Source organism: Prionailurus viverrinus, chromosome F1 (assembly GCF_022837055.1).
Source record: "Prionailurus viverrinus isolate Anna chromosome F1, UM_Priviv_1.0, whole genome shotgun sequence".
NCBI lineage: Eukaryota > Metazoa > Chordata > Mammalia > Carnivora > Felidae > Prionailurus > Prionailurus viverrinus.
In genome coordinates this window covers 6,706,904-7,283,619 of record NC_062577.1, presented here as the reverse complement: position 1 = coordinate 7,283,619, position 576,716 = coordinate 6,706,904, and the positions used below count along the sequence as shown (strand labels likewise).

Here is a 576,716-nt window from a genome sequence, read left to right as displayed (position 1 = left end):
AGTGTGAAGAGAGGACTGATAAGAATAATACAGTATTATAAGCCATACTTGATCTCCAGGGAGGCCCAACCTGGGTGAGTTGCTTTCTTGGTTACCATTCTATGAATAGGAAATTTGTTTCTCAGGATCCACGTAAGAGTGAAAACATATGGTATCTGTCTTTTTCTGTATGACTTATTTCACTTAGCATAACACTCTCCACTTCCATCCACGTTGCTACAAAAGGCCATATTTCATTCTTTCTCATTGCCACGTAGTACTCCATTGTGTATATAAACCACAATTGCTTTATCCATTCGTCAGTTGATGGACATTTAGGCTTTTTCCATAATTTGGCTATTGTTGAGAGTGCTGCTATAAACATTGGGGCACAAGTGCCCCTATGCATCGCACTCCCGTATCCTTTGGGTAAATTCCTAGCAGTGCTATTGCTGGGTCATAGGGTAGATCTATTTTTAATTTTTTGAGGAACCTCCACACTGTTTTCCAGCGTGGCTGCACCAGTTTGCATTCAGATCCTGAGAAACTTAACAGAAGACCATGGGGGAGGGGAAGGGGAAAAAAAAGTTAGAGAGGGAGGGAGGCAAACCATAAGAGACTCTTAAAACCTGAGAATAAACTAAGGGTTGATGGGGGCTGGGAGGAAGGGAAGAGGGGGCGATGGGCATTGAGGAGGGCACCTGTTGGGATGAGCACTGGGTGTTGTATGGAAACCAATTTGACAATAAATTTCATATTAAAAAAAATTTGTCTAAAAGCTGTTCAGAGTTTACCATGGAAAGGTGCTGTTAGGAGTCAACCTTTGTGATAACCCTGAAGCACCAATGATTGTAATATTGATGTGGGTTGGGGTCATCTCTTTTCCCCCAAGAAGAGAACAGGGTTTATTCCCTATCGTAGGTGTTGCTACCAAGAACCTAACAAACCCAAGGGGCATGAAGCATTTGGGCAATACACAATTAGCTTGCATCAGACACACAGAGTCTGAACCCACTTTAGTCCCAGACTGCACCCCAAGCCATCAGCTTCAATGCTAAGGATGGAAGGGTAGCCAAAGAAACCAGGCAAATCTATGAAGCTATCAGTGCTTCATTTCTGATTTTGACTCTTCTTTGGAGTGCCCCATCTATCATTTTATATTTCCTCAGGAGGATTTGGGGGTGTTGAATTTTAAAAATCAGAGTTAACTGTTACTACGAAGATTGAACAAAGAAGATAGGAAAATAGAAAACAAGCAGTCTTTAGATTTAACCTTAGAAATTAAGTGGGAGTTTTAACATGGCGTAACAGTAACTTAGCATGGCCCATGACCCTCCTGAAACCAAAGGTCTGTCTTTTCCCTTATTCTTCCTGGCTGTGTTGATGACCTCACCAGTCCCAGTTAGTTACCCTGAGCCTACAGTCAGACTTCTTTGGTTCAAATCCCAGCGCTGCCATTTTATAGCTCTGTTGATTTAGACAACATGTAGGGCCTTTCTGAACCTTGGTTCCCCCATTTTTGAACGAGAGTAAGAACATTACTTCACAGAGTAGCACCGGCCGTGACAGGTTGTAAGAATAAAATAAATGTTAGAGAATGTTACGATTGACCAACCAATTACTGAGTCCTGTTGATTTTACCTTTGAAACATCTCATGCATTTAGCCTCCATGGACATCTTAAAGTAGGTGCATGGAGATGAAAGGCTCTATTTGTGTCAGGCACGCTGCTTGTTGTGAGAGGAGAAATCAGAGGGAACTATACTCATCAGCGGGCAAGGGGCAGACATGGACAGCTCAGACTTTTTGAAGAGGGTCCTTGTGAGGCAGCAGTGGGGTGGAAGGTATGAAAGGACAGCAATAGGAGTGCCTGAGTGGCTCAGTCGGTTAAGCGTCTGACTTCAGCTCAGGTCACGATCTCACGGTCTGTGAGTTCAAGCCCCACCTTGGGCTCTGTGCATACAGCTCAGCCTGGAGCCTGCTTCAAATTCTGTGTCTCCCTCCTCTCTCTGCCCCCTCTCCTGCTCACACTCTGTCTCTCTCTCTCTCAGAAATAAATAAACATTAAAAGAATTTAAAGAATGGACAGCAACAGAGAGAAGAGAAGCTGAGACTGGCAGGTGTGTGGAATTTGTTGCAAGAGATGCCTAAAAGAAAATGTTTAAGATTTTTTCGTTGTGATGCTCATATAAACATCTGTATTGTGACTTCAAGAAAACCCGGAGTGAAGATCTACATTATTTTTAAAGTCATTTGGAGTGATATTTGGGTTTCTTTTAAACATGGCACCGTCCAAGATGGTCTTTAATTGATCTACTTTTACTTGGGGCACCTGCAGTGCCCAGAATGGAACACAGCACCATGGGGGTGTTCTCCATAGTGACAGGACATAGCACAGGACAGTGGAGGACCATCGTCTTTCCTGAGCCAGAGACCAGATTTCTTCCGGCACAGTGTAAGACCACACAGACGCCTGTGACAGTCACATCACAGTACTGACATACTGTCAACTAAAATCCTGCAAGCTTTTGCACATATGCTGCTACTTTTCGTTCTCCGTAATTCATTGATCACGTGGAAGCTTCAAGAAATCTACTCCAGTCTCAGTGGCCTCCTGTCAGTTTCTTGAACTACCCTATTCTTCGCTCCTCCTCAATTTTAATACCTTAGCTTAAAGGTCCCTTCCTTGGAGAAGCCTTCCTGGTCAACCTCTCCGGTGCCTCTCTCCATCGCTCTATTTTCTTACATGGTGTGTGATGCTAGCTCGAGTATTTACTTGTTACTTCTTTATTGCCTCTCTTTTCCAGTGGCATAAAATGTGAGCTTACATGGAATGTAAGTTCCAAGAGGGCAGCAGGAATCTTATTATTTCCTTTGTAACTGTATTGCAACACCTTGCTGAGAATTGTGTCCTGGTCCAATACTTGCTTAATTAATTAATTCATGTAAAAACAGCAAGCCATAAAGATTAAAAGATTTTAAAAGATTACTTTACACAAGTAAATACTTGAGAGTGTTTTCTTTATTTGTCCTATTTTGCCTAGGGATAGAACTCTCAAGTAAAAGACTCTTAGAGTCACAAAATGTTGGTGCTATAGTTCAAGAGATCTCATAGATGAGAACCCTGAGGCTTAGGGGTCCTGTCCGGAGCCACACAGCTTGCTGGGGTCTGTAGTGTATTGAACGGTAGCTCCCCCCAAAATATGTCTATGTTCTAACCATAAGAATCTGTGAATGTAACCTGATTTGGGGGGAAAAAAATCTTTGAAGGTGTAATGGAGTTAAGGATCTCAAGATGAGATCATCCAGGACTATCTGGGTAGGCCCTGAATTCAATGACAAATGTCCTTATAAGAGACAGAAGAGAAAAGACAGAGATAGAGAAAACCACCTGAAGACAGAGACAGAGATTGGAGTTACGTAGCCTAAAGCCAAGGAACACCAAGAGCCACCAGAAATGGAAGAGTCAAGGAAACGTTCTTTTCTAGAACCTTCAGAATGAGCATGCCTTGCAGACAGATTGGTTTCTAACTTTGGTCCTCCAGAACTGTGAGAAAACACATTTCTGTTGTTTAAAACCCTCAAATTTGTGGTGATGGTGATGTATTAATGCAGCCACAGGAAATTAATACAGGGGCACAGCAAGGAACTACAACCCATATATCTTAATCAGTGGAGTTTCCATGAGCTCCTGGTTCCCAGAGTGACTGAATAATTATAATATAATCAAGTTCCAAGAGACAAACCAAACCATTAGCCCTTGAGTCTGAAGGCATCTAACTCAAAAGAAGGTACACATCTGAATCCCAAGCAAAACCTTTAAGAGCTGAAACCCAAGGAAATAAAATCTGAATTCTGAAATCTGAATTCTTAAGTCACCAAAAGAGGGGATACATTGTGCTCTAAAACAGTCCTGACATTCAGGTAGTGATAAGTGAGTCTTGTCGCTCATGAGACCAACTTCTTCCCCCAACTCCATCCCAAGAAATGGAGAAACTGAGTTCACTTTGCTCAGGGCCACCTTGAATACACAGCCCATCTGTACAATTGTGCTGAGCAAAGAAAGTTCCTTCTTTCAAGATTCTTCTCCACATTTAAGGTGGGAGAATGTGTTTAAGCACGAGGTAGCTCTTTTCTCCACCAGCTCATTAAAAATGATCACCACCACATCAAGAGTCTTTACCAAGCAGTCAGTGTTTACAGTGGGACTGAAATTTAATTTCCCTTGCATAGTAATAGCATTTCACAAAACTCCACATGAAATTCTCTGAGCAGTGCTTCTCAAATTTTATGTGCAAATTTTATGTGCTTCTCAAATTCTAAATCGCTGGTGATCTTGTTAAAAATTCAGATTCTGGGGGCACCTGGCTAGCTCAGTCAGTGGAACCTGTGATTCTTGATCTTAGGGTTATGAGTTTGAGCTCCATTTGGGGTATGGAGATTATTTAAAAATAAAATCTTAAAAAAAAATCCAGATTCCGATTTAGTAGGTCTTGGTAGGGCCTGAGATTCTTCATTTTTTAAAAGTTTACTTTATTTTGAGAGAGAGAGAGAGACAGAGACAGAGAGAGAGAATGGTGGAGGAGGGACAGAGAGAGGGAGCGAGAGAATCCCAAGCAGGCTCCTCACTGTCAGTGCAGAGAGGGATGTGGGCCTCGAACCCATGAACCATGAGATCATGACCTGAGCCAAACTCAAGAGTTTGATGTTTAACTGACTGAGCCACCCAGGCGCCCCTGAGATTCTGCATTTCTAACAAAGCTCCAGGTGATGTGGATGCTGCCAGGTTTTGAACAGTCCAAAGCAGCAAGAGAATAGAGCCGATTCTCACATCATCCTTTGACCTCGATGGCGATCTTTGGAACTCCTATAGATCTATTTGCATTATGTTTTCATAGAGCTTGTCCCAAAATAACTTTCTTTTTCCCTAGACCACTTGTCCATATTCACAGTAGTGTTAGAGCAGTGGAAAGGGGGTTGGGTAGGGAGAAGCTTGTATAGATAGATGATAGATTAGATAGATAGATAGATAGATAGATAGATAGATAGATAGGATATGAAGAAATGCTAAACAGGGGCGCCTGGGTGGCACAGTCGGTTAAGCGTCCGACTTCAGCCAGGTCACGATCTCGCGGTCCGTGAGTTCGAGCCCCGCGTCGGGCTCTGGGCTGATGGCTCGGAGCCTGGAGCCTGCTTCCGATTCTGTGTCTCCCTCTCTCTCTGCCCCTCGCCCGTTCATGCTCTGTCTCTCTCTGTCCCAAAAATAAATAAACGTTGAAAAAAAAAAAAAAGAAATGCTAAACAAACAAACAAAAGAAATAAACATTTGGTGTTGATTAAAAAACCAAAAATTAAGAAACATTTAATTTTCTGAAATCCAGTTTCTTCCATGGGCAATTCTTGAGAAGTCAGCAAAACGGTTTCATCTTGAATATACTAACCCCTGTCAGCTTATAAAATGGATTTATATTAGATAGCCTCCTCAAATAAAATTTATACATAATCAAACGATCAAAAGAATTTGGTGAGCATATAAGTGTTTGAATTCCCTCAGACCGTGAACTCCTTGGAGGTCGCGACCGTGTCTTTTCATCTTTATGTCTTTAACAGTAAGCACACACTAGGTGCTCAAATATTTGTTTGGAAAAAGAAATATGAATGCCTTTGGCATTCAAAACAATGAGCTATCTCATCATGTTATGTAATGTACGAGTGATAAGACAAGCTTAACCTTGCAAAGGTTCAAAGATGTGTCCTCACCATCCAGAAGAAGAGGTGAAAAGGGAAAGAGTCGCGTAGGCAGATTATCAGATGCAAATTGGTATGAGCAGATGGGCTGCACACAGGGTGGGGAGGGTGTGCTTCCAGCCACCTGGTTATCTACCCTATCCAGATCATTGGCTCAACACTTGGGCAGGAGGGCAGTTCTAGGGATCACTTTAGGCCAGAGTGGGAAGAGCACGCAGAGGAAGGAATAACTTCGATGCAGTTTTGGTGGAAGAGGCAAAGGCGCAGGAAGATCTGTCTAGCAGGAGGACTGGATGGGAGGAGCAAGGGGGCTTTAGAGGACACAAAGGCAGAAAAACCCCTATTTCCACATCCTGTACGTGGGGCACTCCAAAGTCTTCTTCTGCAGCCCAGATTCTCTCCTGAACTCCAACTGTGTAGCTTCCTAGACATCTCAACAAGTCTCCTGAAGACAATGGCCTCCTCAAAGTTGACAGGAATAGCACTCAATCCGTCCTCCCTTGCTCTGACTCAGATCTGCATCTTCTACTGAATTCCCTACATTTTTAATTTAGAATCTGTGGAATCATCCTCAACCTGTTCTCTCTTACCCTGCAGAGCAACTCCGACACTAGCTCTACAGAATTAGATTAGATTTCATAGGTTAAGGGCACATCCCCCCATTAGACTGCTCTCACTTCAGATGCCAACCACAATAGGCTAAAAATGGAAGGGTTTTCCATAGCCCCTTCAGGTTTGATAATTCACTGGAATGACTCACAGAACTCAGGAAAGTGTTATACTTCTGATTATAGTTTATAATAAAGGATTCACATCAAGACTAGCCCCCAAAAGAAACCATAGTAAAAGGTCTGGGAAGGTCCCAAATGTGAAACCCTCCTTCCTTCCCCAAGGTTGGGAGGTCCAGCTGATATCACTTAGCTCAAAGCCCCAACCCCCAATCATATGGTGGGTCTTTCTGGCATGGTTAGCCCCCATCCTGAAACTATCTAGAAGCCCACCATGAGTAACTTCATTAGCATAACTCAAGTGTGGTCCAAGGGGTCCACCATGAATAACAAAGACACTCCTATCACTTGGGAGATTCCAAGGGTTTTGAGATTATCTCCCAGGAAGCAGGAACAAAAGCTAAATTCTTTTATTGTACAACACATCCCCAGAGCCAATCCATTACTAAGCCCTCTCAACTTCCCTTCCTAAATATATTTTCAATATAACTCCTCCACTCTATTCCTGCTGCCTCATGTATGTCCTTATTGACTCTCAAGTGAACCCTAGCGATAGCCTTCTAACTGGTTGGTCACCTTACTCCTAGGTGCCCTCTCCCACCAAGCCGTCCTTCACTCCACTCTCAGATTTGCAATTACAAAATCCCAACTTGATCACATTCTTTCCTCTGCACAAAAACTCTCAATGATTCCCAACTGCCTATGGCAGCACTGTCCAAAAGAAATATACATGAGCTAAACATGTAATTTAAAAATTTTTTAATGTTTATTTATTTCTCAGAGACAGAGACAGAGACAAAGCACGAGCAGGGGAGGGGCAGAGATACAGGAAGACACAGAATCCAAAGCAGGTTCCAGGCTCTGAGCTGTCAGCACAGAGCCCGACACGGGGCTCGAACCCACAAATCCTGAGATCATGACCTGAGCTAAAGCTGGATGCTTAACTGACTGAGCCACCCAGGCGCCCCTAAACATGTAATTTTAAAGGTTCTAGTAGCCTCATGCTTAAAAGGTAAAAAGAAATAGTTGAAATTAATTTCAATAATGTATTTTATTTAACCCAACATATCTAAAATATTATCAACATGCAATCTACCTCTACTTAGTTTAGACTACTTCCATTTTTTAAAGTTTATTTATTTTAAGAGAAAGCCTGTGTGCCCTCAAGCGGGGGAGGGGCGGAGAGAGAGGGAGAGAGGGAGAATTCCAAGCAGGCTCCTCGCTGTCAGCACAGAGCTGGCTGTGAAGCTCGATCCCAGGAACCACGATATCATGACCCCAGCCGAATCAAGAGTCAGATGCTTACCCCATTGAGCCACCCAGGTGCCCTAGAATACTTCCATTTTTAAATTAAAAAGATTCTGCCCCTTAGCTGCACTTGCCACATTTCCTACACTCAAGAGACATGTATGGTTAGTGGCTATCCTGCTGGACAGCACAGGTCTACTGTACAAGGTCAACTTCTTGCCCATGATGTAAAAGTCCTTTAATCCTTTCTTGTACCACCCCATCCCTCCGGCCCCTCCCAACACAGACACCTTTTCTTGTGGCCACTCCCGACCCTGTTCTTTCTCCCAACAGACCATGCTCTTTCTCACTTCCACATCTTTGCCTATACTGACCTGTCTGCCTTAAAACCTATCTCTCCCCGTGCTAGGAATGGTCAATATACGGTTGAGTATGTTGCCTGCTCTGTGAAGACATCTCAGACCCTCCAGGCTGGGTCAGTCATGCTCATTGCTAAACTTCTGTGGTTAATTCCTCAGTTAGTGCCAACCATATTTTCTGCATCAAACATTGCAATACATGATTTGACACATCAACTGACAACCAGGCAGACTATTTAAACATCAACAATAAATGGTTTTTGCAATTATAGTACTTATGTTATATCAAAAGTGTGTTTGTACATACCTGGGTGGTGAGTTCCACAAGGACACACACTGAGCTCTTCACCTCTGTATCTCCCGTTCCAGTCCAGAGCCTGGTGACTGTTAGCTCCTTCTCCGTTTATTAGATTAAACGGGACCAATCTGTCTCTCTGGATACAGCAAACACTCCTGGGAGAAGAAGATAGACCAGTTGTATATACTGTACTTCTTCCCCTTAACCTTCACTTCATGCTTTATCAAAACACTCTCAGTGTGTTTATTCCTGTTCACAATATGCCTAATTGATAACAATGAAAATTGTTACCGATTGTATAGGGGTTTGCATTTTGACAGAGTTCAAAGACTCAAACTAAGAATATGGAACATAAGGGCAGAGGGAGAGCCATCTTCAGTGAGAGGGAAAACGTTGTCTGAGCAGGGAAGTTTCTGGAGTCTCTGAAAGCATAACCTCTTATAGGTACTGTGGGGACAAGACTAAGTCATTTCAAAAATACACTGTGCTATACCACTTTTGAAGTTTGGTGGTTTCTTACAAAACTAAATATAATCTCACCATACAATCCAGCAACTGCACTCCTTGGTGTTTACCCACGGGAGCTGAAAAGTGATGTTCACACAAAAATCTGCACGTGCATGTTTGTAGCAGCTTTATTCATACTTGCCAAAACTTGGAAGCAACCAAAGATGTACTTCAGCAGGGGAATGGGTAAATCAGCCGTGGCATACCCATACAATGGAATATTATTCAGTGCTAAAAAGAAATGAGCTATCAAGCCTTGACAAGACATTGAGGGAACTTAAATGCATCTTACTAAGTGAAAGAAGCCAATCTAAAAAGGCTGCATGTTGTATATGCCGATTATATAACATTCTGGAAAAGGCAAAACTTTGGAGACAGGGAAAAGATCAGTGTTGCCAGGGATTAGGAAGTAGGGAGGGGATGAATAGGCAGACCACAGAGGGCTTTTAAGGCAATGAAATTATTCTGTATGGTTCTACAATGATGCCATAATGTCCTGAGGCATTTGTCAAAAACCATAGAACGTACAACACCAAGAGTGAAACCTGATATAAACTATGGACTTTGGCTGATAAGGACAATTACAACGATGGTAACAAATGTACCACTCTAATGCGGGATGTTGATAGTGGGGGGACATTATGTACGTACGGGCAAGGGGTATTTGGAAACTCTGCGTATTCTTCTCAGTTTTGCTGTGAACCTCAAACTGCTATAAAAAATAAAGCCTATTAGAAAACACCCTAGAATGAGGAAAATTCTGTCCATGCACTGCTGTGGGTGCTTGAGGAAAAGGCAGGTTCAGAAGTCCCCTGAATCCCAAGTTGGGTGGGGTAGGTACTCACTGCAAGGACCACCCCGACCACATACATTTACTCGTTCCTCTCCTCTGCTAGGGCGTGAGCCTCCTGAGGACAGGGACTGTTTGATTCAACGTTTCGTCCCCATTTGCCTGGCACAAGGCCTGGCATCTGTTTGGTGCTTAATGCACATGTGCTCAATCAGTGAATCAGAGAGTGTAGGCAGCTAATTAGCTACGAAATTTTATGCAGTATGTCTTTACATGGAAAGATGTGAATGATATATAAATTAGGAAAAGCAAATTGCAGAACTATATAAATCCCATTTTTATAACAACAAAACACTGTCATTGTGCATGTGCAAAAATGCATATTTGTATCTTTCTTATCTACATATAGAAAAAAAAACTAAAAGTAAAAAGTATCTCTGGGCATTGCTGTTGGAGAAGCAGAGAAAGGGAAACTCCTGTGGTCAGTTTTTGAAAGGTCGTACATGAAACATGTATAAGATGGAAAATTTACCAAGTGAACACATACATAAAAGTGAACATTTTTTTCCTTTCTTCACACCAGCTCACATCCCACTGATAACTGTTTCCTGTAATTTATTGCCAAAAAGTATTTAAAATTTGTTTAACATTTATTTTTCGAGAGACAGAGCAAGACAGAGCACGAGTGGGGGAGGGGCAGAGAGAGAGAGAGAGAGAGAGAGAGAGAGAGAGAGAGGGAGAGGACAGGGAATCTGAAGCAGGCTCCAGGCTCTGAGCCGTCAGCACAGAGCCCGACGTGGGGCTTGAACTCATGAACGGTGAGATCATGAGCTGAGAGAATTCAAATACTTAACTGACTGAGCTACCCAAGCACCCCTATTGCCAAAAAATATTTTAATGCCTATATTCACATCACATATACATTTATTCTTGTAAAAATGTTACTCGCTGTCCTGCTACTTGTTCTTTTGACTCTTGAGGATATAGAACTACCAGGGTCATCCTTAGTCCATTCTATAGGTTTACTGTAATTCAGTTAGTTTGACCCCTACTTTTGAACACTGAATGTTTCCAATCTTTTGCTGCTTCCAAACAATGTAGCATTACATAGGTAAACAGGTACGTACATCTTGCTCAACATTTGCAACTATATATGGGGTAAATTTAAGGCAGAGGGATTAATGGTAAAAGGAGATGGGCATTTTTAGTTCTGACACATATTGTCAAAGTACCCTCCAGAAAGAATGCACCAATGTACATTTTCACCAACAGTTTATGAAAAGGCTCCCTTTCTCCTCAGTCTTGCAGAAACAGGCACCACTAAAAATTGATGTTTGCCAATCAGATCCGTGAAACAACAATCTCATATCTTTATTCACTGTAGTTTATTTGCATTTATTTAATTATGAGTGAGGTTGTGCATCTTGTCGTTTGCTTTCTGGAGTATTGCCCCTTTCCCGTGCAGCTTTAGCAATGTTTATATGGTCAAATATATTTTGTTTCTTGATGGCTTCTGGAGTTCATTCTTACTGAAAATGATCTTGCTTATCACAGATCATAAATCCTTCTAACTTCTTTCGTTTTTTATGTTTACATCATTGATCCAGCCAGAATTAATTTTGGAGAGGAGAGGAATGTTTACTTTAACTTTGTAGACATCTGTATTGTTTGAGTTGTCTAAAATGAGCATACGTTTGCTTTGGCAATTTGAAAATTCCAGCAAAGGAAAAAAAAAAAGGAAGAAGAAGAAGATAAAGGGTAAAAACCCACAGGACAAAGCCTGGAGGTGGAAACATCAGGTAAGAGCTATTTTAATACAGTGACCACCTATTATTTGTCAGGTTCGGTGCTAGGTACTGAAGACATAATAAGCACCTGGACTGTGGCATTGACGATGGTAATGGGAAGGAAGGGAAGAATTGATGGAAGTGTTTAGCTCATAGAATGATCACCATGGCAACGGGAGCCTGAATCATCACTATGGAGACAAAGTGCTTGAAATTATGACTAGAGGGATAGCGAGACTCTGTTGGTGAGGATTTTGAAAAAGGTAAACAGGTTGTTACAGATGTTTCAAAATGACACTGTTTCTCTCGGTGGAGGTTATTGGCTCTTTTTTCCCCAGTGTTTTCATTTCAGGGAGGCCAGAGACAAAATAGTTCAAAGACAATATGGATTCAGACAAGCATGAGCTTGACTCGGTCATTGCTAGTCATGAATACACCAGCCAGGGAACAGCCTTTTAGTCAAAGAACTTACTATCTAATATAACATGTATTACATATAAAGTGTCCTGATGGTTTGGAGATCTGCTTGCCAGGATACCTTTTTTGTGTGTGTGGGGAGAGAGTGCTACTCACACACTTTCTTCCCTGCAGCAATCATAAAGATGCCTATCCGACACGTACGGCCCCAAGAGAAACTTACGCATGGTTGGGAGTGGGGCTTTGTTTTAATGGGAAATCTGAGTTGGGCTTGAGGTATACTCCTGTGCCATTTGATTATACCAATATGTGGTAGGCTTCACCGGCTCATCAGTACAGGTGGTTAGCAACGTCCAGATAATAACGCCTCCTAGCCCCTCTCTCCCATCCATTCACACAGAACCTCCAGCCCCACGTTCGGGGATGAGAGGGACTTGGGCAGTCCCCAGGGCAGGGGGATTCATACAAGTGCTAGTCAGCCTTTGACGCCACTGTGTTTCTGCCACACTGGCTCTGGACGCTGCTCCTTGCCCCGCCTGTGACCCCTGCTCATGTCACCGCGGACTGTGTCCCGCGATGCCCAGCCACCCTGTCAGCCTAAACAAGGTAGGTCACTGCTCCTGTTTTACCAGTTCACCCTATACTCGTCCCTGATCCCCACAGCTTAGCCCCAACCAGATTTTCACTTTGGGTGGGTATTTTCTTAAAGTTCAAGGACAACCAAAGGGCAGCGTATAGCTGGTTATCAGAGGAGACTACTTTTATCAGAGGAGCCAGGCCCAGGCTCAGTCTCCACCGCGTGACCGAGGCCAATTTACCTCCAACCTCGAATGTCCTCAACACATCTATATTCCTTTGCATAAAGTGATCCTGTAAAATTGGTCTCTGATTTGAGCCGTAGCAAACACCTTGGAACTTGCCTCTTTTAATTCAGTCACAGCAGCATTCACTCCCTCCAGGAATGTTTGAGGTTCCCGGCCCACAGACCTCTGCTCTAACAGGTGCCATAGGCGCTCTGCACCGTAAACCACTCGGGGGGGTTTAGGAGGAAAACCGTGAGGAACGGTTGCACACTGAAATCACCTGGTTGGGGGAGGGGCGCTTCGAAACATACCGATACCTCGGTTTCATTTTGCAGACATTCTAATTTAATCAGTCTGGAGTGTGGCTTGGGCATGGAGTTACTGGAAATTTCCTCAGGTGATTCTAACACCAAAGCTGAGAAACTACTTTCATCAAAGTTCTACTGGGGAAAATTAAACACAAATAATTCTGTTAGAGAAAGCAAACTCCAGTCATCTTGGGCCTTACCAGATTTCAGAAATGGAGGGTGGATACCTTTCATGTCTCCCCTAGGTCCCTTGGAGCTCCCCAGAGTAAGCAACTAGAATCAATTCTATTGCCCTGGGCTGTTTTGTTCCTAGGGGTCCCCTCATGACATGGAAACCACCTGACTGGATTGGATATGAGAGTAATTTGTGTGGATATATTAAGTGCTTGGTAACTGGTTATTAACATTATCATCTGATCAGAAGCTGGCGGTGATGGGCCTTAGGTAGACGGTGCCCTCCTTCCAACTGGCACATAAAGAAAAGGCTGAGGCCCCTGTTATTGGCATCCTACAAAACCCCATCGTCCCAGTCTCCCAGCAATTCTGTAGGTACTGTGGGGTATGAGGCTGCTTAGCAGTGCCTCATAGCTAGTAATGAAGTGACCTCCCGTTACTGTCCATTTGGTATTAGACAGACGTCCCTCAAAGTCACTTGTCCTAGAAGCAGCCAAATTTCATGAATCTGGTTTACACGGGCCGTAACCTTCTCCACACACAAATTTAAACAGACGGTCCCAACAGATCATAATGATGGAGGAGTAGCATGTTTTATTTGCTTGTTTTCGTTTTGTTTTGAAGTCCCAAGCCTCGAGAACCCTACCGGGGAACCTAAGAGTAAAGCCAACAGATACAATGTCACAGAGTTTGCTTCAAATAACACATAGAACAGGCAATAGCTCTACTTCCATGTGGGAGAAACCTGGATGGAACTTGCCTCGTGTTCCTGGACTGGAGTCAACCGTTCAGACATTATTTTCTAGGTTTGGACTCTTCAGGACACGTGGTAACTGGGGGAGGCAATAAACCCAGGCACCAGACATTTTTTTTTTTTTTTGCTAAAAATAAAAATAAAAATAGAAAGAAAGAAAAGAATATTCTGCCTAGATCTCCTAACCTGGTTGATACGCACAGGCTGAGGCCAGGGCAGCACGTAGAGGAGTCTATTGTAACACGGATACAGGATGTGCATGAGCTCTGTCCCCACAGTGTGCAGGAATCATGGGATTGCAGGGAGCTAATGGCAGATGGTTGAAAGGATGACGTCGGCTGTAGTGGTTGGAGGGCATCGGGAATTTTCACTGTTCTTCAGCTTGTCTCAGATGAAATCCTTGGGAAGAGGTGGTCTGAAACACCTGTGAGAAATCACCCTGCCGACCCAGTCAAAGGAGGGATGTGGAGACTCGGAGCACAGCAAAGCAAGGCTTTAATCAATGTTCTTGCAGGAGCGGGTGTCTGATGGACAGGCACACTGGGGCAGTCACAGCAGACAATTTATCTCCCAGCACGCAGGTCCCTCCCCTGGTTCCTCATTGGCCGAGCACTACAGAGGTTACAGCCTTACCTGGGTGTCGCCTATGCCCATGCAAGGCAAAAAGTAGTCTGTTTGGAACAAATGTACATTCCCTGAGGTGACGCAGGGACTTTCAGTTCCTCCTCCCTCTGCTCGTTGCAAAGCCTGTGAAACAAAGGGGGGGGGGGGAGGAAGAAGAACCAGGAAGCCTGTGAAAATAAGCCTCTGAAACAAAGAGGTTGGCGGGGGGGGGGGGGGGGGGGGGGCGGGAAGAAGAACCAGGAAGTGAAATGTCTAAGGTTTGGGACTCCATTGTAAGGCGGGGGTGGGGTGGGGGCGTGGGTTCATACATACTTCCAATAGGTTGTAAACCTATTGTTAATTAGACAGCACAGCTTTTATTTGCTATTTCTGAAAATGAATCATCTCCCTTACTTCGCACAACCCATAATAGAGTGAGCACTAGAACACGGTAGCTAGCGTATCTGCTCGGGAGTGGGACTGGCTGGGCTCAACTCCAACTATGCCAGGGATTAGCTGTGTAACTAACTGCAGGCAAGTTTCTCACCCCTCCAAGACAATTTATCTCCCCGTCAGATAAGAGTGATAAGAATGGTACCCACCTCAGAGAGTTGTGGGGGGGATGAAACAGAGTACTATGGTATTAACAAGGTACTGTACCTGTGGCGACCTGATTGGGTGGAGGCCTGGGGCACGCGTGGTGAAAGAATTCACCCAAGGAAGAGCACAGGAGATAGAAGTTTATCGGATACACCGCGAAGGAGCAGCGGGCAGGATAGCAAAGGAGAGACTGTCTGCCGGGAAGCAGCGGTGGGTGGGGGCTGTAGTTAAAGGGCAGAGTGAGGAGTTATGGGAAAGTTCGCAAGTGTCCTTTTTTGGTAACTGCCTGGTTGTAAGTGGCCTATTGGTCAGTTAGGGCCTACGGAGGTCTGCAGGTGGGTGGCTTAATTCATTCAGCTCAGGTGGTGGCTGTGGGCCCTGCCTTGTTCAAGTTTCCATTGCTCAAGTCTGTTGCCTAAAAGTGGCCCCTACGTGATGTAAATGTAAGGTAGTGTGATAATAACCGTACCTTCCTCATAGGGTTGTTGTGGAGATTAAACAAAGCATTACGAAAATATTCCGCTCGGCGCTTTGGCACACATTAAGTGCTCAGGGGAGTTAACGTTTATTATTATGCTTATCACGGCAAAGGAGATAAGTCCGTGGGCTGGGATCAGTCAGACCTGGGTTCCAGTCTTACCTCTACCACTCATTTTATAACCTAGGACAACTTACTTTTCCTGGGCCTCAGTTTCCTCCCCTGTGGCATGCAGATAGCAGCCGTTGGTACCTCCAGTGGGTTATGGTCTGGACTAAAGGAGGGAACGTCAGTAGCTTTGCCCGGCTCCTAGCAGGAGCCAGCTATCTTTACTGATTAGGGTCTGATGAGAAAGGCAGCTCACAGGGGACTTCCTGCTCTCTTTCTCCTTCCAAGCCCAAGCTCTCAGGGTTGGGTGAGCTTTGCAGGCCTTCACCGTCCCCACCGCTCTAAGGCCCCTTTGGTCCTCAGCTCCCAGACTGCTCCCAAATATGGCAATTCGATTTCTTCCTGTAGGTAACAACCTTGTCGGGAGTTTGGCAATGCTTTTGAGTCCATCGCTGGCAGAAGCTTGATGGTGGCCTAATGTGCGGTCACTGTCGACCAGTTAAACCTGAACAGTCCAGTGGGCAGCGTCCTTCAAAATTCTTGGAGGGTCTGAGAACACCCACCTTTGGACGTCCAAGGTGTGGGGGTCGGAAGGCTTCAAATCCGTTGGAGGAAAGCGGCCACCTACCAAGGGGCCACCCGAGCCCCGCCAGTGGCCAATCGTAGCTTCCAGAGGGGCGGGGAGAGGGGTGCGGTGCTCCGGACTCGGATGCCTAAGACCCGAAATCCTCGCTGGCAGCCCCGGCGTCCCGGAGGAGGGATTAGCGCACATCACCCCCTTGTGGCCGGCCAGCAGCCACCGGCCAGTCGGTGCGCGCCCGCGCGGTCCCTCCCGCAGGTAGGAAAGACGGGCGGAGCTGCTGCGGGACACCTCGGCCGCGGCGGGGACCAGCTCTGAATCTTTGCCTTGCTTCTCGGAGACAGGTGCTCTGGTGCCGTACCCAGCACTGCCCGGCTCCGCAGAAAGATTCCTCTGCCCAAAGCCACCTACCGGTTCCATCCACGCCTGCGGGAGGCGGGACTTGAAATCCGAGGGGCGTGTGCGCGGCGCTAGGACCCGGAGTTCGCTGAGTCGCCCCCGGGACTTGGGCGACCGCACTGAATGTCCTTCCCGCGGGACCAGGCCCACCGACCTCGCCGCCAGAGCAGGTGGGTTCTTGGGACTTGTTAGAGCCCAGCACGCACGTGCGTCGCTGCTCGCGACACTCAACCTAGGCCAAGGGGACGGGACCGAGGCCAGCGTGTGGGCTGGCCCCGGGCCGAAAGGCCGTTCTGCGCTCGAGGCTACCGAAACCTGCGCGATGTCACTTCCAGTCCAACAGCCGGCTGGTCACCACTGGACCACCACCTCCTCGGGGAGGGGCAGGACCCGCCCGGGCCGGGAGGGGGTTCCTTTTTCTCCACGCAGAAATTATTGGGGGCTGCCCTAGAGCAGCCTTGGCAGGGTACCCTTGGGTGGGGCTGAACGTAGACATCCCAGGTCGGCGATAGCTCCAATTGCCCGAAGGGAGACCGGGCAACCCAAATTGGGTTTGCAAACCCAAGAACCCAAACTGCCTCTTTAGAAAGAAGTGGTGGAAAAGCTGGGACCCAATATTAAAGAACCTACAACTCGGGCTTTCCTTTATCACGTGACCCTCCGGAGTTTTCTTTGGAATAAAGCTTCCGTGAATTAGGCAAGAGGTGGGGGTCGTTCTTTGAGGTTATCAGAAAAATTGTAACAGTGTTATCTTCCGTCCACCCATATGCAAAGCAGCCATCTACCTTCAGCAGCCCATCCTGACCCCACAAATAAGTACCTATCAACACAGAGCTCCTTTGAAAACTTAGGAAATGGACAAGTATACAGAAAAACTCATCAATTAACAAAAAATAATATAAGAAAACATAGGAAACCCAAATAATCAGGGAATGGAATTGGAAATTAAAAAAAGAAATCTAGGGGCGCCTGGATGGCTCAGTCTGTTGAGCTTTGGACTTCAGCTCAGGTCATGATCTCATAGCTTGTGGGTTCGAGCCCCATATCCGGCTGTGTGCTGACAGCTCAGAGCCTGGAGCCTGCTTCAGAGTCTGTGTCTCCCTCCCTCTCGGCCCCTCCCCAACTCACACTCTCTCTCTCTCTCTCTCTCTCTCTCAAAAATAAATAAATATTAAAAAAAAAAATCTATTCTCTTCTTCACCAGAGCAGGCTCAGATGATTTCACAGAGAAATTTTCTCAAATTTTCAAAGAACAGAAAAGCCCCTCTTCTTCAAAAAAAACAAACAATTTTTTTTAATGTTTTATTTGTTTTTCAGAGAGAGAGAGAGAGAGAGTGTGAGCAGGGGAGGGGCAGAGAGAGAGCGAGACACAGAATCTGAAGCAAGCTCCAGGCTCTGAGCGGTCAGCAGAGCTGGACGCGGGGTTGGAACTCACAAACAGCAAGATCGTGACCCAAGCCCAAGTCAGACGCTTAAATGACTGAGCCACCCAGGCACCCCGCCCCTCTTCTTTTTTAAACATTGTTTCAGAGGATTGAAAAGTAGGAAAGCTTCCCAACTCATTTAATGATGCAATGTTTAGGGGTGCCTGGGTGGCTCAGTCGGTTAAGCGTCCGACTTCAGCTCAGGTCACGATCTCACGGTCCTTGAGTTCGAGCCCCGCGTCGGGCTCTGGGCTGATGGCTCAGAGCCTGGAGCCTGCTTCTGATTCTGTGTCTCCCTCTCTCTCTGCCCCTCCCCTGTTCATGCTCTGTCTCTCTCTGTCTCAAAAATAAATAAACATTAAAAAAATTTTTTTTAAATAAAAAAATAATGATGCAATGTTTATACCTAAACAAGGACAGTATGCAAAAGTTTTAGTATTTAGTATTTAGTGTTTAGTATTACCCATAGATATAAAAATCCTAAACAAAACATTATCAAATCAAATACGGCAGTGTATTTTGAAAATGTATCACAATCAAGGACTCATCCCAGAAATACAAGAGTGGTTTAACATCAGAAACAAAATCTATCAGTATAACTCACCACACCAAAAAAGTAAAGCAGCAAAACAGCACAATCCTTTGAAGAGATGCAGAGGCCCATTCATGCACTCAATGATAATTCATGGGAAAACTTTCAGCAAACTAGGAATAAAAGGCGTCTTTTCCAAGTATACAGCAAATATCATACCTAATGGTGAAATGTGAAGATGAAGGCCAAAGGCAAAGATGCCCACTAATAGCACCACAGCTCCACGCCCTAATGGAGGGTCTGGCCTTGGGCGCTCAATATGGTTGCCACTAGCCACAGGTGGTTTTTCAAATATTAACTAAAAAATTCGAGGGGCGCCTGGGTGGCTCAGTCGGTTAAGTGTCCGACTTCAGCTCAGGTCACGATCTCTCGGTCCGGTTAAGCGTCCGATTTCAGCTCAGGTCACGATCTCGCGGTCCGTGAGTTCAGGCCCCGCATCGGGCTCTGGGCTGACGGCTCAGAGCCTGGAGCCTGCTTCCGATTCTGTGTCTCCCTCTCTCTCTGCCCCTCCCCCGTTCATGCTCTGTCTCTCTCTGCCTCAAAAATAAATAAACGTTAAAAAAAAAAAAAAAAAATTCGGTTCCCGAGTCTCACTATCCACATTTCAACTGCTAAAATAGCCATATATGTGGCTACCATATTGAACGAACCAGCTATAGAACATTTCCATCATTGTATACTGCTACTGTAGCCAATATTTTCTTTAAAAAGCAAGAAAATGAACTAAGAGGCCTAAGAATTAGAAGAAAAACAATGTGGGGTGCCTGGGTGGCTCAGTCGGTGAAGTGTCCGACTTCGGCTTGGGTCATGATCCTGCAGTTTGTGAGTTCGAGCCCCGTGTCGGGCTCTGTGCTGACAGCTCGGAGCCTGCAGCCTGCTTCAGATTCTGTGTCTCCCTCTCTCTCTCCCATCCCCTGCTCATGCTCTGTCTCTCTGTCCTTCAACAACAAATAAACATTAAAAAAATAAAAAAAAAAAAGAAGGAAAACAACGTTCCCCTACCTTCAGACAATATGGTTGCCTACATAGAGCATCTAACATAAACTATTGGATAAACTTACATAAACTATTAGAATTACTAAGTTTAGCAACGTTGCTCTATACAAGATCAGCATAATAACAGCTATCACATGCTTTTTTTTTAATTTTTTTTTCAAAGTTTTTTTATTTATTTTTGGGACGGAGAGAGACAGAGCATGAGCGGGGGAGGGGCAGAGAGAGAGGGAGACACAGAATCGGAAACAGGCTCCAGGCTCTGAGCCATCAGCCCAGAGCCCGACGCAGGGCTCGAACTCACGGACCGCGAGATCGTGACCTGGCTGAAGTCGGACGCTTAACCGACTGCGCCACCCAGGCGCCCCAGCTATCACATGCTTTTATTACGTGTCTGCTACTGTGTCAAGGGCTTTCACGTACTTTTACATAGTACAGTTTAATTCTTACAACAACCCTGAGGTAAGTACGAATACTGTGCCCACCTTTAGGTGTGGAAACTGAGGCAGAGTGATTAGGCAATTCCTAGGCTCCTAGAGCTAGAATAGGAACAGCCAGGATTCAAATCTCAGGCGGCCTGGCTCTAAAGCTTGCACTTTGAACCCTATGCAATGTTGCCTTCCTTGCGTTCCGTTACATGAACAAAACAAATTAGGTAATATAATAGGGGAACAGATGGAAAAGATGTCTTTACAAAAGCAACAAAAAATTTTAAAGAAATTAGGCATAAAGCTAACAAAAGGTATACGAGACCGAGCTCCTTACTTTGGAGGAAATGCTGGTTTCCTCCCAGCAGGCTTAATGCTTCTGACGAGGATAGTGAACTTGGGACTTGAGCAGCTGGATCGGACTGCAGCTGTAGCATCAAAGGACCTCCTGAATTTCAAACAATAAGCACTGGCCAGATCTAAAAATTTACTTATCAAGTTCTTTCCTGAGGCCAGGCTTTTCGGGACAACTGCAGACAGCGGTGTGTTTTTCTGGATCAGCACTTGTGGCTTTCCCTCTTTCCAGATGGTGAGGTGTGCAGTCTAGTCTCCACGCAGCACAGTCTGGATGTCATGTGCAACTCCAGGGCCAGTACGTCCGTTTGGAATCTCCACCTGCCCCAAGTGCCAAAGATCCCTCCAATGCTTGACCTCCGTCACTACACAAAAATATTTTTTAGCACCCTGAAGAAGGTCTTACTCACATTCTGAGTAGTGGCCAAAGGTTTCGGCCAGGTTTTCCAAATTTCAGTTTGGCTAGCTGCTTACAGAGGTTTGAAGGGGTTGTTTTCCAACATATGCACGTTAAGAATTTGTGCTCGAGACAGTTTACAGGATGGCCCCACAAATACCTCTGATATCCTTCATCCCTAATGGGAGCTCTCAGAGCTATCTGCTGTCTCATTACAGTCTGTAGTGTTTTTACTATCATCACAGAACCAAAGGGGTCTTACTGTCAGGCTCTCAGAGTGAGAAACAGCCAAAGAATGAAGAGCTGCTTGTGAGATTCCCTTATCCCAGGGAGATCTTAGGGGCTATGCCCAAGGTTGACCGCCCCTCTGTGTCCTCAGAAACTAGTCTATGGTCCAGCTCTGGCCCCTGTTCTGCCCTTTTAGCTGAATAGTAAGCTCTACTGGGTCTCTATTCCCTTCTGATTGTCCTACCTCTAGCCATCACACCTACAGTCCTCTGCTCTACCTACTGAGCCACAGAAGGGCTCTCTCATTGTCCCAATTCTAAATCTTCTTTTAGTGTTTTACAATACTTGTATTTTTACTCATACTTCCCTAACTGGAGAAATTGTTATAGGGTACTTTTAAAAATAGATTTTCAAAACTAGACTAGGTAATGTTTGAAGAATTATTTACATTTCAAAGGGTTTTTAAAGTTTATTTATTTATTTTGAGAGAGAGAGAGAGAGAATGAGTGGGAGGGGCAGAGAGAGAGAGAGGGAGAGAGAGAATCCCAAGCAGGCTCTGTATCATCAGTGCAGAGGTGGGACTTGATCTCACGAACCTTGAGATCATGACCTGAGCCACAAAATCAAGACTTGGACGCTTAACCAACTGAGTCACCCAGGTGACTTTTATAATGTATAAGTATTGTACAGTTGACTGGTTCTTAATTTCTATCTATTAAAAAATTTTTTTAAATGTTTATTCATTTTTGAAAGACAGAGAGCACAAGCAGGGGTGGGGCAGAGAAAGGGGGGACATAGAGTCTGAAGCCGACTCCAGGCTCCAAGCTGTCAGCGCAGAGCCCAAAGCGGGGCTTGAACCCACACGAACCATGAGATCATGACCTGAGCCGAAGTCAGACGCTTAACCGACTGAGCCACCCAGGTGCCCCAGACTGGTTCTTAATCATTGTCCATCTATATTATAGATCATACTTCTTTATTCTGTCCCCTAAATTCTGAGACTATTCTGAGACTAACTCCAGCAAAAATGCTTTGATCAAGTTAAGCTACAACCATGATAGTATCAAAACACATGTAAAAACAGCATTTACTTTTCAGTATTCTTGGGGTTGCTTAGGTATCTTTCATCTACTAGAATCCCTAGATTCTAAATTCTTCCATTTCTCAGAGTCCTCAAACTTTAATCTCCGAGAGCTTCTGAGAATGGACATGGGAACTATTGTTAACTTCCTGTAGTACTGTTTTGAACTGAACGTTTGTTACCCCGTCCCCGTCCCCAGATTCATATGTTGAAGCCCTAACTCCCAGTGTGGTTGTGTTTGGGGATGGGGCCTCTAAGGAAGTAATTAAGGTTAAGTGAGGATATAAGGGTAGGACCCTAATCCAATAGGATTAGTGTCCTTAGAAGCAGAGACACCAGAGATGTGCTCTCTCCCTCCCTACCTCCCTGCACACACACACACACACACACACACACACACACACACACTCATGAAAGGCCACGTGAAGATACAGAAAGATGATGGTCATCTACAAGCCAGGAACAGAACCCTCACAAGAAACCAAATTTGCTGGCTTCCAGAACTGTGAGAAAATAAATTTCTATTGTTTAAACCACCTAGTCTATGATATTTTGTTGTAGCAGCCTGAGGAAACTAAGTACCCATAGAGCTTCAGAGGGTTTGAAGCTGGGACCCAAGGATAGAATTGTGTTCCAACGAAACTGTTTAAAATGTAACCCTCTATGTAGTTCATGCATTCAGAAAGATTACTCTGAGAAGGGCTGCAAAGCCTTCACCAGACTGCTAATGAAGTCCATGGCATAAAAAAAGATTAAGAACCTCTTCACCTCCTTCTGGCAGACATAAAATAAATACATGTGGTGTCAGGGTGACCTGCCTCTTTAATTGTTTTCAGCCATAAATTTAACTCGGGCCTAATATAATCTTGTCTATAACCTTTTTTTTTTTTTTTTTTTTTTTTTTTTACTTAAGTAGGCTTCATGCCCAGTATGGAGCCCAATGCAGGGCTTGAACTTACAACCCTGAGATCAAGACCTGAACTGAAATCGAGAGCTGGACACTTAACCGACTGAGTCACCCAGGTGCCCCACTAGTCTATAACCTTTAACTATATTAAACTCTGTACATCAATATAGATATGGATTAGGAAGAATACTATATAGAATTTTCTAAAGTATTTTGTTCTGACAGACACATATATTGAGTGTGAGCCCCTATGTGCCATTGTGTGTAACTGTATATAAATGCATAGCCCACATAGTAAGTATTACAAATTATAGTGAATGTTATAATGGTAAATTCAACAGGGCAACTAAAATATTATCAATACTATTTTAAAGCTGAACTGTAAGAGTCCTTCCAGTAAAGCAGAGCTGCTGATGCCTGAAATGGAAGCGCTCACACATTTGCTGGCAGTGCTCTGGGAAGAAGGTTAATAAGCCAATTTTAATGAATGGACTAAGAAAGTCAGTCAACAAATATTTCTTCTGCGGTAGGCACCAGCCAGTGTAAACAAGGAGTCAGTGGTTTATAAATAGGTCTAAAAATTCTAAATATGGTACCTGGGAGGAAGAATGACAGTAATAACATAATCTCCAGAGCTGAGACATCTCACAACTCCACCAACATCCAATCCTATTGACAAAAATCCAGTGCTTTTGGAAGAATTCAGCAAGCAGGGGCCAGACTTTCATAGATACCTAAAAAAAATTGGTATGAAAATAAATTTTTTTCAGGGCTTTCCTTTGTATTTTATTTGTACACAATTATATTTATATACTCATATATTTATGATTTATATAATTACATGTTGAAAGAAGCCGCATAAAAAGAGGCAATCTATAAATAATACTATCAACCTTTAACTGTTCATCTGAATGAAGTGGAAAGAAGATATAGATAACGTAAATAATGGAAATTCTTATTTTGTATTGTCTGTTCCCGACATCCTACTGAGTTGGCTTTACTAGTTACTCTAAAACCAGCCTGCTGTTGGGGAAGAGAAAATTGCTATGGGATAGTCCAAAAACTAGATTTTTAAAAAACAGATGAAACTAACATTTGTAGAATTCTTTACACTTTATGCACTACTTTCACTTACATTCTCTGAAGCCATTTATTTATTTTTAAATTTATTTTTGAGAGAGAGAGACAGACAGAGCATGAGCAGAGGAGGGGCAGAGAGAGAGGGGGAGAATCAGAATCTAAAGCAGGCTCCAGGCACTGAGCTGTCAGCACAGAGCCCGACGCGGGGCTCGAACTCACAGACCATGAGATCATGACTTGAGCCGAAGTTGGACGCTTAACTGACCAAGCCACCCAGGCGCCCCTCTCTGAAGCTATTTAATAGTTGTCTGCATGTAGTATGCATTGTGTAACTATTGCTATCACTAAAAGATTTAGAATTAGGTTCTTTAAATCACCAAATTACAAGTGGTTTGCATATTTATTTCTATTAAGCACATTGGTCAGATTTCTGTGTATGTTATATAGTCTAACACTACAGTTTCAATGGACATTTAACGGAATAATTATACTGAAATTGGTGTATAAAGTGTATAGGTGTATAAAGGTGTATAATAGGTGTATAAAGTGATGAGAGAGAAAGGAGTATTTCATTGAACTAGATGCATCCACTTAGGGTGTTAACAAGGATAGATGGATGTAAAGAGATGAATGTCATATTTTTCTTAGGGGATAAGTAGCGATAGAGGTGAGAAACAGGGACTGTTCCTGGAAGATATACCTAAACATTTCCTTGTGCCCACGTCTAGTGCTGCTGAATTGGCCCTTTGACAGGTACTTACCTATGTTTGGACCTGTTTGCAAGAAACGTAGGTAGCCACCCACAGGTGTCAAACCCAGTAGAGGGAGAGATATGTGTAAAGGGACTGAGTGATATGGTTTGTTATAGAAAGTCAAGTAACTGGAATGCAAGTGCGTTCTAAGGGGTAGTGGGGACAGGCCCGGATGTACGCGGGTTGGACAGATAGGCAGAGTCCAGCTCGTAAGAAAATGCGAATGCCAGTTTAGAGAGCCTGAAATTTGTTCAGTACTCAGTGGTATGCACTCAAACTGCAATAGGTGGCTGAGGTCAGCCTCTGTGACCTTCTCGGGGAAAAATCAAGATTAGGAAGAGCCGAAAATCAGGCTAAGCAGAGGCATGCAAGCAATATTTTTAAACAATCAGATACGATAGAAACATACATTAAGGTGACTTAAGGGTCTTCCTCACGTCTGTGTGGAAATCAGTAAACCTTCCTTTTTATAATTACAACAAATTATACCTTGTGACACATAAGTATTGGAACTGCTTGCAAGCACATATACCTGTTGCCCCTTTTGAATATATAATAATTTTCTGTATATAATTTGCATACATAATATATAACAAGCTTCCAAGCAGGTCTTCAGAGCAATTGGGAAGAATGTTTCCTGGGCTCCAGTCCTCAGTAACACCATGAATAAAGCATTTGCTAACCTAATTTGAGGTTGGCTTTCTACTCAGTCTACAGGGGGTAGCCAAGAAAAAGTGGAAGTGGACGGCTACTTTTTAAAAGTCAAAATTTCTCTGGAGTTTTCCAACACAGATAGTAAGACTTTACCTGCCACGTTCATCTTCGTAAATCCAGCCCACAATAGAGTTCCAGATACATAATAGTATTTGCTGAACAAACGAATAAGCTTGAAGGGGCCTCTGTCGGGTAATCACACGAGATTTAAAAGCAGTTAGGATTATTTTCAATCTTTGTGAGGCAATTTGACGATATACACCAAGACTCTTATAAATATCCCTACCGTTTAAACCAATAAGTCTATTCGTGGGGCTCTATTCTAAAGTCATAATCCTAAATGAAGACAAGCTTTATGCATTGTGTATTACAGTAAGGCTTTTAATAGAGAAAAAAATGGAAACAATCAGTCTAACAGTTAGGAAACAAGTTATTGTGTACATTCTTCTTGTGGGGGGTGTTTAACAAGCTGTCATTAAAATTATGATTATAAAGACACTATAATGCCAGAGGATAATATTTATATAATTATGTTAAGTTTAAAAACCCCCCACCAAGATGCACAGTTGAAGATAGACCAAGATTATAAATTATGGGAAGTGTGGCAGGTGGGGGAGAAATGTCTATCGGTTAAGTTTGTCTGGAGGTGGTAAACACCTTTTCTTTCTTTTTTCTCTATCCTTCTGTGTTAACTTTCCTTATTTCTCACAATTACTTCATTTATTCAGCAAATATTTATTGAGAGCCAGGCACTGCTCTAGGAACTGGGGAAAACAGCACCGAATAAAACACAAATCCTTTCCACATGGAATTTACATTTTAGCTGGACGAGGCAGAGAATTAACAAGAACAATCTATTAAGTGGCATATTAAATGATGAGTGCTTGGCGAAAAATAAGGCGAAGAAAGAGAACAAAACTGATACTGCATTTACTTTTTGATCTGCGGAGGAAGAAACTCATCCAGGTGGAAGGACAAAGAGCGGCATTCAGAAATTGCCCACCGGTGCCTGGGTGGCTCAGTGGGTTAAGCATCCGACTTAGGCTCAGGTCATCATCTCTGTGCTGACAGCTCCGGAGCCTAGAGCCTGTTTCAGGTTCTGTGTCTCCCTCTCTGTCTGCCCCACCCCTGCTTGCTCTCTTTCTCTGTCTCTCAGAAATGAATCAACGTTTAAAAAGAATTGAAAATATTGCCCAGCCGGTAACAAACTGAAGGCACTGTGATACAACACCCCGGCAGGTGCCGCGGCTGGCTCCTGTGGCCAAGTGTCGAAGTCGGGTGCGGAAAGGCCGGACCAAATGGATCACGTGACTCGAGGGGGCGGGAGGAGGAGGACTGAGAAAACAGCGAATTTGCCTCCGCACTTTCTCTTCCGAAAGGCGGGCGGAGCCGAAAACCAAACAAACTTCTGCTGTGCGATGAGGGGCGGGACAGACGGGGGCGGACTGAGCTTCCTGCGCCGAGGCTCTCACCGAATTGGTTTTTCGGTTGTTGGTCACTGTGGCAGAGCGGTCTGCGGTCGGGCTGAGACGTGGGGAGCAATGGCGACCTTTGTGAGCGAGCTGGAGGCGGCCAAGAAGAACTTGAGCGAGGCCCTAGGGGACAACGTGAAACAGTAAGAGCTGTCCTGGCGCAGCGTCCGGGTCTCCGCGCCGCTCCTCCTCAGGCTTCGGGCTGCCGACCCACCCTGGAGACGCCTCCCGCCGCTCCGAGGCCTGTGTCGCCTCGCGTCGCGGGTGGCGGGGCCTCTGGGTTTCTCGGCCGGCTCCGGGTGCGGAACCCGGACTCGCTCAGCTGGACGGGCCGGCCTCCCTGGCTCCCTCGGGACTCGGGCGGGCGCATTCGCCCGGGGCTCTCTGCTCTGGGTGGGGCGGGAGAGGCGCGTTCCACGCCCAAGGGCCTACCGAACGGTTGCAGGCCCCTCTCAGTTCGGTTCGCGTGAGGCCTGCCCCGGGCCGAGTGACCCGGAGCCCGACGCGCCCCGGCTGGAGTGGGCCCCGCGCGCGGCGGCCGGACCCTGGAGGGCTTCCTGGAGGCGGAAGTTTATTGAGGTCGGGTGATGCGTAGACACTGCGTTTAAGAAAGAGCATTGAGAGTAGTTTCGGAAGGTGGAGAGACCCTACGTTTAAGATAAGTCACCGAACATCGCTGCAGTTATAGTGATGATCGCGGTAGTGGACATTAATTGAACACCTTTTAAGCACTCCCAACGTACCATTTCATCTAAGCCTCACAACAGAGATGTGAGGTGGATACAATTATTATTCCCATTTGATAGATGAGACGACTGAGATCTAGAGAGGTTGCGTAACTTTTCAAAAGTCACTAGACCCCTAGTGTCTGATTCCTGGCTCTGATACCCTACAAGGGGTTCCAAAGGAACAAGCACCCAGCCAGACCTAGGTTATAGCAGGGGACCGATTTTACAATCAGAGGACCGAGTATACAATCAGAGGTCAGATGCCGAATGGCGGGATGTAAAATCAATAATTCAGCCAAGGCTGAAGCCAGATAATATATTTCTGACACACAAGAACGAGTTGGAAAATTTCAGAACATTAATCATTATTATAATTTTATGTTGCAAAGATATAAGTAGTACATTTTAAATGTTTAAAATTCTAATGCCTCTGTGGTTGCTGCTAGATGACTTCTGTGCTATTCCACACATTTGCTTACTCGGTAGATGCTCACTTAAATATCATGTTGCTGGCGGGGCAAGGTATTTGGGGGACCCTTTCTTCTCATCTTTTCATTTATATTCTTTAGTATGACTAGATTGAAGTTACTTGGATGTCATACGTGATTTTTGTGGAGTTTTTCCTTCTTGTGAAATTTTGGGGTAGTGGAGTTGACATTCTGCTTTTTATCCTAGCAAGATATGCCGAATTCCCATGTAAGACTTCTTGAAACACTCATGGCCTAAACAGAATAACTAAAAACAAAATATAATTCTTAAAGTTTATTTTATGAACGTCAATAAATCAAACTTCTACAAATGCTAGAATTAAAATTATTGTTTTGGCATAATTATTTAATTTTTTGTGAACATTTATTGACTCCCAGAGATAAAATGTTCTACCTAAAACTATGTTTAAAAATTTTTTTTTTTTAATTTTAATTTATTTTTGTGAGAGAGAGAGAGCGAGCGAGTGAACAGGAGAGGGGCAGAGAGAGAGAGGTAGACACAGAATCTGAAGCAGGCAGGCTCCAGGCTCTGAGCTGTCAGCACAGAGCCCAATGCGAGGCTCCAACTCTCGAACCATGAGATCATGACCTGAGCTGAAGTCGGACGCTTGACTGACTGAGCCACCCAGGCGCCCCTACCTAAAATTATGTTTTAATAGTCATGTTTGCTGTCAGTCTATTTCTTTGCTTATTTAATTAATTGAAAATTAATAGGCAAAATTAACAGTTTTCACCATTAATTACCACAGTTTGTTACTTTTGTAATACTGACGGCTAAAATTTACATTTTTAAGCACAGTTGACTTTTACTCTGTTATGTCTAGGATGCTCACGAATATCTGAAAGTGAGTGTTTCCGTACTATAATAAATCTGAAAGACCTGGCTTGTGTGTATAATTTACTGATTAGATGTGATGGTGACTTCTATGATCCCACACTTACCACACGGGTTTGCCAGAAATTTGAAGTTAGTATTCCCTATTTGGCCTTTAAAGGCCAATGCTGGCTCTCAGATGTCGGTCAAATACAGATGGTAAAGCTAAATTTGACGTATCTGTAGTGTAAATCTCCACTAACAATGTAATCAAAATATGCTTTTGTGCCATGAGTAGTTAGTGGTACAGTGTTGTTTTGCATTTGTTTTTCCATTCTTTCATTGTCTTTTTCTCCTGCTCCTTAAAAAGTGCCTCCTGGTTTAATACTCTGTAATGTTGCCATCCAGTAATTTCTCATATTTCTTCATGAGTAGTATGCTTTGGTTTATATATAACCTGACCATTTAAACATGGTCCTTGGTGGTAGGTAAAACAGAGAAAGTGTATAAGGACCCCAGATAAGAGTTGTGTTCAATTTATCTAGGGTCCAAATGTCTCTTATGTTAGGTTGCATGCCCACACCAGCTTCTAGAAAAGACATGGCCTTTGCCAGCTAATATCCTTTGTATAGTACCCAAGAGAGTGTCCGGTTTAAATAGGTGTTGAATTTTTTGGTGACTCGATCATATGTTCTTTAGTTTACTGCAGGTGTCCCCATTGCTTCCTAGTCTGACCCACTTAAACTTGTCACCCATCATCCTCACCTTCATAGAGGTTAACTAACTTTGTTTTCAGTTCTGTTGAGGAAAGCAGTCATTTGTCCATGGTTATATGGCAAGTTAACATAGGCACCAGGATTGGGGAGCAGGTCTTCTGAATCTTGGAAGGGGTACGGCTGGAAAGTTTGCCATTAGAGGAGATAGGTAGCATCGTGTTGGTAGAACTTCCTGGTAGAGTCTTGTCTTACTTCTGGAATAAGTTCACCCTCAAAATATGGATATATTTGCACCTTTCTTATAAAATAGTGGCCCAGGGCTTTTAAATAATGAAGCTGTCTCGTGTCCCTGCCCTCTTTTGTTGGATAGAATGGGATGGGAAAATACTTTTTTTTTTTTCCTGTGGAGCTTTATTTCATTTCATAATAGTTCCTGCATCCTTAAAAAAAAAAAAAAACCAAAACATTTAAGTGTCCATTGTTGGGAAGTTATTATTGACTAACGAGTGTGTGAATATCAGGTGAAAAGTCATGCCAAGCTCTAAAACTAAACATATTTTGCTATTGAGTGAAATGGGTCTTGGGCAACGTTGACCCCGTTAAAGCTATAGGTTTTCTCCTGGGGAAAAAAAAAAATGCGTGTGAACCCAAAGCTTTGCTTGCAGTGATGTGCACACATAGCCAGTTACATACAGAGTTACATACTAAGGTGAATTGAAGCTAACCTGTGTACAGGAGAGGACCTGCGAGGGTATAAGGCAGTGAGAGCATCAGACCGTCTTCTTTAGAAATCTTTTTTCTTTTTCTTCCTCTGTTAGGAACTCAAATTAGCATTAGAAAGTAGCTAAGTGTGAACTGAAAGTGATTGTAAGACGTGTCCTGAGTAATTTTTAATTGTTTCATGAACAAAGAGCAGCTCCTTTCAGCACTGAATCAAGGGCTATGGATGTGAAAAGTCGTATTTTACTCCTATCTCTAATACTGTTGTTAAGGTATAAAGGGATCAAATCATTGTGTTTTTTCCTGCCGGGTAACTAGTGATTTTTATGATTAGTGGTTGGTTTTCACTTTACAAACCACTAAGTTTCTCATATCCACGGTATTTTCATTGTGGTGAGGTGTTTTAGAAACTCATTACTTCAGCCAGTTCGATTAAAACTTGAGATCATCTGAAAGGAAAGAGGTTACCAGGATCAGTATTAGTGACCACTTCCCAACCCATAAAACACATATACTTTTTAAAATATAAATATTTTTTTTTATTGGGGTATGATTGACATATAACATTATATTGGTTTCAGGTATACAACAGTTATTCAACACATGTATATATTGCAAAATGATCACCACAGTAAGTCTAGTTAACATCTGTCACGATATATAAAAATTCTTATGAGAACTTTTTTATTTATGAGAACTTTTAAGATCTACTCTTAGCAACTTTCAAATATACAATACAGTATTATTAACTGTAGTTAATAATTGGAAAATTAGTGTATTTGAAATTAATATTTAAAAGTTAATACTTTTAATAATAATGCTTTTTTTAAAAATTTTTTTTTTTTTAACGTTTATTTATCTTTGAGACAGAGAGAGACAGAGCATGAACAGGGGAGGGTCAGAGAGAGAGAGGGAGACACAGAATCTGAAGCAGGCTCCAGGCTCCGAGCTGTCAGCACAGAGCCCGACGCGGGGCTCAAACTCACGGACCGTGAGATCATGACCTGAGCCGAAGTCGGACGCTTAACCGACTGAGCCACCCAGGCGCCCCAATAATAATACTTTTAAAATATAAATATTAAATGTAAGATTCTGGAGGATAGGTCTTTTAGAAAGGCAGCAGTGAGGAAGGAAGGGTACAGCTGTGGTTTTGGCTAAAGGACTTGTGAATCCAATTATGTGACAACCTGTCAGTCCCTTTTGGGGAAAAACTTTTCTTCCTTTTTCTTCTGATGATACTCTTTTTTTTTTCTTTTTTCTTATTAAGTAGGCTCCACACCCAACATGGGCCTTGAACTCACGGCTCTGTGAGATCAAGAGTCACAGGCTCTACGAACTGAGCCAGGCAGGCGCCCCCTTCTGTCAGTATTCTGATTCCTAGGTATATTAGTTTTCAAGGGCCGTGGTAACAAAATACGACAGATGGGGTGGATTAAACAATAGAAATTTGTTTTCTCATAGTTCTGGATGCTGGAAGTCTGACATCAAGGAAGTCTGACAACACCCTTCAGCAGGGTTGTTTTTTTCTGAGGCCTCTGCCTTTGGCTTATAGATAGCTACTGTCTGGTCTGTGTGTGTGTCACAGTCCTAATGTCTTCTTACTAAGGACACCCATCACATTGGTTTAGGGCCCACCCTAAAGAGGTCATTTTAATTTAATCACCTCTTTAACGTCCTGGGTGCTGGGGGTCAAGGGCTACAGCGTATAAATTTGGGGGGAGATGCACAACTCTGCCCATATGGTGGGGAATGCAAAATTTCCTTCCCTGGGTTTTGGAGCAGGTAAGGTAAACTTGGGAAAGAAGCAAAATCCTTGGTTCTTAATACTGCTTCTGTCTCTGCAGATACTGGGCTAACTTAAAGTTGTGGTTCAAGCAGAAGATCAGCAAAGAAGAGTTTGACCTTGAAGCTCATAGACTTCTCACGCAGGATAATGGTAAAATAATTATCTGGGGAGGTATTTTACTATTTTGAAGTTTTCCCAGATTTGCAATAAATTGCAAATAAATAACTGCAATAATAAATTGCAGTAAATTTTGCAGTAAGTCTTTTCACTTAAAAAAATAAAATGGGGTTTTTAATGGTGTGTAAGATTATTTTAATAATATGGATATTTCAAATAAAGTGTAAAGAATGGCAGGGTAGGGGATATCCAGAGTCAAATAATGGTTTCCTTATGTTGTAAATATTTTGTATTTGACTTGTGACAATCTTCCCTTTTTCAGTCCATTCTCACAACGATTTCCTCCTGGCTATTCTTACGCGTTGTCAGATTTTGGTGTCTACCCCAGGTAAGGGAGCGGAAGTACTTCCAGGGATGTCAGTCAACAGAGCCATCAGAGCCCTGGGCTTTAGCTTCCGTTAACAGACACATCTGTTGTATGCAAACGACATGTTCTTTGAAGTGCTCACAAGAAAAGATTTATTATGTAGGTGCAGATTGTTTTGTAGAACCTGGGTAAAGCAGGTGATTTCCCTGTGCTTACGTTGACTTTTGGTCTTTTGGTCTTTACCGTCCACTCAGCTGGATTTTAGATTACTTAAATGACAGACAAGTGAGGAAGTGGGTGGGCAGTCAGGGTGAAGAAACTTGAGGGCAGCTGGTATTAGACGAGGGTTTCCATAGATGCAGGGAAGGTGAGTTAGGGTTAGGTGGACGGGAAACCACAACATGTGGTGAGAACCTGGACTTTCAGTTGTATTCTCAAGTAAGATACCAACACCTGGAAGGTTAGAGCTTCAGCATGTTGGGGAGGTAGGTAGAAGCTAAATCTGTCACTTCAACCTAATTCGGTATAGGTAGAAACAATGACCCCTTTATCCCAAATTGTTTGGAGTTTAAGTGGTGCAAGGTACTTCTTTCATCCATCTTATTTTAAGCAAGTAGTCAAAAATAAATGATTAAATACATTAAACAATTTGCCTCACAATAAAACTTATCCTGAACTGTTGTTAAAAACTTAGATTTGGGGGCGCCTGGGTGGCGCAGTCGGTTAGGCGTCCGACTTCAGCCAGGTCACGATCTCGCGGTCCGTGAGTTCGAGCCCCGCGTCGGGCTCTGGGCTGATGGCTCAGAGCCTGGAGCCTGTTTCCGATTCTGTGTCTCCCTCTCTCTCTGCCCCTCCCCCGTTCATGCTCTGTCTCTCTCTGTCCCAAAAATAAAAAAATTAAAAAAACAAAAAAAACAAAAAAAAACTTAGATTTGTAGGTACCGCCTACTATAGATTAAGTTGAATTTTTTGTTGTTGTTTTTAAAGGGCCTGTGGTGATTGTGTTGATCATTGATTAAAAACCTTTCTTTGTTTTCTTTCTTTCCTTTTCTTTCTTTCTTTCTTTCTTTCTTTCTTTCTTTCTTTTGTTCTTTTCTTTCTTTCTTTCTTTCTTTCTTTCTTTCTTTCTTTCTTTCTTTCTTCTTTTAAATTCAAGTTAGTTAGCATACAGTGTAGTCTTAGCTTCAGGAGTAGAACCCAGTGATTAATCTCTTAACATATGACACCCAGTGCTCATCCCAAAAAGTGCCCTCCTTAATGCCCATCCCCCCACCTAACCCATCCCCCCACCCACCTCCCCTCCAGCAAACCTCAGTTTGTTCTCTGTATTTAAAATATATTTTCTCTGTATTTATGGTTTGCCTCCCTCTCTGTTTTGCTTTTTCTTTCATTTTGTTTTCTCTGAAGTTGGTTTGATAATCTATAAAGAGGCTAATACCTACCCTGAAGAGTTGCTGTGAGGATTAAAAAGAATGCAAAGTGTCTGTTACACTGCGGTCACTCGATCAATAATATTATTAAAAATCATCTTTCCCACCTAGCTTAGGAAAACAGAAAACCCACCCGCAAGTACGAAGAGCTACATTTCTATATTTTACTTTTAATACAAATCATCTCTTTGTTGCCAGCAACTATTAATTTCATTTTGAGGAAATACATTTTGGGGGTTTGATAGAGAAATAACCCAGCCAGTGGATGGAAGTGTTGGATCCACCCCTAAATCTGCCCGCCGCTGGAAAGCTGTCCTGGTTGTCAGTCAGGCCTGACTCACCAAGCTTTGCTTCCTTGCCTGGAGTGTGTTGGCCACACATCGGTGGCATCACCTAGCATCCGGGCCATCCAGCAGCGGTGGGTTTCTTTGGGAATCTTCTAAGATTGGCTGACCTCATCAGTGAGACCTGGATGTACCAGAGACATTTAAAGCGGTGGAGAGAAGAGCTTGACTTCCCTAACAGGTTGTTTTGTTTTTTGTTGTTGTTGTTTTTTTGTAATTCCAGTGTAGTTAACATACAGAGTTTAGTTTCAGGGGTACAATATAGCGATTCAGCAATTCTCTACATGACTCAGTGCTCATCATGGTAAGTGTCCAAACAGCCCTTTTTTAACTGATGAACTTGGAGTATTTTTTTTTTTTTCAAAGCTTTAAAAACTCATTCTTCAAAAAAACATCAAAACGGAAATAATGTTTTTGCTAAGATGATGGTTTTTTTTTTCATATAAAAATGTTGGGGTGTAGTTTTTTCAAGTGTACTGTAATGGGCTTGAATTGCTTTGATTGTTTTTCTTTAATACTATATATAAATGTGCTCATGGTTAGAAATAATACAGAAGGTCTTATAATGAAAAGCTTCTTCCCAGTTCTAGACTTTTCTCAGACAGCTACTTTGTTTTTTGTTCTTCTGGTAGGACTTTGATAGCTCCTCATTGGAGCTTAAATCTCTTTCTGGGTTTACTGATTTTAGACATCTGGCTTATGCTTTATGAGATTTCCTCAGTTCTTTCAGCCTTTCTGCCCAATGCATTCTTTAATTCAGCAATTTTTATAATACCTTCTCTTTGTTTTATGGACACACGTCTTTTCAGACTTCTCTGAATATACCAGTTAGAAAGTATTTTTGAAGTCCGTGTTGCTTGAATTATTGAAAAAAAATTGTTTTTTAATGTTTATTTATTTTTGAGAGAGACAGAGACAGAACGCGAGTAGGTGAGGGGCAGAGAGAGGGGAGACACAGAATCCGAAGCAGGCTCCAGGCTCCGAGCTGTCAGCACGGAGTGCGATGCAGGGCTCGAACTCACAAGCTGTGAGAACTCACAAGCTGAGCCAAAGTCGGACGCTCAACCGACTGAGCCACCTAGGTGCCCCTGAATTATTTAATCTAGGACTTCTATTTTCTGTTTGTTTATCTGGGTCTTTCTTATTCTGTTATAGATTGTCATCAAATGTCGGGTGATTCACATTTAAGAATGAAGTATACAGTTGTGTGGGGGTTTTGCTGTAGAGTGAGCTGACAGGAGGCCAGCTAAACTGGGGATCCTCATGCCAGCATGCAGAGAGCTGTGCTCTAGGGTGTCAACATCCATATCAACCACCTTAGTAAATCCCAGAAATTTGGTCCAGTTTAACTAGAGGAGAGTTCTCCACTCTCTTGTCCTCCATACCCCCCAACAGCATCCCCCTGCCATTGTAAATACTGTGCTATGTATGGGAGAGAGCAGGGCTGGCTCCGGGGCCTGTGAACTGCCTGTGAACTCAGAAGGGCCCCACGCTTGGCTTAGTGCGCAACTGTGGTTGCCTTGAAATTCTAAGTGTTTGAATAAGAGACCCTGCATTTTTGTTTTGTACTGAGCCCACTGCTAGTGGTGAGGGGGAAGGGGTTTGTGTAGACGACTTTCGAATGTAGACCTCCCATTGATCTTGTTTTTGGCTTCACTGACCCCTCCCTGGTTTCCACTGTACTCACCTTCTCCAAATCCAGATTCTTTGTGGATTTCTGCTCTGCAGGTTAACTTGTTTCCACCTCATTTCCAAACCTTGCCTAGCCTGGGTTCTGGCTTCTGTGTGTCTCCACGTGAGTGAACACCTTTTTAGCCCATTGTTGAAATTGGTTGACATCTCATTTTAACGTTTGTTTATTTTTGAGACAGAGAGAGACAGAGCGTGAGCAGGGGAGGGGCAGAGAGAGAGGGAGACACAGAATCTGAAACAGGCTCCAGGCTCTGAGCTGTCAGCAAGCACAGAGCCCGACGCGGGGCTCGAACTCACGAACCGTGAGATCATGACCTGAGCCGAAGTCGGACGCTTAACCGACCGAGCCACCCAGGCGCCCCGGTTGACATCTCATCTTGTTTCAATTTCCTTTCTATCTCAGTTGCGGATGTGTGCTGTTTACTTTCTGCTATTACCTTTTTTTAGTAGGGTCTAGAAAGAGAGGTGAGATACATTCATGTGCTCAGTTCACCATCTTGAACTAGAAAATTTTGTCCTACTTTGGTAATACTACTTATAATGCTACTAATAAAGCAAACAAAACACCCAATAAACATTAATTTAAAATATGAAAAACAAATTTGCCTTCCTAAAGGAATAATTTTGGTTACAGCTAGAAAAAAATGTGATTTGAGAGAATTCATAATTTTGCTTGGAGAAATAGAGAAGATCTGAATTTAAGCATTGATTATTTTCATTACTTGAGCATGCCATACTTTTTTTAGCCTATAATGAAACCAAACACAACAGTTGACAACTGTCTCTGTTTTCTCTTATGGTTATTTTTCTGTCTTACAGAGGGTGCTGGATCTTTACCCTGGACGGGGGGTTCTGCAGCTAAACCTGGAAAACCAAAGGGAAAGAAAAAGCTTTCTTCTGTTCGTCAGAAATTTGACGTAGGTTGTTCTCCAGTAGATCTTGGTAACAACTGATTTAAGTGCTGGTGTGATGGAACGGGCTTTAGTTTTTAAATGAATCTTAAAATACTGGTAGTAGAGTTGAAAAAAAGGAGGGCGTGATTTGGGGAAGAAAGGTGTTATTATATTTGAGGTTGACAAGAGTTTCAAAGAGTGTGAGTCCCAGGTGTCTGAATTTTTATAATTCTAGTTTGTTACTGCATAAATATTAATATGTTTTCATTAGTACCTAACGATTTTTTCATGACTCAAAAAGTATGCCTGTATTATTTCTCCTCTTAAATCTTTTTCGGGAATGTTTCTTACATTGAAGACTTCTGTTCCACGGCTCCAGGAGGCCTGTAGGTCTTTGGCAGGATCCTGGCGATGCCCAGCTAGGCCCTGAGCCTTTCGGAATCAGCAGAGAAGTCATGAAGGCATTTGGCTATAAAATTTGCAAACATTTTAGGATACATTGTTTTTTTCCTTTTGTATTTGGGGAACAATTTCCCAAAAGTCTTCCTTTTATAGGTTTGACTGGGTGTTGATAGCTTTATTGATTAACATCAACAAACATTCATTTGTACCTTTGCTCTGTGTTTTCTATCGATACTATTCAATATGGAGGGCATCGGTACCTCTAGAGAGGCATACCTTAGTTTAGAAAGGGATATTTGATAAAAAATACAGTTTTATACTTGGACAATGGAGAAAACAACCAATGTTTCTTTTATAATACAAACTTCAAACAGGGACAAGCCATTTTCGCTATTAAATCTTATATGTTGAGCTTAAGCAGGAGCTACCACTGATGATGGAGAATACAGATGGGCTGTCAGAGTCTACCAGAGGAGGCAGAGGTTTTAGGAGTGGAAACAGTTTGAGAAAAACTATTTTAAATAATTAGAATGACTATGTCTTAGCAAGATTCTGTGTTGAGAATTGTAAGTAGAGGATGATAGCAAGATAGTTTATACTATCTGGCATTCTCTTGGAATATCTGTTATTGGGTCTGTTATGTTGGTTAGCTACGCTTTTTTTTAGAGCTTAAACAAAGTATTACTATATATTTCTACTTTCAGAACCTGCTTACTTACAAGTATACTGAGAATGCTCTGAGTTGTTTGAAAATAGTTTTATATCTTCTCCTTTCCCCTAATTGTTATTTTTAGCACAGAGCCGTATATTCTGTGATCACCAAGGTATCAGTTGAATAGAATAAACTGCTGGGCATACTACCATTATTCCCCTTAATTCATGTCTTCATTATTGCTATGTAAGGGGTGTGAATCTGTGATTATTTGTGTATGAGTGACTTCTTTTTTTTTAAATCCAGTAGTAGTGTTTTGGTGGCATTAATTTGTGGGAGCCCAAGTCCAATATATCGTGTCTTCTTACTTGCCACTGTGATGAATCATTTTGAAAAGTTTTCTTGCCCATAGCATAGATTCCAGCCTCAAAATCCCCTCTCGGGAGCCCAGCAGTTTGTGGCAAAGGATCCCCAAGATGATGATGAGTTGAAACTTTGTTCCCACACAATGATGCTTCCCACCCGGGGTCAGCTTGAAGGGAGAATGATAGTGACGGCTTACGAGCACGGGTTGGACAACGTCACGGAGGAGGCCGTCTCAGCTGTTGTCTACGCGGTGGAGGTTGGTTTGCTGGTGGCAGAAACAGTTTTACAGGTTGAATGTAACGAGCTTGTGTGTGTCGTTGAAAGCTGGTACTGCAAGAAAAGAATCAAAATATTACCGATGTCAGAATTGTCGTCATTGAAATTGTTTTCTTTTTTTTCCCTCTTTTTCTTTTTCTCTCTCTCTTTTTTTTTTTTTTCTTTCCAAGTAGGCTTCATGCCCATGTGGAGCCCAATGCGGGGCTTGAACTCATGATCCTGAGATCAAGACCTGAGCTGAGATCAAGAGTCGGACCCTTAACCGACTGAATCACCCAGGCACCCCGGAATTGTTTTCTTTTGAGGGGAAAAACACCTCATAGTCCATGCAGTTGCCTTCAGTTAGCTTTTCAGAGAGGCTCCTTACGGCATAACACTTTGGCGTGTTTTGGTGTTTAATTTGTTAACACCGGCACAGTTTTTAAGGAAAAAAATTGAGATTGAGAATCCTAACGATGAAAATCACTGTTTTTTGTTGTGTCCCAGCATTTCAGGAGCATTAGACTTGGTGTCTAAACAGTAGGATCCTTCTCTCAGCCCACTCATTTATCCATTCACTTTATTCACTTCGTTATTTGCCAAAATACGCATTGGGTTCTATAGTGCACGGACATGTCAGGTAATACTGGGTAATTCTTCCAGTACTTGGGGCCTCCCGTTTCCTCACATGTACCTCAAAGATTATAATCGCTATCTCATGAAGTTACACACATTTAATAAATTCAGTGTGTGGAAATTACAAATTGTATCAGGAAGGCCTGGATATGAGATTATCTTACTGGTATAGTTGAAACAGGTGATCCTGCCTCACCTGTTATTAATGGCAGGCTGGGATCAGCTCTTTTTATTTTCACAGACACTTTCTATCCCTTATGTACTCGGCTCTCATAAAGAAGCATCAAATACCTAATTTTCGGTTTATTTCCTATATATCTGTTGTGTATGTGACTTTTGAGAGAGCCATGGTTCTTTTATGGCAGGATTCTAGTAGATTGGGCATTGTAGCCAATAAATCTGACATCTTGGAACTGTTTGTCCTATTTTAAACCCTAGGTTTCAGGGTCGTTTGCCTCCTTTTAGAAATTTTATGTATTTATTTTTGTACTTTTATTTAAAACCGTCTGAAAATCTCTTTTGAGAGAGGAGTCAATTTAGAAACCATAAATAACTTTAATAAATTTCATGTAGAGCAAGCACCTATTAAATAGAACCAAATAAAAACAACGCATCTCTCTCTTTCCCGTACCTTCCTGCTCTGATGTGGTTCTGTGGCCTTTTGGTGAACTTTGGTTCCACCACATGCTAGCCTGTCTCATGTCTCCATCCGCTAAATGCTAGGAAACATTTTTTGGTCAATGGAAGTTTTATGATTTGCTCTTAAACAGGAGTTCATGTTCTTTTTCTTTCCTTTGTTTTTACAGAATCACCTTAAAGATATATTGACGTCAGTTGTGTCGAGAAGGAAAGCTTATCGGTTACGTGATGGTCATTTTAAATATGCCTTTGGTAGTAACGTAACCCCACAACCATACCTGAAGAATAGCGTAGTAGCTTACAACAGCTTAATAGAAAGGTATATGAAGTTTCTTGTGGTTTTGCATCCATCCTTTCTAGCTGGTACACTACTATTATGTGTTAGACCACTGTTAAATAATTGTGTTTCTGTCGGTCTAAGGTACCTTTGAGAGCAGTGCAGTTCTATTTTAAGTTGCATCCTTGCACGATAACTAGTGAATTAGTTTGGTATCGCTTGTCACAAGTGAGGGCGCAGAGTTTGGCTGCCGCATGTGGTTATGCAAGCGCCCCGGGCCCACTTTCTCAGGTGGATTGGAGCGGTTCCCCGAGGTGAGGAGTTCTGAGGGCTCGTAAGGGGCAGCACCTGCTTGGTCGTGGAGGCGGGCTTTCAGTCAGAAGCACGGCCTATGATTGTTGGGTCAGGGTTGGGTATCTTGATGGCGGGAGGAGGGGTGGGAGGTGTTCCTCCAGGTTCTGTAGCTCTACCTTGAGAGAGTGGCCTGTGTTGGGTGTCATCAGGTTGTTCTTGGCATGCTGGTGTGCAGCCTGCTCCCTGCCCCCGTCTCTGGGCTTCCTCCGTCCACGTTCCACGGAGGGTCTCCCAGGACTTCTAATGTCCTCAGTCTTCGCTTTACGAGATGACCTGGATTACCTTTCTTTTCATCCGTGTGTTGTCTGTTTTCAGCCCTCTACTTCCTTTCTGCCTTCCCTGCAAATAATGTAGTCCAAATTTTAAGCCCTTTGGGAAAGAAAAAGCAGTGATGTAATGTTCTTTGTGGTAACTGAAGTGACTGGGTTTCTCGGAGCGCTCGTTAGCTGGTTGGTGAGGGAGATGACAGGGAGGTACAAGTTCAGAAAGAAAAGTGTGACCCGGAACCTGGTGGGAGTGATGATAGTGAAGAACTAACAAGAAAGGAAGGGAGGAGGTGTGGTAGGGAAGAGTGTAGGGTGGGAAAACCAAGAAGAGAGTTGGGCACGGCCAAGAGTGTTGACACCACATGGAAAGGGGTCGTACCAGTGCCTACTTCATGGCTGAAAACCTTGAGGTGGCTCACAAGGCCCATTTTGAAGAGCATCCTCTTTTTTTTTTTTTTTTTAAGTTTATTTATTTATTTTGAGAGAGGGCGAGGGAGAGCGTGAGGAGGGAAGCGGGCAGAGAGAGGGAGCAAGAGGGAGAGAGACAGAATCCCAAGCAGGCTCCACACTGACAGCGCAGAGCCTTGGCACGGGGGCTCGAACTCCCAAACCATGAGATCGTGACCTGAGCCGAAACCAAGAGTCGGATGCTTAACCGATTGAGCCACCCAGGCGTCCCGAAGAGCGCCATCTTAAATTAGGTTCACTATTTATATTTAGATCGTCAAATGTGAAGATTTCTATTCTCAGTCTCATTCAGGCATGTCTGTGTGGGAGTATTTGTTCTCATTTGTAAGTCCTCCTTTTCTAGAAGAAAAACCCAACCGACAAAGTGGGTGAATGCTGAGAGCAGCGTCTGTGACCCTGCCAGGCCTCCCGAGCTTGCCCCCTCGCCGCTGGCCTGGCCCTGGAGGGCGACTGGCTCCCTGTCACTGCTTGTTTGCCCAACAGGGCCGCCTTTGTCCGGTGCTCACCCCCACGCTTCTACCCGCCTGTGCGTTCGTCTGAGCTGCCTCCTCACTGTTGTTTTACCTTCTGGGTGTTCTTCGAAACTGTACAGGTCATCTCCTACTGTATCGGGACACACCAATTATGCCCGACTTCCCCGCTGATACTGTATCTGGGTCCTGTTTTGGGAAACTGGCAAGATTTGGATTTTCTTCATCCTCCGTTTTTGCCTGTTGCTTATTCTGCGCTGTGTCTTCTTGCGTGTAATTTTTCAATCCTGTTGTCTCCAGTTACATGTATCTTCCTCTCCCAAGTCAGTTTTTCAATTTCATTCTCCTTTAGTTAAGGTCTTTTTTCTCCCCCGCTCCCGACTAGAAGCATTTGAAGGGCAGGAAACAATTTTGGCCCAGCATCCTGAGCTTAATAAATATTTCAACATTGTGGGGAGAGGAGTGTAAATTTAGTTGCTCTACATTTTGTTTCCAGCCTGCCAGATGGGCTGCCTTTAAAAATTAAAATTACAGGCCACTCACGTAATATACTAGCTAAAAAGTAATTTCTAATTGGGTTTTTAATTATTTTTAAGATATTTTTGCGAGATGTATTAAAAGCCCATTGCTATTTTCGTTATCCGCTTGTCTCGTTCATAGTTATTGGGAACGTTTTGAAAATACTTTGTTTTCAGTCCTCCAGCCTTTTCTGCTCCTTGTGCGGGTCATAACCCGGCCTCTCACCCGCCCCCTGATGACGCCGAGCAGCAGGCCGCCCTCCTGCTGGCATGCTCTGGGGACACTCTGCCTGCCGCTTTGCCTCCAGTCAACATGTATGACCTTTTTGAAGCTTTGCAGGTAAAACTCTTGGCTCCTTAAGGTGTACCTAGATTTATGGATAGGTTCAGAGTTTCTTTAAGTTTGCAAAGATACAAAGATATTCAGTAGCTTTTCCTCTTCTTGGCTTTTTGGTTTTCAGTTTTTATTGTTTGTTATTTATCTTTTTTAAGTCACTTTACTTATTTTGAGAGAGAGAGAGAGAGAGAGAGAGAGTACATGAGAGCAAGTGTGGGAGTTGGGGGGAGAGAGAGGTGCCCAAGCCCCAACGTGGGGCTCAGACCCGCAGAACTGTGAGATCGTGACCCGAGCCGAAATCGAGAGCCGGACGCTTAACCCACTGAGCCACCCAGGTGCCCCTGTTGTTTGTTATTCAAGCCATTAGTACTACCGTCATTTTTCAAATCCGGGGCCCACACCTCCCTCCTAACTTACCTCTCCCAGCCCCCACTTGCCCAGTGAAAAAGAAAACGGGAAAAAAGAAATCCTCTTGTTCCCGCTCCTATTTCAGAAGCTCGTCATTTCTTTGTTTTCTTGTTCCCAGTTGGAGCTTCATTAGGCTCTGGCTTGTAGCTTAGAGGTTGGCGTGTGAGTGTTTCGTTGATGTAAACCTTACTTTTTAATTGTGCGTGTCGGGAAGAGGGATATACCGAAGCGTAACGGGAGGCACGCTACTGTTTTAATCGCAGGTACACAGGGAAGTCATTCCCACACACACCGTATACGCTCTCAACATTGAAAGGATCATCACGAAACTCTGGCATCCAAATCACGAAGAGCTGCAGCAAGACAAAGTCCACCGCCAGCGCCTCGCAGCCAAGGAGGGGCTTTCGCTCTGCTGAACGAGGGTGACTTGAGGGTAGGGGGGCCTCAGCAAATTCATTGGTTATTGAGAATTGAATGTTTTGGGGGGTCCACATTTCAAGACTGAAGTGTGTGGTGTAAATATAGCCTTTCCTGTGGAAACGTGGCACTGAGTACCTTTTGCGTTGCTACTGTGAAGCTGTTCATACAAATCTGACTTTGATAATGACCCATATGTCTGTATGTCTGTATGTGTTCCCAGTTATGGGAGTGAGCACTGAGAAAAAGTCTGTGCCGGGAATGATGTTTTTAGGCATCTGAGAGGCATCTGAGGCTTAGTATCCTTGGGTCTGCATGTGAGGTAGATGACATCCTAGAACAAAGAAGCCGTTATAATTTAGTCCCCGTGATCAGCAGGACATCTGTGTGTTCAGTGACAGCATATACTCTGTATCTGGCAAGCCTAAAATTTCTGCCTTTCTCCTGAAGAACTGTGCTCTCGCATTTTGGTTGAAATAACCTACACAGTGTTAAAAATCATATACCTCCTTTAGTGACCGGTTTAATTTTTTTAACAGATTTGGGTAGCTCCCTAAAAATTCATTACAACTCCGTAGAAAATAGGACTTAGAAATGCTGTGCTGTTAGACAAGATAAAGTCCTTTCTTTGCATTAAAAGCCAAAATAAAAACTCTGGAATGTAATTGACCTTATGAAGTTTCTTCTCAGAACTTAAGTTTCTTTTACAGTTAATACGCCCAAAGACTTTTATTGGTAGTTTCACCTGTTGATTATTCCTATAGAATATATTTTAAGAAGCCCACGTAAACATACGGGATTTATACTTAGAAACTCCCTAATTCCTATGAAGTATCTGTTCCTCTCCTTTCAGATGATAAAGTGAACACAATTTACATCTGGCAGTGTTACTAATAATAAAGTTTGTTTTTTTAGAGGTGATGCTTTTTACTAAAGAGAAGGTGTTGGTGACTATATTAGAATGTACAGATGGGTTGTGTAGGCCTAAGTAATATACGTACAGATATGTATACATGGTTCAATATTTGGATCTATTTGGTTGTGTACTTTAAATGTGACAAATAAACCTTTTGGGAGAAAACTTCCCTTTCCTGTGTTTACTAAAGTAAACGTATAAGGAATACTGCTTTCCATTGAAGTATGAAAAGCCCTGCTTTAGGAGACCTTAGCAGACTTTTAGAGGGATGTACTAGATGAGAAAGATCAAAAAACAGGTTCCAACTTAGGTGTGTCATTGCTTGCTTTTCTTTTTTTTTTTTTTAAGGTTTGAGAGAGAGCAGGAGCAGGGGAGGGGCAGAGAGAGAATCCTAAGCAGGCTCTGTACTGGCAGCACAGAGCCCGACACGGGGCTTGAACCCACAAACCTTGAGATCATGTCATTTCTTTCCTTTTGGAATGTGTAGACAAAAAGAAAAAAAAAAAATAAACAGCTTAGTTTCAGTTCTCGGCACAAGTCTGAAAAGTCCTTTTTTAGATAATTTTCAGGTTTAGAAGAATTTGGACTGATACCTAGCTGAATGTAGTGGTTTTGTTTTGAGCCATCCATATGCCGGGAACTTAATGCGGAGCCTGTGTTAAACTTCATGGAGTCCTTACGTGGAGAGGCAGCTGGGAGCCGCAGCCACGTCCTGCCGCCCATCGCAATGGCAGCGTCCGTGGGCGGCCCTGGCTCTCACCTCTACGGTCACCTCCTCTGGTGGGACCACAGGACGCCAGAGGACTCCCTTTGCCTCGTGTTTCCAGCCTACGTGAAAATCTGCTTTCTGTGCCAGTTTTCCTTAAGAATCACTTTGTGAAGTGGAAAGATGGGGTTGAAGGTAGAGGGATACTTAGGATTTGAAAGATTTGAACACCTGTGTCCCGCCAAAGGCTAGCTTCCACTCCAGCAGTGTTGCCAACCGTGGGATCCCGAGTGAAATTGTGACTGCTTATTCCCAAGCATTTAGAAAAATAACTGTCAATGAGGAAAACGCTGTTAGAAACCAGGTAATTTCAGGGGCACCTGGGTGGCTCAGCTGGTTAAGCGACCGACTTCAGCTCAGGTCATGATCTTGCAGTTTGTGAGTCTGAGCCCCGCGTCGGGCTCTGGGCCGACAGCTCGGAGCCTGGAGCCTGCTTCGGATTCTGTGTCTCCCTCTCTCTCTGCCCCTCTCCTGCTCACGCTCTGTGTCTGTCTCTCAATAATAAATAAATGTTGAAAAAAAATTTTTTTTAAAAAGAAACCAGATAATTTCAGACTTAGAATAAAGCTTATTTTTCCTGCAGGAGTTTCAGTAATTATCTTTCATATATAGGTGTTATCACTGCAAAACCAGGTTTGATAATGCCCACCTTACTTTCTACCCAGAGTGCTGGCTTAGCACACATTCTTATAACCTTGAACACCCTCTGCTGTGATCAACCAAGCACACGTTCCTCGGCACTCACCCCCCAACACCCCACCATTGCCTGAGGTTCCCAATTGGACCTCACAAACTTCTAAAGGATTACTCTTTGACCATTAGGTAAATGCCTGTGTTCCCTCACATTTTTTGGCTCCTGCCAAAATGCCTCCAGGATGTAGAGTAAGGGTAAGGAAGCTTGGTTTTAGGGGTCAGACTTAAATGCTGTGGCCAACAGATTGGGTCAGCACTTGATTCTGATGGCTTAAAAAAGGAAAAAAGTCTGGAGACTTCTTAGAGAGTAGACCACTACTTCTTTGAATCTATGGGCATGGTAGATTGTCACAAGTAATTTAACTAAAAGCACACCAGGAAAGGGCAGGTAGGTTCTTCATGCTTTCATTTTTAAAGAAATTTGTGAAAACTAAGTTTTCTGATCTGCTCCTCAACTTGCTAGCATGTCTTCACCCATTTAAGATCAATATCCCTTTATGGGTTTCCTTCACGGGATTTGGTAGTGTACCATCCCCGAGAACATCTGAAACATGACTGAATGAGGAAAAAAGCTATTTATGCCAGGCCTCCCCCCAACTCCCCACCCCTGGACTTTTGAGTTTAAAACCACATGTTATCATTTTTCTTCCCTGTCTTCAGACACCAACATTTATATTGCCATCCCATGAACAGACACTGTTTTGATTCAAGGATATTCCACACATACACCCCAGACCGGAGAATATAGCATAAAAGATAGTTTGAAATGTGACCTTTCACAATGCTAGAGGTAAATAATAAATAAAAGCACCATAGCCTATTGTCTTTATTATCAAAGTTTATTGTTGGGGTCAATTTTCTATCTACCGGGGAGTACAACTATGTCTCAATATGTGCTATAGTAATTCTAGGGTAATAGCTTTTCTGCAAAATAGTTGTACTGGGACTCTGTTAAGCATAGATCATAATTAAGTCAGTGGAAGAATGAGCCCAGAAAAACCCTGACAGTAGAGCCATTACTCTAGGAAAGTTCCAGTGCTATGCAACCTGTAAGGCATCATCTATCAGCTGATGATGAGACTCAAGAAGATGTTGGTGGAATGAAATAGGAGTTGAACCCATTTTCTACTCTTCTCTGCAAGAAAACTATGGCTCCAATGCAAGAACCCAAAATTAGATCTTATAAAATCATTTAGGCTCCCAAGGCAAGTAAAAGAGGACATAAAGAGGAAAGGGCCAGGGACCAGGGTAGTGGAGGATAAATTAAGTGGAAGTGGAGGGGAGGGAATGGAAACTTCTGGAATGGAAAATAGCTGTATTTAGATGCCATTTGAGACAACAAATAATACAGTACAGGTGAAAGCAAATGGGGAACAATTCCAATATTCAAAGTTAGTCAGATATACCAGAAACCAAGTGAAGTTTCCTACCTTGGAGGAAAACTGGTTTTAAACAAATGACAAAGGTGAGTCACTAATAGGAAAATGAGTACCTGAGTAGAAATAGGTGTTTCAGGATGCCAAGAACAGTAGAGTATATAAATGAGCAGAGTCTACCAGAAGGAAAAGTGGTTATGGTAGCCTGTTATTCAGATCAGACATTGGAATGACATTTCTGGCAATGGCTTTGTCCAGAAGGTCCTGGCATATTTTTTTGTAGCATAGATAGCTCGGAATGTTTTCGCGACACTCAACTTAGGTGGGAATGCAAATTACTAGAATGTAAAAATTCAAAGACCTCCCATCTATTCCCGCAGGGCAGAAGGAGATTAGAAGTCTTGAAACAGCTGTGGCTAAAGGCCCACGTCCTCTCATACCCTTGTGATCAAAGTATTAAAGAAACCAACAAGTATCCGATGAGTCAATGAGCCTTGTACCATGTAGATAGCAGATAATTTATAGTGACTTCTTCTGCAGGCAGCCTGAGAAACAGAAGAGCTTGTACACTAACTGCTGCCCCATCATTAAATATAATGACACAGAGGGCCACCAAAGACCCTAAAAAATTCTAGCTGCCAACCAGATTGGGAAGAGAAATACAACAGCATAGTTTCCTAACCTGCATCTTCCACTCTAACCTAGTTCGTCTGTGGAAAAGCCATCTGCTGGCACCAGGCCAGTATGCCTGAATTTTATCATTAGTATCTCATTTTTCCAAAAGAGGAAATGTGTAAGTAGCAGGTGTACGTATGGGACTCGTTTCTACAAAGCCTTCTTTGCAGTCTTGACCTGTGTGGGGACAGGTTCTACTCTTGGAAGCATTTTTAAAGGCAAAAGAAAACGTTTACTTGAGGTTTTCTCCACAGAGAGGACATCAGTGGAATTGGGCCCACAGGAGTCTCCTGTTGGTGTTGAACAAACGGTCTCTTCTCCAGGAACAAATACCTTTGTTCATTCATATTTACAGGTTTCTTTTGATGGACACATGGATTAATCTCTAAAACAAAAAATGGGGCAGAAGCAGTTTCTTCCCTAATCATGTCTCTGCTGAAATCAAGGGTCCTAGACTTTTCTGACACGTGGATGTGGGGCGGGGGTGGGCTATGTCACAGGACAGGGTGCACAGTCCAGACATGGGGTTGTTCCAGCCCCCCCGGCCTTCTGCTGCTCCCTGTGCGTCCACACTTTGAGGAATCTTCTTGAGGATTTTCCTCTCACCTGTTTCAAACAGTTCCAATTGCTGGAAAACAGAGAGAACCTAAGTGTGAATCAACCCTTGGATTTTAGAAATCGTATACATTTTAACAAACATGATTATTCCATTAGTCAGATTTCCAAATAGATGAGGAGAACCAGTTTTATGCCCATCTGTCCACTATTAAATCTCCTGTTTGCTGAGAATCCCTAGCTGCTTCTATCGCTTCCTCGGTTCACAAAAGGGCAGCTGAACAGAGAACCGGTGGTCATGATGGTCAGAAGGTCATGGTTGATATGGGACGTAAACGCCTATCTTCACAGCTGCAGCCTCGCCCTGTCTTTTCCCTTTCCTCTTCTGGTAGCAAAGAGCTTAGAAAATTAAAAAAAAAAAAAAAAAAAAAAAAAAGCGCAAAAACGTTGTTTAACAAGGAGAGGGAACAAAAACACAAAGTAAAATAAGACAAGGATTAACAACTCACTAGAATACTCAAAGTTTGACCATGGTTAGCAGAAAACGGCTGAATTCACGGAGGGGGAGGGTAGGGGACATGAGAGGGACAGAAAAAGCAATTTTGGCGATTTGAATTTAACACTGAGAACCCCTCCTCGACTCCACCGTTCTACGGGGGGTCCCAGAATCACAGCAGGGTTCGGCAGCATGAGTACGGTTTGACTTGAGGGCAGGGGAGGAGACCTACGTCCCTCTTGCACTTGCACGGCGAGGAGTGAGGGGACAGATTTCGGTTAGCATTTCCTTTGGAGGAAAAAGCAACTGGGATGGGACCCCTTAGTTACGCTGTAAAAGGAAGAAGACCCGTCAAGACGGTTTGGGGGCCTCTGTCAAGGAAGGAATGACCTTCTTCATACTAACCGTGTCTAGGGAAACAAATTAATTGACAATTAGGGAAATGAGAGCAAGAGGGTAAAATGAATGGCTTGCTCCTTCTGCAGGTTTCCCGCTGTGCCTGGCTGGCTGTTCTCTCCCAAGGTGTGGGTGCTGGGGGGGTGGTACGTGTTAAGTTCACATCCACTGGAGCTGTTAGTCCCCGCCCCCCACTTCCCTCTTGAAGCTGCCCTTCTATAGTCAACTCTGAAAATTCCAGACCTTTTGCTCTCAGTCCTCAGACCTTATTCATGGTAGTCTTAGCTATGTGCCCTGTTTTCTTTTCTTTCTTTCTTTTTCTTTTCTTTCTTTTTTTTTTTTCTCGTGCCGAGATTCAATTTAGAAATATATCCTTCCGGACATCAGTGGACAAGCAATTACTGCAATTGCTCCCACCACCCATGTGAAGGTCATTATGAGAATCAGATAATGTTTTAAAACTCTTTTGAACTCCTAGGGAGAAGCAGACCTACGCTATCGTTTTTCTGTGCCAAGTGGGCTCCCGAGCAGACCACGCGAAGTCTGGGCGCGGAGGCCCCAGCGCCCGGTGCTCTCCCCGTACCGCCGGCCGGCCCCGGAGGCCAGCGGAAGGGAGCACAGCCGCTCCAAGCGTGTCGGATACACACCCCGGCCCTGACGTTCCCCGGGATTTATAAGGGGAAGGAAAAAGCTGGCTCTTCAGATCAAATTCTTTGCGGACTGAGCAACGTCAGACAGACCACGCTCCTTCAGGCCCAAATAATTTGAACATGACAGCCCTCAGATTCAGTGTTCTGGCAGCTCACTCCTTGTGGGGAGGGCCAGGCCTCAGAGCAGAACACCCACAAAGTAAGCCAGGCAACGGCACTTGGACCTAAAGGAGAGCTGACGGCCTCTGATCCGTGGTACGGCAGCCCAGGCTTGAGAGTTCTCGAAGGCACAGAAAATCACGGCAAGGGGGAAGGTGTCCGTGGAACACGAACAGGCCTGTCCGTGAAGGTGCGGGGCGTGTGCGTGTGCCTGCGGGTTACCTGGGCTCTCCCCTCAGCGGTCAGTTGCCCTCTGGCGCGCTCTCGGTATCGCATTCTCTGGGTCCCTCCCCTCCTCCCGGCAGCTCGCTCTCGATCTCCCACAGGACGTCGTCTTCGTCTTCCAGATTGCTGGAGATGTGGCACTTCTTGAAGCCCTGGACGATGGATTCGCTGGAGATGCTGTTCCACGCGACCATGACCCACTCCAGGAAGAGGCCCAGGGGCGGCTTCTTGGCGTTCCCGGTGGGGCTCAGCGCCAGGTTCCCGGCCAGGAGCCAGTTAGAGTACTGGGCCCGGACGCTGTCATTGAGCGGCTTGTAGACCACCACGTCCAGCACCTGCAGCTGCGAGGTCAGGCCTCCGGGGATGATGACCATGTCGGTGTTCATGCTCTCCATGGAGCTCTTCACAGAATCCGTGGCGTGGCCGCGGAAGCCGTTCAGGATCAGCATCCCTCGCTGCTTGGGCGCCGCGCCGGTCCTCCGACGCCACACCACTTCCAACCAGTCCTGCATCAAGTCCTCCGTCATCCACCCGTACCGGTGGCAGCGGATCTCCATCCCGCTGGGGAACTTCCCGGGGGGGATGTACGTGCCCCTCAAGATGATGTACGGGGGCAGCTTCCTCCCATCTGCCAAGACACCCAGCATCGCCGTGATTTTCAGCTTCTCCCTGCCCGGCGTCTTGACCAAGACGGGCTTCTCGCCCTGGTTGTCCACGGTCACCCGCGAGGGCACCTCTAGACAGATGGGCGTCTCGTCGGCGTTCCCCATCTGCGCCACCTGGTAGTCGTGCGCCCTGCGCAGGGCCAGCACGCTCCGCTGGTAGGTGACGAGCTTCTCCGTCAGGTCTTCGGGCAGCTGCTGGGGCACCGGCACCTTATGCCGCAGGGACAAGTCATACCTCCGCATCATTCTTCGACACCAACCCAAGCTGGCTTTGAACCCCTTCTCCGGAATGTTCATTTCCTGGGCGATCTCGAGGGCTTTCAGCTGCATGGCCTCCCTGGTGATAGGGTCCCCTTTGGCCTGCATGTACCTGACGTACTCGGCCACGCGCTGGTCCACCAGGGCAAAGCGCCCGTTCTTGGGGCCGCGGAACGCCCGCCGCATGGCGTGGGCGTTCTGCAGCTGCGGCTTCACTTTGCGCCAGTCCCGAACGTTCTTTTCCAGCACTCCAAACTGCTTGGCAGCCTGGCAGTTGTTGGTGCTCTCAGCATATTCCACCACCATGAGCTTGAACCCCGCGTCGTAACTGCGCCGCATGCCCCTGCTGAACTGAAACTTCCCGGCAATATCGTCCGCCGAGAGGTCGTACCCCGGGAAGCCCATGGCCATGTAGAAGGGGTACCCCTCACTCCACTCGGGCAGCTCCGTGAGGTCCCGAGGCAGGCGGAGGCCAAAGCCGTCCAGGTGCTGTGGCTGAGGAAAGTGGGGGGTGGCGTTCATCGGACCCGCCCAGTCCGGGGGCTTGACGTCAGTCTCTTCATTTTCTAGGAGACAAACAGGGAGGGGCGAACACAACGACAGTAAGAAAAATGCCTTCTGGCCTATTCCGATTTCCTGGGTGAAAACGCTAAGAATACCTTAATCTGAGGTTCACCCAAAGGAGGCCCTTGAGTAACAGATGACGTTCCCCTAAGTCCTATGGATCGCCACACCTACTTCCCACAATACCTGTGTATCGCTACTCCTTCTTTGCAGGTGGAGCTACAGAAGTGAAGTAATACATCAAGGGAGCTGAGCTACGAAGTGCCAGAGCTGGGACTTGAACACGGGTACCAAACTTGGATCACACGATCATTTTGTGGGCCACGCTTTGGTCAAAACGGTTTTTGTGGGCACGAGAAGCCAAATGTAACCCATACAGCAGGTACAGAATTTAGATGCACTGCTAAAGGGATGGCCTGACTCACGTCCCTTACGCCAAGAAAATCTATAGCAAAAGCATACTTCGTCCCCTCACACCAATGTCAGAACTTCTATATTTACAAAGTGGTCGCAGAAACTGAACAGGACTTGGGAAGATAGCGTGTCTCACCCAAACTAAGATGCCATCAGTTGCAAGATACACCATGGGAAAAGAAAAAAAAAAAAATGCCATCAGTTTCAAGAGGGGTTCTCAATTTCAGAGATGTTAATGTGGTGGGCGGGGGGAAACATGTCTTAGAATCAATGAAATATGGCATTTCACACTCTTCCCTATAGAGAGAAGGTGAATAAAATCACTGGCTGCTTACAAGCTGTATTTGGCCAACCGTTCTCCTAACTATGTTGTTGATAAAGGGCCATGTGCCTCTCAGACGTACCTACTCACACATGTACTACAGCTGCTCTTGCTTTTTCTATCCAAGAAGAGATGGACAAGAAACCAGGGTAAATCGCCCCGGCCATGTGCTTTGTCGCATTACTTTCCTTAGTCCTCAAACGTATATGGTGCGCTACTGAGGTGGCCTCCTTCACCCAGCATGTGCACAGGACCAAACGCCATACAAACTTCAATTTACTTCATGCGCGTACAAGGTTGCACATTGAGACTTATTACCCACTGCTGACGGAGGAAGAAATGGAGGCTCAGAGAGGTGAATGAAGTGGCCTAAAGTCACACAGCGCTAGAAAGATTTTGAACATCCAAAGCCCATCATCTTTCTGCCTCATAACCTTGCCTCAACTCTTAAACACCCCACACGAGGTACATGGAAACTTAAAGTCCAGGTTCACAATGCTCCCACTGGGTGGATGCTGGGGTGATTTCATTGTAGTACCTGCCAAGGTTCCTCCTTGGAGCTGCCATTCATCAGAATTCTGAGACTCCTCGTCACCTTCCAACCGAGTGATCATGTCTGGCTTAGGGAATGGGAATTCTGTTTATAGGAAATAAAACAGGTAATAGCTGTGTGTTCCTGCCTTGGAGCCCTGCCAAAATCAGTACTTTATGCTACTTAAGGAATCCCTCCCCCACCCCGACACACACACACTCTCTCCACGTGGAGGTGTACAAAAGCCAGGGGGAAAGGGCTGAGGGGTAGCGAAAGAAAAAACATGATAGGAAAGAAGTCGGTCCAAGGGAATTTAGGGATCTCTGCTAATGAGGGCTGGTGCTAGCAACAACAAAAACAACTTCATGTAGCAGGATGCAGTCCCTGACCTATTGAACCTTCTGGTACCTAGACGAGAAACTAGGAAATCCCTCCAGCTGGTTACATTCTAATGATACGGATCATCAATGCCGGGAGGGGAACGAGGATTCTTTGGGGCTGAGTTCCCAAGCGTCTGAGGCTGACGGGGTAACAATGAAGTCTGCCTTCCCTCCTGAGGAACATATGAAACACAGGCCCAGATCTGTGGTGACATTTCTTAGGTTAGGTCTTTTTTTTTTTTTTTTTTTTTTTACGCGAATGCCTAGGTCGAGTGAGGATGGTTCTGAGAGCTGGCGCAAGTTGCTGAGTAGATGGACACAATATTTATATCCTGCCGAAGTCAAAAACAGGAAATCAAATGGGCACAGGCATTGAGGGGACAGAGTCCAAGTTCAGGAGAAAGGGATGTTGGATACACCAGAGAAGAGACATGGAAACAATTCTCTGGGCTCAGAGCTTCCAGGAGACAAAGAAAAAACAAAGCTTTACCCAGGGACAGGACAGTTTCATAATTCATCCTCATGACTTCCCGGTAGAGGGCCTTTTGTTGCTCCGTCAAAACTTCCCACTCCTCATCGGAAAAATATATGGCCACCTCATCGAATAGGGCCGGCACCTGGAACAGGGAACAACTAATAGGCATAAGCAGACACAGACTCACACACCTTCATCTCACAGGGGAGGGGCTCTGACCGGGGGACACGGTCCATCCACACTCACTAGGCGAGTGGAGGCACAACAAGGACACAGCACAGGTCCCGCACGCCCTGCTTAGGGTCGCTTACCGCCTCGGTTCACGGAGGAGGAGAGCAGCACCCTGAGAAGAAAACTCCCCAGCAGTGATCACCAGATCGGGACACACGCTGCAGGGCCAGCCGATCTGGGCTCAGCCCCGGCTCCAGATTCAGGAGCAACTGCCCCCAAGTAAAAACCCTGAGGCAGTTCCCCCACCAAAATACACACACCCAGCCACCCCCTGCCCTCCCCCAAGTCACAGATCCCTGGCCCGGCATAAGGGTGGGGGGGGGGGCAGCTCCTGGGCACCGTTCTCCATTTCCTGGGGTTCCAGCTCTAGCATTTGACTCAGAACCCAAAGCCCAGGGAGGAGCCAGTGAGAGAGGGGGCCTCATCCTGCCTTTTCCAATCTGCAAGAGCAAGAGTAGGAGGAGAGGAGAGCTAATTAGAGCTTAAATTTATGTAACGAAACAGCAGAGCAAACTAGTTTGCTCTGATGCCTAGACCTTCGGCCAAGGACAAAGGCGGCTCTCCTTCCCTCTCCCCACTGACCCCGCTCCCCCACCCCTGTGGGAGGGGCCGGGCCACCCAAACCAACCTCCTCTTGTTTACTCGACTCTGCTCTTCTTTTTGCCATGTCGTTTCTTTCAGTCATGAAAAATCCCACTCCAAAGTTCGTCATATTCGGCGGTAAGAAATCACTGGGCCGGGGTTTCAGGATTACTGCTTTCAAAGCTATTCCCCGGGGCCGAATCCAGAGCCTGGGTGATCATGAGACTGTTTTTTCACCAGCTTAGGAAATTAGCATCTGCCCAGTGTGTAGCTTCTTCAGGTGTCCGGCCATCAGTCACTTGGACACACTGGACTTTCTCCTTATTCCCCAAGTCCATGTCCTCCCTTCCCACTCACAGCACTCTACAAGTAGGGAGTACTTCCCAGGAAAGGCTGTGTCTGCTTCATCTGTTTTCCCCGACAACCTCATTTCACCAAGGAGGAAACGGGCTCGGAGAGGCCTTGTTGCTACTGTAAGTCACACAGCCAACAAATGGCAGGGTTGAGATGTGGACCTAGCACCGTCTGAGTTCAAGGCTCTAGCTCCTACAAAGAGCAAAGTGGCCTCCCTGGCGACCAGCCCTTCACTCTCCCCTACCTCCGCGCTCAGTGGTTCTCAGCGCTTGCTGTTTCCTGAGCAAACCATTCTTTTTCCTTTCGTGTCCCCCCCACATGGCTCTCCCACTGCCTCAGAGGTCCTCCCCATTCTTGGCTTGGCTGACACCCACCCACCCACCTTCCAAGACTTAGCCCAGATGTGCCGTTCCCTGGGAAGCTCACCCTGACGTTGGTTGTGCGCCCACTACACATCCCTGTGGCACCCTGGGCTCCACACTACGGTGGCACTTATCACAACGCAGTATTCTCTTGGTTTACTTGTCTGCTTCTTACAGTAGAATTCAAGCTCATTGAGGGCAAAACCTATGTTTATTCCATCTCCCTAAACTTAGGACACTTCTTGTAGATAGTAATCACTTAACAAAGTATTTTTTAAGTTTATTTATTTATTTAGAGAGAGCCAGAAACAGTGTGAGCAGGGGAGGGGCAGGGAGAGAGGGAGAGAGAATCCCAAGCAGGCTCCTCGCCATCAGCACAGAGTCCGATGCAGGGCTCGAACTCACAAACCACAAGACCACGACCTGAGCCGAAACCAAGAGTTTGACCGGCTGAGTGAGCCACCCAGGTGCCCCCCAAATGTATATGTGAATAAAAGATTTAAGCAAACGATATCCAAATTTCCTTTCTCTTGTTCCACTTAGAATAGTTTCAAATACTCATTAAATTCAGTCTCTTACGAAACCAAGCTTCCTCTTTGGAGTAAGTGTGAAATACTAGGAGGTAAGAAGGGATGAATCTCCAGGCTTTCCTCAGACCTTCATCAATCTGGAAAGCCTGTCAGCCAGGAATTTTCCACCCCACCCCTTCTCACTTCCCAGCCTTTTGAACAACTCTCCTTTTGGCCTTTTCTCTCCCTAGGAAATTCCAGATCCAGGCCATACCTATTTATAGTCCCTTTCCCTTTGCTGATAAAACGGGACACGGGACTGGTTACGCCTGTCATTTCAGAGGGGCTACCGACACTCACAGAAGTAAAACGTCCTAGGCCTGGTAAAAATCTCAGGAGCCCCAAAGTTGTACGGTGGCTGGAGGGTGACTGGTGCCAGATTCACGTCCTCATATTTCTGGCTGAGCCACAGAGGATCTTCAAACAAGCCCACATTATACTCCGAGACGCACAGTCCAGTGGCTTAGAAATTCTCCTCACAGCAACCCTCTGTGAGAAGTGAGCGAGCCTTCAGCCAGGCCCCGTGGCGCAGGCCTCCTCTCTCCCCACAGAGGCTTTTTATCCGGCTGAGCACAGCAGAAGGTAAACAGGGCCTGCCCCGGGCAACACTCCGAAGTCGGGAGGCCCTTTCTTGGCCTCACAGGTAGGGACCCTCCATCCCTGTCCTCCTCCCTTCCCTCAGAAGACCCAGGATGCATCAGATAGGTGTTCTTCCTTCGGCTTGCAGGTACTGCCCTGCTCTGCCGGCAAGTGGGCATTCCAGAGCCCATCTCCAAGGGGAACTGTCAGGAAGTACCTACACCCCGCACAGCCGCACGCTGGCGAAGCTGTGTAACGAAGGTCTCAGAGCAGACGGCCGTTACCAGTGCACGAGAGAGCATCTGCGCGGGGCACTCCCTCTTGCGTGTTGAAATAATTATCTTATTGAATCCTTGAAGTAAGAATAAAGAAATGGGAATCACTACCCCACTTCTATGGGTGAGGAAGCAGCTGCTAAATGACTTGCCCACAGTCACAGAGTCAGAAAGTCTGACTCCAGGGGCGCCTGGGTGGCTCAGTTGGCTAAGCGTCCAACTTGGGCTCAGGTCACGATCTCGCGGTTCGTGAGTTCAAGCCCCCGCATCAGGCTCTGCGCTGACAGCTCAGAGCCTGGAGCCTGCTTCGGATCCTGTATCTCCCTCTGTCTCTGTCCCTCCCCCACTCGTACTCTGTCTCCCGAAAAAGAATAAACGTGAAATAAATAATAAATAAATAAACAGTCTGACTCCAAAGCCCAGACTTTTTCAGCAGGCCACTTAGCACGCAGACTGTAGTGAGCCTTGGCCCTCTCGAGAGAGACGGGCAAGGGACCTGTCCCGCAGAGCTCGTGGGGAGAGAACCACACCCCTCAGCACTGCTCACCACGCCCTCTGGCTGGCCGGCCCCGGGGCCTGCCCTACTTCTCTCACCTTCTCTGCTTCCAGCTCCGGGAGCTGTTCCAACTCTGCACAGGAGCGTTCCTCTCGGGTGCTTCTGTTCCTGCTTTCCCCGTGTCTGGGGTGCAAGCTCTCTCTCCTCCCTTGGCCAGTGCCACTTATGAACGAGACTCAGTTCAGGGTACATTCCTCTTTTTCTCTACTTGAAACTCTATTTCTATTCCAATTCTCCTGTGGAATATTATCCTGATATACAGCATAGTTCTTATGTTGGAAAGGCTTTTGTTGATCACCCTAACACAATTCTCTACAACCAAAATACATATTTAAGGAACAGATTCATTTCTTTTCTTTCCCTAGTTCAATGCCCTAGAACAGGGTTTTTCAACATCAGCACTACGGACATTTTGGGCCAGATAATTCTTTGTCATGAGGGCTGTCCTGTGCATTGGAGATGTTTAGCAGTGTCCGTGGCCTCTCCCCACGAGATGCCTAGTAGGATCTCCCACTCCCCAACCCCCACCCTTAATTGCAAGAGCCAAAAACGTCTCCAGATATTGCCAAATGTCCCCAGGAGGGAAATGGGCCTGGGAGCCAACCTGCCCACTGCTTAAGACCGGGTCCATGCTTGCCCCCTGAACAAAGCCTCTTGAGTTCTCCAGCTGAATGAGACCCTGCTCTTGAGCTGACTTCACCCCCTGCACTCTGAATATTGTACTATGAATTATGTTCACTTCCCCACCTTCCTCGCGAGACCGGCAACTCCAGGAGACTAGGGATCTCGTCTTAACACCACCACTGTGCTCAATAACCGCGGACAGGGGGCAGACTGCCTGGAGGCCACAAAAACCAGCCCCCCCCCTTCCAGCGACCTCCTTCCTTCCCAGCTAAGAGTGGCCTTCGCCTTGCTCCCTTCTCACTGTTCCGACAACACTTAAACGTCCACCTTTACTGCACCCATTTTCCAAGGTTCTCCATGCTATCTAGAGGTTCTGGGTTGGCCAATTTAGCCTTAAAGCCCAGGGTTTCTACTGCCTTGAGGTCTTGCTGCAGGCTAAATGGGACTGACTCCTGTCCTCGAAGGTCTCCCCAGCTGCGAGGATCGGAACTAGAGAGGCGGTGGGGGTGAGCAGAGAACACAAAAAGAAAATGGCAGTGCAGCCTACAGAGCCCGACTGAAAACCCAGAGCCTGGTGGTGCATTGTGTTTCATCGAGGTATGACACACATACAATAAAATGCACTGCTTTTAAGGGTCCAGCTTGAGAGACATTTATTTTTTTAAGAACACGTGTCAGCGTACATGTGTAACTTTGGGGCAAAGTAGATAACCTCTCTGCTCCCCAGTTCTCTTGTGCGGGAGGGGAGCTGGACCGGACATTTGGGAGAGCCATGTTTCTATGAACACCAATCTCCTACTGGAAACAAAGGAATAGAATGGATACTGATAATGTTCATACACAGGACTCGCCGGAGAAAAGGAATGCAACTTGTTGCATATTTAAAGTTTTTACCATTCATGCCTAAATGTCATGATGTCCGGGATGTACTGTGAATAATTATACACGATTATAAGGATAAATATCTCTTGCACTTACATCACTCCCCCCCCCCCCACCCCTGGGGTGTCCAGAAGTGCCCCGGGCACAGGCGCGCTGAAGCCTGTTCACTTTTCTGGGGAGGCTTCTACAGCTCTCTGGTGCACGAGCAAAACCTGGCAGGCCCCAGGCAGACGGGCGGGGATTAGGATGGGCCACGCTGCATTTATATTTTTATGAATTTACTCTAATTCTATCACACGCTTCTGTTTGGATATGTTCCATATTCTGTGCTGCCTACCACCCCAATCCCTCGATTCGGGCAGGTTGATAATGCCGCTCTCCTGGGTGTGCTATCACAAGACGTCCTCACACAAAGCCGACTGAAGCTCTCCTCCTGTCAGCTCAATGCCCCAGGTCTTATTTAAAAAGGTTCCCTTCAGCCAGCAGTGGGTGTAAAAGACTCTCTCCTTCCCAAACTTCAGTGACGTTCCTCTGGGCCCTCTTCCCTACCAGGCCTCCATGGGGGCTCCCCTCCTGTCCTCGGCCTGCCTGGCCCAGTTTTAGCAAGAAACCTGCTTTACTTTACCTTAGAAAGATTCCCCCACCTTTGACAGCTGATCACCCTAGTCTGCCTTTAGCAAGAATCCCCCTATTCTTGATGTCCCATCTTAGTAACTTTTCACCCACTCTGGATCCCTGGCTGGAAATCCCTGCTTGTCTCACTGTATTCAGTGTTGAGCCCCAGCTCTCTCCCACTGCAAGAGTCCCGACACCCATCTCAACAGTCCCGACCAATCTTCCTTACCGTCTTCACAAGCGTCAGAGTAATTTTTTCTTTAAGAGGTCAGCAAACATTTAGCTGGCGTCTGCAACGTGCCTGGCACTAAGTAAAACGTAGGCGATTCAGGGGCACAGGAGAGAGGCAAGCCTCTCAGATTTCCAGTCCAAACGACGATAAGCCACATGGCTGAAGAGACTGTTCCCATAACCAGCTCCATTCTTCGCAGTGCCTTTTAAAGCCACAGGACTGTTTTCTCAGGAATGCAAACATACCGGGCTGGGCTGGGCTATTTTTACTTCCTATGCTTGACTGAGGAGGAGACTTAAAACAAGCCTGGCTCCCAGACCTCTCCTCACAGCTGTGTGGACCCATCTTCCTACTTACCCAACCACCTTCTGAGCAGATCCGGACTTTCTGCATATCTGTGGGGCCATCCTCCAGTTCCCGACTCTGAATCTCTTCTTCCTCTTCTTCTTCTTTCAGGGTCAAGTTGAGAGTGTAGGCTGTGGAATCCATCTCTGCAAGCAAGATTCAGTTGAGAAAAATCAGGCACTAGTGTGAACTCTCCGAAGCCTGGGATGGGGGTGCCTGTGCAAACCTCTTATCCCCAAGCACTGTTCAGGCTGGAATAAGGGAAGGAAGAGTCAGGCCTGGGGAGGAAGGGCTTTAGGAAAAGCACCAGGAAGCTGGAAGGTGGCATATTAATTATGTTAAGAGGGGCTGCAGGCAGATAGCATACCTGACTGCCTTCATATATTAAAAAGGCTACCTGTGGAAGAGACCAGACTGGTTCTGTAGAGACCCAGGGGCAGAACGGGCTGGTGGGTAAACATTCCTGGGAGAGGTTTTAAGAGTGCTTTGAAAGGCAGAACTTTCTCACAGCCAGGGCCACCTGAACATGAAATAAGCGGCAGGAGAGGGGTGTTAGCTTCTTTACCAACGAAGATGTCCGAACACAGCCCGGACACTTGCTCAACTGGGTTCTCCCTACAGGCCAGTTAAGCACCTGGAAGTTGGCTGGCCCAGAATACCCATCACCTGGATTTTCCAAAGCTAAAGATTTTGTCCATGAGCCGGTTCAGAAAGTAGTCATTCTGCCTTAGGAGATTTTCCAAACCCGAGATTCAGTGACACACAGTGAGGTGTACGCCTGGATACCCGAGAAGGTGCAGAAATCTGTTAGGGCCCACCCCCACCGGGAAATGCCTCCGTGGCGAAAAGAATATTCTCTTGGGTCCAGCTGTAGGCCAATACAAAGGGCCGCGCTCCTGCCCTCTAGGGGCGCGGGCAACTCCTAGGTGTGGAGTGAGTGTGCATCTTGTGGGCCGCATCCTCCCGGGCTTCGAAAGAAAAGATCATTCCAGAGTTCAGTGTGCTTCTTCGGTATTGCCAAAGGGGACGGGCGAACACGGCAAGGCTAGGTCAGGGGCGGGCGGAAAAGGCTTCAGATCGCCGGAGCAGGGGCCCAAACTTGCCGCCGCCTCCCCCGCCCTCTCCCGGGCAGGAGGTGGGGGCGGAGGTGGCACCGCCCCGCAGCAAAGGTGCCCGCGGCGAGGTGCCCGCGGCCAGGGCCGCGGCCGCCGCCGCCACCGCCCACCCGCCCACGGCCCCGCGCCCCGCCCGCAGCCGCCGCGCCCCCGGGCGCGCTCGGATATCTCCAGCCATCTTGTCCCATTTCCCTTTCTCCGCGGCCCCGCGCCGGGAGCGCTCCCGCCGCCCCCGGCTCCCGCCGCCCCCGGCCCGCCTCCCCGCCGGGCCCCCTCCCCGTCCCCGGCGCACCTGCCGGGCGGCCGGAGCCGGCGCCGCCTGCCACCAGGCGGGCCCGCAACAAAGGCGACGGCGGCCGCCGCAGCTGCAGCCTCGCGCCCCCGCCCCTGCCGCCGCCGCGCAGCCCCGGAGCCGCGGGAAGGGCCGCGCCGCCCCGGGCCTCCGGCCCGCCGCCCGCGCGCACTCACCGAGCGGCCGGGACGCGGGCCGGGGCCGCGGGAGGAGACGCCGAGGGCTCCGGCCCCGCTGTCACAGCGCCATCCCTGCCGCCTCTCCGGCTTCCCGTGCGCGCGGCCCCTCGGGAGGGAGCGGGGAGGACACGTGGTGGGAGGAGGAGGGTCCGGCCGCGAGCTGAGGGTGTTGGGAGGAGAGGGGAGGAGCGCGGCTGATGTCAGCGGGCCTCGGCGGCGCCGGGAGACGGCGCCCGCGCCAGCTCCGGACCCTCCTCCCGGCGCGGTTTCCGGCAGGTCCGCGCGGCGCTCTCCTCCCGGCGGAGTTCTCGACCCTCCTCGCGGCTCCCTCTGGCCGGCCAGCGGCGCCGTGCCCTCCGCCCTCCGCGCTTCCCCCGCGGCCGTCGGCTTCCCGTGCGCTGTGGGCGCCCTCGGCGGGCCGGAGGCAGGAAGGGCAGAAAGGATTTCTGCTTTAGCTGAGTGTGTGACCTGGGAGCATTTATCCCTGTGCTGATTTGCATTCTCCGGTGGTTTGCGTTTGCTGGGGTGAGCACTCAAGGCAGGCTCGCCACGCTTCAAGGGACGCGTTAGGAAGAGTAGACCAAGGGGGCTGAAGAGGGGTCCTGGATCTTTGCCGAACCGTGCTCGGATTCTGGCAAGCATAGGTCCAGAACTTCGGTCGTAGTATGTACGAAGAAGGAACTTCCTGATAGGAGTACTTGTTACCTGCTAAAGCCCAAGCTTGTAATCTCGTGGAGGACACAACTCTCTCTCTGTAGCAGGATCGTCAAAAGGCTCCACAAAAAAGAGCAGACAAGCCCTGAAGCCCTTCTGATTCCAGAAAAAAAGATTCTGGGTTTGGGTTTTTGTTGGGAAGTCGTTAAGGAAAAAATAAAATCATTCTGACACTTGTTAAAATAGGAAGGAGGACTTTATTTAGAAATATGGAAGTAGGTGTCCATGCTATCTCACACGAAGGGAGAGATGCCTGCTCAACTCTAAAAGCTGGCGAGGGATAGCCCACAGGCAAAGTGAGGGAGTCAGTGGGCAGAAATTCGTTTAGAGGAGACAGTAGGGAGAGAGGAATCTTGCTGCCGGCCGGCCAGCCTGCTCAGGTTTCCACGATGGGGGCAGGTTCTCTCTAAACCGAGTCTGCAGGATTCTTGAGGAAGCTGGGCTGCGCAGGCCGAGGAGTGGAGGAGGATGCGAAGACCGAGGCCTCCCGGAGAAGAGGGCTCAGAGGAGACCGACTAACATTTGATCAAGTCAAGAGTTTTTGTCAAACTTCTCTGACTGTCCCTGAGATCTGAGTAGCTCCTGCGGTAGAGGCGTCTCTCTCCAAGTGTTTGTGGCCATTCCTGGTTGCTTATGAATAAGTAAACATTTGTGAATGTTACTTCTCTCTGTCATGGAGAGGCTAATGGGGAGCTGTGGTGCTCCCAATTGGTAAAATGTACTATGACAAGCACATCTTTGAAGTGTAATTGTGGTGGACGACCCCAGACCAGAGCAAGTTTAACTGAAAGAGAACGTTATTCAAATACGGGGAGCGAGGAAGATGTTAGCGTTTCTTGTTTGCGTTCACGAACAGTTCTTTTTGTGTGTAAAATTAGCATTGTCAGAACAGGCGTGACTTCTTGGCTCAAGCTGATTGACCTTCCCATCTTAACTTTTCTGAGGAATGGCGACTTCAAATGGAAAAGTGAGGAGAGTGTCGAGAAGAAACCAAAGGGTTTTAGACTCTGAGAGTCCTAATGTTCTGCGGCTGTGATTAGTTTTTTGGTTTTTTTTTTTTTCTGGGAAGAGGACAATCACCTGAATTCTTGACTTTGGACCCACAGCCCTAAGATCTCAATTATTGCCATGGGACCCACCTTGGTACAAGTCCGTAATTGCTAACAGGACTTCCTCGCAGGAACAAAGTGCTGGGGTAGGCACAATGCTCTGCCAGACATTCATGTTGAAATGGCTTATAAGTCATGCTGCTCGTCTCTGCCCGGGTTTCCTCAGCTTCAGAAAGAGGGAATTGCGGGCACCTGGGTGGCTCAGTCCATTAAGTGACAGACTTTGGCTCGAGTCATGATCTCATGATTTGTGATTTTGAGCCCTGCATCGGGCTCTGTACTGACAGTGCAGAGCCTGCCTGGGATTCTCTCTCTCTCTCTCTCTCTCTCTCTCTCTCTCTCTCTCTCTTCCCCTCTCTCTGCCTCTCCTTCAGTGGCAGGCCCTCTCTCTTTCTCTCAAAATAAATAAATACAAAAAAAGAAAGGAAGAGGAAGAGGGAATTGTGCCAGCCAGATGTTGTCAGAGCTTCCCCTCAGCTCTAATTCAGCAATTCCATTTCCCAAAAAGACTTCATTTGAGTCTGCATGGGGAGTGACGAAGCTCATTTTTGAGACAGTGCATGGCTTTGATAATTGGTAGGATGGGTTTCTGTCAGTAGGTACTTAATAAATATGAGCTGAACACCTATGAAATTAACATAATAGTTCTTTTTTTTTTTAATTTTTTTTTCAACGTTTATTTATTTTTGGGACAGAGAGAGACAGAGCATGAACGGGGGAGGGGCAGAGAGAGAGGGAGACACAGAATTGGAAACAGGCTCCAGGCTCCGAGCCATCAGCCCAGAGCCCGACGCGGGGCTCGAACTGACGGACCGCGAGATCGTGACCTGGCTGAAGTCGGACACTTAACCGACTGCGCCACCCAGGCGCCCCAACATAATAGTTCTTTAATGAGGCTATTGGTCTGGCTTCATACTTCTTCCTATTGAATTATTGCAGTCCACAAGCCATAGGGATTCTAAAGAGCCCAAGTCCCAGAAAATACCCGTTACCCCTAGACTTCACATAAGCCTAGCTACCAGCCCCTCCTTCCTCCATTTCTCGGGGACTGTGGTAAATTGAATTAATGCATCCTTGTGGTAGTTCACCCTGCTGTTAAATAGCATACCTGCTGAGACCTCACGTGTGCAGAATGGACTTCAATGCCCCATCACTTGGCCTGGCCATATGACGTGCTTTGGCCAGTAGGATATGGCTATGTGTAGTCCTGAGCATAGATCCTAAAAAGGTCTCACATGTTTCCACTTGCACCTCTGGGAGCTTTTGTCCTTTGCCGTGAGAAAACCATGCCTAGGCAGTCAACACCCCTCCAGCCTGGGCTCCAGAATGAGACCTGTTCTACACAGCCATCCTGTGAAAATGCAAAGGGATCATTGTTTTGTTTTAAGCTATTGAGTCCTGAGGTGGCTTATTAGCCTTTTGTGGCTAATAGACACAGTATCAGTGGACAACCTTGGACTTAGGGCTCCCAATATTGGCCTTCACAGGTATGCTCTGAGGCAGGGGAAAGAATTGCCATCTCATGGTGGAAACTCCTAGATATGCTAGATGGGGAGGAGAGAAACAAATTGGTCAGAGGGGAAAGGGTGTGTCACTGCTGACTGTATCTCTTTTCTAGGATTCTGGAACCTCAGAAGATCAAGATATGAATCAACATTGGATATTTCCCGGTAAAGCCTTAAAATATTCCTGAGAGATCTTGATAAACTGGTAAGGGAAATCTTGATTTGGGCAGTTTCTGGAAGGGCTTAGAAGGCTCCTGGAGAGGGGTGCCTGGGAGGGTCAGTCGGTTGGACGTCCGGCTTCGGCTCAGGTCATGATCTCACGGTCCGTGGGTTCGAGCCCTGCGTCGGGCTTTGTGCTGACAGCTCAGAGCCTGGATCCTGCTTCTGATTCTGTGTCTCCCTCTCTCTCTGGCCCTCTCCTGCTCAAGCTCTGTCTCTGTCTCTCTCAAAAATAAATAAACATTAAAAAATTTTTTAAAAAAAGAAGGTTCCTGGAGAAGAAGAATGTGGTTCAAGTACCTCAGAGGGTTAAGGAACACTTAAAGGTTTCTCTAGAAGAAGAAGAGAAGTGTAACGAGCTGCTATAACAGACTCCCAAAGGAGTCTCAACAATAGAAATTTATTTTTCACTTATGTAGTAGTTCTCTGTGGGTATTCCCAGTTTACAGGTGACTTTCTTCTATGCTGTGATTTAGGGACCCAGGCTCCTTTCATCTTGTGGCTCAGCCACACCCGTGGGACCTTGTGGTTTTCTTCACTCACCAGAGTGAAGGGAAAGTAGAACATGGAGAAGGCACATCGTTTTCTTGGCCTTAAAGTAATACATATGTCTTTTGCTTATATTCCATTGGTTAGGATCATGGTGACAGTTATTTTTTTTATTATTTTTTTAATATGAAATTTATTGTCAAATTGGTTTCCTACAACGCCCGGTGCTCATCCCAACAGGTGCCTTCCTCAATGCCCATTACCCACTTTCCCCTCCCTCCCACCCCCCATCAACCCTCAGTATATTCTCAGTTTTTAAGAGTCTCTTATGGTTTGCCTCCCTCCCTCTCTAAGTTTTTTTTTCCTCACCTTCCCCTCCCCCATGGTCTTCTGTTAAGTTTCTCAGGATCCACATAAGAATGAAAACATATGATATCTGTCTTTCTCTGTATGACTTATTTCACTTAGCATAACACTCTCCAGTTCCATCCACGTTGCTACAAAAGACCATATTTCATTCTTTCTCATTGCCAAGGAGTATTCCATTGTACATATAAACCACAATTTCTTTATCCATTCATCAGTTGATGGACATTTAGGCTCTTTCCATAATTTGGCTATTGTTGAAAGTGCTGCTATAAACATTGGGGTACCAGTGCCCCTATGCATCAGCACTCCTGTATCCCTTGGGTAAATTCCTAGCAGTCTACTGCTGGCTCATAGGGTAGGTCTATTTTTAATTTTTTGAGGAACCTCCACACTGTTTTCCAGAGCGTCTGCACCAGTTTGCATTCCCACCAACAGTGCGAGAGGGTTCCCGTTTCTCCACATCCTCTCCAGCATCTACAGTCTCCTGATTTGTTCATTGTAGCCACTCTGACTGGGATGAGGTGATATCTCAGCGTGGTTTTGATTTGTATTTCCCTGATGAGGAGTGACGTTGAGCATTTTTTCATGTGCCTGTTGGCCATCTGGATGTCTTCTTTAGAGAAGTGTCTATTCATGTCTTCTGCCCATTTCTTCACTGGATTATTTGTTTTTTGGGTGTGGAGTTTGGTGAGTTCTTTATAGATTTTGGATTCTAACCCTTTGCCTGATATGTCATTTGCAAAGATTTTTTTCCCATTCCATTGGTTGCCTTTTAGTTTTGTTGATTGTTTCCTTTGCAGTGCAGAAGCTTTTTATCTTCATGAGGTCCCAATAGTTCATTTTTGCTTTTAATACCCTTGCCTTTGGGGATGTGTCAAGTAAGAAATTGCTGGGGCTGAGGTCAGAGAGTTTTTTTCCTGCTTTCTCCTCTAGGGTTTTGATGGTTTCCTGTCTCACATTCAGGTCCTTCATCCATTTTGAGTTTATTTTTGTGAATGGTGTAAGAAAGTGATCTAGTTTCATTCTTCTGCATGTTACTGTCCAGTTCTCCCAGCACCATTTGTTAAAGAGACTGTCTTTTTCCCATTGGATATTCTTTCCTGCTTTGTCAGAGATTAGTTGGCCATACTTTTGTGGGTCCATTCTGGAGTCTCTATTCTATTCCATTGGTCTATGTGTCTGCTTTTGTGCCAATACCATGCTGTCTTGATGATTACAGCTTTGTAGTAGAGGCTAAAGTCTGGGATTGTGATGCCTCCCGCTTTGGTCTTCTTCTTCAACATTACTTTGGCTATTCGGGGTCTTTTGTGGTTCCACACAAATTTTAGGATTGCTTGTTCTAGCTTCGAGAAGAATGCTTGTGCAATTTTGATTGGGATTGCATTGAATGTGTAGATTGGTTTGGGTGGTATTGACATTTTAACAGTATTCTTCCAATCCATGAGCACGGAATGTTTTTCCATTTCTTTGTATCTTATTCAATTTCCTTCATAAGCTTTCTATAATTTTCAGCATACAGATCTTTTACGTCTTTGGTTAGGTTTATTCCTAGGTATTTTATGTTTCTTGGTGCAATTGTGAATGGGATCAGTTTCTTTATTTGTCTTTCTGTTGCTTCATTATTAGTATATAAGAATGCAACTGATTTCTGTACATTAATTTTGTACCTGAGACTTTGCTGAATTCATGTATCAGTTTTAGCAGACTTTTGGTGGAGTCTATTGGGTTTTTTATGTATAATATCATGTCATCTGCAAAAAGTGAAAGCTTGACTTCATCTTTGCCAATTTTGATGCCTTTGATTTCCTTTTGTTGTCTGATTGCTGATGCTAGAACTTCCAATATTATGTTAAACAACAGCGGTGAGAGTGGACATCCCTGTCATGTTCCTGATCTCAGGGGGAAAGCTCTCAGTTTTTCCCCATTGAGGATGATATTAGCTGTGGGCTTTTCATAAATGGCTTTAATGATGTTTAAGTATGTTCATTCTATCCCGACTTTCTCAAGGGTTTTTATTAAGAAAGGATACTGTGGTAATGCAAGCTGGTGCAGCCACTCTGGAAAACAGTATGGAGGTTCCTCAAAAAACTAAAACTAGAAATAGAACTACCCTATGACCCAGCAATCACACTACTAGGTATTTATCCAAGGGATACAGGTGTGCTGTTTCAAAGGGACACATGCACCCTCATGTTTATAGCAGCACTATCAACAATAGCCAAAGTATGGAAAGAGCCCAAGTGTCCATCAGTGGATGAATGGATAAAGAAGATGTTGTATATATATACAATGGAGTATTACTTGGCAATCAAAAAGAATGAAATCTTGCCATTTGCAACTACATGGATGGAACTGGAGGGTATTATGTTAAGTGAAATCACAAAAATCATATGACTTCACTCATATGAGGACTTGAAGAGACAAAACAGATGGACATAAGGTAAGGGAAACAAAAATAATATAAAAACAGGGAGGGGGACAAAACAGAAGAGACTCATAAATATGGAGAACAAACTGAGGGTTTCTGGAGGGGCTTTGGGGGGGTGGGCTAAATGGGTAAGGGCCACTAAGGAACCTACTCCTGAAATCATTGTTGCACTATATGCTAACTAATTTGGATGTAAATTTTAAAAAATTAAAAATAAAAAAGAAAGAGAAAGAAAGAAAGGAAGGAAGGAAGGAAGAATGCTGAATTTTGTCAAATGCTTTTTCTGCATCAATTGACAGGATCATATGGTTCTTATCTTTTCTTTTATTAATGTGTTGTATCACACACATTGATTTGCAAATGTTGAACCAGCCCTGCAGCCCAGGAATGAATCCCACTTGATCATAGTGAATAATTCTTTTTATATGCTGTTGAATTCGATTTGCTAGCGTCTTGTTGAGAATTTTTGCATCCATATTTATCAGGGATATTGGCCTGTAGTTCTCTTTTTTTGCTGGGTCTCTGTCTGGTTTGGGAATCAAAGTAAAGGTGGCTTCATAGAATGAGTCTGGAAGTTTTCCTCCCTTTTCTATTTCTTGGAACAGCTTGAGAAGGATAGGTATTTTCTCTGCTTTAAATGTCTGGTAGAATTCCCCAGGGAAGCCATCTGGTCCTGGACTCTTATTTGTTGGGAGATTTTTGATAACTGATTCAATTTCTTTGCTGGTTATGGGTCTGTTCAAGTTTTCTATTTCTTCCTGTTTGAGTTTTGGAAGTGTGTGGGTGGTTAGGAATTTGTCCATTTCTTCCAGGTTGTCCATTTTGTTGGCATATAATTTTTCATAGTATTCCCTGATAATTGCTTGTATTTCTGAGGGATTGGTTGTAATAATTCCATTTTCATCCATGATTTTATCTATTTGGGTCATCTCCCTTTTCTTTTTGAGAAGCCTGGCTAAAGGCTTATCAATTTTATTTTTTCAAAAAACCAACTCTTGGTTTCATTGATCTGCTCTACAGTTTTTTTTAGATTCTATATTGTTTATTTCCACTCTGATCTTTATTATTTCTCTTCTTCTGCTGGGTTTAGGGTGTCTTTGCTGTTCTGCTTCTATTTCCTTTAGGTGTGCTGTTAGATTTTGTATTTGGAATTTTTCTTGATTCTTCAGATAGGCCTGGATTGCAATGTATTTTCCTCTCAGGACTGCCTTCACTGCATCCCAGAGCACTTGGATTGTTGTATTTTCATTTTCATTTGTTTCCATATATTTTAAAATTTCTTCTCTAATTGCCTGGTTGACCCATTCATTCTTTAGTAGGGTGTTCTTTAGCCTCTGTGCTTTTGGAGGTTTTCCAGACTTTTTCCTGTGGTTGATTTCAAGTTTCATAGCATTGTGGTCTGTAAGTGTGCATGGCTGATCTCAATTCTTTTATACTTATGAAGGGATGTTTTGTGACTCAGTATGTGATCTATCTTGGAGAATGTTCCATGTGCACTTGAGAAGAAACTATATTCTGTTGCTTTGGGATGCAGAGTTCTAAATATATCTGTCAAGTCCATCTGATCCAATGTATCATTCAGGGCCCTTGTTTCTTTATTGATTCTGTGTCTAGATGATCTATCCATTGTTATAAGTGGGGTATTAAACTCCCCTGCAATTATCACATTCTTATCAATAAGGTTGCTTATGTTTGTGATTGTTTTATATATATTTGGGGGCTCCTGTATTTGGTGCACATTTATACTTGATAGCTCTTCCTGATGGATAGACTCTATAATTATTTTATAATGCCCTTCTTCATCTCTTGTTATAGCCTTTAATTTAAAGTCTATTTTGTCTGATATAAGTATGGCTACTTCAGCTTTCTTTTGATTTCTAGTAGCATGGTAGATGGTGCTCCATCCCCTCACCTTCAATTTGAAGGTGTCCTCACGTCTAAAATGAGTCTCTTGTGGACAGCAAATAGATGGGTCTTGGGTTTTTTTTTTTTCCATTCTGATACCCTATGTCTTTTGGTTGGAGCATTTAATCCACTTACATTCAGTGTTATTATCGAAAGATACGCGTTTAGAGTCATTGTGATGTCTGTAGGTTTCATGCTTGTAGTGATGTCTCTGGTACTTTGTGGTCCTTGCAACATTTCACTCACAGGGTCCCCCTTAGGATCTCTTGTAGGGCTGATTTAGTGGTGATGAATTCCTTCAGTTTTTGTTTGTTTGGGAACACCTTTATCTCTCCTTCTATTCTGAATGACAGACTTGCTGGGTAAAGGATTCTTGACTGCATATTTTTTCTGTTCATCACATTGAAGATTTCCTGCCACTCCTTTCTGACCTGCCAAGTGTCAGTAGATAGGTCTGCTACTATCCTTATGTGTCTACCTTTGTAAGTTAGGGCCTGTTTATCCCTAGCTGATTTCAGAATTCTCTCTTTATCCTCGTATTTTGCCAGTTTCACTATGATATGTCATGCAGAAGATCGATTCAAGTTACGTCTGAAGGGAGTTCTCTGTGCCTCTTGGATTTCAATGTCTGTTTCCTTCCCTAGATCGGGGAAGTTCTCAGCTATGATTTGTTCAAGTACACCTCCAGCCCCTTTCTCTCTCTCTTCACAGATATTGTTCCATTTGATTGCATCACTTAGTTCTCTAATTTTCCCTTCATACTCCTGAATTTTTAAAATCTTTTTCTCAGCTTCCTTTTTTCCATAATTTTATCATCGAATTCACTTCTTCTCTCCTCTGCCTCTTCAATTGGTGCTATGGCCACCTCCATCTTATTTTGTACCTCATTTATAGCATTTTTTAATTGCTCATGACTATTTTTTAGTCCCTTGATCTCTGTAGCAATAGATTCTCTGCTGTGCTCTATGCTTTTTGCAAGCCCAGTGATTAATTTATGACTATTATTCTAAATTCTTGTGCCATTATATTGTTTAAATCAGTTTTGAGCAATTCATTAGCTGTCACTACTTCCTGGAGTTTCTTTTGAGGAGAATTCTTCCATTTCATCATTTTGGGTAGTCCCTGCGGTAGCTCCAAACTGCAGGGCACATCCCCTATGCTGTCTGGAGAGACTTGTGTTGGTGGGTGAGGTCACAGTCAGATCTGATATCTGGCCCCAGCCCACCGCTGGGGCCACAGTCAAACTGGTGTGCACCTTGTCTTCCCCTCTCCCAGGGGCAGGACTCACTGTGGAATGGTGTGGCCCCTGTCTGTACTTGCACACTGCCAGGCTTGTGGTGCTGCTTCGATGGGATCTGGCCAAGGGCGTATTAGATGGGGTGGATCCACAAGGCGCACAGGGGCGAGAGGCGGCAGGCTTAGCTCACTTTGCCATTGGTGGTCCCCTTTGGGAGGGGCCCTACAGCACCTGGAGGAAGGCAGGCCCGTCGGAGGGATGGATCCACAGAAGCACAGCGTTGGGCGTTTGCGCAGTGCAAGCAAGTTTGGTGATGGGAACTGGTTCCCTTTGGAATTTCGGCCGGAGGATGGGAGAGAGAAATGGCGCTAGCCAGCACCTTTGTTCCCTCACCGAGCTGAGCTCTGTCTTCCGGGGCTCAACAATTCTCCCTCCCTGCGTCCTCTCACCCTCCCAGCTCTCTGAGAGCAGAGCTGTTGACTTTTAACCCTCCAGATGTCAAGTCCCACTGGCTGTCAGAACTCATGCAGTCCGACCCCTCTGCTTTTGCAAGCCAGACTTTGGGGGCTCTGCCTTGCCAGGCGGGCTGCCCCTCCACTGCCCTGGCTCCCTCTTGCCAGTGCGTGTAGCATGCACCGCCTCTCCACCCTTCCTACCCTCTTCCATGGGCCTCTTGTCTATGCTTGGCTCTGGAGAGTCCATCCTGCTAGTCTTCTGATGGTTTTCTGGGTTATTTAGGCAGATGTGGGTGGAATCTAAGGATCAGCAGGATGAAGTGAGCCCAGCGACCTCCTACACCGCCATCTTCCTTCATTCAGACTACACTGAGCCTGGTGGGCATGATCTGGCGGGTTGAGCTTAAATTCTGCTGCCTTCTTGCTGCGTCTGGAGGTGGTGGATAAGCCATTCCTAGATTTTGGATCCTAGCTCCAAATCTTTGGCATTATGCATTTTCAGACTTTATATGAGCTTCTCCCTACCCGCCCCCACCTCCGGCCTCCTCCCCTGACTGGTTCCAGAAACGAGCCGGAGTGGGACTGGGTCTGGGGTTGGAAAGGGTCTGACTTAGAAAACAGTACTGAATCAAAAATAAGGCTGGGCACACCTTCAAAACCAGACTGGGTCCAGGGGCAGACTGGGTCCATCTTCCATGGTGACATTTATATGAAAAGGGGCAGGGAGATGTAGAGCACGTCTGAGCAGTCACTTTCCAATAACAGCTCCACACACTGAAAGGGGGAGCCTGGATTTTTGTCTCTACCACAGGGATGCTTTTTCTTTCACTCCACTCGCTTCCTGTTGGCAACGTTTCTGAAAAGAAGTCCAACGTAATTCTTAGCCTTGTTTCCATATAGGAAAGGTATTTTTTATCACCCTGGCTTCTTTCAAGATTTTCTGTTTGTTTTTGATCTTATGTTGTTTGAATATTATATTCTTAGGTGTATATTTTTTGGTATTTTCCTGTGTGGTATTTTCTTAGCTTCCTAGATCTGTGATTGGTATCAGTCATTAACTTTGGGAAATTCTCAGCTATAATTACTTCAATATTTCTTCTTTTCTTTTCTCTGTCTCTTCTGGTATTTCCATTATGGGTATGTTACACCATTTGTAATTTTCTCATAGTTCTGGGTTTGTTTTCCTGTTTTTTGTTGGTATTTGTGTTTTAGTTTGGGAAGTTTCTATTGACATATCTTCAAGCTCATTGATTCTTTCCTTGGCTGTGTCTAGTCTACTGATGAGCCCAGCAAAAGCATTCTTCATTTCTGTGGCAGTGTTTTTGATTTCTAGAATTTCTTTTTGATTCTTTCTTAGCATCTCCATCTCTCTACTGACATTACCCATCTGTTCTTGCATATTATACACCTTTTACACTAAGGCCCTCAACATAATAATTGTAGTTATTTCAACTTCCCAGTTTGATAATTCCAAAATCTCTGCCATATCTTAGTCTGGCTCTAATGTTTATTTTGTCTCTTCAAACTGATTTTTTTTTTTTTGGCCTTTTAGCATACCTTAAAATTTTTCTTAGAAGCCATACATAAGCTCTTGGGTAAAAGGATTGTTTGGGGGGCTAGGAGTTAGGCTGTGTTTACTCTTTGCTATAGGTGAGGCTAAAATTTCTTCCAGTGTCTTTGTTTTTGTGTCCCTTGTTGTCTTTGGATATTCTTAGAGACTCTTATAGTTCTTTTAGCTTATAGTTCTTTTAGCTCTAAGCCCCTGAGATTATACTGGAGCCCCATTTATATGTTGGTAAACTATTGGGGGAGGAGCAACATACTATAATCTATGATTAGGTCTTAGTGTTTTAGCAAACCTGTGTCTCTGATTCTCACGTTCCTCCCTCTTCCCCTTTAAATGAGACTGGAACAGGGGGCTGAAATTGGGTATTTCCCCTCCCCCAATTTTCTCTGAGAAGCTCAACTTGCTTAAAATCTGGTAAAACAGTTTCCCTTGAAGGCAAGCCTTTGTTAAGGAGAACAGAGCACTCTGGGCTTATTTTTAATTTTTTGTTGTTTTAAGAGAGAGAGAGAGAGAGAGAGAGAGAGAGAGTGCATGAGTCAGGGAGAGGGGCAGAGTGAAAGAATCTTAAGCAGGCTTCATGCTCAGAGTGGAGCCTGAGACGGGGCTGGAACCCACAACCCTGGGATCATGACCTGAGCCGAAGTCAAGAGTCAGTTCTTCAACTGACTGAGCTGCTCAGGTGCCCCTGGGCTTATTTGTAAATGGCGACTTTCCCCCTTCCCCTGTATGAAATACAAGGGGATTTTTCTTCCGCATTCACCCTGAGAACCTGGTGGAGCTTCTGGACATAAAACTCAGGAAAGTTGGGTGGGGGGAATGTTTACATCTCAAGCCAGACGAGGCACAGTCTCCAGTAGTCAATTGTCCTTTATGTGTTCCTACCAGGCACCAACTGTGGCTTTTGCTCCTGGTAAACTATGATTCTTTGTATTTGCCTGGCTCTCTAGTTTTTTTTGGGGGGGAGGTGACAATTTTTCTTGTAACCTCAATTCCTTGATTGAGGGACTTGTTCATTTTTCAGTTTGTCTTTTTATTTTCTTTTTGTGAGGATAGGAGTGGTTACTTCCAAGCTCTTTACATGTCAGACCAGACAGAGACTTCAAAGAGAGTTGGGGATAAGGATCCAGCAACTCTCTTACTTTACCTTCCTCCTCAGGGCTGGCCCAGGTCAAGAGCTCATTTTCATTTACACTGGGTGGGAGTTGAGAGGACAGCTCAATAGAGCCCATTCATAGTGGTTCTTCCTAATCTCTCAGCTTATTGTCATGCCTACAACCCACTCTCTTCTATAATATTCATTGATTGGTCCTAGTCTCAGCCTGAGATGATGACTCAAAACCAAATCTAACGTAACAATCTTGTCAATATTTAAAAACTTCTGTCTCATTTCTTTTCAAAACATTTCAGTGTTTATTTACTTTTTGAGAGAGATTGACAGAGTGTGAGCAGGGGAGGGGCAGAGATGGAGGGAGACACGGAATCCAAAGCAGGCTCCAGGCTCTGAGCTGTCGGCACAGAGCTCGACTCAGGGCTTTAACTCACAGACCACAAGATCATGCCCTGAGCCGAAGTGGGAAACTTAACTGACTCAGCCATCTGGGTGCCCCTGTTCTGTCGCTTTAAGTCTTCGCTAAATATTCCTGTTTTCTTCAAGACTTCCTTATAGGGCATGGTTTCAGGTTTCTTGTCCATTGAGGTTACTTATGATATATTTTAGTTCACAGTTTTTCTCAGATCTTTGTAATACCGTATTTCTTTTTTTAAGTGTTTATTTATTTATTGAGAGAAATAGTGAGAGAGAGAGAGAGTGGGGGGGAGGGGCAGAGAGAGACACAGAGAGAGAATCTCAAGCAGGTTCTCCACTGTCAACACAGAGCCCAATGTGGGGCTCAAACCCACAAACCAGGGGATCATGACCTGAGCTGAAATCAAGAGTCAGACTCTTAACCAAATGAGCCACCCAGGAGCACCCCCCTTTAAGTTTATTTATTTATTTTGAAAGAGAGAGAGAAAGTGGGCGAGGAGTAAAGAGAGAGAGAGAGAGAGAGAGAGAATCTGAAAGAGGCTCACCACATGGTCAGCACAGACCCCAATGCAGGGCTCGAACCCACAAACTATTGGATCAATAACATCATAATTCTTTTTGTAATTTTTAAAAAAAATTTGTAATGTTTTTATTTTTGAGAGAGAGAGAGGGAGGGAGAGAGAGAGAGAATGCAAGCAGGGGAGGGGCAGAGAGAGGGAGACACAGAATCTGAAGCAGGCTCCAGACTCCGAGCTGTCGGCACAGAGCCCAATGCAGGGCTTGAACCCACAGATGGCGAGATCGTGACCTGAACTGAAGTCAGATGCTCAACAGACCAAGCCACCCAGGCACCCCAGTAATACCATAGTTCTTGAAGTAATTTTCCCACATCTATTTTTGGATGTATTTTTCCTGTCTTCTTTTTACAGAGAAACCTCTTTATTGGAAAGGAAAAAACAAACTAGTTCTTCAACAGAAAAAAGTTTTCTCTTAGCAGAGAAGAGTACATCAAATTTCTCATGTGTCTTACAAGGAACACTGAATAATAGATAGAGAACATCATTCTTTGAGAAAATGTAGTCTCAAAATTCAAATGCTGTCGTAGTCAGCTTTTGCTGCACAACGACAGGATGTGAGCAGAGAATTGACCTGTGCTCGCACAGTGGGACTTGCCTTGGATGCTCTGGTGGATGGACATGAAGGGTTTCCCCTGGGGAGCTGCTTCTTGAGCCGGGTCTCCAGACAACAGCATGTGCAGCAGACCTTAGCCCAACCTGTAGCTTGGAACTAAGCCCAACATACCCGCTGCCTGAAGCAGAGTTGCCACTGTAGCCTAGGCTACATCATCTGATCCATAGTTGACCTAAAGACAAATGAACACAAAAACAAATACTTGTATTATAAGCCACCGGATTTTTAGGGCTGGGATGAAGCTGAAGAATCAGTTACCCAGAGGAAGCACTTCATGACAGATCCCTGGAGCATAAGTGGTAAGCCCCACCCTGCAAGCACATGTCAATCCTCTGCTCATACTATGTTCGTTAACATCCTGTTAGTCAAGATAAGTCCAATGGCCATGTCCAACATCTACAACTGGAGAAATACACTCTGTCCACCATGGCATCATGGTAAAAGTGTTGTCTCAGTCTGCTCAGGCTGCCTTAACAAAATACCATAGTTTGGGTGGCTTAAACAGCAGACATTTATTTCTCACATCTCATTTTTCTGGGAGCTGGGAAATCCAAGATAAAGGTGCTGGAAAAAGAAATTTCATTTAGAGGCCTTTTCTCTTGGCTTGTAGGTGACTGCATCTCGCCACGTGCTCACGTGGACTTTCGTTAGTGCTGCACGTGGAAAGAGAGAGCTCTCTCTCATCCTCTTATTATAAAGCCACTAATCCTATAGGATTAGGGACCCACCTTTATGACTTCGTTTAACTTTACCTCCCAAAGAACCTGTTTCAAATACAGTCATATTGCTGGTTAGAACTCCAACATATGAATTTTGAAGGGCCACAATTCAGCCCATGGTAAATGTCAACATATACTGCTATGACAAGGGAGCAAATAATTAGAACCAATAATTCAGCCTACAAAATTATTCACAACCCTCCTTCTTGCAGAATACACTCACACCCATTCCAAATGCCCCACCCCCACCCCCGCTGAAGTTTTATGTGATTACAACATCATGTCTGCTTGGTCAGGAGGCCTATGAACTAAGAAGCCAAGTTATCTCCTCTCCACCCCAGCATCCTTTAAATAGAGTTATGGCACAGGGATGGGATGACCAAAATCAACATTTAGATTTGAAAAGGGAGAAGAATGGGAGACTGAGCAGCCATATTCATAGCAATTCTGAAAGACAACTGGGCAAGTGTCAGGTTCTCCTGCCCTAGGGGGCCCTGAGCCTCTTCCTAGGAGTGGCTCCAAAGTTCATTGTTCTTCACCACTGTGGCTCTACACTCTAGGAAGTCTTTCATTTTCCATTATTTTCCTTAGCCTCTTCTGAAGAGGCCATACGGGAATAATATGCCTTTCTTGGGGGGCAGAGTAGCTTTCTCAATCAGCTCCTTGCCTTTAAAAGACAGAAGCCCAGAAGATCCTTTTTTATCTTGAACAGAGTCAGATTGTTTGTTTTGTTTTGTTTTTTTTTTAGTCGTCCAGGTTTGATATGTGTGGGACACTTTTTGTCAATACAGCTCTCTTAATAACATTGCGAGTTTTACAAGCATTTGATTACAATTTATATCATGTTTCCAGAAAGCCATGTTTACTAGTCTTTTTGGTAAGACAAGGTCACAAGGTTGCTTGCCTTGTGACCTAAATTTTCTGATGGATCTAAGAATTGCTATTGTCAGTTTATCCAGTTTTTTTCTTGGGAAAATGGGAATGACCCTTTCCAAGCTCTTTACATGTCAGGACAGAAACTACTTTTTTTGTTTTTGAAAAAAAAACACCCCACTTTGCTCATGGAAAAGAATAAAAATCACTTGAAATCCTCCTCACACACATGTAACTATTGAATGTGGTTGTTTCTTATGGAAGGTTGTGGGAATCGCATCAAAATGTAACTCAGTGTGAAGATGATTCAGTAAGGTGATAAATGAATCATGTTTACTATTTATCCATTAAGTGTCCAAATCTTTTTTTAAGATTTTATTTTATTTTATTATTTTTTTTTTTTTAATTTTTTTTCAACGTTTTTTATTTATTTTTGGGACAGAGAGAGAGACAGAGCATGAACGGGGGAGGGGCAGAGAGAGAGGGAGACACAGAATCGGAAACAGGCTCCAGGCTCTGAGCCATCAGCCCAGAGCCAGACGCGGGGCTCGAACTCACGGACCGCGAGATCATGACCTGGCTGAAGTCGGACGCTTAACCGACTGCGCCACCCAGGCGCCCCTTTAAGATTTTATTTTTAAGCAATCTGTACACCCAACACGGGGCTTGAACTTACAACCGTGAGATCAACAGTCGCATGGTCCACTGTCTGAGCCAGCCAGGCACCCCTAGGTGTCCAAATCTTGTTCTAAGGAGTGAATTTAGAGATTTTGGAGGAGTATATGGAAGCTTATTTGTTGGTCTTTTCTCTGAATATCATTTTCCCCAGCCTAGCTTTTGCTAAGGACTAGAAAAGACACAATTTTCTAATGAGAGATGGAAATGCTAGTGTCTTATATTGACGACTGGAAGATTCCATATGCTTTGGAATTCACATCAGCAGGAGGAGAGTTGATATCCAATTATAAAATTACCAAAAAACCCCAAAAAACCAAAAACAAACAAACCCCACCCTGAATAGAAGAACACCTGTACACAAAGGCAGACTTTTCTGGATCAGTTTTAGATCAGTTTCAGCACATGCTTGGTGGAACCCTTAAAGTTCTAAACCTCAAGCATGGTGGAATAATTTTGGCCATGAAAAACTTTAAAGCAGATGTTAACAGTTGCCTTACAAAGATTATAGAAAAATAATGGTCCCATGAATCATCTATTGAGTCATTTTTATCAGAATAAAAGCATGTTTCAAGATTTCTCTTGGGGCGCCTGGGTGGCGCACTCGGTTAAAGCGTCCGACTTCAGCCAGGTCACGATCTCGCGGTCCGTGAGTTCGAGCCCCGCGTCAGGCTCTGGGCTGATGGCTCAGAGCCTGGAGCCTGTTTTCGATTCTGTGTCTCCCTCTCTCTCTGCCCCTCCCCCGTTCATGCTCTGTCTCTCTCTGTCCCAAAAATAAATAAATGAAAAAAAAAATTAAAAAAAAAAGATTTCTCTTAAAAAAAAAAAACTCTATGTCATGTCTCCCTCCATGTACCTTTTCTTTGCTCTCTTCCCACAAAACTCTTTGAGTTGTTGATTCCCATTGTCTCTTTCCTATGTCCTTTCCTATGTCTCTTTCCATCGTCCTCTTGAACACTTTCCAATCATGTTTTCTCCCCACAACAGAACTTGTCAAGGACATCAATAATGTCTATGTCGCTAAATTAAATGGCCAATTCTCAAACTGAATCTTATATACCTATGGTAGCATGTTACATTACTGCCACCACTCCCCACCCCCACCTCCCAACAAATCATGGCTCTCAGGATTCACCCATGTGGTCCTTTCCATATCAACTCTGGATTTGGACATGGCGTTTATTTTGACCAACGGAGCGTCAGTAAATCTGAAGCAAGCAGAGGCTTGATAAGCACTTGTACATTGCTACTTGCTCTCTTGAGTCCTGTTGCCAAGGAAACAATTATGTGCTGTCCTGCTAGTGGGATGATGTGAAGGAGGATCAAAGTGCACAACCTAAACTGACCACCGGATCTGTGGATGAGGCCCTTAGAAACTAAGTGCCAGCTCCCAGCCAAACTGTTGTCTAACTGCTCATGTGACTCCAAGCAAGGCCATCAGATGTGCTGCCCAGGAGTGGTGTCAGCATCATGGTAGTGTAGACATTTCTTCTTTTTACTCGCCCTTTTAAATTTTTTTTTTTTCAACGTTTATTTATTTTTGGGACAGAGAGAGACAGAGCATGAACGGGGGAGGGGCAGAGAGAGAGGGAGACACAGAATCGGAAACAGGCTCCAGGCTCCAAGCCATCAGCCCAGAGCCTGATGCAGGGCTCAAACTCACGGACCGTGAGATCGTGACCTGGCTGAAGTCGGATGCTTAACCGACTGCGCCACCCAGGCGCCCCTACTCGCCCTTTTAAACACGGAAACATACAACTATCCATGAACAGAAGTACTTGTGTCGGTGTTGTGGGATTTAGCACCTTATGCCAAGGGATCTGGGAAGAATTATGTACACCTGTGTAGCCCGTAATAGTTGAATAGACCTTGGTATGGGCCATAAAACCAGGGAAGCCAGCCAGCCTGCTCAGATCCCTCAAAGCGTGGTTGGGAAGAATCCTGGAGAGTACTGACCTGAGTAGATACCCATGCATGGGAAAGAATTTGCAGAAGTTCAGCCTTCCCAAGGGAAGATTCCAACACACCATTCTAGAGAAAAAATAAGAGTTTGGTCACAGTGGAGGTGGTAGTAAGAAAAACTTTCCCAGTGTGTCCCCTTGCCCCACTTCCCCAGAAAAAGCTGCACCCAGGCTGATGTATCCAGCAGCTGCTAAATCTCTCTTAGGGGAAAAAGATAGCACTGAGTGAGGGCCCACTACCCTAGCTGTGCAAGAAGTGATTGGAGAAACCTGTTGTTTTTCCCAACAGCACCCAGTGTATCTGATGTGAGACATCCATGATTGGGGGAAGAGAGAAGATTGGGGCAGGTAAGAGACTGCATTCCTGCCTGACTGCTGTCTTCAGGAAATCCATTCACAAACCTCTGGGAATACCATATCCAGGAATCTCTCTATCAGATGCACAGGCACCCACAATGCCCCAAGTGCTAACCCACACCTCTTCCCATTGTGTGGCCAGCTCCTTGTACTCACTTCCACATGTGGCATCACGGGAGAGCTCCCTGTAGGCAGTGAGCAGTCAGAAAACCAGCCACTGTCTGTGAGCAAAGAAACCTCAAGCTCGAGCTGTAGTGCCATCTTCTGGAAAATGAAGAGGTTTCTAGTAGTCAGCCTGGTGACTTGTAAGAACCAGAGAAGACCTAAAATGTTAAGAGTCCTGCCACAAGAGGGAGCAAGAAGAGTTGAGCAGATGTACCAATACAAAGAGATTAAACCCCAGATAATAACAACAGCATACTCCATCTGAAAGCAACTGGCAGAGATTTAAGGACGCATTTGCTACTTTAATGCAAAAAGAGTAATGCAGAACTACAAGAAACATGAAAAATCAGAGAAACATATAATCACAAAAAGAAAATAATAATTCTCTGGCACAAAAACAGACACATAGACCAATGGAATAGAATAGAAACCCCAGAACTAGACCCACAAACGTATGGCCAACTCATCTTTGACAAAGCAGGAAAGAACATCCAATGGAAAAAAGACAGCCTCTTTAACAAATGGTGCTGGGAGAACTGGACAGCAACATGCAGAAGGTTGAAACTAGACCACTTTCTCACACCATTCACAAAAATAAACTCAAAATGGATAAGGGACCTAAATGTGAGACAGGAAACCATCAAAACCTTAGAGGAGAAAGCAGGAAAAGACTTCTCTGACCTCAGCCGTAGCAATCTCTTACTCGACACATCCCCAAAGGCAAGGGAATTAAAAGCAAAAGTGAATTACTGGGACCTTATGAAGATAAAAAGCTTCTGCACAGCAAAGGAAACAACCAACAAAACTAAAAGGCAACCAACGGAATGGGAAAAGATATTCGCAAATGACATATCGGACAAAGGGCTAGTATCCAAAATCTATAAAGAGCTCACCAAACTCCACACCCGAAAAACAAATAACCCAGTGAAGAAATGGGCAGAAAACATGAATAGACACTTCTCTAAAGAAGACATCCGGATGGCCAACAGGCACATGAAAAGATGTTCAGCGTCGCTCCTTATCAGGGAAATACAAATCAAAACCACACTCAGGTATCACCTCACGCCAGTCAGAGTGGCCAAAATGAACAAATCAGGAGACTATAGATGCTGGCGAGGATGTGGAGAAACGGGAACCCTTTTGCACTGTTGGTGGGAATGCAAACTGGTACAGCCGCTCTGGAAAGCAGTGTGGAGGTTCCTCAGAAAATTAAAAATAGACCTACCCTATGACCCAGCAATAGCACTGCTAGGAATTTACCCAAGGGATACAGGAGCACTGATGCATAGGGCCACTTGTACGCCAATGTTCATAGCAGCACTCTCAACAATAGCCAAATTACGGAAAGAGCCTAAATGTCCATCAACTGATGAATGGATAAAGAAATTGTGGTTTATATACACAATGGAATATTACGTGGCAATGAGAAAAAATGAAATATGGCCTTTTGTAGCAACGTGGATGGAACTGGAGAGTGTGATGCTAAGTGAAATAAGCCATACAGAGAAAGACAGATACCATATGGTTTCACTCTTATGTGGATCCTGAGAAACTTAATGGGAACCCATGGGGGAGGGGAAGGAAAAAAAAAAAAGAGGTTAGAATGGGAGAGAGCCAAAGCATAAGAGACTGTTAAAAACTGAGAACAAACTGAGGGTTGATGGGGGGTGGGAGGGAGGAGAGGGTGGGTGATGGGTATTGAGGAGGGCACCTTTTGGGATGAGCACTGGGTGTTGTATGGAAACCAATTTGTCAATAAATTTCATAAAACAAAAAAAAATACTTATAAAAAAAAGAAAATAATAATTCTCTAATAACTGAGCTCAAAGGCACAGAATTTTGTGACCTAGCTGATAAAAAATTCAAAATAGCGTTTTTGAACAAACTCAACAGGCCATCAGAAAATGCAGACAATTTACCACCTTCTCAAAAAAGTGATCAAAATTAAATTTATTCCAAAGAGAAAAAAAAATAATAATAAAGAGCCAAACAGAGATTCTGGAGCTGAAGAACTCAATGAACGAGATGAGAAATGCAATAGAGATCATCTGCAGTGAGTGGAACAGGTGGACGGCAGCATAAATGAGTTAGAAGGTAGGAATTTTGAAATAACCCAGTTAGAAGTGAACTACAACAGAAAAGAATGAGAAAGAGTGAGGAAAGCCTAGTGTGATCTATGAGATCCATAAAGAAAAAAAAATAGGAAAATTGGGATTTCAGGAGAAGAAGAAATCAGAAAAATGATTTAAAGAAATAATAACTGAGAACTTCTCAAACCTGGAGAGAATTGAACATCTAAATATGTGAAGCTAATAGATCACTTTATTATCTTAGTGCAAAACCCCCTTCTCCAAGACATAGCACAATAAAACTGTCAAAAATCAAGGATAAAGAAAGAATTCTAAAGGCAGCTAGAGAAAAAAGATTGTAACCTACAAAGGAACTCTCCTTAGGCTATCAACAGATTCTCAGCAGAAATCCTACAGGCCAGGAGAGAGTAGAATGACATAATCAAAATGTTGAAAGAAAAACGTTGCTAGCCAAGAATTCTCTACCTGGCAGTTATCCTTCAGGAGCTATAAGGAGAAATAAAGAATATCTTAGACAAACAAAAGCTGAGTGAGTTCACCACACTAGACTTGCCTTGCACGAAAGGCCAAAAGGAGTTCTTCAAGCTAAAATCAAAAGAAGCTAATCAGCAACACAAAAGCATAAAAAAGTATATGACACACTGGTAAAGGTAAATATATAGTCAGACCTAGGAAAGTTTACATATACAATAGGATAATGTGTTAGCCACTTAACTCTAGTACAAAGGCCAAAGGATAAGAGTATGAAAAATAATTGTAGCTACTATAATGTGTTAAAGAATATACAATACTAATAGAAGGTAATAAAGACATTAGTAATATGAACAGGTGGGAGTAAAATGATGATCAAAGTTAAGTTGCTATCAGCTTTAAATGGACTGTCTTATCTATGAGATATCTTATGTAAGCTCCATGGTAACCACAAAACAAAACTAAGAGCAGATGCACGAAAGATAAAGAAAAGGGAAATAGAGCATACCACCATGGAAAATCACCAATTTGCAAAGGTAGGCAGGAATAAAGGGAAAAAGAAGCAATGGAAATACAAAACAACTACAAAACAACGAACTGGCATTAGTAATCCCTCACAGATCAATAATAACTAAATGTAAATGGCATGAATTCATCAATCAAAAGGCATAAAGTGGCTAGATGGATTTAAAAAAATAAGACTCAGATGTATGCTGCCTACAAGAAGCTCAATTCAGTTTTAAAGACACACGTAGGCTCAAAGTGAAAAAATGGAAAAAGGTATTTCAGGCTAGTGGAAACCAAAAGAAAGTGCGGATAGTTATACTCATATGAGACAAGATAGGCTTTAAGGCAAAAATCATAACTAGAGACAAAGAAGGCCATTATATAGTGATAAACAGATCAATGTATCAAGAAGATATAACAATTGTACATATATATGTACCCAACATTGGAGAACCTAAATATATTAAACAAATACTAACAGAGCTAAAGGGAGAAATGGACAATACGATAATAGTAAGCAACTTCAATAGCCCTCTTTCAGCAATGGATAGATTATCCAGACATAAAATCAACAAGGTAATGGTGGACTTGAACCTTGCCTTAGACCAAACGGACTTAAACATTTATAGAACATTCCATTCAATAGAAGCAGAATACCTCTTCTTCTCAAGTGTACATGAAACATCCTTCAGGAGAGACCATATGATATGAGACACAATAAACCTTCTCAAATTTAAGATGACTGGAATCATATCAAGTAAATTTTCCAACTACAAAGATATGAAACTAGAAATCAACCACAAAGGAAAACTGGAAAATCTACAAATATGTAGAAATTAACACATGCCTAAATAAAGAAGGAGTCAAAGAAGAAATAAAAAATGAAATAAAAAATATCTTGAAAAAAATGAAAATGGAAACACAACATAACAAAAATTTATGGGATGCTGCAAAAGCAGGTTTGAGAGGGAAGTTTATAGCAATAAATGTGTTTATTAAGAAAATGATAAGATCTCAAATAAGCAACCTAATTTTACACCTCGAGGAACTAGAAAAAAAAAAAGAACAAATTAAGCACAAAGTTGGGAGAAGGAAGGAAGGAAATAACAAAGATCAAAGTGGAAAATAATAAAATAGAGACCAGAAAAATAATAGAAAAAATCAACAAAGCTAAGAGCTGTTTTTTAAATTAATTAATTAATTAATTAAAAGAACACTTCCTTTTAGAACAAACAATCCTAAAATTTGTATGGAACCACAAAAGACCCCGAATAGCCAAAATAATGTTGAAGAAGAAAACCAAAGCAGGAGGCATCACAATCCCAGATTTTAGCCTCTACTACAAAGCTGTAATCATCAACACAGTTTTGGCACAAAAACAGACACATAGACCAGTGGAATAGAATACAGACCCCAGCATTGGACCCAGAAATATATGGCCAACTAATCTTTGACAAAGCAGGAAAAGAGTATCCAGTGGAAAAAAGACAGTCTCTTTAGCAAATGGTGCTGGGAGAACTGGACAGCAACATGCAGGAGAAGGAAACTGGACCGCTTTCTTACACCATACACAAAAATAAACTCATAATGGATGAAGGACCTGAATGTGAGACAAGAAACCATCAAAACTCTAGAGGAGAAAACAGAAAAAAACCTCTTTGACCTCAGCTGCAGCAATTTCTTACTTGACATATCTCCAAAGGCAAGGGAATTAAAAGCAAAAATGAACTCTTGGGACCTCATCAAGATAAAAACTTCTGCACTGCAAAGGAAACAATCAACAAAACTAAAAGGCAACTGACAGAATGGGAAAAGGTATTTGCAAATGACATATCAGATAAAGGGTTAGTACCAGAAACCTAAAAAGAACACACTAAACTGCACACCCCCAAAATAAATAATCCAGTGAAGAAGTGGGCAGAAGACATGAATAGACACTTTTCCAAAGAAGACATCCAGATGATCAACAGACACATAAAACGATGCTCAATGTCACTCCTCATCAGGGAAATACAAATCAAAGCCACATTGAGATACCACCTCACACCAGTTAGAGTCGCTAAAATGAACAAATCAGGAAACTACAGATGCTGGTGAGGATGTGGAGAAATGTGAACCCTCTTGCACTGTTGGTGGGAATGCAAACTGGTGCAGCCACTCTGGAAAACAGTGTGGAGGTCCTTAAAAAATTAAAAATAGATCTACCCTATGACCCAGCAATAGCACTGCTAAGAATTTACCCAAGGCATAGAGGAGTGCTGATTCATAGGGGCACATGTACCCCTATGTGTATAAAAATGCAATAATAGCTAAATTATGGAAAAAGCCTAAATGCCCATCAATCAATGAATGGATAAAGATGATGTGGTTTATATATACAATGGAATACTACTTGGCAATGAGAAAGAATAAAATCATGCCATTTGCAGCAACATGGTTAGAACTGGAGGGTATTATGCTAAGTGAAATAAGTCAGTCAGAGAAAGACAGATATCATATGCTTTCACTCATATGTGGATCTTGAGAAACTTAACAGAAGACCATGGGGGAAGGGAAGGGGGAAAAATAGTTGCAAACAGAGAGGGAGGGAGGCAAACCATAAGAAATTCTTAAATACGGAGAACAAACTGAGGGTGGATGGGGGAGGGGTGGGGGAGGGGGCAAATGGGTGATGGGCATGGAGGAGGGCACTTGTTGGGATGAGCGCTGGGTGTTGTATGTAAGCCAATTTGACAATAAATTATATTAAAAGACGATTAAAAAAAAGATGTGCATTTGGTTTTTATATTCTCTGTTTACAATCTGATTTAAAATCTGATTGTTTTGCAGCATGATTCCATACAAATTTAAACACATAGGGACAAATTACTCTTTGTTTTATGTCTTCAGCTGCTGTGGACATTATAATAACATATTTGACTAAAGTGGGAGGCCCTCCAGAGTTTGAGCTTTGAGTAATTCTGTGTGATCTCCAAACAGGTAACTGATATCTGACAGAAAGATAGAAATATCTAAATTCACTTGAAAGACAGTCTGTCATTTGTAGTTCCTGGATTTTTTCAAATTCTACTATCACCTAGAAATGATGACTTGAATATTTTGAAACATGTCTGATTAGAAAATGCCGTAAAGAAACGTGGAAACTTCACGATAACACATCTGCTCTCATTCCCCCCCCCCTTTTATTCTAAATATTTGAGAGACAGACATTTGATTTCATTCTGTTACTGCTGAAATATAAGCATAAAAACAAAATAAAAACAAGCATTCTTGGAATAAGAGAGTCCATCACAATAATTCATTAGGCATTTTTTTCCCTTTTTTTTTTTTGTTTTTTTTTGTTTAAGTGCTCTTTGGAATATGTTCAACAATGATGCCTCCACTTTGGTTTTTCAGGATTACTTTGGCTATTCCGGGTCTTTTGTGATTCCATACAAATTTTAGGATTGTTTGTTCTACCTCTATGAAAGATGCTGGTGGTATTTTGATATGGATTGCTTAAATATGGAGATTGCTTTGGGTAGTTAAGACATTTGAACAATGTTGGTACTTCCAATCCATGAGCTGGGAATGTTTTCCCATTTCTTTGTGTCCTCTTCCATTTCCTTCATAAGTTTTCAGAGTACAGATCTTACACGTCTTTGGTTAGGTTGATTCCCAGGTATCTTATGAGTTTGGGTGCAATTGTAATGGCATCAGTGCCTTGATTTCTTTTTCTGGGGGGGTGGGGGATGGGCTAGATGGGTGATGGGTGTTGAGGAGGGAACTTGTTATGATGAGAACTGGGTGTTGTATGTAAGTGATGAATCACTGAATTCTAACCCTGAAACCAATATTGCACTGTATGTTAGCTAACAAGAATTTAAACAAAAATTTGGGGAAAAAATAGAAAAAAGTGAGCAGATTATTATTATTATTATTATTATTATTATTAATTTTTGCTATTTTTACACCTCCGTTTTGACTCTGCTATCCTGACTCAGACATTTTATCTTGGAGAACTTCGATCACACACACACAAAACACATAGGGACACATTTATGCTTAAGAAACATTGGTTCTGTGCCTAAGAAACATTGAAATCAGAAATATATTAACATACAATTTTTGTGGATAAAGTGTTTTCCAGGGAAAAACAGTAAAACATTTTAATTACTTGATTAATAAAAAATATATAGCTCAACATACCAGTTCTAGTTTATCTGCGTTTATTTTATAATTATTTTTTCAGGACAAATTCATTTTGATGTAAATGCCTGGATGTTTTATCCACACCATAATGCCCTAAGTATAGATTCTGTTATTTTAAGTTTTAAAAAAGGAAATCCTATACTAAGATGTTAGAGCCAGGAGATCAATAATATGTGATCACATGGTGGACAATGTATAGTCAGTGATAGACTGGCCATGTCCTGGTTTCCTTTATATGAAAAAGAAACACATATGTATCTGTTTGTGCACTAGTATTTTGACATCTACTACAGGTGCCCAAATTTAACCCTAACCAAAGCAAGAACTTTACCATTAGAACACTGTGTGACTTTAGAAAGGATATATGTCCTTCTGAAGGACAGATCTCTGGATGCCTAGCAGCAGAGGCAGGTATAAAAGCGTATTGTATGATTCTGAGACATAGGGTTTCTTCCTGGTTGATATCCATGCCCTCTCTCTACAGGGAACAGTGGGTGGTACTGTGGTGGGGTGGTTGCTTAAAACCTACTTTCAACAAGTAAAGAGTCTTTGCTGCATTACTATGCCTCATAAGGCAGGGAGCACATTGGTGCACTGGAGTTAGTGATGTCCTGCCTACCTGGTGGTGGAGACAGACCTGATCTTTCTTCATTGGCTTCAAACATTTGCCTGTTTTATGCAGGTTTTGATGCCTGTATAAAGTAAACCAGCACACTTTATACCTATATACAGGTGTGGTTGAGCACTTCCCGCCTCTTCCAGTGATAATGGAGTCTGACATCACACCCTCTTGAGAACTGGCTTTTGTAGTTATGTATCCAATCTCTCATTGTACAATGGGGTGACTGATCTTACCAAGAGAATAGGACTGGACCAGATCACAGGAGGTGGGAAGAGTCCAGAGGGTAAGGCTGGGCTCTGCCATTTTAGGCCATGGCTCAACCCCCTCCCATCATGTTTGCTTTAGAAATGAGAGACTCTAATATTCTGGGAGGAATCGTGCCTGCTTGCTCTCCATTTGGGGTCATTTTACTGTCCAAATCCCTACATGTGCACTGGCACACACATACTGAAAGTGTGTTCAAGAAAGAGTGGACACCGGGGAAATGACAAGAGAGAAACAATAAAGAGGTTAGAGTGGGCTCTGTCATGGGGCAGCAGCATCCATTTTCATAGCTGCATGCTCAAATGCCCAAAGATAGGCAAGGAATTCTTCAAGTTCATAGGTTTCTGCTGGATGCAGGACTATCCTTGGCCCAGCCTCCAGAGGAAAGGACTAGAGTAGTGCATTCAAACTCTGTGGGCACCTGGAATTATGATTAACTAACTCCCCTTAGTTTAGATAATAGCTACAGAAGAAAAGGCTTCCATGTTCTCCTGCATAGTGTTGTGTTACCTGTGGTTTTCTTCAGAGTTCCATATAATCATAAAGTGTCAATTGGCCTTGGCTCTCCATCAGTGACTCACTGCGTTTATACTTTCTGGAAGCCTTTTAGAGCCTAGGGAGGCTTGGGGATTTAGGTTGGTGAAGACTTGGGATAGGGAAAGACATGTCAGGACACTATACACTGAGTATAGAGTCCACGTAAAATAACAGTTCTTGCTAGACCCCCAGGGTCTTCATTTGGAAATGGGGGGGGGGGGGTCATTGTCCTGGCTGACATGAGGATGCCTCATGAGTAAAAAGTATACACTGGGACTAGGACGAGAAAGGTAATGGCAGAATCCTGGGATCCCTTGCACAGCTCTGGAGGCTGTAGGTCCTGAGATTTACCCTGCAACCTTATAGGACCACTGCCTTCATGGCGGCCACATAATGGTGATGATTTTGTTTGAATATCTTCATGCCTGTGGCTCCAGTGCTATTGCTGGACGCCAGGAAACAGGCAGCCTCCTGTGTCCGTGGTTCCCACTGAGTTTTGCTGGAGGAAGTGAACCAGGGAAAGTTCATGCAGAGATAATTCTGGATTTCTCCTGCCTCAGACGTAATTTGGATCTCCTATTACCAACAATTATCTCCATAGAATAAGCAGTTCAAAATCTAGATGGAGTGCTCCATGATCCTTCTGTTTATTCATTCAGTAACTGCTCCAAGCACTCACCTTGTGCTGGGGGATCTGGTGGGCCTAAGTGCAAGGCTTACAATGACAAAGGGGTCCCTGCCTGCCAGGTCTTCACAGTCTGGAGGGGAGATGAACGAAGGTATGAAAGACAAGACATGTGAAAAAAAGGGCAAGAACTGTAATAGTGAAAATAAAATGAGTCACTGGAGGGTATGAGACTGGGGAGTCACTGGAGGGTGTGAGAGGCCTCACTGAGGTGACATGTGCTGGGGCTGGAATGGCAAGAAGGAACCACCCTGCACATGTCTTCAGTGTTTCAGGGAGAAGATATGGCTGGTGCCGATAACAGGAGACAGAATTGAGTTTGTCCAGAAAACATAAGAAAGGTGGAAAGTGTGGCTGTGGGATTGTGGGAGGGGAGAAGCAGGGGGGAAGCAGAGGATAGGCCAGATGCTGGGACCTGGTAGACCATGAGTTATTCATTCCTATCTAATAGCATTATCCCAATACCTTAAATATTAAAACTACAAATATTTACTAACTCGCAATTTTTGTGGGAGAGGAATCCAGGCACAGCCTAGCTGCATGATACTACCTCCAAGTCTCTATGAAGCCAGGGCTGTGGTCTCATCTGAGACTCAACAGGGTGATACTTTACTCCAAGGTCACCCACACAGGCAATGTCAGAATTCAGTTTGAACTGAGAGCCTATTTCAATCTTTTGACCTGGGAACTTGTTTCTCTCCTATATAGGTTTCTCACAGGGTAGTACTTAACTTAAGTGCTTGTTTCCCCATTTCCAGGGGTAGAGGAAAGACAGAGGGAAGAAATGAGGATGGAGAGTGGAGGGAGAGAGAGAGAGGTAGAGAGACATAGAAAGAGGTGGAACACAAGACAAAGCAAGTAAGAAGGAACGACAGAATTTGTGTCATGAAATCTTGAAACTGACCTCCTATCACTCTGTGTTCCGTTGGTTAGAAGGCAGTCACTAACAGCTTAGTGGTTTCACAAGGAGGGAAGTTTCCTGGATGGACGTGGGTCACAGTCTGTGTCCTCTGGGGATGTCAGGAGAGTGTGTTCAGCAGGTTCACCCCAAAACTGAGAACAGTGACTACATTCAGGAAATGGCTGTAAGTGATGAACATCTAGCCTCACTCATCATTAGAAAAATGAAAATAGGACAATGGATTTGGTGTAATTTCTCATCCACCAAACCAGCAAAATATATGTCACCAAATTCATGAAACTAGAGTCCTTGTTGACCATTAGAGATAAGGGCACTCCTTTTTCAGTAGTGAGAGGGGCCTCAACTCTTTCACTGGAGGGTGACTGTTGCCATTGTTAGTGTCAGGCGTTGTGCGGGGCAAAGATAGGAGTTAGAGTCCAAAAGAATTTTTGCAGTTTAAGGCTTTATTGGGAACTAAGGTTCCGGGCGAGGTTCCGCCACTCAAGGAGGGAGTCAGGGAAGTCGCGCCCGGGTATGGTGGGGTAGGGATTTTAAGCTGTAGCAGTTCCGGGTTTAGGCTCGGGTGGGCCTTTCTCTCGTGCCATGTCGTGCTGTTGCTCGGTAATTGGTTGACCTTCAGTTCGTTCTGGAGAGCCGCTCCGGGCTCTCCGTTGGGTTGTGCTGGCGCTCGGTGATTGGTCGCCCTTCAGTTTCTTCTGGCGCGCTGGCGATGTTTCTTCCGGCGCGCTGGCCCGAGGGCTGTCCCCTTCCAGGGACATCCTAACATTCCAACCTCTTATTGGTGATAATGGGCGACGGATCTGATCTGGCTGCTTCCCGTGGGTGTAAGGGTGACGCCATAGTATGTGGGGTCTGAGGTGGAATGCGGGAATAGGGCCGGACCACCATCTGATGAAATGCGACCTGGGAAACTTCATGCATTTGTTTTTGTACGAAATGGAGAAAACAAGGTAAGAGCATAAGTATTATACAGATAGCAACTAGTGGGGTGACTATGGGGAGGAGCCAAGTTAAGAGGGGTGATTGCCACCGGGAGGTTAGGGGGTCTGAGGATCCTGGACGGGTGGATAGAGTTTTTTGGATTTCCTTTAGGTGTTTTATATTGGTTTCAACTAAGCCTGATTCATTGAGGTAGTAGTTATGCCCAGAATTCGTGATCCCCAAAGACCACCAGGGAGCCGAGTCCGATGCAAAAGCAAAAGAGCCTTTATTCGAGCTAGCTCGAGCTCAATCCCCTACCTGCACCGACACAGAGGTGAATACCGGAGAGAGAGAGCGAGTTTCAAAAAGCACAAAGGTTTTATAGGGGTCTAGGGGCAGTTGGTGAGGTAATGGCTGTGGCCTCAGCCGATTGGCTGGGGAAGGGTCGGAGTCCTGTTATGCAGGTCGCTGGGCGTGTTTTGATCGGGAAGTTACTCCAGGGGAGGAGGCGTGGTCTGAGGTTTCTGCGATTTTCCCGGAAAGGGGGCATGTCAGGGACATAGTCACTCAAGGTGGAGGACACAGAACAAGATGGAGTCAGCCGGCGTAGGTCCGCCTTTTCAGTAGCAACATTCTTCCCTCAGAAACAGGCATGTTCCCCTTTTTTCTGCTATTGGGAGATCTAGGGCTTGTCAGTTTTATAGAGTGACCCGTGCTATGGAGTTGATCTGCCTTTGTAAGGTGGATAGGGAGGTTGCTGAGGCTTCTATTGTGATTTGGAGCCTGTTTGACAGGTCCCTGGAGGAGGTAATGGAGTGTGCGAGGGAGCTGGTCCCAACCCCGGCGGCCAAGAGGGACATGGCTAGGGATAGTCCGACCATTAGTGGGAGGAAAACGGCTCATTTTTGGAGATGGAATTCGAGGAGTTGATGGAGTTCTTCCTGTCCGTGTAGGGTGAATTGGGGGATAATGGTGACTGGGAGACAGATAAAAGCATTTTTGGGCATTTGTTTATAAGCTGTGCCATTACACCAATAGAATCCCCCTGGGGGAGGGTTGTGGCTAGGCATAGGCAGGGGGGAGGGGCAAGTTGGGGAGGCATGAGAGGAGTAGCATATTGGGTGAGACATGTTGCTTTGAGGGGTCTCAGTGAGGATGGGAATCTGTAGGGAGATTTGACTTCTGGGGTGGTTGATGGAGTTAGTGGTGTTGGGAAAGGGGGTGGGTAATGGGACGGCTATTACTGGATCCTGCTGAAGGGATGCACAAAGAAAGCAGTGTGACAGGTTGGTTAAGCCTGAGTGGTTAAGCAGGATCGCTCCTTGTCTGATCCATGTAAGCCATGAGAAGGGATGTTGTGCAGGGGGTGTCTGTAGTTGTGTGTTGAGCTGGTCTTCTCGGTCCATGATTACTTGGGTAAGATCTTTAAGGTTGGAGAGGGAAGGAGACATAGAGGGCTCATAAGTTCGATAGATGGTTAAAGAGGAGATGGGGTTAGAGAAGTGGCCGTTCTGATACAGTTTGCCCTTTATTCTGGTTTGCCAGCGGGGATCCCATGGATCAGGGACAGTAAGGGTAAAGTTGCCATTTTTTAAGCAGAGGCGGCCCATCCTTGGCCCTGTGAAGCAGTATAGGTTGAGCCAGTGTATGTTACAATAGTGATAGGGGCATCCTCCATATTGGTTGGGGGAGGTCTGGGAGCATATTTTGTCGGTCTGGTCATATAAAAAGCAAATGGCGGGAGTAATCCGCGTAGAGGCTTGAAGTGTGTTGAAGGAGGGAAATTTAAAGGTGACTTGATTTTGGCACCCAACAATGGGGCAAGGGGTAGAGGATATGATAGAGGTGTGTCCATTAAACGTTTCAGATAGGTAAAACACCCACCTATAGGAGGGTTGTGAGAGCATAAGGGGGATGATGTTAACAAGGAGTAACGGGGAAGTATCATCATGATATATAAGTATGGTTAGTAAAAAGGTAAAGAAGGAGATTTCGACGGGGGAGAAATCGGAGAGAGTTCCCTGAAGCCAACAGTCAGAGACCCAGGAGAGAAATAAGGGGAGGGTGATGGGGTCAGATGAGTGGGAGAGTTGTAGCTTGTGTAATATCGTGAGTGTGAAGGTGGAAAACCGAGGGGAAGGGTCCGTCATGAAGGGGCCTGTCAGGTTAGTTTGAGGGTGAGGGGGCCGGTTGGTTGGGAGGTCCATGACTCTTCTGGTATAGGGGGTAAAGGGGGGGCCCGTTTGAGGTCAGAGGTGTGAACCCACGGGGTGTGGCCCAATAATTTAGCAGCCGTGGGGGTTGTGAGTATGACCGTGTAGAGACCCTCCCACTGGGGGCAAGGGTTGGTTTTTGTCTTACTCGAAGGAGCACTGAGTCTCCTGGGTTTACAGATAGTGAGGGAGAGGAGAGATCAATGGGAGCTGGTAGAGTGAGGTCAGCGTACTTTCGAATCAGGTGTCGGAACAGGCTGAGGTAAGGGAGATAGGTAGCCAAAGGAGGAGGATCTTTTGGTAGGGGTTGGGATAACAGGAAGGGTCTCCCGTATAGGAGTTCAAATGGGCTGAGGCCTGTGGGTCCTCGGGGAGTGGCTCGGAGTCGGGTGAGTGCTATAGGTAGGAGTTGAGGCCAAGAAAGCCGAGTCTCTATGGAGAGTTTAGTGAGATGGTCTTTTATGAGGCCATTGGCCCTTTCAACCTTACCCGAGGACTGGGGGTGGTATGGTATATGGAGTTTCCAAGTAATACCCAAAGCTTTGGAGACCTGTTGGGTGACTGCTGAGATGAAAGCAGGCCTGTTGTCAGACTGTATCCTTCTTGGTAGACCAAAGCGGGGAATGATGTCCTTGAGTAGGATCTCAGCCACTGTGGAGGCCCCTTCAGATGAGGTGGGGGAGACTTCTGTCTTTCCACCCTATAAATGTGTCAATTATAGTAAGGAGATACTGTAATTTTTTGTGTTTTGGCATGTGAGTGAAGTCTATTTGCCAGTCTTCGCCTGGGAGATGGCCCCACATCTGATGAGTGGGGCCTGGGTGCCTCATCCTACCTTGGGAACTGACTGCGGTGCATGTGGTGCATTGTTGGCGATCAGTTGTCGTAGGTGGGGGTGGTACATAATGGGCTCAAGGAAGCAGAAGGTGGCCTCCGGCCCAATGTGTAGGATTTTGTAGATTTTTGTTAGTAGGGAAGGGCCTAGGCTATTTGGGAGGGCCAGTCAGGGGCCCAGCATGATCCAGCCTGTGTTGGTGTGGGCATCGGGATGGGCCATGTATTGTTTTTGTTCATCTGGGGTACAATCGGGAGTTGTATCTTCGGTGAGGATGCCCATAGGAACTGGGTCGAGAGAGAGAGCTGTTTGTCTGGCAGTGTTGTTAGCCTTGTGATTTCCTATAGCTGTCTCTGTGGTTAGGGGTTGATGGCCCTTGCAGTGGACAATGGCCACTTCTTGTGGGAGCTTGAGGGCCTCAAGGAGTTTCGCTATGAGTGGCCCGTTGATGATGGGGGTACCCTTAGTTGTGAGGAATCCTCTTTCTTCCCCTAAGTGGGAGTGTGTATGTGCAATAGGGAAGGCGTATTTTGAGTCTGTGTATATTGTGACCCTTTTGTTTCGGGACAATTGGAGAGCCCTCATGAGGGCTGTGAGTTCAGCCTTCTGGGATGTGGTTCCTGTGGGTAGTGTCTGGGTCTCTAGAGTTTGGTTTAATGTAACTACAGCGTACGCTGCTTGTCGGTGGCCCTGCAGTCAACTAGTGAGCTGCCGTCTACAAATAGAGTGAGATCAGGGGAAGTGAGGGGAAGGTCCTTTAAGTTAGATGGAGGTTTGGAGAGAATATAAGTTCAGTGCAGGAGTGGAAGGGTGGCTGTGAAGTGTCTTTGGGGTTGATATGCGGAAGTAGCGTGGCAGGATTGAGTCTGGGGGAGAGTTGGAGAGATATTTCAGGATTTTCAATAAAGAGCAGATGGAACAATTGTATGCGTGATGGGGAGAGGTGTGCCAGGGCCTTAAGTGTAAGGAGATCAGATGGTGTGATGAAAGTACCATTAGGGGGCAGTGTAGGGTGAGTTTGAGTGCGTCTTGGGTTAGAGTGGCTGCTGCTGCAAGTGCTCTAAGGAAGGGTTGCCACCCCCTGATTGTAGGGTCCAGTTGTTTAGAAAGGTAGGCGACAGCTCGTAACTTAGGGCCACACGGTTGGGTTAGGAGCCCTGTTGCAATTCCAGCCCTCTCATCTGTGTATAAGAGGAAAGGCTTTGAAACATTAGGGAGGGAAAGGACTGGTTGAGTGGAGACTGGGCTGGAGAGTGGGCCTTGGGGGGTTTCGTTGGCTGCTTTGTATAGGGGAGCTGCGTGTATAGCAAAGTTAGGGATCCAGTGTCAGAAGAAGCCTACTAGACCCAGGAAGGAGAGGATTTCGTCTGCATTGGTAGGTGGGGACAGGGTCTGGAGGGCTTGGAGGCGATCTTGGGTTAGGGCCTTGGTAGGAGGTGTGAGTGAGACTCCCAGGAATGTGACTGTATTAGTACAGATTTGGGCTTTGCGTGGGGAGACTCAATACCCCAGCTTAGCCAGGAAATTTAGGATTTGGACTCTATCTTGTTGGTGTGGTCGAAGGAGGTTCCACATAATAGAAGGTCATCTACATACTGTAGTAGAGTACAGTGACTGGACAGTGGGGCTTTCAGGAGATCTCTGGCCAAGACCTGCCCAAAGAGATGGGGACTATCATGAAATCCTTGGGGAAGTACCGTCCATGTGAGTTGGCAGGCCAGAGAAGGGACTGGATCTTGCCATGTGAAGGCAAAGAGGAATTGGGACTCAGGATGTAAGGGAATGGTGAAAAAGGCATCTTTGAGATCAAGCACTGTAAAATGGGTCGTGGATGGGGGGATTTGGGAGAGGAGGGTATATGGGTTGGGCACTACTGGATAGATGGGAATTACAGCTTCATTGATTATTTGGAGGTCTTGAACTAGTCTATATGAGCCATTTGGCTTCTTTACAGGCAAGATTGGGGTGTTGCAGGGGGAATGACATGGGATTAGGAGGCCCTCCTTGAGTAGGCGATCGATGATGGGCTTCAGGCCTAGTCGGTGGGTGTGGGAGAGTGAGTATTGGGGTCTAGATGGGAATTGTGATGGATTTTTGAGTCTAATGAGGACAGGTTGGTGATGGGTGGCGATTGTTGGGGTGGATGTATCCCATACGATTGGGTCTGTTGGGAGGTCTGGGTGTGGGTTAAGGCTGTGGTCTGTGTCGTCCGTGATAACAGCCAGTAAGAGATGAGTGGGGGAGGGAGAGGAGCAAATAGCTGGTAAATGTATAGAGGCTCCTAATTTACTGAGGATGTCTCGGCTCAACAGGGGGACGGGGCAGGAGGGGATGACTAGGAAGGAGTGGGAGAAGTGGAGGCCATCCAGGCAGCAGGTGAGTACCGGTGTGCATGGGGGAATGGAGGGGGTGCCATTTATGCCCATGACCGAAACGGAGGATGGTGTGGTGGGGCTGGAATAGCTCGGCAGGATGGAATAGGTAGCCCCGTGTCCAACAGAAAGGAGATGGACTTACCCGCCACCTGGAGTTTTACCCTGGGCTCAGCGTGGGTCACCGGAGTTACTGAGTCTGGGGCTCGTCAGTTGTCATCCTCCATCTCCAGCAGTTGGAAGGCAGAGTCCAAGCCGGGTGAAGCCTCTCCACGTGGAGGCGTTGCGAGTCTGTCGTCCCTTGGGTTAGGACAAACGGATTTCCAGTGGCCCATTTGCTGCCACAATGGGCGTGGACTGGTAGGCTTTTTGGGATGGGGACACCGACGAGACCAATGGCCTTCTTGGCCACATTTAAAACAAAGCCCCGGAGGGGGCTGTGGTCCAGAGGGCCTTACTGCGGCTGGCCTCAGGGCAGCTACCAAGGCTTGGGTTTGTAATTGTACCTTTTGTTGGAGACGGGCCTGTCGCTGTTGTTCTTGAGCTTCCTCTCGGCCATTAAAAACTATAAAAGCCATCTTTACCAGGTCGGCCATAGGGGTTTGAGGGCCGTCTTCGGCCCTTTTTAGTTTTTTTCTGAATATCGGGGGCTGACTGGGAAATAAAATAGGTGGCCAATACCGTGGCCCTGGCGGGGGTGGTAGGGTCTAATCTGGTATATTGGGTAAGTGCCTCTGTGAGCCGGCTAAGGAAGTCTGCGGGGTTTTCATGGGGGTCTTGTATTATTTCTTAAAGTTTGTTAACATTGACTGATTTGTTTGAGGTTGCCCTCATGCCTGCTAGTAGGCATCGGATCATCTGGTTCCGGCACCAGTGACCATTGCCTGCATGTTGGTAGTTCCAATCGGGATCGGCCGCCGGGACAGCATCGGCTCCTACGGGCATAGTGGGGTCGGTCACGTGGGTTTGCTCTGCGTGCTCTCTGGCTGCGGCCTGGATGCGCTCCCTCTCCTCAGGGGTGAGGGTAGAGGTGAGGATCACATGAATGTCATGCCATGTGAGACTGTAGGCTTGGGCGAGGTATTGGAATTCCTTAATGTATTGGGTGGGGTCTGCTGAGAATGACCCTAGTCGCTTTCCCATGGCGGACGAGTCTTGGAGGGAGAAGGGGACGAGAACACGAACCAGGCCTTCAGGCCCTGCCACCTCACGGAGAGGTAAGATGGCCTCTGGGGTCTGTTCGCTGGGAGGGTCCTGAGCGCGAGTTCGGGATGATATGGGAGGGAGGGTGGGACGGCTGGAAGTTTGAGGTATGGAGGGGGGCGAGGGCCGGTGGGTGGCGTGGCCAGATCCTCTAACGGGTCGGAGATCGGGGAAGTTGCTGAGGTGGGGTCGTCGGGGGGTTGTGGGCAGGCAAGGAGCACACATGCAGAGGGGCAGGAGGAACATAGGTGGGGGCGAGACCTGAGGTCCCAAAAGGCCATAACATAGGGTATTTCTCCCCATTTTCCCAGCCGATGGCAGAAATTGTCCAGATCGGTTAAGATTTGGTATTGTAAAGACCCCTCAGGTGGCCATTGAGAATCATTATCTAATTTGTACTGAGGCCAGACTACAGTGCAAAGGCGGACCAATCGGTTACGATGAAGTTCGCCTTGTAGGCCTAGGAGCCGGAAGCTTTTTAACAGACATTGGAGGGGGGTAAGAGATCGAGGCAGTTTATTTTTTTTTTTTTTTTATTTTTTTTTTTCAACGTTTATTTATTTATTTTTTTTTTTATTTATTTTTTTTCTAGAAAAAGACCTCTGCCTCTTTCTTTCTTTTTTTTTTTTTTAATTTTTTTTTTTCAACGTTTATTTATTTTTGGGACAGAGAGAGACAGAGCATGAACGGGGGAGGGGCAGAGAGAGAGGGAGTCACAGAATCGGAAACAGGCTCCAGGCTCTGAGCCATCAGCCCAGAGCCCGACGCGGGGCTCGAACTCACGGACCGCGAGATCGTGACCTGGCTGAAGTCGGTCGCTTAACCGACTGAGCCACCCAGGCGCCCCAACGTTTATTTATTTTTGGGACAGAGAGAGACAGAGCATGAGCGGGGGAGGGGCAGAGAGAGAGGGAGACACAGAATCGGAAACAGGCTCCAGGCTCTGAGCCATCAGCCCAGAGCCCGACGCGGGGCTCGAACTCACGGACCGAGAGATCGTGACCTGGCTGAAGTCGGACGCTTAACCGACTGCAGTTTAGACTCATTACTCCCCATTGCCGTGGCAAGGCGAGGAGTCCCTCGCGTTGCGATAAGGGGCCTTTCGGCGTGCGGGCCTTACACCGTGCGGAGGAGAGGAGACTGACTTGCGAGACGTCTCTCGTCTCTCGTCTCTCGTGGGTGTCAGCCGTAGTTGGAAGGGGGGAAGGAGGGGTCTGTCCTACTTACCGGCTCCTGTAGGCTCTTGAGAGTAGGGTGGTTGGCATCTGGCTTGGTGAGGAGGGGGGAGTTCAGCCGAGAGAGGCGAGCTACCACTTCCCTCCCGGCTTTCGGCACCAAATGTCAGTGTCAGGCGTTGTGCGGGGTAAAGATAGGAGTTAGAGTCCAAAAGAATTTTTGCAGTTTAAGGCTTTATTGGGAACTAAGGTTCCGGGCGAGGTTCCGCCACTCAAGGAGGGAGTCAGGGAAGTCGCGCCCGGGTATGGTGGGGTAGGGATTTTAAGCTGTAGCAGTTCCGGGTTTAGGCTCGGGTGGGCCTTTCTCTCGTGCCATGTCGTGCTGTTGGTAATTGGTTGACCTTCAGTTCGTTCTGGAGAGCCGCTCCGGGCTCTCCGTTGGGTTGTGCTGGCGTTCGGTGATTGGTCGCCCTTCAGTTTCTTCCGGCGCGCTGGCGAGAGGGCTGTCCCCTTCCAGGGACATCCTAACAAATACAATTTGAATTCTGGAATTGCCACACATCCCACTTTGATTTTCTCTTTTAAGAGTGCTTTGGCTCTTTGTGGTCTCTTACGGTTCCAGAGAAATTTTATGACTGTCTGTTCTAGTTCTGTGAAAACCGATAGGGATTGCATTAAATAAGTATATTGCCCTGGGTACTGTAGACCTTTCAAACATATTTGTTCTTCTGATGCATGAGCTCAAATGTCTTTGTATCTCTTTGTGCCATCTTGGAGCACCTGGGTGGCTCAGTTGGTTAAACGTCCAAATTTGGCTCAGGTCATGATCTCACAGTTCATGGGTTCGAGCCCCGCTTTGGGGTCTGGACTGATAGCTCAGAGCCAGGAGCTTGCTGGGGATACTGTGTCTCTCTCTCTGCCCCTCCCCCGGTCATGCTCTATCTTTCTCTGTCTCAAAAGTAAATAAAACATTAAAAAATGTCTCTTTGTGCCATCTTGAATTTCTTTCATCAGTGTTTTATAGTTTTTACGGTACGATCTTTCTTCCGTTTGGTTATTTATTCTTGGTGTGTTATTATTTTGAGCACAACTGTAAATGGGATTGTTTTCCTAATTTCTCTTTCTTTGGCTTCATTACTAGTTTATGAAAATGCAACAAATTTCTGTACTTTGATATTGGATCCTGAGACTTCACTGAATTCACTTATCAGTGCTAGCCATTTTTATTGTGGAGTCTTTAGGGTTTAGTATATATATTATCCTGTCAATAGAGATTTACTTCTTCCGCACTGATTTGTATTTCTTTTATTTCTTTTTGTTGTCTGATTGCTTTGGCTATGTCTTTCATTAGTATGTTCAGTGAATGTGGTGAGAGTGGACATCCTTGTTTTGTTCCTGACTTATGGGAAAAGCCCCATAAGTATTTTCTTATTGAGGAGGACGCTAGCTATGTTTTTCATAGATGGCCTTTATTATGTTGAGTTATGCTCCCTCTAAACCTACTTTGCTGAATTTTTTTTTTTATTTACATGGATTGATGGTGTATATTGCCAAATGCTTTTTCTGCATCTATTGAAATGATCTTATGGTTCTTAAACTTTCTCTTACTGATGCAACGTATCACAATGATTGGCTTGCCCATATTGAACCACACTTGTGACCCAGGAATGAATCCCAGTTGATCCTGATGAATGATATTTTCAATGCATTGTGAATGATGTTTGCTATTCTTGTATTGAGAGTTTTTGCATGTATGCTCATTAGGGATACTGGCCTGCACTTCTCTTTTTAGTGGTGTCTTTACCTGGTTTTGGCATCAGGGTGACGCTGGCCCCATAGAATGAATTCAGACTTTTCCTTCCTTTTCTATTTTTGGGACTAGTTTAAGAATAGGTATTAAATCTTCTTTAAGGGTTTGGCAGAATCTGCCTGTGAAGCCATCTGGTCCTGCCTGGATATTGCTTATTGGAACTTTATCATTACTGACTTTATTTCCTTACTGGGTATCAGTCTGCTCAAAATTTCTATTTCCTCCTGTTTCAATTTTGGTCTTTTGTATGTTTCTAGGAATTTAATCATTTCTTCTAGGTTGGTAATTTGCTGGCATGTATTTTTTCATAATATTTCCTTATGAGATTGTATTTCTGTAGTGTTGGTTGTTATTTCTCCTTTCTCATTTGTGATTTTATGTATTTTAGTGTTTTCTTTTTTTCCTGTGGTAAGTCTGGCAAGAGGTTTATCAACTCTATTGATTATTTTCAAAGAGCCAGCTTTTCCTTTAATTGATCCCTTCTATTGTTTTCTTTCTTTCTTTCTTTCTTTCTTTCTTTCTTTCTTTCTTTCTTTCTTTCTCTTTCTTAGGTTTTTGTAAGAAACCTGGCTTCTTTGGATGCAAGAGTAGGTTGCTTACTTGATAGTTCACTTGCACCTTGAAGTAGACCTATATTGCTATGACTTCTATCTTAGAATTGGTTTTGCTCCATCCAGCAGTTTTGGACAATTATGCTTTCATTCTAATTTTTGTCCATGCACTTTTAAAACATTTAAATTCAAGCTAGTTAACATATAGTAAAATAATGATTTCAGGAATAGAATTTAGTGATTCATTACTTACATATAACTCTCAGGGCTTATCCCAACTAGTGTCCCCCCCTTAATGCCCATCACCCATTTAGCACATCCCGCACCCAAACCCCACTAACAACCCTCAGTTTGCTTTCAGTATTTAAGACTCTCTTATGGTGTGTCTCCCTCTCTGTTTTAATCTTATTTTTGCTTCCCTTCCCCTAATTTCATCTGTTATGTTTCTTAATTGCCATGAGTGAAATGATGCGATATTTGTCTTTCTATGAATGATTTATTTCACTTAGCATAATACAGTCTAGTTCCATCCATGTTGTTGCAAATGGCAAGATTTCATTCTTTTTCATCGCCGAGTAACATTCCATGTTACATATATACCACAGCTTCTCTATCCATTCATCAGTCGATGGACATTCGGGTCTTTCCAGATGTTAGCTATTGTCGATGATGTTGCCATAAACGTTGGGGTGCATGTGCCCCTTCAAATCACCACTCCTATATCATTTGGATTAATTGCTTGTAGTGCAATTGCTGAGTCATAAGGTAGTTTCATTTATAATTTTTTGCGGAACCTCCATACCGTTTTCCAGAGTGGCTGCACCAGTATGCACTCCTACCAGCAGTGCCAAAGGGTTCCTCTTTCTCTGCATGCTCGCCAACATCTGTGGTTGCCCAAGTTGGTAATTTTAGCCATTCTGACATGGTGGTATGCCATTGAGGTTTTGGTTTGTATTTCCCTGATGATGAGTGACGTAAAGCATCTTTTCCTGTGTCTGTTACCATGTGAATGTCTTTGGAAAACTGGGTATGTGTGTCTTTTGCCCATTTCTTCACTGGATTATTTGTTTTGGGGTGTTGAGTTTGACAAGTTCTTTATGGTTTTAGATCTTTCCATGCAGTTTTAAACTTTCTCCTCTTCCTCCTGCCACTCCCCTTTCTCCTCCTCCTCCTCCTTCTTCTTCTCCTCCTCCTTCTCCTTTCTCTCCTTCCTCCTCCCCCCCTCATGCCCCCCCTCCTCCTCCTCTTTCCCCTCCTCCTCCTCCTCCTCCTCCTCCTCCTTCTTCTTCTTCTCCTGGCTGACACATTCATTACATAGTAGCATGGTATTTAACCTCCATGTATCTATGGTCTCTGCAGATGTTTTCTTGTGGTTGACTTTCAGTTTCATGGTGCTGTTGTCAGAAAAGTTGCATGGAATGACTTTAGTGTTTTTGTATTTGTGGAGATCCATTTTGTGACCTAACATGGTACGTGTTCTGAGAATGTCTCATGGGCACTTGTACAGAATGTGTTTTTTGCTGTTTTAGGTTGGAATGATTTCAATATATCTGTTAAGTCCATCTGGGCCAGTAGGTCGTCCAAAAGCCATGTTTCCTTGTTTATTTTCTGTTTAGATGGTCTGTCCATTGCTGTAAGTGGGATGTTAAACTCCCCTGCTAGTATTGTATCATTATCAATTAGTTCCTTCATTCGTTGTTAAGTGTTTAATGTATTTGGGTGGTCCCAAGTTGGGTCAATATATATTTACAAGTGTTGTATCATCTTGTTGCATAGTCCCCTTTATTATGATATAGTGTCCTTTTTGTCTGTTGTTACAGACTTGGTTTTAAAATCCATTTTGACTGATATAAGATAACTACTCCAGCCTTCTTTGGACAACCATTTTCATGACAAATGCTATTCCATCCTCTCACTTTCAATCTTCAGGTGTCTTTAGGTCTAAAATGGGTCTCTTGTAGGCGGCATGTGGGTGGGTCTTGTCTTGTAATCCATTCTGCCTCCCTATGGTTTTAATGGGATCATTTATCCCACTTACATTCAAAGTAATTATTGGTGGATACCATTTTATTACTTTGTGATTTTTTTGGAATATTTTCTCTGATCCTTTTCTTCACATTCTCTCTTTCATGTTTTGCTGATTTTCTTTAGTGATATGTTTAGATTCCTTTATCTTAATTCCTTGTGTATTTATTAGTGGTTTTCGATATTTGGTAACCTTTAGGTTTGTATATGACCTCTACTGTATATAGCTGTCTACATTAAGTGGATCATAATTTGACTGAACCCCTTGTTTTCTCCTTTCCTTCACACATTTGAGGTGTACGGTATTACATTTTATATCCTTTTCTATGAGTTCTTTGACTGGTTTATGTACAGAAAAATTCATTTAACTGCATCGTGTTTTCTATCTCTATACTGACACTTTTCATCTGTCCATTCCACTGAAAGAGTTCCCTTTAATATTTCTTGAAGATCTGGTTTTGTCATCATGAACTATTTAGTTTTTGGTAGTCTGAGAAACTCTCTTCATATTCTGAATGATACCCATGCTAGATAGAGTATTCTTGACTACAGAACCTGACCCTAATGCTGACGCACTAACATTCAGGCTTGGAAAGAGCCAGAGCCATGGCTAAAGTTAGCTTTAGCACCAGGAGATGGTTTTGGCCTGTACAGCAATGGTGTGTGGCACTCCCCAATGGTCTGAGAGGAGGGTAAGTGTTAGGGTGAGGTTCAGGTTTATGGATAATGTTCAGTGCTAGGGTGATGGTGTGGGTTATTGTTAGATGTTAGTACACAATCCTACATTTGAGCTCTCTCAACTGAGCCTTCCAAGTAGGCCTTTACCATTTTCCATGCACTAACCCTAAGCCAAACCATGGCTCTGACCCTAATAGGGCTTGAATGGTAGTCCTGAGGAAACAATTTGGGGCACATGACTGATGCAAGATGACGCAGCCAGGGACAAAAAAGCTACTGGTGCCATATGCAGTGACCAAGATGCAGCCACAGAGTGGGATTCTGGGTAAAATCCTAAGCCTGGACCACACAATCAACCTAGCCCTTGCACCTGGAACCAAAGCCTGTCACAAATCCTGACTTTTGCCCTCAACTCAGCCCTCTGTGAGGGGTTCTACACTGCAGGCAGATGGACCATTACCATCTTCCAGGCGGTACGCCTAGCCCTAAATATGACTCTGTTCCCGCCAAGGCCCGGATCCCAGGTCTGACCAAACAAGGAATTTGGGAAACGTGACTAACTCAAGATAACTCAGAGAGGAATGGAAAAGGAGGTTCTGCTGTTTGCAATGACTGGGATGGAGCTTGAATGTAGGATTGTGGGCCAACACCTTACACTAACCCACACCATCACACTATGCAACCTCTAGTCACAATGACTAGACCAGAACCCTCAGGTGAAGACCCAGGCTATGACTGTAAGACAATCACATGGAGTGGATCCCAGGAAGGACTCAGAGTTAAAATGGAGGAAAGGGGTAAAAATGGCTGGAGGTAGGGTCAGAGTTCAGCATCAGGGATAAAGATGTGACATGACTAGCACAGTCTTCGCCAGCTCGTTGATTGACTCAGGAAGGACAAATACCTGTGGGCTTTGGTAAACAGTGCTGTCCATAAGTTCCACCTGAAAGCCCTGTCAGCAAGAAGCCTGCCCAGATTCTTCTTTCAGAAACATAGGGAAAGACTTGTCTCTGGGTATGTGTCCTGCCCTTGCCATCAGTCTATAGGGGCAGCAATGATACAGCTGCAGCAGGGATGTGCTCCTGGCTGTTGGGCAAGTGTTTGGAAGTAGGTCTTGGTGCAGGATTCCAGCCAAATGTACTTTATGTGCTGATCAGATCCTGGAACAACCTCCCCACATGAAAACCTTCCTTTAGTCAACATGAAGGATCTCCATTAGTGAGAGGTGAGAGTCCAACTGGATACCCATGCACGTGCATACCCTAGCCAGCTAAGCAACACCATGTGCTCCGGGAAAGAACAGCCAGGTTTCCTCTAGGATACTAAACCCATATACCTTCAATTTCCTCAGGAACTGACTGGGAAACTGGCACCATTCATACAGCCATGGCTCCTGGACATGAATGGAGAGCTAGCTAGAAAAGCAGCAATGTGATGTGCATGAGTACAAGCAGTATTAAAGTGTTGCAACTCCAAAGGGAATGGCATCCATAAGCAAAAAAGATATCTTTCTTAACCAACTCTCAATCCAGAAAGGAAGCCAGCTCCATTCCTAAAACTTCTGGCTTAGCCTACACGCAAGCATTCTCCACTGGGCACCTGCAGATGATCTAGGCCTGGTGATGTCCACAAATTCTGAAACCCAAACTTCAGGGCCCCTTTGGCCAAACCCATCGCACACTCACCAGGATTGTACCTGACTCCAGCATAATAGGAAAGAATATGACTTTGAGACAAGGGCTCTAAAACAATTCCAGGGAGAACCTTGTTTCCAAAGAAGAGAAGTTATTTACTCGTGCTATAATAGACTACTAAAAAACAAGTGCTCAGTGACATGAGCATCCATTGCCCTCTGGAATGTCAGACACTTGGAACCATGCCTTGGCTCAGGAACTGTCTGGAAACTCACTTCCCATCCTTGTAACACCTTTGGGTATGGGGCAGTCACATAGACTCAGCGTGTAAATTGTGACCACGTTAGAAAATCAAAAAATGGAGGGGGAAGGACTACAAGAGGAGTCAAAGTTGTGCCTTCAAATGGGCATGGGGGAAAGCGAGGGAAGATGACCCCACATTCCCTTCCCCATGTCCCACACAGGAGGTGGTATCCACTCCCAAACTCAGGCTTATCCAACCTACAAGCATTCTCCCTGGGTACTTCACACATCCTGAATTTTGGGAGAACCCCATCATTCTGAAACCAAATTGAGAAGGGCCCGATATAATACTTCTATCACCATCACAAGCACACCACCAAACCCTAAAGTAGAACAAGAATATATTACTCTGAGACACTGTCCAGTAATAGTGTCCATGCAAACTGTTCTTCAACAATAGGGCTCAGGGGTGGCAAGAGAGGCACACACTGCCAGAGATCTTCAACACACAGGAGACTTGGAGAAAGTTGAGAATGAAGGTACCCAGCACAGTCTCCTATCAACCAAGTTGTGTCTGGAATAAGAATGGACTGTGGGCTTAGGCCAAGGGGGCCCTCGGAAGGGCTACAACTGGGATCACTGTCAGCAAGAAGCCTGCCTTCATTCTTTCAGAGCCAGTGATTTCTGGCTTGGTCTATCCCTGCCACGTTTCCCATCAGTTGAGTGAGGCAGCATGTGTTTGAGTTGTAGCTATTAGGTTCTGAGGGCTCTTTTTCAGGAATCTGCAACAAATACGAGGTTCCCTAATTCCAGGAAAGGGCTATTTCAGTGCTCACCACCTCCTGGTTCACAGTGCCCATGTACACACTTCTTCTCAGAATGAAGGTAACTCCATCATCCAGGTCAGTGAGGCAGTCTGGCCCTCCTTCACCTTCCATAGCACAGCAGGCCAAGCACCAAGCACCCAGGGACTGAAGGTCTTCTTTCTGTTGGTAGCAGAGCCTGACAGCTCTCACTGAGCACAGGAGCAGAGTAGGAGATTGTGGCCTAGCCAGGGATGCCAGCTGAGTGAGTGATGGCTCCATGGCTCCTGAGGGAGAAAAGAATAAATTGTCAGAAATACAGCAAGGGGAAGGAAATGGGCATCAGGTGGGCCAAAGCTCGACATTTCCAGTGGAATGGATATCCACTTGACAGAAGATGTCTTGCTTCATTTGCCCTCAGCTCAGAAGGAGGCCAGTTCCCTGCCCAAATCTCTGGCCTAGCATACGCACCAAACATCCTCTGCTGGGCCCCTTCAAATATCCTGGACATGGAATGGTCACATAGTTCTGAAGCCCATGAATTAATAAAGAAGGAGTCCTGTGGCAAAATCTCTTCCCCAGTCACAAGGGCTGGATCAGACTCACAGGTGGACAGCAGAGGATAGGACTCTTGAGACACTGATTCTGAACGAATTGTGGGGAAAACTTTGTTTCTATAAGAGAGCAAGGATGTGTCAAGGTGGATGAGGAGGGCCTCAACCCTGCAGAACTTGGAAGGGGACATCAGTGGAGAAGGCAGGGCCCAACACAGCTCCTGGAAACCTGACTATAAGAGGGTGAAGAGACACCAGAGGGCTTAGGCAAATGTGCCATCTAGTGTCTCCATCTGGGAGCCCTGTCAGCACCAGGCCTACCCTCTTCCTTCAGAAGGACCTAGAGGGCCCTGGGACTTGGTTGGCTTTTGCTGCTTATGCATCATTGAATGGAATGAGCAGTGAGAGTGCTGTAGCTGGGAGGTGCTGCCAGCTGTGGATCCAAAGTATGGAGAGGGGGAGCATTGGTGCCCTCTTTTTGTAAAGGGCTTTTTACATGCTGAACGACTTTTGGAGACTACTGCTCGTGGGTGAACTGTATGATTTTCAAAAGGCAGTCACCTCATTCAGGCCGAGCAAAGAAGTGAGCTGGCTACACTTCCCCCACCGCCTCCTACAAACAGCCAAACACCAAGCTCAGAGATAGGAGGACTATTCTTGGGGTATCTGATGCTCATGGCTATAATGAGCTACGGACACAGTGAGAACCTGACTCCCATCCCTAGGTGCCTGCTGAGGGCGTGCCAGATCCATGGCTCCTAAGGGAGAATGAAGAGGCATTCAGGAACGCAAGAAGTGAGAGGGGATGGCTGCAGCCAGGACCAAAGGGCACTCAATATTTCCATCCAGTGGGAATGTGATCAGTGTGGAATGGAAGTGTTTATCTTCATTCCCCTAGGGCCAGCAAGGGGGACAGCTCCCCACTAATATGTCTGCCCCCCCCCCACTTCTCACGCCCAGCTCTCAGCTGGACCCCTTCTGATACCCTAGGTCTCTGTATGTCCATGTTGACCTGAAACCAAAAGGCCAAGGCCACTTTAGATCCACCTGTCCCACAGTCACAAGGGCTGGTCCCCATTGGACATCTGCAAGTCAGAGATAGTACTCTGAAAGACTTTATTTGTATGGACCCCAAGACAAACCTTGAGGGATGATAAAGCAATGTCATGAAACTGGAAACAACGAGGGCCAGAGTTCTTCATGTTTAGAAGAACCTGACTAGCACAATGTGTTCGCAAGCTGACTTGCTCAGGAAACACAAGCTCCTTATGTGGGGTTTGGCTCCAGGAGCGCTGCAAAGGATGCCCATTGGAGCTCTCTGAGCAAGAGGCCCACATTCTGCCTTAAGAAATAGGGGAAAATAGGGAAAATTTGGCTTCTAGTGCGTTTCTACCCAGCATATCCATTGAGAGGGTCAGCAGTGGCTCTGAGATATGAAGAATGTGCTTCCATGTGATTACCAAAAGGTGGGAATGAAGCCTTGGTGCACTATTTTTTTCAAAGGGCCTTTTGTATGCTGATCAGGTCATGGAGCATGCTGCATTTGCACAGACTGTTTGTCCTTTTAATGGAGGTAGCCCCATCCATTAGGCATAAGTATCCAGGTGACTACCCATTCCCACTATACTATAACTTACCCCAAACTAAGGGCTTAGGGACAGGGGGAATAGCTGCCCTCCAACACATCACACTCTGAGAGCCTTGCATTCAGTCAGGAATAGCTTGGAAACTCACCACTAACCAGGGATCTCAATTGCTGTAGGAGATACACAGCGTCTCTGTTTGTGAACGGACCCCAAGTTAGGAAAGCAGCAGTTAGAGAGGAATGACTCCAGGGTGGGTCAAAGCTGTACATTCAAATGGGCATGGAAGAAATCGAGGAAAGAATCCCGATTTTCCCTTCCCCTTCACCCACATAGGAGGTGGGATCCACCCCCAACTTCAGGCTCAGCCTACCCATGAGCATTCTCCCTGGGCACCTTCACACACCCTGGGTTAGGGGAGTACCACATCATTATGAAACCAAATTGAGAAGGGCCCAATGCAATACCTGTATTACCCTCAGAAGCTAGCCCCCAAGCCCCCATGCTGAAAGAAGAAATTACTCTGAGACACCGTCCCAGAATTATGTCCATGCAAACCCTCTTTCATCAAAGAGCTCAGGAGTGACAATGGAGACACATACTTCCAGAGTTCTTCACCACACATGAGATTTGGAGATAGTTAAGAATGAAGTACTCAGCGCAGTATCCTATCAAACAGGTTGTATCCACAGAAATAAAGGCCTGCAGTCTTAGGCAAGACCTCCCTCTGCAGGACTACAACTGGGAGCCCGGTCAGCAAGAAGCCTGACTTATTTCTTTAGGAACCAGTGATTTCTGGCTTGGTCTATCCCTGCCAATTTTCTAATCAGTTGAGGGAGGCAAAAGTTTTGGAGCTGTAGCTACTGGGTTCTGAGGGCTTTTGCTCAGAAATATGCAACGAGGACTTAGTTCCCTAATTCCTGGCAAGGGCTCGTCCAATGCTGACCCCTTCCTCATTCATACCGCCCATATGCAAACTGTCTGCTTCTCAGAATGAAGGCAACTCAGTCATCCAGGGCAGTGAGGCAAGCTGGCTCCCCTTCACCCTCCATAGCACAGCAGGCCAAGCATCAAACACCCATGCTCTCAAGGCCTTCTTTCCTTTGGTAAAGTCTGATAGCTCTCACTGAGAACAGGAACAGAGTGAAAGATTGCGGCCTACCCAGTGGCGGGGTGGGGGGCGGGGGGGGGGGGTACCAGGTGACTGAGTGATAGCTCCATGGCACCTAAAGGAGAAAAAATACATTGTCAAAAACACAGTAAGCAGAAGGAAATGGATGACAGGTGGGCCAAAGCCCAAAATTTCAAGTGGGAATGGGCATCCACTTGGAAAGATGTTTTGCTTCATTTGCCCTCTGCCCAGAAGGGGGCCAGCTCCCTGCCCATATCTCTGGCCAAGCCTGCAAACCAAACCTCCTCTGCTGTGTCCCTTCAAAGACCCCTTTAAAAGACACATACTTTTAAAACCCAGTGATTTAATGAAGAAGGGGCCCTGTGGCAAAAAATCTCCCACCATCACAAGGACTGGACTAGACTCTCAGGTAGAGGGAGGGTAGAAGATCGGACTTTGGAGACACTGATTCTGAACACATTGTGGGAAGAAATTGTTTTTTACAAGAGAGCAATGATACATCAAGATGGATGAGGAGGGCCACAGCTCCTCATTTCTTGGAAGGCGAATTGTATGGAGAAAGCAGCGCCCAGCATCAGCTCCTGGCAACCTGGCTACAAGAAACACCAGACAGCTTATTATGCAACAGCACCATCTAGTGTCTCCATCTGGGATCTCTGTCAGCACCATGCCTGCTTTCTCTGTTCAGAAGGACCTAGAGAGCTCTGGGACGTGGTGGGCTTTTGTTGCTTGTTACACCATTGAATGAAATGAGCAGTGATAATGCTGCACGTGGGAGATGCCCCAGCTGTGGCTCCAAAGTGTGGAGAGGGGCATTGGTGCCCTCTTCCTGGAGTCGGCTCTTACTATGCTGCCCAGTTTCTGGAGCCTACTGTTCCTGTGTGAACTCTCCGCTTTTCAGAAGGAGGGCATATCGATCAGGCAGAGCGGATAGGCGAACTGACTCCACCCCTTCCACCTGTGCTACAAACAGTCAAACATGAAGCTCAGGGTATGGAGACCTATTCTCCTTTGGGATGGCTCTCTGATGCTTATGCCTATAACAGCACGGAACAGAGTGGGAACCTGATGCCCATCCCTGGGTTTCTGACGACTGAGGCCAACTATATGGCTCCCAAGAGTGAATGAATAGGCATTCGGAAACACAGGAAGGAAGAGGGAATAACAAGGGCTCTTCAAATGCTGACCCCCTCCTTGTTCATAGTGCCCATGTGCAAATGGTCTGCTTCTCAGAATGAAGGCAAGTCAATCATCCAGGTCAGTGAAGAAAGCTGGCTTCCCTTCACCCTCCATAGCAGGCCAAGCACCAAGCCCACAGGTACTAAAGCTCTTCTTTCCTTTGACAGAGCAGAGCCTGATAGCTCTGACTGAGCACAGGAACAAGGGTGAGTTTGCGGCTTACCCAGGGGTGCCAATTGAGTGATTGATGGTTCTAGGACTCCTGAGGGATAAAACAAGTAATTGTCAGAACACAGAAAGGAAAAGGATATGGGCACCAGGATGGCCAAACTCGACATTTCCAATGGGAACAGGGATCCACTTGGAAAGATGTCTCCATTTGCCCTTGACCCAGAAGGAGGCCAGTTCACTGCCCAAATCTCTGGCTACACACCAGACTACACACCAAACATCCTCTGTTGAGCATCTTCAAATGTCCTGGGCCTCTGAATGGTCTCATACTTCTGAAACCCAGCAAATTAATGAAGAAATAGCCCTGTGGCAAAAATTTTTCCCCAGTCACAAGGACTGGAACAGAGTCCCAGATGGAAGGCCCAGGACAGGACTCTTGAGACACTGATTCTGAACGGATTGCGGGAAGAACCTTGTTTCTACCAGAAAGCAGAGATATGTCAAGGTGGATAAGGAAGGCTAGAGCCCTGCAGATCTTAGAAGATGATTTCTATGGAGAAGGGAGTACCCAGCACCAGGTTTTGGTAACTGGGCTGGTATGGGAAGAATAAGAAACAACAGATGACTTAAGCAAAAGCGCCCTCTAGAGTCTCCACCTGGGAGTCCTGTCAGCACCAGGCCTGCCTTCTTCCTTCAGAAGGACCTAGAGGGCCCTGGGACTTGGTCTGTTTTTCTTGCTTTTTCCACCATTGAAGGGAGTGAGCAGTGACAGTGCTCTAGCTGGGAGGTGTCCCCAGCTGTGGCTCCAAGGTGTGGAGAGGGGCATTGGTTCTCTCTTCCTGTTAATGCCTCTTTTCTGCTGACTAGCTTCTGGAGCTTACTGCACCTGTGTGAACTGTCTGCTTTTCAGAAGGAAGGAACCTCAATCAGGCAGAGTAAGGAGGTGAGCTGGCTCCCTTCCCCACCCCTTGCTACAAACAGCCAAACACCAAGTTCAGGGATAGGAGGGATATCTGATGGGATGGCTGTTACTGAGCACAGGACCAAATGGGAACCCGACTCCCATCCCTGGATGCCTGCTGAGTGCTAACTCCATGCTACCTAAGGATGAATGAAGATCCAGTGAGAAACAAAGAAAGGGAGAGGAAATGGCTAGAACCAGGACCAAAGGGCGTTCAATATTTTCCTCTAATAGGAATGTGATCAATGTGGAATGGAAGGGTTTATCTTGATTTCCCTGAGCCAAGCAAGGAAGCCAGCTCCCCCTAATACGTCTCGCCAACCTCGCCACAAAGAGCTCTCGTCTGGACCGGTTCTGATGCCCTAGGGTTCTGGATGTCCTCGTATTCCTAAAAAGAAAAGGCCAAAGCCACTTTGGTTCCCCCTGTCCCACAGTCACAATGGCTGTCCTCTTTGAATATCTGCAAGTGGCAGATAGTACTCTGAAAGACTAATTTCATTGGACCCCAAGATGAACCTTGACAGATGATAAAGCGATGTCATGAAACTGGATACATCGAGCACCACCGTTCTTCATAAAGGATGGGAATTGGATCATGTTTAGAAGAACCTGACTAGCTCAATGTGTTCACAAGCTGGCTTGGTGAGGAATCACAAGATCCTTTTGGTGCCTTTGGCTACAGGAGTACTCAATAGGATGCCTGTTGGAGCCCAGTGAACAAGAGGCCCACATTCTCCCTCAAGAAATAGTGGGGCTTGTTGGCTTCTGGTGTGCTTCTGCCTATCGTATCTGTTGAGCGGGGAAGCAGAATCTCTGAGATATGAAGAATGTGCTTCCATGTGACCATCAAGAGATGGGAACGGGGCCTTGGTGCACTATGTATTCAAAAAGCATTTTGTGTGCCAGTCAGGTCTTAGAGTGTGCAGCACATGCACAGACAATTCTTTTGACTGGGGGTAGCTCCATCCATGAGGGGTGAGGGTCCATGTGGCTATCCATTCCCATGGTATGGTAGCCTACCCAGCACAAAGGGCTCAGGAAGAGGGAGCATAGCTGTCCTCTGGGATATCAGAAGCTGAGAGCCCTTTGTTTTCTCAGGAAGTCTTCGAAACTCACCTCCACACGGGGATCTTGTGTGATGTAGGGGACAGACACAGGTTCTACTTCTGTGAACTGAGACCAAGTTAAGAAGAAGAAATGGGAGAGGAATGACAACAAGGTGAGTCAAAGCTGTGCATTCACATGAACATGGGGGAAACTGAGGAAGGAGACCATGACCTTCCCTTCCCTTGTCCCACACAGGAGGTGGGATACACCTCCAACTTCTGGTTTAGCCTACCCACAAGCATTCTCCCTAAGCACCTGCACACACTCGGGGTTTAGGGAGGACCACATCATTCAGAAACCAAATTCAGAAGGGTCCTATGCAACACCTCGATCACCATCACAAGGACACCACCCAAACCCCAAGCTGAAACAAGAGGATATTACTCTGAGACACAGTCTTGACATAGTTTCCATGCAAACCCTCTTTCATCAAAAGGACCAAAGGGTGACAATGGAGACATCACACATGAGATTTGGAGAAACCTAAGAATGAAGTACCTAGGGCAGTTTCTTATCAACCAGGTTGTATCCAGAATAAGAAAGGCCCGTGGGCTTAGGCCAAGAGAGCCCTCTGAAGGACTGACTACCCCTGGGAGCCCTGTCAGGAAGAAGTCTGCATTCTACCTTGAGGAGCCAGTGATTTCTGGCTTGGTCTGTCCTTGCCACTTTTCCCATAAGTTGAGGGAGGCAGCAGTGCTTGAGCCGGACCTATTGGGTTCTGATGGGTCTTGTTCAGGAATCTGCAACAAGGACTTGGTTTCCTAATTCCTGCCAAGGGCTCTTCCAATTCTGGCCCCCTCCTGGCTCATACTGCCCATGTGCAAACTGCTTCTCAGAATGAAGGCACCTCAATCATCCAGGTCAGAGAGGCAAGCTGGCTCCCCTTCACCCTCCATAATACAGCAGGCCAAGAACCAAGCACCCTTCCCTTTTGTAGAGCAGAGACTGATAGCTCTCAGTGAGCACAGGAGCAGAGTGGGAGTTTGTGTCCTCCCCAGGGGTGCCAGCTGAGTGAGTGATGGCTCCATGTTTCCTAAGGGTGAATGAGGAGACAGTCAGAAACACAGAAATGGAGAAGGAAAAGCTGTAGCCAGGATTAAAGTGCATTCAACATTTCCATCTAATGGGAATGTGACCGATGTGGAAAGAGATGTTTAACTTCATTTCTTCCAGGCCCAGCAAAGAGGCCAAATCCCTTCTTATATGCCTGGCCCATCCTCCACACGAACAGCTCTTGGCTGGAACACTTCCAGTGCCCTAGTGCCCTTCCAGAACCCTTCCAATGTCCCTGTGGTCCTGAAACCAAAATGCCAGGACCCTTTTGGCTTCACCTGTCCCACAGTCACAAGGGCCGGTCCACATGGGGCATTTTCAATCCAGATGTAGTATCCTGGAGGACTGAGTTGCTATGGGCCACATGACCAACCGTGATGGATAATAAAGCAATGTCATGTATCTTGATTCACTGAGGGCCAAAGTCCAACATGAAGGATGAGATTGGATCATGTTTAGAAGAACCTGACTAACACAATGTATTCACAGGCTGGCTTGCTCGCGAATCACAAGAACCTTTTGTGGGCTTTGGCTGTAGGAGTGCTCCAAAGGATGCCCTTTGAGGCCCTGTTGAGCAAAAGACCCACATTGTCCCTTAAGAAATAGAGTGGAACTTTGTCTTCTGGTGTGATTCTGCCCGTAGTATCAGTAGACAGGGGGCATGCTTTCATCGTATGATCAAGAGGTGAGAACGAGGTCCAGGTGCACTGTTTATTCAAAAGGCTTCTTGGAGAGTCTAGTCCAGTCCTTGTGATGGTGGGATATATATCTTATATTTTTGTGATTATTTTTGAAAGAGAGAGAGCGGGAGAGAGAGAGAAGGTGCCTGCAAGTTGGGGGAGTTGTGAAAGGGCAAAGACAGGGGGAGAGAGAATCCCAAGCAGGCTCCCCATTGTCAGTGCAGGGTCTGATGCGGGACTCAATCCCACCAACTGATCACGACTTGATTTCATATCAACAGTCGGATGCCCAACTGACTGAGCCACCCAGGCACCCCAGGAGCACTTTTTACTTAATGCTTAAGAAGCTCATGCAAGCGACATGAAGAACGGTATCGTTTTAGGCACTTCAGCCCATGGCCATTGTCGACTGCTAATATATAGTGTTTCAACAAAGTTCCTCTGAGACAAATGTGAAAGCTAGTCAAGAATGTTTGAAGTACAGTGTAGTCTTAGGCGCTTGAACAGAAGGCCCTTCCCTACGGCTGATCTAATGCAGTTTGAGAACATTTCCTTTTCTTCAATGAAGGCTCCCCCAAACCCACTCTCCCCTAAACCCACTCTTTGCACTTCCTACCTTCTTTGTGGTGGCTTCTTCTCTCCCTGTAGTTGCAGACTTGGTTCTGTCAGTTGTCAGGTTGCTTTAGGGGGCGTGTCGAATGATTTGCTAGTTGTCTATCCACGGTCAAGGGACGAGACTACCTTGCTCCCGTACTAATTCTCCCACCACACACTAGTCGAGAATATTTCAACAAAGTACCTATGAGATGCGTGCGAAAGGCTACGTGAAAAGACACTCGAACAGTGTCATTTCACGTAGTGAACCACAAGGTGTGGCTGGCATCTGATGTGGGCGTTTGGGGAGTACACGTGCGGTGTGTATGGTCTACGTTTGGAGTGCTTGTGGCCGAGTGCACGTTCCCGTTCTGTGTGTGCGATGTGCAGGTTGTAATGTGGTTTGTGTCTGTGTGTGGCGTTTGTGTGGTGTGCACGGTTTGTGGAAGACATCTGTGTGATGTGTATGTGGTGCGTACGTGGTGAATGGCCAATGAGTTTGTGTGGTATTTGTGTGTCAGGTGCGGGATGTGTTTGTACAATCTGTCGCTGTGAGTTCGGTGTAGGTGGGGTGCAGCGGTGTGGTGTATGTGTCGCGTTTGTGTCTACATGTGTCGCATGTGTGGTATATGTGTCGTTTATGTGCAGAGGAGGTGGCATCTGTCTTGGGTATGTTTGGCGTGTGTGGTGTGTGCGTGGAGTGCGTTTGTGTGGTATGTGAGTGGTGGTTTGTTTGGTAATTGTGTCCTGTACATGTGCGGAGTTTGGTGACACTGCTGGAGGGGGTATAACTGTTGCACGTCTTGTTGGGTATGTTTGTGGCATAGGCATGGCGGGTGTGTGGTGCATACGTGGTGTGTGTAATGTATGTATGGTGTGCATCATGTGTGTGTGATGCAAGCACACACGTAGCATCAACGTAACTCACGTGGTGTGCGAGGTGCGCGGTACGTGCAGGGCGTACGTACGTGTGTGTTCTGTGCCTTCGGGGCAATGTACGTGTGGCTGTGTGTGGTGTATTTTTCATAAATGTTTTTGTTTGCGTGCCGTGTGTTTGTGTATTGTGGTGCGTGTGATGCATGTGTGGTGCTTGTGTGTAACTTGTGCGTTGCATGTGTTGCATGTATTGTGTGCATGTGTTATGTCCGTGTTGTATATGTGGTGTATATGTGGTGTTTGATGTCTGACTATGGTGTATGTTTGCTGTGTGTTGGTGTAGCTGCGGTGAGTGAGCGTGTGGTGTGCTTTTGCCTATGTACGCGTATAGTGAGTGTGTGGGGTTGTGAAAGTGTACTGTGAGCACGGTGGATGTGTGCAGTAGGTGGGTTTACTGTTCGGTGTGTAAGTGTGTGTGGCATGTGTGGTGTGTATTTGGGCATATACGTGGGGTGTGTGTGTGTGATGTATTCCTTTGGTTTTAGTTGTGGTGTTTGTGGACGTGTTGTATGCTAGGAGTCTGTTGAGTATCTGTTTTGTGTGAGTGGGTGGCATATTTGGGGCACACTGTGTGTGCACATGTGCGCTGTATGGGTAGTGTTACCTGGTGTGTGGGTTCAGGTTGTGTGAGTGACACATGTGGTGTGTGCGTCTTAATAGTTCAAAGTGTGTGTAGTCCACACATGTGACACATGTGTCAAAATAGTTCTAAGCGTGTTTGTGTGTGCGTGTGTGTGAACATTGTATGCGTAGTTTGTGTCTTTGGTGTGTGTGCTGCATGGGTGCTGTGAGTGTGAGAGATGAATGTGTCTGCTGTGCGTGGGTGTGTGTTATGTGTGTGTGGTGTATATTCGGTATGTGTGTTTGCTTGGTATTTTTGCGATGGGTGTGTGTTTCTGTGGTGTGTGGGTGGGGGGTGTGTGTGACGTGTGTGTATTTTGTGTGTCGTTGGCACTTGTGTTTGTGTGGGGGTGGCGTGTGTGCTGAGTGCATTATTTCCATGTGCTGTATGGCTTGTGATGTGTGTGTGTGTGCGTGTATGTAATATAGTCATGGTGCATGTGTAATGTGTGTGATGTGAGTGTGGATTGAGTGTGGTATGTGTGGTATTTGTGAGATATATGTGTGGTTTCCCTGTCACGTATGTGGAGTGTCTCAGTGGCAAATGTACGTCATATACTAGGTATATGCGTGTTGTGTGTGTGGCACACGCACGCTTGTGTGTATGGTGTGTGTGTGATGTGTGTGGTCTTTGTGGTGCACACGAGGTGTGTGCATATTATCTGTGTGTGTGCAGTATGTGTTCGGTGAACAACTCGTCCATAATTCATGCGTGGTATACACATGGGTACAGTGTATGTTCCTCGTGTGTCTTCTCTGTGTTGTGTGTGTTATCAGTGTGGGGTGTGTGGTTGTGGTGGACGTACATTTTGTGTGTCGTGTGAAGTGCGTGTGGATAACATATGCCTGGTGTGTGTGTGGTGTCCGTGTGGCATTTGTGTGGTTATGGGTGGTTTGTAGCTGCAAATATGTGGGGGGGGGCGCTGGTGGGATATGTGTGCTGTGTGTGGTGAGTGGTTTGTATGTCATGTGTGTGGTTTATGTGTGGTGAGCGTATGCAGTATATGTGGTGTGTGTGGTACCTGTATGGTGAGGATTGGTGCATGTGACATACGTGTGTGTTGAAATTGTGGTGCACGTGGCATGCGTGGTGTAAGGGTTGCATGTCTTTTGGGTGTGTGGTGTGTGTCTCTGAAATATGTGTCATGTGTGTGTAATGTATGTGTGGTGTGTGTGGTGAAAGGGTTTTGTGTGTGTGTGTGTGTGTGTGTGTGGTGTATGCTTGGCTTGTGTGTGCATGGTATATTTGGCTTGTGTGTGTCCTATGTGCAGTGTGAGTGTTGAATGTGGTCCAGGTGGGCACGTTATTGATGTGTGGTGTGGGTGCAGTGTGCGTGGAGTATGTGTGTGTTGTATGGGCAGTGCTATCTGCTTCAGGTTGTGTGACTGACACACGTGGTGTGTGCTCCTTAATAGTTCTAGGTGTTGTGTGTAGTTCGTATGTGCAATACATGTGTTGTCTATGAATAGTGTAGTCGTGTTGGGTTTGAGGCATGTATCATCTGTGTGTTTTGCATATGTGTGGTGTGTGAGTGGTTTTTGCGTGGCGTACGTACGTGAGTGGAATCTGTGTCGTGTGTCTTTGGTGTGTGTGTGGGGACTGTGTTTTGTGGCCGTCTTTGTGTTTGTATAGTATATATGTTGTCTGCGTGTGGTGTATGTGTAGTGTTGTATGTGGTAAACCTGTGGCCCATGTGTGACGGTAGTGTATACCTCTTGTGTGTGTGTTATCTATGTGGAGCACATCTGGCCTATATGTGTTCCGTGTAGTGCGTGTGTGCATACTGAGCGCGGCATGTGCATGATCATCGTGGTTGTCTCCATGGTGTGTATTTGATTTGTGTTTTGTGGGGTTCTTTCTGGTCTTTCTGGTTTGTGTCGGGTGTGTGTGTGGTGAGTACATACGGTCTGTGGTTTGTGTGTGGTACATGTTGTGTTTGTGACGTGTGTGTAAGTGCTGTGTGTGTCGTGTGTTTGGTGAGTGTGGGTTGTGTTGTGCGTATTGCTATTTTATGTGTGAGGGTTGTGTAGTGCATTGTCATGTATGTGCTTGGTGTGTGTGTGTATGCTAAGTGTGGTCTGTGAAGGGTATATGGGTGGCGTGTGGGGTATACGGGGGGTGTGTGGGGCATATGGGGGCATGGCAGTGCTCTATGCGTTGCGTGTTGATTTGCATGTGGCAGATGTGTGTGGTACATTTTTCTCATGGAAGCATGGTATGTGTAGTTGCATGCGGTGCATGTATCGTGTGTGTGCTTTCTGTGTGGTGTGGGAGTGCGTTTGGAGGATATGTTTGGGGAGTGTGCTGTGCGTTTGGTGGGTGTGTAAGTATTTGTGGTGTGTGTCTGATGAGAATGTGGTGTGTGTGTCTTTGACTGGAATGAGGGCTTACGTGTGGTATACATGGGATGTAGATGTGCATACGTGCATACGTGGGATGTATGGGGTGTCTGTGGTATGTATACGGGGTGTGTGTGTGTGTGTGTGTGGAATAGTGTTGGTGTGCTTGTGGTGTATGTGTGGAGTGTCTGTGTCCATTGTGTACGTGTGGCAAGTGTAGCGTATGTCTGTGGATCTATATAAATATGTGGTTATTGTGGTGTGTGTGTGTGTGTGTGTGTGTGTGTGTGTGAATGTTGTAACTACCTGGTTATCGTGTGGTGAACGTGTGGTGTATTTGTGGTATCTCCATATGGTGTAAGTGCATTGCGCTTGAGCTGTGTTTGTGTGTGTGTTTGCGTGTGGCATATGTGCTGTACATGTGGTGAAGGTCTGATGTGTGCTGTGTGTGCGGTGTATGTGTGGTGTGTTGTAGTACGGACGCAATATGTGTATTTGGTCTATTTGTGGTACGTGTTGTGTGAAAGCAGACCGTGTGGGGGGTGTGTGGTATGTGCATGGTGTAAGAGTGCTTTTTGTGTTGTGTGTATGCGGAACGTGTGTGTGAAATACAGGTGTGGTGTATGTGTGATGTGTGCGGTGTGTGGAGGTATATGTGTGGCACGTGGTATGGATTTGGTAAAATTATTGTATGTGTTTTATTTGTGGAATGAGTGTTCTCTATGTGTGGTTATTGTGTGACTTACGTGTTGTGTGTGTGCGTGTCCTCTCTTGTTTGGTATACGTGTGGTGTGTCGGTGTATTGTTATGGGTGTGGTGTGTGTGGGATCTGTTTAAAATGGTTGTGATTTAAGTGTTTTGTATGTTTTGTACGCATGATATTCCTGGCAGATGTACAGCGTGTGGGTGGTTATGGTATTTGAGTGGTGCGTGTGGAGTGTGTGTGGTGTGGCAGTGCTATAGAGGAGGCTGATGTGTGTTCGTGTGTGCCGTATGTATGGCATATGAGTTGAGATGATGGTATATCTCTGGTGTGTTTGTGCTCCGTGTGCAGTATGTGCTTATGTGATATTTGTGTGGCACACATGCTGTGTGTGGTGTGTGTGTCGTGTGTGTGTGGTGCACTGGTGTGTGTGTGTGTGTGTCTTATGCATTGTGTGCAGATATGTGTGGTGTTGATGTTTGTTTTGCAGATTTGCTGGTGTGCATTTGGTGTGTGTATTTGTCGTTTGTGAGTTATACGACTTGCGAATGTTTGGCATCCATGTGGTACATGTACTGTATATGTGCTATATGTACTATAGTTGTCAGGTATATGTGTCGTGACTGGCGAGTTTGTGGTCTTTCGTGGAGTATGTGTGTGGTCTATATTGGTGTGCTTCTGGTATATGTATGGTGTTCCTGTGTGTTCAGTATGTGTGGTGTCTATCGGTGAGAGTGTGTACTATATGTATGGTGTATATGTGATGGAAGTTTGATATGTGAGGAGGGGTGTGTGGCATGTATGTGGTGTGCGTGGGTGTGTGTGCATGCATGTGCATGCGTGTGGTATATATGTGATGTATGTGAGGTGTATGTATGGCGTGGGTATGGTGTTGGTGTGTTTCTCTGTGGCATGTATGGTTTGGGCAGTGCACGTAGTGTGTGCGTGTGTGTGTGTGCACGCACATGTGGCACATATGGAGCGTCTGTGGCGTGTGTGTTGTGCATGTGGTATATTTGTGGTGCATGTGTACTGTGGTGTGGTGTATATATCGTGTGCACAGAATTTACGTGTGTTGTGCTTCTTGTGCATATACTTTGTGTGTCTAGTATGAGTGGTATGACATGCTGCGTATGTGTCTTTTATGTGAGATATGAGTGGTGCAGGTGTTGTGTGTCTGTGGTGTATGTATAGTTTATGTGCAGTGTGTGGTATATGTGCAATCTTTGTGTGGTGTTTGTGTGTTTTGTGATGGGTGTAATATACACTTGTGGTGGAATGCAGTATCTGCATGGTGGGGTGGTGTGGAAGTAGTGTAGGTGTGGGCTGTGAAGTGCCTTGTGGTACGTGTGGTGTGTATTTAGTGTGTTTGTGATGTGTGTGCTGAGTTTCTATGGTTGGTGTGTTTTTGATGTACCTGTGAACTTTTACTGTATCTGCCGATTTTTTTGACGTGTGGGCCTTGGTGTGTGTGGCCTACATACGATAGTTGTGTGGTGTGTGTCTGGAGTTTACATGTGAGATATATGTCCTTTGTATGTGTGGATTAGGTGTGACTTTTGTGCAGTGTGTTGTGGTGTGCACTGGTGAGTGTGGTGACATTGCATGAGTGGGTTAAGTGTGTGTGGTGTATCTTTGTCATGTGCATGGTGTATCTGTGTGCCGTGTGTGGTTTATCCATTACGCATATGCAGTGTAAATCTGTTTCTGTTACACCTGTATTGTTTGTGTGGTGTGTGTTCGGTATGGTGTGGTGTGTTTGAGGTGCCTGTTTAGTGCGTGTGGTGTATTTCTGTGGTGTGTCTTATGTTGGGTGATCTGGTTTATATGTGGTGTGTGTGTGGTGCATGGGGCGTATGAGTGTTTGGTATGTGTGTGGTCGGTGGTGTGATACGTGTATCATGCGTGGTCTATGCAATCCTTGTTTGAAGGGACTGAGTGACGTGTGCGTGGCAGTCTGTGTGTTGTGTGTGGTATGTGTGTGGTGAGTGTGTAGTTAGGTGTTTTTGTGTGTTGAGGGAGTGCTGCATGTGCGTAATATACACACGTCTTAGGTGTGGTGTATGTGTGATGTATGTGCAGTATGTGTGGCGTTTGTGTGACCTACGTTTATTTTGTGTGTTCTTGTGCGTTGTGGTGTGTACGGGGTGCGATGTACGTGAACCGTTTGTGATATATTTGGTTTGTGTGCCACATGTGTGGCGCGTGCGTGGTTGTTCTCTGTGATGTATGTGTGCATGTTTGCCTGTGTGGTGTGTCTGTGGTAGAGGTTATTATGGATGTGGTGCGTGTTGGGGGGTGTAGGCCGTGTGTGTGGTATTGCTTGTGGCGTATGTGTGATGTATGTGTTGTGTGTGTGTGGTGTGTGTTTGGCCTGGGTGTAAAGGTTTTTCTTTGCGATGTGTGTGAGTGGTATGTGTGTGGCACAGATGTAGACCATGTCTATTTGCATCCGTAAGGATTTTTTGGTGTGTGTTTGTCATACGTGTGATATTTGTGTGTGTGTAATGTATCTGTGGTGTGAACGTGGTGTCTGTATAATAGTGTGTGAGCGTGGGCCATCCTGGTGGTTATCGTATGATGTGTATACTGTTTGTGTGTGTGGCATATGTATTCTGTGTGTCACGTGGTTGTACATGAATGTTATGGGTACGGTACTGCTGTACATGTAATGTGCGTGGCATATGCCTACTGTGTGTGTACATTGTTCCGTGTGTCATAATGTTTGGTGTATGTGTGGTGTGTGTGTGTTTGTGGTGTATGTGGAATGTGTGTGCTGTGACACTGTGAATAGGTGTTGTGGTGTGTAAGTTGAGTGTCTCGTGTGTGGTGTCTGTGAAATATGAGTGTGGCAGGTGTGGTGCGTGGGAGGCATGTGTAGTGTGTGTGGTGAAATTGTGATGTGCCTGTTGTGTGTGTGGTGTTGATGTGGTGGTACTGTGGAGTATATGTGGTGTGTATTACCATGAAAGCATAGTGTACCTGTGGGGTGAGAGTGGGGTGTATGGTGCAGGTGTTTTCTGTGTGTGTTATATTTATGAGAAATCAGTGGAGTCTGGTATACGTGTATAGAATATGTGTTGTGTGTGGTGTGTGTGTGATGAGCACGTGTGAGATATATGTGAGGTGTATCAGTGGTGAAGGTGTGGTGTGGTGTGTGTGTGTGTGTGTCTGAAGTATGTGTTCCCGTGAGTGATATTTGAGTGTGTGTGTGTGTGTGTGTGTGTGTGTGTGTGTGTTGAATAAGGCATGGCATGATGGGTGGGTGGGTGTGAAATATGTGTTCCTTTGAGTGGAATTTGTGTGGTGTATTTGACTGTGTGTATGTGTTAAATATGTGCAGTGTGTCTGGAGTGCAGGTGTAGGGTCTGTGCTTTGTGTGTATCTGTGTGTGTGTGTATGTGTGTGTAAAATATCTGTGGCGTGAGTGCACTATATGCGTAGACCTTAGTGAGTATTGGTTATGGTGTGGTGTATGTGAACTGTCTGTGTGTGTGGTATGTGTGAGTCGTAAACGTGGTTTATATGCACAGTACACACAGAGTAAGGGTGGTCTGTGCAGTGAGTGTAGGTGTGTGTTATTTATGTGGCTGTGATTGACATATGTATGGTATGTGTGTTTAAACACACATGTTTAAGGTGTGGTGATACTATAGTGTCTTTGTGATGTATATGACATGGAATTGTGTGTGCAAGGTATGTTAGTGAAATGTATGTGTTCTGCATGTGGTACATATGAGTGCGTGGTGTGTGTGTGGAGTAAAATTGAGATGGATATGTTGTGTGTCGTGCCTATTTAGCATGGGTGTGGTATATATGGAGTGTTTGGGAGGTATAGCTATGGTGTACGTGTGGCATGTGTCTGTGTTGTGTGTGTGTTGTTTAGTGTGTGTGTGTCATATGTATTCTGTGTCCTATGTATTCATCGGTGTCATATGTATTCTGCGTGTGTAATGTGTATGGTGTGTGCATGATGAATGTTTGGCATGCGTGTTGCACATTTGATGTTGGCTTGGGTGCTTTGTTTCCATGTGTGTGGGATCCGTGTTATGTGAGTGGTGTTTCTGCGGTTATTTGCCTATGGGAACGTATGTTGTGCGATGCGGTGTGCTTTTGCCGTGGAGGTTGTACGTGTGGTCTTTGTGTGTGGGGGGGACTTGTGTGGTTATGTTGTGGTATACGTGTCACGTGTGCGGTATGTGTTTACCATATGTATGGTGTGTGTGTCCCATGTGAAGTATATATGTTGTAGGCAGGCAGCTTCTGCATATGTGTGTGTAGTATATGCATGAAAATGATCAGTGTATGTGTCTTTGTGTGTGGTATTGGCAGTGTGCATGGTGTCTGTGGTGTATGTGTTGTGAGTCTGTGCTTTGTATGTCATGTATAATTGTTTAATATATGTTTTGTTTGTGAAGTGTCTCTGTGGTGTAATTGTGACATAGGTGTAGTGTGTGTGTCATATATTTGCGGGGCATGGGGGCATATGTGTCCTGTGTGAGGGGTATGGCAGGCTGCGTGTGTTGGTATATGTGTGGGGTGCGTGTGTTGTATGCGTGTGGTATCTGTGCAGTGTACATGTGCTATGTGTGTGCTGTAGGTGTAGCATTTCTGTGTATACCTGGATTGTTTGTGTGTCATATGCATGGTGTGTGCGCTGTGTATGTGTAGCATGGGTGTTGCGGGGGTGGTGTGTGCATAAGGTATATGTGTTGTGTTTCTGTGGTGTGCATAGTGTGTGTGCTGTGAATGTCTGGTGTATGTGTGTGAGTGCGGTATATGTGTGTATGGGAATGGTATTTGTGTACTGTAAGTGAGGCTGTGCGCGATGTCTAGGTTTTGCGTCTGCGGCGTGTGCAGTGTGTATTTGTGAATTCTGTGTGCGGTACGTGTGAATGTGACAGGCGCACTGAAAATGTCATGTATATGTTGTCTGTGGCACTTATTTGGCATGTAATGGACGGTATATATGTGGGGCGTGTGGGGTGTATCTATGCCATATGGTGGTGTAAGACAGCTTGATTTCTATGTGTTCTTTGTATAGCGTGTGTGAGGTCAGTGTGTGGTGTGGTGGTATAGGTATGGTGAGAGTCATGTAGAAGTGTGGTGTGTGCGTGCTATGTGTGTGTTTGGAATAAGTGTGGTTGGTGGTCATTCTATATGTGATGTATGTGCGATATTTGTGTAGTACGTGAGTGGTGTTTGTGGGATGTCTGGTTTCAACACACTATCGTTTCACAGAGTTGAGTGTATGGCACCTTCCGTGTAGGCCCTGCGTGGTTTTGAAACAATTCTAACTTAGTGAAACAAGATGTTAGTTGAAAGATGGTTTCCACAAAGTGTTTCACAGAGTTGAGTACATGGAATTTCGGTGTCAGCCTTCCATGGGTTTTCAAACACTTCTAACCTAGTGAAACGAGATGTTACTTGAAAGATGGTTTCCCCAAAGGGTTGTTTCACAGAGTTGAGTATATAGCACTTTCTGTGTGGGCCTGGTGTGGGTTATCACACACTTCTAACTTAGTGAAACCAGATATGCTTTGAGAGATGGTTTCAGCACACTGTTGTTTCACAGAGTTGAGTATATGGCCCTTCTCTCATAGTTCCCCACATAGGTTTTCAAACACTTCTAACTTAGTGAAAGCATATGTTAGTTGAAAGACGGTTTCCATAATGTGCTGTTTGACAGAGTTAAGTATATGGCACTTTCCCCAAAGGCCCTGCATGGATTTTCAAACACTTCTAACAGTGAAACAGGTTGGTTGTTTGTTTTTTTAGATTTTTTTTTTCAACGTTTATTTATTTTTGGGACAGAGAGAGACAGAGCATGAACGGGGGAGGGGCAGAGAGAGAGGGAGACACAGAATCGGAAGCAGGCTCCAGGCCCTGAGCCATCAGCCCAGAGCCCGACGCGGGGCTCGAACTCATGGACCGCGAGATCGTGACCTGGCTGAAGTCGGACGCTTAACCGACTCCGCCACCCAGGCACCCCTGTTTGTTTTTTTAAATATGGATTCCCTATAGTGTCGTATCACAGAGGTAAGTATATGGAAGTTTCCGTATAACCCCTGCATAGTATTCAGACACTTCTAACTTAGTGAAACCACGTATTAGTTTAAAGATGGTTTCCACTCAGTGTTGTTTCACAGAGTGGAGTATATGGCACTTTCCTTGTAGGCCCCGAATGGGTTTTGAAACACTTCTAACTTAGTGAAACAAGATGTTAGTTGAAAGATGGTTTCCCCACAGTGCTGTATCACAGAGTTGAGTGTATGGCACTTTCCACATAGGCCCCCAAAAAGTTTCAAACACTTTTAAATTAGTGAAACCAGATTTTAGTTGAAAGATGTGTTCCCTACAGTGTTGTTTCAGAATTCACTATATGATACTTTCCGTGTAAGCCTTGCATAGGTTTTCAAACACTTCTAATTTTGTGAAACCAGATATTAGTTTAAAGACGGTTTCCCCAGGAGAAGTAGGCAGATCTGTACTTCCCACGTCTCTCAAACAAAGAAGTGCTGAAGCTAAAGGACTTTGAACCCCAAGAATCTTGGAGGAAGAGACTGAATCTACCAGGAAGAAAAAGAGGCTTGAGAAAAGATAGGACTACTTCAAAGAACAAATCAAAGCACACCTTGTGGAAGGTCCAAAACATCACTACGAGTAGAGAAATAGACCAATATAACCAAAGTCATAACAACAGAGAGCAAGTAACACTTTCCAAAAAACACCTCCTGAAGGGCCAGGCCCTGGAGGTTGTATGACTCCCCTTTAATAGAGCAGTGCTCACTGGTAGAGAGCATGTAACAAGCTTTTAAAGCTCATAAGGGACAGAAAACTAGCCAAAATGACAAAACGGAAGAATTCTCTTCAAAACAAATTCCAGGAAGAAGTGACAGATAAAGAATTGATCAAAACAGATTTAAGCAACATAACTGAACAAGAATTTAGAGTAATAGTCATAAAATTAATTGCTGAGCTTCAAAAAAGCATAGAAGACAACAGAGAATCTATTGCTACAGAGATCAAAGGACTTAAAAATAGCCATGATGAATTTAAAAATGCTATAAATGAGGTGCAAAATAAAATGGAGGCAGTCACAGCACGGATTGAAGAGGCAGAGGGGAGAATAGTTGAATTAGAAGATAAAATTATGGAAAAAGAGGAAGCTGAGAAAAAAAGAGATTAAAAAAATCCAGGATCAAGAGGGGAGAATTAGAGAACTAAGTGACGCAATTAAACGGAATAATATCCATATCATAGGAATTCCAAAAGAAGAAGAAGAGAGAGAAAGGGGCTGAAGGTGCACTTGAACAAATCATAGCTGACAACTTCTCCAACCTGGGGAAGGAAACAGACATTGAAATCCAAGAGGCACAGAGAACTCCCTTCAGACGTAACTTGACTTGATCTTCTGCATGACATATCATAGTGAAACTGGCAAAATATAAGGATAAAGAGAGAATTCTGAAGGCAGCCAGGGATAAATGGGCCTTAACATACAAAGGAAGAATCATAAGGGTAGTAACATACCTATCCACTGAAATTTGGCACGCCAGAAAGGAGTGGCAGAAATCTTCAATGTGATGAACAGGAAAAATATGCAGCCAAGAATCCTTTATCCAGCAAGCCTGTCATTCAGAATAGAAGGAGAGATAAAGGTTTTCCCAAACAAAAACTGAAGGAATTCATCACCACTAAACCAGCACTACAAGAGATCCTAAGGGGGACTCTGTGAGTCAAATGTTGCAAGGACCACAAAGTACCAGAGACATCACTACAAGCATGAAACCTACAGATAACACAAAGACTCTAAACCCATATCTTTCAATAATAACACTGAATGTAAATGGACTAAATGCTCCAATCAAAATACATACGGTATCAGAATGGATAAAAAAACAAAACATATTTGCTGTCTACAAGAGACCCATTTTAGACCTGAGGACACCTTCAGACTGAAAGTGAGGGGATGGAGAACTATCTATCATGCTACTGGAAGCCAAAAGAAAGGTGGAGTAGCCATACCTACATCAGACAAACTAGACTTTAAATTAAAGGCTGTAACAAGAGGTGAAGAAGGACATTATATAATAATTACAGGGTCTATCCATCAGGAAGAGTTAACAATTATAAATGTCTACATACTGAATTCGGAGCACCCAAATATAGAAAACAATCACAAACATAAGCAATCTCATTGATAAGAATGTGGTAACTGCAGAGGACTTTAATACTGTACTTACAACAATGGACAGATCATCTAGGCAGAGAATCAATAAAAACAAAGTGGCCCAGAAAGATACATTGGATCACATGGATTTGACAGATATATTTAGAACTTTACATCCCAAAGCAGCAGAGTATACTTTCTTCTTGAGTGCACATGGAGCATTTTCCAAGACCAATCACATTCTGGGTCACAAAACAGTCCTCAATAAATATAAAAGAATTGAAATCATACCATGCACACTTTCAGATCACAATGTTATGAAACTTGAAATAAACCACAGGAAAGAGTCTGGAAAACCTCCAAAAGTAGGGAGGGTAAAGAATATCCTACTAAAGAATGAATGAGTCAACCAGGTAATTAGAGAAGAAATTTAAAAATATATGGAAACAAATGAAAATGAAAATACAACAATCCAAACGTGTTGGGATGCAGGGAAGGCAGTCCTGAGAGGGAAATACATTTCAATCCAGGCCTATCTCAAGACACAAGAAAAATCCCAAATACAAAATCTAACAGCACACCTAAAGGAACTAGAAGCCGAACAGCAAAGATGCCCCAAGGCCAGCAGCAGAAGAGAAATAATAAAGATTAGAGAAGAAAGAAAGAATATGGAATCTAAAAAAACCCCCAGAAGCACAGATCAATGAAACCAAGAGTTGGTTTTCTGGAAAAAAAAAAAAAAGATAAACGTCTAGCCAGGCTTCTCAAAAAGAAAAGAGAGAGGACCCAATTAGGTAAAATCAGGAATTAAAATGGACTTATTACAACCAATCCCTCAGAAATACAAGCAATTATCAGAGAGTACTATGAAAAACTATATGCCAACAAACTGGACAACCTGGAAGAAATGAACAAATTCCTAAACACCCACACACTATCAAAAACTCAAATGGGAAGAAATAGAAATTTTGAACAGACCCACAACTAGTGAAGAAATTGAATCAGTTATCAAAAATCTCCCAAAAAATAACAGTCCTGAACCAGATGGTTTCCCTGGGGATTTCTACCAGACATTTAAAGCAGAGTTAATACCTATCTTTCTCAAGCTGTTCCAAAAAATAGAAGTGGAAGGAAAACTTCTGGACTCATTATATGAAGCCACCATTACTTTGAATCCCAAACCAGATGGAGACCCAGCAACAAGAGAGAGGGGGAGAGAGAGAGAGAGAGAGAGAGAGAGAGAGAGAACTACAGGCCAATATCCCTAATGAATATGGTTGCAAAAACTCTCAACAAGATACTAGCAAATTGAATTCAACAGCATATAAAAAGAATTATTCGCCATGATCAAGTGGGATTCATTCCTGGGCTGCAGGGCTGGTTCAATATTTGCAAATCAATTAATATGATACATCACATTAAGAAAAGAAAAGATAAAAACCGTATGTTCCTGTCAATAGATGCAGAAAAAGCGTTTGACAAAATACAACATCATTTCAGACAAAGGGCTAGTATCCAAAATCTATAAAGAGCTCACCAAACTCCACACCCAAAAAACAAATAACCCAGTGAAGAAATGGGCAGAAAACATGAATAGACACTTCTCTAAAGAAGACATTCAGATGGCCAACAGGCACATGAAAAGATGCTCAACGTCGCACCTCATCAGGGAAATACAAATCAAAACCACACTCAGGTATCACCTCACGCCAGTCAGAGTGGCCAAAATGAACAAATCAGGAGACTATAGATGCTGGAGAGGATGTGGAGAAACGGGAACCCTCTTGGACTGTTGGTGGGAATGCAAACTGGTGCAGCCACTCTGGAAAACAGTGTGGAGGTTCCTCAGAAAATTAAAAATAGACCTACCCTATGACCCAGCAATAGCACTGCTAGGAATTTACCCAAGGGATACAGGAGTACTGATGCATAGGGGCACTTGTACCCCAATGTTTATAGCAGCACTCTCAACAATAGCCAAATTATGGAAAGAGCCTAAATGTCCATCAACTGATGAATGGATAAAGAAATTGTGGTTTATATACACAATGGAGTACTACGTGGCAATGAGAAAGAACGAAATATGGCCCTTTGTAGCAACGTGGATGGAACTGGAGAGTGTGATGCTAAGTGAAATAAGCCATACAGAGAAAGACAGATACTATATGTTTTCACTCTTATGTGGATCCTGAGAAACTTAACAGAAACCCATGGAGGAGGGGAAGGAAAAAAAAAAGAGGTTAGAGTGGAAGAGAGCCAAAGCATAAGAGACTCTTAAAAACTGAGAACAAACTGAGAGTTGATGGGGGGTGGGAGGGAGGGGAGGGTGGGTGATGGGTATTGAGGAGGGCACCTTTTGGGATGAGCACTGGGTGTTGTATGGAAACCAATTTGACAATCAATTTCATATATTGAAAAAAAATAAATGTAAATATATGAAAAAACAAAAACAAAATACAACATCATTTCTTGATGAAAACCCTCAAGAAAGTCGGGATGGAAGAAACATACTTAAATATCATAGAAGTCGTTTATGAAAAGCCCACAGCTAATGTCATCCTCAATGGGGAAAAACTGAAAGCTTTCCCCCTGAGATCAGGAACACGAAAGGGATGTCCACTCTCACCATTGTTGTTTAACATAGTGTTGGAAGTCCTAACATCAGCAATCAGACAACAAAATGAAATACAAGGCATCAAAATTGGCAAAGAAGAAGTAAAACTTTCACTTTTCACAGATGACATGATACTTTACGTGGAAAACCGGACAGACTTCACCAAAACTCTGCTAGAACTGATGCGTGAATTCAGTCAAGTCGCAGGGTACAAAATCAATGTACAGAAATCAGTTGCATTTTTACCCACCAATAGTGAAGCAACAGAAGGAGAAATAAAGAAACTGATCCCATTCACAATTGTACCATGAACCATAAAATACGTAGGAATAAACCTAACCAAAGATGTAAAAGATCTATATGCTGAAAACTATAGAAAGCTTATGAAGGAAGTTGAAGGCACAAAGAAATGGAAAAACATTCCATACTCATGGATTAGAAGAATAAATATTGTTTAAAAAGTCAATACTACCCAAAGCAATATACACATTCAATGCAATCCCAATCAAAATTGCACCAGCAGTCTTCTCAAAGCTAGAACATTCTAAAATTTGTATGGAACCACTAAAGACCCTGAATAGCCAAAGTAATACTGAAGAAGAAAACCAAAGCGGGAGGCATCACAATCCCAGACCTCAGCCTCTACTGCAAAGCTGTAATCATCAAGACAGTATGGTATTGGCACAAAAACAGACACATAGACCAATGGAATAGAATACAGAACCCAGAATTGGATCCACAAATGTATGGCTAACTAATCTTTGACAAAGCAGGAAAGAGTGTCCAATGGAAAAAAAGACAGTCTCTTTAACAAATGGTGTTGTGAAAACTGGTTAGCAACATGCATAAGAATGGAACTAGACCACTTTCTTATGCCATACACAAAAGTAAACTCAAAATGGATGCAGGATCTGAATGTGAGGCAGGAAACCATCAAAAGCTTAGAGGAGAAAGCAGATAAAAACTCCTTCGACTTCAGCTGCATGAATTTCTTACTCATCACATCTCCAAAGGCAAGGGAATTAAAAGCAAAAACAAACTATTGGGACCTCATCAAGGTAAAAAGCTTCTGCCCTGCAAAGGAAACAATCAACAAAACTAAAAGGCAACTGACGCAAATATTTGCAAATGACATATCAGATATAGGACCAATATCCAAAACCTATAAAGAACTCACCAAACTCCACACCTGAAAAACAAATAATCCAGTGAAGAAATGTGCAGAAGACATGGATAGACATTTCTCCAAAGAAGACATCCAGATGGCCAACAGGCACATGAAAAGATGCTCAACATCACTCTTCATCAGGGAAATACAAATCAAGCCACAATGAGATACCACATCACGCTGGTCAGCGTGGCTAAAATGAATAAATCAGGAGACTAGAGATGCTGGCGAGGACGTGGAGAAACGGGAACCCTCTTGCACTGTTGGTGGGAATGCAAACTGGTGCAGCTGCTCTGGAAAACAGTGTGGAGGTTCCTCAAAAAATCAAAAATAGAACTACCCTATTACCCAGCAATAGCACTGCTAGGAATTTACAAAAGGGATTCAGGAGTGCTGATGCATAGGGGAACATGTACCCCAATGTTTATAGCAGCACTTTCAACAATAGCCAAATGATGGAAAGAGCCTAAATGTCCATCAATGGACGAATGGATAAGGAAGATGTGGTTTTATATACACAATGGAATACTACTTGGCAATGAGAAAGAATGAAATCTGGCTGTTTGCAGCAACGTGGATGGAGCTGGAGGGTATTATGCTGAGTGAAATAAGTCAGAGAAAGACAGATATCATATGATTTCATTCATAGGTAGATCTTGAGAAACTTAACAGAATACCATGGGGAGGGGAAGGGGGGGGAAAACTTACAGAGAGGGAGTGAGGCAAACCATAAGAGACTCTTGGATACTGAGAACAGACTGAGGATTGATGAGAAGTCAGGGAGAGAGGAGAGTGGGTGATGGGCAGGGAGGAGGGCACTTGTTGGGATAAGCACTGGGTGGTGTATGGAAACCAATTTGACAATAAATTATATTAAAAAATAAATAAGATAAAGCAGATAAAATGAAAAAAAGACTAACTTATGAGGAATAGAAATATGAACAGAACTATACTGAGTAGGGGATTAATCAGTAATTTAAAATATCTCAAAAATGAAAGCCCTGGACCTGATGACTTTACTTGTGATTTCTCTTCTTTTTAAAAAATGTTTTTATTTATTTTTGAGAGAGGGAGAGAGACAGAGAGATAGAGTGTGAGTAGGGGAGGGGCAGAGAGAGAGAGGGAGACACAGAATCTGAAGCAGGCTGCAGGCTCTGAGTTGTCAGCACAGAGCCTGACGTGGGACTTGAACCCATGAACCATGAATTTTTGGTGCTGAGTTATATAAGCTCTTTTTATACTTTAGATATTAAGCCATCACCAGATATATCATTCACAAATGGCTTTTCCCACTTAACAGGTTGTTTTTTTTTTTTTTATAATTTTTTTTTCAACGTTTATTTATTTTTGGGACAGAGAGAGACAGAGCATGAACGGGGGAGGGGCAGAGAGAGAGGGAGACACAGAATCGGAAACAGGCTCCAGGCTCTGAGCCATCAGCCCAGAGCCTGACGCGGGGCTTGAACTCACGGACCGCGAGATCGTGACCTGGCTGAAGTCGGACGTTTAACCGACTGCGCCACCCAGGGGCCCCTAACAGGTTGTTTTTTAATTTTGTTGATGGTTATCTTCACTGCACAAAAGTTTCCATTTTGATGTAGTCCCAGTAGTTTATTTTTTGTTTTTTATGTCCTTTGTCTTAGGAGACATGTGGAAAAATTTTGCTACCACACGAAATCTTCCTCATTAAGCCATTATTTTAGGAGCAGGAGACATAACTGGCTTTTCTAACACAAAAGGTGAGCAGAGACAAAATGTAAGATGGAGGAATGAAAGAATAGGATAAGGCTATGGTCAGAGATCTAAGTGAAACAGTCATAAAAAATACTCCTGATGAATAATTTAAAGCAATAATTATAAGGATACTCACCGGACTTGAAAAAAGAAAAGACATCAGTGAGACCATTACCAAAGAGATAAAAGAGTTTAAAAGAATCAGAAGTGAAGAGTGCAATAAACTAGATTGGAAGCAGGCTTGATGCAATGAACAGCAGGTTGGAGGAAGCTAAAGAATCAATTAGTGACCTAGAAGAGAATCTAATGGAAAGAGAGAAAAAAGAATTATGCAACATGAGACTAGAGTTAGGGAACTCAGTGAAGCTATCAAATGTAATATTCATATTATAAAAGTCCCAGAAGAAGAGAGAAATGGGGACAGAAATTTTATTTAAAGAAATAGTAGCTGAAAACTTACCTAATCTGAGGAAGGAATGAGATATCCATGTTCAGGAGGCACAGAGAACTCCCAACAAAGTCAATAAAAATAGGCCAACACCAAGACATATTGTAATTAAATTGTCAAACTATAGTGATAAAGAAAAAAACCTTAAAAGCACCAAGGCAAATGAAGTCATTAACTTACAAAGGAAACCCCATAAAGCTAGCTAGAGATTTCTCAGCAGAAACTTGGCAATCCAGAAAAGAGTGGCATGGTATTCTCAAAGTGCTGAATGGTAAAAATCTGCACTCAAGAATAACTTATGCAGCAAGGCTGTCATTCAGAATACAAGGAGAAATAAAGATTTTCCCAGTCAAATGAAAACTAAAAGAGGTTGTGACCACTAAGCCAGCCCGCAAGAAATATTAAGGAGACATCCAAAGGGACAAAGACAAGAAAAGATCAGAGAAAATCTCTAGAAACAACAAAAGGAATAAAACGGCAATTAACACATAAATATTAATAATTATTTTGAATGTAAATGGACTAAATCCTCCAATAGAAACACATATTATATCAGAATGCATTAAAAAAAAACAAATAACAAGATCATGGTGCTTGGCTGGCTCAGTTATCAGAGCATACAGTCTTGGGGTTGTAAGTTTGAGCCCTTCATTGGCCGTAGCGATTACTTAAAAATAAAATATTTAAAAGGAACCAAAAAAACCCAAAACAAAATAACAAGACCATCTATATGCCATCTACAAGAGTCTCCTTTTAGACCAAAGTCACCTGCATATTGAAAGTAAGGGGATGAAGAAACATTTATCATGCAAATGGATGTCAAAAGAAAGCCAAAGTAGCAATACTTCCATCAGACGAACTAGACTTTAAAACAAAGATTGTAACAAGAGACAGAAGAGGGCACTATATAATCATATATAGGGGAACAATTGAAGAAGATAGAAGAGTTGTAAATATTTGTGCACCTAACATTGAAACACCCAAATACATAAAACGGTTACTAACAAACATAAAGGAACTCATTGATAATAACACAATAATAGTAAGGGACTTTAAAAATCCACTCACATCAATGGACAGATCATCTACACAGAAAATAACAAGGAAACAATGGCTTTGAATGACAAACTGGACCGGATGGACTTAACAGATATGTTTCAGTATTCTCTATTCTTAAACAGCAAAATACACATTCTTTTTAAGTGCCCATGGTCATTCTCTAGAATAGAGAATGTTCACATGCTAAATGGTCACATGTTAAATAGGCTTTAACAAATAAAAAAAGGCTGAAGACATACCCTGCATCTTTTCTGACCACAACTGCATGAAACTAGAGGTCAATCATAAGATAAAAATCTGGAAGGACCATAAAAACAGGGAGGTTAAACAGCATGCTACTAAACAATGGATGGATCAACCAGGAAAGCAAAGAATAAATAAAAAAAAATATGGAAAATTTTTTAAATGAAAATGAAACAATACAAATTATTTGGGATTCAGCAAAAGAAGTCCTAAGAGAGAGCATATAGTAATACAGGCCTACCTCAGAAAGCAAAAAAAGTATCTCAAATAAACAACCTAACCTTATGCCTAAAGGATCTGGAAGAAGAACATCAATTGAGTCCAAAAGCCAGTGGAAGAAGGTAAATAATAAAGATTAGAGAAGAAATAAATGATATACAAACTAAAAAACCAATTAAGCAAATAAATGAAATCAACAGCTGGTTGATTAACTTATCAATTAATAAAATTGATAAACCTGTAACTGGGCTTATCAAAGAGAGAGAGAAAAAGAGAGAGAAATGACTCAGATAAATAAAATCACCTATAAGAGAGGGGAAATAACAAACAATACCACATAAATACAATCATAAGAGAATATTATGAAAAACTATATGCCAATAAATTAGACAACCTGAAAGAAATGCATAAACTTCTAGAATCATATAAACTACCAAAACTGAAATAAGAAGAAATAGAAAATTTGAACAGACTGATAATAAGCAAAGAAATGGAATCACTAATCAAAAAGCTCCCTAAAACCAAAGTCTAGGACCCATATGGCTTCACAGTTGAATTCTACCAAACAGTTAAAGAAGAGTCAATACCTGTTTTTCTCAAACTGTTCCAAAATATTAAAAAGGAAAGAAACTTCCAAACTCATTCTACATTACCTGATACCAAAATGAGATGAAGGCACCACACACAAAAAAGAGAACTATAGGCCAATATTCCTGATGAACATCAGGAATACAATACTAGCAAACCGAAACCAACAATATATTTTAAAAAGTCATGCACCATGATCCAGTGGGATTTATTCCTGGGTTATAAGTCTGATTCAGTATTCACAGATCAACCAACTTGATACATAACATTAATGTAAGAAGGGATAAGAACTATATTATCATTTCAATAGATGCAGAAAAAGTATTTGATAAAGTACAACATCTGTTTATGATCAAAATCTTCAACAAAGTAGATTTAGAGGGAATACACCTCAACATAATAAAGGCCATCTATGAAAAATCCACAGCTAATATCATCGTCAGTGGGGGAAAAATGAGTCTTTTTTCTATGGCCAGGAGAAAGATGAGGGTGTTCATTCTCACCACTTTATTTAAGATAGAATTGGGGGCATCTGGGTGGCCCAGTTGGTTAAACATCTGACTCTTGGTTTTGGCTCAGGTCATGATCTCACAGTTTGTGATGTTCAAGCCCTGCATCAGGCTCTGTGCTGATAGTGCTGAGCCTGCTTGGGGTGCTCTTTCTGTGTTTCTCTCTGTCTCTCAGAGAGAGAGAGAGGAGAGAGAGAATTTCAAGCAGGCTATGTGCTGTGAGCACACAGGCCAAAGTGGGGTTCCATCTCATGAACCATGAGACCATGACTTGAGCTGACATTAAAAGTCAGACTCTTAATTGAGCCACCCAGACGCCTTACTTCAACAAAGATTTTAAGGCTAGCCTTGGCTAGAAGCTAGAATACATCATTTTGATTAGGGTTTTAAGGTTTGGCAAAAGCCAAAACCAGGGGCCAAACTCACCGTGGTCAACACATTGTGACATTACTCAGGAGCAATTTTGATAGCTCTCGAACCAGAAATGTATTTCCATTTTTAAGTTGAGATGATACAATCATGCCGCCTGGCACTGTTACCCCTTCTAGAAAGTGATAGGGTCTTATGCCAAACAAATGTGCTATACCCCTGTCTTAATCCCCTATCCCCACATTAGGGAAAGTCAAGAACCAGCAAAGGTATGGACACTCCCTTCAAGAAAGCACCTCCATCTTCAAGCAAGAGCCTGTTCTACAAAGGCTCTTTGGACCCCCAGCTAAATGTAGAGTTCCCCTACCTATACCAAGAATGAACTGTGCTATCAATAGTCTTCATCATAACTCTGCCTCTGCAAACCAGTGAGACAATGGAAACACCACACTTTCAGGCTTCCACACAAATCATAGGTTCTGTGTATTTATTTAAAAAACACAAACACGGGGCGCCTGGGTGGCTCGGTCGGTTAAGCGTCCGACTTCAGCTCAGGTCATGATCTCACAGTCCGTGAGTTCGAGCCCCGTGTCGGGCTCTGTGCTGACAGCTCAGAGCCTGGAGCCTGTTTCAGATTCTGTGTCTCCGTCTCTCTGACCCTCCCCCGTTCATGCTCTGTCTCTCTCTGTCTCAAAAATAAATAAACATTAAAAAAAATTAGAAAAAAATAAAAAACACAAAACAAAACAAAAAACTTAAGCATGGTGTTTTTTGGATTTCATGTGAGCTTTTGGTTGTGGGGAGTAGAAATGGAACTTGGAAATTATGAACAATTGCCAAGTGGCTTCACTCAGTTATAGAATAAGTTGGACACCAGATTTAGAAATCATTATTTCTTCTCTCTGGGTCATATTTCCCAAGGTTAGGGATTGGTGCATCAAAACAAACTTATCCATGTTGCCAAGGATATGTAGTAGGGCTTATAAACCAGGAATTTAGAGGGAAATATCCCAATCTCCTTTCTTGTTAGGCCAAGATGGAGGGACCAAGGTGCTAGGCTAGAAGTGGTACTTGCCCTGATCATACAGGGTATGGAGTTCTCTATCAGAGGTAACCTGGAGCAGGAGTGATAAGAGAAGAAAGCCAGATCCTGATGTCAAAGATGAACATAACATAGTGGGGGCTGGGGGTAGGGGTGGGTTGGGTAGATAAGCAGCCAAAGTATCACAAAGCAAGTTGCTAGGTGCCATAATAAAAGATCCAAGGTGAAGAAGTGACAAAACTGGATAAGATGGAGGTGGGGATGATTTGGAGAGTCTTCAGCTAGAAAGTGTTATTAGAACTGATAGGAAATAATGTAGGAAGTGGCCCTGGAGTGTAGAGATAGAGAAGATCCTTTAGGCAAGGTAAATCAGTAGTACATATGAAATCATTAATATCAACATGTACACATTATATTGAGAGCACAATGCATATTATAGATAGAGAATAGTGTACTTTATATTCAAGGAAAGGCTCATATTTTGGAATGGAAACAGGAGGTTAGTGGTAGGGAGTAGAAAAAGATAAGTGGAGGAAGATAAGATGATAAGAAAGGTAAGATGGAAAAATAGGGGCTCAGTCGGTTGAGCATCTAACTCTTGATTTTGGCTCAGGTCATGATCTCACTGTTCATGGGTTGAATGCCACGTTGACCTCCTCACTGACACTGTGGAGCCTTTTTAGGATTTTCTCTTTTCCTCTCTCTCTCTCTCTCTGCCCCTCTCCTGCTCAGGTGCTCGCTCTCTCTCTCTCTCTCTCTCTCTCTCTCTCAAAACAAATAAACTTTAAAAAGTGGAAATATAATCTCTTGTAAAAGCTTTGAATGACATGCTCAGGAAAATGGCCTGGAAAGTATTGAAAGTTTCTAATCTGAGGACATGATTAATACTTCCACAGCAAGTTTCTCCAACTCACATGCCTACAGGCCAGACACCAAATGTGGATGAAGAAGCCGTTTGATGGTGATGGTGATGGTGATGATGGTGATGGTGATAAACTATGCCCATGTAAAAGGGACTATGCTCCATGGGGATTTTTATCATTTAGGATATAGGCCAATATCCTCAGATCTTTAAATTTTTTGTTAAAATGTATTTGGCACATAACATTGTATAAATTCAAGGTAACAATGTATTACTTTGATACATTTATATATATTATGATTGCCACTATAGCAATAATTAGTACTGAATCGTGTTACATAATTATTATTTGTTTTTAGTGGTTGGAATAATTAAGTTCTAGTCTCTTAGCAAGTTTAATGAATACAATTGAATATTATTGTCCATATTCACTATATATTAGATCAGATCTTTAAAATTTTATTTTTTAAAATATTATTTATTGTCAAACTGGCTAACATACAGTGTGTACAGGGTGTTCTTGGTTTTGGGGGTAGATTCCCATGGTTCATCACTTACATACAACATCCAGTGCTCATCCCAACAAGTGCCCTCCTCAATGCCTATCACCCATTTTCCCCTATTCCCTACCCTACCATCAACCCTCAGTTTGTATTTAAGAGTCAATTATGGTTTGCCTACCTCCCTCTCTGTAACTATTTCCTTCCCTTTCCCCCATGGTATTCTGTTAAGTTACTCAAATTCCACATATGAGTGAAAACATATGATATTTCTCTTTCTCTGACTGACTTATTTCACTTAGCATAATACTTTCCAGTTCCATCCACGTTGCTGCAAATGGCATGATTTAATTCTTTCTCATCCCATTTACAATTGCACCAAGAACCATAAAATACCCAGGAATAATCCTAACCAAAGATGTATAATATTTGTATGCTGAAAACTATAGAAATATATGAAAGAAATTGAAGAAGACACAAAGAAATGGAAAAACATTCCATACTCATAGATTGGAAGAATACATATTGTCAAAATGTCAATACTACTCTAAGCAATCTACACATTCAATGCAATCCCGATCAAAATTGTACCAGCATTCTTCTCAAAGCTAGAACAAACAATCCTAAAATTTGTATGGAACCACAAAAGACCCTGAATAGCCAAAGTAATATTGAAGAAGAAAACCAAAGTGGGAGGCATCACAATCCCAGACTTTAGCCTCTACTGCAAAGCTGTAATCATCAAGACAGTATGGTATTGGCACAAATACCGACACATAGACCAATGGAATAGAATAGAGAACCCAGTATTGGACCCACAAATGTATGGCCGACTAATCTTTGACAAAGCAGGAAAGAGTATCCAATGGAAAAAAGACAGTCTCTATAGCAAATGGTGCTGGGAGAACTGGACAGCAACGTGCAGAAGAATGAAACTAGACCACCTTCTTATACCATACACAAAAATAAACTCAAAATGGATGAAAGACCTAAATGTGAGACAGGAAACCATCAAAACCCTAGAGGAGAAAGCAGGCAACAACCTCTTTGACCCCAGCTGCAACAATTTCTTGCTCAACACATCGCCAAAGGCAAAGGAATTAAAAGCAAAAATGAACTATTGGGACCTCGTCAAGATAAAAAGCATCTGCACTGCAAAGGAAACAAACAACAGATCTTTAAAAATTTAAAAAGAAGGCAGAAAACCAACTACATAAAACTCCTAATTTTGGAACATTGACAACTAATTTAAAGCCAACATTTTCAAAGTTTGTTGGCCAAAAAGTTTATTGGCAATTTTTACAAGCCTGATGCGTCTGGATATGAGGGTGTGTAGAAGTTTGCTCAACAGCATACAATGCTGCAAAGTACATAAATTGCATGTATGTATCCATTTTCATGGTTTTATCACATAGAATTTTTTTAAGGGAAGAGACTTTTTAAAGTTTATTTATTTTGATAGAGAAAGAGGGAGGGAGGGAGGGAGAGAGAGAGAGAGATTGATAGAGAGAGAGAGAGAGAGAACAAGTGGCAGAGGGTCAGAGAAAGGGAGAGAGAGAATTCCAAGGAGGCTTTGTGGACTGTCAGTGCAGAGCCTGAGGCAGGGCTTGATCTCATGAACCATAAGATCATGACCTGAGCCAAAATCAAGAGTTGGAAGCTTTACCATCTGAGCCACCAAGAGCCCTTATCACACTGAATTTTAAAGCCAGATTCAAAAACCCAAAGTATTTAAAGGGTCAGTTAATGCCAATGCCGCTCAAGAGACAGGCTGCACATAAAGACCTGAGGTTCAAAGTCTGGCCTTATGATTGAAACTGATTTGTTCAGTGACCTTGAATAAGGTCATTACCCAGGAGTTAGCCTTAGCATCTGGGTTTATAACACAAAGATAGCAACTGCTAAGCTACTGTGAAAACATCTAACCAAAGGGATTTAAAACATGTAGCTCCCTCCAAAAAAGTGCTTCAAGAATTCACAATGCTCTCTGTAATTTTAGAGTTTGCCTCATTTGGACAGTTCCTATGAATGTTGACAAAATTATAAGCATACTGTGGAGCCTAAAAATGACAACTAAACACTATTGGCTGGATACAAGCTTTTGCAGCATTGTAAAAAAACAAAAAACAAAAAACAAAACCCAGACAGTCCTTTTAAAATTTATAACATATTTTCCAGGAAAGAACACTTCCATTTCAGTCAATATTTTCTTTTCAATTCCTTAGGATCTGAAACTACCTTATAAAGCACAGTAGAAAAATGAAAATGTATTGAATATTTTAAGCCTTATAAGCAAATAAATTGGTGGAAGGTAATATATACTTTGCTTATACACTCATATCTGTATATGAGCCTTGAGTTGAGGCTATGAAAAATGCACATTTACACTATTCCTTATTAGGAGGATATATTTCATTAACCATAATGGTCTCTTTTTTTATTTTGTTGCTAATATATCCCCATACTGTATTTTATAAATATGAATGTGTACTGTACTGGTATGCAAAACAATTATAATTTTAAAAGTTCCAACTCAGATAATAAATTATATACACTTCAAAATTGTTACATGCTATGTAATACCATATTTTCCCCTATTTATCAGTATAGAAAAGTTTTTCCTTTTGGATATGGGAATTTTAGTAACTGATCATTAGTAACTCCCTCAATCTCCTCCAACCTATCAATGGTATTAAAAATGAATCCTTGGGGTGCCTGGGTGGCTCAGTCGGTTGAGCGTCCGACTTCGGCTCAGGTCATGATCTCGCGGTCTGTGAGTTCGAGCCCCGCGTCGGGCTCTGTGCTGACAGCTCAGAGCCTGGAGCCTGTTTCAGATTCTGTGTCTCCCTCTCTCTGGCCCTCCCCCGTTCATGCTCTGTCTCTCTCTGTCTCAAAAATAAATAAACGTTAAAAAAATTAAAAAAAAATGAATCCTTATGTTTCTCATTTGCAAACTTTTATATTTTTTCTTCAGCATTATAAATTAGTTGATTGCTCTTCTCAAACTCTTATAACTCCCTTTTCTAAAGAACATACAACACTGATCTTACAAAATCAATGTGCACACTACGTTTTTTGGGCATCCTTAGTATCCTGACATTTTCCCTACCTCATCTGCATTGTTCACCTCTTGCCTACCTCTTCAGCCACAGATCACCTGCTCCAATAATTCCACCTTTCTTTGATACATTCTTATCTGAGCCTTTTTTCCCCAGCATCCTGCGGCTTCACACAGACCTGATTCACTTGGCATCTGTGTGCATTTCTGACCCTCCATCCTCCTACATGAAGCTTGCTTGCTACTCTGCCCAAGCCCATCTTCTGACTGCACACTTTGTTTCCATCACCCACTCCCAAGCTCCATCCCTTGTTTTTTCCTGAAATTTATGCTCAGAACTGCCTCCCACGAACATTCATAAACCTCCTTCCTATGCTCCCTCAGACCATTTCCCCAGAAGGGCTGTGTAGTCTGCAAGCTTCCCTGCTTTTATGCGATGTCTCACTCCGAGCTGTTCCCGGCCCACTTATAGCAATTTGCTTTTCTCCCCTGAAATATTTTATATGGAGCCTTAGTTTATTCTTGACACTTTCTTTACAGAAATAATAAGAGAAACTGCAACAGTGTATGGTAAATAAAAATGCATAATATTTATTTTTAAGTGAATTATGTAAACATAGGGCAGCAGTAATACTGGAACAATGATGGAGGAGCAAAATAGTTTCTCACATGCCTGGGAAACTTATGTCTTTGCTGTAGTATTTTAATAACCACTACTATTAGGAATTTTGAACTTTTTAATAAAAGTGCTAGGCTGACCTTCTAAAAGTCTTTTTAAAACTGACTTTATTATAGAGGCACCTGGGTGGCTCAGTCAGTTAAGCGTCTGACCCTTGATCTTGGCTCAGTTCATGATCGCACTGTTCTTGAGATCAAGCCCTGCCTAGGGCTCTGTGCTGGCATCACAGAGCCTGCTTGGAATTCTGTCTCCCTCTTTCTGCCCCTCCCCCACTCTCTGTCTCTAAAAAACCCCTGACTTTATTACAGACATAAGAACACCTGATTAGAATCCTTGAGTAGTTCTATATAGCATACAAATTTTGAATGAATTTGTATGCATTTAAATATTTTTGAAAGCAAATGCTGTTATATCTTTTCAACTAGAGCAATTACCAAACAAGTTTTTGGAAGAAATACTTGTCATCTATTTGCTGCAATAGAACTTTAGGCAGTTCCAAAAAATTGGAATTCTGTATGTGTAAATAACCTGTGATCAGTTATAAACTAATACAATAATAATAATAATAGTAATAATAATAATTACAAGCTTTGGACTCATTGCAAACTAAGGTCATAGGTCAGGCTGCCAAACCACCCTTCAGAATGATAACTAGGAAAACTAAGTAGGAAACTTAGTAGGAAACTTTCCTAACTAGGAAAAATAAGTCTAGGAAAAGATTGACACTAAGTAAATAGTTCACTGCTTTGCCCAAAGGCTCAAAAAGTGCCCTTTGTCCTGAATTGTAAAAGTAGTGAAAAAAAAGTGGAGGTTCAAAGTCTCCATTTGGTCTCCTCCAAACACTCCATCAAGTACGATCAGCCTTCTCTCTAAACTTCTATTGAGTTCATGCCATACTATGTATTCTGACAGTTAACACACGTAGTCTTTTCTTTCCCATGTGTTTGTCTTTCTGCTGCATGTGGGATTGCTAGAGGCAGGGACCATAGAGTATATTGACTTTGCTTGTCACATCAGCATTGATGCAATCAATGCCAATTGGACGTATATGAGTTCATTTAGCATATATCTCTGCTTATATAGTAGGTACCAGGGCAGTGAGGGGTCCTAGAGATACGATGATATACAAGACAAAGTCCTGCCCCCCAAAGAACTGAAATCTAGTGGGAGCAAAATAGGGAAGTACCATAAAAGGTGCTAAGTGTGGTGACTAAAGCCAGGATTAGGGGTTATGAGACCATATATGAGACCAGGGATTTTATCTGCTTGTAAAACGTTCAAGACAAGCTCTCAGATGAAGTGATTTCTATCTTGCAACCCGGAGATTACTAGGACTTAGCATAGTAAAGAAGAGTTGGGGGAAGCAGAGTTTTCCAGTTATTTCTAATATACTCTATTGTCACATTGGCTTACATACAACACCCAGTACTCATCCAAATAAGTGCCCTCCTCAATGCTCATCACCCGTTTTCCCCTCTCCCTCCCCCCCCATCAACCCTCAGTTTGTTCTCTGTATTTAAGAATCTCTTATGGTTTCCCTCCCTCCCTCTCTGTTTGTAACTACTTTTCCCCTCCCCCCCCCCCACGGTCTTCTGTTAAGTTTCTTGAGATCCACATATGAGTGAAAACGTATGATATCTGTTTCTCTGACTGACTTATTTCACTTAGCATAAAACCCTCCAGTTCCATCCATGTTGCTGCAAATGGCATGGTTTCATTCTTTCTCATTGCCAAGTAGTATTCCATTGTATATATAAACCACATCTTCATTATCCATTCATCAGTTGGTGGGCATTTGGGATCTTTACATAATTTGGCTATTGTTTTAAAGTGCTGCCATAAACATTGGGGTAAATGTGCCCCTATGCATCAGCATTCCTCTACCCCTTGGGTAAATTCCTAGTAGTGCTATTGCTGGATCACAGGGTAGTTCTATTTGTAATTTTTTGAGGAACCTCCACACTGCTTTCCAGGGTGGCTGCACCAGTTTGCATTCCCACCAATGGTGCAAGAGGGTTCCCGTTTCCCCACATTCTCTCCAGCATCTATCGTTTCTTGATTTGTTCATTTTAGCCACTATGACCGAGGTGAGGTGGTATCTCAGTGTGGCTTTGATTTGTATTTCCTTGATGATGAGTGACATTGAGCATCTTTTCATGTGTCTGTTGGCCATCTGGATGTCTTCTTTGGGAAAGCATCTATCCATGTCTTCTGCCCATTTCGTCACTGGATTATTTGTTTTTCGCGTGTGGAGTTTGGTGAATTCTGTATAGATTTTGGATACTAGCCCTTTAGCTGATATGTCATTTGGAAATATCTTATCCCATTCTGTCGGTTGCCTTTTAGTTTTGTTGATTGTTTCCTTTGCAGTGCAGAAGCTTTTTATCTTCATGAACTCCCAATAGTTCATTTCTGCTTTTAATTCCCTTGCTTTGGAGATGTGTTGAGCAAGAAATTGCTGTGGCTGAGGTCAAAGAGGTTGTTGCCTGCTTTCTCCTCTAGGGTTTTTTTTTTTTTCTTCAATATATGAAGTTTATTGTCAAATTGGTTTCCATACAACACCCAGTGCTCATCCCAAAAGGTGCCCTCCTCAATACCCATCACCCACCCTCCCCTCCCTCCCACCCCCCATCAACCCTCAGTTTGTTCTCAGTTTTTAAGAGTCTCTTATGCTTTGGCTCTCTTCCACTCTAACCTCTTTTTTTTTTTCCTTCCCCTCCCCCATGGGTTTCTGTTAGTTTCTCAGGATCCACATAAGAGTGAAACCATATGGTATCTGTCTTTCTCTGTATGGCTTATTTCACTTAGCATCACACTCTCCAGTTCCATCCATGTTGCTACAAAGGGCCATATTTCATTCTTTCTCATTGCCATGTAGTACTCCATTGTGTATGTAAACCACAATTTCTTTATCCATTCATCAGTTGATGGACATTTAGGCTCTTTCCATAATTTGGCTATTGTTGAGAGTGCTGCTATAAACATCCTCTAGGGTTTTGATGGTTTCCTGTCTCACATTTAGGTCTTTCATCCATTTTGAGTTTATTTTTGTGTATGGTATAAGAAGGTGGTCTAGTTTCATTCTTCTGCACGTTGCTGTCCAGTTCTCCCAGCACCATTTGCTAAAGAGACTGTCTTTTTTCCATTGGATACTCTTTCCTGCTTTGTCAAAGATTAGTCGGCCATACATTTGTGGGTCCAATACTGGGTTCTCTATTCTATTCCATTGGTCTATGTGTCGGTATTTGTGCCAATACCATACTGTCTTGATGATTACAGCTTTGTAGTAGAGGCTAAAGTCTGGGATTGTGATGCCTCCCACTTTGGTTTTCTTCTTCAATATTACTTTGGCTATTCAGGGTCTTTTGTGGTTCCATACAAATTTTAGGATTGTTTGTTCTAGCTTTGAGAAGAATGCTGGTACAATTTTGATCGGGATTGCATTGAATGTGTAGATTGCTTAGTTAGAGTAGTATTGACATTTTGACAATATGTATTCTTCCAATCTATGAGTATGGAATGTTTTTCCATTTCTGTGTCTTTTTCAATTTCTTTCATAAGTTTTCTGTAGTTTTAAGCATACAGATCTTTTACATCTTTGGTTAGGTTTATTCCTAGTTACTTTATGGTTCTTGGTGCAACTGTAAATGAGATCCTTTTTTTAAATTTCTCTTTCTGTTGCATCATTATTGGTGTATAAAAATGAAACCGATTTCTGTACATTGATTTTGTATCTTGAGACTTTGCTGCTTTCATATATTTGTTCTAGCAGTCTTTTGATACAGTCTTTCAGGTTTTCCATGTAGTGTATCATGTCGTCTGTGAAAAGTGAAAGTTTGACTTCTTCTTTGCCAATTTTGATACCTTTTATTTCATTTTGTTGTCTGATTGCTGATGCTAGGACTTCCAACACTATGTTAAACAACAGTGGTGAGAGTGGACATCCCTATTCATGTTCCTGATCTCACAGGGAAAGCTGTCAGTTTTTCCCCATTGAGGATGGTATTAACTCTGGACTTTTCATATATAGCTTTTATGATGTTTAAGTACTTTCCTTCTATCCCAAATTTCTTGAGAGTTTTTATTAAGAAAGGATGCTGTACTTTGTAAAATGCTTTTTCTGCATCTATTGACAGGATCATGTGGTTCTTATTATGTCTTTTATTAATGTGATGTATCACGTTGATTGATTTGTAAATATTGAACACATCCTGAAGACCAAGACAGAATCCCACTTGATCATGGTGAATAATTCCTTTATATGCTGTAGAATTCGATTTGCTAGTATCTTGTTGAGAATGTTTGTATCCATGTTCATATATTGGCCTATAATTCTCCCTTTTTTGTGGAGTCTCTGTCTGGTTTAGGAATCAAGGTAATGCTGGTTTCATAGAATGATTCCAGAAGTTTCCTCCATTTCTTTTTTTTTTTTTTTTGAACAGCTTGAGAAGTATAGGTATTAACTCTGCTTTAAATGTCTGGTCAAATTCCCCAAGGAAGCCATCTGGTCCAGGACTCTTATTTCTTGGGAGATTTTTGATAATGATTCAATGTGTTCACTAGTTAAGGGTCTGTTCAAATTTTCTACTTCTTCATGTTTGAGTTTTGGTAATGGGTGTGTGTTTAGGAATTTGTCCATTTCTTCCCGGTTGTACGGTTTGTTGGCATATAATTTTTCATACTATACTCTGATAATTGCTTGTATTTCTGATGGATTGGTTGTGATAAATTCATTTTCATTCATGGTTTTATCTATTTGGGTCCTCTCTCTTTTCTTTTTGAGAAGCCTGGCTAGAGGTTTATCAATTTTGTTTATTTTTTCAAAAAAACAACTCTTAGTTTCATTGATCTGTCTACTGTTTTTTTTTTTTGATTCTATATTGTTTAATTTGCTCTGATATTTATTATTTGTCTTCTGCTTGGTTTGGGGTTTCTTTGTGTTCTGCTTCTACTTCCTTTAGATTGGGTTTTTGGTATTTTTCTTGTTTCTTGAGATAGGCCTGGATTGTAATGTATTTTCCTCTTAGGACTGCCTTTGCTGCACCCCACAGGGTTTGGATTGTTGTATTTTCATTTTCATTTGTTTCCATATACTTTTTAATTTCTTCTTTAATTGCCTGGTTGACCCATTCGTTCTTTAGTAGGATGTTCTTTAACCTCCATGCATTTGGAGGTTTTCCCAACCTTTTCCTGTGGTTGATTTCAAGTTTCATAAAATTGTGACCTGAAAATTTGCCTTATATGATCTGAATTCTTTTGTATTTATTGAGGGCTTTTTTTTTTTTTGTGACCCAGTATGTGTGATCTATCTTGGAGAACATTCCATGTGCACTCGAGAAGAATGTATATTCTGCTGCTTTACAATGAAAAGTTTTAAGTTATATCTGTCAAGTCCATCTGGTCCAGTGTATCATCCAGGGCCATTGTTTCTTTATTGATTTTCTGTCTACATGATCTGTCCGTTGTTGTAAATGGAGTATTAAAGTCCCCTGCAATTACTACATTCTTACCATAAGTATGCTGAGGTGGGGCACCTGGGTGGCTCAGTTGGTTAAGGGTCTGCCTTTGGCTCAGGTCAAGATCTCATGGTTTGTGACTTCCAGCCCTGCATGACACTCTGTGCTGACAGCTCAGAGCCTGGAGCCTGTTCTGGATTCTCCCTTTCTCTCTGCCCCTTCCCCACTCACAGTCTGTCTCTGTCTCTCTCAAAATAAATAAACATTAAAAAAAAAAAGAATGCTGAGGCTTGTGATAAATTGTTTTATATATTTGCATGCTCCCGAATTCAGTGCATAGACATTTATAATTGTTAGCTCTCCTTGATGGATAGACCCTATAATTATTATATAATGACCATCTTCTTCTCTTGTTACAGCCTTTGAAATCTAGTTTGTCTGATATAAATATGGCCACCCCAACTTTCCTTTGACTTCCAGTAGCATGATAGATGGTTCTCCATCCCCTCACTTTCAATCTGAAGGTATCCTTAGGTCTCAAATGGGTCTCCTGTACACAGGAAATAGATGGGCATGTTTTTTAAATCCATTCTGATACCCTATGTATTTTAATTGGAGCATTTAGTCCATTTACATTTAGGGTTATTATTGAAAAATATGACTTTAGAGTCATTGTGCCATCTGTAGGTTTCAAGCTTGTAGTGATGTCTCTGGTTCTTTGTGGTCCTTGCAACATTTCACTCACAGAGTCCTCTTAGGATCTCTTGTAGGACTGGTTTAGTGGTGATGAATTCCTTCAGTTTTTGTTTGTTTGGGAAGACCTTTATCTCTCCTTCTATTCTGAATGACAGGCTTGCTGGATAAAGGATTATTGGCTGCATATTTTTCCTGTTCATCACATTGAAGATTTCCTGCCACTCCTTTCTGGCCTGCCAAGTTTCAGTGGATAGGTCTGCTACTATCCTTATGTCACTTTCACAATTCTGTCTTTATCCTTGTATTTTGCCAGTTTCACTATGATATGTTGTGCAGAAGATTGACTCAAGTTATGTCTGAAGGGAGTTCTCTGTGCCTCCTGGATTTAAATGTCTGTTTCCTTCCCTAGATTGGAGAAGTTCTCAGTTATGATTTTTTCAAGGACACCTTCAGCCCCGTTTTCTCTGTCTTCTTCTTCTGGAGCTCCTATAATACGGATATTGTTCCATTTTATTGAATCACTTAGTTCTCTAATTCTCCCCTCATGATCCAGAATTTTTTTTACCTTTTTCTCAGCTTCCTCTTCCATAATATTATCTTCTATTTCACCTATCCTTCCCTCTGCCTCTTCAACCCATGCTGTGACCACCTTTATTTTATTTTGCACCTCATTTACAGCATTTTTAAATTCATCATGACTATTTTTTAAGTTCCTTGATCTCTGTAGCAATAGATTCTCTGCTGTCACTATGCTTTTTTTTTCACAACCAGCAATTAATATTATGACTATTATTCTAAATTCTTGTTCAGTTATATTGTTTTTATCTGTTTCGAGCAATTCTTTAGCTGTCATTTCTTCCTGGATTTTGAGGACAATTCTTCTGTTTCATCATTTTGGTTAATTTTCTTCCCTTACATGTTTTAAAAGCTTGTTATGTGCCCTGCACCTGCAAGCACTACTATGGTAAAGAGGGGTCATACACTGTCCAGGGCCTGGCCCTTCAGGAAGTGTTTTTTGGAGAGTGTTACTCGCTCTCTGTTGTTGTGATTTTGATTACTTTTTCTCCCTAGTTTAGTATGTTTTGATCCCTCCACTATGTGTGCTTTGATTTGTTTATTGAAGTATCTCTGGGAGGGAAAACAAACAGACAAAAAACAAACAGAAAACAAAAACACTCAAACACACAAACAAAAAACCCCAGAAACACCAGTTACAAGTAAACAACAGGGTGGAGGCATTGCTGATGGAAGAGGCCTTATCCCACACGAAGAGAGAAATGACAGGGGTGGTGAAACGAAAGAATAAAAATTGACCAGAGAAACTATACTGCTTAGTCCAGAGAGGAAGAATGGAAAATAAAGAAGGGGGTGTAGAACATTTATCAAGAGAATGGATTAAATGTCTGGTTAAACAAACCAGCAACTAGAGTAACCAGACTAGAGGAGGGAAGAGATAAGGAGAAAAGGAAGGAAGAATATATCTGTATAATAATAATTGTCCAAGAATTAAACCAGACAATGCAACAGCGCTGGTCTGGAGGAGAGACCATATGATTCTTCAATGTCAATCCTGCTCCAGTAGATACACAGTTACCAGGCATGGAGGGGTGTGTTTGCATGCAGGCAGGTCCCACCTCCATGTGGGCCCTGCTGTCTGATCCCTGAGGCCCCACCTTGGTGGTGGTGGGGAGAAAAGTTGTGACATCCCAGTCTCTCCTCCATGGACCCGGTGTCCCAATCCTTCTGTTCAAGCTATCCTCACTGTGTCACGGGCACAAACGAGGTGGTTTGTTCCACTCCACCAACTCCTTGTGCTGGCACTTGGCTGGGATTCAAACTGGCTCCATGTGCCCAGGTACTGGAAAAGTGCTGCCTCATGCGCCACCCTATATGTGGTCTCTGACTGGTGGATGCAGGCAGGATTTGTCTTGTCCCACAGCACTCCAGGGAGGGGATCACTTTCTCCTACTCAGACTGTGCCTCTGACCTAGCCACTGAGCCCGGGGCTGGTTCCCCTCTTCCGCAGGTGTGTGATCAGGGCAGCCGGCCCCAGTGCAAAGAAAGCCCCTCAGTTAGAGATTGGATCTTTCTCCATCCTGGTCCAAGGTTTTTCTGTTGTCTGTATACAGTCCTATGCTTCCCCAGCCTCTCTTTCTCTTCCCTTTGTCTCTCCATAGAAGGGGATCCCTCTCCTCTGCAGGAGATCCCTCCATCCATTCGTTTTATTTCTCCCAGTTTGCAATCATGCACCTATGGCCCGTCAGATTGTCCTGGCGGGTAGCTGGAAGTAACTCTGCCTCTTTCCCTCCCAGACTTTTGAGGTTCAAAGTCCTTTGGCTTCAACATTTTTTTGTTTGAGAGATAAGGAAACTTTGGATCCCACTACTTCTCCGTCATGTTGGTCCCTCCTCTCTCCAGACTGTTTAAACTGCATCCCCAGAGGTGAGAAAGAGACAACACATTAAAGGAACAATAAATACTTCAGTATACTTAAATTTTATAGTTGAGGAGGGATATTGGAGGTGGGATAAAATGGGAAAGAAGGTTCGAAGATGAGCAGAGCCAAAGAGACACAAGAACTTTGGTCTTGCATCTTGAGGATAATGGAGGGTAGTTGAAGCTTCTGAGCAGGTGTGTGACATAATCCTGACTGGGCTTTGGAAAGGTCTTTCTGACTGCACTGTGGAGGTGGTCGGTGGAAGGCTTAGTGTCTGTGGCAGTGATCCAGGTGAGAGAGGGAAGGCCTGCCCTAGGAATGGTGAAGAATGGAGAGAAGGGTTTGCACTCATTTCTTGCTTGGCACAGAGGGTAAATTGACAAGACGTGGTGGATGATTATTGTGAAGGATGTGAGAGAGGGAGGAGAATTCATATGACACCCATGTTCCCAGTTTAGTCAGCCGAAAGTAGGCTAATAATTCTAAAGCAGCAGTTCTCAAGGTGTGTACCAGCAAATTCACATCACCTGAGGACCTACGAAAACTAGAAATTCTTCAGCCCCACCCTACACAAAGTGAATGAAAAACTTTGGGGATGGAGACTAGTGACCTGTGTTTTAAGAAGACTTCTAGGGGCGCCTGGGTGGCTCAGTCGGTTAAACATCCGACTTCGGCTCAGGTCATGATCTCACGGTCTGTGGGTTCGAGCCCCACATCAGGCTCTGTGCTGACAGCTCAGAGCCTGGAGCCTGCTTCTGATTCTGTGTCTCCCTCTCTCTCTGCCCCTCCCCTGCTCATGCTCTGTCTCTCTCTGTCGCAAAAATAAATAAAAACATTTAAAAAAAATTAAAAAAAAAAAAGAAGACTTCTTTGGTGCCTGCTTAAGTTGGAAAACCAATGTTCTAGCTTGTGGGTCTTCAAACTATTTTGTTCAGTACCTTAAAAACTATTTTAAAAAATATACCATTCACACATTTTAAATTTGACATCTAAAAGTTTTCTTTACAAGTATAAGCAGTTGCAAAGAATATAATTTGTAACATAATAAAAAATATTATATATTTTAAATACATTCAATGGAATCAAAATAGTAATTTGGTACCCACCATCACACTTTGAAAAAATGAGCAAGTTCTTTGTTTAACAGGTAGAAATTTTATACTGTATTTTTATTCCTTGAACATTTATGTCTTTTTAATTTCCCTAACTGAATTTTAGACTACATTATATTAGTCAACCTACCAAACTTATCTGCAACAAATATATGAATGTAATAAAATACTTCCCTAGATTTAGCTATAATTATTTTAGAAAATAATTGATAAAAACAACATAACAGTTTTTGTAATTTTGACAACTACAAGATGTAAAAAGTCATTTTTTTAAAGTAGGCTTCCCATCTACTGTCAAGCTTAATGCAGGGCTTGAACTTACAACCCTGAGATCAAGACCTGAGCTGAGATCAAGAGTCAGAGGCTTAACCAGGTGAGCCAGTCAGGCATCCCAGAAAGTAAATATTTTTGATATATATCTCCTAATGAGATAAAAAGGACATTTTAATTTTAGTTTGTATATCTGAGGAGGGACATTACACCATGTTAATTAAATAAGGCAAATTTCAGAATCCATTCTAGTCATATATTTCATTAATATAAATATTTTTAAAAAACTAAACACCCTGTTCATATAGTAAGTAGAGGGAATGAAAGGAGTTTATTAATTGTTAATCCTCTTTACTCCCTCTAGGATATATGCTAACATATATAGAATCACCTATCATTGAAAAACTTATCTAGATCCTTTTTACCATTCTGTTGAAAGAAAAAAAATAAATAAATTGCACACAAAAGTGAATACATAGCCATTTGTTCTCATCTGGATGTTGTCAGAGTTCTCCAGAGAAACAGAACCGATAGGCTATATAGAGATATATAGAAAGAGATTTATTATGAGAGCTTGGCTCATGCAGTGATGGAAACTAAGTCCCACCATCTGCCACCAGCAAGCTGGAGGCCCAGGAAAGCTGATGGTGTAGTACTAGTTTAAGCCCCAAAGCTGGAGAACCAGGGGAGACAAGGCATGAGTCCGAGTCCACATTCGAAGGCTGAAAACAAGGAGCAAAGAGATCCAAGCACAGACCATAAATGTTCCAGCTCAAAAGACAGTCAATGAAATTGCCCTTCCTCTGCTTTTTTTTTGTCCTATTAAAAGGTTTGCATGATGTACACCTAAATTGTTGAGGGTGATCTTCTTTACTCAGTCTACTAATTTAAATGGTGATCTCTTCCTGGAAAACCCTTACAGACACCAGAAATAATGTTTACCAGCTATTTGGGCACACCAGAGCCCAGTCAAGTTGACATATTAACCATCACAGATATTCTTTGTTTATTTCCACATTCATTTTCTCAACACCACCACCCATTTTTAGAATTGTCCTTTATTTGACGCACCAGAGGATTTTATGCCCTGGGGGCAAAGCAACACATTAAGACTTAGGTGGAGGAAGAGCTACGCTTTCTTTTGTAAACAGCAAAAGTGGCAATTGTGAAAGAAAGGTGGGGAAAAAGGACAATATCTTGGCTTTGAAGTATATTCTTAGACAATTTTAGAAAAGAATACACATGGAAGTTTAAGATCAGGAAAAATATTCCTAAAAATGAGCTTTCCCAGGAAAACTGGAAAGCCTTTAAGTATTCCCAGGGATATGCTTCTATGTTTGAAGACCTGGAATAAAGGTGGATGGCTTTCCTTAAATCAGAGGAGAGAAGAATAGAAAAGAATGGGTATCCATACAAATAAACGTGTTGGCTTCACAGCAATTATGGTCTTTTCTGCTTGATGTATTTTCCCACTATTTGTACTAGTACCTTTCTCGTAGCAGGCTTCTTACATTCACATCTCAGCTTAAAAGTCACCTCTTCAAAGAAGCTTCCCTGACCACCCCCTCTTAAGTAGCTACCTAGTCCAATATCCTATATTCTCAGCAGTGAGTTTTTCTCTGATATTTCTTCTTTCCCCTCCATCTCCATCTTTCTTTTTCTCTCGTTTTATTATTCACAAGTAGAACGTCTGTTTCTTGCAGAAAACCATTTTACCTGCAAACCTAGGACAGTGCTTAGCCCATAGTTTGATACTCAATACGTATTTGCTGAATTAGCTTTAAAAAAAAAAAAAGAATGTCAAGAAGTTGAGGATATTCCTGTCTGGTAGCTTGCAGTTTCTTTTTGAAGTAAGAGGTTATTTATTGAAAATAAAGGTAGAAATGGTGGGGTGGGCAAGTTGCATAGAGTGAACTTGAAAAGGGTGAGAATGGAAGTGAGTGAGGACAAAGAAGAAAATGAATTGTTGAGCAGCATTTAGGCCCTGGGTCACTAAAGACACAAATTATTGAATCAGTGACAAATAAGAGCATTTGTTTGCTAATGTTTTGAAATAGATTTTTAATAAATTGAGGTAAGTTTAGTCACATAATATTTATGGTAGACAGAATAATGGCCCCTCAATGATACCCTTATCCTAATCCCTAGAACCTGTGAATATGTTCCTTTATATGACAAAAGGGACTTTTGTAGAAGTGATTAAAGTTTAAGGAAATTGATTATCCAAGATTATGTAGTTGTGCCCAATATAATTACAAATGTTCTTATTAGTGAAAAGGGGAGGCAGGGGAATCAGAGTCAGAGAAGGAGATATGAAGACAGTGGTGGTCAGAGTGATGGAGGAAGGGGCCACAGGCCAAGAAGTGATGCTGGCCTCTAGAACCTGGAAAAGCCAAAGAAATGAATTCTTCCCTAGAGCCTGAAGAAAAACACAGCCCTGTGCACACCTTGATTTGGGACTTCTGACCTCCAGAACTGCAAGATAAGACATTTTTGTTGTTTTAGGCACTAAGTTTGTGGTAATTTATTAGAGCAGCAATAAGAAATTAATACTCCTTCAGTTCTGTGTAGACAGTGGTTCTCAAACTGTAATGCACAGCCATCTGGGATCTCGTTAAAATTCAGTCTCTGATTCAGAAGGTCTGGGTTGGTGAGATGTGAGATTCTGCATATCAAAAAAGTTCCCAGGTGAGGCTGGTGCTACTGGGCCACAGGCCACACTCTGCGTAGGAAAGATCTAGAAGTCAATGTCAAGACAAAAGAGAAAAAGAGTTGTTATAGGCGTATTGCATGTCTCTTTTTTATTTGTATAGTTTTCCAAAATTTATATAATATGACAGCATGTTATAAATACAAAAATGCTATGAGGCAGATGCTGATACCATTTCATTTTATCGACAAGGAAAATAATATTTGAAAAGGGTAAGCAACTAGCCCAGGCTACATAGCTGGTCTAGTGTTACTCAAGGATGAAATGCACAAAGTGTTATTAAAAGTACCAACAGCTGCTATAAACATTGGGGTGCATGTGCCCCTTCAAAACAGCATACGGAAAGAGCCCAAATGTCCATCGATGGATGACTGGATAAAGAAGATGTGGTATGTATATATACACAATGGAGTATTCCTCAGCAATCAAGAAGAATGAAATCTTGTCATTTGCAACTACATGATGGAACTAGAGGGCATTATCCTAAAGGAAATTAGTCAGAAAAAGACAAATATCATATGACTTCCCTCATACGAGGACTCTAAACCACAGGAAAGATAAATACAAGGGAAGGGAAGGAAAAATAACATAAAAATAGGGAGAGGGACAAAACATAAAAGACTCTTAAATATGGAGAACAAACACAGGGTTACTGGAGGGGTGGTGGGAGGGGGGATGGGCTAAATGGGTAAAGGGCATTAAAGAATCTACTCCTGGATTCATTGTTGCACTATATGCTAACGAACGTGGATGTAAATTAAAAAAAAAAAAAGTACCCACAGCAATTCTATGGAATTTAACTGATATAGTGACAAAATGAGCCGGAGCTATTACCTGATTTTTCCACTTTGAGACGACCAAAATACTAATCATGCTGCAGATGATCTTGGTTACAATTGTACCAGGAGGGAAATGGTTTTGATAGCACAATCCCCACAAAGAAAAAAATGTAAATTTGAGGCATTTTGTCACATTCCGCCATCTCTCTCTGAAATCTGTATAGATTCAGCACTTATTGAGCACCTGCTATGTGCCAAAATCCCATGCCCGACACTAGAGAATCAAATATAAATAAGAGCATTGTCCTTGTGCTCTGGAATTTTACTATATGACACAAAAAGATAAATAAAAAAAGCCTATATTTTGATTTATACAATTCTAGAAGAAGTTTGAAAGAGTAAAGGAAAATTGGTTAACTCTAGAAAAGTGGATATAAAATACAATGGGTTTCATGTTGCTTCAGAAACAACCGTATACATTCAAAAAAGTCTATTGAGGTTTTTAAATATATATATATATATATACAATTAAAATCACAGATTCAAAACCCTAGTTCTTCCCAAAGTTTTTAAGTCCATATAACAATATTCTTTTTCTATTTTCAGCAATAATTGTCACTTCCTAGGGGGCCTGATGCTAAATCCCCATTTTCCTGGAGAGAAATTAAGAGGGCAGAGAAGTAGGGGGACCTTGGGCTTTCCTTGTCTCTCAAACACAGCTGTATTGAGGTAAATCACTAGGAACACCCGGGAAATCAATCTTCAGAGTTGCAGAAGGATCCCCACAGTTGGAGGGAGAATGTGGCAGGTATGAGACTTACTTCAACAAACAAATCAAAGCACACCTAGTTAAAGGCACAAACATTACCCACTGCAAACAAGGAGGAGCTCTGCGGTGGGAAAGAGTAGCCAAAAGGAAAAGAAAAGTGCACACAACATACACCAGAAACACGTCCTGAAGTGCCAGGCCCTGGACAGTGTATGACCTCTTTTTAATATAGCAGTACTCTCAGGTGCAGGAAACATAACAAGCTTTTAAAACATGCAAAATAACAGAAATTCAAGTCCCAGATGCACAGAAATCTCCCTTCAAAATAAGCAAAAACAGGTTGGCACCATAACATAATGAAACTTGCAAAATACAAGGATAAAGAGAGAATTCTGAAGCAGCTAGGGACAAAAAGGTAATTAACCTACAAGGGTAGCAACAAACCTGTCCATAGAACCTTGGCAGGCCAGAAGGGAGTGGCAAGAAATAATCAATGTGCTGAAAAATATGCAGCCAAGAATTCTTTATCCAGCAAGGCTGTCATTCAGAATAGAAGGAGAGATAAAGATTTTCCCAGACAAACAAAAACTGTAGGAGTTTGTGACCACTAAACAGTCCTGCCAGAAATAATAATGGGGACTCTCTGACTGAAGGAGAAAAAAAAAAAAAGACCAAAGCAACAAAGACCACAAAGGAATAGAGAACATCAACAGAAACACCAACTCTACAGGTAACACAATGTACTAAATTCATCTCTTTCACTAATTATTCTCAATGTAAATGGACCAAATGCTCCAATCAAAAGACATAGGGTATCTGGATGGATTAACAAACAAGATCCATATACATGCTGCTTACAAGAGACTCATTTTAGACCTAAAGACACCTGCAGATTGACAGTGAAGGGATAAAGAACCATCTATAATGCTAAAGGATATCAAAAGAAAGCCAGAGTAGCCATACTTATATCACGTTAACTGTATTTTATTTTTATTTTTATTTATTAAAATTTTTAAAAAATGTTTATTTATTTTTGAGAGAAAGAAAGAGAGAGAGACAGAACGTGAAGGGGAAGGGGCAGAGAGAGAGAGGGAGACACAGAATCCAAAGCAGGCTCCAGGCTCCAGGCTCCAGGCTGTCAGCACAGAGCCTGATGCAGGGCTCGAACTCACAAACCGCGAGATCATGACCTGAGCCGAAATCGGACACTTAACTGACTGAGCCACCCAGCCACCTCACATTAACTAGATTTTAATCCAAAGACTAACAAGAGATGAAAAAGGGCATTATTTCATAATTAAGGGGCCTATCCATCAAGAATATCTAACAATTGTGAACATTTATGCCTCCAACCCAAGTTGGAGCACCCAAATAAATAAATCAATTAATCACAAACAAAAAGAAACTCATGGATAATAATACCATAGGAGTAGGGGACTTTAACACCGCATGCACAGCAATGGACTAAGATTAAGCAGAAAATCAACAAGGAAAAATGGCTTTGAATGACAATGAGCTAGATGGATTGAACAGATATATTCAGAACATTTCATCATAAAGCAGCAGAATACACATTCTCTTCACGTGCACATGGAACATTTTTCAGAATAGATTGCATCCTGGGTCACAAATTAGCCAAACAGGCATAAAAAGGTCAAGATCATACCATGCATATTTTCACTATGTGAAATATATGAAATAGTGATTTTCATATCACTACACTATGAAAGTTGAAATAAACCATAGGAAAAAATTTGGAAAGCCCTCAAATACATGGAGGCTAAAGAACATTCTACTGAAGAATGAAACGGTTAACCAGTAAATTAAAGAAGAAATTTGAAGTATATGGAAACAAATGAAAATGAAAGCACTACAGTCCAAACCCTTTGGATGCAGAACAGGCAGTCCTAAGCAGAAAGTACCTTGCAATTCAGGCCTGTCTCAAGAAGCAAGAGAGGTCCCCAATACACAATATAACCTTACACCCAAAGGAGTTAGAAAAGGAACAGCCAAAAAGCCTTTAGCCAGGAGAAGGGAAATAATAAAGATTACAGTACGAATAAACACTATAGAAACAAACAAACAAAAAAAGTAAGCAGGTCAATGCAACTAAGAGATGGTTATTTGAGAGAATAAACAAAATTGATAACCCCCTAGTCAGAGTTGTCAAAAAGAAAAGAGAAAGGACCAACATACAGAAAATAATGAATGAAAGAGGAGAGATCACAACCAACACCACAAAAATACAAAGAATTATAAGAGAATACTATGAAAAATTATATGTCAAGAAATTGGGCAACCTGGAAGAAATGGAGAAATTCCTAGAAACTCACACACAATAAAAACTGAAACAGGAAGAAATAGAAAATTGGAACAGACCTATAACCATTAAAGAAATTGAATAAGTTATCAAAAATCACCCAACAAATAAGCATTCTGGGACAGATGACTTCTCAAGGGAATTCTACCAGACATTTAAAGAAGAGTTAATACCCACTCTTCTCACACTGTTCCAAAATAGAAATTGAAGGAAAGCTTCTAAACTCATTCTATGAAGACACCATTACCTTGATTCCAAAATCAGACCAAGATCCCACATAAAAGGAGAATTATAGGCCCATATCCCTAATGAACCTGGATGCAAAAATTCTCAGCCAGACTGGCAAATCAAATTCAACAGTACATCACCATGATCAACTGTGATTTATTCCTGGGATTCAGGGCTGATTTCATATTTGCAACTCAATCAACGTGATACAACATATTAATAAAATAAAGGATAAGAACCACATAATATTCTCAATAGATGTAGAAAAAGCATTTAACAAAATACAGCATCCTTTCTTGATAAAAAAAAAAAAAACCTCAAGAAAGTAGGGATAGAAGGGACACACCTCAAGATCATAAAGGCCTATGTGAAAGACCCATAGCTAATATCCTCCTCAATGGGGAAAAACTGAGAGCTTTCCCCCTAAGGTCAGGAACACGACAGGGATGTACACTCTCATCACTGTTGTTCAACATAGTATTGGAAATCCTAGCCTTAGCAATCAGGCAACAAATGGAAATAATAAAAGGCATACAAATTGGCAAGGAAGAAATCAAACTTTCACTCTTCACATGGCATTATATTATATGTGGAAAACCCAAAAGACCCCATAAAAAAATACCATTAGAACTCACACATGAATTCAGCAAAGTCATAGGATATAAAATTAGCATAGAGAAATTGGTTGCGTTTCTATACACCAATAATAAAGCAAAAGGAAGAGAAATCAAGAAATGGATCCCATTTACAATTGACCAAAAACCATAAGATACTTAGGAATAGACCTAACCAAAGAGGTAAAAGATCTGTATGCTGAAAGCTATAGAAATCTTATGAAAGAAGTGAAGAAGACACAAAGAAATGGAGAAACATTCCATGCTTATGGATTAGAAGAACAAATATCATTAAAATGTTAATACTACCCAAAGCAAATGACATTTTCAATGCAATCCCCATCAAAATTGCACCAGCATTCTTCACAGAGCTAGAGCAAACAATTCTAAAATTTGTGTGGAACCAGAAAAGACCTCGAACAGCCAAAGTAATGTTGAAAAAGAAAACCAAAACGAGGCATCATAATTCTGGACTTTAAGCTGTATAACAAAGCTATAGTCATCAAGACAGTATGGTACTGGCACAAAAACAGACACATAGATCAATGGAACAGAATAGAGAACCCAGAAATGGACCCACAAATATATAGCCAATATTCTTTGCAAAGCATGAAAGAATATCCAATAGAAAAAAGACAGTCTTTTCAGCAAATGCTGTTGGGAAAACTGGACAGCAACATGCAGAAGAATGAACATGGACCACTTTCTGACACCATACCCAAAAATAAATTCAAAATGGATGAAAGACCTAAATGTAAGGCAGGAAACCATCAAAATCCTACAGGAGAAACCAGGCGGCAACCCCTTTGACCTTGGCTAGGTGTGATTGTCTCCAGAAGCAAGGGAAACAAAAGCAAACATGCACTATTGGGACCTCGTCAAGATAAAAAGCTTCTGCAAAGGGAAGGAAACAAAACTAAAAGGCAACTGAGGGAATGGGAGAAGATATTTGCAAATGACATATTTAATAAAGGGTTAGTACCCAAAATCTATAAAGAACTTATCAAACTCAACACCCAAGAAGCAAATAATCCAGTGACTACATGGGCAGAAGACATGAATAGATAATTTTCTAAAGAAGACATCCAGATGGCTAACAGACACAGGAAAACACTCATCATCAGGGAAATACAAATCAAAACCACAATGAGATACCACTTCACACCTGTCAGAATGGCTAAAATTAACAACTCAAGAAACAACAGATGTTGGCAAGGATGTGGAGAAAAGGGAACCCTTTTGCACTGCTGGTGAGAATGCAAACTGTTGCAGCCACTTCAGAAAACAATATGAAGTTTCCTCAAAAAATTAAAAATAGAGCTACCCTATGACCCAGCAATTGCACTACTAAATATTTACCTAAAGGATAAAAAAATGCTGATTCAAAGGGTACATGCGCCCCAATGTTTATAGCAGCACTATCAACAATAGCCAAATTATGGAAAGAGCCCAAATGTCCATTCACTGATGATGGATTATTTTCTTTTAGCAATACCACACTGTCTTAATTCTCTAATTTATAGTAAGTCTTTTGCCTTTCATACAAACTTTAGAGTTAGATTATCAATATCCACAAAATAGCTTGCTGGGATTTTGATTAGAATTGGTTGAATTTATAGACCTAGTTGGGAAGAATTGATATCTTAGTAATATTGAGTCTTTCAATCCATGAGCAGAGTATCTATTTACATAAATCTCAATTTAAATGCACTAAATAATGAAAGGAGTTTATTTATTCATAATTGAAAATTGCTAAGATGACATAGCCTTCCTGCATAATTTCATGTAGATGTTCATGATATTATCCTTGGACAAACGGATAGCCCTCTGCCCGGAAGAGGCTAGATTTGCCGTTAGTGGGTTTCTCCTTATGTGCTAAATTGACCTCTAGCATTCCAGCCCTCCATCCATCTGCTACCCTGCCCAGACCCTTTGTGCAAGAAATTCTAGCCCTAGTCATATATCCATTTTGATTTGAACCAGAATAGTTTATGTGCACATTCTCGATATACTATCCTTTTTAAAGTATATTTTTAAATTGTATTTATTTATTTATTTATTTATTATTTTTTATTTATTTTTTTTAAAAAAATTTTTTTTTCAACGTTTATTTATTTTTGGGACAGAGAGAGACAGAGCATGAACGGGGGAGGGGCAGAGAGAGAGGGAGACACAGAATCGGAAACAGGCTCCAGGCTCTGAGCCATCAGCCCAGAGCCTGACGCGGGGCTCGAACTCACGGACTGCGAGATCGTGACCCGGCTGAAGTCGGACGCTTAACCGACTGCGCCACCCAGGCGCCCCTATTTATTATTTTTGAGAGAGTGCAAGTGAACTAGGGGCAGAGAGAGAGAAGGAAAGAGAGAGAAGGTGCCAAGAGAGAGGAAGAGAGAGAGACAGAGAGAGAGTGTGGAGCCAGGAACAAGGCTCAGGCTCACCCAAATTGGGGCTTGAACTCAATGAACTAGGAGATTATGACCAGAGCTGAAGTTGGATATTTAATGGACTGAGCCACCCAGACAGCTCTTTTTTTTTTTAAGTTTTAAGAAATTTATATATTTTTTTAAAAAAAATTTTTTTTTTTCAACGTTTATTTATTTTTGGGACAGAGAGAGACAGAGCATGAACGGGGGAGGGGCAGAGAGAGAGGGAGACACAGAATCGGAAACAGGCTCCAGGCTCCGAGCCATCAGCCCAGAGCCCGACGCGGGGCTCGAACTCACGGACCGCGAGATCGTGACCTGGCTGAAGTCGGACGCTTAACCGACTGCGCCACCCAGGCGCCCAGAAATTTATATATTTTTGAGAAGTGGGGAGGGGCAGAGAGAGAAGGAGAGAGAGAATTCTGAGCAGGCTTCTTGCTCAGTGTGGAGCGTGATGCAGGGCTGGATCTCACCAACCACGAGATCACCAGCTGAATGGATATCAAGCATGGGATGCTTAACTGACCGAGGCACGCAAGCCTCTTGGTACTATTTATGTGTTAACTCACATATTCCACTCCGGATACTAGATATGGGGCAAGGGTGTAGTCAGCTTCCCCAGAAGCCCATGGATTTCCACATGGAAACTGGGTGCTGTTCTAAGATGCTAGGAAAGCAATTACATATACAACTATAGCATGAAATCGAAGAGGTAGCGACATCATTTAGGGTGATGTAAAGTAAATGGATGGGTTTTCCATAGGAATGTTAAGTGATTAGCTTTGCATGTTAGAATATTTTTTCTGTGGTCCACTTGGAATGGATTGAAATTTGCATGCCTTGAGGTGGGTTACTGAGAAAGCTGTGACAGTGGTCCTAGAAAGAGAAGCTCAAGTCTTTGAGTTGATTGTGACTGTGGCAGGGAAGAGAGCAGATCTGAAGAATGTTTAGGATTTTAAGAGCACCTTCAAAAAGCACTTAGAGTGACTTTCTGGTTTCTCTAACTGACAATCTCATTGGTCAGGGAATAAATAATGTTAGAGCGTGAGGTTGGGGCAGGGTGGGGTACAGCTGGTGAATTATTGGAAAATTTTGGATGTGGAATGTCTCCGAGTCAGCCTAGCAGAAATATGAAGTAGGCAAGTGGATTCGGGGACATATTACAGTTAGACTGAGGTCAGAGACAGAGCTCTCACCGCATATAGAGGGTTTAAAACCAAAGACAGCAGTATTCCGGTACGCTAAATTTTTAATACAGAATTGGAGGGGCACCTGGGTCGCTCAGTTGTAAGCGGCCGACTTCTGCTTAGGTCATGATCTCCCAGCTCCTGAGTTCGAGCCCCATGTTAGACTCTGTGCTGACAGCTCAGAGCCTGGAGCCTGCTTCAGATTCTGTGTCTCCTTCTCTCTCTGCCCCTCCCCCACTCATGCTCTGTCTGTCTCTGTCAAATATAAATAAACATTAAAAAAAGAAAAAAAAAAGAACTGGAAGAGAAATTTAAAGCCTGTGTATTATTTATTCCCTAACTTAATTGTTCAGTAAATTGGTTATGGCTGTTACTCTTTAGTGTTGCTAACTTAGTGTCAATCAACCCTTGTTATAATTTTAATGTTCTAAATTGAAGAGCCATTTTAAGTATGATTTTATATAGATGTTTGAAGCAGCTGTGCTCCAAATTAACAGTTGCAGTCAAGATTCTTCTGCCCAGCACAGGAAGGGAAGATTAGTAGCACCTTTTCTAGTAGTTTCTTTAGAAGACTTTTTCCTGTATTTATAGAAGTAAAATTTGCTAATGAGTAAGACTTGAAGGCTTGATTTTAAATTCTCCTGGGGATAATCCATGAGACATGGAGATACGTTTTTTTAAAAAATATATTTATTTATTTATTATGTTTATTTTTTTTTTAATTTTTTTTTTCAACGTTTATTTATTTTTGGGACAGAGAGAGACAGAGCATGAACGGGGGAGGGGCAGAGAGAGAGGGAGACACAGAATCGGAAACAGGCTCCAGGCTCCGAGCCATCAGCCCAGAGCCCGACGCAGGGCTCGAACTCCCGGACCGCGAGATCGTGACCTGGCTGAAGTCGGACGCTTAACCGACTGCGCCACCCAGGCGCCCCTATTATGTTTACTTTTGAGAGAGGGAGAGATAGCATGCAAGTGGGGGAGAAGCAGAGAGAGAGGGAGACACAGAATCTGAACTGGGATCCAGACTCCAAGCTGTCAGCACAGAGCCCAATGCCGGGGCTTGAACTCACAAATCGTGAGATCATGACTTGAGCTGGAGTTGGATGCTTAACTGACTGAGTCACCCAGGTGCCCCGGAGATTCACTTTTTAAACACCTCATTAGTTTTCTAATGCTGCTATAACAAATTACCACAAATTTAGTGTCTTAAAATAACAGCAATATATTCACTTACAGTTCTGGAGTTCAGAAGTCCTAAAACCAATGTGTTAGCAGGAATGTTCCTCCTGGAGGCTCTAGGAAAGACTTAGTGTCCTTGCCCTTGCCACCTTCTAGAATCTTCCTGCATTTCTTGACCCAGACTCCTTCTTCATATTACCTTGGATGATGCTTCTGTCTTCACATCTCTTCCTTTAACATTGACTCTCCTGCCCCCCTCTTTCACTTATAATGACCCTTGTGATTGCATTGGGCCCTCCTAGACAATCCAGGATAATCTGCTTATCTCAAGGACAGCTGATTCTATAAGCTTAATATCTACAGCCATAATTCCCCTTCTCCGTGTAACATATTTAAGGGTTCTGGGAGTTAAAATATGGGCACCATTGGAGGCCATCACGCTGCCTACGTAACCATGGGCCTATGTAACCATGACAGACCTTGTGACTCATCCCTTCTGGCCTCAGCTGGTTGGATCAGGATAGATACTTGACATTGGTGGAACAGTCTCTAGTTGTGATGAGTCAAACATCGCTTGGTACTTGAACTGTAAGGTTATATGGAACATGGCCTTGCTCAACCATTTTAGGCCATGTGCATGCTGTTTAGTAAGCAGAAACTAAAGGAAATTATAGATATATGGAGAGAGATAAAAGCAAGAAACATTCCAGGAAGACAGACAAAGTAGCTGTGTGATGACTGTTAAATCTCTGTATATGGCTCAGTGTTCTTTGTCTCCAGTCCTTTGAAGTCCATGCCTTATCCTGTCCTTCAAAGAAAATCCTTTTACTTGGACTGTGGGTAGATGTTGTTTCCTTGCATCTACATGCTCCCTAACTGAAATTGTTCATACACAAATGAAGCAACAATAATTAATCATTATTGAGTACTGATTTGAGGATTGGAAAATAAAACTTGGGCTTGAGTTTAGTTTTCCATGCTGCCTAGTCTTCTCCCTCTTATGATCAACATCTCAAATCAATGACAAAGGGCGTTAAATTGATTTAAAAGAGTTTCCTTGCTGGGGACTGAGATGTTCGATGGTCTCTGTCACTTCTGCTGCTGATTAATGCATTTTCAGATCATCTTGTAGCTTACGACTTTAAAATACATTTTATTCAGAGCGCCTGGGAGGCTCAGTCGGTTGACTGTCCGACTCTTGATTTCAACTCAGGTCATGATCCCAGGGTCATGGGATCAAGCCCCATGTTAGGCTCTGTACTGACTGTGAAGCCTGCTTAAGATTCTCTCTGCCCCTCTCCCCTGCCTGTGCTCTCTTTCTTCTTTCTTTCTTTCTTTCTTTCTTTCTTTCTTTCTTTCTTTCTTCCTTCTCTTTCTTTCTTTCTCTTTCTTTCTTTCTTTTTTCTTTCATTCTTCTTTCTTTCTTTCTTTCTTTCTCTTTCTTTCTTTCTAAAAAATAAGAAAATATTTTTAAAAATTTGCTCACTTATTGCTAAAAAGAAACATTACTGTATTTGGGGACTGGGAATATCAAATTCATACTGTGTATCCCAGCTGACCTGTTATGGTCAATAATATATGACAATCCCAGCTAGAGTTCCCTTCTTTACTTAGTTTATCTAGTGAGAGCCACTCTTCAGCTGCCCTGCCCCTCATGACTGGAATATTCATCTCTGGAAGTTACCTTGAGTTCCTTTTGGACCTGAGAAGTGAGTCAAATTTGGGCATCCGGGCCAATAACTGCAGAGCAATGGAACTTAGGCCATTTCGTATAAGGAAATCACTGCCTTGAAGCTGAGGCCCAAAGTGAAAAACATTCACTTTTTAAATTAATTCATTTTATTTTATTTTTTATGTTTATTTTATTTTATTTTTTAATGTTTATTTATTTTTGAGAGAGAGAGAGAGAGAGAGCGCAAGCAGGGGAAGGGCAGAGAGAGAGGGAGACACAGAATCCAAAGCGGGTTCCAGGCTCCAAGCTATTAGCACAGAGCCTGACACGGGGCTTGAACCCACAAACTGCGAGATCATGACCTGGGCCAAAGTCGGGCGCTTAACCGACTGAGTCACGCAGGGGCCCCTTTAATGTTTATTTTTGAGAGAGAGACACACGCACAGAGAGCATGAGCAGGGGAGGCAGAGAGAGGAGACGGAGAATTCAAAGCAGGCTTCAGACTCCGAGCTGTCAGCACAGAGCCCAATGTGGGCTTGAACTCACAAACTGAGATCATGACCTGAGCTGAAGTTAAACACTTAACTGACTTAGCCACCCAGGTGCCCCTAAATTAATGTTTTAATTAATATTTTTGTGAAGGTATAATTTACATATGATAAATCTACCTGTTTTAATTCCATGATATTTTAGTATATTTACAGAATTATATAACTGTCACCATGATTACATTTTGGAACATTCCACCCATACCTCCAAATGGAACCCATGTCAATTTGTAGTCAGTTCCCATTCCTGCCTCAGCCACAGGCAACTACTTGTCTACTATCTGTCTCTATAAAATGTCCTTTTCTGTACATTTCTTATAAGTAAAATCATAAAAGATGTGGTCATTATTTTTTTTATTTTTATTTTTCAACATTTATTTATTTTTGGGACAGAGAGAGACAGAGCATGAACGGGGGAGGGGCAGAGAGAGAGGGAGACACAGAATCGGAAACAGGCTCCAGGCTCCAAGCCATCAGCCCAGAGCCCGACGGCGGGGCTCGAACTCACGGACCGCGAGATCGTGACCTGAGCTGAAGTCGGACGCTTAACTGACTGCGCCACCCAGGCGCCCCTAGATGTGGTCATTTTTTAAATCTGGCTCTTTCACTTAGTGTCATGTTTTTGAGGTTCATCCATATGCTAACGTGTCTGAGCACTTCCTATCTTTTTATTGCTGGGTAGTATTCCACTGCATGGATATGTCACATTTTGTTTATCTATATTCAAAAATATTAATTTTTACTATTAGATCATGAAAATGTATTCTAGCTCAGAAAATGTATTGTGAGGAACCTGCCAGATGTATTCAGATCTAGGGTACCAGGATGGGTTCATGTCTGTCTTTCATTACAGTTAGGGATTCTTGGATTAACATTCTTTCCCTTAAAGTGGGCTCGAAGTTCAGCTCAGTCTAAATCTTCTGGTTGGGAGGCCTGGGGACACTGACTCAGGGCTCAGTTTCTCCGAACTCGCATCTCCACAGCTATGGTAGGTAGAATCTAGCATGTAGGGGTAGGAAAATTCTAGGCCAATAGAAAACAACTCACCCCTTGGCACTCATCTAAGGGGGGGGCATAAGTGTAGCATCTTTGTTGGTAGGAAAACAACAGTTCAGAACACCTAGCAACATAACTTGAAAATATCTAGCTTTTCATGAATGGCAGGCTTCCTCAGTCTTGTTGAGTTAATAATTCTTCCTTTTCGTGTTTCTAGGATTTCTCCGGTAAGAGGTCTGGAATTATTGGGATTACATAATTGGCTCTTCTAGCCTTTGTTCAACAATTATTGAGCAACTATTATGTGCTAGGCCATTTGTATAAAGGGTCGATTAAATCCTTGCAGTAATCTTTTTTAAGTTCTATTTTCTTTTTTTAAAAATTATTTTTATCTTTTATCTATTTATTTATCTATTTATCTATTTATCTATCTATTTATTTATTTATTTATTTACTTACTTATTTACTTATTTATCTTAGAAAGAGAGAGAGAGAGAGAGAAAGGGACAGAAAACCCCAAGCAGGCTTCATGATGATAGCCCTGACCCCTGACACAGGGCTTGAACCCAGAAATGATGAGATCGTGATGTGAGCCGAATCAAGAGTTAGACGCCTAACCGACGGAGCCACTCAGGCACCCCGAACCCTTGCAATACTCTTATAAAGGAGCTACTATTATATGTATTTTACAGATGGAGAAATTGAAGCGAAGAGAGATTGATTTATTTGCCCAAATCACCGAAGCCAAGTCAAGATGTGAACCCACTTGATCTAAGACCCGTTCTTCCTATACACAAGCTACTACAGGTAACTTTTAAAAATGGAGGTGGAATTTAATTTATTATGGTAGAATGGTGACAGAGGAAGTGGAAGATTATTAAAACATGTCTTTCCCAGTTGTTTTAGGGATAGAAAACAGCCAGCAGCTTGATAACTATCAGACTCATGGGGGCAGGGTGGAATCAGGGGAAGAGGTGCCCATTTGTTGAGTTTGAGGGTACTCCCAAAGTGACTCTATTAATCTCGGTTCCCCCAATCCATACCATTACTTTGTTCATAGCTTAGCTACATAAATAATTGTAAGGATCAGATAGTTCTTAAAAGATAGTAAATAATACTTCATTCTGTTATGATGAAAATAGGTCATAAGTGGAAATATAAAATATTAAGCATTTTCCCAGGAACTTAGATATTGTGAAAGCAGGGTCATAGATGCTGAGGCATAGAATTACCTTACCAGTTGCTTTTACCAATAAACTACTTGGCTTTTTAACGTTGATTCACACTTTTTCCTCTGCCCAAATACTTTTCTCACACATTTTGCTTGTTTGAAACCTTCTCAACCTCTATTTCTCATCATGGATGTTAGGCCTTTGGAGAAAACGTCACTGATCACCCACTTTAGAACAGGTTAGTCCCATTTTTAAAGCAGCTGTTTTTAATCTCCGCATCACGATCACAGTTTGCAATTATATGGTTTATTTATTGACTTCCTCACAGTGTGTCCTACCTCATTCCATTAGGCTGTAAATTCCCTGAGGGCAGGGAACAGGCCTATTTTAATCACCACTATAGAACCACCTGCTAGTGTAGTGCTGGGCATTTAAAGAATTTCAATGAAAAAAAATTGTAACTAGATGAGGTGATGGATGGTAACTAAACGTATTGTGGTAATCATTTTGCAATATATGCTGTATACACATTTATATAGCATTGTGTGTCAATTATATCTCAATAAAACTGAGATGAATTTATTATAAATTAATAATATAATTAAATATATGTTACATATATAACATAATTTATATATACATAATTTTTATATAATGTAATTAATCATAATAGAAAATAATATAAATTAATAATATAAAATTCATTTATATTAAAAGTAAAACAGGGGCGCCTGGGTGGCGCAGTCGGTTAAGCGTCCGACTTCAGCCAGGTCATGATCTCGCGGTGCGTGAGTTCGAGCCCCGCGTCGGGCTCTGGGCTGATGGCTCAGAGCCTGGAGCCTGTTTCCGATTCTGTGTCTCCCTCTCTCTCTGCCCCTCCCCCATTCATGCTCTGTCTCTCTCTGTCTCAAAAAATAAATAAATGTTGAAAAAAAAAAAAATTAAAAAAAAATAAAAAAAAAAAGTAAAACAAAGTGCTATCACTAGTAAAACAGACAGGTCAGGCTTCAAACTACTCCTTTAAAGCCTACTCTCGGGGCCCCTGGGTGGCTCAGTCGGTTGAGCATCCGACTTCAGCTCAGGTCACGATCTCGCGGTCCGTGAGTTCGAGCCCCGCGTCAGGCTCTGGGCTGATGGCCTGGAGCCTGCTTTGGATTCTGTGTCTCCCTCTCTCTCTGCCCCTCCCCCATTCATGCTCTGTCTCTCTCTGTCTCAAAAATAAATAAATGTTAAACAAAAAATTTAAAGCCTACCTTCAAGCTCCTTAAATATTGAAAGGAGTTTCCACGTTGTGGGAGTTAACACATTTTGTAGGCCAGTAGACCACTTCCAACTGCACTCAGCCACTTCAGTCTGGCAGTCGAAATTGATCCAGTTGGAACCTTTCTCAGTTGTCATCATTACTGAGACCCGTTGGAACCTTTCTAAGTTGTCATCATTACTGAGACCCATAAAGCCGTTGTCTTGATGAAGACAAGTTAGCACACCCTGCACTTTTCTCTCCAGGCACCTCAGATCCAACAACTCAGGAAAATCCACAGAAGGGACCTTGCAAATTGTAGAAATTATTCAACTGCTTAACAGCTATTTTAATTGTTTTTGCCTTTTTTTTTTTTTTTTTTTTAGATTTTGCATCTGCATCTGCCTTAAATGAAGTCCTGGGAGTTTTAGGAGGACAGGAAGAAATGCCTAGAAAATGTTGACTCAATGAGCCCTAAAGAGCCAAATAGCTCTGGCAGTCTTTCATAGAGTATCATAGGCAAGGAAAGACAGACTTCAAATCAGTTTTCTTTTCCTGCCTCCCTAATCTCTGAGGAAGTATTTAAAGTGTAGTAGTAATACTGAGAAATTACTTTCCAGTAAACATTATAATCATCTTGCCGAGACATTCTGATGATAGCTGTTTCTATACTGTTACCAGAAAACCTAGTTACATTGTTGAGAGTAAAATTTTCCCATTCTTCAGCCAGCACCCTGAAGTCACGTTTGTACAGCTGAAGCTCCCACACAGGTGAGTGAAATAAAATCTCCCACAAGCCTTTTCCTGCTCTTCCGAGGAAAATGAAGCTGATGCCAAGTTCTACACTGAAACCACTGCCTTGTGCTGTGAAAAGAAAGGAAGAGGAAAACCCAGCAACCAGCCATTTTCTAGTGAAGTTAAAGTACTTGAGGGCAATTCTCTGAAAAGATCTTCAGTAAGAGATGTGAGTTTTAAACTTCTTTTGGATTCCGTGTGATCAGAACAAGTTCCTCTTAATTTCTGGGTGAAAGTGCAAAGGTCTAAGGTGCTTGTTTCATAAAGAGCAAGCAAGCATTGCCCCTAAACTGAAATATTTGTTTTTTCTCCTCTTTGGGTCTTTTTTGCTCTTTTTCCATTGTTAAAAGGAAGACCACAGGATCAACATAGAGTCATTTATATTAAGGTTCCATGTCAGCCAAACAAAACTTAATAGTAAACTTAATTGAGGCTTGGGTGCCTGGGTGGCTTAGTTGGTTGAGCGTTGACCCTTGGTTTCAGCTCAGGTCATGATTTCACAGTTTGTGGGATCCACCCCTGTGTGGGGCTCCACATTGTCAGTGTGGAACCTCCTTGGGATTCTCTCTCCCTCTCTCTCTGCTTCTCCCCTGCTCACTCTCTCTCCAAATAGATAAACTTAAAAAAAAAATAAATTGAGGCTTTAGCTTCTTCTACAAGGTAACCTTTAAACAGATAACCTGAAATTTCCTGGTCAGCACTTGGAGGTAATTCACTGATAGATCTCTTCTTTTTTGCTTTAGGTGACCTTGACTAAAACAGCACATTCTTTGCTAATAATTTCTTTTTTCCTTCTGTTCCCTCTCTTCCTTTAAAAACTTTTCCTTTTCTGCAGTTTGATGGAGCTCCTTTCTATTTGCTAGATGAGATGCTGTCTAATTCATGAGTCATTGAATAAAGTCAATTTAATCTTTAAATTTAATTCAATGAATTTTATTTAATACCATATTGTAATAATTAGACTGGCTCTTAAATTCGAAGAGAAAATGCTGACACTTAGAATTCAATGTAAAAGCATCTTTAATATATATTAAGGAGCAGTGTGATTAAAACCAATATTAAGATCATCTTCTGAAATATGCATGGACAAACTAATGTCTATTAGGACAAACATAGGTATGCATGCTTCTTGGGGTGTCTTTGTTTAATGAAAACCCATATATTTGGCCTAGTTTTTGTGGACAGGTCTCGTTTTATTTATTATCAAATTATTTATTACCAAAACCAGAGTGCTCTGTGGAATATAGTTTTCTCTCTCGTGTCCATATTTATACTAGAATCTCTCTCTTTTTTATTTTTTTTTAAGTAATCTCTAGGCCCAATATGAGGCTCAAACTTACAACCCCAAGATCAAGAGCTGCATACTTTACCAAGTGAGCCAGCCAGATGCCCCACTTAGAATCTCTTCCCATGCTTGTTTTTTTTAATTATATACCTACATGTCATTAAAATGACATAAAAATATATAATACTATTTTAAAGCTCAATAACACAGTTTGGATTAATGTTTGCAGATTCTAAGAGTTTCTCAAAAAGCTCTGAAAAATCTAAGGTGAAAGCTGTGCTCAGAAAAGAGTGACTATTTGCCATAGATGGCTATGAAGCAATTGACATGTGACTAGTCTGAATGAGATGTTGCCGTTAGTAAAATTCATACTGGGTTTCAAAGACTTAGTATGGAAAAAAGAATGTAATCTATCCCCCTAATAATTTTTTATTGACTTCTTGTTGAAATATTTTGGATATTTTTGGTTACATAATTATTCTTCAAATTATTTTCATCTGTTTCTTTTAGCCCTTTCAATGTGGATACTAGAGTATTTATGTTACCACTGAGGCTTGCATTACATTTCTGTTGGACAGCATTTGTCTCCAGGCCAAGGATCGGCTGTCTCAATCTTAATTCCTTATTGGCTCTGTCTTTAGAATGCTTTTCGCGACTTCTTGTCACTGAACAAGGTAAATTATGGACTTAAAGTGGGCTTTCTATAGGCAAATTCCGAATAGTCGTAGTGCATTCTGTATTGCTCGGGCAAAGTAATGTTTGACTTGTTCTCAGTTTTGTAAGCACTTAATTTCCAAGTACTGCATTGGTGATAACATGCAAGAGGATGGTAAAAATTGAAAGCTACATAATTCTTGTTTGTGATCCATATAATGATTTCTGTAAAAGGGCTCTGGGGATTCCATCTTGAACTTTTCTGGTAGGAATAAGGGCTTTTTATAATGTCAGCAAGTATGTGAACAATAGGAATATTTATGTAGACACATTATTTCATAGAATATGAATGTCTCAGGGAAGAGTTAATTCTCCATTTAAGATACTGGTACTATAGTTAACAGTAGTTAAAGTCTTATTTGTCCTGTTAGGTTCTCTTTTCAAGTTTTTGATTTGCCTTAACTGAGAAATACTTTTCAAAATAATAATAATTTCCATTCTTTTACTCATTCGTTTACATTTATTGACTCCAGCACTGGCGAGAGGCTTCATGATAAAGCAGGTGCTCAACGACAGCATAATTGGCATTTTGGGTTGAAGGGAGGATGCTGTCCTCTGCATTTTGTTTAGCAGCATCATTGGTGCTAGCAGCATCCCGACCATTATGAAAACCCAAAATGTCTCCAGACAGGGCCAAATGTTCCCTGGGGAGCAAAATTGTCTCCCCATTTGAGAAGCATTGATAATAGCAAGAAAGAACAGATGGGAGTTGGAGGTGGGGGTAGGAGAAAGACAAGGGAAGTGGCAGTTGGGATCAAACAGATGAGTGGATGTAAGAGACATAAGGAGGAAGAATAGAGAAATCTCTGAGATTGCTAAATTGTGTGGACTAAGGGAGAGACAGGAATTAGCAACAAACTGGTTTGGGCAACTGGAGAGATTGTGGTGCTTTTACTGAACAACAACAACAAAAAACCAAAACAAAAAACAAACAAACAGGGGTGCCTGGGTGGCTCAGTAGGTTGAACGTCCAACTTCGGCTCAGGTCATGATCTCGCAGTTCGTGAGTTCAAGCCCAGCATCGGGCTCTGTGCTAGCAAACAGCTCAGAGCCTGGAGCCTGCTTCAGATTCTGTGTCTCCCTCTCTCTCTCTCCCCCTCCCCTGCTCATGCTCTGTCTCTCAAAAAATAAATAAATGTTAAAAAACATTAAAAAAACAAAAAACCCCCCAAAGAGAATGAATATGCAAGAGCACATGAGTCCCATTTCAGATATGGTGGGTTGGACTGGGGGCATGGCAGTGCAACTGTTCTCTAGAAAGTGGGTCCAGTAGTCTGTAGTATAGGCGTAAAGTCAGGACTGAGAGGTGGATGGAAGAGGCCAAGTCTTAGTAGTTGATATCAGGACAGAGGTGTCTTTCAAGAAAAGGTCACTCACCTGCTGGCGAAGAGTGAGTTGGATAATTAGCATCCAATCTGATTGTTTTGCTAGAGAGTCTCAAACACTCATCAAGGTGAAGCATAGTGAAACCTAAAGACACATATCAAACATTTCATCATGGAGAGATACTGAATCGAGAGAGCAATGAAACAGGAGGAGAGCTAAAAGAAAAGAGAAGAAGAAATGACATATAATTCAGACAAACAGGTAAAAGTGAAGAGAGGAGGGCTGATTATTCACTTACTGTTAATTGAGTGCCATAAACCTTTATCTGATTTTAATTTCAAAAAAGCTAGGAAATACAACATTCTTGTAACTCACTCTCTTATACCACATTTCAAAATTTCAAACATACAGAAGAGTGGAAATAATTTTACAGCAACAGCATATATCCATCACTTAAATTATACAATTAAAATTTAAATATACCTGCTTTATTACGTTATCTGTCCATATCTCCATCCATTAAAGCATCTTAATTTTTTGATGCATTTTTGAATAAGTTGCAGAGTTAAGTACATTTATCCCACATTCACATATGCATATTATGAACTGGAGTTCAACAGTTGGAAAATGTTATAGCAACATTTTGGAAATGTTGGAAAATGGGTAGCAACTAATTTCATATACATTTTTGGTGACCTGTTTGGGATGCTAATACTAAAGATTTTTTTTTACCAACAATTATTCTAGATTAGATTCTTGAATACACAGGCTAGCCACACCTGGTTTTTGTTTTGTTTTGTTTTGTTTTTCCTGTGTCCTGGTACCTAGTGTTTGGCCAGGCACAAGGTAGGATCTCTATTTGCTAAATGTGTTTTTTGCAACTAGAGATATGATATCATTTCTTCATCAAATGGAGTTAAGCCTAGGCCATGCCCCAGGCATGTTTGGGACCACTAAATACTGTTCGCCTTCATGATGCTCTTACCAGCCCATGAAATAATAAACTGTGTAGTGTTGTTTGTTATAAAGAATTAGGAACCTAAATTTGTAGGTTCAGGTAATGCCTTTGCTGCTATGGGACCTTAGACAAATCTCAGCCTGAACTTATTCATTAAGTTTAAATTGGATTGAGAGTACCTACCTACATTTGGTGCCCACACTTGTGATTTTCCAGCAAGCCTTTGCATGCAGTAGAGCTTTGTCACCTGTGACCTGCACACAGCTGTCATATATTGTTTCACATTCAAAGGATGTGAAAACATCAGCAGTCTTGTCTCTTCTCCTCTCTTCTGTCCTCCCTCCTTGCCTTCTTCTCTCCTTTTTTTTTTTTTTTGTTTTTTATTTCTGGAACTTAAATATATCTCAGAAGTAAATAGTAAAGAAAGTAAAAGTAAACAAGGAAAGTAAAAAGAAATGAAAACCAACAAATAAAAAACTCAAAATAGTTTGGAGTCAAAGATGTCTTGTTAAAGAAAGAGCAAAAATCAAAACCCATAGTACCTCAGTGTTCAAAGAGGCAGCAAATTCTATTAGCCTTAGGCAAACTGTGCCCTCTGAGGAGTCTGCATTCTAGAAAAGAGCAGTTTTGTGAAAGGGGAAACAAAGGGTTTTCAAGTACTCCAGAACCTCTCCAAGACAGGGCTGTTACCCTGGCAGAGTTATTCTTAAAGGTGATTTCTCCAAAACATTTACTCTAAAAGGCCACCTAAAATGACTGGCTGCCTGCCTTTAAATCATCTGTTTTTAAGAATATAATTTGAAAAAGGCTCCTACTTATTGCAATGGAGTACTTTTATATCGAAGACTCATACGACCATTTTTTTGAACATAAAAATGGTTAAAGAGAGAGGTTTAAAATGTAGTTCACAATATACAAAGGAGCATTTGCTTGCCGAATTTAAATTGCGTCATTATAACATGTTGTACTTTTTCCTCCTTTGGGCTTACTTGGAATACTAACATGTTGGGTAGCTACTACATATTTTCAAAGTGCTTGAGGATGAATTTGTAACTCAAATTATCATAACATTATTGTAACATTATTGATTAACGCTGCTTTAATCTTAAAGGTTCGTTAGATACCCAGGATGTTGAAAAATGCTTTAATACGGGTAACTAAATTTCCTAAGTAACAGTGACAACGTTTACAACGGAGGAAATTTTTCTATTAATACAGGAGCCAGAATGTTAAGAAATTCTGTTAAACTGTTACAAACTTTTATAATAAAGGCAAGGACAAAGTTTGCCTTAAAGGGTTTGCTTGGGAAGCGGTGGTTTATAGCATAACATCTGAATTCATGTGTCTGTGCCAAGGGTGTTTCCTTTTTTGTCTTTTTCCTTTTTATATGCAATAACAATAGGAGCATGTTTAATATTGATGAGTCTGACCTCCTGGGAGTTATAGTATATGTACCCTTTTGGAATACAAATGCTATTTGATTTATATGGTAAATACATAGAATTTTGGAGATTAGCATTTTAATCAACTCTAATCTCTTGGGATTTTTTTTAATTCACTTGGCTATTTTGTCATAAAAAATTCGAAAAATGAACTTTTGAAACGGCAGCTAATCTCTCAAGTAAACAGATGCAAGGTCTGCATCAAACATAAAAGCACTATATGTAGCAACCACTCCTAAACCATATGCTCAAGCACATTAACAGTGTTCAAGACTATCAGTTATTAAAGAACAATCCATTCGCTCCACAAATATTTATTGAAGAGCCATGCTTCTGCAGGCACTTGAAGGGGGGAGTGGGTAGTATATGTGGCCTCGATAGTATAGAGCCTCTCAATTGGAATTTGGCTTCGGTTTTTTCACCGTTTAAAATTCTTTTTAACTTTTTTTTTTTTTCATGGCAGGTCCCGGAGCTTTGAAGTTCCATGTGCATCTTCCAGCTGACGAGCTCTTTCCACGGGGACAATGCATTCGATTCGCACAGCGGAGATGAAAGTCTCCGAGATTGAGCAAACAGTTTTCGCGCCCGGCTTCGGGGAGAAGCCGAGCGAGGGCGGAGGGGGGGGCGGCGGCCATTGGGGGGCCAGGCCCCGGCTGCGTTCTGCGCAGCCATTGGCGGACTCAGAGCGCAGCACTGAGCATGTTCTGGGCTGCCGCCCGCTCGCTCTCGGCTGCAGCCGCAGCCACGGCCGCCGCGGGAGCAAGCGCGCATTGTGCGAAGAGGAGGCAGATGCTAGCAGGGCCAGCCCCGCGCGATTTGGCCTCCTCTCCCAGCGGCTCGCCTGGCCGCCTGACTGTCCCGGGAGCCTCCCCCTGTGCGGGCTGGGGGCCAAGGAGGGCCGGCATGGCCTGAATGCCGGAGGCGCCTCGGCTCAGCAGCGGGATTGCAACATGGGGAACCAGGATGGGAAGCTGAAGCGGAGCGCAGGTGATGCCTTGCACGAAGGCGGAAGCAGCGCCGAGGATGCTGTCGGGCCCAGAGATGTGGAAGCCACAAAGAAGGGGAGCGGGGGCAAGAAGGCGCTGGGCAAGCACGGCAAGGGGGGAGGAGGTGGCGGCGGGGGGGAGCCAGGCAAGAAGAAGAGCAAGTCGGAATCCAGAGCCTCAGTGTTTTCCAACCTGCGGATCAGGAAGAACCTGTCCAAGGGGAAAGGCACCAGCGGCTCCCGCGAGGATGTGCTGGACTCCCAGGCCTTGCAGATCGGGGAGCTGGACAGCGCGCACTCCCTGGTCACCAAGACCCCAGATCTCAGCCTCTCTGCAGACGAGACGGGCCTGTCGGATACCGAGTGCGCTGACCCTTTCGAGGTAACCCGTCCAAGTGGCTCTGGACCCACCGATGTTGGGGTTGGGGGCAGGGTGGTCTTGGGGGATTTGGAAGCTGCTGCAGGGGTGCAGGATGGACAAAGAACCAGTTCCGGCTCGGACACGGACATCTATAGCTTTCACTCGGCCACGGAGCAAGAGGATTTGCTCTCAGACATCCAGCAGGCGATCCGCCAACAGCAGCAGCAGCAGCAGCAGCAGCAGCAGCAGCAGCAGCAGCAGCAGCAGCTGCTCCTCCAGGGCCCTGAGAAGCCTGCAGCAGCCCCCACAGCCGCCTCCCCCCAGCCCGGGGCCTTCTTGGGCCTGGACCAGTACCTGCTGGGCACGAGCAGCGCAGCCGGGGAGGCCCCTTGCAGTCCCGACACGGAGCAGGCTCTGTCTACGCTGTCTGACCTGCCTCGGAGCCTGGTCACCGAGCCCCGGGTGCCCGAGCAGCCTCCACCCCCCGGAGCCTTAGCTGTGCCTGGCCTGCCGGTGGGCCAGCCTGCTGCTGCAGACTCGCCCTCCTCCCCGACCTTCCGGTTCCCCGAGTCCTCACCAGCGGAGGAGGGCTCGGCCAGAAGCCCCGGCCCAGGGGTTGGGGACACTGATGAGGAAGGCGAGGAAGACACTTTTGAGGATGCCCCCCGAGACTCTCCAGGGGAGGCGTGGGGCCTGGAGGCGGGAGAGGACCCCCCGAGGCCGGGGGCAGAGCCCGAGGGGGAGCCCGGCAGGCCCGGCGCCCTGGCAGCCGCCTCCCTGCCAGGCAGTCCTGCGCCCAGTCCACGCTGCTTCAAGCCCTACCCGCTCATCACTCCCTGCTACATCAAGACCACCACCCGGCAACTCAGCTCGCCCAATCACTCTCCGTCTCAGTCTCCCAGCCAGAGCCCCAGGATTAAGAGGCGGCTGGAGTCTTCCCTGAGCCGGGGGCCCAGGGCTGCCCTCGTCTCCGCCGCCGCTCCGCCCAAGAAGCACCGGGCTGACGGCGGCCTCACCTGCGGCCTCAGCCGCTCAGCGGACTGGACAGAGGAGCTAGGCAGCCGCGCGCCCCCGGCCGGGGGCTCGGCGCACCTACCCGAACGCGAGGCTGCCTCAGAGGGGGGCGGTGGGGTGCCCCCCGGACTGGCAGCCAAGGTGTCTGGGGCGCAGGCGGCTGCAGATGGCTTCCAGAACGTGTTCACAGGTGAGCGCGCCCTGCTGCTGGGTCACCTGCCAATCAGGGCCTTCCCCGGTCACTTGCTCTCCTCACTTCGCCAAGCCTAGACTTGCTTCTGGCAAGTCCTGACTCAGGGAATCCTTTCACGTCCTGCTTTCAAGTTTAGTAAAATTTCTGGGTTTTTATTGTTCTTTTTTTTTTTTTTTTTTTTAACAAGGTCTTAAAGGGAACAACTTTGTTATGTCTCCTAAGTCATCGCAAGGAAGGGCTGCTCCAACCATTTGTCCAAAACGTGCTATTCTCTGTGTCCAGGGTCCGGCCAGGCAGATCAACTCTTTTTTTTTTTTTTTTTTTCCCACAGCTAACCGAGCCATCATTGTCTTTCCTTCCTCATCCCCACATCATTAAAAATAAGAAAATTGTGAATGATTTTTTGACAAGGGTCAGCGTGGGAGAAACAATTTATTCCAGTACTATCCAGAGGTGATCTCTGACTGCTCTAATATATATGTGTATGCTTACATACGTAATATGTAGTTTCTGTCAGCAATCTGGGTTGACTACTCAGTGAAGTTAAGGGGATGTACTCCAGTTTGCTGATGCAACCACTCTTAGAAAGTTAATAAGGAATGAAGTAGAATATTAGGGACAATTTTCATTTGGTTTTATGTCCAATCAAAACAGGTATAGCTTGGAGTCGCTGGAGGTGAGAAGACCACAGGGACGGGTAATCCAACTGGTGGGCACCATAAAAGCCCAGCTAAAGGGTCCATTTACTGTGGTAAATAGTTTATCCTTTCTTAGAGGTGTGTGGGTCCCAAGGCCTTACCTTAGCTACTCATTGTTTCGTGTTCTCTTCCTTCTGCTCTTAATTATTAAAGGAAATAGTAAGTGCAAGAACTTATGGAATAGGAAAGAATGACAATTTATGCAATTACTGGTAGGTTTATGATAAATATTTGCATGGGAAAAATTTCAAATGTAATTTGAAAAGCTTAAGTCTTCAATTCTGTTACTGTAATAAATAGGTTATCTATAAAACATTTCTTGGGGCTCTTGGGTGGGTCAGTCAGTTAAGCATCTAGCTCTTGGTTTCAGCTCAGCTCATGACCTCACATTTGGTGGGTTTGAGCCCCACGTAGGACTCTGCTCTGGCAGCATGAAGTCTGCTTGGAATTCTCTCTCTTCCTCTCTCTCTGTCCTTTCTCTGCTCTCTCTGTCTCTCAGAATAAATAAATGAACATCAAAAAACACATTTCTTAAGTGACATTTCTCAATGGGCATAGCTACTTAGTTGGCTAAATGCCAACTTGTATTTACCACATTTTTATTTTCACCTGTATTTTACATGTTTCACCTTTTGTTTTACATTTATAGATTCTTATACTAAGAGTAGTCTTTATTTATTCATTTATTTATTGCTTGCTCTCTTTTTATTTTTTTTAACTTCTCCCTTCCCTTTATTGTGTAGGTTAAATGAAAAGGGATGCTTATAGTCTAATACCCTTTAGATAAGTTGTAAAAAATATGAATAAAAAACAAACAAACAAAAAAAAGCCTTGAAAGATCATTTTTGAGGGAAGAAGATAGGAAAATTCTTGAGTTAATTTTTTAATTTAATTTTGGTGAGAAATCATGTGTTTCATCTTTATCTAGGTTATCATTCATTTATAAATATGTTTTTAAATGAAAATGTCACCATGATTCAGATTATCATCTATTAATGTTAATGGTTGCTCATTCTAATAGCATTAGACTTTGGAGATATATATATATATATATTCACTTTAACACACACATATATATACACACGTATATACATATATACATATATATGTATATTCTGGGCAGCCACGTTGTATCAGGCAATATGCTAGTGGCAGGACGTACAAAGGTCATTAAATCAGGGTTTTGTTTCTCCAGGGCTCCCTGAGTACACAGGAGCACATGGAAACATGCAGTATAGTGTTCTGGGAGCATCAAGGGTACAGGGACTGATCTCCTTGGCAGGGGTCAGGGAAGAGGAATTCATTCCTAGGAGGACTGATCAGAGTCCTGAAGATCGTAGGCCCTTAAGAGAAAAACATGGTTTATCCTTGTTCCTTGCATTGCACTTTATTTTGCTAAGTATTTCCAAATTTGAAATTTTGGACAATTCAAGGAGTCCTGTTCAGTGAGTACCTGTGTTCTATTTCCCTCTCCAGGGAGAATTTTTTACTGTACAAGGGTGAAATTGCAGAGTGAGTTGTTTTAATATGGACATTACTGATTTTGTCTTTGATGGTTGGGTATATAGCTGGTCTGTGATCAGTAGATATTTGTGTAGCAGTTTCCATATATTTATCTCACCCACTCACTTTCTTTTCAAAAAAAGAAAAATTTGTGGGTTGAACCTAATCTTGTCGCTGGCGGGGAAATGCAGGTAGGTAAAGAGATGAAATAATTTTCTCAAGGTCACACTGTGATTCATTCAGAGACAGAGCCAGAAATAGAAGCTGAGTCTACTGATTTAAGTCTGAATGTCCTTGCTTATTACTTATTTTTGGATATTTGACACTGTAAGGCAACATGGAGTAAAAGCTGTTTATAAAAAATACAGACTTTATAAGATTTTTCAGTTCCTGTTTCTAATAAGGTCCATCCCTTTAATTGTTGAACATCTGGCCTTCCTTGGGCTGGAAGAAGAGTGATTCTTGGTTAGACTGATCCAGATTTTCTCTAGGCAGCTCTCAGGGAAACTGTTCTTGTGGTGGAGTGAATCCAGATTGACACAGGCCCCTGTTTCTCAGTTGCTGTCTGTTTTCTTGTCATCTGGCATCACATTTGGTTCTTTACCATCGTCTACAATTTTATGGGTGTCTTGGATATTATCAGAGGCCTAGGGAACAGTAGTATTCTCCTTAGGGAATCTGTTTTGTTTTCTTTTTTTGGCCTTAATTTTGCATGCATGTCTTTGGATCCATTAATTGCCAGCTGCCTTTGAAGCAGGTGATCATTTATCTATAAACTTCCATAAACATCATTTATTTTTAAACCATAGAATGAGGGTTGTCAGCTCTGCAGAAAGGAACAGATGTTTTTGCTTTTTACTGCCTTCCAAACGTAGGGAGAAAATTCAAGTGGAAAGAGATCTTCATGGCACATGTTTGTGTTTGTTTGGTAGATATAAAAACATTTCTAGTGATGATGGAGACAAAAACTTTATCTTGTGTTAGCTGTTAAAAACTGATGATGTTTTAGGCCATTGCACTGAAATATTTCCAGATAATTTGTTTGAAATACGGTTTTTTTCAGTGCTGTGGAGAAAAAAATGGCTTCTGAAATTTGAGAGGTTCTTTTGTACATTAAGTCTAGCAGAAGCTTGTTCATAGATTTTTGCAGTTAATTAAAGTTTAGACATGTAAAATGTTAAATTTGTGATGCTAAATCACTTTTGATAGGAAGCTTTCCAAAGTCAATTATGTGCTTATCTGTCTTTTTTTTAAACACATGGAATCAAAGTTTAATCTGTTTTAAATGGCTTAGTGAAGGCAGGCCATTGTTACGTGCTGTGAAAACACTGGGGATGCCCTCCACAGCTATTGCAGTGTGCAGGCTGGCTCCAGTCCTGAGTTTCTGCATCTTTGTTTCTTGACTCTTTCCTTCCTCTCAGCTATTTATTCATAGAGCTGTCTTTGTCTTCTCTCCACCCACCCCTCATACTTCTAATTTGGTCTTTCTGATCAATTTGTTATTGGCTGGCAAAGCCTGTAATTATCATGTAAAGTTATATTTATTGCACTTCTACTGAATGCCAGATACTGTGTGGTGCATTACATAAGTGTCTGTAATCCTTACAACAGTTTTAAAGTATAGCTGTTTACCCCCATTTTCCCAATGAGCTAAGCGAGGTTCAGACCCATGAAGTAACTTGCCTAAGGGCATTAAGCTAGTAAATCCCTCCTCTAAGATATGTACTTAAGTAAGCAAATCTTTTGTTAACATGCCTAGGTGTAAAATCAGGTGTATCAGTGAGCTTTTGAGTTGCTAACTAATTGATAATTGGCTTGGGCATTAGCATTTGGATTGTGTGACTCTCATTTTGGCTTTTCTAAAGGTTATCTTGATTTTTATATCTGTAGAGAAGGACCCACTCTAGGAGTACAAGGTTTTCTTATGTAGCTGGTTAAAATGATTAAACTTTGATTTGTGAAGGCCAGTTGCAGTCTTATTTCTCGTATTAGCATCTGACAGAGTAAATATATCCTTCATGTCCAATATGTGAAGGAAAGTCAGAAATCATCCCAGATATATATAGAAAATGCATCTTTCTTACTCTAACAGGAAAGGGGGTTATATGAATGCTGTCCTTTCCCCCTATTTCTTGACTTACTGGGTTCCATATATCAGAATAGATCATGGTAACAAAAGCTGAGACTAGATTAGTTTGGTTGGAAAAATCATTTCTTATGATTTCTTTAAGACTGTGGTTTGGGTTGAAGTCAAGTACCCCAGTGATGGGCTTTAATGATGACTTTATGTGTTGAGGACTGGCCTAGTTTTAAGTGCATTTAGGTATTTAGATATAAACCATGTGTATTTGAAATTGAACAAGTGCTTTTAGAGCCGTATTTCCTTCTGATTCTATTAAAATGTGCTGAACATACACAGTCATGTGATAGTTAAGCAGATAAATTTGTATCCTAGCTTTTTAAAGTGACTCTCAAGTAATTTTTCCTCACATATATGAAGCTGGAGGAGTAATTTCAAATTAATAATGTTAAGATTAAGTGAAATAGTATGTATAAAGCCACTACAAATCTGCCTAGCATGTAGGAGGCATACTGTTTGAGTAGGTGCTGTTTGAGTTCCTATCCTGGTTCATCGCCTTAATAAACTTCATTGCTCAAAGTGATCCAAAACCAAGTTGGTTAAAGCAAAACAAAACAAAACAAAACAACTCTGAGATTGTATACAGAAGCTTGGTAGGATATAATCAGGTGCTAGTTGATAATTAATATACCTAGTCACTAGTTTTTTCCCAATTGTTTGTTCATCATGTTTTTTTTTCTTTTAGCATTTTCTATGATTGTAAGCTTTCTTGTCACTTTATCATAAATTTTGGTTTCCTTCAGGGTTTGGATAAGGAAAGTATATGATGGGGGTTGTGGCTGTGTGATTGGGTGCAGGTGCTAATTTTTTTAAAAATTTTTTTTAACGTTTTTTATTTATTTTTGAGACAGGGAGAGACAGAGCATGAACAGGGGAGGGTCAGAGAGAGAGGGAGACACAGAATCTGAAACATGCTCCAGGCTCTGAGCTGTCAGCACAGAGCCCGACGCAGGGCTTGAACTCAAGGACCGTGAGATCATGACCCCAGCCGAAGTCCGCCGCTTAACCGACTGAGCCACCCAGGCGCCCTTGCAGGTGCTAATTTTTAAAGGAGGAATGGGGAAGAGGAGGCAGCAGGCAGACACCCTCAGTATTTATGTTGTGCACAGCCTCTGGGTACGGCACCTGCCTTTGCAGCCTAACCTCCCACAACTTCCTTCATAAGCTCTCAACTTTAGACAAGTTAGTCTGGTTACTGTTCTATGAACATGCATTTTATTTTCCTGACTTTGTGCCTTTGTCTTGAAGTTTTTACCCTCTTGGAACATACTATTTGTCACTCTTGATTTAGCATCTGAAAGGGCTGATTAAATTCCCATTTCCATTTTTCGTATGTTTGCTAGTTTCACCTAACGGGCAGCCATTTATTTCAATGTCATTGCACGTATTATTGTCTGCATCATATTATGTACACTTCTTGGATTTAGGGATTCACCTGGTCTTTTTTCTCACCTGTTTCCTCTTTTCTTTCCTCCTTCCCTACTCACCTGATTCTGTCCGTTATCTAATCTTCTGTCAACGCATCCACCAATATCTATTCTGTGCCTGCTGTGAGCCAGTGAATATGATGGACAATGAGCATACTGACCCCTTTAGGAATAATTGTTTGCCATTTTTTTTTTTTTAAACAGGCAGGTTGGGTATCTAGGCTTCCTATTGGTAACTTCCCATTGAATTCAAGCTGGAAAATTACTAAAATTTTTGATTAGTCAAAATTAGTTATTTTCACTGAGATGTGATTGAATCTAATGAAAGTAGGATGATACTTTGATAGAACTTGTGTTGAGAGAACATCTTTTCCTATATTTGTTGGTTGATTTTAAAATAGCAAAGATTGGGGCGCCTGGGTGGCTCAGTCGGTTAAGCGTCCGACTTTCGCTCAGGTCATGATCTCACGGTCTGTGAGTTCGAGCCCCGCGTCGGGCTCTGTGCTGACAGCTCAGAGCCTGGAGCCTGCTTCAGATTCTGTGTCTTCCTCTCTCTGCCCCTCCCCTGTTCATGCTCTGTCTCTCTCTGCCTCAAAAATAAATAAACATTAAAAAAAATTAAAAAAAAATAGCAAAGATTGTATAGCAACTCAGAGCTTCTAATTATGAATTTTATTGGTAATGAAAGAAGAGGTAAAGGAAATAGAGAAAATTTTATTACTCTGTTTATTCCTGTTTTCATTATAAGTAATAACCTGATGTTAATGAAATCTAGCATGAAGGGACCCATTAGAGAGAAACAAGCAAGTACTGTCTATGACTTTATAGTTATTGGCTATAATTTTAGTGGCTGAAAACTTTCCAAGGCTCTTTTTATATTAAAAATATAAATACAGGACAAATATGACTTGTAATCAATTTGAAATGCTATTTAGTAAATTATCACACATTAACATTATATGAACAAATAATGATAGTAATTGGATGCTATAAGAGGACTCTAACCATGCTGAAGAATTATTACTCTTTGACATCTCCTCTATAGATGAGAGAAAGAGAAACATGTATGTCTTCCTCCTTTCCAAGGATGTCCTGGGAAGCATTGATTGGATAGGAAAATAGCTCCCACTCTTCTGTGACCTAGTCAGTTTCCACATATCCTGGACCCACTTGAAGCTGTCTTATCTGTTATATCAAAACCACGATGGGCTGAAGATAGCCTTTTTATTTTCATGGGGAATGGAATTATCTCTTTAAAAAAATTATGCCTGTATGGTGTTTTAAAGTGATGCTTAAATACTACCTGGGGCGGTGGGGGGGGGGGGGGGGAGGTTGTTTTTGTACTTCTGGCAGAAGGGTTCTTTGTTGTACTCAGGAATATAGTGGACATCTATGGAAATTAATTGTGTTGTTTAAATTGTTGGCTTTGCATATGCAGGAGGGGAAAGAATGATGTTTATCAGTAATTTTGTAGCACTGCTATGGCACATCTATGGCTGAGAATCTTTCAGTCTGTCTCCCTTTTAAAGTATCCCACTGAATTCGTGGAAGACCCGAGGCAATAATTTCTTATCACTTGGTACCCTGGTTTCCTAGGTATAAAAATAAATGCAGTCTTGCTGGGAAGCTGCTTTGTCCAGGTCTCATCCAACCTTATATTCTATAGAAGGGATGGTTCTGGCAGTTACCTTTTCTCCTAACAACGAACCTCTGCATGTTTAATTTTTCTTTACTGTTAGAGCTGAAGAAACTCCTTGTACTGGAGGATCCATTTATACAGTGGGATAAAGATACTTTGGGTATCGGTAATAAGTGGTGGTGAGAGCAGTGATGTTTTGATTTTGCTAGTTTGGGCCAATTTTGGTTGATACTAGAGGAGATTCAGATTGGTTGGGCTGTCACTACCTTGAATTTAGGACCTTGTGTTTTTGAACACTAAGGTAGTGACTGTGTGTAGTGTGTGGTTGACCTGTTTTATGAAATAGCTGTGTATGACACAATGTATGACACAAGGATTTAGAGTATCTGGAGTCTTTCTAATATTAACACCAAATGTATTGAGCAAGTTCTTTTTAGATTTATTAGCTCCAATATAAGTCATCTCCTATCCTTGGGTGGATTGTTGGCTTTGCACTTTTTTTTTTTTTTTTAGTTTAAATTGCTCAATAAAAGTCGTATTATTTTCTTACTTCATTGTACTTTAACATACAGTTGACCCTTAAACCACAGGGATTAGGGGCACCAACACCGTCCATACGGTCGAAAATCCACGTAAAACTTTTGACACCCCCAAAAACCTAAATATTAATAGCTTACTGTTTGCCATAAGACTTAACAATAATAAAAAGTCTATTAAAACATATTTTATATATGTATTATTTACTGTATTCTTCCAATATGATAACCTAGGAAAAAGAAAATGTTAAGACAATAAGGAAGATAAAATAAATTTACAGTAGTGTATTGTATTTATTGGAAAAAAAATCCTTGTGTAAGTGGACCCAGGCAGTTCAAACCCATGTTGCTCAAGGTTCAACTATATTGGTTTGTGTATGTTTTCAATTTTCCCTGTGCTATATGCTTACTCAAAATTGTTATGAATCTATGGTATTCCATTTAGAAGTTGTCATTGACATAAAACTTTCTTAGAGACAAAGAGGCCAAAAGCTTTTGAGAACTCCTAGGATTTTTACTTTTGTTTTGTTTTATTGTCCTTAAAGAAGTGCAGCTTGTTTAAGCCCATTAAGAAGCAAATGGACTACAATAGAACCGTTTCAGGGTCACAAATGAATTCATTTGAACACTATGGAGAAAGTTACGTAAACAATGAATCTCCTCATTGTTAACATACAAGTCTTATATTTTATTTTTTTTTTAAATGTTAACTTCTTTATTTTGAGAGAGAACTTGTGCACTCAAGCGGGGGAGGGGCACAAAAGGAGAGGGAATTCCAAGCAGGATCTGGGCTGTCAGAGCAGAACCCAAAGTGGGGCTTGATCTCACAAACCATGAGCTCATGACCTGAGCTGAAATCAAGAGTCAGACGCTTAACTGACTAAGCCACCCAGGTGCCCCCAAGCCTTATCTTTTAAAAGAGTAATGAAAACAATGGGATAACAATAGAGATAATCTCTTGCAACTCATTTTTTAACCTAGATACTTTTAGATCCTTGGCCTCTCTTCCTCAACCCACCCCCTTTTAAATCTATAGACTAATACTTCCCCTTTGGAGACATAAGGTATGCAGATTCTTTATGGGAGGTGTTACATTTTGCAGCTATCCAAGATGTTCTTCAGGATGATTACATCTTATGTCTCTGCAGTGCTATTTTGGTTAAATGGTTCTGAGGGTGTAAAATGTTTGGAGAGTATCCTGGCAGTTTATTTCAGGATATAGGGTTTGATCTGTCACTTCCGATCTTAGAAAAATCCAAACGTGTATTGACTCTGTTAGATCTAGCATATTGTGGGTGGGCATAAAAGGTTGAATAAGAACTTCAGTGATTTCTGTGGAGAGACATTTGTCTGGGATGACATGCGATATAAGTGAAAAAGCCATCTAGAAGTCTTTTATCTTTGATTTGGATTTTTTCTATAAGGAGCCTCATTTGACTCTAAATTCAAAGATTATTTTCGCTACCATCTGTCTTGGGATAATAAAATTCGAGCATGCAGATTTAGGTAGCTTTAGGCTAACCCCTAAGGTTGAACCATCAATTTCCTTCTGTATGTACCCTCTTGGTTTTATTACCAACTAAAGTTACTTGGTTTTATTACCAACTAAAGATTGGTAACTTTAGCTCCTATCTCTCTCCTGAGCATCAGACACATCCCATTTAGATATCAGGGATTAGAGAGTAAACTATTAACAGTATGAAGATCAGGTGGTGGCCAGTGCAGTTTAAAAACATTTCAGTGATTCTCTATTGCCCTGAGGCCAAAGTTTAAAATCTTTACTGTATTTATATATTAATAAATACATAATAATATTTAACGCTCTGCAGTTTTATCCCATCCTTGTTGCTCGGTCTCTGTAGTTCTTCAGATATCTCCTGTTCTCTCTAGTAGTTTTAAGTATTATTGACACTCTATTCCTGATCTTCAGGAAAGAAAGTTCATTTACTCATATCCCTCAGTGCATGACACCCCCATCATTAGTCCATGCAAGACTCTTCATTTTTTTTCCTTGTAGTTATTCCCTGTATAGGTTTCCTTCATTATCCAAAAGTATGGCATTCCTATGAAAACTTTTGTAAGCTGAAATGGTATAAAGCAAAGAAACAATGACCATTAGTTTATGTGGGAAAAATGTTGAGGGTTCTGAGACTTAAAAAACATAACCTCTCTTAGGCTTTTTCTGATACCTTAGGACACATCTTACGAGCAGATGCACAAAATAAATCAAGACAAAGTATAGATGGTCACAGACACCGTTCAAAGCTCTGGTGGCATGATGCTGACTTGCGGAGTGTAGTTCCCGGGGAAAGCGCTGGGTGGCACCACTCGCTGCTTGGGGTGGGCGCTGCTTCAGTCAAGTCAGGGTAGAAAAAAGTACTGAACGCTATTTTCGCTTTTTTAAAAAAAACGAAAAAGTCCTCTTTAGATTTCTTTTGGTTCGTGAAAACGAGGGATAACATAGATCTTTTGCATAAGCAAATTGGCATTATGTGACTTTTTAAAAAGCAGGGAATAACTGTAGGTTCATTTCCTAGTCTGCCCTCCCAATAGTCATAGGGAACTGCTTTTACATGTTTGATTGATATAGTCTTGAAATTATACCTGTTTTTGTCAAGTATGTAATATTTATATGTTTAATTTTAGTTTATACAAACACTCTGAGTTGGACTTCTTTCTGTTGCTTTAAAAAGAACCCAGCAGTCCTTTGGGGAAAAAAATTACAATTTTTTTCTGGGTGAATGTCTATCAGGTTCATTTTTTCTTACTGCATATTCCAAAAAGTGAGGGTTCTGCCAGGCAGCATGCACCAGGTGGCACTGTTCACTTTTTATTGTACGTCACTCATGTTCCCTAGGGTTGTGCAGTGCGGTTGCTCTGGACATTTTTCATATTTTGTTTAAGCATTTGCACAGCGATGCACATCTGGACTCCTGTTCTTTGCCACCACAGACAGCACTGCTGACTCTTCCAGTATGGGGCCTTGTGTGAGAATTTCTCTGGGGTATTTATTCAAGAGTGAAGTTGTTGGTTTATAAAATATTTACTTAATTTGTCTGGGTACTACCAGATTATTTTCCAGAAGGCTTTCCCCAGTTTTTACTTTATTAATGCAGTAAGTTAGCATTTATCTAATTTTTGAATTTTACCAATCCAATCTTGGTCTTGCTTATAAGACCAAACAGTGTCTTGCTTTAACTTTTATTTTATATTTATCTGGTGGCTAATGCCTTTGAGAACACTTTTATTCATTTTTAGCCATTTGGGTAAGCCCTTCTATGAATTGCCTGTTCGTATCCTTTTATCCTTTTGTATAGATTTCCTGATTTTCCTTATTTATTCACAAGGGTTCTTCGTATCTTTGTATATGCTCGGTACTATTTTATTGAAAAAGTGAAGGATGTGAAGGATTGTCACTGAGCCTCCTGATTTTCTTTCCTTCTCTTAGAGGCTAATGTAAACGCGATGTTTCTCAGAGTCCCTCGTGGGTTTCATTTCAGATGTGGCTTAGGTTTGACGAATTTCCACTAGATTGGGAAGACCTAAATGAGGCCTAGTAGGAACTTTTGTTGTTTGTACTTTACGAGCACAGTTGAGGGAACTATTAGATTCTTCTGGGGCAGTGTTGGCAGAAGGGTAGCGTCCAGATGCTAGTTTCCTGAGGTCTAGGGTGGTGCGCGGTGTATCCCTGCTCCTGGTGTGGCCGGTATAACACAGTTCAGGGGCTGGCAGCAAAGGTAACACCTATCCGTGAGCCTTCCAGATTCTGGCAGTGGGAGCGTGCTCTTGGAGCCCAGGACTTTAGATCAGAGAAGAGGCTGCCGCTTCTTGGTGGCCTGGTTCTAAGTTGTGTCTTAGCACTTCTAAAAGGATTCTAGAATCTTTTTCTGCAGCCCTTCCAAAATTCTGTACAATAAAAATTTTCTCTAGTAAGTCTCTGACTACTTAAACTCTTTGGAGTGGATTCAGTTATATGTAATCATTGGAATCTTAACATATAGAATCAGTTTTAGATATTATATGTATCTTCTTTTAATATGTCTTACCTCCTTTACATTTGTTACATCCATGCTGGAACAAAAATACTTAAATTTTGGTATGATCAATTCTACTTTTCACCCATGTTTTGTGCTATTTTCTTCTCATTTAAGAAATTCTGTCTTACTCCCAGGTTACATTCTCTTCTCCATAGTCTTCTATTAGCTTTATCATTTCACCTTTTACACTTAAGCCTTTGATCTGTCAACATCCTCTTGAGTGCATGATGTAATGTAAGGATTCAGTTTTATTCTTCTCCATGTGGCAAGCCAGTTTTTCAGCATCGCCTCCTAAATAGTTTTTACTCATTGATTTTTTTTTTACACTACCTTTATGTGATTCCCAGATATAGGTAAGTTTGTTTATGACAATCTATTCCATTTATATTTGATTTTCTGTCTTCAGTCAGTGCTATACCCTTCTTAACGTGTGGCTTTGCAATATGTGTAATTATCTGGAAGTGTCCCCTTTTCCAAGGTTGACCTAGCCGTTGGTGGACACGTTATCTTCCGTATAAGTAGGAAGTTTCTTAAAAAGTCCTGATGGAGTTTGATTGACATTTTATTAAGTTTACAGATTAAATTTAGGATTATTGTCACTTCTGTAATGTCGTCCATGACTATGAAAGACCTCTTCATTTATTTAGATCATTTGTGTCGTTTTAGTAGAGTTTTAGATTTTTCTCCACAGAAGGTTTGTGTTTTCTTTGTTGATCTAGTTTCTGGATGCTTCATATGTTTTATTGCTAATGGAGATGGTATCTTCCTTTTGTATTATTTCTAGTTATTGTTGGAATAAAGAAATGTTCTCAGTGTCCTTATGTTATAAATGAATATTTTTTAAACCTAAAGATTAGTTAGTATACCCAAGTTTATAGTTAAGTTACAGTTAAGATTCTGATACCAACTCTGATGTGTGTTTTTTTTCCCCTACAGCACTAAGCAATTCTTTATGACACCAGCTAGGTGTTTTATAATTCAACTTAATTTTGACATTATTTACCTGGAGTTAGGTAACCATAGGTTAAGGGTTCAGTCCTACCAGACTTCCCCCTCTTTCAGATGCCAGATAAAAGTCCGGGTTGCCACCTGGGCTTCTGACTGACCAGCCATAAGTTCCAATAGCTCTCTCCTTGAGTTCCATTAATTTGCTAGAGCAGCTCACCAAGCACAGAGATACATTTTACTTACTAGATTACCACAAAAGGATATAACTTTTATTACAAAAGTTTATTATGAGAGGATATAACTCAGGAATAGTCAGATGAAAGAGATATACAGGGCAAGGAATGGGGAAGAGCGCGGAGCTCTCCCTTAGCATGCCACTTTCCCCAAATCTCCATGCGTTTATCAACCTAGAAGTGCTTCCAACCCTGTCCTTTTGGTTTTTAAGGAAGCTTCATTACATAGGGTCAATTGCTTAAATCTTCAGCTTCAGCCCTTCTCCCCTTCTGGAGGTTAAGAGTGGGACTAAAAGTTCCAGCCCTCTAATTACAGGTTGTTTTCCCTGGCAACCTGCCACCATCGTTAGGTACTTTCCAAAAGTCACCTCATTAACATAAATTCAGCTGTGGTTGAAAGGGGTTTGTTAGGAATGTCAAGATACCTTGATTGTTGTTATCACTTAGGAAATTCTGAGGGTTTTAGCGGTGTGATAGAAACTGAGTGAAAACCGATTAATGTATTTCTCCTTATAAATCATAATATCACAGTAGTCGGATGGGGATTTCAAAGAAGTGCTTTATTTTTTTTACAGCAAAATAATTGAAATATAATCCTAGAATATGACATGCATTATGTAGATTCTTTTGAAATTATTGTGGTTATTGTGGCTTTCTTTTTGTCATTGTGATTAGTTTTTGTGAATCTATGGCTCTCTTTGCAGAGTCATAATCCTAAAGTCCAGAAACATTACTAACATTTTAATTTAGTAGGTAGTGTCTTACATTCACCATTAGTAAAAATCTCTAATATTTAAAGTGCTTCAGAGACATCATTTTAACAACTATATAATATTTTATCCTTTGGGGCACCTGGGTGGCACAGTCGGTTAAGCGTCCGACTTCAGCCAGGTCACGATCTCGCGGTCCGTGAGTTCAAGCCCCGCGGCGGGCTCTGGGCTGATGGCTCCGAGCCTGGAGCCTGCTTCCGATTCTGTGTCTCCCTCTCTCTCTGCCCCTCCCCCGTTCATGCTCTGTCTCTCTCTGTCCCAAAAATAAATAAAAAACGTTGAAAAAAAAATTAAAAAAAAATTTTTATCCAATCAGAAAAATACCCATCCGATGGCTTCCATTACATACTTCTTGGTTTTCCCACTACATTTTGGGCTAACTTTCCTCAACTTCATCTGGTCTTCTTCTTCCACCTTAACATCCACCCTCAGGAACCCTTTCAATGCATGTCAAGGACTCCAAACTCAAATTTCTGGTTCAGTTCTCTAATGAATTCTGGTGCAAATTTCCTATTGCCTTAAAAATATCTTCATAGGGGTATGGGAGTAGACCCAAACTGAACTTCTGTTTCTTCTAAACCAAACCTGCTCCCTTATTTATTGCCTGCCCTGGTGGATGGTAATAGCATCTGGCACAGCCAAGTTTCTTAAGCCAAATCTGGGAGATGTGCAATGTAGCCAAGTTTCTAACACTTCCTCTTTATTAAATCCAATCAGTAACTAAATCTTGTTAAAAGACATCTAGGAACATTAAAAAAATTTTTTTTATTTATTTATTATGGGGGTGGGATGGGGAGAGAGAATCCCAGCAAGGCTCCATTCTGCCAGCACAGAGCCTGATGAGGAGTTCGATTCCAGGAACCGTGAGATGATGACCTGAACTGAAATCAAGAGTCAGACACTTAACCGACTGAGCCGCGCAGTTACCCCTATCTCAGAACATAGTTTTAAAGATACTCATCCTGTTCTTTCCAGAGGAATGTTTAGTGCTCTTCTCACAATTATTTAATGGCTCTCTAGTGACTTCAGGGACAAATTTTAAACTTCAGGTATATATCCAAGAAGAAAATTGAATGTGTTCAGAATGGAGGAGCCACATTTGCTAGCAGTTGTATGATTTAACATGAAGGAGGTTGTCCCTTATAGAATGTCCAGCCTTGGAATGGATGATCTTGAAAGGAGTGCTTTCACTGTTCAGAAACTGGATGAAGATTTATTGGGGAGCTCCTAACTCTGGAGAGGCTGAACTGATAGCCACTAACAGTCCTTCCAATAAGAAAAGACAACGATGTTGATTTCTAAATAAAGTAAGAGCAGCAGCTGTGGTCTGTGTGTCTCATTCCTTTGATTTGGGACTGCTTTAAATATGTAAAAAACTTCAGCTAGAGGTATTTTAGAAGCTGCCATTTATTAGATTCACTTTTATGGATTTAACATAATAGATGAAGTTTTTTTTCTTTTAGAGGCTCCTGGGTGGCTTAATCAGTTGAGTGTCCCAATCTTGATTTCAACTTAGGTCATGATCCCGGTGTTGTGGGATTGAGACCTGTGTTGGGCTCTGTACTGAGTGTGGACCCTGCTTAGGATTCTCTCTCTCTCTCTCTCTCTCTCTCTCTCTCTCAAAACTAGAAGGCTGTATCTCTCTTTCCCTTCATCCATGTTTCCCAATTCCACCTCTTCCCCCTCTTCTGGTAACCATCAGTTCTCTGTATTTATAGGTTTGATTCTGCTTTTTGTGTGTTTATTCATTTTTTTTCTTTTTAGATTCTACTTATGAGTAGAATTTTAAGGTATTTGTCTTTCTCAGTCTGACTTACTTCACTTAGTTGTAATACTTTTAGGTTCATCCATGTTGTCACGATGGAATGCTGCCATCATTTTTTTGGCTATGTAATATTTCATTGTATGAAATACCACATTTTCCTACCAACTCATTTATTAATGAGCACTTAGGTTGCTTCCATATCTTGGCTATTGTAAATAATGCTGCAATAAATATACATGTGCATATATCTTTTCATATTAGTGTTTTCATTTTCCTTGAGTAAATACCCAATAGTGGAATTACTGGATCATATCGTATTACTATTTTTAATTTTTTGAGGAACCTCCATACTATTTTCTATAGTGTCTGTACCAATTTAGATTCCCACTAACAGTGCAAGAGGATTCCTTTCTCTCTACATCCTTGACACCACTTGTTATTTCTTGTCACTTTGATTTTCACCATTCTAACAGGTGTGAGGTGATATCTCATTGTGGTTTTGATTTGCATTTCCTTGATTATGAGTGATGTTGAGCATGTTTCATGTGTCTGTTGGCCATCTGTATGACTTCTTTGGAAAAGTGTCTATTCGGGTCCTCTTCTCTTTTTTTTCTTGAGGAAGAGAAAGAACATGAGTGGGGGTGGGGAGGGAGAGGAAGAGCAACCAAGAGAGAGAATCTTAAGTAGGATCCACGCCCAGTGCAGAGCCTGAGTTGGGACTTGATCTTACAACCATGAGATCATGACCTGAGCAGAAATCAAGGTTGGACGCTTAACTGACTGAGTCATCCAGATGCCCTCTCTTCTCATTTTTTAATCAGATTTGTGTGTGTGTGTGTATGTGTGTGTGTATATGTGTTAATTTGTATAAGTTCCTTATATATTTTGAATATTAACCCATTATTGGATAGAGCGTTTGCAAATATCTTCTCCCATTCCGTAGTTGTCTTTTTAGTTTGTTGATGGTTTTCTTTGCTGTACAAAAGTTTTTTTTGTTCTGTTTTTTTTTTTGTTTTGGTTTTTTTTTGTGTTTTTTTTTTCTGTAGTCCCAATAATTTATGCTTTTGTTTTCCTTACCCTAGGAGACATACCTAGAAAAATGTTGCTACAGCCGATGTCAGAGGATTTTTATGATTTCAGATCTCACATTTAGGTCTTTAATCCATTTCAAGTTTATTTTTGTGTATGATGTTAGAAAGTAGCCTGGATTCATTTTTTTAATTTTCATTTTTATTATTTTTATTTTTTTAAGTATAATTTATTGTCAAATTGGTTTCCATACAACACCCAGTGCTCATCCCAAGTGCCCTCCTCCCTTGCCCATCACCCACTTTCCCCTCCCCCTACCCCCCATCTACCCTTAGTTTGTTCTCAGTCTGTTATGCTTTGCCTCCCTCCCTCTCTGTAACTTTAGTTTTTCCCCTTCCCCTCCCCCATGGTCTTCTGTTAAGTTCCTTAAGATCCACATATAGTGCAAACATATGGTATCTGTCTTTCTCTGCCTGGCTTATTTCACTTAGCATAATTCCCTCCAGTTCCATCCACATTGCTGCAAAAGGCCAGATTTCATTCTTTGTCATTGCCAAGTAGTATTCCATTGTATATATAAACCACATCTTCTTTATCCACTCATCAGTTGATGGACATTTAGGCTCTTTCCATAATTTCGCTATTGTTGAGAGTGCTGCTGTAAACATTGGAATACATATGCCCCTATGCATCAGCACTCCTGTATCCCTTGGGTTAGTTCCTAGCACTGCTATTGCGGGGTCACAGTGTAATTCTATTTTTAATTTTTTTGAGAAACCTCCACACTGTTTTCCAGAGTGGTGGCACCAGTTTGCATTCTCACCAGCAGTGCAAGAGGGTTCCCATTTCGCCACATCCTCGCCAGCATCTATAGCCTTGTTCATTTTAGCGACTCTGACCACCGTGAGATGATACGTCATTGTAGTTTTGATTTGTATTTCCCTGATAATGAGTGACATTGAGCATCTTTTCATGTGTCTGTTTGCGATCTGGATGTCTTCTTTGGAAAAGTGTCTATTCATGTCTTCTGCCCATTTCTTCACTGGATTATTTGTTTTTTTGGGTGTGGAGTTTGGTGAGTTCTTTATAGATGTTGGATACTAGCCCTTTATCTGATATGTCATTTGGAAATGTCTTATCCCATTCTGTCAGTTGCCTTTTAGTTTTGTTGATTGTTTCCTTTGCAGTGCAGAAGCATTTTATCTTGAGGAGGTCCCAAGAGTTCATTTTTGCTTTTAATTCCCTTGCCTTTGGAGATGTGTTGAGTAAGAAATTGCTGTGACTGAGGTCGGAGAGGCTTTTTTCCTGCCTTTTCCTTTAGGGTTTAGATGGTTTCCTGTCTCACATTCAGGTCTTTCATCCGTTTTGAGTTTGTTTTTGTGTGTGGTGTAAGAAGGTGGTCTGGTTTCATTCTTCTGCATGTTGCTGTCCAGTTCTCCCAGCACCATTTGTTAAAGAGACTGTCTTTTTTTCCACTGGATAATCTTTCCTGCTTTGTCAAAGATTAGTCGGCCATACATTTGTGGGTCCAATTCTGGAGTCTGTATTCTATGCCATTGGTCTATGTGTCTGTTTTTGTGCCGATACCATACTGTCTTGATGATTAAGCTTTGTAGTAGAGGCTAACGTCTGAGATTGTGATGCCTCCCATTTTGGTTTAGTTTCTTCAATATTACTTAGGCTATTTGGAGTATTTTATGGTTCCATACAAATTTTAGGATTGTTCTAGCTTTGAGAAGAATGCTGGTGCAATTTTTATTTAGATTGCATTGAATATGTAGATTGCTTTGGGCAGTATTGACATTTTAAAAATATTTACTCTTCCAATCCACGAGCATGGGATGTTTTTCCATTTCTTTGTATCTTCAATTTCTTTCATGAGCTTTCTATAGTTTTCAGCATACCGATCTTTTACATCTTTGGTAGGTTTATTCCTAGGTATTTATTTTAGGGTTCTTGGTGCATTTGTGAATGGGATCAGTTTCTTTATTTCTGTTTCTGTTGCTTCATATTTGGTGTATAAAATGCAACTGATTTCTGTACATTGATTTTGTACCCTGCGACTTTGCTGATTTCATGTATCAGTTCTAGTAGACTTTTGGTGGAGTCTGTCGGGTTTTCCATGTAGAGTATCATGTAGTCTGTGAAAAGTGAAAGTATCTTTGCCAATTTTGATGCCTTTTATTTCATTTTGTTGTCTGATTGCTGATGTTAGGACTTCCAACACTATGTTAAACAACAGCGGTGAGAGTGGACATCCCTGTCGTGTTCCTGATCTCAGGGGGAAAGCTCTCAGTTTCTTCCCATAGAAGATTATATTAGCTGTGGACTTTTCATAAATGGCTTCTGTGATTAAGAATGTTCCTTCTATCCTGACTTTCTTGAGGATTTCAATAAGAAATGATGCTGTATTTTGCAAATGTTTTTCTGCATCTATTGACAGGACCATATGGTTTTTATCTTTTATTTTATTAATGTGATGTATCACATTGATTGATTTGCAAATATTGAACTAGCTCTGCAGCCCAGGAATGAATCGTACTTGATCCTGGTGAATAATACTTTTGATATGTTGTTGAATTCGATTTGCTAGTATCTTGTTGAGAATTTTTGCATCCATATTCATCAGGGATATTGGCCTGTAGTTTTCTTTTTTTGCTGGATCTCTGTCTGGTTTGGAAATCAAAGTAATGCTGGTTTTATAGAACAATTCCACATGTTTCCTTCCATTTCTATTTTTTGGAACAGCTTGAGAAGGATAGGTATTAACTGCTTTGAATGTCTCGTAGAATTCCCCAGAAAAGCCATTTGGTCCACGACTCTTATTTGTTGGGAGATTTTTGATAACTGATTCAGTTTCTTCAGTAGTTATGGGTCTGTTCAAAATTTCTATTTGGTACACGTAGAGTTTTGGTAATGTGAGTGTGAGTGTGTTTAGGAATTTGTCCATTTCTTCCAGGTTGTCCTGTTTGTTGGCATATAGTTTTTCATAGTATTTTCTGATAATTGCTTGTATTTCTGAGGGATTGGTTGTGATAAGTCCATTTTCATTTATGATTTTATCTATTTGGGTCTTCTCTCTTTCCTTTTTGAGAAGCCTGGCTAGAGGTTTATCAATTTTGTTTAATTTTTTCAAGAAACCAACTCTTGGTTTCATTGATCAGTTTTTCTGGTTTTTTTTTTTTTTTTTTTTATTCTGTATGTTTATTTCTGCTCTGATCTTTATTATTTCTCTTCTTCTGCTGGGTTTGGGGTGTCTTTGCTGTTCTGCTTCTAGTTCCTTTAGGTGTGCTGGCTGTTAGATTTTGTATTTGGGATTTTTCTTGTTTCTTGAAATAGGCCTGAATTGCAATGTATTTTCCTCTTAAGACTGCCTTTGCTGCATCCCAGAGGGTTTGGATTGTTGTATTTTCATTTTTCATTTGTTTCCATGTATTTTTTAATTTCTTTTCTAATTGTCTGGTTGACCCATTCATTCTTCAGTAGGGTGTACTTTAACCTCCATGCTTTTGGAGGTTTTCCAGACTTTTTCCTGTGGTTGATTTCAAGGTTCATAGCATTATGATCTGAAAGTGTGCATGGTATGATCTCAATTCTTTTATATTTACTGAGGGCTGATTTGTGACCCAGTATGTGATCTATCTTGGAGAGTGTTCTGTGTGCACTGAGAAGAAAGTATATTCTGCTTCTTTGGGATGTAGAGTTCTAAATATATCTGTCAAGTCCATCTGGTCTAATGTATCATTCAGGGCCATTGTTTCTTTACTCATTCTGTGTCTTGATGATCTGTCCAATGTTGTAAGTGGAGTATTAAAGTCCCCTGCAATCACCACATTTTTATCAACAAGATTGCTATGTTTGTGATTAATTGTTTTACATATTTGGGGGCTCATGTATTCTGCTCATAGACATTTATAATTGTTAGCTCTTCCTGATGGATAGACCCTGTAATTATTATATAATGCCCTTCTTCATCTCTTGTTACAGTCTTTAAAGTCTAGTTTGTCTGATGTAACTATGGCTACTCCAGCTTTCTTTTGACTTCCAGTGTCGTGATAGATAGTTCTCCATCCCCTCAATTTCTTAAAAAATTTTTTTAAAATGTTTTTATTTATTTTTGAAAGAGAGAGAGAGAGAGGGACAGAGCATGAGTGGGGGAGGAACACAGAGAGAGAGGGAGACACAGAATTCAAAGCAGGCTCCAGGCTCTAAGCTGTCAGCACAGAGCCCGCTGTGGGGCTCAAACTCACGAACTGTGAGATCATGACCTGAGCTGAAGCCAGATGCTTAACCGACTGAGCCATCCAGGCGCCCCCATCCCCTTAATTTCAATCTGAAGGTGTCCTAAGGTTTCAAATGGGCCTCTTGTAGACAGCAAATGGATGGGTCTGTTTTTTTTTAAAAATACATTCTGATACCCCATGTATTTGATTGGAGCATTTAGTCCATTTACATTCAGTGTTATTATTGAAAGATATGGGTGTAGAGTCATTATGTTTTCTGTAGGTTTCATGCTTGTAGTGATGTCTCTGGTACTTTGTGGTCCTTGCAACATTTCACTCACAGAATCCCCCTTAGGATCCCCCTAAGGGATCAGTAGATAGATCTGTTACTACCCTTATGTGTGTCTACCTTTCTATGTTAAAGCCCGTTTATTTCCAGATGCTTTCAGAATTCTCTCTTTATCCTTGTATTTTGCCAGTTTCACTATGATATGTCATGCAGAAGATCAATTCAAGTTACATCTGAAGGCAGTTCTTTGTGCCTCTTGGATTTCAATGTCTGTTTTCTTCCCCAGATTGGGGAAGTTCTCAGCTATGATTTGTTCAAGTGCACCTTCAGCCCCTTTCTCTGTCTCTTCTTCTGGAACTCCTATGATACTGATATTGTTCCGTTTGATGGAGTCACTTAGTTCTCTAATCCCTCTTCTTGATCCTGGATTTTTTAATCTCTCTTTTTCTCACCTTTTTTCCATGTTTTTATCTTCTAATTCACCTCTTCTCCCCTCTGCCTCTTCAATCCACATTGTGACTGCCTGCATTTTATTTTGCACCTCACTTATAGCATCTTTTAATTCATCATGACTATTTTTAAATTTCTTGATCTCTGCAGTGATAGATTCTCTGCTGTCTTCTATGCCTTTTTCAAGTCCAGCATTAATTTTATGATTATTATTCTAAAGTCTTGTTCAGTTATATTGCTTATATATGTTTTGAGTAATTCTTTAGCTGTCACCTCTTCCTAGAATTTCTTTTGAGGGGAATTCTTCCGTTTCATCATTTTGGCTAGTTTTCTGACCCTTGTGAATTTTAAAATCTTGTTATGTGCTCTGCACCTGCAAGCACTGCTCTATTCAAGGGGGGGGGGTCATATACTGTCCAGGGCCTGGCCCTTCAGGAGGTCTTTTTTGGAGAGTGTTACTTGCTCTCTGTTGTTGTGACTTTGGTTATTTTATTTCTCTACTCACAGTGATGTTTTGGACCCTCCACAAGTTGTGCTTTGATTTGTTCCTTGAAGTAGCCTTGAACTATCATTTCTCATGTTTTCCAGTTTTCTTCCTGGTAGATTCAGTTTCCTTTCCTTCCAGATTCTTGGGGTTCAAAGTCCTTTGGCATCAGCACTTCTTTGTTTGAGAGACGACTTACATAGGGATCCCCCTACTTCTCCACCATGTTGGCCATGGTTTCATTTTTTTTAAGTGTAGCTGTCCAGTTTTTCTTGTAGCATTTATTGAAACGACTTTCTCTTCTCTGTTGTATATTCTTGCCTCTTTTATCATAGATTAATAGACCATATAATCATGGGTTTATTTCTGGGATCTCTATTCAGTTCCATTGATTTATGTATCTGTTTTTGTGCCAATACCATTCTGTTTTGACCTACAGCTTTGGAATATATCTTGAAATCTGGGATTGTGATACCTTCAGCTTTGTTTTTCTTTCTCAGGATTTCTTTGGCTATTTGGGGTTTATTTGTGGTTCCATATAAATTTTAGGATTATTTGTTCTAGTGTTGTGAAAAGTGCTGCTAGTATTTTGATAAGGATTGCAGTAAATCTGTAGATTGATTTGGGTAAGTAGTATGGAAATTTTAACAATATTAATTTTTCCAATCCATTTGTATGGAATATCTTTCCATTTGTTTGTCATCTTCAATTTCTCTCATCAGTGTATTATATTTTTTCAGAGTACAAGCTGTTCACTTCTTTAGTTAAGTTATTCTTAGTTATTTTATTCTTTCTGGTGTAATTGTAAATGCGATAGTTTCCTTAATTTCTCTCTCTGCGACTTCGTTATTAGTGTATAGAAATAGTACTGATTTTTGGGTATTGATTTGGTATCCTGTCAGTTTAGTGAATTCGTTTATTACTTCTAGTAACTTTTTGATGGAGGCTTTAGAAATTTCTGTGTATAGTATCATGTCTTCTGCAAGTAGTGACAGTTTAATTTCTTCTTTATCAATATGGATGCCGCCGCCGCTGCTGCTGCCTCTTCTTCTTCTTCTTCTTCTTCTTCTTCTTCTTCTCCTCCTCCTCCTCCTCCTTCTCCTCTTCCTCCTCCTCCTCCTCCTCTCTCTCTCTCCCTCTCTTTTTTTTGTCTGATTGCTGTGGCTAGGACTTCTACTACTATGTTGAATAAAAGTGGTGAGAGGGGACATCCTTGTCTTCTTCCTTCCTGACCTTAGATTTTCACCATTGAATATTATGTTAGTTGTGGGTTTTTCATAAATGGCCTTTATTATGTTGAGGTATGTTCCCTCTAACCCCAGTTTGGTGAGAGTTTTTATCACAAATGGATGTTGTACTTTGTTAAATGCTTTTTCTACATCAATTGAAGTGATCATATGATTTTTGTTTTTCATTTTGTTGATGTGGTATATGACATCAACGGATTCCAAAGTCACTTTTTTAATGCTCTCAGTGTGACGTTTTATTATAATTGATGTCAAATACATTTATTACACTCTTTTCCATATTGTCAGTGTCAGGTAACAAATTGCATCAAAAATGAGTCTAAGTTCACCACACAGAGCAGTCAAATTCTTCAAAACAATTATAAAGGTACATATTATTATTTTTTTCAGCGTTTTTATTTATTTTTGGGACAGAGAGAGACAGAGCATGAACGGGGGAGGGGCAGAGAGAGAGGGAGACACAGAATCGGAAACAGGCTCCAGGCTCTGAGCCATCAGCCCAGAGCCCGACTCGGGGCTCGAACTCATGGACCGCGAGATCGTGACCTGGCTGAAGTCGGACGCTTAACCGACTGTGCCACCCAGGCGCCCCAAAGGTACATATTATTGAGGTCTCAGAAAACCAGCACATCTGCAGGCCAATCTGCAAGTGTTTTATAAAGTTTAAATATTGACGTGTTTCTTTCTTGCCTGGAATTTTGAGCTGATGATGTGCTCAGAGGAGGGAGCTTCCTTGAAAAGTGTCTAGTCCATGCTGTCTACAGGTGGAGGGGGTTCTGTCCAGGGGGAACAGAGAGCTTCATTCTCGTTCTGTTCATATCCCTTCATGAGCTGAGGTTATCTTCTCTGTAGGGACTGAGCGTTAGTTATCCTCATGTGTCCTATGACTTGTTTTTCCTATGATGTGTTCAGTGATTTGACTATAGGTTTGTCTTGCCTCAAAACAACCCTAGGTATTTATGCTAAGGAGGTCTTCCTCTTATTGTAAAGCTTGCAGCATTGGTATCTGAAACTAGACCTGTTAGTTTCTATTTGATCATAATTGGACTGTCATACATGCTTTTTCTTATTTCTCCAGCACAGACCATCAGCACATGATGATACACAATATGTGATATCTCTGTATTCACCAGGATACTAAAGTTAAGCAATTATCTTTAATGTGTAACCCTAATTTGCTTGCCAACAACTCATTTCCTCTCATTATTTCAGTTGATAGATAATATGGGCTATCAGAAGAAGTTTATTAGGTAGATACAGCTGAGCTAGAAGATCAGGAAAAAACCTAACATAACAAGACTTCTGCATAATTCTCTTTTTGTGTAAGATATGGAACTTATGTTGACCCCTTTCAAAATATAGCAGTCATATTCTGTTCTTTCAACCATTAAAAATACACAAAAGGAAAAAAAAATACCAATGATGTGTTTGTAGGCTCTTAGAGTATAAATTTAAAGCAGGTAATTCTTTTCTTTTATGCTTTAATTTAATTTTTTAATTATTTTTCAATATAATTTATTGTCAAATTTGTTTCCATGCAACACCCAGTGCTCATCCCAAGTGCCCTCCTCAATGCCCATCACCCACTTTCCCCTCTCCCCCAACCCCCATCAACTCTTAGTTTGTTCTCAGTCCTTAAGAGTCTCTTAGGGTTTGCATCCCTCCCTCTCTGTAACTTTTTTCCCCCACTCCCCCCCCCCATGGCCTTCTGTTAAGTTTCTCAAGATGCACATATAGTGAAAACATATGGTATCTGTCTTTCTCTGCGTAGCTTATTTCACTTAGCATAATACCCTCCAGTTCCATCCACATTGCTGCAAATTGCCAGATTTCATTCTTTCTCATTGCCAAATAGTATTCCACTGTATATATAAACCACATCTTCTTTATCCATTCTTCAGCTGATGGACATTTAGGCTCTTTCCATCATTTGGCTATTGTTGAGAGTGCTGCTGTAAACATTGGGATACATGTGCCCCTATGCATCAGCACTCCTGTACCCCTTAGGTAAATTCCTAGTGGTACAATTGCTGGGTCATAGGGTAGTTCTATTTTTAATTTTTTGAGGAACCTCCACACTGTTTTCCAGAGTGGCTGCACCAGTTTGCATTCTCACCAACAGTGCAAGAGGGTTCCCATTTTGCCACGTCCTCACCAGTACCTATAGTCTACTGATTTATTCATTTTAGCCACTCTGACGAGTGTGAGGTGGTATCTCAGTGTGGTTTTGATTTGCATTTCTCTGATGATGAGTGATGTTGAGCATCTTTTTATGTGTCTGCTGGCCATCTGGATGTCTTCTTTGGAAAAGTGTCTATTCATGTCTTCTGCCCATTTCTTCACTGGATTATTTGTTTTTTGGGTGTGGAGTTTGGTGAGTTCTTTATAGATTTTGGATACTAGCCCTTTATCTGATATGTCATTTGGAAATGTCTTATTCCATTCTGATGGTTGCCTTTTAGTTTTGTTGATTGTTTCCTTTGCAGTGCAGAAGCTTTTTTATCTGGATGAGGTCCCAATAGTTCATTTTTTGCTTTTAATTCCCTTGCCTTTGGAGATGTATCGAGTAAGAAATTGCTGCAGCTGAGGTCAAAGAGGTTTTTTCCTAAAGCAGATAATTCTAAATGAAGGATGTTATGGGACATAAAGCACCAAATTCACACTTAGCCCTTACCCATGTGTGACCTCGGCTTTATCACTCAAATATTTGAGTACATTGTCGTAGCGTATTATTATTGGTAAGGGACAGGGAGCATGTTTTCATCATGATTATTTCTTCTGCTGGATCTCTTTGGCAGATGATAGATTGTAAGTATTTGGTTGTATCTTGTCTTTGCAGCTCTCTTTCTAAACAAAAACACACATTTCCACTAAGGATGTTTAATTAAGATAGTATGTTCTGAATAGACTAAATTTAAAGTACTGCTTCATGAGCCTTAGTCATTGTAAGTACATCCTTAGCCCCAGCAGGATGCAGACCATGTGGTCTATTTCTTTTATATGTTCATAGAGAATGTTGGTTAGAAGCTTTGCCCAGAATTGCTGGCTCACTCAGAAATGGGGGCTCCCTAGAATACAAATTAGGAGAGCAGAGTATGAGTGCCACCCTCCATTCTGTAGGCCGATTCTAGAACCTTTTCATTCCTCAATCGCTTTGAAATCATGATGGTAAACCCTTGATTTGCTTCACATGCTGACTCGATGTGGAAGTGCTCTTTATATTGTATCATTCTGTCCCCAAAACAGGTTTTCTCCTTTTTATAGTGTCACTGCATGCTGCCCAACAGAACTCTAGGGAAGGGACTCATGATTTCACTTCTTCCTCATGTGTGAGGATCACTGCATTTGGCCTTGTTTCCATGTTTGTCCAGCCCCGTGAGTTTTGCTTAGCAAAGCAAGAGGAGTATTTGAGGGTGGTCTGGGACTATAAAGCTGATACCACATGCTAAAGTGAATACTCTTTACTAATTATGGTGTTTAAGTGTATTTTAGAGGAGGGAGAGGGGATCAGTTAAAAAATAATTGGAAAACATTAGTGATTAATAAGGTTCCTGTCATTGGATGAATATTATTTAAAAAAATTTTTTTTAACGTTTATTTTTATTTTTGAGACAGAGAGAGAGCCAGAGCATGAATGGGGGAGGGTCAGAGAGAGGGAGACACAGAATCTGAAACAGGCTCCAGGCTCTGAGCTGTAAGCACAGAGCCTGACGTGGGACTCGAACTCATGGACCGTGAGATCATGACCTGAGCCGAAGTCAGCGGCTTAACTGACTGAGCCACCCAGGCGCCCCGGATGAATGTTATTTTTGACATGAATATAACAAATACAGTAAAACAAATAATGCAAGTTAGAAGAAAACAAAAGTTAGGAATTCTAGAAAGTAGAGTCTTAAATATTACCTAGTTGATGTCATTAAAATCCACTGAATGTAAAACAAAAAATAAAAACAAAAATGAAAACTTGATGGACAAAGATATTTTAATCTATGATCACCATATATCATAATTTTTCTAATGCTTTTAGATTAGAGGTACATTCTTAGGATTCCATTGATTACTTATCATTTCCTTCCTGTAGGTTGAGCCAAATTTTTACTTATCCTAGTTAAGAGTACAGAACCTTTGAAATGAATCTTGATAAAAAAAATAATAGGTCATATTTACTGGGCACTGTGTTAAGTCTGTTAAAAAATTATTTCAACTTAATTCTTACACCAATCATATGAGGTAATGAAGATGATTATTTCTAGTTATAGATGATGAAACTGAGGCTTAAGAGAAATTGAGTAGCTTCCTTGAAGCTATAGTTTGAACAATGGTAGCATCAGGAAGGGCACCAAGACATTTGGCTTCCATAGCTTAAAGTTATGTTGCTGTACCGTGCTTTGTCCCCGGGTGTATTTTGTGAACTCTAGAGGTATATTGCATGTATTTTCAGTGGAAAAGAATGGGCAGAAAATGGAAGAATTGCTTATGGGTGTACTCTTCTAGATTTCTTCAGGCTGTATGTTAGATATGTAATTTATGTGATCTGTGAGATGAGTCTACCTTAGAGGTAGTGTGCACTTGGGTAAAACTCCTAACGTCCCTGGTCCTACCTTTCCTAATTGATGAAATGACAGTTAGAGACTGGGTTTGAAAGGTAGAAAGACTGTTCCTCTCACTGGGTCTTTCCTTTGGGTCCAGGGCAGGAGGGAGGTAAAAGGGAGAGCCTGAGAAAATTGACCCTTCTCCTGCCCATGCACCTAGAGTCATAAATCCACCGGAGACTACTTCTTTTGTACCTTCTAATGTATCTGTGCTAGAGAGAATGATTTTATTGGCCTTTGGGAATTTTCTCAAGTTTTAATGTTGCTGCAGCTACAAGGAGAGTGTTGCTTAGGCAGTGGGGGAACCTGGGTCTTCATTTACCTGTGCTTCCTATTTGCATTTCCTTGATAAGTAGTCCTGGGCTGCATGCACTCCTGAAGGGTCATCCATGGCTGACTATGTGGCCTTGGCCCTGGAGGGTACTGCCTGCTAGGAGGTGGCACCCCCACCAGCCCCTGTCATGCTCACCTGCAGTTTTTCATAACTTGTTCATTAAGCAAATAGCTTTTTGGCAAACTGACTTAGAGATGCTTTGCACCTAGTAAGAGCTCAGTAAATATTGTTGATTAAATAATGAATGAAACTATGAAGTAAAATGAAGCTTTGAATAGCTGAACACTTGAGAAAGTTATACTTACTCATATTCCAGGACCAATTACTTTCATTTTTTGGTGTGACCAACATGTCTTGGTCTAGTATAGATGTATTGACCAAGGAGGAATGTGAGGAGATCCGGAGTCACAGGGCACCCTGAATTGTGTGTGGTAGTGGGTGAGGAAGGGAGTGCCGGAGGGAACCTGGGACTCTGTGTCCACATTCTAGCCAGCCAGTTTGCACAGGTAAGAAGTAAGCTTAAGTTCAGAAGGCTTTATGTCAGTTCAGTCTCCCCAATTTAGATTCAGGGCATCTCATGTAGTAGGCTAGTGTGTCCCAATTAAATCCCTAGTCATCAACTGTGAGAAGATAAACAGAAGTCTATGTCTCTGTCTGCTGCCTGTACCGCAGTCAAATCACATTCCCTGGTTAGGAAGAGGGTTCAGTATAGTGCAGCTAGAGTGCAGGTTCTAGAAAAAGTAAAAACTTTTCATGTTCCTACAACAATCATTTGACTCTTTAATAAACTGAACTCACATCTCCCGTTTTTGTAGAATAACGAAGACACCTTGTTTAGCTTTGCAATCTTAGAGTCGCATGTTATACTGACTGAGCCAGCCAGGTGCCATTTATTTATTTGTTTATTTTGCTTTGTAATCTTGACTATTTCACATATTTGTGACACATATTTCCATGTCATTAATCTTTGTAATGGCATAATTTAAGATATTTGTTGTGAAGATTTAATCATATATACTGGCAGAGGTATGATGAGCCCACGTACCCATCACCCAACTTCAATAGTTACCAGTGCCATGATGGTTTTATCTGCCTCCCTCAGACTCACTTTCTCATGGGAAAATTTGAAACCAATACCAGGCATCATGTTAGTTTAATTTCAAATACTTCAGGATGTGTCTCAAAAAGGGACTTTTTAATATGCTATAATGCCATTATTATACTGAATGCAAATAGAATTTGTTGCCTGATTTTTCTGGTAGCCAGTCCATTTTCAGAACTCTCTGATACCTTAGATTAAAAGTTATGTCCAATATGACACATGATTCAGTCCTCTTCTCTTTTTGTCCCAGGGGTTGGGAATAGCATGTGTGCTAGATGGGCAATACTGTATACTTTCTAAACCCATGTCAGGAGGTTCACTGTGTCTGCCTGCTTTAATTTTATTGAGGCTGTGAATGATTCATGGGTTTGGGGGTGGCAGCTTGATTCCTTCTTTGCAAATTTTTCACTTTGACTTTTTCTCTAATGGGTTTCCCATCCATTTGCTATTCATTAAGTGACCATTGGGGAATGCAAAAGGACTTAATTAGAGATCGCATCATGGTGATTTTTTAATTTTGTCATTTTTTTGTCCCTTTTGGCTAGAACTTTTCTATATTGAAAACTTTTCTTTGTTCACTAAATGTTATATTACCTTGAAATACAGTTCATACTGGAAATGTTTCTTTTATTTCCCATTAGTTCTGTTATCAGTGATGATTGGTGCCCTAGAATTCTCCAGAGATACCTATTTTTATTTTCTTATTCCTTTTCATATACTCAATATATTTAAATTCATTGAGTTATTTTTTCTATAATAGCATGATTTTAATGGCTACGTATTTAGCCATGTACATAAAGCCATCTTTGTTTTAATGCTGTGGTTTTTTTTTGTCGCACATTTTAATTTCTTTCATTATTTTTTACTATTAATAATCCATTTATTATTGTAGCAGGAGCTGTGCTAAGCACTTTACATGTATTTTGTCATGTAATCTTCACAGTAATCCTGTGATGTAACACTCTTTGGTTATATCTGAATATTTACCTAGGATTGATTCTCCGCAGTTGAATTTTAGGGTCAAGGAGTGAACTTATTTTAAGATCATGGACACACATTGCAAAATTGCTCTGCAAAACTTCTCCTGTTAATGATGTTGCTGCCTTCTGGGTTTCAGCTTACCTTGAGTCCAGGTTGAGGAACAAAAAAATTGACAAACTCCTTGCCCATGCCCATGCATACCTGCCTCATGAATTTTTTCCAAGTATGATGTCACTCTGCCATACTCAGTTGATGCAGTGACAAAAAATCTGCCCTGGTTTCAAGGAGAGGAGCGTGTATTGGCTGGGTGAGATTACACAGAGCAATAAAAATAAGCATGGAATGAGCCAGGACATGTTGAGTAGAGAAAGCAGTAAAGGGGACTTGAGAGACAGTGGCCGGTGAGATCCAGAAAATAAAGTATGGTATCATAGAGATGATAGCAAAGAATTCTAAGAAGTAAGAGTGAGTCAACGATGAAAATTTTCTGAGAGATTAAGAAACTGAGTAAGATGAAGATAAATATTATTGATACGGTGTTGGCTACCAGTTTCTATTGTATGGTGGGGATAGAAGTCAAACTGATGTCTCAAATTAGGGTGGGCTGAGCCAGGAGTGAGGGGCTAGAGGTAGTAAGTGTAGGTAATTTTGGTCAGTAGTTTTGATGTGAAGGGAAATCAAGAAATGGGACAGTAGTGGGGGGTAAGGAGTGATGTGGGCTAAGGGAGATTTTCGTTTTAAATTAAGTATGTTTGTGTGATCTAGAAATGTCCAGTAAAGATGGAAATGTTCCTTATTTAGGAGAGAGAAGGAATAGTGAAAGAAGTGAATTCCAGACCATGCCATAAGGAATTCGATCTAGAACACTGAGGGGAAGAACTTGCTTTTGTTTGGAGCAGGACCTTCTTCCTCTACGAGGAAGGCAGAGAAGGGTATCAGCGTAGGTGTTTTTGCATATTCACAGTTTCTCTTGGTTTCTTCCATTTTCTCAGTGAATTATTTGAGAAGATCATTATCTCATCATTGAAAAGGCTGGGTTGGGGCACTTGGGTGACTTAGTTGGTCACTTGGTTGAACCTCCAACTTCAGCTCAGGTCATGATCTCGCAGTTTGTGGGTTCAGTCCCCACATCAGGCTCTGTGCTGAGAGCTCAGAGCCTGGAGCCTGCTCAGATTCTGTGTCTCCCTCTCTCTCTGCCCTTCCCCAATCATGCTCTGTCTCTCTGTCACTCAAAAATAAATACACTTTAAGAAAATTAAAAAAAGAAAAGACTGGGTTAAGGGGGGAGAAAATGTATATGATTGTATTGGAGACTATATGCTTAGATATGAATGCAGAGCAGTGTTGGGCCTAATTGAGGTTTATAGGCATGATAATAAAGTGAAAGCACACAACGGGTGCATGTCTTTCCTTCACAGTGACCAGTTGCTCTGGTTCAGGCAAAGAAAAGGTGGATGTCTAGAATGGAACAAATTGGGGTTTGGGAATTTTACTGGCTCCCATGGGGGAGAGGGGCAGGGGAGCTGCAGTGTTTGAATGATACGATTACAGTGGTGGGACATGGAATTTAAGCAGGTGAGGAAGGGAGTGATGGATTGTGTGACGGTGGCAGGGATGATAGACTCAAGATCCCTGTGGAGGATGGGCCCTCAGAAGGGGTTCTAGAATATGAGTTGAAAGGACAGAAGGCAGTGGCCAAGGATTAGATGTTCCTTCCAGACATTTGTACATATATTGATTAATTTATGATCAAAACATTAATTGAGCAACTACATGTCAGGTCTTTCTTGAGATACTGGGTAAAAGGTGGTAACCAAACAATGGAGTCTGCTAAAATGGAGTTTACTTTCCAGGAGGAAGAGACAGATCACAGACTCACAAAAATTCAAGAGCTGAGATCTCTGAAGAATAAAGGGGGATAATGTGAAAAAGAGCGACTGACAATGCTATTTGAGAAATGGAGGGTCAGGAAGTTATCTCAGTGGAAAAGACAACTGAGCAGAGGCCTGAATAAGATGAAACAGTGAGTCATTCAAGTATGTTGGAAAGAGTGTTCTAGTGCAAAAGTCTCTGAGGTAAGCATGAGCTCTGTGTGCTAAAAAGGAGGAGGCCTGTAGGTCAGAGTACCCTCAGGGAGAGCAGGAAAAGGTGACAGGAGGGGAAGGGCCTCTTGAGTCATGGTGACAGTTGGGTTTTTGTCTGAGGTTGATAGGAAGCCGTGGAGGGCTGGAGTAAAGTTTGAAATTGGTCTTCTGAATGGGTTGCCTGTGTGGGGGAAGAGAAAGCACTGACTGGAGGCAAGGATTCAAGATCTCAGATGAGTTTTCTCTCTGGGTGTTGGTTTGATCTCCATGTGGATGTCAGAATCACTGATAAGAGTAGAGGTGGAGGGGCGCCTGGGTGGTGCAATCGGTTAAGCGTCCGACTTCAGCCAGGTCACGATCTCGCGGTCCATGAGTTCGAGCCCCGCGTCAGGCTCTGGGCTGATGGCTCGGAGCCTGGAGCCTGTTTCCGATTCTGTGTCTCCCTCTCTCTCTGCCCCTCCCCCGTTCATGCTCTGTCTCTCTCTGTCCCAAAAATAAATAAACGTTGAAAAAAAAATAAAAAAAAAAGAGTAGAGGTGGAAAACAGAGCAGTTGAGTCAGGAGGTAAAGTATTCAGTGAATGGCAGGGAGGGGATCAGGAATGACAAGAAGTCAGTGGATGGAAGAAAGGAGAAGGATGACAGCTGGTCAGGCCAGTGACAGGTCTAACCATGCTGATGGTTTTGGATAATAAATCACTTGAAATTACTAATGGGGATCAAGGAAGTCACTCACTCACTTCCTGCCCCTAATATATGTGCGATTTGGTACAAAATGTGTCCGTGTGAGAGGGCTGCTGGAGAAGGACTCACGTGGCAGCCAGGTTACTTTCCATGCAATCAGGTGAGGTTCCCTTCAGAGAGGCTGAGGCAGGGATTCTCAAGCTGGGGTGATTTTGCTAGCTGGGGGACATGTGGCAATGTCTGAAGACACTTGGCGTCTTACAATGGGAGGTGCAGTGGTTATGCTGCTGGCATCTATTGAGTAATAGTGAGTGATGCTGCCTACATCCTACAATGCACAGGACAGCACAGGACAGAGAATTATCCATCCCAAGGTGTCCGTGGAGTTGTGGTTGAGAAGCCCTGGATGAAGGCTTGAGGGTTGTGTTTGTTCATCACGGAGCTGAAGTTCCAGGGAGGAACTTCCACATTATTCCATTCCCTTTTTGATAATTTTTGGCTTGATACACATACACATTTACTCACTCCCACTTAAATACTCTCATATATGGAAGGTCCTATCTCCCTTACTTTCTGTCATACAAAGTTTCTGAGTTACAGGAAAGAACTACTTCATTTTCTGGCTGTTTTCAGTCATAAGATATGTAAAATGGGAATAGGAAAGAGACACCAAAATTGTATGCTTAGTCTCCTGACAGACATTCATACATTTGAAATTTAGTTGTTCTAACAAGTACAGACCTGTGCCTGGTTTTGCATAGCCCTAAGCTAAGAATGCTTTTTACATTTTAAAGCTGTTCAAAATGAAAATGAAGAAGAATATGCAGCAGAGACCTTATGTGGCCCTCAAAGCCTAAAATATTTATTGTTTGATCCTTTATAGAAAGAGTTTGCTGATCTCTGGTATAGAGGTATTTCCTTCCCAGTTCTGACTATGAGAAGAACAAGTCTTTGTCACAGAATCATAGCATTGCATTTATTCAGAAACCCTAAAAATATTTATTAATGCTTCTTATGTGTGAGAGGCCATATTTGCAGGATATATGCTGGCTGTCAGGGAGTTTATTTTAGTGAGAGGTGTAGATGTTAAATAAGTACACACATGATTAAAATAATTAATTACACAAAGAACTAAGAAAGACGCCGAAAGAGTATGGAAGGGGGTCACTGAAGGCTTTTTTGAATAAGCAATTTTCATCTAAATTTGAAGAATGAATCCGCTAATTACAGGGAGGGGCAGGAGCAGGGCAAGAACTGAGGGAACAGTTGTAGCCCTGGGAGGGATGCTGGAAATCTTCTGTGTCTATCATAGTTGACTAATGCAGGAATCAGCTGAATGAATTTCTAAAGGGTAATAAAGTAGAGAGTGAGTGGTAATTAGAAAGGATTAGGGACCTCCAGCCATTGTGTTCTCCCAGATGAGTCTGAGGTATAGCTGGGATTGAGAACCATGGCACTAGGTGGAACCCAGCCCTCTTGGTCCTCGGCCGGTGTCCTGTTCTCGTGTCTGTCTTCTCTGGTCTCTTCTAGGGAAATAAAAGCTGAAGTTTGCACCTACCATAGAGCTATGGTTCTGAGGATCATATGAAAAAAATTTGTCTGACATATTTGCTGGCTCTTTTCTTGGGGGTTGGGGCCTTTCCCTGCCTCCTGTGTCCTCATTCTCTGCCCTTCTCTATTGCCATGCCAGAGACCATGAATGTCAGTCACTGACATTTCTTAGTCCACTTGGTGGTTGCTAACTGCTCCCTCAGGGAGCCATTAGCAGGGTAAATGAAGAGAGGAAGGAGGGTTACCAATGATAATCCCAAAGGCTGGGCACTTCTTTAGGTGGAAATATACTTCTTCAGGTGGGCCATCATGTGGCGTATCCTCTTTTGGGGCAAGGAGATGTTTTGGGAGGTGGGAGAGCAAACCAGAGCCACCTTCTCCCATGTGGTATCCCAGTCCTCAGACTATGGAGTTTTCTCTGTGTTTGAGAAGCTGCTGTGTGTGCACTTCAGTGGCCTTGGCAACAGTGATGCTCACTGGTTGTGTTTTTCCAGGCTTCACTCCTCTGGGAGGGTTCCGAGCCAGGTGACATGCCAGTGCTTCTGACTGTATTTCATCTGCAGGGCGAACTCTGTTGGAGAAGCTGTTCAGCCAACAAGAGAACGGGCCTCCAGAAGAAGCAGAGAAGTTTTGCTCCCGGATCATTGCCATGGGTCTTCTACTTCCTTTCAGTGACTGCTTCAGGGAACCATGTGATCAGAACGCCCAATCAAGTTCAGCTCCATTTGATGTAAGTAGGAACATTTACTTCTGTCTGCGAGGCAGATTGGAGTTAAAATAGCAGCTGTGATGTGTGTCTGCCCAGTCACCCCACGCTTTAAATACCAACATGTGATGCAAGTCATCCTTCCCTCAGCCACTCAGCAGCTCAGCATGTCTATTTAATTTCTACGCTTTCCTTCCTCACTTAAGGAATCCTAAGTATATTTGTCAAACCTCCTTTTCTTAACAGATGGTCACTCTTGACAGTTTTCTAACCTGCTTTAATCGGTAATGATTTTCAAGTGGCTCTGAGTCAGGACTGCCTACTTGGCTGGTCACGGACATTACTTCACAAGCAGTACCAAAGGGCCAGAGCTTTGTTCCCAGGGGGCTGCACGTTTCCATGGGTGCCTAGAACGCTATTTCAGTGTGTTCACAGCTCATCTATTTACTAACCATTGATATGAAGCAGCATTGTCTGCTTTCTCCCCAGCTCCCATTCACGAAGAGCATTCATACTGTGAAACAGTAATCGAAAAGGCATATTCATAATTCCTAATGAATATCAATCAGCACAGCTGGATTATCATTTTCAAGCCAGGTATTGCTAATGTTTCTCAGGTATGTGGTACATGTGTGACATTGGTAGTTGTATTGAGTTGCGTCTAAAACCCAGATATGTAAGAATGCTCCTGTATGATTTTCTCATAAGAAAATTGAAGGTCTGGTTGGCTCGCTTGTGCAGAGCCCAGTATTTGTGAGGCAGAGTAATGGGTTCTCGTCCTTATGGGTTCATTACAGTTGTTTCCTTGCTCCCAACTACAGCCTTCTTCTGTGCCTTTAGTATACATGCTATTGACCAGTGAATGAAATAATGGTGACTTTTGAAAGGCAATGAAAATGAGCCCTGATCAAGATGTGACAGTAAATAATAAAATGTCTATATGTCTTGCATTTCTTCTTTCTCTTCTTCATACATTATAAACTATGTTCTTCCTTGATCTCCCTTCAGTATTAGGGAAATAAATCACGTAAAGTATCGTGAGATCTTCTTGACACTTTCCATGTGAAAGAAGGCTTCTCAGGGTGTGCTGTGACTTGTGAATCTTGCTTCTTAAGATCTTTTTATTTAATTATTTTTAAAAATGGCACTAGCTAATTATTTCTAGGTAGATCTTTTTATTCTATGGGAAGAATTGGACAATTTAAAATTTTCCTTCCTTCTTTTTTTTTTTTTTTTTTGATGAGAGAATTGTGTTATGATAGAAACTGAACACCTGGGGACTGCGTAGCTAAAAGTGTGCAGAGAGCTGTGTTCTAGAAAATACATAAATTTGCACGTTGGGATTAAAATAAATGTGGCACAAAGCCAAACCCTGGCCATGTCTAAAGCTTGCCTTTTGATTGGAACTACCCCCAAAATGACTGCATTGTCCTCTTAAAGTTTAGAGGTAAACAGTATTCTCATTCAATAAATGTGGAATTGGAATAAACTGAAAAGAATAGGATTATTCTTATACCTCCTTTTTTCCTTTCTTAATCACTGAACTGGCTGCTGCTTTTTTGTAATGTTTATTTATTTTGAGACAGCGGGAGTGTGCAAGCTCTGTGGAGCCCAATGTGGGGCTTGACTCAGGGCTTGATTGCACAAACTGTGAGATAATGACCTGAGCTGAAATCAAGAGTCGGTCCCTTAACTGACTGAAACACCCAGGTGCCCCTGAACTGGCTGCTTCTCATCTTCCACCTCCCTCCATTCCTGTGTGAGAGTAGTAACCCCTCTCATGATTGTCTGTTTGGAGGACAGCTGGGTATGGCAAAGAGACGGAAAAGCAAACAAATAAAATCCCTTAATATGGTAGAAAGTAATTTCCTCAGAATAAGAATTTCTTTCCCTCAACTTTCTGTGATTGTATTTTCTCCTTTATTTGTTGGCTCTGTAGAACATCTCTACTCCCCCTGCCAAACTAAACACAAAACAAATAAGAATTTAAAGTCACTTTAGTAAGAAATGTTATTCCATATACGTAAACAGAAGTTCAGTCACACAACCGTGCATTTCCTGTATGCACAGTCAAGGATTTTCTTCAAAACTCAACAGAGGTAACAATATAGGGAGTTATGTAGACCGAGGTATTAGTGGGGAAATGGAGAGGAAGGCACTTATCTGTGTGCGAGGAAATTTCTGATAATTAGTTTCTCTGATGATTTCCAGAAAATTGCTGTTGGGAGGATTTCTAACCAACAATTCTCTTGGGGAAAGTAGCCCTTCGAGACTGATCACCATGTGGGAATAAATTCATAACTGGCTCTATTCCTAACCCAACTTTGGTCCCTTCCCTAAGAACATCTGATTCCCTCCTTTTCCTCCTCTTGCCATTTATACACATAATTAGAGCAGTAAAGAGTTTTGACTTAGGGATCTCACTGATATGGTTTGTGGATTAGCTTTCTTCATTCCACCTTTTTGATTTTAGCCCCATGTTATATTATACATTTTTTAGGGCCTAACATTTTGCTTTAGAAATGCTATAAATAATACGAAAAGACTTCACATAAGTTTCAAGAACACTAAAAGGTAAAGAGCTTTGAGTGATAATGTTAATTCATTCACAGATGCTTACCAAATACATTCTATATGCCAGGCAGTGCTTTAGTCTCCATAGAGACGTCACTGAGGAGGAGAAATAGGATTTCTGTTCTCCTGAAATTTATATCCTCTTCGTGGTGGGGAGAGACACATAAAAGACAAAACAAAACAACAAGCACAAGCATAGGTCATGAATTTACATCAGATTCTAGTAAATGCTATAAAGGAAATAAACCCTAGTAACACGATAGGGTGAATGAGGGTGGGGTAGGGTGAGTGTAGGGAAAGCCTCACTAAGGATTCCTGATGGGAGGTCTGAGGGAAGATCATTCCAGGAAGCTCACCTGATAAGTACAGAGGGTCTAGGGAGAGTATAAGCATGACCCAAGCACACAGCCTGAGCACCTGCATAGGTGAAGTTTAATGAGTTGAGGACAGAAAGGACTCAGGGTCAGAATGTGCAGGGTCCTGAAAGCCATGGAAGGAAAATAGATTTTTATTTAAGTAGGAGCTTTGGGAAGGTTTTAGGCAGGGCAAGAACATATTTTACATGAATCGTTCATCCTAGGCTTTGGATAATGGAGTATTGGAGGCAGAAGTAGAAGTAGGAAATCCAGGTGGGCTTATTGGAATAGATGAGTGAGGGATGGTGGTGGTAACCTGGGGTAGGATGGTGGTGAGGGAGTTAGAGAAGAGTCCTCGGGTGTGAGATGGATTCTGTAGGTGGAGCTGATGGGGCTTCTGGTAAGTTAGACGTGGGGGCAATGGAAAAAGAAAGTCAACTATAACTTCTTAGTTTTTTATTTTAAGAAGCTGGGTGGATGCTTGTGCCATTTATTAAGATGGAGAAGCCAGGTCTGTTTTAGGAGGAAAACGTTGTAAGGACAGAACTAGTGCTCGTTATATACTTTTCTTGAATAAAATTCTGTTTATTTAGAAAACTAATACTTAGCATATAAGCTGACAAACATTAGCTTTTGCTTTTCGCTGGTGGAATGATGTTGACTTTATTAGCTAATCAAAATTAGGGCCATGATATAAAGATATGTCAACCATCAGGTTTGTAGCCCTTTGCAGAGCCATGTATTCATAAAACAGAAAGAAAGATGGAGATCCTTTATAGGCCTGATAGCATTGTGCATTATCTTTTTCCATTTCCATTACTAACCTGGGGACCCAGAAACTATCAACTTACTTCTTATTCTCTGACATATCCTCACATTTGCCTTTTGCTTTTTTTTTTTTTGTTTGTTACTGTTGTTGGTTTTGTATATCCAATAGAATTCTAAGCTAGATCATTTCTGAAGCTAACGAGAGAAAACACATGCACATTACTACCGCTTGGTAGATTGTATTGTTTAATTGTAGATCATGGTATTTTTTTTGTGGTGAGGAAAGACTTTTTTCCTTCTGGAGCCTGTTCTAGTCATTTCTCAAGGATTAGAAAAAATCTCTCTCCTGAAATGTTTACCATAAATCCTTAGAAATAGCAAAAACTTAAAAAAAAAAATTAAAAAAAAAAAAGAAAAGAAAAAGGGGCGCCTGGGTGGCTCAGTCGGTTAAGCGGCCGACTTAGCTCAGGTCATGATCTCACGGTCCGTGAGTTCGAGCCCCGCGTCGGGCTCTGTGCTGACAGCTCAGAGCCTGGAGCCTGTTTCAGATTCTGTGTCTCCCTCTCTCTGACCCTCCCCCATTCATGCTCTGTCTCTCTGTCTCAAAAATAAATAAACATTAAAAAAAAAAATTAAAAAAAAAAAAGAAATAGCAAAAACTTCATTATGTCACATCATATATAGTTGACCCTTGAACAATGTGGGGGTTAGGGGCACACCCCCCACACACAGTCAAAACTTCACATACAACTTTTGACTTCCCCCCAATTTAACTACTCAGGGCCTACTGTTGATTGGAAGCCTTACTGATAACAAAACTAGTTGATTAACACATGTTTTGTATGTTATATGTATTACATACTGTATTCTTACAATAAAGTAAGCTAGGGAGAAGAAAATGTTATTAAGAAAATCATAAGGAAGGAAAATACATTTACTGTACTATAAAAAAGTATATAAGTGAACCCACATAGTTCAAACCCGAGTTGTTCAAGAATCAGCTGTAACTTGCAGTTTTGGGCCACTGCCCTGCTCCCTGTGGACAAAGAATGCTAGTCCTCAGCCTATGGCTGACCACGGGCTCTGGCTCATTGCCTGTTAGTTGTAGATGGAGGTCATTTTGCAAGAATAGGTTCAGTATGTGGTCCCTCAAGATCCCTTTTCCTTTGAATGCTTTTATTTATATTAGATTTTTCTGAGTCATATTCATTAGCGACTGTTTTCCAGCAAACCACAGTTATCTCACATAGGTCTTCTAGGATTTCTTTAATCATCACTGTGTCAGATATCATGTTGCCTCTGCATCACAAAAAATAAAGCAAGTTTACTTGGCCCAAAGATTTTGGCAGGAGTAAATGATTATACTTACTCCTTTAGAACTGATTTTAAATGTCTTCCTAGTAGAATATTTTTGGATCCCTGGCTTTTTTGGGTTTGGCAGGTTTTGCTAATTTTGCTAACTATGTAGTAATCCCATGCTTACCAGATGGGCAAGAGCTCCTTGCTATGTGTGTAAATGGATATAAGTTTGAATGAGTTATTAGTGAGGCTAGAATTAAAGAGAAGGAAGACATGAAAATTCAGGCTAAAAAGGAATAAAGAAAACATGATCCTGAACGTGTCAGAAAACTAATTCATCAATCAAAACCAATAATGGTCTCTGCTGAAAAACTAATGAAATACACTCTGCTCACCGTCACCAGTAGCTGGAATGAAGACTTAAGTGAACAAATAGAAATGATCATTTCTATTTGAATCCAGTTTTTTTCAGAGTAGGAAGAATACTTGGATTCTTTTTAGTCAAAGCCACACAGATCTTTTTCTGAGAAGAAATAAAAGCCATGACACACCTTTCAGTTCTAAGAAAATGCACACACACACACACACACACACATACATTACTGTACGTTTGTTTTTGAAACACTGTGTATAGGATTAGGTCTCAGGAAGCTTTTAAGTGTGATTTAAAATTGTATTTAATTTTCAGACCATCTTTTTAAATTATTTTAGCTGAACATTTCTTTTCCTTGCAGACTTCCCTCTAATCTCAACATAGGAGTCAGTAGTAAAATAGAAGATTTCATTTAACAAAATTCATTTTGTAGCCATAGTTTTACATCTGTTCCATTACTCAGGTAATCATTGCCTAAACTCATGAGAAGCAGGGTGACAAGAGTAGATTGAAAATATAATCCTTTCCCTCAGTTTTACTTATTTTAGTCTTTGTTTGTTTAATTTTAAGGACTTAAAAGAGGTCTAAGTTACTACGTTCACCTGGTTAAAGAAGAGCTCTGCTCCTGGCCCTGGCCTCTCCCACTCTAGTTCTACCCTTGCCTGGCTCTCCTTGTTCTTGTTTTGATGGTTTTAACTTTGATATTTTAAGTTTGCTGATTTGCCTTTGGGCTGTCACAGATTAGGATTTAGGTATTTCCCAACCTTTCCCCTCCCCATTCCTTCCAGTATAGTTAATACTGGTCTTCTAGTTTCCCTTTGATAATTCTGCCTTGAACCTTAAATAATATGGTTCAGATTATTTTGTCGTTTCATTGACTTCGGATGATGTCTCCTGCTGCCCCACCCACCTCACATAATTAGGCTATCTAGTGTCCCTACTTTCTCCTCCACCTGGTCCCAACCTGAGCTTTCTAGCTTCTACCAAGAACACTTTTATCCTTCAGGTATATTTTTAAGGTTAATTGTTTTAAAAAATGTTTATTCATTTATTTTGAAAGGGAGAGAGAGACAGAGAAAGAGAGAGAGAGAGAGAGAGAGAGAGAGAGAGAGAGAGAGAGAGAATCTCAAGCAGTCTCCACGCTGTGAGTGCAGAGCTGGATGTGGGGCTTGACGTGCGATCGTGACCTGAGCTAAGTCAAGAGTCCGATGCTTAACAGACTGAGCCACCTAAGCACCCCTAAGGTTAATTTTTAATTTTCTTTTAAAAGTTGAGAAAATGTTTGGACACCCTGTAACTGTTGCCTTGCAGAGGCGATAGTGTGCTCTGATTTCATTTCCTTTTTAATATCCCAATATCACAGCCCCCAGGCCACTCAGATGAGGATGTTTCTGGGGTTAAGTTCCAATGGATTCTGTTATTTTAATAAACAGTCACTTGCTCAAAAGTATCCCGTATTTAGTTCAGTTACATTTGATTTATCCCTTCCTGATATAGGGAGCCCTCATCTAGCACAACAAAGTTTTTGATTGCCTTTTATTTTGTTTTCTTTTGGGAGAAGAAACCTGTATCTATCTATCTGTCTGTCTATCTATCTATCTATCTATCTATCATCTATTTATCTATCATCTTTTTCTTTCTCTTTCTTTTTCTATCTATATTCTCAATATCTTTGAGTTTGTACCCTATTCTTACCATTTAATGGAGTTCTTTCAATTTTTCTTGAAGACTACTGCTGTGGTCTGAATATTTGTATACAAAATTCATACTTTGGAATCCTTATGCCTGGTGTGATGCTGTTTGAAGGTGGGGCCTTTGGGAGGTGACCAAATCAGCAGGATGGAGCCCTCATGAATGGGGTTAGTGCTCTTATAAAAGAGTTCCTGCCCAGTGCTCTTATAAAAGAGATCCTGCCCAGAGATCTCTCCTTCCACCATGTCAGGATGCAGTGAGAAGGCACCAACTATGAACCAGAAAGAGGGATCTTACTAGATAAGGAGAGCTGTTGTTTCCTTGATCTTGGACTTCCAACCTCCATTGTGAGCAATCAATTCTGTTGTTTATAAGCCACCCAAACTATGATATTTGTTATAGCAGCCTGAATGGATTAAGACATCTAATAGCTTCCTCTTTTAATTTAGATCAGGTTCCTGATATATAATTATGACTTCTATTTTTTTTTTTTTTTTCCAGCTCCTTTCCTCTTGCCCTGTCCCTGGCTATTAGGCGCACAGAAATTAAAGACTCTATTCTCAACTGATTTACAGCCACTTTAAAGAGAAAAGATACGTAAAGAAATTATTGGACTTTAGTGGTTGCGGTGGGCTCTGTAGTCTGACTGTCCTGGATCTGAATCCTGGATTTCCCGCTTACTCTATAAACATAGGTGAATGGCTTAGTTTCTCAGTTTGTTTCTTGTCAAACGAGTAGTGATGTACTGCTTTCTGGGTAAGAGGAAAGCATGAATACAAATAAAGCATTGTGTAGAGTATAGGGCATACAGTAAGTGTTCAATGTATGTTAACTGTCGCCACAGATCATAATTGCATTTAGAGTTCCAGTGGAGATATGTACAGTGAAGGGAGCAAAGGAGAGGATTAACTGAGTCTCCTTGGTAGCTCAGGAGATAATCCTTAGGGTGAGACTTGAGGCTGACTTGGAGTTTGCTGTAGGGACCAGCCAGATCAGGATAAGTCTATGTATGAGGCATGCGGATGATTCTGAGTGTAAATTGAGAGAATGATAGGTAGAAGGAGGCCAGACATGGAAATAATTTATGTCACCTTAGAGACGTCTTTAGTATATGTGCTGCTGAAGTGAGCACTCCTTGGGGATGTTTGTCAATAATTTTTGAGTAGTTAAGCTATAACAGGTCGCCATTTATAAGAAATCATTCTGGTGGCAGAGTAGAGAATGAAGAAGTTTAAAATTGGTGCTGGGATGATCAGTAAAAATGTCTAAACTGAAACAGGCAGTGTGGAAGGAAAGAGACAGCTATGGGGAATGTTTAGGATTTAGAATTGACAGGACCTGTCATTTTAATTAGATATGGGGAAGTGAAGGAGTAGATGGCTTCTTTGGTTTCGGATTTGCAACTCTAGGTGGATGGTGATACTCTATCTACAAAGAGGCAGAATACTAAGGAGGGAACACGTTTCACGGAAGATGATAAAACTCTCATGGACATCTAGAATAGAATGTATGATTGTTTGGGACATAATGGTGGCAATTCCTAGAGGGAGAAGGAGCTGCTGTTACTAGCATTACCATAGTTGCGTTAAAAATAAGCAGATCTAATAAATTAGGATAGAGAGTAATAAATCAAGATAAAAGTTCTTTTTTAAATAATTTAATTTATCTTTAAAATTTATATCTAAGTTAGCATACAGTGCAACAATGATTTCAGGAGTAGGTTCCTTAATGCCCCTTACACATTTAGCCCATCCCCCCTCCCACAACCCTTCCAGCAACCCTCAGTTTGTTCTCCATATTTAAGAGTCTCTTATATTTTGTTCCCCTCCCTGTTTTTATATTATTTTTGCTTCCCTTCCCTTATGCTCATCTGTTTTTTTATCTTAAAGTCCTCATACGAGTGAATGAGATACCGCTTATGCTAAGCGAAATTAGTCAGAGAAAGACAAATATCATAAGATTAAAATCTTAAGGACAGTGAGAAATAGGTGTAGTGAAAATGGGTTAATGGGAGGCTTTGGCCAGAAGATACTGGTATTCAAGATTTCAGAGATGAAGCTGTTCTACTGATTCCAATGTCCAGTCTGTGGAGTGGAATGCCCGTTGTCTCTGGAATGGAGGCACTGAGGCTGTTGGCTGGGATTTAGTGTCCCACAGGATTGTGGAGGAGTAGGTGTTGAGATGCGGACATGAGACCATGCCAACAGTCCTGGAGGAGTGTAAGGCTGTGTGGATGTCAGTTAGTTCCTGCAATAAGGAAATTAGATAATGACATTACTGCTTGATATGGGCTTCAAAGGTGCAGAGGATTCTGCACAGGGTGGCCATGGAATATTCTTTAGATGATTATGGAGGCCATGTTCTACAAGAGGAATCAGGAAAATCCCCTTTTAGTTCAGTCCTTACTTGCTTGATTTATCACATCAGCCTTTTTAATTACCTTCTTGGGCATGCCTGTTACCAGTCACCAGTCCAATCTCCTTGTGCTTTCCTAGGGCTTCTTGGTGTGGGGCCAAGTTCTCTTCCGGATATATGTGATGATGTATCCGGACATTTTTGGTTGCTACAACTGGGGAGGGCTGCAGCTGGCATCTTCCCTTCCTAACAAAGGACTTTCCGGTACCAAATGCCAATAGTTGAGAAACCCTTTGCTGTACATCCTGCATAAAGCTTTTAGTGGTTTCTCTGTCAACGAAGTACCAGTTCTTTTGACCTCCATGATCTGTCTCCTGCTTGCAACCCTTTCATACATCTCTAGCTCATGACCCACTTCCTTTCTGTTCCTCCAAACTCTGTCCTTCACTATGTTGAAGTGCTATCAGTTTGACAACGATCTATACTTTTTCTCACCTCTGGGGCTCTGTGAGTCCTACTGCTTCTGTTCATAAATTGTTATTTCCCAATGAAATTCTACTTTTTTTTAATAGAATGGGGTTCAGAGTTCCCTATGAGTTATCTTCTTCAACCATCTAAGTCTGAATTTTCTCTCTTAGTAGACCTGACACATGTATTATAATTGTCTATTTACCCTATAAGGCTCCAGTGCAAATTACATTTTACGTGGAGGTGTCTCTGTGATTCATGCAATGCTTTGTCTCTGTGTTTACCATAGAGACACAGAACTCTGGTAAATATGGGCATCAGGTCTCCCCAGAGTGGTTAAGAGCAGACTCTAGTCCTAAACTGGATTACAATCTCATCTACTCCATTTAAGATGTTAGGACATTTACCCAAGGTCACAGATTAAAATTTTTCATGTGTAGTGCTAGTGCCTACCTCTGGAGTTATTTTGAATATTAAATGAGATCAATAAAGCATTGCACAATTCCTGGCACATAAGTACCCAGTAAATATTAGCAATTACTATTTTTAATTACTATATTTCAAGTTCCTATCGTAGAACCTGTTGTACCCTTTAATAAATATGCCTTGATTTCATGAAGAAGGCTGTGTAAGGTAGGAAGCAGATAATCCAGTAAGTGAATTGTCTTGAATGATCAAGAGTTACCTATATTTAATAATCTTGTAAACACTTGAAGGGAGAGCAGATGGAGGATGGGATGGAATATGGGTTTGCTTAGAAATTAATTGGCTTGAGAATGGACTCTGTTGGATCTCTCCTTCTGGGCTTATTGCCATTCTTCTTTCTTAATACATTTGCTACTTATGATTTTACTGCTGCAATTACCAGATTTCCCGCCCAATCCTCCCTGCCCACACCTTTCTGGATGGAGTGGAATGGAGATGGAGGGAGTAGGAGAAGCTGTGTGTGTGTGTGTGTGTGTGTGTGTGTCTGCAAACTGTGAAGAGGAACCATCATGTCCACTTGGTGCTGTGACCACTTCATATTGACTGCATGATGTCCCTGGTTCTGAGAAACATTACACTCAAGTCTTGGCAGATAACTTACATATTTGCTGCATTAGCCCTCAGTGTTTATGTGTGTGAATGTCTGGCATGCTTTACAGATAATGTGGCATGAATGAATGGCTTTCTGTAACACCTCCCCAAAGAATAAGGACCTCTGTTTCACTCAGCATTCCTAGGATAGAGGAGCCAAAAAGGGCCAGAGATTGGTTTGCTACACAGTTACATTGCTCCTCTCTTTCAAAGAACTCTACCACATGGAATAAGTTTGATTTTTTGGGTTGGATAATTTATTGAAATATTTGAAGGGAATAATCAATAAATATTAAACAGGAAAAAATTTACTTACTATTGTTAGTTTTCTCCAAAAGGCATTCTTTCATTTAACTTTATTTAAGGTTATAAAATAGATTTATTTCGGGTCACCTGCGTGGCTCAGTCAGTTAAGCGCCTGACTTGGGCTCAGGTTATGATCTCATGGTTGGTGAGTTTGAGCCCTGCCCCAGGCTCCGTGCACGCTCTGGGCTGACAGCTCGGAGCCTGGAGCCTGCTTAAGATTCTGTGTCTCCCTCTCTCTCTGTCCCCCCGCCTCACTTGCACTCTGTTTCTCTCTCTCTTTCTCTCTCAAGAACAACAACAACAAAAAAATTAAAAAGTAGATTTATTTCATAAAGAATATAATAAGCAGATATGTATCAAGAAGTTCCTACTTGATTTCTTTCTTTGCAGTCCGTACATTTGTATGGCTTAAAAAATTTTTCTTTGCGTTACTAGCGTTTCTTTACCATAGGATTGATTGTGCGTTGGGTCAAATTACATCTGCCATGCTTGTAGCCCTACAGTTTAGTGTGAACTAAAAGGCTTTTAATATATACTTTAAAAATTTTTATTTCTCTTGGGGCACTTGGGTGGCTCAGTTGGTTAAACATCTGACTCTTGGTTTCAGCTCTGGTCATGATCTCATGGTTTCATGAGTTCAAACCCCACATTGGGTTCTGTGCTGGCAGCATGGAGCCTGCTTGGGATTCTCTCTCTCTCTCTCTCTCTCTCTCTCTCTCTCTCATGATCAAGAGTTACCCCTTTCTCTCTACCCCTTTCCCACTCGTGCTGTCTCTGTCTCTCTCAAATAAATAAATACACTTTAAAAAATATATTTAAAAAATGTTATTTCTCTGGACTCCCATCATTAAAAAAATATTCTGTCACATTCTTTTTATCCCTACAATTTATAGTGATTTGTCCCTGGTTGCTGCTCAGTGAATAGTTGTATTACTGGATCCTGTAATAATCGGTATCCAAGTTTTATACATTTGAATTTAAGTATGTATATTTTGAGATTATTTGAATTTTTTTTATCTGACATGTGATTTAGCAAATTTCTAACACATGTTTCTTTTGTGTATTTTAAGAAAGTAAAACAAGTTTGCTTAAAAATATAAAAAGGAGTCATGAGTTTGAGCCTCACATTGGGCATAGAGGTTACTTAAAAAAATAAATACATAAAAATAAAAAAATAAATGCCACAGATTTTGTGGCTTAAACAACAGAAATTGGGATACCTGGCTGGCTCAGGCAATAGAGCATGGGATTCTTACTCTTGATGTTGTGAGTTCGAGCCCCACATTGGGTGTAGAGATTACTTAAAAAAAAGGAAGGTTATACAAGTGATTTCTTCTCCCCCCCCAATGCCTCCCCCCCACCCCCACCAATTAGGGGGAATTCAAGAGTATTGTTACAAAAGTAGTAAGGGTACTAATTGTTATTTCCTTGCCACAAAGTTTTCTGAACTTAGAAATGTTACCAGTACTTTTGTGGATTTTAGATCAATCCCCAATCATAAAGTTAATTGGAGTTTAGAAAAATCAATTTCTAAAAATACATTATTGGCAGTCACACTTTTTAAGTCAGCGACCTACTTTCTTCTCCATGATTTGTTTTTTCCTCATTTAAGAGTATTATGCTATTAGGGATATCTGTTTTGGCTTTCACAACTGGTACTTTTTATCACATATTTGGCAAAAAGTGTTGAGTGACTCAGAATTCATTTGGAATATATACGGTGGAGTTTTATTAAAATGAGTGACTTAGGCCAACTTTTCTGTCATGATTTTCTTTTCTAATCCTTCTCCTGGATATGCATTGAATATTAATAAGTTCTGGGGCGCCTGGGTGGCGCAGTCGGTTGGGCGTCCGACTTCAGCCAGGTCACGATCTCGCGGTCCGGGAGTCCGAGCCCCGCGTCGGGCTCTGGGCTGATGGCTCGGAGCCTGGAGCCTGTTTCCGATTCTGTGTCTCCCTCTCTCTCTGCCCCTCCCCCGTTCATGCTCTGTCTCTCTCTGTCCCAAAAATAAATAAACGTTGAGAAAAAAAAAATTTAATAAGTTCTATTGATGTGACTCACATTTCTCGAGGCCTTTCTTATCTCAAGAGGCAGGAGAAGTATGGAATTATGAATCTATGGTAAACTAAAGGTAACCTGTACTGAGAAAACCTCACCCAACGAGGAATTTAGAGAGTTATTTTTTCTCTTGATTTTCACAGGGCTTTGGATACCTGAAAGGAGATTTTTTTCCACTTTTATCATCTTTATTGTTTAGATCAGGGGTTGGCAAAGTTTTTCAAAGTTGGCCAGATAGAAGATATTTTAGGCTTTAGTAAATACTTACAGCCTTTGTCACAAGTACTCAGGTCTGCTCTTGTCACGTGAAAGCAGCCATAGACAATAAATAATGAATACGTTTGGCTGTGTTTCCTAAGAAAACTATTTGCAAAAATGGGCATTTGGCCAAATTTGGCCTGTATAGGCTGTGGTTTGCTGACCCCTGGTCTATACTCAGGTAAGATATAAAAAGTGAATCTGTTGTGTGACTTTGATTTTTCTGTCTCTAACCATGTAAGGTTACTGGCCAGTTACACAATATTTATTGAATTTTTCCACACAAAAACGCAGATACTCTCTTGTACTTGTTTTCTTACTGTCAAAAGGATGAAAAGACACAGTAACACAGCTGTTTAAAAGGAGAGGTGGTCGTTAAAGAGTTTTGGGATTTAAGTGGTCAGTATGACTGGAGCACAGAGTCACAGAGTGAGGAGACAGGGGCAGATGAGGCAACTTAAGATGCTGGATAGTATCTGAGTCATTTATGAAAGCTTCTGGAAGAATGCTTAGGAATTGGAAGTCAATCCTGAGAGCAGTAGGGAGCCACTGGAGTGTTTTAGTTGGAGGAATGTGATGTGATCAGATCCATGTTTCACAAAGAGCATTCTGGGTGTTTGTGGAGTATGGACTGAGAAGTGTTGGACGGGTATGGTTTAGAGGTTGGAAGATTCTGAAGAGATGTTGCAATATAATTGCCCTCAACCATGTAAGTAGTAGTGGGGATGAAAAAAAGGACAATTCTAATGGTTCTTAGTTCTTAAACTCTAGCAAGCATTGGAATTACCTGGAGGATTTGTTAAGTCATAAATTGCTGGGCTCCACCTCTAAAGTGTATGATTGCATGAGTCTGAGAATGGGGTTGGAGAATTTCCATTTCTAACAAATTCTCAGGTGATGCTGATACCGCTGGTTTGGAGAGCATACTTAGAGAAGCCAAGGTTGAAATGCTTTAGAAAGTCAAAATGACAAGCCTTGAGAATTTGGTTGATTGTATAAAGGTGAGGGACAGGCAGAAACAAGGAGGATGTACCCAGATTTCTGGCTCGAGCAATAGGGTAGAGGGTGATGATATTTACTGAGTAAAAGTTGGGAGAACAATTTAGGTCTTGCAGAACTTGAGGATATCTACCAAAACACATGCAAACGTAATTGTCATTTGTATCTAGTGGTCAGGCGCAAAAGCTTAGGTGGGAGAGAGATTGAGGAATCTTTAGTGTGTAAATGATATTCAAAGACATTATGCATTGAAAAGTGCCTGTAGAGTGAGAAGTGAGAGGGGCCTGATATATAGATGAACATTTATTCAATGAGAAGAGCAAAAAAAGATGCTGCAGAGAGACAGTTAAGGAACAGTCAGAGAGGTAGGATAGAAAAAAGATTTTGGAGTATTAAGTGATATAAAATGTTGCCAAGAAGTCAAGTAAGATTAAGACTGAAAAGTAGTTACTGAATTTACCGGAAGTTAGTGTTAATAACCTTGTAGAGAGGAATTTCAGTTGAGTGCTGTGGGTGCTGTTTAGCTTTCAGGAGGCTGAGATTTGAATGGAAGGGTAAGAGTAGGTGAGAAGGTGGGAGGTGAGATTGATGGAGGTGTGTGGTTAGCTCCAGAGGTTTTGTGTCAGGGAAAAGAAAAATAGAATGGGTTATCAGTTGGTTATCACTGCCCTTTTTCTTTTCTTTTCTTTTCTTTTCTTTTCTTTTCTTTTCTTTTCTTTTCTTTTCTTTTCTTTTTAAAAGACATGGAAGGGTTTAGAGCATGTGTACACGCTGATGGGAGGGCCCAGTAGAGAAGGGCCCATTGAAGCTTATAGGGGGATAAAAAATTGATAGCCTGTGGTCATGAGAAAGCCAGAAGGGATGGGATGCATAGCATAAGTGGGGGGATTGGCCTGGGACAGGAATAGGAATGTCTGTGTGTGAAAGCAGATGAAGAAAGAAGGGTGCGGAAGCAGGTGAGCTGCTGCTGTAGATTGATGATGGGAAGTTGAGAGAGTCTCACTGGCTTTGGTGTTTTCTGTTAATTGGGAGGCATTGCCCTTGACATTGGGTGAAGAGGGATGTGTGAAGCCAGATGTTTAAAAAAAATAATGGAAAACAATTCATTTGGAAACCACAAAAACGGGACTGATAGCTGAACAGAGGGGTACCTGTGAAGGTCCACCCAAGGTGGAAGGTAATGGGTGTGACAAAGTCAAAACATTGGACTGATCTTAGGTTGACACTTTGCCTTTGGATAGATCCACAGATTAGTAAGGATGGGAGTTGAGGATTTGGGCATGGAAGTGGTGGAAATAGTGGTCTACAACATTAGAAGACCAAACCAGGGGGATCGATGGTAGAAGCCGGGGAGTCAAGATTCTCAAGGTCTGGAGGATGAAGAGGTTCAGATAGAATGTCTACATGTATTATTTGACAGGAAAATAGTTTTTAAAGAGAAAAGAAAGAAGTAAATGCAAGCACAACAAGGGCAAGAATACTTCTGCCTCCCAGCCACATCTGGCCATGCCTTTTACCCGTTTCCCACTAAGGAAGGACTAAGATTAAAATAAGATCACCTACATTTTATGTTGTCATTATTGTATATGTAGTTCACTTTTTCTTTTTTCTTTCCAAATGCATATAGTTCTGGGGTGCCTGGGTGACTCAGTCAGTTGGGTGTCTGACTTCGGCTCAGGTCATCATCTCGTGTCGTAAGTTTGAGCCCCATGTCAGGCTCTGTGCTGACAGCTCAGAGCCTGGAGCCTGCTTTGAATTCTGTATCTCTTCCTCTCTCTGCCCCTCCCCCACTGTCTCTCCCTCTCTCTCGCTCTGTCTCTCAAAAATGAATAAACGTTAAAGAAAAACTAAATGCATATAGTTCATGATATATATGAATTATCATTCTAAACTAATCCATTTGTTATCAATTAATGGATCCCTTCTAGAATTGCTTCCAAAATAAAGTCTATCCTTCATCACAGTGTTGGGTGACACCATTTGCCTTGTGAATGACCCACCCTAAATCTTGATTTCACTTTCACCCTACCTCACGCAGCAGTCCACTCACCTGGCCACACCCTCAACCCCTTCACCACCTGAAAAATGAGGAAGAGAGAATGTACTTTAAATGCATTGCAATGAGAACTTAAAAAATAGAATTGTCCCATGATACTCTGTGTGAAAATCCTCATGTCACTGGTTCACTTGGGAGCAGTTGCCTGGGAGGAGGATGGTTTTGATCACAGACAGAAGAGGTAGATCTTGTGTGCAGATCAGAAATGTGTGAGTTTCCTGACGTCTTTGAAGTTGGGAGATGGCTATCCTTGAAGCCTGTAGATAGGAGGAGGCTGCTGAGTCATCCTCATTGTTTTCCAAGGCTAAGATTCTCAAGGTACCAGTTAGACTGTATCGAAGATCCTATCATGCTTCCTATTAGAAGCATTGCAAATAGGGTATCCTTGAAAAAAAGCATCTGATGCAAAGCCAAAATATAAGTTGAAATTGGAGACCAGCATTAATAGAACTATTTTGAATCTGATAATTGGCCTCATATTGTAGTAAATATTGATTGTATATTGTGTCTCTACTTACTATAGTGGATGGGGAAGAGGATTTTTGAGCAAGCAGAGAACAACAACCCTAGGGTCACAGGACATTTTGGAGAAAAATATTTATTTTTAGTATTATATTAAAAACGCAACCATTATTTACTATAACGTGAGGTGATTTTCAGATTCAAAATAGATGGCAGCAAAACCCAAGGCAAGGTCTGAGACAAATCTTATGTTATTTACCTTAGAATGCTATAGCTCTCCGCCCAATACCCTGCAACAAGGGGGTGATCAGGAGACGGGTTCTGAGATCATGCAAGAAGTATCAGAGGTCTTTGAGGTGCCATCTCTTGGTGCTTATAATCCTTCTCCTTCCTAGGTGTGAATTATGATATTGAAAGACAATGGTCTAAGTATGCTATTTTTCAAAGTAACTTGAAAAAAGTATATACTGAGGAATATAATGTCTGATTTGCTATCTAATAAGAAAAAAATGTACTCTTAACATAGGTTGTATTGATTAGATATTTAAGACCTTGCCCCTGAATTAGCATACACAATCTTTATATCAGTATTGTGCCATTTCAGTTGAAGACTCCTATAGGGTGCATCCTTTAAAATGGTATCTTGATCGAGCTGGGAATTCCATACTCATTTTGGAGATAGGCAATGAAATTGCCTAATGGTGAGTGATGTTTTCCTCCATGTAAGCAGGAAAATGGGAGAGGAAGTGATTACATCCCAAGATGAATGCAGATTAGTGAATCCACATGTGTCTATTTGGTTTCCCCAGTCCAGATGGTGGGAATGGTGAAGAGAGTCAGAAAGTTGGAACTTATTTCTTCTTTATGCCATGGTGTTCAGTACTCTAGATGGGCTGTGGTTTTGAGGATCATCACAACAAAACTAATCTTTTTTTCCATACATAAGTGTTTCTCTTATTTTTTTTTTGGGAAAAAATCGTCAACAGTAGTTATGGAAAAATGAAAGTGATCTTGGGTCCCCATACGCATTGTCAGGAAGTTTTTCTTTTTTTCTCCACTAAAAACATTGCCTTGCTCAGAGTAGGCCTCCTGAATTACCTTTTTTTTTAACACAAAAATGATGAAAAGCGACCAGTGCTTACTAAGGACCAACCACTGCGCTAAGTGTTTGACACGGGTTACTTCAATTGATTAATTTTAAATAAATCATTTATTTATTGAATCCTATTTCCACTTTCTCTGATGTGGAAACTGAGACTTAGGGTAACTTGCCCAGTCACATAGGTTTGTAAGTGGGGAGATGGAATTCAAACCCAAGAAAGCTGGCTCTACATCTGTGCCTTTTCTTCACCTTCCACAGCCAATCTATTCCTAAATCCTGATGATACAAAGGTATGTCTAGAAGTAGGTGAAGCTGCAGACCTAGCTACCTCCTGGCTAGGTCTGAGGCTTCATCTACTTCTCCTCTCTCCCACATTACTGTGCTCCCCAGGAAACTTCCAAAAATGCTAACTTGGGAGTTCTACTTCAGGAAAGTCCAGTGGACTAGGTATAAGGATAGACTCTGTATATAAGTGTTTTTTGACCAGCCAGGTTTGGGAGAGCTTTCCTCTAGAAAATGTGTTCTTTCAGTATTCATTATAGCTTAGATGTGGAAGCTGCTCTCGGTCTTTTGTAAACTCCAAGGAGGGCCTACCTTGAATTCTCCAGTGTTTTAGCTCAGCTGATGAAAGCTGCTATACTAGAACTAAGCTTAATAAGGAACATTTTCCCTGGCTGCTCATTAAGGCTTTGCTTCCCTGTCTGTAATTGAGAAGCTGCTCAGGTGAAAGAGAGCAAGAGCAAGTTGGTTTCTAGGTGGTTTGCCGACTCTTCAGTAGAACTAAAGCACCTTTAATTTCTTATGAACTTCCTTGGTTAGACTTTCATTGTTCTTCTTATTTTTTTAAAATATTTTATTTATTTATTTTTAAATTTACACCCAATTCAGTTAGCATATAGTGCAACAATGATTTCAGGAGTAGATTCCAGTGATTCATACTCTATGTATAACACCCAGTGCTCATTCCAACAAGTGTCTTCCTTAATGCCCCTTCCCCATTTAGCCCATCCCCCCTCCCACAACCCCTTCATCAACCCTCTGTTTGTTCTCTATATTTAAGAGCCTCTTCTGTTTTGTCCCCTTCCCTGTCTTTATATTTTTGCTTCCCTTCCCTTATGTTTATCTGTTTTGTATCTTAAATTCCTCATATGAGTGAAATCATATGATATTTGTCTTTCTCTGACTCATTTTGCTTAGCAGAATATCCTCTGGTTCCATCCAGGTATTTACAAATGGCAAGATTTCATTCTTTTTGATTCCCAAGTAATACTCCATTATATATATATATATATATATATATATATATATATATATATATATACCACAACTTCTTTATCCATTCATCTGTTGATGGACTTTTGGGCTCTTTCCATACATTGGCCATTGTTGATAGTGCTGCTATAAGCATTGGGGTTCATGTGCCCCTTTGAAACAGCATACCTGTATCCCTTGGATAAATACCTAGTGGTACAATTGCTGGGTTGTAGGGTAGTTCTATTCTTAATTTTTTGAGGAACCTCCGTACTGTTTTCCAGAGTGGCTACACCAGTTCACACTCCCACCAGCAGTTCAAAAGAGATCCTCTTTCTCTGCATCCTCACCAACATCTGTTCTTGCCTGAGTTGCTAATTTTAGCCATTTTGACTGGTGCGAGGTGCTATCTCATTGTAGTTTTAATTTGTATTTCCCCATCGATGAGTGATGTTGAGCATTTTTTCATGTGTCTGTTAGCCATCTGGATATCTTCTTTGAAGAAGTGTCTATTCATGTCTTTTGCCCATTTCTTCAATGGATTATTTGTTTTTGGGGTGTTGAGTTGGATAAGTTCTTTACAGATTTTGGATACTAACCCTTTATCTGATATGTCATTTGCAAATATCTTCTCCCATTCCACTGGTTGCCTTTTAGTTTTGCTCATTGTTTCCTTCACTGAGCAGAAGCTTTTTATTTTGATGAGGTCCCAGTAGTTCATTTTTGCTTTTGTTTCCCTTGCCTCCAGAGACGTGTTGAGTAAGAAACTGCTGCAGCTGAGGTCAGAGAGGTTTTTGCCTGCTTTCTCCTGGAGGATTTTGATGGCTTCCTGTCTTACATTTAGGTCTTTCATCCATTTTGAGTTTTTTCTTGTGTATGGTATAAGAAAGTGGTGCAGGTTCATTTTTCTGCATGTCACTGTCCAGTTTTCCCAGCACCATTTTTTTAATTTAATTTTTTATTATTTAAAATTTCCATCCAAATTAGCATATAGTGCAGCAATGATTTCAGAAGTAGATTCTTTAGTTCCCCTTACCCATTTAGCCCATCCCCCCTCCCACAACCCCTCCAGTAACCTTCAGTTTTTTCTCCATATTTATGACTCTCTTCTGTTTTGCCCCCTCCCTGTTTTTATATTATTTTTGTTTCCCTTTACTTTTGTTCATCTGTTTTGTCTCTTAAAGTCCTCATATGAGTGAAGTCATATGATTTTTGTCTTTCTCTGACTAACTTCACTTAGCATAATACCCTCCAGCTCCATCCACATACTTGCAAATGGCAAGATTTCATTCTGTTTGATTGCCAATTAATACTCGATTATATATATATATATATATATATATATATATATATATATATATGTATGTATATTCCACATCTTCTTTATGCATTCATCCATCAATGGACATTTGGGCTCTTTCCATACTTTGCCTATTGTTGATAGTGCTGCTATAAACATTGGGGTGCATGTGTGCCTTCGAAACAGCACACCTGTATCCCTTAGATAAATGCGTAGTAGTGAAATTGCTGGGTCATAGGGTAGTTCTATTTAAAAAAAAATTTTTAAGGTTTATTCATTTTTCAGAGACAGAGAGACATAGAATGAGTGGGGGAAGGGCAGAGAGAGAGGGAGACACAGAATCCAAAACAGGCTCCAGGCTCTGAGCTATCAGCACAGAGCCCGACGTGGGGCCCGAACTCAGAGGGTGAGATCATGACCTGAGCTGAAGTTGGACGCTCAACTGACTGAGCCACCCAGGCGCCCCATGGGTAGTTCTGTTTTTAGTTTTTTGAGGAACCTCCATACTATTTCCCAGAGTGGCTGTACCAGTTTGCATTCCCACCAACAATGCAAAAGAGACCCTCTTTCTCCACATCCTTGCCAACATCTGTTGTTTCCTGAGTTGTTAATGTTAGCCATTCTGACAGGTGTAAGGTGGTATCTCATTGTGGTTTTGATTTGTATTTCCCTGATGTTGAGTGATGTTGAGCATTTTTTCATGTGTCTGTTAGCCATCTGGTTGTCTTCTTTGGAGAAGTGTCTATTCTTGTTTTTTGCCCATTTCTTCACTGGATTATTTGTTTTTTTGGGTGTGAGTTTGATAAGTTCTTTATAGATTTTGGATACTAACCCTTTATCTGATATGTCATTTGCAAATATCCTCTCCCATTCTGCCAGTTGCCTCTTAGTTTTTCTGATTGTTTCCTTTACTGTGCAGAAGCTTTTTATTTTGATGAGGTCCCAATAGTTCATTTTTGCTTTTGTTTCCCTTACCTCCAGAGATGTGTTGAGTAAGAAGTTGCTGCAGCCAAAACCAAAGAGGTTTTTGTCTATTTTCTCTTTGAGGACTTTGATGGCTTCCTCTCTTACATTTAGGTCTTTCATCCACTTTGGGTTTATTTTTGTGTATGCGTAAGAAAGTGGTGCAGGTTCATTCTTCTGCACGTTGCTGTCCAGTTTTCCCAGCACCGCTTGCTGAAGAGACTGTCTTTATTCCATTGGATATTCTTTCCTGCTTTGTCAAAGATTAGTTGTCCATACGTTTGTGGGTCCATTTCCGGGTTCTCTATTCTGTTCCATTGATCTGAGTGTCTATTCTTGTGCCAGTACCATACTGTCTTGATGATGACAGCTTTGTAGTATAGCTTGAAGTCTGGGATTGTGATGCCTCCTGCTTTGGTTTTCGTTTTCAAGATTGCTTTGGCTATTCAGGGTCTTTTCTGGTTCCATACTAATTTTAGGATTGTTTGTTCTAGCTCTGTGAAGAATGCTGGTGTTATTTCGATAGGGATTGCTTTGAATATGTAGGTTGCTTTGGGTAGTATCGACATTTTAACAATATTTGTCCTTCCTATCCAGGAGCATGGAATCTTTTTCCTTTTTGTGTGTGTGTGTCTTCTTCAATTTCTTTAATAAGCTTTCTATAGTTTTCAATGTATAGATTTTTCACCTCTTTGGTTAGATTTATGTCTAGGTATTTTATGGTTTTTGGTGCAATTGTAAATGGGATCGATTCCTTGATTTCTCTGTCACTTCATTGTTGGTGTATAGGAACCCAGCACCATTTGTTAGAGACTGTCTTTTTTCCATTGGATACTCTTTCCTGCTTTGTCAAAGATTCGTTGGTCATACGTTTGTGGGTCCATATCTGGGTTCTCTATTCTGTTCCATTGATCTGAGTGTCTGTTTTTGTGCCAGCACCATATTGTCTTGATGATTACAACTTTCTAATACAGCTTCAAGTCTGGGAGTGTGATCCCTCCAGCTTTGGTTTTCTTTTTCAGGATTGCTTTGACTATTTGGGGACTTTTGTGGTTCCACACAAATTTTAGGAGTTTTGTTCTGGCTCTGTGAAGAATGCTGGTGTTATTTTGATAGGAATTGCATTGAATATGTAGATTGCTTAGGGTAGTATCGACATGTGAACAATTTTTTTTCTTCTAATCCATGAGCATGGAGTATTTTTCCATTTTTTAATGTCTTCTTCAATTTCTTTCATAAGCTTTCTATAGTTTTCAGTGTATAGATGTTTTGCCTCTTTGGTTAGGTTTATTCCTAGGTATTTTATGGGTTTTGATGCAATTGTAAATGGTATCAATTCCTTGATTTCTCTTTCTGTAGCTTCATTATTGGTGTATAGGAATGCGACCAATTTCTGTGCATTGATTTTATATCCTATGACTTTGCTGAATCCATGGATCAGTTCTAGTAGTTTTTTGGTGGAATCTTTTGGGTTTTCCATATAGAGTATAATGTCGTCTGTGAAGAGTGAAGTTTGACCTCCTTGCCGATTTGGATGCCTTTTATTCCTTTGTGTTGTCTGACTGCTGAGGCTAAGACTTCCAATACTGTCTGAATAACAGTGGTGAGAGTGGACATCCCTGTCATGTTCCTGACCTTGGGGGGAAAGCTCTCAGTTTTTCCCCATTGTGGATAATAGTAGCGATGGGCCTTTCATATATGGCCTTTATGCTCTTAAGGTACTATCCTTCTAACCCTACTTTCTTGAAGGATTTTATCAAGAAAGTTGCTGTATTTTGTCAAATGCTTTCTCTCCATCTATTGAGAAGATTATGTGGTTTTTGTCCTTTCTTTTATTGATGTGATGTATCACATTGTTTTGTGGATATTGTACCAGCCCTGCCCCCCAGGTATAAATCCCACTTGGTCGCGTGAATAATTCTTTTAATGTATTGTTGGATCTGGTTGGCTAGTGTCTTGTTGAGGATTTTTGCATCCATGTTCATTAGGGAAATTGTCTGTAGTTCTCCTTTTTAGTGAAGTCTTTGTCTGGTTTTGGAATCAAGGTAATGATGGCTTCATAGAATGAGTTTGGAAGTTTTCCTTCCATTTCTATTTTTTGGAATGGCTTCAAAAGATTAGGTGTTAACTCTTCTTTAAATGTTTGGAAGAATTCCCCTGGAAAGCCATCTGGCCCTGGACTTTTGTTTTTGGGGAGATTTTTTAATTACTAATTTGATTTCTTTACTGGTTATGGGTCTGTTCAACTTTTCTACATCTTCTTGTTTCAGTTTTGGTAGTTTATATGTTTCTGGGAATTTCTTGTTTCAATTTTGGTAGTTTATATGTTTCTAAGAATGTGTCCATTTCTTCCTGATTGCCCATTTTATTGGCTCATAATAATTCTCTTATGAGTATAATTGCTCATAATATTCTCTTATTGTTTGCATTTCTGTTGTGTTGGTTGTGATCTCTCCTCTTTCATTCTTGATTTTATTTATTTGGGTGCTTTCCTTTTTCTTTTTAATCAAATTGGCTAGGGGTTTATCAATTTTGTTATTTCTTTCAAAGAACTAGCTCCTGTTTTCAATGATCTGTTTTGTTTTTTGTTTTGTTTTGTTTTTAGATTTCGATAGCATTGATTTCTGCTCTAATCTTTATGATTTCTTATCTTCTGCTGTTTTGGGGTTTTACTTGCTGTTCTTTTTGTACCTTGTTAAGGTGAAGGTTAGGTTGTGTATCTGAGACCTTTCTTCCTTTTTTTATGAAGGCCTGGATTGCTATGTACTTCCTTCTTATGACTGCCTTTGCTGTGTCCCATAGGTTAGGGCTGTGGTGTTATCATTTTCATGGCTTCCATGTACTTTTTAATTTCCTCTTTAACTTCTTGGTTAGCCCATTCATTCCTTAGTAGGATTGCCTTTAGTCTCCAAGTATTTGTTTTCTTCCAAATTTTTTCTTGTGTTTGATTCCAAATTATATAGTTTTGTGGTCTGAAAGTATGCACAGTATGATCTCGATCTTTTCGTACTTGTTGAGGGCTGATTTATTTCTCAGTATGTGATCTATTCTGGAGAATGTTCCATGTGCACTTGAGAAGAATGTGTATCCCACTGCTTTAGGATGTAATGTTCTGTATATATCTGTTAAGTCCATCTGGTCCAGTGTGTCATTCAAAGCCATTGTTTCCTTGTTGATTTTCTGTTTAGATGATCTTTCCATTGCTGTAAGTGGGGTGTTGAAATTTCCTACTATCATTATTATTATCAATGAGCTTCTTTATGTGTGATTAATTGATTTATATATTTGGGTGCTCACACATTTGGAGCATAAATGTTTACAATTGTTAGATCTTGGTGGTAGACCCTTTAATTATGATATAATGCCCTTCCTCATCTCTTGTTACCATCTTTATTTTAAAATCTAGATGGTCTGATATAAGTATGGCTACTCTGACTTTCTTTTGGAGACCGTTAACATGATAGATGGTTCTCCATCCCTTTACTTTCAATCTGAAGATGTCTTTAGATCTAAAATGGGTCTCTTTTAAACAGCATGTAAATGGATCTTGTTTTCTTACCCATTCTATTATCCTATGTCTTTTGATTGGAACATTTAGTCCACTGATGTTTAGAGTGAGTACTGGAAGATATGAATTAATTGCCATTGTATTTACTGTAGAGTTAGAGCTTTTGGTGGTGTTCTCTGGTCCTTTCTAGTCTTTGTTTCTTTTGGTCTTTTTTTTTTTTTAATCTTTTCTCCTCTCAGAGAGTCCCCCTTAAAATTTCTTGCAGGGCTGGTTTAGTGGTCACAAACTCCTTTAGTTTTTGTTTGTCTGGAAATCTTTTAATCTCTCCTTCTGTTTCAAATGATGGTCTTGCTGGATAATGAATTCTTGGCTGCATAGTTTTCTGATTCTTCACATTGAATATATCCTGCCACTCCTTTCTGTCCTGCCAAGGTTCTGTGGATAGGTCTGCTGTGAACCTGATCTGTCTTCCCTTGTAGGTTAAGAACTTTTTTTCCCTTGCTGCTTTCATGATTCTTTCCTTGCCTGAGCGTTTTGTGAATTTGACTATAATATGCCTTGTCGATGGTCAGTTTTTGTTGAATCTAATGGGAGTTCTCTGTGCTTCCTGAGTTTTGATAACTGTGTCTTTCCCCAGGTTAGGAACGTTTACTGCTGTTATTTGTTCACATAAACCTTCTACCCCCTTTTCTCTCTCTTCTTCTTCTGGGACCCCTATGATTCGGATGTTATTCCCTTTTATTGAGGAATAACAATATTCCTCAATATTGTTCAAGAATATTCATTCTCTAATTCTTATACTGTGTGCTCTTTTGCCTTAGTCTCCCTCTTCTGCTTCATTATTCTCCATAAGTTCATTCTCTGTCGCTGATTCACTGTTGTGCTTCATCCATACTTGCTACTGTGGCAACTGTTCGAGATTGCAGCTCAGTTATAGCATTTTTAATTTCATCCAGATTAGCTTTTACTTCTTTTATCTCTGCAGAAAGTGCTTATAATCTATTTTCAAACCCAGCTAGTATTCTTATTATTGTGATTCTAAATTCTGGTTCAGGTATCTTGCTTGTATCTGTGTTAAGTCCCTGGGTGTCATTTCTTCTTGTTCTTTCTTTTGGGGTTTATCCTTCGTTTCATCAATTTTAAGGAAGAAAAGGAATTAATAAAGTAAAAAACAATTAAAAAGTTAAAAACAACACAAAAAAAGATCAAATAAAGGATGCTAGTTCCTACATATGTTTTGGTCTGGTTGTTGAAAGAAGCTTGATAGAGAATAAAGGAGGAAAAAAAGAAAAGAAAAAAAGAAAAAAAGAAAACGTTTGTAAATTTGAAGAAATGAATACAATAATATAGAATAAAATGAAATGATGAAAGTAAAATAGAATTTAAAAAATTTACAAAAAACTGAAAAATATAGTAGAAAAAATAAACAAAAATCTTTTATATAAAAACAGAAAGTAAAAATAATTTTTTTCTCTTTCTGTGTTAAAGAACAAGAATAGAAAAGAAAAAGGAAAACATTGAATAGATGGGCCAGCGAACAGAACGAAATACGATTGAAATTACACCCAGTTTCCCCTAGTTAAACTATGTTAACATAGTTGAATATAGTTAAACTATGAAGAACTTTATAGTCTGCAAACTAAGCAGGCGGAGAGACTTGTGGTGTTCCTCAAGAGTGTGTTTGGCCCAGTTGGGCAGGGCTTAGTGTAATGGCTCCATTCTTCTCTAGATAGCGCTGATTAGCTTGCTGGGCTGGTTTATTGTGGTGTATGTAAGCATGTATGTACATGCATGGGAGGGGTGAAAGTGGTGCCACCCAGCTACCCAGTCTCTGGTGTCAGAACTCTGTGCTCTCTCCAACTGACAATGAAGCACCCCTCCTTGGTCTCCAGCTTCTGTCTACTCCCTGCTTCTACACTGTCCACGACCAAGCCATCAGCCTGCCAGCCGACACCTCCTTCCTGAGTTTTATCTTAGGTGGGGCTGTGTTTCCCAACCCCTCACTTCCGTGGGATTGCGACCTTGGCCTGCTCAGACCCTCTGGGGGAGGTTCTTGCTGAGCAATGCTCAGGTGCCAGCCCACCCCCAGGAACATTCATGCTACTCTGCTGCTGCCGATGTCCAGAGACTGTGGCTGGGTGCCAACCCACCCCAGAAAGTTCACACAATCATGTAGCAGTAGTGTTTCAGGAGCTAGGGAAAATCACAACACACATCTGGCACCAGGCTTCCTCTCCCAATATCCTTGTTCTAACACCAGAAAATGTGGCTGATCTCTGGGGTCTGCTTGGATCCTTGCCTGTGGGGAGGTTGCACAGCCTCTACCAAATGTCCTTCCAACAGGGGAACCACCTCTCCCCATGTGGCCAGAGGACCCCTTGGACCTTGCACTCTGCTCCTGGGGATTCACCCTTCCTATCAGAGCACCACCAAGTATCAAGCTGTGGAGTTTCAGACTCTCCATGCCCCCTGTTTATAGAGTCTTAATGGAATTTAAACCATCTCATTTCTCCTTTCTCCCTTTTTAGTTCAGTCCCTTGCAGCTGTTTCTACTCTTTCGCTTTGTCTCCAGCTGATTTCAGGGATGGGGGTGTTTCCCCCCATCCTGTCTCCCTGTCTGTGTCCTCTCTGCAAGCAAAAACAGCTCCCTGTCCTCTGCAGCTTCTCTCTCCCAGTTCCATGCCATGTACCTGCCAAGTTCTGTGGTTCAAGTTGTGCAGATTGTTGTGTTAATCCTCAAATCAGTTTTCTTGGTGTACAAGATAGTTTGGTGTTGATCTGTCTGCATTTCAGGGATAAGAGATGCAAAAAAACTTCCATCTTGTTCTGCCAATTTGACCCCCTCTCATTGTTCTTATTAAAAACAAAACCAAAACCAACTTGAGATGTAAAATGCAGACGTACAGACCTGGAAATGTAACTCTGAATAAATTTCTATCTTTAACAAAAAGTATATTAAATTTATTGTTATTCAATATTTACTTTGGCCCCAGACCTAACCCCATATTTTTCTTCCTTTTACTTCTTCCTTTATAGATTTATAAGTATGTTCTTTTGATTTTTACTTTTGAAGTATTAGAAGTTAAGGAACACTGACGGTAAAGAACACTAACATTAAGAATAAAATAAATGCTTATGACTTTATCAAAGTTTCAAATAAAGTTTAATATCCTAGAGAAAAATTTTAAAACTTCTTCAATAATCTTGTGTGTGGGGACTCTAGAAGGAACTATTATGTAATACATGTACATATAAAATTATTTTTATAGATTAATCTTTATAGATATTTTTATCTCTACCTTTATCACATATACCAAGTATTTCTGATTTGATTTCTAAGCTATTTAATTGTACCACATGTGTATGCATAAAATGAACAAAAGCACTATTAATTTGCATTATTCCATTTTATTGTTTTGGTTAATTCCAAGCTTTTCTACACAGTTATTTATTTTATTGCAATGTTGATTTTATTTCCCCCATTTGTACCAAAGAGAATATTATTAAGTTGACATTTCTTCTTGGTATGTCTGTAAGCTCAGCAAATATAGCAATGAAGGTGTTAAATTTCAGTAAAAAATAGAACTCTTCAGCCTCTTTTTGGAATTTTTTTTTTTCTCAGTCATGCACAGGGATCCAAGTTTTAAATGTTTAGTTCTGCCATCTGCTGGTCATTTCAAATTATAGAGAAGGAATTGGAATTCTCAGAATAGTGTTAATTTCCTTCCAAGTTTACAGAGTGTCTGGAAGACATTTTAAAATTTCAGCACTGCATGACACCTGGGTGGCTCAGTCACTTAAGTGTCTGACTTCAGCTTAGGTCATGAGCTCATAGATCATGAATTTAAGCCCTGCATCAGGCTCTGTGCTGACAGCTCTGAGCCTGGAGCCTGCCTCGGACTCTGTGTCTCCGTCTCCTCTGCCCCTCCCCTGCTCGTGCTCTGTCTCGCTCTGTCTCTCAAAAATAAATAAAAACATTATATATTTTTAAAATTTCAGCACTGCAAAATATATTCACTAGAAAATTAATTGTAATTTTTTTATTTTTAAAATTTAAAAATTTTGTTCATGTAGTATTGGAGGGAAATAGAAGTTTCTACTTCTTTCTATTGCTCAAGAAAATAGTATTTGTGGTTTTCTTCAAGTACAGATGAAAACAAATATGCATGTAGTTAAGGTTACAAAAACATTAGAGGAAAAAAAAGTTCAGTGTTTTAAATGCTGATGTTGATAACGTTGAAGGATTTTTTTTGTACTTTACTGACACAGCAGTCACTAGTTAAAGCTCTTGCTAACTACCTTAAGTTGAACTTTGGGTTAAAAGAACATGCCTTCTTTTTTAGATAGAACAGATTTTTCTTTAAGTTGAATTTGCTTAGTAATTGTTTCCTTTAGCTAAAGGATTAACTCTTATTGAAATATTTTGTCATTTTTAAGGATTTGCACAAAACTTTGTAAAGGAGTTTATATCAAGATATACAGATGATGGAAGTTTACCGATAGGATGGGCTGCAAAGGCAAATTTGACGTCAGCCATCCATGAGATATAGTCAACACCTAAAATGATGAAAACAAGTTAGTCTCTCCTGTACCGAGCAGTAAAGTGACTACTGATTAAACAAGACATCATTCGATCCCATGTTCCCATTAGCTATGGATGAGAAGCAGTGTCTATGAGCATGAAGAAAGTTTCCACAGGGTAAGATTGAGTACTACACAATTAAGGCACATCCTGCTCAGAACCTTATCAGATCATGGCTTTAATTAAGGTCACACTGACATTTAATAATTTGAGACTAAAATCTGGCTAAAGAATACTGAGCTGGGTGATGAGAATCGCTTTGTTTTTGAGCTGTTAGTAATTGTGCGACCTCGCCGGTAAAATGAAGCACAACTCAGTGACCTCTAGTGGTCTTTTCAATGACAATAGTTATCATTTTTTGGTGACCTTACTTTGCTATGGAATTTACACATGTCATTTGATCCTCAGAACACCCCTGAGAGTTATATTATGTCCGTTTTAGTCAGAGGGAGACTGGGCATAATTAGCAGAGAAATGGTTCCCATCTAAGTTTGTTGAGCACTAAATGCTTGCTCTAAACCCTGTGCCTGTTATGCAGGGTCTTTGAATCTATTTTAGAATAATCATTCCAGGCTGCAAATACAAATGTGTTAACATCTCACAAGTATGTTCGAAGCAAAGGTGCAACTTCTCACTGGAACCTCTTCTTCATTAGTAACTTTGGTTATTAATAAGATTAAGTTAATAAACCATCTTCCCAATGGGATATACATGGATGTATTGATAAATTTGTTAGTTTTTATGTCCCAATTGTTACATCAGTTTAAGTACTTGTTTTTTTAGAAATAGCTTGCTCCAAGTCTCTAGTTTGTTTAGTTATATTTGAGCTCTGGAGATCAAAGCACTACTTGTGAAGGTATGCCTTGTTTTTAAATGGTGATGATAATAACTCTAGCCATAATGGCAGTGCATTCTACTACTTTTTGAATCATTTTCCCTTCTAAGCACCCTGTAGGCACGCTTGTCTGTAAATAGCAGAGCTTATTACAGATCTTTATCTCACTTCCAGGCTTCTTCCTCTGCTACATATGGTTGATGGCAAATTTTCAGGCTGAGCCTTTTATTTTAGCTTCTCTTTCTGTGAATAGAAGCTCAACAGGCAGCTTTATATGTGCTACTTCTGCTCAGTATGTGTTTTCCTGAAGCAAATTGTTAAACCTCACCTTCAGCTAGCACCTTTGAGAAAATGTTAGCAATGCTGTGTGAAGCCTGGATTCTGAGGGAAAGAAGTCTTACAAAATCAGAAATTTAGTTTCTTGTAATACTTGCTTGAGGTTAAGAAAGTTCCAGCATAGGCATTCAGATAGGCCTTAGTTTGAGATTTGTCTGTATTTAATTATAAGACTGGATTGCTAATGAGCATGAATATACCTGTCACTTAACCGAACTGTGTAGTACCATTAGAGCGACTGATGGACTTGTGAATAAGTGACTAGCCCTGGGCCTCAGCAGTCTTCTTATTCCCTGTCATAGGTGGTTACTACCATGGACTCTGATGTTTACAATTTATACATCATCTTATTCAGTTCTAATACTCTCTCCTCTCTAGGCCCAATTTGAACCTAAATGCCCTTCTCTGGGCCCTTTTGATACTCTGAGCTCATTTTATTTATTTAAAAAAAATTTTTTTTTTCAACGTTTTTATTCATTTTTGGGACAGAGAGAGACAGAGCATGAACGGGGGAGGGGCAGAGAGAGAGGGAGACACAGAATCGGAAACAGGCTCCAGGCTCCGAGCCATCAGCCCAGAGCCTGACGCGGGGCTGGAACTCACAGACCGCGAGATCGTGACCTGGCTGAAGTCGGACGCTTAACCGACTGCGCCACCCAGGCGCCCCTCTGAGCTCATTTTAAAAAAGAAAGTATTTTTGCCCCTCCCCCCCCTCAAAAAAATTCCTTTTACTCCTTCCTTTGAGTCAACATTGGTTTCTTTTTATCAGACCATAATTTTTTGGAACCCACATCTTTGTTGGCTTTCCCTTTGGATCTTCTTGTCTCATAGTGCCAGGAGGTAAGATGTGTGGCTGTGTTTGTTCTTCCTACCACACTCTTCTTTTCCTGGGCCTGTTCCTGTGTCACTGGGAACTTCAGCACAATGACCCTATTGTTTGTGCCTACTTCCCATGTGAGCTGGAGGGTGAGGCGTATGTCGCATCCCTAGAAACTGAAATCATGGAGGAATACCGATTTAGGAAATTCTCCTTCTGGAACCCTTGCTGTCTAGTAAGCAGATTCATGCAGAGATAAACTTGCTGCTGAGCATTTCACAGCCTTTGACCTTCTGGAGTTTCTACCTGCCTATCCACCACCTGCTTTCTTGCTCAGAGCTGTCAGCAGTTACTGGAGAAAGTCACAAAACAGTGGCCATAAAGTCGTCTATGCCTTCCAGAGGCCCAGCCTGAGCTGCCTTGTTTACTTTTCACTGCTGAGTAGACATTTCATTTCCATTTGAAACATGCTTTACCTTCTTCTCAATAACCATGTAGTCCACTGACTCTGGGCTGGGCCTCTCTAATTTTACTGGGAAGTTTGCATTTTTATGTGATCTTTCTCTTTTTCTTATATGAAGTAATTCTTGCAACATTTATGGAAAAGTTACTCGTGTGGTTTGAAGTGGTGATGTTCTGAGCAGATGGCCAAGAAAGAATTCTTGAGATGTCTTCAGTGCAATGAGCTGGTTTTATTAAAGCACGGGAATAGGACCCATGGGCAGAAAGAGTTGTTCTTTATGAGGGGTAATTGATTATATACTTGGGAATTGAAGGTAAAGACAAGGGGAAATTTCCAAAAGGACTTTCATATGCTTAAGATGACTCACAGGATCCTGAAGGCCTACCTATTGTCAAGCTAGGGTGGTTTTTCCCTCCAGCAAAGCATTAATATTGAGACAGTTGGGAGCTTCTGGTGAAATGTCATAATCTGCCTGTCTCAAGCACTTGTCAATGGGCTTCAGGTTATAAGGAAATTTAATTTTGTCTGTATTTCTTTCTGCCTTAGTTTACCACATCAGTTACTTCTACGTTTTTACCACTATTTTGTCCTTTATTATCCAATCTCCAGTTCCATCAATATACGTAAGATATTTCTGAAAAGATGTCTGTTCCCTTAGTTTCCTTTACTTGTTTATAATAGGATTTCAGGCAATTTACGAGTACTTCCTGAAAACTCCTCTTCACTCAGCTGTCTGCAAAATGCTATTTTTTTCCTACTTCCTGTTGCTAACATGTGGACGTTTCGCAAAGGACAGCCCTCAAATTTCTCTTCCTACCCCCCTTCTTTGTCTTCACACATACATATGTGCATGCATACTAACTTCCATGCAAATCCCAACTCCAGTCACATTTGCAAGCTGTAATTGTGTGCATCTGCTTGTCTGCTGGAAACCTCCATGTTGGTGTTCCACTGGTATCTTAGGGTCAACATATCTGAAATCAGACTCCCTTGCAAAGTGTCATCAGGTCGTCCTACTTTATTAGCTCACCTTTTCTCCCAGGTGCAAATCCTTGACTGCCAGTCTGCACTGATGGCACCGTGGCCTCTTGCCTGTGTCCAGTCAAACTGCTAGGAGGGTCTACCTCTTCAGTCTCAGGGCACCATCACCCCTCTGCTCCAGGACTCTTCCCTAGATCAGTTCCCCTACTTCCAGTCCCGCTACTCATTCTGACTGATTTTTTAGATAACCACATCTGATTTATTTCACTTGAATTCTCAAATATCACCTTGGGCTCGTCAGTCCTACCTGATGTAGACATGCCCCAACTACATTCAAGCTTTCCATGTGAGTTGGACTCACTGTCCCTGGCACACACCACGATTCTGTGTCCCTGATTTGTTGATAGCCCCTTTCCCAAATGCTCTCCAGTCATCATTTTTGATTTTCAGTACTAATTTTCAATTCTTTTATTTTTCAAATACTTTTTTAAAACCTTCTGGAAGGATTTTCCTGGTAAACTTACCCAGAAGGAATCTTACCATATTTTGATTACCTTAACACAGGTACCTTTCCTATGGTACGTATTCTTCTTCTGTGTTTTATAGTGTATTTGTAACTTTTATAATAGTCTGTGGGATTTTGACTGAAGTGCTTTGAGTTTAGAGGCACTTGGGTTTGAATCCTAGCTAGTTTACCCTGCAGCTGTATGATTTGGGGACAAGTTATTTACTTGAGACTCAGTTTCTTCATCTATAAAATAAGGGAAGTAGAAGGAATTTTGGTGAGTATCAAATAAAATATTGGACACTTAGGGAAAGTGAAATAGCTTTATTGAGCCTATGGTTGAATGAATTCCCAGCTGTGTTTGAGTCTTGGCTTTGCCTCATACTTACCATGTGGCATTGGTCAGCTCACTTGTCCTCTGTGGGCCTCTGTTCCTAGATGGTAGATGGGGAGGGTAATGGCCACATTGGTTGTAATGGGGATAATGCAATGCCCAGGAGAGAATGGGTGCTCAGTAGGTGCCAGAGCCATTTTACATATTGTTATATTCATGCCAGGATTTTCCAGGCAATGTTAATAAATCATTATATTTTATCTTGGTTTTCAAAAAGATCCCTCTCTCCCCATGAGCTGGTTGTCCTACTAATTTATAGGCAAGGAAGCCCAAGGTTCCATGGCTGTTTGAGAAAAAGGTGGAACTATGATCTATAATTTAAACCCAGAAGTTGCCTGGTTGAAATTTCACGTACTTTTGTTAGATCATGATAAGATAATATGTAGTGGAGGATTCAGTAAATGTTAATATTCATATCCACGTAAGAAGAATACATAGTCCCTGTCTTAGAAAAGCTTATTGTCTAATTGGGGTTGAGGAACAGATGGAGAAATCAACTTAAACAGAGAAAATCCTACTACAGAATCTATAAAGTGTTGTGGGAAGCTTCTGTTAACTCTACCTGGGGAAGGACAGAGGAAGAATGTCCCCACTTGAGAGAGATGACATTTAAATGTCACCTGAAAGTTAAGTAGAAGATTGCCAGATGGAAAAGCCAAGTTGTCCTTGGGAAAAGAACTAAATTCTTTCCTGGAGGCATGGGACTCTGAAAGATCCTGGTACATTCAGGAAATAGTGAGCAGTCCAAGGTGGCAGAAACAAGGGTGATGGAGAAGGATGGCAGCAGACAGGAATGGGCCATTGGCCATTTATAAGGTTGGCTTCACATGCCTAAGTAGCAATCTGAATTCTGTCTTAGAATCATTGGAGAGAGGCAAGCTTTTTATTTATTTATTTATTTTTATTTTTTCCAGGGTTTTTTTTTTCCAGTGTATGAAATTTATTGTCAAATTGGTTTCCATACAACACCCAGTGCTCATCCCAAATGGTGCCCTCCTCAATACCCACCACCCACCCTCCCCTCCCTCCCACCCACCATCAACCCTCAGTTTGTTCTCAGTTTTTAAGAGTCTCTTATGCTTTGGCTGTCTCCCACTCTAACCTCTTTTTTTTTTTCCTCCCCCTCCCCCATGGGTTTCTGTTAAGTTTCTCAGAATCCACAAGGAGTGAAAACATATGGTATCTGTCTTTCTCTGTATGGCTTATTTCACTTAGCATAACACTCTCCACTTCCATCCACGTTGCTACAAAAGGCCATATTTCATTCTTTCTCATTGCCATGTATACTCCATTGTGTATATAAACCACAATTTCTTTATCCATTCATCAGTTGATGGACATCTAGGCTCTTTCCATAATTTGGCTATTGTTGAGAGTGCTGCTATAAACATTGGGGTACAAGTGCCCCTATGCATCATTACTCCTATATCCCTTGAGTAAATTCCTAGCAGTCTACTGCTGGCTCATAGGGTAGGTCTATTTTTAATTTTTTGAGGAACCTCCACACTGTTTTCCAGAGCGGCTGCACCAGTTTGCATTCCCACCAACAGTGCAAGAGGGTTCCCGTTTCTCCACATCCTGTCCAGCATCTATAGTCTCCTGATTTGTTCATTTTGGCCACTCTGACTGGTGTGAGGTGATATCTGAGTGTGGTTTTGATTGGTATTTCCCTGATAAGGAGTGATGTTGAACATCTTTTCATGTGCCTGTTGGCCATCTGGATGTCTTCTTTAGAAAAGTGTCTATTCATGTTTTCTGCCCATTTCTTCACTGGGTTATTTGTTTTTCGGGTGTGGAGTTTGGTGAGCTCTTTATAGATTTTGGATACTAGTCCTTTGTCTGATATGTCATTTGCAAATATCTTTTCCCATTCTGTTGGTTGCCTTTTAGTTTTGTTGATTGTTTCCTTTGTTGTGCAGAAACTTTTTATCTTCATAAGGTCCCAGTAGTTCATTTTTGCTTTTAATTTCCTTGCCTTTGGGGATGTGTCAAGTAAGAAATTGCTACGGCTGAGTTCAGAGAGGTCTTTTCCTGCTTTCTTCTCTAGGGTTTTGATGGTTTCCTGTCTCACATTCAGGTCCTTTATCCATTTTGAGTTTGTTTTCGTGAATGGTGTGAGAAAGTGGTCTAGTTTCAACCTTCTGCATGTTGCTGTCCAGTTCTCCCAGCACCATTTGTTAAAGAGACTCTTTTTTCCATTGGATGTTCTTTCCTGCTTTGTCAAAGATTAGTTGGCCATACGTTTGTGGGTCTAGTTCTGGGGTTTCTATTTATTCCATTGGTCTATTTGTCCGTTTTTGTGCCAATACCATGCTGTCTTGATGATTACAGGTTTGTAGTAGAGGCTGAGGTCTGGGATTGTGATGCCTCCTAATTTGGTCTTCTTCTTCAAAATAACTTTGGCTATTCAGGGCCTTTTGTGGTTCCATATGAATTTTAGGATTGCTTGTTCTAGTTTCGAGAAGAATGCTGGTGCAATTTTGATTGGAATTGCATTGAATGTGTAGATAGCTTTGGGTAGTATTGACATTTTAACAATATTTATTCTTCCAATTCATGAGCATGGAATGTTTTTTCCATTTTTTTGTATCTCATTCAATTTCCTTCATAAGCTTTCTGTAGGTTTCAGCATACAGATCTTGTACATCTTTGGTTAGATTTATTCCTAGGTATTTTATGTTTCTTGGTGCAATTGTGAATGGGATCAGTTTCTTTGTCTTTTTGTTGCTTCATTGTTAGTGTATAAGAATGCAACTGATTTCTGTACATTTATTTTGTATCCTGCAACTTTGCTAAATTCATGTATCAGTTCTACCAGACTTCTGGTGTAGTCTATCGGATTTTCCATGTATAATATCATGTCATCTGCAAAAAGTGAAAGCTTAACTTCATCTTTGCCAATTTGATGCCTTTGATTTCCTTTTGTTGTCTGATTGTTGATGCTAGCACTTCCAACACTATATTAAACAACAGCGGTGAGAGTGGACATCCCTGTCATGTTCCTGATCTCAGGGGGAAAGCTCTCAGTTTTTCCCCATTGAGGATGATGTTAGCTGTGGGCTTTTCATAAATGGCTTTTAAGATCTTTAAGTATGTTCCTTCTATCCCGACTCTCTCGAGGGTTTTTATTAAGAACCGTTGCTGAATTTTGTCAAATGCCTTTTCTGCATCGATTGACAGGATCATATGGTTCTTATCTTTTCTTTTATTAATGTGATGTACCACGTTGATTGATTTGTGAATATTGAACCTGCCCTGCATCCCAGGAATGAATCCCACTTGATCATGGTGAATAATTCTTTTTATATGCTGTTGAATTTGATTTGCTAGTATCTTATTGAGAATGTTTGCATCCATATTCATCAGGGATATTGGCCTGTAGTTGTCTTTTTTTACTGGGTGTCTGTCTTGTTTAGGAATAAAGTAATGTTGGCTTCATAGAATGAGTCTGGAAGTTTTCCTCCCCTTTCTATTTTTTGGAATAGCTTGAGAAGGATAGGTATTATCTTTGCTTTAAACGTTTTGTAGAACTCCCCTGGGAAGCCATTTGGTCCTTGACTATTATTTGTTGGGAGATTTTTGGTAACTGATTCAATTTCTTCGCTGGTTATGGTTCTGTTCAAGCTTTCTATTTCCTCCTGATTGAGTTTTGGAAGCGTGTGGGTGTTTAGGAATTTGTCCATTTCTTCCAGGTTGTCCAGTTTGTTGGCATATAATTTTTCATAGTATTCCCTGATAATTGCTTGTATCTCTGAGGGCTTGGTTGTAATAATTCCATTTTCATTTGTGATTTTATCTATTTGGGTCATCTCCCTTTTCTTTTTGAGAAGCCTGGCTAGAGGCTTATCAATTTTGTTTATTTTTTCAAAAAACCAACTCTTGGTTTCGTTGATCTGCTCTACAGTTTGTTTAGATTCTATATTGTTTATTTCTGCTCTGATCTTTATTATTTCTCTTCCTCTGCTGGGTTTAGGCTGTCTTTGCTGTTCTGCTTCTATTTCCTTTAGGTGTGCTGTTAGATTTTGTATTTGGGATTTTTCTTGTTTCTTGAGATAGGCCTGGATTGCAATGTATTTTCCTCTCAGGACTGCCTTTGCTGCGTCCCAAAGCGTTTGGATTGTTGTATTTTCATTTTCGTTTGTTTCCGTAAATTTTTAAATTTCTTCTCTAATTGCCTGGTTAACCCACTCATTCTTTAGTAGGGTGTTCTTTAACCTCCATGCTTTTGGAGGTTTTCCAGACTTTTTCCTGTGGTTGATTTCAAGCTTCATAGCATTGTGGTCTGAAAGTATGCATGGTATGATTTTAATTCTTGTATACTTATGAAGGGCTGTTTTGTGACCCAGTATGTGATCTGTCTTGGAGAGTGTTCCATGTGCACTCGAGAAGAAAGTATTCTGTTGCTTTGGGATGCAGAGTTCTAAATATATCTGTGAAGTCCATCTGATCCAATGTATCATTCAGGGCCCTTGTTTCTTTATTGACCGTGTGTCTAGATGATCTATCCATTTCTGTAAGTGGAGTGTTAAAGTCCCCTGCAATTACCACATTGTTATCAATAAGGTTGCTTATGTTTGTGAGTAATTATTTTATATATTTGGGGGCTCCGGTATTCGGCACATAGACATTTATAATTGTTAGCTCTTCCTGATGGGTAGACCCTGTAATTTTTATATAATGCCCTTCTTTATCTCGTTACAGCCTTTAATTTAAAGCCTAGTTTGTCTGATATAAGTATGGCTCCTCCAGCTCACTTTTGACTTCCAGTGGCATGATAAATAGTTCTCCATCCCCTCACTCTCAATCTGAAGGTGTCCTCAGGTCTAAAATGTGTCTGTTGTAGACAGCAAATGGATGGGTCTTATATTTTTATCCAATCTGATACCCTATGTCTTTTGGTGGCACATTTAGTTCATTTACATTCAGTGTTATTATAGAAAGATATGGGTTTAGAGTCATTATGATGTCTGTAGGTTTCAAGCTTGTAGTGATGTCTCTGGTACTTTGTCTCACAGGATCCCCCTTAGGATCTCTTGTAGAGTTGGTTTAGTGGTGACAAATTCCTTCAGTTTTTGTGTTTGGGAAGACCTTTATCTCTCCTTCCATTCTAAATGACAGACTTGCTGGATAAAGGATTCTTGGCTGCATATTTTTTCTGTTTATCGCATTTAAGATTTCCTGCCATTCCTTTCTGGCCTGCCAAGTTTCAGTAGAGAGATCGGTTATGAGTCTTATAGGTCTCCCTTTACATGTTAGAGTACGTTTATCCCTAGCTGCTTTCAGAATTTTCTCTTTATCCTTGTATTTTGCCAGTTTCACTATAATACGTCGTGCAGAAGATCGATTCAAGTTACGTCTGAAGGGAGTTCTCTTGTGCCTCTTGTGTTTCAATGCCTTTTTCCTTCCCCAGATCAGGGAAGTTCTCAGCTATTATTTCTTCAAGTACACCTTCAGCACCTCTCTCTTCCTCCTCCGGAATACCAATTATGCGTAGATTATTTCTCTTTAGTGCATCACTTAGTTCTCTTATTTTCCCATCATACTCCTGGATTTTTTTTATCTCTTTTTCTCAGCTTCTTCTTTTTCCATAATTTTATCTTCTAGTTCACCTTCTCTCCTCTGCCTCTTCAATCCGAGCTGTGGTTGTCTCCATTTTATTTTGCAGCTCGTTGATAGCATTTTTTAGCTCCTCCCGACTATTCTTTAGTCCCTTGATCTCTGTAGCAATAGATTCTCTGCTGTCCTTTATACTGTTTTCAAGCCCAGCGATTAATTTTATGACTATTATTCTCAATTCACTTTCTGTTATATTGTTTAAATCATTTTTGATCAGTTCTTTAGCTGTCGTTATTTCCTGGACGTTTTTCTGAGGGGAATTCTTCCATTTTGTCATTTTGGATAGTCCCTGGAGTGGTGCGGGACTGCGGGCACTTCCCCTGCGCTGTCTTGAATAACTTGCATTGGTGGGCGGGGCCGCAGTCAGACCTGATGTCTGCCCCCAGCCCACCACTGGGGCCACTGTCAGACTGGTGTGTGCCTTCTCTTTCCCTCTCCTAGGGACGGGATTCACTGTGGGGTGGCATGGGCCGCCGGGGCTACTTGCACACTGCCAGGTTTTTGGTGCTGGGGATCTGGTGTATTAGCTGGGGTGGGTAGGCAAGGTGCACGGGGGCGGAAGGGGCAGGCTCAGCTCGCTTTTCCCTCGGAGGTCTGCTTCAGGAGGGATCCTGCAGCACCGGAATGGAGTCCTACCAGCAAGGGATGGATCCGCAGAAGCACAGCGTTGGGTGTTTGCGCAGTGCAAGCAAGTTCCCTGGCAGGAACCGGTTCCCTTTGGGATTTTGGCTGGGGGATGGGCGAGGGAGATGGCGTTGGCCAGCGCCTTTGTTCCCTGCTAAGCTGCATCATCCAGGGCTCAACAACTCTGCCTCCAGTTGTCTTCCAGCCTTCCTGTTTCCCGAGCAGAGCTGTTAGCTTATAACCTTCCAGATGTTAAGCCCCACTGGCTGTCAGAACACACTCTGTCCAGCCCCTCTGCCTTTGCCAGCCAGACTCGGGGGCTCTGTTTTGCCCGCAGCACCCCCCCCTTCCCGCCAGTCCGTGTAGCGCGCTCCCCCTCGCTGCCCTTCCTACCCTCTTCCGTGGGCCTCTCATCTGTGCTTGGCTCCAGAGACTCTGTTCTGCTAGTCTTCTGGCGGTTTTTTGGGTTATTTAGGAAGGTGTAGGTGGAATCTAAGTGATCAGCAGGACGGGTGAGCCCAGCGTCCTCCTATGCCGCCATCTTCCCCGGGTCTCCCTAGGCAAGCTTTTTAGCAGCAAAAAATGAACATGTTCATTTTTGCTTTTGATGAAAACTTACTGCATGGTGAGAGGTGAGCTAAAGGGGTATGGTGGCTGCATATGAGATTGTTGAAATCTTTTAAACTGGGTCTGAGTGGTTGGAATGAGGAAAGGCTAATTCTAGAGACATATCTAAGATGGAGATCATTGGTTTTGCTGATTATTGGATTTAGGAGGTGCAGAGTTGTCAAAGATGGAGGTTTCTAGTTTGGGAGACTGGATTGGAGATGCTTTATTGTGTAGTGATTTTTAAGAATGCATACGCTTTAATTTTTTGATTAACAACTTGCAATTTGTTATTCCATAGAAGGACTCCTTAGCTATGTCATTAAAAAACAAGGTGACCATCTGGATAGTGGCACAGTAAACCTAATTAGATGCCTTTTTTTTTTAGAGTGGCTAAAACTTGGGATTTGTATAAATGTTTGTCATTGAAGAGAGTCCCAAGCAGAGGGCAACAATCAGCTGGGTTTGAGGCGGATCAAACCATTTGTTTAAATTCCAAACCAGTGACTGCTTATGAAATTTTATTTTTGTATACTTAAATTATATTAATTACCTGCTCAAAACCTGTAAGTCTCTGCAGAGGACTTTCTTTTTAATGCATCTATGTTGCCCATGCTCATTTTCAGAGGAAGGGAGGGAGAGAATGCTGAGTCAGGAAGTTGATTACTGTATGGCAGGTGTGAGTCTGAGACAAAGACCCTGAAACTTGCTTCAACGGAGGGACTTTTTTTTTTTTTTTTAAATACTTCCAACAGCTAAAGTAGAGCAGGCTAGAGCTGGTGGTCTGCAGATCCTGGTTGGCCCCAGGATGGTAAGACAAAAAATCCACTTTTGTTGTGGAAAGGCTTCATGCAAAATAGAAAAGGTGTGTCCATAGCTGTGTCCAGAAAAGGTAAAGCAAGTGTTTTGACCAAAAAGATGGAATTTGAACACCTGCAGGTTAGTAGGAATCACTGAGGAAGTCATATATGTGTTAGATTACTAGAAACAATTGTTAATCATCTGAGTAATAATACACAGGAAAGACAGGAGGCAAGAAGAAAAATAATGTCTAGAAACATATAAAAAATGATATATTTTGCTGCTTGAGAAGGCTTTTAAAAGTTTTAGAAAGAGTGGTGCAACAGTAGATTTATGCAATTTTAAGTTCATTTACTCTTTTTTTTTTTAAGTTTTATTTATTGAAGTTGGGCTCAAAACTCACCACCCTGAGATCAAGAGTTGCATAATCTCCCAACTGAGCTAGTCAAATGCTTCTGCTCCTAAGTTCATTTACTCTTAATCATATTTGCTGAAATCTAAAAAAATGGAAGTTAAAACTTTTTCTTTTGTGATAGCAGACATGTAACTATCAATTTTATAAACTATGTATTTACCTAACAGCTTGCATTGTTTACTATGGCAAATTAATTTCCCCTTACAATGCTGTACTATTAGCTAATATTTTATAGGATGACCATCTTCTGAAGCTATAAAAGTGTAGATAACTTTATAACATTTCCCAGTGTATCTGGTATAAAGTAGTTGCTCACAATTAATTACTCCTGAGAACTGAAGTAATTGTGTGGTAGTGAGAAATGTGTGGGAGTGTGTGGCTTCATTAAAATGGGTCTTTCTTAGTCATTGTTGTATTAAATGTCAGTTACCAAGAGAAATGATAGCTTTTGTTAAGGCTATGCATTGCTGTGTATTGTATGGTTTATTTCTACTTTTTCCGGAAGTATTACAATAAAAGTCTTCATGACTGCATTATCTGAAAGAAAAGTAGTAAAAGATTATAATATTAACTGTTATTCCATTTGCAATAACGTGGATGGAACTAGAGTGTATTATGCTAAGAGAAATACATCAGTCAGAGAAAGACAAATACCATTTGATTTCACTCATATGTGGAATTTAAGAAATAAAACATGAATATAGGGGAAGGGAGGAGAAAAGAGAGAGGGAAGAAATCATAAGAGAGTCTTTAAAAAATTTTTAATTTTTTTTTTTTTTTTTTTGAGATAGAGACAGAACATGAGCAGGGGAGGGGCAGAGAGAGAGGGAGACACAGAATCTGAAGCAGGCACCAGGCTCTGAGCTATCAGCACAGAGCCCAACGCGGGGCTCAAACTCACAAACCACAAGATCATGATTTGAACTGAAGTCGGATGCTTAACTGACTGAGCCAGGTGCCCCAAAAGACTCTTAAATACAGAGAACAAACTGAGGGTTGATGGAGGGAGATGGTGGGGGATGGACTAAATTGGTGATGGGCATTAAAGAGGGCACTTGTAATGAGCACTGGGTGTTATATGTGAGTGATGAATCACAGATAAATTCTACACCAATTTTACCATATATGTTAATTAGAATTTTCCATATGTTAATTAGAATTTAAATAAAAATTGATATCAAAATAAAATAAAATATTAAAAAAGGTATTATGAATAATTTTAGTTGGAACTATTTATTGAATACTTTTTAGAGCTTGAAGGACTGTGATTTGCAAAAATTATATCATGATTTCTTCATTTTACAGAGGGAATATTGAGGTTCAGAGAGATTAAGTAACTTGTTCAAAATTAAGAGTAGGAACCAAGGTTTAAATTAATTTTTTTTAACTCTAAAAGTATCCTAATTGCCACAATATCCTACCTCTTCCTCTTGTTTTTTTATTTCTATCAGCTGGATAATGCTAGAAGTGGTGTTAAATACTTAATTCAGCCAGATGCCAAGTTATATTCAGCTTAGATTAAAAAAAACCATTATTTTGCAAGGAATCAGAATAATATCTGTGTATTACAGGAAAGTTTATATGCTTAGTTGGATGTAGGAAATCTTACTTTCTTTTTCTGAATTTGGTATGACCTTGGATAACTTGACTGACCTTCTTGGGTGATATTCACAGCATCATTGATGTTATATAATGCATTCTTATCAATGCTGCAAGCAAAGTTGGTTAGACATATTTCCTTCCTAATGTTTGATAAAGAAAGACACATTTAGACTTGAATTATTTTTTTTTTCTTCATGGTCAACCAACAATTCAGATGTCAAGTTGAAGAGAAATTAACCTCTACATATAGGTCAAATGCTATTTTATTTATTTATTGATTGATTGATTGATTGGTTGATTGATTGATTTAAATGCTTTTTAAAAATCACATAACTGTGTCTCCTTCCTCATGTCTAAATTTGATCCACTTACTAAGAGAATCTCTGCAGGTCCTGACCAGCCCTTCTTGTCAGTGCATTACTGACCGGAGCACCTGTTTGGTATCTGTGCCTGATTAATTATTAATGAACTTTCTTCTGAGCCCTTAATGCGTCCATTGTTTTGTCCACATTCTTTTAAAGTCTCTAGAGGAGAAAATGATAAGCTGAATATTGCTAATTTAAATATTTAAATTCAGATGTAATATCTCTTAAGAATTGAGCTAATTAATACCATAAGTTTTTAAGTTTAGTATTATTCATTGTTTGGAATCTTAATGCTTACTCTTGTCCTTTTGTGTATCCCCCTATGTTCCCCTTTATGTTAGTGGTGCATGGCAAAGAAAACATGTGATATTTCCTTTTCAACTGATATCTTAAATATTTGGATTAACAGTAGTCATAACATGACCAATCACATCCTGTATAAAGATAATCAGAAATAGGAGTTATACTATTCCCAGTTCCTATCAGTTTCAGTAGTAGGGTTTAGTGATTCATCAATTACATATAACACTCAGTACTCATCATAACAGGTGCCTTCCTTAATACCCATTACCCATTTAACCCATCCCCCTGCCCACCTCCCCTCCAGAAACCCTCAGTTTCTCTATAGTTAAGAGTCTGTTATGCTTTGTCTCTTTTCCCCCACATATATTCATCTGCTTCATTTCTTAAATTCCAACATGAGTGAAATCATATCATATTTGTCTTTCTCTCCTGACTTATTTCACTTCGCATAATACACTTTAGCTCTATCCATGTTGTTGCAAATGGCAAGATTTCATTCCTTTTTTGGCTGAGTAATACTCCATTGTATATATTTGTACTACAACTTCTTTATCTATTCATCAACTCTGATGACAATACTAAACAACCATTAGAACTAATATATGAATTTAAGAAGTTTATGAAGCAAAGGTGAACATATGAAAATCGATTGTATTTTCATGTCCTAGTGATGAACTATTGGAATATGAAGTTAAAGAAACAATACCACTTAAACTCTCATAACTGGAATTGAAATAAAAATTTGGAGAAAGAAACAAATTGCAAGAAGAACATGAAATATATAGGGATAAATTTAACAAAATATAGGCAAGATCTATATGCTGAAAACTACCTAACATTGCCAAAGCTACTTAAAGAACTAAATAAATGGCAAATCTCCCACCATGAATTAGAAAATTAAGTATTAAGAGGTCACTTTACTTCCACATTGATCCAGAGATTCAACAAAATCCCAATAGACATCCCAGCAGGCATTATGTAGATATTGACAGTTTATTCTAAAATATATATTGAGGTACAAAGGAACTTCAAAGATAGTTTCAGAAAAGATGAAGTTGGCAGACTAACAAATACTACCTGGTTTCAAGACTGATAATAAAGCTCCATGTATTAGGACAGTGTGGTATGGGCATGAGAATAGGCTTGTAAACGTAGAGATCAACAGAACAGAATAGAGTACCTAGAAATTAGACGCACATAGATGTAGTCATTTTATTTCTGAACATGTACATCAAGGCAATTCAAATATTTTACAAAGCTTTTTATACTGGGAAATACAGCTTGCATAAAAAACCAGAAGTATAGCACAGTGATTTATCACAGATAGCATCAGCTGTGTAACTGCTGCCCTGGTCAACAAATAAAACATTGACAGGGTCTCAGAAAATTCCTCTCGTTCCCATTCCTTGCTACCAAAGATAATTGATGTCCTGACTTGTATGGTAATCACAACCTACTTTTACTTATGATTTTACTACCCTAACCCTAGTATCAGTCCTAACACACTGTAGTTTAATTTTACCTGCTTCAGGAACTTTGAATAAATATTCTACAGTGTGCATTTTTCTGTGTCTACTTTCTTTGCCCACATTAAGTTTGTAATTTGTATGGAGTTGTAATTTATTTTCCTTTTTGTAGTTTCTCCGTTGTATGAGGATTTCATATTGTATCTAGCTGTTCTGCTGTTTATGACCATAGCTGTTTTCTGTTTTGTTTTTGTTAAATATAATTTATTATCAAATTGGTTTCCATGCACACCCAGTGCTCATCCCAACAAGTGCCCTCCTCCCTGCCCATCACCCACTTTCCCCTCTCCCCCACACCCCATCAACCCTCAGTTTGTTCTCTGTATTTAAGAGTCTCTTATGGTTTGCCTCCCTCTCTCTCTATTTGTAACTTTTTTCCCCCTTCCCCTCCCTCATGGTCTTCTGTTAAGTTTCTCAAGATCCTCCTATCAGTGGAAGCATATGTTATCTTTCTCTGACTGACTTATTTCACTTAGCATAATGCCATCCACATTGCTGCAAATGGCCAGATTTCATTCTTTCTCATTGACAAGTAGTATTCCATTGTGTCTATAAACCACATCTTCTTTATCCATTCATCAGTTGATGGACATTTGGGCTCTTTCCAAAATATGGCTATTGTTGAAAGTTCTGCTGGAAACATGGGGTACATGTGCACCTATGCATCAGCACTCCTGTATTCCTTGGGCAAATTCCTAGCAGTGCAATTGCTGGGTCACAGTGTAGTTCTATTTTAATTTTTTGAGGAACCTCCACACTGTTTTCCAGAGTGGCTGCACCAGTTTGCATTCCCACCAACAGTGCAAGAGGGTTCCCATTTTGCCACATCCTCGCCAGCATCTCTTGTCTCCTGATTTTAGCCCCTCTGACGGGTATGAGGTGATATCTCAGTGTGGCTTTGATGCATATTTCTGATGAAGAGTGACGTTTAGCATCTTTTCATGTGTCTGTTGGCCATCTGGATGTCTTCTTTGGAAAAGTGTCTATTCATGTCTTTGCCCATTTCTTTAATGGATTATTTGGTTTTCAGATGTTGAGTTCAGTGAATTCTTTATAGATTTTGGATACTAGCCCTTTAGCCAATATGTCATTTGTAAATATCTTTTCCCATTCTGTCAGTTGCCTTTTAGTTTTGTTGATTGTTTCCTTTGCAGTACAGAAGCTTTCTATCTTGATGAGGTCCTAATAGTTTATTTATGCTTTTAATTCCCTTGCCTTTGGAGATATGTCGAGCAAGAAATTGCTGCGACTGAGGTCAAAGAGGTTGTTGCCTGCTTTCTCCTCTGGGTTTTGATGGTTTTCTGTCTCACATCTAGGTCTTTCATCCATTTTGAGTTTATTTTTGTGTATGGTTTAAGAAGGTAGTCTAGTTTCATTCTTCTGCATGTTGGTGTCCAGTTGTCCCAGCACCATTTGCTAAAGAGACTGTCTTTTTTCCATTGGATACTCTTTCCTGCTTTGTCAAAGATTAGCTGGCCATACATTTGTGTGTCCAATACTGGGTCCTCTATTCTATTCCATTGGTCTATGTGTCTGTTTTTGTGCCAATGCCATACTGTCTTGATGATTACAGCTTTGTAGCAGAGGCTGAGGTCTGGGATTGTGATGCCTCCTAATTTGGTCTTCTTCAAAATTACTTTGGCTATTCAGGGCCTTTTGTGGTTCCATATAAATTTTAGGATTGCTTGTTCTAGCTTCGAGAAGAATGCTGGTGCAATTTTGATTGGGATTGCATTGAATGTGTAGATTGGTTTGGGTAGTATTGACATTTTAACAGTATTTATTCTTCCAATCCATGAGCATGGAATGTTTTCCATTTCTTTGTATCTTCTTCAATTTCCTTCATAAGCTTTCTGTAGTTTTCAGCATACAGATCTTTTACATCTTTGCTTAGGTTTATTCCTAGGTATTTTATACTTCTTGGTGCAATTATGAATGGGATCAGTTTCTTGATTTGTCTTTCTGTTGCTTCATTATTAGTATATAAGAATGCAACTGATTTGTGTACATTGATTTTGTATCCTGTGACTTTGCTGAATTCATGTATCAGTTTTAGCAGACTTTTGGAGTCTATCGGGTTTTCTGTGTATAATATCATGTCATCTGTAAAAAGTGAAAGCTTGATTTCATCATTGCCAATTTTGATGCCTTTGATTTCCTTTTGTTGTCTGATTGCTGATGCTAGCACTTCCAACACTATATTAAACAACAGCGGTGAGAGTGGACATTCCTGTCGTGTTCCTGATCTCAGGGGGAAAGCTCTCAGTTTTTCCCCATTGAGGATAATATTAGCTGTGGGCTTTTCATAAGTGGCTTTTATGATGTTATGTTCCTTCTATCCTGACTTTCTCGAGGGTTTTTATTAAGAAAGGATGCTGAATTTTGTCAAATGCTTTTTCTTCATTGATTGACAGGATCATATGGTTCTTATCTTTTCTTTTATTAATGTGATGTATCACGTTGATTGATTTGTGAATGTTGAACCCGCCCTGCATCCCAGGAATCAATCCCACTTGATCATGGTGAATAATTCTTTTTATATGCTGTTGAATTCGATTTGCTAGTATCTTATTGAGAATGTTTGCATCCATATTCATCAGGGATATTGGCCTGTAGTTGTCTTTTTTTACTGGGTGTCTGTCTGGTTTAGGAATAAAGTAATGTTGGCTTCATAGAATGAGTCTGGAAGTTTTCCTTCCCTTTCTATTTTTTGGAATAGCTTGAGAAGGATAGGTATTATCTCTGTTTTAAATGTCCGGTAGAATTCCCTAGGGAAGCCATCTGGTCCTGGACTCTTATTTGTTGGGAGATTTTTGATAACTGATTCAATTTCTTCACTGGTTATGGGTCTGTTCAAGCTTTCTATTTCCACCTGATTGAGTTTTGGAAGCGTGTGGGTGCTTAGGAATTTGTCCATTTCTTCCATGTTGTCCATTTTGTTGGCATATAATTTTTCATAGTATTCCCTGATAATTGCTTGTATCTCTGAGGGCTTGGTTGTAATAATTCCATTTTCATTTGTGATTTTATCTATTTGGGTCATCTCCCTTTTCTTTTTGAGAAGCCTGGCTAGAGGCTTATCAATTTTGTTTATTTTTTCAAAAAACCAACTCTTGTTTCGTTGATCTGCTCTACAGTTTGTTTAGATTCTATATTGTTTATTTCTGCTCTGATCTTTATTATTTCTCTTCCTCTGCTGGGTTTAGGCTGTCTTTGCTGTTCTGCTTCTATTTCCTTTCGGTGTGCTGTTAGATTTTGTATTTGGGATTTTTCTTGTTTCTTGAGATAGGCCTGGATTGCAATGTATTTTCCTCTCAGGACTGCCTTTGCTGCATCCCAAAGCGTTTGGATTGTTGTATTTTCATTTTCATTTGTTTCCGTATATTTTTTTTAATTTTTTTAATGTTTATTCATTTTAGAGATAGAGAGAGACAGAGCATGAATGGGGGAAGGTCAGAGAGAGAGGAAGACATAGAATCTGAAACAGGCTCCAGGCTCTGAGCTGTCAGCATAGAGCCTGATGCGGGGCTCGAACTCACAGACCATGAGATCATGACCTGAGCTGAAGTTGGTCACCCAACAGAGCCACCCAGGCGCCCCCCCCATATATTTTTTAATATCTTCTCTAATTGACTGGTTGACCCATTCATTCTGTAGTAGGGTGTTCTTTAACCTCCATGCTTTTGGAGGTTTTCCAGGCTTTTTCCTGTGGTTGATTTCAAGCTTCATAGCATTGTGGTCCGAAAGTATGCATGGTATGATCTCAATTCTTTTATATTTATGAAGGGCTGTTTTGTGACCCAGTGTGTGATCTATCTTGGAGGATGTTCCATGTGCACTTGAGAAGAAAGCATACTCTGTTGCTTTGGGATGCAGATTTCTAAATATATCTGTCAAGTCCATCTAGTCCAATGTATCATTCAGGGCCCTTGTTTCTATATTGACCATGTATCTCGATGATCTATCCATTGTTGTAAGTGGGGTATTAAAGTCCCCTGCAATTACCACATTCTCGTCGATAAGGTTGCTTATGTTTGTGAGTAATTGTTTTATATATTTGGGACTTCCGTATTCGGTGCATAGACATTTATAATTGTTAGTTCTTCTTGATGGATAGAGCCTGTAATTATTATATAATGCCATTCTTTATCTCTTGTTACAGCCTTTAATTTAAAGTCTAGTTTGTCTGATATAAGTATGGCTACTCCAGCTTTCTTTTGACTTTCAGTAGCATGATAAATAGTTCTCCATCTCCTCACTTTCAATCTGAAAGTGACCTCAGGTCTTAAATGAGTCTCTTGTAGACAGCAAATAGATGAGCCTTGTGTTTTTATCCATTCTGATACCCTATGTCTTTTGGTTGGCGCATTTAGTCCATTTACATTCAGTGTTATTATAGAAGGATAAGGGTTTAGAGTCATTGTGATGTCCGTAGGTTTCATGCTTGTAGTGATGTCTGTGGTACTTTGTAGTCCATGCAACATTTCACTCACAGAATCCCCCTTAGGATCTCTTGTAGGTCTGGTTTAGTGGTGATGAGTTCCTTCAGTTTTTGTGTTTGGGAAGACCTTAATCTCTCCTTCTATTCTGAATGACAGACTTGCTGGATCAAGGTTCTCGGCTGCATATTTTTCATGTTCATCACATTGAAGATTTCCTGCCATTTCTTTCTGGCCTGCCAAATTTCAGTAGGTAGATCTGCCACTAGTCTTGTCAGTCTTCCTTTATATGTTAGAGCATGTTTATCCCTAGCTGCTTTCAGAATTTTCTCTTTATCCTTGTATTTTGCCAGTTTCACTATATGTCATGCATATTGGGCCCTGTTTAAAAGTCTTTGCCTACTATGCAAGCAACAATATATCCTCCTATATTATCTTCCAAAAGCTTTGTTGTTTTGTCCTTTGCATTTTGTTCTATAATCACCTTAGGAAAATCTTTTAGGTGTGTAAGTTAGATGTCCTATTTTATTATCTGTGATATGGGTGAAACACTGGTATGTGGATCTCTATTCTATTCCATTATGTGTTTGCCCATTCTTGTCCAAATATTATAGGTCTTCTCAACTGCTGCATGGTAATAAGTCTTGATGTCTAGAATAATAGGTCTTTTCTCTTTGAGTCATTTAAAAATTGTTTTAGGCCCTTTCAATATAAATTTTAGAAATAGTCATATCCACTAAAACACACATGCATACTTAGGATGTTCATTAGAATTGCATTCAATGTAACTATCATTTTGGAGAAGAGTGAAATAACTGAGAGACTTAAATCCACAAATGTGATAAATCCATTCGTATATATTGAAGTCATTTTTATTTTCTCTCATTGCAACTTGATATGTTTCTCCTTAAAGGCCAAGCACGTTTTTATTCAATGGCTTCTTAGGTATTTGATATTTTGAATGCTACGTTAAAAGTAACGTTGTATTGTATTTTAGTTCAGTTTTATTTGACATACAACATTGTTTAAGTTTTTGTGTACAACATGTTGGTTTGATATTTATATTGGAATAAAGTTGCCATGGTAGCATTAGTCAACACTTCTATCTTGTCACATAATTATAATTTCTTCTATTGTTGAGAACAATTAAAATCTAGTCTCCTAGCAATGTTTGCAATATAGTTTTGTTGTCTGTAATCACTGTACTGTATTAGGTCTCCAGAACTTACTTATCTTCTGGTTGGTTGCACGTATGTACCCTTAAACAACATCTCTGTCCTTTCTCCACCTCAGCCCCTGGTAACCACCATTTTATGCTCTGCTTTTACAATTACATTCCTTTTTCAAATGTTTATTTAAATTATAGTTAGTTAACGTATAGTGTAATGTTGCTTTCAGGAGTAGAATTTAGTGACTCATCACTTACATGTAACAGGTATGCATCATAACAAGTCCCCTCCTTAATGCCCATCACCCATTTAGCCCATCCCCCACCTCCCTCCCTCCATCAACCCTCAGTTTGTTCTCTAACAGTTTCTTATGGTTTATTTCCCTCTCTCATCTGTTTTGTTTCTTAAATTCCACACATGAGTAAAATCATATGGTATTTGTCTTCCTCTGCCTGAGTTTTTCACATAGCATAATACATTCTGGTTCCATCCACGTTGCAAATGACAAAATTTCATTCTTTTGATGGCTGAGTACTATTCCATTATATATATACATTTCTCTATCCATTCATCAGTTGGCAGACACTTGGACCCTCTCCATAGCTTGGCTATTGTTGACAATGCTGCTATAAACATTGGGGTGCATGCACTCCTTTGAATCACTATTTTTGCATCATTTGGGTAAATACCTAGTAGTTCAATTGCTGGGATGTAGGGCAGTTCTATTTTTAACTTTTGAGGACCGTCCATATTGTTTTCCAGAGTGGCTGCACTGGTTTGCATTCCTGCCAACATTGGAAGGGTGTTCCCTTTCTCTGTATCCTTGCCAACATCTTTTGTTTTCTGCATTATTGATTTTAGCCATTCTGACAAGTGTGAGGTGAAATCTCATTGTGGTTTTCGTTTGTATTTCCCTGATGATCAGTGATTTTTGAACATCTTTTCATGTGCCTGTTGGCCATCTATCTGCGTGTCATCTTTGGAAAAATGTCTATTCATGTCTTCTGTCTATTTTTTAATTGGATATTTATGATTTGGGTGTTGAGTTTTATAATTCTTTATAGATTTTGGATCCTAACCCTATATTGCGTATGTCATTTGCAAATAGCTTCTCTGATTCTGTAGGTTTTGTTGATTGTTTCCTTTGCTGTGCAGAAGTTTTCTTTTTTGATGAAGTCCCAATAGTTTATTTTTGGTTTTGTTTTCCTTGCCTCAGGACACATATCTAGAAGGAAATTGTTAAGGCTGATGTTAAAAAGGCCCGTGTTCTCTATGATTTTTGTATTTTCAGGACTTGGATTAAAGACCTCAATCTATTTTGAATTTATTTTTTTTGCTTGGTGTAAGAAAGTGGTTCACTTTCATTTTTTTGCGTGTTGTTGTCCAGTTTGACCATCTTTTTACACAGGACATTCTTTCCTGCTTTGTCAAAGATTAATTGAACATATAATCGTGGGTTCTTTTCTGGGTTTTCTATTCTGTTCCATTTATCTATTTTTGTCTATTTTTGTGCCAGTTCCATACTGTTTAGAGCACTACTGCTTTGTAATATAACCTGATGTCTGGACTTGTAATGCCTCTAGGTTTGCTTTTCTTTTTCAAGATTGCTTTGGGGGCACCTGGGTGGCTCAGTCAGTCAAGCTTCTGACTCTTGATTTCAGCTCAAGTCATGATCTCACAGTTGACGGGTTTGAGCCCTGGGTCAGGCTCTGCACTGAGAGGGCACTGACAGTGCAGAGCCTGCTTGGAATTCTCATTTCCCTCTCTCTCTCTGCCCCTCCCCTGCATGCATGCTCTTTATCTCTCACTTTCTCTCTCTCTCTCAAAAAAAAAAAATAAATAAACATTTAAAAGACAGATTGCTTTGGTATTTCAGGGTCTTTTTTGGTTCCATACAAATTGTAGAATTTTTTCCTAGTTCTGTGAAAAATGCTGATGTAATTTTGACATTTTGTTTTGGACATCCCTGTCTTGTTCCTGACCACAGAGGAAAATGTCTTGGTTTTTCTCCACTGGGCAGTATATTAGCTGTGGGTTCTTCATAGATATCCCTTATTATTTTGGGGTATGTTCCCTTTAAACCTACTTTTTGAGGTTTTTTTTTTATCATGAATAGATGTTGTAATTTGTCAAATGCATCTATTGAAATGATACAGTTCTTCTCCTGTCTTTCGTTAATGTGCTGTGTCACATGATTGAGTTGTGAATATTGAACCACCTTTCCAACACAGGAATACATTCCACTTGATGTTGGTGAGTGATTTCTGTAATGTATTGTTGGATTTGGTTAGCTAGTATTTTATTGTGAATTTTTGCATCTGTGTTCAACAGAGTTGTTGACCCATAGCTCTCTTTTTTTATGGCATCTTTATCTGGTTTTGATATCAGGGTAATGCTGGCTACATAGAATGAATTTGGAAGATTTCCTTCCTTTTCTATTTTTTGCAATAGTTTGAGAATAGATATTAACTCCTTAAATATTTGGTGGATTTCTCCCATGAAGCCTTCTGGCCCTGGACTTTTGTTTGTTGAGAGTTTTTTGATTACAAATTCAATTTTGTTGCTGGTTACAGCAACAGTTTTTGATTTCTTCCTATTTCAGTTTTGGGAGTTTATATGTTTCTAAGGATTTATCCATTTTTATAGGTTTTTTTCCTCTAGTTTTGCCAATTTGTTGTCATATATACTTTTTTAACATTCTCTTATAATTGTATTTCTGTGGTTTTGGTTATTATTTCTCCTCCTTCCTTTGTGATTTTATTTATTTAGGGTCTTTCTCTTTTTGGTAAGTTTGGCTAGAGGTTTACCAATTTTATTAATTTTTCCAAAGGCCCAGTTCCTGATTTCATTTATTTATTCTACTGTTTTTATTTTTTAATTTTTTAGCTTCTGTATCATTTATTTTTGCTCTAATGTTTAATATTTTCTTTCTTCCACTGGCTGTAGGCCTGTAGGCTTCATTTGTTTTTTTGTTTGTTTGTTTGTTTGTTTTGTTTTTTGTTTTTAATCTTTTAGATGTAAGGTTAGGTTGGTTTTTTTGTGATTTTTCTTGCTTCTTGAGGTAGGCCTATATTGCTTCCTCCCCTATTTGGACCACTTTGCTTCATCCCAAAGGTTGTGCACCATTGTTTTTTCATTTTCATTATTATGTTATGTAGCTGCCTAGATTGACAGAATTCTATTCCAGGTAGAATTTATGCTTGTTTTTGCCAGGGACCTGGGGCAATAAAATTCCAAGATCACCTTGAAGTACATTCAGGGATTCACGTGTTTGAAGCTGAATTTCAGCCCAAGAAGACCTATCTCCTTGTAGTTTACCTTTATTCCTAGTGTCTTTTAGATCATAGCCCAAAGTGAGGGGTGCTACTAGGGCCAACATCCTTTTGGGAGTACCATCCTCTAGCCTTTTCTCCTGATAAAGTTCACCCAAATTCTTACAGAATCCCTCAGAGGGGTAAAAAAAGTAACACATTTACCTAGCCTCTGTAGACGTGTGTCCTTTGAATCCTGGCTTGCCAATTCGTTTTTAATTTTATACTCCACTCACCTTTGTCTTTAGGCAGATCGTGTGTGTGTGTGTGTGTGTGTGTGTGTGTGTGTGCATGCACACACGCGTGTGTGCGTGTGCCACATCTTCTTTATCCATTTATCTATCAATGGACACTTAAGCTGCTTCCATATTTTGGCTATGGTAAATAATGCTGCAATGAACATAGGGACAAAAGACCTGAATAGACATTTTCAAAGAAGACAACAGATGGCCAGCAGATACAAGAAAAGATTCTTAATATCACTTATCAGGGAAATGCACATAAAAACCTCAATGAGACAACACCATATCAGTCAGAATGGCTAGGATAAAAAAGACAAGAAATAACAAGAAATAACAAGTGTTGATGAGGATGTGGAGAAAAGGTTACCCTGTACACTGTGGTGGGAATATAAATTGGTGCAACAACTGTTGAAAACAGTATTGAGTTTCCTCCAAATATTAAAATATTTCCTTCCAAATATTAAAAATAGAATTACCATATGATCCAGGAATTCCACCACTGGGTATTAACTCAAAGAAAACTCAAACACTGATTTGAAAAGATATATTCACCCTCAGTCAAACTTCTGATATTTGATGGGAGATTGTACTTGGAATATCTGAGTTGCAGTTCTATATTTTAGCAGTCAAATATAGATCTGTTAGCCTTGATAGACACTTGAGCTTGGGCAGTGCGGAGAGCTTCTGAGGGAGTGAGGAACCCAAAATCAGATTTATTCCCATATATGTGGATATCCCATCTCCATTCACGGATGAGTCATCAGAATTGCCAGAAGGGCAATTTTTCCTCTCAAAGAGTAGTTTCTGCTTTAACATACAGATTAATGGACAATGAAATTTTCTTGTATAAAGTACTGTCAGAAAAACGTGAATTGGAGATATTTTAAGGTGGTAACCAAACCCTTACCTTGGCTTGAAAAATCTCAGTGAAGCACTTTTAGAATGCCTAATTTTGAGCTTTATATTTTCTAGTGGTTTCTCTAAAATCAACTATGGATTATAGTTCCGAGTTATTTGGGGGATTATTATTTACAACTCAGTTAAAAGGTAGGTAAATATCTGCTACCAGTAACGTTTTTTTCTTTTTAGAGATAGTGGGCCTATGGTCTATTTATGTCACTTTTAGTATATGATTTTAAATCTTCCGATCTGCCTATGGTAGAAAATTTATTTCTCTTAAACAGAAAGACATGATCCAGTTCAACTAAAATCAAAACAGAGTTCAAGAATTTAAAAGAATATAGTAGTGCTATGGAAAACATATTTCAGTTTTAACCCAGATATAAAATTATGATTTGATTTGTCAAAAAAAGCCCATTTTTATTGCTCCTAACCTTTCTGGTTCCTAAATACTCATTGTATGTCAGCTATATGTACAGAATAATGTCCTGGGGAAAAGGTGGATATAGGTAGGATATGGTAGCTGGAGTAAGGCGACCCTACTTGGGAAAGTAACAAATACATTCCTGACATGTTAAATGGAAATAGAAGAAAGTAAAAGACATTCATGGATGGTCGAGGAGAGACCACATTAATTATAATTGAATTCAAAATTTAAGGACATTCAGCACAAATGCCAAGAAAACTCTGTAGACCAAGGTTTGCTGAAACTAGTTTCTCATCCTAAAGCAAAGATTTAGTGTTGGTTCTGTATCTTGATGTGTAGATATGATGATGACTTTGAATTCCTCTGAAAAGGACTTTTTTCAATATAAGAAATGATGTATGATTATTCTAATCAAACATAGATTTAAAACAATCAAAACAAGTGGTATTCATGGTGTGTTATATTTGAATAACATGTCATTTTCATAGTTCTTTCCACATAGGCTTTCATAGCTCTTTCTGCTCCTGCTTCATGCCAGCCCCATAAAAAAGACCAGGCGGGTGTTTTTCCTGATTTACTGATAAGAATATCAAGACTTCAGAAGGTTAAAAGATTTGTCTATGGTAGCACTGATTATATCCCAGGAGCATTGGCTACACATATTTTTCTTTTTCTTTTCTTTCTTTTTAAATTTAGAATGGTTTCCACATTTTTATTTTTTATATATAATTTATTGTCAAGTTAGCTAACATATAGTGTATACCGTGTGCTCTTGGTTTTGGGGGTAGATTCCTGTGATTCATCACTTACATACAACACCCAGTGCTCATCCCAGCAAGTGCCCTTCTCAATGCCCATCACCCATTTCCTGCTCTCCCCCATGTCCCCTCTATCAGCCCTCTGTATTTAAGAGTCTATTATGATTTGTCTCCCCCTCTGTTTGAAACTAATTTTTTACCTTCCCTTCCCCCATGGTCCTCTGTTAAGTTTCCCAAGTTCTACATATGAGTGAAACCATATGATATCTGTCTTTCTCTGACTGACTTATTTCACTTAGCATAATACCCTCCAGTTCCATCCACATTGCTGCAAATGGTAGGATTTCATTCTTTCTCATTGCCAAGTGGTATTCCATTGTATGTGTAAACCACATCTTCTGTATCTATTCATTAGTTGATGGACACTTGGGCATTTTCCATAACTTGACTATTGTTGAAAGTGCTGCTATAAACATTGGGGTACAAGTGCCCCTATGAACCAGCACTCCTGTATCCTTTGGATAAATTCCTAGTAGTGCTCTATTGCTGGGTTGTAGGGTAGTTCTATTTTTAATTTTTTAAGAACCTCCACTCTGTTTTCCAGAGCTGTTGCACCAGTTTGCATTCCCACCAACAGTGCAAGAGGGTTCCCGTTTCTCCACATCCTCACCAACATCTATTGTTTCCTCAGTTGTTCATTTTAGCCACTGACTGGTGTGAGGTGGTATCTCATCATGGTTTTGATTTGTATTTCTCTGATGGTGACTGATATTGAACATCTTTTCATGTGTCTGTTGGCCATCTGGATGTCTTCTTTGGAAAAGTGTCTATTCATGTCTTCTGCCCATTTCTTCACTGATTATTTGTTTTTTGGGTGTTGAGTTGGTAAGTTATTTATAAATTTTGAATACAGACTCTTTATCTGATATGTTATTTGCAAGTGTCTTCTCCCATTCTGCCAGTTGCCTTTTAGTTTTGTTGATTGTTTCTTTTGTGGTACAGAAGCTTTTTATCTTGATGAGGTCCCAATAGTTCATTTGGCTTTTAATTCCCTTGCCTTTGGAGATGTGTTGAGCAAGAAATTACTGTGGCTGAGGTCAAAGAGGTTGTTGCCTGCTTTCTCCTCTAGGGTTTTGATGGTTTCCTGTCTCACATTTAGGTCTTTTATCCATTTTGAGTTTATTTTTGTGAATGGTGTAAGAAAGTGGCCTAGTTTCATTCTTCTGCATGTTGCTGTCCAGTTGTCCCAGCACCATTTGCTAAAGAGACTGTCTTTTTTTCCATTGGATACTCTTTCCTGCTTTGTCAAAGGTTAGTCGGCCATACATTTGTGTGTCCAATACTGGGTTCTCTATTCTATTCCGTTGGTCTATGTGTCTGTTTTTGTGCCAATACCATAGTGTCTTGATGATTTAAGCTTTATGGTAGAGGCTAAAGTCTAGGATTGTGATGCCTCAAGCTTTGGTTTTCTTATTCAGGATTGCTTTGGCTATTCAGGGTCTTTTGTGGTTCCATACAAATTTTAGGATTGTTTGTCCTATCTTTGACTAGAATGCTGGTGCAAGTTTCATTGGTGTTGCATTGAATGTGTAGATTGCTTTGGATAGTATTGACATTTTAGCAATATATATTCTTCCAATCCATGAGCATGGAATGTTTTTCCATTTCTTTGTGTCTTCTTCAATTTCCTTCATAAGCTTACTATAGTTTTCAGCATACAGATATTTTACATTTTTGGTTAAGTTTATTCCTAGGTATTTTATGGTTCTTGGTCCAATTGTAAATGAGACTGATTTCTTGATTCCCCTTTCTGCTGCTTCATTATTGGTGTATAGAAATGCAACCCATTTCTGTGCATTGATTTTGTACCCTGCGACTTTGCTGAATTCATGTATCAGTTCTAGCATCTTTTTGGTGGAGTCTATTGGGTTTTCCATGTAGAATATCATTTCATCTGCAAAAAGTGAAAGCTTGACTTATTCTTTGCCAATTTGGATGCCTTTTATTTCATGTTGTTGTCTGATTGCTGAGGCAAGTACTTCCAACACTATGTTAAACAATGGTGAGAGTGGACATCCCCTTCATGTTCCTGATCTCAGGGGGAAAGTTTTTCCCCACTGAGGATGATATTAGTTGTGGGCTTTTCATATATGGCTTTTATGATGTTAAGCTATGTATGTTCCTTCTATCCCAACTTGAGGGTTTTAATTAAGAAAGGATACTATATTTTCTCAAATGCTTTTTTCTGTATCTATTGACAGGATCATGTGGTTCTTATCCTTTCTTCTATTAATGTGATGTATAGAATTACCAGCCCTGCAGCCAAGGAGTGAATCCCACTTGATCATGGTGAATAATTCTTTTTATATGCTGTTGAATTTGATTTGCTAGTATCTTCTTGAGAATTTTTGCATCCACATGTGATTCTCCTTTTTATTGGGCTCTCTCTCTAGTTTGGGAATCAGCATAATGCTGGCCTCATAGAATGAGTCTGGAAGCTTTCATTTCATTTATATTTTTTGGAATAGCTTGAGAAGTATAGGTATTAACTCTGCCTTAAATGTCTGATAGAATTCCCCTGGGAAGCCATCTGGTCCAGGACTCTTATTTGTTGGGAGATTTTTGACAACTGATTCAATTTATTTGTTGGTTATGGGTCTGTTTAAATTTTCTATTTCTTCCCATTTGAGTTTTGTTAGTGTGAGGGTGTCTAGGAATTTGTCCATTTTTTCCAGGTTGTCCAGTTTGTTGGCATGTAATTTGTCATAGTATTCTCTGATAATTGTTTGTATTTCTGTGGTGTTGATGTGATCTGTCCTTTTTCCTTTGTGATTTAATCTATTTGGGTCCTCTCTTTCCTTTTTTGAGAAGTTTGGCTAGGGGTTTATCAATTTTGTTTATTTTTTCAAAAACCCAGCTCTTACATTCATTGATGTATTCTACCTTTTTAAAAAAATTCTAAATTGTTTATTTTTGCTCTAATCTTTATTTCTCTTCTTCTGCTGGCCACGGGGTTTCTTTGTTTCTTTGCTGTTCTGCTTCTAATTCCTTTAGATGAGTCATTAGGTTTTGTATTTGGGATTTTTCTTGTTTCTTGAGATAGGCCTGGATTGCAGTGTATTTTCCTGTTAGGACTGCCTTTGCTGCATCCCAAAGAGTTTGGACTGTTGTGTTTTCATTTTCATTTGCTTCCATATGTTTTTTAAATTTCTTTTTTAATTGCCTGGCTGACCCATTCATTGTTTAGTAGGTTGCTCTTTAACCTCCATTCCTTTGGGGTTTTCCCATTTTTTTCTTGTGATTGAAATGATTTCAAACTTGATTTCAAGTGTCATAGCATTGTTATTTGCAAATATGCATGGTGTGATCTCAATTCTTTTATTTTTATGGAGGCCTCTCTCATGATCCAGTATGTGATCTGTCTGGGAGAATTTTGCATGTGCACTTGAGAAGAATGTGTATACTGCTTCTTTTGGATGAAAAGTTCTGAATGTATCTGTCAAGTCCATCTGGTCCAATGGATCATTCAAGGCCATTGTTTTTTTTTTTATTTTGCCTAGAAGATCTGTCCATTCACTAAGTCCCCTGAAATTACCATATTCTTATTAATAAGATTGCTTATGTTTGTGATTAATTATTTTATATATTTGGGTGAATTCAGTTGGGGGCATAAGCATTTATAATTGTTAGCTCTTCTTGATGGATAGACCACGTAAATATGATAAAATGCCCCTCTTCATCTCTTCTTACAGACTTTAGTTTAAATCTAGTTTGTGTGATGTAAGTATGGCTACTCCAGCTTTCTTTTGACTTCCATAGCATGATAGATGGTTCTCCATCCCCTCACTTTCAATCTGAAGTTGTCCTTAGGTCTAAAAATGGTTCTCTTGTAGACAGCATATAGATGGATCTTTTTTTTTTTTAAATTTTTTTAATGTTTATTTATTTTTGAGAGAGACAGAGACAGAGCGTGAGTGGGGGAGGGGCAGAGAGAGAGGGAGACACAGAATCTGAAGCAGGCTGCAGGTTCTGAGCCTGTCAGCATAGAGCCCGACACAGGGCTTGAACTCACAAACCCTGGGGTCATGCCCTGAGCTGAGTCAGACACCTAACTGACTGGGCCACCCAGGCGCTCCTGGATCTTGTTTTTTAATCCATTCTGATACCCTCTGTCTTTTAATTGGAACATTTAGTTCTTTTACATTCAGCATTATTATTGAAAGATATGGATTTAGTGTCCTTGTGTTATTTGTAGGTTTCATGGTTGTGGTGATATGTCTGGTCTTTTGTAGTCTTTGCAGCATTCCACTCACAGAGTACCCCTTACGATCTCTTGCAGGGCTGGTTTAGTGGTCATGAACTCCCTCAGTTTTTGTCTGTCTGGGAAAGCCTTTATCCCTCCTTCTATTCTGGATGCAGCCTTGCTGGATAGAGACTTCTTGGCTGCCTATTTTTCCTATTCAGCACATTGAATGTTTCCTGCCACTCCCTTCTGGCCTGCTAAGTTTTGGCGGACAGGTCTGCTACTACCTTTATGTGCCTACCCTTGTAGTTTAAGGTCCATTTGTCCCTAGCTGCTTTCAGAATTCCCTCTTTATCTTTGTATTTTGCCAGTTTCACTATGATATGCCATGGAGAAGACCTATTCCTGTTAAATCTGAAGGGAGTTTTCTGTGCCTCCTTGAGTTGGATATCTGCTTCCTTCCACAGAATAGGAACGTTCTCATTTATAATTTATTCAAGTAATCTTTCTGCCCCTTTCTCTCTCTCTTTTTCTGGAACTCCTATGATATGGATATTGTTAAGTTTCATTGAATCACTTCGTTCTCTTATTCTCCCCTCATGGTCTAATATTTTCTTATCTCTCTTTTTCTCGGCTTTATCATTTTCCATAATTTTATCTTCTATTTCATTTATTCTCCACTCTGCTTCTTTCATCTTATTCTTACTGCAATTAGTTTATTTTGCACCTGCTTTATAGCATTTTTAATTCGTCATGACTATTTTTTAGTTCCTTGATCTCTGCAGCAATAGATTCTCTGCTGTCCTGTTTTTTTCAAGCCCAGTGATTAATCTTATGCCTATTATTCTAAATTCTTAGCAAATATCTTGTTTATATCTGTTTTGAGCAATTCTCTGGCCACCATTCTTCCTGGAGTTTCTTTTGAGGTGAATTCTTCCTTTTCATCATTTTGGCTAGTATTCCGTCCCTTACTTGTTGTAATAGTTTGTTAATGTGTCCTGTACCTGCGAGCACTACTATATTAAAAAGGGGTTATACACTGTCCAGGGCCTGGCCTTTCAGGAGGTGTTTTTGTAATATGTTACATGCTCTCTGTTGTTGTGACTCTGGTTGCTTTGTCTCCCTACTTTTAGTAGTGGTTTGGACCTTCCACCATGAAGTAACCCTGGAAAAACAATTTTAAAAAGAGGGTGGTGGTGGAAGAAGCCTTATCACATACAAAGAGAGAAATGACCGGGGTGGGCAAAAAGGAAAAAAAAAAAAATTGACCAGAGTAACCATAATATGACTTAATCCTGAGAGAGAGAGGAAGATAAATAAGAAGGAGATACAGAAGAGGTGTAAAAATAATAGATTCAATATGTCTGCTTAAAGAAACCAACAACCAGAATAACCAGACTAGAGAACAAAGAAACTAGAGGAAGGAAAGGAAGGAAATAAAAAGGAATATATATATAAAATAAGAATTGACCAAGAATCAAATCAGAAAATGCAAAACCGCTGGGTGCCTTGGAGCCAGTGGCTGTGCTGGTCTGGAGGAAGGGGTTGTCTGGTTGGTCAGTGCCAATCAAACACTGGTAAATTCACAGTGACCAGACTTGGAGGGGTGTGGCTTGGTAGGAGGCAGGTCCTGCCTCCACTGTGGGCCCGTTGTTCCGTAAAGCCTCATCTTGTTGGTGATGGGGATAAAAATGGTGACAGCCCAGTCTCTCCTCCCCAGACTGGGTGTCCCAAACACTCTGTTTAAGCCATCTGCACAGTGCTGTGCATGTGGGAGCAGGCTGGGTATGTTCTGCTCCACCGTCTCTTGCACCTCCCAGGTGCTCAGCCCCATGTCTTAAAGGGTCCCACTACATGCCCACGGTTTCAGGGAAGTGCCACTCTGCCCAGCCAGATTACAAAGGGCCTCTGGCTCCTCACAGTGCTGCGTGGGCGGGAACAGGGTGGTTTGTCCCACTCCATCATCTCCTGCACCTCCCTGGCACATGGCTGGGATTCAAACCCCATTGTCTTAAAGGATCTCGCTCTGCTCACCCCAGTTCCAGAAAAATGCCACTCCACCCCAGTGATAGAGGGCCTCTGGCTCCCCACAGTGCTGAGCTGGTGCAAACGAGGCCGTCTGTCCCGCTCCACAGTCTCCTGTGCTTCCCTGGTGCTTGGTTGGGATTCAAACCATCAGTCTTAAAGGATCCCACCTGTACACCCTGGTTCTAGGGTACAGCCCCTTAGCCCAGCCAGCCGACAAAGGGCCTCTGACTGGTGGGTCTTTTGTCCTTGGAATGGCTATATGCCTTCTTCAGAGAGCACTCAAGGGAGGGGATTGCTTCCTCTCACTGAGGACTGCACCTCTGTGCTAGTTACCAAGACTGGGACTGGCTCCCCTTCTCCCCAGGCACGTGAACAGGGCAGCTGGCCCCAGTCCAGAGAAAGCCAGGCACTTAGAAATTAGATCTTTCTCTTTTTTTTCTCTTCCCCGGTCCATGGGTTTTCTCTGGTCCAAATACAGTCCTACACTTCAACAGCCTCTCTTTCTCTTCCTTTTGTCTCTCCAAAGAAAGGGATCCCTCCCCTCTCTTCCTATGCCTCCCATTTTATCTCTCCAAGTTTTCAATCGTGTACCTATGGCCCACCAAGTTGTCCCCATGGGCCCCTGGAGATGTCTCTGTCACTCTGCAGCTCATACTCTTGGAATTCCAAGTTCTGTGACCTCAACACCGCTGTGTTTGAGGGATGGGGGAACTTCGGGTCCCCCTACTTTGCTGCCAGGTTGACCCTGTTCCTATTTTTCTTTATATTGCATAATTGCTGATAGGTTTAGATAAAACAGATAATATAATAGATTTGTTTTCCATGTGGCATCCAGAAAGTACCTGTTTGGTATCTTGTTATGTGTATGAAGAAAATGAGCCACTGCCCCTGCTCATACTGACAAACCATCTTTTTACTTCTTTTTTATCTGCCAATTCTGTTAGTTCAGTTAAGTGGCTTTTATGTAGTCATCCTAGCGTTGTCAATTGCTAGGGGAGATTTGTAGGACCTGTGTGCATACTTCATGGGCTGAAGGAGTTTCCAGTCAATTTGAGGAAAGATTAGATGCACTCAGTAAGGTGTTATGCCACCATCCTGGATGGCATACCGTTACTTCTGAAAATGAATGGTGGCAGGGTGCTGTATCAGTGTTCTGATGCATGAGTGGTCCATGTGAGGCGGAGCTTCAGCTAGACTTTTACTGAGAGATTACATTCCATAATGAGGAGAACTGGGGAGTTATGGTAATGGAGTGAAGTTTGACTTAGGGAACATGGAGGGATGGATTTGGGTGGGTGGATGAGAGTCATATAGAAAAAATTAAATGCTAGGTTGAAGAGGTGGCATTTGTAGGTGTTAAAAAGCCACAAAAGAAATTTGTGTTTTGCTTATTTTCTGCTAGTAGAGCTCTGCTGTGAAGGAAGGGTTTTGAGATTACCATCATAGCATTGTGATATATTACAATACTGGAGCGTAGCTAAAAAACTGGACTGAACCGAATTTGTTGTTGTTGCTGTTTGTTTATATGAAGTTTTATAAAGTGCTTTCAATATACTTTGTGTTTTGGTGAATTGTCCAATGCTAAAGTGAAACCGTTTATCCCCTTAGTTGTTGCTGCCTTTTTCATGTGGCACAAAGTCAGAGGCTGAGTGGGTCTGTTATTAGGATGATAAAGCTCTCTAGGCAAGAGTTGCTTTGTCAGGGAATGTATAGCTTGCTGCCTGGGTAGGTGCTTGACTACACTTTCCATGAAAGGTTTAGGTATTGCAGAAACGAAAGAGGCAGGATTCTGTGCCTAACGTTTGGCAGCAGGCAAGGAGACATTTTCCTAAAGCAGTGGCTGGACGCACTGCTGTCAGAGCATCAAGCCTTGACATCATCCCTCACCCAAGTCTTACTCTGTTCTTTTAAGAATGAGGATATTCTCTGATATTTTTGTCAATCCTCGTAGACGGAATTACTTCAGTTTCACTACTGAGATCTCATTTCCAACATCATGTTAATTAAACGAACTACTAATTTCACCGGCGAAAAGCTATTTCTGACACGCAGTAGGCTGCAAAGCAAAGCCTTTGCTGTCGATCAAGAGAGGAATAGTTGAATGGGGCGCCTGGGTGGCTCAGTCGGGTAAGCGTCTAACTTGGACTCAGGTCACGATCTCATGGTTCATGTGCTTGAGCCCCACGTCTGTGCTGACAGCTCGGAGCCTGGAGCCTGCTTTGGATTCTGTGTCTCCCTCTCTCTCTGCCCCTCCCCCACTTGCACTCTGTCTCTCTCTCAAAAATAAATAAACATTCAAAAAATGTGTATGAACAGTTGACACAGTATGGAAAGCTGAAATGCTTAGCCAGGTCTGCAATGTGACCCTTATGTAACACTAGCCAAATCCAGGAATCTGAATTCTCAAATAGGGCCAGTGTCTGTAAAGTTAAAGCTTAAACTACAGATATATACACTGTGTCTTACTGTCCATGCTGAACAATAATTTGTGAATTTATTAGGTTAATTTGTTAAATGCATTATAGAAATGGCAATGCCTGTCCTGGGTTAACTGGGTTTGCCTTATAGTCTCAACACAGTGGTTACAGTGCGGTTTTTTGCTGTTGTTGTTGGTTTTGTTTTGTTTTGCATTTGCTCTTCAGCTCTACAATACTGTTATTCTCTTTGTTTTACTTTAGGTTGACCATGAGCTATAGGCAAATATACCTACGAGTAAGGAAAATATCATGGAGAGAACCTAGGGCATGTATATTTTGAGTGCATGCATCCTAAAATGGTTAAACATGTAATTCCGAAATCCTAATGAGAAATTTTCCAAGGTGTTTATAGGCCTCAAAGTGGCCTCCTTTGTGAGATTTCCACTTTGCTTCCTGGCATTAGGTGTAGTTATGAGCCTTCTCATTCTGTCCAGATTCTGTTAGTCTTCAGCTGGGAAGCACTTTCTTTGCCAGAAGATCCCTGTCCAATTTTTTTACTCTTGGCAAGTTCATTTACTTTTTCGTGGTTTTTGTCCCAAACATTTTGAAGCCTGGACCCATGATAAGTTGGTTTCCTAGGCTTTTTGTTGTGGAAGGCAAGGAAGCTATTATTGTTCTGCGGTGCCCAAGTACAGCCTGTCCTTTGACTTTGCCACAAGTGTTTAAACAGATTTTAAAGGGACATCATATTTAAATGTCTTAAAGATTCTAGTTCAGGGAGTTCTCTGAATGTCTGGATTTTCTGGTCTTATATTTCCTTGCAGATGCACACGGAATCTCCACCACAAAAAAACAATTATATTTTTCTATAGAAAATAAATTGAGGGGCGCCTGGGTGGCGCAGTCGGTTAAGCGTCCGACTTCAGCCAGGTCACGATCTCGCGGTCCGTGAGTTCGAGCCCCGCGTCCGGCTCTGGGCTGATGGCTCAGAGCCTGGAGCCTGTTTCCAATTCTGTGTCTCCCTCTCTCTCTGCCCCTCCTCCGTTCATGCTCTGTCTCTCTCTGTCCCAAAAATAAATAAAAACGTTGAAAAAAAAAAAAAAGAAAAGAAATTGAGATGTGCCTGGGTGGCTCAGGCAGTTAAGATTACAACTCTTAGTTTCAGTTCAGGTCATGATCTCATGGTTCATGAGATTGAGTTCTGATTCAGGCTCTGTCCTGACAGTGTGGAGTCTGCTTGGGATTCTCTGTGCTAGCCCCTCCCCCATGCACTCTCTCTCTCTTTGTCTCAAAATAAATATTAAAAAAAAAATAAATTGAAAAAGAAAGAAAAATTTGAGACAAGTATGGTTATGAAATTGAAATAATTGTGTGAATGAATGTTGCCATTATGAATCTACATTGGATAGTAGGCAATGCTGTTTTAATGTTTGATACACACACACACACACACACACACACACCCTGCATATGTATGTATAAGATAAAAATGATGTTGTAATGTAACAATTAAAAAAACTTCATTTTTTTCATGATTGAACTAAAATAGCTTTACATTTTATTTTTTTATTTTTATTTAAAAAATTTTAAATATAGCAAGATCAACTTTACACCTGGGCTGCAGTCAGCCAACCCACTCACTCACTGGATTACACAGAAGGGCAGTTTCCCCGACGAGTCCCACCTGTTTGGCCACCGTCTACACCTCCTGATGAAGAACACGGGTCTAAGGATGTTGAAACAGGTAGGAGCCCAGAATGTTCTAAAAGTGTGTGATGTAAAGTACTGTGCCATGCTTACTAGGTACTAAGTCTTAAATTTCTCTTCTGTATTTCTTAGATTATGATCTGCAGCTAACTCAAACAAAATCAGTAGGAGTCTTGTTAAATTGAAAATTCTTATGCTCCACTTTCAAGGCTGCTGAGTTAGAATTCTAGGGGATAGGGCACTGGAATTGTCCAGTTATTATCGTGTATATAAAAGTTTGTGAATTACTGCTTCAGGTGGCCAGTGGTAGCCACCACCTGAGGTTGAGGCTCCACATCCTGAGTTGGGCTGAGAATGCCAAAAGGAAATTTCTGTCTATTGCCTTCGAAGATGGTGGCCACCTTACCTCTCCACTCTGACTCTCTTCCTTTATTGCCTTCCTTGTGCTTTTCTTGATCCTTTTCTTAACTTCAGAGATAATGAGGACATAGAGATACAAGTTTCACTAAATATAAATTTTGAGTAATCTTTTAAAAACTGTACAGTGTTCAAATGTATCTTAAGATTTTTCTTTTTGGTTGTTTTTCTCTTTGCATCTTTTGTTGTCTTTTAAAGTATTTTGTATTATTGGCTGGGAAGAAAGAAAGATTAATGTCAGCTTTATATGGAGCCTGAAAGTGGGAAAGCACTTTGTATTTGTCTTAAGAATTAAGAATCACATTTGTGCAGCAATGTTTTATGAAATTTGGTTGTTTAATTCCTTTCTAAAAAGTTTTCAGTTTGGTATAATAAATTTCTGACTTCTCAGTGGACTGATCCATAAGTGGAGAGTAAATTGAAGGGCATCATTACTAATCAGATATGTATCTATCACCAAATTTTCCTAAAATAGTAGCATGAGTGTTAGAGTTAAGAATTTTGATTTTCCCCCACATTGACTTATAGAGAAAAAGTCTTTAGAAACTCAATTTGGACTTGTAATAACAGAGTATAGCATGAAATATCATTTACCAGCTTTGTAACCTTGGGCAAATTTCTTAATCCCTGTACTCAGTTTCCTCATCTGTCAAATGTCAGTAAGAATAGCATCTACTACATAGGGCTGTTTTGAGAATTATATGACTTCATGCATGTTAAAACATAGAATTAGCATCCAGACTGTTGCATTGGGCTTGGTATAAGTGTTTGCTATGGTTATTATAATTATTTTCATTATTTCACATCATTATTTATTACTTCCTCATGAGTTCCCTTTAAAACCAACAATAACCCACAGTGTTAAGGATTTTATTCTAGGCTCTTTTCCAAAGGTCTGCAAAGCAAACTCAGTGTTTATAATCCTGTATTTACCCTAGTCTCTGGAGGGATGCGCTTATGTCTTTCTTCTTTCTACTGAAGCCCAGAATGGGGGGCCCACACCCAACCCAGAATGACCCTTTTTAAATGTCAGATGCTTTTGAAACACTGCTTAGTGTTCACTCGATGGACTGTACTCCCTAAGATGAGCAACAAATGAAAGATAGGAGGTAGGAAATGTTGTTCCATGTAGGGCTCTGAATTTCTTCAATCCTACAGTTGATCAAGGGCCAAGGTAGATTCCTTAATGCAAATATCTTCAGAGATGAAGGGTTCTAACATGATGGCACCCGAGAATAAATCAATTACATAAAAGTGTATTTCGTTTTAAAAAGAAAAACACAGGGGCTCCTGGGGTGGCTCAGTCGGTTGAGCGACTTCGGCTCAGGTCATGATCTCATGGTTCATGAGTTTGAGCCCCGCATCAGGCTCTGTGCTGACAGCTCAGAACCTGGAGCCTGCTTCAAATTTTGTGTCTCCCTCGTTCTCTGCCCCTCCCCCGCTTGCTCTCTCTCTCAAAAATAAACATTAAAAATAAAAAAAAAACCCCACACAACTAAAAGTATTGATCCTGTTAAGTACACTGTATTGTTCATGTTAAAAGTTACATTGATTACTTGGCAGGAAATAGCCAGGTATAGATACAGAAGAACTAAATTACAGTTTCATTGACAGTTCTCTTAACAGTTGTCCATGTCCTGTGTTTTACATCATGATTAGTGTGGTATTTTCATTTTATTCTTCTCTAATATGTCTTTCTCTACTTTTCTGAAACATTTATATTCTCTTCTAAAATTTTAAGGTACTTTAAAAATGTTATGAAATATTTTATATTATTGATTTTGTATACTGGAGGAGGACTAGATTGAAAGGTAGTGGTAATATATATTTTAGTTTGGTAAAAGATAATAGTTGGAATTGATACTAGGAAATTTGTAACTTAGTTTTTTCTTTGTTGTTTGGTGTAGCTTATACAATGACAGAGAAAGTAATTTTTAATATAATAACTTGTATCCTTTTAAAATATGCATTCTTGAAGAGGATGATGGGGGTAAGTAGAAAATAATTTCATGTAGTGATTTGTTTTTCTCCAGTTGATCTGTTATAAACCTCAATAGCTAAATAGCTTTCTTTTGTTCAAATGATATAATGGTACTTTTCTAAACTTTTCCTGCTGTGACTCCATGGGGTATTCTGATTCTGGGGCCATTTATTAACTATTTGCAGTACACTTAATGACAATTGCTATACATTGTTTTGTAGTGACATCATGGTGAAAGTCAGTATTTGCAACATGTGGCCCCTTTCAATTTTAGTTTAAAAGAGTTCAATGACTTTATTTTCTTTCTGAAGAAGAAAGACTTTCAGTTACATTTTAGAAAATCGAAAACTTGTGGGATAACTGGGCAGCTCAATTAGTTGAGCAGCCTACCCTTGACTTGGCTCAGGTCATGATCTGATGGTTCATGAGAATGAGCCCCTATTGGGCTCTGTGCTGACAGTGTGGAGCCTGCTTGGGATTTTTTCTCTCTCTCCTTCTCTTTGTGTTCCTCCCTCACTTGTTTCTCTCTCTCTCAAAATAAATAAATAAATACACTTAAAATTTTTTGAAAACTTGTTTCTTGCCTTTTTTTTTTTTTTTGGTCTTGGACTCTTTTTAATATTTATTACTAATTCACATCTCCAGCTAATTCAGATTTCTGTTGCTGCCTCTTCTGCTTTTCTCATGCTTCTGACTTAATTTTTTGTAATCCCTTTTGTGAGGGAGGTTTTTATCCACCTTTCATATATTGGTGAAAGAACCAACTCTCCTATATATGGATTTGAGTTGCAGAGGTCAAGGTAAGGCCTTGATTTCTCTCCCCACCAGTGATATGGAGAAGGGCTGCAGATTCTTGGGAATCTTTTGCAGTTGGCATTTTTTTCACAGATAGTGTGTGAAAATTGACCTTTTGAAGTCTATAGAATGCCTCCTGGAAAGATAAGCCTAGCTGGAAAGGAAATTGGGGAGCATTGTTCTGCAAAATTTGGTGGCAGAAACATTGATAAGAAGAAAACCTTTCCATTTATCTTGTTTTCTCTTTCTTTTATCTCTCTTCATTTTCCTTTACTTATATATATAACACCCTCCCCACCCTCCATGGTTGTTTGTTCTTCTGGAGTCCCATGACATTTTATTCATATCTCTATCATTCAAATTACTTATGTATTTTAATTTATCTGTTTATGTATGTTTGTCTTTGTTGAAGACTCCCAACATTTCAAGACCTTTGGGCACATAGTATATGTTTAAATGTTTAAGTCAGTAAATTAAGATCTTTTGTTGAAAAAGATCTAAATAACTATCTACTTAGCACATAAATGCAAGCATTTGAGAGAGTTTTGTGTGTGTGCTGAAACAGCCCATGGACCGTTTTCTGGGCTCAATACCAAGTTTCAAAAGCTATTCACTGGATTCACAGAAATCAAAGAGATTATTAACTTTAATTTTCAAGTTTATGCATAATAGAGGCACGATGTCTAGATGTGTGTGGGGACTTATTACGTCTTTGAAACACCAAGCCCCTTATCTTTCTTCGAAAATGTGAAAGGCCAAGTAGAGTAGTATTTAGGAAGGCGGTTTGGGGGACAGAAATCCCGGAGGAAAATATGTAGAAGAAAATCTGGTAGAAACATGGTAGGGACTTTTTATAGAGAAATCCTAAAAATCATGTTTACATGTTAGCTGAAAGGACTGCAACCCAACTTTGCTCCAGAATAGATTTGAAGGCGTACCAAAGGAAGACAAAAGGAAATAAATCAAACCGAAAGAAATTTAGGATGGAACAATACGATGAAGCTGAAGTCAGCTAGTATACAAATATACTTCAGAAGGACTTGTAGTTTTCAAAGATAGTTGGAAATTTTTCTTTAGGTTTAAAGTAGAAAGGGAAATGGGGACAATCTCCTAATGATCCTCTGTGTGCATGAGGTTAAAAGCGACAGTGTCTTTTCTGGACTTTTATATAAAGAAGTAGTATTTCTGATGGTTCCTAATAAGAGAGATTCTGTGTGCTATTATAATGCAAACAGTATCATCAACTCATTTCCAGGAGTGTCGGAATGCTTTAATACACATTCAGTTGGGAGTAATGCAGAAATTCTATAAATGACCCAGGAAGATTGGATAGTGTTCTATTTCTCAGCTTCCCACTTGATCAAGGGATAAAATGTACCAGAAAAGATTGACCGTGTCTCCTATAGATAATTCTTCATTTTCAAATTTATTTTTTGTAATTTTGGCCTGCATTGCTCTCTTACATATGCAAGCTAAATATTGTGTGTCAGTGTTCTTTGTGGGCATTGAAGAGACATATCCATACCATGAGATACTCAAATAAGCTGGACATAAGGCTGTTTCTTTTCAGAAAATTACATGTTTAACTCCATCACCATTTGTGGAAGGACATAGTATACCAGAATTAAAAGCATCTGCCATATATTAGGCAGCTAATCATAAATTATATTATTTAAGTTTAATAATTCTTTCTCAATTAAATTGACTAGACTTGAATCAAATTGATGTATTAAAGAAACAATATTTTAATAATTTTACATAAGTGCATTTTATGTATTTTATGTATTTTATTTAATGCATTTTATGCATTAAACTTATGGTATAAAACTCTTTAGAGACTGTTTAATTCCTTTTTAGAAGTCATACTTTATGTTTTAAAGAGGTGATTTAATTTATTTTCCATTCATGGCAGAAAGGCATATCCTACTCATTTTCTTTCTTTCTACAAATGTCAAACTCATCCAAATATGTTTTGTTATACAAGTCTTGTGCTTATTTTGTGATGATAAAGAGATTGTTTCTGAAACATATGAGGAATTATGGGGAGCCCAGAATTTTAGATTGTTGATTATTTAGAACACTTGAAGTTTTGTCAGGAATGTTCTTTCTCCTACTTTGCTTCACAGTAATAGTTTTTAAATAGTCTAGTTACTGAATTCTTAAGAAGGGTGAGTGAAAGAGCTGGCAGTTTTAAATGTACCTTTGAGAGAGCTGTTACTGGGTTACTCTTTAAAAAGAACCGTCTTGGTTGATGAATATGTAATGGGGACTGTCAGCTCCAGATCTAAGTGGAAGGCAATTCCCGAAAGCCCCGGATGCTCGAAGAGGGGAATATTGGTAACAAGTGTCATGGGATTTTGTAACAGAGGTGATCAATCTAAGAATGTTAGAACTAAGTGGATTTCTTAAATCTACCTGCCCAATGACTTTAGAGCCTTGAGTAGCTACTCAGAAACCAGCTTACTTATCATTTGCAGCAAACATGCCATTTTGTTTTACTCAACACTTAGTGTCATCTCTCATGCTTCTCTTTATTCTCTCCTAACTATGCCTGCTTTGTTTTTTTCTCTTTCTTATTTGTCTTCTCCTTAACTTTTATTTTTCTTTTCTCTTAGTTCTCTTTGATTTTACCTTTGTTTTGCAATGCAGTTATTCTATACACATCTTTTTCATCTTAAAATCTTGACATTCTAGAATTCCTATGCCTCATTTTATGATTCTGAGGAGAGTGTTTTTTGCCATAACTTTCCCTTAGATGTTGTAACACACTGATTCAAAGAAATAAGTATAGTGGAAGGGAGGGGGTGGGAGAATGAATTCAGTTCAGGTGTTATTTATTTATTTATTTATTGACTGACAAGCATAGCTTTACTTTTAAAAAATATATAATTTATTGTCAAATTGGCTAACGTACAGTGTGTGCAGTGTGCTCTTGACTTGGGGCAGGATCCCCATGGTTCATTGCTTACTTACAACACACATCTCGACAGAAGGAAACTGAAAGTTTGGGAGGAGGAGGATTCAGGAAAATGACTGAGCTGTCTTTCTAGTTCATTGTTCCGGTAAAATGTCTGCATTCTTTACCACCAGAACCCAGAAATTTGCTTTTTTGGGGCAGGTCACCAGGTCTAGAGCTATAGGGAAAAAGGCAGGAAACACTGTATGTATTTCTAATGCAATGAACTGTTGGTGTTCCATTAGGTTCTCCCTGCACTATCAAAATAGGAAGAAGAGAAAGAAAAGCATTTTCCATCAAAACAAAGCCCCAGGATTTTATCTAGAGTTTGTTGAGTTTGGGGATTTGTAGGTAACTAAAAACAAAAGTGTTCCAGCATTTGTATTTGCTTTATATTAACTGCTGATTGGCTTTGTTTTTAGGACCCTTATTCAAAATTGGCTAACTCTGGTGTTAAGTTCAGAGTAGAGATTTGTCAGGATAAGAAAGAAGAATCCATTTTTTATTACTTGAAAAAAATACAATACTTGTCTGGGAAAATGCTTGCATTTTAAGGCCACTTGTTAATGTTCTATTGCCGCAGTGACATCTGTCGGTGACTATTTCATGCTCTTCTCAATGATTTTTGTTTTGAAAGATACACCCCTAGCTGAGGTGCAGGAAGTAGCTAAAGGCAAAGTGATATCTATGTTGCCCCTTTTAAGATTCTTACTCCCCTTTTTCCTTTCCCAGGATACCTCCTTTCATGGTTTGATCATTCTTTTGATCACTTCTTCCATTCACTCCTATAATTATTGGGCAAATACTTTAAGCCCCTACCGTGTGCCAGGCAGTATTCTAGATGCCAGGGACAATAGAGGGAAAAATGACAAAAATCCCTGCCTTCACAGAGCTTATATTCTAGTGGAGTAAGAGAGATAATAATTAGGAGGCAAACAAGTGAATTATGTAGTATATTATGTGATGTTCCATGTTAAAGAAAGTAAGAGACAGAATGAAAAGTGCTACAGTGGGTCAGATCACCACTAGGTTGATCATCACTAGATTGCTAGGAAGGCTGGAACAAAGCCCTAGGGAAAGAGCAAGGCGAGGGAGACACACAGATATCCCACTATAGCAGAGACCCTGTGGAGGGAGTATGGCAGCATGTTAAAGAGCAGCAAGAAGACTGTTGTGGCCACAGGAGCAGGTAGGGAAAGGCAGAGGTGGTCAGAGAGGTCAGGGACTGTGGACAAGTGAAAGAAGGCCAAGAGCCTGTACAGATCCTGTGCTTTAATTTCAGTGAAATGGAAACTTTCAATGTAGTTTAACAATATGTTATAAAATTTAATAATAAGCCCTTTTTTATTTTTCTAGAGCATTGTCACATGTATCAACTAGAGTGCTGCTAAATTAGGAATGTCTAAATTATCCTCAAGAGTGACTGCTATTTCTTGTCAGGAGTCTGATCTGCATGCTACCTATTATTGGGGAGACATATGACAGGAGAGAAACTCTAGTCTTCCAGCTTCCCACCAATTGCTTATATTATGTGTCTCTGATTTTTCAACTGTAAATTGTCGATGATGGACACAATGAGTTGTTTTCAGACTCTACTCCATGGAGCACTGGGGATTTCTGAAGGCCCTTTTGTTTTTATTTTTTGTTTTACAATGTTCATGCAAGGTTCACTTAGAAGAAATTGTCCCTTAGCTTGAAAAGTAATCCTGGAATTTGTTTTCCCTTAGGTTTTCCAGCATGAATTTACAGTCTCATAGACTCTTAAATGACAAATAAAGGAACAAAATCCTTTCAGAATCCTTTATTACTCGATGGTAGTACTCATGATCTCTTCTTGAAATTAGAAGGTAGGGGGCACCTTTGTGGCCCAGTGGGGTTGAGTGTCCAACTCTTAATTTCAGCTCAGGTCAGATAATGATCCCAGGGTTGTGGGATTGAACTCCATGTCGGGCTTCATGCTGAATGTGGAGCCTGCTTAGGATTCTCTCTCTCTCTCTCTCTCTCTCTCTCTCTCTCTCTCTCTCTCTCTCCCTCTCTCTCCTCTCTCTCTCCGTCTGTCCCTCTCTCGTGTGCTCTCTCTCTCTCTCTAAAATAAGAAAAAAAAAGAAATTAGAAGGAAAGTTGTCAATAGATAAGACAACTGAATCCCATCCTTCAAGATTGATGAGTTCTATCATTGTACAGACTTGAGCTAAGTAAATAATATAAGTGAATGTTTCAACAGGTATTTCCTAGCACAAAATAGACGCTAGCAGTTGAGAAAAATAATTATGATTGGTGTGTTGAAGAAGGGCATGAGGCTATTCTAATTTAAAAAATAATGACGTGAGCATTAGTCATTATCTGTGTTATATATGCTGAAAAGTAGTCATGTCTTTATAATACAGAAGTATAATTGGAAGATAAACTGGATATTTTTGGTACTTCTGGTTAAAGATATGTTTTAGTTAGTTTTGTTTTCTGATTGAGGAATTGGGAAATTTCTTCTTTAAGATACTGACTCTTTTTCTTTTTCAAACCAGAATCTCAGTCTGCTGTTTTGGAAACTCCAAAAAAATGTTCAGATGCTGTTCAGCAGGTAAGAAGATCTTTTTTTTAAAATTTATTCATTTAAATTTAAGTTAGTTAACATATAATGTAGTATTGGTTTCAGGAGTAGAAGCCAGTGCTTCATCACTTACATAAAACACCCACTGCTCATACCCAACAAGTGCCCTCCTTACTACCCATCACCCCTTTAGCCTATTCCCCTACCCACCTCCTCTCCAACTACCCTCAGTTTGTTATCTATATTTAAGAGTCTCTTATGGCTTGTCTCACTCTCTGTTTTATCTTATTTTTCTTTCCCTTCCCCTAGTTATCTGTTTTGTTTCTTAAATTCCACAAGAGTGGAATGATATGGTATTTGTCTTTCTCTGACTTACTTCACTTAGCATAATACCCTCTATTTCCATCCACGCTGTTGCAAATGCAAGATTTCATTCTTTTTGGATCACTGAGTAATAGTCCATTGTGTGTGTGTGTGTGTGTGTGTGTGTGTGTGTGTGTGTGCCACATATTCTTTATCCATTCATCAGTCAATGGACATTTGGGCTTTCTCCATAATTTGGCTATTGCTGAAAGAGCTGCCATAAACATTGGCATGCGTGTGTCCCTTTGAATCAGCATTTTTGTGTCCTTTGGATAAATACCTAGTAGTGCAATTGCTGGGCCATAGGGTAGTTCTATTTTTAATTTTTTGAGGAAACTTCATGTTTTCCAGAGTGGCTGCACCAGTTTGCATTCCAACCAACATTGCAAAAGGATTCTCCTTACATCACATCCTCTCTGACATCTGTTGTTACCTGAGTTGTTAATGTTAGCCATTCTGACAGGTGGTATCTCACTGTGGTTTTGATTTGTATTTCCCTGATGATGAGTGAGGTTGAGTATCTTTTCTTTTCTTTTTTTTTAATATATGAAATTTATTGTCAAATTGGTTTCCATACAACACCCAGTGCTCATCCCAAAAGATGCCCTCTTCAATGCCCATCACCTACCCTTCCCTCCCTCCTACCCCCCATCAACCCTCAGTTTGTTCTCAGTTTTTAAGAGTCTCTTATGCTTTCGCTCTCTCCCACTCTAACCTCTTTTTTTTTCCTCCCCCCCCCCCATGGGTTTCTGTTAAGTTTCTCAGGATCCACATAAGAGTGAAACCATATGGCATCTGTCTTTCTCTATATGACTTATTTCACTTAGTATCACACTCTCCAGTTCCATCCACGTTGCTACAAAGGGCCATATTTCATTCTTTCTCATTGCCACATAGTACTCCATTGTGTATATAAACCACAATTTCTTTATCCATTCATCAGTTGATGGACATTCAGGCTCTTTCCATAATTTGGCTATTGTTGAGAGTGCTGCTATAACCATTGGGGTACAAGTGCCCCTATACATCAGTACTCCTGTATCCCTTGGGTAAATTCCTAGCAGTGCTACTGCTGGGTCATAGGGTAGATCTATTTTTAAGTTTTGAGGAACCTCCACACTATTTTCCAGAGTGGCTGTACCAGTTTGCATTCCCACCAACAGTGCAAGAGGGTTCCCGTTTCTCCACATCCTCTCCAGCGTCTATAGTCTCCTGATTTGTTCATTTTGGCCACTCTGACTGGCGTGAGGTGATATCTGAGTGTGGTTTTGATTTGTATTTCCCTGATGAGGAGTGATGTTGAGCATCTTTTCATGTGCCTGTTGGCCATCCGGATGTCTTCTTTAGAGAAGTGTCTATTCATGTTTTCTGCCCATTTCTTCACTGGGTTATTTGTTTTTTGGGTGTGGAGTTTGGTGAGCTCTTTATAGATTTTGGATACTAGCCCTTTGTCTGATATGTCATTTGCAAATATCTTTTCCCATTCTGTTGGTTGCCTTTTAGTTTTGTTGATTGTTTCCTTTGTTGTGCAGAAGCTTTTTATCGTCATGAAGTCCCAATAGTTCATTTTTGCTTTTAATTTCCTTGCCTTTGGGGATGTGTTGAGTAAGAAATTGCTGCAGCTGAGGTCAGAGAGGTCTTTTCCTGCTTTCTCCTTTAGGGTTTTGATGGTTTCCTGTCTCACATTCAGGTCCTTTACACATTTTGAGTTTATTTTTGTGAATGGTGTGAGAAAGTGGTCTAGTTTCAACCTTCTGCATGTTGCTGTCCAGTTCTCCCAGCACCATTTGTTAAAGAGACTGTCTTTTTTCCATTGGATGTTCTTTCCTGCTTTGTCAAAGATTAGTTGGCCATACTTTTGTGGGTCTATTTTTGGGGTTTCTATTCTATTTCATTGGTCTATGTGTCTGTTTTTGTGCCAATACCATGCTGTCTTGATGATTACAGCTTTGTAATAGAGGCTAAAGTCTGGGATTGTGATGCCTCCTAATTTGGTCTTCTTCTTCAAAATAACTTTGGCTATTCAGGGCCTTTTGTGGTTCCATATAAATTTTAGGATTGTTTGTTCTAGCTTCGAGAAGAATAATGGTGCAATTTTGATTGGGATTGCATTGAATGTGTAGATAGCTTTGGGTAGTATTGACATTTTAACAATATTTATTCTTCCAACCCATGAGCACGGAATGTTTTTCCATTTCTTTGTGTCTTCTTCAATTTCCTTCATAAGCTTTCTATAGTTTTCAACATACAGATCTTTTACATCTTTGGTTAGATTTATTCCTAGGTATTTTATGCTTCTTGGTGCAATTGTGAATGGGATCAGTTTCTTTATTTGTCTTTCTGTTGCTTCATTATTAGTGTATAAGAATGCAACTGCTTTCTGTACATTGATTTTGTATCCTGTGACTTTGCTGAATTCATGTATCAGTTCTTCCAGACTTTTGGTGGAGTCTATTGGGTTTTCTGTGTATAATATCATGTCATCTGCAAAAAGGGAAAGCTTGACTTCATCTTTGCCAATTTTGATGCCTTTGATTTCCTTTTGTTGTCTGAATGCTGATGCTAGCACTTCCAACACTATGGTAAACAACAGCGGTGAGAGTGGACATCCCTGTCATGTTCCTGATCTCAGGGGGAAAGCTCTCAGTTTTTCCCCATTGAGGATGATATTAGCTGTGGGCTTTTCATAAGTGGCTTTTATGATGTTTAAGTATGTTCCTTCTATCCCGACTTTCTCGAGGGTTTTTATTAAAAGGATGCTGAATTTTGTCAAATGCTTTTTCTGCATTGATTAACAGAATCATATGGTTCTTTTCTTTTATTAATATGATGTATCACGTTGATTGATTTGCGAATGGTGAACCCGCCCTGCATCCCAGGAATGAATCCCACTTGATCATGGTGAATAATTCCTTTTATATGCTGTTGAATTTGATTTGCTAGTATCTTATTGAGAATTTTTGCATCCATATTCATCAGAGATATTGGCCTGTAGTTCTCTTTTTTTGCTGGGTCTCTGTCTGGTTTAGGAATAAAGTAATGCTGGCTTCATAGAATGAGTCTGGAAGTTTTCCTTCCCTTTCTATTTTTTGGAATAGCTTGAGAAGGATAGGTATTATCTCTGCTTTAAATGTCCGGTAGAATTCCCTAGGGAAGCCATCTGGTCCTGGACTCTTATTTGTTGGGAGATTTTTGGTAACTGATTCAATTTCTTCACTGGTTATGGGTCTGTTCAAGCTTTCTATTTCCGCCTAATTGAGTTTTGGAAGCGTGTGGGTGTTTAGGAATTTGTCCATTTCTTCCATGTTGTCCATTTTGTTGGCATATAATTTTTCATAGTATTCCCTGATAATTGCTTGTATCTCTGAGGGCTTGGTTGTAATAATTCCATTTTCATTCATGATTTTATCTATTTGGGTCATCTCCCTTTTCTTTTTGAGAAGCTTGGCTAGAGGCTTATCAATTTTGTTTATTTTTTCAAAAAACCAACTCTTGGTTTCGTTGATCTGCTCTACAGTTTGTTTAGATTCTATATTGTTTATTTCTGCTCTGATCTTTATTATTTCTCTTCCTCTGCTGGGTTTAGGCTGTCTTTGCTGTTCTGCTTCTATTTCCTTTAGGTGTGCTGTTAGATTTTGTATTTGGGATTTTTCTTGTTTCTTGAGATAGGCCTGGATTGCAATGTATTTTCCTCTCAGGACTGCCTTTGCTGCATCCCAAAGCGTTTGGATTGTTGTATTTTCATTTTAATTTGTTTCCGTATATTTTTAAAAAATTTTTTTAATGTTTATTCATTTTAGAGACAGAGAGAGACAGAGCATGAATGGGGGAAGGTCAGAGAGAGAGGAAGACATAGAATCTGAAACAGGCTCCAGGCTCTGAGCTGTCAGCACAGAGCCCGACGCGGGGCTCGAACTCACAGACCACGAGATCATGACCCGAGCCGAAGTTGGTCACCCAACCATCTGAGCCACACAGGCGCCCCCCCACCCCGCATATATTTTTTAATATCTTCTCTAATGACTGGTTGACCCATTCATTCTTTAGTATGGTGTTCTTTAACCTCCATGCTCTTGGAGGTTTTCCAGGCTTTTTCCTGTGGTTGATTTCAAGCTTCATAGCATTGTGGTCCGAAAGTATGCATGGTATGATCTCAATTCTTTTATATTCATGAAGGGCTGTTTTGTGACCCAGTGTGTGATCTATCTTGGAGGATGTTCCATGTGCACTTGAGAAGAAAGCATATTCTGTTGCTTTGGGATGCAGATTTCTAAATATATCTGTCAAGTCCATCTAGTCCAATGTATCATTCAGGGCCCTTGTTTCTATATTGACCATGTGTCTCGATGATCTATCCATTGTTGTAAGTGGGGTATTAAAGTCCCCTGCAATTACCACATTCTCGTCGATAAGGTTGCTTATGTTTGTGAGTAATTGTTTTATATATTTGGGACTTCCGTATTCGGTGCATAGACGTTTATAATTGTTAGTTCTTCTTGATGGATAGAGCCTGTAATTATTATATAATGCCATTCTTTATCTCTTGTTACAGCCTTTAATTTAAAGTCTAGGGGCGCCTGGGTGGCGCAGTCGGTTAAGCGTCCGACTTCAGCCAGGTCACGATCTCGCGGTCTGTGAGTTCGAGCCCCGCGTCAGGCTCTGGGCTGATGGCTCAGAGCATGGAGCCTGTTTCCAATTCTGTGTCTCCCTCTCTCTCTGCCCCTCCCCCGTTCATGCTCTGTCTCTCTCTGTCCCAAAAATAAATAAACGTTGAAAAAAAAAAATTTAAAGTCTAGTTTGTCTGATATAAGTATGGCTACTCCAGCTCTCTTTTGACTTCCAGTAGCATGATAGATAGTTCTCCATCCCCTCACTTTCAATCTGAAAGTGTCCTCAGGTCTAAAATGAGTCTCTTGTAGACAGCAAATAGATGGGCCTTGTTTTTTTAATCCATTCTGATACCCTATGTCTTTTGGTTGGCACATTTAGTCCATTTACATTCAGTGTTATTATAGAAAGATATGGGTTTAGAGTCATTGTGATGTCTGTAGGTTTCATGCTTGTAACGATGTCTCTGGTACTTTGTCTCACAGGATCCCCCTTAGGATCTCTTGTAGGGCTGGTTTAGTGGTGATGAATTCCTTCAGTTTTCGTTTGGGAAGACCTTTATTGTTGAGTATGTTTTCATGTGTATGTTAGCCATCTGGATGTCTTCTTTGGAAAAGTATCTATTCATGTCTTTTGCCCATTTCTTCACTGGAATATTTTTTTTGGGGGGGGTGTTGAATTTGATAAGTTCTTTATACATATTTGATACTAACCCTTTATTCAATATGTTATTTTCAAATATCTTCTCCCATTCTGTTGGTTGCCTTTTCGTTTTGTTGATTGTTTCCTTTGCTGTGCAGAAGAAGCTTTTTATCTTGATGAGGTCCCAGTAGTTCATATTTGCTTTTGTTTCCCATACCTCCAGAGTCACGTCTAGTAAGAAGTTACTGCAGCAAGGTCAAAGAGGTTTTGCCTGTTTTCTCCTGTAGGATTTTGATGGTTTCCTGTCTCACATTTAGGTCTTTCATCCATTTTGAGTTTATATTTGTGTATGGTATAAGAAACTGTCCAGTTTCATTCTTCTGCATGTTGCTGTCCAGTTATTCCAGCACCATTTATTGAAGAGACTGTTTTTTTCCCATTGGATACTCTTTCCTGCTTTGTCAAAGATTAGTCGGCCATACATTTGTGGGTCCATTTCTGGCTTCTCTATTTTGTTCCATTTATTTATATGGAGTAAGAAGATCTTATTAGGATGTTGAATCCTACTCCTTTTCTTTCTTACTTTCTCTCTTACTTGTCTTAAAATTGTGACAGGTTCTGATTTTCTTTTTCATGTGCCAGCTAGCTGAGGCCATCCTTACTTCTCTGTCTTCAGGGAAATATAATCATGTGGAAGGGGATGTTGTCTTCCATTTAGGCTTTGAAAAAAAAAATCTACCTTGAAGTGGAACGGAGTACAAGCTTTTTAGAAGCTGCATCATTCTGTATCTAGCCAAAGAGTTGGGCCTGACAGAAGCTGGGTCCAGCAGGACAGTTTCCATTCCAGATGTCACATGGAGATGTGCCTGGCTGAACTAATAGTTACATGGATGTGAGTTTGGAGAACTCACCAGAGGTTTTCTCAAATCAAATCATATTTTTAAGTTACTTTGGTGGATGAAACATTAATTAGTGCCCGTTTAATTACCACAGAAACCGTTTTTCTTTTACTAAAGAAGCCAAATTTTGTTTTTGTTTTTGTTTTTTGAAATCAAAACACTATTAAAGAAAAAAAGACTGCAAGAAAGGAAACATATAGAATAGTAATTGGAGATAGCAATTGCTCTTTTGGATACAAAACCAGTTTTTAAAAATGTATTTATACTTTCTTCCAACTAGTCTTTTGAAAATAACTGAGTACTAGATATTATCAGTAAGAAGACTCTATCCTCCAGCACAGCCTAGTGGAAGGTGAGAAGATTCTCATCCAGGTTCAAGGCCCAGTTCTGTTTCTGGTTAGTGTGTAACAGCATACTAGGATTTCTGGGACATGGTGTTTTTCTCTGTCAAATTAAAGAATTTGATGATTTTTGAGAGCTTTTCCAAGTTAAAATTGACATCCCTTTTGAAAAGCAGCGTCCTGAATCATACATGAAGGTTGTGCTCCCTCTGGAGGAGCAATGAGAATATAACAATGTTCAAGAACTACAATTTACTCATGCTTTAAAAAATACAGCTATGAAGTTACTACAATATTATTGAGACGTACAGTGTACTTTTCATTCCTGTGACTTACTTATTATTATTTATTTTATTTTTACCTCTTAATCCCCTTCACCTATCTTACCTATCTGAAACTAATATGTCAACTATACTTCAACTAAACAAATAGTAATAATTAAAAAATGTAGCTACATTGGCCATTGTTGTAAGACTAAAGATACTCTTTTTTTCTTTTTAAGTTTGTAATGTTATTTATTTTTGAAAGAGAGAGACAGAGTATGAGCTGGGGAGGGGCAGAGAGAGAGGGAGACACAGAATCTGAAGCAGGCTCCAGGCTCTGAGCAGTCAGCCCAGACAGAGCCTGACATGGGGCTCAAACTCACAGACCATGAGATCAAGACCTGAGCTGAAGTCAGATGCTTAACTGACTGAGCCACCCAGGTGCTCCAAGACTAATGATACTCTTCAGGATAGTGTCACAAAACATGTTTTTTCAGCTTTTTGTCAGAGCAGAGACCTACACAAGGCCAGGGCTTTTGGAGAGGGATGGTGTTCTGAGCTGGTGGTTATTTAATAAATTGTGTAATGATTAGCCAACAGTGATTGAGATGAAGAAAGATAAAAAGAGGCAGAGAAGTAAATTCAAAAATAATTAAGAAAAATAGTGCCCTGAAAATATCCTCTCATTTTCTACAGCTTCTTTTATTTTTTATTTTTTATTTTTTTGAGGCATGCCTAAGTTGTAATCTGATAATATATTAGATGTTTCTAAATTATTATTTCCAGGGCATATACTGTTGAATTTTTATTACATATGATAATGCCAAAGAAAGCCTCAACAAAACATAATTTATACTATAAAAATGATAAACATGCGACATTGCTGTGTGTATTAAGATTCAAGTATCAATTCATGTATGTAAAATTATAGTGATTTTTCTACTTGCGCTGTGAACCATGGTAAAATATATTGTATGAAGCAGGAAACCCAATGCACTGGGTGTTTTACAAATGCCTGATGTTACAGCTTTGGAAATTCAGGGGTGAAATAGATTAACTTAAATTTCATATCTGCTTTCCTTATTGCCAGTGAACTCTCTATAAGCCAGAAAATACAATAAATTAATTGAGAGGAAGCAGTATTTGGGAGAAACTGAGGTTAATTCCTCAAAAATGATTGTTTACTTTCTTTGTCATAAGTTTACTTATGGACTGGTTCTCTTCTTAGATAATATGTGTGTATTTCATAAGTGCTTAAAGTAAATGGTCATCAAAATGATAAAAAAAACTAGAATTAATTACCAATCTACTATGCATATACACTTTTACTGCATGATCTTATGCAATTCTTAAAATAGTCCTTTAAAGTAACTATTTTAATTCATTTAACTGATAGAGAAAAAAGATGTTTATAGGAGTTAACTTACTTAGAGTCACAAATTGATAAAGGTTTAAGAGCCAGGATTTGAATATATAGGTCCGTTTGATTTTATACCTCATATTTGCTGCACTATGATAAAAATTATACTTTTACATGAGCAATTGCCCTATGGCTATTTAATACCATTTGTGCCAAAATCATGACATTGTTAGATAAGTTTATTTTAAGTTATTCTATTATATTTACAATATATCATTTATAAGAGTCAAATATCAAGATATGTTTCAAAGGCACATATGGAGGCTCCTTAGTTTCCCCATACATTTTTAAGTGTTGGTATAACTTTGGTGTGCTAAATTGTGCCACTTTTTTTTTTTTTTTTTTTTTTTTTTTTTTTTTTTGCTAACTGTAGAATTTCACTACTCTTATTTAAAAAAAAATTTTTTTTCAACGTTTTTTATTTATTTTTCGGACAGAGAGAGACAGAGCATGAACGGGGGAGGGGCAGAGAGAGAGGGAGACACAGAATCGGAAACAGGCTCCAGGCTCTGGGCCATCAGCCCAGAGCCCGACGCGGGGCTCAAACTCACGGACCGCGAGATCGTGACCTGGCTGAAGTCGGACGCTTAACCGACTGCGCCACCCAGGCGCCCCTCACTACTCTTATTTTTTAATTTTTTAAGAATGTTTATTTATTTTGAGAGAAAGAGCGTGAGCAGAGGAGAGGCAGAGAGAGGGAGAGAGAGAATCTCAAGCAGGCCCTGCACTGTCATCACAGAACATGATGCTGGCCTCAATCTCACAAACCATGACATCATGACCTGAGTGTATATATCCAGAGTCAGATGCTCAACTGACTGAGCCACCCAGGCGCCCCAGCGTTTCACAACTCTTAAAACAACAACAACAACAAAACAAAAAACAAACAAAAAACACAAAAGAGCAACAACAACAAAAAAACCCTTACAATTTTATTTTCATGTAAAGCACTTTGCTTTTTTCTACTTAGTCACTAGATGGCAGTTCTGTATCTCTGTATGTTACCCACTGCTGAAGGAAATGAGAGGTTTTAAGTCCATTTGCTCTGTATGAATGATGATCGGAATAGGCTTTCTGGTCCATCCCAGGCTGCCTGAATTATTCTGTGGTTGTAACGCGAGATCACTAGGACTGCTTAGTCAGAGGCGTGGAGCAGGTTTGGAAAGCACCCTGTAAATTTTTCTTCAGATGTGAGTTCAGGCACCTGTTCTCTCAGTGTGAGTACACTGGAATTTATTGAATGAATTTTGACTTTTACTCTCTTCCTATAGTTAATAATTCTGAGAGCTCCATATCCCTGGGAAACCCCCCCCCCCCCCCCCCCACATAACTCATAAAGCTTTTTCTCAGCTAAAAGGAGGTGAAGGCTGTGGTGTTGCCCAAGAGTTTGATGCTTAAAGCAAATACAGCTGGTACTCATGTAAAAAACAAAAAACAAAAAACTATAGCTTTCTCCCTGAGTGCTTTTATTGATGGCCCTATGGAATTAGAGAAAGTTTTCAAATAAAACTACATTCTTTAGGACCTCATTTATTGATATTTATTTTTAAGTGATATACTCTGAAAATCTGTCTAAAGAATTATTTCATAAAACTGAAATAAGACTGTCTTTCAATTCTGTTTTATATTCTTTAGTATTTGAAATGCTATTTAAACTATAAACTCTTTTATATTCTAAAACAGATAATTATAATCTCTAAAAAATGTTCCTGTATGAAAGATTAATTTATGATAACAAAACTGGTTACCACCCAATTTTTGACTTATTTTTTCCTTCTGAAATTACAGTCAACCCTTGAACTACATGGGTTTGAATTGTGCAGGCTCATTTATATGTGGCTTTGGTTCCCATAAATATAGTACTGTAAATGTATTATCTTTCCTTTATGATTTTCCTAGTAATAGTTTTTTTCTAGCTTACTTTATTGTAATAATTTAGGATGCAAAGCATATAACATACAAAATATGTGTTAATTGACGGTTTATGTTATCACTAAGGCTTCCAGTCAACAGGTTTTGGGGGAGTCAAAGTAATACACGGATTTTTACTGTGTGGGGGTTTGGTGCCTCTAACTCTGGTGCTGTTAAAGGGTCAACTGGACATATAAAATTGTGTTTTGAAACATCTTCCTGAAACTCATCACATCTTTCTAATGCAAATGGGCTAGTTTAAAGGTAAATAGAATACAATTTGATCTTTAAAAATTCTAGCTTTGGGTAATAATTGATAATATCAGGCAACTCAAAGTTAAGTCTCTCTACTCATTAAAAGTTTTATTAATAGTGAATAGCCATGTCTCTTACCAAGTCCTGGAAAATAAAAAGAAATTAAATAGTATCAGCACTCTCTTACCCTTTATGTTGTATGGTTTATATGCAAACAAATTGTCAAAAGTCAGAAAAATGCTCTGACTTGAGAAAATCAGCAAAATCCTATTTCAGTCCATTTTCAATTCCTTTGAAATTGGCTTAAAACTCTTTTCTTAGGTTCCTGCTCTGATCAGTGTTCCTTGGTCCCCTCAATGCCTAATTTGATTGCAAACTTATTTGAGGAATTAAATATTGTTTTCCATTGGTTCTCCTTAAAGTATCTGTTATAGTGCTCTTCCACAATAACGACTCAGTACAATTTATTATTTCAGAAACATCTTTATTTGGGAACAAATCAAGGAAAAAGATGTGAGTAATGTGAGGTAGCCTAGTTGATGGTTCTTGAGGGATTACTCACATGTGTTTTGGCTAGAAACATTTAGAGAGTAAAAGAAGCATTGGTCAGATCAAAAGAAAGGTGTGGGTGAATGTGATTCTGAAAGGATAATGATGGAGACATAAAAACAAGAAGCCACTTGAATTTTGTTGGAATGTATTACACATATCAAAGGGCTGGAAAAATTGTTTAATGTAAGTTCCTTCTAAACTCCAAGGCAAAAAGTAATATGAATTTCTATGGTTATTATCAACCCACAAAATCATGATTTAAAAGACAAGTAAATAACTAAAACATAAAGCAGAGTAAGAAAAATAGGGGTTAAAGGAGAGAGAGAAAGAGGTAGAGGGAGATGGTTAAGAGAGAGAGAGATGGTTGAGGGGAGAAAACATGGGTCATCTAGTCATCTGTGATGATAATTCTTGGGTGCTTGACACTTTGACCCAGTGGTCCAGGGGAGGGGCAAGGTGGAAGGTGGTTGGGACTGACTGGAAGAGATGCAGGACAGCCTGGGGGTGGAGGCACTGACATTGAAAATGGGTAACATTTGGGCAAGATGTTAAGGGGAAGAAAGGATTTTTCTGGAAAATATATTTTCATTTTGTGGAAACTCCCAACTAGCTCAGAGAAAAATTTAGACATTTTGACTTTAGAAATAAAAACAGAAACTGTTCTATTAATTTTAAGAATGAAAAGCAGTTAGCATCTGGAAAATGGTTAAAATTTAAGATGAGAATGTGAGGAATGAATTAGATATCACACTTTGTTTTCACTTTTCTCTAGGGCAGTAGGGCTCAGAGGTGAAATGAGGTTGTATCTTTGCTTTGTTGAGTGTTAGATGGTATAAAGCTCGTTTGTTGGACAACATGGTTGATATCCTATGGAGAATGGCAAATAGGTCAAGCAGCTCATCTGAAAGAATAGCTGAGCCCATAAAGTTCTTAGCTTATAAACGTTGCTTATCCTTTATTGGACATCTGTTGAAGTACTGTGTGCAAGGTATTTGTGGTAGATATTGAAGGAAATGTAAACAGTTACAAGGTCCCAGGCTCTTCCATATACATGAAATGATTTGCAAGATGTAATATGATTCTGCCAAGGTGTTTGGTATATATTGTATTACAGAACTAAAAAAATAAAAAAGAATATTTTTGAGAAATTATAATTAAGGACAGCTTCTTAGGAAGGGTGAAACTTAGATCAAGTCCTGAAAGTGATAGTTTTTGAACAGATGGAGGGAAGGAGAATAAGAATTTCAGATGAGAAAAGAGAATAAAGGCACAAAAGTGAAAGTGAATGTGGCATTTTGTCAGGGGATGGGGTTTGTGGGGCAGGATATGACAGGCACCAGGTGACCAGGTGATGTAAAAGGTGACTCAGTGTATTCCTCAAGCAACCAGCTTTGCTTTTCCACCTCCTGGGCCTCTTTTGCCAGGGGCCTAGTCTTATCTGGATTGTTCTGATAGTCCCCGACAGGGTTCTGTGCTTCCACTCTTAATCCTTTCCAATCTTTCCTCCACGACGCCTTGAGTTATCTTTCTCAAATCCACATTTACTTATATCTGATATCTGCTGACACTCATTCAGTGACTGCTCCTAAGATTTGAGAAAAAAAATCAGACCCTCGAGACTGCATGACAGGCTTTTCCTTACCATTCTCCGTCTTTGGATTTACCACCCACTATTTTCTACATTTTGTTTGTTCCAGCCTTAAAAAATACCCTCGTTTTCCGAAAAATAGTCTAGTTTAGGATCCTTCATATCTGTCTTTTTATGTTTCTTTTATATTCCTAACCTCCCCCGCCTTTAAAATCTGCTTAATTTCTATTTATTTGTTCATCTAAACTCATGTTAAACTTTATTTCCACTTAGACACTTTCCGAGACTTCAATCTAGAGAGTCATTTTGGCATCCCTACTCTGGGACCCACATACCTGTCTTCTTTTTCCATAATGGTTGACTTATGCGTGTCTCATAGACAGTTGAGCTCCGTAAAGCTAAGACTGTCCTTATTCTTTGTCTTTCCTCTATCAAACATAGCACCTGACATTTTTTAAGAGCTCAGAAAATATTTGATGAACAGCTAAATAGTAGGAGACCACACTAACTAGAGCGGAGGGTGCTTATTGGCAAATGGTAGAAAATTTGCCTCTGTTCGTACATAGTGGTTGAAGACGTGGGCTTTGGATCCGTTTCCCTGGGCACAAATACCAGTTATTCTTTTAACTTGCAAACCTAAGCAAAGTATTTTGCTGTGCCTTAGTCTCTGTGCCTTAGTCCCCTCATCTTTAAACTTCTATCTCCTAGGGGTTTTGTGACATTTAGATGCATTAATTTAAGTGCATTAACTTCAATGCATTAGTTTATGTGCTCCTGGCACTCAAAATATTAGCTGTTATTTTTTGTCATTATTGTTGTTATATCTGGTTTGGAAAGTTGCTTTCATAATTGAGTTGACTCTCATTATTCATGGCTTCTATATTTGAGGAATACGTATCTGCAATATCTGTGGCCCTAAAATCAATACTCACAGGGCTTTCACGTTCATTTGTATACATGCATAAAGTGATGAACAATTTGAGTTACCCTACATGCACTTGCCCCGCTCGGGTGGAATAAGGTGACAGACACTCTGCCTTCTTGTGCTGCAAACAAGTATCCTTTTTGCAATCTATTTAGTGCCATATATTTTTTTTTTTGCCTCATTATGCTTTTTGTTGATATCACTGTTTAAAAAGCACCCCCCTCCCTGGGCATAGTGCTGCACCTCTGTCTAGTGTTCCCAAGCACAAGAAGGCTGTGACATGCCTCTCGGAGCCAAGAAGGAGGACCAGTTATTAAACTCTCAATGTATCCGCATTGTCAGGTCAGGAGAATCTGAACTAAGGTACTTATCTGATAAAAGGAAAAGTAGCAGCCAAAGTTGAAATAATGGATTTGGTAACCATAGCTAGGGTAAAAATTGACTATAGTTCTCAAAGTGTGGTCCCTGGACCAGCAGCATTAGCATTACCTGGGAACTGATTAGAAATGCAAATTCCCAGGCCCTGCCCCAGACCTACTGAATTGGAGACTCTGGGGGTGGGTACTAGCAATTTGTGTTTTAATAGGTCTTCCATGTGATTCTGGTACACATTATGAGCCAATGACTTAGAAAAATGATTGAGAGATACTACTGTGCCTAGATGTTTCTTTGGAAAATAAATTCCTTAAATTTAAGGAAAATGTCAGGTGATCAAAAAGCAATGATAGCTAACCAATCATGATACGGAAGTGAAGTATTGTTGGGAGAGAAAAACTTTGCAATAATCAGTATAGAGATGAAGACTAAAGATATAAAACTCTATGTGCTCTCCTCACATATACAGAGAGGATAGTGGGTTAAGAACAAAGTCTTGGGAGTTACTGTAGGTCTGGTACCCTACTCCCCCCCAAAAAAATCCAAAGGAGGGAACAGAGAAAACAAAATGGAAGGGAGAGAGTATAAAATTATAGGCTCATAGGGTATAAGAACAGGAGGGGTTACTGGGAGAGCAATTTTAGGAGAGCAACAGGGCTGAAAGGCAGTTCTACCACTCTGGCTAATCTTCTTAATCCATCCCATTCAATTTCCTCCAAGCTTTGTTTTTTTTTTAGGAAGTCTTTAATGTTAGAGATTAGTTGGGTTAAAGAAGACGGTGGTGAGGAGGTGGAAAACTGAGTTGTGCTTTATATCCACAGACCATTAATGAAAATGAAACTATAACAAAAGTGTTTTTCTTCCTTGCACTATTTAGAACTATATTAGATTATGGTCCAGAATGTTGCCACAACTGCAGCTCAAATAACTGGAGAGAAAATTCAGAAGTTGTGGGGGAACCAAAAAAAGCAGGTTCTCTTTGCTATTTTTTTTTCCTCATTTTTCCTGACCCCCTTTATCAACACATTTATTACTTCTACTTTGGTTATCACTAATGATGTTGACTTTAACCTCATCGATCAAATTGTTAACTACTGCAATGAAGAGATGTTAAAAGGAATACAGCCAATTATGAGTTTTGACAAATCCCTCTCCCCTCTAACTCACATTTCTCATCTAAGCAATAAAGGGATTGGAAGAGATTTGTCATATCCATTCCAGTTCAACAATATTATAATTTCAATAGTTCATCTGTTTCATTGTAAGGATTCCAGAGGTGCCATTTTAGCTTTCTGTGTGTGAAGCTCTTCTTTTCCATGATATGTTCTGCTTTAAGAAGACCTAGGTAAGTTATTTTCTACTTATCATATGTTCTGATATTCCCTCCTTTCTTTAAATTCCTTTTCAAACTTGAAATTGATGGTAATTTATTTTTGTGCATTATCTTATCTCTTTAAAATCTGGATTTCTTTTTCTATAGAATCGTGTATAGCATGTATTGGCTTATTGTAAAACTGGAATGCTATTGTTCAAAAACCTTAGAATGTTGTTTAGAATTTAGATCATGAAAGAGAATTTATATGCTTTTGTGAAGAGTAGGATTTATATTTTATAGATGTCTACAGGTATCGTAACTTGCCAGTAACATAGCCTTAGAACTTAGCAGAACTTGAAAATCTGAATGATAGAAAATAAATTACATATCTCGTATCAACATTTACAAAATAAATGATCACAGTGTTAACTTTCCAATATCTATTTTTATATTCTAGGCTCTCAAAGTATCTTGCTTACATTATAAGCATCATAAAGTTTCAAAGACGAAGTGAATTAACTTTTCAGCAAAAGCTTTACTTGAGTGTATCTTGGCTTCCTTTTTGACAGTTTTAGCCTTAATGTTACATTAATGTTTCTTTTTCTGGGAATCATAATCTTGTAATCAGAAAAAAAATTTGGTGAACATTTTATTTTTTAATGGAAGCTTGTATTTTGTGATATGCAAGTGTTCAAACAATTTATAAGAACTAACCATCACCACCCACGTATAAGATTGTACAGGAATGGAAGAATTTTGGCTAATGTATTGTATAAAATTGTTCAGCCAAAGTGCATGGCAGACTTTACCACTTATAATGATTTAAGGGATTGAAGTAATATTTTTTTTTGAAGTAATATTTTAAAATACAAACTATCTCAACATTGGTAATATATAAGGTATATTACATACTGTGTTGAATAACTAAAACAGATTTGTTATCTTTCTTCCATTTATAAGGATGTACCCATTATTTGGATTCTTTGAAAAATTATAAAGATCACTTTTTTCTGTTCTCCTTTAAAAAATTGTTTATTTTAATTTTTAATAATGAGAACAATTAACATTGGGTAAAGGGTCACACAATTACTGGGAATGCTGTTTTTTTTTTTTTGAAAAGTGTAGAAGTCTAAAGATAATAGAAAGTACATTTTACCATTGTCAAATCCTTTGAGGATCTGATAGACCTCTATCTAGCTGTACCCTGAAGAGACGGAAGATTAAGTACCAGGCACAAGACACGAGGGAACAAGCTTTCAACTTGAGGACGTTCCATGGACCACAGAGTGCCTGGAAGGCTCTTAGAGAGTAAATCTGAGCTTTGTGGGTGGGCTCTGAAAGGACTTTTGCTTAAATAGCCAGAGAATACACAGCATTTTTTTCTTGATGATAACTATTACTTACCATGTAAATTTCTTTATAAATCTTTTTAAAAAATATAAAATATGACCCAAATAGAAACTAACTCTTACTGCTGACAGGCAACACAGCCTTCTCTAAATAGCTCTATAGAGAATTGGTACTCTCTGAGAGCCCACCAGCCCTTGACTGATAGTGCTGGATAAGGAAGGCCAGATAAGATTCTTTGAAGAATCTGAGCTGAATTCAGAACCAAAAACCTTACATACATTTGGCTACTCTGTAAGTATAGATGGTGGCCTTATTTTACGGGTTAATCAGTTGAGGTTTGAGATGAGCTTAATTGCTGTTTCCTGGAATGGAATACGAGGATTGTAACATTGATTTGGGCTGGGATTTTGCAGGTTAAAATAGGGTCATAGAGGGGAATCAGGATTTTAGCAACTTGGCTTTTTGTTCTCTCTACATTGGGAATAATGTAAGAAGCAGACAGTCTCTCCCTACAGCTTTTTTTTTTCCTGTTCTCATCTGTAATAATTATCTCTACAGAATAGTTCTCTACACAAACGTCAGCCTTTTGTTTTTGCAGTCTGTTTGCTCTCATCTTCATGACTTCTTTGACTTCACCACCTTCTTGGTACCATAAGCCTAGCATTGCCATATTTACTGTAAAGTCAGTTTGGAGTTTTATTTTCTTGTCTATTTCCTCTGCTGTTTCCCCATTCTAATTCATACTGTGTCTCACATTTGAAAACCTGTGAACCTTATGGAGTGTGTCAGTTCCTCATTTTCTCATCTTTTTATTATCCAGATGCCCTCAACTACCATTTTGTTTAAAGAATAAGTAGATTACACAACAGAACAATGTACTCTAACAAATTGACCACTTGTAGAATTAAGCCCAACCCCAAATCTATCCCCATTTAACACAGACTATCTATAATTATCTATCATGCTTTAGTTTGGGCAATATCATTTTACCAATGATTTGTAGATATTTTAAGCCACATGATGCAAATACAGTATAAGGTGAAATTGTTGCTCTTGTAGAATCTTGTGCTCCCTGACTTCAGGGAAGGAGATAGAGAACCTGAATCATATGAAAAGTGATTGATTAATGAGCACCTGACAGAGTTAGTTAATTTGGTTAAGAATGACAACTGACATATATGTTTAAAAAGATTATTTTGCATTATAGAGTATTGTCAGAGGCCATTGGGGAAAATGATGAATTTCTCACACTGTAAAAAATGAAAATCTTTTCATAAAAGATGTCATCTATCATGGCATCATATACTTTAGTCAGAAAGTTGGTATAGTAGAAAATTAACAGTTGAGTAATATTAATTCTAATAATTTGTTCATGCTTACAGTTAGGCTAAAAAATAGTTTTAGAGGAGTGCCTGGGTGGCTCAGTAGGTTAAGTGTCGGACCCTTGATTTTGGCTTAAGTCATGATCTCATGGTTCATGACTTCAAGCCCCACGTCAGGCTCTGCATCAACAGCATGGTGCCTATTTGGGATTCTTTCTCCTTCTCTCTCTGCCCCTCCCCTGCTCACTCACACACTCTCTCTCTCTCTCTCAAAGTAAATAAATAAACATTTAAAAAATCATTTTAGAAATAAGAATATTGTTGCTTTATTTTTTACTTCATTTTTTTAGGAGGAGAATCTTTTTTCCCACAATTAAAAAAACCTTTTTATTTGCATTTATTTTATGCTGAATTTATTCCTAGTCTATAAATTTTTATTTCATCATTTTCTTCTGGGATTTCTTTCTTTCTTCCCTGTGCAATCTCCTCTTCTGGTTTAGAACCATTTGTTCTTTTCCAGTAAGGATCATTTTAATGTGGCATTAGGAGCTCATGTATTGGTTAATCTGACTGTGAGTTACGTAAATCTAGTAGTCTGTGTTTGGGGGCTTTTGATTATATGGATTGCTCAATGACCCAATAATCTACATCTAAACCCTTAAGTTCAGCATTACTGTCTGCATTTTTAATCATGTGCAGCAAAAATTCAGCACTCTTTTTGGGCCACTGACCCTATGTCCAGACCTACTATTTGGCCTGGGCATACCTACCAACTACATCATTGTAACTATGGAATAGCACCCACTGGTTTTGTAAAGTGATGTCTTTCACATATTTAGTGGATTTTTCCATATGCATACCCTTGATGGTCTGTATGGTTTCACTAGTGTTCTTAAAGTGAACATGAAGATTTGAACCTTTTGATTTGCATGATGTTGTTGGGCATTCTGGGACAAGTGAATAGTGAACCATATTTGGAGATCACCTCAGGCTGCTTACTGGAAGAACCTTTTTTTCCCCCTCTGTATTTTATCCTGAAGTATTGGTACATGGTTATATCAGTCAGGCTTTACTGAGGAACCAGAAACCATACGAGATATATTAAACAGAAGGGCTTCCTATACACAGTTAAGTTTTTCATGGAACGATTAGAAAGTTTGAAAGATCTTCTAGGCTGAAATTTTTCAAAGGAGTCATATATAACTGGTATACCAGGGAAGCTAAAACCTTTGAAGCCACCATTGGAAACTGGAAAGTAGACAGTGGAACATTCTTTCAGAGCAGCTTCCAGTTAGCAGATCTTGATCACTAACAGAACAGTTAAGGACACTTGGAGTATGGCTCCTATCATTCCGCTTTCTAAATCTCTGTGTATCTGCATCTAATTGGATGAACCTAACTGCAAAGGAGTTTTTCTTCCCACTTCTGCACGTAGAAGGAGAAGGTGCTGGAGCTTGGGAGAGTCAATCCAAGTAACTGCCAAATTGTCTCGATTCCATTTAAGAAGTCTTTTTCTGCTGCCCGTATAAATAATTAGAAAAGATAAAAATCTCAGGAATCCGTACAGCCACGGGTACTATGATCTTCTATGATCATTGTCTTTGAGTGTTGTGTTGGACTAGTTGGCTTGTAAATGTGAGAGCATAAATCTATGTAGAAAGAAGTGTAATACTTGCTATTGTGCTAGGCTCTTATGATTTAGGATCAGTTTCTCTTCCTTTTCTTCCTCTTATTTCTCTTCCTTCTCCTTCACATCCTTTACTTTTATATCGCTTTCATTATGTTCCTTCCCCAGGTTAGGGAAGTTTTCAGGTATGATTTCTTCAAATTAATTTTCTGCCCCCCTCCCTTTTCTCTCTTCTTTTGGGACTCTTATAATACAAATGTTATTACATTTGATGGAATCACTGAGTTCCCTAAGTCTATTCTTGTATTCCATAAATCTATCTTTCTTTTGTTCAGCCTCTTTATTTTCCATTTATTTTACCTTCTATATCACTTATTCATTCCCGCGCTGCTTCCATCCTTGTGTTTTTACATCCGGTCTGTTTCAAATCTTGGTTATTGCATTTTTCATTACTGACTTTTTTTTTTAACTCTTTTATCTCTGTGGTAAGGGGCTCTTTGAAGTCTCCCATTCTTTTCTCAAGCCCACTGAGTATCTGTATGATTGTTCCTTTTTAAATTCTCCATCAGGCTTATTACTTATATCTGTTTCAATTAGATTTCTGACTGTGACCTCCATTTTGGCATTTTGTCTCACTCTGTCTTCTGTGTGTTAAAAAACCCTGTTATGTTTCTGGCTCCTGAGAATAATGGCTTTAGGAAGAAGAGGTCATATCGTGCTTTCATTATAATCAAATCTACAATGAAAAAAAGCTGGCCTTGGTAATAACATTTAAGAATTGAATTTAGAAACCTTTTCCAGAATTTACTTCTTGTGTGCCTTTTATCACCTAACCTTTTTATATGGTCATTATAAAAAAATGGGAAAATGAGAACACTACTAAGTTGTCAGGATAACTTCAAAAATATTTACTGATGCTTTAAGGTCACTTTTAAGGTTACACTAGAGAAATGAAAATAATCTATACGTTTTACTAATCCAGGTATCACTTTCTGAAATGCCTTTGGTGAAATATTAAAATTAAAGTAAACATGATATCAGTGAAATGACACATATGCATATGGATGTGAAAGCTATTTCACAGAATTTTATTGGAGATTCTTTCAGTGGGTTGCCTTTAAAAAGGCAGCGATGACTTTTAAAACTGAGGATTTAAAATGTCTTTAGGGACCATCTTAATAGCAAATATTATTTGGGAAGGTATGAGAGGAGCCTGTCTAGGAAATAAACTGGTTTTTCACTCAGAATTTTTTCCCCTATTTTCACTGGTCTACTTGTCTTCAATGACCATTTAAAGATTAGACAAACAATGGCCTTTGGACTTTATGGTGATATGTGTAAACCACTTTGAAGTCCAAGTGTGAAAAGGACAAGATACATAGAAATACTAATAGTATCTCTCTGTGAAGGGATCCTTCTGGAATTATTACAACAAACAAATATATTTTACAACTTTTAAAAATTATTTTATTATTTAAATAGTTTTTGGTCCTTATTATATGTATGTATATATATATTTATTTTTGTATATATATGTATGTATATATATGTATATATATGTATATATACACATACATATATATATACGTTTATTTTTAAGAAGGTATATGTATATGTATATATACATACATATATACGTTTATTTTTAAGAGAGTACAAGTGGGGGAGGGGCAGAGAGAGGGGGACGGAAGAACTGAAGCAGGCTCTGCACTGACAGCAGCGAGCTCGACATGGGGCTTGAACTCATGAACTGTGACATCATGACCTGAGCTGAAGTTGGGCGTTTAACTGACTGAGCCACCCAGGTGCCCCAAGTCCTTATTTTATATTTAACTATGTCTGTCTTTGTTGTCCCTCAGGAAGCTTTTGACATGAAGTCTGAAGGACAGGCAACTGTAATTCAGCAGCTGGAACAGACCATTGAGGATCTGAGGACCAAAATAGCTGAACTGGAGAAGGGGTATCCTGCCCTGGACGTGGAGATGGCCAGAGGCCGTCACGGGGCTCAGAATGGAGGTGCACCCTTAGAAGATGTCTGTCTTGAAGCTCTCAGGTTAGGAGAAAAGGATGTACGTCGTCAAAGGATTTTACAGGCAAAGTCAATCCAGACATCCCCGACAGAAGAGGGTGGGATACCAATACTGCCTTCTGTGAATACACTGCCAGAGTGTCCTCACCACCCACCTGGGGCTGAAAGTGGAGACTCACCTGTGCCGTCCTCACCTTCTGGACCTCAGACAAAATTCTGTTCGGAGATTTCTTTGATTGTGTCTCCAAGGCGAATATCAGTACAGCTCGACACACATCAGCCCACGTTGCCTCCACCATCTCCATCCCTCCTGAAGTCTGACAGTCAAAGACAGTCCGGGTCACAGCCTTCCCATCCTTCTCTTCGTACTGAGTTTGAAACCAGCCGTGAACACTCTGTTTTCTCCTCCTTTGAGAACAGCCATAACGTCCAACCCTCACCACCTCTGCCTTGCACAGAGTCTTCCAGTTCCGTGCCTGGTGTAGGCATGGCAGCTCCCCCACCTCCCCTTCTCCCTGGCACAACGAGACCTGTTCTTCCCAGTATAGCCATCCCCCCACCTCCTCCTCTGCCTGGTACAGAAATGTTACCGCCCCCTCCTCCACCTTTGCCTGATGAGGGAATACCTCTTCCCCCTTCTCTTCCTGTAGTGGAGATACCTCCTCCCCCTCCTCTGCCAGGTGAGGGAATACCTCCTCCCCCTCCTCTGCCAGGTGAGGGAATACCTCCTCCCCCTCCTCTGCCAGGTGAGGGAATACCTCCTCCCCCTCCTCTGCCAGGTGAGGGAATACCTCCTCCCCCTCCTCTGCCAGGTGAGGGAATACCTCCTCCCCCTCCTCTGCCAGGTGAGGGAATACCTCCTCCCCCTCCTCTGCCAGGTATGGGAATACCTCCTCCCCCTCCTCTTCCCGGTGTGGGAATACCACCTCCCCCCCCTCTTCCCGGTGTGGGAATACCCCCTCCCCTTCCTCTTCCCGGTGTGGGAATACCCCCTCCCCCTCCTCTTCCCGGAGTGGGAATACCCCCTCCCCCTCCTCTTCCCGGAGTGGGAATACCTCCTCCTCCCCCTCTTCCCGGAGTGGGAATACCTCCTCCCCCGCCTCTTCCCGGAGTGGGAATACCTCCTCCCCCGCCTCTTCCCGGAGTGGGAATACCTCCTCCCCCGCCTCTTCCTGGAGTGGGAATACCTCCTCCTCCCCCTCTTCCTGGAGTGGGAATACCTCCTCCCCCGCCTCTTCCTGGAGTGGGAATACCTCCTCCCCCTCTCCTGCCAGGTGAAGGAATACCTCCTCCCCCTCCTCTGCCTGGAGTTGGGGTTCCTCCACCTCCTCCTTTGCCAGGTATGGGGATTCCACCTGTTCCAGCTACCCTGCCAACTTCTGGAACAGGCATTCCCCCACCCCCTCTGCTTCCTGGATCAGGCCCTCCACTCCCCCCTCAAGTTGGAAGTAGCACTTTATCAGCACCACAAGTGTGTGGTTTTCTTCCTCCTCCATTGCCAGCTGGCTTGTTTGGATTAGGGCTGAACCAAGACAGAGGGAGTAGGAAGCAGCCAGTAGAGCCTTGTCGGCCCATGAAGCCTCTGTACTGGACGAGAATTCAACTGCATAGTAAAAGGTAACATGAATTGGAGCTCATCTCTGCACAGTTTGTCAACAGGAGGGAGCATTTACCTTTAAAACTCTTGGGGAAATTACAATTTAGTGCATTTTTAGGTACTGCTCTGAAACTTATCTGTAGGTTTTTATGTTAATATTTACTGAAGCAATCTGTTATTTCAAATTTTAGACTTTTCTCAAAAGTATCAAAGGTATAAAACAAATGATATATGTGTATCAATGTATAAGATGTACAGATATCTATCTGTATACTTATTGATCAGTCTTATAAAGATGGAAGGATATATTTTTCTTAGCATACGTGCTCTATTGCCTCGTTCCAGAACCTCACTCTAGCAAATAGCTTATAAATATAAATCAAATCCTTAAAAGACATACTGACTCTCGAGGATATTTTTTGCACTCTTTTGAAGGCACAGTCTTGTGTTACTGTTCCCTTTTGTTTGCAGTAGCCTTTCTCTTCAAAGATGTGCTATGCAAAAATACACATATCCACACCCATGCGTGAAATAATTTAGTTTTGAGAATTTCCTGGCATTTATATAGAGAGTTTGTGACACAATGTGGTCATAAAGTCATACTTGGGAATGATATTTATAAGAGAATACTTCCCACCATGTATGCTGTTGGCATATTACTTATCCATGCATGGTCCCTTGATCCCTGGGACAGTGCTATGACACATGGGTGAGGAATGTGCTGGCGGGGGACAAACCATACTCTTTAAACTTTACTGGCCTTCCTTTTTTTCTAACTTTCCATGATCCCTTGAATTTTTTTTTTAAATTTTTGTATGATGTGTTATGCATTTAGAACAGGATCTTTCCAGGCCTCGTTCTCATTTGTTATACAATTTTCTCATCACTGAATCACATTAGGGGAGAAGAATCTACATAGTTTGAGTACTTCTAAATTTGCAGCTCATTCTTTCTGTAATTTCCATGTTACTTATATATGCTGAGGCATCATGTCAAACTGTGACCCAAACTCATTTTATCCAGATACATTATAAGAAGTTATTTTGTTGTGTTGTTCCTTTGTTTCAAAAAATAGATCTACCCTTTTTAGGTGGTACGACATGAATCTACAGTCACTGAAGTCAGATAACAGTGGGTGATGGAAGTGGGCGGGAGATGGAGGGTACCACCTTGGATCATAAAATAATTTCTTTTTTAACCCGTGCATAGTTCACAAAGCTGACGAGTCAGGTTTGAATTGTGAGATAGCCAATATTTCTTGCCTTCATAGCTTATACTGAGAGGAGTTTTGCTTCTATGTTTTTATACAGTGATTTGATAACTAAGAATTCCTGGAAAGTATTTTTTTCTAGGCAAAGGTTTCATTCTCTATTGATGGCATTTTAACTTTCTTATCAAGTTGATAAAACAAATGTTAGTCTTAAAGAAAAAGTATTCTTTCTTATCACCTTCCTCTTGCCCTCGTTTCTACCTCCTCTTCCCTTCCTTCCAGAGTTCCTTCCCTCATGTTTTTTTCTCTTCTGCCCTTCTTTCCTTCTCTTCATTTTTGTTTATGCTCACGACAATATCTTGTAGTTTGGTTTGATGACTGTTTCATTGGTCTTTTGCTTAACTTTAGAGACTCCAGTGCTTCACTTATTTGGGAAAAAATTGAAGAGCCATCCATAGATTGTCATGAATTTGAGGAATTGTTTTCTAAAACTGCCATGAAGGAGAGGAAGAAACCTATTTCTGACACTATCACAAAGACCAAGGCTAAACAAGTGAGTATTTGTGTGTTTTCTGAGATTGGGCAGTATTTTGGGCATAAGTATGAACTTTCATTAGAAAAAAAAAATGAAACTGTTTTCTGGGCTGTATAACCTCCATAGTCCTTAACCAGATAGAAGTTAGAATTTTAGAACATGTAATTAAGTAAAATTATGCCAAACAGAACAGCAAATAATTGTTTCCACCAAGTGACAATGTCCTGACTATTTTAATTTTAGCCTTGTGATACATACTTCCGAAATCTCAGCTACTGATTATTTCCAGAATTAGTTGTCTAGAAATAAGTTGTTAATTGATTGCAATTCATCTGAGCACTAGTATGGATGGAAACAAAAGTAAAAGTGGGCAAAGAAAAACAAGTAAGCAAGAAGTCTAGTCCTTAGTAATCTATATAATGCATTTGGTATTTTGTGGAATTGACACTCTTTAGAATCGAGTTAAACAATCACACCGTACTTGACATATGGAAGGATGCCTCACATATCGTACCAGCATCTCCATTCGTTGTTAGAGCCTTTGATCTATACTGTGATACCTGGATTGGACAAAGAAAGAATAGTACATTTGGAGAAAAACATTTCAAAGAAATATTTCCCAACTGGTCCACCCAATGGACTTGATCATGAAATGTCTTGTCATTCAGGAAATTATAGTAAAATTCCACAGTAATAAGCCCCATATAGAAGGTATTGCTAGCTGTCCATCTTTCACCCTAAAATGGGGAAATGGCTACATTTCTTAATTTTTCTGGTTGGGGGGTTGAGTGCATGGATGCAAGAGAATGGTGAGCAGCTCAGTCCTGGGAGGCAGTGAGAGAGAGGTGAGACCCCAAGCCCCCAGTGTTCTCCTGGACCGTTCTCCCCAGATAAGTGGCAACCAATGGGGTGATTCCTTGAAATTTTTGCCCCTGACCTGGAAGTTGTAGCTAAAAGTATGACCCAGAGTTGTAGCTAAAAGTATGATCCATTGATATTTATTTCAGATCAAATAACTCCCACCATATGGAGACTGCCAAATCCAGCCAGGGGAGGATAGATTTGAATGGCACAGCTTGACCCCTGGGACCTCTAGCTGAGTGATAAGCAGGCTCACTGCAGGCTTTTCTATTGTTCTGAAAATGATGCATACCTAAACATTACGCAGCTGAGGTTTTCAGAATCATTTATTGCAGTACAAATGGCCTCTGGTGACCTTAGGTCAAGGACTATGATAAATTGGACAATAGCTGGCATATTGTAGGCACTGAATAAATATTTGTTTAAAAGTAAACCAGCTGACCATGGGAGGAGGACTTCATAATCAGAGACTATGCCTAATAATGATTAAAAAACAGAAAATCATTCATCTCATAGTAATCAGCATGGCCAAGGTGACAGTACTAAGGGGAATAAAAGCAAATGGAAAACCACATTTTCTCTGACAGAGGTAAATGTTAAGAAAAACTCTTTTCACAGTACATTTGCATATAGCACACTTAGGCTGAATCATACCTCTTCTGTGGACTCTTATGGACTGTGTCAGAGATGGGAAAACTGGGCAAGGAATATGGGTAGAGAGTGTCTGTATGTGTGTGTGTGTGTGTGTGTGTGTGTGTGTGTGTGTGTGTGTGTATACACATGTAACTGGTATACACACACACACACACACACACACACACACACACACACACTTACACATATGTATCAAGGATAATGAGGCAGCCAGGATTGTCATTTGATGGTGGGCAGATGTGACATGGGATGTTTCTTGTCTAGGGAAGGTATACTCAGAAAGGCAAACAATGTCTTCTCTATCTTTCATCACCACTTTTTTTCCACTGAATGAACATAGATAAGGAAGATACTTCATACATTACCAGAGACTTTAGGATTTCATACTTATTTGACATAATCTTCAGTTTTTGGCTTACTGAAATAAGATTTATGTGTAAATCATCAAAAATTCACAAATTCAACTAGTTTGCCTGAGATGCACTGTGCACGACACCAGTTCATCTGCATTGAACATCATCTCAGCATGATCACCTTACTCTGTCATTAAGACATTTCATAAACTATGGGTAAGAGACTTTGCCAATGTCATAATTTGCACTTATTGACTGTGATGCTACTGTTGACTTTAACTCCAAACAGGGTTAATGGAAAAGTCTCCATTATGACTCCTGATAACCTTGTTCAGCATCTCCTTGCTCTAGGTCTTGGTATTGAGCTCTGCACTTCAGGTCTGTTTTTGAAGGGATAAGGTTTTTGTTTTTTCCCTCTCCCTCTCCCTCTCCCTCTCCCTCTCCCTCTCCCTCTCCCTCTCCCTCTCCCTCTCCCTCTCCCTCTCCCTCTCCCTCTCCCTCTCCCTCTCCCTCTCCCTCTCCCTTCCCTTCCCTTCCCTTCCCTTCCCTTCCCTTCCCTTCCCTATGTATGTTGGAGAGAGAAAAATCCTCAATGTGATATATTTCTGAAGAAACCTAGTTTTATTTTACTTTGTTGTATTTGGAAGAAAAATAGATTCATTTCATCTCCTTGAGACAATTAAAATTTTGTTTAAGGAAATATATTTTCAGGCTGTATGCAAATAGTTCCCCTTTTTATGGGAAATGTATACTGATTGTATGTGCAGACATTTTGGTACCTCATGATTCATGTGCAGTGTAATGAATAGCCTTTAATGCTCTGGCATATGTTTATGGAGGTATTTCAAGCAATTCTTCTTATATACAATGGAAGCTAGAAGTTCTGTTTTTCTTTAAATATTTAAAAATAGCCAAATAATTTTTCTGTGATCTGTCTTCTTCTTGAAAGCAAGACTGTGGTCAAATGCACTGGTATTTAATGAAGTGCCTGTGCTGTTTTTACTCTTTCAGAGAGACATTTTCAGCATGATAGTAGAGGATCCCTTAGCTGGGCACGTTGCTGTTTGGCATGAGGAGAAAGAGGGCTACTTTCTGGACACCTAGTCTAGTAGTAATGATGAATAGCTTGTATTTCTAAAACCTTTTTCCTCCCAGGAACCTAAAACAAAACATTTCTTATTTTTTGTGGAATATATATATCTATTTCTGTGGTGACTTCTTTATTCTTTATTTTGAAGTATTTAAAACATAAGGAGATTAGCTGAGAAGGTATATGTGAGTTTATCAGACTATGATCTGACATTCTTCTTCAGTGAGTGTGACACGTATACATCACCATTAAATATCAGTCTGCCAACAGAACAGCAATAACCCTGTTTCCTACGGTATCAGGAGGAAAGTAGAAACAAATTTTTATGAGGCTTATGTTTAAATGCTGATACACATACACACTTGCCCATTTTTTAAGGAATGCTCTAGAACTAGTAAACATTTAGCCCAATCTCCTGTGTATTGCTGGGGTAATCCAAGGAATTTTAATGTTGATAATGATCTTAAGACACCTCAGGATCTTCTATGTTCCACTGAAGATTAAGTTTATCCTGAGTTTAGGAGCAGAAAAGTGAGAATTGATAGTAAGAGCTGCTTCAAAAAAGAGGTTTCTAGTTAATCCTCTGTCAAACAAGGTCATAAACAAATACACTTGGTAAACATGGTAACAATTGGAGCAACAACAATAGTAATAATCATAGTGGTAGTTAGGACAACAACAAGAATTCTGGAAGCCACAAGGCACACTGTGCTTTATTTATCATGTGCCAGTCATTGTTTTTAGCATTCTCCTTATATTAATTCATTTAATCCTCCTCGTTCTATGAGGTAGACCTCATTATCACCAGTATATGGTACAGAAAACTGAGGTATAGAGGGCCTAAATAATGTTTCCGGGCTAGTAAGGGGCAGAGCTCAGGTTCAAGCTCCATTAATCTGACTCCAGAGCCTGAGAGCTTAATCACTTGGTAATAAGTATGGGGGTGAAGTATTTTTTGTTAAGTTTCAGTATACTTTTATATGGAAACCAGAATAGATATTTTAGAAAATAGTAATTTGAATGTGTATTGATTTTTCTGTATGCTCACTATCAAATGACTAGTTGCATTTATGAAATTGTATGTGAAGATACTTTTAAAGCCTTTTACGTATGCTAACAGATTTTGACAAGTACATAAACTACAATGCCACTGAACATGACATTTGCCCAATTAAATAAAAGTTTATCTGAGAGACGAAAACTTTAGACGTATAAGCTTCTGTAAACAGTAAAAATGAGGGCATTTGCTTGTGCAGCATTTAAGTACTGGTTGGAAGTCTATAGCAACAGTGGTCAAACGTCACCAAATGTCAAGTGATGATACTTCTGATTCATTCCATGACACAAAAAGGAACCATCTCTGTAAAATATGCCTTAAGTCAATGAAGTCTAATCATACTTAAAAAGTCCGTAAAGGAACATGCTATCCATAATGGAAATTTAAACACAGAAGTTAACAAGAGTGAATAAGAAGGATCTGTGTTATTTTTTAAATACATAGCTGACATTTGTTTAATCATTTAATGCAACACAAACAAATGTCTTTCTGGGTTTCTTCTATTTATCAGATTAAAAATGCTCTGCTTAGAGAATGGGAGAGAAAAACAAGTCATGATAGTTAAATATTTGTTGGGCTTTAGCCTCTGGAAGTACGATTAGAAAAATAGTTAAATCTGCTACTTATTATAAGGGGAGGTAGTAACAGGATTTGTTAGAATTCCCATTTAATTACAGATATAAATGGTAAAGAGTTAGACATTTGGTATTCTGTTCAATCTTTCCATTGTGTTTGCTGACCTAACCTCTTTTAAGGCTTTATGTACGTGTGTTATAAAAACCCATAATAACAATGGGAAAAGAAGCATTCATTATTCAGATGTTCTTATATGGGAGTGTATGATGTAATGCTGCTAAGCATTCTTACATGAAACAGTAATGGCTGTTATAAGGCTTCTTTCTACCATGTTGAGGCATTGGGGAAAAGTGTATGCTATACTTCAGATATTGTCTGCTGTAGTAATACTGATGCACATGAAAAGGGAAAAGGGGGTATGTATTTTACTCCTGAATCTAATAATTTCAAGTAATGTAAATAATCTCTGTTTATTGCAAATGTTTTATCGTTATTATTGGATATTTCAGTGTAGGCTCAGTGATAATCTGAGTAGTAGAAATTTAGTTTTTTGTATTGGTGTGAATTTTTCCTATTATAGCTGGCAAAGGGTGTGTTTTGGTTGATTTGGACAGTTATATTGGTCATCTAGACTGAAGACCTAAAATAATATCTGAAACACAAAATATCTTACAATAAAACAATTTAGATTTGTTTTGGGGATACATAGTAAACATTTGGTACTTTGTTACTTTTAACATAACATCTGTTTTTAATAGAATACATTCCTATTGCAAGCCTTAAAATGTATTTACATAGAAAACCACATCAAAATACAGAGCTATAATTAGACAAACATAGGTTTTGTGGAATCTGGATTTGTTTTAGATGTTGAAAGATTTATTATTTTTTGAAGATGTTATTCCCATAACTATTTGTAGAGCATACCCAATCAATTCAAAGAATGCAAAAATAATAACCTCTATTTTTAAATTTTCTTTCAGCCAAAAAATTGTTTTTATAGTTCTAAGTAAATGGCAGACACACAAACACACACACACACGCACACACACACGCGCGCGCACACACACACACACACACACAAAACAAAACAAAACAAAACACAAAACAACCAGCGGCATACTAAAAAGGAAATATAATTAGGCTAATGGTCCCAACCTTGCTAGATTATGTATTAGGAAAATTATGTTTGATTAATAACAAATTGAACTTGTCCAAAATCTAATCATCATACTGTCAGTTAATTCTTTTGGACTTTATTTTGATATATTATGATGATAATAAGTTTATTTGCACTAGATGTAGAAGAAAGGGGTATTGATATTTAATGGCTGAGATGTCCTGTTTACCAAAATCCATAGGCATTGAAGAAACAGTTGTTTGGAAAATTCATTTGCAATTCATTACCTTATTATGATTATCTATGAAAACTGAAAAGTCATCCTTGCAAAAGTAAGGAAAGCTTTTTGGTCATTTACAGAGTCTAAATTCTATAATTTGGAGCAGGTGATGGGGGAGCATTTCTCAGTACTGCAGACAGCCAGGGAAAATTTAAAGAGAGGAAACACCAGTTACTTTCAGTGCTGTACCACTTTCTTGGCCTGAGGAGAGCAGGGTTTATCCGTTTCAGCAGGGAATGCAGTAAAGAAGAGAGGCTCCCAGGCCAGGGAGTTTCTCTGGTGGGCTCATTTATTACTGTCTCCCTGAGGGACAGTATTAAGTAATTCACGGGACTAAATTTGAATCGCTCTTCAAGTTTCACACCGTATACTCTAAAATAGTAAGTACTGTAGGTTATCAGGAGGGCTGAATGGAGCACGCTGGCTGGATTTAGTATGAGGCTGTGTGGAAGAGATGAGACTTGAAGTGGCCCTTGAATTTATTTTGTTCAGATATGTAGAGAGAATTAAGGGATGATTTTTGAAAATAGCACCGCAAACAAAGATTTCCTTGAACCTTATTTAAAACCATCGTAATTCAGTCAGGTGTTTTGGCACTCTTCTATGTGTGGGAACTCCCGTCTGACGGTTTCAGGAATGTGGATGCAGGTTATTGATACTTGTTTCCCTTAGCTCAGCATGTTTCCTTCCCATCCTCCCGGCAAAAGTCTTTAGGCTTGTCTTAGACATAAGAGTGACAATGGAATTTCACAAATTAGACCTGACGTTGATTTTTTGCTGTTTTGGTGCTACATCGTGGACTGTATGTCTCTTTACCATGGACAGCAACCGTCCCTGCACCTGATTTGACTTACACAGTTACAATTACGATAGCTCCTACCTTTTGTCTGTGGGAACTGTTGCAGGTGACACAAGTCTGTTCACACTATACTTTTAGTGTGATCTGAGCTGAAAAATGTTTGATTATTTGAGGACACAAGTATCAGACTTAAAGGAAAAAATAAAGTTCTTATTCATATCTCTATTTTGTATTCAAAACTTTTTTGTTGTTTCAACTGGAATATAAATTTGTTTCTTTTTCAAAATCATGTTTATAAGGAAGATTTCTAACACTTGTGCTTTTATTTTGTTACATGTTAATATATGAAATTTTAGAAGTACTGAATTATAACTAGAAATTATCTGAAGTATTACTTTGCAAATTTTATTGGAGGTGGGCCTCCTAGATCAACAGAACAGGGAGTTTGGTGAGTCCTCTTTCCAGCAAAACAGCAATTAACTGTGAAAACTACAACAAAAATATTCATTTAAAGTCTCTGGCAGTTGGTCTAAGGGTACAAAGGAAATAGAGAAACAATCATTCAAGAAAATGTACCAAGACTCAATAAGAATAGTGAGAGTCTGTGGCTTTTGAGCCATGACCCACTCCCATCACCAGCCACCCTAACTCTGTGTTATGGAATCTTACCCAAGGCATATAAAGCTGAGAAGACCAAGGTCTCTCTCCCTTAGGTTATGGCTTTACTTTAGGAGAGCCAGGATTCTGACATTCCTAATTTCCCCAGTCCCCTGTTGCAGAAGCTCTAGTCCAGGCAACTATGGAGGGCTAAAGAAAGAGGAAGCCGAGAAGGGCCCTCTAGGAATCAAAGTTAACTCTGAGTCAGGAAGGCTGTGCACCTGTGCCAGGCTGTATCCGCTCAGGAGGAGTCAAGCAAGATATGGGATACCATGAAAGCATTCTCTAAACCTCATACAGTGTCAACAAAATCAGTCATTCCTGAAAGTCTGGGAGGTATGTGCATGCCCAAGGCCACACCCTCTCAGAAGCAGTTAGAGAAATTCCAAGTTACTACCTCCTTCGTGGCTGAATGTGAGAAAAGTTGCATAAACTCTGAACTGTATAGTAGCCTCCAGGGCATGCACCCCACTCCCCCACACAATGGTTAAAGGTAAAACTCTAAGTGGTTAGGGGACTTCAGCGTAATCTTCGGCAATGGCTCAACCCACCCAGGGATGACTCCTAGGTAAATCAGGGCAAAAGATAAAATAATGGGGGAAGAATGTGTGCAAGAATATCAGATTGCACACTGTTGCAGATGTAATTCATGGAACTAGTCAGGCCAAAATAAACAAATAAGCAAAAAGTAAACAAGGCAACAATAAAAACGAATCCTGGGGCAGGGGTTGGGAAATCAATATCCAGAGTTGCTACAGTATATTATCTGAAATGTCCAGTTTTCAACAACTGTATGAGAACCACAAAGATGTCACAAAGTATCACCTATATGCAGGAAAACAAACAGGCAGTAGAAACATTATTCAGAGGCCCAGATAGCACATTTAACATTCATAGACTTCAGTTTTTTTAATGTTTATATTATTTTTGAGAGAGAGCATGAGCAGGGGAGAGGCAGAGAGAGGGAGACACAGAATCTGAAGCAGGCTGAAGGCTCTGAGGTGTCAGCACAGAGCCTTACGTGGGGCTTGAACTCATGAACCGTGACACCATGACCTGAGCTGAAGTCAGACGCCCAACTGACAACCACCCAGGTGCCCCTTTTATTTAAAAAATTTTTTTAAACATACATAAACTTCAGATCATTCATGCTAAATATCTTCAAAGAACTAAGGGAAACTGTTTCTAAGAAGTAAAGAAAGGTATGATGACAATGTTTCATCAATTTGAGAATGACAATAGAGAGACATTATTAAAAAAATTGAAGTTGAAAAGTATAATAATCAAAATGGAAAAAAAAACCACTGTGTAATTTAACAAGTGATTTGTGGTAGCAGAAAAACAAAACAAAACAAAACAACCAGCAACCTTTAAGGTAAATCAATAGAGACTATGTAGTCTGAAGAACAGAGAAAAAAACAAGTGGGGAAAAAAAAGACAGAACCTCAGAATAATGTGGAACACCTTTAAGTGACCAACATCAATGAAATGTACCAAAAGGAGAAGAGAAAGAGAAAGGCATAGAAAAATATTTGAAGATGTGTCCAGAAATTTGATGAAAAGCGTTAATAAACACATCCAAGTTCAGTGAATGTCAAGTAGTAAACACCAGGTGATCTACACCCTGTCACATCTTAATTCAAAACATTGAGAGCCAAAGATAAAGAGAAAAGTCTTGAAAGCAGTAAGAGAAAAACAACTCCTCACACACAAGGAAATTTCAGTAATAACAGCAGATGAATAGAAACAAAGTTGTACTGGAGTAAGGAAATGACACTAGGTGAGGTCAAAGTTACAGAAAGAAATGAAGGATGGAGGCTAAATAGGAAGGTTAATTCATAACGAGTATGAATATATACTTCTCTCCTGTCAACTTCTTTAAAGGTATAAGATTATATATACTAGTAATTTATAACAATTTGTATCATATATAAAACACATGTGCACACAGTATATATAACAGTGATACTGTAAAAGGGTGAGAAGTGAATGGAGCTATAAGAGGAGTAAAGTTTCTATGTTTTGGAATTAGGTCAGTATAAATCTAAAGTAGATTCTGATATATTGTAAGCCCTAGAGCAACCACTAAGAAAACTGAAATATCAAATAAATTCACAAAAGAAGTTAGATATCCAATTACTCCATGTAATACAAAAGTAGGTAATAAAGAAAGAATAGAGGAACAAAAAGGACAGATATATATTTAAAAAATGAAAAATGGCAGATGTAAATTCAATCATATTGATAATAACATTAAACGTGAATGAATTAAACAATCCATTAAAAAGGCAGATGTCAGATTGCCTAAAAATAATCCAAGTAGGTATTGTGTTACTAGAGGAGCACTTTGGATTCAAAGATATAAATAAGTCGAAAGCAAAAAAGATAGAACAACCTTAAACAACCATAAAAAAGCTGGAGTAGCCATACCGATATCAGATAAAATAGACTTAAAAAATTATTTGAGATAAAGAAGGACATTACTTCTAATAAAAGCTTAATCTATCAGGAAGGTACAATAATTATAAACATACATGCCCATAATAGTAATATCCCAAAATACATGAAGAACAAACTGACAATTAAGGGAAGAAATAAATATCATTTGGAGATTTTAATAGCCCACTTTTAATGATGGATAGAAGGTAAGCAGAAGATCAGCAAGGATGGAAAAGACTTCAACAACCACATAAACAAACTAGACTTGACATCTGTGGAACATGAACTCAATAGCAGCAGAAAACACATATTTCTCAGGTATGTATAGAACATTCTCTGGGATGGACCATACGCAAAGTCCACAAAACAAGCCTTCATAAATTTGAGATTGAAGCCTTAACAAATTTTAAACGATTGAAAAAGTATTTTTCTGGCCGCAGGAATTAAATTAGCAATAAGTAACAAAGAAATGTGAGGAAATTTGCATGTATGTCTAGGTTAAACAACATGTTCCCAAATAACAAGTGTTTCAAATAAGGAAACACAAGAAAAATTAGAAAATACTTTGAAATGACTATTAATGAAATCACAACATACTAAAACTTATTGTTTGCAACTAGAGCAGTGCTCAGAGAAATTTATGGCTGTAAATACCTATCTTAAAAAAAACCTAAAACCAATCATCTCAACTTTCACCTTAAGAAACTGAGAAAGAAGGGAGTAATAAACACTAGAGTGGAAATAATGATTAAAAGAATATGAAAACAATAGAGAAAATCAACGAAGCAGAAGCTGGTTCTGTGAGGTTAAGAGAACTGAAACACCTTTACTAGATTGACCAAGAAGAAAGACCAGGATGTGCCTTCTCACCACTTCTGCTTCACAATATCCTGAAGGTTCTAGTTTAGGTAATTAGGTAAGAAAAGAAACAAATGGCGTTCAGATTGGAATGAGAGAAGTAAAATTCTCTTTACAGATAACGTCTCTAATATAAAATATCCGAAAGGAATCCACTAAAAAATGATTAGAACTAACGGGAATTCGGTGAGACTGCACGAGATACAAAATCATTAGAGAAAAACCAATTCTATTTCTAGGCACTAGCAATTTACATTGTGAAAGTGTAATTAGGAAAAGAATTCCCTTTACAATAGCATCAAAAAAGTAAAATACTTAGTATAAATTTAACAAAAGGAGTGCAAGACTTCTACACTGAAAACTAGAAAACATTGTGGAAGGGAAGTAAAGAAGATCTTAATAAATGTAACAGCATGCCATGTTCATGGATCGGAGGACTCAGTAGTCACCTGTAGATTCAACACAATGTCTAACAATTTTTTGTTTTTGTTTTTTGTTTTTCGGAAATTGGCAGGCTGATCTTGAAAATTTATTTGGAAACACCAGGGGCCCAAGATAATCAAAATAATCTAAAAAAATAAAGTTGGAGGGCTCACACTTCCTGACTTCAAAGTTATTACAAAGATATTAATTAAGGTGGTGTGGTACTCTCAGATGGATAGACATGTTGGTCAGTGGAATAGAAGTAAGAGTCCAAAAATAAATCCTAGCATTTAGGGTTGGTTTTTGACAGTGTGGTGCCAAAACATTTCAAGGGCAAAGGAAGTATTTTCAACAAATGGTGCTCAGAGAACCAGATATTCACATGAAAAAAAAAAATAAAGTTGAACCTTCACCTCATACCATGAGCAAAAATTAACTCAAAATGCATCATGGGCTTGAATGTAAGACCTAAACTATAAAATTCAGAAGAAAACATAGGAGTCAGTATGACTTATAAAGTACATGTGACAAAAGAAAAAAATAGATAAATTATACAACATGAAGATGAACAATATTTGTGCTGCAAACAATACTATCAAGAAAATAAAAAAGACGCACAAATTAGAAAATATTTGCAAATCATATATCCGATAAGGAGTTAATATTCTGTATGTATAATGAACTCTTCCAACTCAGCACCACAACAGCCTGATTAAAAAAATTGTCAAAGGATGTGAATAGATCTTTCTGCAAAGATATACCACTGGCCAATATGTGTGTGAAAGGCTGCTCAATGTCATTGGCAATAGGGAAATGAGAAAGCATCGTGTAACACCACTTTACGTGTAGTAGGACGGATAAGAAAGACCATAAAATGTGTGATGAGGAGGTGGAGAAATTGGAGCTCTTACACACTACTGGCAGGAATATAAAAGTGGTGTAGCCCTTTGGATTTCAATAACAATTCAAGTCTTAATCCACTAATTCATATATTCACCAGCAAAATTCTATTTTCCGTATATTCACCAGCAAAATTCTATTTTTCGTAAGAGAGTACATATTTTTTCTGGTACCTCTAGTTACCCATTAAATAATAATAATATCAGATTATAATTTTGTGGCTACATAATATTTTATCAAGGTCAGAAAACTTCTAAGGCAAAACTTTTTCCCCCTAAAATATATTGTCAAAAGTGTAAGCTATTTTTAACTTTAAGAAAATATAGTTTTACTAGGCAAAAATCGATTAACATCTGAAGAGAAATGTATAGATTTTCTCTTTGCTTTTGATGAAGAGGCTAGAGATATATGGACTGTGGTTTTCTCTTCAGGAGTATAGGCCCTGGGAATATAATTAAACCAGTTTTGAAACCTACTGTGCTTCAGTGAATGCTCTTGGACAGAATCACCAGACTCCCCCAGGGGATAGATTTTAGTGTTTCTGATGGTGATGTCTGCTGTTAGTTTAACTTTGACTATAGACTGGTTTATTGCTTGCTTCATGAAAACTTTCAATAATTTTTCTTCCCTCAAGTCCTCATGTATGAAAGAAGATTAAATGCAAAATTTAAGAACCTCTGTGTTTCTAACTTACGTGTTCAACAGACATATGCTGCAGCAGAGATTTGCATTATTGAAGCTAAATTTTTTCAATAATTTTTTAAATTAATTTTTTTGAGAGAGAGAGAGAGAGAGAGAGAGAGAGAGAGAGAGAGGGAGAGAGAGCGAGCAGGGAAGGGGCAGAGAGAGAGGAGGACACAAAATCCAAAGCAGGCTGCAGACTCCAAACTGTCTGCACAGAGCCTGTCACCGGGCTCAAACTCATGAACTGCGAGATCATGACCGGAGCTGAAGGCAGCCACCCAGGCGCCCCTGAAGCTAAATTTATGTGGGTAAATTAAAATTGGCCCATGCTGGCACTCTTCAGCTCTCTCTCTCTCTCTCTCTCTCTCTCTCTCTCGCTCGCTCTCTTGTCCTCTCTCTTATATGCAGTGGCGTGATATTTGAGGCCAACTTGGGATTTGGCATCTCTTACTTACCCTTTACACACAGGTAGAGAGTAAAACCCAAAAACTGTTGATTTCTTGGTGACATAGTTCATGATGCCCCCACAGAACATGAAGGACTTAATTTGCTGCCAATTATGGTGCCATTCTAATGTTTATTTATGTTTAGCCATAAAGCAAAAAATGACGTTTGGTGTTTTTTTACTGAATTGTTTTATATGGAGTTGTGCCAGGATTAAAAGTGAATGAAATGCCTATCCTTTCATAATTGACAAATTTTAACTAGTGTAGGGAAAGTGACTTAAAAATATCAAGTTTTAGAAAACATGAAACTCTATTATAAACCTTGCTACCTAACACTAATTGGAAGATAAAATGAGAAGAACTTGAAATGAGAGCAAGAAAGAAAAAGGAGAAATACCTGAAGTCAGCTAAGGCTTAGCAGAGCATGTAAGTAGTTTCTTCCCTCATTCTTTCTTCATAGTCATAAAAATCATTATTTTGAGATGAATGTTAATCAGGAATGTAGGCAAGGTTTTTCTTTAATTGATCCATATGGCAGTCTTTATGTATGGTTTCGTGTATTTCTCCACATGGATTCTAATGTCATTAAGCCTTTTCACAAACCATAAACAGGTCATTCTTTATAGCTCTTAGCTCTAATATACTACAAAATAACTTTTTAAAATTTCATACTTTTCTACGTAATGTCGATGTTTTTATTTGTGGCCACTTTTACCAAGGTTTTGTGCACTTCAATCAATTACTGTTGCAAGTAAAACTTTTCATAATTAGGATGGAATTTCTCCCACTTTTCTCTAGTGCCAAAAAATAAAACCAATGTGCCCTTCAAGCAGCACTAGAAGCTAGAAATTGAGTTGAGATCCATTGGAAACTGCATGCCTTTTAAGTTATCAGCCTTTCTTTTATGGCCTCCATAGGCACAGGGCCCCATAAAAATTGGCTTTCAGATTTTCCTCATCCTTTGAACTGGCAAGGAAAGTCAAAATAATATATTTTTTAATATTTTTATTTTAATTCCAGAGTAGTTCACATACAGTGTTATATTAGTTTCAGGTGGACACCATAGCAACTTGACAATTCCATGCTTCACAACAAGTGCCCTCCTCATTGGAGGAGGGCAAATGGGTAAAACCTCATTTGCTTTACCCATCCTCTAGCCCCTGCTCCCCTCTGGTAACCATCGCTTGTTCTCTACAGTTAAGAATCTGTTTCATGGTTTGTCTCCCCCTCTCTTTTTTTCCTTCGTTTGTTTGGTTTGTTTCTAAATTCCACATATGAGTGAAATCATGGTATTTGTCTTTCTCTGACTTATTTCGCTTAGTGTTACACTGTCTAGCTCTACTATCCATGTTGTTGCAAATGGCAAGAATTTCATTCTTTTTCATGGCTAATATTCCATGATGTAATATATTATATACTATATATTATACACTACACACACACACACACACACACACACACACACACACACACACACATCTTCCTTATCCATTCATCTATTGATGGACACTTCAGCTGCTTCCATAGTTTGGCCGTTGTAAATAAAGCTACCATAAACACAGAGATGCATGCATCCCGTTGAATTAGTGTCCTTGTATTTTTTGGTAAATACTCAGTAGTGCAATTTCTGGATCATAGGATAGTTCTATTTTTAACTTTTTAAGGAAATTCCACACTCTTTTCCACAGTGGCTGCACCAGTTTGCATTCCCATCAACAGTGCAAGATAGTTCTTTTCCTCCACATTCTCAGCAACAATTGTTGTTTCTTGTGTTTTTTATTTTAACCACTCTGACAGGTGTGAGGTGATGTCTATTATAATTTTGATTCGCATTTCCCTGATGATAGGTAATATTGAACACCTTTTCATGTGTCTGTTGGCCATCTGGATGTCCTCTCTGGAGAAATGTCTGATCATGTCTTCTGCCCATTTTAAAATTGGGTTATTTGTTTTTTGGGTGTCAAATTGTAGAAGTTCTTTATATAATTATGATACTAACCCTTTATCAAAGGTGTCATTGCAAATATCTTCTCCCATTCAGTAGGTTGCCTTCTAGTTTTGTTGATGGTTTTCTTTGCTATGCAAAGACGTATTTTGATGTAGTCCCGAGAGTTTATTTTTGGTTTTGTGTCCTTTGCCTCAGGGCACCTATATAGAAAAATGTTGCTATAGGCAATATCAGAAAAATTCCTGCTTGTGCTCTCTTCCAGGATTTGTATAGTTTCAGGTCTCACATTTAGGTCTTTAATTCATTTTGATTTTATTTGTGTGTATGATGAAAGTAAGTGGTCAAGTTTCATTCTTTTGCATGTAGCTGTCCAGTTTTCCGAACACCGTTAGTTAAAGAGACTGTCCTTTACTCTTTGTATATTCATTCCTACTCTATCGAAGATTAATAACCATAAAACTCCAGGTTTATTTCTGGGTTTTCTGTTCTGTTACATTGAACTGTATGTCTGTTTTTGCAGCATTACTGGATTGATTTCTGCAGCTTTGTAATATAACTTAAAGTCTAGAATGGTGATACCTCCAGTTTTGTTTTTCTTTTTAAAAAATTACTTTGGCTATTTGAGGTCTTTGTAGTTTCATACAAATTTCAGGATTGATCTAGTTCTGTGAAAAATGCTGTTGGTATTTTGATGGGAATTGCAATAAATCTGTAAATTGCTTTGTGCAGTGTGGATATTTTAGCAGTATTTTTTCATCCAATCCATGAGCATGGAATGTCTTTCCATTTCTTTGCATTTGTTTTCATATAGTTTTTCACAATATTCTCTTACTATTGTATTTTTGAGGTGTTGGCTGTTATTTCTCCTCTTTCCCTTGTGATTTTATTTATTTCAGCTCTCCCCCACTCTCTCTTTTGATGGTTTTGGCTAGAGGTTTATCAATTTTGTTTATTTTTTTCAAGGAACAAGCTCCTAGTTTCATTATCTGTTCTATTGGTTTTTTTAGTTTGCATATCATTTATTTCTGCTCTAATCTTTATTATTTCCTTCCTTCTTCTGGTTTTGGGTTTTATTTGTTCTTTTGCTAGCTCCTTTAGGTAGAAGGTTACGTTGTTTATTTGAGATATTTCTTGTTTCTTGAGGTATGCCTATATTGCTATAAACTTTCCTATTAGAACCAAAACCAAAAGTTTTGGACTGTGTGTTTTCATTTTCATTTGTTTCCATGTATTTTTAATTTATTCTTTGATTTCTTGGTTGACCCACTCATTGTTGAGTTGCCTGTTATCTAACCATGTGTGTTTGTGGTTTTTTTAAGATTTTGTCTTGTGTTTGATTTTAATTTCATAGTGTTATGGTCAGAAAAGATGCATAGTATGACTTTGATGTTTTTAAATTTGTAGACTTGTTTTCTGACCTATTATGTGATCTATTTTGGAGAATGTTTCATGGGTACTTGAAAAGAATGTGTCTTCTGCTGTTTTAGGATGAAATGTTCTGAATATATCTGTTAAATTCTGCTCAGTGTGTCATTCAGAGCCACTGTTTTCTTGTTGGTTTTCTGTTTGATGATGTGTCTGTTGATGTATGTGTGATGTTAAAGTCATCTACTGTAATTGTATTACTGTCAGTTCCTTTATATTTGTTATTAACTGTTTTTTTTTTTTTTCAACATTTGTTTATTTTTTGGGACAGAGAGAGACAGAGCATGAACAGGGGAGGGGCAGAGAGAGAGGGAGACACAGAATCGGAAACAGGTTCCAGGCTCTGAGCCATCAGCCCAGAGCCCGACGCGGGGATCGAACTCACGGACCGTGAGATTGTGACCTGGCTGAAGTCGGACGCTTAACCGACTGCGCCACCCAGGCGCCCCTGTTATTAACTGTTTTATGTGTTTGGGAGCTTCCATGATGGGTGCATCAATATTTACAATTGTTATATCTTCTTGTTGGATTATCCCCTTTATTATTTCATAGTGTCCTATTTGTCTCTTTTTATCGTCTTTGTTTTAATGTCTATCTTTTCTTTGTTTCTTTGTTTCTTTGTTTCTTTGTTTCTCTTTCTTTCTTTCTTTCTTTCTTTCTTTCTTTCTTTCTTTCTTTTTCTTAACTTATTTTTTTAATTTACATCCAAATTAGTTAGCATATAGTACAACAATGATTTCAGGAGTAGATTCCTTAATGCCCCTTACCCATTTAGCCCATCCCCCATCCACAACCCCTCCAGTAACTCTCTGTTTGTTCTCCATATTTAAGAGTCTCTTCTGTTTTGTCCCCCTCCCTGTTTTTATATTACTTTTGTTTCCCTTCCCTTATGTTCATCTGTTTTGTATCATAAAGTCCTCATATGCGTGAAGTCATATGATATTTGTCTTTCTCTGACTAATTTCGCTTAGCATAATACCCTCTAGTTCCATCCATGTAGTTGCAAATGTAGTTGCAAAAGAAAAGATTTCATTCTTTTTGATTGCCGAGTAATACTGCATTGTGTGTGTGTGTGTGTGTGTGTGTGTGTGTGTGCATACATATATACATACACACCACATCTTATTTATCCATTCATCCACCAATGGACATTTGGGCTCTTTCCATACTTTGGCTATTGTTGATAGTGCTGCTATAAACAATGTCTATATTTTCTGATACAAGTATTGCTACACGAGCTTTCTTTGACAACCATTTACATGATAAATGTTTCTCCACCCCTTTACTTTTAATATGCAGGTATCTTTAGGTCTGAACCGAGTCTCTTGCAGGCAGCATATAGATGGGTCTTGTTTTTTTATCCATGCTGTCACCCCATGTCTTTTGATTGGTGCATTTAGTCCACTTACATTCAAAGTAATTATTGATAGATATGTATTTTTTGCCATTTTGTTTCTTGTTGTTTATGTAGTTTTTCTCTGATATTTTCTTCTCTTGCTGTCTTTCATGGTTTGCTGGTTTTCTTTTGTGATATACTTGGATTCATTCTTTTTATTCTTTCCATATCTGTTAGTGGTTTTGATTTTTGGTTACCATTTATTTCATATATAACCTCTTCTGTATATAGCAATTGATAAGAAGGTGATGGTTGCTTAAGGTTGAACCCATTCTTTATTCCTCTCCCCATCAGATTTTAGGTATATAGTGTCATACTTAATATCCTCTGTGATGTGAATCCTTTGACTGATTTTTTATGGAAATAGTTATTTTTACTGCTTTTGTGTTTCCTACTTTTTATACTCTCACGGTCTTTCCTTTCCACTCAAAGAGTCCCTTTTAATATTTTGTGTTGGTCGTGTTTAGTGTCATGAACTCCTTTAATTTTTGTTTGGGAAACTCTTTATCTCTTCTTCTATTCTAAATGATAGCCTTGCTGGGTAGAATATTCTTATCTGTAGATTTTTCCCTTTCAGCAACAAAGTAACATTTCTTTTGTTTTGAAAGTTAGGTTGCGGTGTTGCCCTGGCAATATCAGACAGACTTGCTGCTTTTTTGTAAGCAAAGACTTCCATATTAGAGTAATGGCAGCTTCCTTTTGAATATTGCCCCATAGAAAGCAGATAGAGAGGAACTCATATTCGAATAATGAAATAAAAACTCTCATTAGACTTTTTGCATTTTATATTAAGTCTCCCCGAAACCAAACCAAAATAAATTTCCTCTTTTAAAAAGATTAAAGGGACACCTGGGTGGCTCAGTCGGTTAAGCGACCGACTTCGGCTCAGGTCATGATCTCACGGTTTAAGCCCCGTGTCAGGCTCAGTGCTGACAGTCCAGAGCCTGTAGCCTGCTTCAGATTCTGTGTCTCCCTCTCTCTCTGCCCCTCCCTGCTCACACTCTGTCTCTCTGAAAAATAAACAAACATTAAAAATTTTTTTTGATTGAGAAAAACAAAAAGATAAGTATTTCCTCCTCTTTATACAGAGTATGGATAAAGCTTGGTGTTATTACAAAATCTAATCATTACACAATGCACATGAAGAAAATAATCAAATGGCAAAATGGATTCAGTTTTTTCTGTATGTTTTGCTGATAACAAAAAATTAAACAGGAAGGGAACTAATTTAGTGTAAAATATACGGATGGTAGCTACACCATGGTATAACATACCATAAAGGTATCAAATCACTATGTTGTACACCTGAGACTAATGGAACGTTGTCAACTCTACTCCAATTAAAAATGCAAATTATGCAATTGGCTATATTAGAATAGTATACATAACTAGGAGGAAACACAGAACTTCTTAATAGAGATGTGAAGGCATCAAAGCTTGACACCCTGAACTGTAGAATCTAGAGTGGTCTCTGAAGGGCTTGGAGTGGTTACAGGTAGGGCTTGAAATAATAAGTAGGTTTTGAACGGAGTTGATGGCTTGCATTTTCAATCTTAAGTAATAGTTCATTGAGAGATGTTCTATCTAAACAATATAAAGTTCTATATGAGATAATTCTCTTTGGTGCCATGTTTTTCAACAGATAGCTTCAGGAACGAGAAATAGTGGTTAGGAATAAGTCTTGCCAAATTTATCAGATCTTTATTATGCTTCTTAGTTTGTCTTTTTTACAACATCCCCCTGTTTTCTAAAGCATTTCTAGGTGTTTCTTGAACTCATTTATCTTCATGGCTTGGTTTTCTTCTGGGTAACATGTTCCATATGTTTTCTCCATTTTTCCAAGTATTATTAGCTGTATTCTGTATTTACCAACCCAATATTTATGTTACTGACTCTTCCATTTGCTCATTCTTTTATCCAATTTGAATTCATGCGACATTATGGAATTAAAGACCTACTTAAAAAATCTTTTTCATATACTTATAAACTTATTTTTAGCCAGGCCACATCAGCTTCTAATGTTTCCAAGAAGAATGAGTATGGCTATGTTAACTACACTTAAAATTTCGTGTGGTTCAAGAGTCTGTCCTCTTGTATATTTCTTGTTGAGATACCATTACTATTTCATGTGTTGCAATCAGTATTGCATGCAAAAGTGTAGAAAGGATATTTAACACATGACTGACACTGAACAGTAATTTGTTGTTTGTTTTTAGTTTGCCCTCTTTTTCTTAATCTCACTGAATAAGTTATGTTTGCCATTCTTGAGATTACTAATATGGTTTCACAGATTTCATTGTTCTGTGTTAATAACCATACCATTCTTCCTTCATAATAGTCTACCAAATTTTTTTGCCCACTGGGCCACCCAGAACTACAATGAATCTGTCACTGTCATCACTCTCTTTCTTACTCATCTTAATGTAGTCTCGCTGTTTGCTCATATACTTATGTTATCTTTTCTATGTGTTCACCAACACCAATATTGTATTTTAAAAATATAATATGGTGTAGATTTTCAGTAGTTTATGTATTGCCTCCATTTTTTCAATTGATTCAACTTTCACAAGCATTTAATAAAATCAAGCTATTAGAAAACTACTGAGTGTGGGTCTATTTTCTCCTTTTCAGTTGAAGTGTATTTGACATGCATTATTACATTAATTTCAGGTATACAACATGTGATTCAACATTTATATAAGTTAATAAATGGTCATCATGATAAAAGACAGCTGCCATCTGTTACCATACAAATTATTACAATACTATTAACTCCATTCTCTATGTTACACATTGCATAGGAAATGTGTTTTATTTATCATAACTGAAAGTTTGTGACTTTTAATCCTCTTCCCCCATTTTGCTCATCCCCTACCTCCTTCCCTTCTGGCAACTACCAGATTATTTTAGTATGTTTCTGTTTTCTTTTGTTTGCTTTGTTTTTTAGATTCCACATTTAAGTGAAATTATATGGCATTTGTCCTTCTCTGAAGATTTCATTTTTTATGGCTGAGTAGTATTCCATTATATACACACACGCATATGCACACATGCACCCCATGTCTTCTTTCTCCTGTTTTTTTGATAATAGCTCTTCTGACAGGTGTAAGTGATATCTCCTTGTGGTTTTGACTTGCATTTTCCTGACGACTAGTGATGTTGAGTACCTTTTCATGTGTCTTTTGACCGTCTGTATGTCTTCTTCAAAGGAATGTCTATTCAAGCCCTTGCCCATTTTCTAATTGCACTGTTCATTTGTTTGTTTGTTGTTATTGAATTGTGTGGATTCTTTATATATTTTGGATATTAACCTGTTCTCAGTATCATTTGTAAATATCTTCTCCCATTCAGTGGGTTGGCATTTTGTTTTGTTTTGGTTTGGTTTGGTTTGGTTTGGTTTGGTTTCCTTTGCTGTGCAAAAGCTTTTTAGTTTGACGTAGTCCTATATGCTTGTTTTTGCTTTTTCCTGAGGATACAAATACAAGAGAATATTTCTCAGACCAATGACCAACAAGAGTTTACTGCCTGTGTTTTCTTCTAGGAGTTTTATGGTTTCAGGTCTCACGTTTATATCTTTAATCCATTTTGAGCTTATTTTTGTGTGTAGTTTGAAAGTGGTTCAGTTTTGTGTATGGTGTGAGAAAGTGGTTCAGTTTCATTATTTTGTGTGCTGTTGTCCAGTCTGGTTTGCCCAGCACCATTTATTGAAAAGACTGCTTTTCCCCATTGTATATTCTTGTCTCCTGTGTCACACATTAATTGATCATATAAATGTGGGTTTATTTCTAGATCATTCATTCTATTCCATTGATCCATGTGTCTGTTTTTGTGCCAGTACCATACTATTTTTGACTACTTATAGATTTGTTTCATAGTTTCAAATCAGACTGTTATACCTCCAATTTTCTTCTTTCTCAAGATTGCCTTGGCCATTTGGGGTCTTTTGTGGTTCTGTACCAGCTTTAGGTTTCTTTGTTCTAGTTCTGTGAAAAATGCTATTGATATTTTGATAGGGATTTCAGTGAATCTGTAGCTTGCTTTGGGTAATATGGACATTTTAACAATATCATTTTTTCCTTCCCATGAGTGCAGTATATCTTTCCATTTATTTGTGTTGTCTTTAATTTCTTTCATCAGTGTCTTACATAGTACATAACTTTCTTTTCATTGGTTACATTTATTTCTAGGTATTTTATTCTTTTTGATGCAATTATAATTGGGATTGTTAATTTCTCTTTATGATAGTTCTTTGTTAGTATATAAAAGTGCAACAGATGTGTGTATATTAAGTTTGAAACTTTACGGATTCATTTGTTAGGTCTAACAGCTTTTTGGTGGAGTCTTTAGGGTTTTCTATATGTAGTATCACATCATCTGCAAATAGGGAGAGTTTTACTTCTTTTTCAATTTGGATACTTTTTATCTCTCTTTTTTTCTCAACTTGCAGTGGCTTGGACTTCAAATAGTATGCTGAAAAATGGCAAAAGTGGGTCTATATTCTTTTTAAGTTTTATTCTCAAAGCATGTGGAACCATCTCTTGCTAAGATTATTTTATTGATTTTTTTTAACTACACGGAGGTCATTTGTAGGAATTAGCATAATTCTTTATGAAGACTCATACTAAGGTTCACAGAGAAGTTGACATTTGAAAAGATGTTACTTATTCTGAAAAACTCAATAAAGTTATGTTGGAGGACATTGGACCCAGATTCCCTTACTAATTGGGGGGTAAAATGAAACTATTAAATTCCTCCTCTTTCTGTATTTTCAAACAAAGAATCAGAAGCAAAGGAAAGATCTCAAACATTGCATATTGATCTTCAACCTACCTTAACAAGCCAAGTGGGCCATTCTAATGATTTGGGAACTTTTGAAACAGGTTCCTGAGACTACTGAAGTACCTACTGGTGACAATATGTATATTTCATAGTTTCTTTAAACTGTGGGTTGTATGTAAGTCTACCTTTCAGAAGGATGAAGGATATGTGGGTAGGAGTAGAATGGCTACAGTGCATGAATTCATTTTTTTCCTAGATCCTTTTAATTGCAAACATATTTTTAACTGCTTGATAGCTGTGATAATAAGCTCATTCCTTTTCACCCATTCCAGTTAGCCTGTCCTTTAGCCCACAGTGTCAGCTGGTTTTCTGTGGGGACAAAGCAAAAAAAAAAGGCAGAAAAAATTCGAACAAACTATTGAATTTTTTTTGCATTAACAACCTCCTCAGGTGACACTCATCCCCCCTACCCTCGCCATGATTCTTACCCTGAAAAGAGGAGAAAAAGGTGAGGAGGGCCAAAGAAATTTTACACACTGGGCAGAACTTCTGTCGGAGAAGATATCAAGGGTATAGAGAACTTCCAGAAAAGGGAAAACCCATTGTAGAAGAAAGGGAAAGAGGCCTTGGAAGGGTGAGTGCACATGAGCATTATATGTGAAGATGCCAATTTGTGTCTCTTTAAGCCCAAATCCAGTCTGGGTTTGCATGTCTGTTTCTTTTCTACCACAGAGACCTATATCACACTTTTCAAAATTGTATGTTGGAGAATAATCACATGACTTCTGCTTTACGAGATGTGTGAGAACTTTCTGCCGTTACCAAAAAGATATGTGTGTATTGATCTCTCCACAGATTAGGTATAATTAGAAAATCATGTTGAATCAGATGAGAATAATTCTCGTATTTCCTTTTATATTTCTGATGAAGTAAGATGTTATTCTGCTCTTTACTGGGCAGCTTCCTGACTTTATGTTTATCAAAATCAGGCATGTTTTATTAAACAAATTGTACAAATTTGAATCCTTCTCTTTCCTGCCTCTACTTCAGTTATCCTGTTACTAGGCTTTTGGCTTCTAGTTCAAATATTGGAAAGGGAGAAAAAGAAGAAGACTCAGATATTGTAGTAAATCAAGAATGATTCTTTAATGTCCTAGAGTATCTCCATATAGCTGTTGAGGAAAAAAAAAGCCTGGATGCCTTCCTTGCCTGATCAAATAGAGGGACTTCTAGGCCAAGATATCAATCTGAGATGAAATTAAAGAGTATTTGTAGAATTGTTGTGGCACGTCTTTTCTTTTTTCTTTTTTTCCTTTTCCTTTCCTTTCCTTTCCTTTCCTTTCCTTTCCTTTCCTTTCCTTTCCCTTTCTTTCTTTCTTTCTTTCTCTTTCTCTTTCTCTTTCTCTTTCTCTCTTTCTCTCGAGAGTGCACATGTATGTGTGCATAAGCAGGATAGGGGCAGAGAGACAGAATACCAAGCAAGCTCCGTGCTGTCAGCACGGAGCCTGATGAGGAGCTTGATCTCATGAACTGTGAGATAATGGCCTGAGCTGAAATCAAGAGTTGGATGCTTAACTAGCTGAGCCACCCAGGCATCCCTGCTTTTCTTTTAAAAGTATCTTTTTATTTAGATCAGTTATTCATTTGTTAAATACCTAGTCTTGCATCAGTGAACCTCAAGATTTTCCTGTGTTCAGGTGGTAGAAGTTACCTGATACCTCTGAGAATAAGAGCCCCTTTCTATTCTCATCCCCCTACCCCAATGTCCAATGTGGGATGTCAGAAAGTATACCACTCAGGAAGTTTGGCAACTTACTCATTGGTCACTTCTGATGATTCATATATCTGGTTTTTTTTAAAAAAAAGGTTTATAATTTTTAATACTGTAGGCTATTCATATCTACTATGTTATGTGAGAGATCCCTCTGTTTCCCTTAATGGGCTAGACATAAAGGATGTGGGTTTATGATTCATGCTCCAGAAAATTTGGTCCATGAGTGATCTACTGTGAAAGTTCGACACAAGATTATGTTGAGTGTTACCGGTTTTGTTTTGTTTTGTTTTGTTTTGCATGGCTTCTGTTCTTTCATTCACTTAGTTCCATTGGTAGATGAACAGTTTCCTTTCAGGTGACTACCTACAAATGGATTATTCTATCCCCTCACTAGCAACATCCATTCTCTTTAGAGAATGCCTTTAACTGCATACAATAAGATTCTCCATGGTATGGGTCCCATTACCAGTCTTACCCATGATATGTTTCCTAATCCTAGACTTTTTGACCAAAGATCACATATAAATTAAATTGCGTTTGGGGTTTCTTTCAGGGGCTTCATTTTCCTCTTGTTTGCCATCTTGGGCTTAGGTTTTCATGGAAGTGCCTTAAGAAAGTTCAAAGACATGAAAGTCCTTACCATGTCTTCAGCAAATTCAGTATTGCCTTCACTATAAGTAGCTATGTATACTCTTTCAGACAAATTGGACCAATCATGGAAGAGGCTAGGATTTGGATCTTGGGTTCTCCAGTTATATTTCTACCTCTTGCCTCCTAAAACAAAACAAAACAAAACAAAACAAAACAAAATTGTTTGAAGGCTGTAGTAACAATTTTGTTGTTATAAGAGTTAATTCATTTAGTTGACTTCTGATGGTCTCTATTGAGATTCTTGAACAGATAATTAACAGGTATAGTCAGCTGAGTTGCCACCAACTTAGAAAATGTTCAGAGATTTTTATAAGAGCCCTACTCCCTGTTGTTTAGGTCAGTCTTGGCCTAGCTATGGATATTACCTGCTGGTGTCTGACTTTACTCTTTCGTACAGACCATGTGTTTTGATGCATGTGGATCTTTTCCCCATTATCAGTTTCCTGCCCTGGGGAATTGTATGTTTATTGCTGTGCATTTTCAGTATCTTTCCCTTCCTTGGGTTTTTAGAAGGAGAATAAAGGCCAGGGGATGGAGTCACTTCCAGACTAGGACAGAGACTGAGTCATTGTGTAGTGATAAAAGGGAATCTCATAGGAGCAGTTAGGTATCCAGAGATCCCATGTGACAATAAGTCACTCCGTGCTTAATCTAGACAATGCTCTGAGCACTGAGCTTAGCACTCCAACTTTGCAAGGCAGAACAAGGAGTGCAGAATACGACTGAGTTTTGAGAGAAGGACAGAGTTCAGTTATATGTATGGAAATCTCTATGTACACACTTGAGTCTGTTTGCTGCCCACTTGAGTCTGTTTGCTGCCCAAAACTCGAGAGAATAATGCTGAGCTGAGAGAAACAAACTCATAACCCAAATAACCTCTGATTCTGATATCGCTTTTATTTGACTTTGGAAAGAATCTTTTTTAAGAAAGATGATTCGCTTCCTTTTTCTTTTGACTTGACTTAGTTTCTTAGTGGTGCTTAATTTGATTTGACTTCTTGTCTTCTGTGAAAATGTTACCCACAGATTCTAGGATGGAAGCGCTATGAGCTGGCTGGAAAACTCCAATCCAGAAATAAACATTTGCCAGTTGTACTTTCCAAGAATGCTTGCATACTTACTGATCATTCAAAGTTACTTTTTAAAAATATAATTTATTGTCAAATTGGTTTCCATACAAACATCTTTATGTAGCTGATTATAGTGTTGAATTGATTTTATGGTTGTATTTATGGACATTTGAAATACATCTAACACTGTATTTTTATATCTACTGCTTCTAAATGTTCAGCAATAGTCATGGGTAAAGGAATTAAAACTTATTTGGTGTATTATATAAGTTAGTGTATCTGTTCTTTTTTTTTTTTAATTTTTTTAATGTTTATTTATTTTTGAGACAGAGAGAGACAGAGCATGAACGGGGAAGGGTCAGAGAGAGGGAGACACAGAACCCGAAACAGGCGCCAGGCTCCGAGCTGTCAGCACAGAGCCCGACGCGGGGCCTGAACTCACTGACCGTGAGATCATGACCTGAGCCGAAGTCTGCCGCTCAACCGACTGAGCCACCCAGGCGCCCCTTAGTGTATCTGTTCTTAATGTATGCATTTCTGTAGATGTAGTGTTGGACTCATTGACATGTGTAACAGCTTTCCAAAACATTTAACTGATTGATAGGCTCCTGAGTGGCTTAATTAATCTTGTGATTAAATAAATTTCATTCTGAGATATTTAAAAAAAATTAAAAAAAAATTTTTTTTTCAACGTTTATTTATTTTTGGGACAGAGAGAGACAGAGCATGAATGGGGGAGGGGCAGAGAGAGAGGGAGACACAGAATCGGAAACAGGCTCCAGGCTCCGAGCCATCAGCCCAGAGCCCGACGCGGGGCTCAAACCCACGGACCGCGAGATCGTGACCTGGCTGAAGTCGGATGCTTAACCGGCTGCGCCACTCAGGCGCCCCTAAAAAATTTTTTAATGTTTATTTGTTTTTGACAGAAGGAGAGAAAGAGCGAGAGAGAGAGTGAGCATGAGTGGGGGAGGGGCAGAGAGAGGGAGACAGAATCTGAAAGAGTCTCCTGGCTCTGAGGTTTAATCACAGAGCCTGATGCAGAGCTCGAACCCATGGACAGGGAGATCATGTCCGGACGCTCAACCGACTGAGCCACCCAGGTGCCCCTCATTCTGAGATATTTAGTAATTTTATCACAACTGTGTAAAGAAAATTACTGAAAAGAATGAAGTTTTGGTTTTTCATCTTATTAGTCGACTGAACTTTGAAGAAAGTACAACCGCTCTGGAAAACTAATTGTACTAAACACTAAAACTCAATCTATATACACTGTGACCCAGTAGTCTTGCTTCTGTGGGTATATATCCAAGAGAAATCAGTTCATATGTCCATGAAAATGCATGTAATTTGTAATAGCTCTAAACTGAAAACTTTTCATATATGTATCAATATTAGAATGGAAGAATAAATTGTGGTTTAACTACACTCAAGAATAGTATTAAACAATGAAAAATAACAGTCTTTCATTATGCTTAGCAGCATTGATGGATTTCATAGACAAAGCCAATATAAGCGGTATGTTTCCATTTATATGATGTTCAAGAACAGACAACAATAATCTATGGCTATAGAAGTCAGAATGGGATTTTGTAAGAAGGATTGGTAGGAAAGAGGTATGAATAGAGTCTTCAGGAATACTGATACTGTTCTATATAGTGATCTGAAGGATGATTACAAGAGTATATTCATGTGCAAAAATTGATTAAAGTATCACATTTATTATTGTTCACTTTATTATTGTTATAACTTAATAGCAATATTAAATTTTGTTTAAATGGTAGCCACCTTAGAAGACTCTTTCTTGAACAACAAAGTACTATCTTGAGACTTAGGGGACAAGAGAGTTGGAAGATGTCTCCAGGGAAATGAATAATAAATTTGACTATTGTTCTGTGAGAATGTGACAATTATTTAGTATAGTATAGGTTTCTTTAAGTGGAATTGTTGAAGAAAGGGAAAATGGTAACATACAGTCCCTCAAAATGGTGCCATCAAAAAGAAGACCATTGGTCTGTAAAGGCTTAAAATCACATATTGAAACTTTTATTCTCTAAAAATGAACATCATAAATTAGCTCAGTGACAAGTCAACGTTTATCACTCTTTTACTTCCAAACTCTGGGAGGTCTTTGGAAAATTAGCCAGTTGCTTACTCAATATGTCATTTCCAAAAATAAAGATTGTACACTTGTAAGAAAGCTGGAAATGTGTTCCTCCATGGGGTAGGGCTCAAGTGCCGTTTTCACTCTTACACGTTTTCACACTGCTAAAAGCACCATGATACTCAGTGGATAGAGCCAGAAATCAAGTTTTGTCTTTCTGTCAGGGCCAGAAAGTAATGTCATTGCCAATGGCTAAAAGATAGGAAGAAAAGCAGGATGCCTAAATTGGTCAGAAACTGAATAACATTCATTGAAAAATTAAAAGTTTATTATGTGATTGTACTCAATAAGCTTATGCTCGGTGGTCATTAATCTCCTGAATATTTAACTTCTTCCTTCTAACACTTTTAATCTAACTTTATCTCTGGCATATTGTTGTTATAGTACTAAGGAAGTGAGCTATTTTGGCTTTTGTTTGTTTTTCATGTTTTGCCTGAAATTGAGTAATACATAGAATATTCAGACAGGGTTTTGGTCTAAGCTTTGATTTTTAGCTAATAATTGGAGAAATAAATTTATCCCCATTATGTTTTATCTGTCCTTAATGGTATATGCTAACACAGGATATTGACAAAGTCGTGGGAAGATGAGGCACAGTGTGTGAAATTCCTTGGCAGAAAGTGTGCTCTCCATATGGAAGGTTCCAGGTGGGAGAATGACTCAGAGGGCAGACTTGAGCCTGACCACCTGAGTGCACATGCTGCTACATGCGTGTGTTACCAGTTGTGAAATGTGGACATTAGTAGTGACTGCCTCACTGGGTTTTTGCAGTGATTATAAGAGTCAACAGCATAAAGCCCTTTATTATTATATGCCAAGTAGTGTTCTCTCAATATCGTTGCTATAATATAATAATAAATGTGAAAATGGTTTCAATAAGTCTTTTATTCATTTAGGTTAATTATTAGCATGATTTCACTTGTGCTGTATTTTTCATTTGTGATAACTAACATCACCCGTTGATAATACTAAAATATGAAATGAGATGTTGATGTCCATATTCTGCAGACCCATTCAATATCCAAATATTTTTAGTAATACTAGGAAACATTTAGAGGTACTCACAATTTATTTATTCATTTTTGATATTTTAATTCTAAGCCTAGCCTGTAAGGGTTCCCAGTAAATTTTAAATGCTAAAAACATAGTATTAAAGTCATTAACATTTAAAGATCTAAAACCAGATATTTAGAAGGAATTTTGGAGAGAAAAATACAATTCCACAGGACTTGCATCCTATCAGAGAGATGAAACATTGTTTTTTTGGTCACCAAGATATTTGAAATGGTGAAGGGATAAATTATATCTTTCATATAGTCTACATGACAAAACAAGCTACAATGGCAAAAGGCTGTGTCCAAAGAATATCCAAGAGAAGATTGTGTGTGTGTGTGCGCGTGTGTGTTTTAATCGAAGGACTTTAAACATCTCTGTATGTCTTCTCTGTGTTTAAGAAAGAGGAGAGAGATGGGGATTTACAGTAGTTGGTTTTAATTAGAAAAGTACTTTATTTGAAGAGCATAATGTTATTTATTTCAACATTTTATTCCATGTTACTATAGTATTTTTTAAATGAAATGTGAAATTTGGAAATACAACCCTTTTAGAATAAACATTTTATTAAAATTTAACCTTATGCCATTTTTCCCATTAATTTGTTTAGGATCACTTTAGATTGTTTTTGTTGTTGTTGTTTGTCTGTTTTATTGTTTTGCTAGTCAACATGATCGTAAATGCTTTAGTGTAATCTAAGAAAGAAGTTGAGATAATAAGTAAGGAATTGAATTTCTAATTCATTTATGTATTTATTTATTTTTCAAAATATTTTAACATTTATTTTTGAGCAACAGAGCCAGACAGAACATGAGCAGGGGAGGAACGGAGAGAGGGAGACACAGAATCCAAAGCAAGCTTCAGGCTCTGAGTTTTCAGAACAGAGCCCGATGTGGGGCTCGAACTCACAAACTGCGAGATCATGACCTGAGCTGAAGTTGGAGGCTTAACCGACTGAGCCACCCAGGCGCCCTTATTTATTTATTTTTATTTTTTTATTAAAATACATTTTTTAGTGTTTATTTTTCAGAGAGAGAGAGAGAGACACAGAGAGAGAGAGAGAGAGAATGAGTGGGGGAGGTACAGAGAGAGAGGGAGACACAGAACCCAAAGCAGGCTCCAGGCTCTGAACTGTCAGCACAGAGCCTGATGTGGGGCTTAAACTCACAAACCATGAGATCATGCCCTGAGTTGAAGTCACCCACTTAATGGACTGAGCCACCCAGTTGCCCCTATTTATTTTTATTGTTTTTAAGTTTATTTATTTTGAGAGAAAGAGAGCAAGAGGGAGAGAGCACATATGTACGGGGGTGGGGGGTGGGGCGTGGGGCGGCAGGCAGAGAGAAAATCCCAAGCAGTCTCTGAGCTGTCAGTGCAAAGCCCCACACAGAGCTTGCTCTCACGAACCATGAGATTATGACCTGAACCGAAATCAAGAGTCAGACGCTTAACTGACTGAGCTACCCAGGCATCTCTAATTCTTTTAAATTTATCCCTTTAACAAAAAATAAAAAGCCCCAAATTTTCCTTTGTTTCATTGTTAGTGGATTCTTGTACTGTGATGCTCTGCTATCAGGGGTGCTGTAAAGTGTGTGTGTGTGTGTGTGTGTGTGTGTGTGTGTGTGTGTGTCTCTGAAGGGGCTGAGAGCAGGGGCAATGAGTGTGCTTTGGAGTCAGGCAGAGCTGAATGGAAATTCCAGCCTGTCCCATGTTGTTGTGGGTCTTTTGGCAATATATGAACATTGCTTTCTTCTTCTGTGGGTCAATACGTGATAGTCATTATTTTGGCAGATGTGATTTGAATACGCCAGGCTTTTGGGATGTTTAATTACTTCATTCAACTTGAATTTAGTTAGCACAGGTCTGTGGCTCTGTTCCTCTTCTTTACCTGCCTGCATTCTAAGGTGCAGGAGAGAAGGGTCAACCTGAGTGGGTAAATGTGACTGATCTTGTAGGTTAGGTAGCTACCACTGTTTGAGAACACCTTTGTCAAAACAAGGAATGACACATGTTTCTTAGAGTTTATCAAATTACTTTTATGTAACACACATTTGCTGTTTTTAATGATATATTTTGTGTTTGACTTGATTTCTGATATTATGCCTTATACTGGTGTACAAATGGCAAAAGATAAGCAGAGTGAGATATCATTATTGAGAAACCATGGAGATCCAGGTAGAGAGTAGTTTTCATTTGGTGAGATGTCCCACATACTCATAGTTGGGACAGCCTAGGATATGGGACCCGGAGACTGGTGTTAGGATCTTGGACTAAATGAGAATAAAAGCAGAAACCAGGAAGCTGGTGCCAGGAGAGGTTGAAACAGTTAACCCATTTAGTTGAGGAACAGCATTCAGGTTATATTAGAACCAGGAAACACAGCTTTTTAAACTCAAGTCTAAAATGTGTATGAAGACAATCAAGTGAGAGATGTTGACAGACTGGGATAGCACACATAGGTTCCTGCTGGTAACCTTACCAAATTGTACAGCTATCAGTCTCCTTCTGAGGTTGACTCAGACCCACAAGCAGGTCTGGCAAAGCAGGTAGCTCTCACCTAAACTGTAGTGTGGCACCTAGGCCAAGAGACTCATTCAGGACTAAGTTAAGAAGCAGGTAAACACTGTCAGAGTAGACTATGCTTTATTTTCAAGGTTGACTTCTAGATTCTTGATCAGTGAGGGATTCAGATACCTCCCCAATTAGCAAACTGTACCTGCTTTCTTTCCCAGACTGTGCTGAAGCTGCCCAAGTAGACAGGATTGTCTGGTGCCAACCAGATAGTCTGGAGATATCACTCCTGGGCATGGTCAGTGTCAATACCTCCCTCTGGGCTGCAGTGCCTTGGAATGCTGTTGGATGTCTGTGAGGCTGGCCACCCTGCCCTGAGGCTTAACAGTAATCAGAATAGGAGAAGGTGGTAGTGTAAATAAGACCGCAGTCCCCCTTGCTTGTGTACGTGGGCTTAAAAAATCCCTGATAACCTCTTGCTCTGCAAAATCCCACATGAGCATTCTTTACTTTTGAGTGCAGACTAGTTAAGATTTAAGATGTTTGCTGTTTTCATCAAATAGTATCAGACAGTACAGAGAAGTCTCTTGGTTCCTGATTCTCATTGCATCAAAAATCTAGAGATGACCATATCTTTGCAAAGTAAGAAAACTGAATTCATATCAAAGTTATGAGATGACCAACAGTATACCTAAGGAATTGTTAGTGAAACAACACTTTGTAAATTTGCTAGGGGGTGGGGATTAGCCAATGCGTGGATTGTTCTCTTTTAATTCTAGAGTTTACCAAACTTTATTTGGCTTATTCCTTATGACTTACTACTATTGCTTGTTTTTTTCTCTTGGAATAAGCTCAAGTGCTTTTTATAGCATTATAAAATATAATTGCTACTTATTGAATTATTTAATTAACACCAATACCTTGTATTTGCTACATGTTTTATATTTTAAAATATTTCATGTTGTGTATTTGATTGCCATAAATTATGGATTTCATAATTGCCAGGATAAATCTGCATATGGATTATTAACTATATTCTACAGATAGGGAAATTGAGATCCTTTGGATAAAGAACTTGTTCAAAGTTATATAGCTGCTAATTTAAGCAGAGGCATGGACTGAAATACAGATTTCTTACCTCCACACATTTCAAATTGTTAGAAATTCTGAGCCTGGGAATTATACTCTCTCAGAATCTCCTTCTATTCTTAAGCTTTTTGTGCAGTTTTTACTGTTTTCTTCTATTCTCTTGTTACTTTCTCATCATAGCATTCTTGGATATTTTTTGTATCTGTTCTTGAGTGGGTTGCCCACCACTTGATATACTGACTTGTGCTCTAATATCTGTGTGAGAAACAGCGATTTTTACATTCTATAATTCTGCTTTGGAATTTACCTCTACCTAATCTCTGCAGTTGACTCTTCTTATCTTACCCTACTCAGAGAAGGATTTGCCTTATTGGATCTGGCCATTTATCCCTCTAATCTAATATCAGTTTCCAGCAAGATCCTGACAAACCATTTCAGAGGAAAGTAATGCACTCTCCCTGACTAGGAATTAGGAAACAAAACCCTTGCTGTGACTCTGCATTTAGACTGTGAGCAAGTTATTTAGTTTCTTTCTTTTCGTGTGTGATTTCAATAGATTATTAGAAACTGCAACTTCAGGTTGTCTATTTGTTGGATATTTAATGTTTAGACCTTTGATACATCAGCTTCATTATTTATGCCACATGGAATACTAGATAAAATACTTTTTTAAAAGTTCTGAATTCACAACAAACATCATTGTGGACTGATTAAATAATCATTTAAATATGGTTTGTGTTACATAATATATATACTTCACATTGGCTTTCTACTGTGCCTTAACATGACTCTGAATCAAATTATATGAATTCTTATCTTTCAGTCCTGGACTTGAGTTTCATTGCAGAATCACAACTAAATCAGCAAGTATTTGAATACTTACTTCTCTAGAGTTGCATCACCATTAGCTGTGGAGTTTTTAAGAGAATGTATATTCCAGGGCTTTATTCTAGAGAAAAATGGCTTTTCAAAATGGAAAGTGGGAACCTTTATTTAAGAAACTTCCTAGGTCATTCTGATGTCTAGTAAGGGTGGAAACTATTTTTTTAAGTTTATTTGTTTATTTTGAGAGAGAGCACATGCATGTGTATGAGTGTAGGAGGCAGACAGAAAGAGGGAGAGAGAGAATCCCAAACAATCTCCATGCTGTCAGCACAGAGCCCAATGTGAGGCTTGAACTCATGAGCCATGAGATCATGACCTGAGCCAAAATCCATAGTCGGATGCTTAACTGAGCCACCCAGGTGCCACTGGAAGCTGTTTTTCAAGATTAGGGAGTGGGAGTGCTTCAGAAGTAAGCAAAGTGTTTTAGACAAGGCTCACTTATTCAACAGACATGCCCTGCCCTGCATGAATGCCCTCAGTGTATCCATCATTGTTGGGAATGAAGCATACAATTGGACAGCTTCTGTCTGGAGATGCTTGCATTGTAGTGAGAATTACCTCAACAACTCCTTAATGGTGTGTAAATTACAGTAGGGAAACATACAATCTTATGATACTAAAGAAGAGGGTCCTAATTCAGCCCTGGTAAGACTTGTATGAGAGATGGGAGGAGGTTTAGAAAGGTGGCCTTGGGGAATGATACTTGAACATTCTGCCCAGGGAGTAGTCTGAGTCTGTCATTTTGACAATGAAAAATAGAGCAGAGAAATAAGGGTAAGGGGATGGTGTGGTGAAAGCAGCCTTTATGGGGTGGTGGTCTAGAAGCAGGACAAAGGACTTGGAAGCAGGAAGCTCCCATACTGTGTGAGGAGGTAAAAAGAACTTGCAGCAGGGTGACGGTAGTTGAAGAGAGGAAGGTAAGATAAGGAAACATCAGTGGACTTTGATGTATGACCGGATATGGAAATGCAGAGGAGAAATGGGTCAAAGGTCTCCGTACTGATGTCAGGCTGGTGGTACCCCTGACTGAATACAAGGGTTGTAGAATAGAGCTAGTTGAACAGAGGATGATTAATTCCTTCATCTCCTTGGTCTGTGCATTTGCCCTGATGTTTAGTAGAATGCCTATACTCAGTGGATGCCTTAGGTAAAATATTGGTTTGGCAAAAAAATAAAATTAAGAATAAAAAAATATATATTGGTTTGGCTGCATCTACTGTGACCTATAAAAGATGGAAAGTTCATTTCCCTCTATACAGAAATGTCTGGGCAGGTAGAGTCACTTGATTCCACTAGGTTGTCCAGAGATTGATTTCCAAGCTCCTTTGTGGCTTCACTTCTCCTAGGGTATATTATGGTTGAAGATGGCTTATTTCCATAATTCTGCCTTAAAACAGAATTCAAGAAGAAAATAGGAAGTAGAGAGCAAAGAGATTCCTTTTTAAAAATATATTTATTTTTGAGAGAGAGAGAAAGAGATAGAGCATGCATGGGGGAGGGGCAGAGAAAGAAGGAGACACAGAATCTGAAGCAGTCTCCAGCTCTGAGCTGTCAGCACAGAGCTCAACACAGGGCTTGAACTCACAAGCCAGGATATCATGCCCTGAGCAGAAGTCAAATGCTTAACTGACTGAGCCACCCAAGAGCCCCACGAGATTCCTTTTTAACGCAGTGCCCTATTGTTCTCTGCATTGCCTTGGCCACATGGCTATACCTAGGTATAAAGTAGGCTGTGAAAAATGCTGTGTTAGCTGGCCAGCCATGTAATCACTAAAACTCAGAAGTTCTATTGCTAAATAATCAAGAGGATTTTGTGGCATAAGTTCTTAAACATGGGACCTGCGGACAAAGAATCCAGGGAAATAATTGGAGAAATAACCATCCAAATACGCTGCAAAATATTGTTTCCTGAGGCAGGAAGAGAAACATGACATATTCCGGAAATGATAAAAAATTAAGGAAGACAAAAATAAAAGATGCTGGGACCAAGCCAAGAGTATGAGGGGAGAGAGCTGACTATTGGACAGAACAAAAATTTCAGCTAAGATGTGTAGCTTGCCAACATTAGGCTCCATTTAGAGCCTCAGATAAGATGGGCTAGTCTACAAAAGGAATCTGGTCTGTTGCAGAGGGACATTGTTTAGAACACATTTAGTAAAGGAAAGGTTCTGTTGAAAGTATGGAAATATGTTCAAGAAACTGCCTGGTTGTGTGTGAGGGAAGATATTATGCTGGCCTATTTACTAACTACTATTTCAGTGGGGAAATTGACACTTGAAAACAGATCAGACAAGTTCTGTAAGCACTAAAAAAAACCCACAAAAAACAAACAAAAAACCCCAAAACACCAAAACTTTAATTTCTATAAATAGCTTCATTTAGGTTAGATTTTTTAATAATCAACCAGTAGTATACACTACAATTGGAAGGTTCATATCCATTCTAAAAGGAAAGGATTTTGAATATGCGGTGTTACAGTTTTCTGGAGTATTGTGTGGTGGAAAGAAGAATCTTCCTAAACTCATTCAGGGGCCTCATATTCTGGCATCTGGGTCATGTCATTCCCTCAAAGTATACTTTTGACCTGTTTTGCTTACACTATCTAATAGGGAACAAATCTGGCATGTGGTGTTTTGTTTTTGTTTCTGTTTTTGTTTTAACTGACCTGGAAGTGAGGCTTATTCAATAGCCAAGGAACCTTTGACACAGATGTTATCTTTAGCTCCCTTTATTTTTGAACTTGGTAAAAAAGAAATCTAGGTCCAAGCTAAATGGGTTTAGTAATTTGTCTGAACTTGTTAGATCTTATTGATCAGTGCTGCCCAATAGAAATATAATGCAAGGCACGTATACAATTTTCAATTTTCTAGTAGCCATATTAAAAAAAAAAAACATAGCGAGAGGGGTGCCTAGGTGGCTCAGTCATTAAGCATCAGACTCTTGGTCCGGGCTTAGTTCTTGATCTCAGGGTCATGAGTTTAAGTCCTGCGTTGGGCTCCACACTGGGCCTCCTTAAAAAAAAAAAGTGTAGAGAGATAGGCAAAATGAAAATTAAAACAAACAAACTTTCAAGTACCCAACTAGCTATAAGAGCTAGTTCAATAATTCAGTATTGGATAGTATGGTTCTGGAGAATTCATCAATCATTTTTGTTCTCTGCTTATTCTAATGTTGACATGAATGTGTTGATTGCAAGTCTATCATTAAGGAGTTCATTAAGGATTTGTCCTTAATTTTAAGTGTGGGAGTTATACTGGGCACGAATGCTAATAATAATGTTTAGTGAATTAATATTCCATTGCTTTACTTTTTGACTTGGATGTCTTTTTTTAAGTTTATTTATTTATTTTGGGAGTGAAAGAGTGAGCAGGGGAGGGGTGGAGAAAGAAAGGGAGAGAGAGAGAATCCCAAGCAGGCTCTGTGCTATCAGCACGTGGGGCTCCATCCCATGAACCATGAGGTCATGACCTTAGCCAAAATCAAGAGTCAGATGCTTAACCAACTGAGCCACTAAGGTGCCCCTCACCTTGGATGTCTTAAAAGTAAAACAGCTATTACTTTACCAGCAACATGGGTTTTTCAACTGTGCCCAGGATGATGTGGGCAGAGGCAGAAAAATAAAATGATCTTCATCTGGGGACCACTGAGATCCTACATTCTCACGGATAGTTATGGCTTCTGTCTTTACCCTGAAGTTTCAGGGGAAAATATGGCAAATTATGAGTAGATTTTGGGTCAAAGTCTTCTTATCATTCTGGCCTTACTTTCCCAGTGCTTTAGTCCAGTCAGGCTGCTGTAACAGAATATCATAGACTTGTGGCTAATGAGCAACAGAGATTTATTTCTCACAGTTCTGCAGTCTGGGAAGTCCAAGATCAAGGCACTGGCAGATTCATTATTTGGGATGGAGCCCTCTTCCTGACAGCCATCTTTCTGCTGCGACTCCACTAGGCAGAAGGGATGAAGGGTCTCTTTGAGTCCTCTTTTATAAGGGCATGAATCCCATTTATGAGAGTTCTACTCTTATGACCTAATCACCACCCTCAGGCTCCACATCCAAATACTATCACATGATCTACAGGCTTCCACATATGTTTTGGGGTACACAAACAGTCTGTAGCACCTAAGTACTGTCCTTTGTCCTGGGGCAGGGCTTTGCCCAAGCATACTTACTTCAAGCTGTCCTAGTGAAGGACCAGTTTTTAAATCCCCAAACCATTATGTTTTGATACTTTTGTAAAATACATTATATATGAATTACTACAGAAATGAAATTAGAAAAGCCCAAAGAGTTTGGTAAGTTCTTTATAGATTTTGGATACTAGCTAGCCCTTTGTCCAATATGTTATTTGCAAATATCTTTTCCCATTCCGTTGGTTGCCTTTTAGTTTTGTTGATTGTTTCCTTTGCAGTGCAGAAGCTTTTTATCTTTAAGAGGTCGCAATAGTTCATTTTGCTTTTAATTCCCTTGCCTTTGGAGATGTGTCGAGTAAGAAATTGCTGCGACTGAGGTTGGAGAGGTTTTTTCCTGCTTTCTCCTTTAGGGTTTTGATGGTTTCCTGTCTCACATTCAGGTCCTGCATCCATTTTGAGTTTATTTTTGTGAATGGTGTAAGAAAGTGGTCTAGTTTCAATCTTCTGCATGTTGCTGTCCAATTTTCCCAGCACCATTTGTTAACAAGACTGTCTTTTTTTCATTGGATATTCTTTCCTGCTTTGTCAAAGATTAGTTGGCCAGACTTTTGTGGGTCTAGTTCTGGGGTTTCTATTCTCTTCCATTGGTCTATGTGTCTGTTTTTGTGCCAATACTATGCTGTCTTGATGATTACAGCTTTGTAGTAGAGGCTAAAGTCTGGGATTGTGATGCATCCTGCTTTGGTTTTCTTCTTCAATATTACTTTGGCTACTCGGGGTCTTTATGGTTCCATACAATTTTTAGGATTGCTTGTTCTAGCTTTGAGAAGAATGCTGGTGCAATTTTGATTGGGATTCTAAAGAGGACACTCAGATGGCCAACAGGCACATGAAAAGATGCTCAATGTCACTCCTCATCAGGGAAATACAAGTCAAAACCACACTCAGATACCAGTCTCATGCCAGTCAGAGTGGCTAAAATGAACAAATCAGGAGACTATGGATGCTGGAGAGGATGTGGAGAAACGGGAACCCTCTTGCACTGTTGGTGGGAATGCAAATTGGTGCAGCCACTCTGGAAAACAGTGTGGAGGTTCCTCAAAAAATTAAAAATAGATCTACCCTATGACCCAGCAGTGGCACTGCTAGGAATTTACCCAAGGGATACAGGAGTGCTGATGCATAGGGGCACTTGTACCCCAATGTTTATAGCAGCATTTTCAACAATAGCCAAATTATGGAAAGAGCCTAAATGTCCATCAACTGATGAATGGATAAAGAAATTGTGGTTTATGTACACAATGGAATACTATGTGGCAGTGAGAAAGAATGAAATATGGCCTTTTGTAGCAACATGGATGGAACTGGAAAGTGTTATGCTAAGTGAAATAAGTCATACAGAGAAAGACGGATACCATGTTTTCACTCTTATGTGGATCCTGAGAAACTTAACATAAGACCATGGGGGATGGGAAGGAAAAAAAAAGTTAGAGAGGGAGGGAGCCAAACCATAAGAGACTCCTAAAAGCTGAGAACAATCTGAGGGTTGATGGGGGGGGTGGTGCAAGAGAGGGGGGGGTGGGTGATGGGTATTGAGGAGGGCACCTGTTGTGATGAGCACTGGGTGTTGTATGGAAACCAACCTGACAATAAATTTCATATTAAAAAAAAAGCCCAAAGAAAGACATAAAAAAATCTAGATTCAATTGATAGAACATCACTCCATAATATGGCTGTAAAATTTCTAGTACGTATTTCTATTCGTATACGTATTTCTATACGTATTTCTTTCTTACTGGGCAGGTAACACACAGGACTTGGCGGTAGCCTGGGATCTCGATTTGAGTAGCACTGCTTTATATCTGCCATAATCCTCCTGTCAACCTGTTTATCAAGTGTGCCCTCTATTTTTCAGATCTGGACATGAGGCTCAAAGTGATTTAGTAAGATGCCCAAGGATGTGCCAGTGATGGAGCTGGAATGCTGACCCAGAGTTGCAGCTTACCCACAATGTTCTTTGTTAGAATTAGGGAAAGCTATCCCTTCCCTTGGGCTGGCTGGCTCCCCTCCCTCACCCTGTAAGCTTTGTGGAGCACAGCCTGAACAATGTACAGTATGGTCCTATCAGACTCACCTGTGCTCTCCCTGCCTCCTTTTGCCAGGAGAGAAGGGTAGGCGAGTGGGCAGTGGGAAGAAGAGATAAAGGGGAGACTAAGACTTCTCTCTGTCATTTTATCGCACATTTTCACAGAACGGTGGTTCAAGTTGAGAAAGAAAACAAAACTCAAGTTAGTGAAAATGGGTGGTTTTCAGAATTTCTCATTGCAAGTCATGCTCAACCTTAGGCTTTTAGTGTACCTATTAATTTGATTACTGGATCCTGGGACACTGCCATCTTTAGAAATTTCCATACAGTCAGCCAGGTAATGGGGGTTCAAGATAACACAGAAACATTAATGTTTAACAATCTACAAAAATGTTTGTGAACACATCCTTGTTATCTTTGCTGCTTCTATCGTCATACTTCAAGTTTCCAGTACTGGCTTACTTTATAACTTAATGAAGAAACTAAAAAAAAAAAAAAAATGTGGACAGCGGAAGTGGACCAATGATATCCGCTGATACAATAATCATTCAGGCCAAAACTTAATTAATAATTTAAAACACATTTCTAGTTATGCAGCCTAGTTATATTAACTCTACTAGGATTCTGAAAGTTTGACTGGGGCTTTGTTCTCTTCCCATGACCTAATATTGCACCTGGTCAGAGCAGACGTGCCATTGGTCATTTAGAATGCTAAGGAAGAGGATTAATGGAGAGGTCTTTTGATGCCACTGGAAAACTACTCTGAACTAATAAAGGTCTGGATTTCCTAGGAAATTAAATGAAAGGAAGAGATTTTTAATTCTCCTACACACTTAAACTGAGTAATGAAAAGTTGACAGATATTGTATTTTTGAGAAACTACTTATTAAATTTATTTATTTTGAGAGAGAGAGAGAGAGTGAACAGTGGAAGGGCACAGAGAGGGAGAGAGAGAATCCAAGCAGGCTCTGCACTGTCAGCAGAGAGCCCAATGCGGGGCTCGGACTCACAAACCAAGAGATCATGACCTGAGCTGAAACCAAGAGTCGGACACTTAACTGACTGAGTCACCCAGGTGGCCCGAGAAACCATTTAAAATGCTTTCCTAAGTAGGCTCCTGGGTGGCTCAGTCAGTTGAAGTCTGATTCTTGGTTTCAGCTCATGTCATGATCTCACAGTTTCATGTGTTCAAGTCCCGTGTCAGGCTCTGTGCAGGCAGTGCAAAGCCTGCTTGGGATTCTGTCTCCCTCTCTCTCTGCTCCTCCCCCGCTCACCCTCTCTCTCTCAAAATAAATAAATAAACTTAAAAAAATAATAAAATAAAATGCTTTCCTAAGTATTTAAACTTCTTATAGCTATTACTATTGTAGTGACTACACTATTTGCTAGGTTTATTCCTAAGAGTGTCAAGTACATTATGCTGAGTACTCACTGCAGCTTTTTGAAGTCGATGGTGCCGTTATTTTTTTAGATGAGGGAACTGAAATGTTACAATGTTGGAGTAGCTTTTTCAGAAAGCCCTTCCTGGAACTAATCTGCATGAGAATCAGAATAGGCATTTTAAAAAATATTTTAGGTAATTAATGTGCATATTAAAGTTTGAGAAATGCCACATTATTTTCCAGAGTCCCATGTTCATAGCCTCTACACAGTCCTGCCTCCCAGGGTAATCTAAGATAAAAACTTTTCTTAAGAATATTAGCTGTGGGTTGCCTGGGTGGTTCAGTCAGTTGAGTGTCCATCTCTTGGTTTTGGCTCAGGTCATGATCCCAGGTTGTGGGATTGAACCTGTTTTGGGCCCCATGCCAAGCACAGAGTCTGCCTGAGTTTCTTTCTCTCTCCCCCCCACTCTTCTCCCCTGCTCATGTGCACTCTCTCTCTCTCTCAAAAAAAATATTAACTGATTCTGATGTGAATTTAGATAGATTCAAAATAATCCTTCTCTGGCTATATGTTCTAACTTTGTGGGTCTAAATCTATTAATTCTGCATCTTCCATTTTTCAGCTAAGTTTTCTGAGACCATCTTCTAAGAGTTCACTATCTTCTCCATTGCACCTGTGGTCACTGGATTCTAAGAACATTCTAGTTTGATAGTTTCAGGTTCTTGTTATCCAGGTGGCTTTAAAAAAAAAAGATACATAAAGACTATGGTTTGTAATAAAAAGGTTGGGTCACCCTAGGGAACTGTAGAACCGATCCTTTTGGACATCTGTTCTCTCCTGTGTGTATGCCTTCTAGAATATGATGGATAATTATTATTCCTACCTGTAATCTTAGGCATTTAAATGTAAAATACAGCTTGTAGTAAGTTTGTTTGAATTGTAACAAAAAGCAAGTGCACAGTCTATGTGATATTTTATTTTGCTTTTTAATTGAAGTATAGTTGACACAGTGTTACATTAATTTCAGGTGTACAACATAGTGACTCAACATCTTTATATGTTATACTATGCTCACCACAAGCATAGCTACCGTCTGTCTCTATACATCACTGTTATAGTATCATTGACTATATTCTTTATTCTATACCTTTTATTCTCATGATTTATTCATTCCGTAACAAGAAGACTGTATCTCCCACTTCTCTTCTGTATCCCAATCTTCCACCTTCTTTCTCTCTGAGAATCAATAGTTTGTTCTCTGTGTTTATGAGTCTATTTCTATATTTGTTTGTTCACTTGTTTTCTTTTTTAGATTCCATATATAAGTGAGATTATATGGTATTTTTCTTTCTCTTAGTTCACCTAGAATAATCCCCTATAGGTCCATCCATGTTGTCAAAAATGGCAAGATCTCATTCTTTTTAATGGCTGAGTAATATTCCATTAAATGTATACACATCTGTTGGTAGACACTTGGATTGCTTCCTTATCTTGGCTATTGTAAGCAATGCTGCAATAAACATTGGGGTGCATATGTCTCTTCAAATTGGTGTTTTCATCTCCTTTGGGTAAATACCTAGTAGTTGAATTACTAGATCATGTGGTATTCCTATTTTTAATTTTTTAAGTAAGCTCAATACTGTTTTCCACAGTGACTGCACCAATTTACATTCTCACCAACAGTGCATATGAGTTCTGTTTTCTTCATATCCCCACCAGCACTTGTTATTTCTTGTCTTTTGTATACTAGCCATTCTGACAGGTGCGAGGTGATATCTCATTGTGGTTTTGATTTGCATTTTTTTGATTATCAGTGATGTTGAACATCTTTTCATGTATCTCTTGACCATCTGGGTGTCCTCTCTGGAAAAAATATCTATTTAGGTTTCCTGCCCATTTCTTTTTTTCTTTTTTTTTTTTTTTAACGTTTATTAAGACAGAGACAGGGCATGAGTGGGGAAGGGATGGAGAGAGGGAAAAAGAGAATCCGAAGCAGGCTCCAGGCTCCGAGCTGTCAGCACAGAGACAAATGCAGGGTTCAAACTCACGAACCATGAGATCATGAACTGAGCCGAAGTTGGACGCTTAACAGATTGAGCCACCCAGGTGCCCCCCTGCACACTCCCCCAACATTTCTTAATCAGATGATGATGATGATGATGATGATGATGAGTGTTGAGTCATATAAATTCTTTATATATTTTGGATATTAGCCCCTTATTGGATATGCCATTTGCCCATATCTTCTACAATTCAGTACATTGTCTTTTCATTTTATTGATGATTTCCTTTATATGCAAAAGCTTTTTATTTTGGTGCAGTTCCAATAGTTTATTTTTGCTTTTGTTTCCCTTGCCAGAGAAGACATTTCTAGAAAAATGTTGCTAGGGCCCGTGTGAAAGAGATTACTGCCTATGTTGTTTTTCTAGGAGCTTTATAGTTTCAGGTTTCACATGTATGTGTTTAATACACTTTGAGTTTATTTTTGTCTATGGTGTAAGAAAGTTGTCCAGCTTCATTCTTTTGCATGTAGCTGTCCAGTTTTCCTGGCACCATTTATTGAAGGGACTATCTTTCCCCATTGTCTATGCTTGCCTCCTTTATTATAGATTAATTGACCATACGATTTTGGGTTTGTTTCTAGGTTTTCTATTTTGTTCCACTGATCTTTGTGTCTGTTTTAGTGTCAGTACCATACTGTTTTGGTTATTATAGCTTTGTAGTATGTCTTGAAACCTGGAGATTGTGATATCTCCAGTTTTGTTTTTCTTTTTCAAGATTGGTTTGGCTACTCAGGGTCTTTTGTGATTTCATGCTAATTTTAGGATTACTTGTTCTGGTTCTGTGAGAAATTCTATTGGTATTTTGATAGGGATTGCATTGAATCTGTAGATTGCTTTAGGTTATGGGCATTTTAACAATATTAATTCTTCCAGTCTATACTCTGAAAACGACAAAAAAATTAGTGAAAGAAATTGAAGATGACACAAACAAATAAAGGATATTCTTTGCTCATGGACTGAAAGTCTATATGACCTTTCAAAAGACTAACCTGTAGGGACACCTGGGTGGCTCCGTCAGTTAAGCCTCTGACTTCGGCTCAGGTCATGATCTTACAGTCCGTGACTTCCAGCCCTGTGTTGGGCTCTGTGCTGACAGCTCAGAGCCTGGAGCCTCTTTCAGATTCTGCCTCTCTCTCTCTCTCTCTCTCTCTCTCTCTCTCTCTCTCTCTCTGCAACTGCCCCACTCACACTCTCTCTCTCTCTCTCTCTCTCTGTATCTCAAGAATAAATAAACATTAAAAAATTAAAAAAAAAGACTAACCTGTAAACATGAGCCACTCAGGTTTAAAAAGCAAGGGAATGACATGCAAATATCAGCATTCTTAGAGATGGTACTTGGAAATCAGTTTGAAGAATGGACAGGAAGCAGTGAGAGTCATCAGTGATTCTAGAATCACTTAAAAGGTTTTTTGAAGTACATGTTTATGAAAATCTGATGCCCAGATTTTCAGGTGTGCAACCTAGTGATTGTTGTGATGAGCATGCCTGCTGGTCCAGGGAACACACTTTGAGAACTATCGTACTAGATTTGGGAGACTACTTCAAAAATTTTTGCACTGATCTATGTGAGATATAACATAGATATAAATGCTGACAATAGAGTTGACGAGGAAGGGTTGGTTCCAAAGATATGAAAGGAGTTATGATTGACAGGACTTGTTAAGAGCCCAGAGTATACAGATGAAGTAGAGGTAAGTGTCTAGATTGATTTCTAGATTTCTAACTTTAGTAGGTAGATGGAAAATGGTGGTACCTTTATCGCAACATATGGAATAAAAGAGGAGATAGAATGGTTTGGGGGTGGAACTGATGATGAGTTTGGTTTTAAACATATCCAATGGAAATTTATGTGCAGATATCTGTTAGGAAAGTGGAATAGTATAAAATTGGGGATACAGTTACAAGAATGAAGTTATAAGTGCGGGCAGGTACATCTCTAGAAGAGAAATCATAGGTATAAAGTGAACAGAATAAAGTGCTAAGAACAGAACTGTGAAGTATGCCAGTATTTAAGGTGAAATCAGAATAATTCACCTTGAAAAGGTCTGAGAAGGGCTGGCAGGAGCCATGGAGTATTTCCGATGAGGTTGTGATCAGGCTGTCAGCACTGCAGTGAGGTCAACTGACATATGGATTCAAATGCACTTAATTTCGTCAGAGTATCATGGATGGGACCCAGATTGCATTTACCTGAAGTTAGAAAGTGTTTTTGAGGACAGAATACATGCCTTTTGTTTTTCTGATATTATGTTTCTGTTCACTTCCGAAGAAGATTACACTATTGATGGAAATACTTGGGGGTGTGAGTGGATTCACACTCAAGTTCTAAGCTAATACTTTAGCTGCAAATTAATAAAATGTTTAGAGAAGAAATTGAGAATCAAAATCAGGTCATGATCTTACGGTTCGTGACTTCGAGCCCTGCATCAGGCTCTGGGCTGACAGCTCGGAGCCTGGTGCCTGCTTCAGATTCTGTGTCTCCTTCTCTCTCTGATCTTCTCCCACTCTCACTCTGTCTCTATCTCTCAAAAATAAATAAATATTAAAAAGAGAATAATATATGTGTGTGTACATATGTGCATAGACATACATATATATTCTTTTGAGGAAGCACTGTCTCTTGTGGGGTATTATTCCTTTCTACAGAAAGCTTTCAGAAGTGAGGGTTGTGTGGTTGGTCCTCTGAAAGTGTTTTGTTTTATTCCTCACCCCCATCCCTGCTGGGGAACCAAGAATGCTATTATTGCTATTAAGAATATTGTTTTACTTTGTGACTCTGTGTGACAGCTGGTCATGATTATTTTATTAGTTTACTGATTGGCCCAACTTAAACCAAAAAGAAAGACAAGGTCAGCAAATGTGATAGCTGTTAGGGCAGCTGTCACTTCTGGTAATCTGACCATAACCTTTTTTTCCCTTTTCCTCCAGTGTTTTTCTAAGCAGATTTATAACAAAACCAAGAGAGTAAATAGAAATTTTTGCCCTCCACAAGATCAGGACCTGGGATAATGGTTTCATAATCAGGATTTATCAGTGGTGTCTGGAAAACATATTTTAAATGTATATGTCCAATAACAATGTGCCCACCTTTATTTTGGGAAAACTTCTTGTGAGGTGTGCAGATTGACTGACTCTTTAGGACTCCCTAGAAAGCCAGATTAGAGACTGAGCAGACATAGCCCTTTGGATTTGCTTCTTGTATTCCTCTATTAATTAGTTGGAAAGTTCTCCACAAAATGTGGGCCAAATGCAGAACATGAGGGACTGCCAGTAAAGCAGTGAGCTTTCTAAAAGACGAGAATCAAAGCACAGTTTCTATTTTGGCCTCAAATGGGTCTGATCAAATGGATTTTCTGTGTATAGATTTTATCTTTCACTTGTTGACCAGTGTTTCAAGGCCCGGCAGTACAAAAGGAACACTTCAAATCTCAGGCTGCAAATTATCAAATGTGTAATTGTTTTTTCACAGAGATGAAACTAATCTTCTAAACTATTAGAAATTTTACTTGTTGACAGATCCCATTCTTAAAAGACTAGTAAACAGCATGCTATTGAGGCTTATGGGTGAATATGGTGGATTTGAAGGTATAAGTCATAAAACACAAAAGTTCAAATCAGTTTTGAATACTTTAGTAATGCAGTAACGTAATGACTTTAAGTTACGTGTTTTTCACTTAGGATTAAAAATAACATGTAGTAAAGCATATCATTGGAGTTCAAATTAACATTTCCCTCTTTTCCTTTCTTTGAGCAGGTGGTCAAGTTATTAAGCAACAAAAGGTCACAAGCAGTTGGAATATTAATGTCTAGCCTTCACTTAGATATGAAAGATATACAACATGGTAAGTATAAAACTGAAGATTCAGCTTTTGAATACCCGATTTTGGGCAGAAGGATGTGATATTTTGGTGGTGAAGTTATTTAGAGTATTTAGAGTTATATTGAGATTAGTATGAATGCTACCGATCTTTCTTCCATGATCGTCTCTGGAAGGGCTACTCGTACCTTGGCTTTTGTGTTGTTTCTGTATCTTGCTAAAAGCCTAATTCTCATGTGACCTATTTAGTATGCATTAATAAAATTTGATTTTTGATTCATCATAAATAGTGGTCTCACTGTGCCCTGTAACTAATTAGACTTTATCTGAGGTATTTACTTCTGGATGCCATTCTCAAAGAGTGACTGATAAACAGGATAATAATGAGGTAGGTCTCAGCCACTGAAAATAGCTAGAGATAGTGTATTGGAGAGAGAAATATATTGGGACTTGAGTCTCAAGTGTTTGATGAGCTAACATAAATTTTTTAAAAGGTTGGCTTCAACCAGTGTAGGAGTTACATGGATGCTTGTTTTGATTGTTGTTGTTTTAAGAATGTTTTTATGATTAGAGATGTCAAACAGTAGACTGGATTGCCATGTATAGTAATTAAAACTGAAAAGTGTTCAAGAGGTTGAATGATCATTTGTCACAGATGTCTATAAATCATTGGATGGACAAGGGGGCATGTTCTCTTAGTCTTCCTCTGAGATATGATGAGTTGGTGAAAGAATTGCTAAAGCAAATTTATTATTTATAAATTTTTAGGGTGGAAAGCTGCCCCTCTTCTTTCAATTATTTGGGATGACTGTACGTAAACCTGTGGGTTTTTCTATGCATAGTTATTTTTTCTAATAACCATCAAAGATGGTTTCAAATGATTCTTGCCCACTTATATTATTGTTAGTGATCCATATACATGGAAGCAGTAATATCATGACCTTTTGTTATTTCTTTTATGTCGTTTTAATTTATATCTTTACCCAGGCTTATAAAATATTTTCTGTGTTTGGAGTCAGGGTGATTTTAACATTTTCTAAGTGGCTGTAGTGTCAATATTTTAAATATTTGAATCATAGCCTATAATTAACAGCCATTCCTATTCCATATCTTCCTATCACATTTATGCTAAGAGATGTTGCCCAAGGTGAATAAAGGAATTAAATTTATATTCAGAACGATCCATAAGCTGTCCAGAGCCTTAGAATAGATTTAAAGCAGATTGACTCATCCAATGGCATGCCAGTTTACCTAGTAAAGAAATATGGCTTCAAGTAGAACACAGACTCTATAAATCATGGAAACATTCAACTGGCTTTCTAGCTTACCCCTTTATGAATGCGGATTCTATTTGTTAGCTTTAAAATATCTTGTGGAATCATTCATAAATAGTACAAGCCTGGTATGTCCTGTCAACTGATGAGTAACTCTTAATCATAATTTAAGTTTTTATTAAACTGTTTTGATGGTGAGGAGGCTTCCTCAAACTGAAGCATTGGGGGTAGTAGTCATAGAACAGGACACCAAGGCTGGCGCCGAGAAGTACTTGGCGTTTCTCAAGCTGGCAGATGTAGCCCAGTTAAGTCATAGAATGAAATCTGAAAATAATGATATGGTCCTTTCCTTCAGTCAAATATTCAATCCGGGCTGAGTTAATAATGAGAACCTTATGAACAAAGGAGTCCGCCTAACATCTGCGTCTGTGGTAACGCCAGTGAGAGTTCATTGAAAATTTGCTAGCTTAACATGCAACGCTAACAATAACATGGCATGAACGTCAGTAGTTGAAGGGTCACACAGAATTATGCATAAACTTTATCCTATTAGGATGTGAAGTGATTGCTTGAATCACTTTGAAACCCTGCACATGGTTTTCTAAAAAAAACAGCCGCCTTAGAATTTAAGTCTGAAGAAGCAAGTGGTGTGCCTTTCAGTGAATAAAGTCCTGTTCTGTCTCAGTATGGTGTCTGGGACCATGATTTACATGTGTGAATCACTTGTGGCCTCTAGAATAAACTTGACTTCTATCAGGATATGCCTCCACTGAGAAATCCACAGAAGCGTAAACATCATTGATTTCGGTTGTAGAAGCAGCCACAGAATTTATCCAGACCTCCAGTGTCATCTTATAGAAGAGCAAACTAAGATCGTTTGGTGGTCAGGTTTCTTTTTCGATGTCACAAAGCATGTTAATGGAACAGGCTGAACTTGTACCCAGCCTTCTTCACTCGCTGGTCCTGTTCTTTTCATTCATATGAGCTGCTCCTTCAAGATTGTCCTTTTTCTACAAACAGCATCGGTATCTTGAAAACAAAGTATATGTAATATTGTAAAAAGCAGCAGGAATTATTTTCTCTCTTTCCCTTCTCCCTCACCGAAACTCTAGGAAAGGTTAGAGTTGAGCTTACTTTGTAATGCTTCTATTTTTAAAGTGCTGTGTAAGAGTAATTAATGTGGAAGGTTTAGATTAGGGGTGCCAAACATCTAATCGTGGTCTTGCCTCTACATCCACTAAGCACCACATCCTGCTCAGACTCAAAGGGAGGTAAAGGTAGGTTTTTTTCTACAATGGCACACATAGAGTCCTCAGTGTTAAATAGAGTCAAAGGGCAGAGAGGAGAGAAGGGATCTGTTTCTTGACTAAGTTTACTAATATGGCATTACAAGTGAGACAGTCCCAAATGATTAACTGTGTGTGTGTGTGTGTGTGTGTGTGTGTGTGTGTGTGTGCGCGCGCGCGCATGCACATGTGCACACAAATGTTGCAGTGAAGACCTGAGTTGTTCTAATACAGTTGTAAATGTGTCTGGTAACTTCTAAGCTATCCTGTACATTACAGCAGTTTTACAGTGGAAAGGGTGAAACTGTGGTGTGCCACCTCTGAAGAAAAAAAAAAAAAAGACCACTCCAATGGTTTAGAATAATTTAAAGTCTAGGATGAATGTACTTTTTAGAACGGATTTTCCTTTCTTTTCTAGGGCCTTAGGGTCACTATGGGTTTAGGATTTCCTTAAATCAAGCTCAAGGGATCCCCTGAGGCAATGCTAACTGCTTATCCACTGCATAGTTGGTTTCCTTTGGAGTCCCAGTTTATTGTCAGATGGGTCTAGTATCTGTGCTTTGGGTGGACCCTGAGCTTTGATATCTGGCTTTTGGCTCCATTAGGCTGTCAACAGAAAGTGCAGATTTGTTGGGATAGGGCTAAAGCACTTTATGAACTGGCTCATTTTCTTATATACTCTTGTTTAGCATGATAATTCCTATCTTGACTGATTTTTGATGCTTTTAAACAATTTTATAAATATATTTTATCCAGCATTTTAAATTGTTCTCATGGGAGGATTGATTCAAATCATCTAGCCCATTATTTTCAGAAGTTGGTATTATGAGAGTGTCCTCCAGCTCTGTAGTTGAGTTTTGTTAAAAGAGACTGAAGTTTCTATACAGCATTCCATCCATATTTTGGGAGTCAGTGTGGTATTCGCAGCTCCGGGTCCATTTTAGTGGGAAACAGTAGCTGCAGGGCAATTTCAAGTTTCATAAGGCTCAGTTTTACCCCACCCCGTCTCACTATGAGGCAGAATATCCACATAATTTACCATCCAAACCTGGATACCTGTGAGAGTGCAAGCGGGTGCTGTGACCAATACTGCCTGTGCAGCAGGTACAAATGGGAAATTTTTCAGGAACATCAGGAGTAGGGCAACTCTACTATCAGATCAAATGGAAATGAATTTCTGATCTAATTCTCCTTCATATACATGTATTTGTAAAACAACTATCTATTGGCTAGGGAACTTCAGTTCACGGTGTGGAAAGCCTGCTTTGTAAACCTGAGATTGTCCAGCTGTGTGTCCTTTTGGTACTCTCATCAATACTTTGTCTGAAAGGTTTGCTCCAGATTGATGCAAACACCTCCCAGAGGCAGGAATCTGTTAGCCTTATATTCTGTACCTGGCAACTAGAAATCTAACTCAGCCAATGTCTGGACCCAAGACCATTTAGAGACTAAGCTTCAGGCAGCGTCCTTAAAGATCCGGGCTGTAGACTTACTCCACTAAGTTTTCATGCTCTGTCTGTGGGCAGGGTGGAGTAGAGCATGTCTAAGAGATTTTAGCTAACCTGCATGTCTTATATTCTTTTAGTTTCACCAGTGAAGGCCCATTTCAGATATTAGAATGTTAACCAGCAAAGCCTCAGTTACTGATCTACATAGGGATAGATGAGGAGCTTGTGATAACTGACTCTGAAGTATGGCCTTTCTAAGATGTATTTAATCATCCCACCCCTAGAAAATAAGTGTTGCTAATCTTTCAGGATTGGGCAGCCCGAAGTACTAATTAATGGCCCTCGTTCCCTTCTTCCTTTTAACGTCTGTGCTATCTAAAGCCAACTAGTATTATGAGCCCATGGGCAACAAATACTAAATTATGTCCTTGTTGAAATGTCTATCCTCTTTAAATCTGGTTTATCAAAATCATGTGTCTTGATATTAAATAAGATAACTATGCAAACCACCTGGCAAATAAAATCATGTTGACTTTTATTCTTTGGTCTCTAAGCCTAAAGGTGGCTTTTTCAAACACTTTTAAAAATGCAGTTAAGGATACCTTACAAGGACGATAACATGCTTTTAGCTTTAAATTCCAGTGAAGTCTATCTGTTAATTTCTGATTTCTTATTGGAACCTGCTTCATGTTGCTGTTCTTTTGATCTTCTGTCATTGTCCTCCTTCAAAGGAGATCAGAGTTGTTAGAAGCCTTATCCTGATAACTGTTGTAAGGCAAATATCGAAATAAGCTGTATCAAATGAATGTTTTGGTTTCCAGTGCAAATAAAATTTATGCTTATACTATATTGTGTAGTCTAGTAAGTACACAGTAGTATTTTATTTTTAAAAATCATGTATACATCTTAATTAAAAAATACTTTATGGCGGAAAAATACTAACCCATCATCTGAGTTTTCAGTGGGTTATAATCACTGAGCACAGATCACCATAATAAATATAATAATAATGCAAAATTTGAAATATTGTGAGAATTATCAAAATGTGACACAGTGACACAAAGCGAGCAAGTGCTGTTGGAAAAATGGCACCAATGTACTTGCTCCTAGCAGCATTTCCACAAACCTTCAACTTTTAAAAAAAACGCAGTATCTGCCAAGTCAATAAGGCTAAGTACAATAAAATGAGGTAAGCCTGTAGCTGTGTAAAGTGGTCCAGAAAAGGGAGTTATAACTGTTCATTATACAATGGAGGGAATAGAGACTTCTAGATTAAGCTTGCCTGGGGCTTCACCTTAATAGGATCAGAATGGGTGTCCAGTTCCTTTGGCTTCTACTTCACTGCCCTCTGCAGTGTCTTAGCTTGTTTCAGAACGAGGACCTGTGTTACCTAATAAAATGAGAATATGCAACATATGCAAAAAGGGAACTGGCCAAAGCACTTTGGGCCCTCACTTGTTTTTGAGTTACTAAAGTTCTAGAAAATATATTTAGCAAATTTTGTTTATTCCTTTAAGTGTCATTTCATACATATTCCTCAGTTTATTGGGTCTCTTCCTTAGAGAATGAAGCAGATTTTTTTTTTTTTTCACAGCTATGAATTAACGGAGGAAAAATACTTTAGAGGGAGTTATTAATGGAGTTGCTTGTTCATGATTGAACCAAGCAAAGATAAACAAATTTGCTCTAGAAAAACAACCTGGGCTGAACTTATTGATGAATGAAAGCAGGTTGTGATTACTTGTAAAAAGCTTGTGACACATAGATCATGGAACTTTCCAGTTTACTGATGCTCAGAGAGTATATAGGGAAATACGCTCTATCTCCCTAGTTCAGTCCTTGCTTTCATTTTGTACTCACACTCTAAGCATATTTCTTTATTCCTTGTGTCTGTATTTCCCCGCGTTTTTCCCTTTACTTTCACGTGTAGACTAGCATTGATTAAGAGCATGATTCTAGGGCCGAGCTGCTTGGATTTTATTTGGGACAGAATGTATTTCTCCCCCCAGCCCCCAATTCATATGTTCAAAGCCCTAATCCCCAGTGTGACTGTACTGACAGTGGGGCCTTTGGGAGATAATCAGGTTAGGTGAGCTCATGAGGGTGGCTCCCATGATGGGATTAACATCCTTTAAGAAGAAGAACCGAGGCCACAGTCTCTGCAAACTAGGAAGAGGGTCCTTACCAGTTCAAGCCTCCAGAACTGGGAGAACTTAATTCCTTTCTAAACCACTCAATCTGTGATATTTGTTAGCGGCACCACCTGACAGACTTGGTAAAGATTCTGGGTAAGACAGATTTGAATCCCAGTGCTGCCACTGGTTAGCTGAGTAAACCAGGGTGATTTTCCTCATATCTCTATACCTCAGTCTCCTCATTTTAGAAAGGGCGACTAAATGAATTATTTCCTGTAAACACACACACATTAAATGGTCAATATTCTGTCCTCACCTTTCTGCATTTCTTAGAAAAGGGGTTCGTTTATAGGCTTTGGAGATGTTTGAACTCAGAATCTGGCCAACCAGTGAGGAGGGAGAACTTAAGAGATTTTATTCCTTCTCCTGTTATTGAGAACATGTCCTGCTACAAGCCTTTACCATGAGACAACAGAGGTAGTGGAATACAGAAGCTGCACCTGATGACCTTTGAGAGCAAGATGAGAGAGCAGGAGTGGGAGTCTAAGTTCAAGGGGTGCATAACTAACGCAGACTTGATTCTTCCGGAGCTTGGGTTTTCCATCAGTATTACTAAAATATTGAATATTAGTACTGAGCTGTGTCCATTTCTGTTTTCTGGATGGAGAGAAATACGAGAATTATTTATATTAGCAGCTCCTAGAAGGTGAGCATGGACACATCCTCGGACTGTACTTTGTCTGCGAGGAGAGCAATTTGTTTTGGAAATTTAAAAGGCTGGGGTCTCCCCTGGCTGTGTGGTTTCTAAATCATTGTCTCTGTGCAGCGTGCCAACCATATTCCTCACGGACCACTGTTGGCTGTGGGTGGCTTGTGAGGGTAGCGGGGGAAGGCAGTTTGACTTGGTTGCTAAACCGAGTTTTGGTAAGAAGCAGGAGTAGAATCTTAAGTGGAGACACAGACACATGCTTCTGTTTCTTGCTTTGACATATTATTTAACTGACGGTTACACTGGTTTCTAGCAATGAATGTAAAGTATAAAAACACTTCTTTAAAACCTAGAGATACCCTTTCTTACCTATGAGAACTTATGGTAACTCTTCCCGTGTATTTTGATAGCCTACACACATAGCAGCTTTTTCACCCTTTCGGGCTGCCACTGAATACCGTTTTTTTTAATGAAATTTTCTACCAAATGAGTTGTCGATTACAAACTCCCGGTCCGTTTAGTAGAGTTTCTGATTTCATTCTTTGAGACACAAGCTTTTTCACTTGTCTATTAATTACCAGAAGAAAGTTCATCCATAATCATTTATTTATTTTTGTAATATTCTCAAAACCTGGGTTCAGTATGGGCAATGTTGTTTTTTTTTTCCTGGCAGGTTTTCCAGTGTCTGGCTTCTTTGTGAAACTCAAGTTTACAAGGCTCACTTAGAAATTGCTTCATGCCCCCTTTTTTACCTTTATTTTAAGTGTTTTCCTCACATAGGATATAGAGTTTTAAGTCCTGTTTATTATATTTATTGGGACATTAAAAATCTAGTAAATGCTACTGGGAAGTTTAGTGAATGGTTTTCATTGAAATGTAAAGTCAATTAGAATTAGAAATTTGAGAAGAAAGTGGGCTCCATCCAGTGAGCTGTGTAACCTTTTCATCAATTGTAGCCTTGTCGCAGAGAAAAATACATGTGAGATGGGTCCACTTTCATTAAAACCTACTTTTAGAAATTTAATATAAGAATATGTTTTAAAAATTCATTACCTAGAGTTTGTTATAAGAAGAAAGACCTCCTAAATCATTTTAAGTCACACATAGATTATTAAATCAAGGGAAAATGAATTATAAGTTTTTATTACAGCCTCAGAAAAAACCTGGGTTGTACTTAGCTTATATTTTTTATGACATTGTTCCACAATTGGGCTTTTTGATTATGCTTTTATGGGAAGGAGAAACACAATACTTGAGGCTGTTCTGAAACTGTGAGCTTTGATGTGGGTATTCTTTTCCTTCATTGCACTTAGTATTTGATTATGTATTGGTGTTTGTGTGTTTGTTTTTTCTGCCCGCCTCCACCACCTCCCAACCCTCCCTCCCACATAAGCTCCATGAAGCCTGCAGATACAGCCCACTGCAGCTCAGCTCAGGATGTTTGCCCATATAATGCTCCATCTGCTCTTCACAATCATCGGGTGATTGTTAAAGGAATTGCCCAGGACCAAATGGGGGGGTGCGTGGAGGTGGAGCCCAGATTTGAGCGCAGACACTGAGTGCATAATTAATCACACCAACTTTGACCCTTGACCCACTGTGTGTTAAAGGTGCAGTTTTTGCAAAAATATTCCGTTTGCACAGTCCTTGAGAGGGGTGGGGATTTGGACTACTATTTGGGGAAAGGGAAACCCCCTTTTGATAACTGGAATCCCGTGTGTACTTTAAAATTGACTTATTTAAAATTCTATGTGTTTTGACACGTGCTTTTTCAGCACCCCAAAGCGGCCATCCTTAAGATGCTTTCTGGTCTTTATCCTGTCAGATGAACTGAGCATCTGAGAGTACTAGAGATGAGGAAAGTAAAGAGCGATTGGCACTTTCCACATTTCCCTTAGGAGCTACCTGTGTCCTATTCCTACTAGGTACATTCCAGCAATAAACTCATGGTTATTCCCCGTAAGCGCTGTGTGCTGAGACATTGGGTAAAATGGTTTAAAAAGTTATGTAATGTGATGTTGTCTTTGAGCATGACTACAGTAATGATATTTCATGCTGATGACTATCTTACCTCCCTCCTCACAATCAAACATGAATACAAGAATACTACTTCCCTAGAAGCAGTTTTCATCCAAATACTTCTGAATATGCTATAAAATTTATTAAACAGTTTCAAACAATTATTATTTACATGTGATCAAGAAATCAAATAGTACAGGAGCGCTTGCAATGGAAAACAACTCGGAATTCCCCATATGGACTTTGTCACTTCCGTGATAGATTGTAAAGCCATGATTTCTTCTTGCTTGAGCCACTGTGGAATAATCCCAGCCTCCTTCAAGTAAATGGTGGAATTTAGGAGGATGCTTGTCTGTTGTTGTTACTGAACAGTATGAAGTCCTTATGAATTAAATTGTTGTGAAGAGAATTCTAAATTGAACATGATGTTTAAATAGATTATCTGCTAATTTTCTTTTAATTCTAAAATTTATGGTTCTAAGTTTTGGGATGTACAATTGCTGATAATAATAATAGCCAGCATGCAAAGTCATTGCTGTAGGGTTTGCAATGACTCTGTGAGGTAGGTGATGTTATTATCCCCAGCTCAGGGCCAAAAAACTGAGGCAGAGAGGCAAAAGAAAGTTAAGCAGCAGGTGTGTGTGTGGGGGGGGGGGGCGGGCTGTGGTTTAATCATAGGTGGTCTGGTTGCAAAGTCTGTGCTCTGAAGCCCTGTGCCGTACTTCCTAAGAAGTCTCAAGTGTTAGGAATTGTATCGGTGACTTAAGCTGGAGAAAATGGCACATGATTTTTTTTTCCCTCCATGGCTCATAACTACAAAACCAGTCTACTGGCTAGCAACTATCATTGCTATTTACAGCACTCTAATGTAGTGTCATACAGCTAGAGCACACATTCTTATTGCGTGTGTTTGTAGGGGGAGTGGAGGGAGGGAAGGTAGAATCAAGGAACACAGAAAAAGACTGTCATGAAGGATGCAAAGAAGTTACTTAATGGATCCTGTAGGATTTGCTTTAAAATTCCTTCTGTTATCACTTCCTGTCCGGTCTTCTGTTCTGTGCTTTAGGTGATACTCAGATGTGCTTTGCTAGAGAAAGCTGCAGAGTGGAGCGTGTGTCTATATGCCCAACTTCTGTACCAATTAAAGGGATAAAGAGAAGAATGCATTCGGAGACTATAATCACCTTAGCAACATATTTTCATATAAGTGCTAAGTGTATTAGAGTGGCCAATTATGCTGTTATAACCATTGGTTCTTACCATAAAGATCTCAGCATTGACAGTTATATCAGGGGGATCTTGATTCATTCATTCCTACTATTTCTGTTTGCCTTCCTTTCCTTATTTCTTCCCATATTTAATCATCCACTTACTCAGATATTTACTGAGTATTTAGTTTGTGCCAAGCTCCATTCCTGGCACTGGGATACAAAAATGAGAACAAAAAAGCCAAAACAACAAATGGCTGTGTGGAACTTGAATTCCATTAGGGAAGAAAACAATTTATAAATACATAAGGCAAAATGTATGGTATGTCAAATGGTGATACGTGCCATTGAGGAAATAAACAAAAGCAGGGAATGGAAAGAGCACAGAGTAGAAGGCAAGGGAGAAGTCAGGGAGAGCCTCAGTGAGGACTTGAAATCTGAAGGGTGCAAGGAAAAGAACCCCATACAAATCATAGGGAAGAGCTTGTTGCAAGGAGAAGCAGTCAAGTGTGACAATCTCGTGGTGCTAATAACCTGGAACACTAAAGGATCAGCAAGTTGCTGGGTGATCCTAGAGAGAGTGATCAAGGGGGAGAGAAGTTTGAGATGTCCTTGGTAAATAACGGGGGGCACAAGGCAGGGAGAAGTCAAGGGGGGTTTGGCAGGAGGACCAGAAGAAAGCTATAATAGTAATTCAGATGCAAGACAATGGTGACTCATTCCCGAGGAATAACAGTAGAGGTGTGAGATGTAGTCAGATTCAGAATATTTTTTGAAGGTAGAGGTAACAGGATTTGCTTATGGATTAGATGTAGACTCTGAGAAAGAGTGAGGACTCTAGGATTTTTGGCCTTAGTTAATACAAGGATTTATTTGCTGTTTTCTGAGATGAGGAAAATTGCAGAAAGGGTAGTTTGAGAAGGGAAGATCAGGAGTTCCACTTGAGACATGCCATGTTTAAGATTCCTGTTAGACATGTGAGTAGAGGTGTTGTACATTTGGCATCATAAGTTCAGATTTAGAGAATTTTGGACTGGCGACACAGCATGGGATTCATTAGCATCTTAATGATGGATGTAAGTGTAGATGGACTAGAATGGAAATCCAAGTATGAGCCTTGGAGTTCAGCAGTAAGAGGATGCAGAGAGAGGAGGAGGAACCAACAAATACCGAGAAGAAATTGCCAGTTGAGGTAGACGGAAGACCAAGAGAGTGTCTTGTCTTGAAACCAAGCAAAGAAAAGAGAACTCTGTCAGATGTTGCTGATAGGCCAAATTAAGTAGTGGTTGCTGGGGATCTTGACAACAGGTGGGCAAAGTGGTGGAGGCCAGAGCCTTCCTTTTATGAGAGGGTGGAAAGAGAGCGATTTGGAGAAGGCTTGTATTAGAGTCTTTGATGACTTGAGAGAAAGTATAACATGTTTGTTAGTCATGTGAATGGTCCCTTAGGAATGGAAGAAATGAATGTATAGGAGACAGTGGTCACTGCTAGACTGATGCCCCTGAGGAGGGGGAGGAAGGCAACCAGTGCCAAGTACAAGGGTTGGCTTTAGTTGGACACTGACAGATCATCCATAGGAAGACTAGAAGGGGAAGAGTACCAGCACAGATTTCATTGAGGCTCATAGTTTTGGGACTTCTGGGAGTTATTTCTTAACTGTTTTTATTTGCTCAGAGAAGAGCAAGGTCATCAACTGAGAACCAGAAGGTTGAAGGTGGTGTTGGAGGTTTGAGGAGAATGGAGAGGGTTCTTTACCAGAGTGGCGGAGTAGGAAATTATAGTATGACCACAAGATAAGAGTAAAGGACCCATTTGAGGTTAGTGGCCCTAAATTTAAGGATGGTTCATGTTTCTGGCAGTCATATTCATCTGTGAGGCATGCTCATGTACAGTGTGTTAAGAGTGGTTTTAACAAATGTTGAGGTTTTGCCATTTTACTGAGACACCTCGGGGGAGGCAGGAGTTAAAGGGCATATGCATGTAGGGTGGGTATAAATAATGGTCTATAGTTTAAAGTGTGTGTTAGGACATAAAGGAGGCATGTAAGGGACAAAATAATGGGAGGGGACTCAATGGATCATGGGTCCTGGTGAGACTGACAAGAGAACTCACCTTGGGGGTTATATAAACTTGTACTTCAGGTGACTTAACTGAAATCATTAACACCCAGTTTCACCTCAGCAAAAGGAAAATGAGCAATTAGCATTGTTGATGGAAGATGCAAGAATTTTCTGAGGCAGGCATCAGTGTTTATGTTGCTTCTCCAAACTAGACATCATTTGCCATCATGGTCCTCAAGGCATAGGCCATACTGAGATACTCAGTTTACTGAAAATAAGTGAGTTTTCACAAACCTTCAGGATTATATCCTACTTGAATCTAATGTGACATTGCTTAGAGTATTCTAGATGGGCTAGGAATTAGATCAAGTGGAAAATGAAGAGCAAAGAGAAATATATTTATGTTGAGCATATTATATATTTTTATTGGTTCTGTCTGGAAATGGGGCAGAATGCCCAAGCTCTCTTTGTTTTCCCTCATTTGTGCATCAAATTTCGTTCACCAAGGAAATGAACTTATGCAGTAGATAATTGGAAGGGGATTGTTTTACAATCAGATTGTGTTTTTACATTATTTCCACTGAGCAGTTGGCTCTAGTAATTATTCTTCCATAAAGAGGAACATAAACAGGAACAGCTTTCTTGATTTGCTAACACTCCTGTGAAGATAAATTTGAAATATTTGTCCCTAGACAAAATATTAGTCATTAAATACAAACAAATTTGATTACTCTTTAGTGGACTATTGGATAACATTGAAAATTTGTGATAACAGCCATTTAAGGGAATACATATTGAGTAATTTATGATCTCCATGTTGATATTAATTATTTCCTTTGGAAAGAAATTTCATTCTTAACATTTTTCATTTGAAAATTCAAAATTTTACAATCAATCTGTTTTAGACCTGATAGCTTCCATGCTTTTAGACTGCTACATTTTGATGCATTTATGTCATGTATTTCTTCCTTTAAAAAGTTTTAATTAATGGAGAATGGAAATGTGTTTCATAAATATTATGCCTCAATAAAAATTGTTTTACACTTTTGAAAATCGCTTCATGGTCCAGTTTGATAGACAGCCAGATTCTCCTATCTGCTTTTGCATTTATTCAGTTGCTATATGTTGTTTTGGTTGAAATGTATGAAGAAAATCTGTCTTCACACAGATAATGCAGCTGGAAAGAGGTATTAGTCTTTCAGATTATGGTGGCTATTATTCTCTTGTTTTAAAGTTTACTTATTATTGAGAGAGAGAGAGAGAGAGAGAGAGAGAGAGAGAGAGAATGAATGCATGTGAGTGGGGGAGGGTCAGAGAGCTTGAGGAAGAGAGAGAGAATCCCAAGCAGCCTTCGTGCTAACTGCACAGAGCCCAATGCCAGGCTCAGACTCAGGAACTGTGAGATTATGACCTGAGCCAAAATCAAGAGTCCAATGCTTAATGGGCTGAGCCACCCAGGTGCCCCTGGTGGACATTATTCTTAATACTACACCAAAACTAGGGGCACCTGGGTGGGTCAGTCGATTAAGCGTCCAACTTCGGCTCAGGCCATGATCTCACAGTTCGTGGGTTCGAGCCCCGCATTGGGCTCTGTGCTGACAGCTCACAGCCTGGAGCCTGCTTCAGATCCTGTGTCTCCCTCTCTCTCTGCCCCTCCCCTGATCACACTCTGTCTCTCAAACATAAATAAACATTAAAAAAATATGACTTCACTCATAGGACTTTAAGAGACAAAACAGATGAACATAAGGGAAGGGAAACAAAAATAATATAAAAACAGGGAGGCAGACAAAACAGAAGAGACTCATAAATATGGAGAACAAACTGAGGGTTACTGGAGGGGTTGAGGGAGGGGGGGATGGGCTAAATGGGTCAGGGGCATTAAGGAATCTACTCCTGAAATCATTGCTTCACTATATGCTAATTTGGATGTAAATTTTAAATAATAAAAAATATTCAACAAATAGTAGTTTCCTTATAGTTATTTGCAGTTTGGAATTTCAAAGCCGTATCAATAAACTTTTCACACATTAAAAAAAAAAAAGATTACATTTCACTCAACATTAAATACATGGATCTGCTAACATTACCTTATTTAACTGAGTTAAGGCATTTGAATGACTTAGATGTTTGGCAGAAAACACAAATTTAGGAGTATGGGTTCACTTAAATGAAACCCAAATATTCATTTAAATTCTAACAGGCTCTGTTATGTTTTGAAGTGAATTCCAGTGACAATATGTGTGTGCTCATGTTGGTTGTTCAGTGCCCTGTTTTAAGCGTAACTTGCAACTATGCAGAGAGACATTTGGGGGTCCTGGAGTCACTGCAGCGGAAGAGTGGAAACTAGCATCAGAGGGTCAGTCGACCTTATCTCAGCCATCATCTCTGGAATGAAATCTTCCCATCATCAGCTGCACGTAGCAAAAGGTCTGGGTGTCACAAGGAAATGACATCAGTTTTCTAGCATCTGTGATATGCCCTCGAGTAGTAATTTCAGAATACTTAGTAAAAGGCTTAAATTGTTGAAATATGATGTAGTCTGGGGAGTTAACTTTCAGTCTCAATCTCTAACTCTTTTATTCTGTGCCAGAAAGGAATCCTGCAAGACAGGATGAGTTTTCCTTTGTGGCAGCCTGGCTAGTGAGGATGAATACACCTACTCTCCAATTTCCTCACTTAGAAGAGAGGAGGAGGTGTGATATTCTCCGGGAATTCGAGGAATAGGAAATTGTTTTTCTTGAACAAGAAGGTTCATGATTTCAGCTGAGAGTATTTTCAAGTATTTTGGCAAAGTGTTTTAGCCACCAGCAACCATTTCCCCTACGCAGATACGTTCAGATGGGCTCTATACACCTTGAACGCAAGGAACAGACAAAAATACAAAAGAAGCTTTGTGTGTGGGAATTGTGAAATTTGAAGTCTGCATTGTTTTAATGGTTGAAGGTTTTATGGGATTATTTATGTATAGGAACACTTAAGGAAAATATATTAGCAAATTTTTGTGATGGTGGAAAAATGGTCTCTTGGTCAGTCAAAGCCAGTGGACTCCATTGAAAGCTTTTCTAAATAGTAACGCTCACCCTCTGTTTTACTATTTGTGCATACTGCCAGTCATCAAGGGATGTCAGGAAGCTCTGGTCATAAAAATAGCCTTCTTTAATTAAATAATTTCTTAATAAACCATGAGAAGAAAAGGATACATGCATCTTACTCAAATCCACATTTGGGAGGCATCGTAGTTGCAGAAGTGCTAGAAGTCACTGGATATTTAAAATAATGAAGCATAAATTATATTAAAAAATAAATAAAATAATGAAGGAGGGGTGTCTGGGTGGCTCCAACTTCGGTTCAGGTCATGATCTCGCGGTTCGTGAGTTCGAGCCCTGCATTGGGCTCTGTGCTGACAGCTCAGAACCTGGAGCCTGCTTTGGATTCTGTCTCCCTCTCTCTCTGCCCCTCCCCTGCTCACCCTCCGTATCTCTCTGTCTCAAAGGTGAATAAACATTAAAAACAAATTAAAAGAATAATGAAGGTGGTTGATGGGGAATGGGGGATGGGGGAGAGGGGAAAAATGGGTGATGGGCATGGAGGAGGGCACTTGTTGGGATGAGCACTGGGTGTTGTATGTAAGCCAATTTGACAGTAAATTATATTTAAAAAAAAAGAAAACATGAAAACTGAAAAAATAAAATAATGAAGAAGAAGGGGGGACAAATAGTCCCCTTTGTCAAGGCAGGATGCTGAGCATCTGGTGGTCATTTCTGAACCCTAGGGAGTGGGCAGTATGATGACAGAATAGCAGATAGAAGGAGGAAAATTCCTCCAACAGTGGCCTTTCCATTCGCCAGACAACTACTAAAGTTTAATTAAGGCTCAAAAGTCTAAGGGGATGAATTAGAACGGAGGTAGTTCCATTTGAAAAGTTTCTGTTTTACTTAGAAGCGACTTTTATTCATTAAAAGCACATCAGAGTAATCAGAATATTTGGAACTCCTCCCCATATTTAACTGATCTCTCATTCCCGGCAATGAAAGATTACACTAATACACACACACACACACACACACACACACACACACACACCAAGAGAGAAGAAAGAAAAACTTTCATTAACTGAACAAATGGCAGAAATGACTGAACACACACATAAACTAGTACATTGCATTTTTGCACGTATTAACCGCATGTTGAACTAAGTAAACCACAAAATGATTCTTAAGGGAACTTAAGTATCATGTGTATTCTTTAGATGTTTTTTTCTCAAGTTTTTTTGGCAAAATAGTCATGAGACAAGTTGTTCGTCAAAGTCATCTCTGTGGTACAATGAAAGGACTTACCATAACATGTCATGTCTTGGTGTGCAAGCTCTCATATTCTCAGTCGTATATGTTCACAACTAAGTTTTCTTTATTTTTTGATAGATCTTTAATTTTCAGTGGCTAAACTTCTTGGTTTCTTTTCCTTCCTCAACATGTCTGCCAATATATAAATGTTAATATTTACTGAGGAAGCTACGTAAGTGCATGTTTAAGTAAATTACTTTTAAAAATGATTTTTAAACCACAATTATAATCTTTATGTTTGTAAGTTCAGGCTTTCTCTTCAGGGTTCCTTTTGAAATCAGACATGTTTGTGAAGAATTACCCCGAAAAAAGTATGACTGTTATCTGTGTGAAAGTTATTTTGGCTCAAGGCATTTTAAATTTCTGATAGATTGTGTACTTTTGGAGCAATGTATATGCATGCATTCAAAATAGAACTTAACAGTGCTCCCCCTTTACAGTATGTGTTAGGAAACAGTGGCAAAATGTGGACAGAGTTAGGGTCCTATTTCCAGGGAGACTCACTAAGCTCTATTTTACGAGAGCATAAATGTTTACCTAAGCAAGAAGGTGAAGTCCGTTATGCCCAATAAAGGACATTTTGCAGTGCTGGTTTACGGAAAACATTCAACAGACAGTGGATCTTTTACACAAAGTACAGTGCGTTGTTTGAAACTATGTATGCTCATCTATACACTGTGCTTAAAATAAACACTATCTGGGAATATGCTAGTCTTTCTTTCTTTCTTTCTTTTTTATTCCACACCCTAGATTTTGTCACCTGCCAAAGTCAAATAAATCTTATCTAAACAGTTGAGATAAGCCTTGAGTTGTACCCAGTATGGTCAAATCAACAAACCTCTTCAAAAACAGAAATGAAATACAATATCACTAGATTAAACAGTCTACAATGGCAATCATGTTTGCATTTAAAGATTTTATTCCAAAAGGATTACAGTGTTGGTATCCGTTTTTCCCCCTGCCTAGACAAGAAGGCGACATACTGAGTCAAACATAATGCATTTGCTCTCTAACAATTTAACTTGTGTGGCTCTTATAAACAAGGCCCATAGGTGTATGAAGCCTACTGACTTAATCAGTAACTCATGTCATTAACTTTGTATAAGCAAGTATGCTTGAGAGGTACCAGTGGTGGATTGGGTATCAGATTTGGTTGGTTTTTTTTTTTTTTTTTCTAGCAGGAAAGCCTTTCTTTATGTAGCCTAAGTACAAAAATCTGTAGAATTTCTGGCATTTTATTGTCTGTACCTTACAACAAATCCCTACCAGGTTAAACTGCCTGAAAAGAGAAGGTAGTATAAATGGCTGTGTATTCTAAATTAATAGGATATTATAAAAATGCAATTTTCTTCCCTTCTAAGGCACATATCAATTTAATTGCTAATGCACACCCTACAAGGGCAGGAAGTGTGTCTGAGGTTTGCCACCACCAGGTCCCCAGGGCTGAGAAGGCTACCTGTCCTGGAGTTAGAACACTATGGATATTTATTCCATAAATGAATAAATGATGTTTTCAGGAAGATGCTATTTACGTTTCAGATAAATACAAATATTTTATAATTATTTAATCAGTTGCTGATATCTGAAAGTATGTTTGTGAAGTGAATATATTTTTAGTTATAGTTCAATGGTTCCCTTTCAATGTCACCCTGTTTAATTGGCCATTTGTTTATAAGTGACAAGCAGTAAACATGTCATGATGTCACTCAATGTCATTTTTAAAACTACCTCACAGAGAGTATTAACTTCTGTGCATTTCTTGACCATAGAGTATTTGATACACTGCCTGCTGGTTTGGAAATAGCCCGTGTCCCCACTGGTCTTTAAGTACATCTTCACATGCTCGCACTCAGCCTCTCGCACATCTGAGAGTTAGCCCAACTGGATGTACAGTTGGGGTTCTGATGTGATGCCTTTCTTTTATTTTTAAGGTCCAAACAATAATATAAAATACATATCTTCATTTTCTAGTTTATATTGTTGTATAAGAGCAATTGTATGTATAAAGGTATATATGATATTCAGACATTTAGAGAGAGCTAAGAGTCTTCCATTTTTGGGTGCCCACTATGGCAAGGACTGTGTTCTACCTCTTATCTTGACAATAACCATTTGAGGGAGGTGTTAACATCATTATATACCCATTTCACATGTGAATAAACTGAGACTCAACTTATCAAGGATCTCCCAAGGGACACACACTACCTAGTCACAGATCCATGGTTTTTTTTTTTTAATTTTTTTTTATGTTTATTTTGGAGAGAGAGAGAGAGAAAGTGCACGCGGGAGAGGGGCAGAGAGACAGGGAGACACAAAATCCGAAGCAGGCTCCAGGCTTTGAGCGGTCAGCACAGAGGCTGACACGGGGCTCGAACTCATGAACTGTGAGAGTCAGGCACTTAACCAACTGAGCCACCCAGGCGCCCCCACATATCCATGTTTTTAATCCAGGTTTGTGTGGATCCAAAGCAGTGAGGTTTAAGGTTTCAAGAAATTTTAGAAAAAATCACGAGTAATTATTTGGGTAAATTAGAACTTCTCAATAAATATGTTAATATATTAACCAGGGATTTGAATGGAAGGGGCCATAGCAAACTTTAGAAGTCTTATAAATGGAAAAAGAATGGAGTGTCACTGTTTTAATTTGGAATCTTTAAAAGAATGCTATTGATGTATTTGTTGTTAAATTTATTATGGTCCTTAGATAATCCAGAATTCCTTGAAATATTATTCAAGAATTTGTGTGTTTCGGGGCGCCTGGGTGGCTCAGTCGGTTAAGCGTCCGACTTCAGCCAGGTCACGATCTCGCAGTCCGTGAGTTCGAGCCCCGCGTCGGGCTCTGGGCTGATGGCTCAGAGCCTGGAGCCTGTTTACGATTCTGTGTCTCCCTGTCTCTCTGCCCCTCCCCCGTTCATGCTCTGTCTCTCTCTGTCCCAAAAATAAATAAACGTTAAAAAAAAAAATTAAAAAAAAAAAAGAATTTGTGTGTTTCATGTGTATGTTAAAAATTTGTGGCAACATGTCTTCTGGCAAAGTTCCCCACAGTGTGGGAATGTCCGTGTGGGACAAGCCCACGTGCTCAAACATGTATGATGGTTGGATGTGTGAACAATGGGAATGTTACATTATCATTTCATATTCTTATCAAGTGTGGAGTTTAGGTGAATATGGTGCCAAATATCTTACTCTATGAAAAAATGTTAGTTTTTAAAAAAAATTTTGGTTATGTTTGATTTTAACTAAGCCAAGCAAAACCAAAAAAAAAAAAAATCTTTAAAATTGCTTCACTGCATCATTAGGAATTTTTTGCTAAGTAATACATTTTAACAGTGTTTTAAGTAACTCCCCAGATGTGAGGATTTTTAGTTGGGAGTTACCGCATCAGTATTTCCTTACAAAGGATTCTTGCTCCATTGTCGTCAGATTGCACAGCGATAACTTACCAAAGATTTCTATGCTTTACTGAATTTCAAATAAAAATGTGAGGTTAATAATTCTAGGCATTGCTGCCAAAATGTTTTTTTTTTCCCTTTTGTTTTCCTTTTTATATCTTCCTGGCAGGACAAATAGAGCAGTATTAGAAATTACTGAAAGAGTAAAAACTGACCATTTGCATCCACCACAGACTGTAGATACTAAGGAGGGAGAGGAAGCTGCTTCCTCTTCAAATATCTTTCTTTTCCTTTTTATGTCTCAGTTTCTTCCTTCATTGTCATGCAGATGGCTTTGCTTATATTGTTTGCAACAGATCCCACTGCCTCTGCCAGTATTTGGCTTTTGCTTTCTCAAGTGTTGCTGCCTTCATGGATTGATGGGACCAATAACACAGATATGTGGTTGATAGTGTCTCTTTCTTAAGGTCAGCTAGTATGGCTTCTTTCTGAAGGTTCCGTAATGATTTTGTTTTTCACATTATACGCTTTTTTAGTTTTCTACTGTTTGTGGAACACTCTGGCATGAGTGTATGATGTATTTAAGGCAAGATCCTATCAGGCTATTTAAAATCTCCTTGGAGGGGGGCGCCTGGGTGGCTCAGTTGGTTGGGCGGCCGACTTCGGCTCAAGTCATGATCTTGTGGTCCGTGAGTTCAAGCCCCGCGTCGGGCTCTGTGCTGACAGCTCAGAGCCTGGAGCCTGTTTCAGATTCTGTGTCTCCCTCTCTCTGACCCTGCCCCATGTCTTTCATTTTCATTCCTTTTTTTTTTAAATTATTTTTTAACGTTTATTTATTTTTGAGACTGAGAGAGACAGGGCATGAATGGGGGAGGGTCAGAGAGAGAGAGGGAGACACAGAATCTGAAACAGGCTCCAGGCTCTGAGCTGTCAGCACAGAGCCCGACGCGGGGCTCGAACTCACGGACTGTGAGATCATGACCTGAGCTGAAGTCGGACGCTTAACCGACTGAGCCACCCAGGCGCCCCTTTCATTTTCATTCCTAATACAGCAAAAGGTTTGGAATTCAGCTATTATTCCTCTTTAATTCTACCAGGATTCAGATACTCTTTTTAAAAATATCTTTCCCTTTACCAACTGTACTCAGTTTGTGTTAATCACTCTTGTACTTCTTCACCCACCTATAGAAGTATTCCTCAAAATAGTTACCTAAAAACCTTAAGTTTAGTTGGGTAAGAAAAGGGAAATGTTTCTATTATTAGGTAAAGACTTAAAAGAGAAAATAAGCTGAAAAAGTGTCCAAGTTATGGTCTGTCTTCTAGTTTCAGGGTCCCTGAAGTTAAAAATGCTTTTGGTGGAGCAGGCGATCTCATGAATGCATTTTGTGAACACAGGGATCACCCAGGGCAGGACTTCTGGCTGTGTTAGCATATGAGCCAGGTGCTGTATATTTGGCAGAATATGGTCAGAAGGGAGTATGTGGGATCTAGTCTTGGGAACTGGTCAAAACTGATTATTTTCTCTAAAACTCCTATTATTGGGATGCTGGCCATCCTGAATGTTCTTAATGTTTTCTCCTCTTTTTGATATACTTTTGGGAAATACTCTCTCATTTATTTCCCATACCTTCTATTGAATGTTTCTATGATGTTACCATGTTTTTATGTTTGGAGAACCACTTTATGTTTCCAGTTTGGCGGGTGTGGCAGTAATCCAGGCAGTAGTTGGGAGCGTCTGGGAACAGGGTGGTAGCAATGACAATGATGAAATGAAATCATATCTGCATGTATTTGGAATGTAGAACCATGAGGATTTATGATGTACTGGCTGTGGAATGTGAGCAAAAGGAGTTAAGGATAGCCCGACCAGCAGATGGGTCTCCATCATGTGAGAGAGGGGAGAGTGTGGGCGCAGTAGGTCTACCTTTAGAGTTCCAGGTGAGCATGCTGAGTAGACTGTTGTTTCTACAAGGGGAAGGTTCAAGAAGGAGGTTGGAGGCTAGAGAGGAAAATGTTTCAAATCCACCACGAGACTATAAGAGATCACCAAGAATAGGAATGTAGATGGTTAGGAAGAGGTAAAAGGGTCAAGCCCTAGGATCCTTCAATAATAAAAGGCTGGAGAGAGAAGGAGCCAGCTAAGGAGAATGAAGAGTGGGGAGCATTATGAGCAGGAGGAAGAAGAGAGTGGCATTCTGGAAGCCAGATTAAGCATGTGTATCTGGAGAAAGGAATTATTCGCTGTGTCAAATGCTGCTGAGATTGAGGAATGTGCATTTGGATTTCACAGGATTGAAATTACTGACTACTCAATAATCAGAGCAAAAGCTTGAGGGGGTGGGATTAAGAAGCTAGGGTAGAGAAGAATGTGAGGACAGTGGGTATTAGAATACCTTAGGAAGATATGGAGGAGTCTTGTGTGTGTGTGTGTGTGTGTGTGTGTGTGTGTGTGTGTCCCTCCCCTGTTTGGTCTCTACTTCCCCCCAAAGGTGAAATTTTTTATTTCACTGAAATGTACAGAGAGGTAGAAATTATCTTCACATGTGTCCTTTTTCCTGATATTAAAGTGTAATGACTAGTTACTTGCAATTCCTTAAAGAGATCTCAGAAAATTTTGCTCCCCAGGGGCTAGGACATGATGACAGCTTGGAACCATTTTAAATGAGAGATGCTTCTGATCTCTTATTTAAGATGAGTTTCTACTTGAACAGAGGTCTTTGCTTTGCTTCTCAGCAATTTGCAAGGCTAACTTCATCTTAGCTTTTCCTGTGGCTTCTCAATTCCAAATGGGGTAAAAAGATGGTTTCTCTAAGCCCTTATACTCTTTCTTATACTCAGTGAGAAGAGGGCATGAACTGTAAATACAGGCTGATTTGCACTTATTGTGTGTTTAAGCTTTCTGCTGACTCTGCTCCCTTCCCATATACCTTAACCAAAATCAGTGTTGATGGTTTCCCTGTGGGTGAGACGTGTTTAGTCTCCCATATTACTATCTGTACAAGTGGAACTGTGATTTTTTTCCTTTTGCTGAGAATGTTTTCAACCTACTTTCTCTAAAATCTCTCAATCAAAATACTGACTTGGAGAGATGTTGGTAAAATCGTTTTCTTGTAGGAACGTTAGAGGGTCCATAATAACAATAAACACAACGAACATTTTCTGAGTGTTTGCTACAGGCATGGCACTGCCTCTGAGTGATTTATTTGAATAATCTCCTGCAAGAATCCTATAGGGTGGGTGCTTTCATTAGGTCTATTTTGCAGATTCGAAGCCAATTGAGATACCCTATGTTACACAGATAGTAATAAGTGGTGTATTCCACTGCCTTCCACTGACATTTGTCAAATAATGATATGACATCCCATATTATTATTTTATCTTTTTGCAGTATGAAGTCATCTAGAGTGAAGTTATTTGTTTACAAAAGGGCAATCAGGGTGAGCTCAAGGAATATTCAGTTTGTCCAGTCAAGTTAAAGGTACAGTTAAGTTTCAGGAATTACTAACCTCAACCTATTTCAACCTTTTGACATTCAAAGAAGATTTTTTCCCAAGCCTCGTATGTACTAGGTTCTTCTATATTTTGTGAAGTTCACAATAAATTAGGCGTGATCATCTATGGTACAGGGAAATGCCTGTCAACATTATCTCATGTTTCTGTATGTCTGTATATCATGCCTCACATAAACTTATTATCAATGAGACTAGGAGGCTTAGCTGATTTGATAGATTATGTCTGTATGAGAAGTCAGCTTTCTTCTAGTGCATTTCTTTTTTCTGGTGAATCATGATGGCTCCGCATTTCCTGTGTGTTCTTAGAAAGCCTAATAGAAAAACAAAAACACTGATATAATTAATACATGGTAGAGAATAATAGAGAACCGTAAGCTGACATCTGAAATCCAAGGGAAAAAGAACTAGAGTTAGCAACCTGGTATGGTGGGCAGCCTATCAGATGGCCTCCAAAGATCTCCATCTCCTGGTATTCATGCACTTGTATAATCTCCATCCCTTGTGTGGGGGCTGGACCTAGAGACTCATAATGAATGGAATGTAATGGAGATGGCGGGATGTTACTTCTAAGATTGGGTTGCAAAGAGAAGGTGGCCTTATCTTGCGTGCCCCCTCTAGATCACTCTGAAGGAAGTGAACTTCCTTCACCCTGGTGTCTTATTGCAAGCTTACCTATAGAGAGAGACATCTGGCAAGAAACTGAGGCCCACAGCCACAGTTCCAGCCAATAACCAGTGAGGAGCTGAAGCCCTCAGTCTGAGGAACTGAATCCTACAAACGACCACATGATCTTGGGAATGGATCCCCCTACAGAGTCTTCATAGAAGATCTCAGCCCCAGCCAACACCATGACTGAAGTCTTAGGAGAAATCTTGAGGCAGAGGTACCCAGCTAAAACTGTACCTGAATTTCTGAGGCACAGATAATATGTTTGTTGATAATATGATAATATGTTTTAAGCCCCGACTAAGCTTTAGTGTAATTTGCTATGCAGAAATGGATGACTAATAAAGCCTCTTGATAATAAACACCATGAGGTTTTCTACTTTGGGGGGCTTCCACCCCCAGTTTAGCAGGTCATGTGAGAGGGAGGGATTAAGGCAGGAAACCACAGTGACTGGAGTTCAGGGCTGGTGGAGGGAAGGCGCCATCAAAAGCAGTCCTGAGGCTGCTCTAGTCCTATCCCATTGGGGAGATCCCAGCTTAAAATACAGACTGGAGTAAAGCAGGTACTACTAACAGTGTTCCATGGCTTAAAAGATTGCATTCAGTAGGAGTAAGTGCATCATATAGAATTTCACCAAGAAGTGAACTACTTTATCTGGCTGCTCAAAATATATGACACATTTACAAATTTGGCTAATAATTAATGTTGTGTGAACTTTCGTTTTACATGAGTTTCTTTTAACAGAAACTCTTAAAATGTAGTCCTTTCCCTTTTGTGTACTTTTTTTTTTTTGGTTAGAAGCACAGAGACTGGGTTCTTGTTATTATGCAAAAATTCAGACATACGTGTTTTATTTCACTGTAGTCCGAGTGATTTAACATCATAGTAAGTTAGAATAAGCAACATGTACCACATTTCTGGTGTTGAAGAAGGCAAATATGTGTTAATAGCAGTGTCTAGGGAATGTGATATGGGCCTATGACTGTCACCTGTTTGTGCGTATGTGTGTACAATGTCATGTGCCCAGCATACAACCATTTCCCATGATAGGTCTAGAATTCTTTTTATGTAATGCAGTATCTTAGAAACAAAAGGAAATAGATTTTTTGTTAGCATAGTTTATTTTGATACATTTTTAATGTTTATGTATTTATTTTGAGAGACAGGGAGAGGAGGAGGGACAAAGAAGGAGGGGGAGAGATAAAATATAAAGCAGTCTCCACAATGTCAGCTTAGAGCCCGATGTAGGGCTTGAACTCATGAACTGTGAGATCAAAACCTGCGCCAAAATCAAGAGTCAGGTGCTTAACCAACTGAGCCACCCAGGTGCCCCTTTTGATACATTTTTAATACCTTACGTTAAATTGACTGAGATCTAAAATAGGCTATTTCACTCTTTGTTTTGTAACAGCATGTTGTAATGCGAAGTGCATTGGATCTCAGTGTATACTCACTCAGTGAGTGTATACCAGTGGAGTTCATTAAGGAAAGAGCTATGGTCTCCGCTTCTGATTATTGAAAGCAAAAGTTTAATCCTGAACCTAATTTTAATCTAACACATTCCCAGCTCAATCTCCAGTTTCTAACCAATGTGTTGACAGATAATACATTTTAAAATTAATTACATAAATCATTCCATGGCTTCTTGGATTAGCCTTCTTACTATAAAATTGCTTATATTCTCCACATAATAAATATATTCTCCAGACACAAGTTATTATCCCACTTGATAAAATCTCAGAGAAGCTTAGTGTCTTGATCAATGATACACAGCCCGTTGATAGAAAAGCCAGAAAGAGTACCAAGTTCTTCTACTTCATTATCATACCTTGGATAATAATAATTTTGGTCTGGAGTGATTATTAACACATGGTCATTTATAGGTTTTTTAAAGAGAGTGTTAAAAACCTCCATATGTTCTAATCCTGGAAAGTCAGCGTGTTTTACAAATAAGTTGATAATCTTTTAATATGCAAAAAAGGCCAGAATATCCTCTCAACACCGTCTTAGCCCTTGTATCTTTCTACATAGAAACAAAACAGATGCTTCTTGGCCCAATTCAAAGTAACATTTATCTATATATATTGTGTGGGAAAGCAATTAAAACTGCTTGGTAGACCTCCAGGGGAATGGCTGGGTGGGAAAGGTGATGAGTCCCAGACAATGATGGCTGCTCCTGGAAGTCTTAGAGCAAAGAGTAGGGAATGAGTGTGAAAGAAATATTTGGCTTCTGACCTTAAGTGTAATCACATTAGCACCTAATGGAATATTAGAGAATAAAGTAATCTGAATTAAAGATTTATCACTGAATATCCTTCCAAATTTGGGGTTTATTTATGTTGTGAAATCTTAGTCTCATGCCTAATAATTTAAATGTCAAGTAAAAAAGACAGCATGATGAACGGTACCCAATAGCTGTAAGCCAGGCTGTCATGTAGTTGTAATAATTCAGCATTCATATGAGAGTGGAACCCTTAATAGATGCAGGTGGAATTTTTATTTTTGGCACATGAGGGCACAAAACACAAGTAGGAGAAAAAGAAAGTTGTTTACCTTTGGTTTAGATAATAATTTTTTTTTTCAACGTTTATTTATTTTTGGGACAGAGAGAGACAGAGCATGAACGGGGGAGGGGCAGAGAGAGAGGGAGACCCAGAATCGGAAACAGGCTCCAGGCTCTGAGCCATCAGCCCAGAGCCCGACGCGGGGCTCGAACTCACGGACCGCGAGATCGTGACCTGGCTGAAGTCGGACGCTTAACCGACTGCGCCACCCAGGCGCCCCTGGTTTAGATAATAAAGCTTATTAAAGCCAGAGGAGTGGAACTTTGGTGAGAACTTGAAGAGGGAAATAACATTAACCAACAACATGCCAGATTCTTTTACTTGTTCCTGCCTTTGGTCCCCATGAGACCCCAAATCTTGCTAATATTTTCTATTATTTTCTTTTACCCTTATCCCTGTCCTCCATAAAGAAACTAAAACTTGTCAAGTAACTTAGTTGAAATAATGTAGCAGTGAAGAAAAATTTAAATTGAAACCCAGTTAAGTTCTATGTTCCGTGTTCCTTCCACATCCATACACCATCCCATAAAAATGGCTTTCCCTTTTGGGGGAATAGAGGAACTATCACCTAGACATAATCTCAAAAAAGGTGTTTGCCTCCAAAGAAGGCTGAAATTTTGCACATGGAGTCAGGGGATTTGCGAGGCGCTTTTTCTTGAATGTTTTGCCACCTTAAAACCTGTGTTTCTAATTCCATTTCTATTTATTTCCATTTCCATTTCTATTTCTATCTTTCCTATTTCTGTTTCAAAATTCCTTAGCATGTCCATACCTAGAAATCTGATTGCAGTGTTCTCTGCACAAAACCAGTTTTCTGCAGCCTTTCGAGGCCGAGGAATCAAGCACGTCCAAATAGCTCCAATTTCAAATCATTGTTACCGAAGTAACTGTTAACCAGTGTAATAAGGTATTATGGCCCCTGAATGATAAGGACACTACATTTATGGGCTACATGAGTAAATGCTTTGTTTCATTTCCTTGTTTTTAGAATTTTATCAGTTGAAAATACACAACGTGCCTAATCACAGATTTTAAGATTGCGCTCCAGCACTAGATGACAGCACTGAATACTTAGAAAGATACGATTTTAGTCTGATTCTTGATTCCTGAAATGTTAAAATTTGCTTTTTAGATTGAGTAAATATAGCACCTCAAGTAACCTTAACCTTTCCCAAATTACATCGTTTGCCTTTATTTCCCGTCTAGAACGCCAGTCACAATCCATTCATCTGCCTGTATCGAATCTCTAATATCCAACCACACAAGCATGACTATATTGTTCCCTCGAAACTGCAATTCCCATCAGATTGTGTTAGCATCTCTCAAGTGTAAAGCCACCTAAGTGAAAATTGTGTGGAAAAATAGTAACAGTGTTTTCTTCCATGGAAATTTCCTTGAGGATGACTAAAAAGTGAAGTTTCTTGGGTTAGGAACTTTTGAGGACTTGCTTAGGACCATATACTTATGGTCAGGTCCACATGGTATTTATTAAGATATTCTTCAGTACCTGACATTGCGTGAGGTAAACAGATGAGAAACTTCAGTGTATATATCTAAGCAAAATTTCATGTGGGCAACACGTATAGGAATAACGTGTTTTAAAACCAGGGTAAACTCAGAGGACAATTGTATCTTTTATGAATTTTGACTTGAGTATCAATGATTTTATTGTGTCTTTACATTATTCTGAGAATGAAATCTTATACTAAGTTGACCAACAGCATGTCTTTCATTGTTTTCCTATCAATCTTTTGCTGTATCACCAGAGGAATGTTGAAATACTGGATTATTATCTAATGAATTCCAAAGTCAGAAACCTTTGGGTTCACTGTAAGACTTTCTTTAAGGGCTAGACTGCACAAATCCAAAGGGGGGTAATTCCATACGTGAATTTGCTATCTTTATTTGGATTTTATGTATTTTGTTACATTATAGCCATATTACCTCCAGTAAAAATCATTTGTTAATCCCTTTTAATTAACTTCTGAAATAGAGTCAAAGTTAGCTGGCTATGTTTTTACTACTTTGGGTCATTAAGCAGATTGTGATATGTTTGTCTTATGTGGTCTAAGGAGTGAAAAGATTTGTCTGAGAATTTTAATCAAATTCTTCGATAGATATTTGAGACATAATTTTTTGGAAATGGAGATAGTGGAATATTATTAGGATGGAAGTATCATATTCTACTTACTATGATCTCTGTTGGCAAATCTGGGCTCTGTTCCCAGCTCCAAATAGAAATGCTAAATTGTCTTGGTTAGATTTCTCATCCATCATATGCTTCAATTTCCCACTTGTCTTTTTAAATTCTTTCTTGGGATTTTGCCAGAATCCACTAGAAAATGTCTCATATACTTTAGGCTTTGAGAGAAAAGACACTGTAAAATGCCTCAATTATCAAAATAAATCTAACCAATTTGTGATTATCCACTTTGTGATTTTTCTCCCAGAAACCTTTAACCCTAGAGGAGCTTCATTGGCTACTTGGCATAGATCTGATCAGGGGAAATTCACATCATTTCTAGCTTTTATATATATATATATATGTAGGTAATACAGAATGCTTTTGATTAATCTGAATTTGCCCAAACTGAATTATAAAACATACCGACTCCATAATCCAGCATGCTTCTCAGACCAAAAGAAATGCATTTAGGAACATATTCCCAGTTTCCTATTATCAATTCCCCTTCTTCCTTGTATAAACATGGGTAGTTTGCACATTAAGAATTGATTTTTAAGGGTGCACTTGTGCTAACATCAATACCATAATCAAAGAATTATCCTTTTATTATAACAATTTAAAGAATTATAATGAGAAATGCTTCCATCATTTTTATATTAAGTCCTTCAGTTCAGTGATTCGATTTAACTTTTGTCATAAGTCTAGGTAAATTGGCAGATACGAGCATTTATCTCACAAAATAGGATGTGGCAGTAACAGGTGTGATTTGCCTGTTTTTCTAGTATTAAGCAAAGTTTTCAAATTCATGCAGTTGGGCCTTGAGAGACAGACTGCGTGTCATATTCATGGGATTTTGTATTTGAAAGACAAATGGAAGCTTTAACACTTTACCCCTGCACCCATTGAAATTCCTTGGGCACAGTCTTAGTAGTGGGTAAGTGGGTGCATTGAAGTTAGACCACTGTTCTGGAGGTGGTCAGTGTTGTCCAAGATGATCAGATATCTTTTCACAGCTGGCTTCTGGCAATTTATGTTCTTTTGTCTTTTTTCCCCCCCCACAGCTGTTGTGAACTTGGACAATTCTGTGGTTGATCTGGAGACCCTTCAAGCTCTCTATGAGAATGTGAGTAAATAGAAGGAATTTTATGTGTGAGTATATAATACATACACAATACTTGCCAATATGCACATCTAGACTCATTGCTTTAATGTCCTTTAAGAAAATTTTATCTGGGTGCACTGAATTTACTAAAGTATCAGTTTGCTAAAATACTTTCTGGGAAACTTACTGGCAAATGTATGGCCTCATAATTTCATGGATTGTGGTTCAAAGCATGTTGCGTGTGAGGCCATTCACATTCCCTCTTTTGAAATATAATAGTCAGTACTTACATAGAGGTTAATTTGAGCTGAGCATTGCTCTGCACTAATTTAGTTAATCTTCACATGAAAACTCTGGGTAGGTATTATTATTATCCCCACTTTACATATAAGGAAATTTAGGTATAGCTGGTCAAATGACTTGTTCAAAATCCCATAGCTAATGTGGTATAGCTGGGGTATAATTCATTTGAGTCTGTTTCTCCTAACTGCGTGGTTTGATTCACCAAGTGGCGGAACATTCAAGCTTTCTTCCAGGAGCACTTTTTCTAATGTTGGCAGGAAAAAACAGTAAGGAATCAGAGAAGTAGGACTATAGCGTGATACAGTCTGTGCCTTTGGGAAGTGCAGTCTAGGTGGTGAAACATGAAATGGCTTTAGCTGGGGCATGACATTAAATAACACTGATTCACATAGTAAGAAAGTGCTTTTCTTATCAGGGCCTTTACAGTGCTTCTGAGGAGCTATATGTATGTATTATAAATATACTACTATAGAAATATATAGTTCTAGAACTATATATATTTAGGAGAAAGTCTCAGTGTGGCCCTATTTTATACCTGGTATCTTTGGGCTCTTTTTATTCATTTTGTTCCTTCTCTTGCCTATGATGTGCCTGGTATTTAAGCCTCTGTTCTCTTTAGGGGCATGACCTTAGTTGGTCCTTGACTTCTCAGCCCCAAGTCAAAGAATTCCTGGCTCTGAAAGATATACATAGTGAACAGGATGCAGACTTCTTCCCTGACCACCCCCCTTGGGAACAGTGTTTTTGATCTGTGTTTTAAACATATTTATATGTGGTTTCCCCCATAAAATTTAGACCTTTGTAAGAGAAAATATTTCTTATGGTCCATTGCATAGAATCTATTGATCAAGTGTAGAGTTGGTACCTGGTCAGCACAATGATCATAGGTGCTCAGTTAGAATGAGTCATTAATGAAGACTGAGAGGGGAAGTTGGAATAGTCGATTATATGGGGTGCCTGGGTGACTTATTTGGTTAAGCATCCAACTCTTGACTTCAGCTCAGGTCATGATTTTGTGGTTGTGGGATCAAGCACCATATTGAGCTCGGTGCTGAGCTGAGTGTGGAGCCTGCTTGGGATTCTCTCTCTCTCTCTCTCTCTCTCTCTCTCTCTCTCTCTCTCCCTCTCCCCCTCTCCCTCTCCCTCCCCCTCCCCCTCCCCCTCCCCCTCTCCCTCTCCCTCTCCCTCTCCCTCTCCCTCTCTCCGCCCTTCTCCTCCATTTGTGCACATGGTCTCTCTCTAAATTTTTTTAAAAAATATTTTAAAAAATTGGTTGATTATGTAGTTGTCTCTATGTGATGGAAAACTGGAAAAATTAATCATGTATTCAGTATATTAGTGTCCCAGTGAAATGGGTATGTAAAACATATCCATTTAATTTTTTTTAATGTTTATTTATTTTTGAGACAGAGAGAGACAGAGCATGAACGGGGGAGGGGCAGAGAGAGAGGGAGACACAGAATCGGAAGCAGGCTCCAGGCTCTGAGCTGTCAGCACAGAGCCCAACACGAGGCTCGAACTCACGGACCGTGAGATCATGACCTGAGCCGAAGTCAGACGCTTAACCGACTGAGCCACCCAGGCGCCCTAAAACATATCCATTTAGAGGTACAGAGTTTTCATTTCTCTTGAATCTTTGATGCCAACTCTTTCCCAACCAGGAGAGCCATATGGAAGAAATGTGGGAATACCAGAGAAAGTAATTTCTTCAGCAGATCCTAATGGTGCATGATGTTCATATATATTTAACTGTTTTTCTTATACATACATTGCATATGTGTATATATAAGTGCTTGCATATATACATAATATATATGTATGTATATGTATGTGTTGTGTATATTATATTAAGACACATGAATGTCTTAACCTGGTGTATCCATAATGCAGAAATATATACAGAAAAATACAGAAATTGGGAACAACTATATTTATGAGGGAAGTTTAATTTGCAGTGATTTGGAGTATTTTATTTGAGTTTTTAGCCTTTCAGAGCAAATTAATTTCATGAAATAGAAATTTCTGACTCTGAACAAACTAGATAGCCATCCAGAATTTGTGTCTAATTTCTCATTATCATACTTCCTGAAAGTTGAAGGAATACTAGCTAGAACTGGTTAAATTTGTGGTTTTCTTTTTATTGTTGTTGTCAAACAATGGTTTAGGCTTCCAGTATGTCAGGAAAACACAGTGGCGGGGATGGTTCACAGTAATACCAGTTCAAGTAGTAAAAGGCTAGATTTCTTTGTTAGCCATCTATGGTAAGGAGCTTAAAGAATCCATTATAAATAATAGATATTCATGCTAATAATAGAACTCATACTAATTCCTGGTTAACTTCCACTAAAGTACAAAGAGGGAGAAATATTTGTTTTATCTATGGCAATATCCCCAGCATCTAGAGTTAAGGAATACTGGGCACATAGAAAGTATTTAGTAAATGTTACATAAAGTTTATATGAATTAATGAATGGAAAAACCTCTTTTGGGCTATCATATGGTTTTCCAATCCAGTTTTCGTGTTCGAACTGATTGATACCCACTGGAAATAATGATCTGTATTGAACATCCATTTGTGTTATATTCATTTCTTTAGTAACCTAAGAGGATCATGTGCAAAATAATTAGTTGTTCTTTCCAGTGGGGTCCAGTAGCCCAGTCATAATTTACTGTAACCTGCTAGATATAAAAAGTATGGTTGACAATTTGAAAAGGGTAAATGAAGATTTAAAATGTTTCTAGTTTAAGAATTCTGGGTCATTAAAGAAAGACTACTAGAGACCTATTTATATATAAGTGTTTTCAGTTTTCTAGGGATAAATGCTGAGGCAAAAATATGTGCTCTTTTAAAAATTTTTTTAATGTTTATTTATGTTTGAGAGAGAGAGAGACAGGGCATGAATGGGGGAGGAGCGGAGAGAGAGGGAGATTCTGTAATCCAAAGCAGGCTCCAGGCTCTGAGCTGTCAGCACAGAGCCCGACATGGGGCTCGAACCCACGAACCGTGAGATCATGACCTGAGCCAAAGTCGGACACTTAACCAACTGAGCCACCCAGGTGCCCCCAAAATCTGTGCTCTTTTGAGTAATACATAGCAGTATTAAAGTTCTCCACATTTAGTGAATGAATATGCCTATAACAAAGCAAGGAACTGCCCCTAATTTAAGATATAATACATATTCCCTATTCATGCAAAATGTATTTGTTCAAATCCCTTCTGTTCAGTTGTTTAGGCTCCTAAAATTCCCTGAATTTTTAGAAATAGTAATAGTTTAATGTCTATTATGCACCAACCATTGTTTCAAGTCCCTTACATATATTACTTCATTAAATCCTCTAAATGCCTTACCTGTGACTTATGAGGAAGAAATACTATTGTTATCTAACCCTTTCTAGGAAATTGAAACACAGCAAGGTTCTCACAACTCAGAGCTCAGTTGACACTTGCTCACCTGTCCTAAGGAATGTGCTCTAAGCACAGAATTTCCTGACTCATGGTGATCACTGAACAGAGCCTTCAGGAAGACCAGAGACAGCACTGGGTGGTGGAAAAGATGGGATAAAAAAAAACTCAGAGGAATTCTGTTCAGGTTCCAGCACCACAATTACACAGATATATGCCTTTGTTCTTCAGTTTCCATACTCTCATTTCTAAATGGGGTTCCTAACAATTCGTAATAACAATATCAACTTTTGACACCATCAAATGAATGTAGAAGAGTTTTCTAGACCACTCAATATTATTATGCTTAATTTTTCTTAAAAATAAAAGTAAGTGTAGGCATAGAACTATGAATGTCAAATTGCAGAAGATTGCCTCTGAGGCTGGTAAGATTGAGGGTAACAAAGTTGTGTGCCTTGTAAATTAGAGTAAAACTGGACCTTTTTAATCAAGGGTCTCAAGATTTTGCCAAGTGAAAAAGAATAAATACCTGTATGTGTACAGGCAACATGAATTAATAGAGAATACTGTTTAAATTAAAAGTTATAATTTTCAGAATTATACCACTTTACTCTCAATCATTTTAAAATTTGTTTTAGCTTTTAAAACAATCTCAAAGATACAATAAAGTTGCCAATGTGGTGCAGCAAACTTTTTTTTTTCTTTGCATTGTTTGCAAATAAATTGCCAATATTAGGCCCTATTATGCCTGAACTTTGGTGCATATTACCTACAAATAAACATACCTTGAAACATTAGGCAACCATCAACAGTAGGAAATTAATGCTGGAATATTACTATCATCTAATCCTCAGATCCCAGTAAAATTTTGTCAGTTATTCCAATAATTTCCTTTATAGTTGGGACATCTTTCTTTGAAATCTTGTAGTGCTTTTTGTCTTCCTTCCCTTGGGCACTTGCCTCTTTTTTTTTTTTTTTTTTTTTGCTTTATATTACCATTATATGTGCATGTGACCTTTCAACTGACCTATAAATTATTTAGTAGGATTTTTATACTCCATCTTTAGCTTAATGGTTTATATATAATATTCATAATAACTACTAATTAATTAAAGAATGGCCTCTTTTTGTTCTTAGTATGGTCTTATAATTGAAGGAGGTGAAAATGGTTTATGTCATTGTATTTCAAATGCTGTGCTTTTTAGGTAGCTTTCTTAAAAATATGATTTCAGAAATATTTCTTCAAAGATTCAGAATTACTGCATAGATAAGGTTAACCATTACTATACCAGAAATATTTCATTAGGTTGTGTGTAATTTTTCAATAACTGAATTAAAATAGTGACATTCTGTTGTGGGGAAAACGGAGCATGTTTGTTTCTTGGCATAATTTTAGAGATTATGGCCTCAAGAATCCCTTGAATTCCCTTGGAATTGCTAGAGAAACTCTTCCCTTTTCTCCATTTACCTTGAGACTTTTGAGTGTCCAGTAGACTAACAAGAAGCTTGGGCTTTGTCTTGCCAGTTGATACTAAATAATATGTACTTCAGTGAAGCCAAGATGAACCCAAGACCATAGAAACAGTTACAGTTTGTTTTTTTATAATCTTTTTAAAGTGTATTTATTTGTTTGAGAAATACAGAGACAGCACGAGTGGGGGGAAGGCAGAGAGAGGGGGTGAGAGAGATTCCCAAGTAAGCTCCATGCTGCCAGCACAGAACCTGACATGGAGCTCGAACTCACAATACCACAAGATCATGACCTGAGCCAAAACCAAAAGTCGGATGCTCAACTGACGGAGCCACCCAGGAGCCCCTATAGTTTACTTTTTAGTGCATAGTCAGAACAATTTTTTCAATTGCAAGTAGCCAATATGTTTACAGGTGACTGATAAAAATAAGACAGCATAATGAACATCTCTAGTGTACCTTGTTGGGAGTCCTTCCTACTTCCTACAGACTCTCCTCAAAGTTTTCAACTGTGTCATAGCTAGATTAAAATATGCTACAGTTTTATCAAGCATGACATGATATGAACGTGCGTTAATATTCTGTCCCTCCTCTCCTATCCTAAATCACACAAGGGCATCCCTAGAAGTTGTAGTTCCAACTACATGAAACCAATGAAGTTACTATTCCCAAGGGGCCTAGAATTCTACCTATTTTTGTCTATGCTATATCAGATGGGGACAGCCCAGTAACCCCATGTAACTAGAGTAGAAATTGTATCTCTTCTCTATGTTCTTTAATGGTGTGGAATGAATGATGAGTGAGTGAGTTCTTTGAAAGAGTACAGTAAATTATTCAGGCTGTTTGTGACTCCAGCTCCTTTCCCCTGCACACTCCCATCTTCCTAACTCACACATATATATGGAGATTAAGCCATCTGATTCATATGCAGCAATCTTTCTTCATTTGTCACTATCACTTTATCCAAAAAATTCTGTGACTATCTTTGTATCATCCTATGTTCCAGTCAGTGAGCTGTTCGCATTCTGTGCTTGCTTCTTTCCCCAGCTCTCCTTTGTCAAAGCATGCTCAGTTTGTCCCTCAAATTTAAAAGAAAGATAGAGAACCTTTTGGGATGAGCACTGAGTGTTGTATGGAAACCAAGTTGACAATAAATTTCATATTTAAGAAATAAATAAATAAAATAAAAAATAAAAATAAATAAAAGAAAGATAGAGAAATAAATAACATATTCCCTCTCCTTCATTATTTATTTGATAAAAAAATATTTACAGAATGCTAACTAAATGTCAGGCACTGTACTACCATCAGTGCTCAGTAGGAGTGGCTTCTGTGCTCTGACTACTCCAGTTTTAATGAATGATGTCTCCCTCTTGTTCATATACACACACAACACATACCCAGAAAGGGAGAAGGAAAGCCAGAGAAGCACAACTACACATGATCTCTGAAAGCATATTAGCAGCAGGGAAATCATCTCTGAGGAAGGGACATTTGGAATGCAAGTAGGAGTCACCCAAAAAGGATATGAAAGTGTTCTCTCTTTTTTTAAAAACATTGTATTTGTTTGTTTATTTATTTAATTCAAGTTAGTTATCATACAGTGTAGTCTTGGCTTCAGGAATAGGACCCAGTGATTCACCTCTTACACACGACACCCAGTGCTCATCCCAACAAGTGCCCTGAAAGTGCTCTAAGTAGAGACAACAGTGTGTGCCAAGGTCGGGAAGCACGAAAGAGGAGTCAGCCAACGGGAGAAGAAAGTACCTGTGAGTAAAGAATTTTGGAAGGAATGGGCAGGAGGAGAACTGTGGGAGCAGGCAGCGGCTAAGGTTAGCCAGGGACTTGAGGACATTTTAAGAGAATTGTGGAATTTTTAATTTTTCCTTTTAATTCTGTCAATTTTTGTATCCTGTATTTGGAGGCTTTCTCATCAGACCCAAACACCTTGAGAATTGTATCTTTCTGTTGCATTTATCATTATGAAATTCTTCACTCTGGTAATACTCTTTGTCTTGAAGGGTTTTTTTGGCTTTGTTTTTTAATGGATACTTAAATAGCCATTCTACTATTCTGATACTTACTGTTTACATGTTTTTTCTTAATCTATCCATGTGCTTCCAACTTACCTGTGTCTTTATGTTACAATTGCTTATGTTAGAATGTCTTATAGGTAGTAAGATTTTGATCCTGTTTTTTTAATCCGCTCTGATACTCTTTTCCTTCTTGGAACATTTGAACTGTTAACATTTAGTATAATTATTGTTACGGTTGGATTTAGTTCTATAATTTTTTGTTTGTCTCTTCACTTGTCACTCTGGTTTCCCCTTTCTACCTTATTTAAGATTAAATACATGTTTTTTCCTTTGTTTCTCATTTTATTTCTGTCGGTTTTTTAGCTATACTTTGTTGTGTTACGTATTTTTTACTTGTTGCTCTAGGAATTCTAAACTTTGACACTCTAATTACCTGGAGTTAATATTATAAAATGTAGAAGCCTTGATGACACCATATAGGGCTTTTTACTGTCTCTCCTGCACATTTAATGTTTTAGTTGTAATATGAGTAAAATTTATGAGATAATATGCAACTCCATGAAACATTGTTGTAATTTTTGGTTCAAATAGTTATATATATTTAAGGAACTTCAATATAGTCTTTTATACTTACTAACATTTTTTACATTTCTGAAACTTTCCCTTTCTTCCTCTTTTTTTTTCAATTGTGATAAGAACATTTAACATGAGTCCTAACCAGGTTTTTAGGTGTACAATATAATATCATTATTTGTAGAAAAAAGTTTTCTAGAATTTTTTTTCATCCTGCGTACATGAAATTTTACATATGTTGCTTAGCAACTCCCCATTTTCCACTGCCCTCAGCCCCTGGCAACAACCATTCCATCATTTCTTCTTCGATATCTCCTATAATTGCTGTCCTACAGTATTTATTCTTCTATGACAGCCTTATTTAACTAAGCATAATATCCTCAAGGTCCATCCACGTTGTTATTTATTGTAGGATTTCCTTCTTTCTTAAAGACTGAATATTTTCCACTGTATGAATATACCATACTTTTAATTCTTCCATCTATTCTTCCATCGATGGACATTCAAGTTGTTTTCCTATCTTGGCTGTTGTGAATAGTGCTGCAGTGAATACAGGAATACACCATCTCTTTTGAGAACTGAATTTCAATTCTTTTAAATTCCTGGGTTATATGGTAGTTCTATTTTTATTTTTTTGAGGGCCCACCAAACTGTTTTCCCTAGCAGCTGCACCATTTTGCATTCCAACCAATAGTATACAAAGGTTCCAGTTTCTCCATATCCTCATCAACACTATTGTCCTTGTGTTTTGTTTTTTGTTTGTTTTCTTTTTAGTCTGATAATAACCATCCTAACAGGTGTGAGATAATATCTCATTGTGGTTTTGATTTGCATTTTCCTGATGACTGGTGATATTGTGCATCTGTTCATATACCTGTTGGTTGATTATATGTCTAATTAGGGGGAAATGTCCATTCAAGTCTTTAGTATATTTTGTAACCATTTTATTAGGTTTCTCTCTCTCTCTTTGTTCTTGAGTTATGGGAGTTCCTTATGCATTTTGAAAATTAATCCTATAACAGTTACATGGTTTGCAAATATTGTAGTCCCACTTGTCTATTTTTGCTCTTGTTGCCATATCTTCAATATCCTTGCCATGACCAATGTCATGAATCATTTCCCTATGTTGTTCCTGTGTTCTAGGAGTTTTATAGTTTCTGGTCTTACACTTATGTCTCTGGTTCATTTTGAGTTAATTTTTGTGTCTGGTGTAAGATATGAGTCCAATTTCATATTTTTGCATGTGGATATCCCATTTTCCAATGCCATTTGTTGAAGAGGCTTTCTCTATTATGTATTGTTGGCACCATGGCTGAAGATCAATTGATTATATATGTTTGGATTTATTTCTGTGCTCTCTATTCTGTTCCATTGCTCTATATATCTGTCTTTATGCCAATCCTATACTGTTTTCATTACTGTAGCCTTGTAATATAATTTGAAATAAGGAAGTGTTTTGCCTCCAGATTGGTTCTTCATTTTCAAGGTTGTTTTATCTCTGGGGTCTTTTGGAGTTCCAGTTGAATTTTAAATTTGTTTTTCCTATTTTAAAAATAAGCCAGTTGCAGGGGTGCCTGGGTGGCTCAGTCAATTAAGTGTCTGACTTTGGCTCAGGTCATGATCTTGCCGTTCGTGAGTTCAAGCCATGCATCGGGCTTTGTGGTGACAGCTCAGAGCCTCCAGCCTGCTTCAAGTTCTGTCTTCCTCTTTCTCTGGCCCTCCCCCACTTGGACTCTGTCTCTCTTTCAAAAATAAACATTAAAATAAAATTTTTAAAAAGTCAGTTGGGATTTTGCATTGAATCTGTAGATGGTTTGGGGCAGTATCAACATCTCAACAATATTTAGTCTTCTAATTCGTGAACATAGAATGTCTTTCTATTTGTGTCATTTTAATCTCTTTCATCAATATTTTATAGTTTATGGTGTACAAGTCTTTTACTTCCTTAAGTTTATGCCTAAATATTTTATTCTTTTTGGTATTATTATAGATAGGAGTTTTTTCTTAATTTCCTCTTCAAGTAGTTCATCATTAGTGTATAGAAGCACAACTGACGTTTTTGTTGATTTTGTGTCGTGAAACATCATGGATTTCATTTATTAGTTCTAGCAGGTGTTTTGTGGAATCTTTAGGGTTTTCTCTATATAAGATCATATCATCTTAATAAAAAAAAAAACAATTTTACTTCCTCCTTCCCAATTTGGATGCCCTTTCTTCCTTCCTTCCTTCCTTTTCTCTCTTTTCCTTCCTTCCTTCCCTTCCTCCCTCTTTCCTTCTTTCCTTCCTTCCTTCCCTCCCTCTTTCCTTCCTTCCTTCCCTTCCTCCCTCTTTCCTTCCTTCCTTCCTTCCTTCCTTCCTTCCTTCCTTCCTTCCTCCTTTCCTCTCTCCTTCCTTCCCACTCACACAGAATCCAAAGCAGGCTTCAGGCTCCGAGCTGTCAGCACAGAGCCCAATGTGGGGCTCGAACCCACGAACTGTGAGATCATGACCTTAGTTGAAGTTGGACACCTAACCAACTGAGCCACCCAGGTGCTCCAATTTTTTAAATTGTTTTAACATTTATTGTTTTTGAGAGCGCGCGTGCGAGAAAGAGAGAGAGACAGACAGACAGAGCATGACAAGGGGAGGCACGGGGGGGAGGGGGACATAGAGTCTGAAGCAGGCTCCCGGCTCTGAGCTGTTAGCACAGAACCCAATGTGGAGCTTCAACTCACGAGCCATGAGATAATGACCTGAGCCAAAGTCGACGCTCAACCGACTGAGCCACCCAGGTGCCCCTAGACTTTATCTTTTTGATGCAGTGTTAGTATGTATGTTCCTAGGAAGTTACTATTTTTTTTCTAGGTTATCCATTTTGTTGGCTTACAATTTTTTCTGGTTGTCTCATGATCCTTTTTGTGGCATCAGTTGTGATATCTTCTTTTTCATTTCTGATTGTATTTATTCGAGTCTTCTCTTTTTTTCTTAGTTATTCTATCTAAAGCTTTGTTAATTTGGTTATCTTTTTAAAAATCTCTTAGTTTCATTGATATTTTCTATTGATTTTCCATTCTTTATTTCTGCTGTAATTTTTATTATTTCTCTTTTTCTACTAACTCTGGATGTAGTTTGTTCTTTTGTAGCTTAATCCTTGATGTGTGAAGTTAGGTTGTTTATTTCTTCTTTTTTAATATAGGTGTTTATTGCTATAAACTTCCATTTCACTACTGCTTTTGCTGCATTCCATAACTTTTGATATGTTGTATTTTCATTTTCATTTATCTCAAAGACATTTTCTAATTTCCCCTTTGATTTCTTATTTGAACCATTTGTTGGTCAAAAGTGGTTTAATTTACACCTTTCATGAATGTCCTAGTTTTCCTTCAGCTACTGATTTCTAATTTCATTCCATTGTGATCAGAAAAGATACTTGGTATGAATTCAGTCTTCTTATATCTCTAAGCATTTGTTTTGTGAACTCTAACATGTGATCTGTCCTGGAGAATGTTCTGTGTGTGCTTGAGATCTCGATGTACAGTCCATTTTTGTTGGGTTAAAAATTTTATATGTGTTCGTTTGGTCCATTTGGTCAGGGGTGTTAATCATGTCCAGTGTTTGTTTATTGATTTTCTGTCTATTTATCTATCCATCATTGATAGTGGGATATTGAAGTTTCCTTCTCTTAATTGTATTGCTATTTATTTCTCTCTTCAGATCTGTCAATGTCTGCTTTGTATATTTAGGTGCTCCGATATTGGGGGCATATATATTTATAATGTTATATCTTCCTAATTGACCCTTTTATCATTATATAATGACCTTCTTTGTCTCTTATAATAGTTTTTGACTTAAAGCCTGTTTTGTCTGATGTAACTATACCCTCCTTTGCTGGTTTGCAAATGCATGGAATATCTGTTTCCATCCACTTTACTTTGAGCCTGTGTGTTTCCCTAAATCTAAAGGTGAGTCTGTTATAGATGCCACATATTTACATCTTGTTTTCTAAGCCATTCAGCCGCTCTATGTTTTTTATTGGTAAGTTTAAACCATTTACATTTGAAGTAATTATAGGTAAGGAAGTATTTGTTACCCATTTGGTCAATTGTTTTCTGTTTGCTTTGTAGTTCTTTTGTCAGTCTTTTCTCTTTCTCTCTTCCTTAGTGTTTCATTGTTGTTTTTTGTTTGTTTCTTATTCATATGCTATAATTGTTTTCTCTGCTTCTTTTGTGCAACTTCTATAAGTACCTTCTTTGTGGTTACATGAGGTTACATAAAATATCCTATAGTTCTTACAGTTGATTTTATGCTGATAGCAATTTAACTTTACTTGTGTATAAAAACCCTACACTTTTACATCCCTGCCTCCCATGTTGTATGGTATTGATTTCTCAATTTACATAAATTTCTATTGTCTATTTACTATATTTTATTTATAGTTACTTTTAATACATTTGTCTTTCAACTTTTATACTAGAAATAAAAGTGATTTTTCACCACCATTTGAGTAATATAGATGATCTATGTTTACCTTTACTAATGAGTTTTATACTTCCATATACAATATGTTGTTTAGTGCCTTTTCATTTGAAGTTGAAGAACTCCTTTTAGCATTTCTTGTAAGACCTGTTACTGGCACTAAACTCCCTCAGCTTTTGTTTGTCTGGGAAAGTTTTTATCTTTCCTTTACGTTTGAAGGACAGTTTTGTTGAGTACAGTATGCTTGACTGACAATTTTTTTTCTTTCAGCACTTTGAATATATCATCTCACTCTCTTGGTTTACACTATGTCTGCTCAGAAATTTGCTGATTCCCTTAAGGGAATTTTTCTTATTTGTGACAATTCACTTTTTTCTCACTGCTTCAGAATTCTCTTTTTGTATTTGACTTTTGACACTTTGATTATAATGTGTCTTGGGGTAAACTTCTTTGTATTGATCTTGTGGGGGATTCTTTGAGCCTCATGAAACTGGATATCTATATCTTTTCTAGGATTTTGGAAGTTTTCAGTCATTATTTCTTTAAATAAGCTTTCTGCCCCCTTTTCTTTCTTGTCTAACTATTGGCATTCCCATAATGTGTATACCAGTCTGCTTACATTGTCTCATAAGTCCCTTAAATTATCCTCACTCTTTTTTATTTTTTTTTTCTTTTTGCTTCTTTCTCCTACTGGATTAATTCCAGTGACCTGTTTTTGAGTATACTGATACTTTCTTCTGCTTAATCTAGTGTGATATTAATCCCTTCTCTGAATTTTTCAGTTCAGTTATTGTATTATTTAGCTCTATGATTTGTGTTTGGTCCTTTTTAATAGTTGCTGTCTCTTTGTTGGAATTCTCACTTTGTTCATGTATTGCTATCCTGACCTCGGTGAGCATCTTTAAGACAGTCATTTTGAATTCTCTATCAGGTAAATCATATATGTCCATCTCATTAGAGTTATTTTCTGGACATTTATTCTTTTATTTGGAACTTATTTCCCTATGTCTTCCTTTTCCTTGAATCTGTGAGTTAGGGTTTTTGCATTAGACAAAACAGCCTGGCCTTGTACAGAAGACCCTTACCAATCACCTGTCCAAGGATTATGAGTGCCTCTTAGATATTCATGGTAGTCCAAACTGCTATTTTTGTAGAGGCCTCTAGGTATCTAGAATATGCCAGGACCCGTTAGTCCTCTGAGACAGGCAAGATGGAAACCAATGTATTGAGAAGCCGCTCCAAAAGTTGGGATGCTGTATGTATATTCCAACTCCTTTACCCCTCAAAGACATGGTGGGAGGCAGAGTTTATTGCCTGCTTGTTCTGTTCTGAACTACAGGAAGTAGCTGTGTGGCAAGTGTACACATGCTTTTCAAACTGTTACATGTTCCCTGGACCCCCCACAGGACTGTCAGAGACAGGTGAGTTAGAAGTCAATCTCTTTGGCAATAGCCAGAAGAGTTGTAATGCTAGGTGTCTAGTCCAACTCCCTTACTTCTTAGGAAGAAGCTGGGAGCTGGAATTTGCTCCTCACTGTGCACTGGAGGACAGGTGGCAGAAGGAGGACATGTGGCAAGTGCCTATACTCTCATTCAAACTGCAACTCTGTTCTTTGTAGACCCTGTGGGACCAGTGAATGCTGGGCTCTCTCAGTTCTCAGAGACAAGTGAGTTAGAAGCCAGACCCTTTGATAGTAGTGAGAAAAATTGGAGTACTATTTGTGCAGTCCCAAATCTTTACTCCTTAGGGAGAAGATAGATACTGGGAGTTGTCTCCCAATTGTATGGTACTATGCCAGTGGTGGAGATTATCATGAGAGTGTGTCTCAACTTTTCCTATCAGTTTCAATATGGCTTGCTTCACACATGCCCATGGTAAAGGAGCTTCTCATCTAGTTTCTGGATTTCTCACAAAGTGAACTGATAAAGTTGTTGTTGTTGTTGATGTTGTTGTTGTTGTTGAATCTGTGTGTCCATATGGGGAAGAAGAGTCCACAGCCTCTTAGCATCTTGCTAACATTACTTTTTCCTTTTTTCTTGAAGATCAGGTTTCCCTCTAGTATAATTTCTTTTCAGTATGAGTAAGTATTCTTTGGATGCAGATCTTTCCATAGTGAGTTCTCCTTATTTTCTTTTATCCTAGAATGTTTTTCTTTTACTTTCATTCCTGAATGAGCTTTTCTTTGGATATAGAAATCTGAGTTGACAATTACTTGGCGCATATGAGACATTCCATTTGACCCTGGCCTCCACTGTTTCTTATAGTAACATTAAAACAGGTTTAGGTGTTGTTTTCTTTGTATTTACTCTGATTGATTTTGATGCACATCTTGATTCTGTATATTTATTTTTCATCACATTTGGAAATTTTTCAACATTCCATCATTCAATTTTCAAATATTCTTTCCATCCTATTCTCTCAATCCTCTCTTTTTGAGTTTCCATTATACATATGTTAGACCTTTTGATATTTTCACAGTCATCCCTGCAACTCTGTTCATCTGTTTTTCAATATTTTCTTCTCTCTGTTCATTATATTGAATACTTTCACTGACTTTCCTCTGTCATCTTTACTTCAACCCATTTAGTAAAAACGTTTTATTTTCAATATTGAAATTTTCTATTTTACAATTTTCATTTTCTTATTTCTTTAATAAAGTTCTATTTTTGTGATTATGTTTGAGATTCCTTATCTTTTTACTCATTTTTAATATATTTTTTAATATCATGGAGCATACTTATGGCAGTTGTTTTAAAATCCTTGTCTGATAATTTGAACACATGAGTCATTTCTGTTGGCATCTGCAGATTTTCTTCTTTTTGAGGTGGTCACATTTTCCTGATTTTTTGTATAGAGGATAATTTTGTATTGTATCTTGTACAAAACAGTGTACTATTTATTTGTGTAATTGTATTAAACTATTTTCTGAACAAAATTTAACACTTAAATGAATTTTAGTACTCTCTCTACTGTACTAAGAGATATACAATTTGGTTTTAGTTGGAGAAGAAATTTATTCATTTTTGGAAGCATGTGTTCCCCAGTATTGCAGTTTCTAAACTAGATTCACTGAAACACTATTGTTCTTCTAGGTTGTAATGGAAAATGTGTTGCATAATAAAATAAGTTGAGGGAATCATTAACTTAATGTTAAAAATAAAACTTTAATATACCTGTATTATATAAATAATATTATTTTATATAATTAATTTTATTATTTTACAATTAATTATATTATGTAATATTAATATATTTAATTAGGCATAGTCATAATATATGCCTAATTAAATGGTAATCTTCAGATGGGTGGGTATTTTTTTTTTTCAATATATGAAATTTATTGTCAAATTGGTTTCCATACAACACCCAGTGCTTGGGTGGGTATTTTTAATTGAATCCTTCCTTCAATCAAATTATTAATATAGAGAGAACAATTTCATATTTTATAGTTTAGGAAATATTAACAAAGCAGTTGAAACAAACCCAGACCTTCAAAAATACGTCTATTATATAATGCCAAGGAAGTATCTATTATATCATTGTAACTTAATATTGTTACTATCTTACTTACCTTCTTACATTTATTCAAATAATTGAATATCTAGCCCTTTTATGTGTTTTTTCTACTTACAGTTCTCACTGTAAGGATTATTGCATGAAAATATCAATTTAGTATTTTAGGATACTTATAATAATAATGGATATAAATAGTCATTATAGGAAGTCAGTGTGATTATTTTAAGACCTCAAATGTGGCGTTTTCCAGAATAGATGCACGTACAGTGTTTGATCTATTTTGTGCTATGGAGGAAAAATATCAATTTGAGGAGAGTGGAGATTGCTCAGAATGGTGGGTACAATTTAAAATATTGTTGTTATTTAAAGATAAAATTTTAAGTAGGAATTGCAGGAGATGAGGAGGAGAAACCATGGGGATGTCCTGGGGATGGTATCTGCCTAACACATGAGCAAGTCTGATGTATTCAAGTAACAGTGGGAAGGCCCACATGAAATGGTGCCAGTGATGGGAGTATAGTTAGAGATAATCAAAGATGTATTGAGCGGACCAGCTTCTCTAGGGCCCTGTAGGCCTTTGTAAGATTTGGACTTAACTCTTAGTAAAATGGGAGTTTAGTACACATAGAGTTTTATTTAGAAGAGTCACATTTTAGAAGGAAACCTTTGACTAAGTCTATTCTTTGACTGAAGAATAGATATGGGGAGCCAAGATGAAATGCCAGAGACTGTTAGGAGGGAGGTAAGAGAAGATAATGACTTGGACCGTAGTAGAAGCAGTGGAGCTGGTGAAGAGTGGTCAGATTCTGGAAATATTTTGAAGAATAAGTCAATAGAATTTGCTGATGGATTATTGGATACAAACTTTGAGAAAGAGGTGTCAACGGTGTACTCAAGAAATTTGGCCCAAGCAATAAAAACAGTAGAGTTGCCATTGTTGATATGTGGAAATTCTTTGGTAAAGGATAGGGAAATGAGAATGCTGTTTTGGTCCTGTTAGGTTTGAGTTGTCTATTCATTTATACAAGTGAACATGTGGATATCCCGTCTAGTAGTCTCAAGCCAGAAAGTAGGTGTGGGATGGGTCTGGGTCCAATCAAGGAATAGGAACCATGGAGTAATGAATGTTGAAGTTTATTATAATGAATGATCAACCTGTGATAGGAGAGCACAAGGATGTAAAGATAACTCTAAGTGGTACCCCAGGGCTGAGAGAGAGTACCCAAGGAAGGGTAAACTTGAAAGGAGAGCTCTCTCACTAAAGCTGGGGTACAGCTCTCCCTGGAGAAGGTGTGGCTGCAACCCGCTGGTTTGCCTGGGTCATTGTTGGTCCCAGTCTCTGAGCTAGCAGGAAACACACTTCTGGGTGGTGTGTGAGCCACCCCTGGTGAGCAGACGTGCAGGAGTCAGGATGCTGCACAGAGAATGAAGCCCGGAGTATACAGTGTCCGTGTTTAGAGTCCAGGAAAGAACCTCAGGTCACAGATAAGCCATGGCTGGTGCATATGCAATAGTGCATAGTATCCACATCAGATGTGAAAAAGACACCAGATTGCCATGAGGTTCGCACTCTCGATGTGCTGCTGCTACTTGGGCAGAGGACTCCCAGATGTCCTCACACACCCATACTGCTGATTATGTGCGCAGCAGGAGGAAGGAAAGGCAAAGGCCTGCATGCCAGAATCAGGAAGATGAGCCCCTTCTTCCTGCAGAGTCTCTCCAGTGCTTCCTACTGGTAAAGGTTAACATTGTGTTCACTGTAAAGAAGGAAATTTTAAAAGCTCTGTCTTATCTGAGGGTGGGTTCAGTGGGGGCAAATCGAAGGCTGAGAAGTAATAATTGGAATGGATGATAGGGAGGGTTGAGGCTTGGGGAAGTTTGCTATCTTATTATGACATGAGTCTTGCTCCTATCAAGGTGTCTCCTGAAGGAAAATGTAGTATGGTTGTACTTATCCTTGGCTTGAGTTCTCCCTGGAAATCTTTCAGACTCTATTGCGTAAATAACTATAATTATTAATTTTAGATCCGAAGCAGTGTTTGAAAGTTACCGGATAGAGTTTTAATTTTGCTTTAATAGCTTTATAATATTTGAAGGACATTTTAATTTTATCTATAAGAAATAGAGTAATGTTTAAACTCATTTTTGTTATTAAATATGAAAAGTAATGTTATTTACCATTCCACTACGTATCCTTGAGGAAAAAAAAAAACATAACTAACCTGAATCCTTTCCCATAAATACATGCTTTCTTTTTACCAGATGCTTAAATGTCATTGGACTGTCTTAAAGTAGTTGTATTTGATCTCTGTGAAACAGATGGAAGTATTTGTTATACAAACCTTATTTAGAATGTAATCTTTTTTTTCTCCCGTCATTGCGTATGTTTGGCAGTCAGCTTTCTCTTCTAGATTTGAATGAATTTTGGGCAGTCTCCAAATCTAAACACACCCTAATTTCAAAAACCACAATCCTGAGGGCCCAATTCCTGTTTACTGAGGAATTAAAACCTAGTGAAACCACATAGTTACTAAATACAGTGCATCCTACTGAGTTTTTTTTTTAAACAAAATTCTTTATAGTTTATTTAGGGTTAGTGAGTACCATAGAGTTCAGGGAGTAAAGTCTCTTCCTAAGCAGTATATGATATTTACAATTGGTTAAAAATACCTATTGCTCCCGATTCTTAATACATCTTCCCTGTGTAGCCAGGTGAGTTTGCAAGTAGGTAGGGAGTGATGGACTGTGGAGAGGTGATGGAGGAATAATTGATGTGGGGTCCTTATTTTTTTCTTTAGTGTTTTGAGTGATTAACGTCAAGTGAAAAAGTGTCTGTAAAAATGTCCACGTGTAACTATCAGTTGCATTGTTTGTTTTCCCAGATAATGGTTCAATTTTTCCTTTATTTTATATTCAAGAGATAATACTGTTAACTATTCAAACTAAACCCAACCCTGAAGTGAATCCTGTTAGCAGTTCAGGTGAAGAAAAAATATATGAAATATAGGAAGAAAAAACAATCCCACACCCCTTTGTAATTAAACAGTTCTAATCCAATTAGAAGGAGGAAAAAAAAAAAGTAGGGTAGAAAGAATTAGACGTTTAACTTTACACTTCTCAGGACTGGATGTCACAGGCACGCTTTATAGTTTTAGTAATCTTTACTTAGGGTGGTAGTTGACATGCCATAAACTTTAATCTGGAAGAAGGATGTAGCACATGTCACATGATATAGCATCCTCCAAAGTATATACCGTCTTACATTAATGAAAATGAATTGGATTAACCATCTGTGTTCCCATAACTTCCTAGAGGTATTTAATTGATTCGTGTTTTAAGCAACATTTAATCATTAGTTTCTTCAAACAGATGTGACAGGAGTATTTGCTTTTTCCCTGTAGCTGTTTTAAAACCATACTCTCATATTTCATTGTTTTATTGAGTTGGTTCATGGAATCCCTGCAAGTATGCTCATTTTCGACTAAAAATGTGCTTAAGGTGAATTTCGGAATTAAAAAAGAAAATCTTTAGATCTTGAATCACTTACAGATTGACTCCGTAGACTTAATAAAAACCAGAAATCGCATTTCTTTTTTGTTCATCTAAGATGTGATAATGCCTGCCAAATCATATTATTGACTGCATTTTTGAGAGCTATGTTTCTTTTAGATGAAGTAACTATCTCAGTGAATTCCTTGGAAAAGGAGAGTCAAAATGATTAACACTGCTACATTGGAAAGAAATGGCATAGGATTGTTCCTGTACCTTTTCACCTTATTTTAATATGAGATTTTAATTTGGTGAGATCTAAAATGTTGACGTATTGGAGAACACTTAATGTTTTCACGTTCGCTATTGGCCTGTAGAGCTTATGACGACTCACTATTGCAGGTAAGTCCTCTGAGCACTTCTCTTCTCTCTCACCTTCTTTGCAGCATGTGCCCAGCTGTTCGCCCTCCAGCCACCTGGCCTCTCTATTTCTCAGAAACTCCTGGTCCCTCCACTAGAACAGCATGAACAAAACTGATCTTTCAGACAGAAAATTCCTACTACCATCTCCTCCTAGTGGATGTTTTTGAATCTCCAATTCGTGCTCCTTCCTTCCTTAAGCATTCTTCCCTGTCACAAATCCTCCTATTACAGTCTTATAGCGACACATTCCTCCTCTGTGGAGCACTTGGTTTACATATTCTGCAACTATACGTTGATTATCTTTACTCTCATCCTGAAAGTTCTTGGTCTGTTTTTTCCCCCTTAATATTACATTTCCTTGACACACAGTTAGTACTACAAAGAAACTATTTTTTTGTAAATAAATCCAAATGAAAATTATAACACTAACCTTGACAAGTTTTCTTAAGATTTTTTTTTCTGAATATTTGTTTATTTTTGAGAGAGAGACAGAGCACAAGCAGGGAAGGGGCGGAGAGAGAGAGGGAGACACAGAGTCTGCAGCAGGCTGTAGGCTCTGAGCTGTCAGCACAGAGCCCGACACGGGACTTGAACTCACAAACTATGAGATCATGACCTCAGCCAAAGTCGGACACTTAACTGACTGGGCCACCCAGGTGCCCTGACAAGTTTTCTTTATAAATAAATAAAGTTGACTAGAACAACATGTGTTTGAACTGTATGGGTCCAGTTGTATGTAGAATTTTTTTCAATAAGTACATTGGAAAAGTGTTTTGGAGACTTGCAACAATTTGAAAAAAACCTGCAGATGAACTGTGTAGCCTTGAAATATTGAAAAAAAAATAAGAAAAAGTGAGATATTATTAAAATAATGTATATATCATACATATAACATACAAAATATGTGTTAATTGACTTTTTGTCGGGGTTAAGGCTTCCAGTCAACTGTAGGCTATTCGTAGTTGGGTTTTGATGAGTTAAAGGTGAGTTTTTGACTGTGTGGGAAATTAGCCCCCCAAGTCCCCTGTTGTTCGGGGGTCAACTGTATCTTTAAAAATGTTGAGGTTTTAATCATTATTTCAATGATGGCCTATATATTAAGGAGGAAAGAGTAACTGTGATCAGATATTCTACAAAGTTAATTTGAGGAACAGTGTTCACTTTTACAGAGGAAATACTCTTGCTTTCTTGTCACTGTGACAGAAAGCCAAATCTCGAACAGTGTGTTACAGAATCTGTTACCCCAAGTAAAATGTAGTTGTTGACTGCTTGGATTGATGTTTCCCCAGTGCTAACCTATTTTCACATCAAGATTATTGTTTTCCTTACATGCCAATAAAGGATGAAAGAGATATTATAATCAGAACTCTATGGCACTGCTTTCTGCTCCTGACCTTCTTCCCCCCTCCCCCATCTTCCCATTCAACTTGTTTTAAGTTACTAGACTCAGTGCAGAAGCTAGTCCCTTGAAATGTACTATGTCACTTCACAATTCAGTATGTGGTCTCTAGGTTACCCTTTCCTTTTTGAGTCTCCTCCCTAACTGAGCTGCCTACAGAAGGATGAGTCGTCCTGAATGGGCACCTGTTAGACTAGGCTACTAATTCTCCATCCTATCCATCCAATGCTTCTTTTTAAAAAATATTTATTTGACTTTGAGAGAGAGAGAGAGAGAGAGAGTGAGCACGCATGCATGACTGGGGTAGGGTGCAGAGAAAGAGGGAGACACAGAATCCAAAGCATGCTCCAGGCTCTGAGCTGTCAGCACAGAGCTCGATGCGGGGCTCCAACTCACAAACCGTGAGATCGTGACCTGAGCCGAAGTCAGATGTTTAACCAACTGAGCCACCCAGGTGGTTCCCAGGTGGTCCCATCCGATGCTTCCTTATTCTAACAAATATTTATAAGTTTCTTTTACCAACCTGAAAAGAAATTGATGGATAATACAACCTATTTACATATATAACTTAAATCATGTAATGTCTGTACTATAATATAAAATAGAAGTAACAAAGTAACCCACAATATTATATGATCCATTTAATTAGATAAATGCTTGAAAATTATTGAACCAGAAGATATTATGACATAGACAGATATTTGTCCTTTTATTTATAATTACCTTAGACGGAGCAGCTAAAAATGGCTTTATCACTCCTTATAGAATTTGATAAAATGGCAAACACTTGGTAAAGTTGAAGTATGTTTTTTCTTAGATATGTCTGGTGGCTCCATTTCTGGAAAATTCCTTATATAATTATGTGTATGAAGGTATAGTCTTGAATATTTAAATATTTAAAATAATTTATATAAAAGTAATAATGTTTAATACTTTGAAAAACACTTTATGCTTACATATTTTGTTTTGTAACCTCTGTTTTTGTATATGGTATGCTTCTAGAAAACACACTGGGTACCTATTACCCCTTCTGCCAGTAGAGTATTCTTTTGTGGGGCAGATAAATATGCATAAAAATTTATCACATACAAATTCTAGTGCTAACATTCAATGAAATAATAGCTCAACACAAAATACAGTGTACTTTAAGTCCCTCCTCCTAAAAAGGTAGGTAGGTCATAAAGGCTGTGGTATTTTGGGGAGGGGAGATGTAGTGTCCGTGTGTAGTTAGGAGCACAAACAAACCTTAAGTGGGAAAAATAGAGGAAGGATTGTTGTATTCTATATGCCAGATTTCACAGTTCCCTGAGAAATTCTGGTTCAGCTACTGACCTGTTATAAATCATAAGCTTATCTTCAATAGGTACTGACCTGAAACTACAAGATGTCCAAGTTTTCTACTACCTGCAAAGAGAAGAGGGGAGATAGAAAAGATCTGCTGTCCTCAAATTCTTTATAAAAGTAGACAGAGAGGGGTGCCTGGGTGGCTCAGTTTGTTAAGCATCTGATTTTGGCTCCGGTCATGAACTCATGGCTCATTTGAGCCCTGCATCAGGCTCTGTGCTGACAGTTCAGAGCCTGGAGCCTGCTTTAGATTCTGTGTCTCCATCTCTCTCTGCCCCTCCCCTGCTAGGACTGTCTGTCCGTCTGTCCGTCTGTCTGTCTGTCTGTCTGTCTCTCCCAAAAATAAATAAACATTTAAAAAATCTTAAAGAAAAGTAGACGGGGAATAAATCCTTAGTAAATAAATAAAAATTTTTGCAATCACTTGTATGTTGGCTTAACGCTAGCTTTGATCCATGTTGCTTTTATTTCTTATGTTTTATCCTAAATGTAAACCTTTTTTGATAATGGAAACACTCGTTTGCTTTGCTGCCCCTTTAGTGCAACTTCTTTTGGTCCCTTAGGAAGTTTTCCCTCGGAACATGGATTGTCTCTCCTTGTGTGTGTGGTGTCAAATTGTTTATAAGCGCCTTGTCTATCCATCAGCCATTGCTTTTTGTATAAATTCTATTCTTTTGTGATCTGCCTCTCGTTTCTCTCTTTGAGGTATGAACAAATCTTGTAGCTTAGTAGGGTACAGAAAGTAGTTTTGCACATTCACTTTCTAATGACTACTCCGCTTTCCTGAGGGGACAGTCTCTTCTGACACGCATATACTAAATATTTTCCATGGTGGCAGGCGGGCATGAGAAAAATAGTGCAGTTGGCTAGCCACATTTTTCCAGACTAATGCCCTAAGTGTTCATATTCCTTCTTTGAATCCCTTTATTCTGCTGATGTTAAAGGAATGTACTTATGAGTGGGAATATGATAGTTTATGTAGAAGACTTTCAGGTTTGGCCTGTGTATGGTCATATAAGGTAGAAAACTTTCAGTGGTAGCAAACGTTGAATGTTTTAAGTATCTGCTAAGAGCCTTGGTTAGCTAAAGCTGGGCTGTGACTTGAAATTATGCATGACAGGAATAACATTTGATGGTTTTGACATATTAGCCTGAGAGGGTCATCAGCTTTCCCTCCTTATTGTAAATGAGTACAACAACTAAAACTTAACTGGGCAATAAATTTAGTAAGGGAATAAATAGGCAACTCTCATAATAAAACTCCTATCATGTTTTCCTTCTTAAACTTATTTAGGAAGTTGAATGATTCCAGATGGCATTTCATGTGTATTTGGCTCTGAATTTCTTGTTTACTCACATATATGCCAATATATGGTTAAGTGTTTAAGGTTTTCATGTCTCTGAGGAGCCATTCAGCCTTTAGACATACAACTTTAGATTGCTATGTGTATATGGCAACCGTTTTTGCAAATTGCCCTCAGCCTGTGGTATTTAAAGATATCCCAGTTGTTTATTGTACCTGAGGAAGAAAGACCTGTGGGCCTGAAGTTTTGTCTGTTGACTCTAGAAAGTATATCTCTTAAGAAGCTAGTGTTCAAGATTAGAGAAAATATGAGTCAACAAATGGTATATAGACCACCCATAAACTCTTGAATGTGTAATGTGCAAAAGTATATTTTAAGTGGTCCTTTAATAATGTAGAAGCATTTCCCCTCATAATTGTTGAGAAGTCCTCAGTCCTGTGCAGAAAGATTATTTCTTCCACAGTGTCCATAACATATAGACTTTTAAAATTGAAGTAAAATGAAAAAACTGCAGCCTTAGCACTCCTGTGTGTGAATGTGTGTGTGTGTGTGTGTGTGTGTGTGTGCGTGTGTGTGTGCGTGCACGTGAATGTAGCTAGACATAGCCCCATGCAGTCTTATCACACATTGATCCACGTAAACATCACTATAATCAAGACGTAGAATTATTCAACCTCTACAAAGATCCCTGAAGCTATCCTTTTATAATTATACCAACCAACTTCCCTTTCCCTTTCCTAACCTTGGCAGTCATTAATCTGTTTTCCATCTCTGTAGTTTCATCATTTTGAGAACACTATATAAATGGAATCATATCATATGCAAAAAATCAGCTTTTTTTACTCATAATTCCCTTCAGATCCATCCAAGTGTTGAGTATATTAAAAGCTCATTTCTTTTCAGTGCTGAGTAGTATTCCATTGTATAAATGTACCAATATGTGTTTCATACATTGAAGGACATTTACGTTGTTTTGAGGTTTTCGCTATTACAGATAAAACTGTTATGAACATTCATGTACATAACTTCTTTTGTGTGTAGATTTAAGTTTCTTTTCTTTGTAAGTAATGCCCAGAAACGTGATTACTGTTTTGTAGGTTAAGTGTAAGTTTAGTGGTTTTTTTTAAATGTTTTTAAATGTTTTATTTATTTTGGAGAGAGAGAGAGACAGAGAGAGAGAGAGACAGAATCTGAAGCAGGCTCCAGGCCCCGAGCTGTCAGCACAGAGCCCGACGCAAGGTTGAATCCACAACCTGTGAGATCATGACATGAATTGAAGTTGGACGCTTAACTGACTGAGCCACCCGGTCACCCCTGTTTCGTTTTTATGAAACTGCTGAACTGTTTTCCAGAATGGCTGCTCCATTTTCTATTGTCAACAGCAATATATGAAAGATCCGATTTTGCTGCATTCTTGCTTGGTACAGTCCCTATTTGTTCACATCCACAGCATATATGAAAGAGGAATGGTGGTCTGTTTGAGGAACTGAAGGACAGCCATGGAGAACAGAATGTATGCAGCGTGTGGGAACATGGCATGAGATGGGATGGAGAGGGAGGTGACGTGTGTGTGGAGGTGAACCACGAGGCTTTGTGGGTACTTGAAGGTCTGTGGGATTATTCTAAGAATAACAGTTAACCTTTAAAGAGTTTTAAGTAGCATATTTAAAACACTGGATGCTGTGTAGAACATATGTTAGAGTGAGAGATGATTATGGAGAGACCAGGCAGAGTATCAAGGTAGCGGAGTGGAGAGGTGGTGGTAGTCTAGAAAAGGATGAGAGCATTGGAAATGGAGACAGCACTTGGTGATTCACAGGATGTAGACGTGAATTACAGACAGACATCCAGCATGACAGCCAACTTTCTGACCGGTGACTAGTTTTCCAAGTTTACTGGAATCAGGATTACTGAATGTCTGGGGGAAGGATACATGAGTTTATTTTTAGACTCTGTTTTTTTGTTTGTTTGTTTGTTTGTTTGTTTGTTTGTTGTCTGAGATGCTTCTGAGATATCCAGGTTAAAATGTTGAGAAAGTAATTGCCTGTCTGGATATAAGGGAAAACATGAGCTAAAGATAGTTGCCATATAGTGGTTGGATAGTGGATGCAGGCCTGAAAGTGGAGACTGAGAAGGTTAAGCAGAGGGATGGGAAGATGTCTAGGAAAAGACGATGTGATATAATTAAAGGGAATAATATTAGGAGGCAAAGTCACCTAGTAGACATAAAAGTGACAGGGGTGATGATGTGTGAGGAAAAAAAAAGTAAAGATTTAAAGATTAGCTTTAGTTTTATTATGAATATTGGAAGAAACTGAATAAAGGCACTACTAGTTTGGCCAGGAACAGTGTTTCTACTTTCTATCCTTTAGAACACTGGCTCTTTGGGAGTGTTACTGTCATTTCCTCTGTCTGTCTCTCTCTCACACACGCACATGTGCACGAGTTTTGTGATCAATTAAGTGTGAGGATCACTGTTGAAATAGTTTTTAGTATGTGAGTCTTAAAAATGGACACAGTGTACAACAATCCCTAATGAATCTCAGGAATCTCAGTTTGTGTCCTCTGGACCACTGTTTGAGAAACATCTGCTTAACACCATTTAATAGACTCGGACAGTGGAAATGCATACAGTGGAAATGCATACCAGTTGATCTCATTGTTCTTCCCTCCCTCTCCACCACTTGCTCCTCAATCTCTTCCTCTCTGTAGAAGCTGGAATAGCAAGGTTCAGTTTAAGGGGGTGTCTGGGTCAGGGGTAGTGGAGGTAAATATCTATGGTGAAATCAGTGATGACAGCCTGTAATCGGGGTTCGTTTTGGCCAGTGGTTGGGTGAAGAGTGTTCCTGGGTTTTAAGTGTCATGGATCTTTGGTAACTGGTAAAACATCCAGCTTGGCAGCAACTGAGGTCCACTTCAATATTGGCAAACACAGTAAATGTTGAGAAAAGGATATTCTGGTAGAAATCTGCAGATAATTGGGTGGGTGTGGGAAGTGGTGTGCAAAGAAAGAGACCGAAACAATTTAATTCTGGAAGCGAGTGGGACTGGAAGAGGGAAGGTTTGGGATTTGAATGTTAGGAGCTTGGAAATTCCTTCATGTTATTAATTGATGTGTAAGTGTTTGGCTGTGTTGCCCATGTCTTTGGCCATAATGAAGAATGAACATATTTCAACAAATCACCATTGGTATGGTAGTGGGATCATCAGCATTCTCTTCATATATGGTGAGTCATATATAGTTTTACAAAGCAGTGGAAGGAGATCACTATAGAAGGGTTAAGCAAATAAAAGTGGTGTTATGAGCAACTTGGTACATTATGGTATATGATTTTGCTTGAATCTGAAGCCTAACATGGATACCTTTTCATTCACTGTGCCTGGAATAATGCTGGTAAAAACTAGGCCTTTAAACGAATGGGTGAATGAATCCCTAAAATTCATTTTTTTAAAAGTTTGACCTTGATTATTACCTCATACTTGTGGACCAGAGAAGAACACTTGACACTAAATTTAATTTGAAGGCCAAAGCCAAAAGTGTCCAGATGACCTGTGGATTAATCTGGTACAAATTTATAACCACTAGTTTGACATAAGTTGTGTGGTTGCTGTTAAGAACAATAATTTGGGGCTTTAGCAGAGAGAAAATAATAGACTTTTGCTCGATCTCTCATGTTTTGCAAGAACAAGCCAAGATGATAGGCAGGAAACAGTTGGTTATGATATATTAATGAATAGCGGAATCTTGCTGAGTTGATTAACGTTGCTTAAAAACCTATTATGTGTTAGTTCTGCTTCTTGTACCTTTACACACTTTAGTATTTCTGCTTATAGATACACAAGAGAATCGTGTTGAGTGAATGTATAAATGAGTGAATTCATACGTACTTTTGCCAAGCCTAGCATTATTTTTACTTACCTATTTGTGCACTAGCATTTGAAATGACTAATTCTGTTTCATGCATGCACAGTATCTATTCTGGAGTTCAAATGACCTCATAGGAACCCTCATTATACTCTTACGATGGTGATAAACAGCTGGCATTATCTGCATATCATTATGTCCTCAATACTTCTTATATTGTTCTTTCATTATCCCCTCTCTTTTTCCTGTCTCTTCTCCATGACTCAGAGGCCTTCTTTGGTTATGTTTAATTACTGACATAATTTTTCAGTGTTTAGAAAAGTATTATTGACTGTTAACTGTATACCATAAACCATGCTAGTTACTAGGACCATAGAGATACCTAAGACATGGCCCTTCTCATCAAAAAGCTCCAGTCAATAGAAGGTGTAGGCATATATTTATATCACCAATAGGATCGTGTGATAAGCATAGCGTAACAGAAAGCAAATAGAAGGTTCTGTGTTATCATTTGGGAAAGAGAGTAATTGTAATGGAGATCAAGGTGATTGAGGCAGGCTTTCCAGAGGAGGTCATTTCTAACCAAGCTGAGAGCAGCAAGCCAAAGTGAATGATGCATATTCCAGGTAGAAGATCTGGTGTGACAGTGTAAGTTATTGGCTAGATGCCTGTGCCTTCAACAGTGACTGGGAGTATAAGAAGCAGAGCAAATTTAGAGGCAAATCAATGACATTAACTCTCCATCTATCTAGAGCCCACATATTCTTCAAAACATAGGTCTTACCTCCTCTTTTTTCTGAAGTTCATGCCACCCTAGCCCAAAGTATATTTTGCCCCATAGGATGACAAAATTGTGATTTCAAGCTACAAAATCTTAGGATAGTTTATTGTATACAGAAAAAAATACAAATGTGTTGTTATGCTTCAGTCCAAAATAATGATTTCATAAATACAGAATAAGAGAAACAGAGAGCCTATACATGAAAAAATATTAGACTACTGGTAACTTAAAGGATATAGGGCTCTTCCAAATATTGTTCTCAATTTCAAGCTGCACTAACAGCAGCAGGCTTTCTGGAATGATGGACTTGAGAATCGGACTGTACAGTGGGAGAGTGACATGATGCTCCATTGTGTGTGCCTCATTTGTAAGTCATCAGAAACATACTCAAACAGCAACTACGATCATGATAGGCTCACATTTATATCAGATAAATTGTGAAGAACCAAAGTACTTAGCACAGACGGCAAAGGAGGAAAAATTTAGTTTTCCCAAATATTTGAAAGAAATTTGCACTTGACCCCAGAGAGTAGAGCAAGAACCAATGTCTGAAAGCGGAGGAAATATTTTTGTTTAATATAAAGGAGCTGTGTTTTCGTTGTGTCTTGTTTTTGGACAGTGTTTTTTAAAGATGTAATGGTCAATTTAGAGTGACAATGAACTTTTTGTTCCTGGAGGTGTATGAGTCTTGTGAATGCCAAAGATAATTTAGTCATCAGTTTGATAGGAAAATTTTACCAAATATCAGTTCCCAAGGTCTGCTCCATGGGTGCCCAGGGTTTCTGCATTTTTTCAAAGGGGGTCTACAAGATAAAAATGACTTGCATAATAACACTAAGATGTTATTTGTTTTTCTGACAGTGTAAATGTTGGTACTGATGGTTCAAAAGCAGTGAAAGGTAAACATTCTGACATCTCCACCTGAATCAAGGCAGTGGCACTACACTTAGACGTCATTGTAATTCTTCACTGCCATGCACTTGCATGGGGGAAAAAAGCCAATGTCCTTAATGAACAGTGAAAATTTATGAAAACTCAACTCTTGAGTATCTGTGTTTTTAATACTCTGTGTGACAAAATGGAAAGTACACACAGAGTGTTTCTCCTGGGCAGCAAAGTACAACAGTTCCTGTGATAAAAGTACTTTTTGTAAATTAAGGTAGTCCTTTTTCATTGGACACCATCTCTGTTTGAAAACCCAACCGGCAAACTGTGATTATTAATACATTGACATTTGGTAGACATTTTCTTGAAAATGAACAAATTAAGTGATTACTTTAAGGATACCAGCTGGTGTTTGTGGCCAACGACAAAATTCAAGCTCTGAAGTAACATTGGAATTTTGGAAATTTTATGTGTGCCTCCATAAGTTTGATAGCTTTGCTATAGTTAAGACTTTTGTGATAAGATGGGCAGTGATTTTTTAAAAAATTGATTTTATTTTTAATGCCATAAAGTAACATGTGCCTGTATTTGGAAGTTCTGTGATACTTAGCATGGGAAGAAGAAGGGAGTTTTGGGGTCATGGATATGAGACAAAACAGAGACTGTACTCCGGTCCCCTTAACCCTGACTGTGAAATCCAGTGTTCCTTGGCTGCCTCCATAAGAAAAAAAATGCTGAGACTTTATGTCTCCTGTGTAGCAGCACATCTTGCAGGAATGTGGAGGAAGGATACTTACCACCAGACCAAAGCAGTATATGCCAGGATAGACCCCAGCCTTGACTTTTCACCAACTTTTGCCCTCATTATAATACTAAAAAATCATGCCCGTGGGTGGAGATTTAACATGGTAATTAGATATACAATGCATGAAGAAGCATGACCTTTAAATGCACAGGTGCTAATAAATTCCCACCTCTACATGCTTAAATGTCACCCTTTTCCTGCTTAAGTTTCTTTTTTTTTAAATATGAAATTTATTGTCAAATTGGTTTTCATACAACACCCAGTGCTCATCCCAAAAGATGCCCTCCTCAATACCCATCACCCACCCTCCCCTCCCTCCCACCCCCCATCAACCCTCAGTTTGTTCTCAGTGTTTAAGAGTCTCTTATCCTTTGGCTCTCTCCCACTCTAACCTCTTTTTTTTTTCTTCCCCTCCCCCATGGTCTTCTGTCAAATTTCTCAGTATCCACATAAGAGTGAAACATATGGTATCTGTATTTCTCTGTATGACTTATTTCACTTAGCATAACACTCTCCAGTTCCATCCACGTTGCTACAAAAGGCCATATTTCATTCTTTCTTATTGCCAAGTAGTATTCCATTGTATATATAAACCACAACTTCTTTATCCATTCGTCAGTTGATGGACTTTTAGGCTCTTTCCATAATTTGGCTGTTGTTGAAAGTGCTGCCATAAACATTGGGTACAAGTGCCCCTATGCATCAGCACTCCTGTATCCCTTGGGTAAATTCTTAGCAGTGCTGTTGCTGGGTCATAGGGTAGATCTATTTTTAATTTTTTGAAGGAACCTCCACACTGTTTTCCAGAGCAGCTGCACCAGTTTGCATTCCCACCAACAGTGCAAGAGGGTTCCCGTTTCTCCACATCCTCTCCAGCATCCATAGTCTCCTGATTTGTTCATTTTGGCCACTCTGACTGGCATGAGGTGATACCTGAGTGTGGTTTTGATTTGTATTTCCCTGATGAGGAGTGATGTTGAGCATCTTTTCATGTGCCTGTTGGCCACCTGGATGTCTTCTTTAGAGAAGTGTCTATTCATGTCTTCTGCCCATTTCTTCACCGGATTATTTGTTTTTCGGGTGTGGAGTTTGGTGAGTTTTTTATAGATTTTGGACACTAGCCCTTTGTCTGATATGTCATTTGCAAATATCTTTTCCCATTCCATCGGTTGCCTTTTAGTTTTGTTGATAGTTTCCTTTGCAGTGCAGAAGTTTTTTGCCTTCATGAGGTCCCAATAGTTCATTTTTGCTTTTAATTCCCTTGCCTTTGGGTGTCGAGTAAGAAATTGCTGCAGTTGAGGTCAGAGAGGTTTTTCATGCTTTCTCCTCTAGGGTTTTGATAGTTTCCTGTCTCACATTCAGGTCCTTTAACCATTTTGAGTTTGTTTTTGTGAATGGTGTAAGAAAGTGGTCTAGTTTCATTCTTCTGCATGTTGCTGTCCAGTTCTCCCAGCACATTTGTTCAAGAGACTGTCTTTTTTCCATTGGATATTCTTTCCTGTTTTGTCAAAGATTATTGGCCATATTTTTGTGGGTCCAATTCTGGAGTCTCTATTCTATTCCATTGGTCTATTGTTTAACATAGTGTTGAAAGTGCTAGCATCAGCAATCAGACAACAAAAGGAAATCAAAGGCATCAAACTTGGCAAAGATGAAGTGAAGCTTTCACTTTTTGCAGATGACATGATACTATACATGGAAAACCAGATAGACTCCACCAAAATTTTGCTAGAACTTATACATGAATTCAGCAAAGTCGCAGGATACAAAATTAATGTACAGAAATAAGTTGCATTCTTATACACTACTAATGAAGCAACAGAAAGACAAATAAAGAGGGGTGCCTGGGTGGCGTAGTCGGTTAAGCGTCCGACTTCAGCCAGGTCACGATCTCGCGGTCCGTGAGTTCGAGCCCCGCGTCGGGCTCTGGGCTGATGGCTCCGAGCCTGGAGCCTGTTTCCAATTCTGTGTCTCCCTCTCTCTCTGCCCCTCCCCCGTTCATGCTCTGTCTCTCTCTGTCCCAAAAATAAATAAAAAATGTTGAAAAAAAATTCAAAAAAAAAAAAAGAAAGAAAGACAAATAAAGAAACTGATCCCATTCACAATTGCACCAAGAAGCATAAAATACCTAGGAATAAACCTAACCAAAGATGTAAAAGATCTGTGCTGAAAACTATAGAAAACTTATGAAGGAAATTGAAGAAGATACAAAGAAATGGAAAAACATTCCATGCTCATGGATTGGAAGAATAAATACTGTTAAAATGTCAATACTACCCAAAGCAGTCTACACATTCAATGCAATCCCAACCAAAATTGCACAAGCATTCTTCTTGAAGCTAGCACAAGCAATCCTAAAATTTGTATGGAACCACAAAAGACCCCGAATAGCCAAAGTAATACTGAAGAAGAAGACCAAAGCGGGAGGCATCACAATCCCGGACTTCAGCCTCTACTACAAAGCTGTAATCAGCAAGACAGCATGGTTTTGGCACAAAAACAGACACATAGTCCTGCCTAAGTTTATTTAAAACATTCTCCCTGACCTCTCCTCCGGGAGTCAGCCTGAGGACACTTTTCTTTTGTGCTGTCTTCTTTGTTCTCTGCCATAAGCCCCAATAGAGCCTTGCCTGAGACTCCTGTTTGGCCTCTGATTAATTTCTATTGTTTAGAGAGCCCAGGGGCCAGGTATGGTATGGAATGGAGTGGCATTTACTTCCTTATCATCCATAAAGCAGCACTGTCAACCCTGGGCAACTTTTCTTTCTGAAGTCAGCAGCAATGGTCTGATAGAGCATAAGTGTCAAGGACTATGCAATTTGTAATTCATGTATACTGAATAATTTGGGGAATAACTCTACAGTTTTGCCAGAAAGTCACTTTATTCTCAAGACATTGGAGCATTTTATCTTTCTCTCCTATATTTGATTATTATTAGGATTTACCTTAACCATCTTTTTTTCTCTCATAGTTGTTTGTTCAGATTTTATGTGTTTTTATTTAAGAGCCAGAGAAATTTACTGAGTCCGTGGAGTCAGCTTCTGATCATTCACCTGCTCATGCCAGCACTTAACTAGGTTGAGTCTATGTCAGGTTATCTAAGGTTCTAAAAACAAAAATTAAACCAACAAACTTAATTACTTCATCGGATTGTAGCAAGGTGGATTTTTTTTCTCCCTGTCGACATTTGGGTATTGAATGTGATTGAGTTTGAAGAGAGCAGACTAATTTTCTGCTCTGCTAAGCGAAATAAGTCAGTCAGAAAGAGACAAATATCATATGATTTCATTCATATGTGGAATTAAAGAAACAAAACAGATGAACATATGGGCAGGGGGGGAAAAAGAAGAGAGAGAAACAAACCACAAGAGATTCCTAATGATAGAGAACAAACTGAGGGTTGACAGAGGGAGGTGGGTGGGAGATGGGCTAGATGGGTGATGGGCATTAAGAAGGGTACTTGCGATGAACACTGCGTGTTGTATGTAAGATATGAATCACTGAATTCTACTCCTGAAACCAATATTGCGATGTGTGTTAATGAACTAAAAGTTAAATTAAAAAAAGAATAGAGAGGTTATATGGACTGGGACTCTTTATAGGCTGTATTTTGGTGCAGACCTCCGTGTCTTAAAATAACCCTTGTCTTATCAATATTCTTAAATTTAATATTCTTTTATAATGTTGCCCTGGGCACTCATTTGCCAGAAGGATGAGCATTGTCTTTATTAAAAGCCATCTCGTTAGTTGGTTTTAAGTGGTATAATGATGGGATCTGTGGGCAGACTCTTATGGACAGTAACTATGATAAGTGGTGTTTACTTCCCTAAAATTCTTGGGCCAGGTCACAGTAAACTGGTGGGAAAAAGCAAGATTACTATACAGTTGAAATTCTAGAAGCAGGTTCTAAAACTTTGGAGTAGCTTGGGATACTTCCATTAAATTCATGCTTTTTAATTCTTTGGATCTTTTGTTGCATTGTATTTCAAAAGCAAATTTTATTTTCAATACAAACCCTCAGAAAATCTACTGATCTGTCTTCAAATCCTCTTCCGCAGTTAAAAGAAGCTTCATTTGAGGGTTCATGTCTGGCTCAGTCGGTAGAGCATGCGACTCTTGATCTCGGGATTGTGAGTTCACGCCCCCCAATGGGCATAGAGCTTACTTAAAAATAAATGAATAAAATAAAAAGTGAGCAGTTTTAAAAAATAAAAAAAAAATAAACTTCATTTGAAGAACTAGTCTTTGCTAGTTAATACCATCACCTGAAACCTGCATTTCGAAAGAATATGGGAATACAAAACAGAACATAGCTGTTTTTCAGATGAAATCTTTAGTTTCTATAAACCTATTAGAGTGTATCTCATATAGTAGTTCTTGGCTAAACTGCTTTAATGTTTAAACAAAAAAATAATAATAATTAAAATAATAATTTTAAATTCTGAGAATTAGACTCAAATTCAAAATATGGTTGTCTACTCACACTTCTCAATGCATTGAAGTACTGTATTTGGCTGTTTTGAAACATCTTTATGAGTTATAAAATAAAGACTGCAAATATAAAGCATCCAAATTTTTCATAGAGAAGAATAGGTGTGTGTTTCTCCATGTCTGTAAAATCTTCCACCATATATTAAAAATGCAGAAGAAACTTTCCTACAAAGAAACAAATTTAGGATGACAGACTTTTAGCTTGTAATTATAAATGGTAAAAGAAGATATTTTGGGAGAAAAGAAGCCTAAAACCATTTTTGTGTCAAAAAGAAAATCCAGCAGAAAAATCAACCTTTTATTTTTGTTCCAGGACTTAATAATTCAATTGTATTTTTCCCCTAAAAAAAGCCATAAACAATGATTGCAATGGTTAAATAAGTACTTTTTTTCCTTTAAAAGTCTTATAACATTATGACCAAATTACTTCCAAATTTATCTTGATTGATTTCTAAATAAGACATACCACTTTAAAATGAAATTCTTGTATTCTAGAGAGTATTACAAACAGCCAAAAAACAAGAGAGGAAAACTGTATTATTTTAGAGCATGCTTAAATAAATAAATGTTTTGCAGATCACTAATAGCCAATAACATTATTTGGAAGGTTTGGAGGTGATCTGGTTTGCATTAAACATATTTACACTTTAAAATGCCTTCATGAATTAAGTCAAGCTTTACTGCAAACAGATGCTAAGAAATATGAAAATATATAGAGTTTGCTGTATTAAGATTATCATAATCTAAGGGACTCATTTCATAAGATTTTCAATAACTGTTTGGCATTATATTTTCCAGAGAGCACAATCAGATGAACTGGAAAAAATTGAAAAGCATGGCCGGTCCTCCAAAGACAAAGAAAATGCCAAGTCTCTGGACAAACCTGAACAGTAAGAACACCTCAGGACCTTGTTGAGGGCAGCCTCTTTCCATTTGGAAAATGTAGCATCTTCCGTGCATAATTGTTATGAATATGAGGATAAACATCTGTTTATATGAATTATATTCTTCTTAACTTGGCTTTATTTCCTTAGGTTCCTTTATGAACTGTCACTAATCCCCAACTTTTCAGAACGAGTCTTTTGTATCCTCTTCCAGTCCACATTTTCAGAAAGCATTTGCTCAATTCGTCGCAAACTGGAATTGCTACAGAAATTGTGTGAGGTGAGTTCCAGTCCATAGACAGCTGACGATTGAGTTCTGATATTTAATTGTGTTCAGCCATGTCCACATTTCAAAATCGTTTTCTTTTATTTACTCTACAAGTAAACTTGGAGAATAGCAGTTCCACAAAAGAGAACATACGATGACTAGTTTCAAGATCAAAGAAAAACTTGGAGAGTTGCGCGCCACGGGGCCGGTTGCTGCAGTGTGCTCCTTATGCTCCCACGTCCGGGGATTTCTGCCCCTTCTGCTTTTGCCAAAACAAAATTTTCACTTTCCCTGGTCCTTTCTTACATCAGACTTCAGATTTAATGTGATTTGAAGGCCTCTTATTTATTTGCCTTCAGTTTTGGAAGGGACCTTCAACAAATTGTTAATGATTCCATCCAAATGATTTAGGAACAGCTGTGTGACTCAACAGAAGATGAATATTCTCCAGAAAACAAAGAATAAATGCTTGGCATGAATTACCAATATTACCATTTAAAACAATTTGTCAAAAATCAATAGTACCATTCGTTCTGGTTGTGGTAAATCATTTTGAAAAGTAGTAAGATGTTATTAAAGACACATTTTCAGAGGAAAGAATACTTGCAAATTCCAGCTAAGCTTCATGTTTTGGAAGAAGGGAGTGTGAACTTTTCAGGGATAAATCTAAATTTGGAATTAATCGTTAAAACTGTGTTTTGGTTTCCTACAATTTATGCCAAAAATTTGTATCGTAGGTACAATTAGGGTGACGGCAGCGACATTCTTTTCTAGTCATTCTCATATTACAACCTTATTTGTTTTCCATGCAGTTGCATCAGAAATGGCTTAGAATGGTGTCTGTCACTTTACAAATGTGTACCTGAATTCTTGTAGGTGGTACAACTTCCTAAAGCTAACTTTGGGTAAACTAAAAATAAAACTATCCTATAATCCAGCATTTTCACCGTTAGGTATTTACCCAAAAATACAGATTTGAAGGGGTACATGTACCCCAATGTTTATAGCAGCATTATCAATTATAGCCAAACTATGGAGAGAGCACAAATGTCTGTTGACTGACGGACTGATGAATGGATAAAGAAGATAACTTATATACATATATACATATGTATATACATATGTATGTACATATATATGTATAGTGTACATATATATGTGTACATATATATGTATATATATGATGGAATGTTATTCAGCCATCAAAAAGAATGAAATCGTACCATTTGTAATGAAGTGGATGGAGCTAGAATGTATTATGCTAAGTGAGATAAGTCAATCAGAGAAAGACAGATACCATATGATTTCACTCATATGTGCAATTTAAGAAACAAAATGGTTGTGAACCTATGGGAATGAGTGTGGGAAAGAGAAGAGAGAGAAACAAACCACAAGAGACTCTCAATGTTAGAGAACAAACTATGGGTTGACAGAGGGAGGTGGGTGGGAGATGGGCTAGACAGGTGATGGGTACTGAGGAGGACACTTGTGATGAGCAGTGGGTGTTGTATGTAAGTGATGAATCACTGAATTCTACTCCTGAAATTAATATTGCACTGTATGTTAACTAAAATTTAAATAAAAAAATAAAGTTAACTTTGGAGACACTACTCTTAAAATATCCTAATAATATACAATGATACAGTTTGGATGTGACCCAAAATTATTAGTATGATATGAATATCTGCCACTGACTTAAGATAATTCAAAGAAAACTTTGTCTAAGAGATAAAATGTTCTTATCTTACAGACATTAAAAAATGGCCCAGGGGTTATGCAAATTCTGGGTTTGGTTCTTGCTTTTGGCAACTACATGAATGGTGGAAATAAGACTCGAGGACAGGCAGATGGCTTTGGGTTAGACATTCTTCCGAAGCTGAAAGATGTTAAAAGCAGTGTAAGTATCTTGTGTGAATGAATGTAGGCAAATTGAGAATTAGAAGGTTTGTTTAGTAATGAGTTTGACTGTAAACATGTTGTAATAAATGTTTATGTTCCAAGGTCAAAAATGTCTATGTTCTGAGCTAGGTAAAAGCATGTGGCCTTCATATGTTTATGATTTTGTGAATGTTTCCCAAAGTGAATAATTATTAATACTATGTTTAATGAATAATTGAGTAGAGAATAAAAATAATTATTTTTTCAGTCTATCATTACCATGTCTGCTAAAATTTATCCTTTTGGAGTCTGAGGACTGATTAATTTTCATAAATTAGACAGTATTATTCTTCTCTTCTGTGTTAAGTAATGGAGGCCAATAGGCTTGTGGGGTTTTTTTTATAATTTTTTTTTCAATGTTTTTTATTTATTTTTGGGACAGAGAGAGACAGAGCATGAACGGGGGAGGGGCAGAGAGAGAGGGAGACACAGAATCGGAAACAGGCTCCAGGCTCTGAGCCATCAGCCCAGAGCCTGACGCGGGGCTCGAACTCCCGGACCGCGAGATCGTGACCTGGCTGAAGTCGGACACTTAACCGGCTGCGCCACCCAGGCGCCCCTAGGCTTGTGTTTTGAAAACAAAACGAAGATGGGTGAAAGTAGATTATAAATAAAATGTAAAAAATTATCTTGTTTTTCTACATATCATATTCCCCTTAACACTGGTATATGTGGGAATGCCCAAGCCCTTTTGCAGGACTAATTCATTTTTGATCCTACTCCTATACTGGTATTTGTTTAAAGTTAACATCTAAGAGATTATGAGAGTGCCAGTAAAAATATAAGATTAGGGAACAACCATGATGGTTAGAATTAATGTCTGAGAATATAAACTTAGAAGATAATAGAATTCTATTTCTCTGATGGAATCTCTACACAGAACTGTATGATAAAGGAAATTATGGACATGTTTTTAAAACATTAAGTTTAAGGGGTGCCTAGGTGGCTTAATCAGTTGAGCATCCGACTTCAGCTCAAATCATGTTTCAAAGTTTGTGAGTTCGAGTCCCACATTGGGCTCTGTGCTGACAGCTCAGAGCCTGGAGCCTGCTTCAGATTGTGTGTGTGTGTGTGTGTGTGTGTGTGTGTGTGTGTGTGCGCCCCTCCCCTACTCACACTCTGTCTCTTTCTCTCTCAAAAATAAATAAACATTTAAAAATATTTTAAAATATTAAGTTTAAGTAAGTAGTTGGCTCATAGAAATGGAAATAGTAGAATTGTTCTTCCTAGATAAAGAATATAGTTGAACCTTGAATGATGTGGGGCTTAGGGCACTGACCTCCCGCTCAGTCAAAAAGCCACGCATAACGTTTGACTCCCAAGACTTAAGTACTAACAGCCCACTGTTGACAAGAAGTCTAACCAATAACATTAATCTACTGACACCTATTTCATATGTTATATGTAACATATATACTGTATTCTTACAATAAAGTAAGCTAGAGAAAATATTATTAAGAAAATCATAAGGAAGAGAAATTACATTTCCAGTATTATACTGTATTTGTTGACAAAAATCTATGTGTAAGTGGACCCACGCATTTCAAACCCATGTTGTTCAAGGCTCACTTTATGTCTCCCTCATGAGAAGCAGACACTTTTTTTGTTGTTGTTTCTGGTGGTCAACAACTCATTTGTTCATTCATTCATACATACACTCATATATTAATTTAACATTCTTTCATTGAGTTCAATGAAATACCAGTTACTACTTTTCCAGAATTGAATAAAGCATAATCCTTTCTTGGAATACCAGCAGCATGTAATTTTTGTGATTTTTTATGGGTATATTTGTTCAGATGCTAGTATATTTGTATGACACAAATTTTCATAGGAACCTCCAATATGTCAACCTGATAAATCACATTTGTTCAAAAGCAAAAGCTCTCTTGGAAGCATTGAATAGTTCTTAACAACTGATTGTTGAATTGAAACAAGTAACTTTTTCAAATAATACTGGAACGTAAATATCATTGACATAATTCTTAACATAAAAATGGATCTGAGATAGATGCTGATAATCATAATTACATATGAATAAAGGATTATTTGGGTTTTTTTATTGGTTAGTATATCTTATTCAATCTCCAAGTTAGTTAAATTTTATTAATTTAAATAATTAAGGAGTATCCTAGATAAAAATTACATAATAAAATCAAGAAGCAAGATTTTTTGTTTTTAATAATTTCATTTGCATTTGCATAAGAGTTATACTAGTCTTCCTGATTTGATTCTTGCTCTATAAAATGAATATAACTGTGTCTACTTCTTAGTACTGTTTGTGGACCTGCGTGGACAGAGCTGTTACTCAGATCACTCAGAATTTTCACTCAGCATGCCTATCAGCAGGCAGTTAATAAATGTTTTGTTAATTCATTCAAGTACTGCTAACTGTACTGCATATTTCTTTGAATTATATTAGGAAAGAGAACGGAAAGTTGGTTAAATTAAATTATATGCAAGCAAATGATGTTCCTGAAAAATATATTACTTTTACTATTATAAGATATTACTGCATAATATCTTATTATATTATTACTATACATTACCATGAAGAAAGTCTCTAAAAGCTGTATTATCATATGTCAAACTAAATTATGAAAGGATATTGCTTTTTATAAATAGAGGGAAAATAATCGTTAGATTGAACATTTCAGGGAATGTAGTTTGTGTCATATGGTTTTTAAATATGTGTGTGTGTGTGTGTGTGTGTGTGTGTGTGTGTGTGTGTGTGTATTTGTCCTCCCACATTCAGAGTATCTAGTTCTAATTTTGAATGATGAAAACTTAATACCTTTTAAATGTGCCAGAAAGGAGGTAAAAACCTATTCTTTGAAGCCTATTAGAATAGAAACAATTCTACATTTTTTTCCATAGAAATACACACTGCATTGTTTATAGCTGCCTGGATATTAATTCCACAATCTCAGATGCTGACATAGCAATTTATAATATAGACTCGCATTTTTAAAGCTCCTGCTGACTTGAAATTATACTTAACTTTATTTTCTTTATCTACTAACAAGCCTCAATCAAACTTCCTGTTGCAGATTGATACCTGCTGGTCCAGAAGTGGTATAGAAATGCTGGCAATGTTTAATCATTTCAGTTAAGATAGTAGTTATACTTTTAAACATAAAATATGATAATTAGTGAACTAATTTTCTGATCAAAGAGGGTAAAACAGGAAAGTATTCACAGTTGAGGCTCCACCCTTGAACAGCTGGGCTTCCACTTGGGGCTTAGATTAAAACACTGGGGAAAACCAGGATCTTCTGTGCCATTGAAATCCTTAGATGTAGTGGCTGTAGTACTTTGAAATATAGAATTTCACATTTTATTCTAAATGTTCTCATCTGTGTGTTGATTTACTGGAATCTATTTTATTTGACGCTCTAATATTTAAAAAATATATTTTTACGTACTTTGGTCTTTCTGCCTAGGACAATAGCAGAAGCCTTTTGTCATACATTGTCTCCTACTATCTTCGAAATTTTGATGAGGTAAGGCAGTTTTTACAGTGATATTTTGTTATTGTTTATTGTTGAGGGATTTGGCAGTATTTGCTATTTTGCCATTGCCATTGTTGTATTATTTTTATTTATATTGATGCTGATTTGTTTTAAAATTATGTGTTTTTGCTAATTAGGATGCTGGAAAAGAACAGTGTGTTTTTCCACTGCCAGAACCTCAGGACCTTTTTCAGGCTTCACAGATGAAGTTTGAAGATTTTCAAAAAGATCTCAGAAAACTAAAGAAAGACTTGAAAGGTAACTTATAATCTTAAAGAGTCATGTTTGTATTATTTATGCTTTGTTAATGAGAAAAACCTGACTTTTCAATGTTTTTTAAGACAGCAAATCTTTAACAGCTTTGTAAAACTAGATTTTTTTAGTGTGGCAAAAGAAAAATTTTGCCAATAGACTAGTTTTTTTGTTGTTCAAAAGTTACGTGTATTAGACATTTAGATATTGAATAGCATATTGGTTATTTGAATAGCAATCCCCTTGATCAGAAACAAATTTGATCATCTTGTTTCCACTTTATAGCCAAGAACATTTGTCCATTTATCATGATATTGTTAAAAGATAAATAGTTCCTCCCTATTGGGTATACTTGCACAAGATGTTGTGGTTTGTGAACTTTCCTGGGAACAAAAATCTTCTCTCACATGTTTGGTCAAAAAACACAGGTATGTATAACATCTTTATTAACAGTCACAAAGCCTTGTATCAAATCATTTTGAAGAGAGTCTAAAATTCTTCAGATTTCTAGAAAAGACCCTGGATAGCCAAAGCAATCTTGAAAAAGAAAACCAAAGAAGGAGGCATCACAATCCCGGACTTCAAGCTATACTACAAAGCTGTAATCATCAAGACAGTATGGTACTGGCACAAGAACAGACACTCAGATCAGTGGAACAGAATAGAGAACCCAGAAATGGATCCACAAACGTATGGCCAACTAATCTTTGACAAATCAGGAAAGAACATTCAATGGAATAAAGACAGTCTCTTCAGCAAGTGGTGCTGGGAAAACTGAACAGAGACATGCAGAAGAATGAACCTGGACCTTTCTTATACGATACACGAAAATAAACTCAAAATGGATGAAAGACCTAAATGTAAGACACGAAGCCATCAAAATCTTTGAGGAGAAAGTAACATTTTAAAATAAAAAATATCAAATTGGAAAAGAAGAAGTAAAACTGTCATTATTTGCTGAGGACATTTTATATACAAAAAATCGTAAAGACTCCACCAAAAACTAGGAGACTAATAAACTAAGTTGCAGGGTACATAATAAATATACAAAAATATATTGCATTTTTATATAGCAACAAAGGACTATCCAAAAGAGAAATAAAAGAAACAATCTCATTACAACTGCATCAAAAAGAATAAAATACCCAGGGATAAATTTGACCCAGAATGTGCAAGATCTGTACACTAACACCTATAAGACATTGATGAAAGAAATTAAAGAATATGCAAATAGAAAGCTATTCTGTATTCATTGTTTGGAAGACTTAATATTGTTAAAAATGTCCACATTACCCAAAGCAATCTACAGATTCAATGCAATCCCTATCAAAATTCCAATGGCCTTTTTCATAGAATTAGAACAAATGATCCTAAAATTTGTATAGAACCACAAAAGATCCACAATAGCCAAAGCAATTGTGAGAAAGAATAAAGCTGGAAACTTAATACATACCTCCTGATTTCAAGGTATATTTCAAAGCTAGAGTAATCAGAACAGTATAGTATTGGCATAGATCAACTGAACAGAATAGGAAGCCCAGAAATAAGCCCATATATATATGGTCAATTAATTTATGACAAAGGAGGCAAGAATATACAATGGGGAAAGGATGGTCTCTTCAATAAGTTGAGGCTGGGAAAACTGGACATCCAAATGCAAAAACAAAAAAAAAAACAAAAAAAGAAAAGAAAAAAGAAAAAGAAACTGGACAGTATCTTACACCATACCCCAAAATTAACTCAAAATAAGTTAAGGACCTGAATGTAAGACCAGAAACCATAAAACTCATAGAAGAAAACATAGGCAGTAAGCTCCTTGATATCAGTGTGGGTGATATTTTTTTGGATCTGACTCCAAAGGCAGTGGCAACAAAGGCAAAATAAACAAATGGGATGGCATCATACTAAAAAGCTTCTACACAGAGAAGGAAACAATCAATGAAAGGACAAAGCAACTTCCTAAATGGGAGAAGATATTTGCAAATGATAAATCCCATAAGGGGTTAATATCGAACCTATATAAAGAACTCAAACAACAAATACATAAACAATCCAATTACAAATGGGCAGAAGATTTGAATAGACATTTTTCCAAAGAAGACATGCAGATGGCCAAGAGGCACATGAAAGATGCTCAACATCAGTAATCATAAGGGAAATCCAAATTAAAGCCACAGTGAGATCTTACTTCATGCCTGTCAGAATGGCTAGGATCAAAAGGACAAGAAACAAGTGTTGGTGAGGATGTGAAAAACAAGGACTCTGCCCGCACTGTTGTAGTGTAAATTGGTGTAGCTGCTGTGGAAAACAGTATGGAGTTTCCTAAAAAAATTTAAAATACAACTGTCATGGAATATAGCAATTCTACTTCTGGGTATTTATCTAAAGAAAATGAAAATACTAATTTGGAAAGCTCTATGTGCCCCTGTGTTCATTGCGCCATTATTGACAATAGCCAGGATATGCAGGTAACCTAAGTGCCCATCAATAGATGAATGGATAAAGACGTGGTATATATATATATGTATATACAACCACACAGAGGAATATTACTGAACCATAAAAAAGAAGGAAATCGTATCATTTGAAAGAACATGGATAGATCTTGAGTGCCTTTTGTTGAATGAAATAATTCTGACAGGAAAAGACAAATACTGTATGATTTCACTTGTATGTAGAATCTAAAAAGAACAAAATAAAACAAAACAAATTTCATAGATACAGAGAATGGATGGGTAGTTGTTATAGGGGAGGGGTTTGGGTGGTAGAAAAAAATGGGTGAAGGGGATCAAGATGTACAAACTTCCAATTATGAAATAAATAGGTCACGGAAATGTAATATACAGCAGGATGACTTTAGTCAGTAATATTGTATGAAAAATTTGAAAGGTGCTATTAAAGGAAATCTTAAGAGTTCCCATCACAAGGGGAAAAAATGTTTGTTGATAGATGTTAACTATTGGGGTAGCCATTTCATAATGTATACACATGTTGAATCAGTACATCATTTACCTAAAACTAGTATCATCTTATATGTCATTTATACTTCAATGATAATTTTTAAGATAAAGAGATTTTATGTAAGAAAAAGTAATGTTTATACAGATAGTTTATATATATATACATATATATATGTATATATATATATTTTGGTTGTAAAATGTCTTTGTGATCATGCAAATGTGATCATGCAAATGTCTTGTGATCATGTTGCAGAGTAGAGAACACCTCAGTTGTGTGTGTAAGCCTCCTGCTAAATCTGTTAAGCACCGACAGGGAATAAATAAGTTTATGTGAGATTTTCATTTGATGTTGCATTACTAGATAAAAAGAAGAGACTTGATTACCTCTGTCCATAAATCAAATGTGATATCACTTTTTAAGAGATTGTATCCCAATTTTGAAATATTTATCCAAAGATTTTGGTCTAGAATCAAATTTATGAAGTTGATAATTTCATCACAGATGCTTTTACGTGGATTTAAATCCACAGAGCAACATCATATACTTACATTTTCTAAACACTCAATAGCATTCGTTTATAGTCCTGGTGCATGTTAGGCATTTGCTAGTTTGCCACGGATACCAAAAGATATAAGTATCACTGCCAAGGAGGGGTGAAATTCTGTCACTTAGATGTTCTCCCTTAGAGCCTCAAATATGGGTGCTCACTGATTGAGCCCAAGAATGACTGCCTCATTTAAAAAAGATACATAAAACTATGTTACATTTGTAGAATACTATATTATTATGTATTTAAGAATGATTTCTTGGGGCGCCTGGGTGGCTCATTCGGTTAAGCGTCCGACTTCGGCTCAGGTCACGATCTCGCGGTCCGTGAGTTCGAGCCCCACGTCGGGCTCTGTGCTGACCGCTCAGAGCCTGGAGCCTGTTTCAGATTCTGTGTCTCCCTCTCTCTCTGCTCCTTCCCCGTTCATGCTCTGTCTCTCTCTGTCTCAAAAATAAATAAACGTTTAAAAAAAAATTAAAGAATGATTTCTTAAAACAATAAGAAACCCAAACCATTCATGTGTAGTATGTATTATACTTAAAATTTTGCCAGGTATCTTGGTTTGCTTATAAAATTCTGTTTCCTGTTTCTCTCTCTCTTTTCTCTCTCTGTCCCTTGATTTGGTGCTAGGAGAATTTCTGGAATATCTGGAAAATATTTCACACTTCGATCAACAATTCAGTCTTGCAAAGTAGGATTTTGTACTTTACCAGTGACTTAATAAATGAGTGGAATGGTAATCTTATTACCAGGGAATTTTCTTTTTTTTTTTTTATTTTTTTTTTATTTATTTTTGGGACAGAAAGAGACAGAGCATGAACGGGGGAGGGGCAGAGAGAGAGGGAGACACAGAATCGGAAACAGGCTCCAGGCTCCGAGCCGTCAGCCCAGAGCCTGACGCGGGGCTCCAACTCACGGACCGTGAGATCGTGACCTGGCTGAAGTCGGATGCTTAACCGACTGCGCCACCCAGGCGCCCCTACCAGGGAATTTTCTATTTGGTTCGGTTGGTTTATCACTTTGGAATGTTACCTCATTTATTTTTCCTATCTACATAGTTTCTTACTACAATTATTAAATGTACATGTAGCCATGAAAGTGCAAGTTCTCACAAGTCTTAGAGCTAAAACAAAGGAACAACCACCCACCAGATAGTGGTGTTGAAAGGAAATGTAACCATCGCCACTGAGTACTGTTTCTTCTTGCTCATCTGTCTTCTTAAGTAATGTGGTTCACTACACGGATTAGGCACTGCAGGAGCGTTTTGGCAATTTTTAGTACTTTAGAGGGTTGAGAAGGTGGTGATTTTAAGCCCCACAGTTTATACTTTCTATTGGGTGAAGACAAAGTTCTCTAAAAAGCGATCAACTATCACCGATAGCATTTGTTAGAACAGTATTTTCTCATTTGTCTATGAATTGTTGCAATTTGCTGCTCTAGCAATGGGAAGTTTCGTGACCAAATGAATGAATATAAGAAGTGCTGGGTAAGATGAAGAGAATTTAAGGAATTCTCTGAAAGAAGGGTTGGCAGCAGTTTCCTAATTTATTTGACCACAAAGTCCTTTTTTTCAGAGTATCTGGTAGTTTCTCTAGTCAGTGGAGCACATTTTAAGAAATACAAACCTGGTACCAGGTTAGTAACAGACGCATGGCATTTTCCAATGAGGAGCTTACAGTGAAAGTGGAGAAAGAAACTGTAGTTTATGAACTCATGTTCATTTGTGTTCTAGTAAAATGAGATTAGTTGAAGAGCTATTTATTTTTATTTTTATTTTTTAACATTTATTTATTTTTGAGACAGACAGAGAGAGAGAGCATGAACAGGGGAGGGTCACAGGAAGAGGGAGACATAGAATCTGAAACAGGATCCAGGCTCTGAGCCGTCAGCACAGAGCCCGACGCGGGCCTCCAACTCACGGACCGCGAGATCGTGACCTGAGCCTAAGTCGGACGCCCAACCGACTGAGCCACCCAGGCGCCCCTAGTTGAAGAGCTGTTTAACACGCTGTCAAACTGTGAGGTGTCCTTTGAATACTGACAAAAATCATAATTTAATCATTCCTTTAATGTTTTGCTTTTCCAAAATTTGAGTTTTCCCACTGGGGAAAAAAGATATTTTATGACACAAGGAAGGAAATCTTAAGAGCTGAAATTTAAATTCATTTTCTGGGAAAGTTTTAGCATGAATGCAGCATTTCATATTAACAAGTCATAAAATAAAATTGCCTTGTGTTCCTTTCTGGAATGAAATGGGTATAAATAGATATGTACATTGATTTGACTAAATGGGTGTCAAATGGGAGACTATTGGATTATGTTATTTTTAATATTATTTAAAATAATGTCTACTTTGACAAATGGCCTATTAAAAATGATTCCTTCTAAGTGATCAAATTAGGTAATTCATTTAGGAAAATTCAAAAATTCAAATAGCCTGTTCACTTTTTTCTTTTTTTTTTTTTCAAGAAGAAAGTTGTTTTTAGAAGGTTTAGAAACTGAGCTGATGTGTATACAGAACTTATCCAAATACTTTCCATATAATAAATATTGGCTATTCACAAGGAAAAATAGAATAAATTATGTGATTAATTTGATAAAAAAGAAACTATAACCATTAAGTTACTCATCTTCTGCCTCTGTCACTTGTTTTATTTCTGCTTACAGACGCTTTCTATGTCTAAGGAAGACTGGGAAATAATATGTTTATGGCTCAGGCATTTTAATAAAACAACTGAATCTCATTTTAACGTTTTGTAAGAGCATCCACCAAGTTTGGTGTCTATACCTGTTCCCAAGATTTCCACAGCTCCTCAGGGTACTCCTCTGGATTTCTGAGCTCAGTGACATGTAGTTTGTTGAGCAACCTGATCTGCTTTTGATCTCTTTTGGCTGTCAGCAGCTTTTCTTGATGCAGTCATGCCAAATGATGACTTCTGTTCCAGTGCCTTTCTTAGTTAGAAGTTGTAGCACTTGCCACATGACTTAAATCAACTCAACATGGACAAGTCATTGAGTAATTAAGTTACCGGAACTGGGCAAGAATGTTCTCAGGCAAATTATTTCGGTATTCTCCCCCCCTCCCCCCACTTCAATACCAGACTTGAAAATGTTTAAAATTCATGAGCTGTATCTTCAAATTGAAGTCATATCTGTGTTCAGACATATACAGGAAAACCCAGTCTTTAAAATTGTTTGTATTGATTTACATTTGTTTGTAACTATTTTATTTACAATTGCAAATTTCTGATTTTTTTTGTTTAAGGAAAGAATGGTATTATAAACAACTCAAATGCAACCAATAGCTTTTTAAAAAATAACGTTTTATTATGATTTTAAAATGAGTATCAGTGCAGCATAGGGACAACAGGCAATATTGAAAAATGCAGAAGAGAAAGTAAGTTTATCTGTGGTTCTACAGTCTAATGGTAAATAATGTTAATATTAGGCATATATTTTTTAAATTTTTTTTCCACGTTTATTTATTTTTGGGAGAGAGACAGAGCATGAACGGGGGAGGGGCAGAGAGAGAGGGAGACACAGAATCAGAAACAGGCTCCAGGCTCTGAGCCATCAGCCCAGAGCCTGACGCGGGGCTCAAACTCATGGACCGCGAGATCGTGACCTGGCTGAAGTTGGACGCTTAACCGACTGCGCCACCCAGGCGCCCCAATATTAGGCATATTTTTATCTGGTGTTATTGCATGCATATGCACGAATTATACCAGTGGAGCCATGACATATATAATTTTTGGCCACTGTTATTTACCCTGCTTTATATTTGGGTCATTTAATTAATTCACATTTACATATTCTTCTTCTGGTTTTCTATTGTTTTGACTAATTAATTTTTCAGTGCTCTCTCTCTGAATCTTCTAATACATTTTGGCAACCATAGATAATATTTCTCTTAATTTCTGTAAATTAATTAGTGAACTTAAATGTTTAATATATTTTTTAAATTTATATATCTTTTTAGCATACTGTAAATTGTATTTATCTTTCCAAATAAGATGAGAGTTTTGGAACATTCTCTCTAATAATTAAACTCCCATCTTTCTTCTACTGTTATTTTTTGGACTTCTAGTCCCAATATTTTTCTTCTAAAAATTACTAATGTCTTATAATCCTTAATAATAATACTTATCAATATTAAATCAATCACTATGCTACCACGTTTAGTTCCATTTTCCTCCATCTCATTTGGGTCTTCTCTTACTGAGGGTTGGTGGGTCTGAAATTCTTAGTCCAAAAAATGACTGAAAAAATCCTCCTCATTTTTGAATTATTATTTTTTTGAATATCGAATCCTAGAATGACTTGTTTTTCATCAGTATTTTGAAGATACTTTTTCTTCTGCTTTTGGGGTGACTTAGAATTCATTCATTCATTCATTATCTTGCTCTGTACTTAGTGAGAACTTTCAGCTTGAAAACTGTTGTTTTCTTTAATGTCTACAGAATTCTCAGCAATTATCTGTTCAGTGTTCATTACTTTTCTTCCCTTTCCCTGAATCTCTTTTTAGATGTATATTACAGCCACTTAGTCTAACTTTCTGTATCTCCCAATTTCTCTTTCATATTTTAAAAGTCTGTCCCATGTTTTTTGCTATAGTCTTCATGCATTCCTCAACATTGTCTTCTAGTTCATGAAGTCTCTCTTCAACTCTGTCCAGTGTGATGTTCGTAATATCAGTGCAACTAATAATGATATATTTGTTTCCAAGATTTCTAATATGATTTTTTATTATATCTATTTTTACCTTTAAAGTAATTCCATGTACTTATTTTGGATATTATCATTCCTTTATCTCTTTGATGCTTAAAAAATATATTGAAGACCTTTTTGGAATTTCTATAGTTTTTGTTTCATCCTTCATTTGTCAATAGTTTTAAGCTATTTTTCTACACATTAGTTTCATTTTGGTATTGGAATGTTGACTTAGAACAAATGTCAGAAAATTGCAGCCTGTGGGCTAATTGAGCCCTCTTTTTGTAAATAGAGTTCAGTTGGGACATAGCCATACACACCCAATTATGTACGTATTGTTTATGATTGCTTTTGTGTTACAAGTTGAGGATTTGACTGTAACCATCTATCAATCAATCTGTCTCTTGCTCTCTCCCTTCTCCTGACCCCCCGGATCCTGCATTCTCTCAGTTTTTTCAATTGCTTTGTCCTGACCTGTTTTTGGCTCCCTGGCCAGAACCAAAGCTTGTGTTAGCAGCCTGGGGCCCCTGCCCTTTGCCCACATGTACATGCATATAAGGCTTACCTGCATAGTAGGCTTATTGCAGGTTTGATATCAAGCTAGTTAATGACTTAGCCGAGGTCTTGCCTGGAAAGCTATGCCTGCCTATGCTTGCTTCCCCAGGCACACAGCTGCATGTGAACTGTAGTTGTTTTCATCCCCCTTTCATGATTTGGGGAACTCAGTCACAGCTCCGGGCTTTCAGTTGTGAGACTGGTTCCATTTCTGGCTGTGTGAATTCTCCCTTGACCAGTCTCTACATAAGCCAAGATCTCTACCTTCTTCTCTGCAGGCACATTCCAGTGACCTCTCACTTCAGCACTGCTTATTAACTTGGGAGACTTTAATATTTCTGGCCCAAGGAGATATTAACATTTTTTACATCATAATGTGTTGTTTGGTGTTCTCTTTTTATGTTTTTATTTATTGCTATGTGTCTTTAGCAGAAGGAAGCCTCAGCCTATGAATTCCTCATTATATTGACTAGACATCTGTATTCACTTTTATAACTTGCATGTTTTTTCCCACTGAAAATTATAACATGAGCATTTTCCCATGCCATTTAATACAATTCAAAAACCATTTCAGATGATTTCACAATAATCCTTCTTATGAGTGTGCCATAATTTAGTGAGTAATTTGATTCTTGTAAGAAATTAGACTTTTCCCAGTTTTCCCTACTCTTAAGAAATATGTTGAACATCTTTATTCATAGTGCTTTTACTATGTCTCTGATTATTTCCTTAATATAGATTCTTAGATTCATAATTACTAGATCAAAAGCACTGAACTTACTTTTTTAGATTCTTGATGACTTATTAGATTTAGAGTGTAAGGAATCTTAGAGAAATTATAGTCTAATACTTTAATTTTCATTCAACAAATTTTCATTAAATTAATAGAAAGTACAAATAAAAAATAGACCCTTCCCTCATAGTTCATAGCCTAATAAGAGATAACCACTATGAGGTATAATAAATGTATTTTGGTGATATAAATAAAATACTACAGAAACACAGAAAAGGTCATGATTAAATATATTTGAAAAATTATATTTAAATTGGACTTTGAAAGATCAGTAAAATTCCCTCCAGGAGAAAGAAAAATAAAATTTCAAGCATTGGAAAGAGCATGAACAAAGTCACCAGTCTTGTGACTATTTCAGTTTTGATTGTCTATTGATCTGGAGGCCAGGAATTTTTTAATTTATACCAAGTTTATATCTGAGGGTAAACAACATTCACGCCTGAGTTGGCTCATTACAGAATTCGTAAGTAGGGTCAAAACTGTGCATATATATGGTTTGAAAAAGCCCAAAGCCAGTAATTTTGATATGCCTTTCAAGGTAGTTTGCTGTGCCTACTCCATGCCAGTGTTTTATATGCATTAACTCAATGTAATCTATGTGATATTGATATTATCATTAATCCTCTCTTTAGTGATTAGGTAACTACAAGTTATAGATATTAAATACCCTGCAAATGAGGGCTGGATTTCAACCTGAGGAGCCCAATCCAGAGCTCATCCTCTTAACATCAACACTGATATTGCCCCTTGTTTAGGTTTACGGAATGGAACCCTTCAGGGAAGATTTGACATTGACCGTCTTTAGTTCTTACAACATACCTGACATGATCTGGACTTAGTGAGTGAGTGAGCCAATAGAGTAAAGAAATGGATGGTGAAATCTGCTAAAACTAGAGCATAAGGTGCTCAGGGGTGTGTAATTGGAGGATGTCTAGGCATACTTGGGAAGGGTTTTAAGGATTGACTGAGAAGTTTGGATTTGATTGTGCGATTGTTGCTTAGACATGGGAATGCTTTTAGGCAAGAAAGCAACACTCTCAGACATGCATTTCTGAAAGCCAGTTTTGAGGATTTTGTGAATGATGGTTTAGAGGGGAGACTAGAAGCAGGAGACCTAGCTAGTTATAGATGTTGAGTGCATAAGCTAAGTTTCTTATGGCTGCAATGGAGAGTAGGATAGGTCACAGGAGTTTTACAAGGTTTTGGAACAGGAATCTGTAATTGCACTGACATATACAAGACAAAGAAGAAAGAGGTACAAGAGGGCTTTAAATTTCTAGCTTGTACACCTGGATGGATGCAAACCTATTACAGAAGGGAACACAGGAGCAGTGTTCCCTAGGGATGGAAAGTAGTCTATGACTTATTTTATACATATTAAGGTCCTTCAGAACTTGAAGAAGTTCTGTCAAGAATGAAGTAAAAAAAATATGCAAGGGGCATGAGAAGCCCACAGTCTGTTGTGATTTGGCTAAGATCAGAGTTCCAAGCTGAGTCAGCATCAGACACCCAATTTCACACGTTCCTTTCAGCATGCTTTCCACTGCCCACCTAGATTTTGGTCCAGTATACCTGCCCACATACAGTGAGTTCTATAACCCATTTCTTATTACATCTAGAATTGTTATCCCTACTAAAAATCAAGAGCACTTAGTATTAGAATGATACAATTAAAAAATACCTATACTAAGGTATAATTTAGTTAGAAATAGGTGAGAACCTGAATCTTTCAGATTATAGTGTGCTTTAGCATGGCATATTGAAGAGAGGAAGGGATACTAATAGAATCACACATTAGTTGTTGAGCTCTATTTTCTTTTTATAAGGCATTTCTGTATGTCCTTGTTTTTCTGTTGCATCATGTGTACCTGTCTCCTGTAATACAATTTTTTTACAAGTGATCTATCAAATTTTCATTTTCCTTATTCTTCTCTGAAATTGTGGAGCTGTATTTTTACTGCATGTAATTTTCCTTGTTGGAATTTAGTATGTATCAGACATGTCTATAAAGTACTAAGCCTGGTCTGTTTAAGTCAACATAGTTTATTCAAATATGTGTTCGCCTCAGAGGCAGCTGAACTCAGAATTGGCATTTATTGAGCACCTTTTATTGAAGATACTTTGCTCAATTCCTAGAAGGAAAAGATGAAAAATAAATTGATCATTACACTTCAAGAATGTGTCATATAGGTAATTACAGACAGGTAATTATACCATAGTATAGTAATGATGTTAACAGAAAGCAGAGTGGAAGGTGAGCCTGAAGCTGACTAATTGGCTAAGGGAGACTTGAGTTAGGAATTGCTGTTAGAATGGAGTCATGACTTATGAATACTTTATAGGTGAAAAACTTATGGAGGGAAATTTGGACAGGCAGATCACCAAGTTCCATGGCACGAGAGGAGTATATTCTTGGAATTGTGAATAATCCGACATGACTCAATTAGAGGCTGAGTGCAGGGAAGTAGAAAGTGATAAAACCATAGAGATATGTAGCAAAAGCCAGCATATGCATGCTGGACGGGAAGACTAGAAATGTATAAGGAGTGTGTGTGGACCTAGAATAGGTGGGAAGGAGAATGAAGAGGGGCCGAGGAGGATTTCAGGCAGAGGAAAGGTCCAAAATCCCCTGTATTCTTGGAACACAGTGAGTATGACATAAGAGAGAAACTTTTCTTATCATGTAGAGTGTACAAGTTGATATGCTTTATAGCTTTACATTTTATCCTAAACATAGTATCCGGCCTCTTGAAGATTCTGCTTACGGAAGTGGAGTGACATGACTTATGTTGTGGAAATATTGCTCTAGCGGGCATAGAACTGGGGAGACCAGCTATGAAGGAACTCAAATAAAAGATGGTAGTGGTTTTGACCAAGGATGATACCGAGACGATCGAAAGAAACTAACAAATCTTTCTAATTTTTAGGGGCAGTAAGAGTGATGTAAAGCAATTGTACCACTTTATATGACAACACTATGCAGGTTGTCATAATGTTTTGCTGTTTGAGATGTTTGCATTTATTCACAAAAGACTTGAAACAAATGTTTTAATTTCTGATATTTTTTCCAAAGCTAGTAAGGTGCAAATATCGTTTTCTCTCTTCTCATATCCCCTTTCTTCCTCCATACTAATATGCACATGCACTTAATTCAAGTAAACATTGTTCAAGATTCTTAGACTTTTCCTGCTGGAAATCTCTTGAATCGATCTCCATTACTTTCAGTGGTAATTTTGCTAGTGGAAGGGAGAGTTAATGAGAAGAAAATCAAGTTGTCAGTAATTCAATTCTAAGATTTGATGCCATTTATTCATGTTAGAAAAAACTAATAAAGTTGTACTTTCTCACTTAAACTAATCATTTATTTTTCTGACAAGACTGCCTTGAGAAGACCACGGCTAATTAAAGGTGATTAGTTCTCTGACATTTTGAGTTAAGATACATTTAATTTCATAAATCATTCATGATTGTGTTACAAAGTATACTTTACAAAAATGTTTTTCTTTTCTTTTTCTTTTTTTATAAAATTTTTTTTTTCAACGTTTATTTATTTTTAGGACAGAGAGAGACAGAGCATGAACAGGGGAGGGGCAGAGAGAGAGGGAGACACAGAATGGGAAACAGGCTCCAGGCTCTGAGCCATCAGCCCAGAGCCTGACGCGGGGCTCGAACTCACGGAGTGCGAGATCGTGACCTGGCTGAAGTCGGACGCTTAGCCGACTGCGCCACCCAGGCACCCCCTTTTCTTTTTCTTTTTTTGAATTAATCTTTTCTAGATTAATTCAAAGATGTAAGATGCCCTTTTGCACAGGGACACAGTATAAGCAAATTATCACAGGAAAGCATAGTCTTCCCATATGTAGTATGTGGTCACTATGGGCTTAAAGTCATTTACAACAATCTCGATGCAAATGTTTCATTCTCTGCGACTGAGGTTCTGCAGTTATTTCTTTCTTCATTTAAAATTGGCAAACTCTGGGGCGCCTGGGTGGCTCAGTTGGTTGGGCGGCCCACTTCGGCTCAGGTCACGATCTCGCGGTCCGTGAGTTCGAGCCCCGCGTCGGGCTCTGGGCTGATGGCTCAGAGCCTGGAGCCTGCTTCCGATTCTGTGTCTCCCTCTCTCTCTGCTCCTTCCCCGTTCGTGCTCTGTCTCTCTCTGGCTCAAAAATAAATAAACGTTAAAAAAAAATTAAAATTGGCAAACTCCTATTCCCTCTTCTGTACTCAGCTAAAGTTGATTTCTCTTCAGGAAGCTGTCTGAATGACTTGCCCAGTAGGAGAACATCGGTAAAGCTACCTTGGTAGCTATCTAAATGGAGATTTGCAGAGATGCATCACAGCAAGTTAAATGTGAACATGTGAGAGTCAAAAACCATCTCAGGATACAGATTAGTAGTACACTTTTCAAAAATATAGTGGGGTGCCTGTGTGGTGCAGTCGGTTAAATGTCCGACTTCATCTCAGGTCATGATCTCCTGGCTCATGAGTTTGAGCCCCGCATCAGGCTCTGTGCTGACAGCTCAGAGCCTGGAGCCTGCTTTGAATTCTGTGTCTCCTCCTCTCTCTGCTCCTCCCCTGCTCATGCTCACTCTCTCTCTCAAAATATATAAACATTTTAAAAAAATCTTTAAAAATTTTAGGAAGAGAACGCGAAATATTGGCAAAGATGTGGATTAGTGAGGACTCCTTTACACTGATGATAGCAATATAAATTGCTGTGCTTTATTTTGAAACCTTGAAGGTAGTGTTGTCTCTCGGCCCAAGGACATGATGTAGGGAGCACATAGGACTTTTCCAAAGTATTCGTCAAGTTCTCTTTCTTAAGTTGGAAACTGGGTATATGTTATGTACATGCTTTATATGCTTCTCTGTAGTATGACGTCTCTAATAATTTTATTTAAGAGGAAATAAAAATAGGGAACCACCCAGGAATCTGTTCAAATGAGAGTTGAAATTTAATCATCTGGGCCACATGAATTTAAAATATGTGATTACTCAGACTTTTTTATTCTTTCTGAAGAAATTATATAGCTTAGCAAATTCAAGAGTAAAAGCAATTAAAGAACAGGTGAAATTTAATTAAAAGAACAAGCTATGTTTTAAATGCCTTTAAACATATGTTTGTTTATGAATTGTACTAATATAAAATCCTTTATATACATTGTACTAATATAATACCTTTTTTGGGGAAATATTAATCTGAAAAACTGGCATATCTCCTGGTGAACCATTCAACCAGACTGTCTATACAAGCAATTAATAAAATTAAATTACGTACTAGTGCCAAAAAGCTGCTGAGTACTTAGGAAAAGATAATCCATTCATTTTGATTTACTGCTTCTAGTGAAGTCAGAAAAGCAGAAATCACACTTATTATTTTAATAGAATTAACATAGAGGATTAGGTTAACACATTTTGGAGGATAGGAAAACCAAAAAGGGAATGCTCAGGTAAATATTGGAAGCAGCTATCATCCCCTAGGGCTAGGGGAGCCCAGTGAAGAGTTTGGGGGTTCTCAAAGAACCTAGAAATGCCAGGAGAGCTTTCTGCAGGGCTGTAGAGTCCTCTGTGGAGAGGGTATGGCCTGAAAAAAGAGTACCTGAGCAACTTGAATGGAGGCCCTGTAGAAGTGGGGTTGAGGACGCAGAGGAGGAATCCCGCAGAGCTGGACTGAAGAAGGCAGGGAGAAAGACCCCTCGGAGCTGAAATTAGGGAGCTCGGTGGTTCCTGCAGAGCCGGAGCTGAGGAGTTTGGAGAGAAGGGGATTCACACAGTTGGGATGGGGGAGATGAGACGGGAGGGTCCACACAGCTAAGACTGGGGAGCTTAGAGGAGGGAGTCCTGCCTGGCTTCACTGGTACTTCTATAGGATACAAAGGTGCTGGATTGGGGCCTGTGAAATAAGTCAGGAGCTGGAACCACCTACTGATGTGGGGGGAGGAGAAGGGTCTGGGGATGGGGCTCAAGGAAGCAGCACACTTCCATCAGCTGCTCTCCTCCCCTCCTCTAGCCCCTCTCTTCCTTCTTGAGGAAACCAGTCGGGAAGCCCGCTGGCAAAGGAAAAAGGTAGTTCGCGGAGTCCACCGTTCCAGACCTCAGTATACATGTGCAGTTTGGGGGCTAAGAGACAATAACTTAGTAACAGACATCCTGTTGACTGATTTTATCATTCAACTTTAATTTATTTATTTACGTTATTCTAAGGGGGTCCTACATGTTTCTCTTATGGCTCTCAAAGCTAAAAATAACTAGAAGAGATTTACAGCTTTTGGAGAACCTTAAGCCATACTGTTCCCTTCTCTTCTCCAGCTAACAATTCTTTATGCTATCTTCCCACTTTACAAAGCATTGGTTGCTTTGTAGACACTCTCACAGGTGATTATATTCATTTCAAAAACTGAGAGAAGAAAAAATTAGAACAGAGGATGGATGGGCGATTCTGACTGATAGCTTGTGCCATCGGTGCCTGTTTGAGTAGCACACTTCATTTAATAATACCCCACGTCTTGTTTGGTTATGATAATAGTTGGCTTGTCAACTCAGCTATCCCTACGATTTGTGGGTCATTCTCCACACACCTCTGCCACCTGTTTGCGCTACATATGTATGCTCTTTGATTCTGTGTCACAAAGTGTGACTTTGTACATGCGTCTTTTGAAACTCATGGCCCCTGATAAGCCCTATAATTTATTAAGAACATCCGAAATTCTGCTACGGTGTTCTGACTTGGAACTTCACAGAAGTTTCTAATTAATTTTCTAATTAATAAAAGTAAAAACAGAATAATAATTTAATAAAAATTGCAACACTACTGTAGGTGCTGTGCACCTCACATACGTTAACCCTTGCACTAAACTGCCTCGTGATGGCTTCCATTTCCATGTTGCAGATGAGAAAACTAAGGTTAGCAAGATTCAGGAACTTGTCTGAGGTCTCTCAGGTAATGGGTAGTAAAAGAAGTTAGAATCTACTCCTACTTCTGAAGCCTGAGTTCATGTTCTTGTGTGTTGCTTCTCTGTTTTATAAAAATACTTTCAATTTCTCCATTTACATTACTAGAACATTAAAGGATATCTGGAGACACTGGCTTTCAATCCATAAGTTTGCTAAGAGTCCTAAGTGTAATTTTCCAGAAAATTTCTCTCTTAATCACCGGGAAATCTTAGAGATGATCAAAACTGTATTGATAAATTGTTTTGAGTTCCTAAAATAGTTTAAAACACTTAAGATGGAATTAGTGCTCTCTCTCCATCTTTCTCTCTCTCTCTTTGTTTTTAGATATGGTTAGTAGACTTTAACATTTCCCCAAACTTAAAACCTATAAATTCCCTAATAAGTCATTGATTTCATTCCATTTCTTTCTAACACTTACTGTTCTTTGAATGAGAGACTAGCTTCTGCATCCTTAAGTATTTTAATAACTCACTCTACATTTCGAATACTTCATAATTTTCTCAGGGTTTCTTCTGACTGTTCTCCTCTCCCACTGCTTATATATTTCTCTTCTTTTTTTATGGTTATTTACATACCTCTTCTTCCTTTCATTCTGTGAATTTAGGAAACTCAAACTGACAAAACACTGGAGCCCCAACACTTTACTTTGCTTTAAATATCTTTTGCTAATTCTATGTTCATAGGCCTAAGCTAGAAAACATTTCTGCTTGGAGATGGTCTGTCTTGAATTTTGGCTTCTTAAGCACTAGAAAAAATTGCTTATATCTTGAAAACGGACACACCTATTAAGAGTTTTACTCCTTGGACACAGTATGCTTTATCTTTATTTTTAAAATTATATACTACTTCTGTACTACAATGGAGCCCACTAGGAAGACACCATTCCTGTGGCAAAAAACTACCCTAATGGCATCTGCTTCAGTTGATGGATGTTCCTCATTGTAGCTTGACTGCAGGGGACATTTACTAAACTCCTTTATGTCAGTGAACATCTGCCATATCAGTTACCCACTCCAGTTCCAGAATCAGCGCACATTACAATTGGAAAATTTTGGCAACCATAGTGACGGAACTATTCCTGAGCCTCTCAAGGAGACTGAGATTTCTAGGCCAGTCATAGATGCCTGAAATTATACCTCAAGTCATCTAATAATGGGGGGTGGGGGAGGCAGCCAGTATGAAGCTGGGCACCTGGCCAGTAATGTCAAGATCATGTATAAGCTTCTATGACAGTCACTTATGCCCTCAATAAACATTGTCACCTAGTTCTATGGTTTTACTGCATCCTTAGAAAATGTCAGAGGCTTCGCTTAGAATAAGTTCATATATGCACTATATTAGAATACATTGTCTAATACATTCAGTTTTATGTAAATCACTTTTATACTCAAGACATAACGTTTTATTTGTAGTATTCAATGTTAAAGAATTCATTTGAAAAATTCCAAAATATTTGAGCAACTTGCTAATTCTTGACAACATTACGGTTAAAGATGTACACGTTTGAAGATTTCTGGAACCATGTGTCAAATATTATAAGCAGGTTAGTTTGTGGTAAGGGTGCTTTTATTATTTTATTGTAAGTTGCTGCATCTGTCATCTTAAATATGGTTTAAAACTATGAATTAATAACCTTTTACAACCATCCTAGGAAAGTTGCATACTTTTACTTATTTGGAAGAGTAGAGCTTGTAAGTCATCTTTAAAAATCTGCCTGGTAACCATTACCAGCGTGTTGCTGTCACCCTGAAGTGCCAGTCAAACCATCAGCTAAAGAGACACTTGTGTCTGCAGCTGTAGAGCCTTCAGACTCTTAAACTAAAGCCAGATGTATAAGAAAACCAAGTTTTACACTATCTGTGAAGCATACTTGACTGTTCTTAACATTCTAAACAAGAAATTGTATTGGAGCCCCCTAGCCCCAGGTCCTTTGGTTAGAAGTCTTAAAAGTCCACGTTAGGCAAACTGGGACGTGTTATTCTTTTTTGTTGTTTGTTTATAAGTTTTATTTGATATCAATCAAACTTGCAGACAAGTCACACGCTAGTATGTGGAATTCCTGTATATTCTTTCCTTAGACCGTCAGTTGTTTATTTGCTTTATCATTCCCCCCCTCCTGTCCCCCACATATAGACATGTATATATGCATGCTTGTGTATACATATGTGGGTGTGCATGGTTTTATTTTTCTGGACCATACACCAGCAAGTAATGCTCCTCTACCGGTCAATATTTTAGGGTATATAACCTAAGAACCTGAGCGTCCTTTTAGGTATACACAGTACAATTGTCAAATTCAGGAAGTTTAACATTGATAAATACTGTTATGATAATAATCTACAGACCATATTCAGAAGTATTTTTTATAGCTATTTTGCCCAATCCCTACTTCACAAACTTCATTTAATTTTAATGTCTCCTTAGGCTTCTTTTTTTTTTAATTAAAAAAATTAAACATTTTTATTTATTTTTGAGAGACAGAGCATGAGTGGGAGAGGGGCAGAGAGAGAGGGAGACACAGAATCTGAAGCAGGCTCCAGGCTCTGAGCTGACAGTACGGAGCCTGATGTGGGGCTCGAACTCACCAACTGTGAGACCATGACCTGAGCCAAAGTCAGATGCCTAACACACTGAGCCACTCAGGTGCCCCTACTTAGACTTCTTTAATTTAGTGCAGTTCGGGAGACACAGAATCTGAAGCAGGCTCCAGGCTCTGAGCTGACAGTACGGAGCCTGATGTGGGGCTCGAACTCACCAACTGTGAGACCATGACCTGAGCCAAAGTCAGATGCCTAACACACTGAGCCACTCAGGTGCCCCTACTTAGACTTCTTTAATTTAGTGCAGTTCCTTTGTCTTTCTTGACCTTACCATATTTAAAGATTGCTTATTTTGTAGATGTCTCCTCCATTGGCTTTGTCTGCAGAAGTGATATGTGCCATTTCTGCAGGCCCATGATGTCAGCTTATCTCATTACTGCTAATGATGATGTGTCACTTTGGCCATTCCTGTCATTGTGTTTAGGTGGCATCTACCGGTTCCTCCACTATGAAGTTATTTGAGTTTTTTTCTTCGTTTTTGGTGTTCACGTTTTTTTTTTTTAATAATTAGCAAATTATTCGTGAGGTGACTCTTTGAGAGTATGTAAATATCTTCTCAGCAGACTTTCATCCATGAATGCTAGTGTCTGTTAGGGTTTCTGGCCTCATTATTTCACTATTTATGAGTTAAAGCTTGCCATTCTTGTGTATACATATCTTTCAGCCAAATTTTGGTATATCTTTAATTCCATTTTAAGTAAACTTGCTCTTTAACATTTTATGAGAGATTTATCAGTATGAACTGAGGAGCGGTTATAGGAGAACTTGGTAGGCTTGTTCCTGTAGAGACTCAGTGTTATCTTCAGAATTCCTGCAAATTTCTATAATTCGCTTCATTTTTCTGTGACAAGTTCTGAGCAAGTAGTAATGTTCATTCTCAGAAATCAAAAATTGTCCCTATGAAATATGATATGATTTGGAAAAGAGAATAGCTAGAAATAGTCACGTTTATTTTTCTTTAGTAGAAGGTAGTCTTCAGTAATGTCATTATGACATTATGTCATCATTTATCATTAATATATTCCAAAAGAAGTTTGATTTTAAAAGGTTATGCTTGATTTATGATTGGATTTATTTATGGAGCTTTATTGTTGAATATTAAAATTCTATAAGACGTTTCCTTTGGTGAGTTTGCTGGTGGTTCAGGAATTCAGAAGAGGCACAGTGATCTGGTAATAAACAGATCATTCTTCACTACATAGATACCTTTTCACTTTTTTTTTCATACTATAAGTAACGCATGATCTGTTTTAATGGAAGAAGTGTGTGAAGGTCTTGTGTATTTAATCATTAAAGGAAAAACTCTGGAAAATGTATTTTTATTTTATTTTATTTTTTTTACAAGGGAAGCCATTTTACTTTATTTTATTATTTTAAATTTTATTACTTTATTTTGACACGTTTAATATTTTGTGCTTTTTTAAATATGAAATTTATTGTCAAATTGGTTTCCATACAACACCCAGTGCTCATCCCAACAGGTGCCCTCCTCAATTTCAACATCCTTTAACAAATGTTTTTTTACTATTTGGATTTAACTGTAATGCAGATTTTCCAGGAACTCTATTGTGTTTTTAATAATGTTTTTAAATGGCTCTTCAAGTCTGTAAGATTATAGCACTTTTTTTTTTTTAAGTTTACATAGTCACATACCAATTTTGAAGATGATAAGCCAGGATATATTATACCATATGTTATACCGTGATGCCCTACAGTTAAAAGAATGAGATCCAGGGGCGCCTGGGTGGCGCAGTCGGTTAAGCGTCCGACATCAGCCAGGTCACGATCTCGTGGTCCGTGAGTTCGAGCCCCGCGTCAGGCTCTGGGCTGATGGCTCAGTGTCCGATTCTGTGTCCCCCTCTCTCTCTGCCCCTCCCCCGTTCATGCTCTGTCTCTCTCTGTCCCAAAAATAAATAAACGTTGAAAAAAAGAATGAGATCCAGTCTTATAAAGATATTTCCTTATTCTTTGTCACATTGAACATATTCATATATGTTATTGAATGTATTAGATGTATATACGATATCTATAAACTCTAGAACTTGACATTTTATTTTTATAGTTATCCAAAAGTCTCTTCCTTCTTAATATGAATAAGTAAAGTACCAACCATCCACAAATAATTGTATAGGTTGTGTATCACAAAAAGAACTTTGGAACTTTGGATTTGGGTTTTTGTACACTTTGCATAAGATTTGTGGTGTTACAAATGAGCCACCAGTGGAGGCTTAATATCCAGATTAAGGAAAGTCATGATTATCAACATAGTTAAAAGTGCTTTTTTCACCAAGTTTTTAGTGCTTCCTCAGTATTTCAGACACTAGGCACACAGAGTTGAATAAGATAGTCCTTGACTTCAGTGAATTTAAAATAAAAGTAAATCAGAGACAAAGATGTATAACCAAATAAATGCAATGAAATAATATCATTAATAGCTATGGTTTTTGAAAGCGTCTCAACAGCTCAGTGCTTAGCAGTCAAGTTCAATATCTTCATCATCCCGATTTCTAGTTGAGGCTCAGATAATTTAAGGAGCCAGTTGAAGATCAAATAGCTACTAGGAGAACTACACTTGAATCCAGATCTCTTATCCAAAGTTTTGCTTTTATCTTCTATCATTCACACATATATAGAGAAAGGAGATACAAAGTTCAGGGGAGATGATCCTCTTCTCTTGGGGTGATAGTTGAAATTTGGGATGGATAAGGAGAGGTTCAACAATTGGTTCTGAGAGTTAAGAGTATATGTGGAGAAATTTGAAGAGATATGACGCTTTAAAAATTACAAAAAAGTTCATTGTTCCAGGAGGGTCTGATTCATTTATCCATTCATTCCCCAGAGAATTGTTGGATGTGTATTGCCTTCTAGGGAATGTTAATGAGTAAATGCAGGATGGTAGAAGATGAGGGTCCTCCTCTGTCCTCAAAGACAGTGGAGATTTTCTGTTACTCACTAAAGGCAAACTATCTATGATGGACTTTTTTTAACCGATTTTTTAACTATATAAGTAATTATGTGAATATATCTGGAGTATCTTAAAGCAAGCTCCAGATATATCATTCCACAAGGAGTATACTGTACGGAGAGATTTCTGAGCAATATCTGGCTGAAAATTCTAATAATTAGAATAAATCTGCAGGGAAAAAGCTGCCTGGTAGGGAAATGAATGGATATCACTGGAAACACTGAGATACTTGACAAGCATTTATCATGGCTGCCTGGAAGGAGGACTGGAAATGAGATAGGGTTGCCTATAAATGACCCTATGGAGCTTCTAGATCTAAAATTCTACTTAGTTCTTACTGTGTACAGGAAAATCTATAGGTGAAGGGGAAAAGAGAATAAATAGAAAAAATAGGTTTTGCTTACATTTATATTCATAATATCAAGTTCATATGAATGTGCCAAGGGCACTTATAAAATTAAGTGGAAATTAAAATATAATTTTAACCTTTTTAAAATATATTTTAAGTATTTTATGTATTTCTTATCTGTTGTATATTCTGTCGTTTTAAAGTTACTAAGTAAAAATGGAGACCTAGAGAAATTTTGGCATATTTTAGAAGACTTTGCTAGGCTCAGTCTTTGATCTAACTCTGCTTGCCTAACTAGGGAAATTGTCACCCGATCCATTAGATTAACTTCTGCAAGTTCCTAGTGTTGGGGTATTTGTATAATTCCCTGGACCTCTAGACATAGTATAGTATCATGAAGAAAAAGACAGTTATTGCTTTCATCTTCTAGTAAAAAATGGCAAATGAGACAATTGTGACATCAATAGTAAAAATATTAATCTTTCTTGCCTCAGACTTTGAACTTTTGAAAATCAGACCAAGTGTAAGACTGGATCCTTTTTTCATTTTGGCCTAATCTATTAGACCCCAGGCTATTAGTATTATACTTTTCTTGTTGGAATTGAAAAACAATTAGTTAAAGACTATATAGTATAGTGGAAGTCAAGCCATCTGAGGACAGGGGTGTTTGTCCTGGCATTTTCCTGTCAGTCAATGTCTGTGTCATGTGTGAGTAGGTTGATTAGCAATTACAAATTGATGAAGACCATTCAGAACATCTCTTCGTGTCATTTTGCCAGAAATAATTCACTGCCTGATAGGAAAGGCTGATAAATTTCTACTTCATACCTTTGAAATAATGCAACTTGTTACTTTTAGAGAATACTTGAAATTATGACATTATGTCTTTATTATGCATGTAGAGACACACAAAATTTCTGGCTTCATGGGGCTGTCATGAGTGATACATTCCAAAGGAAGCTGACTGCATATGTCTTCTCCTTAGACTCATCCCCTTTACTACATTTCTGACAGGTAGCCCACTATTTTCTGAAGAGTAAAGAGTGCCAGTGATAAAGTGCTCATCACCTCAGACAGCTGGTTACTTCACTGAGATTTCCCTAAACATTAGCCACCCTTTTACTTAGAACCAGAATCTCTCTCTCCCCTTCCCTCACCTTCTGCTGGTTTAGCTTCCTTCTTCCTTAGAATCAACATAGAAGTTTATACCCTTTTGTTCCTGAGACCATACTTTAAAAGCAGCTATGATAATTTTCTTAGGTTTCTCCAAGCTAAGGCTCACTCAGTGAATGAGTGAACTAGAATTTAAACCCTGTCTCCCATCTGCTAGATTCTAACATCTGGAATACTATTTTTGCAACAGGAGCTATTTATCCAGCCTTTAACCCATCCAACTATGATTTGTTGCTTGTATCAGGCACTAGGAATACAAATGAGAATTAGATTTCCTATCTTTAAGATTTCCTATCTTTAAGATTCCTATGTTTAAGATTTCCTATCTTTAAGATTCCCATCTTTAAGATTTCCTATCTTTAGACCACTTAGCTTGGTCTAGTGGAGCACAAGAGATGTGATTACAAATAACAAGAATATGGAATGGTAGCTGATATTGAGCCCTACCTTCTCAACATATGAACTGTGAAAATTTGGACAGTCTCTTTGTATTTCATTTCTCTGACATAAAGCAAGCGTATTACTCTTCTGTTTGAAAGGGCTTCTTGAGGATTGCATGGGAGAACAAATGTAAAGTGTGGCACATAAAAAGTATTCAGTAAGTAATAGCTTCAATTCTGTCTGCACGAGGTGCTGTGGGGTCACAGAGGATAGACACCCAGTTCTTCCTGGAGGTGGGACAGTGAGTGGAGGAGAGCAGGGGATGTAGTGAACTGAGGAAAGTGGAAAGAGGAAATCCTTTTCAGGGGCAGCTACATCAAGGTTAAGTCATGAAGTAATATTGGGAATAGGTGAGATGAATGAGATAAGAGGATAAAGGGGGTAAAGGAGAAAAGCATTCTAACTAGAGTAACCAACTTGAGCAAGGGTATGGAGATGAGAATTTGCACTGAGTCTGCAAAAGATAGCAGGAGTAGAGGTGGATTAGGAGAAAGCTGGGCAAGTTGCTCTACTTCATATTGTAGGATGTTAAATCGTTCCTTTACTCAAGATGTAATTATGAAGTTAGAGGTCATTGAACAGTTTCAGGTAATTGGTCAGGTTTCTTCTGGATGATTTATTTTATGTTTTTTTTTGTTTATTGCTGAAGTATAGTTGATATGCAATGTTATATTAGTTTCAAGTGAACAGCATAGTGATTTAACAATTGTATACATTACTCAGTGCTCACCACAGAAATGTTATCTGTGCTATCACCACAGAAATACCATCTGTCACCACACAATGTTATGACAATATTAGTGACTATATTTCCAATGCTATTCACTATATCCCTTTGCCTTACTTATTTTATGACTGGAAGATTGTACCTCTTAATCCCCTTCACCTATCGCCCCACCCACCTTTCCTCTGGTAACCATCTGTTTGTTCTCTGTATTTAAGAGTCTTTTTGTTGTTCATTTTTTTAATTCCATGTGTAAGTAAAATCATATGGTATTTGTCTTCGTATTCTTTCACTTAGCATAATACCATCCAGGCCAACCCATGTTTTCACAAATGGCAAGATTTCATTCTTTTGATGGCTGAGTCATATTCCACTGCCTTTTCTTTATCCATTCTTCTTAAGCTATGAGAAGGAGCATGGATCTGTAAAAGATTGGTGGTGGGAAGCCCAGTTAAGAGGCTTTCTAGTAGCTCAGCGAAGAATGATGAAGGCTTTTGTACCAGCATAAAGCAGGAATGGAGAGGATAGGCAGACATAAGAAGTATCTAGGAGGTAAACAAATAGAATGTGGAGACAAGGAGAGTGAGTCAAGGATAACTCTCCTGCTTTGGTATGAGTTATTTAGGTCAGATGGTGGTACCACCAACAGGAGAATAAAATAAGGGAGGTAGCAAGTCTAGAGAAGGCTGTGATGAGTTCTATTTGAAAATACTGACATGTGTGGAAGCTTAATGTACAAATCTGAAGGTACAAGATACGGGGCTAGAGATGTAGATTGCACAGGCACGAGCTTACAAGAGCCTGCTCCCACAGAGAGTGAGGAGTCCTGGGGAAGGTGGGCAGAGAGAACCCAACATATGTCTAACTGGTCTTAAATTCTACTAGATATAATTGTCTTTTACGCTTGAGGGGGAGAAATGGGGCTAACAATATAGCCCCCTGTATTCTGCTTAGATAAACTAACAACCTGGAGGGGAAAGGAAACAATGTTTTAATAAGAGAAAAATATTTTAAAGAGTGAAATTTCAAAGTCTCATTGAGAAATTTATTGGCAGTGAGAAGTATGTTTTCCTGATTCAGATATTTGTATGTCCTAAGTTTTGTCTTTCAAATATGTGCTTTTTGATTTTGAATTTATTCTATCACTAAAATGGCAGGAATTTCTTCAGAAAATGTCTTAGAAGTAATTCTTAATTAACCCTTGTGGGATCTATAGCCTACTAAGGCATTTATGATGGCATGGGCATACAAAGAAAAGAAACTCTTGAGTCAGATCAGGATTTCATTTATGGACCTGCTACTTATTACCTGTGGGTCTTTCAACAAATAAGTGGCATCTTTGAGCCTAACTTTCCTCAGCTACAAAATGGGGTAAATTCCACTTTTATTAATTTATTTTTTTTAATTTATTTTTTCAACGTTTACTTATTTTTTGGGACAGAGAGAGACAGAGCATGAACGGGGGAGGGGCAGAGAGAGAGGGACACACAGAATCGGAAACAGGCTCCAGGCTCCGAGCCATCAGCCCAGAGCCCGACGCGGGGCTCGAACTCCCGGACCGCGAGATCGTGACCTGGCTGAAGTCGGACGCTTAACTGACTGCGCCACCCAGGAACCCCCACTTTTATTAATTTATTCTAGAGATTAAATTAAATGGTAGGTAATAAGTATCTGCCACGTAATAGATGCTCTTTAATTATTGATTTCCATGCTAACATGAGCACCAAAATTGCCATCTGTCATTTTTCAGAAATATGGATTTCAGTTTGGGAGAAACTTGTATTAGAAGTCAGTTGCTAATATTGAGCATGGTGGCAAATACTGACATACTGCTTTATGGTCTGCCAGACACTGTTTTGAACACTTTATATCTGTTAACTGATTTGGGCCCCATGACAGCCCTGAGAGAGAGAGGCCAGTGCTATCACCATTCTACAAACGAGATTGAGGCTTGGAGCTTAAAGGAGCTTCCTACGTTTGCACTGTTTGGCAGTGACCAAACTTGGATTCTTAAGAACCTCTTTGTACAACAACCCAAAGTGAAGCTGAGATCATAGGCTTCTTATGTCAGTATTTGGATGTTTCCAAAATATGTGTAGAACATGTATCAATGAGTGGGGTTATCAGAGGTTTTTAACATCAGCTAGTATGTTTTAAAAGTTGATGGAGCACCTGGGTGGATCGCTTGGTTAAGAGTCTGACTCTCGATTTCAGCTCAGGTCATGGTTTCTTGGTTGTGAGGTCGAGCCCCGTGTCAGACTCTGTCCTGGGCATGGGACCTGCTTAAGATTCTCTCCCTTTACTACTTGTGCTCTCTCTCTGTCTCTCTCTAAAAAAAAAAAAAAAAAAAAATATATATATATATATATATATATATATATATATATATATATTACTGTTCCATCAACACTGTGACATTCTAAACAATGTCTCTCTCTAATTTCAGCCTGTGAAGTTGAGGCGGGCAAAGTATACCAGGTATCCTCAAAAGAGCACATCCAGCCTTTCAAAGAAAACATGGAACAATTTATTATTCAAGGTAAATTCTAAAGACACATGTTGCATTTCCCTCCTTTTTCAGCAGAAAGGTAGGTAGATGGCATTTAAAAAAAATATGCGTTGGTTTAAAGGGGATTATTTTGACATCACAGAAAAACAAATTATGTTTAATCATGAGTCACACAGCTCTGACAGATGAGCAATTTGGTAAACATACTATTATGGATAATGTTCATTATTTTTGTTTTTTAATGACAGTAAATATCCGATGTTAAAATAGTAACTATTTGTCAAGATATTAAAATTTTATGCCCTTTGTGATAGAAAATGAGATATTCTTCTAAGTTTTAACTATGCTTGTGACTTCAGCTCAACTTTGTATTTATTTAGTTTTTGAAAATACTGAAAAAAACCCAAAGAATATTGATGTTTTCCAGATCTTCAAAACATTATATTCTACTTTTATAGGATATATAAATACCTCTAGATATTTAACACCTTTTTCCCAGAAAGCTTAAAATATAATAAATATTATCTTTTGACTCTTCCTGTGACATAAACAAAGGCAGAATATTTCAGAAGATATTAAAGAAACAAAAAAAAATTAAAGAAGAAAAAACTATGTAAAAAGTCTTACCATTTTAAATTATTGGAATTTACAATTATAGCAAAGCATTTGCTACTCAAAACATTTCTCCTTTGGAATGTGAAGATCAGATTTGTGTCATGCCATGCTCTGGGAAAGTTCTTACTGTCAGGAATTCTCCTAGAGGCTGACATGGCTTGAGACTGAGGCTAAGTACCACTCTGAAGACTGGCTCCATCCTCTGTTTATTAGGCTATAGTTTTTATAGGTTGTTCAAGTGTCATTAATGATGATTTACAATGAATGAGTCACATTGGAATTGGATTAAATGTTAAACACAGCTTTTATTTTTTAGATGGGAAAGTAGTATTTAATCACTCAAGATCATCATCATGAAGATTGAAACAGAACTTTGGTCAGATTCATAAATCAAAGTGATTGTCATTTCTAAATTCTCAGGTCCTCAGTTCTTAGGGTGGAAAATCTACTCAATAATTCCTAAATAGTCCTTGGGACAAAATCAGAGTCCTGTAGTTACATATTAGAGGACGCTGTAAGCTCAGTACTTTCTTAATGATGAATAAAAATGAGTCTTCTTTTCTTCATTAGGTCGGGTATTTAGATCAAGAACATGTCATTTGGGAGAAATATAAGGGTAAAGGATGAGGTATTCTTTTTGCTTATATGAAGAAATGAGTCCTGAATTCATTAACTCAGTAAGGAAAGAATGAGTCTTTCTTCATGGCTCTTCTTCCATCTACTTTCAGTTACCTTTTAATTTCATCTCTGGTCCTGTTCAAATGCTGTATGATTACATGTCATTGAAAAAAATTTTTGAGTACCTCCATGCACCTAGACATTTAATAGCAGTGAATAAGAAAATGTATATGTCTTAGTAGATCTTACATTGTACATTATCCAGAAGGCAGTTAATGACAATAGCAAATTCTTTGGAACATCTTATGTAGATCAAATATGTCAAAACGTGGGAGAAAAAAGTTCAGCTTTAAACATGAGTGCCTAAGAGACTCCAAAAAACTGAGAACAAACTGAGGGTTTATGGGGGGTGGGAGGGAGGGGTGGGTGGGTGATGGGTATTGAGGGCACCTGTTGGGATGACCACTGGGTGTTGTATGGAAACCAATTTGACAATAAATTTCACAATAAAAAATAAAAATAAAAAGAGTAAACATGAGTGCCTATTAGCCTATATTCAATGACATATAATGAAAACAATGGATTCAAAATGTTTCCCTTAAGATAATTTTTTTAGAATGTAGTTATTTTTTTGTCCCATATTCCCTCTTGTTATCATGACAAAATTCTGTAATTAAGCTTATACACTGAAAAATGCATTGCACCTTGGTATAAAAATATATGCCAAACATTTGCTTATAATTAGGCTGTCCTCAATAATAAAATAGTTTTCTTACATTTACCTCTGTGCTCATATTAACTTACATAGGTTTTTTAATCTTTTTATATATCCTATCAAAGTCTTTTTTTTTTTTAATCCTGTCAAGGTCTTTTTATTTAAAAAATTTTTTTTTTAATGTTTATTTATTTTTGAGACAGAGAGAGACAGAGCACGAACGGGGGAGGGTCAGAGAGAGAGGGAGACACAGAATCTGAAGCAGGCTCCAGGCTCTGAGTTGTCAGCACAGAGCCTGACACGGGACTCAAACTCACAGACCGTGAGTTCACGACCTGACCCGAAGTCGGACGCCCAACTGACTGAGCCACCCAGGCCCCCCTGTCAAAGTCTTAGGTGCCACATTTCAAAGCCTAAAATCTCTCTCCCAACAGTTCAAGAGACTATGCCCAATACTGGTCAAACATTTTTATTGCATTAGTTCCCACAATGTAATAGAAACATCTCTTATCCTCATAATTCAGCTATTGTGTGGTCTATTGAACACACACTAACAGTCTTTGGATTTTAACTAGCCCTATATTCCACTGATTCACCCGCTTTGTTACTCCCTATCTTCCTAATTTTTCTCAAGCCAATATTTTATGGACTCTGCTTAAACACCTCTTCTTTGGGAATGTCCTCACCCCTGCTTTAAAAGAGGCAGATTTAAAGAATTGAGTCCTGCCTCTGCAAGGCATTCATTGTTTGTAATGGTGCCAGCAAAGTACCATATTTTGGAGAGTTGATGCTCTCAATTAATAATGTTAACACTAAATAATGTTCTCAAATAATGTTCTGAACTCCACCCAACATTATATTGTTTGTAATACTTACTGCTTTCTGCAGTTGTATTATGTATCTGTCCCTCAACAAAGTAAGCTCCATTAAGAAAGCAGTCTTGTTTGGCTTCTTGCTATTCCTATATCTAGAACAGTCCCTACCTGTTGTACCCACTGTCTTGCTCACCTGACAAAACCCAACAACCCTCATCAAGCCCATCTCTTTTCAGTCTCCATATTTGCACTAGAGTAGCTCAACTTTTTGTTTTTGTTTTTGTTTTTGTTTGAGGGTGGGAGGGTACTTACAACAGCACCAACTGGTATCATCTAAAACCATGACCGCAGACCTGCTGTTGGAACTCATTTCTGTTGAGCACTTCTATAAGATTTTCCTTGTAAACTTCGTTTTCTCAGTTTCTGAGTTTTGCTCCTCTGTTCTCTCAAGCCTCCACAGTCTTTCTGTTTTGCTTCCTCATGACTCTGATGATAACCTCATCTTATCCTGTGGTGAGAAAACAGATGCTTTTATACAGAAGCTCCCACACCTTCCCACCACCACATCTACAAACCTGGCTGGGGAACTTGGGCTTCATCCTGAATCCTTGGGGAGCAGAGGTTTAAAGACTTAAAAAAGTTTATACTGGCAGAATCTGGGAAGGACTCAAGGCAGACAGACCAGACTTTAAGAAGGAAATTGCTTGTAAAATTGTTATGGCAAATTGTTAGAGAAATGAGGAGGCCCTGTTCTAGGGACATAATAATGGTCCTGAAGAGAGGACATATTTAAGGGATAACAATAGCATAGATGAGAAATTACTTGGTGACCAAATAAATATGGAGGTGATGCATAGGGTCCAGATTTCAGGTTTGTGTGGTGGGGAGTGGTGGTGTTAATCAGGATAGAAAATAGAAATATAGGGAAAGCTTTGGATGGATAGCATGACCTAAGTGGGCACACAGGTGAATGTTCCCATCAAGCTGGTGGATATCTACCTTGGACATGGCAGAGAGCACAGATGGAGGATTGGACATCATAAACAGGGTGATTATTTGGTGGATGTGATCACCTAGAAAGATAAAAAAAATAGACTCAGGGTTAAAATTCTTTAGGAGGGTGCATTTATAGGATGGACAGAGGAAGCCCCAACAGTTAGTGGTGAGTTAGGTAGAAAGAAAATGAAGAGAGGCTGTTGTGATGGAAGCCAGAGTTAGGAAGAGTTTCAGAAAGGAGGGAGTGATGGAACATTTTTCTTGGATCGGCGTAGATGAAACCAGTTTCCTGAGCTTTTAACATTCAAGAGAAGTGAGGAAGTAGAAGGACACAACTCTGCAACAATTTTTAAAGTTATGTTGGATACGGTAACTGGCATAAGTGTTAGACAACTGTTTAATCAAAGTTACTGAAATTTAGCTTATCTTTAATTTATGTCAACATATGTGATGATTTTATTTTCTGGATGTATTATGAAGAAAACTAATTAGTAATCACCAGACACTTATCTAGCATTTATCTGTCATTTTTGTTTAATTTTCTTTTGTGCCTCTTCTTTTTTAAGTAGCAGAAAGCAAGAGGAAAGAAAGAAGAGATAAATGAGATCACTAGGGAAGCTCATGCTAAGCTAATATTTCTCTCAGCACTCAGTACACTTCTTCCTTTTTATTTTTCTTCCTTCTGTTTGAATCCAAGTTGTATTATGGACTAAGCGTGCATATGAAAACCATATGCATAGATATAGAGGATTGCCTTTATAGGTATCTGTACATGGGAGGTTGCTGGGAAAGAAATAGGAGCCTAGTTCTATGTTGTTGGCCTTCACAGCCTTTTTACTCATTTGGCACATTTTGATAACTGTTAATTTTCAAACCCAAGCTCAACTGTTTTTATGGGGGGTGAATGGCAAATTAAAGGTCATTTCTCTCCATGCTATTATATGAAGTAAAGTCCTTATTTTGATTTTATAAATCAGAAATGGCTGATGAGATTTTTATTAGCCTAACTCTCCATACCTCCACCCCCTCTCTTCCCAAACATTTCTTCCTTAAATGAAGCATAGTAAGTTGAGGCTGAAATGAAGGAATAGAACGAAGGTGAAGGTGCATAAATTTGTAATGACATACTTATAATTACAAGGGTGTTGAAGCTTCTACTCTCAATATACAATCTTTAGTTTTGGTAATTCTATGATTGAGAATGAAGAAATGGTGAAAGCAGTTGCATTAACTGTCCCAAAGACTGCAAAGTCTGTCAGAAGTATCTTCTACTGGAAATGGTACCCATGGTGCCCTATAAGCAGCGTTCCATATTCAGGGCGAGTATGTTTGGTAGTGTTTTTATTTCTTTTTCCAAAAATATACTGAGAATTTTTTTTAGCGATGATAAAAGTGTAAAATGTATCTAATGTCCGAAGTCTTTCATTGACCATTTACAATTGAAAAACAAACTATTGTCTTTTAAGCACACAATGCTTTACTTATTATTCATATAATAATAGTAATATTAAGCATTAATACCAATTTTGTTGTGCTAAAGAATTAACTGAAGCCCTTTTATTCTCTATGTGATTTAGTTTCATGATTCTTTAGGACAGTCTAAGAAGCCACTATTGTCTCCATTTTCTGGTCAGAAAACAAAGGCTCAGAGGACTCAGTACTTGACTAAAGTCACACAACAGATGGCAAAGTCATGTTAGAACCAATACCTTCCATAAGAAGTTTTAGCTATATTTTATTTTAATTTAAAAATTATTAAAAATATCATTAGGGGTTCCAAGAGGTAGTGGATAAGTGAGTTGTGTAATGTCAGGTGGTGGAAACCATATGCAGAAGAAATCGTATGTAGGATATGCAGTTAAACTCAAAAGTCACAGTATCAGAACTGGAAAGTGAGAATACTTCTGCATTCATGCAATATGCATGCAGTGCTTTGTACCAGATAGACAAAGCTCCTTCCCCTGTTGATAAATGATTATTCCTTGTACCCCTCCTGTCACTCTTAACATGGAAGAAGCATGAATTTGAAATGATTCTCTGTAAAGGAGAATAGTCTATATCACCTCTTCTTTCTGAGGGTTAGATTTCCACCAGCCGCAGTCATCCATTCTGTTGCTGTGGAGGAGAAATGATCAAAGAGCCGCTGAGGAGTGGTGGGAATTGATTCCATATGAGATTTGCTAACAACTGCCTCCTGCGTATTTCTAGTTGGATGCTCCCACTGATGCCTCATCTAAACATCTCCATATTGTGTTCCATGTTGTATCCTCTGCACTCAGTACATAGCAGACTTCAAATAAATGTTTATTTCATACATGAATGAATAAAGGGATGAATTTATCAATTCAGTCAAGTTCCTCAGGTCCTCTGCCCCTCCTCTATTCCCTGTCATTGGCATGGGACTTTGGCTTCATTGTTCATTTTTTAGTGAATAAGTAGAAGAAGCAATTTGTAATATTGCATGCATGTATTATAAAATGTAGGTATATAATGAAATGTCAGTCTTCTTACTATTACTTTCCTCTATTTTAACCAATGTTGTGTTTCATTTCTGTCCTTTCAGAGGTAATTTGTACATACATATGTGTATGTATGTACATAAATAGGCATATAAACTTGTATATTATATATAATTAGTGGTTACAACCTCTACAGGTTGCTTTTGTCCCCTGCTTGTTCATTTTTATTATAAAATATTTTATACTTATGTATATTTTATACTTATCTTATATGTAAGAAACATATATGCATGCATACGTATAAATTATAATTTTGTATGTGTTTTATATTCATTTTTATATAACACAAAAATAAATTTTATTATTATTTTCTATTAAGTATGTTCTATAAAGTTGCCATCAACACTGAATTGATTGACACTGAACCATTGCTCCTAAAAGCAAATACAAGGTTCAGTTGCATCAAGGCTCTGGTTACATTGGTCTCATTTTCATCAATCAGTCAATATACAACCTTGTTTGTGTGTGTTCATGTTTTTTTTTTTTAATGGGCTTTATTTTTTTTTTTTTAATTTTTTTTTTCAACGTTTATTTATTTTTGGGACAGAGAGAGACAGAGCATGAACGGGGGAGGGGCAGAGAGAGAGGGAGACACAGAATCGGAAACAGGCTCCAGGCTCTGAGCCATCAGCCCAGAGCCCGACGCGGGGCTCGAACTCCCGGACCGCGAGATCGTGACCTGGCTGAAGTCGGGCGCTTAACCGACTGCGCCACCCAGGCGCCCCTAATGGGCTTTATTTTTAATAAGTTTATGTGTTTTCATGTTTGAAGACACCTTATTTAATATACATTGTTGAGTCATTAATACTGAACCAACAGCCAGCAGCACCATGAATTGTGCCTGAACCAAGCATATCTAACACAAGTACTTTCTCTAAGGGATAGCACAGCCTCTTTGTGCTTAGGGGCGAGCAGTAGACAGCAGTGCAGCACTATATTTGATGGCCATTTAAAAAAGATAAATTGCCTCCAAGAAAACCCCACAAAAATGCAAAAAAAATGTGTCATGATAGACTAAGAAAAGGACACATATTTGTAATATGAGAGCTGATATAAGCCAGAGCCTGGCCTTGTTCCACGTTTGCTGGGAATGTATGTGTCAGGTGACTCAAACTGTTCACTGTTATGCATATGTCCTTAGATAACTATCGAAGTACTACAAATGTTGATTTAGAAGTTAAAATCAATTTTAGTGAGTAGGCAAATTCACAAATACAGAATTCATGAATAATGAGGATCAACTGTGTATGTGGAAGGCATTTATGTATTATATACATATGACACAAATAAGAATATGATTTTATGAATATGTATGTATATATTATAACCTAAATGAGTCTAAAGAATTATAATGGAATGATTAGCCAGGTATACCCCCTCAAGGAATGTAACATGATGAATACGTTCAGCTCTTCTGTTTGTCCTCCCTCAATCTTATAGGCCTCTGTTCTCTTCAGCCATGACCACCATGTTGAATTTTCCATTATCATTTGCACACTTTCTATTTATACTTTTGCGAAGAATACAAATTGTAACTAATTTATTATTTAGTTGTGCAAACTTATGAACTGTATAAGTGGAATTGTAAGCATTTTCTTCTATAACTTATTTTATTCTCCACTGAACGCTGTTCTTGAGATCTTCCATGCTTATGCATACGGCTATATTTCATTAACATTGACTCCATTGTAGGACTACTATATTTCTCCTATTCTTTCCCTTTTTTAGCCAGTACAAAAAATGCTTATACGAATATCTATTTTCCAGACTCATGGTGTATGTAAATACCCTTTTTTTATGGTACAGACCCAAGGGAACAAAGATTCGCTTGGTCATTGGGAAATGAGTCTTCAGTCTAGATAAAGCTAAATCGTTTTAAAATGTGATTAGTTCCAATCTACACTCCTATTGGCAGAGTTCTGGTATCAAATCCTGTGAGCACGTGGTCCTTACATTGGACAAGTCTATTATTTAAAGTGATATCGCATTGTGGTTTTAATTTGTATTTTATTTTTTATGAGGAGTTAGTATATTTTCATGTTGCTTCTTCTATGAAATGCATTTTGAGTCTTTTGGCTGTTTTTCTGTAAATTATTTCTCTGTCTCTTACTTATTGAATTATTAGTGATTCTTTATATTTTTAGGGTATTAAAGTGTTGCGAACTTTGGAGCTTCACTTTTCACTTTTCTTTACTGACTTGATAAACAGAAGGTCTTTATTTCTATGTCATGGTATTTCTCAACCTGTTCCTTGATGAAATATGATTTTTGCCTTAAGAAACCTTTCCATGTTACAAGTTTATAGAAAGACTGTTTTAGATTGTCCTATAAAAATGTTGTAGTTTTACTTTGAAATTTAACCCTAATATATCTGATTTTTATGTATGTATAGAATTGATTTTTATGTGTGGCCTTTAAAAGTCAAATTTAATTTTTTACATAGATAATATTATGTTGTTTTAGTCATTTAGTACCATGTAATGAATATACCATCCCCTCTTTTCTAAAATACAGTACCATTGTATCATGTACAAATTTCCCATATATATATATATATATATATATATATATATATTCCACACATATATATGTGTGTGTGTATATATATATACACACATACATATATATATTTATATTCCATATATATTTTCCCATATATATATATGTGTGTGTGTGTGTGTGTGTGTGTGTGTGTGTGTGTTGTTTTCCTGGGTTTTCTCTATATGATTGCATTAACCTATTTCCAATATTATTCTTCATAACAAAACCTGTTGCTATGTTATTTACTGTAGCTTTCTAATACTACTTAAAATGTGGTCACATTAAATTCCCATTTTCTTTAGGAAACTTATGCCTCTTCTTGTTAATTTATTCAATATAATTTTGGAATCAAGTTGTCAAGTTCCACCAAAAAAATCTATTAGGATTTTGACACGATTACATAGGCTATACATCAGTTTCGGGAGAACTGACATCTTACTATATTGAATCTATGAACACGATAAAGACTGGCATCTATTTATGCCTCCTTTATTTTTTTTTTAATTTTTTTTTCAATGTTTTTTATTTATTTTTGGGACAGAGAGAGACAGAGCATGAACAGGGGAGGGGCAGAGAGAGAGGGAGACACAGAATCGGAAACAGGCTCCAGGCTCTGAGCCATCAGCCCAGAGCCTGACGCGGGGCTCGAACTCACGGACCACGAGATCGTGACCTGGCTGAAGTCGGACGCTTAACCGACTGCGCCACCCAGGCGCCCCTATTTATGCCTCCTTTAAAGTTGGTATAAAAATTTCTATAATTTTCCTTAAGGTCTTTACATAGGTTTTTTTTTAATAGTATATTCCTAAAGACCTTATCTTTTACTATAATACATTTTGTGAATCATATTTATTATTATTATCTGAGGATAAATAAAATTCAAATAACTACTGTATAAAGCTGTCACATCCTAGAAACTTGCTAAACTCAATAATTAGTAATTTGTGAATTTTACAATTTTCTCATAGAGATCACTGCAAATAATCACCATTTTATTTCTTAGTTTCTTTTTTCTGACTGTGTTCACTGGCTTGTCCCTTCAGTGTTATATGGACAGAAACCATGGAAATGTCCTATTGCAAAGACATATGGTTAGAGGAATGGAGAGACTGACTTTGTAAATACATTACCACCAACTGATTGATGGTTTTCTTTTCATTCAACATTTCCCCTCTACTACATTGCAAATTGTATTTTGTGCCTTCATTCTTTTAATATATACCTTGGATATTTCAACAGGGTTCTTTAACAAAATCTAAGATTTAAAATAATACAGTCCCTAGAGTTAAACTCTAACCTCACCCATTTATACTTACATGCCATTCTTTTCCAATGTTTTTGTATCATCTTATGTTTTTTATAACCAATACCATTTTCTTTGCTCACCATACCCTCATGCTTCCTTCTAAACCTTCCTTCTAAGATGATTTTTTCTTCTCTTTGAAGTATACTGTTTGAAAGTTCCTTTGTGGGGGAAGAGCACCTGAGTGACTCAGTTGGTAGGGTGTCCAACTCTTGGATTCACCTCAGATCATGATCTCATGGTTTGTGGGTTCAGAACCCATGTCAGGCTCTGTGCTGACAGTGTAGAGCCTGCTTGGGATGCTCCCTCTCCCTCTCTCTCTGGCTCTCCCCTGCTTGCTTGCTCACTCTCTCTAAAAATAAATAAACTTAAAAAAATTTTTTTAAGTTACTTTGGTATGAGACTGGGTTGTAGACTCTTTTCTGGTCTGTGTAGAAGTGTACATCACACTTACTTTGGAGAGACATGTCTGCTAATCATAAAAAATCTGGGCTGAAAATAAATTCCTCCCAGGAGTCTGGGTGCCTTAGACTCTTCCCTAAATGGGTTGGCACCTCTGCTTTGGTCCAATTTTTGTGTCTTTGTTTCTAATCTAACTTTTCTCTCAGGCTCTTATGTTTCCTATTTCTCTTTATGTTTGTTTTGGCTAATCATCAGGGGACACTACCAACCAAGAACTATTTTAAAATAAATTTTTGCCGTGCATTTTAGAATCACATATTGTGGATTGAGACCCAATGCAGAGTGATTGCCCATTTGGGATTATGGATTCTTATGTGAGAGGGCTTTCCCTCCCATCCGGAGCCAAAGACAGATGGACATCTTTACTTCAATGTCTACTTTAGTGATGTGTAATGCTTTTCAGTTTCCTCCTCACTGAGGGAGTGTCTCTTTAGACTCCTTGAAGAATTCTAGTCCTGTTCAATATTTCCCTGTATGGCCTTTCAAACTACAGCTCTAAGTTGCTGGGTTTAGCAAAAGTTGATGTTCCTAATGCAGGGGCTGTTTATACCCCTTTGGAACCTTGCTCCTGTTTGCTTTTATGGCCTCAGAGAATTTTCCTTATTTTCTAGCCAATTCAGCCATGCATTCAAGTTTACTTTCATTGGGTATCTTTGTGCTTTGTTGTGAAACTTTGTGGTATCTGGTCCTTAGTATGGTTGAAAATAGAGGTCTATCTTGAATTTTTTCTTTTTCTTTTTTTTTTTAATGAAATTTATTCTCAAATTGGTTTCCATACAACACCCAGTGCTCATCCCAAAAGCTGCCCTCCTCAATACCCATCACCGACCCTCCCCTCCCTCCCACCCCCCATCAGCCCTCAGTTTGTTCTCAGTTTTTAAGAGTCTCTTATGCTTTGGCTCTCTCCCACTCTAACCTCTTTTTTTTTTTTTCTTCCCCTCCCCCACGGACTTCTGGTAAGTTTCTCAGGATCCACATAAGAGTGAAACCATATGGCATCTATATTTCTCTCTATGACTTATTTCACTTAGCATAACACTCTCCAGTTCCATCCACATTGCTACAAAAGACCATATTTCATTCTTTCTCATTGCCACATAGTACTCCATTGTGTATATAAACCACAATTTCTTTATCCATTCATCAGTTGATGGACATTTAGGCTCTTTCCATAATTTGGCTGTTGTTGAAAGTGCTGCTATAAACATGGGGATACAAGTGCCCCTATGCATCAGCACTCCTGTATCCCTTGGGGAAATTCCTAGCAGTGCTACTGCTGGGTCATAGGGTAGGTCTATTTTTAATTTTTTGAGGAACCTCCACACTGTTTTCCAGAGTGGCTGCACCAATTTGCATTCCCACCAACAGTGCAGGAGGGTTCCCATTTCTCCATATCCTCTCCAGCATCTGTAGTCTCCTGATTTGTTCATTTTGGCCACTCTGACTGGCGTGAGGTGATATCTGAGTGTGGTTTTGATTTGCATTTCCCTGATGAGGAGTGACGTTGAGTATCTTTTCATGTGCCTGTTGGCCATCTGGATGTCTTCTTTAGAGAACTGTCTATTCATGTCTTCTGCCCATTTCTTCACTGGATTATTTGTTTTTCAGGTGTGGAGTTTGGTGAACCCTTTATAGATTTTGGATACTAGCCCTTTATCTGATATGTCATTTGCAAATATCTTTTCCCATTCCGTTGGTTGCCTTTTAGTTTTGTTGATTGTTTCCTTTGTTGTGCAGAAGCTTTTTACCTTCATGAGGTCCCAATAGTTCATTTTTGCTTTTAATTTCCTTGCCTTTGGGGATGTGTCAAGTAAGAAATTGTTGCAGCTGAAGTCAGAGAGGTCTTTTCCTGCTTTCTTCTCTAGGGTTTTGATGGTTTCCTGTCTCACATTCAGGTCCTTTATCCATTTTGAGTTTGTTTTTGTGAATGGTCTAAGAAAGTGCTCTAGTTTCATCCTGCCTGTTGCTGTCCAGTTCTCCCAGCACCATTTGTTAAAGAGACTGTCTTTTTTTCCAATGGATATACTTTCCTGCTTTGTCAAAGATTAGTTGGCCATACTTTTGTGGGTCTAGTTCTGGGATTTCTATTCTATTCCATTGGTCTATGTGTCTGTTTTTGTGCCAATACCATGTTGTCTTGATGATTACAGCTTTGTAGTAGAGGCTAAAGTCTGGGATTGTGATGCCTCCTGCTTTGGTCTTCTTCAAAATTACTTGGGCTATTCAGTGTTTTTTGTGGTTCCATACAAATTTTAGGATTGCTTGTTCCAGCTTCGAGAAGAATGCTAGTGCAATTTTGATTGGGATTGCATTGAATGTGTAGATAGCTTTGGGTAGTATAGACATTTTAACAATATTTATTCTTCTAATCCATGAGCATGGAATGTTTTTCCATTTCTTTATATCTTCTTCAGTTTCCTTCATAAGCTTTCTATAGTTTTCAGCATACAGATCTTTTACATGTTTTGTTAGGTTTATTCCTAGGTATTTTATACTTCTTGGTGCAATTGTGAATGGGATCAGTTTCTTGATTTGTCTTTCTGTTGCTTCATTATTAGTGTATAAGAATGCAACTGATTTCTGTATATTGATTGTGTATCCTGCGACTTTGCTGACTTCATGTATCAGTTCTAGCAGACTTTTGGTGGAGTCTACCGGATTTTCCATGTATAATATCATGTCATCTGCAAAAAGCGAAAGCTTGACTTCATCTTTGCCAATTTTGATGCCTTTGATTTCCTTTTGTTGTCTGATTGCTGTTGCCTAGCACTTCCAACACTATGTTAAACAACAGCGGTGAGAGTGGACATCCCTGTCGTGTTCCTGATCTCAGGGAAAAAGCTCTCAGTTTTTCCCCATTGAGGATGATATTAGCTGTGGGCTTTTCATAAATGGCTTTTATGATGTTAAGTTATGTTCCTTCTATCCCGACTTTCTCGAGGGTTTTTATTAAGAAAGGATGCTGAATTTTGTCAAGTGCTTTTTCTGCATCAATTGACAGGATCATATGGTTCTTATCTTTTCTTTTATTAATGTGATGTATCACATTGATTGATTTGCGAATGTTGAACCAGCCCTGCATCCCAGGAATGAATCCCACTTGATCATGGTGAATAATTATTTTTATATGCCATTGAATTCGATTTGCTAGTATCTTATTGAGAATTTTTGCATCCATATTCATCAGGGATATTGGCCTATAGTTCTCTTTTTTTGCTGGGTCTCTGTCTGGTTTAGGAATCAAAGTAATGCTGGCTTCATAGAATGAGTCTGGAAGTTTTCCTTCCCTTTCTATTTTTTTGGAACAGCTTGAGAATGAAAGGTATTATCTTTGCTTTATATGTCTGGTAGAATTCCCCAGGGAAGCCCTCTGGTCCTGGACTCTTATTTGTTGGGAGATTTTTGATAGCTGATTCAATTTCATGACTAGTTATGGGTCTGTTCAAATTTCCTATTTCTTCCTGTTTGAGTTTTAGAAGTGTGTGGGTGTTTAGGAACTTGTCCATTTCTTCCTGGTTGTCCAGTTTGTTGGCATATATTTTTTCATAGTATTCCCTGATAATTACTTGTATTTCTGATGGATTGGTTGTAATAATTCCATTTTCATTCATGATGTTATCTATTTGGGTCATCTCCCTTTTCTTCTTGAGAAGCCTAGCTAGAGGTTTATCAATTTTGTTTATTTTTTCAAAAAACCAACTCGTGGTTTCATTGATCTGCTCTACAGTTTTTTTAGATTCTATATTGTTTATTTCTGCTCTGATCTTCATTATTTCTCTTCTTCTGCTGGGTTTGGGGTGTCTTTGCTGTTCTGCTTCTATTTCCTTTAGGTGTGCTGTTAGATTTTGTATTTGGGATTTTTCTTGTTTCTTGAGATAGGCCTGGATTGCAATGTATTTTCCTCTCAGGACTGCCTTCACTGCATCCCAAAGCATTTGGATAGTTGTATTTTCATTTTCATTTGTTTCCATATCTTTCTTTTTTTTTTTTTTAATTTTTTTTTCAACGTTTATTTATTTTTGGGACAGAGAGAGACAGAGCATGAACGGGGGAGGGGCAGAGAGAGAGGGAGACACAGAATCTGAAACAGGCTCCAGGCTCCGAGCCATCAGCCCAGAGCCTGACGCGGGGCTCGAACTCACGGACTGCGAGATCGTGACCTGGCTGAAGTCGGACGCTTAACCGACTGCGCCACCCAGGCGCCCCATTTCCATATCTTTCTTAATTTCTTCTCTAATTGCCTGGTTGACCCATTCATTATTTAGTAGAGTGTTCTTTAACTTCCATGCTTTTGGAGGTTTTCCAGACTTTTTCCTGTGGTTGACTTGAAGCTTCATAGCATTGTGGTCTGAAAGTATGCATGGTATCATCTCAATTCTTGTATACTTACGAAGGGCTGTTTTGTGACCCAGTACACGATCTATCTTGGAGGATGTTCCATGTGCACTCAAGAAGAAAGTATATTCTGTTGCTTTGGGATGCAGAGTTCTAAATATATCTGTCAAGTCCATCTAGTCCAATGTATCATTCAGGGCCCTTGTTTCTTTATTGACTGTGTGTCTAGATGATCTATCCATTGTTGTAAGTGGAGTATTAAAGTCCCCTGCAATTACCACATTCTTATCAATTAGGTTGCTTGTGTTTGTGAGTAATTGTTTTATATATTTGGGGGCTCCCGTATTCGGCGCATAATCATTTATAATTGTTAGCTCTTCCTGATGGATAGACCCTGTATTATTATATAATGCCCTTCATCTTTTGTTAAAGCCTTTAATTTAAATTTAGTTTGTCTGATATAAGTATGGTTACTCCAGCTTTCTTTTGACATCCAGTAGCATGATAAATAGTTCTCCATCCCCTCACTCTCAATATGAAGGTGTCCTCAGGTCTAAAATGAGTCGGTTGTAGACAGCAAATGGATGGGTCTTGTTTTTTTATCCATTCTGATACCCTATGTCTTTTGGTTGGAGCATTTAGTCCATTTACATTCAGTGTTATAGAAAAATATGGGTTTAGAGTTATTGTGATGTCTCTAGGTTTCATGGTTATAGTGATGTCTCTGGTACTTTCTCTCACAGAATCCCCCTTAGGATCTCTTGTAGGGCTGGTTTAGTGGTGATGAATTCCTTCAGTTTTTGTTTGTTTGGGAAGACCTTTATCTCTCCTTCTATTCTGAATGACAGACTTCCTGGATAAAGGATTCTTGGCTGCATATTTTTTCTGTTCATCACATTTAAGATTTCCTGCCATTCCTTTCTGGCCTGTCAAGTTTCAGTAGATAGATCCGTCACTAGTCTTATCGGTCTCCCTTTATATGTTAGAGCATGTTTATCCCTAGCTTCTTTCAGAATTTTCTCTTTATCCCTGTATTTTGCCAGTTTCACTATGATACGTTGTGCAGAAGATCGATTCAAGTAACGTCTGAAGGGAGTTCTCTGTGCCTCTTGGATTTCAATGCCTTTTTCCTTCCCCAGATCAGGGAAGTTCTCAGCTATGATTTCTTCAAGTACACCTTCAACACCTTTCTCTCTCTCTTCCTCCTCTGGAATCCCAATTATGCATATATTATTGTGTTTAATTGTGTCACTTAGTTCTCTAATTCTCCCCGTATACTCCTGGATTTTTTTATCTGTCTTTTTCTCAGCTTCCTCTTTTTCCATAATTTTATCTTCTAATTCACCTATTCTCTCCTCTGCCTCTTCAATCTGAGCTGTGGTTACCTCCATTTTATTTTGCAGCTCATTTATAACATTTTTTAGCTCCTCCTGTTTCTTAGTCTCTTGATCTCTGTAGCAATAGATTCTCTGCTCTCCTCTATTCTTTTTTCAAGCCCAGCAATTAATTTTATGACTATTATTTTAAATTCATTTTCTGTTATATTGCTTAAATCATTTTTGATCAGTTTGTTAGCTTTCGCTACTTCATAGAGTTTCTTTTGAGGAGAATTCTTCCGTTTTGTAATTTTGGATAGTCCCTGGAGTGGTGCAGAGCTGCAGGGCTCTTCCTCTGTGCTGTCTGGCATAACTTGTGTTGGTGGGCGGGGCTGCAGTCAGACCTGATGTCTGCCCCCAGCCCACTGCTGGGGCCACAGTCAGGATGGTGTGTACCTTATCTTCCCCTCTCCCAGAGGCAGGACTCACTGTGGAGTGGTGTGGTCCCTGCCTGGGCTACTTGCACACTGCCAGGCTTGTGGTGCTGCTTCGATGGGATCTGGCGTATTGGCTGGGGTCCTCTTCCGTGGGCCTCTTGCCTACGCTTGGCTCCAGAGAGTCCATTTTGCTAGTCTTCTGGTGGTTTTCTGGGTTATTTAGGCAGATGTGGGTGGAGTAAGTGATCAGCAGGAGGCGGTGAGCCCAGTGTCCTCCTACACCGCCATCTTCCCCCTCGATGTTATCTTGAATTTTTTCAATTAAAATATCTTTGAGATAATTTCGTATCAGTACATTCTTAATGAGTTTATAGTATTCCATTGGAAAAACACACCCCTGACTTTCTCATTTCTTTATTCACAAACCTTCTTTCCTATAACATTTCTTTTAAAGGAAAAAAATTATAAAGAATGTGTACATTTCTCATACTGCTTATGTGTACAGTATATTCCTAAATGTTGAACTTCTGGGACAAAAGCAATATTGGCCTTATTGTATTGTTTTTAATAGACTACTTAAAAAAAGTTTTTTCATGTTTATTTATTTTGAGAGAGGGAGGGAGAGAGAGAGGGAGAGAGAGAGAGAGAGAGAACACGCTCGTGGACACATGCATGCAGGGGGGCAGAGAGAGGGGGAGAGAGAGAATTCCAAGCAGGCACCATGCCAGCAGCACAGTGCTGGCACATGCTATCAGCATGAACCATGAGATCATGACTTGAGCCAAAACCAAGAGTTGGATGCTTTACCAACTGAGCCACCCAGGTGCCCCTGGTCTTTTCCTAGATGCCTCCTTTTCCCATTATTCCTCCCAACCTTGCTTCTCTTTTCTAAGCATGACTAAGTCCTGTGGATTTTCTCAACATGTCAGCTTCCTTGCTTTAACCCTATCCGAGGCTCAAAATTTCTTGCTTCTGTTTTGCTATGCCCTTCCTAAGAGGTCCATTTTTCCCTGTTACTTTCATTCTATTGTAGTATAATCACCAGGGAAACTCATAATAACCTAGAGTCTTCTGGAAAAGATTGATTTATGCCTAGTATCATGATTAAAAGGTATATGAATGCTCATTACAATTTAAATATATTTAAATTATATCTAATATATTTTAAAATATGTCAAATATCTGAACTATTTTGTTAAAATATTCCGTTTGCCCTCAATATTATGTCATAAACTATTAACTGCATATTTTTCATGATTAAACCTCAGCTTTCCTTCCTTAGATCCTGGGTACTTGGATAGGATCCACTGTGAGAATCCTAAACAATTGTTATGTTCTTATAGCAGAACCCCAAATGCATTCCTTAGTGGATGATACAACACTTTCTAGTTTTTTGGGGTTTTCTTGAAGAAAAGTCAACTAGATTTTGAATTTTGACTACAACTTTTAAAATTGTAAACTCATTTTTGTTAGAGCAATTCTGATATAATAAAACCAAAGGATCTTTTTCTGTAATTACTTAGGAAATAACAACATGTTGATTCAAAGGGAAATACCCCTAACTTAATAAATTTAACCATTAAGAATTGCAAAGCTTTCTGGTTAATGTTTAAAATCTGTCAGTCTGTTAATTTTCTGCTTGACAGATATTTTTTATATTATTTGGGAATTAGGACTGTTAGGGGCATTAGAATTAAGGGATGTCTCTGATCATCTACATCTACTCTGAAGATGAGTAACACTTGTGAGGCATAGATCCATGATACATAGGAGAGAGAAATCATCTAACTCAGATGGCAAATGGTTTCACCTCATGTGCCAAATCTAGTAGGGTGGTAATGACTTCTTGGAGTCTTGTCTGAGGCATAATTCTTGGGTCTTTAACTGAACTCTTTAATTTTAATTTTTTCAAAAATATTTATTTATTTTTGAGAGAGAGACAGAGTGTGAGTGGGGGAGGGGCAAAGAGAGAGGGAGACACAGAATCTGAAGCAGGCTCCAGGCTCCGAGCTGTCAGCACAGAGCCCGACATGGGGCTCAAACTCACAGACTGCGAGATCATGACCTGAGCCGAAGTCAGACATTTACCTGGCTGAGCCACCCAGGCACCCCTGGATTCTTTAATTTTAAAGAGTAGCTTGATTAATTAGCTTTATTGTGATTAGTGCTTATGTGATGCACCTTTTTATATTTCTTCTTTTTACTTTTAACTTAAGTGTATATTAATATTTTAGGTGGGATTTTTTGAGAGTGCATGTAGCTAAAAGTTTTCTAGTCAATTTGAAAACCCTCACATTTTAATCAAGTATTTAGGCCACTTACATTTAATATAACAATCTATATGGTTGCATTTCATTCACTGTCTTTATATTTGTCTTTTGTCTGTCATGTTGTTTTCCTTTTTATCTCTTTCCCTGCCTTCTTAAGGATTAGTTGGATATTTCATTTTATTTCTATCATTGGCTTATTAGCTTTATCTTTTTGTTTTCTCTTTTTACTGTTTTTTCTAGGGTTTACATTATATCTCTTTAATTTATCAGTGTACCTTCATATAATTTTATTCAATTTGAAATGTAATCTCAGAGCTTTAAGCAGTATATTTCCATTGTCCCTCCTATTCTTTGTGTTGTTGTTGCCATATTTTTCCTTTCATATCAATCATAACTGAAACAATATATTGTTTGTACTTTTACTTTTAACAGTCAATTGTCTTTCAAAGAAATGTATAAATGAAAAAATATCTCATATTCTTCCCCATATTTAGCATTTCTAGTTCTTTTCAGTCATTTGTATACATCAAAATTTCCATCTGGTGTCATTTTCCTTCTAACTGAATAACTTCCTTTAACATTTCTTATTCTGTAGGTCTGCCAGTACCAAACCTTTTAGTATTTGATTGCTTGACAATTTTTTTATTTGTTTGTTTATTTCATTTATTTGTTTATTTTTCCCCATATTTGATAAATATTTTCAGTGGATATAGAATTGTAAATTAATAGGATTTTTTGTTTTTGTTTTTGTTTGTTTCTTGCCACACATCAGGATATTTTTCTCTTGTTTTCTGCTTGCATAATTTCTGATGAGAAATTTATATTAGTTTCCTATAGTTGCTATAAAAAATTACCACAACTTTGTTGACTTAAAACAACACAAATTTATGTTTCTGGAGATCATAAATCCAAACAGATCTTTTGGGTTAAAATTATGGTGTGAGCAGAACTTTGTTCCTTCTGGAGACTCTAAGGTAGAATCTAGTTCCTTGTCTTTTTCAAAATATATTTTTTTAATTTTTTAATTTTTATTTATTTTTGAGAGAAAGACAGAGTGAAAGCAGGGGAGGAACAGAGAGAGAAGGGGACACAGAATCCGAAGCAGGCTCCAGGCTCCAAGCTGTCAGCACAGAGCCCGACGTGGGGCTCGAGCTCATAAACCGTGAGATCATGACCTGAGCTGAATTTGGCCACTTAACCGACTGAGCCACCCGGGCGCCCCTTCCTTGTGTTTTTAAAATTCTGGTGGTTTCCCCTATTCCTTGACTCTGGCTTTCCTTGCATCTTTAAAGTCAGGAATGTCTGGTAAAATTTTTTCATGCTGTATCGCTTTGACACTGACTTTCTTCCCTCTCTCTTTCATTTCTAAGTGCTTTGTGGTTACTTTGGGCCAATCTAGATAATACAGGATGACTTTTCTCAGTATTGACATTAATTCCATCTGCAACTGCAATTCTCCTTTGACATGTAACATAACATATTCATAGACTGTGAAGATTAAAATGTAAACATCTTTGGAAAGCCATTATTCTGCCTCGCATAAAGTCTTTAATAATTTTAATTTTTGTTCCTTGATATAAAATGTATTTTCTCCCACTTGTGGCTGTTTTCACCTTCTGTGTTTATTGTTGATTTTTAGGATTTAGGTATTAATGTGCATTTTTGTATATGTATATTTTTATTGCTTGTAGTCAACTGACCTCTTACATCTGGAAATTTATAGTTTTTATCAGATTTGTAAAACATTTGGCCATTACACATTTAGTTACTTTTCGGCCCTGGCTCTCTCCTTTTCTTCCACTATCCGCATTTCACATATGCTATACTCTCTACTATTGTCCCAAGGTTCTTAAGTCTTGGTTAGTTTTTTCAATCTTTTCTTCTATATGCTTCAGTTGGAATAGATCCTGTTGTTATGATTTCAAGTTCATTGTTCTTCACTTCTGAAATATCTGATCTCATGTCATTTTCATTTTAAGTGAATTTTCATTTTTAATTCAATTGAATTTTTCATTTCAGATACTGTTATTTTTCTCTCTACAAGTTCCACTTGGTTCTTTCTTTTGTATCTTTAATTATTATATACTAGATTTTTGTGTCCTCCAAAATTCATATATTGGAACTCAATGTGTTGGTATTAAGAGGTGGGGTTTTAAGAGGTGATTATGTTCATGAAGGTAGAGTCCTCATAAATAGGACTAATGCCCTTATAGGAAAATATATGAGAGAGTTTGCTTCTTTCTCTGTTCTGCACCATGTGAAACTGCACCAAGAATTTGTTTGTCTGTAAACCAGTAAGAAGGCTCTCACTGGAAACCTATTGTGTTGGCACTCTGGTCTCAGACTTCCAGCCTCCAGAACTGTGACAAATGAATGTTGTTTAAGCTTCCAGTCTGTTACAGCAGTCTGAACAGACTGACACATCCATTTTTCTCCTGTGTTGATGTTTTTCTTTTAATATTTGAGCATAGTTATAATAGCTACTTTAATTTTAATGCTTTAGTTTTATTTGCGAGTTCCTCTCTTGACATTCCTGGTTCTGTTTCTATTGACTGATTTATCTTCTGGTAATTGATCACATTTTCTGATACTTGGTCTAGTAATTTTTTATTATATCCTAGACATTGTTATGGTCATTGACTGTCTGGATTTTGTGTAATATTTTAAGGAATATCTGGCTTTGTTTGTGTGGACAATTTAAATTACTTGTGTCTCAGTTTGGCCCTTTAAGGCATGTTTTTATGCTTTGCTGAGGCTAGTCTAGAGTATCCTTCACACCAGTGATAATTCAATCCTACTACAAGGTGTGACCCTGCCCTACCTCCTCTGCACACACACTGGGGTCTCCAATAGCTGTCCTGACCCAGGTGGTCAACAACAGTTCTCCACTGTAACTCCAGATTTTGAACACCTCTAGGTCCTGTATGAGCTCTGGGAATTATTCAGTTTATAGCTCCTGAATTCTTTCTTTGACATATAGAGCTTCACTCTATACATGTGCCACCTAATACTCAGCAAAAAACCAAAGAGATTCAATACAGTTTTGTGGCCTTCTTTTCTGTAAAGCTGTTTCCTCTCTGACTCTCAGCCCCTTAGCTTTTACCTACTTCAGACTCCCCAAACTCCTAACTGTACTTCCTCAACTTAGGGAGACTGGCTGGCTTATTTGGGTTCTCCTTTCAGGGCCCACAGTCTGGAAATTGCCTTTAGACAGAAATCCAGGAAGATTTCAGGGTTCAGCTAGTTTGTCTACCTTCTTTCATAGATGAGAGCTTCGTGCTGCCAGTTGTCAAATATATGAAGACTATTGTTTCATATATTTTATCCACTTTTCTGGTTGATTACAGCAGGAGGTAAGGTTGGTTCTTGTTAAGTCCAGAGGTAGACATCTCTTTCCATTGATTTAAAGTGAATAAGGTTAAACTCTCCTTTGCCTCATTTGTTATGATATCACAGCATAAGAGGCTGAAATTGCTTCTATCTACAGCTTTTGGGACAATTATTTTTCATTATATTTCCCATCTTTTCTATGTTATATCCTTCCTTCCTTGACATCCTGGACTATGAGGCATTTATGTCTTTGCACCTTTTTGCTTGATGTTTGTTGTTTAAGTGTCCTCTTTAGTTCTCTACTTTTTCATTTGACTGATGTTTGTTCATCAGTCATTTGTCACAGCTCAGCATTTTGCCTCTCTGTTTTCCTTATGAACATCTCTCTCAATAGGTAAATGTTTCACTTAATTTTGCTCATGACTGAATTGACAGCGTGGCTCTGGGATCAGACCGTGTGCATTTGAATCCTGTCTCTTTCTCTTAGTATTTCTTATATGTTGTACAAGTTATTTAACCACTAATTTCCTTCTTGCAAAATGGGAATAATTGTAGGGCTTTTCTTATAGGGCTTTATTATTGTAGGTTATTATATGCAAAGAATTAGAGGTGCTCCATCGATTAAGCATCCGACTCTTGATTTTGACTTAGGTCATGATCTCACTTCATGGAGTCAAGCCCCCTGTCAGTGTGGAGCCTGCTTGAGATTCTGTCTCTTCCTCTCTCTACCCCTCTGTCTCTACCTCTGTCTCCCCCACTCACGTGCACTCTCTCTCAAATAAATAAACTTTAAAAAAATACTTAGAATAGTAATGCCATTATCTGTATTAACATTCCCATTGAACTATCTCTGTAATGTTTATATGCATGATTATTAGTGGGTCTCTCTGCTCGTCTAACATTTTCTTAGTAGTTGTCCACCTATTAGCCCCTAACAAAGTACCCAAAATGTTATCTGTTGCTCAAAGTTTGGTTGAAATATTGTAACATTAAATCATGTGACTTTTGTTTCTAAGATTGGAATGCCCTAGCCTTCCTATGGTAATTCATAATTTAAGCATTGTGTTGGCTAGTAAAGTTCGGAGGAAGAGAAAATACATAAAGAAAGATTTTCTGGTTTTCACCTTTTTAGTTTAAGTGGTTTTGTGTCTTGTATTTTGAATTTACAAATTAGAATTAATTGGTATTGCAGTTAATATGGAAAGCTCAGTCTTGAGACATGCATTTGCATATTTTTAGTTAAAGGCTCATAGAAATTTTTGTGTTATCTGAAGGATCCTAATTTAAGTTCAGCTTGTAATTAGTAAAAAGGTATGCCTGATTCATCCTCTTCAAGGTATTTGCTACTTGAAAAAGAAAAAAAAGAGAATTTGCCCCAGATGTGTCTTTTTTTAATGCTGATTACTGAAAGCTTATGAGAGATTTACTTAGAATATAGGTAGAATGCTATGTTGGCTTTGTCTATAATTTTATTTTTAAAATTAGGTGCTATAAGCAATGTTTCCGTTGGAAGTCAATAACTCTTTTTATACTGTATTGTTCACAGAATGTGAAACTCATACATGAACATTATGCTTTCCCATGTCGTTTTCACTTTGGGTTTAAAAAGAAGATTTAGAAAGGAATTTCACTAAGGACCACTTCAATAACTACATGAGACTGGGTGATAATAGCACACGGCTTTCTTATATTTTAGGTTTGGCCAGAAGCCACATATATCAAATTTTTGAACTATACATCATTTACTATAGTGTGTTTGTTTCTTGAATTTTTACAGCAATCACCTATTCATTATGTTTATACACTCATATTTCTAGGGACACAAATGGTATGTATTTTTATGCACAAAGTAGGAATAACCCTCAGTATTAACTCAAAGTTGGCTGTGAATTATTGCAAAGCCCAAGTTGTAACTTTATACTCTGTAGATATTTGCTTTCTTCCTCTCAGGAGTATTCCACAGCATTTGTTTTATTATCCTAAGAACAATTTGCAACATCAAGGAAGGAAGGCATCGAGAGTTCGTTATTTCCTTTGCTATCCGAGGAAAGAAGTTCTGATATTCATTCACTGTCTGACCTATATAAGCTGCCTAAATTTACTTGACTTTCAGCTCATTGTCAAAAGGATCAGTGTCTCAAAAATCTCAAAACCAAAGTAATATATCTACAATTAAATGACAACTTTAAATGACTCAAAAGAAAGGCACTGCATCTGTCTAAAAAATAACCCATACTGGCTGCACTTAAAAGCAACTGAAATGCACATTCATAGCTAATTATAAACAAAAACTAGTTAACACTTTAAATAAAAGGAAAAATAGCAAAAAGATTTAGAGCCTAGACAAGCAGATGAAAGGGTTCTAAGTTGCCTTCCATCTGATATTACTCAAATGCAACTCTGTCTCCAATTACCTGGGAATATGTGGTATTCCCTCATGAAAGCTCCAGATCAGAAAGGGCGTCCGTTCCGTGCCTCTGCTTACTCAGAGTCATTTGGAACAAGTTCAGCAGAAATATTTAACATTGCAAAAGAGTCTGGAGCCAGACAAGTGACTACAGACACTAATCACTGGGTCAAAATAGTAACTTAGTAGGACAACAAACACCAGAAAATATTTGTGGAAGCAGAGATTTTGGGGAGGAAGTATTAATGCTGTTGGGGAAGAGATCACTGAATGCCAAAGTGCTCAAACAGAGTCACTGAAACATTTTTTTTAAGTAGTTTCATGTTTAGGGACATAGGAATGTCCATGCCAATGGTCTCTGGCAGAATTGGACCTGAAAGGTAATCTTATGCCCTAGCCTTAAAATAAATAAGTAGGGGGGAGGTGAAACTAACCAACTAAACAAATAAAGACTGCCTCCTAAAAAGTTCAGTGTTTCTTTTATTACATGGTTTTAACCACAAGCTTTGTCTGCCTCAAATTACAAATTCCTAGCTTTTGAGATTTGGGGGGCAAGGGGAAACCATCCCTACAAGAGTTGCAATAGTTTTATGAATATCTAATACCCAGTTTGGCCCTGAAGTGCACAGCTGATTGATCAGCTCATATAAGGTCCATTCGTTTCTACATGTTTCGATTTTAGGTCTGTGAGTTACTAATATTCTCCGGAGATTGTGTCAGGACAAACCACTTTTTATTTTGCCTTCCTTCTTAAACCACATTGTACTTTTTCTTCCTTCTAGTATCGGTAGAGGATCGATTGTTTTATTTCACCATTCTGATTTTCTTCCCCCCACTTTAAACTCTGTTCCCAGTACATCCAGTCTCAGAACATTTTCTTGGCTGTGGAACTCAGACATCAAGATAGGAATGGTTACCCGTAGTATATTAGAGTAAACCATGTATGCTTTAGAGGAATATTGCAAACTTTGAAAATATCTCATCTTTTGGATTTCTGTAGTTCTTCCCTAAATTCACAAAAGGTACTGTTTTCCCCATACAGCGATTTTATTTACTACTGTACCTCCACAAAAAGGACGGAGAAACTGTTAGCCTCTGCTTATACTCTAAGTATTAGGAGCCTGTGAAAACAACAACACATACAAATTAAGTAGAAATAAAAAACAAGAAAAGATATTAAATATAGAGTTATTTTCTGTTTTTTTTGTAAAAGTGTTTGAGCCTCCTGTGATATGTCTTGGCCCATAACTTCTTTATATTGTTAGAAGGAGGCACTCTTATTTTAGCAATATATAAGCCTCATTCTGAATCTGGGTTCTATGTAGGATTAAGAAGATATTTGGTGCTCCTCCAATGGAGAAGTTTTTACAATTTGAAAGTAACATATCCCAGTCCTTTTTTTTTTTTATATATAGTCACGGTAATGTGGAGAGGAAAAGAAAGACAGAAAAATTATTACCTATGCAGCAGGTGGTTTACGCATTATTTTATGCATAATAAGGAAATTATTACCCTGTTATAATGATAAAGAAAAGTTACTAAACCCATGTGATTAGTAAGGTTATTAAAATCTAACACAACTTAGTGGCTGGTATAGAATTCATGCATAGGTCTGCCTGATTCTGAATGTCAGGTCCTAAACCGAAACACTGACCCTGATGAGATATGAAAATGAGTTTGAGTGGTAAGAACCTTGCCAAGGAACTGTAACTCTTTCATGCACCATGTGCGAGAGGCAGGTCCTAGGGATCTGAGGCCAAGGGTGCCCTGGGTTGGTGGTGTCCATTAGGAGTCATGCCAATTCCTCCATCAAAGGTGGTCAAGGCTTCCTGGCAATAGAGGTACAGGGAGCCTCAGGTGATTGGATGACAATACGAAGGTCACTCTAAACCAAGCCATGGACCTGTTTGCCTATTTTAATGCTTTTTTAAACTTTTCTGTAGTTACCATTATCATGAATGACTAGAAGGCCACCATTCTCATTTGACATATGAAAAAAAGAAATAAGCTATGTGCTATAAAGAATGGGAAAATTTGGGGTCCCTGAGTGGCTCAGTCGGTTGAGCATCTGACTTTGGCTCAGGTCATGATCTCACAGTTCATGAATTTGAGCCCCGGGTCGGGCTCTGTGCTGACAGCTCAGAACCTGGAGCCTGCTTCGAATTCTGTGTCTCCCTTTCTGTCTGCCCCTCCCAGATCATGCACGCTCTCTTTCACTCTCAAAACCAATTGTTTTTTAAAGTTAAAAACGAAGAATTGGAAACTCAGTCATCCTTTAAATAGAAAATTGGAACCTTTTATAACTCTTATCAAGAAAAATTTGCATACTTAATTGATAAAGGTTTATTGGCACTATCTTGTAAATGTATAGGAAACGTGCTAAAAGTAACACTGGCATTCAAAACTAGTCACAAAGCCATCTGTGCCATTAGAAATGAACTAAAAACTATTTGTATTTTTGAAAATATAGCTCAGGGAATGAAATAATTAGCAATAAGATGTTGAAATGGTTTATAGAAAATAATCTTATTTCTATGTCACCTTCAGCTTTTACTAGAAAAGTTATTTATATAACACAGATGGCCACTGCCTGTCAGAAGCTTCCACTCAGATGGAAAAACACAGTCTTTAAGATTTCGGTCCCTGGATGGGACTAGTTTGAATACCTCCTACATGAATGGCAGTGTTATTCTTATTTTGTTGCTAAAAGATATCCTAATTTTCTCTAACTTAATTACATTTTATTTTACTTTGGTAGATTTCATACTCATTAACTAAAGAAACAGAATCCTGCGTGTGTCACTAAGTTAACATCGTAAGTGTGTTTCAAAGAATCACAACAGCAAAATGTTGATGGAGTGTTTATACAAGCAGCTTGTTGGAAAATGGTGTTTCACTGTTCCCAGAAAACTGAATTACACCCCAACTTTTCAGAAAGTTTTTGTTTCTAAGATTGCCATACAAAGGAAAATCTGTCTAGTTCACTGAATTGTTGACTCTACATCAAGAGTTGAAATGTGTACTCTAATGCACTTGCTTTGATCTCTCATTTGACTGTTTATCAAAGCTGATTACACTCTGAATACACAAATCCTCTTAGCTTCAAAATCATGTAAAGATAATGGATAATAGAGCATTTTTAAGTATTCTCCGCTCTTCCAATTTGGTTTTATGATTGTAATACAGCTATTAGGTTTGGGAGGAGGGTCTGTTTTTATGTTTAGTTCCCTTGGTAAGATCCAATCTTTTGCCACATTGAATTAGAGTGTTTTGTTTTTTTTTTTTAAGCCAAACTTGCTCATGCAGTGAAGCAAGAACTGTTTTAGTACACATCAAAAGGAATCATTATGAACATATGAAACTCACTTCACTCTACTCACCACAATTTAGGGGCTTATACTTTTTGAAAAGCTGTAACTATGTGCTTTCTTTATCTTCATATAAGTTGAAACCTAATAAAATAGCTTTTGATGTATTCAATTAAAGATAATTATGTATCACCTTTCAAATTTCAAGAGCTTAAAATCCAACATTTTCAAAGAACATTTATTTAGTCCCTGCTAATTATTGGAGGCACTATGTTAAATATTTTATATATGTCAACAGATTAATCTATTTGCCTAAGATTACGTAGCTAATTTTAATGGTAGAATCAGGAATAGAACACAGATCATTCCAGCATGTTTTAAATTTCATAAGAAGTTTACTTGATTCTTCTAACATAATCCAGAAATTTTCTTCCAACCTCACTCTTACTCTCTGTATTTTTTAAAAAAGGAAAAAAATATATATATACATACGAGGGCAATTGGAAGAATGTCCTTTCTGAAAATGGCGCACATTGTGCTACTTTTTTGTTTTCCCTTATACTCTATATTGTTCTAGAATTGCTTCTTGAAGCACACCGTCTTTAAGCTAGGCAGCCCAGAGCAGATTTTATAAGACAATGTATTCATGTTGGAACCTTTTCAAAGTAAAATCATGGAGCATTTATTCTATTGTTTAATATGGCTAACAATTGACCTGTAAGTTCATGTAAACAATCTAAAGTACAAAAATGTAAAGGAGAAAACAATGCTCTCTGCTGCCAGGTCAAATGATCCCTGCTAAATTCGACAATCTTGGCCAAGAGTGGCAGCATGCCCCTGAATTATGGCTTTAAAGATACTATACAGACCTTTGAACAAACACTATCTTGAGGTTGTAAAACATTAACCAGCCCAAGCTGGATTATTGTGTTTTAAGTAGTGATAGAGACACTTTGACAATTCTCAAGCGACCATGGGTTTGATTTCATGCACAGTTCCAATTTTTTATAATCAACTCGCCCTCCTCCACTTTTCTCCTCATTTCTCCAGATGGTCACAAGTGTGACCCAAAAGACAACTTCTTTCACTAGTTCTAGGGGTTTTTTTTTTAACTGATTTTTTAAACTTTTTGTCCTGTTGCTTAGTGATTTTCAAAGTGTGTGTGACAACCATTAGTGATGCATGAAATCAACTTAGTGGGTGACAACTACACTTTGAAACTACACTACACTACACTAAACTGCACTATTCTAGTAGAATAGTCTAAAAATATTAGCATCACATGAAGAGTATGTTTTAAACTTTAGGTTCAGTGTGTGTGCATGTGCATGTATGTAGAGTAATACATCATGCTTGCTGGTCGAAAAATGTAAAAGTCACTGCCACACATGTTTTATGTAATGAAGTTCCTATGTTTTTTCAAATAATTTCAAATAATGATATAATCACCTTCTCAAATTTGATCTTTGGGTTTGTCAGTCTACCATTTGTGTTTAGACAAAAATGCTAGCAAATAAATGAGTACACTATTGCCTCCCTACTTTCATTCATAGAAAATATTAGTATTTCATCCTGTACTTCTGTAGAAATAATCTGTGTATCTGTTCATTTGTGGTCTGGTACGGAGAGCACTAGTCAAGAAGGTCACAACCATTTCTATTTAGTTTCTTGACTTGGTTTTTCTACCTTTGCTTGAGAGAATTATTTTCAAGTAATTATTGGCATTAAAATCCTAATTTAAACAAATTAATGTGACAAACACATTTAATGTGATTATGAAATTAGCCACTGCTTTGTTTTCTCAGGTTAATGTGACTGACTTAAAGAAATTAACTTAGAAAAAAGGGAATTACTTAGAATTAAAAAATTTTAATTTACATATATTTATGTGTTGATACATAGGTAAAGAAAATTAAATGTAATCTACTTAATCATATTAATTGATTTAAAATAAACTTTCAGGAATATATTAGAATTAACAATTAGTAATGAATTAAAATATATTTCATATTATTTGGATCGTATTTTGCTTAAGATAGCGTAACTATCATTTATCTCATTTCTTTTTCTATTTTTGCATTTGCAGCTAAAATTGACCAAGAGGCAGAGGAGAATTCACTGACAGAGACTCACAAATGGTGAGAAATTACTTCCTTTGATATAAAAATTTCTTTTCAGAATAAGTTTATTAAATACTTAGTATGTTTTTATCTCAAGGAACCAATTATTAGCTCAGTTTTTATTTTCAAGCATAAGAGAAAAAGAAAGTAATAGTTTACCTGAATATGATTGAATTTCAGAATTTTATTTTTTGGACTCTAGTTTCTGTATGAATCTTTTAAGTATCAAATTATTGTGAATAGCTTAGCACTTTCTTTGAATGAGATTTAGGACTGTGGAAGTACAGGAGAAAGGAAGATAGCAGGAACCTGTTTCAAGAAAGAAGGTAAGAGTTGATTATAGGAAACTAATGAGTTTCCACGTTAAAAAGTAGAGCCTAAGTAGGAAGTTGGGAACTTCCTGTGCATAAACTTTTACTTTCAGAATGGAGATTTCAGAATCATGAGTGAGTAAGCATAGAAAAGTAGCTCACAAATATCTTGGCTTCTCTGCCTCAATTTTCCCTTTTTCTCTTTTCTCTCTGTATTAGTCAGTGTTTTCCAGAAAACAGACAGGGGTGTGTGTGTGTGTGTGTGTGTGTGTGTGTGCGCGCGTGTGTGCGCAAATGTGTGTGCAGGGAGAGAGAGAGAGAGATTAAGGAATTGGCCCATAACAGAGTGGTAATTACTGGTAGTAGTTAATGTTATAACCTTAAGTCTGAGAGCATTTTGGAGACAGAATTCCAGAATGTCTTCATACTAGGGTAGCCACTTTTCTTAAGACCTTTGACTGATTGAATTAGGCCCATCCACATTATGGAGGATAACCTGCTTTCTCCAAGTCTACTGATTTAAATGTTAATCACATCCTTTTTTTTATTTTTTAGTGTTTGTTTATTTTTGAGGGAGAGAGAGAGCAAGCGCAGGAGAGGGGCAGAGAGAGAGAGGGAGACAGAATCTGGAGCAGACTCTGAGCTGTCAGCACAGAGCCCAATGTGGGCCTCGAACTCACAAACCACGAGATCATGACCTGAGACAAAATCAGATGCTTAACCAACCGAGCCACCCAGGTGCCGCTAAATGTTATTCACATCTTAAAAGTACAGTAAAACCTTTGTTTGTGAACATAATTCATTCCAGAAACATGCTTGTAATCCAAAGCACTTGTATATCAAAACAAATTTCCCCATAAGAAATAATGGAAACTCAGATGATTCATTCTACAACCCAAAAATATTCATATAAAAATTAATAAATCTACCAATGACTACTTTGAAATTATCTGTCAATAATTACTTTGAATATAAAAGGACTAAACACTCTAATCAAAAGACATAGGGTGACAGAATGGTTAAAAAAGCAAGACCCATTTCAGACCTAAAGACAGATTGAAAATGAAGGGGTAAAAAAGTACTTATCATGCAAATAGAAGTGAAAAGAAAGCCAGGGTAGCAATACTTCTACTGGACAAAATAGACTTTAAAACAAAGACTGTAACAGGAGAGAAAAGGACAATATGTAATAATAAAGGGGAAAATACAACAAGAAAATAATAATTGTAAATATGTATGCACCCAACATGATAGCACCCAGATAACATAAAGCAACCAATGACAAACATAAAGGAAGTAATTGGTAGTAGTTCAATAATAGTAGAGGACATTAACACCCCAGTTACGACAATGGACAGATCACTCAAACAAAATCAATAAGGAAACAGTGGCTTTGAAAGACATATTGGACCAACTGGATCTAACAGATATATTCAGAATATTCCATCCTAAAACTGCAGAATATACATTCTTTTCAAGTGCACATGGAACATTCTCCAGAATAGATCACATATTAGGTCACAAAACAAGTCTCCACAAATTCAAAAACATTGAAGTCATAAATTGCATGTTTTCTGACCGTAACAATATGAAACTAGAAATGAACCACAAGAAAAAATCTGGAAAAACCACAAATACATGGAGGTTAAATAACATGCTACTAAACAATGAATGGGTCATCCAGGAAATAAAAGAAAAAAATTTAAAAGTACATGAAAACAAATGAAAATGAATACACAATGGGGCAAAAGCTGGTCTAAGGTAAGTTTAGAGCAATACATGCTCACTTCAAGAAGCAAGAAAAATATCAAACAACCTAATCTTACATCTAAAGGAGCTAAAAAAGAGCAAACAAAACCCAAACCAGTAGAAAGAAGGAAATAGTGGTGATTAGAGTAGAAATAAATTAAATAGAAAGTAAAACAACAACAACAACAATAGAACAGCTCAATGAAAGCAGGAGCTTGTTCTTTGAAAAGATAAAATTTATAAACCTTTAGCAGACACATCAACAGAAACAGAAAGGGGGGGATTTGAAACAACAAAATCAGAAATTAAAGAAGAAATAATAACTGATACCATAGAAATACAAAGAATTGTAAGAGAGTATTACTGAAAATTATATGCCAACAAATTGGACAAACTAGAAGAAATGGATAAATTCCAGAACCATATAAACTACCAAAACTGAAGCAGGAAGAAGTAGAAAATTTGAACAGACTAATTACCAGCAACAAAATTGAATCAATAATCAAAAAACTTTCAATGAACCAAAGTTCAGGACCGGATGGCTTCACAGGTAAATTCTACCAAACATCAACCAAACATTTAAAGGAGAGTTAATACCTATTCTTCTCAAACCGTTTCAAAAATTGAAGAGGAAGGAAAGCATCCAAGTTCATTCTATGAGGCCAGCATTACCCTTATGCCAAAACTAGATAAAGACACAAGAAAAGAGAATTAGAGACCCATATGTCTGATGAACCTAGATGCAAAAATCCTCAATAAAATTTTAACAAAAATAAAAGGATTGTTGAATCACCATAGTGTACAGAGAAACTAACATAACATTGTATACCAACTATACTGGAATTAAAAAAAAAAAGTCAAGTCCTTAAATTATGACAAACAGAAATTTCAGTTAGATGCATGGAAGAAAAACTGCCTAATGACCAAATTGTTAGTCAAAGAGCCATCTTTTATAATTAAACAATTCTGAAACTCGAAAATAAAAATAATCATATGAAACATTTCTCAAAGAAATAAATAAAGATTTTTGTAGCAGTCTTACGTGACCAGGTCAGCAATTAATAGTAATTCTATTCAGGAAGGCAGTGTAACCCGGGCCTGATGACCTTGGAGACCAAATCCTGCCTTTCATGTGTTAGCTCTGTGATTTCAGGCCAATACTATAACCCCAGGATAACAGTACCCACTCCGTAGGTGAGAATTTAGTTAATATTTGCCAGATGCCAAGATTTTAGCAAATGATCAGATGTCAATTGCTATATTGTATTCACATTATTATCTTAATTAGAGATTAGAAAAAGTTTGGTGGTAGTAATAGACAGATTTCAGACTTAGGCCATATATTTATTTGTTTGATTCACTGTCTCCATTGGATCAGACACTGGGCAGCTTCGCATGGTCATGGAACAAGATTTTGGTATCACGTGTATCTGCACTTGCTCCATCCTTCTGCCACTGTGACTTCAAGGATTTACCATAACTTTACATCTTTGTCCTTACCTGAAATAAGAGAAATAATATGTAGATAAGTGGGTAAATGGGTGGAGATATTTCAAAATAATTAAATGAGTTATGTATAGAGCCCCTGCCTCATATAGATTTTTTTTTTAATTTTTTTAATGTTTATTTATTTTTGAGAGAGGGAGAGACAGAGCGTGAACAGGAGAGGAGTAGAGAGATAGGGAGACCGAATCAGAAGCAGGCCCCAGGTTTTGAGCTGTCAGCACAGAGCCCGACACGGGGCTTGAACTCACAAGCCATGAGATCATGAACTGAGCCAAGGTCGGACGCTTAACCGACTGAGCCACCCAGGTGCCCCTGATAGAGATTTTTTAAATCCTCTTGTATTTAACAAAATTCTTGAGCTTAGGAGACTGACTTCTAGAATGAACTCTCTTCCCAACAAACAAACATTTAGCTGGAGAAAATTATGTAAAACAATCATTTGGCGTTACTAGGAAATGTTCTAAGGGCACCCAGCAAATGGAGAATCATTCATTCGAAACGGTCTACTAGATCTGTGACATTTGAGCCACACATCAATTATATATTATGGAAACTACTCTCGAAGCTCTAACCCGGGCAGGTGCCCTCTCTCTCGCTCCCACTCTGTTATTTCACCCTTTATCAGCAGACTGCCAGCGCTATTCATCCCACCAGCTGCAGCTTACTACAGAAGTTCTATCCTAGACTATGGTGTCGAGACAAGGGGGCTCCCTTCCTCAACCCAGGCCCCTTTTGCAGGGTATAAGCTCTCCCCCAGCAGTGGCAGATCAAGAATATTGGGCCCCCAATTTTTTGTCCCAGCTTATTATTAGGGCAAGGGTTCTACATACACCAAGAAGTGCAAGCCAAGGAGACTAGGGGCTATCCAGTTCCTGCTTGTAGAGCAAAAGTCTCACTTTGGGACAAGTGGGCCACTGCCCCACCTCTAGTTTTAGCTCTTGTGCAGAGACACGGACATCCTACCCAGAGGTCTGCAGGTCTGCCTGAGAGGACTTACCTTTTTTTGGAACAGAGGAGAATTCCATGCCTAAATGTTTGTTGAAAACAATGGAGGTCTTAGTGTAAAGCAGTTAAGAGGGCAGTCACAGCTCCAGGATTCAAGGAGCAAAATGGTCAAGCAATCAGAAGTTTCACAGAAAGAACCAGAGAAGAAGTATTCTTCCGGGATCACAGTCTACCCTAGGGTTTGGAAAGGCTGTGCATAAGTTTACTAGGCTGCACTTACTCATGAGCCATCAGACCAGGATGTGGAGCAGACTTGGAAACATTCCCCAGGATGCATACAGATCCATCAGCAAATGATATAAGCCTGCCTGGCACTAAGAGCTTCAGCACAATCTCTGACCAGTCATTTGCTGAACAATAGCTATTCTAACCCAGGGGCAGCTTTTAGGATGCTATGTTTAAAATAAAATCACACATATGCCTGGCAATCTGGAAGAACCCCAGCCTCAGCTCAGTTCACTGCTTTTCCTAGAACTGTGTATGCGAGTAGGCAGAAGCATTTCTTCCCGATGTGATGAAGGGGTTTCAATTAAGCCAAGCTGGCTGGCTCCTCTCCCACAGCTGAGGGAATGGTGGATTTGACCCAGATTCTGGAGTCCTGGGTCTCCTTCCCAGCTATGAGGCCTTGACCATTTTGTAAACCACCCCATTCCCACCTCTGGCAGTAATCACCAAATGCTCTTTCTACCAGTGTAAACTTCTTGGGAACCCAAGGCCTCAGGTGTTTACAGTTTCTCTTTGTGCTTGAGTTGGCCAGAAACCCCTCCATCTAACCCACCCCCACTTCACACACACACACACACACACACACACACACACACACACACACACTTTAAGGTGAAATGCCAACTCTTCTCACTCTCTGCTCTCTGTGAGTTGCCTCAGCAAGGCCCCTAGAGGAGAGCCACAAATGTGTATTTGGACAGATAGCTTCTCAGTCTCCCATTTCTCCCATTACCCCTTTATTTTCTGTTTATTATACGTTATTATTATGTTCTATGTGTCATATTATTAAGCCGGATGTAATCCATTTTGGAGGTAAGATGATATATAAACACACTGATCCTCCTTGGTCTACCTATTTAAATCCCAGCAAAGCTGAACTTCTTCATTTTCCTGAACTCGAGGCAGCAAAGACACAGGTTGTACGAATATGTTGAACGCATCTTAATCAAAGGAATTTTCTTGTGAGGGCCCTGTTTTTATCTCAGTGTTGCTGTAACAACTCAAGACGTTTGAGTTTTACTTTGTACCCTATCATAAGCGGCCCAGTGACCAATGTATGTGCTTTCCTTTTTAGAACTAGTTGAGAGTCATTTACAGGTAATTGTGACAGCTGGGTCACACTATAAATGTGTCACAGAACATAGCGTGATGGAACCCTTCTGTTTCGCAAAGTTTTTGAGGTAATTTAGCATTCCATGCTCTCCCCACGGTTGCTATGAAAGAAGGCAAGCCAGTTCGGTGGACAGGGCCCAGACAGCTCTACCTTAGCATTGCAATTGGAAAAACCACAGAGTGGTTGGGGCTTAGCTTTCTTGTTTGTAAAAGGCATATAACCTCATCCTTTCTCCTATCTTCCAAGGCTGTAGGAACAGAATACCTTGCTTGTGTTTTGCAGTCTAAAAAATTTCCTCAAATGAGGCGAGTAAGAGGCCTTTACTAGAAAAGTATATTCATGAAAATGTTTTGTAAATTACACAAACTCAAGTTATCAGCATGCTTTGAAAGGAATTATATACGAATTCATCTCTATATTTGAGTGCTTACAAAGAAAAAAAAGTCTTGGCTTTTAGTTTAAAATGGATAAGTGAACTTTTATCAAGATACTAATTAGAACTTTTTTCTATAGTGGAATATTATGGATTTTTTAGGTCATTTTATGATTTCCTAACTAAATAAAAATATTCAAAAGAAACAATGGTTATATATTTTTGAAGAAAATCAGATTTTTTTTCATGTTCCATTTGCTAGCGTGACAGTTTTATATGCTAATTTTGTCTGTTTGCCACACATTTTTACTATTAATCTGAGAAGTAGGACTTTGTGTTACTATTTCACATGAACACAAATGTATAGTTTTTGGATAGTGAATAGTTTGAACTCTTCAGTTCTCCCAGAAAGTGAGACAACTGAGCAGATGATCTTGAACCTTACCCAAAACCCAAATACAAATCGGATGAACATATTCTCATCTTCAGATGATTTCGCTGGGCAAGCCAAGCTATCATATTGTCTTACAAGATGGATTTCAGCAGACTCTTGTTAAGGTTGCTTGCATACACACAGTATGTGTTTATTTCAGCTTCTGCTTTTATTTTATTTTTAATTACCATAAGTGGCTTTCTTTAATTGTGGAAAAAATATCACCAGACCAAATATGTTGTTTTTATTTGCCCACAGAATTACTCAGTGTCTGTCTCAGCTCATTAGCAGGGAATGTAGAGATTCTGAATTTGTCTAATAAGTGGCCATTCCTTCATATTTCTATTTAAGGAATAATGAGAGTTGGAATTATAAAATTGGCTTCTGATACTCAGAGATACTTATTTTTAAATTGTGGCTAACTTCAAATTTTTCTTAGATTTCTTCTATTAATTCCACTGGTAAAATACGTATTTTGTGGTGAAACTGGCTTTTGAAAGAGAAAAAGACCAAATTTTTGAGGCAGTTTGTTTCAGCTATCGGTTCCTTTAGTTTCACTAAATTTATTATTCTGGCATCATCAATAAGCAGATGGAAATGACTAAAAGTAAAATTTGAATTATAACTATTACATTAGGTAATTAATCTTTGTCAGTTAATTCACACGATGTTCTAGATAAAGGAAATCAAGCTGAGAAAGGTATAATTAACTTGTGGCACCTTTTATGAATAATGGAAAACTAAGTAATTTGTTTGCACCATTTCTTCATTATTAAAAGAACTATTTCATTATTCCAGGAAGTTTGTGATTTTTCTTACATTCATTTCAAGATGTTTGTCTTTTCCAACAGGACATATATCCTACTGAAATTTTTTGTAAAGCTCTGTTTCCAAAATTGTTTCAGAATGAAAGTCTCCCTCCCTACCCCCATGAGCTAAAGACAAGAGAAAAAGTAGAATGTAGCTAATCTTATCATAAGTGAGGCAACGGTAAACTTGTGAAGTAGAGAAGCAGTGATTCCCATCATACTTACAGAATTAGTAAATTAATGTGCTTTATTTGGTATTATGATGTGGCGAAGAATGATTGTATAGTTTTAACACACACTTAATGTACCTCATACTACCAATCTTTTTTTTTTTTAACTTTTAATTTTTTTTTTCAACGTTTATTTTATTTTTGGGACAGAGAGAGACAGAGCATGAACGGGGGAGGGGCAGTGAGAGAGGGAGACACAGAATCGGAAACAGGCTCCAGGCTCCGAGCCATCAGCCCAGAGCCCGACGCGGGGCTCGAACTCCCGGACCGCGAGATCGTGACCTGGCTGAAGTCGGCGCTTAACCGACTGCGCCACCCAGGCACCCCTTTTTTAACTTTTAAATAGAATACCCTAGTTCTCCTCCATCCCCCATTATATGTAAACAAAAACAAAGGAAATTGCAAACAACCAGTGACAAAAGGTGAGAAACAGTAGGGGAAGAAAGCACATTTGTGAAAGAATTTAAAATCACATGTTTAAAAAAATAAATACTATTTCTGCGGGTAATATTGCTTGAGTGGTATTTTACCAAAGCCAAGATTGCATAACAAATGAGTTGAAATGGAAAATTAATCTTTCGTGCAAAATAAAGACAAAATGAAGGAAAGAAAGAAAAGGAATGTTGGTTCCAATTGCTTCATATAGTATGTAACTGTTCATTTGTCATGGGAGAGAAAATATTTAATCAGTCCTGAAATGATGCACACACACTTTATCATGTTTAGTGACTTTTAGAGTGTCAGTTTGTAAAGTGTTTATCCAAGGAATGGACTTCTGGCACATGGATAAAATGAAAAGTGAAATGTTTAGTTCATAATAGGCATATTTTCCAGAATCTTTCTGAGTAACTATCCGGAGATGAATAGAAAGACTACAGGTCTGTGTTTATCTGGCTCATGCTGGCAGACCAGGCAGGCTCCAGCCTGGTGTTAAAACCGAAGTGACACGGAATGTCTTTGCAAAAACCCCCAAACAATTACATCATTCTCTTGACAATATTGATAAAGTAAAACAAAGTTGGAGTTTGTTATTGTCCGATTTGAATTTCTCAGTTAACTGCTTCAAATCCTGCCAGAAAGTTTACCATTAGGAGGCCCCTAGGAGGCAGATTCCTAGCATCAGTGGTAAGAAGCTGTGTTCCGTACCTTTCACTTTCAGGCCGGGCGGCAAAGTTTAGGTATGGCGCTTTTCCTTGTACAAAGGGATTCTCTTCTGTGGCTGCATCAGTTAAATGTTTATAAAATCCACTGATTTTCAATAATGCGGGAGCCTGTGACACCTGGTACAGATTTGCTGACCTTTGTCTCTTATAAGAAATATTCTGAGGTATTGGTCTCTCCTGAAGGTTTTTGTGAGCTTTTGTGTGTTCTGAATAGAAGGATTTTAGGAACTTCTCCCTCAGAGTTTGTTATGTTTCTTCCCAACTTTGCTTGCTAATTGTGAAGGGGAAAAAATACGTCACAGAATTACTGCCCTTTTGTAGAGTTTTGTTTTCAAAATAGAAACTCTTCCGTGTTGTGTAGAGTTGAAAAGATCTTCTCTATTCCAATGTTCAAAAATACGTTTGGGCCTTGTATAGACTCAAGTTTTTCCAGGAGCCACATTCTCTAACTTGATAGAAGTTAAAACTCCTAAAGTTTTATCCTCTCTCACCAAGAAGACTAATGAAATCACCACAGTACCATTGGGGATTGGGATGGCTATGTTCTTACAGGAGGTGGGAAGGGTGAAGACAATTCAAGAAAGACGGGATATGCTATTTTGACAACTGTTTTATATTTATATCTTAGAAAATTAAAATTAGAAATGGTAGTAGTTAATTTAAGTTAGCAGGTGTATTTAACAGTAGTATCATGACGAAAATCCACTGGGGTTGAGAAACTATGTTTCTACGACAGCAGCTTCTAGAAAAAACAGTCGACAAAAATGAATCTAAAATCACTTTCAGGGGGAGGAACCGATTTTCTGAGTAGAACGAACTAAGAAAAAATGGAAGCATTCTAGGTGACGTCATATATATACACATTTCATAAGGCAACTTAAATCTGCTTTAAAAGATAGTCATTAGAGGGCTCATTTCATTACCTGATAGAGAACTACTTTAAATTGTTAACACCGCCAAAGGGATATCCCTAAGAGGCCTGGAGTCCAAGGTAAAGGTAAGCAACCTCAGAAAGGGTGGGAATGAGACAGGTGTAAGTGCAGGTTCCCATCCCTGGCCATGTGTGTAGTAGAGTGGTTAATAAATCCAGGTTTACTCCCACCTCCCCCCCCCCCCCTTTTTAAAGTTGGCTAATTTAGGCAAACTTATTAAAACTTTCTGTAGCTCTGTTTCCTCATTTCTAAAATGAGAATAATAGAACAGTGCCTAGCATGGAATAAGCGTGAGATAATTACTTGATATTATTGTTACTTCGCGACGTTTATCTTAGTGACCTGCTAATAGTGGCTCAAGTCTGAATTTTCTCTACGGTGATTGTTGCAAATTCTCAAAAGGGTGAACCTGATTGACTCCTAGACAGGTTGGCATGGGGGGCCCCAGCATGGGCTATGGATGAAGCAAGTTTTCTAAAGTTAATAACCAGCAATATATGGGGGTACCTGGGTGGCTCAGTCGGTTAAGCATCTGTCTTAGGCTCAGGTCATGATTTCGCAGTTCATGGGTTCAAGCCCCGTGTCGGGGTCTGTGCTGACTGCTCAGAACATGGAACCTGCTTCAGATTTTGTGTCTCCCTCTTGCCCCTCCCCCACTCACACTCTGTCTCTCTCTCTCTCTCTCAAGAATAAATAAATATTAAAATTAAAAAAATAACCAGCAATATATGAAAATGAAGGTTGAAAAGAGATAATTTGGTGAATAGTGAATGAGCTTTTATAAATTGATTTTTTTTATGTGTGTGAGAACTTCTACATTATAAAACATATCATCTTATTTTTTATTGCCTACTGTTGGCTTGTATCAGATATGGATAAACTTACGTGAAAAAGAGAATTAAGATTTCTTTGACTAGTGCGCTCCCTGTTTGTTCTGAAATGCAACAGTTGCAGACTGAGGCCAGTAGAAATCACAGCAGCGTTTACCTTGGGGATTTTTAATCTGAGGTAGAGGAGGGACATAAGTGTATATGTTCTGGCCCCACTGAACATATATGTTTGCAGAGAGTGTCAAGGAGGAAGAAACAACTACCTCTAGGCCCATGGCAAGCTCATTAGTCTTTCTGATCTTGGTTTTCTTCATTTATTATGATAAGTAATTGTGATCCTATAAATATTGTATTCAACACAGTAGCTAAACATGCAGTATGTGTACAATAAACACAGCTTTTTCCCAGAGTATATGCATTTTTCTACTTTTCAAACAGCAGTTTCTTTTAATGGTTCACAGTTTTCCACAGTTCCTTCCTTCCCCAAATAATATCAACCCATCTGGGTGAGAGCACAAGGTCACACTCCTACTCCTGGTCACACAGTCTCCTAAACAGAAACATTAGCATATTTGCAATGAAAATATATTTTAATCCCTCTGGTAATACTGTGGTATGGAAATTAGCATCTATACCCATTTCTGAAAGAGTAAGATTATTATTGGCACATAAAACCCTAGATTAGCATGAACAGATGTAGGTTTTGCATTCTACTTCTGGAAAGTTGCCAACCCTGACTGTATATTATTTAGCCCACTAAAACAGTTCCCAAAGTAACTGGGGATTATTTTTAAATGTTATGAAAATATATCCTTACAAAATAATTCATAAAGTCTTCTTTATTTGTTTTTGTTTGTAGTTTTTACAGTGTTTAGCAATAAAATCATGAGTCTTTCTGGGAAGAAATTCATGAATTGATCAAAATTCTTTGATTTGAGGATATTGAAATCAAGTTAAAGAAAATGAGAATAAGTGACATGGTTTTCAAGATTAATTTTAAACATGCATGAGAAACTAGACCAGAAGATTCTTGACTTTGAGTTAGTCACAGTAAAGAATCCACCAGGAAGAGCATGTAGGATGAAAAAGGTGATAAATGATCAGAAAATAATTTTAATAAATAGAAAAAAGGAGAAAACCAGAAGCTGGAGATGGTAAAGACATTGAAAACACTATTATTGCATTTTTAAATTTTATTCTAGGGTGTTGTGAGTATCTAATAGAGTATCATACCCATATTACTTTTTTTTATGACCTGAAATATAGACGTCACTCTTTTAAAGTTGATTTTAATTTCGAGCACTCAATGACAGTTGAAAGCATGGCTCCATATTGGTAATAGAGATACTTTGTAGTCGGTTACTTAGAGAACGTAAAATATTGGCCCATTAAAAATAAGAACCAGAAAATCATTGTTTCTAACATTTCAACTGTGAATCACATTTCTGGTTTAAACAAAAGAAAAAAAGATCAAAACCCCTTTGTACCTTCAAGTCCACACTCTAAAACTGGGCTGCTTTTGCTTCTGAAATCTCTCAGATCCTCCAGTCATGTCTCTGGGGAAACAGAACATTGTAGGTTGACATATTTTCAAAATCTGTGTTAGGAACCTTTTAATTTTCTATTCTTACTTACAAACCTATAATGTAGATTTCATTTTTTTTTTCAAAACTCATGCAGCTTATCTTTCTTTTTCCCTTTAGTTATATCCCATATGTTCCTGATTAGATAGGAATAAATTAAGATAATATTCCAAACTTCTCAACTGTATGTGAAATATGTGTGTTGTCACCTCTGCTATTTTAAGTGGCTAAATCATGTTCTCAGATATGGGCTTACAACATTTCAACCTCATTTTAAAAGCAACCTCTATAGTTTGGATATATATTTGCATGGGGCATTTCACATTTCCATACAATGAAAGGCTTTTCATACACAGGGACTCTAGGAAATGTGAGGTTCTGTTTTAATGGGTTATGAGACTTAAATTCCTAATATAAATACTTGCGGGCAGGGGAGCATCCCTTCGCTGTCCTTCCCAGTAACTTGTACAAACACAGTTATTCAGCATTGTAATAGCTGTGTAAACCCCATAAATTATCTTGCATTATAGGATTTAATAAAAAGTGCCCAGACAGGGGCGCCTGGGTGGCTCAGTGGGTTGAGCGTCCGACTTGGGCTCAGGTCATGATCTCACAGTTTGTGAGTTCGAGCCCCACATCAGGCTCTGTGCTGACAGCTCGGAGCCTGGAGCCTGCTTCAGATTCTGTGTCTCCCCCTCTCTCTGTCCCTCCCCTGCTCATGCTCTGCCTCTGTCTCTCAGTAATAAATAAACATTAAAAATTTAAAAAAAAGTGCCCAGACAATAAGGAAGACAAGTAGCAAGAGGCTAAATAGTGATAAATGTCTTTATTGGTTTGCTAAACCTGCAGTTGTTAAATATTATATTGATTTAAGACACTTGCATCCCCCCCCCCCCCCCCATAATCTGGTATGTAGTTCAAGGTCAGAATGTACTAGCAGTATGCAGAAGTGCATACCTAAGTAATTTTTATGCTAATTTTTAAAGGAGTAACTACCTACTCTATTACTATTTTGACCACAAATTTTATTTTATTTTATTTTATTTATTTTTTTTTTCTGAAATTTATTGACAAATTGGTTTCCATACAACACCCAGTGCTCGTCCCAAAAGGTGCCCTCCTCAATACCCATCACCCACCCTCTCCTCCCTCCCACCCCCCATCAACCCTCAGTTTGTTCTCAGTTTTTAACAGTCTCTTATGCTTTTTTTGACCACAAATTTTAAAAAACTAATTTTTAAGAAAGCTAAAGGTCAGAACTCAGAACTTGATAGTTTATTTTAAGTATAATGTTTCGCATTTGATGCAGAATAAATTTAGTGATATTAATTATAATATTTAAAAGACAGTGAGTGAAGGATGAGATATCCTGCCTCCCCAGTAATGGTATATAATTTAGGGAAAAAAGAGAAAGTCTGCAGCTAGCTGATATGCAATATATAAGATACTGACATTTAAAAAATAATTATTTCTCAATTCCATTCTTTTTTTTTTTAATTTTTTTTTCAATGTTTATTTATTTTTGGGACAGAGAGAGACAGAGCATGAACGGGGGAGGGGTAGAGAGAGAGGGAGACACAGAATCGGAAACAGGCTCCAGGCTCCGAGCCATCAGCCCAGAGCCTGACGCGGGGCTCGAACTCACGGACCACGAGATCGTGACCTGGCTGAAGTCAGACGCTTAACCAACTGCGCCACCCAGGCGCCCCTCAATTCCATTCTTAAAAAGATATTCTTAGGTCCCAGCTTAGAAGCAAAATACTACCGTCAACGTTTTTTTGTTTGCAATTTTTTACTGGGTAAATTTAACAACCTGAAAAATTGACAGTCAATGACAGAGCAGCAAAATGAAGACATTATGAAATAATGAAACAAGGTCTTAGAATTCAGATGGGAAATTAACCTTAGGATAATGAGGTTTTGCTGGAAGTAGATACAGATTTCTAAAATTCTGCCTCAGGTCATCCACCAAATAAACTGCAAAAGGATTAAGTAAATAAACACTAAAATTGAAACTTTAATGAGAAGAAAATATTTGGAAATATTTATAGGGTTTAGAATGGGGAAAAGTTTGTAAGCATCATACCCTCAGAATATCAATGTTTATTTTTGTTACTTATTTCTAAGTGAATCATTGTTTGTTGGTGTTCTACTAAGTAACAAATTACAGAGGATACATAGTAGTCAAGTTAGTTTAGGAAAGTGTTTCCAGCTTATTGTTGTCCTCCTATTTTTCCAAGAATATACTTCCTCTCTAGTTCGTTTCACTTTTTTGTTAACTTTTATTTCTTTTAGTTATAAGTGTGGACATAGTTGAAAAAGTCAATTAGTACCACAAGGCTTATAACAAAAAACAGCAGCCTCTACCCTGCCCTCCCCTATTCCCTCTTACATTTCTCTTAGCTGTTTCCTCTGATATTTTCTGCCATATTTCTCAATCATATCCTGTATTGCTATGTCATTTTTCATTAAGTAAGCCATTATCTACTAACTTACAATAATGGTAGATGAGCTTTTAGTTCACTCTTATCCCCATCCCATTTTTTTTTTATTCATCTAACCTGCATATTGCAATTTTTAGTTGAATTTTAGTGTTTGCTTAATATCACTATTTCAGTATTATTTACTGCACTATCAGATTGTGTGGTATGGTTGTTTCTTAAATGGTTTTAATTTTTTTTCTTGAAGCTTAGAATTTTTTTCATTTGCTTAGTTTTCTCTGAGCTTATTTTTAATTATTCTCAAATACTCAACCATATGTCCAAAGCCCCTCCCAACACTATTTCCCACATGGTCAAACATGTCTAACAATCCATGTCATTTATTTTTATTTTCCTCCTTGAGCTCTTCATCCTCTTGATGCACCCTGTGTGGGTTTCGTTGAGGCTGTTGCTCAGATATCATCCTGAGTTGGCCGTCAGCTACTCTCCGTTGTTGGATAGCTCTCTCTTAGACTTTGTGTTTTTCTTTCTTTTGGGTACCCACCTCCCTTTTTGGAAGAGGGAGTACATCCTACAGTACATACTTTTAGAACAGTTGTCTACAGGATGATGTTTTCAGACATGCAATTTCTCAAAACTGTATTCTTTCCTCCCTCGTAACTGATACCTTATCTAGACGTAGAATCCTAACTTGAAAATCATTTTCTCTTAGAAAGTCGAAGTCGTAATTTCTTTCTCTTCTACATTTCAGAAGTCTTATATATATTCTTATCTGCAGGCAATCCTTTTGTGTTTGATCTGTTGTTTTTCTCACAGGAACACTTAGGGTTCTCTCTGTTGTGGTGTGAAAGTACACATCTTGGGCCCTTGCATGTGCCTTTTTTACTCTGCTGGAAAGTTGGTGAGTTTTTTTCTATTTGTTGTCTCATCTGCTGTTCTGGGGTTGGTCTAGAAGGATCCTCACATTTCTGATGTGGGGGACTGAGATGGTGTTTCTAAACTGAGATGGGGATAGAATGAAAAGCCTGAGGTGTGTATAAGTCAACCAGTAGAAATGACAAGCATGTGGTTCAGTGTTTGGGTCTGAAGCTCAGCACGGCTGGAGGGTGCACTTTATATGTCATCAGTGTGGCATACACTAGAAGTGGAAACCATGAGAGTATGTAAGATCACCCAGAGATGGTGCCCCCAAAGATCAGTGGCCTGAGACCAAAGCCACAGAAAAATACTACATCTGAGGTGCTCCTAGAGGAAAGGGAGCACATAATGGAGAGAGGTCAACTCAGAGCAGTAAGAAAAAGACAGGAGAGCGTTATGTTACAGAGGTCTTGGTAAGACAAAGGTGGCAGGAAAGCCCAGCAAAAATTATGAGGTATGGCTAAAGACAAAATATCTGTTCATTTTGGTGATGGCAAAACAATTTGTACTCTTATCAAAAATAGTTTTATTTGAGTTTTGACCCAATTTAGTAATTGGGTCAGAAGCTGTATTGCAGTGGGCTAAAGAGAATAAGAAAGTTGAAACTGAGGCTAGGGTGCTTTTATCAGAAGTTTGCAAAAGGACAGAAAGAGAGAGACTATCTGGAATATAGATGGGAGTACGTGGCCAATTTTTCAAGTAACGTTTGATTGCTGTGCCGGAAGATGTAGATATATCTCCATAACTGGAGAGAGAGTCTACATTTTAGGGTAGACAATATTACAATAGCAACACAACAGAAGAAAGCTATGATCTAATTCCTGGCAGGTGTGAGGGAGTTGGAATCATGGAAGGAGTTGAGTAACTATGAGTGATGTCATGAACTTCAAAACAGGTGTGGCTCAGGATGGGAACCAGTGGTTGGAAAGGGCACTACAGGACAAGAAATAAGGAGACTCCCCCTCTTGACTTCCTGACTCCCCCTTCCCTTCCTCGACAGGGAAATGTGAGGATTCCACCAAAGAACATTATGGGTGACATAGTATCATCTAGTGAAAGCTGTACTTGTATTAAGAAAAAGACAGCAACTAAACATATTGGAGAAAGAAAGTGTGGGACTATAAATATGACTCCCCACGCCCAAATAAGCAGGAATCCAGAGGGCTTGAGAATAGAGCGGGTAGAGCCAGTCAGTGGTGAGTGTTGTGGAACTCTAATCCATGGGGACATAGGTACAAGAAGAAGAAAGGGAGTTGAGGTTGGAGGGGCTTATACTGAGGAAGACAGTCTTGTCTGTCAGTGATGAAGAGTGAATCGGAGGTTCATAATAGCAGCACAAGAACTGAGAGCTTCCTTGGCCAAATTGTTTTAATGGTGAGTGCTGATAGGATGACCATGGTTCATCATGGAATATGGTACCTCATCCTCTGCAACTTGACCTCTTCAATTTGTTGGGCTAAAGATGGGCCTAGAAATGGCCAAGAGAAGTGGGTCCTGACTGGTATTATTGGAAGAAAAAGGGCAGGTTTCCTCTGGATGAGAAAGAACGGGAGAACAAGTAGGTGAAGAAGTTATCTTCAGGCCGGACAGCACAACAGAGGAAGGCTGTCAGAGTTACCCAGTGCTTCTGTTAACCTTACAATGAAGGCATTTTTTTTTTCCGAATGTTCAGAAATCATAGGAGATAGGCCAATAAAGATGGGCTAAAAATGATATAATATTTCTTTATGTTAAAACTGCATTAGTGTCTTCAGAAATGTCAGGAGGCCAAAGAATCTATTCAGCTCACAAATACTTCTATGATAGTGCTTGTTTTCCACCTCAGCAACTGCCATGAGGCTTCTTTCTCACTCTTATAAAAAAGGCATTCCAGGGGTGCCTGGGTGGCTCAGTTGGTTAAGTGTCCGACTTCAGCTCAGGTCATGATCTCGCAGTTCATGCGTTCGAGCCCTGCGTCGGGCTCTGTGCTGACAGCTCAGAACCTGAAGCCTGCTTTGGATTCTGTGTCTCCCTCTCTCTCTGTTCCTCCTCCACTCGTACTCTGTCTACTTTCTCTCTCAATCAATCAATAAATAAACAAACAAATAAAGTTAAAAAGAAAAAAGGCATTCCACTCAGTATGACAATGCTGTGCAACATTATTGGGCTAGTGCAGAGATTTATCTGAGCACCGAAAGCACATTTTTCAAATGCCACATAGTGTTTATTATTATTTTCTTTCTCCAGCCTCAGATTTCTCAATTTAACTCAGTGAAATTTAGGTTTCCAAGGACCTGCTTGTGAAAGGAACTTTGTAACATGTCTAATTACTGTTGTCACAGAAATGAAGGTTATAGCTTCTCTACTAAGACCAGGGATGGGAGGGCTTGGGGACTTTAGCCCACCGCTTCTCACACTATTCTGGTGAGAAAAGGGTAGGGGGGTTACTAGTGCCCATTTTGCAGATGAGGAAATGGAGAGAATTTTATTTCTGTTAAATTACTTCCCCTGTATCAAGGAGAGAACTAACACAAAGCCAAGAATGGAATTGAAGCCACTTTAAAGGTTAAACATTAAGTGTTGAAAGTAATCTGTTACGTTTGGGGCACCTGGGTGGCTCATTTGGTTGGGCATCCAACTTCAGCCTAGGTCATGATCTCTCTGGTCCTGAGTTCTGGCCCTGCGTCAGGCTCTGTGCTGACAGCTTGGAGCGTGGAACCTGTTTTGGATTCTGTGTCTCCTTCTTTCTGCTCCTCCCCCACTCATACTCTGTCTCCCTCTCTCTCAAAAATAAATAAACATCTAAAAAAAGTAATCTGTTATGCAATTGCAGCATTGAGTTATGACAGTTTAAAGCCAAAATGAACTGGTGTTTGTGGGCATTTTTGCTGCTGCTTAATTTTGCCAAATAATAGCCTATATTTCTTGTTATGTTCCTGACTTGCCGGTTGATAGCAATATATATTAAAATGCTTTGTGAATTGTATGGTGAAATATAAATCTGAGATATTTATGCTGATATTATTTGCAAGCGTATGTGCTGTTGTTACCTTTAATTATGTCAGTGAGAATTCAAACAGACAAAATAACTAAACAGCACTTGTAATGCTCATGTAAGTCGATTATTTTGACTGTGTCAAGAGGACCTTCCTTCTAAAAGTGGAGCCCACCTAATGTAGTGCAGATGTTGAAGACTGATGGGAAATCTGTTACATTTCAGAAGAACTTGCTTGTCTCTATGTATGCTATATGTCTACTGAAAATTACGTCTAAGAACCAATATCTGGAATTAGAAATGTCACCCTTGTTCTGAGAAATAGCATCAGCGTTGATACACATAGTAAGATTTTTGTCCTGTTGACCACACAGCACTCTGTTCTGAGAAACAGCTGGAAAAAGAAAAGTTTAATGCCGAAGTCTTCACCCGACCTGGGAAAAAATCTATCTGATGTGTGTTAACGATTCCTATCATATTGATTCCACACCGTATGTCCGCTATCTGCATGAAATTGAAAGTGTCAGTGTTTTAGATACCTTAGCTTCCCAATGGACAGGTATGTGTAAGATACCTAGCAGACGGGGTGATGAGCATTTCATGAGAAGTAGACTTGAAGTCTGCAGTGTGGTGCAGTCCGTACTTACGGAGTGGGTAATGCAAGTGAGTTCTGGGAGAACTCTAAGAACTGTGAAGTTCGTTAAGGTACGTGCCTGCCCTCAACACCAGCATGAGATTGTCAGACGCAAGAAATGCTTCCCCCCAGCACCCTTGGTCCGTGGCTTCTCCAGCCTCCTTAAATTTCTGTTCTCCCTCTTTGCTGCTCTGCCCCAGTTTTTCTGCCCGCTCTCAGTTTCATAGAGTATATCCCCTAGGCCGGAACCCTTTCTTCTTTCTGTTACAGGGAGCTGCTTCTTGTATGCCTGTCTTCCCCTTTTCTTCTACTTAGAGGAAATGTCTTTTCCCATCAGACAGCTCCTCTGGATCCTTTTCCTGCCTGATTTCACCTGCTCCCTTACAGCCATTCATGCTCCCACTTCATGATTATCATAAAATATCTGCTTAAAAACAAAGGAACGAAAAGTGGTCTCTTGCCTCTACATCTCTCTATCACCATCTGTCTCCATATTTGTGTTCCTTTTATAACAAATGTTATTTGGGTTGTGCCGTCTTTTACAATTTCATGGCCAGTCCCTTAGGGAGGTTGTCTATTTTATCATTCTTTCAAAAGAACTAGGTATTTTGGTTTATTGAGTATCTCTTTTCCTGCCCTTTTAGTGGGGGTGGTGGTGTTGGTTGGTTTACTTTCTACTTCACCCATTTCTACTCCTTAATTATCCCTTCTTCCTACAATCTATGTGTTTTTCTGGATTTATCATTGAATGAATAATTCATTTATTTTAAATTTTCCTTGTTTTTAAACCATATATTTACAGCTACAGCTTTGTGTTTAAGTTCTACTTTAACTACATCCCATTAGTTTTCAAATAAAATAGTTTTTATTGCTGGTAAGTTATAAGATGTTTATTATTTCCTCTTCAAGCAATGAGTTTTTATGTGTGTACTCATTATATTTGTCTCAAATATATGGGTTTCATTTGTTTTGCTTGCAGTAATTTTCTATTGATTTCCGGTTAATTGCAATGCAGTCGGAATCTAGTCTGTATAATGGTCTTTAAAACTCCAAAGAAGTCCAAAGACTTCCTTTTTTTATGTAGTGTATATCTGTTTTTAGTAGATACTCATATATTCTTATACAGAATCAAACATGTTGTGTGTGTGAATCTATAATTTGCCACTTCTCAAATTCACATTGTTTCACATTTTATATCCTGAAACCAGGAATACATCTCACAGTTGGCTGCGTTTTATGATTGGTGTGGGCCTGTCAGCTTCTTCCAGAGGGCATTTGAATTTGTTTTCACCAGTCAACTGAGGGCACCGTCAACCCCAAACCACTTTAAATTAAATTCTCCGCTTTTGTTTGAGGTTGTTTATTTGTTTTATGAGACGTGGTAGTGTGAATTCACATAGAAACCTTGTATAATTTCTGTCTGGCTTATAATTCCAATTTTCAAAGGAGTTTTGTTTTTTGTTTTGTTTTGTTTTATTTCATCTGTTTACCTAGTGCTTGAGTTGAGACAGTAAGTTTCCTTACTGTCTCTTTCTGCATTGGGGGTTCTTTCTCATTCTCTTCTCCATGAGCAATTTGGTATCTTGATTTATGATGCGTGGGGACAGTGGAGAGGGACTCTTCTTTTAAGACTCCTCATATTGGTCTATTTTTCTTTATTGGTGCTACATAAAATAATGTTACTTTTTTTCAAATTTGTGGTATGTTAAACTAGTGAAATGTAGCATATTTTTTAAATAAAAATTGATTATATTTATTAAATCTACATCATTACTAACTTTTAGAAGGCTGCTTTATAATCTCCCATTATAATTGTGGATTTTCCATTTTTATCTTTTAATTCTATAATGTTTTTAAACTATATATTTTGAAACTGTGTGATTTTTATCCTCTTGGTGGAATGTTTGGATTTTTTTTTAAGTTTATTTATTCTGAGAGATAGAGAGCACTTGAGCGTGTATGTGTGTGCTCATATGAGCAGAGGAGGGCAGAGAGAAAGGGAGAGAGAGGGAGAGAGAGAACCCCAGGCAAGTTCCCCATTATCAGTGCAGAGCCCAACACAGGGCTCAAAGCCACAAACCGTGAGACCATGACTTGAGCCAAAATCTAGAGACATATGCTTAACTGACTAAGCCACCCAGGTGCCCCCTTTCTCTCTCTCTCTCTCTCCTTCTTAAAAAATTTTTCTGAGATAGTTTGATTTAGACATGTCTTTTGTAAACATTTATCTAAAATTTTATTTTAATAGCCATTCTGAAAGACTTTCTTCAATAGGTAATTTAAATTCTTCTATATGTTACGATTATTGATGTATTTTGATTTCTTACTACCAATTTAGTAGTTTTCGGGCTTTTTGCCTTTTTTTCTTTTCTCCTATCTCCCACTAGATGGAAAAGTTTTCTTTATTCTACCTTTTGATCCTTTGCTAGATTAGAATTTATAGATTTTATTTCTAGTATTTTGGTGGTTACCTTTAAAATATGATGGGGCGCCTGGGTGGCACAGTCGGTTAAGCGTCCGACTTCAGCCAGGTCACCATCTCGCGATCCGGGAGTTCGAGCCCCGCGTCGGGCTCTGGGCTGATGGCTCAGAGCCTGGAGCCTGTTTCCGATTCTGTGTCTCCCTCTCTCTCTGCCCCTCCCCCGTTCATGCTCTGTCTCTCTCTGTCCCAAAAATAAATAAACGTTGAAAAAAAAATTAAAAAAAAAATATGTTTTCTACAGGGACTGAAGTCTTTTATTTCTGTGCCCAACAATTCAAGGAATAGTTTGCTCTTATTTTCTTGTTGTCTTAAATTTTAGTGACCAATTTTTAAGCACAAAAATCAGTGATCATTTAAGAATTACTATTATCAGGGGCACCTGGGTGGCGCAGTCGGTTAAGCGTCCGACTTCAGCCAGGTCGCGGTCCATGAGTTCGAGCCCCGCGTCAGGCTCTGGGCTGATGGCTCAGAGCCTGGAGCCTGTTTCCGATTCTGTGTCTCCCTCTCTCTCTGCCCCTCCCCCGTTCATGCTCTGTCTCTCTCTGTCCCAAAAATAAATAAATGTTGAAAAAAAAATTAAAAAAAAAGAATTACTATTATTAAACAAATAATTATATCCACTGAATCTTTCTTCTTACAACTGTTTCCCCTCTTCTGGGTTAACTTTTCTTCTTCCTGAAGAATGTAGTTCTTTCAGGGACGGTATCATGAGGACTTCTTTGTCCCAGGAGGTGTAGAGAAGTATGTTTTTAAATTTCCAAATGTAAGGGATTTTTGAAGTTGTCTTTTTTTTTTCCTGCCATAATTACATAAAGATTACATAAAAGAAGATTGTCTCCTTGAGAGTAAATCTTTGAATATTTTGAGACTAGCTTTATGGCCCAGAAGATCAATATGTACAAAAATACCAGCTGAATTTGAACATGGTATTTTAGGATTAAACACAGTACTCCATACTCGCTTATCATTTTAAACTGAGTCAAAAATTGTTTAAACATTCAATTATTTTACTAGATTTTGTTTCTGTTTCAGTTACTGACAATGGATAGTAAAGACTTTCATGGTAGATATATCCATTTCTTCTTATAGCTCTGATATGCTTGCTGGGTGTATTATTTTGCATGGGTTTTTGTTTCCTACATACAAATTTGAAGTTGCTTTTTATTATTCTGATAAATTAAATCTTGTTTTCAATGCTATGGTTTTTTTCTGGTAATGTTTTTTGCCTAAATTTCTATTTTGTCTGACCCTAATATAAGTATACATCAGCTCTGTTGGTTAGCATATTTGTGATGCTACTTCCACAGTTTACTTTCAACCTTTCTATATCGTTATGGACAAAGAATCCAATTTACGTATTATTTCTACTGCCCTAGTGTAGTCATCCCCTTTGTGTGCTCAGGGAGAGTGGGTGATTGAACTTTATACTTTAGCCAGGATTCTATTATTACCTGGCCCTGTGAGCTCCTGCACTGGTGGAGGTGGCCATGATGAAGCTGTGGGTGTCTGCTCAGATCCTGTGTCTCATAATCTTCAAAATGTTTTCGTATTTCCCTTTATCCAATGTACAGCCAGCTGAGTGATGGCTGCAGGTTCCTTTGGGGAAGGACTAAGGGAATCATTACAGTATATACTTGCCACAGTGTTTCAGGGTTCTTCCTCACAGGGTTCATTCATCCCTTTGGGCTCTGGATCCAAAACTGGGTCACTTCTAGCAACCGAGCAAGGGATCTTGACTTTTTATTGCAACCACTACCCCTATCCTCCTAGTCCTCTTTTCCTGTCCTTTTCTTTGTTGTAGATGTCAAGCAGTGCCCTTGTTTTCCCCCTGAGGATTCCATGATCTATTAACCATCTCCACCCTCCATGCAGGTCAAGATTCCTTATCTGCATCTTGCCTTGCCTGTTACCATGGTAATTATGGTCCCCAGGCTTCTGGACATTGAGCCTGACCATTTGGCCTCTGTTCCTTCAGGGGTCTATTATCTCCATGAATTTTAATGGGTTCAAGGTGTGACCCCATTCTCCTGTCTTTCCCAACCTACAAGAGAAGAGCCCCATCTGAACTGTTCAGTGATGCTAGTGCTCCTGTTACTAGTGCCTTGTCCTCCCATGGAAAAATCCTTTGCTCACTTTTTTTTGACTCATGTAGTATATATGGACATGCCCACTGCTCTCAGCCTCTTTATTCTCTTCTCTGCCTTTTGCCGGGGCAGGTCACCATGTCTGCTTTTCTCTGCATTGGCCATCACTCACCCTAAGCCTAGAAGAACCACTGCCTGATTCCTGCCACTACATGAAAGCTTTCTTACAGCTTCTTGATTGTATAATCTCTTTTTTCTCTTCTCAGGTCTAGCGCTTCTCTAGCTGGGTTGTGCTGGGATGTCACCTTAATTATTATACTAGCAGCCAAGGGAGGAGCTAAGGCAGCTTCTGAGGGCACCATTTTATTTTATTTTATTTTATTTTATTTATTTTATTTTATTTTTTTTGCTTTTGCAGTGTCTTCTAGCATAGGGAAGTGCTAGGGAAGAGTGGGATACTTCTTCAAACTTTGAAGAGTTTTAAGGATCTGTAGAGGTAACCATCAGATGTCTCCATCCCTTGTTTTAGGATGCAGGTTTTCCCAGCCAGGGCTCTGACTTTAGCTTAGCAGACCTGGTTTCTCTGAGTACTGAAATGTCTCTGGAGCTCTGCCACTCTAATTCTTAGGTCTTCTTTCTGTTGCTTGGCTGTGTCTATCATTTCATTGCAGGAGAAAATGGCCTCTTTCTAAGCTACCCAGGAGGCTGTCTAGCAGTCTTTAACTGCTTATTAATGCCCTCTTTCTTTCCTTATCCCTCTGTAGGGTGTCCATCCAACTTTTTTTTTAATTCAAGTTAGTTGATGTACAGTGTAGTCATGGCTTCAGGAGTAGCACCCAGTGATTCATCTCTTACATATGACACCTAGTACTCATCCCAAAAAGTGCCCTCCTTACTGCCCATCACCTATTTAACCCATCCTTCCACCCACCTCCTCTACAGCAACCCTGTGTTTGTTCTCTGTATTTGAGTCTCTTATCATTTGCCTCCCTCTCTGTAACTTAACAGTAGTCAGCCACCTTCTGTGTGCTATTGTTCTCACCATATAATCATCATATAATCAATAGCTTGAATCATCACACCTGTGAAGACACTCCCACACCAGGGCATTTTCTTAGACTAACTGTGGCGATAATCTTTGCAACTCATGGCCTTCACTGCATCAGGATCTGTCTGTGCCCCAGATACCACTCAGGACAGTGGCCTGGCGAGTGAACCTATCCCAGAACCTCATCTCACTGCTTGTTTTCTCAGGCAATTTGTAGCCCTACTTATGTTATTTCAGGTTCTCTAATAACCTGAATCAGGTACTAAGACTAGATTTATTGGGAAAACTAGGAAGGGAGCCAGAAGAAGCTGGGACAGCTGTTAGACCTGGATGTAGGTCCAACCCTCATGGAGGAGAGGGAAGGAAGAAAACATGGATCAGAAAAGTCCGAGGCTGCAGTGCAGTTACAAGAAAATTTTGGCAAAGCCAGTAGAGTTCTTCAGCCAGTTGCCCTTTAGAGGAGTCTTGTATCCTAGGATTGCACCTGCATCAATATCTCTGTCCTGCCTACTCACTAGCTGGGGGCAACTGTTGGACCTCTCTGCAAGTAAAGTGATTGCCTTGAGAGCATGCATCTGAGGGCCCTTGGTCATTTTCATTCTCTGTAGTTGGATATCAGGGAGATTTGAAAAATGTATACTTATGGCAGCCATAGAAACAATACATTTTATTTCTCTTATTTTTAATGATTTCCTTTAAATTAAAAAATATTAATTTGTTTAATATTGTTACTTCTTTTCAAAATAGCATAACAACCTTCAAAGTATGTCTTTTCTTACCACCATTTCACAAGTTGTTGATCAATTATTTTAGGTCTTGTGTGTGTGTGTGCATGTGTGTGTGTATACGATGTGACATCTGTGCTAAGGTTCTTTGTTTTTTGGATTTTTTTGGTCATATATATGTTCAATTGTTCCTGCACCATTTGTTAAAAAGACTAGATTTTCTCCACTGAGTTGACTTTGTTTCTTTGTAAAAAATCTGTCGACTATATTTATGTGAGTCTACTTCTGGGTGCTTTGTTCTATTTCATTGATATATGTGCCCACTCTTTGACTGATACCAGGCTGTCTTGGTTACAGTAGCTTTATAGTAAGTTCCTGAAATTGGAGAGTATGGGGGTCTTCAACTTTTTTTCCTTCAAAATATAATATATATATTATACATACATAATATATATATATTTAATTCAAAGTTTAATTGTTTAGTGCTGTTGGCATTGGAAATAATAGGAAAGCAATTGAGTTTTGCATATATTGACCTATATCCTTCAACTGTGCTATACTTGTTTATTTCATGAAGTTATTTTGTAGATTCTTTGGCATTTTCTACATAGATATATTCATCTGGAAATAAAGAGAGCTTTATATCTTCCTCCACTATCTGTATACCTTTTATTTCCTTTTCTTGTCTTATTGCATTAGCTAGGACTTCCAGTACAATGTTAAATAGGAGTGATAGGACATCCTTGCTCTATTCCCAAACTTAAGAAGGGATTAGTCTTTGGCATCTGGGTGGCTCAGTCATTAAGCATTTGACTTTGGCTCATGTGATCTCATGTTATTATTATTACTACATCAGGTGAGTTTGAGCCCCATTTTGGGTGAACATGAGCCCCACTTCAGGTGAGTCCCACTTCTCTCTCTCTCCCTCTCTCTCTCTCTCTCTCTTTCTGCCCCTCGCTCACTTGTGCCCCCTCTCTCTCAGAAAAAAAAAGGCATTAGTCTTTTCACATTAAGTATGATGTTAGCTGTAGTGTGTTTGTAGATGTTCCGTATCAATTTGAGGAAGTTCTTTATTCCTAGTTTTCTGAGAATTTTATTACAAATGATGTTAGATATTTTTCAGATGCTTTCTCTACATCATTTTATATCATATGATTTTTTTAAACTTGTTGATGTGATAGATTACATGATTTGATTTGAATCTTGAACACACTTTGCATAATTGGAATAAATTTTACTTGGTTATGGTGTATACTTCTTCTTATTCATGTTGAACTCTATTTGATAATATTGTATTCAGGAGTTTTGCATCTGTTCAAGAGATATTGGCCTATATTTTTGTTTCTTGTGATGGCTGCTTCTTGTTTTTGGTATTAGATTAATGCTGGCTTCATAGAATGAGTTAGCAATTGGTTCTTCTGCTTCTGCTTTCTGGAAGATACTGCAGAAAATTGCTATAATTTTTTTTTTCTTTAAATGTTTGATAGAATTTACCAGGGAAGCCACCTGGACCTGGTGGTTCCTTTTTTAAAAGGTTATTAAATATTGATTTAATTTCTTTAGTAGATATATATTCCTTCAGATTATCTATTTCTCCTTATGAGAGTTTTGGTAGTTTGTGTCTTTCAGAGAACTGATCCATTTTATTTAAGGTATCAAATTTGTGGGCATAGAATTGCTCATAATATTCCTTTAAATGTACATAGGATTGGTAGTGATAACTCTTTTTTCATAGTTTTTATTTACTAATTTGTGTCTTTTCCTTTGCCTGGGTAGAAGTTAATCAATTTCATTGATCTTTTTTAAAAAAGAAAAAAAATTTAAAACAACAACTTTTGGATTTATTTTCTTTATTGTTTCCTTGATTTCAAGTTCATTGATTTCTGTTCTAATTTTTATTATTTCTTTTCTTTTGCTTGCTTTGGGCTTAAATTACACTTTCTCCTGTAGTTTTCTAAGGTGGAATCTTATGTCATTGATCTTCGAACTTTCTTTTTTTCTTTTTTTTTTAAACCAATAGTCAGATGCTTTAAAAAAATTTTTTTAATGTTTATTTTTGAGAGACAGAGATAGAGCACGAGTGGAGGAGGGACAGAGAGAGAGAGAGAGAGAGAGAGGAAGACATAGAATCTGAAGCAGGCTCCAGGCTCTGAGCTGTCAGCACAGAGATCGACACAGGGCTCCAACCCAGAAACCATAAGATCATGACCTGACCCGAAGTTGGACTCTTAACCAACTGAGCCACCCAGGCACCTCAAACTTTCTTCTTTTCTAATATGAACATGTAGTGCTATAAATTTTCATTTTACTTTCTATTTTAACTGCATCCCATAAATTTTGGTATGTTGTATTATCAGTTCAAAACATTTTCCAATTTCCCTTGAAACATTCTCTTTAATCTATGAATTATTTAGAAGTAATCTGAAGATTTCCCTGTTATCATTCAGTTACTGACTTCTAATTTAATTTCCTTGTGGTCAGAGCACATACTTGGTATGATTTCAATTTCTGTTTCTCCTTTTTTTAACTGTCAATAATTATGAGACAACATAGGAGTTTTATATAAATTAAAACTGATGTCAGTATATCAATATCCTGATGACAGGAGGCTAATGCCAGAGTGGGGTAACCACCTTTACCTGTCCCTCTTTACCCATCTATGCAGTTTATCTCCCTTCATTCAAAAGAAACTTTGCAGTAGCTCCTGCCAAGAGAATTCCTCTCACTTTTATGGTACTCATGTTAACCTCTTAGCTTTGACAAATGTATTGTGATTGTATAAGAAGTTAATATTAGAAGAGGCTGGGGAAAGGCTATATGGGGAGTCTGTATATTATCTTTTCAACTTTCTATAAATCTAAAGTTAGGGGCGCCTGGGTGGCGCAGTCGGTTAAGCGTCCGACTTCAGCCAGGTCATGATCTCGTGGTCCGTGAGTTCGAGCCCCGCGTCAGGCTCTGGGCTGACGGCTCGGAGCCTGGAGCCTGCTTCCGATTCTGTGTCTCCCTCTCTCTCTGCCCCTCCCCCGTTCATGCTCTGTCTCTCTCTGTCCCAAAAAATAAATAAACATTGGAAAAAAAAACATTTAAATCTAAAGTTAATCTAAAGTAAGGTGACGAATGAAATAGGTGATCCAAAGCTCCCATAATTGAGTTTCATGAAGGGAAAATGGAAATATTCTATTTTATTCCATTTGCATAGGTCACTGTAAGGAGTAAAAGAAAAGCTTTGTTAACAACTTCTCAGTTTCAAATTAAAGTAAGCAAGATGGTAATGGATATTTAAGGACATGATGATAAAAATGACTAAAAGTCATAGGTTTTTATTGGGGACCACTCAGAGAAGAAAGATGGAAGGGTAGTCTCTGAAACCTGACTTCAAAATGAGTGAGGACACAGAATTAAATTATAAAGCAACTATGCATAAGTAATGGTGTCTCTCAAGGAGTCTGCATGGCTAAGAGGAATATTTTTGAATGGAAAAATCTGTATGTACTTTCAGAATCAGGAGAAAAAGCTGATCATAATAAGAGAGATATTAAACGCCTGGAAATAGGAAACAATGGAGTGGATACCTTCCTAGAGGTAATAGTTGTAGGTAGGATAAAAACCATGCAGGTAAAGAACTTTGTCTTTTTTAAAAATGTTTATTCATTCCTAAGAGAGAGAGGGAGAGACAGAGAGACAGAGAAAGAGATAGAGTGCAAGTGGGGAAGGGGTAGAGAGAGAGACACGCACAGAATCTGAAGCAGGCTCCAGGCTCTGAGGTGTCAACACAGATCCTGATGTGGGGCTCTAACCCACGCACCGTAAGATCAGGACCTGGGCCAAAGTCTGGAGCTTCACCAACTGAGCCACCCAGGCACCCCAAGAACTTAGTCTTGTTTGAGAGGTGCTGAAGCTTACCCACCTCCAAGTTTTAGAAATGAAAATGCAATGATATATAGAGAGAGAAATTTAGAGTGGTGAAAATGTATGTAAATTAGTAAGGTGAGATTTTCATGAAAGCTAGAATTCAGGACCTAGTAAGAATAAGGATAAATTTAGGAAGAAATCTACAGTGTGTGTATAAGCTACAGGAGGTAAGAGAAAAAGAATTTCCCTCACATTGTTGATCATAGTTATTATCTGGTTCCTAGTTTTAAAGACTCCTCCCTGGTTGCTTGATCTTTGGGATCAGAGTGACTTTGGGACTTACCATCGTCCTCTCAGTGCCAATCAGTGCCTGAGAATGTGTCACTTGGATTTTTAATCTTTTCTTCCATGTTTTGTATGAGCTTATACTTGTTCTTGTGTTGAATTACCTTTTTTTCTAGAGCAGTTGGCTGTTTTGAGAACACAATTACCCTGAAGGTGGAAATACCACAGTTGTTCATTTTAAGAGAAAAGAAATACCAGTTTGTCCTCTTACCATTCCGAATTCCTCTGACTTTCTATTGCCTGGAGCTAAATCATTGGCCTGAGAGTATTCTTTGTGCTTTTTAGAAGGGATGGAAGACCCCTCAAAGGCCTTTTAATGATGAAGGAAGGGAATTTATTCTTCCTTATTGGGGTAATAAAATTTGTTACACTTCATGTAAGTTCCTATGGGGGTGGAGGAAGGAGGTGGAAGTGAAGAGGACAATTTGGATTCCAAAAACTGCAGTTACTTGTGGAAGGTTTTAACTGAAAATAGATCTTTCTCTTGAGATTTTAGTTTGTTCTGGAGAATAATGTTACAAAATCCAACATTGCACAATAAAAAGGCAAAAGCAAGAGAAGATTTATGATGATGATCCTTGGCAGTTCATTTAAACTGGTATGCTCTCTTGGCCTCGTATTTAATACTGAGATGCTTTATGTTCTTGATTCTGCCTATATGAACTAAATTAAGTCATAAATGTGCAATTCTTATTCTGTGTATAAAGTGTCGTTTAGCATGTGACCTTTTAGCTATGCTCCAAAAGGACAATGGTATTGAGAGAAGAAAGAAGGGATGGCCACAGAGGAAACAGAGAGGAAGGCACCCCAGGACCACTCAGATGGGGCCAGAACTAAATTGCTGACTCACTGAAAAGGCTGCTCTGATCATAGAGTGTGCAAAAGAAACGACCTCATCAGACCCTTCACTTCCACCCACAAATACAAACATAGAGATATCTCAAAATAGCCTGAACTGCCACGTTGGCAATTGAGCCAGGGAGGGAGGACTTTGGTCCCAAAGCTTCTTGGCATTAACATTAGAGAGAGAGGAAATTAATAAATGACCTGTTCCTTTCTGCACAGAGCTTAGAGATGCAACAGAACATAAGAACAACAAGTCAGACCTGAGTTGTGGTATTAACTTGACTGATAACTACAGCTATATTTGGTGGTAGGAAGAAGAGGAAGTTGAATTAAATGGGTTTGCTACTTTCAGCAGACCTGTCTTCTTAGCTGTGGACTGTGATATGTCTGTTAACTAGGTGCCAGGAAGATGTGTGCCTGTGTGCATGCATCTGTGTGTGTGTGTGTGTGTGTGTGTGTATACATGTACATGAAATATATGTCATGAAATATGAAACGGTCACATGAAATAGACTCAAGAATAAAGGGCAAAATCCCTTATTGTTCATCTCTTATATGGTGCCAGGGTAAAAGGATATGTTTTTCTTTCCACATAAATGAAGTGAGAGGAATTCTCTTGGCAGGAGTTACTGCAAACTTTTCCTAAGCCAAATGAGATAAATTGCATAGATGAGTAGGGAAGAATGGGTAACGTGGCCACCCCACTGAGCACTGGCCTGTTGTCCCGTGGGGGACTGACATAATGACATTAGTCTTAATTTATAAATTGGTCCTGTGCTGTCTCATAATTATGTGAGAGTATAGGAAAGAAAGGAATTGTTCACCTTGACTTTTCTGTATGAGGAACAAGTGCCAGGTCTTTTTATACTTTGTGAACATACCAGGGAGGCTAAAGAAGAAGCTTGACCAGTGATAATAGAACCATTACTTATAGATCTTACTGTGCACCTGGTAACTCCATAGGCATGTTGCCTACTTGATCTCATTCATCCTCATAAGGATCTGATTAGGTAAGAAGCACTGCCATTCATTCTCATATTACAAACGAGGTGGCAGAGCTTAGAGAAGTTAATTAAGTCAGCAAAGGTCCAAGTTGGGTGGAGCCAGAACTAAATCTTGGTCCTTCCAATTCAAAGCCTTTGTTTTTTAATGTCAGGCTATAAAAGGCCTAACAGATTTTTGTCTACTACTAAGTTTCTAAAAATCGGAGGGTTTTTTTGTTTTTTTGTTTTGTTTTTTTGTTTTTTTGTTTTTTTTTTTTTTTACCTAGAACTGTCTAGCCCCATTGTTAGCAGAGAATCATTCTTTAAGCAAATATTGACCAAACAATTGCTGGGTGCTAGACACTGTTCAGATGCTAGGGATAAAGCAATGAACATAAAAGATAAAAATGTCCCTCATAGAGGATAAATTCTAGAGGAGGAAGACCACTGATGGCAGGGAGTGCCATAGAAAAAGATAAAGCAAAAAAAAAAAAAAAGGGGCGCCTGGGTGGCTCAGTCGGTTAAGCGTCCGACTTCGGCTCAGGTCACGATCTCACAGTCCATGAGTTCGAGCCCCACATCGGGCTCTGTGCTGACAGCTCAGAGCCTGGAGCCTGCTTCGGATTCTGTGTCTCCCCCTCTCTGACCCTCCCCCCGTTCATGCTCTGTCTCTGTCTCAAAAATAAATAAACATTAAAAAAAAAAGAAAAAGATAAAGCAGATATGTTAGGGGAGTCCAGTGTTCCTATTTTTCTTTGGTGAAATGTACAGTCTCATTTGAAGAGGTAAGGTTTGAGCAAAGATCTTAAAGAGATGAGAGGCAGCCATGTGGATATTGATTAAAGAGCATTACAAGCAGATGAGAAAGTGCAGAATTTGAATGCCACAGCCTATGAGGCCAGGTTGATGGGAGCAAGCAGCCAGTGGACACAAATGATGCAGTATTATTATGTTAATTGGAGTGGAAAGTCTCTCTGACATCAGTCAGTAAGAATACTGATGACTCTCAAAATCAACCTATCTTTAGATTACTCATCCTGGATTGCTCTTGTGGATGCGTCTTTTTTTCTGCAACTGGGATCATTTCTGCAACACCCAGCCACATACCAAAAAGTCCTCTCTTCTCTTGTTTTAGACATGCTTTCAGGTTGTTGAAGAATAAATATGTGAACATTTCCTAAACATTATCACAGAAGAGTTTATCCTTCTCGAAGCAAGTATTTGATAGAGCGGCTGTTCAGAGTGATTGAATTCTGAGAGCATCAGTAAATGTCCAGGAGCCTATAAACCTGAGGCATAACATAGCGAATTGCTTTGTTCAGTACCTTGACTTGTTTATTTGTTAACCCAACAGAAATATTCCTCAAGGAAGGAATTGAATAGAGATTGCATTTTGCTTTAATATCTTTGCTCTGCCATTTGTGGTATCTGCCACAAAGTTACTACCTGTTCACTGATGAATTAAAGGAAAGCAATAGTGCCCTTTTCTAGGACTTCAACAGAGTAGGTGCCACTAAAATTGTTGGGCTTAAATTCAAGGTTTTATATAGTGCTTGAGTTGCAATTTCAAGAATTTGCTTGAGTAAATTCTGTTCAGAGATGGGAAATAACTGATAGCAATAACAGACTATATTATCTTTAAATATTTCATTTGCACAAAACATGCGTCTCCATATAGATCATAACTTGTGGCAAGAAAATGCTATTTTAGGATAATTACTGGCACCTCTTTTGGTTGTAATAAAAACCAAGTTTTGAGACATTCTTTATGTGCACAGTTCCCAAATGGACAACTGCCTTAAAAACAGATGAGAAGTTTGAAAGAATATAATTCTTATTTGGTGGCGTGGCCCATTTTCAAATAAGGAAATCAAAGCTGTTTTATCTGTGGAACATAACTCATAGTCAAAAACAGTATCCACTCGAGGTCTTTCAAGCGGTGTTCTAGTCCTTTAAAAATATTTCTAGAATGCCATTTTAGAAGGCGATTATAGCCATTAATTCTTTCTATTAGCCCTGTGTGTGCATTTGTAATTTTTCAAAATCCTCATTATTGAAAAGTTAAGACATGTGCAAAAGTAATGAATATACACTGACCCACCGTGTAGTTATCACCCAACTACAGCAATTACCAATTTGGTTTCATCTAGACCCCTGTACCAACTTGCCCCTCCCATAGTATTTCTGAAGCAAATCCTCAACAGATGTAATGTTATCTGTGAATACTTGAGTAGGTATCTCTAAAAGATCCACTTTAAAAAACACAATTACTTTTACCCCTAAAAATAATAACAAGAAGAATTCCTAATGTCACAAAATACTCCGTCTCTTTTCAAAAGTCTAGTGAGTTCATATGTATTATAAATGTTTGTAATTTGTTACAATTTGTTTGAAACAGGGTATAAAGAAATTTAAACCTTTATAATTAGACAATACCTTTTAAGTATTTATAATAGTGTGCCCTCCAACACTTTTTCCCCTTGAAATTTATTTATTGAGGAAACTAGATCATCTTATCTTAGTTCTAGCTATAACAGCAAAATACCATATAGTGGATGGCCTAAACAATAAACATTTATTTCTCACAGTTCTGGAAGCTGTAATGTCCAAGATCAAGGTGACAGCAGACTTGGTGTCTGGTGAGGGCCCTCTTCCTGGCTTGTAGACAGCTGTCACCTTGTTGTGTCCTCACATGGCAGAGACTGGGGGTGGGATTAGCTCTGCTCTGACTTCTTCTTCTTATAAGAGCACTAATCTCATCATAGGGGCTATACTCTCAATACCTCATCTAAACCTAATTATCTCCAAAAGGTTCCATCTCCAAATACCATTACACTGAGAATTTGGTCTTTAGCATATGAAAATTTTGGACACATTCAGTCCATAGAAGTTCTATAGTGTTTCTCCAAATTAACTGATTTTATCCTACTAATGCAGGTAATCAAGATCCTCTGCCCCATATTTCTTGCAGATTAGTAAATAGCTCTAGACACATGGTCACTTTTAGGTCTGAATATTTTGGCAGAATTATTTTGCAAGTTGTGGTGTGTTCTACTAAATGGAAGTACTTGATTGTCTTTTCTTGTGATATACCAGCCTTTGATAATCAATGTCTTGGTGCATTAATTTATAAGGAACTGTAAAATTGTGACATGTTGTCATTTTTCTCAGTTAGAAAAGAAAATGTTTCCCTCATTTGGCATAGAGCTATTCAGTGGTATGGTTCATTGAGGAAATGTGTTATATTTCCTTAGTTTTCCAGTTTTCAAAATAATAACTGGTTCTCTAGCATCTTCTAACAGTAAGCAAATATATTTTGAAAGTATTAAGCATTATGATGAGTTCATTGAATCAAATGCATTTTTAGGTATTTCAGTCCTTTGCAGTTATTATTCTTACTAATATACAAAATGTTCCATCTTTAAGTTCACTTCTGAGTTATTTTGGTATGAGCTTTCTTACTGTCTTCTTTGATAAGACATTCCAGGTTCATTTTGTACATTTTCCCCAGTGCTGGACTGAGCTATTTCTTCAAGCAGAACTGGGTCCGTTATTTAGAATGGTCTTTGGAGATCACAGATCTGGGTGCTAGTATAGTTGGTATTGAATTAGTACTGTGACTAGACCTGTTAGTAGGCAGAGCTGGAATTAGAGTACATTGTTAGTTCATACCAACACTTCCGGTTCAAATTCAGGGCACTGTTCTTAACTGTAAGATTTAACATTGTGTGTCTTTTTCCATGTTGAGAAACCTGATCTGCCAATCCTTACATCAGTGTCTCTTCTGTATCTTGACTTCCTGAATCTCATTTTCTAGTAGCTTCTCGGATAATTTGTCATTAGAACAATTTTTCTTCCATTTGTTCAAACTGAAAATAGTCCTTCCTGCCCCCTTCGTAAACAAAAGTTAGTTTGGTTGGGTATAAAATATTTGGTTCACTCTTTTTGTCTTTAGTATCTTAAATATTATTCCACTGTCTCTGACATAGGATATTGTCTAAATATATGGTGATAGTTAAGTTTTTTTTCCTTTGTTAGGGACTTGTTTTTTTTTTTTTTATGATGACCAAAGGATTATTTTTATTTTTTCTTATTTTTTAAATATAATACTTTTATTACTAGAATATGTCTCAGAGTTGACTATTGGCATGCCCTTTTAACATGTAGCACCAAATACTTTTATTTATTCCTAAAAAGTGTTCTTGAGTCATATTTTTAAATATGTATTCCATGCCATTGCTTTGGTTATCTTTTGTAGAGGCTTTTATAATACACTTATGGGGCTGTCTTGTCTTTTACATCTGTAACTTTCTCTTTTTTTTCTTCATTTCTCTTTGTTCTTAAGTTTTTATTTCTTTTTAAAAACATTTTTATGTTTTATTTTATATTTGAGAGAGAGAGACAGAGAATGAGCAGGGGAGGTGCAAAGAGAGAGAGAGAGAGAGAGACAGAATCCTAAGCAGGCTCCAGACTCCGAGCTGTTAGCACAGAGCCCAACATGGGACTTGAACTCATGAGCAGTGAGATCATGACCTGAGCTGAAGTCAGATGCCAAACTGACTGAGCCACCCAAGCACCCCCATATTTCTTTCATTTTATCTTTATTTCTATTAACAAATGATGTATTGATCTTATTAACTCTTGTTACTTCTGGTCCAGTCTTCATGTGTGAAATATTTAAAACTTCATGGTTCTTTACTAAATTCTACCATCTCATTTCTGAGTCTTTCTACTTTGAATTATGTTTATTATAGCTTCTATCATTTTATTAATTTCATTTAGCATATCTTGAAATATTAGCCAATAATTTTCATCTGTTTATAAGCCTGTCTCTGGCATGTTCCCACTGGTCTGCAGAGCCATTATTTTATCCCTGGTTTGTTTTTTTCTTTTAGTAGCTATTAAATAGGGGCACCTGGGTGGCGCAGTCAGTTAAGCATCTAGTCTTGATCTCGGCTTGGTTTGTGCGTTTGAGCCCTACATCAGGTTCTGCACTAATGGTGTGGAGCCTGCTTGGGATTCTGTCTCTCCTTCTCTCTGCCCCTCCCCTGTTCTCATTTTTTCTCTGTCTCTCTCTTCCTTTCTCTCTCTCTCTCAAAATAAATAAATAAACTTAAACAACAACAACAAAAAAACTACTAAACATAGGACTTAATCACAGTCTCCTTTCAGTTCCTTCTTTCCCACTCTCCTTCTTTCTCTCTTTTTTTGTTTTTCTAACTTGCTTTCTTTGTTAATTGAGGCATAATTTATACAATAAAACAAGTTCAATGAGTAATTACCATTCAAACATGATTTAAAACAGCTCTGTTGCCTCAATCTGTTTACCTCACACCTTTGTGAAGAGACAATCATTTTTACTTCTATCAACATAGATTAATTTTGTATATACATAGATTTCATTTAAATGGAATCATATAGCATATATAATTTTGAGTATGATGTCAGCTAGAGGCTTTTCACAGATGTCATTTATCTAATTGTGTAAGCCTTACTTCTTATCTTGCAGAGAATTTTTCCTCTTTTGTAATAATGAATTAGCTGAGTTTTTTCAGATTCTTTTTCTTCATTTTTTGAAATAATCATTTGGCTTTTCTTCTTTACTCTGCTAATGTGACAGGTTACACTGATTGCTTAACATGTTTTTGGTTTTTGGTATTAACATCAGAGTAATGGTGGCTTCATAAAATGAGTTGACAAGTGTGCCCTCATTCTCTGTTTTCTGAAAGAGTTAGTGTTAAATTGGCATTATTTCTTCATTAAATGTTTGGTAATGCACCTGTGAAACAATTTGGGCTGCAAGTATTTGGAAAGGGGTATTTTCTATTACGAGTTTATAAAAAATCATTTATTAAAACTTCATTAAAAATTGAAAGTAATTTCAATTTTTAATAGATTTTGGCATAAAATTATTGATAATATCTCATATTATGCTTTTAGGGCCTGTATGGTCTATGGTGATAACACCACTTGCATCTATGGGACTGGTGATTTGTGTTTTCTCTGTTTTTCTTTATCAACTTTGGTAGGGGGTTATCAATTTTGTTAAACTTTTCAGTAATTCAGCTCATGGTCTTGTTAATTTTCTGTAATGTTTCTTTTCTATTTCTTTGTTTTGTGTTCTGATTATTTCCATTCTTCTGTCTAGTCAAGTTTAATTTGATTCTCTTTAACTTCTTGAGGTAGATGCCTACATTATTCATTTTATACCTTTATTTTTCTAATTATAAGTACTTTTTCTAATTATAGATATTTTAAACTTCCAAATTTCTAAGCACTGCTTTATCTGCTCCCAAATATATATTTGATATCTATGTTTTCAATTTTAGTCAGTTTGAAATATTTTCTAATTTCTTTTGTGATTGTGTGTGTGTATGTGCGATTACTTTTTTGACCCATGGGTTATTTATAGCAGTTTAGTTAATTTCCAGAATGAAGATTTCCTAGATATACCATTTTAAATTTTTCATAATTTAAAGCCACTATGGTCAGAGAACATATTCTGGATAATTTCAGTCCTTTGAAATTTATTGAGACTTCTTTTATGATTCAGTATCTGATCTGTGTTGGTGAAGGTTTTCATATGTTCTCATATATTCTAATTGTTGATTACAGTGTTCAGTAAAAGTGAAGTAGGTCAATTTGTGGATAATATTCACAACTTATATATCCTTTAGTGATTTTTTTCTAGTTCTGTCCATTACTGAGAAAGGATGTTAAAATAAACAATTATGATGAAGGTTTTACCTCTTTTCCCTTTTTGTTTTGTGGGTTTTCCTTCATGTATTTTGAAACTCTTATTAGATGCATACATATTTTGGACTGTTACGTCTTTCTGAAAATGGGATGTTTTTTTCAACGTTTATTTATTTTTGGGACAGAGAGAGACAGAGCATGAACGGGGGAGGGGCAGAGAGAGAGGGAGACACAGAATCGGAAACTGGCTCCAGGCTCTGAGCCATCAGCCCAGAGCCTGACGCAGGGCTCGAACTCCCGGACCGGGAGATCGTGACCTGGCTGAAGTCGGACGCCCAACCGACTGCGCCACCCAGGCGCCCCTGAAAATGGGATGTTTTTATCATTATGAAATCATGCTGTAATAATATTGTCTTGCAGTCTGTTTCTCTGATAATAAAACCACATCAACATGGCTATGCTTAGTGTTTGAGTGGCATACTTTTTCCTGCCCCAATATTTTTCTCCTCATTTTTATATGAAATTATTTTTACTGAACTTCTAGGATGAAGATATAGATGAATGAGGATAGCTTTAGTAGTTTCACTGTTCTAGAGATTTCTCTTTTGTTGCTTGTGTACAATGGCAAAAAAGAATAAAACAAAAATATTGCCTGCAAAATTTCCCCTCTAATGTATCTGCATTTTCTATTTTCTTTGTCCCTGTGTTTATCCTGCACAATTTGCATCTACTCCCAGCATTTTCTATCAATGCAGAGCTTTGCCATAAGAGGGAGTTTCTCTTGGTTAGTACTAAGACTTCATGTATTGCAGACTGTTCCCATCCTTTTCAGTACTTACTCTAGATCTTTTCTCCTCTTCCATGAGTTAAAATGCGTAAAACCCCTTCCAATTTCAGCTGCAATCCTCAGATTGGCCCTTAACACTTTTTAAGAGTGCCTGTTTGTGATTCAGGGGTTCTTCTGTTTTTAGGGGTCCCTCTATTATTTTCCTCTGCCTCCTCCTATACAGATGATGTTATGAATTGGGTTTTGTGTTGTCAGTGGTTTGTCCCACCTGTTTGCATTTAATTTTTTTTAATGTTTATTTATTTTTGAGAGAGAGACAGAGACAGAGAGAGCTGGGGAGGGGCAGAGAAAGAGAGAGACACAGAATCTGAAGCAGGCTCCAGACTCTGAGCTGTCAGTACAGAGCCCTACGCTGGGCTCAAACCCACGAACCACGAGATCATGGCCTGAGCTGAAGTCGGAGGTGTAATCAACTGAACCACCCAGATGCCCCCCACCTGTTTGCATTTTGAAGTTTGTGGTGCTATTGGACACAGTGTTTTTGCAGATATTTTCCTATTAGCTTTGATTTTTAATATCTCAGTTGCTTTCTCTGTTTTTCTGTGAGGATTCAGAGAAATTTCAAAACAATTCTGCTGGAACTATGTTTTCAGAACTCTGTGGCTACCTCAGTTGTATTGCAGAGCAGTATATTTGTGCCATGTTTGTAGTAAAAGAAGTGTAGTACTGATCTTTTCCAGAAAGGGCTATTTAAGAATCCTGATTACAGGGCTCTTGATTTTTGGTGACCTCTGAAGTCATCTTTTACTATGATTGCTATATTCTCTTAGTGTGATAACTACAGTTCTGTTCACTACTGGCTCCTAGCGTGTCACAGTTATTTCGAGAGAGCCTCACAGAGCAGCCAGTAGTGATGAAGGTCCCAGATAAAATGCCCACATTCTTTTGTGTTCCTGTATTACTGTATGGTGGATGGGACCCTCCTGGATTCAGATTTAGGGGAAAAAAAGGATAATTTGGAAAGAATACAATCTATCCCTTCCACCCATCAACCAAATGGGTATCTTTCATGTTATTTAAGTTTGGATTAGCTGAATGCCACCTAATATAGACAGGATTATATAACCAAAAATACCTCTGGTATACTCTGATCACTTGTAGAAATTTTTGCCTATCATTTGTTTGGTTGGTTTTGAAAAGTGCTTATGCTTTATTCTAGGATGTGGGGTTGTTGAATAGAGTTGGGACAGCATTTGTGGTCCTGAGGTAATTCTTTACTCTCTGTGTCATACTTAGGTGACACTTGTCTTTCACTGTGGCCACTTCCAAAGAAATGACTAAGTACATAGGTTGTCATCATTGGGAATCATTCTGTTCAGCAATTTCACACTGGACTTTAATTCAATAGTAAGATACTAATATGTCCCACAAATTTATTAAGTTTTGTGTATAGAATGTTTTTAGTGAAAAATGCTTGCTCCTTATAAAGTTAATACATATATTTCTATTTTAGTTTATAACTTGCAAGTACTTTTCATTTCATCTTTATGATATATAGAAAAGCAGACATACCCTCCACTTTACAGATGAAGAAACTAAAAGCTCAAAACTGAAATTCAAAAATTGTTATCTTCTTAAAGCTATGTAGGCAATTTAGGACAAAGCCAAGGGAAAATTATTCAATGATTAGAATAATTATTACTAGTATTGCAAACCTCTCTGCATGCCAATAATTCAAAAATAGCAGGGAACATGATCACATAAGATTTTATTAATAAATCAACCTGAATTCAATTAGTACAGTTTAGAGAAAATATTTGGTAAATATATATTTATATTTCTTAATATTTAATATAGAATATATGTAATGTAAAATAATATGCAATACAAAATAAGTTTTTCCTGCGTTAAAACATTTAACAAACACTTTGGAAATTAATGTTCCTTGGAATTAAATTGCTTATGACATTCACTATTTTACAGGTGAAAAAGCTGAGTCAGATGATGTGAAATGGTTTGCTCATATAGATAGTCAAGATTCAATATCCGATGTCTTCCTATTCTTAATCCTATATTCTTTCCTTTATACCATGCTGCCTCATGATAGAACTTTCAAAATGTTGTAAGTGGCTGCACAGATGAACCAACTATTAAAACTTAGATATGTCTGCCCAAGTAGACTTGGCTTGGTCTGTAATAAATTTTACAAAGCATAAATACTGAGAAATGATGGTAAAGACTAAGTGGATAGTCAAGGATTTGAGACCTGATTTCTGCCATTTAGGTCATAAATAGTCTTTAGGCATATAAGGAGAATTACCAGTTTTCCCAGGAGGGAAGTATGTCTATATGTTATCAGTTTTAATAAAATATGACCCAGATATGTCTTAGACTGCTCTTGCTCCCTGCTGTCACTCTCCTGGCAGTCTTCATGCCATCAATACCTCCTGTGGAGGTATCCTGATGTCATTACCATAGCTCACAGCAGCCAGATTCTCAGACACAATATCCCCTTCACAGCCTGACTCTTTCTCAGAATTGACTTTCTTTCCTGTGTCATTTTTCCTACTAGGCTAACTAGGAAGAAATATATGATTCCCAGGAGTTACACATTTGATCAAAAAATTGCTCTCATCTCTAAATGTAAATGTAAATGTAAATCTGAATCTAAATCTGTATCTAAATTCTGTCATCCCAGAATCTAAACGCTGGTGTCCCTGGGAATCTTGCTGCTCAGAGACCACTATAAGGCGAGTTTAAAAACAATACAGACTAGCCCTCTGGTAACTCTTAAGGTGGCTGAGAATTCTTGATTTTGTGTGTGATGCTCAGTCTCCTTTATCTTCTGAGCAGATTCACCTTGCGCATCTCATTTTATTAGTGCTCATCTCAATGAGATATTTTTCGTATTTTTTTTCAGGATAGGGATTTGAAATCAGCTATATGACAAACTGAATACACACCCAGATGTGTGTTAATGTATATATGTGTGTACACATATTCTTAAACAATACAATAGGGTAAAATTAAGTTGCCTTAGAAAATTTTACTTCATAGTAAATCAAACTCGGTCTTTGTGTATCAGTATTAATGCTTGCCCACTACCAAAGTGGGGGAAGAAAGGGAAGAGAGGCAAAGGTTACTGGAATGTCACTTTTTGCAGCAACTCTGGCCATACTCTGACCAGCTGCCCACGTCGCTTCTCTATGACATTATCAGTTTTATTGGCCTAGGTCCTTTTCAGGGCATTTTTTATGGGAACAGAAGACTTTGGGGAGTTCTAAATCTACCGTTTATTAGTTGTATGTTCTCTGTCAATCAGGCCTTTTGAAACTCTTCTGAGCTTCATGTAGTTGTAGTTTTAAGCACCACCTTCTGAAGAGTGGCACTGTCAATCTACTGTCACAGTACTGGCTGCCATATTGGTATCCACTCAGTGAGATTGCCATGATCTGATGGGACACTTGTCACCATTTTCTGGAACTCACTTTCTTATTTCCCTGGCAGTGTAGGAAGCCAAAATGTATGTAGTGATATTAAATACATATAGAATACATATTAGTTTGGGGACAAATGGCTGATATTTCATTTTTTTAGAGTGTTGGAAAAAATTATAGACCCACTATTTTCAGTAGGTCCCAGCTCGAGTACAGGGTTTATTTCTGAAATATGTCAGGCACTTGGTGATTAACTTTGAAAATGGAATTGGACCAGGCATAGTTATCAGTATAGGGAGGATTCTTATCAGCTGCTACCGTCTGTATCCAAAACTCTAACATGAAACCATAGGAGACTACTGTTGATGCTTCCAAATTTTGAGTTCTCATGGTAATAATAACTGCACATGAATGAAATCAACATTTGGATGGAGAAAGAATATCCCATATTGGAAAGTAATCATAGCTTTTATGCTTGTGTGTGTGTGTGCTCTGACAGCTTTTTGGAGACTACAGCCTATTTCTTCATGAAACCAAAAATTGGAGAGAAGGAAGTGTCCCCAAATGTTTTCTTCAGTATCTGGCATGAATTCAGCTCTGACTTTAAAGACTTTTGGAAGAAAGAGAACAAACTCATTCTACAAGAAAGGTAGGTTTTTTTTTCATTTGCACAATGGCATTTTAAAACTGGTATTTTATTAGGTGTGACACCACTGGGGTTGCCAAGTTTTATAGCCTGAATGAAAAATTAGATGGCCTTCAACCTGGATTATCAAGTCTAACAGGGTGCTGAGATTTGGCAAAATTTGGAGTTTGAGTAAGAAGGGTTGGCGTAGAGGCTATGATGCTACAGAGAATAGCTGAGGAGATGGTTTGCCAGGACCACTGTCTGGTAAAACAACTTCTCTGATGAGGAAACCACACACAAGCAGATCATGTAAGTGGAGTGGAACAACCTTGCTGAGATGATAAACCTACTCACCTCAAAAGGCCAATAGCAAAGACTACAAAGGTAAGATGACTCATTTTTCTTTTGTTTTTGCTCAATTCATGATATATTGTTGAAATTTCACCATTTGTATTAAAATTTCTGCCCAATGTCACCAAGAAACCGATGATCAATATTTTTAAAATATCTTTCAAGATTCTTGTAGAATTATACTACATTTCCTAAAGTAAATTTTTTCAGGAATGAAGGGAAATTTCTTAAGTACATAAAATAAAGTCTCTGTCACTAATTATGATATTCCATAGAGGCATATTGAATATTAATTCAGGAGGAAAGCTAGCCCTCCCAGGACAGCAGCCCTAAATAGCTGGGTCTAGTGGGAGAATGGAAAAGAAACATAATCAGCCCTGTAAACCAAATCCTAATACTGAACCAATTAGTATATTTTCCAATATCCTTGCACTAACAATGACTTTGCTTTAGATCTTCAGGAAACTTATATCCTAAGGGACTTTGTTCATCATACCACAAAATTCCACAATTTCTGCTTCCTGTCCTCCTTACATACAAAACCATGATTATCTACCTAGTTTTCATATATAAGTAGATTCTGATATATCCTTAAGTCAGTTGAAATTAATTGCTGGCATTTATTGAGCACATAGATTATGCTATGAATGCCAACTCATATGCATCACTTAGATTCCATAGCCTTATCATAGAAGAAAGTATACCTCAGTGAATAGTCGATGGAAAAAGAGAGTGGTTTGAACAGAAGTAAAACACTTTAAACATCCACTCTAAAGATAATGAGAGTATTCTACTTCAAAGTCCATCATTATGGGTTAACCTAAAAGATGCAATTTAGTCAAAAGTCCATACAGGTGAGATAGATAGGAGAGGTAATTCCTAAACTACAAGCCCATTTAAACCATCATTCATTCCCTTCAGACTTAGTTATATATTATCTTTTCAGAAAAAAATTACTAAGCAAAGCCTGTCAGTTTGGAAAATTGTAAAGAGGAATCTTCTTTTGACCTCGGCACATTACCTACAACTCCCCTCCAGGTCCCTCACTGGTTCGCCACAGGCCTCTTTTCATCTCTAATGTCAACTTGTTCCCCTGGAAAAGGGCCGACACCTCAGTCACATGAGTGTACAAATCAAACAGATGAGTATTTCACCGTGTATAGCCATTTGTTTGATGGCTGGGGCTGGACTCCTTAATGAGGGTGGAAATGATGAGAGGTAGGTGCCAATGAGACAGGATGGATGGAGCTATAGTTTTGGAGTAGGTGTTCTGATAACATATCAAAGAAATAAGTAAATCTCAGAAGGCTGGCAGGGTCCTATGGTGCTACTTTTAGGGATCCTGAGACAAGAAGGTAGGTACCCACTCTCATTGTAGCTTGCCTTTACTCTGCATGCCTCTACAGGAGCTGGTGAGATGCCGTCTCCGAGGAACTGTTGAGACTGACTAATTCAGTTGCACAATTTCCCAGTGATACTCGGTCTCATCTAGCCTGTGCTCTATGAGGTAGAGCTGTGTCTCTAGGGATCACTGTTGATACCAATCCACTGTTCTGTAATATTGTGTGCATTTAACATGACCCCAACTAGCTTTTCTTCGCTAGGTATCTCATAAACGAACCAGATGCTTCTTTTGTCCTTCATCCTGTGCTTGTCATGCCCTAGGACTCTACTGTGGCCCTTTTTTTTTTTTTTTTACTCTTCATTTATTTACAGAGAGACAGAGAGAAAGGGAGAGAATGTGCTCCAGTGAGTAGGGGAGGGGCAGAGAGAGAGGGCGAGAGAGCAAGCTCCATACTATCAGCACAGAGCTGGACATAGGGCTCAATCTCATGAACTGTGAGATCCTTGACCTGAGCTGAAACCAAGAGTCAGACGCTCAACTGACTGAGCCACCCAGGTGCCCCTATACCATGGCTTTTTTACCCAACCCTTGATGATTTTGCTTTCTGATGCAACATTTGGTGACTTTGCTCACCACTTGATGACAGTGTTGTGAATTGGCAGATTATAACTGCTCTTCATTCCAGACTTCTCATTTTTTCAAAATAATTTGCTTTTAATAGAAGATTAAGGAATATGAGGCTAGTGAGTGAGTGCTTCTTTGCCCTTTAACTTCCGAAATATATTATCCTACCCAGCAAATGCTGTTGTTTTGATAAGGAAGACCATTGGTCTGACTCACTTGTAGAAAATGTGTCTCTTTCATTAGTATAGGACCAGTGACACAATTTCCAGGAAACAGTACCAAATGAAAATGTGGGGCCCCTTGTTATAAAAATTATTTAAAAATTTCAAGACAGCAAAGCATTGAACCAAGCACAGAGCACTTCCAAAAGTGCACAAACAACACCCATGAAGCCAGCCTTGTCCTGGGGTAAGCCTTGTATCATATTTTCTGTAGATAAATAGAAGGATATTTTAGGAATGCTTCATACCCTCAGACATTGATAGGAAACGGGATGTGGTCAGTTAAGGGTGTTACACTGCTGGTTCAGTCTGTGTCATTCAGAGTAGAACTTCACATAGCACGACAGAGGCTTAAAATGGAGTGTTGTTTTCTAACCTGATTTTTCCCTCCTTGGTACCCTGTATTTATTACCTGCATATTTTATTCAGTCAATTTCATACATCGATAATGCCTAATGATGTGTCTGTTTTTATTTTATACCGTAACTATTGTGGTATTTGCATTTTAGTCTTTATTTACCAAAGAGATGTTTTGTGTCTTCATTTTTGATGTAGCTCTCACTGTCACTAAGCCACAATGCCTTTTCCCTCTTATGGTCTCCATAAATATTTGCCGATTTGACTTGTTGCATCATTGTATTTGACACAGACACAGGAATCGGAATTTGCTTATGAAGTAATGAACATGCTTTCTTACATAGCGTAAGTTTATCACTATAAGTAGAAAAAAAATCTCAAAAAACCTTAAACAAAAGGAAAGACTTTGTTTAGACAGTCAAACCACAGAAGGGCAGGGATGGAACTTGTGTGTAGATTTCTGAATACAGAAATTTTAACTGCAGTCTGTGGGGGTTAGCCAGGTATGTCTGTGCTTGTCATTCACTATCTGTCTTCTTAAATATCTATCCTCTTTCCTCTTCTTCCTCCTCCTCCTTCCTTATCCTCTCTCTGCTTCTCTCTTACTCTCATGCTCTCCCCTTCTCATTCCCCTGCCACCACTCCCTGTGGTTTAGTCTAGTTTCCAAGCAAGGCTGTTTATTTAAGGGTGGTCCCATGACCATAGGTCATAGGCATGACTCACATTCTCACAACCCAGGAGGTGAGAGCACTCTCCAGCATCTAGAATAATTCCAAGGAAGAACTCCAGATGAGCTGTGCCCAACTCTGGATCAGGCGTGGGGTACCATAGTTAGTAAAATAGTTCACAGACCCAGTTGTACAGGCAGAGAGGAGGGGTGCCATGATTGACAGTTTCCTTCACCGCAGTCACTGGAGTTAGAGAAGAACAGTTTCCAAAAAATTAAATATACTACCCCAAATTTATTAAGCCTTTAAAAATAATCTGTATAGGGGCGCCTGGGTGGCGCAGTTGGTTAAGCGTCCGACTTCAGCCAGGTCACGATCTCGCGGTCTGGGAGTTCGAGCCCCGCGTCGGGCTCTGGGCTGACCGCTCGGAGCCTGGAGCCTGTTTCCGATTCTGTGTCTCCCTCTCTCTCTGCCCCTCCCCCGTTCATGCTCTGTCTCTCTCTGTCCCAAAAATAAATAAAAAACATTGAAAAAAATTAAAAAAAAATAATCTGTATAATTAGCAGAATGTCTTAGCATGGTAGAAAAAATCTGAACAGTGGTTTCATAATGTGACTGAATGTTTGCTTTCTGATCCACTTTTCCTTCATCTAATTTGGAACTCATAGATTGAATAATATCTTTAAGGTTGTTAGGCCTGTAAAAATATTTCTTACCCCATCATTTCTATTTGGTTCTGAGTATAGAGTGGTAGTAACTTTGTATTTTCTGGCTCTGTCCTGATGACTCATGTGAGTAAGTGAATATATTTCTAGAAATGGTGAATTTCTACACATCTGTGGAAGGTCTCAAAAAGGTCTGCTCTCTTTCTAATTGATGGGGTTTGGAACACATGAGGATTTTTGAGTTAGCTCTTTCACTTAACAGCCTAGTCATAGAAAGTCATAGTTTCCAAAACTGCAAAATGGAGTTAACAATACCTTATTGTTTTGCAGTGTTCTTGTGTAGACTAAATGAGATAATATATTTAGAGTATATAGCACAATGTCTATATGTCAAATGCTCAATGGATGTTTCTCCATCATTTAATATAAATGATATCCTGATCATGACTATCTATAAGGTACTTGTAACATATTGATAAGGCATGTTAAGCATCTCAAGAACATATTCATTAAATACAAGGCATTTTTGTGACTCAGTTTTTGGTTAGGTAAAACATCTTGATTCTGAGTCGAAGGGTGAACTTTTGCTTGAGAATGTTCACACAGTCTATCCCTCCTATTTTCATCATGATACACAAAGGCATTCCTGTTTTGATGCTTTTAGACAACTGACCTGTTAGTTTTGTCATGATTTAGAAAAAGTGTCTTTTTATATATATACTTGGAAGTAGGCATATACAATTGTCAGTAAGGAATCTAGACTTGTTATCACGGAGCAGCACAAAATATGTGAAAAATAATTGAAAAAAATTGATCTTGGATATCTCCAGAAGATGGGGGAATAAACCAATATTTACTTTGCCAAACATCTCTCTAAAGGCCTCACAGAGCATATTGCTAATATGTCAGGAAATGGACAGTCCTTATCTCTTATTTTCAGGAAGACAGTAGCATCAGTGTTACCTTGCCATCAATGAGGCCCTGTGGAGCTTGGACAACAAGAGCTATATTAATTAGAGGAAAGAAGTACAGATTGATTGGGAATACATGTGCTTTTTGACCCTGATGGGACTGTGGTCCTGGGAGAAGACAATGGGGCCCAAAACAACTTCACTTCTCACTTTGCTCTGTTGTAAGCGGAATTCAGTTTTTAGGCAGGCTTCAGCTGTATAACTATGTGAAGCTATTTGTGATTATCCTCTCCTTCCATGTGGAGTTTTTACTATGCACAGGAGACATTCATGTCCATGTGGTGAAGGTCCTGTCTTCGTTGACCTAAAGCCTAGCATGGGTGTGGTGGTATATGTGGTAGAGAACCTGGGGGCAGGGGTGAAGGGTTATTCTGTCCAGAGGATTTTTAACAGGGAGTTTGGAGGCAGGGATGGATTTTCACAGGCAGTCCATGGAAGTAAGGTCATTCTAGGCAACTGGGCCTCCAACACCATAGTGTGCAGTGTGGCCTATCATAATCTTATTTTTAGTTGGCTTAAGACATTTTAATTTAATAAATCAGTTGTGGCATTAGTAAGGGTTGTGTTTAAAATGTTGTCTAACTTAAGTTACTGGTTTATTTTATTTTGAGACAGGTAGTCTTTGATGAACCAGGAGAAAGGATAACTTCTCCTCTAATTGCACAAGCATGTGGCAATCAAGTCTGGTTTCTGCCCAGCTGAAATTTGAAATTAGAGGAAAGGGATTTGAATGCTTGGCTTTAGAAGGTGATGCATTAAATTGGAGAGCACTTCATGCCATGTTAACATTCCTGTTTCCATAATTTCTATTTAAGTGAGCTATATGTTCAGATTTAAGTACGAGGTTATTAGGGTAGAAGAGAGTGACCATTTTCAAAGTAGTTGAAAAATATACCTGAAGAATAGAGTTAAGGAAAGAAGGTTTATTGTTATGTATTGTATTTGTTGGATACCTAAGTGAAATTGCCTCTTTTACTGCATTTGCAGTGCAGCATTAAAGAAATTTGGCCAACCATTTTCTCCTTTAACTCAGGCATCAATGTCTAGAGAAACAACACATAAGGAAATTCTCTTCCTACTTCTGACTTTCTATAGCAGAAGCTTTAGTACAACAATTGACAAGAGTCAGAATTGTGGCTAATGGAGCCTGAGAATGTATAGGGAAGGTGATCTATATTCGCCAAAGGAGAAATTAGTATGCATTAAGACATAATAGATGATTCATTTATTTATTAGTTATTCAAAATTATTTATGTCCTGTGTGCTGTGCAATTTTTCTGGCTGTATGGGTCTTACACTTTAGTAGAGAAGCAGACAATAAAAAAGCAAACACGGTTTTAAATTACAGGTTGAAATAAGTAACATGAGGAAAATAATGAACCATTTTTGAAGATGTGCCTTAAAATGCGGTAAGAGGAAGCCTTTTCGAAGAGGCATCATTTATATTGATACCTAAAGAATTTGAGGTAGCAGCTATGTGAAAGGGCAGGGTGGTAAGGGGCAACATTGTGTGTGACCCTGCCAGGCAGAGATGTAGGAAGTTCCAGACAACATGGCAAAAAAGGTTGGGTGCACTCCAAGAAAGGTGAAGGTCATTAGATGAATTTGATGGATAGGCAGGGGCCTGATCATTTAGTCTCTTGGAGATCATGGTAAGAGATTGACTCTTACTGTGCGCACAATAGAAAGTCATCAAAAAGGGTTTTTAAAAAAAGGAATAACCTGATGTGATTCATGTAATAAGAACTTGCTATTTGTATGTTGCAGCCTGTACCAGCTATAGAGGGTCAGAAAATTCTAAGTCTAAGCTCATATACTGACAAGTTGGTGTTAGCCAGGATGTTAGAGATCAAGAATGCAAACTTTCCCTTTCTATCTTAAAATGATTTCCAAAGACAAGGTTGGGGAAAAAGATGTGACCCCCTGGATATCAGAAATATACTTTCTAAAACTTTGCTCTCCAAGAATGATTTAAAATCATAAGGTAAACATTATGAAAAAGATCTTCACATTTCTTGTCCTTGCCATGTTCCAAGAGATGTTTTTTAAATCTTGGAAAAACCTTTCTCAAAAGCCTCATGTTAAAAAACGGAAGAAACTCACCCTTAGAGTTTCTGGTTCCAGCTCCCCATCAGAGAATCAGGACCAAGCCAAGAAAGTAGCTTGTCCAAAGATATTTTTGCTTTAAAAAGGATTTAAATAAACATTGTTGTACCTTCCAGTAAGTTTGTAAAGGCTTGTGAAGTTAACTGAGCAATTATTAATTTTTCTTCAGCATTTGCTAAAAATATTTTTTGATGTCCTAGCAAAGTTTGTAGTGAAACCATTTTGGATCAAAATTACATCATGGAGTAGATATTTTAAATTGCCCATGAAAAAATAACATCATGTAGCTTATATGGGCTGAAAACAATTCTTACACAAGCTGTTCCTTTATAAGCAAGATGGTATTTTTAAGGGGTCACTTTAAGTTTCGTTAGGATATTCTCAAACAATGTCACGATTATAATCTAGTGGATGAGGAAGTCTAGATATGTTAGATTTGTACAATATCAAATTAACAAATTCTTAGGTTTGTGTGGGCTTCTACGAGAGCCTGGATTTTTAAGATAGTGAAAAATGTAAGAAGCAAGAAGCTCCCGCAGTTCATTCCCACTATGATATTCTCCATGCTGACTCTGACCTCTTCAAACAAAGAATTCCACCTGCTTTGCTTCAGGATTCCACTCTGACACCACCTCTGTTCCCAGTAATGCGAATGAAGTTTTAGAGAAATGGAAAGTGCTTCTTAAAAGTTTGGAATTCTAAAGTAAATAATGGATAATCAGAGACTAGTCATGAGAGGTAAAGATGGAAGAGATTGTCTCCGCAGTGTTTTAGGTATTGCTCTCTACAAAAGATTTGAAGCAAAGGTTAGACCAAGACATGCTGGTAGTTATTTTGTTTGACAAATAGCAATTAACTTAGTTGGTTTTGCTGCTGAAGTCTGGTTAAGATTTAGAAGCAACCGTGATAAAGCACCAAATCCAATTTTAAAAGGAATCAGCTGTGAAAGCATGTGCTGAGTGTGTGTGTGTGTGTGTGTGTGTGTGTGTGTGTGTGTGTGTAATGGAGGGGTAAGAGGTATGTGTGGAGGGAACCAAGAATGGAGATCAGTATTGAAGGAATTTAAGAATATGTATTTTTATATAGGACATACAAAAAAATTAGGTACTATTCAGTGTCTTTGTAGGGAGCAGATGGAGAATGGTCTTCAGAAAGTAAGTATAATGGCCAATAAACATATGAAAAGGTGCCCTGTATCATTAGCCATCACGGAAATGTAAATTAAAACCACAAAGAGACATGCCCACTAGGATGGCGAGAAAAAGGTGGACAATAACAAGTGTTGGGGGAGATGAGGAGTACCTGTGAGAGTCTCATGTTGCTGACAACAATGTAGAATACTGCAGCCACTTTGGAAAACAGTCAAGCATCCCCTCAGAAGTTTAAACGCAGAGTTACCATGGGACCCAGCAACTCCCTCCCATGTTTATACCGAAGAGAAGTAGAAGCATACGTCCACACAAACACTTTTGCACATGTGGTCATGGCAGTATTATTCATAATATCCAAAAGATGGAAACAATTCAAATGTCCATCAACTGATGAGTAGATAAATAAAATGTGAATATTACAATGGAATATTATTTGGCAATAAAAAGAAATGAAGCACTGATAAATGCTGTACTGTGGATGAGCCTTGAAAATATTAGGCTAAGTGAAAGAAGACAGTCACAAAAGACTATATATTGTATGATTTGACTTATATGAAATGTCCAGAATTGGCAAATATATAGGATCTGCAAGTAGATTAGCTGTGTTGGGGGTTGAGGGGAGAGTGGTGTGTGGAGGGACGGCGAGTGAAGTTTCTTTTGGGAGTATGGAATGTTCTAAAATTAGATGGCTGCACAACCCTGTGAATATACTAAAAGAAACATTGAATTGTCCACTTTAAGTGGCCAAATTTTATAGTATGCTAATGATATCTCAGTAAAGCTTTTTTAAAAATTTTTATTTATGTTTGAGAGAGAAAGTGTGTGTGTTTGTTGTGTATGTGTGTGTATACACATGCGAGCACACATGAGTGGTAGAGGGGCAGAGAGAGATGGGGACAGGATCTGAAGAAGGCTCCAGGTTCTGTGTTGTCAGCACGGAGCCCTACAGGAGGCTGGAGCTCACAAGCTGTGAGATCGTGACCTGAGCTGAAGTCAGAAGCTTAACCAACTGAGCCAATCAGGCACCCCAGTAAAGCTGTTGTTTTTTTTTAAGATAAATAGAATTCTCACATTATAGTTCTAAGCATAAAAACAGACCACAATTGGATGTGCTCACCACCTTCAGTGATCTGTTTAAGTTGCTGATTGCTTTGACGTCCTAACAAAAAAGTTCCTTTGTCTTCCTTCTTGGTACACTCTTGGGCTATCTATCCCCTATGCCCTTAGAGTTCAGTATGTATTCATGGAAAACAAATCTTTTAACTATGAACATGAATATTACATAAATCAAAATTTGAGAGATAAATCTGCTGGTAAAAACTGTGAAAAAGAAATTGCATAGCTCATTCCAAAATCAAAAAGATCCCCATTAACTCAGACGATTAGTTTATAATAGCTTGACTCTATAATGATGAAATGGGCCCGTGCTTTTCCCGTGTAAACCCATTTCAGGAAATCATAAGCCATGTTAAAAATGGGGTGTCTGGCTGGCTCAGTCAGTAGAGCATGCAGCTCTTGATCTCAGGGTCATGAGTTCAAGCCCCACTTTGGGCGTGGAACATACTTAACATAAAAAATTTTTTAAAATACACACAATGTATTAGATATTATGTATGTATATGTGTGCATGTATTTTGAAGTTATTCATCTATTGTAAATAAACATTTTCAAATCTTATCTATATAGGAGTCATATTGTCAAGTTTTCTCAGCCTGTGTTTCTGATAAAGAAGTGATAAATAATCACAAAAAATAGGGGATATAACAAATGGTTAAAATAAATGAAAATAAAAGGGAAAGAAATTTGTCTGTGTTTACTGTGGGGTAAAGCCTGATTTCTAATTAAACCTTCACCCTCTCACTGTAATGGCCCTAGTCCTTCTCTTGCCTTTTGGGGTGCTCATTCAGGACCCCACTCCACAAGCCTTCTGGCCAAGGTGCTGCTCAGGGTGTTTGTTTCTGCTTGTCATAAACAGTTGGCGCTTTGCAGTTTGAACCATGAGCAACTACTAGTTCATGAATGGAATCTGAGCCCAGGAAAAGAAGGCACTTTTTTGATGAAGAAATAATAGGGTACTTCCTGATCGGTGGGCACTCAGTGAAGACTAACCATGTTGATGCCAAAGAATGTGGTCTTGGATATTGGCATTTCCAGTCAATTCAAGTATCTACTGATTGGACAATCATCATGGCAAGTTGGTATAGTAAGCTTGGGTTCTTTGGTTTATATAGAAAGCTGTTGTTGGGGGTGCTGGGCGGCTCAGTCCCTTAAGCATCCGACTTCAGCTCAGGTCATGATCTCATGAGCCCCACGTCGGGCTCTGTGCTGACGGTCAGAGCCTGGAGCCTGCTTCGGATTCTGTGTCTCCCTCTCTCTCTGCCCCTCCCCAGTTTACACTCTGTCTCCCAAAAATATATAAACATTAAAAAAATTGTAAAAAAAAAAAAAAGAAAACTGTTGTTTACAATTTATTCCTCCTTAAAAGGACCTTTAAATCATAAATCATAATCATCATTTAGATTATTGTATATACATAATATTTTGTGTACATTATAATTTCATATCCAATTCTAATGCTCTTGGAGTTTTAGGAGCTATGATTTTGCAATTCTTTAAAGTTTATTTGTTTTTGAGAAAGAGTGAGCAGAGGGACAGACAGAGAGGGAGAGAATCCTAAGTAGGCTCTTCATCGGCAGCATGGAGTCAGACATGGGGCCCGAACCCACAAACTGCCAGATCATGACTTGAACCGAAACCCAGAGTCAAGCACTTAACTCACTAAGCCACCCAGGTGCCCCTATGGTTTTGCGATTTTTAAGACTAGTAATATTACTGGACCAAAAAAAAAAAAAAAAAAAAAAAAAGGAAATTGCATTATACCTAAATATAACTCCAGAAATGGTATTCTTTTTTGCAATTTAGGTTTTCTAATTATAACTATAATATTATCAGTATATAGATACACAAAGTTTTGTGTGCTCACCCTTTCTGAATGTTGTCTTACATGAAACCTATGAGCATTTTAATTTTATTTCATCCCATTTGGATTTAGTTTGCTTTTGTCTCCTGAGTAAGATCTATAATGAAACATTTAGGATCCTTGATGCCTTGGATGTCTTTCTAAGCTTGAAAACTTTATTTAATCAAGTTCATCTGTCATTTTATCGTGTTGAATAATGTTAAACATGCTCTAAATAATCCATCAGCTTTGTCTCCATCCTCTCCCATGCAGCCCTGGCCATGTTCCACCTCCAACTGATTATAAAGACTGCTCTTTCCTTTAGGAATAACACTTAGACTGGTACCCGTGTGTCACACTCTAAATCTAGATGAAAGAAAGTATTCCTGGCCAACATGTCTCCACAGTTCATTGATCTCTCTCTGGAGAAAGGCTGGTATGTGTCCTTACAGATTCCTTCCTTGAATGATTTAAAACTTGATGCTGAGCTATATAAAGTCCTGTTTGAATAGCTGTGCCTTACATAGGTCATGCCACTTCAGCATTTGCAGAAAGGGCACACAGTCCTCTCCAACCCTGAGCTGCGTCCCCTACTGCATTGTATGGAATTCACTGATGGTTATACTTGGCAAAGTAAAGACTAAGGCTCAGAGGAGAATGGAGGTATCCTGTGCAGTCAGGAAGTAGGCCTGCCCTGTCCTTTGGATACTTAGGCAGATTCAAGCTTTCTGGCTTTTTATAATGAAATAATGATTTTCAGAAAGTAGTAGTCTCCATGAGGACAGAATTCTAGGTGTGTGAGTGGAGGCCATAGCTGTTTTGCTGCAAGCAGAGCGGACCCGCAGTCATGAGGTCACTGCCACCTCTTCCTGGGTTTCACGATGTTATTCTGCCTTGGGGTGCTTCTGGAGAGTTGTTGGGAGATGAGATGATGGGAGAGTGCCCTGGAGGTAAAGGTGGCTGTCATATTAGAGAGGGCCTGATCTCCTGAGTTCCATTAACCCAAAGATGACCCTCATCTCCACCAAATTAGGAGAACTGGGGCAGTAGCATCCTTGACTTAGTATTCCATCGGGGTGATCTTGTGTCATAATCATGTGTAGCAGAACCCGGTAATTAGACATGATATAAATGCAACATTTTTAGTTTTTGGTTTTTTTTTTTAATAAACAGAGTACTCTATAGTCCTATTAATGAATTAGTACTTTATTCCATATATTTAAGCCCTATTACTATTTCTCTATTGTTTTATAATATGGACATTTAAGGTTGGGCTGCATTTACCATCACTTTGAAAAATAACAAAACATAAAATTAAGTTAGATCATGTAGACATTCACTCTTTTTCAAAAGAATATGTTGAATATTCATGTCTTATAGGCATTGCAATATTGTGGTTTGTAATAAGAAATACATATTTGGTCTTCAGCCAAGTTTTTGACACAGAGTTTGTAAAACTCTTGGGATTTCCTAAGTGATGAGAGTTATGAAGATGTCTTCTGTTATGTGATAGGGTGACTTTTGGAAAGCCCCTAGGTCACCTAAAGATGGCCAGGGAACCAATCCTGTGATTAGAGTGTTGGAACTTTCCATCCCATCCCCTGACCTCTGACAAGAGAAGAGGAACTGCATCAATCACCAATGGCCAATTATTTAATCAGCCATGCCTATGTAATAAAGCCTTCCTAAAATCCCACAGGACCCACCTACTTTGCCTTATGCATCTTTTCCATCAGGCTCTCCTGAATTATTTCCTTTTATAATAAACTGGTGATCTAGTAAGTAAATATTTCTTTTAGCTACATGAGCTGTTCTAGCAAATTAATTGAACCCAAAGAGGGGGTTGTTGGAACCTTCCATCTGTAGCTCATGGGTCAGAAACACAGGTGGTAACCTGCTCTTGCTATAGACATCTGAAGTGAGGCAGGGATGGGGGTGGGGGGCATGCAGTCTTATGGGGCTGAGCCTTAACCTGTGGGATCTGATGCTATCTCTGTGTCAGAATTGAATAAATTGCTTGGTGGTGTGGGAGAAAACCACAGATCAAAATTGTTATCAGAATCAGAGACCTTTATTTAGAATTTAAAATAGCCAGAAATAGAAGTTTGCATGTGAGAATCTCTAGTCCTCTAAACTTTAATTTGTCACAAAAGTGTGTAGAGATCAACCTCTAAAATTTGTTGGGTACAGAAAAGGAAAGGAATAGCAGTACTAAGTCTTTAATCTTTAAAATATTATAATTATCAGGGTGCCTGGGTGGCTCAATCGGTTAAGTGTCTGACTCTTAACTTCAGCTCAGGTCATGATCTCATGTTTCGTGAGATTGAGTCCTGTATCAGGCTCCATGTTGACAGTATGGAGCCTGCTTAGGATTCTCTCTCTCTCTCTCTCTCTCTCTCTCTCTCTCTCTCTCTCTCGCCTCCCCCACTTGCACATGTTCTTTCTCAAAATAAATAAGTAAACTTAAAAAAATAATAAATAAAATTTGAAAAATCTAATTATTATACATTTAGGCAATACATATTTTGCAAGGATAAAACATCAGAAATAAAGCATATCTTAACTTTATGAGATAAAAGTATTTTTAAAAATTAACCTCTTTGGTTTGAATTCCTATGGCCTAGGGGTAAACTTTTTAGGAAAGTTTAACAAAATTCTATTTGGCCACATTAAAGTTTTCCAAATGTATGGAGGAGGTAAATAAGTTGAAGAATAGTTGGAAAAAGCGTATTTTAGCAGTTAAGAGAATTTCAGATGCTCACAGATAACTTAAAAGCTTTCATTTAAAAAGTTATTCTAGTTATGGATATTAATGTATTCTTAAATCCATGTGTTGTTTTTAGGGCAGAAGCCCTTTTAATTCCATATTGAGTTGGTACATGGGTTTATTTCCTATAGCCTTTGATTATTTTTTAATGTTTTCATTTTACAAAGGTGAAATAAAAGAACCATTGTACAGAGTACTAAAGTAAGAACTTAAAGATAGGTAATGATGACATTACGGACTAATTAGAGAATAAGACAGAAAGGTAATTGTTATTTTAATATCATGGATAAATGGCTGGATGGCTGAACAGATGGATGGGCAGACAAGCAGATGGATGGATGGGGCATTATTGGAAGTCACACATAACCATTCAGGAAAAAATACAAATCCAAGTAAGTGAAAATGATGTTATTACGAAGAAAGCTTAAATTGGCTCCTATGTTTTAAAGCTCCCTACTTCATCTATTGTTAATGAAGAAAAAGACAAAGGACTCACAGAATACTTTACCACTGGTTATGGTCTCTTATTGTGTCTCAAACATTCACCTGAGATTCAAGGACCATGCACAACCTCGTAGCTTAAGAAAGGTGAGAACATGACCATCAGAAAGCTGGTGGACCATGTAAAAAAGAAAAAAATATATGCTGACTCCCATAAAGTATATATTTTACCATTTGTGAGTAGTTATTAAAAACAAATTTCCTAATGATGCTGATCAAATAAAAGTTAAGAATTAAGTGTTCACACCCAAATTCTTAATTATTAATGGCCATTTCCTATTTTCCACCTGAGGGTTTAAAGAATTCCCTAATAGGAATAATGGAGTTCATAAACATTGAGAACAAGTATTATAACAGATACAGTTTTATTTATAATTTTATAGTCCAGACCTATAATCCCTTTTCTACAATTTGGAGATCCAAAACACCTCTGAAACCAAACATTTTTTTTCATAAGTTTGTGACAAACTCAACTTATATGAGACTATTTATATATAGTCTTTATTCATCCCATTTAGTATGAATGTTCATATGTTTACTACAGAAATATTAACATGTTTGATTACTCCATGCTATATCTGACCCAACCGGATAGTGTTTTATACCATATTTCTGTCTGAAATTAGAAAGGTTCTGAATTCTGTAATCCATCTAGCCTGAGGGGGATCGGGTAAAGGATTACAAAATGAACAGATATCTGGCTGACTGGCTGTATTCACTGGCCCTAATTCTACTCTTTCTAGAACCACACAAATAAATCCAATCCCTTGTCTATGTAATTGTCCTCAAATATTTAAGGTTTCTAGGAAGATTCTGACACAATTAATATTCCTGGTTCTTTTAACTGTTCTAGAATCTCTTTGGACTTTTCTGACTCATCCATCCATCCATCCATCCATTCATACATTCATATAGCTTCCCATCCAGCCTAGGCCACATCATCTGTTATTCCAGCTGTGCCCTTACTGGCACCGTGATTTACACAACTGATTTAACTTCTTAATACTTCCAGTATTAGCAAGGCCATACCCTTCACCTTTTGTGCTCTAGAATAAATTTCCTAGTTGGACTATTTAAAACTCAGTTTTCTCCAACCTAAGGTAGACTCTCTAGGGAATGGAGATTCTGAGATAAATCCTGGGAAACATGAAGGAGATCAGAAGTCAAGAATGCTTTTATCTAACTTTAAAAAAAATATTTACTTTGAGAAAGAGAGAAAGCACAGGTGAAGGAGGGGCAAGGAGAGAGGGAGAGAGAGAATCCCAAGCAGGCTCTGCGCTGTCAGCCCAGAGCCCAATGCGGGGCTTGAACTCACAAACCGTGAGATCATGACCTGTCCCAAAATCAGGAGTTGGCCACCCAACCAAATGAGCCACCCAGGCACCCCTCAACTTTTAATTTGCCTTTACAATTGTTCCCTGGGGTGCCACCTTCTACTTTCTCCCATCTCTGAACACTGGTTTTGCATTCTTCACTGTGAACTTATGACTTGTCCACATACCTTACTGAGGTCATCCAACAAGTATTTATTAAGTGACTACTATTATGCCAGGCACTGGAGTTGTAAATAAAACCAAATCCTGGCCTTCTGAAGCTAAATTCATACACAACAGGACTGGTACAGGCTCAGATGAAAAATAAAGTAGGGCAAAGCAAAAAGCGAGTTGTAGGAGGTGGTTGTCTGACTATAAGCAGGGACTTGAGAGGGAAGTGAGGGAAATCTGGAGACAGAACATTCCAGACAAGAGGAACGGTAAGTACAGAGCCTCAGGAATGAACATGTTTAGGGAGGAGGCTGAAGTTGCTGAAACAGAGTAAGCAAGGAGAGATAGGTGAAAGGTGGGTGCAGAGAGAGAGTGCCTCACAGACAGAGTACAGAAGGGGCTTCAAGAAGGAGAGCTTATAAGAAGAACCATGTAAAATGCTACTGGTGTTCACTTGAGGGAGGTGAGAACAAAGAAGTGACCTTGGAATTGGAATTGAAAGGAAATGATAGCATCCACAAGAGCTGTCTCTTGCCAGTAGCCGGGGACAGACGTCTGAAGAGATGGGAGCAGAAAGAGTGGAAATGGGTCCACAGGAGTTTGCATAGAAAGAATCAAAAAGGAAAGAAGATCCAGCTGGAGAGGAAGGTGAATTATGGGTTTTTTTTGTTTTGTTTTATGATGATGGGATAAACAGCATATTTCTAGCCAGATAGGAACAATCCAGGAGAGGAAATATCATGACCCTTATTCTCCTTTATTATGTATGTTTCCTTGATCCCATTCCTGCCTTGTATCTCCCACATCTTTCCTTTAATTAAGCTGAGCTTCCTCTTGCATAATCCTAAAGCATCATGATATAAATAGCTTTGTTGTACTCTTTTATGAGTTTTACAGGGAGGAAATGTGATAAACTCTCTATAAACTAATTTCCATGTCTAATAGCCCTTGAATTCCTCCCTGCAACCCCCCAAAAAAGTCTTTAAAAAATAGGATCCAAGTTATTCATACATGTCATCTTTTGCTAGAGAAGTGTCAAAACAAAAGCCATAGTGTACGTACCAACAGCTTAAGTTTATCTCTCACCAGCTATAATCAAAAATGTTTCTGAACCACATGCAAAAAAAAAAATCACTGACTTTAAGAAAATATCTTAGCATGTGGAAACAGTAAAATGATATTCACGTGAAAAATGTCAAATGTAGTAAACAACATTTTCTCCTGTAATAAAAGATTAATTTTGCTGTCACATGTGATTTTGTAACAGTTTTGGCCATCATGTATGACAGAATTTTGTTTTATTTGCTATCGTAAATTTGTAGAACAAGGGATTGTCATTTGACCATTTCATTGAGGAGATTAAAAATCTTCAATATATACAAAAAGAAGATGGTCCTTCTTATGGGACTTAGATAAAGGGCACATCAGCTGAACTACTTCTGTAAATTCCATGTGAGTCTACCTCTAATACAGAATTAAAATAGCCTCTACTTCATGATCCATGAGAAAAACAAACCTCTTTTTTTTTTCCCTAGGTCAGAGATTTTAAATTAGTGATGAAAAATATGTGATCAGGAGTTTAAAAATCCTGTATTTTAAAAAGTTCTAAATAGTGACTTCCACATTTCTCACATTTTTTTCTGATACCATGTTAAATTCCTTGTGGCATAACATGAAAAAAGGATACTCTTGGTTTGACAGAATTTCGTTTGAGTCACTTCATTTACACGGTTGGAATGTGACTCTTGCTGTTGATGCCATGAGGTAACTGTAGTCTCCTTCAGCAGCACAGAACGTTAGCATTTCCGATGCTTACCCAAGACTCTAGCCACCTATTGGTATTCAGTTCCAGACCACTTCAATGTGCTATAATTAAGAAAATAGGCTGGCTGTCCTGAATTTTACAGACCTGTATCTCTGTATCAGATGAGATCACCAATGAGCACCAGGACGTTCTTGAAGTGTGTGTTGACTTCCCTGTCTTTGGACATGCCTTTGCTGGGTTACAGTTTAAAATTTAATCTCCAATTATTTTGAGGATTTGTATTTTAAAAAAACATTGGAAAAGTTTCTCTTTCTTCTGTATTTTTAGATTTGTACTGATTACAATTCACATATCTTATTCAGAGAACCACATAAAAAATTCTCCAAAAAATTAGGATCAAGAAAATGTGGTGGTAGTTTTGCTTTATCCAGACAATCTTACGTGCTTTCCTTTTTCAAAGATGAACGCTTATAGCCCATTGTGTTTCCATTAATACTTTTCCTTGAATAAAGTTCAAAACTTATCCATTTGTAGTGCTTCTCCCCAGTATCTGGTAAAACACATGTGTCCATTTTTTAAATAGTTTCTCTTCTCAAAAATCACTTTAAACTGCCACATTTTATATGTTCAGAGTTTTAAAAGATTCAGTCTGAAGGATCAAATACTTCTAAATAAATAAAAATTAAATAATACAAATTAATATAGTGAATGGAAATATATATAAATATGTGATAAATATATAAATGGCAATAAATAGAAAGAGGAAGGTATAAATGGTTGTATGTTTCATCTTCCCCATGTGTCTGTGTAGTGAAAGACAATGTAGTTCAGTGGCTACAACTAGAACTCTGGAGGTGGATTTTTGTGTTTGTCTGGATTTGAACCACAGATCTGCCACAACTTGGTGTATGACCCCGAGCAAATAATTTGACCACTTTAAGTTTCAGTTTCCTCATTGTAGAAGTTGAGTAACTATAGTATCTACCCATGGGATTATATTACAAGATTTAGAGGAGATAGTATCTCCTTAGCCCATTGCCTGGCATATAACAAGTCCTTAGTAAGTGTTAGAAGCTACAGTAATGAGCCAGGTGCTGTGCTGGGCATGGGATAATGGAGTGGAAAGACGTTCTGTTCTCTGCCTTCAAGGAGCTTATATCATAGTGTCTTTTAAGATGCTCTTTCTGTGGAAACTCTCTAAAGGGAAAAAGATATTGAACTTGGGAAATAAAATGAAGATCATCTATCCCAATTCACTTCCCATTATAGGAATACCATTTTTACAGTACTAATAAGTAGACATTAAGCTCATGATTTTGTACCCTTTCTAGGGAGAATGATATGGAAAGAGTACAGACTCTGAAGTTGACCAGATCACTCATTCCATTATTATATGACCTCAAGAACCTCTCTGAATCCCACACTCCTCCTTTCTAGAATAGCATGATGACATTTCTCATGCTTGGTTGCCAGTTGGTTGGATGAGGTGGTCACATGGAGCACTCACTGTGTCTGAAACATTACTGGCTTACTGATCACTTTCCTCAAATAAAAAAAACATCTCCATTATTTTTTGGCATCTGTGATTGTTAGGACAGTTTTCTCCATTCTCAGATTAACCTGTCTCATATAAATTTTGCCAGTTAATTGTGCTCGATCCTCTTCAATGGGATGCTTTTTAAAGCAAGAACGTAACCAGATGTAGTAACACCCTGTTATGTTTTTTTAGTATGTTTGACCATCATAAACTCATCTAAGTGTCCTCTCACCTATCATTTCACTTTCCTGTCTGCAGACATCCCATTAGAGATTCTTCAAATGCTTTGTTGAAAAGAAGATGTATTACATCTATGTCATTTATCTTTTCCACTAACCTAGGAGCTAATAAGAGTTAGTGAGAGTAGTTTGACATGATTTCACGTTAAATCCTACAGGCTTCTAATGATTCATATAGTGTATATAAACTTAATTTTTCTATAAGATAGAAGAAAGTGAATATGATATACTAAATTTTCATAAATTTTATGTGTACTCACAACTAAATTGTTATTTATGGTTGGAATTATAGTAGTAAATCAGTAAACTCAAAGATCAAGTCAGATAGAACCCTGCATAGTTTGCTCAGTATGTGAATTGGACATCCAGACTCATTGCTTAAGTGTTCACTGGAAGAAGAAGGCAAAAAAAGATATTTAAATCAAAGTCCCAATTATTGGTCAAAATTTATCCCCGTGCATTTTTTAGCTTACTCTTAGTTTCTCTGTTCATCATCATTTATTCAGTTATTTTTCAAATGCCTAGTGAATACTCACCTGTGTAAGCTTTATTATTATTCCTGGGAATGTAAAAATGAATGTGCATGATCCCCAATCTCAAGGAACTTAGTATTCAACAAGGCAAAAGACAGATACATAAATGTAGCTGTAAGTCTTTAAAATATGCCTTCCTAGAGGGCCCTATATACTTTCTATAGTATGGTATTTTTGAGCTTAACTTGAGGGACCCTTGGAAGGAAAAGAAAGAGAATGGGTAGTCCCATAGAAACTGATCTAGCAAAGATCTCCTACAGGGATGATTAGTGGTTATGCATAGTTGGAGCCCAGGGAACATTGTGGAGACTAAGGAGAAATTAGGTTACTTGTAAATGGCCTTGAATACCTCACTAGGAAACTTAGTATTTTCTTGGCAAATGAATAAGTGGCTCAGATGTGATTCCCATGTTTGGGGAATTTGTGAAAGATGGATTAGAACAGTGTAAAAGCCATTCTGGAGGGTGTGGCAGTGGTCCAGTGGCATTAAGGAGGAGCCTTGAAAACAATCAGAAATAGTGGAATTTAGGTTGGGACAGATTTAAACATCATTACTAAGGAATCATTGATAACAGAACTTGTTACCATTTACAGATGCATGGAAGGTTGGTGAAGAGGGAAAGAAAGAATTCAGTGGATGAATGGTTATGGATGGTTATGTTCTCTTTTTTTATTTAATTTTAATCCAAGTAATAAAACATTAATTTTTTAATGTTTGTTTATTTGTTGGGGAAGAGGGGTAGAGAGAAAGAAAATCTCAACCAGGCTCCGCACTGTCAGTGCAGAGCCCTAAACAGGGCTCAAACTCATGAACTGTGAGATCATGACCTGAGCTAAAATCAAGAATCGGACGATAAACTGATCTACCATCCAGATAGGTGCCCTGGATGGTTATGTCCTTAACCAAGGCCTGGGTGGGAAAGGAAAGAAGAATGTCCACTGGGATCTGGAGCTAGAAGTGTGGATCTGAAAGTCTTCAGCATAGTTGGAATTATCACGTAGGGATTGCCTGTAGACACCACAGGGTCAACATTAGACCCTGGATGGTGGGGGGTGGGGAGAGGGAGTTTAATAAATAAGCAGTAGAAGAGACTGAGCAAGCATGTCCAGAAAAACAGTTGGAAACCATTTGAGGTGCAAATGCAATGTTTCTCTGAAAAGCTGGATACTGTCAGTGATGAAATTCAGAAATTCACATGTTCTTGAGAAAACTGAAGTCCTTTTTACTTGAGGGTAATACGTGACATTGTTGGTTGATTGTTCCCATTGTGTCCCTAGGGGTTTTGTGATGTTTTTGTGTGTGTATTTTAAATCGTTAAGGTCAAAGGGAGGGAAGACAGAGCCAGGAGTAACCTCCCCCCAGATCACCTTTAATTCCACAAGGCGTCTAACACCTACTTCCATCTTTACCTGGAGAGAGACACCCATAACTTTAGAGCCAGCTCTCCTAACCAGCCTTTGTCTAGAATCTCTCACGGCCCCTCTTCTCTGTGTGTTTATATGTGGGTCTTTTTTTTTCCTTTTTCTCTTAGAAAATTGTAAATTTTGTAGTCAGGCACAATGGTGTTGCGTTTCAGTGAAGTACATTGTGAACTGGTAATAACGATAATGATGTCTACTCTTAGCTGCTTCTTCTCTGTATCGGGATCTCCAGCGTGTGACATGCCAGTGCTGGGCTACACTTCAATCTCTCACAGGCTGTAGACTCCAGCAAGGAATCCGGCTGCTCACAGCAAGCCTCATTGGAGCCAGCAGGAAGTGAATCTGTCTGCCACAGATACTTCTTTAAACCAAATTATTAATGTTTAGTGGCAGAAAAGTGACTCCCTTTCTCCTTCCCCTGAATGATGAGAGCATATCTGTTTTCTTGATAAGATTGTGGCCAGCGTGGCCTTTGCTCTAGAAGGTAGATAAAATGATTCTGCCTGCAGGCTACAGGGATGTCTGGTTTCTTTTCTCTGTTTCTGTGCCCAGTGTATCTCCCTTATTCATCTCACAAACTGTCTTTAAACTTAATCACACTGAACTTTTTGTATATGTTTGCCTCACAATAAATGAGTCTGGGGCTGGGAGGAGTGGGGGAAGTGCAGATAAAAATACGTCTTTATTAGGAGAGAAATAAGAAACCACTCTCTCTGTTTAGAAAAACCCTTAGGTTAAATGTGCCCAGTTATAATAAGGGAAAAATTTGAGAAAGTTTCCATTTGTTCTGAAAAATACCAAAATAAAAATAATTGGAATGCAAATTAGTTTCAGTAAATTCTGTGTGATAAAAAATATTTTTCATATTTTCATTCTCCTGGGCTCAAATTGTCTGTGCTTCATAATTTCTGAATCCATAACTACTTCAAACCAAAGGAAGTTGTTACAACTTAGGATATTTGCATATAAGAAATTGAAAAAAACCTATAGATGTATTAAAGTCTATTATTTTTTAGGTTACATTTACAGCTTTATTTTTTAGAAAATAAATGTAATATAAAAGTTTTTTAAAGCAAATTTAAATTTAAGCTTTAATACTTGAAAGTGTTTTCTTTTTCTCTGCTCACTTTGCCCTGGACTGCAAAAACAGTCTCATCTGAGAGATAATCTCACAGTCCTATTCCTCACAAAATGATTCCCTCCCTACCCTGAGGTAGGCCTAGAAAATCTGTCCTTACCAATTAATGGTGTCACCCATCTTTACCTTGATAAGCTTGAATTTCAGGTTTTATATTCATTCCAAATTGCTTTCCATCTCTGAGGACAACCTGCTGAGTAAGTATGCTGGGTGGTACAATATGAGGAGAGGCGTGCAGTGTCTTAGAATCTCAGAGTCTTAGACCTTTAGAGCCCTAAAGCCCTGCCTATCTGGAAGTCCGACTTCTGGCCTTGCCAGCCTTCCAGACATAGCTGGGAGCCCTGAAGTATGTGGGAGGTGGGGAGAAGGTCTGTGGCGGCTACAATTACTGCCTCCAGGTCCGGGAACTCCCTTTGTTTAGCTAGCATTGAACTCGGTGTTCTAATTTGAAGCCCATTTAAAGTAGCTTGGTGCTCTGGTTTTCCCATCTGGAGAAGATAGAAATTATTGAAGAAGATAGAGTCTCTACTCAAGGCAGGCGTGCTGGTGCCAGTGAGAAGTGCTCACAACCTGCTATCTTAGAAAGAGAAAGCTTAACGTGGACACAAAGTAAATACAGCAAAGTACAAGTGTTAGGTCCATGCAGGGGTGAGCTGCCACATGGGTATATATTTTAGGAGGCCTTGAGGGTGGCCCTGTATCAGCACATTACAACAGTGATGAAGGCAGTGACGAACACGGGCCATCAAGTAAAAGTTAAATTGTGCCTCCGTTTATCGAAGAGAAAAGTTTGATTTTTTTCAGAAAGGCTTTATTCAAAATTGGTTATACAAAGTTGGACCTTGAAGGGAGCAAGTCTCCATCTTTTGGGAATCGCATATTGATTCGTGTCACTCTTTCTAATTGTTGCCTGAACGAAACTTTGCCTAGAACAAAAATTATTTTGTTCAAATTGGTCACCTACTCTATTTGCCAAACCTGATTCCATACATGCCATTTGGTTATTTCCTATAATTAAATTCTCCCTTTAAAAAAATGCCTCATGTTATGATTACTTTTGACCTTTCATTTAAGGGATAAATATGTACTTTCAATATTTATTCAGCCTGGTTTTGTTTCTTAAGTTCTGCAGACAATAAAGGCTATTAACAGCGAAATATTAGCACAAACGTCAAATTCTACAGCCATTATATACCACTCAGTATCCTTCTCTTCGGTCTAAAAGGCAATGCTACATTTCCTGTTTTCTAGTCTCTGCTTTCTGTGTTGTTTTTCCAAGATCACTAGAGGTGATGAGTGGAAGAGTTTTCATTATCATATGATTTGTTTTTGCTCATATTTTCTTTCTGTAATCTAGATTGCAGATTAGAAGTTGCAACTGTTAAATGAGCCTATCAAAGATGTCATCTGAAATTTTTTACTTCCCTTTTTAGTTCTCTAATAGGGTGAAATCTTGATTAACAAATGCCCTGGCAGTCCCCTTTGTGTGACTGCAACCAGATTCAAAAGAACATGGCTTCATGAATCATGCAAGGTCGGTACATCATCCCAGTCCTCACCCTACTCAGAGTTTAAACTCAAGTGCAGGCAACATTTGAAAGCTACGGGCTATCTTTTTTGGCCTACCCATGGTTTCCTCTCTCTCTCCTTTCTCTTTTTATAAATGAAGAATCGTCCCTGTTTTTACTCCCCATCTCCTTTCCAAACAGGACGTAGTGGTGGTCTTTATTTATTGTTTGAAATGTTACCACCACCATGCTTTTTCACTTAAAGCCTGTGATGTCTAGTTGTGAGATAAACATCTTTTTCCTTCTCCATTTAAGAAATTTTCGGCATGATTGAATGAGGGGTGAGGCAGGAGGGAAAGAGGGTGGAACATGTACAAGTAGTTACTCAATAGGCCTAACTTGGATGAGCCAGCCGACGAGCCCGCCACACTCGCCCAGATGGAGAGCAAACGGGAGACGCTCATAAGGACAGCTGCCTCAGCCCTCTCTCTCCTTCCCGGCTTCTCCCTTGTTATGCTTCTTATTTCTGCCAACTCTGGCAGTGTATCTCACCTCCAGGGACACATTCTTTTTTCCTGCCTAAAGTGTGGAAAAAATGTCTTGTTGTCAGAGTTTTGTTGAAATAAAATTGGCATTTGGAAGAAGCCACATTTGCTGGGAAGCTTAGGAGGGGTGCAACTCCACAAAGTGCTGAAGCGAGCAAGTTCTCGGGGTATGGGCTGGGACCCAGTGTGCACTGGGAAGAGAGAGGGGTGAGGAAGCACAGTGCCTAGGGGCTCAGGGTGGCTGCCCAGTCCGGGTTTCAGGGGAATACCTTGGTGCCAGGGTGCAGTTTCTCAGTGTTGCCCACTGGCCGTGTTCATCACATTCTGGGGTGCTGCTTAGATTCCCACCCATTACAGGGCTTGCACCAGAGGGAGGCGGGCCGAGAGAACGGCATTTTAACATCTGTTCCATGCTTGTGCCCTTAAATCTGAATAGCAACTACTTAAGGTTCTGGTGCTTAGGGTCTCAGGTCCCCAAATCGTTTATTTGTGCCTATCTAGAGGTGCCTAGGATGCAGGGACTGACTCACCCGAGCCATGCACGTCAGAAACTGGAACATAAGGCAGACGCCAGTTCAATCATTGGCTTCTAGGGGTGTAGGGATCCCATGGCAGCACAGGAGGGAAGTGTGTATGTTCTCTAATCTCACTGTGGTATTCCTTGTCTCACTCGGTCTTTACACATATTATTCTTTCATCTTCTGTCCCATTTCCCCTTCTGGGAACAGTAAGAGCAGTTAAGATTTCTCTTTGAATCAGGCTCAGCTGTCAACCTGTTCCAGAAAGATTCCCACAATCCCTACCCTCCTCCTGGACGTGGCTGAACCTCTACAATCCTAGGTGGTGGTGCTTAATGCACACACGTAATTTACTTACGTGGGTAGCTCTCCAATTAGACAGTGAATGTAATTGTCCTCATAAAACTGAGCCAAGCCTAGTGCGTGGCCTGGAGTCACTGCTCCATAAATGATCGTCAAATGAAGGAGCGAGCTAAATCTTGTGAGGGTTCCTTGACGCACATTGTAATTTTCGTCATCTCTGCTGTAAGGAATGGCTGAATTTGTTTTTGAGTAAAATTAAATATGTTTGTATTAGATTTGTCTTCCCGTGATCCTTAGAAAAATGTGTTGTAAAGGCAAAATAGGGACACTGGGGTGGTTCGGTCCAACTTCGGCTCAGGTCACGATCTCCCAGTTCCTGAGTTTAAGCCCCACATCGGGCTCTGTGCTGACAGCTTAGAGCCTAGAGCGGGCTTCAGATTCTGTGTCTCCCTCTCTTGCTGCCCCTCCCCTGTTCATGCTCTGTCTCTCTATCTCTCTCAAAAATAAAGAAACAGTCAAAAAATTTTAAAGCAAAATAAATATGATAGTGAGAACATAAAAATGCTTTGGTGATCTAAGTTTTTGTGAAGTACTTTATTTTTTTTTTTTTTAATAAATGTCACAAAATAGTTTAAAGAGCTCCAAGTAACTTTAAGAGGGGATCCGCTGGATTTTGGCAAAGTGCTTACAAAAAAAGATTTTTTAATTCCCCGTCCAAATAGTTACACTTAAATTTACTGGTAGCTATTTCAGAGGAAGATGGGCACTCCTGCAATCCTTTGTTATAAAGAAAATGTTTTTGTCTTCAAATGTTTGGAGGAAGGATTAAAGGCAATTTATGGCTCGGACAAAAAGTAATAAAAAGGAGTTGCAATGGAGCATATTCTAAATTGTCGTCATTTTCTGGAATTACTAATAAGATCAACTCAGGCATTTTATGTCCAAAAGGAATTACTTTCATTCGTCACGCTTTAATGTAAACTCTAGTACCAATCTCAGAGCTCCTATGCTGGATCATTTGCTGCCTTCACTGTTTCAAAACAGGTATTCATTCAGTTATGTGACAGAGGAATTCTACCATTAGATCTTTTACCACAGGGCTCAAGAAATATATTTGTAATTCGTTTCTTTCAGGAAATAAGCTCGAAGATCTGAATTTTAAAAATCTTTTATTAAGATAAGTCACAGCCTTTTAAGTTTTCCCAGAAATGCTCCACTTTTAATCTCCAAGGGTATTATGATAATAAAAAATAAATTAACCTGGTAGGCTAGTTTTCCTACTTATGGAACCCCTTTTTATTAGTATAATCCCAGTTTAAAAATTTCTTACTATTTGTTTAATTAAAACAATCACATATACTTTTTATAGCATTTTACAGTTTATAAGGAACATTTTAAATAAAATATTTTTGATCTTTGTAACAACTCTGTAGTAATAATAGTAATACTATTAAATAGTATTAAGCCTTTTTACTATTTGAGGGAATACAAGAGTTGATGGTATAAGGAAATTACCCAGTATCAAATAGCAGATCCAGAACTTAATGGAGAACTTACCTCTGAATAACATCCTTTCTTAACTATACCTCTAGTAAATTTGGTGCTGTTTTCCTTGGAGCATGTTTTTAAAAATAACTCCTAGAAGTGTCAAAATATTATTTTTGTGCACTCTATTTTCTGTTTTCAAATAAATGGTTGGTTCTGTTGCTTGATGAAGTATTCACTGCAAATGACTTTCAGACATGGGTAAGTGTGATGTGGAAATTGAATCTAAAATAATTTTAAATAGGCATATGAATTTTTATATGATATTATTGATTGATTGATTTTAATGCTTCAGATTTATGTAATAGGGCCAATCTCAGTACCCGTAGCTGAAAATGAGGGATATTTCCTTAATTTATTCTACAAAAGACTCCTTTAATATAGGATGAAATGTAGATATAAAAATTTTCATGTGTTTGTATATCATTCCATTTGACCCCCTTTGATTCCAGGGTGAGAACCCGTGAATGAGTTAGCCTCTAGTTCAATGTTTTTGAATCAAATGTCAGATAATGTTCTTGTGTACGTGATATTTTCTCCAATGATTCAAATCCTTAATGAGTTGCTACTTGCTCACCTACCATAAGGTGAATTGCAGTGATCTATGTAGGACTCTGTTTAAATACATGTGTTTTCTCTCCACCCAGAGTAAAAGAAGCCGAAGAGGTGTGTAGGCAGAAAAAGGGAAAATCACTTTATAAAATAAAACCAAGACATGACTCTGGAATTGTAAGTATTTAACTCTCCCCTTTTTTAACTTGTGATTTTCTTTGGCTTTTAAACATAATTTCCGCAACATATTCAAACTCACATAATGACACTTCAATTATTTTCCTCTTAACTATGAATGGATGCTATGCTCTGACTTGAAGAATTTCCTTTTCTGTATGCTTTTGATCAGGCTCAAAGGCTAAGAGAATCTCAGTATCGACATTCAGAGCTTAAGATTTAAGACAAATCTCCTAAAGGAATGCATCTACCTGCGTGTGTGTGTGTTGGTGAGGTTTGGGGAGCAGTTTTTCACTTTCTCCATTACACATGTATCACCAGTACAGGGCCGTATTTGAACCCAGAGTAGGCTGTTATAATTGGAATTAGCACCATTGGGATCTAAAACACGATGGGAAATGCTGAGTACTAGTAGCATTGCCCTTTGCTCAGACCAGGGGGCTCAGACCCGGCTTGTACTCACAAATGGCTCTATAGAGTTGGCTGTGTATCAGCTGTAAACTAACAGCCTGACCTCAACAAGCTTATTTAGCGTTCCTACTTACCCACTTTCTTTAAAACACCACTTTTACACCCTGGGAGGCAGGGCTTGGTAAAAATGATGAGTTTTCTGGGGTGCCCTGGAGGCTCAGTAGGTTAAGTGTCTGACTTTGGCTCAAGTTATGATCTCACAATTCGTGAGTTCAAGCCCCACATTGGGCTCTCTGCTGTCAGCACAGAGCCCGCTTCAGATCCTCAGTCTCCCTCTCTCTGCCCTCCTCTGCTTACACTCTCAAAAGAAAAAAAAAAAAAAAAAAAGACAAATTTCCTTTATGACACACTGTCAGTATTTTTTTTTAAATTTTTTTTCAACGTTTTTTATTTATTTTGGGGACAGAGAGAGACAGAGCATGAACGGGGGAGGGGCAGATAGAGAGAGGGAGACACAGAATCTGAAACAGGCTCCAGGCTCCGAGCCATCAGCCCAGAGCCTGACGCGGGGCTCGAACTCACGGACCGCGAGATCGTGACCTGGCTGAAGTCGGATGCTTAACCGACCGAGCCACCCAGGCACCCCAGTATTTTTTTTTTTTTTAAATGTTTTGAGGTTTTATCACTTGGTACCACAAGAGTAAGTAAATGATGCTGTTTTAAGTGAAAAGTTGTTTTAGGCCTTAAAATAGGAAAACTTTGAATTGGATTAGACTAACATAGTGTAAATGGAAAAGATAACGGGGTGCCTGGGTGGCTCAGTCAGTTGAGCATCCCAACTTTGGTTCAAGTCATGATCTCGGGGTTCATGAGTTCAAGCCTTATGTTGGGCTCTGCTGTTAGTGGGGAGCCCACTTGGGATCCTCTGTCCCTCTCTGTCTGTGCCTCCTTCACTCACACACTCTCTCTCTCTCTTAAAAATAAATAACATTTAAAAAATGGAAAAGATATCAAAATAACCCAAGTTGGAATATGATTAAACCCTACTTAGAAAAAGTTAGGAATTACATCTCCACTTAAAATATATTTTCCCTTTAGTTTCTCTAGATCAAAATTAATATTATCTAATGACAAGTATTACCTTATGGTTTAGGTTATTTTCTGCCTTTTTGATTTGAGTATAACCTTAAAGGTGCACTGAATGAGAAGGGAAAATCATTAATCAACCTAATCATGCTATTGTAAGGATATAAGAGAATGAACACTCAGTTCAATCTTTATGTATTTGTGCATAGGATGGAGAATGAGAAAGGTGAGCTGGTACTTTTTCACACTGGTGAGAAGCTGAATTTTTAAAGCCTTTTTTTTTTTTTTTTTTTTTGGTCTCAAAAATAATTGGTGATTTGGCTGGGGAAAATTCTTACAGATAAAACAGATTTTGCTTATATATTCTTCCTTTCTGGGCTGGTGGATCTTCAACCTTTTCCTAGAGAATTTAATCCAAATGAAAAGATCTTGTTTGGGCTATTATATACTTCGTACATTTTTGAAAGTTCTTACTTCTAACTGTAACTTTTCTCTGGTGCATTTATTTTCAGAAAGCAAAGATAAGCATGAAAACCTGAGCAATGAAAAGCAAAATGAACATGAGTCACTGCAACCACTTCCACAACATTCAGCTGACCTGAGGGTGGGAAGGAAACTATACCATTTTGTTCATTTTTCCTCTTGACCTCTAGCATAATCTTTGTGTTTTCTAGACAGTTCACCAATTGTTGAATCATACTGTACATTCATAAAAATGCAAAAGCAGTAGACCAGTGGAGAATTTGACACCTTTTCTTTTTGTAAAGTTTATGGTATAATATTGATAGACCAAAACAGCATGTATAAGAGGCAATATTTGCATTAATGCTGAACATGCTAAATGTTAACTTACAATTTACTTTTGTGAGAATATTCCTTATCCCAGCAAAACACTTTCCTTTCTACTGACAACCAGTGCTCCATTTCACTGCATTTAGATTTATGGCTAAAATGTTATTTCTAGTGAATTGTTTGTATCAGTTTCATGTCTACATATAAATTTTCTATTTTAAAACTTAAGTACCATTTATATATCATAATCAAGGCTTCCCCAACTCCTGGGTTGCTCTCCATAACTATATATTTGTGAAAGAAGATTATCATTTTTTTACTCAAGTAAAAAATATAGCAAAAGGAAAGCCCTTTCCTATAAGTCATTTAATATAGGCAGAAATCAGAGTATTAAGTTTAATGAGGGTTTTTATCAGCCTGTGTTCTTTGAGACCCTACATAAAACTAATCTTCAGCTAAAGTAAATTAAAGTTGTGCCTCTCTATAATGTTACCATTGGCCTTCACAAAGAAAATATGACTCAATATGTTGAAGGAATTTAAATAAATGATGTTCATAAAATTGCCAAACATGACTGATTGTTGGCAAAAAAAAAGTAAGTTTTCAGGTGGATTGGCATCTGTTAATTCACGTACCTGCCTGAGTGTTTTTACATGATTAGAATCATCTCTATGTGTTACAGCAGGTGATTAAAAGCTATAAAAGGAGTATGTAATGATTTGTTACCTGAAGGAGCCTAGGAAAGGATTTTATTTTATTTCAAGGGGGAAGAAGAGTAAATCTCCCACTCTTTGTGAGAGTATTTTAAAGTCAGCTCAAGATACATTGTGATGGCTTTGTCTAATATTAATAGGTGGGTTTTTTTTCTAATTCTTTTAATGATATTTGTTGGGGCTTATCGATGTTGATAAAGGGGAGAATTTCTTGCTATCAGAAACTAATTATGGAAAGACTTAAAAAAGAAAATGTCCTGAATCACAACTATGTTTGCATTTATGTAAAGTATGGTCTTTTACCTTTTAGTTTATAGTTTAAGTGCAAAGAAACAGTAGTGGATTTGGTTTGTTTTCTAGTCTTCCTGTCTCCTTCAGTCCCTCCAATGTGTATATTACCATTCTTCACTGTAATAATAGGGCATTTAACAAAGATCGCTATGTGCAATACTGTATTTAGTGTTTCTATTTCAATTTTTCTAGGATGTTAATTTATATGAAAATAAAATGAATAATAAAAGCGTTCTGTGCCTATTGTGTGTATATTGCCTAAGGATGCTTCCAAAATACCGTCATCATATTCAACATTGGGAGAAAATAAGTTACACTCTGAAGATTTTTTAAAAGTTCTGATTTCAGGTTTAACAATTGTTAGTAGGTAAGTGTTAAAAAAAATTGAATGCTTCTTACACAATCTTAAGGAAAAAGTATTTTCCACTTATGAATTGAAAGATGTTAATATTTGAGAAATCCTTTTTCCAAAAGTTAAAAGTTAGATGCAAAAATTCACTTGATACAGATTAAGTGGTGAAGGACTATTGGAAGATGATAAGGTCGAGGGGAAAATGATGGTGAAGATGGGATGGATATAGATGAGGAAATGGAAGGAATAAAAACTAAGCACTCTGCTAACAGAGAAGCATGAAAAGAGTTTCCTTTTCTTTATGAGTAAGTTTTGCGTTTAGATTGATAATTTTTCAATTTAAACTCTTTTATCACCTGTACATTGACTTACCTACTTTGTGGCAAGGCTTGGTGCTAATAACTGAACGTCTCAAAGATCAAGGAACAATTTTATGAACGTCATTTGTTTACATTCCTTAATCAAGTTGGGGGGAAATAAAGCAGCAGTGACAGTTCACTACTGTCCAATTTAGAGACCACAAAAAGCTGGGGTGCCTGGCTCAGTTGGTAGATCATGCGACCCTTGATCTCAGGGTTGTGAGCTCAAGCCCCACATTGGTAGTGGGGCCTACTTTTAGAAAAATATGGGGGGCGCCTGGGTGGCTCAGTCGGTTAAGCGTCCGACTTCAACTCAGGTCACGATCTCGCGATCCGTGAGTTCAGGCCCCAAGTCGGGCTCTGGGCTGATGGCTCAGAGCCTGGAGCCTGCTTCCGATTCTGTGTCTCCCTCTCTCTCTGCCCCTCCCTCATTCATGCTCTGTCTCTCTCTGTCTCAAAAATAAATAAGCTTAAAAAAAATTTAAAAAAAAAAAAAGAAAAATATGGACAGAGAGCACAAAAAGTTAAATCTCAAGGAATGGGTGGGTATTAGGCAAGTGAAAGGGGAGAAGAGAATGCTACAAATGGAAAGACAATGCTCAAAGGCATATGGAAACCATCATTTCTTTTGGTTTGGGATCAAGACAATCTTAAAGTCATCTATGCCCTTGCTACTCACAGAAAGGCAGTGGATTAGTGGCACTATCACCTAAAAGCTTGTTTGAAGTGCAGTTTTAAAAGTTTTCCAAGTGGTTGGTGAGGAGGGGATGCTGCTGCACTTCTAATAGAGGTAGCAAGCTGAGAAGAAAAAAGAAAGCATGGAAAATGGATGCAAAATAGTCTGCCACACCTGTAGAAGAATAAGAAATGGGGTATAAGGCAGGGTAAGTGATAAGGACAAACACATAGGATCAGGGGTAGGTCATGAAAGTCTTTAATACAAAGAAATAGTATGAAGTACGTTGCGGAGCCAATAAGTTATTTTGAAGTGGTAACATTAACTGTTTTTGGTTTAATAAAGCCCACTCTGGTACCAGCGTGGAGGAGAGAGTGGAAAAGTATAAGCCTGGAGGCCAGAACACCTTTAAAGAAACTATTACAATTCAAAGGAAGAGATAGGACTTAATAGTTGTAGAGATGGAAACTTGGAGCTGAAAAAAGGTTTGTTAGGGAGTTAAAATACATATGAGAATTTAAAGTTTTAGATGTGAAAAACAAGAAAGCAGATTGAATGTAAGCTGACAGTCTGATTCTTGAGTGGGTTATTTGGCAAAGTGTGGCTTTGTATCAACAAAGGGGGTGGGGAAATGCTTTAGTCAAATTTCTTCATAAATATCAGTGCCTCAGAGAAACCTCTGATAAGCCTTTCAAGAAAAGCAACTTTATCTCCAAGTCTTTATCCTTAAATCTACTTCTATATAGTTATTAGTACACAGCCTGTCGCTCTCTCAAGTTTAAATCCAGAAGGACAGGGACACCTGGGTAGCTCATTCAGTTAAGCGTCCGACTCTTGATTTCAGCTCAGTCATGATCTCACAGTTGTGAGACTGAACCCTACTTCAGGCTCTGTGCTCGGCATGGAGCCTGCCTGGGATTCTCTGTCTTTTTCCCTCTCTCTCTTCCCCTGGCCCCAACTCACATGCTCCCCCTCTCTAAAAATTCTAAAAACTAAGTTTTAAGAAGAAATAAGAAATTTAAGTCCTGAAGGACAGAGACTGTTTTCCCTCAGGACTAAATCTATAACATTAAAAGCAATATGTGACACTCAATAAAGATGTATTGATTTCATGAAGAAATAAATGAAAGGAAGAAAAGGAAAAAAGGGCTGAAAGGGAATGGAGAATCCACAACATGTGCTCGACATGCAGTTGGGATTTCTGGTAGATGGAAGATATTGAGGAACTCGAGAGATGTAATTCTGGAGATTTTGAGGTAAAAGCCATCTACATTGAAGTGATAGTTGAAATCAGATGGATTGTTGAAATTACCTGGGGAAATCTGGAACAGAGGTTAAAAAAAATCACATAGGGTTGAGACTAGTGTTTAAAAGAGAAACAGGTCACAGAAGGAACCTCGAGAAGATTAATCGGGGAATTAAAAATGGAGAACCAGGAAGAAGTAGTTGTGCAGAAGTCAAAGTAAACAGCGTCTCAAAAAGAAACCCTCTCTCCACTGACACCATCCTTTTGCCCTCAAGCATGCTACTATTGTAAATAACAAATGTAATAAAATATATATAATGAATTGACTTGTTCAATATTCTGTTTAAGCTATTTTAGGGAAGCAGTGTAGAAAAGAGATTTAAAACAGCTCTGGAGTTCTATTATGGGTATGACTAAGTAAGCTTCTAAGAGACAATCCTCCCCAGATAGTAACTGTAAACTCCGAACAAAATATAAAAGCAGCCACTTGGAGGCCCTGGATAATGAACAAAGGAGGCAGGTTGGGGGGGGGGGGGCACAGTGGGGGTGGAACTTACAAGAATGGCCCAGGGCCTGAGGGCAGGAATGGTACTGCATCCAGCAGCTAAAAACTCCTAAACCAGCAGTCTTTTTGGCTAGATGATATCATCTTTAAAGTCCCCAGGAGGAGGAGAAACCCTGTCAACCAGAATTCTATATCCCGTGAGAATATACTTCAAGACTGAAAGTGTATATACTTCAAGACTGAAAGATACTTGCATTTATAAGAAAGCTATTCATATTTGTTACTAGTAGACCTATACTACAAGAACACTAAAGAAAGTTCAAGTTGAAGAGAAATGATACCCAAAGAAAATGTGTATCTTGAAGAAGTAACAGCAAGCACTGGAAATGGTAAATACTTAGGAAAATATAAAAGACCAGTTCTTGGGACATCTGGGTGGCCCAGTCAGTTGAGTGTCCAACTTTGGTTGATTCTGTTTCTCTCTCAAAAATAAAACATTAAAAAAATTTAAAAAACTAGTTCCTTTGCTTTTAACTTATTTTAAGCACTGATGGTTTATTTTATTATTTTTTAATAGAGAGCATGTGCACGTGAGTGAAGGAGGAACAGAGGGAGAAAAATAATCTTAAGCAGGCTACACACTCAGTGCTGAGCCCAACACAGGGCTTGATCCCAAAGACACCAAGATCATGACCTGAGCCAAAATCAAGAGTCAGACGCTCAACTGACTGAGCCACCCAGGTGCTCCAATACTGACAGTTTAAAGCAAAAAAAAAAAATTAACATTTCTTTGAAGAGTTCATAATGCATGTAAATGTAATGCATAAGGCAATTTCAAAGGATGGCACAGGAAGAGAGAATAAATTGCAAGATTTCTATATTTTACATGAAGTAGTACAATATTAATTCCAAATAGACTGCAAAGTTAAGGATGTATACCCTCAAAATTCATAGTATAACCTTTAGTGCAGCCACTAAAAAGTAAGGGAACAAGTATATCTAAGGAGTCAATAGACACATTAAAATGGAACTCAAAATCTATTTGAATACTTGAAGACATGAAAGTTTGGAGACAACAGAATTAAAAAGGATAGAGGATAACCAGCAAGATGACAGCCTCAAACACAACCTTATCAATTACCTTACATGTTAATGGCCTGAACACTGTAAAAGGCAGAGATTATCACACTGTACTTTTTTTGAGAGGCAAGATTATGCTGCCTACAAAATACGAATTAGAAAGATACAAATAGATATAATCATAAATATAGGTAGGTATTGATACCAGCGTTAGAATAAACGAAGTAAATATTGACAGATATAATCATAAATATAGGTAGGTATTGATACCAGCGTTAGAATAAACGAAGTAAATATTGACAGACTTAAGGAAGAAACAATCCATAATAATGATTGGAGGTTTCCACACTCCTTTCCTACTAACTGATAAAACTAGAGAACCAATCAGTAAGGGAAGGGGAGAGTGGGCTGTAAAGAGGGAAGGAAGAAGAAAGGGAAGTTAGGGAGTGCAGGTTGAGTGAGAGAGGAATCTTTACAGGGTAATGGGAGCTAATCATGCCCCATTTATGGAGGGAAACCAAATCAGGCTTACCACCAGAGATGTGGGACTAGAATGGAGGTTACCCACCAGTGAAAGTCAATCAAAAATAACTCCAGTGGATGCTACACAATATGGCAAATAAAGCAGTCGGTGTGTCATAGCGGGAGAAAGTCCTGCAGAGCAAACAGGGCCAGCGAACTTGTTGGCCCGTGCCTATTCCTGCAATCACTACTCCCCAGGAACCAAGTGCTCCCCAATAAAAATTTAATTTTAACTGGGGATTGATGGAAATGACAGAAAATGACTAGATATAGAGAGCTAAGGGGAGAAAAAGCATGAATACTTCCTCAAGATAAGTATGCAAAACACACTTCCCAAAGCACTAGAGGAAAATGTCAGTAAGAAAGAATAAATCAACGCAATAAAAATGAATTAAAAAATGCAAACAATAGAGCAAAATGGACATGAGTTAATAAATAACCTTAAAATTTTAAAATATATAATCATCGAAATAAAAGCATACATATAAACATAATTCTAGATGGACACAAAGTAAGAGATCATTAGCGATTTGGAAGATAGTGCCAAGGAATTCACTGAAATCATATCACACAGAGATAAAACATTTTTAAATATGTGAGAGAAGTTAGATACAAGATACACTGAGATGCCAATCTGAGAGACATCCTATAAGGAGAAACTAACAGAGATGGTAGAGAAACCAGATAATGGCGAGAGGAATGGCTGAGGATATGGAGAACTAAAGAAAGACACAAATTCTCTGCTTGAAAATGCATAACATATTCTAGGCAGGATAAATACTGATAAAGTTACACCTAGAAAAGTCAAAGTGAATCTCCAGCTACATAAAGACAAAATTTCAAGACTCCCAGAGAGAAAGTATACAATGGAATGATAATTATACTGAAAGCAGATTTGTCTTCAGCAGCAATATATATTGACAAAGGTAAATAGTTCCTTTGATTTGTGTAATGAAAACAATGAATCAAGACCATTATACCCAGTTTAAGTATCATATTCACATGGAAGAGGGGATAGATATTTTCAGACATATGAAAACTAAGACTTTACTACTCAAAAACCTGGCTGAAAGATCTGCTAAAGGGTATACTTCAGCAAGGAAAAAAAGATGAAGACGAAATGAAGAGTCAGGATACAAGAAATCACAGAAATTAGTGAAATAAACTCTAGATTGTAAACAGTAATAACTATAATGAGTGTGTTTATAAAGGGGACTAGAATTTTGAGTAATAAGATGAATAAGAGAAATTAAGGAAATAATTCAAGCATGTGAAGGGTCTTGCCTAGTCTATTCATTCATTTCATTCAGAAAATGTTTATAAAGTGGACAATACATGCCAGAAACTGTTGTTGGTTTTGGGAGTAAAGGACCAACAGTAAAATGTCCTATGCTCATGGAACTTACATTCTAGTAGGGGCAACCAAAAAATCACGAAAAATAATGTCAGGTGCTATGATAATTTAAGTAGGGTGATCAATAATTTGTTCTTAGAACCAGAATACCTTTGAAGGTGCAAGCAGTACTCTTATGCCAGGGAAACCTCTATAAACTAACACCATTCCATACAAACTCTGGCCATTCTGTGTGTATGTGTTATCTAAGCTTTAAGTGCTATGATGAAAAAGAAAAGCACAAGATAGTGACATTGGATATGTTTAGACATTGTTACAAAAATATGAAATTAACTATAAGTGAAAATTTTAGGATTTTCTATAAAATAATAGAAATAACTGAAAGCAAAGAGGGAATTACAACTATTCAACAAAAGGTCAGCAAAGAAAAAGCAAAGCAAAACAGAATATGGTAAGAGACTGGATGCTAGGTGGGAGGACTAGGGAAGAAAAGGAATTGTCAGGACCAGGGTGCTCTGGAATCCTGTGCACCCTTCCATGTGTTACACCCATCAGTCATGATCATTTTCACTTCTCAGCCAATGAACCCAGACCTTGCGAGGCTGTATTTTTAAATTTTTGTCTCCCATGAAATGCATCTTCAGTTATGTAATCAAAAGCAATAGAAAGAGGTTTAAGTTTTAAAATGGTGTGATAAAGGGAATATTTACCCTTTCTCTTCTCAGAAATCATCACAAAGTAATAAGGAGCAAAAGCACAAACTTCATCTTTGATTAAAATTAGAGGTATTGCAAACCCAAACCACAAATTATATGAAAGATCTTCCAAATGTGTGGGTATGGAAAGAGGCAGAGAAAAGATGCTCACAGAGGCAGATTACAGAAAAAGCCAGGAAAGATTTCTCTAAGATGAGGTCACATCGTTAGGTGCTATCTCAGAATCCTGTGTTTGCTATAATGTACTTTGGCCCACCAATTGGTATTAGAAGCTTCCTGTATGTGGTTTATTTTTTTTCTAAGCAGGGAGGAAGCCTAAATGAACAATGGGACAGACAAGTCAGATTTGCAGGAAGATGTCTATCAGTACAATAAGGGTGAGAAAATTACTATGAATTGGAGTAATAAGTTTAAGAATAAGTCATGCTCTCTACATTACTTTGTAATGAAATATTTGCTAGCTTGAAACAGCCCAGTCTGCTCCCCAACACGCCTCCCACCAATAGCTGGTGAGCCTCACCTACCCCTCCTAAAAATTATTTTTAAAAAAGAG

At 39.4% G+C, this 576,716-nt stretch overlaps 2 protein-coding genes, 2 long non-coding RNA genes and 1 other non-coding gene across 6 annotated transcripts; 3 read left to right on the top strand and 2 right to left on the bottom strand.

Moving 5' to 3' along the window:
* Positions 1-23,291: 23,291 nt before the first annotated feature.
* LOC125155156 (uncharacterized) lies at positions 23,292-26,877 on the bottom strand. The gene is made up of 3 exons (XR_007148071.1): positions 26,552-26,877; positions 25,711-25,802; positions 23,292-23,805 (listed from the first exon to the last, which is right to left on the bottom strand). It is a non-coding gene; the product is annotated as an uncharacterized LOC125155156 (long non-coding RNA).
* On the top strand, positions 24,678-44,724 carry TADA1 (transcriptional adaptor 1). 2 transcript variants are annotated; one of them, XM_047840057.1, is made up of 9 exons: positions 24,678-24,688; positions 27,147-27,232; positions 32,400-32,491; positions 32,781-32,846; positions 37,111-37,208; positions 38,651-38,860; positions 40,302-40,453; positions 42,665-42,827; positions 43,496-44,724. In XM_047840057.1, exons 2-9 carry the CDS (start codon positions 27,159-27,161, stop codon positions 43,646-43,648), a joined length of 1,008 nt encoding a protein of 335 aa, XP_047696013.1. In that variant the 5' UTR covers positions 24,678-24,688; positions 27,147-27,158; the 3' UTR covers positions 43,649-44,724. The 2 variants fall into 2 exon arrangements, with proteins under 2 accessions (XP_047696013.1, XP_047696012.1); XM_047840056.1 differs by lacking the exon at positions 24,678-24,688 and having other exon boundaries at positions 26,903-27,232.
* A 14,577-nt stretch (positions 44,725-59,301) lies between these two features.
* Positions 59,302-59,434, bottom strand: LOC125155891 (small nucleolar RNA SNORA52). The gene has a single exon (XR_007148407.1). It is a non-coding gene; the product is annotated as a small nucleolar RNA SNORA52 (small nucleolar RNA).
* A 2,731-nt stretch (positions 59,435-62,165) lies between these two features.
* On the top strand, positions 62,166-81,859 carry LOC125155155 (uncharacterized). The gene is made up of 3 exons (XR_007148070.1): positions 62,166-63,867; positions 65,400-65,491; positions 81,189-81,859. It is a non-coding gene; the product is annotated as an uncharacterized LOC125155155 (long non-coding RNA).
* Positions 81,860-175,545: 93,686 nt separating this feature from the next.
* FMN2 (formin 2) lies at positions 175,546-568,910 on the top strand. The gene is made up of 19 exons (XM_047841608.1): positions 175,546-175,617; positions 179,847-181,933; positions 217,245-217,411; positions 284,915-285,062; positions 293,697-293,752; positions 315,338-317,124; positions 318,723-318,867; positions 366,209-366,296; positions 396,138-396,199; positions 431,519-431,610; positions 431,755-431,884; positions 433,623-433,769; positions 437,254-437,313; positions 437,460-437,580; positions 464,795-464,887; positions 494,931-494,982; positions 537,979-538,128; positions 565,979-566,060; positions 568,070-568,910. The coding sequence occupies exons 2-19, from the start codon at positions 179,908-179,910 to the stop codon at positions 568,094-568,096; spliced, it is 5,433 nt and encodes a 1,810-aa protein (XP_047697564.1). The 5' UTR covers positions 175,546-175,617; positions 179,847-179,907; the 3' UTR covers positions 568,097-568,910.
* Positions 568,911-576,716: the final 7,806 nt, after the last annotated feature.

Excerpts from the sequence above, each read along its gene's own strand:
- TADA1 (XM_047840056.1), top strand. The coding sequence starts at position 26,916 with ATGGATCACGTGACTCGAGGGGGCGGGAGGAGGAGGACTGAGAAAACA. Across the intron at positions 32,492-32,780 it reads ACTTCTCACGCAGGATAATG|TCCATTCTCACAACGATTTC; the intron begins GTAAAATAATTA and ends TCCCTTTTTCAG. Across the intron at positions 32,847-37,110 it reads GATTTTGGTGTCTACCCCAG|AGGGTGCTGGATCTTTACCC; the intron begins GTAAGGGAGCGG and ends TCTGTCTTACAG.
- FMN2 (XM_047841608.1), top strand. The coding sequence starts at position 179,908 with ATGCATTCGATTCGCACAGCGGAGATGAAAGTCTCCGAGATTGAGCAA. Across the intron at positions 318,868-366,208 it reads CAAAGACCAAGGCTAAACAA|GTGGTCAAGTTATTAAGCAA; the intron begins GTGAGTATTTGT and ends TTCTTTGAGCAG. Across the intron at positions 494,983-537,978 it reads CTGACAGAGACTCACAAATG|CTTTTTGGAGACTACAGCCT; the intron begins GTGAGAAATTAC and ends GTGCTCTGACAG.